At 39.7% G+C, this 576716-nt stretch overlaps 6 protein-coding genes, 1 long non-coding RNA gene and 1 pseudogene across 40 annotated transcripts; 5 read left to right on the top strand and 3 right to left on the bottom strand.

The window, feature by feature from the left end:
* Window positions 1-21793: 21793 nt before the first annotated feature.
* TTC8 (tetratricopeptide repeat domain 8) lies at window positions 21794-67228 on the bottom strand. 4 transcript variants are annotated; one of them, XM_073242006.1, is made up of 15 exons: window positions 67068-67158; window positions 66772-66811; window positions 54686-54806; window positions 53455-53518; window positions 53188-53347; window positions 52876-52965; window positions 50698-50742; window positions 43038-43123; window positions 39040-39127; window positions 37726-37836; window positions 28521-28660; window positions 27154-27328; window positions 26723-26845; window positions 24146-24229; window positions 21794-22403 (listed from the first exon to the last, which is right to left on the bottom strand). In XM_073242006.1, the coding sequence occupies exons 3-15, from the start codon at window positions 54768-54770 to the stop codon at window positions 22287-22289; spliced, it is 1368 nt and encodes a 455-aa protein (XP_073098107.1). In that variant the 5' UTR covers window positions 54771-54806; window positions 66772-66811; window positions 67068-67158; the 3' UTR covers window positions 21794-22286. The 4 variants fall into 4 exon arrangements, with proteins under 4 accessions (XP_073098107.1, XP_073098104.1, XP_073098106.1 ...); XM_073242003.1 differs by lacking the exon at window positions 66772-66811 and having other exon boundaries at window positions 67068-67227; XM_073242005.1 differs by lacking the exon at window positions 67068-67158 and having other exon boundaries at window positions 66772-67022.
* A 32464-nt stretch (window positions 67229-99692) lies between these two features.
* EML5 (EMAP like 5) lies at window positions 99693-230702 on the top strand. 7 transcript variants are annotated; one of them, XM_073242007.1, is made up of 43 exons: window positions 99693-100216; window positions 115609-115768; window positions 122908-123006; window positions 125726-125794; window positions 127853-128038; window positions 129456-129591; window positions 130926-131127; window positions 136930-137067; window positions 139172-139428; window positions 140520-140732; window positions 144195-144362; window positions 145028-145134; window positions 145649-145767; window positions 146994-147180; window positions 161912-162017; window positions 163395-163488; window positions 164438-164538; window positions 166713-166915; window positions 167503-167614; window positions 168691-168818; window positions 171791-171932; window positions 188916-189068; window positions 189794-189925; window positions 190848-190936; window positions 191761-191937; window positions 193898-194099; window positions 194704-194830; window positions 197307-197321; window positions 200546-200624; window positions 201707-201836; window positions 206872-206970; window positions 210704-210724; window positions 217357-217530; window positions 218238-218446; window positions 220486-220643; window positions 222349-222463; window positions 223321-223509; window positions 223682-223854; window positions 224933-225095; window positions 225379-225482; window positions 226160-226313; window positions 226807-226907; window positions 227163-230702. In XM_073242007.1, the coding sequence occupies exons 1-43, from the start codon at window positions 99843-99845 to the stop codon at window positions 227197-227199; spliced, it is 6102 nt and encodes a 2033-aa protein (XP_073098108.1). In that variant the 5' UTR covers window positions 99693-99842; the 3' UTR covers window positions 227200-230702. The 7 variants fall into 7 exon arrangements, 5 of the variants coding, with proteins under 5 accessions (XP_073098108.1, XP_073098110.1, XP_036847781.2 ...); XM_073242009.1 differs by having other exon boundaries at window positions 225023-225095; XM_036991886.2 differs by having other exon boundaries at window positions 99693-100039.
* On the top strand, window positions 147520-149869 carry LOC108409352 (G-rich sequence factor 1 pseudogene; annotated as a pseudogene).
* Window positions 230703-230902: 200 nt separating the features above from the next.
* ZC3H14 (zinc finger CCCH-type containing 14) lies at window positions 230903-267277 on the bottom strand. Of its 13 annotated transcripts, none has more exons than XM_036991903.2 (17): window positions 267115-267277; window positions 266597-266639; window positions 261940-262054; window positions 259730-259770; window positions 259071-259266; window positions 258297-258726; window positions 257632-257792; window positions 257174-257274; window positions 255631-255786; window positions 243127-243201; window positions 238509-238668; window positions 237558-237775; window positions 233964-234081; window positions 232952-233088; window positions 232555-232643; window positions 231647-231753; window positions 230903-231161 (listed from the first exon to the last, which is right to left on the bottom strand). In XM_036991903.2, the coding sequence occupies exons 1-17, from the start codon at window positions 267148-267150 to the stop codon at window positions 231155-231157; spliced, it is 2190 nt and encodes a 729-aa protein (XP_036847798.1). In that variant the 5' UTR covers window positions 267151-267277; the 3' UTR covers window positions 230903-231154. The 13 variants fall into 13 exon arrangements, with proteins under 13 accessions (XP_036847798.1, XP_017535362.1, XP_017535360.1 ...); XM_017679873.3 differs by having other exon boundaries at window positions 233964-234084; XM_017679871.3 differs by having other exon boundaries at window positions 237543-237775.
* Window positions 267278-273445: 6168 nt separating this feature from the next.
* Window positions 273446-344415, top strand: PTPN21 (protein tyrosine phosphatase non-receptor type 21). Of its 5 annotated transcripts, none has more exons than XM_036991565.2 (19): window positions 273446-273586; window positions 277450-277818; window positions 300009-300178; window positions 305511-305608; window positions 306822-306889; window positions 307670-307740; window positions 309859-309946; window positions 310348-310436; window positions 313989-314076; window positions 314713-314792; window positions 322547-322607; window positions 323079-323163; window positions 326836-328277; window positions 332160-332297; window positions 333833-334054; window positions 336698-336826; window positions 337022-337256; window positions 337682-337842; window positions 338073-344415. In XM_036991565.2, exons 2-19 carry the CDS (start codon window positions 277639-277641, stop codon window positions 338199-338201), a joined length of 3534 nt encoding a protein of 1177 aa, XP_036847460.1. In that variant the 5' UTR covers window positions 273446-273586; window positions 277450-277638; the 3' UTR covers window positions 338202-344415. The 5 variants fall into 5 exon arrangements, with proteins under 5 accessions (XP_036847460.1, XP_036847464.1, XP_036847462.1 ...); XM_036991567.2 differs by lacking the exon at window positions 273446-273586 and adding an exon at window positions 273589-273729; XM_036991566.2 differs by lacking the exon at window positions 273446-273586 and adding an exon at window positions 273619-273759.
* A 3759-nt stretch (window positions 344416-348174) lies between these two features.
* SPATA7 (spermatogenesis associated 7) lies at window positions 348175-378317 on the bottom strand. Of its 8 annotated transcripts, none has more exons than XM_036991749.2 (11): window positions 378153-378317; window positions 371502-371576; window positions 369522-369617; window positions 366428-366469; window positions 360272-360405; window positions 356810-357285; window positions 355619-355685; window positions 353847-353962; window positions 351577-351651; window positions 349083-349140; window positions 348175-348838 (listed from the first exon to the last, which is right to left on the bottom strand). In XM_036991749.2, exons 1-11 carry the CDS (start codon window positions 378169-378171, stop codon window positions 348260-348262), a joined length of 1737 nt encoding a protein of 578 aa, XP_036847644.1. In that variant the 5' UTR covers window positions 378172-378317; the 3' UTR covers window positions 348175-348259. The 8 variants fall into 8 exon arrangements, with proteins under 8 accessions (XP_036847644.1, XP_017510917.1, XP_073098112.1 ...); XM_017655428.3 differs by having other exon boundaries at window positions 366428-366475; XM_073242011.1 differs by lacking the exon at window positions 366428-366469 and having other exon boundaries at window positions 348176-348838.
* A 58-nt stretch (window positions 378318-378375) lies between these two features.
* Window positions 378376-396362, top strand: LOC140843244 (uncharacterized). The gene is made up of 4 exons (XR_012120848.1): window positions 378376-378647; window positions 390015-390193; window positions 393299-393569; window positions 396000-396362. It is a non-coding gene; the product is annotated as an uncharacterized lncRNA (long non-coding RNA).
* A 13087-nt stretch (window positions 396363-409449) lies between these two features.
* Window positions 409450-535975, top strand: KCNK10 (potassium two pore domain channel subfamily K member 10). Of its 2 annotated transcripts, XM_073242012.1 has the most exons (9): window positions 409450-409555; window positions 409697-409841; window positions 410128-410280; window positions 467196-467530; window positions 486149-486266; window positions 495503-495666; window positions 523608-523794; window positions 527532-527674; window positions 529533-535975. In XM_073242012.1, exons 3-9 carry the CDS (start codon window positions 410238-410240, stop codon window positions 530148-530150), a joined length of 1608 nt encoding a protein of 535 aa, XP_073098113.1. In that variant the 5' UTR covers window positions 409450-409555; window positions 409697-409841; window positions 410128-410237; the 3' UTR covers window positions 530151-535975. The 2 variants fall into 2 exon arrangements, with proteins under 2 accessions (XP_073098113.1, XP_017511502.2); XM_017656013.3 differs by lacking the exons at window positions 409450-409555; window positions 409697-409841; window positions 410128-410280 and adding an exon at window positions 461116-461295.
* The last annotated feature ends 40741 nt before the right edge of the window (window positions 535976-576716 follow it).

Genomic DNA, 576716 nt, shown 5'->3' on the forward strand with positions numbered 1-576716 from the left:
TAGAGCTATTAAAAAAGAAAATCACTAACGCGTCTTTCCAGGTAGCAGTGCCTGGGCGCTTACACTCTGTCTTCCCCCCTTACTCTGGATAGAGCTGTCTACACCTCATGGGAACCCAAACCTTCGCTGGAATGCCTCCCTTCTGACTTTCTGCAACGGCCCCTCCCGCTCCTGCCTCACCAAGGCCCCCTCTCTACTGGATCATGCCCATCAGCACACAAACATGGTGAAATACATACAAAGCAAAACAAAAAATAGAAATAAAAACCTCCCTTGACCTCAAAATTCCAATCCAGATACTGCCCATTTCTTTCCCCCTTTTCCAGAAAACAATGTCTTGAAAAGGTCATTTACTCTCACTGTCTCTACTTCCTCTCCCTCCCATCTTTCTTCTGCTCAAGTAAGACTTTCAACACTGCTCTTCCAAAGAAAGACTCTAAATCCAGCGGTCGTGTTTAAGCCCTCTCTGTGCTCCATCACTGTACACTGCTGAGCACCTTCGCTTGGCCCCACCACTCCCTCTCTTGGCATCCCTCTTACTCACTGGACGCTCTTCAGCCTCTCTTGCTGCATCCCATGCTTTTCCCAGTGTCCCAAGTTTGCAGCATACAGTCATTGGACATCTCTAGTTAACATATATTTTCTGCATAATCTCATCCAATCTAATGGTCTTAAATACCATCTACCCAGACAATTCCCAAACGTTCTGCCTGAACTCCAACTCTGGCATCAACTGCCTCTCAACATCTCCATTCCCATGACTAATAGGAATTTCAAGCTTAGTTTTAATTCTTGATATCTTCCTCCATTATATATCTCTGGTGCTCAGACCAAAAGGCCCTGGAGGCATCTCTGAGTCCATTCTTTCTCTCATATTCTGCACCCGATCCATCAGCAAATCCTTGGCAGCACCACTTCCAAAATACATCTAGAATCTGCTGAGTCCTCCCTAACTCCACAGCTACCACTCTGATCTAAGCCACCAGTAGCTCTCACCTGGACTGTTGCCCTCCATGCTATGATTTCCTGACAGCCAGAATGACACCTTAAGATCAGGTTAGACCCTGTCAGTCTGCTCCTTGGGACCCTCAGATCATTTTCTACCTCTCTCAGAATCTGAAGTCTTTACCGTGGCCTTCAAGGCCCTGCACTCTCTGGCCTTACCTCATCCCACTCTCCCCGTCCTGCCTTAGCACAGACTGGGTGGCTTAAACAACTGACATTTATTTTCTCACAGTTCTGGAGGCTGAAGTCCCACATTGAGGTGTCAGCAGGTCCAGTCTCTCCTGAGCCCCCCTCCCTGGCAGGGGCGCCTCCTCCCTGTACGCTCACATAGTTGTCTTCTGTGCGTGCACCTGTCTGCATCCAAATGTCCTCTTCTTACAGGGACACCAGTCATATTGGATTAAGGCTCCCACTCAAGACCTCTTTAAAGATCTTATCTCCAAATGCAGTTACATTCTGAGGTACTGGGAGTCAGAGCTTCACATGAATTAGGGGTGTTGAACACACAATTAATTCAGTCCATGACATCTCCCTCCCTCCACTCCAGCCACACAGGCCTTCCAATTGCTTCTCCAATATGTCAAGCTTTACCTCCAGGCTCTTTGCTTTTCTCTTCATCTGAACCTCCTTCCCCAGGATATTCCCACAGCATGTTCTGTCTCTGCCTTCATGTCACATAGGATAACCCGAAAAATCACAGGCTCTGGAGCCAGACTGGCATATACTAGCTGTGCGTGACCTTGAGCGAGGAACTCCATCTTTCTATTTCCATTTTCCAATAATGAAATAGAAATAACAATAGGTCTTTCCTCACAGACCTGGGATAAGGATTAAATTGATCATATGTGCAAAGTGCTTAGAACAGTGTCTGGCACAAAAGAGATACTCAAAATATAATAATTGTTGGACTTGAGATTATGATTGTCTAATATTTGATTTGACCAATGGCTATTGTGCCCAGAGCATCCCTGAGGATTGGTTGCTGGAAGGTCACTGAGATGACTGGGTATGGATGGAAACAGCATAGATGGCACCAGTTGATAAGAAGCGGTCTTAGGAAATCTGGTATAACAAAATGCCATAAGCTGAGGGGCTTAAACAACAAATATTTACTTCTCACAGTTGTGGAGGCTGGGAAGTCCAACATGGAGATACCGGCAGATCCAGTGTGTGCTGAGAGCCCCCTGCCTGGTTTGCAGATGGCTACCTTCTTGCTTTGTCCTCATAGGGCCAAGAGGGAGAGCATCTCTCTGGCGTGTCTTCTATAAGGGCACTGATCCCACTCAGGAGGGCTCCATCCCCATGACCTAATCACCTCCCAAACATCCCGCCTCCAGACACCATCATGCTGGGGATGAGGTTTCAACCTATTAACTTGAGAGAGGACAAGCACTCAGCCTATAGCTAAAGCAGAGCCAAATATCACCTTATCATGGAGGTCTTCCCAAATTACTGTTAAAAATATCACACACACACACACACGCACATGCACACACACATTGCTCACTATCTTCCCTATTCTGATATGTGCCACCCACTATCCCCAATATATTATAAAGTTGTTTGGTTATGGTCTGCCTATGCCGTTGACCTCCACCCTGACTGTAACTCCACAAGGGCCTGAACTTTGTTTTACTCGCTGCCTTACCTTCAGTACCAAGAATGGGGATGGCAGCACTGTTTTTGTGAAGAGGGCCCCTGCAAAGCCCCAGAAAACTTGAAATACACATTTGCTGGACACCATCTGTGGCCCTGAGCCATGTTCTCCCCAGCAAAGCAGAAAAATTCTGTTAGGCTCTACTGACACGACGCCCCCACTGAGGTTAGGAGGGGAGAAAGGAGAAGCCATTCTTCTGCCTCTGTCAGTGGTTAACCAGTGGCAAATGTAGGGACCACAGATCCTGCTGGAGCAGCACCAGATTTCTACATCTTCTGGACTCCAGATAATGTCATCTCTCCCTGCTTTCTGCCCCCACCCTAGCCCTTCCAATAGTGCTGTGGCGGAAATCCTATGTTAAATTTCTCTCTGCCTAAAGACCTAGAGCCGTCTCTGTCTTCTATCTGATAACCCTGACTCATACAGACATGTATCTTCCATTTGTTTAATGGTTTATGGTTTAAAAAAATCTTCTGAATTATCTTATTTAAATTCTATTAACAGTCCTGTAAAATTGACAAGACAGGGATCATTGTGATCATTTTTACATAAAAAAGCAAAGGTACTAGCAGGAGCCTTAGTATGGGACCTCTCTTTTCTTCTAAACAGCTGAATAATTTTGGCCAGTTTACTTAATCTTTCTGTGCCTCATTTTCCTCACCTAGCATGAAGGTAGCATGAAGGTATTGGACTAAAACCATTAGATTTCCAACAGGTTTTATTGCAACTCACCATAGAAAATATATTCTACATCACTACCCAGTATTTATACTACATGTATATAAAAAACCAAAACTACAGTTTCCTGAAGTAAGACCCCTGAGAAGCACAATAGACTCTGATTTTTTTCCCTATTTATTTACATATTCTTGGTAATTATTATGAACTGAATTATGTGTTCCCCCCAAATTCGTATGTCGACGTCCTAACCCCCAATGTGATGGTGTTAGGAGGTGGAGTCTTTGAAAGATAATTATATCCTGTGGATGGAGCCCTCATGAATGGGGTTAGTGCCCTTATAAAAGAGACCCCAGAGAAATCTCTCAGTCCCTTTGAGCTGTGTGAGGACACAATGAGAAGTCAGCAATCTGCAACCAGGTAGGAGGTCCTCACCAAAACCCAACTGTGCTGGCACCCTGATCTCTGACTGCCAGCCTCCAGAACTGCTGTTTAAGCTCCCCAGTCCATGCTAATTTAATCTAGTAGCCAGAACAGTGATCTACTGCTATGCTGATTTCACAGCCCAAGTGCTTGGGCAAGTAACATCAGTTTCCTGAGTCAGTTTCATCATTCATAAAATAGGAGAAATAATACCTAATGTCTAGGGTTATTGATAGAGTTAAGTAAGGATTGATTCTAGTTCAGGGTTTAGCCCAGGACTGATGCTGAGTTATATGCCTGGAACCAACTGGAAGAACCAATCATACTAGTAGTACGATTACATTAAAATGAAGAACAGGGTATGAAAACAGTCCAGTGGGATAAAGAAAAACTGGAATTTACAGCACAAGAATACCAACTCTGTCAAGTAGTTCAAAACCTCTCCTTCAGTTGCCAGAAATTCAATGTAGAAACATTCGCATGGCATTATATACTCTTGGAGGCTAGAGGGTGGATAGAAAACAGCTCCTATTGAAAAAGGATATAATCCCACCCACCAGTGCACCTGCATTAGCATAGAAGAGAAATCACCCTTACTTTTTAGCCTGTGCGCCTTCCCACTGGGGTTTTTTACAGTCAGAGAAATCTTTACAAGTTTCTAGTTGCCATTTGCCAAATATCCACCTTCTATTTTAAAGCAATGTTATTTCAATTGTTTTGCCCTCCATGATGTTGTGAGCAAATTGGATTTTTAAACATCAGCTATCATGTCCCCAATGGCTTATAACTTGCAGAGGTTTTAATTCCCGATTTGTTTTCAACCCTAACAACTTAATTGAAAATTTCTCTACTTCCTCTACGTTGCCCGCATCAGTCAGCCTTCTTAGATGAGAAAAACAGAAGGCATTCTAGCAGTTTACAGAAGGATATCAGATTGCTTACAGAAATTCCTGGGGGGCTAGAGTCAGACTAAGAGTCAGTGAACATCCGATCAGCAAAGACAAGATCCCTGTCACTGGATACAGATACTGTGGCTTCTACTGCTGACCCCAGGTTCTGGATGCCAGACCTCCCTTTCCTCTGTCATTGAAAGTTGGAGGCCTCATTGCCCTGTCATCCGAAAATTAGATTCTGGGAGAGAGCTGTTTCCTCACAATGCTTTCTTTCAAATTAAAGTGTCATGTGGGTGTATCTGATTGGAAAAGTCAAGATCACATGTCTCACCCTTGCTGCAGGGGAGTTGAGATGAGAATGCCAGGTGGCCAGCTAGGTGTACTCAATAGCAGAGTCACTCAGGATGAATTAAGTGTGCTTAATTAGTGAAAGAAGGTCAGGGAAATTTCAATAGAGGAAGCTAAAAATACAAACTCCTTTCAATGAATTATAAGACGTTGTGGGATCTGGCCATTGTCAATTCTCTGACCTCATCTCTATTATCGTCCCCTTCATTCACTGTACTTCAGCCACCCTGGCCTTCTCTCTGTTCCTTATATGTATCACATTTTCCTGCATCAGGGCCTCAGCACTCACTGTTCCTTCTACCTGGAATGGCCTACTCCCCTGACCTTTGCATGGCTAGTTCTTTCTCCAATCAGGTCTCAGATCAAATGGCACCTTCTTCAAGGGAGCCTTCTCTGAATACCCTGGTAAATGGCCACCCCTTCCCTCTGCTCTCTAGAACATCTTGTTTTATTTCTTTAAGTTTACTTACTATTATTGGCAGTTACTGAGATTTAATTCAAAAGTCATAGAAGGCCTCCCAGAGATAAAAGCTGGGCTATTATCTGGAAGTTAAAAGAGGAAAATTGCTACAGAACATAGAAGTAAAATTGTTTTTTTCTTAAGTGCTTGATGGCATAGCATGTGATGGGATGTGTCTTCCAGGATTTAATAAAGTTTAGATTACATGAATCAAACCATGAGGTCATCTGCAAATCAAGTTAGCAAATAGCTTTTTTTTCAACCCCATTTATTACTGGTCTTCTTCTGACACATAAGATCCGTGAGCAGGAACTTTGCCTGACCAGCTCTGCATCCAGGACAGTGTGTGACACACATGAGGTGCTCATTTGTTATGGACTAAATGTATGAGTTAAGTCTTAAAAGATAAATAAAGGGTTTTAAAAAAGAAAAATAGATACAGGCATTCTCGTCTAAGAGGATGGTAGAGTATATGTAATCAACATGGAGGAATAAAACAACTTGGCACTTTGTGGAAGAGGCCAAATGTAGGTAGGCACAGGGCAGGACAGCCTTGTGTGTCATGCTACAGGTGGGACCTTATTCCTTCAGGGAGTGAGGAGCAATTAAAAGGTTCTAAACCAAGATGAAAGGAAATGTACTGAGATGGAAACACAATAAATATAGCCTAACTTGCAGAGATAAAAATGATGGAAGGAGCAGGTACTTAACACCAGGCTGAGGACTTCTACTGGATCTGCTACAGGCAGGGTGAAACCAGAATCCAGGAGACAAATTAGGAGTGTTCCATGTCCCAGACAACATGTCACTAGGGTCTAAATCAAGATGCACAATTAGCAATGACAAATAAGGAGCCAAGAAGCATTTTAAGAATTGATAGGATTTGGTGATAGATTGGCTGTTGACGTCAAAGAAACTCATTAGGGGCTAGTGAGAGCCCTCGTCCAGATTTCAGGCTGATAACTCCTGGCTGTGTCCTCACTTGGCTGGAAGAAAGCTGGAGACTGTTCTGCCAGGTCTCTTTTATAAGGGTGCTAATCTGCTTCCGTCCTCATGAACTCATTACCTCCTGAACACCCACCTCCTAGTACCATCACATCAGGGTTTCAACATGTGAAATTTAGGGGACACAAGTATTTAGTCCTTTGAGTGGTCTTGACCATCCCTTCCCTTTCCTGGCTCCTGCTGATTCCTCAGCCAACTCATCTCTGTGGTCTATCTCATGTCCTTCTGTTAAATTCACTTTCCAATCCAGTTAGCCCAACTTGGTTTCTATTGTTCACAACAAAGAACCTGGATCAGCTTAGTGCCTAATAACTAAAGAGACTTGCAAAATAAGATCAAACACATACACACACACACACACACACACACACACGTAAATGCCCAAGGTATGGAACTGTAATTTGAAGAATTCAAAGCAGTGAAAATAGAGAGAGAAGCTTTCTTCTGAGTATATAATACTGTTAGTTGCAACTACACTTCAATTGGCTCCTAAGCAGAATCTTTGTGTTCAGAATGAATGTTAACAAAAAGCAGCTGGAATAATATTAAGATGCCAGCCCATCCGGCTCTAACACTCCCAGTATCCTGTGGTTTAAACTACAGCAACAATAGCCAAGTTACTGTGGAGACTGGGGACTGATATGCCCAGGAAATAGCTGAGATTTAACTCAAAAGTCATATGAGGCCCCTATGAAGGAATAAAAATTGGGCTGTTACATAGCAGTAAGAAGAAACAATTGCTACAGAACCTAGAAATAAAATTCTATTTTTTTAAAAAAGTGCTTAATTGGTACAGCATGTGACATATCCTCCAGGATTTAATAAAGTTTAGATTATATTAATCAAATCACAAGGCCATTTGCAAATCAAATTAGTAGATAGCATTTTTTTTTTATGACTCATGGTACCAGGAAGTACTATAGCACAAACGATTGCCTATGTTACCCCTGAAGGGTATTTGCTTGTCAGGAAGCAAACAATGTTCCAGGAAAACCCATCACATGTTAAATATGAAATGCGGGTTTGTGACAACAGCCTCTAGCAGTGAGGGAGGAAAGAAACTTAGTGATCATAATAAAAAAGCTGGTGGAGGCAGAGGTGTGTTGTAGTCCTTTACCCCAGAAACCTACCGCCTCTCCTCAACCCCAGGTGCATCTCACGTGTGGGTTTCTGCAATGTTCTTCTAACTTGTCTCCTTATTTTTACTCTTATCCCCTCATGGTCTGTTTTCATCACAGCAGCCAGAGTGATCCTTTTAAAATCTAAATCAGATTACGTTCCTAAGCAGAACTCTCCAAAGGTTCCCCACCTCAAGCAGAAAAAAAGCAGTCTTGCAATGACTTACAAGACCCTAATGATCCGTCAATATCTGGGCTCAAGCCTATACTCAAATGTCACCTTATCCACAAGCCCTACTCCATCCTTTCTATTTAAAATTGTACTTCCACCCTACACTGGCACACTTCTGACTCCCCTTTTCATGTTCTACTTTTCCCTAGCACATATCTTTTCCTTTATTTATTGTTACATCGATTTACTATTGCCCAAGTCCCCCTCTGGAACATAAACCCCAGACTCAAGGATTTTTGTGCATTTTTTCCACTATTCTATCTCCATAACCTAGAACAGTACATAGCATTTAGTAGATGCTCAATAAACATTTATTGATGAATGAATGTCTCAAGGGAGAAATACTATTGGGCAGGAGATAAAGTCTTCCTGGGTTTTTAAAACTCTAAGTCTATAGGCAATAGAAAGGATAAGGAGTAGACAAAATGTGTGGGAGAAACTTGAAAGGGAGAAGGATTCCTGCCTATCCACATACTAGAAAAATATTTTAGGGCATTGAAGGACAGTGATGAGAGCAGAGTTTGGTGAGTTCTGAAATGAAACCTATGCCTTGTTTCATGGACAGAACTCCAGGGAAACTTCAAGCACCCTGAGTGGGGCTGCCTGGAGCTGTATCTGTGCAGGGGACCAAAAATAGTATCTCAGAGGGGTGCACGCCCAAGAGGGAGCAGAGCAGCGGAGAGAAGTACAGGACCAAAACAGCCACAGGGGCAGAAAGGAGGGAGGTCTCAGTGACAACCTGAGTGCCCAGATGTCCCCGCCCAAAACCTGGTAGTATGTAACCAACTTCTACTGACCTGACCCAAACCTTCACACTACCCTGAGAAAGTGGAATGGTTCCTAAACACTGATTAAACTTCCCCACTACCCCGTTGCAATAAAGGTAGAAAGCATCACTAAGTTGAATTTTGTAAAACTGAAATTCTATTCCTACATGCCAAAGTTCCAAACTGCTTCATTTTATGTTACACTGAAACAGTCATTAATATTTTAAGGGATGGAATGGATTTTAAAGACATTCTGGTCATGTGCCAGACAGAGACCAACTCCATCCCCATAAATCTGGGGTAGGCACCTGTATCCTCTGTTGACCCCAGGCCCACTTTCGTAGGGAAATTAGAGAAGAATCAGGCAGCTGCACACAGCGGAATAATCGCCATGGCAACCAAGCCCCCCCCCACCCCCCGCCCCCGAGTTTTACTCCAAACTGCAGACAGTCTCAAAAAATGGAAGATAGAAAATTCATCTTCTCTCTCTTTCTCCTCTTTTCTCCTGTTTTGGTATTGGAGTTCTTAAAGAGGCCTGTCCCCTTTCCTAAAATTATTCTGAACGCCTTTTAACATCTTTCTCTGATTTGTCGTCTGATTCTCGGATCCCCGAGTTTGACGAGAGATTGGGATAGAATTAGCACAAAGCTGTTTCCGTGGGGTCACCCCCCCATCACACGTTGACGAGACTGGCAGAAGGGCACCGTGTCCCTGAAGAGGCCACCCTGGGGCAAGCACATCTCAGGTCCATTGAAGGGGATCCATGATCCCATCACTCAACTGTCCAGAGGGGACCACAGTCAACAGAGAAAAGTTGTCATGTCAGGCTGTTTCAGGACTTGGAGTTGTGTTGATGAATAAACAATGACTTGACCAGACCTTTGTGGGTTTTATTTCTCTCTGATCTGTCATTGAAAGGAGAAGAGAGTAGACAGGAAACCATGCAGAATACCGTTCAGATGGAGGGTTCCTTGGTTGCTATGGTGATTACTCTGTATGAGTCAATGTCCCTTCTAAAAGCTGTTGGGACACCTTAATAAGCCTAAGAATCAACTATAGAACTATAGAACTATACCTAAAATGCTTATGTCAGAAAATCTCCCCTGGGATCTGACTCAGTAGGGACGGAATATAGGGCCTGGAAATTCGTGTTTTCAAATAGCACACCGTCCCCAAGGAGATTCTCATTCAGGTGGTCTTCACACGACACTATAAGAAGCACAGTACACCCAAAGCTTTCCCCATGAATAAGGTTAGGCTCTGGGAGTACAGGTCTGGTGACAAATCAGTGAGTAGCAGCTAACTTTGGGGAAGGAAAGTGTGGCTGCCGTAGGGTCTGCTACTTAAGTATGTGCCCTTGAAGCACTGACCTCAGCTTTCTCATCTCTGTTCCCTTTATGCAGGGAAATATCTAGGATGGTTATGAATGAATCATATAAAATTACTAACCCCTAAGTACCAACCATATGCACAGGCAGGCAAAGAAATGTTCATTCCAGACCAGTCGATATTAAAATAGACATTACTATTTCAGAAACCTTGATTTTGGGAGAGAAGACTTCATTTGCATGCAAAAGGAAAGCCCAGTCTCCTGGCTTGAAATTGAGATTGCATAAGAAGTGGATTTTATATATCCTCTAGAACCGCTGTAATAAGTCATATAGGTCTTATGGAAACTTTTATTACTTTGCCTTAAGGATATATGCATACACATTTTGGTGTGGAAGACATAGAACTGTTACATACATGGTTATATTGGGCTGCAGAGCAGTGAATGGAATTGAATTAATTGTTGGGCTTTAATTAAATCTGTTGTTAATGATCCCATGGAAAAGAGAAGTCTAAGTCAGTTACAACTTATTGCAAAATGATGGGTTTCAAAAGGAAAACAGATACTGAATCTTGGAATTCGAGGTTGGAAAAGTCCTAAGAGATCCTCCCTTCCTTTTATTTACATTCACAGATTCTGATTGTCACACTTTGGCAGAATTCTCACAACCCACCCGAATTGTTGTGCTAGAGTTTTATTATGTTGACTATTTCTTGAAATAGGTTCACTTGGATTCAAATATCTTTGTCATTCAGAAACAGTTTTTTTGGTTTTCAGTATTTGGATTTGGCTTCTACAAGTATATTTCAAGTATATTCCATTTTGGTTTTTTGTTTTGCTTTAGAGAATAGGGACAGATGGAGGGAATTGTTTGAAATAATAGGAAAACAAATTGATACCAGAACTTTGGCAGGAAAACAAAACAAAACAAAACAAAAAGAGATAATGAAGCTGTCTCAGCTCAGGTTGCTATAACAAAATACTATTAACTGGGCGGCTTAAAAGACAGACATCCATTTCTCACAGTCCTTGGGGGTGGGAAGCCCCAGATTAACGTGACAGCAGATTCTATCCCTGGGAAGGGCTGGGACTGCCTTCTCACCGGATCCTCACATGGCAGAGAGAAAGAGAGCTCATATCTTCTTCCTCCCCAGTAAGGGCACCAATCCCATCATGGGTGCTCCATCCGCATGACCTCATCTAAACTTAATTACTTCCCAAAGGTCCCACCTCCAAATGCCATCATACTGGGGAGGGTAAGGGTTTGCATGTATGAATTTGGGAGAGAACAAACATTCAGTCTGGAACAATGGCTGTGCAGAAAGAACACTTGACACCGCTCAGAAGACCTGGTGCCAGTGGTGGTCTTGAGCCAGGCTTTCCAACACGCCAGGGAATTTCCTCATCGGAGACATAAGGAGGAAGGTTTACCTACCATTTGCATGCTCTTCTGGCTCCCAAATACTGTGAGACCATGATCAGCTTATGCCTGGCTCCTGATGGGCACTCCAAAACTGTGAATGAATGAACACATGGACGAGCTGTCTGTGAGGTAGAAGAGAACCCTGGCCTCTTTGATTCCAGGCTGTGTATCAAAAGACACACTTTTACAGTGAAAGAAATCATCTGGTTGCAAAGGACAACTGTTGAGGTACATATGCAAAATCGTTTTAGTGGGAGATGTTTCAACATTTTTCCTTTAGCAATCATTGTTTACATAAACCCTCAAAGCAACACGTTTTCCTGAAGATCTGATAAAGTTTACTGTTTCATCTCAGGTTAATAGATTTGAGTGTCATCTTCCATGTGCTTCACGCTGATTTCAAGCAGCCCCCTTGAGCCTCATACAAACCCCAATGTTTCCCATTTCACTCTGAGCCCACTTATTTTATGTCAATACCCAATGCTTTAGTTAACTCAGCTTGAAGCAATTCTATGTCATCTTCTGATGAGCTTTCCCATATTTTTTATTAAATAATCTGAAGAAATATTATTTGTGGTATTTTAGTTATATTAAAAAAGAGATACACAATCTAATACAGTGCCTGGCACCCAGGGGGCCTTCAGGAAGGGTTTGTTGAATGAATTTATAACTCTCGCCTAAACATTCTTCCCGAGACAAACCTTTCCCAATGTCTGCCAGCATCCTCTTGCTTGCCAGCCATTCCTGCCCCAGAACTTTGAGCCTGTGTGTTCACTGCAGACAAAGCTGTGGGTCCCTATCCCACACTACTTCTGCCATACATATGATCGCCCTTATCCCTCCTCGCAGGCTTCCGTTGTTCCTCTGTGGACTTCAGTGTAAGATGGCCCCTGGCCGGCTGTATATTCTTGCTTTTAGTCAGAGCCCTTTATCAGGTACACAAAAAAGAGAATGAGGAGGAGGTTCATTGTTCTGGGCCCTGCAGGGTGTGCAGCCTGAGCTTTTCCAGTTCACAAAAGGGAACTTGGGGCTCTTTTATTAGAACACCTTCCTATCATGGCCCATGGTGCTCAGGACAGCACTCTACCATTCAATCTACCATGACTTTCGCTCCCAAGGTTACCTTAAAGCCTCTTTCAGGGACGGCTGGCCCCAGTAAAGATGAGGGGGAGTGATAGACTCACTGAAAGAATTGGACCAGTATTCCCCATACACACCATCCCTTATAGTGGGTTAATAGAGTCCTCCAAATATTCACATCCACCCAGAACTTCAGAATAGGAAGTTATTTGAAAATGGAGTTTTTGCTGATGTAATTCGTTAGGACATGGCCATATTACATTGGAGCAGGCCCTAATTCAATACCTGGTGTTACCACGAGAGAGGAGAGGACACGTAGAGACATACAGGGAAGGAGGCCATGTGGTGGTGAAGGCATCACTGGAGTGATGCAGATACAAGCCAAGGAATGCCAAGGAATGCCGAGGATGGCTGGCCCCCTGGGATGCAGGCTTCAGGGGCAGCTCAGCTTAATTTTGTACATCAAGCTTCTAGCACTGTGAGATCCCCCAAATAAAATTATATTAAGGTAAAACAGGGTTGTTGCAGATTGTACACCATGACCCCAAAGGTCGTCAAAAACATGGACCATTTTGAGAAGAGGAGAAAGAGAAGGAAAGAGAAGAGAAAGCACACACTGACTCAACAGCAAAGCCCTGGGCCAGATGTTTGATATGCTCACATACATCATTTTATTTAGTGCTCAAATCAAAACTCTGGGAGATAATGTTAGGATGCTTTCAAGAATCTGACAAATTTACCAGATAAAAAGGCAATAAGGACATAGATATATTGAATGATGAAATTGCATAGATAAAGTATAAAAGAAAAAATCTGTTATCTCTCATCTGCAGAATATACCTACCAAATGTAAGGTAAGCCTCCCTGAGATTTTATAACCAGATGCCCCTGGTCTCAAGAAGTACAGTGAATGAAGAAATTGTAATCATATGGGCAAATCTAAATAAGCATTAGCAACAATAGTAACAACTGACTATTTTGAGATACAGAAACAAGGTGAAATTAAAGCACTGGACATGTAACATGTTAACATGCTAAGACTGGAAGGTTTTCAAATATGCAGGAAAAGGGTGGAAATATTAATAGAGACAAATTGAGTATGCTTTTTCATATTAAGAATAACTACTAAAAAGACACAGAAAATGATTGTAAAACTTCCAAATCAGGAGAGAAAAACTAAAGGGAATGTTCTTCCACTCTTCTCCAGGCACTTAACTCTTCTCTACCTGTCCATTCTAGGGCACACCACCGTGTGAGAGAACCAGGTCGGTGCTGCCCAGCCAATCAATTTGAGACTCCAGTGGGTCCACTAGCTATGGCAGGAGGACAGGGCACAGGGACATGTTGTCTAAACTGTGTCTGTGGGTAGAGATTGGATATTTCCAAAGAGAAATGATGGGCTCCAGTTGACACCATAAAAATATGTCTGTTCCATGTGGTACATAGATGCAGCAAATATGTGGCCTGTGACTATATTAAAAGCAAATAGAAGATTTTGATTTCCCAGATGGTGTCTACATAGCAACTTTTAGGATCTCCAGATTAACCTGCAATTAAACAAAAAAGATCACCTCCACCATATATACACCTACACAGCCACACACACACACACACACACACACACACACACACACACACACACACACACACACACACACAGATGCATAGCAAAAACACCCCACAGATCCCCAGAGGTGTAATCTGTGTGGCACCCTGTGGGAAGAAATGGATGTGTGTGCAAAGCCAGTGCAGACAGTGTCTCTAAGCACTTATTCATCCTCCCACCACCTTCCAAAACCATTCTGTTGAGTTTACAGCTTTGAAAATGTAATTAACACTTTTACTCACAGGAGAGCAGGTCCTGACAATTTTAACAGGACAGAGTGGAAACAGATTCAAATCTCAATGAGCCATGGTTTACCCGAAGGACAAACCAAGTACAGCCATCATTTTTGGTCTCCTAGGAACCTGGAGACCAACATGGGCCCAGGTGAACCTTTCTGTGAATCCTGTTGTCATTTGCTGTCATCTCTTTCCATCAGATCTGAAAGTTGAACCCTACCGAGTATAGGTAAGTATATCACGGCGGCAGCCCAGAAAAGCTATCTGAATAAACAGGACCTAAAACCCTCTGGCTTCTGCTGTGGTAACTTCACCAGCCACTCTCTCAGCTTTGGGATTTGCAAGAGCCACGGTGGCTGCCTTCGTGGTGTGGCCTGACAGCTGCCATGGTGCTCTTCCTGCCCCAAATATCTCTTATGAAAGTCTCTGCTGCGATGCTGAAACCTCATGTGAAATGACAAGTGCCTTACTTAGGAGGGGGAAACACATAAAACAGTCCATGTTAGACAGTGATTTGGCATGATCTTGAAGAAGAAGACACAAAAGGTCCAGGAGACATAGTTGAGCAGGGCAGAGCAGGACTCTGAGCCCTGAGCGCGGGGAAGGGAAGCTGGGTGAGCCAGAGGGCACAGCGTAGGGAGGAAGGCGCTAAACAAGGTGGATGTCACTCCTGGAATTCTTCGATCTAGAGCTGAGAAAATAGGCAGCCAGCCGCTGGGGAAACCACAGGATAATTATAGCCTTTCATCCTGGAATAACCACTTTATGTGACAATATGAAGACTATATTATTTTTATACTAAAACAAATACAAATTTTCTTTGGGGCAAGTGCAAGACCCATGTAGCTATTTTAAAAGGACAAAAACCCGAGAAGGCTCCAACTTCAAATGTCACACTTACAGTGGGCCTCCTGGGTGGTGACCTGGACTGAGATTCTCCCTGCCTGGCTACGCCCCCCTGCCCCTGCTGGAGGGTGTGACTCTGCAGCTGGGAAAGCTGCCCGCTACTGAGCTTCAAGGGTAGGAAACTAAGGAGCCTTGTGGGGAATTAGTATCAAGAACATAGTATAGTACCAAGAATATGTGTGTTTTTCCATCAGATTTCTTCAGAAATTTTTTTCTGGTCAAAATCCTATCAGGAGACAAAAAAAGACAGAACAAAACAAAATTAGCCCTCTTGTGAGCCTGGACAAGTCAGAGTGCAGGGTATGTCATGTACTTCTGTCACAGCCGTTTGGGACCTTTTCCTGCTTCCTTCAGAACTGATGAACATCTACGCTTACTCAGTGTAATTTATTTAAGACATGTTCAGTGCTATTTCGGGTGACTGATTCCAATCACAGGTCTCCCTTGCCTGGGAAGTTTAATACACTCAGCTCTGTTTTTCATTTAGTCTCTGTATTATTAACAGGCTGCGTGGTTGGGAAAGTGGCAAGCACTGGTGTGGCAGAGGATGGAAGACCTGTATTTAAGTCCCCAATCTGTCACTTACCAGCTGTGTGACTGTGGGTGGATCATTTTATCTCTGAATTTTGTTTTACTCATGGGTTAGATGGGAATTCAAATTGCTGGACTGCTAACCCCACGGGGATGCTGAGAGGATCAGAAAAGATGTCAGCACTTTGTGACCAGCAGAACTCATGGAGATATCAGGACTCACCCTGATGGGAGACATCTCATTGTTTGTGAGCCATTTTCTCCCTGTCACATCTCGATGTTTATCAGTCTTGTGGAGAGTACCACCTCCTCTTCTACTTTGCCAGTTTATGTTATTAATTGGCTGAAAGAAGAGAGTATATCAAGCTGCTGAGACTCCCAGCTATGCCTTTGACTATCTAGGTAACCGTGGGCAAGCTATGTAACCGTTCTGAGGTCATCACCAGGAAAATGAGAATCATATTTTCTTGTAGCATCGTAAAGATTTCAAGCAGCAAACACTTAAAACATATGATTACCCAATATTCTGATGTTCTCACTCCCCACCTCTGTTCACAAGTATTTTATGAGGGTCTCAAAAGGTGGCCTGGATCCTTACATTTAAAGTCTTCTCTTTTAAGGAACCCGGGACACCTCCAACTTGAACTGTACTGAATATCTCCCATTCGAGTATACTCTTTAATAGATATAAGGCTATTTAGGTTATCTATTTCTTCTTAAGGGATCTTGGGTAGTTTGTGTTTTTTGAGGAATTTAGAGGTGAAAGGGCTCTTAGAAACCATTTAGCAAAGTGGTTCTCAGACTTTAGGACATGTAAGAATCACCACAGTCTGACCCTCGGCCCTAATTATACTGTAACAAATATTATAGTGGAGAAAACTGTAGCTGGGATAAGTATTACTGTTCTTACAAACATCACATACCTAGTAGCCCTGCATTTGTAAAAATACAGCAATCTCATTAACAAGACTCTGTTGCAAACCACAATTAATGAGGCACCATCTGTGACATTCAGCGTTCCTTGAATGCACTGGTCTATCTAAGCAAAATTTTATGCTTTTTTAGCTCAGATGGGAAGAGAAAAGGGTGTAACAAGCACAAGTGTGGCATGAACTCTCCAATCAGTTGTATATGCTGGGCAGTTGAGAAATTTTTATTCATTATCTAGAGTAAATATATTCATTTTCACACTGTTCCTAGTAATACTGACCTAAAATCTATATCCAACTATATTCTCCAACTGATCCTAAACACTGCTTCCTGATCAGTTCCTACAGAATACCTGGTCCCTCCTCAACCCTCAGGTAAAATCTAAACTCCTTAATGTGGGATTCAAAACCTTCTACATTCCAGCCCTTCTTGTGCCTCCAGATTTAGCTCTTATGACACCCTACTCCGGTTGCTATTGCCCAGCTCCCATCCAGCCGAATTCATACTCCAGTGGCCCCCAAATGGGTTCACGCATTAGCCTTGCCTGGGATGCCTCTCCATAGCCTGCCTCCCCTCTCTGGTTGTCAAGATCCTGCTAATCCTTCCAGGCAAGACCCTTTATCCAGGGATTTTTTTTCCCATATGCTCTCAATGTTTGTTCTTTAAAAAATATTATAGGGCTCAGAAACTTTAACAGCACTTACAGTGCCTGTAAAAATAGCATGGCACTTCAGTGAACTATGATATTTGGTTTTTAAAGTCAGGTCTGTTGAAGTATAATCTGCATATAGTAAAACTGAGTTTTTTTATGGTGTAGAGTTCTCTGAGTTTAAAAAATGGTTTCATTGAGGCATGATTGACATACAAGAAATTGTATGTATTTGAAGTATAAAATGTGGTAAGATTGGCATATGCATACACTGATGAAGCAATTACCACAGTTGTGGTGATGACCATGTCTATTACTCATGTTCCTTTATAACCCTTCCCTCCTGGCACCTCCTGGTGTCCCCTCACTTCTCTCCCAGGCAACTGCTGATCTGCTCTCATCAATATAGATTAGTCTGCATTTTCTAAAATTTTATAAAATGGAATAATATAGCATGTACTACTTTTATTCAGCTTCTTTTACTCAGTGAAATTATTTTTTATATTCATCTATACTGTATATATATCAATTGTTCATTCCTTCTTGTTGCTGAAGATTATTCGTGTGTGGCTATGCCACAGTTCACTTATCCATTCACCTGTTGATGGATATTTGGATTATTTCCAGCTTGGGGCTATTACAAATAAAGTTGCTATAAACATCCATGTCCAAGTCGTTTCTTGAATGTATGCTTTTATTTCTCTTGAGTAAATACCAAGGAATGAGAATGGCTGGACCATATGGGGAGTGTATGTTTAACTTTTGAAGAAGCTACCAAACTGGTTTCCAATGTTGCACCAATCTTGTACCAATTCAAACTCCCACCACCAGTATATGAAAGTTTCAGTTGCTCTGCATGGTGACTGAAACTCGGTATGGTCTTTTTAATTTTAGCCATTCTAATTTTATTTTAGTTTACATTTCCTAAATAACTAATTATATTGAGTCTTTTCATGTGCATATTTTCCATCCATATAGTTGCTTCAGTGAAGTGTCCATTTAAGTTATTTGATCATTTTTAAAATGTGGTCTTTCTTATAATTGAATTTTGAGAGTTCTTTAGATACTCTGGATGCAAATCCTCTATCAGACATAAAATTTATAAATATTTTCTCCCAACCTGTGGCTTTTCTTTCCATTCTCTTAACAATGTCTTTCGAAGTACAAAGATTTTTTATTCTCATGAAGTCCTATTTATCAATTTTCCCCTTTTGGGAATATATACTCTTTTGGTGGTATAGCTAAGAAACCTTTGCATAAATCAAACTCACAAAGATTTTCTCTTTGTTTTCCTCTAAAATTTTTATATTTAGAGGCTATATATTTATGTCTATCATCCATTTTAGGTTAATTTTTATGTACAGTAGAAGGTATGAACGAAAGTTCATTTTGGGGAGCATCTATTCTAATTATTTCAGCAAAAAGATTTTCCTCTATCCACTGAAATTTTCTTTACACCTTTGTTGAAAGGCAGTTTTCATATACATATGGTTCTCTTTCTCAATTCTGTTTCATTGATCTGTCTATATTAATAACAATACCACACTGTAGTGATTATGGTAGCTTTAAAATAAGCCTTAAATTCTGGTAGTATTAGTTCCAAGTTTGTTCTTTTTCAACATTACTTATTTCTGGGCTCTTTATTCTGTTCTGTTGAGCTATGTGCCTGTTTTTATGCCAATACCATACTGTTTTGATTACTATAGCTTTGTAATAGTTTGAATCAGGAATGTGATGCTTCCAGCTTTGTTCATCTTTCTCAAGATTGTTTTGGCTTTTCAGGGTCTTTTTTGGTTCCATATAAATTTTAAGATTCTTTGCTGTATTTCTGTGAAAAATGCCATTGGAATTTTAATAGTGATTGCACTCTATCCACAGATCGCTTTGGGTAGTATGGATATTTTAACAATATTAATTCTTCCAGTCTGTGGGCATGGAATATTTTTCCATTTATTTGTGCTTTCTTCAATTTCTTTCATCAGTGCCAATAGTTTTCAGTGAACAGGTCTTTCACCTCCTTGGTTAAATTTATTTCTACGTATTTTATCCTTTTTGATATAATTGTAAATGGAATTTTTTTCTTAGATTTTGTTAGTATATAGAAATGCATCAGATTTATGTATATTTTGTATCCCGAAACTTTACTGAATTTGTTTATTCTAACAGATTTAAATAGGAAAAAATTTTTTCTTCCTAAATTTGCCTAGGTCTGGCTTTTTCTTCCCTAAAATAATGTGGTTGTTTTCCCCAAGAGTTTCCATTATTTACATTTTACCAACCAATCACCCCTTGATAATTCAGAGTTCAGGTTCAAGGGAAATCAGAGTTCCAGGAAAAGGTTCATAATGCAAGAAATATTGGGAGTCGCCAAGGATTATAATTTGATCTTTATTTAATCCTTAGTCTTTAATCTCAAGAATTTGTCTTTAATATCAAGGAAGTAAAATGACAGCATCTGTCAGAAATGTTTTTGGTCAGCCAAAAACAGAACTAATGGCATCTATGGAAGGATGTAAAACTGCAGTTATTTTCAAATTGCTGAATGAAATATTTTCCCCTAGTACTTGAGCCTAAATAACTATTTTGAAACTCTGGAACATATCCATGGACCATTCCAATTTACCTATTCTCTGTGAAAAATGCCATTGGAATTTAAAACCATCTAGTAAGGCCTTCTACCTAAACTCAGTTCCTGGGTTCATTATTTTCCAATGAGTCTCACCTGCAGTATTTCTAAAATCTGTGTTGTTTTTCTGTGTGCTTAGATTCAATCCCAGTTGAAAGCCCTTGACAGAAATCCTTCATATTAATAAGGAGTTGATGGTGGAAACTCTAAGTGTAGCAATATGTTGTCTTTACATTAATTTTCCTATCTCTAGGCCATAAATTATATCCTGATGGTGGCTCTGATTCTGGGAAATATCATTCAGAAATTTAACAAAACAATTGGTCCCACGGGGGACTGGGTCAGATGTGAGAAGGAAGGACCTCTAACCTCAGCAATTATGCAGGCAGGCAGCCTTCTTGCCGTTTCTCATTTTTATCAGTTCAGAGTTCAATGATCTTAATTTTGGATGAACAATTTGTATATGGGTCAAACACCTTTTTAGCCATGGTAGAAGACAACTGTTAACCTTCCTTCTATAGATATGTTGGCCCAGAAGCCAGAAGTTATGCAGTCCAGAAACAATTTTGTTACAAAATGTATGTAGCTCCTGATACCGTGTTATGTAATCATTCTGCCCTTGGCCATCCTGACTCATTCTTTGCGTTGGTGTTCACATTGAATTAACATAAATTCAAAGCAAAAATCTCTCCATATCATCTCAGGAATACTGACTCATTCCTTTTTTGCTGTATTAATATTCCCTTACTATTCAGTTTTGCTAATGCATATAACATTTATTTTTAATGATAGTCACTTTATTTATAGGGGAAACACTAAGAAGTGATTTAACATAGTGGTCCAGAGCACTTATTTGGGGGCCACACTCCGTGCACTGGAACCTACCTCTGCCACTTACTAGGTTTACAAACTTGGGCAAGTTTCTTGACTTCGTTGTGCCTCATATTTTTTTCTAAGTAAAATGGGAATAATACCACTTTATAGGACTGCAGTGGGAAAAATTGAATCAATTAATTCATATAAAGTGCTTAGAACAGTGTTGGGTACATATATACGTTCTCAGTAAATGCAAGCCACTGTCCCTAGCTCTTACTTAAAATTAAGAAAATTCACATTATAAAATTTTAATTTAAATATTGAATTCAGTATTAGGAAACTTGGTAAGTGCTTGAGGAATTTCTCACAAGCTAAACAAGCTCTAGCATGTCCTGGAGAACCAGGAAAGGTTAAAGTCTAAAGGGCAGGAAGAAGTGGGTTCCAGTCCTAACAGTCTCGCCGTCCAGCGGTGTGACTCTGGGACTTCCTTTGTTCATCTGTGCCGTGAAGAGATGCATCCACATGCTCTCTGAAGTTACTTCCAGCCTCTAACAATCCATAATTTCTTGAATTCACATGTTTTGCTCTTGCCAGCTATGTAGTACTACTGATACAAATCTGAACAGAAACAAATAATATCTGTAAAACAGTTCTCATGAAGAATGAAAAATAACATGGACAGATCCCAAAGTCCAGAACATGAATTTGAGTGGCCCTGTCCCTTTAACATACTGCCTTGTATGAACATGTTCATGAAAGTTCCACTAAATATGGAAGAGACAAGTTAAAGAGCCTTTCCAGAATTTTACAATGCATGGTATTGGGATCTCCCCTAATCTTCTCTGGGCTGTCCACAGGTGATTCCTGGCCTATGACTCCATTTCTAATCCTGGTAGTCTTATGTTAACAAGCAATATCCTATCAACAGTTTCTCAGGAAAAAAAACAAAATTGGTGGTACATCATTTCAAATGCAACTAGAATAAAGATTTGATTTCTAAGATTACTGCTTCTGAAAAACTTGTTTCATCTGAGATGCTTAAAATAAAAACTCTTGAAAAATAACAGAATGATGGTGTTTTACACAGATTTATTTGAAACTATAATATATAAAAAAGTATAGAGTGTCACAAAAAGCTTTTGATAAATAGTTTGAAGTACAATTTTAAGCTCCAAGTAAAGTCTCTAGTTGGGATAAATAGACACACTTTGAGCCATAAAGTGCAATTTAAAGGCAGATTTCAGATCTCTTAAGCTACATGATAGCTAATGGCCAGCTTAAGGACATTAAACATGTGCATTTATAAAAACTTGAGGAAATTCATGAAAATATTTTGTAAACATTATAAACAAACTACCATGTAATGCAGAAGAAAGTTTCATGCTCTACTTACAAATGTTTAAATCCTGTCTTTTACAATACTATCAAGTTATTTATTATAAAATTTTTATTACAGTCTTGTTTAAACTCCTTTTGTCATCTTCATTAATATAAAGTACAGGTTTGTGTTAATGCACATTTTCCCTTGTCTAATGCCCTATCATTAGAATATTTGACCTACGAACAATCAGAGCGTAGCAAAATGCTGCTTTAACTGTTTAATTAAAAGTTGGGTATCCACATGATCTGGAAATGCTGCTTCTGACTTCTGTGCAGCAACATAGCTTCTCTGTAGATCTCCAATCTGTAAGAAATACCAAAGTAATACCACAGAAAAAAAATGAGATAAAAAAGATAAACAATCAGCACACTAGAAACACAAAGGGTTCTTTAGGGTAAATTGTTGGATTATGATACTTTGATTTTAGACTTCTTTCACCTAGATTACAGTTCCATCTTCTGCTCCATTACAGTTGTCTAGTTATGAATTCATAAGCCTATGTTTTCCTTCCTGTCACTGATAGTATTATAAAAACAGAGTAACAGTTGCCTGCTGAAACAGCCGCTCTATGTAGTTTAGGAAATCCTTAGGACAACAATTTGTAAGATACCACAAGGACATCTGTTTAGGGTATTGCCTTTTAGACAGAAAATTCAAGCAAAAACTATTGTATTTAAAAATACAATAACATCCTCTGGGAGGTTTTCAATGGTGCTAGCACAGTAATGTTGGGAAGATACAGTTTATAAGGTTTATAAAGGGCTTTATAAGTTATAAAGGATGTCTCTGGTTTTCAACAAAGTTTGTCTTAAAGTCCTGTCCCATAGAAAACCACACACACAGTATCTGAATCCATCAAATGTACCTTGATTCATGTATACATTGCTAAAGAGAGAGAGCTTTTTAGTGTGGGCAAACAAAAAAATCTAGATAATTCCATTCTGGTAGTTTTTTGTGACACGGATATAGACTAAAAGCATGTTTTCTTTTTTAAATCAGCATTTCTTTTTAACATACTATTTCCTCTTATGGAAGTAATATCTCACTTGAGTTATATGTTATTAAGTGATAATATTCCTGAAAGCAACAAGTGAAGCCTTTATGGTCTAAGTGGCAGCACAGTGCAGTGGGAAACATGTGGGCATGACCAGGAACTGGGCATGAATTCTACACCCGCCTCTGCCAGGTGACCCTAGGGGAGACTCAGAAGCTCTCCATGCCCTGGGTTCCATGAGAATAGAAGATGCACAAGGTAGTTTTTGTCAGTTTTATTCATTGCCAGTATCCTCTGTGTACAACAGTGGCTAGTACAGAGCAGAGAAGCTCAATGAATGAAAAAAATCAGTACAAAGAAAGAGGTTAGGCGGTGAAGGATGCCTCACTGCGGTGCTGGGAGAACTAGAGAGGGTGTAGCGCCTGGCACAGCAGCTAGCACTCAACCGGCATGCAAGAGTGACAACTTACGAATGACAACTTCCATCTTAAAGGAAGGTTTCTAAGTAAAAGCTAGTTATTAGATGTCTTTTGTTTTCTTATCATTAAATATGGCACATGACTCCTTTTAGCTCATGGATATTAACTGACTTGTAATACAGGACTGACAGCTGCATTTTTCCCATAATGCTCACAGCTAAAATAGTTTTCACTAATATCCCTAATTTTATAGTGATCATGACACAGACTTAGTGGCAATATGATTTACAAATAATATTCAGGATTTCCTTGCTGTAAAAGCCAATTACTAAATCTTTCCCCAACCAAGAGTTGCTTAATGAGTATTTTTTCAATGACTAAATGTCATACTTTTTAAAACATAGAGCAATTCTTCTGCAATCCATAATGGTGTTAAATCCAGTCAACATTCAGTGCTAAACTTTGTAAAGTGTATTAAACTATCCCTTAAAGTGAAGACATATGTATACATAATAACTGTTACAAAAAGCATTTCTTTCAGGAAGTTATAGTTTGAATTTCTTTATCTGTACTTTTTGTAGAACAAGAAAGAAAAAGAAACAGATCAGATGATAAATTGATAAAGAGAATACCTTATCAGAGATTGTTGCAAAATTAAAATGTGGCTCATACATATGGGGTGCTAAAGATGATGCAGTTTGTAAGAGTGCTCTTGCCTGTGTTTAAAAAAAAAGGAAAGAAGAAAAACCAAAGGTATATGAGCATTTATTAGCATTACATTTGTGATTTTTATTTTTGTAAAAGAATTCTTTACCAGGATAGGACCTTAATAAACATGATCTCTGATAAATACAGATAACATTCCTCATGAAATACGACTTAGTATAATTAAATCTTGACAGCTTGCCAACATTATATTAATAATAAAATTTCAAAATATGGAGAAAATAAGAGAATTGAAAACTTACAATAGATTTAAAGTTATATGAGTATCACTGTTTTTATGAAGTTTATATTTCAGTGTGATATACAACTCAAAATATAATCCTCTTGAAAACAAAATAGTCGCTAGTTTCTGTTGCTGTGTATTGATTAGTAGGTTTTTCTAAGGTGACAGCAGACCAACCAAAAAGCCTTAAGTTCCACAGTGAAGTACCTATTACACTGCTGATCTGAAAATGACAACTGAATGCAACTGAAAATGACAAGCTTTCTGTTCTCTAAAGTACTCAAAAAACAAAATTTACATCATTTTTGTCTCAAAGGATCATACACTGCAGAGACCACTGAGGGACGTGAGATGCTCACACATTCTTTGTTAAGACCACAAACTCAGTATTCCAAGCTGCTGAATTCTAAGTATTCCTCCAACTTCGAGCTAAACCCAAAACCTCTATTCATGACTTGAGAACAAATTTATGTATTTTTTTTATGGAAAATAAAATAACGGTTCATAAACAATGGTGGATATTAATTTTTTTGTTTTCTGATTAGCCAGCGGTTTTCTCTTCCTTCTGATTGAAATGCAATTTTGAATTATAAAATGGGTTTACTACCATGAAACCTTTCACCAAAACATCTCAAATTAATTGTATACTAGAGAAACTACAATAAGTAGGAGGGAAAGGAAATCACCAACCTGGGAATAGAGAACATCACAAAAAAGCACTTGCTTCATCCGCACACAGGTAAAGTTCCATGACAGAACAAGTTCCCATTTTAGAGTACTTAGTTTTTGTTTATAAAATACAAGTTCTTCTCACATACTTTGGGGGAATTTATTAAATAAAGGCAACGTCCAAACATGTTGCTTTCCTTGTTTTGTTAAAAGGTTGTCATTGTACTTAGGAGACCAGGTTGGAGGTTAAGGTCACTATGTCTGTGACCTTGGGTAAAGTTACTTACCCTTCTTGAGTCTCTGTTTCCTCACCTCTAAAGTCTGGATTGTAATAATATCTACCCTTGATTACCACTAACATCACATGAGTGTATTTAGCATTTTAAACTTTATGTCATCATCATAATAAACTTACTAAGCATCTGCCATGTGCTTAATAGTATGATTCCACTATGCCAAGTGTCTTACATGCCAGTCCTCACAAAAACACTCTCAGGGACTGTTATCTCTCTACTTTATATATTGCCCATTCATTTCACAAATATTGCCTGAGCACCTACCATCAGCTAGGCACTGTTTTTAATGCTGAAAATACAGCAGTGAGAAGACAGAGAAAGCCACTACTTTGATGCAGCTGGCATTCTAGCTTCTACAGGAAATGCAAGGGTATTCTGACAAATTGTAAGTACTGTGAAGAACACAACAGGAGACATGACACTGCCTGAGGGCTCCTTCAGACTGATGTTTGAGATGGCCTTTCTAAGGAGGTGGGCAATTAAATCTGAATGACGGAAGGAAAAGCCATTGCAGATCTGAAAGCACGTTCCACAGGCCCTAAAGGAAGCACAGGCCCTGAGCATCTGCAGAGCAGCGGGGCAGCCCCTGTGTTTGTAAGTTGGTGGGAAAGTAGTGGCAAAAGGTATAGATGCAGAGATGACATGGGGCCTGGAAGGCCACGGTTTGAATCCAGATTTCCTAAGTGAAAGGAGAAGCCTTTGGAGTAAAGTAGTAATAAACATATCTTGTTTCTTTAAAAATCCCTTCAACTACTTTGAGGAGGATGTATTAAAGGCTACAACTACTTGCTAATATAAGTGGAAACAAAAAGACCAGACAGGAGGCTCCTTTGGAAGTCCCGGCAAGAGGTGGGAGCAGTCTGGAGAAGGGTGGTGGGTGTGAAGGAAGGCCCCACGGTCAGGATGTGACTCAGTGGGGAAGAGCTGACGGAACTTGCTGAACACGGTGGGGGCTTGGGGTGGCAGGGAGAGGCAGCAGAAAAACAGAGGTTTTAAGGGCAGTCTGAGGATTTTTGGCTTGAGCAGCCGGATGGTGGATGGCAGGCTGTGGATGGTTGAACAGTTCACTAAGATGGGCAAGACTGGGAAGGCGCAGGTTTGTCCTAATACAATCCAGTGTTCTTCTTTGGATACAGAAAGGTTAAGTAATTTGTCCACTTCAGGAATACGTGACAGAGCCGGATTCAAACACAGGCCGGTCAGACTCTAGAGTTCATTTTTAAATTATAAAATGTAAATGACTACACAGGACAGCTGTTCTTTGAAGAAAGCACACCGTCTACCGCACCACTGACCTGCTCGATGTGGCCTTTCCGCATCTCCAGCACGGCCAGGTTGTTGTAGGCCTCAGCGTGGTTATTATTGTTGACCAGAGCCAGCCGGAAGCACTGATGAGCCAAGTTCGTATCCCCTATGCCCTACAAAGCAGAAGTACATATTCTCATTCACAAATCCATATGCTTCCCCCGGCGGTCTCTTCCCTTCATTGCTCATATAAGTCTTTTCTGCTACCACAGAAAAAGCAACAAGGACCCATCATAGGAATCAAACATGAATTGTATGAGAATTTGACCTGTGGATATAAAATGAATTATGGTGACTCCTAGGAATCTCTCAATTGCTGTGTAAGACAGCAGCCAAACCTGGATGCCTAAACCTGAAAATTTCTTCAGACTAACTTGTGACCACCTTTTCTAGAACCAGAAATTATTTTAGAGAAACATACCACAGCTACATGTCCCAAGTTGTACCAGACATCAGCTGTCTCCTCTTCGTTTTCAGCCAGAGAAAGGGCACGTTCCAATGAGGTCAGAGTCATATCATACTGCTGGGCATAGAAGCAACACAGCCCCAGATTGTTGAAAAGCTGGCAGTTATAAACACCCATCTGCAGGAGTCGCCTTTTTGAAAAAAGCACACATATTTTGGTGTCAGACCAACTATATAAATATTAGGACATATTTTTTTTTACCCAGGGATGAATTCATTTTATAATTTTTAACAAAAAGAATTTAAATAGGAATTTAAAGCAAATACCAAAGCAAGTCTTCTTTAAGGGCCCGTCATGGGAAATGTGTCTGGAGGCAAGGTCAAAAACAGCTTAACATTTTTTTTAACTCAAAAGCTGTTACAGAACCAAAGTAAGAAGTAAATAGTCACATAAAGTGAAATCTACATTTTTTTGCTTCATATTTTTGGTGCCCAAAGATAAACTCCTAAGACCTTCTCCTCTAATTTGAGGACTATGTGTAGCATTTACTGTCACATTTTCAGCTGAGCTGTGTGCTGCTTATGGTTATTGGTATTTTGTGATTTAGCTGTGCCTGCTGACCTCCAATGAGTGTCCACTGTGGAAGTCAAGACCATCAGTGGATCCCTGTGTTACCTCTTACTTTCATGCTATAGCTCAAGAAGCTCATTTTGTTTCTATGTATCATTAATCCCAAGGGACAAAGGACAAGAGAGCTTAAACCAGCAAATGAAAACCCATACCAGCTGCCCTAAGGAACCCTTGACCCACTTTGCAGGTGGGGGAGCAGAGTCAATCTCAGAAACCATCTTTAGGATAAAATAAGTATATGCTCAGAAGAGAACCAGAGAACAGAACTTACTTAAGACTTTGAAAAATAATTTGGACAAGAGCTCACAATACTTCACCAAACAGGGGATCCTGTTTCAGGTCCTCGTTCAGGGCCCAGAATCTGGGGCCCACTGCTCTTTGCAAAATTCATCACTATCTCAGCATCAGGGTTTTCATATTATAAATAGTGGTATCAGCAGAGGCAGTAGTGGTGGGAACTGCTTCCAGAAACTATTAAACTATTACTGATTGACGACAAAACAGCTAATTCATACAATGACATGGTGTTAAAACTCAATTCTTCAGGTGTGTTTCTGCAAGGTGCCAAATATCTGGGGATTTCTAAATTACTAGATGACACTTTGATGCTTGTAAAACATCGGGTGTTTGAATTTTTAGTGTCATATAGACATGGCCTGCACATTCTCTCTCTATGCTGTCATTCCATCTTCATTACTGTTTCACCAATATTTCACAGGAAAGTAGTTCTGCAAATTGACTGGGAGGCGCACCTGTAAAAGCGGAGTGCGATTTCTGGTTGATCAGAGTAAAAGTGGTTGCTTCCAATGCATGCAATAGCTTCCACGTGGGTATTGTCCTGTTTTAAAACTTCTTTGTAGTATTCGGCTGCTGATGAAATATTGTTCATTTCCTATTCTCCATAGAGACAGAAAAGCAATAGCTGTATTAATATTGCCAAGAAATTACTTTTCTCCGATTGATTTTTGTCAGCTCTCCAACAAATTGAGAGCCCACCATGTGCCAGACTCTGTCTAGGCTCTGGGGACACGATATGAATAAAAAGATGAAGTTCCTGTCCTCAAGGAGGTTACCGCTGGTAGGGAAGACAAACAGAGGAGCAGCAAGTAATACAATGGCCGGCAAGGGTAAGTGATGTGAGGAGAGAGCGAGGTAAGGAGGGAGAGGAGAGGGAGGGAGGGTGCCTTCAGAGGGGGTTGCGGAGAAGGTGCCATGTGAACAGAAGTCTGAATGAATGCGGGTCCTGAGCTGGGCACATCCGGGGGAAGTGCATCTGAGCAGAGAGAACGCGCTTGTCACAGACGAAGAGCCACAGAGGCGAGGGGGGCTGCAAAGGCGGTGGGTTGGAGGGACGCCAAGGGGATCCGAGAGGTGGCCAGGGGCTTGGTCAGCCATAGTAGGAGCTTCAGGTTTTTTTCTAAGTTGATGGAAAACCATTAGATAGTTAAGAGCAGGGGAGTAACATGATGATTTAAATAACTCGGTGGCTACACAGAGGATACACCAAGATGGGGAAGAACAGTAGCAGGGAGACCAGCAGTGGGCATCATAATCTGAGAATCATAAATAAATGCATTTAATGTCACTAAGGAATGTCATCTCTCTCAAATCCACCGCCAAGGCCACTTCACGCTCTCATCCTTCATGAAATGTCCCTTCTACCCTCACTTGACGCAGCTCTCTTCTGCCTCTCAACTTACATGACACTGTGTGAACCACTCACTTGTTCTTATATATAGACTGTTTTTGCAAGATTTTAATCATAACATATTTTATCAATTCTAAGAGACTCTACTGATTGCAAGAAGCACCACACAATGCTTTTTTATCAGACAGAATTTTCTTTGTACATCCACGGACTTTGGTTTCGGTTGTTTTCAATTTAAGGACTATTTAGAGCAGTTTTAGGTTCACCGCAAAATTGAGGGGACAGTACAGAGATAAATGCATTTCATTATTCAATATAGAACACTACACCCATTAATATTAGTACCAGTCTCTTCAATATTAGCAATATGAAAATAGTTTTGACCTTGGGAGCCCCTTCAAAGGGTCTCACAGACCCCCAGGAATCCCCGGACCACACTTTGAGACATGTCGATATTAAAGTGGTATTTGAGATGCTCTCCCCACTCCTCCTCACTCATTCCCAAGGGGCAGACTGAGCCCCTTGCCTCAGCGCCTTCTGGGTCTCCCGGAAGCCAAGCTGACTCCAGGATGCCCACGCTCTCCTCCCTGCTTGTGGAGCAGGCTCTCCGGAGTGGAGGTCTGCGGTTATAGGGCCACGTCTGTGACAGGGTGACTATTCTCTAACTCAGGGCAGAACACCATTCAGTCCTTCTGGTCATAGACCTACAGCCACGCGCTTCAATTCAGCTCTTGTCAGTAATAAAGTCAACAGCTTATCCTCCCTGTGTCCGAATCTTGTATCCATGTCTTAGTTGGTTTTCAACCTGGAGTGACGAGCACAAGTGTTACTCACTAGTCCCGTAAAACCCCAATAAAACAGCCACAGGTGGGTCCAGACTTATGCCTTATGTATTTTTTCACATGCTTTATATTTGCATTTTTACTTAAAGTCCTACCTGGACTTTAAGAGAGGAGGCTTTTTCATTTATTGCTTACAGCTGAAAAGTAGCTAATATTATTTTCCAAAACAAAGGACTGTTGACATATTTTTTAATTAATTATAAGTTCATTTTCTCCTGAATTTTATACTGCTTTTATGTACAGCTATTCCAAATATTCTTTAATATTTTAAGAATGTAAGAACCCATTGAAAAACATGAAAAATAAAGAATTTCAATAGAAGTATATTCTCTACTTTCAGGTAAAACACAAAAGAACTTGAACAAATGAATATCTTAACTCACTCCCCTGAAGTACCCCCACCACATATACCAAATCCTTCCTGCTACAGACTGAATGTGTCCCCCCAAAATTCATATTGAAGCCCTAATCCCCCAGTGTGACAGTATTAGGAGGTGGAGCCTTTGGGAGGCAATTAGGTCATGAGGGTGACACTGCCATGAAAGTACTTACTGCCTGTGGATAAAGTGAAGGTTCCTATGGCCAGGATCCTCACCTGAACCTAAACTACGCGATGATGTGGCTGGCCTGCTGCTAGGCTACCGCTTCCACACCCCAGGCAATGAGCTATCATTGCACTGTATAGAGCTGGGCCCAGTGCTCTGGGCGGAGGCAGAGACGCTAGTGCTCAACCTACCGCTGGGAGAACAAGCCGGGTAATAAACCCTTTCACCCCAAAGAACATTTTACTGTCATTTCTTTGGTCACACTGAATCCATAGCAAACTTGCCTGGGGCTGAAACCCATTGGCAAGACACTGCCCTTCAAGAAGAGACACCAGAGATGATCTGTCTCTCCACCTGTGAGAGTATGTGGATGTCCATCTGGAGACCAGGAAGAAGGCCCTCAGCAGGAACCAAATTAGCCAGCATCTTCATCTTTGACTTCTCAGCCTCCAGAACCGTGAGAAACACATTCCATTTTCATCACCCTGTTTGTAGTATTTTGTTACAGCAGCCTGAGCAGACTAAGACATTTTCCTTCCAAAGAACAATTTCCACACTGAAGCACAACCTGACCAGGGAGCACTCATGGCCCCTGAAGCATGGGGCCCACGACATGACTCCTCTGGTTTCCCAGGCGGCAGCACTCCAATGTGCGGCCTCAGGGTCCCGGCTGCCCACGTCGGGGTATCAGTCAGCTCAGGCTGCCACGGCAAGACACTGCACACTGGGTGGTCAGACGACAGAAATTTATTTTCTCAGTTTTGGAGGCCAGATGTCCAAGATCAAGGTGCCAGCCTGGCCTGGCTTTACGAGGACATCCTGGCTTGCAGAGGGCTGCCTTCTCACTCATAGGGCAGAGGGAGAGTAAGCTCTCTGCTCTCTCTTCTGTTAAGGGCATTAATTCCATTAAGAGGGCCCTACCCCACCCCCGACTTCATCTAAACCTAATTATCTCCCAAAGGCTCCATCTCTAAATACCATTACACTGGGAGGTCAGGGCTTCAACGTATGAGTTTGGGAAGGACAGCTTAGTCCACAGCAGGGGGCACCAACCAATGCAGAGAAGGCTCCATCCTGAATCGCTAGTTGTTCCAAGGCTTCAGTTCTATAAAATTACCTTTGAATGTTTGTGGTACTTGATTGATGGCACAATTTATGTTAATAATTTATAAACTAATTTATGTTATCTTGAAGAATTTTAGACTGAAACTAAGTTATGTTTTTGGCAACCTGATAGGTAGTTTTAAAAAGTTATTATTGTAAAATATGTGTTCATGTTAAATAAACACTGCAAAAGGGTATAAAATGAAAAGCAGAAGTCCCCTCCCCAAGTCCCAGTCAGCAGAGGCTCTGCTAATAGTTTCCTGAGTATTCTTCAAGAGATTTTATTCACATATATGCACACACACAGGCATGCATGTTTTAATCATAAACAGAATCATTGTACACATTCTGATATGCCATTTATTGTTTTGACTCTGACTGTCTTGTGTCTTGGCTCTTTCCCTATCAGTACAAAGGGCTCTACTCCATTTTTTTCTCTGCATAGTTTTCCATCAGTATATACACCACATTTAACCAGCCCTTTTTTGATGAATTAGTTTTTTTTAACCTAAAAAAAAATACTGTAAAATCATCCTTGTACATATCTTGCACACTTATATGAAAACAGCCTTAAGGAAAATTCCTATAAGTAAACTGCTGGACTAAAGAGCATGCACCTTTAAGAATCTCATCAGTAACTGTGAACAGCCTCCAAGGGCTGCACCAACACACACTCCCTACAATAATGTTCCTCTACACACTTGACAACCCTAGCGTCTCGTCAATGGGTTTCAGCCCCGGGCAAGTTTACTATGGATTTAGTGTGACCAAAGAAATGACAGTAGAACGTTCTTGGGGTGAAAGGGTTATACCCAACTTTATTTCCATGGTGGCAGGTCAGTCAGTAAAATCCCATCCCCTCAGAGCAAGTCTGTATGCAGGAAGCCAGTCTCTGCCCCTGGGCCTCTGTCCTCAGAGCTGCCACCACTCCCGCCTCTGCTCTGCTATCCTGCAGCCTTGCAGCCGTGCCACTGTGTCGCCCAGAGCACTGGGCGGAGCTCTTTATATAGAGTCAATAACAACATATTGCCCACATGTGTGTAGTGAGCTAACCAGCCAGGGCCAGGGGAGAATCCTGGCCACAGGAACTTTCATTTTATCCTTACATAGACACCATGTAACTTACCCATTTTTGTCAACCTGATTAAGTGAAAAGTGGCACACTGTTCTAGCTTTTATGTCTTTATTCTGACTGAGGTTAGGCATTTAACATACCAATACTGATATTTCTTTTTCTGTGAACTGCTAAGTCATGTCTTGCCTGGTGTTGTCCTTCTATTATTGGTTTGTGGGTATGTGGGGACTGGGTGGGAGGCTGCCTGCCTGGACACAAGGAGCTGGAGGCAGAGATGCGGCTCAGAGTCCTGGGTGCGGACTCTGCTTTCTCCTTCTAGATGAAATGAGCCTGTGCTGATGATGTTTTCAGTCCAAACCCCAGGAAAGCCCAGCTGTATAAACATTCCCTTCAGAGCAAAAGCATAGACGGTTTGCTTAAGTTCTCCCAAATGGCGTCACCAAGCTCCACGAAAGGGCAGTGGTGTAGCTGACATGCAGCTGGAATTGGGCTGCTGTGTCACCTCTGGGGTGGCTGTACTTGCATCGAGACGGTCAACAGCTCTGTGTAAGCTGGTAGGAAAACAAGGGCCTATGAAAAAGCCATGCCACAATTCTGAGCCACAACTGCTCCGAGGAAACACCTAGTTTCCGTAAGTTTTAAGTTTGTGTGCAAGCACCTTTGTGTGGGTGTGTGTAATTCTCCACCAACCTGCAAACCACCTGAAATCCAGCAATTTTTAAGCAATGTACAGATTGAGGAAATTAAAAGTTGTCTTTTGTCTGTCTCAAGTATGGAAAATATTTCCCCTGTTTGATATTTTTACTTTTTTTTTTGGCTTGTTCTGGTTTTACTTGTATATGTGCTTTTACTACATAGAAAATTTTAACTTCTCAAATTTATCAATCTTTTCTAATATGGCTTTCTGACTTTGTGTCATGCCTAGAAAGGTTTTCCCATTCCAAATTTATACAAATAATTCATTTGTATTTTCTTCTGGAACTTTTATGGTTTTAAATCTTTGAGTCAGCTGGCAGTGGCAGATTCTTTTAGTATAAGAAATCATTACTCATTCAGCTCTATTTTTTATCTGTTTAATAATTCAATTGGTTTAATAGACAATATTTATCACATTATAAATTTTCATATGTATGAACAAATATAGATTGTTTTGGCCCTTTAATCTATTCCTGCATCAGAACTGTTTAAATTATAGTAGCTCCAAGTCCATTTTATGAATGTAGATTTTTAGAAATATTTTCAAATACATAAATGTCACTTCAAGTATATAAATAATAGTGGTATCATTTACATGATTTTTACAGTGGTTATTTTTGAACCAATTCACAAGATACTAACTATATAATTAGATTTTTAGTTATTTAAAATAAAGTTACAAATAACTTCAGGAAGTGAATGTTGCAGTGATTCTCAAACTCTTACATCAGAAACACCTATTGAACTTGTTAAACCTTCAAAAGCCTGAGTTCTACCATCTAGGACATCTGATTCAGTACGCAGAGGATCAGAGGACTGGCCACACTTCTCAAACATTCCCTAAGTCATTTTTATACACAGTCAAGTTCGAGGGCCATTAGAATAGTATTTCCTAGGGTAACGTTTCTCATCTCAAACACCTTGAACAAAGAAGAGCTCAAACAGACAACTTGCCTTTTGGGTGGATAAACAAAATGCCTCAAGAAAAATTAAAACCACAACCAAATAAATTTAGGCAGGATAAATCATTTTAAACGACTTTCTCTACAGAACAGTGAACAACAGGCAGCACAACATGCTCATGTAAAAACTGGGAACATTTAAAAGATACCAGACCAAAATCAAAGTGATAAATAAAGAGAATACAAAGGAGGAGAGTCTCTCCAGAGAAAAGTATGATAAACCCACAACTGCTCAGAGGAAACACCTCGTTTCCAGAAGAAAAACCCCTAAAGGCATTTGGGTTGTAAAGCTAAGGAACAAACTTTACTAATTAACTCTAAATCCACAGTCCCATAAAGAGAAAAAGAACATGCAGGATATCTGTCTTTTTGTAAACTTCGGCCTAAGGGAAATTGACTATGTAAATTCAAGGAGAAATACTGCATCTGACTCTTTAAAGTTTATGCTTAGCTCTGTTTTCTTTTTTTTTTCATTGAGGTAATACAATAAAGTGCACAAATCTTAGTGTCTAGTTTGATGAATTTTGACATGCACATGCACTCATGTAACCTTTACCCAGACAAAGATGGGCTTAGTCCTTGAGCGCACCAATTGTGGATGACATACCGTCCTCACAGCTATGAGGCTTTCCTCTCCAATTCTTTCCTCCTTTGAGTGCCATGCCATTCTACTTTCTCACAAAGCTGTCCACTGCACTCTTATAAAAGGGAATGTTCCTCTAACTCCTGGCCAGACCCGGAGCCGGAAAAGAAAAAGGTAACTGATTAGGGAATCTGCTCCAGAGCCATCTCATCCCAGCCACAGCAACAGTGCCTGTAACAGAGGCTCAAAAGGAATTCTTCTGACCAGCAGCCACGTTAATTCCCCAGCTCTCTGCCAGCAGTTCCTGCCTAACAAGAGAAGTGCAGGAAGACGTAAGTGTGTACAAGCAGAGCCCAAAATGTCAAAGGGCTCGGATTGTATCAAGATAGTCATCACTGCGCATGAATTACACTGCTTTCAAAAATCAATTCTGTTTGATTTCCTATCTAAACTTGGTCAAAATTTTGTTTGTGTTCAATTTTAGGGCCACACAAGTAAGAACAGAGATACGACATAGCATTTTCAATGAATAATCAAAGTCTTCTATGTTTACCAAAATTATATTTCAAATGGGGAAACAATCTTTTTAGACAATTTAAAAATATAACCTGCTTTTTATTTTAAAAGCAATGCATGCTCATTACAGAAAATTTGGAGAAAGTATAAAGAAAAAAATAAAAATCATTCATATACTACCATCCAGATATAGCAACTGTCACTGCCTTCCATTCTTCTTCTAACAAAATAAATTTTAAATATTATTCCCTAGCATTTCAAGGAAATTAAAAGAGAACAGAGATGTTTCTTGTAAATATTCGACTTTAAGTACTAAACAGTAAGATACTTTTCTAAAAAGTGACAAAACAACTGAAATGAAGAGATTAAACTATTTACAGATGATGAGGATATTACATAGGAAATCTAAGAGAATCTAAGACATGAAAACTTAAAAGAGTATTTAGCCAGGTTGCTAGAAAAAATTTATGTATTCCTTCTCACCAGAAATAATCAAATAGAAAATGCAATAGAAAAAAAAAAGATTCCATCCACAGTGATTCCCTAGAAATAGATCTGTGCAGAACAGAGTTAACAGAACAGGTCTGAAACTGCTATTCTTAGAAAGGCCTACTTGCAAGCCTTTCTAATGGTCCTTAACTGACATCTAAAAACTTGGTGGGTTCCCTCTATTAATATAAAACTCTCCTCAGATGATACAAGTGGCTCACTACCCCTTCCACTGTTTGTACAAACAATGTGGAATATAAACTTGATGTGGTGCATGAATACATGTGCTTTATTTTTTGGAGTCTGGAATCTGGGTACATGACAGGCAGAGGATGCCTATACAACAAGACCCCAGCAGTGACCTCAGATGTCAAGTCTCTCATGAGCTTCCCTGACAGCAATTCACACACATTGTCACAACCTGTTCCTCAAAGAATTAAGTGTGTTGTATGTGACTCTACTGGGGGAAGACATCTGGAAGCCTGGTTTCCTCTGAACTTTGACCCATGTGCCTTTTCCTTTTACAGATTTTGTTTTGTATCCCTTTGCTAAAATAAATGTTGGCTGTGAGCACCACTGTATGCTGAGTCCCAAGTCCTTCCAATAAATCATTGAATGTCAGAGTGGTTCGGGGGACTCCTAACAAAACATCTTTATAGAGCTAATTACAAAATAGTCATTGAAGCACAAAAGAAGACCTAAGTAAATGGAGGGTTGTATCTTATCAAGAGTGGGAAGAAAGGCAGCTCCCACACCGTTTATATATTTAATGCAATTCCAATTAATATGTCTGCAGTAGTTTTTTTTTAATGGTTCTTGATAAGTCAATTCTAAAATCAATATGGAAAAGCAAAGGGCCAAAAATAACCAACTGCGAAGAACAGGTGGCAGAATCTGCCCAACTTGCCATCAGGAATTACTGTAAAGCTATAGTAATTAGGCAGCAGGGAGGCTCTCTCAATGGGGCTTTTCATGGAATTTGACAACATGGCTCTAAAATTTCTAAGAATGAGCAAAAGTTGAAAATAGCCCAGATATTCCTAACAAAGATGAACAAAGTGAGCTACCACATAATATTACAAGGCTACAGGAGTTAAGATGGTACAATATTGTTACAAGAATAGAAAAACAGACCAAGAGAACAGAATACAAAGCCCCAAAATGTATCTACTATCTATACAAAAAAACATTGATATTGGACCTTACAGACCTTGGGAAAACAATGTGCTAGAACAAACAGCTGTCTATATAAGGGGAAACTAGATCCCTATCCCATGCCATCCTCTACAATCTTCTGTATGTTTGAAATACTTCAAAATAAAGACTTAGTGTGACTAAATGCATATGCTAAAATATCCTATTCTATTGGTAAACCACAGGCTACCAATCATAATTTTAAAAATTGTTCTCCTTGCTTGGACCCCAAGGGATGATAAGCTTACTGAAGTAGCATGAACCTCAATTTTACATCAACTTTTTGAATAATAAAAACCTTACCTCATAGATCCTGGCAATTCCACAGAGTAGGGTTACTTCTCCTGGAAACGTATCTAAGCCTTGTTTAAAAAGATTTAAAGCAGTCACAGGTTGATCCAATGAGATATAAACCTAAAAGCAAAACGCATTTGAATAAAAGTATTCATTTTTTAAAAAACAGTATTTGTTATGACAAGTTTGTAATCATTGTCTAGTAACAAATTATCTCCTAGACATCACAGTAAAAAGTTGTTAGAAATGTGAGCATTAATTTCAATAATGATGTTACAGTTTTCTCTCCACATGTTGTATATGAAGCATTCATTTATTTATCCCATCAGTAAATGCTTATTGTAGGCTTACTATTTTCACAGAGACTGAGCAGTAACTAAACAAGAAAGGAACAAGGGAAGATCTTAGAAGAGGACAGGCATGAGTATGTCTATATGCTGGCACTGAGGAACCAATTATGAGACTGAAGGGGAAGATGCAGGAGAAAGGATGAGCCGTGGAACACGGAAGTCTGGGAAAGAGCAGCAGTGGAGAGCCTGGGAGAAGGTGTGTTAAGAAAAGGACTCCCAGAAACAGGAGAAACAAATTGTGAGCAATGGAGTCAGGGAGCTGAGAAACTTAGCGCTTAATGGCTTCTACTGAATTAAATACTTCAGATGCAGGCATGGATAAACGATATACCTAACAGAAATTTCTAAAATAGAGAATGACAGTTTCATGTAAGATTATGACATGCTGGCTCTTAAAAGCCAAGTGACCCTGAAAAACCTACTTCTCCTCTTTAAGTCTTCTTTTCCTGAGGAGTCCAAAGGAAATGTGAAACCCTACCTTGCTGGGTTGCTATGAGGGTTAAATTACACTGCATATGGAATGGACCTGACACAATACTTTACACTGAGTAGGTGCTCAATAAAGGGTAAATGTTGTTTTTGTTATTATGGTAAAGTCAAGAAATAAAGGACCTACATAAAAACAATGCCTGTTCTCTACAGCCTGCTTAGGTGGGAAATGAGTGTGTTGTGGACAAGAGGGACCCTCTGGGTCTGTTACCCATGGGTGGTAAGATAGTGGCATTTTCTCCTGTTCTAATCAACAATCTTTCAAAGGAGTTTTCTTATTTCTCATGGCAATCAACTTCTCCTGAGACAGCTACCCTCCAGATATGTCCCTACTTTTCCCCTTGCTATAAAGAAAAATAAGTATGAACACCTTAACTTGCCAAATATTCTTGAAGAAACTGGCTATTTTCCCCATGCACTAACCAGAATTTAAACATTTACTCTGAGAAGACAGAATTGACTCAAATTAAGAATAGTTACTTACTTTTGCCAAGTAGAGAAATGTATCTACCATTCCCTGCTGCTTCAGGGCTGATTTAAACTGCTTTTCTGCTTCACGATACATTCCTAGCCTAAGAACAGCCATTCAAAAAATTAGACATTCAACTTAAAAATAAACACCACAACACTTATTCACACACTAAGGATATGAACAGAGGTAAACTGCATCTCAAAGAGTAAGCATGTACTGAAGAAGGTAATGTCATACACATAAATTAATATTAACATGCATGTTTATAAAGTTTAGCAAAAAGTTGCCTATCGCCCATATTCACCGTCTGTCCAACCCTCAGAATGGCATGTGAAGAGTCCGTGTGAAACCTAGTCACAGCAGGACTAGGTAAGCCCGTAGCTGCCAGTGAGCCAGGGCATACCAGCTGCCCTCCCAAAGAGCTTAAGATCAGCTGAACATATGGCAGAGACCTGAATACGTGCTCAGGGTCTCCTGTTTTACTGGAAGAACTGAAGGACAACATTTCTTTGAAAACATCTGCTCTTGGACAAAAGCCCATTTTTAACGCCCTTCTTAAATAGTTTATGTAAGTAGTAATAGCCACTTGAGGAATAGAGCCAGACCATTTTATTACTCTGGAAACATTTTCTTTTCCTTTTTAAGTCTCTGATACTGATTGTCCTAGTCTAGGAATTTGAGATTTGTTCCTTGCACCCATTTCTTTTGCCCAGGGAACACTGTGTTACCACTAAATTAATCATTAAATTTATTTAATGGTTATAAATTTAAATAAATAAAGTTATTTATTTAAAGATCTGTTGGGCTTTCTCATAACTACTCATCTTAGGCACTTTATAATGCTTTTATTGTGCAATAAAGTCAGAACAATATACAGAATCTTCCATTGTGCTACTTTCATTTAAAGGATTGAAAGAACAGCTTTGCTTTTTACCTAACCTAAGCCTCAACCACTGGTGTGGCCCTCCCCAAATAGCTGTTGGAGAAGTAGGATTAAAGGGGTTAAAAGTGACCCCAAAAAACTGGCCTAAAGTTAGAGGATGTGTGACACAGCCGAAGCCGCCACCTCTTCAAAGATCCCACAGCTTTTACAGGGAGTATTCATAAAACATTACCAAAGAACTCTGAAGTTATGAACAACAGAGTATTTATATACAAAGCTTCAACTGAACATTCAGGTCAAACATATGCCTGAAGTTCAGTCAGTCACTGGATACCATGAACACTTAATTATCCACGAGAGTCTGTATATTTTTATCTGATAAATTATCTCTTTCCAAAAATGATTTAAAAGGGATTACAATAAAAAGACAAAGTAAGGATATGAAAACAAAAATCAATTTAAAAAAAACACAAACTAAACACAAGCAATAAAGGAATCAGAGCTATTGAGCTACCTGGAAACCAAAGAAAAGAAGGAAGAATGAGTCATATGTTTTTTTTTATTACTGCATCTTCAAGAGATTAATTTCTTCTAGTACCACCAAAAAGGAATTTACCGCATGGGCTCTTGTGCAAAGAAAATGGGGTGAGCCATGTAAAAAGAAAGTTTAGAAATAATGAAAACATCAGTCAAATTTGTGAACATGAGCCAATATCAGAGTCAGACCCAGAGATGATTCTCAACAACCGCAGACTTTTTCTCTCTGATTTAATTCAATAAACACTGTCAAACACCACATGCACACACAGTTCATGATGGTAAGGAGATGCAGAAATGAAGATAAAAACCACATTCTAAAGGTACCAATAAAGAGTAAAACAAAACATGTTCACAAATAATCATATTATGGCCAATAAGAAAAATTAAAGCGCTTTTTGAGCACAGAGTAGGAATGAACCAAGACAGTGTCAGAGAGGAAGTATCAGGCAAGATTTTGCCAGCTAGACAGGGTGGAGTAGGGGTGAAGGGGATACCTCAGGGGGAGACAGGAGTAGGGGTGGAGGGGAGCCCTCAGACAGAAGCAAACTATCAGCATTGAGCACAGAGAGCAAAATGCACGGCATGTGGGGGATGCTGAGCTGTCAGGTTTCACTGAAAACGAGGACACAATAAAGGTGAGAGGCATGGGCAAATATGCAGGCTGGCACAAGAACATGGATGCCATACCTAAAATCCAGGCTTCATTCAAGAAGTAGTGAGGTTAACCAAAGAATCCAACAACAGCTGCTCTTTCACAACAGTTACTCTGACAGAGGTATTTAGGAAGGACTGATGAGGCAAGACAACAGAGGCAGAAAACCCAGACAAGCCAATGCAACAATTCAGACAAATGGCACTTAAAGCCAGAAGCAGGGCCTTGAAGTGGGAATGGATAGGAAGGAACAACCGTGAGAGCTACTGCAGAGGAAGAACCAGTAGAACTTACTGGTTAGGAGCAGAGACACAAGCCAGTTTGGCACTACATCCTCTGGTAATCCACCCTTGATCTCTCCAGTCAAAGTCAGGGGCTTTCTCTGGGCTCCTACTGCACCTCCCACTAGCTTCCACCATCCTGGGAGTCATGCTTGTAATTGTTTACTGTCCTCTGTCCCCCATTCAACTGTTAACCATTTGAAGGAAGGGACTGTCTAATAAAGATTTGTAACCTCTGTGCCTGTCAGAGTAGCTGTTCATAAATACTTTACGGAGTGAGTGAACTAAAAAATGAATGAATGCTGAACACATAATAAAGTTGATAAGCTATTAAGGAGAAGAACAATAATTAATATGACAAAGTGCCTTCCATTAAATGCCATCCTATATGAATAGCAGAAGGTATCTGAATTGTGCTTTTCTTTAATTATTAAAGATTTCTGGAGGTTTTGCTTAAAAGCTAAAGATTCCAAGATTTTCTTCAGTAATTATATTCCTAAAAGTTTAATGTTTTAGTGGCCTAAGATTACCTTTTAGCAGAAAATACTTCCTCAATCTAACAGTAGGAAAAAATAGAATTCTATGTGAAATATCTAAATGGAAAATAGTCTTAATTTCAATGGAAGACTAAGCATCATTTTTATTCTTACAGTGTCTGACTAACAACTAAACATATTGAAGGATACCCAAGGTAGCCAATCTGCCTGGTTTTTGAATAATAAAAGACATGGTTATTTTTGTAAAATACAACTGTTCACTTGTCTCTATTTTTCAAATGTTCCAAGTGCATTTCAGTATCAAGCAGCAAGTTCAAGATCTACTGGTTGCTGTGTAACAGTTGTAAAAGTAATTACAATTTTTCTGATGTCTCAATTAATTTGCTTAAAATGTGCTCAAACATTAAGTGAATTAATGTAAAACTATTCAGATACATAGAGAAACACTGAAATTGTGCAAACAGTAAAAAACTGCCATCAGAATGCTGAGCTCCAATTTCTGTTCTGCCATTTACTAACTATATGAATGTGGACAAGTCATTATCTTTCTGAGGCTCCGTTTTTCTCATCTGAACAAAAGGCTAATAATAGCAGCTACTTCCAAGGTGCTGTGACATTTTAATGACAAAATGTAAAGCTATCTATTAACTGTAAAGCACTTCACATATGTGAGTCATCAGTGGAAATAAAGAAGACATAGAGCCAAGAGGAGTGCGGTGGGAATCAAGAGATTCAAATCTAGTCCCAGGTCTGTTACTAATTAGGTCCTGCTGCAAATCACAGCCTCTCTCTGGCCTCAGCTTCCTCATCTGGAAAAGGATGTAGGATCTGATGGTCTCCAAGATTCCCCTTCCCAGCTCTAAACTTCTACATTCTAAAAGCAACAGTTCTTAGTGCTACCATGTGGCTAAGTAAATGCTTTCTCAAGTAAGTCAAAGAGATCATTCTCATTTCTTATATAGAAATCTAACGCGCCCCCCAAAAAGTTATCAAATTGGAGGCTCTAAATATGTTGCCACTTCTAAACCCTTCACAAATAATTACCCGTAGTAACGTTTTCCAAGCTGCAGTTAGAAATCTAACTGGCTCCCAAAAACATTATCAAATTGGAGGCTCTAAAATATGTTGCCACTTCTAAACCCTTCACAAATAATTACCTGTAGTAACATTTTCCAAGCTGCACTTTCCACCACCAGTCCTTGTACTGAGAATGCTCTGTGGAAAGGGCAGCCAGATCCAAAGCCTTTGAAAACAATTCATTTTAGATTAGGATTTTATTCTCTAACAATAAACAGAAACAATAAATAATGAAATAAAGCACATAATTAGTATCAATCAAAACATGCATTAGAAATCCGACAGAAGCTTAAGTTGTTCATGTTTCCAGATGGCCATGCCAATTTTCCCTAAATAGTCAGTTCCAGACCAGAGGGCTGACAGCAAATGAGAAGCAAAAATTGATCAAAGGGAGGCAGATGTATAATATATCTGAATACAATTTTAATATATAAGGTATGAAATTAATATTAAACAACCAGAAATGTTTATCCTCTGCCTACCATTGGTAATTGTCTAATGATATAAAATGCCTCTAACCTCAGTGGCAATCAAGCCTTTGGTGTGTTAACCTGGTCCAACTGCAGGCCCCACTTTAATGACAGATGTAGAGAAAGAGAGAAAAATCCAAAAGCAGACAGAAAAAGGTTTGGAAAATGGGAGCATGAAGAGCAGAAGGAGTGAGGGTATGTGGGCAACCACTGTCTTCACCAACCATTGTACCATTATTCTGACCTCACCTTACATTCCAGTAATTCTAAGTCAGACTTCCGTTTGCTGCAGACTACAAAAGATCTTAATTGCTTTCATATTTGATGTCTGTTTATCCCTTTCTCTCTAATGTCCTACAGTTTGTTCCTTCTAGTGTTTATCCAAGATTGGACATGAGATGACTAAATTGGAAGTAGGATTTTATACACAGGAAATGGAAACCATTTGGACAAAGAGGAAAGCAAATTAACCTTTACACAAATCTGAAGCTCATGTAAAAATTTGGTGAATAAAAAACTTAGGTTAATGGTTTTAAAAGAACTCTGATTTCTTAAAAAAAATTTCTTATTCTTTCTCTCAAGGCTGAAAAGCTTTTATTCTTTGGTCAGTGTTAATATAATCATGATATCCAAGAGCTCAGTTAAAGTAACTCTTAGATTTGCAGTTCTGTTATCTCAAAATGTATCCCATATTATTGTGCATTTCTTAATATGAACTCTTTTTGAAGTGAAATCTCAGAAGAATGCCTTGATTCTCCTACTGCAAAATTAATAACTTTTCCTTGTGTTTCCCATTCTCCCTCGCTCTAGGGGAGATATCTAAATATGAAAAGTATTTATTTTAAAAAATGGTGTCACCATGCTGAGGTTCTAATAGACTTGAACAACCAACATCTAACTTGAAAGCTATGTAAATTAAGAACAAGCCACACACTACTTTTATAAGCTTGTTTTTCTTTTTTTCCTCTAAGCCAGGAATAAAAATGAAAGCAAAAAGTAAGGAAAAAAGTATAACTTCAATTAGCATTATCTTGGGAAATACTAGAAGAACATTTTCAGTCAGCTCAATTCAAGAGTACATTACAAATATATGAACATATTACTATTTTAACTTCATGTTTATAAAGACCTTTTCCAGCAAATAGATAATACTCATTCTCATGTTTAATATAACATTCAATTTTTCAGAAAAATGTCATTCTTAACTTTTTTACCTAGTCTAATTTCCCAAGGTTAGATTTAGTGCTTATCACAGGCTGTTGATTTACAGATACAGTCCTGAAAAGCTTTCTATGTAGGACCCCTGTTTGTGCTAAGCCAATTAAGGAAATTAATATGAATTATTGATATGGAATAAAAATGGTAAATAAATTCATTTTGATGGCTATTCTTTATGTGAATCCTGAGGCTGCACTAGGCAAAACTATTAGTGACCATTTCAAATGGACCTTAAGTTCTCTGAGGACAGGCGCCCTTCTTACTCATCTCTGCTGTCCTGGGATGTTGCCATGTTGCTAGGAGGCACTCAGGAAGTATTTGTTGATTGAATCAGTTCTTTGTTTCCTGATTTATATTGAACATAACTTAAAGATCAAAGAAAACTGTCATTGCAAGACTCATAATTAAAAGCTATTAAAATTTTATAAATGTTAAAGTGATGACAGACGATGTGTATTTCTTTAAAGTCTTTCCCAGTTTTTTAAAATAAATGACCACATACTTATTATTTAAGGATCTTTGAATAATTTAATCAATATAATATCTAGATATTAATAAAGTCCTAGAATGTCATATAAAGGCCATAAGTTTATAAAAAGCCCTAAGTAGAGGCGATCTTGACAGATCTAGGCAACATGTTTGTGAATACATCCAACTGAGCAGCCCAATGAATTTCCTAAGTAACAATGCTTCAACCACTAATGTATAAAAATACAATTATCTTTTTACTATTGTTATAGTTACAACAACTTCAGGCTGATGAAGTTAAAGTGCATACAGAAATAAAGATTCCAGAATCACTAACCCACAGGTCACTTTAGTTTCATCAATTCTGCCAACACTGCACCAAAAGGCACAAGGAGAGAGGAAAGGGAGTTATCAAGAACTCAAAGGCAGAAGTACTGTTTATAAACCAACTTTACTTTTCGTAGTATTTACATATTACTTAATAATATTCTCTATAGTTACCTACGTGAGAACCAGCAACACAAAAGACTCTTCAATTTTGTCAGTCTTTCCTCCAAAATTGGAAAAACCATTAAGAACTCAAAGAAACATAGTTTTTCATGGAAGATTGATCTTACTCTTTCTTAACATTTAAGTGCCACCTCATGGTATTTTATTTGTCAATAATTCTCTATACTTGTGTGAAATAGTTTATTTAAAAAGAAATTTGGAAGCCACCCAAAGTAATAACAAAAGCATCTTTGACTTCTTAACCATGTTAAAAAACAGAATTCCTTTCTTCTTTTTCCAGCTAAAGTTACAAAACATACAAAACGAATAACAATATATGCTTTGCGCTTGTTATCTAAATCCTTCTTCCATTCAGAAAATAAAATTTGTGGTAAAATCCAGAATGACATTTTAATAGAACAATCTGATCCATAACAGACTATAATGATGTGGCAAGCCCATAACAGAGTAAGAAAACAGACACACGGCATCTGTCCTACTCAAACTCCTAGCATCCATCACAGCACCAATACATAGGCACACAATAATCATTGCTTTAAAGAATAATTCAATCAATTAAAATCAATCAATAAATTAATAAAAAGGAAAAGAGAGGAACCAACAATTTGTGCTTTTCATGAAACAAAAAGAAAACAAATAGTTTTAAGTTCTATGAAATAGTACATATGCATTCTGGTAAGCAGATTAAAATATTAAGGAGGGTACAATTACAAACATTTAATTTATTGTTGCCCCTAAACTGTAGTTATATTTATAAGTGAAAAGTTATTATAACATTATTATTGAAAATTTTGAAAAAAAAGAAAAGGTAAAATTAGATAATCTCCATTAGGGCCATAAGGAATAGCTTTTTCTTTTTCTTTTTTTTCCCTCACAAGAGATTTTATTATCTGAAAGAGAGTGGCTGCCCCAGAGGGAGGTGGGGAGAGAGACAGAGAGAGACAGAGAGAGAGAGAGAGAGAGAGAGAGAGAGAGAGAGCACGAGAGCAGGGAGAGCAGGGGGACAGAGAGACAGAGACAAAGAGACAGAGGGCAGCCGAGGAATAGCTTTTTTTATTGTTATAATCCAAGCTGCTGGCACAAAGTGGGCATTGAACAAATATGTGTAGAATTAATACATCTTAACCCTGTAATATTACCTGTTTCCATTTTTAGGTAATACCTTCTAGTATCTGTCATTAATATACATGCTAGAATTATAATTCTAACTGAACGGTGTACTTTTGTTGGCTTAACATTATAAAATAAATACTTCTCATGTTTCTGCCTAGTTTCTATAATTATGGTTTTTAAAGCCTGCATAAAATTCCAGCATGCGATTTATTGTAATGTGCTAGACTCATCTTCTGTCACTAAACATTCAGGTTGCTTTCCAGGTTTTTGTTTTTTACTACTCTAATTAATGCTACAATGAACATCTGAAAATATGGCACTACTTTTTGATACAAATTCTTGAGAAGTGAAATGATAGGAACAATCGAGTAACTATATAGCTACCTGTTAAATATTATCATATTGTTTCTCACATTTTTATACCATTTAAAATATCATCTATAATATGAGTATAACAATTTACTCCATTCTCCCTAGCACTTGTTTTCAAATTTCATATATGGAAAATTGCAGGTCCAAAATTTCTTTGATTTGTATTTTTGTTGCTACTGAGAAAATACATCTTTAATGTACTTGTTTCCGGGCATTTTCTCTAATGTAATGATTGGGATATTTCCACACAAAATTTTCTAACAAACTCAGATCAGCTCTTTTATATCTGACAAGCGCTAACAATTTTCAATCTTGCTTATGTACATTTTTACTCTTCTTTTGTCCTCTTACTTTGGGTTTGGTTTTGTTCGCTATACAGATACATATAAATGAACAAGTCTTTTTCCTTTGTGGTTGCCTCACAAACCCAACAAAATCTGTGAACCAGTGTATTATTTGCTAGTTTAAATTTTTTAAATTCTTCACTACTCAAAGTCTAAAAGAAAGTGTTTAAACAAATTTTCTCAGCACTGTCAATTAATGAAGTATAAGGATTTATTTCAAAGAGTCAGAAATTATACTCCATGTTGCTTGTGCCTGTATTGAGACTGTATTAAGAGACTTTCACTGTTCCTAAGAGAAAAAATATAAAATTTATAAATGGGGCTTCCAGTTTCAACAGTATTTTGTATTACTTCCTTGTTGTGAGATACATTTGAGTGTCATTTATGTTGGGCCATGTCTCTAAGTCCTGGATTTCTTTCACTTAGCCAGGAGACACACCTCCGCATTTGTTTGCTGCCCGGCGCTCTGGCCCTCAAGTCCTGTTTATGCTCTCCAGCTCTATTTTCCTACATTAGAAGGCCTAGCATTACAGCCTTCTATTAATCACTGGTTTTCAAACTATATTCTACAGCAGTCATTTTTCAATTCCGGCTGAAAATTAGCATTGCCTGTGGAGCTTTTATTAACAACAGATTTACCAGATGTACCCCTGGGGATTCTGATTCAGGAAGTCTAGCATAAATCCAGAAATCCATTATTTTAATATTCCTCAGGTAATTCAGAAACTGATTTAGGAACTGCCCAACAGTCCTTCAGAGGCAGGAACGCGCACGGTGGGAGGAGCCAGGAGGAGACCCAATAGGTGGATCTCAGTCTGCTTTTTCTGCTTTAATTCAAGGACTCCACTTTTGTCTGTTTTACATATTAGGGTCTGGATATGATTTCACTTAAAGAAAAAGATTTTGCTGCTTAAATAAAAAATTTTAAAGTCACTGCTCTATTTGTTTAAGATCAAATTTTTAAAAATCAATGTATATGAAGAACTGTGAAGCATTCTGTAACATAATACGTAAAGGTTAACATCTGTTATCCTTAGAATCTTTGGAATATAAACTCAGCTAGCACAGAGAATAAATCCTACTTTTTTCAATGTGGTTTCTATTTCTCAACACCACCACATCAATGCCAAGATATAGAACAATAACCTCAAGATGAATCTATTAATAAAGACATCACCACCATGACCTACAAATAGCATATGACCTGCCTACCTTCTGGACCCACTGCCTACAACTCTTCCACCCTCACAGACTTCACTCCAGGCACTTCTTAAACAACCCAAGCATGCTTCTATGCTGGGACCCTTGCAGTTTAAAGTTCTCGCTGACTTATATGCTCTTCCTGCATGTCACCCTATGGTTCACTCCCCACCCCCTTCATTCAGTTCTCTGTTTAAATGTATTTTCAAAATGGACTCACTGACCACATCCCACCCCATCCAAAAAAACATCTTGTGCCATGTCACTATCTATTCCCATACATGCTTTTCTGATTTTTTGCTTTCATAGTACTTATTATCCCATGACATGTCATGTATTTTTAAATTTGCAAATTATCTCCAATCCTTGACCAACCAGAATATAATCTGCAAAGGAGCAGAAATTTTGTCTGCTTGCTATACTCTGTAATCCCAAGGCCTAGCTAGGTGCCTGGCACACTGTAGCCACTCAAAAATCTTGAGTGAAAGAATAAATATCTCTTCAATAAATGAATTAATTTTTAAAAAGTCAAGATAGAGCTTTATGCTATATAGATTGACTCACTTATGAAAAGGAATGGTATTTGGATGTTTCTTTTTAAAAATCGTATGATTACATACTTTTACATATCATACTGACCAGCTTTATACCTAGTGGAAATGGCATATCCTGACTGTTATTTACAGAAACATGCATGACTTCTCAGTTGCCCCAACCTTACTTTCCATTTTCATCCATGACCACATTCATTAGCACTTCATTATAGGTAGCTCCCATCTTCTATCTGGCCTAGCCTCTCAGGTACATTTTAGCACCACGTCTTCCAATACTTGCAATGGATTTAACTTGGATAGGCTTTCACTATTTTAAACTCAAAATGCCTTCAAGTGAATTACTGAGCTCCATTACAATCTGACTTCCTTCACTAATTATCCCACTTTGGTTCAAAAGACCATCATTCTTCTCACACTATCTTTGGGAGGCAGATTTGACTTGTGACTTCTCTTTGTCCTCAATATTGAATCTGTCTTCAAGTTCTGTCACTTCTTTCGCTAAAATTCTCTTTCATGCACCCATTTTTATGTATATGGCCTATTAATTTTTAATTCCATACCCCGCCCATGTTTTTAGCCTTTCTTTATACTTATTTTTCTTCCTTTTCAAAAAAAATCCTCCTTACTTTATGGATCAGTATCACCTTCTGATTTTTTTTCCCTTTGCTACTTGGTAATAATTTCAGTTTGGCAGTTGCCTCTTTAATTGTTTCATTATATCAATTTTACTTGGTCAACTAAATTGCTTGGCTTGTGTATGGTCAGGAAAAAATACCATATTTCTATTAGTTTTCCTAGTACACAGCATAGTGACTGACACAGAGAAAACACAATTGAGGAAAATGTTTTTATTTTCCTAAACACTTAATAAATTGGATACAAAGCCCTGAACTATTGGGAAAATACTATCATTTGACATTGCAGAATTAACTACATTCAATTTGACAAAATTTGTGAGGTTACTGGTCATTTGCATACTAGTGTGTAAAAACTCAAACAATAGAAAAGTTATATGCATATAACCTAAAGATTCTCTGTTAAGAGGCTACCAAAATTATTGATTATTGTCTCCCTACTTGCGTATTCTTGAAATTGTCTATCATAAAATATTAAAGGAGGGACGGGGCACACTACAAAGAAACCAGAAATATACATATTAGTAAACCTGTAATATACTATATGGACTACAGAAAAAAATGGTTCAACAATGCTAACTATTAGTACAAAAAATAAACTTTAACAACAAGTATGTTATGAATTATTCTCAATTATCTATAACCTGCCTTTCAATGGCAATGGTACTCTGTGGACCAGTCTTCTATATTATACAAATTTTCTTATTGAAACTGACAATGGATTTGAAAGCATTAGTAATTCTTCAATCTTTAATAATTTCTCTGTTTATAAGACAATAAATAGACCATTTCAGAATCTAAATCACCAAAGTTAAAAAAATACAATAAAAGAAAATAGCATGAATTTAAAACTTACAGTCTTAACATCATTTTCATGATGAAAGATATACTCAAACAAAGCCTGTGAAGAAAAAAATGCCAAAAATACATTAGATTGTATTTTAACAAAAGAATTCTACTGTTATATCAAAACTCAAGGACAATTTTGACAGCAGCTAGATTGAACCAAAATAACAAGGTACTCTAAAGTACCTGGGATTTATAAGTAAAGGGTCTATCCATCATTTGTTACAATCACCTCTTTTAAAATAATGGCTATTTACACCTGATTCCTGCTTTTACAGAATACAAACTGGAAAGCTCAAATAACTGGGCAATTGTTTTCATGTTACACATATTGTTTTACTTAAAAGAGACAAATTAAAAGACCAAGTTTGTGATTGTCATAAAACAGAGTCGCCAATTTTTTACATATTCTACAGTGATTATATTAATGATGACACTTTAGACATGGGAAAATCTATAAGCTCCTTCTGAAACAAAGTACAGTTTCAGTGTAAAAGTGGGGTGTTTTTTGCTTAATGTGCAGGTGACTCTAATATGCAGTCTGGGCTGAGAACCATAATTTGAATATTTCACCCAAGTCGTTTGCATAAATAAGCATTTACTGAGTTACTTCTTGGTGGTAGTATGTTTGTGCATAAAACCATTATTTTAGCCTTGCAAAGAAGCTAGGGCCCCCTAAAAGATATCAAGGGTATAACAGAGAAGACTTGGCAATTATAAAAAGAAAAAAGATATTGGGACAGGGCACTTATTTAAAAACCTATACCTAACCCTCCATGTGTTCTGTTATAAAGAAAAAAAAAAGTTACAAGTACAGTTGGTGTTATCATTACCATGAAAAAGATGTTACAACATTCAAGACTGTGTCAGGGGTCACCACAGACACCCCAAGCAACATGCCAATATTAGAAATGAGTTCTGATGAGTCAAGGCAAGTTGGGGACCAAAGGCAGAAAAACCTCGCATTATTTCTGCAACACACTAAAAAAGCACAAAATCTAGTTCAATCTAAATCTAGTAACATAGACCAGGTCTGTTCCGGAGGCCTATTAATTTAAGGGAAATGCCTCCACTGACTACACTCCCTGGTTATAAAATAGCAATGGTATAACTAGCCATCCAGCTACCTGAGTAAATGACCTACAAAGGTAGAGAACCAGATACTCCATTTTTTCTTTTAATACTGCACTCGCATGAGAGAAAAGAAAAAAGGTAAAACTTTACGATTCTGTTAGATGAAATAAATGGACTGCTGTCATTTAAGAAACTAAAAAAGTCATCAGCACTAATACAAGCTGATTCCCTGTTGACCAATCATCATTTCTTTTCTGAAGTAAATTTCAAGTCGGAATGGCTAGTGGCCATTCTTATTTTCCCTAGAGTGTTTGATATTCAGTAAATATGTGAAATGCCATTGGAACTGAGATTCCAAATGAGCTCAGCACTCATGCACAGAATTCAGAGATCAAAGCTAAAAACTAAGCTAGGTTTAAACCACTTTCAGCACCAAAGTATCAGTGCTTTGTCTCTGAATTATTCCAAACTCACTTCCAAGTTTTTTATATACCAGAAAGGTCATGGACAGCCTCCTTTCCCTCCCAGCCTCTCTCAAACTCGTGCACTCTCTCTCTCTCTCTCTCTCTCTATCACTTTCATTCTCATTTTCTCCTTAATTTAAAGGAGCATCTAAACTTCAAGTAGTTAGAATTACTAATGTAGTTCACTTGCCACTGTCTGGCTTGAGTAATCCTTAATGAAATGCCTGATTAATTACTAATTAGAAGGAGCACATTTTTTTTAATCTTCCTTTTGACAGTCCTAAAATCCTACCAGTATAGAAAATTATTTTTCTAAAAATAGTACAGGCTGAAAAGAAAAAAAATACATGCATATAGATGACCTTCTAAACTTCATTCCATAAAGATGCAACTGCATATCTGCTCTCTTTGTTGTAAATTACTGTTCTTTGTCAAATAAAGCAAAAGGATTTCCTATAGTAATGTTATATATACTTTATTTCTGACTGACTTTCCTTAACTTAAGACTAAGAGAAATTTTACATATTAATTAAACATTTCCATTTCAATCAAGACATGGCCTTTCCTCCACAAATTTTTATTTCCTACAGTGTTGTTAGGATAATACTTTTACCACTTCCTCATAACATAAAATCATTTTCAGTACATACCTTTGCCAATTTAGGTTTCTGGGCATATTTTGTTAAATTCAGTCTAGATAAATTGATAAAAGGTCCATCAGGACTTGTAAGCATGGAAGCCTATAGAGAAAAATGATAGAACAAGAAATCTGAAACTTTCTCTTAAAACATAAATTGAGTTTCATGTGCATAAAAATCATAAAATCAATATAAGTAAAAAGAGTCACCTTCAAAAATCTTCCATATAGTTCTCCACTATAACAGTAGAAACAAATGATGTAACATTAATTACATCAAGCTACTTTGGTAATACAGGGCTATGGTAAGGCTGACAGAACTTACCGTTCCCAGCCTAACAAATCTTCCAGATGAGCTGGTGATAGGGCGAGCTGTGTAGGCAGTTCTGGGTGTTCTGATGGCCTGCTCCATAGTGCCAGGCCTTCCACTTTGTGTGTTGGGTCTAAGAAATCCTGTAATGGGTCTTCCAGCTTGAGTGACTGGCCTGTGAAGATTGTACATTATTAAAATACAAAGAAGATCAATAAAAGAAGGTTTCTGTACAATCTGGTCAATATTTGGTGGCAGAGGGTATGAAACAGAAATACATACCTGACAGCGGGACTAGGCCCTCCCATCTGATTAGTTCCAGGGAGTTTCAAAGATGTCCCAGGGCCTATGAAATGATATGGCAAATTCAATTTATACATTATTTATTAACCAGTAAAAACTGTCAGCTAACATAATTTTCAGAAATGTGCTGGCCTGGTGGAAAAAACATTAATAACAGGAAATATATATTTTAGGCAAATGTGTTTGAGACTGTTTTTTGAGTATCTATCATGTTATTTGGTGTATCACACTTAATCCTCACACCGAGTCTGTAAGGTAGGTAGTAACCCATTTAGAGAAGGCTTAAAGAGTTAAGTAAACAGGTCAGCCTGTTAGCAGAGCTGGGATTCAAAGTCAAGAAGAGCAGGCTCCAAAGCATCAAAAAGATGGTTCTATATTCAGTTTATTTTCATGCAAGTTCCCCCCAAGGAAAGATCATTTACCTGCAAAATCTAGAATTTAGATATTTTAACTCCAAAAGAGTAAAATGATGGGGCAAAAAAGATATTTTAACATAACCCATATGTATTTTTTTCTCAATTTCCATTTGAAACTTCAAAACAGCTACTAGCTTCCAAAATATATAAATGACTGATAACTGTCACAACTAATAAACAACCAGCAAGACCACCCTATGTCATGGTAATCATCCAAAACCATTTGCACCAGCGCACCTGCAAGCTAGAGGCTGGGCCTGTGACAATCCCAACAGGCTTCACAGCCCAGTGTATCACCCGGTCACTTCACATCATGCACTGAAGTGAGTCCCCTTCCAGGATTACCATGAAGTGTAGATTTCCAATGATCATTTCTTAAAAATGTTTTCATAGTCCTTCTGTTGTTTGGATGCTTCCTGTGTTTAGACTCAGATAAACAATCTTCTGATATATTCGATAAGCAGTTCAGATAGAATGCATTTTTATAAAATATTTAAAAATGCATAATATACATTTTATTGAAAAATTGTTTTAGACATGAACCTCATATCTTAAGTTTAAGATAATAGAATTGAATTGTGGAAGGGAAGCGTTTGTACTGTAAGGCAGAACAGACACCATGTACTTGATACAATGTTTTTTCATTATATATCATTATATATGTATTTCATGTATATATATGTTTATAATGTATCATCTATATAATGTCTAGTGTTTATTTTATATATATATATATGTAGTATCCCTCCTCCTAATGGCATTTAATTTACTTAACTAAAAACACCAATACTTACGTGGAACTTGAGCAATAGCATTTTCATCCAGCGTCATTTCTGCAATTCCTTCCTGATCTACATCAATTTCATCTACATATACCATTTCAGTTAGCGCCCGTGCTTTCAAAATCCAAGCTGCCTATAAAGCACGGATAAAACAAAGCATTATTAAATAGTATTAGAAGTACTGCATAGCCTATAGAAGCTAGTCATCCTTATTACCTAATTTTTTTATTGTGTTTACCACTTAATGCATTATACTAACTTACAGGGCTATGTTAAGTAACTAACACGAGAAGGTAAGGTCATTATTAATCAAGAACAACCAATATATCAATTAACTAGTAAACAAAACTGTGGTAAAAAACAAAAGTCTTCTAACATGCCTTTTTATAAGTAAAAGAAGACCTTTAGGGAAATTCTTAACTAGAATAACTATTTGAAATGAGTAAATCTACAACCACAGTGCTCTTTCTGCCTTCCTCCTCCAGGGCCAAGTCCTTCAGGAAGACTTCCTTGAAGGTTTAACTCTAAGCCCACTTCCCGCATCTTTCTCATAGTTCCATTATTACATACTCACCATATTCAACAAACACTACAATTATTTGAGCATATGGTAGTCCTGCCTTCCCCAGAACACAAACCTTTTTACCTTGTTCACTTGTGAATTCTCCCTAACGCCTATGGATTTTGTACATAATAGGTATTCTAAAAATGTTGAATTTAACTAAGGTCAATTTCTCCCAACTCCCAGTAACTAATCAATACAATCTTGGTTGCTTTGAGATCTAGCCAGTAGAAAACCTGCTAGAAAGTGGGGAAAAAATGGAAATGGTAGTTAAGGAATCTGAAAAATGTCTTGTCAGCTTGGCTTTACCTTGAGCAGTTAGATGTAAAGGTGTGCACAATTAAATACCTAAACATTTAAAATTGTTTCATCAGAAATACTTACCTCTCAGCTTCACTATAGAATAGAGGCAGAGAACAATAACACTCTACGTCCTGTGGAGGATTTGGGGAGAAAGCATCCCTTGAAACAGTGGCCCAGAACTGGCTCTACAGCATAGAGGAAACAGCACAAGGGAAATGTGGGGAAGGGTCAGAGCTCACGATACTAGGGATCCAACCATGAATAGGCTGAAGGGAGGCAAAGGGACTGAGAGAGGGACAGATGAGAGCTGCAGGAGGTCCAAGAAGTCCTCTTTTCAAGAACCTAAGATGTAGTCAGTCAGTCCACACTTACTGAGCATCACCTTATTACATAGCATTAGGTTAGGTTCTGGGAAGGAAGCATGAGAAGATTAAAACATGAGTCCTAATTTCCCTGAACACATCACCTCTCGGATTAAATGATGTGCAGAACAGGTGACAAGTGTGTAGTGAAGAACATAGTTATGTAGGAATTAGAAAGTGGGGATCGTTTTGTGGTGAATGTATATATTTAAAAACTTTTTAAAAGAAATTTGTAATGCTTTCATTTTAAGGGGAATAAAGAAGACTGCCTTCACAACATACTTAGGTTCCTAAAGTGAATGAAATTACATTTGGTCAGTGATTGGTTTTTTGGCTTGTACTTTTCTGGTTGAGGTTTACTGGATTCTTATCAGATAACTTATAATAAAAGGCTTCAAATGTGTGGATTTAACACAATTGAATGAGCAGAATATGGGCTCAAAGAATATGTTTGTAAAAAAAAAAAAAATCAATTCCAGTTGGATCTGCACCTAACTGTAGGAGCCACTAAAGCACAGAAATAATGTGAGGTTTTCACTCACCTAAGATAAGGAAAGTTTCCAGAACTACACAGTATTCTCAGGAGTCAGGGAAGTTACCACTGGCTTGGACTAATTTTAATTTAACTTCAAAGATGGAAATAAGTCATCCTGATTTATCATAGGTTCCCACAGTTCATCCTGCCCTGCAAGTATCTGATGGCTTTGATTTTCCAAAAGGGCATTCTTTGCTCAGCCCTTTGGTGGACAGGAAGGGCTGCAGCATTTTCAGGTGAAATGGTAAAGCAGGATTAGGTTCCCCTCTTTCACTCCCTTATTACCAGGGAGTCCCCTGCATGCCAGGTCCTGGGAACAGAGATGAGTAAGCCACAACCCTACTTCTAGCTCATCAGAAAGCTAGTGTTACAAGGAAAGTGTAATAAAAATCTGGAGCATGTTATGGGAGGACAGAGAAATGCACCCAGCTGCCTGGGGGTGGCAGAAGGGTAGAAAAGAAGAATTTGGTTCAGCAGCCAAAATGGGAAAGCATGTGCCAGGCAAAGCGAACAACAGGGCAAAGGCAGGCTTGCTTGGGGGCTCACAGCACATTAGGCAACTCCGAAAGAGTTGAATATGGTTGAAGGATCAGGTTCAGCTGAGGCAGCATTCAAAAGAAAAAGCTGCAAACAAAGGCAGGGACAGATGATGGACACCGGATGCCACAGTGAAATAGCTCCATTTCTATCTTTATGATAAGGAGTTAATAAAGCTTCAAAACTGTGATTTGGAGTCCTAGTTAAATTGGCTTTCTAAAAGTCAAATTTTTATTATTATGGTATCATTTATATAGTTAGGTATTAATTGTCCATGCACATATTTTTTAAACTATTTTCATGTTCAGCCTGTTATCTCACAGTCCAATTCATCATGCTTCTGGACATCCACTCTCCTACCACCCTCTCAAACAGTAAGGAGCTGCAAACATTTTTACATTAGGCTAAGCAAAACATAGAAAAGTAAATCCACTACTCCTTCCCTATATATGAAGTAAATCCACTATTCCCTCCCCATATATGAAGGATAAATGCTTCAAAAGCCAAACAGGAACATCTTTTTAAAAACTGCATTCCCTAAGAATTTCCTTTTTCCAGAAGATAAATAGATCTGTATCTCAGTTTCTAAAATCTAATTCTTAATAAGTAGAAATGATATTAATTTTTTATATTTCAACATCTGTAATAAAATCTTCTTAAACCATTATTTGATTTTAAATTTATTTCATCAGTATTTGAGAATATTAATCTTCCTGACTTGTCTTCTGTCTTAACAAAAAAATGGCCCTGAAAATCACATATCATTGCTTGATTAAATATCAGATTGTATTCAAGAACTGCTCTTGGCCATGTGAACAATTCTAGGGATTTTAAATGAAAACAGCAGATGGGGCTTTGGCTTTAAAAAAATAAAAACTTTATTTTGGAAACAAGCCAAGTATGTTTTACAGCCCTAAAGCCCTCTGTTTAAGAATAAAAAATAAATTCAAAACTGATCAGTGATTAAAATTAAATGCATAACAAAGGATAATTGGTGATTCCAAACTGTCCTTTGAATCTGAATAAAAACATAAATGGGTTTTACCAAATATAACCTGTTAATAAATGACAGTACCATGAGGTTTATGTAAATATACTTAAACGCCTATGCATTGGAAGCACTATGAAATCAATAAAAATGATAGATGCTGAGGAATTTTCTTCAGGGAAATTCTAAATGGAAAAACATAGATTCTCTCAATCTAAATGACTAACCATCACAGCAATTATTTCTTTTTTCATCTGTGAAAAATAATCCCATCTCATTCACCTACTGTGTTAGTCTATAGGACATTACTCTTGAGGCAAAATATCTGCCTGCTAACATCAGGAAAATATTGACTCACTTGTGCTATCTTTTATGAGGTTAATCCAATTTTTAGTTATGAAAATAAATGTATGAAGAGTAAAACAAAATCCACTGTTTGAGTAACACATGTTTAAATTGTCTCATCTCTCTTAATACAGAATGCAAGGCCAATAGTTTAAGACATGTAAGAAACAATTTGCTAGAGTATTAGGATAAAGCTACCAACCGGAGTCTGTCCAAACTGGCTTGGCCAATATAACAATCATTATCACTTGACTGTCTACGGAATGAAAATGAAAACTCAGGCACAAAATACTGAATTGTTATTGTAAAGTCTCACTTATTTTGAAGTTGTAAAAATGTATGAAAGAGGAAAGGCAAAAAGTGTGAATAGTGAGCTCAAAAGAATCCCGTCAGCCTTGTTCCCTTTTTATTCTCTTGGATCACTAGCCACTACAGCAGCAGAACAGGAAAGTCACACTTCACACAGGTCCTTCATCAGGCCCCTGTGCTAATTTAAACTTTCAAATACCATTTAGTTTTAAAAGCTTACCAAAATGCAAATTATTGATGTTTTAACTTCACTTTCATTTTAATCAAAATCTTCCAAGATTACTGAAAACAAAAGGCACATTACTTGCACTATTTATAATTTAGGTCTTTCTTAAATGACTTGTATGTATTATGCATAAAATAGTTTGGCACCATCTATCAATTTGGAAATTGTTATGAACACTACAAAGACAAATGTCACCTTTAAAAGAAGAGAGTGCTACATATTAACGTACATATTTTAACCTATTTAGTGTTTGCTTAATATTACACAGGCCTCCTTCAAGTACTTTGCATAATGCTTTCTTCTAAAAGTTTTGATGATTACTCATATAAATCCCATATGAGGTTCAAATTGTTTATTTACCTAAAAAACCAGTTAAAATTCCCTCTCACTTGGCAGGACAGAGCTGGCCTACTCCTTACTCAGAACTGTCCTATCCGTCCATGTTTTCAGACACTTGTGGCTCTGTTGACTTCTTGGCTCCCTGGTTCCCCCTGCCTCCTTTATTTTTCTCATCCTTCTAGTCAATATTGGTCTTTTCTATTGAAGCTCTAAGTCTAAATGAGTAAAGTATGTTAATTCCACAAGGCTATCCACCCACAGACACAAAAATGTTTGAAATATAATAGTTTTACATACGAAGGTACAGGATGTCTGGGAAATATGGGTAATGTTATAACAGCACAAGTAGATATGCAGCAAATTTTCTAATCTAGAGCAACAACTAAGCAGTAGGAATGCAAGGATTCTCTAAACTAAAGGTCGCAGCTAAACCTTTACCTGAGAAACTGGCAGTTTGGGATCTGGTTCCTGGAAAGCATTAAGAAGGTAGTAAACATTTTTTAAGAAATACAGTTTCTAAAATAAGAAGTCTTAATGACTAACCAAGTATTTGTAGGTGGACTTAAACTGATTCAATAAAAATCCAGATACTTTCTCCCAAAATGCTCTCAAGATTCTGCAAAACTAATACATGCTTAAGAGTCCTAGTATTCTATGATCGGAAAATTCTAATTACTCTAGCCTTATACAGAGCACAGAGAAGTTATCTTAACTACTGGTTTAATGACAATAGAATATTTCAGAAATCAAAAATAATTTTACAACTGTACCAAGGAAACATTTCTCTATATTCAAAAATAAGTTCAAGGTGGGGAAAACATTCAAACTTTAATCACTTAAGGAGGAGGAAGAAAATCCACATACTATAAACCCTTCTATGTCATATAAATAAATTGGGATTAGTGGCTAAATTAATTCTGATGATAATACTCAGAGAAATTTTTATAAACTGTGTAATATTTGTTAGTGGCAGGTGCTAATAAACCAGGTTTTTTTCTGTCCAAATTAAACAGAAATCTATAGGGAAAAAAAATCTAGAAAGGGATTGTAGTGATGGTTGTATAACATTGTGAATGTACTATTACTGAATTGTATATTTAAAATTGTTAAAAGTTTAAATATTATGTATGCTTTATCAAAATTTTAAAAAGACATGAGAAAATTAAATAGAAATCTGTTGTAAGAAGTCAGACTTAGAACAAGTTTATTTATAAAACGTCTACAAAGTCTACAGTCAGCAAGCAGTCTCTGTTGAACACAATCTGCATCATGTTTTATTGGGGAACCTACTAAGAAACAGAAAAAGTAAAGTAAAAGAGAGATCATTGCTCTCCTTGCTTTCTACAGCTCTAAACTCCAAAAAGGATACCCTAAATATTTTTTTTAATATGTGTGCAAGCAGTGTGTAATCCATCTGTTCACCATGGAAGCATAAGCAATTTCTTTAGCATGACACACGGTAGAAGCAGCAGAGGAAAAGGCTAAACTGAGCAGGAAAATCAGGGCCCTACAGGGTAAGATTGAGAGAATATTTGACAATCTGCTGAACAGAACACAAAACAGCAGCTAAGAATACTTAGCAATTGGAGGTTTTCAATTCAAGTGTATATGAGGAAGATCTGGAAAAAGTACAGATTTCCAATCCCACAGTCCATACTTAAAGAAACACATTGATACAGGCAATGAAATGACATTCTATTATTTTTCTGTATTTGTTTCTTCTATTCTTTCTTGTATATACTTGTATGTATGTCTGTATGAACCATTATCTTATGTGAGTCTCATAACAACCATCTGAGGGAGGCAGGTAAGCGTTATTTTATAGATAAGGAAACAAATTCAGAGATGTCATGTAATTTGCTCAAGGTCACACAAAACAGCCAGAACTCTTTTTTTGCCAGTGCATCTTGGGAGATAGAAAGAAGAGTTGCAAATGGTAAGGCAGAATTGAAGGGTAAAGCGTAGGAGAGATACAAGATAAATTCCATATAGAAAGGGAAAAAACAGATCACCAGTGGTGATTGTAGGCAATACTTGAAAGGGAAAAGAAAACAACTAGGAGAGACAAAAGCCACTGATAGTAAAAATTACTCTGTCAAGGGCAGGAAGACGCCCCAACAAAGTCACCAGCTCAGCCTCAGAGAGTGCTCCGTTTGCTGGTGAAGCCCTCCCTGCTCTATCTCTTTCTTTCGCACTTCAGGAATACATTTTACAGTTATGATTTACCATGCAGGTAAAGAGCATGTAGGGAAATGATGTGACATGAGGCCGTCAGTGAAGAAAAGGAGAGGCCTAGAGGATGGGAAAGTGTAGACATAGGTGATGCTGTGGGGTGCATGACAGAGACAAGGCCTAAATGGGAAGGAGGCAGAGAACACGGAATTCCACAACATAACATCCCTGACACCCTGCTAGGCACTGAAAACACTCTATGGGGGAAGGCACATAAATAAAGTACAACACTATGTGTTATATGCGATACTCAAGGTATAGACCAATTACAAGTGTCTTAGATGTAGGGGCGAAAAGCAGAACACATGAGAGATAAAGGAATCAGAGAAAAGGAAAACATTATTCTGGAAATTATGGAGTGCCAATGATGTATGACTATATTCAACATCATTTAATCATCAATTTCACTGAACACTTTCCTCCCAGATGCTTTCCAGATTACCAACAAACCTTTCAGAAAAATATAAATAATAGAAGCCAACATGCAAATATCTTTAGCTATATAGAGACAACACCAGCTTGCATTGTTGATCCCTTACCATGTATTAATGAACTGAACTCTCACAACAACCCTTTGAGGTAAGTATATTTTACAGATGAGAAAACTCTAAGGTCAGGGTGTCCAGGCAGTATTTGAACCTCAGTACTCTGCGTCAAGAGCATGCTCTTTGCTGAGTATGTAAGACCACGGCAGGGCTGGAAGGCAGAATACTGTAGGGTGCGGGCGGGGAGACCAAGGCCCAGTATGGCTGGTCTGGAGATCCAGCAGGGGCAGCAGGACTATGAAGGAAAAGAGTCAGGGTGTTTCAGTTTAGAGACAGAGCGAAACTTTTTAAAAAATCACCGAGACCCTCATCTTTGGATCTCAATTATAGTTTTGTTATCTAAAGTCATCCCCCATACAGAGAACTGCAAGATAGGCTCACTTGTTCTAGCAAATTATTTCCGTGGGTATCAACACAGTTGAGTAGAAACCAGGCCTAGGCCAGGAGTCAGAAGACCTGGGCTTGGTCCTCAGGGAGCCAGGGAGCCATTGAGTGACGTGACCTTGAACAAGTCATACAACTTCTGTTACCCAGTCCTCCTCTCAAACTGAAGCAATAGTGCCTACTATACAAGATAGTTTCTAAAATAAAACCTTGCATCTTTAAGAATATTTCATAATTTTCAGAGTACGCTTTCATACACACTATCATTGTTAAGAAGAGTAAGGTGGTAACAAAGTAACAGGAAATAGCAGTCACACAGAATTTCCGGATCAAAACATATATATAATGAGCAGAAAAGCACCAAACTTTGTATCACTTCCATTTTCAGAAATCAGAACTAACTCTCAGCTTTGGCACATCAAATTAAAACCTCGCTTTGCCTCCCCTTCAAAGAGAGGGGAGTAAGAGGACACGGAAAGTGGACTGGCGCTGCCTAGAACCAGCAAAATCTCATTAGCATCACCGTCAATGCACATCAGTTTGCTTCCTTCCTTCCTCCCGAGGGTAAGGCTTTCTCTTAGGCTGTTGCTATTACTTCGGGGAATTAACTCTCCAGATAATTCGGAATGCGACTTCCTAACTGCCACCAAAACTTACTCTACCTAATGAGTCTACCCAGTCTGCTCTTTAAGTACTAAGTCATTACTCGGAATTTAGCAATAACAGGAAGGAAAAAAATCTAAGGGAACAAGAAATGGATGGATTTCAGAAGGTTTAGGGGGAGCTAGTGATCAAGTAGCTAAGTGGGAATCCAATCTGTATAATTCAGCAGGAATAGAAATTCATAAAATGAACTGTTCGACAGAGTATAGAATCAAAATAAGTCTGGCTAAGTCCCCATGGTCCCAAAAAGGAAATAAATCAGATAATCATAAGAAAATATTTTTTGGCTTGGAGCACTGTCTCAACCAACTACCAAAATATAGCTCATTGGGGACCCCCAGGTCCATATCTATCATCAAAACCGGTGCGTGTCAACCTTTTCTCCACCTTCAAATCATTTACAATGATACCTGCTCCTCTCTGTAACATCATTATAAGCAGAGATTGCTGGTGGGGAAGGAGAATGTGAATTACCCCTCTCTGATATATAGCTGACAATCCCACTCTCAGAATGCTGATTTTAATAAATTGAAAATTTATCAGAAATCTATCCCACTACTAAAAGCACATTGTCTTTAAAAAAAAAATCCCACTGCCTGAAAAACCTCCATGTTTTTATGAACTGTTTAATAATGATAAATCTAAAAATTCTGGACTGGTTTTAAAGCCATGTGTTCTGACATATGGAACATAAAGAACAGTAATCAGGTTAAGCAACTAATCAGGACGATCTGCATGGGCTGTAAGAGAAAGCATTCCCTCTAAGACCATTCTGCGTTTCTCCCTTTAGTATCTTACAACTTGTAACTACCCGTCCAGTCACTAAAGAACGCTTTGAAAACAGACAGCGCCTCTATGAATTACCTATTCCTACTGTATTTTATCAAATAACTATGATAAATTAACCAGTAACCCTTCTTTCTTTCAGCAGACCAGAACCTTAATGTCCTTCATGCTTACAGACCCAGCCCTCTGTTTCTTGCCCTTCTGCGTCTGGAAAAAGAATACAGTGAAAGAGCAGTGTTTAAAGGTTGAGTCAAAGCCCAGTCTGGAAACGTTACAAGTTCAAACTTCCATTCCTATTGAAATGCTGTTCATTGTTCTGGAAGTATGTATAGTTCCTACCTAAATAAACTACCTCACCAAAACAAATAAAAAGGATTAAGAAAAGGAACAGGATATCACAAATTTCTTTTGTATCTGGCACTGATTCTTCTAGACCTACTCTGATATTTATAGGGGCTGAACATATCAACCCTGTTCATCAGTAACAAAGAATGGCATTTTAAAAAGTTTCTATGGTATTAAGAATCAATTATGTATCACATTACGAAGTATTATTTCAAATCCACAACAGGACAATGGAATAGGCCAGAACCCAATAAAACCTATTGCCATAATGATCTTAACCACATCAATTGGCTAACCAATGATAACAGCAGTATTTCCCAGTGTGAACCTGTGTTTTTTCCTTCATTATCATTACCGCATGGTTCCATCATACATACCCTGTAACAAGTCTTAATCTCCCAATAAGGCCCAGTGGGAACTGTATACAAGAGGTCAAATAAAAAGACCCAAGCTCTTAACATGAATTGCTCGCTGCTAATTCAGGAGATTGTAAATGAAGCACTTACCTTATTCTTCCTAGGTAAAAGGAAAGGAATCAAGATCTCCTCTATGGCCCCTTCTTAACCATTAATAAACACTGCTGTTTTGCCATGCATTCCCAAAGTGACATCTCCCCAGGATAATAAGGGAGGTATCTGTCCCTCTGTCCCCCCAGAAAGGAACCAGTAGTCAACTGGGTTTCAGAATATTGTCTTATTTAATCAAAATTAGGCTGGTTTCCTTCCTTTAGGACTTCCCAGAGCCTTTAATCTGAGTACACAGATATGTAAACTTTACCATACAGGTAAAAATCTTGAAAAAAGCACAGTTGATGGGAAAATGTACTGGAAAAAGTTGAGAAACACACAGCTTTGAAATATTAAGCTACATAATCGCCAAAAAGGAAGCATAATAGAGACAAAGGGAATGCCTCACCAACTTTGTAACTTTGGACAAATTACTTTACCTTGTGCCTCAGTGTGCTCAATCTGTAAAATGGGGGAAATAGTGCCAACCTCCTAAAATAGCTGAAGATGAAATGAGATACTGTATAAAAACCTCTGGGCCTGACGCAGAGAAAATACTCAATAAATATTAACTATTATTTTTGTTACCTACTTTGCAAGATTATTCTAAGCATAGAAATTCATATAGTTTATATAACTTTTGCCTGGGAAGTAGCAAGCACTCAATAAAAGGTCACTGAATTAAACACATATAAAATCCTGATCACAGTACCTAAAACAAACTAAATCTGAATTCATAGGCACAATACTGAATGTCACTATGATGTGTTTAAGATTATAGGATTTTAACCATTAATAAAAACACTGCTACTTTGTCTATATTTTCCAACATGACAACAAGTCTCTAGTATAACTACAAAGATATCTGACCCTTGCTGCCAAAAAACGAATCAATGGTCAAATAAATTTCAGAACTATGGTATTAATTAAAATTAGGTAAAATTACGTTTTTCTTCAGAACTTCTCAAAGCCTTTAGTATGAATCTTGAATCTCTAAATAGGGAATATACATTTCCCAAATGCATTTAATGTGGAAACTTTCTTTCACTAAGCAGCTCCTGGGACTCTTGTTCGGTAGAACACACGATGGAAACTACCCTAACGCAATGGAAGAATGGAAATAGCATGTAAAGTTCTTGCAAACCATTGTGCCTAGAACAACATCTGGTACATCACAGAGTGTAATAAACTTTTTCTGTACAAATGCAAAAGGGCCAATATTTTGTCATGGCCTTTGTGAAATCTTTTTTTTGTGAGGGGCATCAGGGGACTACTGAGCCAAGGAACACACTTTGAAAAATGCTGCTCTATGGAAACGTAGTAAACTAATATGAACTAACACAAACAAAACCTAGCTTAGCATTCCCACCATTATGGTTTGCTGTCGGGGGAGACATACTACCTATCTGAAGGCCACACTGTTCACCTCAACATATCAATGTCATCTTTCATCCATCTGCTGGGAGCTAAGGCAGAGCCTAGTAACAGTGTTCACATTCATGCCTCTGCTTATGTAACTCCCCTCAATTTTCCTTTTTTTCCAACATCTCCAAGGCAACAACACTAGAGGAAAAGCTGGGAAGCCAGAACTATATAGGTACATTCTGCATTTACCAGAAGCACTAACAATCTGCCACAACCCTGCTCCTATTCTCCTGTATCTCCATTTTGCCTCTTCCAGAAGCTTCCATAGTCATCTCACACACGTGTATGCCCTTTTTCACTCACTTTAATATCACACTTATTCAAGAGCACCAAAATTACCACTGTAGTTTAAGTTTTCTTTTAATCAATGCTATCATTGCTTTTTCAGGCGAATTTTTCGTCCCATTCCTACCTCCTAATAAATTTACTTGGTCCCCTCCTAGATTCTCACTTGTCTAACTTGCATTATCCTCAAGTTGCACTAATGTCCCAGAACCAAAGTCTCCTTCACTCTTGGACAACAGTCCTACGATGAAGTGGAAAAATCACACATTTGGTCCAAAAGAAAAAAAGCAGCTATTTTAACGGGGTGGAAAGTTACGGATCTTTGTTTATGCGTAATTGTTTTAGAAATGTATATCGTACACATAGCGAGCTGAAGAGCCCGTTCTTGCGCAAGTAAAAATGAATTATCACAGTTCCTCACCCAAGTAATATGCAGGGCTTTGATGTTTCTTAAGGGGACACTGAAAGGAAAGGGGCTGAAGTTGGCGGGGAGCGCTCAGGGCACAGGGCTCCTGGATCCTGCGGGGACTCGGGGACACAGCGGGCAGGGAGCCGCCAGCCAAGGGTCCAGGGGGTCTCGCTCCAGGTGCCTCTGCTGACAGGGTCAACCGCGCTCTGGGCTTTCCTCTCCGAAACCACACCCTGGGGCCTGAGGATTCCCCAGAGCCCTCAGCCTCATCGCCGGGATCCAGAAGGCTGACGAGGTCCGGCCAGTACCTGGTCGTAAGGGGACTTCTCCAGCATCTGCGTGCACAGATCTGCGCAGAGCTGGAATTTCCTCCGCCTAAAATAGCTCCAGGCCAAGAGCAGCGGCTCCATCTCCGGGCCCATGGCGGCCTAGAGCAGCCCGCGAAGGACCCGGGTCCGGCCCAGGGAGGGCGGGGCCGAGGGCAGGGCGGGGCCGAGGGCCCGGCGGCGTCCAACTCTGCTCGGCAACGCGCGGCGGCGGGGCTTTGCCAGAGAGGTGTTCCACATCGCGCCTGAGAACAGGAAAAAGAAAACCCTCCGCGAGCAGAAGGCAGCTATAGCACTTGCCAAACCTTGACTGCAAGAAAGGTGTACTTTTAAAGCATACATATTTCATTAATTTCGAGAAGGCATCTTGGCTAAATTAAGAGGAGGCAATAATGTAAACACCTCTGACTGGGGGCCTCCACTCTCCTTGAAGAGGAGTGGTTGCCTAGCAACCGAATGCTCTACATACCCTTTCAGGGAAAAATCCTTGAGTTGATCCTCCTACGAGTCACTGTCCTACTCTTCCCCTTCACGCATCCTTACCCCTATCACTTACTCTTCCGGCCTGAGAAACACAAACATGAAAACAGCTTCTTCAATACCATCCTGCTTATCAGAACTCAAAGCCTTAAATCCTAAATCTCTCCAGTCTGTTTCTCCAAGTCCTTAAAAAATCTCAGTGTCCGAATTGACAGGGGCATTGGAGGTTACTGAGCCCAATCTACGCATTTTACAGTTGGGAAACTGAGATAAGCTCAGAGAAGAGAAATTATTTACCTTAAGTTGTATGGAGTTGGGGAGCTGGACTGCAATCTGAGTAACTACAGGCTGTAAATACCTTTTGTTAATTCTACGATGCATAGGGATTCTGGACTATAAATTGGTGGCATTTGTACCAAACAAGATACTGTATGCAAAAAATAAAAATAAAACAACTTTTTGAAACACCATCTCCAAACAATTACTATTTGTCAAATGTTTACTTGTGCAGAATAATCTCTTCAGGCACAATTCTGACTTTTCCTCTAGAGATATACACAAGATGACGAATATCTCTAATGGTCATGAAAAGAAGTGTGACTGGGCCAAATCCAGGTAGACTTCATTATGGAAGACTAAAAGATTTGTTTTCCTTTCCTCTTTATCATCGTGGGAGAGGCAGAAGGGGAAAAATTAACTCAATACTGAAAATCTTTCTGACCAGGTCTGAATCTCCTTTATAGATAAGAAACTGACAACAGCTCTTAGCAAAAATATGTCATTCCCAATTTTCTTGTAATTAGTGCATTTGTGTTTCCTGAATGTGCCTCTAGAAATGTATTCTGTCCTGATACAGCAGCCCACGTTTCTAGGAGACACGTTTTAGGACACATGCTGCCAGTTGGCAATTGGGCTCAGTATTTCACAGGGTACAAGGCAAGCAGATCCCACGTAAATGAGTCTTAAAACTGGCTCCATTTTAGATATATTTTTAGAATAAACTATTTATTTTAGAGTAGGTTTAGACTTATGGAAAAGTTTTAAAGACAGTACAGATGCTCCTCAACCAGTTTTCCCTGTGTTAACATCTTAGATTATCATGGTACATGTGAAGCAATTAAGGAACCAACATTGGTACCTTACTATTAACTCCATAGTTCATTCAGATTTCAGTAGTTTTTTCCAAATCCCCTTTTTCTGTCTCAGGATCTCACTTTGGATACCATAATACATTTAGTCACCAGGTCTCCTTTGCCTCCTGACATTGTCTTAGACTTTCCTTGTATGTAATGACTTTGACAGCTTTGAAGAATACTCGTCAGGTATTTTGCAGAATGTCTGGGGAGCTTTTAAAAATACAGCTGCCCAAATTCCAACCCTACAGATTCTGACATAAGTGGTTTGATGTAGGGCTGGGGAATCAGTGTTTTTTTGATACAGTAATTTTAAAATTACAGGTAATTCTAAAGGACAGCTAGGGTTGAAAAACCACTATGTTGAATTCCAAATGGTCTTGTATACAGTGAGATCATTGCCAACTTCCTAGACAGGAACAAGATTTTCCTAAGTGGGGCAAATACATGCAAACATATATACACATATAAATGAGTATGGGCCAAAAAAATATTTTAAGAGCATAATTCAGCTTCTTTCAGAAGGCTGTTAAGTTTTTTTTTTTTTCAGAAAAGTCAATTGGATGAGGAAAATTGTAGAATACTTAGCAAATTGCAGGATGCCAAGCATGTCCAAATGCAGCATAAAATGTGCCTTTAAAAGGTTATAAACATTTGTTATTTTTAATCATGTAACTATGTTTATAGTTAATCTTAAGAATGTACAGATAGAATTCGTTATCTTCTAAAAAATAATTTCTAACCCGTAATGCAGAAACCATTATTTTTTTTAAATGGCATGGTAGTAATAGGAAGAATAGTAAATATAACAGTGCCTGGTGAAAGATTTACTAGGGCTACCTCCTACTGGAGAAAATGAAGCATAGAGATACAACTGAATTCCTTTGAAAGGGTCAGTTTCACAATCAGAGGTAGATCTGAATTCATGGATCCTTATCTTTTGCTCTCTAGCAACTAGATATCTCTTTAGGTTAACTCAGTTTAAAATCAAATACTGAAGATAATGTAACTTGAAATGCCAAAGGTTAAATTTTCTTAAGGGTTAAACTGTAATTATTCAGGCCATTTAAACTTAATCCAGAAAAAATGCGAAAGTTAAAATAGGATACTCTCTTTGGTCAACAAGTATTTGTGCAGGTCCTGTGCTTGGCAATAAGAATGCAGAGATGAGCAAGACAAATCTCTAGCCCCAGGGGTATGTATAAGAGTGGTTAGCGGAGGAGAATTAGACTTGAGGTCAGAATACTAACTGTGTTTTCTCAGGCAAAGTAAGAATCAATACAGGATGGTGATTAAGAAGCCGGCTTGGAGGCAGATTTTCTGTACCATATTTGAACCCCTGACTCTGCCACGCACTGAAAATAGGGACCCTGGGCAAGCGGCTTGACGGCACTATTCCTCAGGTATGTGCTTCATCCATAATGAAATATGTGTTTGCTGTGTTGTTTAAAATTTTTTGAGTTTGCTTTAAAGGACAAGAAAAACAAATGGGATAGATTAAACTCGTAAGATACGTTAAATACAGATAGTTAAGTACATCATTAGGCCACAGGATATGTTAAGCATAGAGTGAATAGGCATTTATGTATTAAACACATTAAAAAGATAAAACAAACCAATGAGAGTGTACTTGTAGATAGTCTGAAAATTAAAGAAACCCCACCGACATCGTGTCAGGAGGCCTGCAAGAGAAGCTCTCATGCCCACTACTCCTCAGAAATCTCAGATCCCATCAGAGGACAGATGCCATTCTGTTTTAGCTACTTTACCACCCAGCAGAGAGAAGGCTTCCACCTTCTTTCTTCCTGCTATAGCCCAGCCAATGTGAAGCCATGATATGTGGGACTCCCAGTTTACTCCAATGGACATTTGCTTAGAAACAGCCCTCCTAACTCAGCACCTTCCTCTATAAAAGGCTGTTCCTCTCCTTTGTTCTCTGGACATGCCTATAGTTCTGCTTTGCCTTGCATGTCTTGGATTGTAATTCTCTGCTATTCCCAAATAAACCTGTTTTTCCTGGTGAGATAACAGACTGTTAATTTTATGATTTTCAATAAAAAGAGATGGAAAGTAAAGGAAACCTTAAATATTCATGAAACACGGATCAGCTTTATCTGCTTCAAACTGCTCATGCACTGGTATCACCTATTCTAGCCCACTTGTCCTCTGCTTAAAACATTTACTGCTATTCACCAGGTCATCACCAAGCTACAGCTATAGCCATGCATGTTTGCCTTTTATTTCTCCAAAAGAGCAAGTGGCATCATGGACCTTCCATTTCTGAACATCCTTGTGTGCCCTCAACTCTAGTCCTTGTAACCACACCATCTGCAGTGAAGGCAGATGACACAGAGTCAGAACATAGGAACTCTGAGCAACCCAGAGATAGGGTGGTCCTTCCATCTGCTTTTACTAAATGCCTTAATCTGCCCAGTCTCTTTCCACTTCTTCTTACTGTATGTTATAAATTGACTCAACAAACTAGCTGATTTGGGCATCTTAGTTTGTCTATGAGCCTTTCAACTCCCGGACTTCTGGGACAGCCTGCCAGGTTGTTGTACTTAGAGGGCACTGTAGCATTTCCCCACTACATATAAAATGGGGATGAAAGTGATGATGACATGATGACAGTGATGATGACATGATGACAGTGATGATGACAGCGACTATCCTATGGGATGGTTGTGGAGATCAAATCAATTTAATTTAGGTAAGGCATAATCATGTTGTTTTTCAAAGAACAGAAACACATTGGAGTAGAAACCAAAAGTGTATGCAACCAGGGATCACCTCAATTTTCAGTCAGACAATTTATTTACTACGTGCTAAAGATTGAGCACTTTGAGACAATACCAAAGATATTAGAGGTGATTCTCATTTTCCCAGTTCCTTGAGTTGGTAAATATCAATAAACTCACAGAAGCATGCCCAGTGAAATCTAGAATAAGAACAAGATATGCTACCACTACAATTTTTAGTAATGTCCAGAAAATTATAGTCAATGAACAACATAAAAGGTTTGGCTTTTGGGAAGGCAGAGCCAAAATAGTATTGTTTGCCAATTGTGTTGCCAAAGTTGTCTTTCTAGGAAATTTTATGTAAGAAAGCTTTTGTTTTTTAAATATTGATTTTGTAGTTTGTAGTTTATTGGACACTACGATTCAGTACTTCGAATTCATTCATTATATGCTAAATTATATGCTTCATTCTATGCTAAATATAGCATAGAATGAACACTGTTTTTGGATTGTCTATTCAGGGCCATTGATATGAAGGTCAATACTTGCAAAAGTACAGCAAATTACAATGGCTCTATTTACAAGCCTATACATTTTCTTCAAGTGTTCAAACTTATGTGAACCTTTATTCAGAGAAACACTATTTCATGCTGTAAAGTTAGTCACAACCAAAATTACTGGTATTTCAAAAACTTGAACAATTTTTCCTCAAATTATTCCTAAAAATAATAATTCCTAAAAACTGTAATTCCTATAATTCCTTTAAATATAAATATAAATTTCTATAAAAAATCCTGTAATTCCTAAGAACTGCTGACTTCCCTGAAAATAAATAAAATGCTTCTCAGTTTCTGTATATGAGTTGCATTGCATCAACCTCAAATTACCGACATCTGTCAAGATGTATTTTCCTCTTGTGGTTTTCCAGTGAAATTATTACCTGTTATTTTGCCAAAGGTCTTAAGAAAGTGGAAACACAATTATGAAACATTCCCTTTTATCCTAAATTTGCTTATTTCAGTCTGAATTTCACATCCACTAAGGTGAGCCATCTAGTTGTTCTTAGGAATACTTATTAAATCCTCTGATTCATATCACATACAACAGCCTAAACAATTTCAAACCAAGTCCTTAAAGAGAGCTGATTACATTCAGTTGCTTTTTCCATCAAGCTTCTTGTACTCAGAGAATCCGATTCTGAAGCCTGAAAATGAATTAATTTTCAACAATTGAAGAAAGCTCAGAACTCTGTTGGTATAAATTCTATTTATGTGACAATCACTTCTGGCTCCATCTTATCCTCAAGCGATTGAACATGAAATGAAAGAGTACCTTGCTTCTATTCATTGGTAAGGGGCCATGCAGATTTCTTTAGTCTGTTTTGAAAACAAAAATAGACCTAGTTTTTTTTTTAGCTAAAACAATAATAAAGACTTTGTCTTCTCAAAGAGCGCAGAAACACACTGGGGTGGAACCCAATGCAGCCAGGCATTGCCTCAATTTTCAGTCAGACAATTTTTATCACATGCTAGAGACAGAGCACTTTGAAACAAAACCAAAGAAATTAGATGTTGTTCCATTTTCTCAGTTCCTTGAGGAAGTGGGAAATCTACCAATCATATGGCAAACCAAAACCTTCCTATCATAAAGCATTTATCCATGGGGAATCCTGCTATGATTATTTAAAATAAAGGTACTGACTTTCAAAATGTGATATACACTATATTCTTACATCCTTGTCTTGTACTCTGATCCTTCACAAGGACACTTACAGACACATATAAGAAAAGGGCAATGAGTAAGAAAGTGTCTTTGATTTGGTTGGAGTACTGCTTTAAAAAAAAAAAAAGTTCTTACACCACGATCCAACCTCCCTATCAAGACCTCATGATCCTACAGGTTCTAGCTTCTGGGTCCTTCTCTGACCATATCTCACCCCCTTGTTGACTTCTGACTCCACTCAACTGCCTCCTTGCTGGTCCTTGATGGGCTTAGCAAGGCAGCTGACAGCCACAATTCTTCCCCCAGATACCCACCTGCTTCACTCTGTCACTCCATGCAGGTCCCCACTGAAATGTCACTTCATTAAAGAGGTCCTCTCTACAAACCAGCCCCAGCTCATTTCCCTCACATTTTTTCTTCATAGTACCTATGACCATTGATATATTTCATAAGTATGCATGCATATAATATCATCTGTTTCTGTCCATACCCCCTCTTCCCCAGAACTCAGGCACAAAGTGTCATAAACAGTTCACTTTATTCCCAGTGACTAGAATAGTGCTTGGTACATAATATGTGCTCAAAAGACATTTCCTTCCAACAATATTACACTTAGTAATATAAATTGTGGATCACTATATGAGTTTAAAGATCTAACTATTAAGTAGCATTTTTATAACACTGGGTAGTATAGATTATTTAATTGGACACAATATCTGCACTTTCTCATAACGCCAAACAGAAAATCATCATCTCAAGAACCTTTGCATCTTTATTCCATTCTCTTTATAATCCCTGGCCTTGGCCCTCTCTTCACTCTCAGGGTCAATAGCAGAGTGATACCACCACAGTATTCATTAGTAGGTGAATTTAGTAGAGACATGATGAAGAGGAATCCAGAAGTTATCCACCCAGGAGACTGCCTGCTCTCATTCACATTCTGGCAGCCATCCATGAACCCCCACTAGCACCTGGGAAGAGGAGAATGGCTAGAGTTAACATGTAGCTGTATGGTGGGACATATTTTTATCTTCTTGTGAAAGTGTCATTACACTGGTTCATTGTACCCAAGTCATGTGGGCTTCTGTGCTGTTCCTGGAATGGGTCGAACACGGTTCCATCTCAGGTTAGTTGCACTCACCCTTTCCTCTACCAGGAACATTCTCCCCCCAGATGTTCGTGCGAGTTGTTTCCTCCTTTCCTTCATCTCCCACATCAAATGTTACCTTAACAAAGTTAGCATCTCTGATGAACAGCACTAGCTACATAATTTGCAGGCCCCAGTGCAAAATGAAAATTCAGGATCCCTTGATTAAGACTTTCAAGACAACAGAACATTGAAGCAAGGCTGGGAGTCTTCTAAGCATGCATGTCACGTGTGGAAGATCCAGTCACATACACATGAAGCCAGTCCCACTGACCATGTCACATAAAAAGGCAACTCCGCTCCCACATTCTTTATCTCTTTATTCTCTTTTCTTTTTCTTCACAAAGATCTATATTTGTTTTTTCCCACTAGAATGTAAACTCCATGAACTCAGGGATTTTTGTCTGTTTTATTCACTGTAATGTGTCCAGCACTTAGAACAGAGCCTGCTACAGAGTAAACACTCAATACATATTTGTTGAGTGAATGAACATTAAGTCCTAATATGTATTTGTAGGTTTTGAAAAAAAAGCATATAATTCCATATTTAGAAAGAAAATATAAGATTAGATATATGAGTTCATACCCTTAAGAATGAAACAAAGTGTCCAGTCAGTAAATTGCTTGTTTTCTAGGAAATGATCAAAGCTAATACTGTTTGCTGTTACTTTATTAATTGTACCTTAAGCCACTGACATAAAAGAAGACAAATAATTTTCCTGTGTTAATATAATTTTATGTTTCTGTTACATACATTAAGACTCTATAACTATGTTGTTTTAACCTTTATTTTAATTTGTCTAAACAATATTTCACAACATATGAAGCAATAACTATTAGAAAAATTAATGATTGTTCAGAAATTGTATCAGATGATGTCAGTGATTCATCAGTATACTTCCTAAACTTTTCTTAAAGATGCATTGCGTTCTGAGGCTACAAATCGCTCAACTTATGATTATGTGGTTGAAAGCCATCCCATGTTCCCTTCTCACTACAGTAGAACATTTTTTAAGAAGTGATTTCCCACATTTTTTCTGAAACCCAAACATAACCCATTGCATTTTTTATTTGCTTGTTTTCTGTATTCCAGAAGGCCCACCCCATGATTATGTGTAACCAATCCAGACTTTCATTCTATAACACAGATTGTCATCTACATATATTCATTACCAGTCCCTGTACGTGACATTGAAAAAATCTTCACTCTTCACCTCTGATAACAACACCAACATAGTAGTAAGTATTATATAATATCTTCTGGATGTTGGCCTCCTTTTTGACCTGCCTGTTCATTGGAATTCAACTTCACTTAATGTCTAACAAACAAGTCAATCAATGCCATTGAATTATTTAAATTCAGTCCTTTATTCTACAAATTCTTGTTTTGCTAGGAATTGTTAATTAGCCAAATCATTGATTCCTTTTGGAATTTTCCACAACTCTGTTGAAATGACACATTGCATACATGCCTTCTTAATTTCTACTTACTTTTCTCAGCCATGTATAATGTTAACACTGCTTTTCTTACATATAAATTTTATAATCTAATTTCAACGTTGTTACAGTTTTCCCCTTTTTCTCTAGTCACCCACTCTACCCTCTGCCCTTTGCTCTACTTCTAGGCTAATGTTCTAAACAGCTATTCAAATTTGTTCGCAGTTTTAGTTTTACAGTTTGCACAATCCTGCTCCAGAGAGAAAAGAAAAAAACTCAAGTAGCTCATTGAATAATAATTTAAATGGTCCTATTTCTCTTGTAGGATCCAAGAATCCTGTGAATGTAATGCTGTCGCCGTGTCACTGCTGTTAGAATATTGATCAGCATAAATTATGATAAACAGTTCAGCAACAAAAATTAATTTTCAGAATACATTATATACAAAGATAAATTCAAAGTATATTAAAGACTTGAATGTAACATCTGAAACCATAAAACTCTTAGAAGAAACCATAAGCAGAAAGCTCTTTGACATTGGTGCTAGGAGTATTTTTTTGGATCCAGACTTCTTAGGCACATGCAACAAAAGCTACAATAAACAAACGGGACTACATCAAACTAAACAGCTTTTGCACAGCGGAAGAAACTATCAATGAAATGAAAAGGCAACCTCCTGAATGACAGAAGGAAATGCAAACCAAAGACACAATGAGATTATCACCTCACACCTGTCAGATTGGCTATGATCAACAAGACAAAAAATCAAAAGTATTGGTGAGGGTATGGAGAAAAGGGAACTCCTGCACACTGTTGATGGGTATGTAAATTGGTTCAGCTACTGTGGAAATCATTATGCGGTTTCCTGAAAAAAATTAAAAATAGAAATACCATGAGACCCAGCAATTCCACTTCTGGGTACTTACCCAAAGAAAACAAAAACACCGATCCACAGAGATATGTACGCCCGTGTTCTTTGCAGCATGATTAACAATAGCCAAGATATGGAAGCAACATATCAATAAATGAATGGATAAAGAAGACATTATAAACACATACTTACATACATGGGAATATTACTTGACTATAAAAAAGAATGGAATCTTACCATTTGCAGCAACATGGATGGACCTAGAGGATATTATAGCAAGTGAAGAGCATTAAGATGTACAAACTTCCAATTATAAAATAAATTGGTCATTGAGATGTAATGCACAGCAGAAGGAATAGTCAATAATATTTTAATAACTTTGGTGACAAATTATAACTAGACTATTTGAAAAAATTAATTTGCAGGTAAGAATATGTTTTAAGATGCACCAATGTTCAAAATACTTCACTGTGACCTTTAAATAAGTAATTTCAAAATACAGCAGGGAAGCTGATTGTTCTTTAAACAAAGTCAGTTACTCTAAGAGTAAGGTTTTTATTCTGAGCATTCATAGAAAATTCTTTACAGAGTTTAATGAGCTAATCAGCAGACTAAAAATATTGTCACATGCATTTTTATCACTCAGAGATCAAAATAATGATATTCTAAATGAGTAGTTTATAATCTTATTATCCCTCAAATACTTCTTACAAACAGCATGCCTTGAAAGATTATGTGTACCAAACTGCAATTATTAACTATCAATTTATTTTCCCATGCTTATGAATAAAAATTTCACATTAAAGTTTTCTGATTAATTAATTCCCCATAATATATTAATTAGTTAATTGTTACTTTATAATGGAGAAACATGATAAGCACCACCCTAACCAAATGATAACAGTTAATATACCAAGAACAAAACAGCTACTTTGCCTCTGGGTATGATGTATAGAGATGGATACACCATTGCTTTTTGTATTATTGCCAAAAATGTATAACATGAATCCAGTAAGGAGGAAACATCAGACAAACCCAAGTGAGGAACATTCTACAAAATAAATGATATTCATTCTTCAAAATACCAAGATGATGAAAGATAAACACTCAAACTTTTCAGAATAAAAGAGACATGGAAATCAAATGCAACATGTGAATGGAATCCTGTATCAGATTTAAAAATTCTTCCTATAAATGACATTAACTGGACAGGAGGCAAAATTTGAACAAGGCTTATAGATGGTACTGTATCAGTGTTAATTTCATGATTTGATAATTATCCTGTCATTATGTAAGAGAATATCATTTTTAAACAACACCCCCAAAAAGTGGAATTCTGTCTACAACTTACACTCAGATGATTTACACACACACATATATATGTGCATATCTATTTTTATATATACATATTTACATATACACATTTGGAGATAGAGAATGGTAAAGGAAATATGACTAATATTCAAAGAATCAGGGATATGAATAAAAATTAAAATACACAGGAATTCTTTTATCTATCAGTCTGAAATTATTTTTAAGTTAAAATTAAAAACTAGAAGAAGACAAAACCACTTACCAAAATAAAGCAACCATCGTATCTAAGATGTGATCCAGCTCAAAACAAGTTGAAACTGTAGCTTCTGCTAGAAAATCTACAACTGCCTTTCTGTATTTGAAAGATTATTACCTTCACAGACTTGTTATGATCTGGAGGCCCAAGAATGAGAAATACTGCTTTGAATCATTTGTTATTGTCATCCAAATTAGAAAGACTAAAACTTTTGCAGTCTTCAGAGGATTTACAGCTCTGGAAAGCTGTTTGCTTGCATGTTGCTTTAATACTGTTATTTATTAATCCAAGAGATTTAACAAATTGTGTTTGAATTGCAAAAGCTGTTGCTAAGTTGTATTTGTTATATTTTGATCTTGTACATGTGATCTTTCTAAACTCACTAATTAGTTCTAGTAGCCTTTTCTTTAGAACCTTTAAGATCTTTGTTCCTCTGAATGTAATTATTTTTTCTTAAAAAAATTTCTCTTTATCTTTGGTTTTTCAGTGGTTTGACCATGATATGTCTGAGAATGAGTATGTGTGTGGGAGGGGGGTATTAAATATATCCTTCTTGAGATCTGAGTTTCTTGAATGTGTGGCTTATCACTTACAATTAATTTGGAAAATTATTTCTTCAAATATATCTTCATCCATGTTCTCTCTTTTCTCCTTCTGAGATTCCAACTACATCTGTGTTACATGTTTTGATATTGTTTCACAGCTCTTACATGATCTGTTTTCTTTTTTTCTGCTCTTTTTTCTATTTATATTTCATCTTGGACAATTCCTAATGCTCTAATTTCAAGGACACCAGTTCTCTCCTCTGCTGTGTCAGTCTGTCAGTCTGTTGATGAAGCTGTTGAAGAAATTCTTTAGGCTTCTATTTCTAGCATTTCCATTTTACCTTTTTCCATAGTTTCTATCTCTGCTGAAATTTTCCATTGCTCATGCATGTTGTCCACCTTTTCCACTAGATTCTTTAACATATTAATTAGTTATTTTAAAGTCCCTATTTGATTGTTCCAACAAGTAGTCATCTCTGAATCTGGTTCTGTTGATTGTTTTATCTCTTGACAGTAGATTGCTTGTTTTCCCCTCCTTTTTGTATGTCTTACAATCTCTTATTATATACTAGGTATTGGAGTTGACGAATAGTAGAAAATAAAGAACATAGTATTTACACCTGGAAATAGGTAGGCCTCTTTTCTATCAGGCTGTTATTATATGGGCTTTAGTTCATCTAGTCAAGTGTTGAACTAATTTGGGCTTTAATTTATTGTTGCTGTTGTTACCTCCAGTGAATCAGAATCTCCAAAGGCAGGGTGCTGTTATTTTGTGGTAGTGTTGTGTCTGGGGTTCTCCAGAATTATTCCCAGTGCTACTGCTCCACTTTCTGTTTTCATAGTCCTTGCAGGACTACACCATAGACAGGGCATCCTCCCCTTCCTCCACACCCCCCCCCCCCATATCTCTCTTGATCTCTTTCTCTGTTCTTACCCTGCCTAAGCAGTAGACAGCTATAACTCATGATAGGCTTATGATAGGGGTGGGAGTATGTTGTTGGTTCTTTTTGTCCAGCCTCTCAACCTTATACAGGCCTGTGAATCTGGGCCTGGGTCAGTGAAGTTTTTTTTAGCACCCCTGCCCTCTCCCCAGAATAGTCAAATGCTACCTTGTATCTCTGTTTGGTGTTGTTTGGGAGAGAGTTTTTCACTTCTACCCCAGCAGTAACAGATCTCTGCTTTGTACTGGCATTTGTATTGTATTCCCGGGTCCAAGATAATATTCTACTCCTCCTTGGGTGCTGATGGATTTTGTGACCACCCCTTCCCTCTCAACAGTGGATTTTGAGTCCCATGAACCCAGAGAAGTAGGTGAACTTTCCTGCTTATTCCCTGTAACCGCCACTGCCAATCAGGCCTGTATGCCTGCACCAGAAAGGGGGCCACTCTCCATTTTCCTGCTCTACCCCCTCCTCTGATTTCTTTCTCATGAAAATGCTCAAGGAGCTTTTAGTTTGCTGTGGGAGGCCAATGTTAGTGAATTATACAAGTAGATATAAAACTAGAATTTTTGTAAGTAATAAGAAAGAGAAACCTTGTGTTATAAGAGTGTATAAGAGGGGAAAGTATTGCTTGGGTATGACAGCAGATAACCAATCAACTGATGAAGGAACTAGAGGAAGCCAACACTCCTGGCAGCTGAGGATCATCACATGGCATATACCTGCCCGACCTATGGCACGGTAATATGGCATTTTCAAGGAACCAAAAACAATAAGAAGACCAGGGTAGCAGAAGGGCCATGTGAATGGGAAGAGGGTCTGAGATGAAGGTGGAGGAACAGCAGCAAAAACATTCTGGGCTTCTTGGTCTTGTTAAAGATTTTGGTATTCATTTATTTTTTATTTTTTTTATTTTGGTATCATTAATCTACAATTACATGAAGAACATTATGTTTACTAGGCTACCCCCTTCACCAAGTCCCCGCTACATACCCCTTCACAGTCACTGTCCATCTGCGTAGTAAGACGCTGTAAAATCACCACTTGTCTTCTCTATGTTGCACAGCCCTCCTGTGCCCGCCACGCACTATACATGCTAATCATAATGCCCTCTTTCTTTTTCCCCCACCCTTATCCCTCCCTTCCCTAACATCCTCCCCAGTCCCTTTCCCTTTGGTAACTATTAGTCCATTCTTGGGTTCTGTAATTCTGCTGCTGTTCTGTTCCTTCAGTTTTCCTTTGTTCTTATACTCCACAGATGAGTGAAATCATTTGGTACATGTCTTTCTCCGCCTGGCTTATTTCACTGAGCATAATACCCTCTAGTTCCATCCATGTTGTTGCGAATGGTAGGATCTGTTTTTTCATTATGGCTGAGTAATATTCCATTGTGTATATGTACCACCTGTTCTTTATCCATTCATCTACTGATGGACACTTAGGTTGCTTCCATTTCTTGGCTATGGTGAATAGTGCTGCGATAAACATAGGGGTGCAGCTAACTTTTTGATACTGGGCTGCTGCATTCTTTTTTTTTTTTTTTTAAATTTGTGAAGAGGACTTTATTATTATACCCACTTTACAAATAAGGAGACTAAGCCCCAAAGAGGTTAAATGGGAGAAAGTAGCAGAGCCAGAGCCTCGAACCCAGTCTCCGAGGTCTCAGCACTTTTTTTTTTTTGAGAGGGCATCTCTCATATTTATTGATCAAATGGTTGTTAACAACAATAAAATTCTGTATAGGGGACTCAATGCTCAATGCACAATCATTAATCCACCCCAAGCCTAATTCTCGTCAGTCTCCAATCTTCTGAAGCATAATGAACAAGTTCTTACATGGTAAACAAATTCTTACATAGTGAATAAGTTCTTACATGGTGAACAGTACAAGGGCAGTCATCACAGAAACTTTCGGTTTTGATCATGCATTATGAACTATAAACAATCAGGTCAAATATGAATATTCGTTTGATTTTTATACTTGATTTATATGTGGATCCCACATTTCTCCCTTTATTATTATTATTATTTTTATTTTTAATAAAATGCTGAAGTGGTAAGTAGATGCAAGATAAAGGTAGAAAACATAGTTTAGTGTTGTAAGAGAGCAAATGTAGATGATCAGGTGTGTGCCTGTAGACTATGTGTTAATCCAAGCTAGACAAGGGCATTAAAACATTCAAAGATGCAGAAGATTTCTCTCAAAACAGGGGGGGTGAGGGTCTAAGACTCACCACTGATGATCCCCAATTTCTCACCTGATGGCCCCCCTGCGACTGTGCCTGTCTTAGGTTGTTCCTCCCTTGAGGAATCTTACCCGTCTCTGGCTAACCAGTCATCTTCCGGGGCCATACAGGGAAATGTAAAGTTGGTAAGTGAGAGAGAAGCCATATTGTTTGAAAAGGTTAGCTTTTTACTTCTTTGCAGATTTATGCCCTGTGGCTTCTATGCCCAGCATTTGTCTTGAGGTATCTTTACCACTTGGAGGAATTATGATACTCAGTGAATTCGATATGAGGCACGAATTCTATTTAAGGGTTGTAATTAGGAAGGAAGAAGAAAAGCTATAGAGGTAGCAGATGGAAGAAAACATGGGAGGATTGATTATTTCTTTGACATATCTTCTTGTAGAATAACTTAAGCATGTATAGGTTTTAAACTACTAATTAAATTTTGCACACACATTAACATAATAGGAATACAGTTACATAACCAAAGCAGATCTATAATTACCAGCCATCTCCAGTGAAGCCAAGAAAACCAGTTAGGCACCCTAGGCATTTGTGAAAATTTGTCTATGATATGATGGATATTGTCCAACTGTACTTGAACAGTCTGAGAGAAATCAGACAAATTAAAACAACCCATTCCTGGGAACTGTTCACATCCCATATGTTCTTTTAACAGTAGATAGTCTGTAGTTGTAAGATTTTGGAGCGCTACAACTTGCACTTCTCCTAATTCTTGGTTGAGTTCCAACAGTATAGATCCAGTCAACTTTGTTGTTTTACTGGAAGCACAGGCCAGCTTAGATATCTCCTTCTTCATTCCAATGGCAAGTCCAGGAACCAGTGGGATGGATGCAGCTACAACTGCAGCATCGCCTGGGTCTTTGTTGAGGTTTTTTGATGATCATCTTCTGGTATGACTCTTTCAGAGAGTGCTGATGTTGGAAGTTCTTCTTCATATCGTAACTTAGTTCATTTTCTGGGTAGTCAAATTAGGCTTTGATCCTCTATATAAACACAAACAGACCATTTGACCACACTTTGATATGACCTTTATATCATTGTGTAGAACTCATTGGAGGTCACCACCCAGGAACTGCTTCTTTTCTTTTTTTTTTTAAGAGAAAGGAATATTATCAGAAAAGTGTACCTCCATAGCCAATCATCAGACACCCTTTAAGTGGTCAAAATTAAGGATTTTTAAAGCATTCATTAATCGTTGATTTACAATTAGTTTTATCCTATCAAAGAGAAATCCCCCTTTTGTTTTCTTTTTTTTTTTTATCTTTAATCTGCACTTACATGAAGAATATTATGTTTACTAGGCTCTCCTCTATACCAGGTCCCCCCTATAAACCCCTTTACAGTCACTGTCCATCAGCATAGCAAAATGTTGTAGAATCACTACTTGTCTTCTCTGTGTTGTACAGACCTCCACTTTCTCCCACCCCCCCAATGCATGCTAATCTTAATACCCCTCTTCTTCTTCCCCCCCCTTATCCCTCCCTACGCACCCACCCGCCCCAGTCCCTTTCCCTTTGGTACCTGTTAGTCCATTCTTGGGTTCTGTGATTCCGCTGCTGTTTTGTTCCTTCGGTTTTTCCTTTGTTATTATACTCCACAGATGAGTGAAATAATTTGGTATTTCTCTTTCTCCACTTGGCTTATTTCACTGAGCATAATACCCTCCAGATCCATCCATGTTGCTGCAAATGGTAGGATTTGCCCTCTTCTTATGGCTGAGCAGTATTCCATAGTGTATATGTACCACATCTTCTTTATCTATTCATCTAGCGATGGGCATTTAGGTTGCTTCCAATTCTTAGCTATTGTAAATAGTGCTGCGATAAACATAGTGGTGCATCTGTCTTTCTCAAACTTGATTGCTGTGTTCTTAAGGTAAATTCCTAGGAGTGGAATTCCTGGGTCGAATGGTAAGTCTGTTTTAAGCATATTGATGAACCTCCATACTGCTTTCCACAATGGTTGAACTAATTTACATTCCCACCAGCAGTGTAGGAGGGTTTCCCTTTCTCCACAGCCTCACCAACATTTGTTGTTGTTTGTCTTTTGGATGGCAGCCATCCTAACTGGTGTGAGGTGATACCTCATTGTAGTTTTAATTTACATTTCTCTGATAATTAGTGATGTGGAGCATCTTTTCATGTGTCTGTTGGCCATCTGTATTTCTTTTTTGGAGAACTGTCTGTTCAGTTCCTCTGCCCATTTTTTAATTGGATTATTTGATTTTTGTTTGTTGAGGCATGTGAGCTCTTTATATATTCTGGACGTCAAGCCTTTATTGGATCTGTCATTTACAAATATATTCTCCCATACTGTAGGGTTCCTTTTTGTTCTATTGATGGTGTCTTTTGCTGTACAGAAGCTTTTCAGCTTAATATAGTCCCACTTGTTCATTTTTCCTGTTGCTTTCTTTGCCCGGGGAGATATGTTCAAGAAGAGGTCACTCATGTTTATGTCTAAGAGGTTTTTGCCTATGTTTTTTTCCACGAGTTTAATGGTTTCATGACTTACATTCAGGTCTTTGATCCTTTTTGAATTTACTTTTGTATATGGCGTTAGACAATGGTCCAGTTTCATTCTCCTACATGTAGCTGTCCAGTTTTGCCAGCACCATATATTGAAGAGACTGTCATTTCACCATTGTATTTCCTTGGCTCCTTTATCAAATATTAATTGACCATATTTGTTCGGGTTAATTTCTGGAGTCTCTAATCTGTTCCACTGGTCTGTGGCTCTGTTCTTGTGCCAGTACCAAATTGTCTTGATTACTATGGCTTTATAGTAGAGCTTGAAGTTGGGGAGTGAGATTCCCCCCTACTTTATTCTTCTTTCTCAGGATTGCTTTGGCTATTCAGGGTCTTTGGTGTTTCCATATGAATTTTTGAATTATTTGTTCCAGTTCATTGAAGAATGTTGCTGGTAATTTGATAGGGATTGCATCAAATCTGTATATTGCTTTGGGCAGGATGGCCATTTTGACGATATTAATTCTTACTAGCCACGAGCATGGGGTGAGTTTCCATTTGTTAGTGTCCCCTTTAATTTCTCTTAAGATTGTCTTTTAGTTTTCACAGTATAGATCTTTCACTTCCTTGGTTAGGTTTATTCTTAGGTATTTTATTCTTTTTGATGCTATTGTGAATGGAATTGTTTTTCTGATTTCTCTTTCTATTAGTTCATTGTTAGTGTATAGGAAAGCTACAGATTTCTGTGTGTTAATTTTGTATCCTGCAATTTTGCTGAATTCTGATATTAGTTCTAGTAGTTTTGCAGTGGAGTCTTTAGGGTTTTTTATGTACAATATCATGTCATCTGCAAATAGTGACAGTTTGACTTCTTCTTTACCAATCTGGATTCCTCCTATTTCTTTGATTTGTCTGATTGCTGTGGCTAGAACCTCCAGTACTATGTTAAATAGCAGTGGGGAGAGTGGGCATCCCTGTCTAGTTCCCAATCTCAGAGGAAAAGCTTTCAGCTTCTCGCTATTCAGTATAATGTTGGCTGTGGGTTTATGATATATGGCCTTTATTATGTTGAGGTACTTGCCCTCTATTCCCATTTTGCTGAGAGTTTTTTTCACGAATGGATGTTGAATTTTGCCAAATGCTTTTTCAGCATCTATGGAGATGATCATGTGGTTTTTGTCTTTCTTTTTGTTGGTGTGGTGGATGATGTTGATGGATTTTTGAATGTTGTACCATCCTTGCATCCCTGGGATGAATCCCACTTGGTCATGGTGTATGATCCTCTTCATGTATTTTTGAATTTGGTTTGCTAATATTTTGTTGAGTATTTTTGCATTTATGTTCATCAGGGATATTGGTCTGTAGTTTTCTTTTTTGTTGGGGTCTTTGCCTGGTTTTGGTATTAGGGTGATGTTGGCTTCATAGAATGAGTTTGGGAGTATTCCGTCCTCTTCTATTTTTTGGAAAACTTTAAGGAGAATGGGTGTTTGTCTTCTCTGTGTGTCTGATAAAATTCCGAGTTAAATCCGTCCAGCCCGAGTGCTTTTTTCTTGGGTAGTTTTTTGATTACCGTTTCAATTTCTTTGCTCGTAATTGGTTTGTTTAACTTTTGTGTTTCTTCCTTGGTCAGTCTTGGATGGTTGTATTTTTCTAGGAAGTTGTCCATTTCTTCTAGATTTTCCAGCTTGTTGGCATATAGGTTTTCATAGTAGTCTTTAATAATTCTTTGTATTTCTGTAGAGTCTGTCATGATTTTTCCATTCTCATTTCTGATGCTGTTGATTTGTGTTGATTCTCTTTTTCTCTTAATAAGTTTGGCTAGAGGCTTATCTATTTTGTTTATTTTCTCAAAGAACCAGCTCTTGGTTTCGTTGATTTTTGCTACTGTTTTATTCTTCTCAATTTTGTTTATTTCTTCTCTGATCTTTATTATGTCCCTCCTTCTGCTGACTTTAGGCCTCATTTGTTCTTCTTTTTCCAATTTTGATAATTGTGATGTTAGACTATTCATTTGGGATTGTTCTTCCTTCTTCAAGTGTGCCTGGATTGCTATATACTTTCCTCTTAAGACTGCTTTCGCTGCGTCCCACAGAAGTTGGGGCTTTGTGTTGTTGTCATTTGTTTCCATATATTGCTGGATCTCCATTTTAATTTGGTCATGATCCATTGATTATTTAGGAGTATGTAGTTAAGCCTCCATGTGTTTGTGAGCCTTTTTGCTTTCTTTGTACAATTTAGTTCTAGTTTTATACCTGTGTGGTCTGAAAAGTTGGTCGGTAGGATTTCAATCTTTTGTAAGTTCCTGAGGTTTGTTTTTGGCCTAGTATGTGGTCTATTCTGGAGAATGTTCCATGTGCACTTGAGAAGAATGTGTATCCTGTTGCTTTTGGATGTAGAGTTCTATAGATGTCTGTTAGGACCATCTGTTCTAGTGTGTTGTTCAGTGCCTCTGTGTCCTTACTTATTTTCTGTTTGGTGGATCTGTCCTTTGGAGTGAGTGGTGTGTTAAAGTCTCCCACAATGAATGCATTGCATTCTTTTTCCTCCTTTAATTCTGTTAGTATTTGTTTCACATATGTTGGTGCTCCTGTATTGGGTGCATATATGTTTATAGTGGTTATATTCTCTTGTTGGACTGAGCCCTTTATCATTATGTAACTTCCTTCTTTACCTCTTCTTACTTTCTTTATTTTGAAGTCTATTTTGTCTGATACTAGTATTACAACACCTGCTTTTTTCTCTCTGTTGTTTGCATGAAATATCTTTCTCCATCCCTTGACTTTCAATCTGTGCATGTCTCTCAGTTTGAGGTGAGTCTCTTGTAAGCAGCATATAGATGGGTCTTGCTTTTTTATCCATTCTATTACTCTGTGTCTTTTGATTGGTGCATTCAGTCCATTTACATTTAGGGTGATTATTGAAAGATTTGTAGTTATTGCCATTGCAGGATTTAGATTTGTGGTTTTGGTATTCATTTTAAACAGTGCAAAGCCACTGGGGAATTTCAAGTTAAGATCAGTGGTGATGGGGAAAGTAATTGTAATTAGATTTGCAAAAATTATTTAAGCAACATGTAGTTTGTATCCTTCAATATTTGTATCATATATTAAAGCCTTAAATTCATGAAGATAAACCAGGATTTTGTAGAAGGGATCATAAATAAGAGAGTAAATAACATTTGAACTACTCAATGATATACCAGTATTGTTTCATTCTAGAACAGGCATTGGAAGGCAACCTCTCCACATGTAGTAGATGGATATAAGTTGCAATCAGAAGAAATTTTAAATTAACTTATTTTGTCATATATAATAACAAGGCATGATATTACAAAATAAATTCTGAGCAAATCTACATTCAGAAATATTTATTACAGTGTATGTAGTTTTAAAGGGTATAAAATATGTAATTCAAGTATTTACTGAATGTTTATAGGGTATATAGAATAAAACAAAACAAATATTACAAATGTAAGGATACTGCTTAGAGATAGTGTTTCTTTTATTGACTGAAATACTTCCCCAGTATAGTAAAGTCTGTCACGTTAAAATATATATGGCATTTTACTATTGTCTTGTCTTTTATATGTCCTGGCTTTATCTTCTTTTAGCTCCAGTTATCATATCTCCTTTTCCTAGAACTGTGCTTTCTAACACTAGAATTTGCCTCTCCAGGAAATGTCTTCCTATATCAAAATCAGACTTACCTTCTCATTACTGCTTTGCACTTAGGTTAATTTTTTTGCACAACCTATAGTATATCTACTGTTGTTTATCTTTTCTACAGCCCTCTTTTTTTTAATGTAGTGAATGTTAATGATGAGCAGAATTTGATAAAGTCTCTTTTGATGAAAGTTTGTTTACTCTATGTTTCTTTTTTAATTTTTAGATAAGGTATTTAGTTGTATTAAAATATGTGCACATATTTATATGAAATTCCCTTGTTTTTGTTTTTTCACTTGTTTTTAAAGATACTTAGTCTTTATCTTATTTCAGTTCTTTAGAACATAAATTCTTCAAAGCAAAGACTATGAGTTCATTTTCCTGAATTACTCCTCCATACTATGAGCCCAGTGAGTCACACGTGGGTGTTCAATTTATGTTTAGAAACGATTATGGTGGTGGTTCTTAACCTTTTTCTTTCTGTAGCATGCCTTCAAATAGAATTTTTGGTGATATTTTTGTTTTTTTGTTTTTATTATGGTATCATTGATATACAATCTTATGCTCAGGTTTCACATCAGCAACATTGTGGTTACTACATTAACCCTATTATCAAGTCCCCACCATGTACCCTATTACAGTCACTGTCCATCAGCATTGTAAGATGCTATAGAGTCACTACTTGTCTTCTCTGTGCTATCCTGCCTTCCCCATGCCCTCCCTATGTTATGTGTGCTAATCATAATGCCCCTTAATCCCCTTATCCCTCCCTTCCCACCTAGCCTCCTCAGTCCCTTTCCCTTTGGTAACTGTTAGTCCATTCTTGGGTTCTGTGAGTCTGCTGCTGTTTTGTTCCTTCAGGTTTTTCTTTGTTCTTATACTCCACATATGAGTGAAATCATTTGATACTTGTCTTTCTCCACTTGGCTTATTTCACTGACCATAATACCCTCTAGCTCCATCCATGTTGTTGCAAATGGTAGGGTTTGTTTTCTTCTGATGGCTGAATAATATTCCATTGTGTATATGCACCACATCTTCTTTATCCATTCATCTACTGATGGGCACTTAGGTTGCTTCCATTTCTTGGCTATTGTAAATAGTGCTGCGATAAACATTGGGGTGCATATGTCTTTTTCATACTGGGCTGCTGCATTCTTAGGGTAAATTCCTAGGAGTGGGATTCCTGGGTCAAATGGTATTTCTATTTTGAGCTTTTTGAGGAACCTCCATACTGCTTTCCATAATGGTTGAACTAATTTACATTCCCTTTGGTGATATATTTGAAGGCATTAGAAACAAAGCAGCTTTACAAAAGTCAACAATAATTCCAGAATAATCACTACTACAGTACACAATAGTGTCTCTCAGTGTCTGTGCAAGCATCTCCTGTTACTTCGCTGAGGAGAATTGGTCCTGAAGGTGTTCTGTTAAAAATCCACTGAGCACAAGAAGATATGTCAAAGAAATAATCAATCCTCCCATGTTTCCTTCATATGCTACATCTATAGCTTTTCTTCTTCCTTCCTAATTACAACCCTTAAATAGAATTCGTGCCTCATATCGAATTTACCGAGAATCATAATTCCTCCAGGTGGTAAAGATACCTCAAGACAAGTGCTGGGCATAGAAGCCACAGGGCATAAATGTGCAAAGAAGTAAAAAGCTAACCTTTGCAAACAATATGGCTTCTCTCTCACTTACCAACTTTACATTTTCCTGTATGGCCCCGGAAGATGACTGGTTAGCCAGAGACGGGTAAGATTCCTCAAGGGAGGAACAACCTAAGACAGGCACAGTCGCAGGGGGGCCATCAGGTGAGAATTTGGGGATCAACAGAGGTGAGGCTCAGAACCTCACCCCCCCTGCTTTGAGAGAAATCTTCTGCATCCGTGGATGTCTTGCTGCCCTTGTCTAGCCTGGATTAATACTTGGTCCATAGGCACACACCTGATCATCTGATCATCTACATTTGCCCTCTTACAGCACTAAACTATGTTTTCTACCTTTATCTTGCATCTACCTACCACTTCAGCATTTTATTAAAAATAAAAATAATAATAATAATAGGAGAAATGTGGGATCAACATATAAATCAAGTACAAAAATCAAACGAATATTCATATTTGACCTGATTGTTTATAGGTCATAATGCATGATCAAAACCTAAAGTTTCTGTGATGAATGCCCTTGTACTGTTCACCATGTAAGAATTTATTCACTGTGCAAGAATTCGTTCACCATGTAAGAACTTGTTTGTTATGCTTCAGAAGATTGGAAATTGACAAGAATTAGGCTTGAGATGGATTAATGATTGTATATTGAGCATTGACCCCCCTATACTGAATTTTATTGTTGTTAACAACCATTTGATCAATAAATATGAGAGATGCCCTCTCAAAAAAAAAAAATCCATTGAGCAAAAATTTCTTATGTTTTCTTTATTAGAATAAGTTTCTTACTTCTTTATGGTAGCTAGTTATACAACTGCTATACTGAGAACTACAGAGCTCTTGGTATATAACTCCATCCAAACCTCTGTACTAAGAGACTTGACAGACTCTAGCATTGCTCTAGCCACTTAAGGCTGTGTATCTAGAACGACCCCAGCCCTCCTTAGAATGCCTGCCTGAGAAAGCTCAAAGTTGCCAGGAGAATTTACTGTTTGTTCCAGGCAAAACTTGGGAATGGAAAGACCCCTGAACTCTCTCTTAGAGAAGTTGCTTTAGAAAACTTGCAATTGTAAATCCTTTCACTGCCCTTTGAGATGTAAATCTAGCCCCCAAAATTGTTTCCTCATGGACTTGAGAGCTGTTTCTTTGAAATGTGAATATTCAGGAAGATAACTATCTCTCATTCTCAGTTCTTGCATGTATATAAATAAACAGTTTCCTAAATTCAACATGGTAAGTTCTAAATGGAGGGTAAGGGCCTAACTTTGGTGGCTGCCTTGTTTCCACTTGCACCACTGCCTCCTGTAATAAAGATAGAAGTTTATTTCTCCCCTGGATGAGCACCAATTAACAAATCCAGTGTCCTAGACACAATGACTAAGGCCCTTTAACATCACCGAGTGCCTTTTCCTTTGCACTTCCAGCCTTTAAAAATCGCTGGCCCTTTGTTTCAGGGAAGTTGAATTTGGTACACACTGGGCCAAATTCCCTATTGCAATAGTATTACTGAATGAAACCTGTCCTCACTGATTTGACTAGTGTTCAGCTTTATCTTTGACAATTTAATGTTGCATTACCTGTTATAGGTATGTCAATATTCTCACTTGCTGCAGAAACAGGTTTTACATGTTGATCACAATTTGGTAGCATTGTGAAATAAGCACTTGGCTGCTGCATGTTGGATCTGTGTTATGGGACAATACTACTTAAGTCTCCTGTGTTTCTGCACATCTTGTTTGCAGAGGCACTGACTTCCTTTGTTTCAGAAAGAAGGATGTCTGTGCAGTGAACAACCTTAGACGGTAGAAATAGTGTCTCCCTAGCAAAGGGCAGGTTTGTTTATTGACCAGTATAATAAAGATGATGTCTCCCTTCAGGGAAGGGTCAAAGAGGTTTACTGTCCATTATAAAAGATTTAGTTTCCTCCACCTTGGCTGAGATTTCTCTCCTGTAATACACAGCTCACTGTGTGTATAGGTACTATCTAATCCCGCATTACCCCGTGGGACTTGGAGCTCAGGGAACTCATGAAATGGAAATCACAGAAGCAGCTATATGCTGCAACCTGGAAGAATGGGCATTAACTCCAAGTTCCCCGAGGTGAACTTTAACCAGTGGGAACAGAGGGAGCTAGACAAATAGGTCCCCCTTCCTCACTTCTTCCTCCTTCTCATGGACTACTCCAGGCCACAATTTGCCCTGGCAGCCCATTGAGGGAAATCCTGAGCATCAGGTGGCCTGCTCTGTCTCTAGAAAGCTCCTTATAAAGTGGAAGCCAGGCAGTGACATCACTTCACACTGCTTCACAGCTTTTCTTGCCTCACTTCCTTTTACCCAGTCTCACTGCCTTGGATTTTTCCTTCCCAAATAAAACAGTAGTGCCTTAACCATTCCCCCAGGCTCAGTTTTCTTGAGAATCCAGGCTAAGGTCATCACCAAGAAGGAGAACTATTGATTCTAAAAAAATAAACAGGTAAACACACACTCTCAAGAATACACATTCTGGAAGTATAAATAAACAATTTTCTAAAATTCAATATGGCAAGCGCTACTATAGAAAAATGTATGATTTTATAAAATGTACTAGGGACTTAAAGATGACTAATTCTGGAGAGGGTGGGTGGGGATGTCAGAGCAAACTAGAGAAGATGGGTATCTAAGTTTGCTAGGTTTGCTGTAACAAAGTACCATAAACAATAGAATTTCATTATCTCACAGTTTGGGAGGTTGGAAGTTGCCATCAGAGTGTCCACAGAGTTGGTTCTTTCTGAGTGCCATGAGGGGAGATTGTGTTCTACACCTTTCTCCTAGTTTTTGGTGGTTGTGGCAGTCCTTGACATCCTTGACACATAGATCTCTGCCTTCATCTCTACATGACATTTTTCCTGTGTGGGAGGCCTGTGGCCAAATTTCCCCTTTTTATAAGAAAACCAGTTATACTGGATTAGGGCTCCATCCTACTCCAGTCTCACCTAATCTTAATTAATTACATCTGCAATGACTGTATTTCCAAGTAAGACACACTCTTAAGGTATAGGGGATTAGGACTTCAACATATAATTTTGGAAAGGGACACAATTCAACCCATTCCAAGGTGGTACATTTGAAACAGAGCACAAAGATTCAATAGTTTGCCAGGCTGACAGTGGAAAGCTCATAACCGCAGCTTATGACACAATATGAACGACACACATGTGCAGGGAGTTCTGGAAAGGCCTAGTTAATTTTAGGAGACCAGAATCTTGTTTGGTTGTTCAGCAGGACTAGTTCAGGGCAGGAAAGAACTGACCAGAGGTGACTGTGGCAAAACAGGCTAGAGGTCTCATGTACTGAAATGAGGAGACAGTCCTTCACTCTGTAGTCCACTGAAAGTAACCCAATGTTTGTTAAACTACATCAGTCTAGATGAGAATCCCTGATTCTCTATAGTTTTCATTAAAACTAAATAAAACACCTAACATCTCATGAGTTTAGAAACTTAATTTAAGATTGGAGAGGGTTTTTTTTTGGTATCATTAATCTACAATTACACGAGGAACATTGTTTACTAGACTCCCCCCCTTCACCAAGTCCCCCCCTACATACCCCATTAATCACTGTCCATCAGCATAGTAAGATGCTGTAAAATCACTACTTGTCTTCTCTGTGTTGCACAGCCCTCCCTGTGCCCCCTCACACATTATACATGCTAATTGTAAGGATGTATGATTTTATAAAATGATCGTGCCCCTCCACTATTTCAAGAAACTTTTCTAGAAGCCATTTAGGCATCTTGAGACTTGAAATGTTCATAGGCTTTGACTCACTAATTTCTTTCTTCTTCACCCCCCTCTTATCCCTCCCTTCCCAAGCATCCTCCTCAGTCCTTTTTCCTTTGGTAACTGTTAGTCCATTCTTGGGTTCTGTGAGTCTGCTGCTGTTTTGTTCCTTCAGTTTTTCTTTGTTCTTATACTCCACATATGAGTGAAATCATTTGGTACTTGTCTTTCTCCGCCTGGCTTATTTCACTGACCATAATACCCTCTAGCTCCATCCATGTTGTTGCAAATGGTAGGATTTGTTTTCTTCTGATGGCTGAATAATATTCCATTGTGTATATGTACCACATCTTCTTTATCCATTCATCTACTGATGGACACTTAGGTTGCTTCCATTTCTTGGCTATTGTAAATAGTGCTGCGCTAAACATAGGGGTGCATCTGTCTTTTTCAAATTGGGCTGCTGCATTCTTAGGGTAAATTCCTAGAAGTGGGATTCCTGGGTCAAATGGTATGTCTATTTTGAGCTTTTTGAGGAACCTCCATACTGCTTTCCATAATGGTTGAACTAATTTACATTCCCACCAGCAGTGTAGGAGGGTTCCCCTTTCTCCACAACCTCACCAACATTTGTTGTTGTTTGTCTTTTGGATGGAGGCAATCCTTACTGGTGTGAGGTGTATCTCATTGTGGTTTTAATTTGCATTTCTCTGATGACTAGTGATGTGGAACACCTTTTCATGTGTCTGTTGGCCATCTGAATTTCTTCTTTGGAGAAGTGTCTGTTCAGCTCCTCTGCCCATTTTTTAATTGGATTGTTCCCTTTTTGTTGGTTGAGGTGTGTGAGCTCTTTATATATTTTGGAAGTCAAACCTTTATTGGATCTGTCATTTATGAATATATTCTCCCATACTGTAGGGTACCTTTTTGTTCTATTGATGGTGTCCTTTGCTGTTCAGCTTGATATAGTCCCACTTGTTCATTTTTGCTTTTGTTTCCCTTGAGGATTGGAGAGGTTTTGAAGAGAGTTACATGGCAAAAGTTGCAGCTTGCTATCTCTCTGACTTCATTCCTCCCTCATCTTCCTGGAGCAACAAATTCTTTCTCATTCCTCATGCAGAACAGCTCTGCTTCCACTCAAGTCCTTTGGGATCTCAGTTTCTGTGCAAAGCACCCATTTGGGTATTTTTTTCCCCCCAAACAAACATAACTTCCTTTCCATGAGGAATTCTGAGAAATAAAAATTTATATCTCATTTTTAAAGAACTTAGAAAACCCTAAAACAGGAGTGTAGAAATTACCCACCGTATTACGAAACTGTTAATATTTGGTATCTTTTGTTCCAATCTGTAGCTCCAGGGGGAAGGGTGTTTCTGGCCTGGGGAGAGTCTTCCTATGAATCTGAATGAAACAGAAATGAGTGAAGAGAAAGGGTAGGTTGAGAGAAAGGCTTTTATTCCTTACAGTTGCTACCGGGACAGCTCTAACCAACTCCTCTGCCCTGGCTCATGCTCCCCTTCCCCTGCTCACCCCTTCTGGAGGGAACTCCATGGGTGGGTCCTTCATGACTGGCAGATACCAGACCAATTACATACCAGGAATGAAGAGGAGGAAGGAATGACCATTTTCTTTTCATCCTGGAGGGTGCAGGAGGCTATTGATATATAAATGGACTAAGGCCAGGTGTGAAATTATGGAAATTCTGCAATTTACCCCACACAGTCTTTAATATATTTCATAACTGGGTTCATTCTTATGTAGATTTTTTGTGCATCCTGATTTTTAAAAAATTTATATGCTATTATGAGAAATTTCCAATGCTGTAAAATTTATTAGAAAACCTAATTTTCAAGGGTTTTTAAATCTTTTTCATGTGGTCTGGACCAATTTACTTAACATTTTCCCTATGGTTGTATAGTTAGCTTGCCTTAGTTTTACTCTTCTAAGTTATGCCTTAATAAATATTTTGGTACATGAATCTTAATCTGCGTTTTCTAACTATTACACTATGACAAGTAACTAAATAAGAAATTAGTGAGTCAAAGCCTACAAACATTTCAAGTCTCAAGATGCCTAAATGGTTTCTAGAAAAGTTTCTTGAAATAGTGGAGGGACATGATCAGATACATGATTTATACAGGTAACTTGGGTTGCAGAATCTAGGGAAAAAATAATTAGAACTTGAACTATGCCAATGGAGATTGGGTGGGTGTGGATGTAGAGACAGGGATAGAGGTAGGATATTTCTAAAATAAAGTCAAAAAGAGTTGGTGACTGGATGTGGGAAGTGAGAAACAGTAAGGAACTAAAGACAACTAACTGCCTGGCTTTCCAATCTGCCGAACTGGGGGAATAATACCAGTGTTAATATAGAAAGAGATGTTCAGGTGTATTTGTAAATATGCAGGAGGAAGATAATTTGGTTTGAGACTTCTTTACTTGAATTACATACCAGTTTTTAAGGCTTCATTTAGGTGGCATTTGGAAATATGGTTACTGGTGGAGAACATCTGATGTTTTTGCCTGCCTGGCATCTAGGGTGAGCTTAAGAATTTTTTTTCAGAGGAGGGTATTTGGGTGGCAATCTGGCTAGAAAACACCCATTACAAAAAAAAATTAGACTGTATGTGTATTTAGTTATGTAAATGGAGATTGGAGAACAGTAAAGAATCCAAGTCAGCCCTCAGAGGCCACTGCTGGCATCCATTCTTTTTTATTCTTGTAAAACCACTTCAATTTTCCTTGGGAGGATCACCTTTCTTGTGATTTTAGCACACCAGACATTACCCTATGGATCCAAGGATGGGTACATATTTCAAGTCAGCCAATCAGAGTCAACACAGCTGAAGTTTAGAAGTTTCCAGGAAAACTGCTGAAAAAAAGCTCTTTCCACGGGGATTGCTGAGACTATGATGTAGAACTGCAGCTGCTGGCAGCTATTTTGCTTGTCTCGCAATGGAATCGGCCGAAAGGAAAGTAGAACTGAGTTAATTCTGATGACCTGGTTCTGAAGGCATCACTTGAGCCACAGGCTCCAAGTTTACTGATGCTAGTTCCAATTTCAGTCATGCGTGGCAGTAGTATTCCTCTTTTTCTTGTAAGCCATTTTGAGTGGGTTTCTGTCACATACAACCAAAGAAGTCCTGACTAATACAGTACTGGAGATCAGAATATGGTTCAAGTTTTGAAAAATTTCAACTATTCAAGATATAATTAAAAGAAATCTTGTTGTGACTACACAAGTACTCTCTTTTATATTTAATGGCTGACAAATATATCTGGGACATCTAGAGTAGTGCCTGGCACTGTGTTAAGCTCTACACAAAATAAGATAAAGTATGGTTATAGAAATGTTTTTATAGACAGCTTATTAAAAACATCACTATAGTTCATAAATTGGCCAAATTAGCTAGCTAGAATTAATAGCATAAACTTTGGCTTTTATGTTGTATATATTTTGCCATATATTTCTTTTGTGGACCAGGGTAGCTAAAATCGGTAGCCAGCAAATAATTTGTTATTTTCTTGAATTTTAGAAATATTTCAAATGTCCAGATGAAAAACATACTAGGAACTTGAGTTTTGGGGTGAATATTACCAAACGGTATTGCAGCTTATATTTCCAATGCCTAACAGATGCTCACCTGTTGACACATAGATTTTGGTGTCATTTTCCTGCTTCTGTATTTGCATTATTCTCTAAGGGTACAGACGGTGGAATCTCATCTAACAAGAAAAGCTTAATTAAACTTTCTGATGTGACATTAGTAATAATAGATTATATAAGGTTGTAGGGGTAGGAACTAACCAGGTTTGGTTTTTCACTAATAGTTACAAGTGTTTGATTTTTTAGCTACCTTTGTGCCTCAGCTTTTGATATTAGTTGTCAGTTGAGGGTGGTTTAATTAAGAATGTTTTTGCTTCACATTCCACCCTTGGGTCATTAAAAATTGCAATGGAAAATATGATAATGGAAAAATAAATTATTTAAATCTGTTGTTAATATGAGTGCTTAAGTGTGTATCATGGGATCCATAAGACATTGCACTGAAAAAATTTGAAACATAGAGAAAAGTATTTCCTGTTCTTTATAACTACATCTCATAAAAATTACATGTAACCAGCAGTTAATGTATCACAACAAAATATTTCACCTTTTCTAAGTTCACTGCTTAAATTTGAATAATCAACAACTTTTTATTTTTTTTCACCATGGCTTTTCAAGGCACTAGTGAGTTAAACATATTCTTATTAAAAAATCAAATACAGGTAATAAAGATAAATAGTATGTGCCTTTGTCCTGGGAACCCTGCACAGGCCCTTCCGTAGCTTCACAGCCACTTCTCAGACCTGAGTTTTATTTCTATCAGGTGCCAGAAACCCAGTCTGCATTCCTCTTCTCTTTCAGCTCTTGTTATCCCAAGCCAAAGACAAGCTGTGGTGTGGGCACATTTCCCCAAATCTTGCTCAGCACATCCTTCTAACTCTTGACTGCCCCAGGAAATGAAGACAAGAGCCTTTTTCATTACAAGAGTTTTGTAGGTAATTCTCTGGGAATAGCAAAAATAATAAACTGGAGGACATCTGAAAGCTCAGAAATTTTATGAAGTTCTTACTGTCAGTTTTTCATACATTGTAGTTCCTCAATACCCTGTTAGGTGGTTACATGCTGTAAACTACAGTGGATTTGATTTCTACATTCAGCCTTCCTGGCAAAGTTCACCAAATCCTCTCACTCATTCAGAGTTTAGTTTTGGTGTTTATGCAAATTCCTTCCTATGAAATGGCCTTTCTTCCCTGCATATTATCTAGAAGTTATAACCAAATCTTAAAAGATGACCTCTTGTCTCAAGCTGGAAATTTGCATGTTTGAGGAAGTAGAGCCGTGGTAACATCCATTCCAAGGCAAGGGTATCAAAAAGGAGTCATCTTTGCAAGGTAACTTTTCTTGAAAGGAAGTTACTTTATTTTAGTTTTTGTCTGATTTCCAAGTATTGGTATTTCCTAGGGAAATCAGAACAGTGATTTTTTTCAGACATGGAGGATTCATATTAGTATTTTGTTAGTATTTCTTGTTATAAACCTTGTGGCTATCATCATGCACTTAAAACCATTTAAAATATGAATTTCAAATTATTTTTATGGGTATTGGTAGATCTTTGCCATATTCCTGTTATAAAGGGGGCACTTAGAAAACTGAGTAGGAATGGAACTGACACAGTTGGGAACTCACTGCTCCCAGTACTTTTGTTACAAGCACTTTCCCAGGATCACAATACCCAAGCCATCTCCTTTCACCATTAGTACAATGCAAGAAGTTGCAAGAGTTCTTTGGTGTTCAAAAAGTAATAAAAAAATTTGTTTAAGGTGCCATTGTTTAAAAGAAATTGGATCTGCCGTGTCATTTTTTAAATGTAAAGCCTACTTTCAGTTTTAAGGTCACCTACACAAATAAAAAAATGTACCCTTAGTAAGGCCGGTTTAGATGCTCAGTCTGGTGTAGTGCGCACGATGCAGCAGCAAGAAACACTCGCACATACACAGGGAGGGGAGACGAGGTTAGCATCTTCTTGGTTCTCTCACGGAAAAACGTAGCCCTGGTCGGGTACACGGGCCCCGCTGAGACCCGCAGACGCTTCCCGGGCGAGGACGCCCAGCAGCAGGGGGCGGGTCGCCGAGGGGCCGCCCCGGGCCTGGGCAGCTTCGGGAGGGCTCGGCTGCCCGCGCGCGGGCGGGACGCGGTCACAGCGGCGAGGGTAGCTCGTCCTGGCTGGAGGCAGCTGGGTTAGGCTTTGGGAGAGCAACGGCGCAGGAGCGGCTCCCAGGCGGCAGGGCCCGTGAGCGGCCGGCGCCCCGACAGTCCCCGGCTGGGAGGGCTGGGGCGGGACGAGCGCACGCGGCGGCGGCGAGGGGCGGGGCCGCGCGGGGCTGCGCGCCCGCCGCTTCTCTAGGCTCGGGGACGCGCGGCGCGCGCCTGCTGCACTGTGGACGAGGCCGCGGCGGGGCGCGAGCGCCGCCGGCGACCCGTTCTGGGGCCGCGGTGCGCGGCAGCTGCTGAAGACTGGGTGCGGGCGGGAGGCTCGGGGCCGCGGGCTGAGAGCGGGCGCGCCGAGGCCGGCGAAGGGCGCGCGGCACCCCGCTTGACAGCCGGCGGCTCCCGCTGCGCTCAGCATGTTCGGCGAGGCGATCGCTCGCCTCCCGCCCGTGGGCTGAGGCGGCGGCGGCCGGGAGAGGCGACATGCACCTGCCCGGCGCTGCGTAGAGGACACGGCAGGCGGGAAGCTACGGCCGCCGGCGGGAGGGCCCTCTTCTCCCGGCTGCCGCCGCGGGCCCGAGCCAGAGCGGCGGGGCGGGCGCCCCGACATGGCGGCCCGGAGCGCCCCGAACTGCCACCTGCGGCTCGAGTGGGTGTACGGCTACCGGGGCCACCAGTGCCGCAACAACCTCTACTACACGGCGGCCAAGGAGATCGTGTACTTCGTGGCGGGCGTCGGCGTGGTGTACAGCCCGCGGGAGCATCGGCAGAAGTTCTACCGGGGCCACAGCGACGACATCATCAGGTACGGGGGGCAGGAGCCGCCGCCGTCACCCGCGCGAGCCGCGCGCGGAGTTTGCGCCGGCCTGTCCTCCTGCCGGGAGCATCGCCCCAGAGAAACCCGCAGCTGCTTTGTGCAGAATCCACCCTCCCACCCCCGGCAGACGCTGACCGCATCTTGGCGTTCCAGCCTCTCCCTCGGGTCAGTGCGTGAAGACTAAGTTCGCGGATCCCCTCGCGCTCGGCTTTATGGCTTTGTACCCTTCTCCCTCCACCAAAAGCTGCAAAAAGGGTGACTGGTTTTGTTTGGTTTTGGTAGCAATTTACTCCTTTAAGTGTCATCAGAGATTTCTTATTAAACGAATTATTAAAGCGTCAGGGGGAAATCCTTTCCCTAATAGAAAAGTGATCAAAGTACCGCAAGCTGTAGGCTGGTCCCGGGGAGCGCGCCTAGGTGGCATCCTGGAGGGCACTCACCTTTTTGCCCTATCATTAGTTCAGCTTTCACTGCCTGCTCTTGCCAGCAGAGAAAAGAAAGCCCGGCAACCTGCAGGCAATTCATTGGACATTAAAATTTGCACACCTTAAAGGCAGTTTGGGGGTAAGTTTTATCTGAAGAAGCTGCTAAAAATAATTCCACCGATTTCCAATTCTCTTGTTTCCTCTTCATTAAAGTAATATTAAATATGCTTACTTTCTTTCACTTTTTTTTTGTCATTTTAATTCTTTGGGCGGAATCTTGAGAGTTGGTGCCAGCATTTTTTTTTTACATATTAGCGGTATGTTTGAAATGTAATTTTCAGTCTGTGTCACAATAAAACAATTGTGGCAAAGTTAAAAGCTGCAGAAATTATTCTAGGCCTTTGACTATTGCCTCAAGCACAGCATTTTTGCCTAGACAGTAGGAAAATATATTTAAAAACATTTCGAGAATGTGTATGCAGCTTCTAGGTTTTTAACAGAGACTGTGATTGGATTTGGTGACTCAGTTTTATTCCCTTGTTTATGTTCCACAGCATTTAAAGTGAGCATTTCAAATCCACTGTCTTTGGTTTGATGTGTTGTAGGCTAGAATCTCTGGTTCTTAAGCTCCGTAAATAACAAAGTTCTTCTGTTTTGCATTTCTGTCCATCGGATTTGTAAGAAAGAAAAGAAGGCCTAGGATGAACAGAAGGTAGTGCAAAATGGATGGAATAAAGATAAGCAGAGGCAGAACTGAGGTGGAATAGGGAATGAGGTGCTGTTTTAGTTCATTTGTTTGTTGTTCACCCCAGGAGCAGAATTTACCACAGTTCTTTGTCTTTGTCCCTAATCCTTTCCAGTTTTCTCCCTTTTCTATGTGTTAGGTCTCCCACAGTGCAGGGGATAGTAGCTTTACCAGAGGGGCTAGAAGCCCTCCTCCAGATGTGCAGTCTGTTAGGTTGAATTCAGCAGGTGGGGTAGGAGAGAAGGATTTTGAGGTCTTCTGGAGGTACACTTCCTTTCACTCCTTGGTGGTGGAGAGCAGCATGGTGGTAAGGCCTTCCGAAATTAGAAATGATTTATTTGATGGGGTAAATTTTGTTTTGTTTATTTTTACAGCTATATTTTATGTCACACTGCTTGCATTTTTACAATTGTGTTTCCGTAAACCGTAAGGCATGCTTTTGCCTTCTTTTGGTATATATCTTATGTAAGATACATATATCTTAATATTTCAAAGTGATAACTTAGTCTGATTTTTGCTGTAATTGGATACATGCTTATGATTTTATGCAAATGATTCATCCTTAACATAAGTAAAAGGGTTCCTGAAAACTTGTAGTGGGGTAGTAAAATCTGAATCACAAAGCATCTTGAAATTTGTGACACAAATTTAACAGTACTAAGAATGTAATTTAGAAATCTGTCGAAAAGCTCTGGAGATTTTATTTCAAACACTAATGACAGAGATCATTCTTGTTAGTGAAAAAGATCAGACACATGTTCAAACCTTCCCATTTTTTCAGTTCAGTGTTTGAACTATAAGTGTAGAAAGCTACTCCAGTAATTTTCCAATTATATCACAGCAGAAAATGTAGTATTCATAGCGATTGCATGGCGGAAAACAAGGTGGTTAAAATGTTATCCTTAGTAAATAAAAAGTCATGCTGTTTTTATCTGCCGTTTTGTTTACATATTTACTTGAAACTTAGATAAAACTGGTCAAATATGATTTGGTCTCTGGGGCTAAGACTATGCCGGAAGGAGCAGATCAGTGTCCTGAGGCTTTGAAAATGTAGATACTGTGTTAGTTTTTAAAGACTGAATCATGACCAGTCTCTCATTTTACTACATCTGCCACATGATTTGTCTTCTTACTGTTTGTGTTGCTTATAGTTGTCTCATTTCTTTTTGCCATGTATCTGTATATACTTCTCTAGCAATTTATCCTTTGTATTTATTTCAGTACTACTGATTTATATAGAAATCAGTTTCACTATCAGAAATAATATAAGAATTTCTGGGTCACTTTTTCTTAATGTTTTTTTCTGTGTCTCAAGAGGTATGATAAAATTCTCTAGTTGCTAGGTGTTTATTTTAGGTTTAAAACTAAGATAAAAGATACTAGGCTACTACCAGTTTTAGTATAAGGTGCCCATCTATAGCTGGGTCTGTATTTTGAAACTTTTGCCAGTTGTCTTCCCAAAGGATGCAATAACTTTAAAATTTTTTTCTGGTTACTGCCCATTAACATGTTCTTGACAAGTTTGTCCCTGAAGCAGTAGGTATTATGGACAGTTTTCAAATAATTTATCACCAGTCAAGACCATTGTTGGAATATAGTTAGTTTGGTGTACTTTGGGACTTGACTCAGTTTCTCTTATGCCAGTGAACCTCTACATTAAATTGCTTGAGCCCATTGTTTATGTACTTTGTAGGTACAGAATTTTTTTTTCTAAACTTGGTGAAAGTATCTCACAAGCTGGTGATGAGCTTAAAAGATATTATGCATCTGAAATACTTTGAGAAGTATACCATATCATATAGTTGTAGATTAGAATAATAATTATTCATTGCATCTATGTATAATACAACTTTTTTTTTCTTTAGAAGAATTCAAAGTTGTAATAGCACTTTTATTCAGTTGTGGTAGGAGGTGTTCTTAAGAAACAACTGATCAAACCTCACCATCATCTAATAAAAATGCTCTTAGCAGCTCTGTATTTATGGTATGAAAGCTTGATTTATTCCGTACAAGTCAAAATTGTGGTTGGAAAAGCAATTCAGAATGTATGATGAATCCATGGTGAATCAGTACTTTTTGTGTTTTGTATGGGTTCAGGGTAGCAACTTTTTAAGGTCTGGCAGGAATTACTGCTAACATACTATTGTCTGTTTAATGTTTCCAGATATGTGGTCAATAGTTCCCAAACCTGGCTGATCATCAGAGTCTTTTAAGGAGCTTTTTGCCATTTTCTAGCCTTTTCCTCAGATGCCCTAAGTCAGAATCCTCTGGGTTTAGGGCCTATCTGGTTTGTAAAAAGGGCCCCACATGATTCTGTTTGGGAAGCACACTTGGAATCTGTATCCTAAATCCTGTATACCTAGAATTCTTAACATAAACAGTTTGAGAAGTGGGTATAAGCTCTCATCTCAAACCTGATACCAGAATTTTCTTAAGCATGTGTAACACCTAAAAGTAGTACTTTAGAAAGTATTAGAATACAAACAGATTTAGTAAAATGCCCATGTGTTTAAGTAACTAGAATTAGGTGAGCTTAACTTTCACAAACTATGTAATGATTTTATTCTATAAGAGTTCATTTTATGTCTGGATATCAAAATACTGATGGTCATTTGTTCTTCAAATACTGCATAGTTTAAGGGATAAAATTAGGTGTTTTCAGAGGAAGGTAGGAATTATCCAAATTGTCATAAATATACATTAAGTGTATCTTTGTTGTTTACTTAGGGAAAAGTCAAATTTTTAGATTTGCATTATGATAACTATTATCCTTGTTGTATAATATCTCATCAAATATGCAAATAACTAATAAAATGTATTTGGACATAAATTAAGGAAAACATGGAATGATAAATTATTCTTAGAAGCTATTAAGAATTTAGCTGTTCTTTCAAGGCCTTTTTCACACATTAAAGAGATACAGGTTTGCCCCACTATCTGAAAGTAGAGTGTTCCCATGAAACCTTTTGGAAGTGGAAATAGCATAAAGTGAAGAAACAATTACCATTAATTCATATAAGAAATGTTTGAGCTTTCCACAACCCAAAAAATAACCTCTCCCAAGCTTTTTTGATACTTTACAACATATCTTGCTAATGGAACAAAATAGAGATAGAGCACAGATGCTCACACAGTTCAAAGCTATGGCGGCTTGATGCTGAGTGTGGTCCCTGGGGAAGGAGCTTAGTGGGGCCACTCTTGCTGCTGAAGGTGTGTGCTGCTTCTATAATGGGTCACTGCAAAACAAACACTGAATGCTATTTTCACCTCTTTTTGTAAAAGTGAAAATCCTTCAGATTTGCTTCAGGTAGTGAAAACAGTTACTAATGTAGGTCTTTTATAAAACTGAAGTGTTGTGACACAAACTTCCAAAAAATGGGGGATACCTATATTTACTGAGCATTGGCTTTGTGCAAGACTCCTGAACACCTTTGAGTATTCAGCACATTATAGACACTGTCAGTCAAGGAATGATTTAGGCTGCTATGTGTACAAGGGATAGCACTAGTGAATGTGATATGGTATGTACATGGGAACTTAACAGTTCACGCTAGTGTTTGCTAGTGACTATAATACCTAAGCTAGGTCTTTGAGGAAAAGGAACAAATAGTCGTCAGAAGAAATGAGCGAAGGTAAAGCATTTTGGGACGAGGTAACGTCAATATATATAGTGGTCTTGTGTTCAGAAAGTTTACCTGAAAGTGGTGTTTGTACTCACTATCTCGAGTTCTTTTTCTCCCATCCAGTCTTGGCTCTATTTCACCGAAACAGCTCTTGCCAAGATCACTAGTGACCTCCACATTTCCATATCTAGTGGTCAATTCTTTGTTCCCATCTTCTTTGATTTATCATCATTCTTTTCTACAGTTGGTCACACCTTCTTAAGACACTTTCTTAAGTGGTATCTAAGACACACATGAGTGTAGAAATAAGTGTTTCATGGTTTACTTATTCTTCCAGCAAATATTTATTGAGCACTTATTATTTGCCAGGGGCTGTTGTTAGCCCTAAAATGAGATTGATACCGTTGGGAAGAGGTTAAATACGTATTTAGTTAGGGTGGCCAGAAAGACTTTACTGTAAAGAATAAGGGTAACACTTGAAATAAAGACTTGTAGGTGAGGTAATGTGCTATGTGGATATGTGAGGGAAGGACATTTCAGGCAAAGGGACTATCAAGTGCAAAAGCCCTAAAGTGGAATGCCTGGTGTATTTGAGGAACAGTTAGAAAGTTGGTATGACCAGAGAATAGTGATTTTGGGTGAAAGAATGAGAAATGAGGTGTGAAGGAGTAATGGCGGTGTTATGTAGGCCTTTATAGGCTACTGAGAGGAATTTAACCTTTCCGTCTGAGATTGGAAGTTATTGGAACAGTTTAATTAAATTCGTGATATAATTTGAATCTTTTAACAAGGTCAGTGTGGCTCCTAGATTGATAACAGATGCAGTAAGAGGGGCAGGATGGAAGCAGAAAGACCAGTTAGAAGACTGTTGCAAGTATCCAGTCAAGGGATATTAGGGGCTTGCACTCTCCCCACTTTTATTCAACATAGTACTGGAGGTCCTAGCCACGGCAATCAGACAACACAAAGAAATAAAAGGCATCCAGATTGGTAAGGAAGAAGTCAAATTGTCACTCTTTGCAGATGACATGATATTGTACATAGAAAACCCTAAAGACTCCACTCTAAAACTACTAGAACTAATATCTGAATTCAGCAAAGTTGCAGGATACAAAATTAATACACAGAAATCTGTTGCATTCCTGTACACTAACAATGAATTGGCAGAAAGAGAAATCAGGAAAGCAATTCCATTCACAATTGCATCAAAAAGATAAAATACCTAGGAATAAACCTAACCAAGGAAGTGAAAGACCTATACCCTGAAAATTATAAGACACTCTTAAGATAAATTAAAGAGGACACTAATAAATGGAAATTCATTCCATGCTCTTGGGTAGGAAGAATTAATATTGTCAAAATGGCCATCCTGCCTAAAGCAATCTACAGATTCAATGCAATCCCTATGAAAATACTGACAGCATTCTTCAACAAACTGAACAAATAGTTCTAAAATTCATATGGACCCACAAAAACCCCGAATAGCCAAAGCAATCCTGAGAAGGAAGAATAAAGCAGGAGGGATCTCACTTCCCAACTTTAAGCTCTACTACAAAGCCACAGTAATCAAGACAATTTGGTACTGGCACAAAAACAGAGCCACAGACCAGTGGAACAGAATAGAGAGCCCAGATATTAACCCAAACATATATGGTCAATTAATATATGATAAAGGAGCCATGGACATACAAGGGGAAATGAGAGCCTCTTCAACAGCTGGTGTTGGCAAAACTGGACAACTACATGTAAGAGAATGAAACTGGATTACTGTCTAGCTCCATACACAAAAGTAAACTCGAAATGGATCAAAGACCTGAATGTAAGTCATGAACCATAAAACTCTTAGAAGAAAACGTAGGCAAAACTCTCTTGAATATAAAGATGAGCAACTTCTTCATGAACATATCTCTCCGGGCAAGGGAAACAAAAGCAAAAATGAACAAGTGGGACTATATCAAACAAAAAAGCTTCTGTACAGCAAAGAACACCATCAGTAGAACAACAAGACATCCTACAGTATGGGAGAATATATTCATAAATTACATATCTGATAACGGGTTGACATCCAAAATATACAAAGAGCTCATGCCCCTCAACAAACTAAAAGCAAATAATCCAATTAAAAAATGGGCAGAGTTGCTGAACAGACAGTTCTCCAAAGAAGAAATTCAGATGGCCAACAGGTACATGAAAAGATGCTCCACATCCCTAATTATTAGAGAATGCAAATTAAAACCACAATGAGATATCACCTCACACCAGATAGGATGGCCACCATCCGAAAGACAAACAACAACAAATGTTGGCGAGGATGTGGAGAAAGGGGAACCCTCCTACACAGCTGGTGGGAATGTAAATTAGTTCAGCCGTGGAAAGCAGTATGGAGGTTCCTCAAAAAACTCAAAATAGAAATACCATTTGACCCAGGAATCCCACTCCTAGGAATTTACCCTAAGAATGCAGGAGCCCAGTATGAAAAAGACATATGCACCCCAATGTTTATCGCAGCACTATTTACAATAGCCAAGAAATGGAAACAACCTAAGTGTCCATCAGTAGTTGAATGGATAAAGATGATGTGGTACATATACACAATGGAATATTATTCAGCCATCAGAAGAAATCAAATCCTACCATTTGCAATAACATGGATGGAGCTAGAGGGTATTATGCTCAGTGAAATAAGCCAGGCAGAGAAAGACAAGTATGAAATGATTTCACTCATCTGTGGAGTATAAGAACAAAGAAAAAGGTGAAGGAACAAAACAGCAGCAGACTCACAGAACCCAAGAATGGACTAATAGTTACCAAAGGGAAAGGGACTGTAGAGGATGGGTGGGAAGGGAGGGATAAGGGAAAAAGAGGTATTATGATTAGCGCACATAATGTGGGGGGTGGGGGTACAGGGAAGGTATAGTACAGAGAAGACAAGTAGTGATTCTATAGCATCTTACTACGCTGATGAACAGTGACTGTAATGGGGTATGTGGTGGGGACTTGATAATGGGGGAATCTAATGACCACAGTGTTGCTTTTGTAATTGTATATTAATGATACCAAAATTAAAAATAAAAAAAGAGAGATATTAGGGGCTTGGACCAGAGTGTTAACACTGAAATTAATGAGAAAGGGTAAGATGTATTTTCAAGATAAAGGCAGCATGATTTACTGATGGATCAGGTATAAATTGTGACAGAAAAGAAAAGTCAGTGATGATTGCAGTTTTGGGCCAGAACAACTGAAAGAATGGAGTTGCCAATTACTGAATTAGGCAAGATTGGGAAGAACAAGGTTTCTGTTAGGGAGAAAGAGAGGATCATGAACTCTGTGTTTGAAGTGTTCCATTTGAGATACTAATACATAACCAAATGGGGTTGTAAATTAGGCAGTTGAACATAAGTGTTTATAATTCAGGCAAGCCGGCTGAGCTGGTACAAATTTAGATGTTATCAGAATACAGATTATTTAAAGCCATTAACTTGGCTAAGATCACTGAGGGAGTGAGTATAGAGAAAGGATCTAAAAGAAATGGATTTCTATAGCACTCCAACATTTAAATGAAGAAGAGATGAAAATGAATGACAAAAATGTGGCCAGAGAGGCAGAAGGAGAACCAAGTGTGGAGTCATGAAAGAGTCTTTCAGGGAGAAGGTAGTGATCAACTCTATCAAGAAAGGTGAGGAGTGCTTCACCTTAATGGTGATGGTAGCTGTTTTGTAATTATTACATTGTAATTCCAAGACTCTCCAGGCGATTGTGTGTGTCCAGGTGATTAGGGGAATGGGTGAAGCAGGAAGAAGTCAAAATAAGTCATGCATTTTTAACATACAAAACTGGCCACCTTCTGGATTTGTTGCATGGCTAGTAGCTTTAGATCTTTGCTGTCCAAAGGTGTGGTCCTTAACCGGCAGCCCAAGCATCACCTGTGAACTAGTTACAGCTCAAACCCCACTCCAGACCTGCTGAATTAGACTGTGCATTTTAACAACATTCTCAGGAAATTTGTAAGCATACAGAAGTTTGAAAAGCACACTCCGGATCAGCAGTTTTCAAAGTGCAGTTCTTTGACCAGTAGTATTAGTATCACCTGGAAACTCGAAACACCAGTTTTCAGGCTTCTCCGTACAGACCTAATCAGAAACTGTAGGCACAGGACCCAGGAATCCATTTCAGTCACCTCTAGGTGATATTGCTATATTCTACAGTTGGGAACCACTCCTCTAGATTTTTGAGTCTCAACCCTGGCTGCATATTAGAATCACTTGGAAAATTTAAAAACAAAGTATACAGAGTAAAACCAACAATGACTGAGTCTCATCCCTAGAAATTTTGATTTAATTTGTTTAGGTTGGATCTCAGGTATAGCTTTTTGTTGTTCTGTTTTTAATTTTTGAGCTTCACAGATGGTTTGATATGCAGTCAGGATGGCAAACCACTTCTCTAGATATAGTAGTAATCTATGTTTAGCTAGTAGGCCGGGAAGTCTACCTGAAGAAGCTCAGGACCTAAGCAGATTTATTCATTTGCTATTATGCATTATATAACAAAGTGGATAATTTGCCAAGTATTGAAATCCCTTTATAAACTTTGGGCCTCTTGTCTAACATCCTTCAATGCTGTACATCCCTTTTGGAGATTACCCAAAATAGCAAACTTTAGTATGTTTTTTCTATTAATGGGTCTGCTCAGTATCATCAGGGGCTAAAAACACTAAAAGGCAGATATCTTGCATCATCATTCCAGAAAAATGCCCACTCATTGGGGACCTGGAAATTTCACTTAATAGGCAAAATTATGTGCATGCTTTTGGATAAAGTGACGGTTCGTATGGTCAGGATCTTCACCTGAACCTAAACTACTTGATGATGTAACAGGCCTGCTGCTAGGCTACTGTAGGCCACGAGCTATTATTGACAGAGTCACTGTATAAAGAGCTCTGCTTAGTGCTCTGGGTGGAGGCAGAGACAAGGAGGATTACAGACCTGCAGACTGCTGGATGCAGACGTAATTCCAGTGCTGACCTGTGGTCCAGAGAACAAGCTGAGTAATAAACCCTTTCACCCAAGAACGTTCCGTTGTCATTCCTCAGTTTCACTGAATCCACAGTGAACTTGCCCCGGGCTGAAACCCACTGTCAAGACAATTGGCAATAGTCGACAGGATTTATTGTTGACCAAGGAAAAAGAACAGGCTGCCCTCAGGGAGGAGTGTTTCAGTGGGCTGTGCCTATGGATGCGGAGGCATTCAAGTGTCCCCAGTGGTTATTGGTGGCTGAAATGGTGTCACTGCGAAGTGCTGTGGAAATGGTAAAGAATGTTGTGGTAGCTCAGAAGGAAACAGCACAAGAAGGAGCAGCGGCCCGAGAAGAAGCAGCACAAGCAGCAGGATGAGAGCGCAGGCTGCCAGGTGCCGTGGGGCAGGTGAAGGATGTAGTGGAGCCATCAGCCCCAGAAATGGAGGAGGGGATTGACGAATGGGTGGGGGTGGAGGCCCTGCCTGTGCCGGGGGCATCAGCCCCTCCTCAGTTGAAACCCCACCTGGCGGAAAGTTGGTGGAAAGCCCGAAAGACTCTACTGTCATTTCTTTGGTCACATTGAATCCATGGTGAACTTGCCCGGGGCTAAAACCCATTGGCAAGACAGTCCTAGATGATGTCAAGTGAGGTGTAACCTACTGCCCCAAGTGATGATTTCAGCAGACTCACGGAACAATCATAACCGTTGGCTGAGTGATTTAAATCATGGAAAGCCCAAGATTGTCCATTAATTTCCATTTTGGAGCCAGAATCTGTAGAAAGAAATAGACCAAATATCCAATATGTTAATATGTTAATAGTTAATGGGGCATATAAATGCCCATCAAAAGGACAGATCATCCCCACCCTACAAAATTCTAAAGTGGATATATTTTCATGGACAGATGAAAAAGCATCTGAGGTTCGGGTTCAGTCAGGTCAAGGTAGTGACTGGGATACTGTATTTTGTGGGGCTGGAGATGTAGCCATTAACCAAGCATGAAGCATAACAGCTGACTGGCTTCTCTTTCAGCAAGTGTCCTCAATATGGATCAGTATTCTGAGACACCGTAGGACTGGCATGGGGTTACTCCCAGCCACTGTAAACAAGCTGCCTTGACTACAGTGGTATCTATTCTAATTATATGGTGACACATAGCATTACCATATTGGTCAAAGACAGCAAGAAGTGGCATAAAATTCTTAATAGCTTCTGGATTTTCTGTTTACAATGTCACTCTCTGTTGGCCAATGTAACTTAAACGTAGATTGGATTATTAAAAGGTTAAGTGAAATATAGTGCGTGCCTTCTAACACTGGCATGCATATCCATCTGAAATAGTATGAGAGAAAAACGCTAAATTATTCCTTGACTGCTGGAATGAGGGGATAGGCATGGGAATGAAGATGGGCATCACACCCTGGTTCTAGCTATTTTGGAGGTCATAGACAGGCTCAATTCATCATAAAAAAACACAAAATTCTTATTTTTTTTTTTCTGGGATAGATAGCTTATAATGCTGGATTGGCAAACAAAAGATTATGATTTTAAGAGATGTTAACTCAGATTTCACCCTGTAAGTTACCTTGGTCTTGACTATCAGGGGGAGAATATCTGATTTTATTTTAATTCAGAGGTTGGGGAATATAGAGATAAAGCAAAGAAACGTTTTGAATATGAGGTGAGAATTCTGGATTGTATCATTGCCAAAGTGTGGATGGTGTCAACCCTTGATGGAGCCCAAGAAAGGGAGAGGTCATAGTTATGGATACTGGACATATGTAGTGTGTTTTTGGTGCTAATGTAAATGGTATTGTGTTCTTAATTTTAAATCCCATTTGTTCATTGTAAGTACATAGGAAAGCAATTGACTATGGCATATTAACCTTATCCTGCAACTTTGCTATAATCACTTATTATCTCCTTTTTTGTTTTTGTTTTATTTTTGCTGACTCAGATTTTCTACATAGACAATCATGTCATTGGTAAACAAAAACATTTTTATGTCTCCCTTCCCATTAGGTATGTTTTCTTTTCCTTGCTGAATTGCAGTAGCAAGGAGTTCCATCACAATGCTGAAAAGAGTGATGAGAGGGGACAGTCTTGACTTGTGCTTGATTATAATGGGAAAGCTTAGGGTTTGTCACCATGAGATACTATCTTAGCTGTAGTTTTTTTGTACATACTCTTTATCAAGTTGTATTCCTAGTTGTATTCCCCTGTATTCCTTGTTTCTGAGCGTTTTTATCATGAATGGGTGTTGTAGTTTTGTCAGATGCTTTTTCTGCATCTCCTGGTTTAATTGCATTTAAAAAACCATGATATGTAGTTTTTCTTTTTTACTCTTTATATATTATGGATTATATTGATTCTTAAATCATTCCTGGGATAAATCCTATTTGATCATGGTATGTAATTCTTTCATATTTCTTTGTATTCAGTTTGCTAATATTTTGTTGAAGAGTCATGAGAGATTTTGGTCTGTAGTTTTCTTTTCTTGTAATGTCTTTGTCTGGTTTGGGTATTAGGATAATGCTAGCCTCATAGATGAGTTAGGAAGTATACCCTCTGCTTCTATCATCTGAAAGAGATTGTAGAGAATTGGTATAATTTCTTCCTAAAATGTTTGGTAGAATTTACTGGTGAACCCATCTGGGTCTGGTACTTACTGTTTTGGAAGGTTGTTAATTATTGATTCAATTTCTTTAATAGATACAGGACTGTTTAGATCATCTATTTCTTCTTGCATGACTTTTAGCAAATTGTGTCTGATACATGTATTCTTAAGTAGCTGAAGTTGCACTGTAAGATTTTGGATTCTGTGCCTTTTATTTAACATTATAACCTAAGTTTTCCCCAGTATTATGAAAAATCCCCATACATATTTTAATGACAGCATGATAGTGTTTCATAATTATTTTACCTTTTCTTAAATGTTGGACACTTAGTTTGGCTATATAGTTACAAATAATGATACAGGAACAAAAAACTATACATTAGATTTTTTTTTAATCAAGGATCATTTCATTCAAAAAACTTCTTTTAACACCAACAGCTCTTTTAGAAATGCATTTAATAAATACTGATTGAATATCTGCTGTGTGCTAGTCATTGTTCTAGATGCTTAAGGTATAATACGAACAAAAAGAAGTCTCTGTCCTAATGGAATACATTGTAGTAGAAGAGGGTAAGATAATAAATGCATAATGGTAATTTTAGATAGTGTTAACTATTACAAATAAAATAGGTTAATGGGATAGAATATATTGGGATGACTAGGGGTAGTTAGTTTAGGTTTCTCTAAGCAATTACATTTGACCTGAAGCATGAATGATGTGAATAAAGCAAGATTTTGGAGATCAGTATAGGCAAAGACTTTAAGAGCATCATAATAAGCTTGGCCTTTTCAAGGGACAGAAAGGCCAGTGTGGCTGGAGGGTAGTGAAAAAGGGAATAGTTGAACTTGAGGTTTGTGAAGTAAGCAAGGGCATGTCTTGCAGAGCCTTGTAAGTGCCATATTATATAGTTCGGTTTTTATTCTAATTTTAATAGGAAGCTACTTAACCAGATGAATGATGAGGTCAAATTTGTATTGTTTTGAACGATCACTCTGGCTTTAAAGTGGAGCAATAGGTACTGAACCCAAAAACCCAGGAGTCATCTTGGATCGCTCCCTTTCCTTTAGTTCCTACCTCCAATCAGTTCTGTTTTAATATACTCCTAACTTTTCCCTCTTTTAGTTCATCCTCTACCCTGATGACAGAAGTGATTGTTTTCCTTTCTTAAGGCAAATCTGATCATTTAAATCTACTTGTAGAAAAATTTATCAACAAGAAAATTACATTCATTGCCTTTGCTGGTGTACATTAACCATTACCAACTATTAAGTCTTTGTCTTGTTTTTAAAGTCTCACAAATTACTTACGGTGAATTATGGGTGATCTTTCTGTTTCTTAAAATAGGATTTGTGCTATCATAATAAAAACAGTATGGTACTGGCTAAAAACAGACAAGTAGATCAGTGGGACAGAATTGAGAGCCCAGAGATAAACCCACACATATATATGTCAGCAATTAATTTGTGACAAAGGAACCAAGAACATACAGTGGAGAAAGAATAGTCTTTCAATAAACAATGTTGGGAAAACTAGACAGCCACATGCAAAAGAATGAAACTATACCACCACCTTACACCATACACAAAAATGGACTAAATACTTGAATGTCAGACCTGAAGTCATAAAATTCCTAGAAGAAAACCTTGGTAGTAAGCTCCTTCACACTGGTCTTAGTAATGTTTTTGTGGAAGGGAAAAGCAGGGAAAACAAAAGCTAAAGTAAACAGATGGGACTATATAAAACAAAACTTGTACATGGCAAAGGAAATCATCAAAATGAAAGATATTTGCAAATCATATGTCCAACAAAGGGTTAATATCCAAACTAGATAAAGAACTCATGCAACTTAACAACAGTAAAAAAAACCCAAATAAAAAATGGGAAAAGGATCTGAAAATAGATCTTTCCAAAGAAGACATACAGATAGCCAACAGGCACATGAAAAGATGGTCAACATCATTAATTATTAGGGAAATGCAAATCAAACTCACAATGAAATATTGCCCTACATCAGTTAGATTGTCAACAAGACAAGAAATAACAAGTGTTGTTGAGGATGTGTAGAAAAGGGAACCCTCATACACTGTTGGTGGGAATGAAAGCTGGTGCAGCCTCTATGGAAAACAAAAAATTAAGAATAGAACTACCATATGATCCAGCAATTCTACCTCAGAGTATTTATCCAAACAACATAAAAACACTAATTTGAAAAAGATACATGCATCCTAGTGTTCATAGTAGCATTTTTTACAGTAGCCAAGATATGGAAACAACCTAAATGTCCATTGATGAAGGAATGGACAAAGAAAATATGGCATATTTACATGATGGAATACTACTCAGCCATAAAAAAGAATGGAATCTTGCCATTTTTCCTTAAGGGTATTATGTTAAGTGAAATGAGTCAGGAGAAAGACACAAACAACATGGTTTCACTCCTGTGTGGAATTTACAAAAAAAGCAAAACAAAAACTAACTCATAGATGCAAAGAACGGATTGGTGATTATCACAAAGAAAGGGGGTTGAGGAGTGAGTGAAATAGATGAAGAAGGTCAAATGTACAGTGATGGATGGTAACTAGTCTTTAGTGGTGATCACTGTGTAATGAATGCAGATGTCAAATTATAATGTATACCTGAAACTTATATAACATTTATTAATTTTAGCTCAAAAAAATAAGGGGATTTGTAATATAAGTATTAGTGTTATTAGAGGAGTACTACCAAATGCTGGTTTTAGACATTAAGATTTGGTCTACCTTTATCCAGTAAAAAGTAAAATAGGAGAGAGGGCTTTAAAACAAATGAATACCAAATGAGAAAAATAGTAGGTTGGTACAGTTGCTACTAATTTGTTGCTGTGGTTCAAGTTGATCCCTATTGAAAATATTTGAGAAGTTTACTTGCATTTTATCATATTACAGGGATTATGAAGTCTATCATTAATTGTTTATCACATATACTATTCAGTTAGTAACTCTCAGCATGGATTTTTATAAAAGTCATTTTAAATCCAAATTATTTAAAATGGTAAGTCTAATTTTCACATTGGCATATAAAATATTATATAAACCAAATGTTGTAAAGTTCAATAAGCAAGTTTTAACTCTGTTTGCTTGTTTGTTTGGCAGCCTTGCATTGCATCCTGAACGAGTACTGGTAGCAACAGGACAAGTTGGGAAAGAACCTTACATCTGTGTTTGGGATTCATACACTGTGCAGACCGTATCAGTTCTAAAGGATGTCCATACACATGGTATAGCTTGCTTAGCATTTGACATAGATGGACAGGTATGTGATAATATCTTTTTCTAAACTGTGTTTTAAAAATATGTACTATAAAAATGATTATAAATCCATAAATATTGAATTGGAAAGCAGTTGATGAAAATAACTTGTTTGTTCAAGGTGAAGGTGAGTAGGTGGGGTGGGTGGTGTATGTAGGGAAAATATGAACGCTAAGGTTTTTTTCACACATCAAGAACTTCTCAGTTGAATTAATTACTATTATGAAAATCAAGATTCTTTTCCATGGAATAATATATATATAATTGTACATATAATTCTCTTCCAGGTAGTATATGTTGATAGGACAGATGGAAGACATCTTAGGAAAATTGAATTTCTCTGAGTAGAGCTGTATGTTTTAATTCTCAGTTAAAGTTTTCTATTAAAATTATATTTTTTATTGAAAATAATCAAGCAGTTCCTATAATATTGGCTATTTTTATATTAATAAGTTCCCAAATTATTATCTACCTCTAATCAATGATTTTTAAAAATTAAGCATGCCAAGAGCTTTTTTGTGGTGCTTCCAAGGAACTATTATACCTAAAACATATTTAAGAAGTGGTAAGAAGTTGGATTTTGCAGGTGTAGTTAATTTATAGTTATTAAAAAACTTTTACATTAAAATTAGACTTTAAAAATTAACATTTTAACTTTTAGGAAAATTTTACTTATCTGCTCTTTGATTCATAAAATTGATTTTGTACATCTGTATTTCACAGAAACAGATTACATTGTGTTCTATTCCCTTGAAAATGATAGCCAGTAGATGTTTCATTTATAATTCTAATGAATAGATTCTTTGAATATCATGGATTAATATGACTTTCTTGGAAGAGTCTGGTAAGGGATCTATAAAGACTTAACTGGAACCTCTCTTTTGGGGAATGATGTGCTTCTAGGTTTAATATCACTGAGTAGCAGTGATTGGCAGTTACAGAACCTTTATTTGTGTCCCCATTTTGCTATATTTCAAATCCCTAAATATCCTCACATCTACTTTTTTAAAGGAAGAGAATAATACTCTTTACCTACTTCACAGTAGATTAAATTTTAGGAAACATACCTACAAAGTTGTTTTTAAAAGTCGTTTACCAAAGGTGTTATGAAATCCAAGGTATTTTAACTACAAGTGTTTATATACTTTAAATACAGATGTTTTCTTCTTAACTTTGAAATTGCCCTTTCTAAAGTAATAAGGAATTTCTCGTACATATATGGAAAGAAATCATGACCATAACTTTGACTAGTTGACTAGGTGAAAACCTCTAATTTCACTTATTTTAAGCAATTTATAAGAGAAGTCTTGGGTGTAAGAACATAGTGATTTAATCCTCCATTTACCCCATGGTCCCAAGCACTTAAGCCGGTGAGAATTATGCCGGAGGCTTGCCTGGGTTTACCCGGCTTTATCTCTAAACGTCCCGACCCTCCCCCAAAGCAGCAGGCCGAGCGGATCCACAATAAAAGGCACCACGCTGCTGCCTCTCTCTGTCTCTGTCTCTCTCTCTCTGCTGCTCTCTCTCTGCTCTCTGCTCTCTGTCCCGCTGCTCCCTCTCTCTCTTTCTCCACTTCCACTTCTGGGGCAGCCACTCTCTCCTTCAGATAATAAAGTCTCTTGCGTGGGTCCGTGTCTCCTGAGTCGTTCTGGGTAAGGAGGGTCGCGGCGAGATACGCTTTCATTGGGTACATGTATTTTATTATCACAGATCTTCATGAGAACGTGTTACTTCAAAATTTAAGCTCATAAAAGAGCATGGTAGCCAGAAGTTGCTGAGCATATACTAAGTGCCAGGCATTGTGCTAAGCCATTATCTCATTTAATCCTCACAACAACCCCATGAAATAGAAACTATTATTATCTTTATTTTACAGATAAAGAAACTGAGATTTAGAGAGGTTAAATAACTTGCCCCAGGTTACACAGCTAGTAAATGGAGCCAGAGCTGGAACCCAGGTCAGTCACACTCCAAAGCTCATGTTTTTAACCACAATGCTTTACTGCCTCCCAGACATTTAGGAGGTGGTCATGTCTCGAAACGAATTCATCAATCTTAAGTATCTTAAGTACAATTAAAGCTTTTACAGAACTGCTACCAACTGAAGATTAAGAGTATCTCTGAAATTATGTTAATGAGAAAATGCTTTAGTTAAAAAGTGTATTTGAAAACCTAACTATTCACTAATATTTATGAACTGTTTATGAGATACCAACTAGGAAATACTGTATAATTTTTACATTTTCTGGTAGGTTTGAAACACAAATGATCAATTAAGATTTATCCAATGAATAAGTTTCCCTGTTAGTGGTAGTGCTGAAAGTTCTTTTCCCAGAAGCTCTCTTCTGAATGGATTGAAAATTCATGCTAATCCTGGAAGTCTGCCTTATTGGTAATAATTAGAGCCTGAAAGGCCATGTAGATAAATCCGCATCAAACAGGGACTAAAATTTCATTGTAAATGGGAGAGGGGGCTGAAGGAGGGGAAATTTGACTGGTACTTTATCTTGAAAATATTACCATAATTCATAAAAACACATTTTTCATTTTTAACAAAATGCAAATTATAGTTACAGCTCTGTTAATTTGTAGGATGAACTAAAAACAAAGTGTTAAATTTGTTTACCTAATTTGTCAATGATATGCTGGTACAAAATTGAGTTAGTTTACCTTCGACTTTTGGCACATGATTATGAAGAGGGTCATTTTTACAAAAATATTAGAGGAGTTTACTTGTTTTTTCAAAGGCCTTTTAGCAATCTCTTGATATCTAAACATTTCTCAAGTGTCTATTGTATTATGCTTGAATATTCTTTGTTTCTATTGCTTTGCTACACCCTAACTTCTAATGGCTTTATGTATGATTTGAGCACTATTTATTCCATTAAGCTTTGTATCTTTTGCAAAATTTCTGATTTTACTTTGTAACATTGTAACAATTCTTATATAATGAACATTGAGATCAAAGGACCCCTATGCTAGCATATTTTAAGTTTAATTTAATTTAATTAATTTAAGCTTTTGGCCAGTTATGGTTTGCTATGTGTATGGTGAGCTGAGTCAGAGAGGACAGACATCAATAGAAAGGACAGTGCCTTTCTGAATATTCCTCACTTTATACTTTCTTTGTTTTAGCTAGATATTTCTGATACTCTTTATTTTTAAAATATTAAAGATTCTCGAGGGCAAATCATCTCCTCTTGTTCCCCTGGGCTTTCTGCTGCTGGGAATTTATGGAGAGCCATGACAAACTTTATTCTGTGCCTTTTTATGTTAGCCATTTGAAGGTTTAAATAGTAATTTTACTTTGCAGAAAGTCTTTCTAACTGGGTACTAGATAGCATTTCTCATTCAGATGGGTAGAGGACTTGGGTTCTGAAAGCTAAATATGGTCATGGTAAACTAATAATGATGATGATGGTAATGGCAAACAGTTATATAACGTTAACCATATGCCAGGCACTCTTCTACTCCTTTATTCATGTGTATATGTTAATTCTCATATTAACCATATGAGATACTTGTATTATCCCCACTTAATCGGTGAGGAAACTAAGATATAGAGAGGCTAAATAACTGCCCAAAGTAATACGATTAATGAGAGGTGGATCTGGTATTCAAACCTAGGCAACCTGGTAGAAAACCTCTGTTCTAAACCAGAATTAGTAAACTTTCTGCAACAAGTCAGCCAGTAAATAGTTTAAGTTTTGTGGGCCATACAGTCTCTATCTCACCTACTCAGCTCTGCATTGTAGTGTAAAAGCAGTCTTAGACCCCTTGTAAAAGAATGGTTGTGGTTGTGTCCCGGTAAAACTTTATTTACAAAAACAGAGTACAGGCTAGATTTGGCCTGAGAGTTACGGTTTTCAGACCCCTGCTTCTAAACCAGTGCTTTTCAAAGTATGTGTTGTGGTTTAGTCCTTGTGATTTCTTTAACCCTTCAGTTACTTAGAAGTGTATTGTTAGTTTCCAAATATTTGGAGTATTTTCTGCATAACTGTTATTCTAATTTATTCTGTTTTGTCAGAGAATATACTCTATATTTTAATTTTTAAAAATTCATTTAAGCCTATTTTGTGTTTCACGATTTTGTGATCTTCATGAAACTTCATGTGTGCTTGGAAAGGATATGGAAAAATATATACTGTTTCTTTCTGTTTATTGTGCTATTGTTCATTTTATTTCTATATATTTTATAAACCCTGTAATAACTTGTTATTTTTTGCTTTAACGAGTTAGTTTTAAAAGAAAATTAAAAACAAGTCTTATTTACATATTTACCATTTGGGCATGCTTCATATATGTAAATTAAGTCTCTCTTTATCATCTTCCTTCTGCCTGAAGAAACTTCAATTATCATATTGTCTAGTGCAGATTTATTAAAGATGAATTTTCCTCACCTTTTGCTTACTTGAAAAAGACTTTATTCTGACCCAAGTTTCAAAAGATATTCTTGCTAGGTTTACAATCCTGTGTTGGCATTCCCCTCACTGCTCCCAGCAGGTTATTCACTGTCATCTGACATACATAGCTTCAGATGACAAGTCTGGGATAATTTTTTAATCTTTGTTCCTCCATACCAAAATTGTCTTACTTTTTGGCTGCTTTTAAGATTTTTCTCCTTAGTACTCATTTGAACAACTTAATTACCATGGATGATGATGTGTGTATTGAGCATCTTAGATTTGTGGGTTTATGGGTTTCATCAAATTTAGAAAAATTTGACTCTATTTCTTCAGTTTTGTTTTGTTTTTTTATTTTCTTCCATCTTCTCCTTTTGGAACCACAGCTACCTGAATGTATGTTAGACCACTTGCTATTTTTCTCAAGGTAACTGAGGTTCTGTTAATTTTTTTTATTCCTTTTCTTTCTATGCTTTGTTTTGAATAGTTTCTGTTGACATGTCTTCAAGTTCATTTATCTTTTCTTTATTGCCCAAATTGCTGTTAATCCTTTGGAGCATATTTTCATTTTAGATAATTTAACATTTTTATAAATTTTACATGTTCTTCTTTTATAGCTTCCATGTCTCTTTTTATTCTTTGCGTGTTTGTTTTAAAATAATTTGCATCATGAACATTTTCATTTTAACAGCTGATTATCTCCTAATTTTAATCAGCTCTGTGATTCTTGAGTCTGTTTCTATTAGCTAATTTTTCTCTTGGCTGTTGGTTGCATTTTCCTTTTCACATATCCAGTAATTTTTTTAAATTTGGTGCTGGACATTGAGTATGTTATATTTTGAATACTGGATTAGTTGTATCCCTTTAAAGTGTTTTGGACGTTATTCCAACAGGTAGTTAAGTTCCTTGTGGATCAGTTTGACCCTTATGAAAAGTTGCTTTCAAGCTTGTTTTGGGCAGATATAGTGTAGCTTTTTCTCTAGGACTACTGATTTAACTTAACAACTAAGGTGTGACTACATCCCACCAAAATATCCCTACTGAATACCCGGTGAATCCAAAGAGATACATCCATTCTGGCTAATGAGCATTTGAGTGATCCTGATCCTTCATGACCTCGAGGAGTTATTTGGCTTTAGTTCCCCAGCAATTGTTCTTTTTTTAGAATTTGTTCTTTGTATGGTGTCACGGATTTCACCCAATGCATGCAAACATTCATGTTCTCATAAACAAATTTTCAGGGGCTTTTTCTCTGCTCTGTAAATTCCAGCCTTCTTGGTTTCTGAACTCCAGGTTCGCGGGTCTTCTCGGATCAGCAAGTCTTCTGGGTGATACTTGAATTCCACCTTTTTGTGCTGTAGTCTGGAAGCTGCCCCCCAGAGGAAGACAGAGCAATTAACAAGACTCACCTTGTTTCCCTGTCTTTAGGGCTCACAGAACTTTACTTACTGTTATGAATGTCTAAAAAATTTGTATATTTTGTACAGTTTTCTAGTTGTTTACATCAATGGTGCAGGTTCAGCCCTGATATTCCTTCATGGGCAGAAATACCTCTTTCATGTTTGTTAACCTCTCACACGTTCCCTCAGTGTCTGCTCCCTTCAGTCTCTTCATCTCCCTCTCATCCCCTATTTAATTCTTCCACTGAGTTTTAAATTTCATTTATTTTACTTTTCTAGAAATTGTGTTGCTTCTTCAAATCTGACTGGATACTTTTCATAGACCCCTATTTGCTCACATGAAGATATTTTGAAGCCTTATTTTATTCTTCTACTCACATTAAGCTTATTTTATATCACCTGAAAATTCCAATGTCTGATGTTTTATAGGACTGATCTAGCTAATTCTCACTCATGGTCCCTATTTCCTGTGGTTCTGGGGGGGGTATTTATTTTTAATTTTAGGTTTATTTTCATTGAATTGCTACCTGTAGGAGTTCTTTGAGGGATGCATTGAAATTTCAGTACTCTGCATAGGATTTACATTTGCGTATACCACATTCTTGAAGTTGCTTGAAGATTGCAACCCTTAGGACAACCTGAATGAAATTTTTCATTTGAAGGATTCATGATTGATATGGATTTAGGCCCTACAGCAGTGTAAGGGCTGCTTGTGGCTACAAATTTTCAGGGAGGTTTTTTTCCCCTTTTGTGCATTGCCGTCCCCTTCTTTAAAAAGGGATGTTTCTTATTTTCCCTCACTCAGAGGAGTTTAGTGCTTTAGTCAGAGATCTGCAATTCAAAATCCCCACCTTGGGCAGGCCCTAAACTTTATCTCCTATTTCTGTTCAGAATACAGAACAAAAATCAGGCTTATCAAGATTTAGTTGGTACCTTTGGAGTAAAGTGGATGTAGGAGCTCCCTTACCCTCCAGAATTCCCTTAGGAAATCACTTTGTTTTTGTTCTCAGATTTCTTAATTCCTTGACAGCTTATCAGTACATTTAAAAGGATGTTTTTACATTTTTTCTAGTGTTTTTAGTTTTTGGAAGAGAGAGATTGAGGGTATTTCATTAATCTTATTGTTAGAAATGGAAGTTAGAAATGTGAAGAACAACACGTACATGCAAATATTAACAACATGGCATACATCCACCCTTCCTCTGTGAGGTTTGTAAAACATAAATATTGTAAGTTTTGATATTTATAATTCTCATGAGTAGAACTTGTTTGCTATTTATAATTTGGTTCTTTTTTTATTTGCATTTTATTTCTTCCTGGACTTCTTGGACATAATTCAGCGCCTGGTTTCAGTTGGACTCGATTCAAAGAATGTAGTTTGTGTTTGGGATTGGAAAAGGGGGAAAATGTTATCTATGGCTCCTGGTCACACAGATAGAGTAAGTATTCTTCTTTAGGTTTTTAATGGGGACTGGGTGGGTAGAGGCCAGAGGAGAATCAGGGGATTTTATGTTTCTGTGTTTATTATTGACAAATAGTTCATATGTAATTAAAATTTTTAAGTACAGTTGTAAATACTGATAAAATTTGAGTGCATGTGTATTGTAGTACATAAAAGCATGACTCAATATGTATAGTATCAGCACAAAAATTTTAACGCAGTGTTTGCTTTAGCAAAAACAATGAATTTTAAGTTATTCAAGCCTCAGCTTAGACATTGAGTGGTTCATGCCTGTTGTCTATTTAGTTTAATATGCCACTGATTGGTTATATATATATATCAGAGTTAAGGTTAAAAATGATGTTGTATGTATAAATTTAAATTATGTATTAGTGTTAAATTTTTTAGAGACCTAACATTTTTAACTTTGGAAACTTGTTAAAAACATATTCCTTATTCAAAGTTGTTTTAAATTAATATAAAGACTATTTTGAAGTAAGCTTTTTAATTAGATATTATACTAGTTTCATAAACATTTTATCATTAACTCTTTAAAGTGTCTGATTTTTGTGTGTCTAGTAAAATCATAACCTGAATCAGCACAGGAGGTATAGCCATTAATTCTATTTGGAGGGAAATCTATGAATCTGTAAAGTTGTATAGAAAATTTTGTGAGTATTTGCATTTTGAAAAATAAAGTTGGTTCTTAGCATATTCTCAAAGGGTCCTATTACACAGTCACACAATTTAGATAATTATTAAATTGTTAGGTATATTTTATTAGTCTATATTCTGAATAACTTACATCAAAACATTGTGCACATGAGTATCTTGTATTTAGTAAATAGACTGATCATTATGAAAAATGACAATGTCATTGAAATTTTTTAAATTTTTTTTTAGGGTAATATTTTTAAATTACATCGATATGCTTTTCATATAATATGTATTATAGTGAGTTGTTAAATATTAATTTATATGATATGTTCTTCATTATCACTGATGAGAATCACTTTGTACATTTTTTAAAATATTTTTTTAATTTTGATATCATTAATGTACAATTACTTGAACAACATTATGTTTACTAGACTCCCCCCATTATCAAGTCCCCTGCACATACCCCATTACAGTCACTGTCCATCAGCGTAATAAGATACTATAGAATCATTATTTGTCTTCTCTGTGCTATACTGTCTTCCCCGTGACTGCCCACCTACATTATGTGTGCTAATTGTAATGCCCCATTTTCCCCCTTATCCCTCCCCAGTCCCTTTGCCCTTAGTAAATGTTAGTCTATTATTGGGTTCTGTGAGTCTGCTGCTGTTTTGTTCCTTCAGTTTTTTCTTTGTTCTTATATTCCAAGTATGAGTGAAATTATTTGGTACTTGTCTTTCTCCACCTGGCTTATTTCACTGAGCATAATACCTTCTAGCTTCATCCATGTTGTTCAAATGGTAGGATTTGTTTTCTTCTTATGGCTGAATAATATTCCATTGTGTATATGTACCACATCTTCTTTATCCATTCATCTACTGATGGACACTTAGGTTGCTTCCATTTCTTGGCTATTGTAAATAGTGCTGCGATAAACATAGGGCTGCATATGTCTTTTTCAAACTGGGCTGCTGCATTCTTAGGGTATCACTTTGTACATTTTTAAGAGATAGTAAACATCATAGGTTATTATGCAGGCAAGTGTCCAAGAAATACAGTGAAGACTGCCAGATAACCGAATTTTTTTTTCTGCCATGAAATTATTTTTCAAATATTAATTTTTCTTTCATTTATTATTAAAGTACATGTTCCTAATGCATATTTTATTTCATCTTGGTTTTTTCTTGTTTGCTTTTGTAACAAAAATGGTTTGTATGTATAGTTGATCCCTGAACAACACAGATTTGAACTGCATGGGTCCACTTATACATGGATTTTTTTCAATAAATATATTAGAAAAATTTTTGCAACAACTTGTAAAAACATTTTCTTTTCTACTTTATTATAAGAATACAGTATATACACATAACATACAAAAATATGTGTTAATGTTTATGTTATCAGGGCTTCCAGTCAACAGTAGGCTATTAGTAGTTAAGTTTAGGGAGTCAAAAGGGATACATGGATTTTCGAGGGGGCTGTGCAAGAGCAGCACCCCTGACCCCTTCTTTGTTCAAGAGTCAACTGTGTTTAGACTTTATGGAATCTAAAATGTAAGTGTAAGTTAGTTTTGTTTGACCCATAAACAGTAAAGGAAATTGAAAAATAAAAACAGAATTTTTAGAGTGAAAAAAATATTAGTCCTTTTATGTAAGTAATTCTGTATGACAGAAAGCCATAAAAATCTTCTGTGTTTCTAGCTGTATAAGTGTTAAGTGTATGTTCCATTCAGTATCTTCCCTCTGTATAAATTGTGCAGGTACCTGCCTTATGCCTTAGTTCTGTTGAACCATTTTGTTATTTATGGAACAAATTTAAAAAAATTAAATTAAAAATAGAATTGTTAATTTTTACTAGTTTCATAAAGTTCATGCAAACTAAGAAATAGTTTTTGTTCTTGTTTACATGTTTACTTTATTTCTCATAAGATTTGAAGTATAGGAATCTCTTGTTTATTGAGGCATATTGTTTTATGATAGGTAGGATTTTAGGCTATTGGGTCTTTTGGACAGAATTCTTTGAAAATAAGTATTTTAACCATGAATCTGATTTGTTTACAGATATTTGATATTTCTTGGGATTTGTTCCAGCCAAATAAACTTGTCAGCTGTGGTGTAAAACATATCAAGGTACTAGAAGGGTCTTGTTTTATAGTACTTATATTTACTTATTTCCTGCCACTAAATACATACCGCACTATGTACAATTTAGGATAGTTTTAGGATATTGACAGTACTTATTTTTAAAATATCAACATTTTAATGTTCTTATGTTCAATCTAACAAATATTTTGTCATCACTATGTATAAGAGACTGTAAAGGATATAGGTATAAATAGGAAATTAATAAAGCATTTTCCATAAAGAAATTTGTAATCTAGTGAAGTAGACTTTACAGTGTTCATCTTGTTTCTTCATGTTTCACTTACAAAGTAAAATATGAGAATAGGAAACCAAGTAAACTGAGAGGTTTTCATTCAAAAGGATGGGGTGGTAGAAGCAGCATGGTTAGAGCTGGCTTTGCCACATACTGGCTGTTTGACCTGGGATGAGTCATTTCATATTCATATAAAGACCATATTCAGGTTAAAGCCATTTCATTCATATAAAAACCATATTCAGGTTTTTAAAAAATTCATCTCAAACTAAAACTATATTTTCACCTTGAGTTCTATTTCCTTTCCTTTGGTAGAGGCAATGAATAGTACGGTAGTTCTCTTTGCAGGCAATTCATATGAGGAAACTAAGTCCCAAAGATAATCTAGAACTTCAGTGGCCAGTACAATCACAACTAGCCGCATGTAGCTATTTACATTAATTAAAATTAAATAAAACTTAATTTCATTTCTTCATTCATACCGGCAGTTCCACTTCAGATGCTCGAGAGCCACATGTATCTAATGGTTACTCTGTTGGGCAATGTGTATGTATATTTGTAAAAAATAAAGAGAGAGAGAGGGAGGGAGAGAATATTTTCGTTATCACAGAAAGTTCTATTGGACAGCACTGATTTGGATTATGGAACAATTGTTCTTAACTCTCAGTCAGCATCAAAATCATTGGATACCTGGGCTTCATTCTTAGAGATTCTGTGTCATTTTATGTCAGGGGAGACCCAGGCATACTATGCTTTTTTATAATTTCCCCCAGGTGATTCTAATGTATAGCCAAAGTTGACAACCACTGATCTAGAAGAAAATAATAGAATGAAATTGGGACTTGCTGGAAGGAAGAGAACCAGCTATCCTTATGCACAGAAGGCACTAAACTATTACATTTAAAAATAATAAAATTCTATTGATTAAAGCATTCATAGTCATTTGAATGGATAAGTATCATAATTTTTAGTACTTTGTGGCTTTGGGTTTTAAAGTAAGATCTTTAGGTCTTAAAATGAGATCTTAAAGATTAGGTAAGATCTTTAAGTATATAATATTAACAAATTATATTATTTTTAGTGGTAATTTACTCATAAAGTTGAATTTATTCTCTGGGCCTGGTTTCTTTATGCAGAACTATTTATTATATATATCCCTGTCCTATTTTTTGTTTCTTTATTTTTCTGTGCACATTATTAAAATTTACCTGACTCCACATAAAAGATCAAAAATCCTGGTCATGAAGATTTGTTTGACTCCCTACCTTCTCCCAAAAATGAATAGATCATTCCAAATGTATATCTCTGTTATTTTTAAGCTTTATAAGTACAGTAAAGGAATTGCTCAGCTTTGAAAATGTCAATAAAAGCAATATACTAATCTTTTTTTTTCCCTATCTTTACTGTCTTCATTAGAGATTGGCCATTAGGTTTGGTCCTTTTTCTTGTTAGTGTATAGCGTCTTATCTTCATTTTTATTGCTAACCCTTTCCAAATTTTTTACTTGTCAAAGTTTCATGTAAATTTTTTTTCAGAAACCTAAGGGAACAGCATATTTAAAAAATAATCTAGTTCAATCCGCCTACCCCCTTATTCTTACAGATAAGTATAGAAATGAGTGACTTATCTGCTATACCATAGCTATTGACAACACTAGGGTAAGAATGTGAACATTGAATTCTATTGTGTCATAGGGAATTTCTTAGGTAATTTCTAGTCTACTGCTATAATACAGCATCAAAGTATTAGAAATGTTTTACTTTATTTTGTAATCATTCTTTTGTAATTTGGTTATACTATGTACTTTTTAGTTCTGGAGCTTATGTGGAAATGCTCTGACTCCAAAACGAGGGGTCTTTGGTAAGACTGGTGACCTTCAGACAATACTGTGCCTGGCCTGTGCAAGGGATGAATTAACATATTCTGGTGCACTCAATGGGGATATATATGTTTGGAAAGGAATCAATCTTACCCGAACAATACAAGGAGCCCATACTGTAAGTACATTTAAATATTTTAAACACTTTTAGATAATGTTAACTACTTTTGCCTTAAAACAAAAGATTACATAGTATAGCAGACTTTCTAATCAATTCAGTTACTTGAAAAATGCTATTTTCTGAATTGTCTGTTTTTAAGATTTCAGTAAAGAAACATGCAATTAGACACATGGATATTTATTGAATTAGTATAATTAACATCTTGTTCAAACCATTGCTTTGGTGTGGTGCCTTTTTCAGAGCAGTGTTGAAAAAAATGCTTCTTAAAGTCAACCTACAAGTATTCTAGATTAACCATATTAGAATAAAGCTAGTGCTCTAGTGACTAATTTACCAGTGGGAAATTTGGAGAGAATTCTAGAAAAATATGTAACTTTAGTTTTAATGTCACTGATTCATTAAATGAGTGGCAAAGGAATGTACTTTTTGTATTTCATGAGATTTTCATATAAGGAGGTCATCAAGCCAGGGGAAAAAAAATCCATTTTTTGTGTTTTTAGATTTGGGCTTTTTAGCAGTTGGGCTAGAGAGCACAGAGATGTCACATTGTTAGCAGTAGAAAAACTGTTAAATACATTAATATGACCCATTATTCATTATATATTACATATCAGCTATATTAGAGAACCACTTACAACAGGACTTGCTTTAAGCAAAATGCCTAAAGACCAGAAATAACAGATTCTTCTCCATAAAGATTGTGGCAATTCACGTTTTCACTGTTAGTATATAGAAATACCAGTTTCCTCCTCATATTCATTGGCACAGAATGTGACCTCTGTTGTAAATTTTCACTTGTCTTCTCAAAAATACTGACTTCTTGCTTTAGTTTTGTTTCATATGTGTGCAAGTTCATACATTTATCTAGTACTTGAATTTCCTTTCCTATATTTTGGCTATTCTCATCCTTTACTCCTTTTTAAAATTGTTGTTGGATGTTCTTTCTTTATTCGTTTATATATTAGAGATATTAACCTTTTGACAGCTGTACACATTGCATCTATTTCCCCAATCTGTTTGTCTTTGCTTATGATATCTTTTCTCACATGAAAAATTCAAAAATCGCTGTGGGCAACCTGCCATGCTAAAAAGGTCTCTCATAGCCCAAAGTTACATAAGTGTTCTAACTCTTTTCTAACATATTTTTCTTTCTTGCATTTAGAATTTTATGTTTGTCTACAATTCATTTTTATATATGGCATAAAGTTGAATTTTCTTTTATGCTGTGCTCATAATACCTCTGTCATACATTGAGTTCCTATATACATGTAGATTTATTTATAGATTTTCATTCATGTTTTCTGATGTATTTGTTTATTCCTGTATCATATCAAAATCTTTTAAAGTGAGCTTCTATCTTAACATAGATTTTCTTTAAAAACATATTGTTAAATTATTTTGTTTCCTCTTCTAGGCAGGAATTTTTAGCATGAATGCTTGTGAAGAAGGCTTTGCTACTGGTGGCAGAGATGGCTGTATCCGTCTTTGGGATTTAACTTTTAAACCAATTACTGTGATTGATCTCAGGGAAACAGACCAGGGATACAAAGGTAGTAACAACTGTCTCCTACGCAAATTCTAAATGTATCGAGGATTGTCTGTTTCTTTCAGCAAACTTAAGTGTATGTTTTGTAAATAAAAATGAGATTTACATTTGCCCCTTTGTATTGTATACATTTAATGTATATGTATTATGGAAGAGGGGAAGTTCTATCTGAAGATAATAGAGGTTTACTGTTAGGATAAAGGTTCTCTTATACATCAGTTGCCTATTGTAATGAGACCTACAGAGAGAGATGTGGTAGGTACTTACTTCTGGTGACCTTGGATTTTAGAATATTTTACTATTAGAATGCTAAATGTAACTAGCAAATAAGCTGTTGAAATAAAGTGTGTTGAAGTTTAGGGGAAACTTCTGTTTAGGATGATTTAAACTCATGTAGATGTGTGTTTTCTTCATCCAAAATTTTAGCAGTCAAGAGACATTTTTTCCTTTGGGGATTTTTTTAAGTTGATGTGATGAAACAGAATATTTTACCATAAAAATGAACATATTATTCACTAGTGTGATATTATAAAAGTAGGATTTGGAAGTTATACAGGTCTATGTTTAAGCCATATTTCAGTCATTTACTAGGTGTGTGACCTTGGGCTACATATTTAACTTCATCTGTAAAGTGAGAATAAGAATAACTCATAGAATTAAGTAACCAAATATTTAATATTAGAAGAGTGTCTGCACATAGTAATCATCCAGTAAATGTTAACTGTTACACTATTTTTATTAGTTTTGCTGAGCATTATTGTACTTTAAAATTTATAAAATAATTTGGCACTTTCTCTTATTTGATCCCCAACATTGTGAGGTACACAGCACCTTTATGTTGGCCATATTATATAAGCGAGAGAACTGAAAGAAACACTAGCTTTCCCAAGGTTACAGAAGGGATTGTGGAGTATGAAGAAAAAGTAGAAGTCACTCCTCTTAGTGATTTATGAGCCAACTGAAGAAATTAAATATAGACACATGAAAAGTCAGTTATCATGAGAGAAAAATAATATCATTCCACTTCCTGAATGATTACTTTGTGGATGATTCAGACTGTAAGTGTTATAAGAATTCGGCTGAGGAAGTGATCTGATTATGACTGGAATCGTCTAATAAGAAGTGTGTATGTCTGAAGGAGGGATAGAAATTAGGTATATAAAAAGAGAAATATCATTGCACAGAGAAAACAATATGCATAATTGAAAATGTGGATCAAAGACTTGTAGAGGCCTTTCGCATCTGTGATGTAAAAGTTATAAAAATTAATATCAATTTAGGCAGATCAACATGGTATTATTATAGCTTTGATCTTAAATGCAATTCACTTTTGACTAGGTTTGTCTGTGAGGAGTGTTTGTTGGCGAGGTGACCACATTCTAGTTGGAACACAGGACAGTGAAATTTTCGAAATTGTGGTTCATGAAAGAAATAAACCTTTCCTAATTATGCAAGGGCATTGTGAAGGTGAACTTTGGGCACTTGCCATCCATCCTACTAAACCTTTGGCCGTGACTGGAAGTGATGATCGTTCAGTCAGGTAAGCATATCATAAAGTAATTGCATAGGCTGGATTTTGTCCTTGGGTGAAGATAAGGAAAACTTCCAAAAGCACATAGATTTAACTTTTACCAGCTTATGGTTAACAAGTGAACATACTTAATAGGTACTTAATAAAATTAACAGCTATTTCTAAGATTTGTTTTTTTTTCATAAAAACATAAATTGGAGTTCCAGATCAGAATGCACAGAGCCACCTCCATCTTTATAACAGCCATATAATATTCTACTGCATGGATATGTTGTAATTTATTCAATGAATCTGTTATTAATGTGAGCTTAGGTTCTTCCAGTTTTGTGATATTAAATACAGTGCTTGCAATGAATATCCTTATACCTATGCCATTTTGTGCATGTGTAAATATGAATATCTCTGATAACTTCTTAGTGTTCAAAGGATATTTGCATTTCAAGTTTTGATAGTTAATGCCTTACACAGAGGCAGTAACAATTTACATACCTGTTTTCCCACACCCTTGCCAGCCCCAAAAGGTGAAAAATGATATCTTGTTATGTTTTGAAAGCATGCATTTCTGTCCTATTTAGGGGAGTTGAGTATGTTTTCATATGTTTAGAGGACATGCGCAGTTCCTTTCTTGTGACCTGTCTCTCCAAGCTTTTTGCCTACTTTCTGTTCGTTCATTGTTCCTTCTAATTATTTTAAAATAGAATCTAAATCTAGTATCTGTCTGCATATTAAAGAAATGGGTCCTTTGTCTATGGCAGTGGTTCTCAAAGTGTGATTCTTGGGCCAACAACATAAGAAATATCAAGGAACTTGTAAGAAGTGCACAGTTTCATGCCTTATTAAGGACTTAATGTCAGAAATTCATCTGTCTGTGGTTTAAGAAGCCTTCCTAGTGGCTTTGATCTTAAGTTTGAGAATTGCTGGTCAGTATTAGTTGAGATGTTTTTGACACTTTGTCATTATATTTTTTCCCCCATTTAATCTGTAAATATTTCCCTTTGTATCTAAAAGTAACTCTGAACACAATACTGTTAGCACACGGCATTCCTTTGGTCTCAGGCTCCAAATAACATCCATATATCGCATTTGTTGATATGACCTTCAAATTTCTTTTATTCTGTAGCCTACTTACTCATTTTTTTTTCTTAAATTTTTTTCGTTGAAGATGCTAAATGTTTGTTTTCTAGAGTTTCCCACATTCTGAATTTGGCTAACTGAATACTTATAGTGTATTTTTGTGTATTTTAATGTTTCTCTTCCCTGTATCCTGTAAATGGATAGTTATATTTAGAGGTTTGATGAGGTACAATTAGTGAATTTTTCACCAAGAACATTTCCTAGGTGGTAATGTGTGTCCCTGTTTGGTGATATGTAATATATAATCTCTTTTTTTGTCATATTAGCAACCACTGCTAGTTATTATCTACATCTGTGTTTCTCAACCTTTTAAAAAACCTGTTGCTTTCCCAATGAGTAGTCTTAGACATTTATACCACCCTCCCATGAAATTTTACCACAAAAAAGCTGAATGTTTTTGTAATGTGGGCCTTCAGAGAGCCACAAACCATTGTAATAATTAAAGTTTTCATCCCCAAGAGCTAATTTTTAGCCCAATATGTGGTCTCCTATTGAGAATACATGACCTAGATCTGTTTTTTATTAAGAGTTTCAAGTGGTAATATTCTAACTTTATCATTCATTATTCATTTTTTAGCTACCATATTCCTATAACAAGAATTTTTTTCATCAAATATTTGGTTATCCTGGATACAGTTTGTACAGGAAAAACAGAAAAGTGCTTAATTCTTTCCCATTTACTAGTTTAAAAAACTATTAGTTGGTTCCCTACAATCCTTTCTATGATCTATTCCCATGCCTTGACACTTTTTTCTGCAGGGTGGTAGATCTTTTTCTCCTTTGTTTTTAACAGCTTTCTATATCTTATGGCTATTTAACCCTGTGTGATATAAGTTGCAAATAATTTTCATCAATTTTTTACTTTTTTTTTCTTTTGCTTAGATGGCTTATTGCCATGGAAATATTTTTTGTTATTTTGTTTTGTGTAGCTGAATTTATCAATATTTTCTTTTATGACTTCTGAGTTATATCAGAGAAAAATCATCCCCAGAGTTAAAAAGTTTTTTAATATATTATTCTAGAACATAAGTTTTGTTTTATGTTTAACTACTAATCTGTGTAAAGTTTAGTATAAGAAGTGAGGTGATTCTTACACTAAAGGCTTTTTTAAAAATAATTTAAAAAACGTAATATGAACAATTACAACCAAATTCTTTCCAGATAACTACTCATTTTTTTAATGTTAATCAGTTAGGCCATCTATTGTCATTGTGTTACTTGGTTTTTTGGGGTGAGAGATGCCATAGCTCTCTGTCCACATAGAAAGTTGCTGTGGGGCCTCACTCTATCTATGTGCTTTACTAGGAACTGTTTTATAGTTCCTTTCCTATTCGTAGAGCTGCTGTTACCAGCTGCTATATAGCTGGTGAAAAAGGGCAGTTGTCCTTTGAAAAGTAATTGCTTAGACTTCTGTTTCAGTTATTGGTAGGCAAGTTATTGGGAAAGTAATCTTCCATAACAAAAATGCTAGTTGAAATGTAAGTCACTTTAAAAATGTCCAGTGAAGAGTCAAGATAGTAAGGAACTGTTAGCCATATTTGAAAGAAAACGTCAATTGAGGAGCACCAGTGGGCCGAAGCTACTTTTCTCCTGAGGTCATTTTTTTTCCATTGAATAAACTTGGGCTTTGTTCATGGCTTTCTCTTGGGGCACAGGGGCAATAGGCAAGACCCAGGGCCCTCTCAAAGGACATGTGTCCAACATACCCTGCTGGAACTATAGATGAGGCTCTGAAAAAATAGCCCCTGCAAATTTCTGTGGGAATGGAGATCTTGTTTCAAGTTCTGATAGCATAGGTAGTGTATAAAGCATCTTGATGTTATTCAAACAGCATTAATTGTTGTCCAAGTAAATTTACCATAGTGTAAGTTTCACATATGTTTCACATATGCAAGTGCTGCTTTTGCCTTATAATTTTACCTTATAATTCATTAAGAAACACTACCAAATCTGTAACAAAAGCTAATTTCCAAAGCTGTACAGTGTTTTCTTTTTAATTGAAGTATCATTGATATACAATCTTATATTGGTTTCAAATATACGACACAGTGTTTAATAACAGCAGTTGAGAGCAGTTCTGTTTCAGAAAAATTTCAGTCTTGGCTCTGTGATCAAAATATAATAAAAATTTACCACTGTGAAGTCATTAAATTGCTGCGTGATAGGGTAAGTCAAGATTTTTAGCTTCTGCTCTTCACGAGAATTCAGAACTGCCAATGGTTAAATCCACAAGCTCAAATGAAGTTCACCATTAACACTATTGTTTCAAAAATACATGAGTAAATTTCTGTTTTGCAGAATACTTGCTCAAGAATAATACAGTCAATAATCATAAGCTTTAGGCACCTTATATTTTTACAGGCTTTGTAAACTTGTCTAAGCCATTTTTTTCATGTGTTTTTTTTACTGCCATTTGATTCTACTTTAAATTTAATTGGATTAGTGCTTTCTCACTGTCTGGAAATACTCTAGCCTGTAGTTTTTCCACACAGACTATTCATAGAAGCTGTTTCTTCACTTCATACTTGGCATGAACTTCTCAAATAAACAACAACTGATTAGTATCAGTAACATCTGTTGACTCATCAAGATTTAAGAAAAAACACTCAAAATTATTTGCCTTGTTTTTTCATTAACTGTTGGTAGTGTTCCCAGAACCCTCAACAGTTGAAACAACTTAGGTTCTAGTCAAAAGGCTGATAGTACTAAATTAATTTTCTTGGGCTACATTTTTTCAGCTGCTGCAATCCAAATCGATTTAGTTAATCTGTTACCAGTAAACAGCTTTCCTTGCTTGGCTAACAAATGAGCCACTAACAAACTTACTTTTGTTGAAACCTCATGTTAACTTTAAAATTTATAAGAAATTCTGTGATGAGATAGATGATTTAAATTTTCTATTTTTTCTGACCATTGCTTTCCTGTGAGTGGAAGATACTGTGATGAGTGCTGAGTTTGGTAATATTAACATATATTTGTGTCATAGGGCAAGTCAATGCTTTTAGGATAACTATAGTGTTGCTGCATAATAAACACAATGCTTTACCATCTGATTCAATAACAGTATAATCCATGATTTACTATGCCTTAAAAACACATTTGAAGCTCATTTTTCTTGTTTTGACATGAGTATGTACTGGAAGTAAAAAATAATAAAATGTCACTGTATGATTATGCACATAGCACTTGAAAATCTGTCAAGTTATAACGGTCTCGTTGCAATTTGTAGTGTGCCAAAGGAGCAGTGCCAAGTGATCTGCATGTCACATACCGCTTACCATCTCTTTTTGCAGTAACTCAGTTCTACCTCTAGAGTATGAAAGTGGAGATAGACAATATGTAAACAAGCAAGTGTAACTATGTTCCCATAAAAACTGATTTATAGATACTGAAATTTGAATTTCATACAATTTCCTCATGTCTCAAAATGTTATTCCTGTAATTTATTTTCAACCATTTAAAAATGTAAAAACCATTCTTAGCTTGCAGACTGTACAGTTGGGCCCACAGGCTATGGTTTGCTGACCACTGTGGTGTACAACACAGAAACTCTTCAATAAATATTGTATTTAACTTTTGAAACACTGTAAGTTTTCCTCTGAAATCAGAAGACAGTGATGCCCACTTTTACCATTTTATTTTTCACCATCATATTCAACTATAGACTAAAAGTCTTTGTCAGCACAATAAGGCCAAATATTTTTATATATGTGATATAAGTATTTTATACAGATACACGTATAAATATTTGGATTAGAAAGGAAGAAACAACTGTCATGTGCATGTTTTATGATTGTATATGTAGAAAATTGAAAGGAATATACAAAGAAATTATTGGAATTAAAAGGAATTTCCTGGATATAAAAACAATATACAAAATCATACTTCCTATAAAGTAGCAACAAGTAGGTTTTTTCTAAAGATGCTGCTATAAAAACATTTAAAAATCTACTTACTGATCTGTCCTAACCACTTAGATATATGTTCACTAACTTATAGTCTTTATTTTTATATCTTCATTTAAAATTTCCCCTAAGTACTATTTCAGCTATAGCCCACAAGTTTTGATATGAAACAGTTTTGTTCTAACTTATTTCAAAATATTAACTAATTTTCATGAGGATTTTGTCTTTGTCTTTTAGGTATTTGGAAGTATAAGTCTTAATTTTAAACAATGGGTATTTTCTACTTGTCCTTTGTTGTGATTCCTAACATTAGAGTCTGGAACAGACTGAATTTGCATAGTCTTAAGTGTTATCCTTATATTCATCTACTTCCTTTGATTCTCACCATTGTATTCTTACATAGGCTTTTGCCATCTCCTAATTGGATTGGTAGACTAGCATCTCAGCTATATATATATGTACACACACGCACATACACACATCTCCCCTTTAATCAAGGTAGAAAACATCTACCTAAAATGAATAATTGGAAAAAAATTAATGATATTACAGTATTTTAAAAATGAAAGATTCTATTAACACTTGTCATTTTAAGCATGACCAGTATCTTTATTTTCATAGATAAGAATTCCATGCCACAAAGTATACAGTTAAAAATCCAGATCTGTCTGGCTTATTTAAAATAAGATTTTAACCAAAATCTTTCCACAGAGTCTGTCATTTTTAAGCATTTATTAGTTAACTATTCCTTTATTTTGATTAAATGGTACAGGATGTGGAGTCTAGTAGATCATGCGCTAATAGCAAGGTGTAATATGGGAGAACCAATCCGCTGTGCAGCTGTAAATGTAGATGGAACCCATCTTGCCCTTGGGATGAAGGACGGCTCATTCACTGTACTTCGAGTAAGGTATGGCATTTGGTTAGTAGAAACACAGTTAATTTCTATAAGTGAGATAGAACATGCAATAGTCATTGTTTTTGCTCATTTCCTTTTCCCTCTCTCTTCTTATTAATATACATTTGCAGATATTATTTTCATTAAATATAAACAATATGTTTATAAAAATAGCTTTGTCAGGAAATCAGGTTAACTCAAAAACCTTGGTTTTGGGGGTTAAGAATGTTTAGCAAATTAATGAGTAAAATTCCATAAATTTGGGTCCTGACTTCCATTCCTTAGTAGTATTGATTTTTAGTAATAATCCTCTTCAAGTCAAGGTTGGGGTGGGGGTTGGGGGAGTGCTGAGGCTGTTAAAAATGGGTGTATTTTTTGTTGTTGTTATTTGTACCTATATGCTTTGAAAAAAAAATGCCTGCATTTCTTCCTTTGGGTAATTAGATAAGTTTAAAGAATTTGTTAAAATAGTTAACATTTTGAGTTGAATTATAGGCATGGTGAATTCAATTGAATTCTATACAGCCATTTAAAAACTTGCTATAGACCCATACGTGTTCACAAGGATATGTGTTTATGAATCTTTCTTCTCTAGCTTAGTGAATGGTAGGGCCATCCACCCAACTGCCCAATCCACACACCATTCATTCATTTCACTTTTGCCTCCCTTGTCTAGTTAATTACAGAGATCTGGAGAATCTACTTCCTATATAGCTCTCAACTTAATCTGCTTCCTTCTTCAAGATTGTACTCATACGTCGGCTTCTGCGTCTCCTAACTGGATCTGTGGAATAGCATCTCTGCTGGTCTCCTTACCTCCTAATTTGCTTCCTTACAGAACTTTTTTCACTTGTTACAGTGATGCCTTTTAAAGTACATTTGTTTGCATCCCTCTTCTTTCTAAAGATTGATTAAAGCTTTGCACTGTCTATAGGATGAAGTTCATAATCTTTAACCTACCTGTAGTGCCCATCTCTCCAGCCTATTTCTGTCTACCTCAGTCTCTTTCTTTGAACTATAAAGTATATAAACATCTTACAGGTACATCATGTTCTCTTGTACTTCTGAGTTTCTATAGATGCTGACTTCTCTTTCTGGGATGGTTATTTACAATGAGATATGCTGAGATTATTCTCTTATATTTTTTATTGTGATAAAATGTAATATTTTCCATTTTAAGTATAAAATTTAGTGGCATTAAATATATTTGTTGTTTTGCAACCAAGAATTTAAGATGCATGTAGAAACCTAAGAGGTCCTATCATATAGCTAATATGTATTAAAAATAGTGATTTAAAAAATTTTGTACACTTACTTGCCTTTTCAATTATTACATGCCAGAAACTAGATGAATAAACTATTGCTTTAAATTGTCCACTTAGAAATTTTAAAAATTGGAAAATATCCATCTGAACTTCCATTTTTGAAATTATCTGCTTGGAGCAGTTCAGATAGGAAATACAAAATTTATATGGAAATAAGTCCGTGTCACTAATTAGAAAGAGGAATTCTTACTTCCTTCTGCCCCTTCTCCCTCACTGCCTCCCTTTTCTCCCCATCTTTGGAAGCTCAATGGTGTTAAACTAAGTGTTTATCCATTTTTATGACTTACCATTATCTGTATTATTTTGGAAACTCAGTTATAAGGCTTCATTGAAAAAAATGTATTATTGAAATAATACAGATCAATTCCTATATTCTTTATTTCTTGAATGTAATTTTGCATATTTGGCTCATTATAAAAATTTATTTGAAAATTATGGTGGGTAAAATTAAGGATTTTTATAAACTCAGTATTTTCAAGGAGCTTCATAAAAAACCTGTGACTTCATTTCCCTTACTGATGACTCCAAAACTTTAGTGTGAATCTCTAAACTACTTTAAATAATTGAGGAACTTAAATTCAGCTTTTTTCTCTACTTCCAGCATGTATTGTTCTTACATATTTCTGTTCAACAAAATGATTGTTACTGAATTAATACTACTTGTCTCATTTACTTTTTTTTTAAGGTTTACAAATACTTGATACAAGCTCACAGTCATTTTAGACAGATTTGAAAACTGAACTAATTCTGTAGTGACTTTTTTCATATGGTCTCATTTTTTTTCTTTACAGAGATATGACAGAAGTTATACGTATTAAAGATAAGAAGGAGGCAGTTCATGAGTTAAAATATTCACCAGATGGAACTTATCTTGCAGTTGGATGCAATGACAGCTCAGTTGATATATATGGAGTTGCTCAGCGTTATAAAAAGTTTGGGGAATGTGTTGGATCACTTAGTTTCATTACTCATCTCGACTGGTCCTCAGACAGTAGATATTTACAGACAAATGATGGAAATGGTAAAAGACATTTTTACAGGATGCCAGGTAAAAATTGCTAGTAGATTACATATAATTTATATATTTTTAGTGCCTATAAAATATTTCAAGATTTCACTAGAAGCAGAGTATGGGTTACATTTGACTATAGAAAATCAGAGAAGATCTGAGCTAATATTTGGGGCATTATGCTCTTTTCTATAAGACTGCACTATTATGTTGAAATCCTTTTGGTTCTTAGTTAAAATAAAACTTTTTTGCTTGGAGGACCTAAGACAGATCTACTTTATGTTGAATTCCTGGGACTAGTATATGGTTAAGTCTTAATGTATATTAGAAAGTCAGATGCCATTTTTATGGCTGGAACTAATTAAATATAATTGCTACAAATGTCTGACCACAAATTGGGATTTTTTTGTGGTTACCTCAAATAAACTTTGTAAATATTAATAGTATACCTAATAAACTACACTTGAAAAAGTTTCTGTTAAAGATTTAAAAAAGAAGCAATCATCAAAATTTTACTCTCAGTACTTTATTTAATTTAATGTTTAATGAATTAGTTACTATTTTCCAATAATTTATTTAATAAAATTAGCTGCATAATTAAATTAATTCATCTCCCCAAAAGCTTTTCATTAACAATCTGCATGTAGTGAAGATTGACCAAATCCTAAAGTCCTCTTACTAATATAAATATATTTCTCTCCATTCATCCTTCTCGCTTGGTCCTGTCACTTGTCTCTTTTTCTCATCTAAGTATCATTCTTAGGTTTCTTAAAACCTGATTTGTCACTTTCTTATAGATTTTACTCTTTCTTCTACTTATACAACTTACCCTGTTTTGACTAATCTGTTGCATCATATTAATAGGGTTTATTCTCCACGTGGGTGAACCTGCTAAGCTACATCAAAATCAAATCTATGTGTGTCTTTGAATTGATATAATTTTGGTAATGGCTTCTTTAAAAAGTTCCTTTAATTTAATTGTCTCCTCCTTTTATGTTCATCTACCGATCATGTATTTTCCTTTAACTGGAGTGGGAAGATATTTAAATTTTGGAGTTTACTTGTTATCAGTAAAATTTGTGCTTGCATTAAAATCAGATGAAATAACTTCTTAAATTATTTATTTTTAGGAGGAAAAGAAGTGACAAATAAGGAAGAAATAAAAGGTGTTCATTGGGCTTCATGGACATGTGTTTCAGGCCTTGAAGTAAATGGAATTTGGCCCAAGTATTCAGATATCAATGATATAAATTCAGTAGATGGAAACTATATTGCCCAAGTTTTAGTTACAGCTGATGACTATGGAATTGTAAAATTATTCCGGTATCCCTGTTTGAGAAAAGGTATCTTTTCTTTCAAAGTATTATTAAGTAACTTCTCTTTTATAAAACTTTAAGTTCTTGCAGAAAATTAGTTGAGATAAATTAAAGGGCTCATATTTTTTTAAGGTATGTGTACTGATTATTTGCTGAAGAGTTTCATAAAAATGAACAGAATTAGCTATATTTTGTTTTCTAATTCAGAAATTATTTTATATTTATTTTGGACATGAAATTTTTATTGGAAAATTATTTTTGAATTCATCTGTTGTGAATGGACTAATACTTTATTTCTTTCTTTTTAAAGAATCACTTTTCTCCACTCTTCAGAATTGCTTCAGCTAGTCAGACTATACAATGATAGTTATCCTTTTCTTATGACTTATTATCTTTAATCATTTAGCTTGTTGAACATGTGTCTTTTAAGACACATTTTTCTTATGCCTTTTTTTTAAGAATTCTGAAGTAGACAGTTGTACAAGTTCAGGTCACAGCTTGGAACTTACTGGCTGATTGGTTTGTTTTCACATGTGAGTGTGTGAATCCTTAACATCCATTGTTTTAACATTTTTTTTTCTTAACAGTGGGGTGTTAAGAGAAATAAGAGATTTTATCATTGGTTATTTTCTACACATTTTATGTATCACCTCTTTCTTGGATCTCTTCTAAAATGATTGTATTAATCTGTTCATAGACCTGGGGATAATTAAATGAAATGCTGTATTAGTCACATATTTATTCCATTCCTTGTTCTATGAAGTATTTGAGTCAGCTATAACAAGGTTATAAGTACTAAATTTTATGAATAGAGAATTAGTACCAGAGGAAATAGAAATACAACATTAAAATCAGATAAAATGACAGTAGTCAAACATCAAAACTGAATCTGAGCTTCCTGGAAACCAAAAATACAGCAGGTCACAAAACAGTTTTCATTGTAGCTATTATTTTAAAAAAGCATATTTACTACTCTGGGAAAGCAAAGTTTTTCTGAGATTTTATTTTCAAAGAACTTTCTTCTGCAGTATGGGGCTTTATTACAGGTGCGGTGAGTGTGTCCCTGGAGCATCACCATCTGTAGCAGATGCAGTAATGATGTGCACCTGGTTGTTATAAAAGCTGTAGGGCCAGTGTTAAAATGCAGTTTAGTAAAAGATGATTATGGGAACAGCTGAAATAGTTTTATTCAAGTATGCAGTCCATTGAAGTCAAACTTCAGAGTCCAGTTTTTCCAGAAGCCTAGGCTGGTATTTCTGTTGTGCCTCTACAGTAAATTAGTGAGTTGTAGATCCTGCAAGCTATGCCATGCTCTCCATTCCTGCCTGTGAGGTGTCAGCTTCCTAGGTGTAAGTGAAAATGCATCCATAAGTAATGCTAAGTGTGTTAATAAGGCTGCCTAAATCTCTAGCAATCAAAGTACAGTTTTTAAATCCCACCACATAGCTAGGACATGAGAGTCACCAGGCATGACGAATTATTGTGACTCAAAATGATACTTTCCTAGTTAGGAGGTGTGAGATTCAGTTAAGACTAATCATGATGATCTTAATCAGAGATTGCTTCTTCCCACTGTCCTCTGTGTAAAAACAAAAATACTTTATAATATTCTAAACTTTCTTAGTCAAGAGAATGGAATTTATTGATGATTTTTATATTTTGCACCAAGAAAGACAGTATTTTTATTTTTAAGAAAAATTAATCTTGTTCAGTCACTGCTGTAAGAATATGTCTCAATTGTTTTTCTTTTTTTTTTCTTTTTAGAAATTTATAGTAAAGGTTTTTATTTCTAGACACTTGTGAGTCAACTTGAGATTATGGGTGGGTAGTTGGGAGAGCAGAAGATAGGATGTAACTACTGCATATTTAAAGGATTGGTAGAAGTATTTTAAGATTCTGTGTTTATTGAATTCACATTGTACAAAGTTATTATTAGAAAAGTTCTCTTAGTTATAAAGTTGTACATTATTTCATACATTAAGTTGTACTGTTGATCTAACAAGTTTGGGAAGATTGTATCTGATGTATTAATATATTTTAGATATCCACTTAGGTAATATCCATTGCATTCTAAGAAGTGTAGCTTTTACAAAATATGGAAATAAGTTAAATAATAGAAGTAGTTTATGTTATAGAATCATTGTAATTAAGACACAAAATATATAAGCTTAGAAAGAATGATCCTCTTCCATATTAAGCCTCCTTGAATCCCAGCCCAAAGCATTACTCCTCTTTTTATTCCCCCCATTATTATCCTCTTTCTAGATTCTCCTGCTCTTGACCATAATCTCTCTCAAATAATCAGTCTTCCCAGGCAGAAGCACAGGGGCTGTGGCAGAGGGTGAGGGGTAGAGGGGGGAGGATGGAGAGGTGAGGGCAGCATTACTTTTAATACTTTCATCCCTGTTAATAATTGTACTTATTAACTCACTGTACTTATTAACAAAAATTTACATGTGGTGAAAATATTTCTTTAGATTCTAGAAGAAAATTCATTGGAAAAAAAACAAATATCAAACAATAAAACAAATTTATATTAGGGACTTACTTAGCACTTTTTTCTAAGATTCATCCATGCTGTTGCATGTAGCTCTAGTGTATTTGTTATTCATGAATGTAAAATACTCTATTGTGATAAGTTATAATTCATGCATTTATTCTCCTAATGGTGGTCAATTGGGTCAGTTCCAGTCTATTGCTATTATATGCAAGTTTCTCAAAGATGTACACTCAGGAGTGAAATTGCTGGGTTTTAGGGAATTTATAAGAAAATGTCAAATTGTTTTCCAAAGTGGTCATACCATAACATCCCCTATATCAAAAACACATCATCTGAATCTTATCATGAGAAGAAACACCAGACACATCCACACCGAAGGACATTATTATAAAATATATAGATTTAAAAAATTATTGTAAAGGACAGTTGTTGGGACAACTGGCATATTTTATTTTGATTTATAAAGTGTATTACATTGATTTTTGTATGTTGAACCAACCTTGCATTTCCTGGCATAAATCCCATTTGGGCATGTTGTGTGATTCTTTTTATATGTTGATGTATTAGGTTAGCTAATATTGATGACTTATGTTTTAAAAGGATCCTCTGGCTCAGAATAGTACGATTAATGTAAACTGGTTGAATTTCAGTTAAGACCAAAGGCCTCAGGCCAAAACATTCAAATATCTTAATATGAAAACAGTTGATCTCCTTGTGGCTGTAGGTTTTTCTCAAAGCAGTAAAATAATGCCTCACAGCCCTTATAGTTCCTATCAAATTATACTGTGAAACAGTAGAGCAAAGATTTGAACCCCTTGATGTAGACTCATTTCTTCATTTAACAAATTTTTGAGTTAACATTTTTCCCTTCTGATCATAATTAAGTTAGTGGAATGAGGCTAAATTGATTCAGCTATAGAAATTGTTTGAAGTGGTATTTTTGTGTATTGGCATTTGTTTGTCAATTTAAAGGTGTGTTTTTGTTATAGGGGCCAAGTTTAAAAAATATATTGGCCATTCGGCTCATGTAACTAATGTCAGATGGTCTCATGATTATCAGTGGGTTATTTCTATTGGTGGAGCCGATCACTCTGTCTTTCAGTGGAAATTTATTCCTGAAAGAAAACTAAAAGATGCTCTTCACATAGCACCACAAGGTGAGTCATACATATTGTCTAAACAATTTCTCTGTTAAATAACTCTTCAGTAACCCCAAAATAACAATTTAACTATTGAAGTGTAATCTAGCCTCATAAGTTAACAATGTAGTTCAGTAAAGGGAAAATTTTTAATTAAAATATTAGGTCTATATGTTTAACATCGGATGTCATAGAGCATGGCATACAATGTACTTTTGCATTTTAATCCATCAAATACTGAGTGAAGAAGCAGTTACATTAGCAAAACAAACATTTAACATATTCTTTGGGAGACAGGTATCTATAAGGTTTTATGTATAATTTTTTTTATAAAGAAAAATTATGTCAATTCATCTGTTAGATATTTTCTAGCTGTTCTGCATGTTAATTATAGGTTATATTCACTTATATTTGCACAGACATTTAAATTTGATGTAGCTGTCATTGGGGAGCCAGTGAAGGGATTTAAAGGAGCTGTTGAGTTTGCAGTGAGTGGAGAGGAAGATAATCTGTAGTACAGTTTACTGACATCTGTGTCACTTGAATAGGTAATTTCATTTGATTGTTTTATGGCTTGTCTCTATGTCAGTTGGCACAGTCAGCTCTTAATCATTAATTTTACAATGCTGTTTTGAAAATAAATATTTTTTAAACAAGTAATGTGTCATTTTAAAAAATTACAGAAAGTCTGGCTGACTCTAATAGTGATGATTCAGATTCAGATCTATCTGATGTTCCAGAACTAGATTCTGAAATTGAGCAAGAGACACAACTCACCTACCGTCGGCAGGTAATTTTTATTATCACTTGATTTTTCCCTGAAAAAGTCTAGTTTCTTCTTTATCTTGCTCCCTATTGTTGGCTCATCTGTTGTTATCTGTTGTGGTTTTTAATTTCCAAGGAATGTGTAGGTTTTTCGGTTTTCCTCCTATAAGAGTTAAAGTACACTTATGTAAAATGTCCTTTCATAGTAAGTGCTTGATATACTAAGTGTGCCTGTATTATATTTACCTATAGTTTTTTGTCACAGTACACTACCATTTATTCCCTTTTAAATATTCTCTTAGGAAGTATAAAATTGTCATGAAGGACTAAGTATGTATTTGTTGGTGTGATACATAGAAGTGTAAATTAGTTTGTTCTTTTCAAGGAAGTAAATTTCATAAAGTACCTTCCCATTTAAGACAATTAAAATTTTAATGATCAATAGTAACCACAGTATCTGAAGGTTACATTAGGAATCTACGGACCCCTTTATTGATATATATTCTAAGAATATTTCTACTTATGTACATTATTTAAAGGTTTACAAAGAAGATCTACCTCAGCTTAAAGAACAGTACAAAGAAAAACAAAAAAGTGGTACTTCTAAAAGAAGAGAGCGGGCTCCAGGAAATAGTATTCGATTACACTTTGTTCACGGGTATAAAACAACTATTTTTCATTTATGTGCTTGAATTTTGGTTCACATTTACTAGCTGTGTGACTTTGGGCAAGTCACTTAACCTCTCTGTTCCTCTATTTCCCCATCTGTAAAATGGAGATAACAGTACTTCGTTTATAAGTTCTGATTAGGAGTAAATGAGTCAGTACTTCTGGTAGCTTAGAATGTTGTGTGGCACATAATAATCACTATGTAAGTGTTTATTAAGTTAATTGTCTTTGAAAGTTTAGTATTTATAGAAATGGATCTTTTGTCTTTGAACAAATGAAAATAAGTAAAATGAAAGAGATTATCATCTCTAAGTATGTCTAATTTGGAATGATACTGTGGCTTCTCTTGGCCTGAGCATTTTGGCCTTTATGTTTTAATTTCAATAAAATACAGTTTCTGGATTTTCCTAGAACATCTAGCTATTCAGGTCTCACATTTCATCCTGGAACAACAGATTCTCCAACCTAACTCTTCCCTTCCCCTCACCCAGTAAACATTTTCTTACCTGGTGTTTTAGGAATTTGAAAAAGGATTTATTTAATAACAGTATTTTTCCTCTAGTGTTAAAATTGGCAGTTTTTCTGTGTGGTTATGCTTTATGAATTGGGCTTCTTTGAAGCATACAGAAAGGTTGCTGTCAATGGAATTATATTGACCACTTAAGAAGATTTGCCTACTTTTTTCTGGGTGTGTGTAATATTTTAAATTGTTAAATTTATTTTTAGAATATATATTCTCTTGGTTCAGTAATGTATATGAAAAGGTACACTTTGAAATCTTTCCACCTCTGCTTTTTCAGCCATTATTTCTCTCCTTCAAGGGTAATCATTGTTACCCTTGTTACTGAAGTATTTATGCATATACAAACAAATACAAATACATATTCTTTCCTATACTTTTCATTTGTAAAACAACCATTTTTGTTTTATAATATGCAAATGTGTTATCCTTATGCAAACACCAGTGTGTTATATACAGTTTTTTCTGCACCTTGCTTTATTTTGACTCATTGTTGTAGCCTGGAGTTAGCGATTGTAATCAGAGCAGTTCATAAGAGTTAATGGAATCTGAGATACTTGTATTTTGTTTTAATTGTTCACTATCTTGTAATACTAGAAAGTGAATGACCTAAAAGGTACCTACTTCTCTGTATAGTCCATAATTATCAGATAAAAGACTAAGGTTAATTTATATGATATGATTTCTATATTTAGTTACAGAGGTTATGACTGTCGAAGTAATCTGTTTTATACTCAAATTGGTGAAATTGTGTACCATGTGGCAGCAGTGGGTGTCATTTATAATCGGCAGCAGAACACACAGCGCTTCTACCTGGGTCATGACGATGATATTCTCTGCCTGGCTATTCATCCTGTGAGAGACTATGTGGCAACAGGCCAGGTAGGTCCTTTAAAAGACTATGTGACAACAGGCCAGATAAGTTAGACCTTTGTTTGGGTTTAAAGTTAGGTTAGTCTACTTTTTCTTAATCTATCTTTTATATTCTAGGAAATAAGGAATAAAGAATTCTTTAGAATGGGATTTTATCTTCATGTTACAAATAAAATTTACTCCAACTTTCTTCCTAATTTCCCTTAGAGTTCTGTTATTATAATTATTATTTGAATTTGAATTTGGAGCTAAGAGCTCTGGCTTTTCTCCTTTCTGTCTGGGTAATATTATTTTTTTTAAGTATCTGGGTAAACATTATAGAAAACAAAGACTAGTAATCTGGTTTCTTAAGTAGAGTTATCTAAAATTATATAAACTTATCTAACAAATATTCTTTGACAAAAAGGATGACTGTGTTTTTATTTTACAACCAGGATAATACCAAAAGGTTTACCAAAGTGCAATGTAGAAATACTAAAATAGAAAACACTGAGAAAGTCATAACTGATACCTCTCTATTTGGATATTAGGCAGAAAAGGAGTGATATTTATATATTTTTCTTACTATAGGCAGTCACTTTACTAGTTTCTTGTATATTTATTTTCTAACCTCACCTCTGTGAGAGTGAAAACAGCCACCCCATATTAAAATAAGGAAGTTTTTGTTTAAATAAATTACATAATTTTTTCAAATATCTTGTAGCTAATGCACAGCAAAGGCTAAAACCCTTCATCTGTCTGGCTTTAAACACTGTGTAAATATACCTGCTAGGATATATTGAGTGTGGGGGGTGGACAATTTGCATCATCCTGTATAGCCTCCCTGAAAGGAAAGAAAACTCTTCCCTTTTCTTTCTCCCTTCCTCCTCCTCCACTAGTGCTGCCCCTTCCTTGCTCTTTCTCTCTGTTACTCCTTCCCTTTCCTTCCCTCCCACCTTCTGCCTCTTTTATTTCATTCAAAAACATTCATAGAGCAGGTGCTATATTTGCCAGGAAATGTACTATGAATATAATGATAAATACGACATCTTCTTGGCCATGGTAAACACTCATATTCTGAGGGGGAAGACAGACATGTAACAAGGTCGTAACTGTAGATCAAGACTTCTTAACCTTGGCACCATTGACATTTTGGGCCAGAGAACTCTTGGCTGTGAGGATGAGTGCATTGCTGCATGTAATGAAGGCACATGCATTGTATGTTGCTCAGCAGCATCTCTGGCATCTGCCAACTAAAGGCCAGTAACACTATTCACAAGTTGTGACAACCAAAAATGTCTCCAGTGTCAATTGTTGCCTGGGAGGTAAAAATTACTGCCTTATGAGAACATCTAGTGTAAAGAGATGTACCAAGTCCTTTGCAGTACAATGAAGGAAGTGATTGGTTGTACCTAATAGAATCGGGCAAACCCTCATAGAGATGATGGCATTTGAGTTGAGTAGTTTAACTGATATCGGGAAAGTTAGGGAAAGTGTCCTAAGTGTGTTAGACCATGTGTAAAAGTGAGGCCAGCTGTGCCCCTTCCCCGCCCCACTTGCCCTTCTGATCTTACAGTTGTTGGCAGCCTCCACAGGCCCAGAGCAGGCCTACAGCAAGGAGTCCAAAGCTACCCACCTGGAAGACCTTCCACCTCTGCCTGAGTATGAATTGGTTCCGTCCAAGTTAGGAGAGGAAATGGATGATGTTTACATCATTCGAGTTCAAAGATTCCCATGGTCATGCACTGTAGGAGATGTGCTCAACTTTTTCTTAGACTGCAGAATCAACAATGGCGAGAATGGAATATACTGCCTCTTAGAGATGGGAAGCAAAGGGGTGATGCCTTATTGAAATGGAATCAGAGCAGGCTGTGCAAAAAGCCTCAGAAAGGCATGGCATGTACACAGGGCAGCGGTATGTGGAAGTATATGAGATAATGAAGATGTGGATGCCTTAGTGAAGAGCCTGCAGATCAAATCTTCACCTGTGATAAATGATGGTGTGGTTCCTTTGAGAGGACTTCCTTATGGCTGCAATGAGGAAGACATCATCGACTTCTCTGCAGGACTGAATATAATAGGCATTACTTTTGTCATGGACTACAGAGGGAGAAGAACATGAGAAGTCTGTGTGCAGTTTGAAGAGCCAGAAATGGTCAACCAAGCCCTACTGAAGCACAGGAAAGAAATTGGCAACTGACATACAGAGATATTTCCAACCAGAAGGAATGAAGTTCAAACACAGATGGGCATTCATAAGGGAAAGAGAACGTCTTCTCCTACTGCTAAGTATGTAACTGGGCCAGAAATGGTCTTTGAAGAACATGAAGTAAATGAGGCTGTTTGACCCATGACAGCTTTTGGAAGTGAGAAAGAAATAGAATTGCCTAAGGAGGTGTCAGAAAAGCTTCCAGAGGCTGTTGATTTTGGAAATACATCTTCACTATATTTCGTCTGCATGAGAGGATTACCCTTTTAAGCCAATGCCCAAGACATTATAAACTTTTTGCTCCACTGAAGCCTGTTAGAATCACCATGAAGTACATTCCAGTGGGAAGGCCACTGGAGAAGCTGATGTGCACTTCAGTACCCACAAAGATGCTGTTGTAGCTATTCTCAAAGATCAGTCCCATGATGATCCGTTCATCATAGGTATATTGAATTGTTCCAGAATTCATGTCCAAAAGGGAAAGTAAATGACCAGGGACTATTCAGATAATAAGGATAAATCAAGAAGCATTTCATTTGCGCATCTTTATTGGACATGAGATACAAAGTACCAGTGTTATAGCAGTAGCTGCTACTAGAGAAAGGATTTGGGAGTCGAACTTATTGCTTATAAGAAAGATTTCCTAGTAGACTATTTGTTTAGAAAGAAAAAGGAAAAATTCAGTTCGGAATTATTTTGAAATAAACCACAAATTTCAATTTTAAAAAATTTAGCGTACATGATGGTCATTAGCGAAGAACTAATTAAACGGGTTAATGGGGGCCTCCGGGGCACCTTGACCTTGACTTTAGTATATGGTTCCTTCAAAACACAGTTATGTACCCACTGTGCTAGCAAGGATTTGGGGTTTTATTCTGGTACTGCTGATGGTATAAAACCTTGTTGTTTACTACCATGATTCTGGTATTTTAGGGAATTCAGGCCACATTAAATTAGAAGTTATTATGCCCATAGGACATCCCTGGAAACCTAGGAGAGGTGAGACTTTACCTAAGTCCATTCTAGGTTTTCAGCTGAAACTAAAAGACAAATGAACAAGAAAAAAACAGTGTATTAACTGGTGCGGTGCACATCACATGGGAGAAACCTAAACCAAAAGTAACTCAGAACAGTGACTTAGAGTTCTAGTTTATATGGAAAACAGTAAATTTGTAGAGAAAGGACAACAGAAAACAGTTTTAGGCTTTGAAGGGCAACAAACTATAGGAAGGTAAATATGTAGGAGATACGGAGTGAAGGTTCTGTGCAGATTCCTATGGTGCCATCTCTGGGCTAAGAGTCTGTCACCAGTAAAACAAGAATTCACTAATCAACACATTGTATACCTTAGACTAATGTAATATGCCAATTATATCTCAAAGTTAAAAAATTTTATTTTTATAGATATCCACACAGATATGTAAATTTATCTATCCTGCCTGTATGCAGATAGGAGGAACTTTTTCTGGGTTTGCTGCTGCTTTATGCCTTCAGCTCAAAATATTTTTTAGGTCAAAGAGGCATATTTTAGAGTGATGTATTTTGGTTTCCTTCACTTCCAAGCTGTAGCTCCTTTGCTTCTTGCTTTGCTTAATCTATAGCATTTCTGCTTTAGACACCACAAAGCCAAAGCCTTTCTCAAAGGCACAGGCTGCCTCCTCTACTTCTCCCAGTATTTTCCATTTATTTCCTGTGTTTATTACATTCAACCAGCCCCATTTCTATAATTATAGACTTCTGAAATAACTGTTTTTTAAAATTGTTCAAAATGGAAAAAAATTATTTGTTAAAAATTAGAGAGGAGCCAAGATGGTGGCATGAGTAGGGCAGCAGAAATCTCCTCGCAAAACCATATATATTTTTGAAAATACAACAAATTACAACTATTCCTAAAAGAGAGATCAGAAGATACAGTACAACAGCCAGGCTACATCTATATCTGCAAGAACTTAGCACATCGTGAAGGGGGTAAGATACAAGCCATGGCCCAGCGGCACCCGAGTGCTCCCCTCCCCGAGCTCCTGGTGGGAGGAGAGGAGTGAGAGTAGGGAAGGACTGCTAAATACCCACCCCTAGTCATCCGCACCAGGAGCGCAGACACACAGTGCGTGGTGTGCAGGATATGAAGGAAATGGAACAGTAAAATATGCTAGCAGATCCCTGCAGCTGGCACCCCTGGGACAAAAGGAAAGTGAGTGTTTTTTGAAAATCTTAAAGGGACAGGGGCCTCACAGCTGGACGGAAGCGTCCCGACACACTCAGCTCAGCAGCTGGGAATCCTGGGAAACTCCAGACGCCCTAACCCCCTGGGAGGCAGTGCAGCTCTGAGGCCCCTCATGGTGATAAACAGCCTCCAGGTGTGGCCCCACCATAACAGAGGAGCAGCCTGAGAGCAGCTGCGCCCACAGAAACCACCAGAGACTCCTCCGCAGCCACCCCGGCCAGACTCAGAGGCCCTGTTGGCACACAGCTGCCCAGCACAAGCTGCTAGGGGTCACTGTTATTGCAGGAGAGGAAGGAGACCAGCAAGCAAGAAGGGGCTTTGTTCTCCGAGCTGACACACATGCCAAGTGCCCACGACTACCTCTATCTTCATGAAAAGACAGAAGAATTTGATCCAGATAAGAATAGCCGAGACAACCCCCAAGAAGGAGCCTGGGGAGATAGATTTAACCAATCTTCCTGGAAAAGAATTCAAAATAAAGGTCATAACCATGCTGATGGAGTGGCAGAGAAATATGCAAGAGCTAATGGATAAAGTTGGGAGGGAGAATACACAAATAAAACAATCTCTGGAAGGACTTAAGAGCAGACTGGATGAGGTGTAAGAAGCCATTAATAAAATAGAAATCAGAGAACAGAAATACAGAGAAGCTGAGGCAGGGAGAGATAAAAGGATCTCCAGGAATGAAAGAATATTAAGAGAACTGTGTGACCAATCCAAATGGAACAATATCCGCATTATAGTGGTACCAGAAGAAGAAGAAGAGAGAGAGAAAGGGACAGAAAGTGTATTTGAAGAAATAATTGCTGAAAACCTCCCAAAACTGGGGGAGGAAATAGTCTCTCAGACCATGGAAGCACACAGAACTCCCAACAGAAGGGACCCAAGGAGGACAACACCAAGACACATAATAATTAAAATGGCAAAAATCAAGGTTGAGGACATAGTATTAAAGGCAGCCAGAGAGAGAAAAAAAAGGTCACCTACAAAGGAAAACCCATTAGGCTATCATCAGACTTCTCAACAGAAACCTTACAGGCCAGAAGAGAATGGCATGATATATTTAATGCAATGAAACAGAAGGGCCTTGAACCAAGGATACTGTATTCAGCACGATTATCATCTAAATATGAAGGAAGGATTAAACAATTCCCAAACACGCAAAAGTTAAGGATATTTGCCTCCCACAAACCACCTCTGCAGGGTATTTTAGAGGGACTGCTCTAGATGGCAGTACTCCTAAGGCTAAATAGATGTCACCAGAGAAAATAAAATCACAGCAAAGAAAGCAGACCAACCAAATACTAACTAAAGGCAAAAAATAAAATCAACTACCTACAAAAGCAGTCAAAGGAAGCACAGAAGACACAGAATAAAATACCTAACATATAAAGAATGGAGGAAGAGGAATAAGAAGGGGGAGAAATAAAGAATCATCAGACTGTGCTTATAATAGCTCAATAAGCAAGTTAATTTAGATGGTAAGATACTAAAGAAGCTAACCTTGAACCTTTGGTAACCACGAATCTAAAGCCTACAATGGCAATAAGTACATGTCTTTCAATAATCACCCTAAATGTAAATGGACTGAATGCACCAATCAAAAGATACAGAGTAATAGAATGGATAAAAAAGCTAGACCCATCCATATGCTGCTTACAAGAGACTCACCTCAAACCCAAAGACATACACAGATTAAAAGTCAAGGGATGGAAAAAGATATTTCATGCAAACAATAGGGAGAAAAAAGCAGGTATTGCAATACTAGTATCAGACAAAATAAACTTAAAAACAAAGAAAGTAACAAGAGATAAAGAAGGACATTACATAATGATAAAGGGGTCAGTCCAACAAGAGGATATAAGCATTATAAATATATATGCACGCAATATAGGAGCACCAACATATGTGAAACAAATACTAACAGAATTAAAGAAGGAAGTAGAATGCAATGCATTTGTTTTAGGAGACTTCAACACACCACTCACTCCAAAGGACAGATCCACCAGACAGAAAATAAGTAAGGACACAGAGGCACTGAACAACACACTAGAACAGATGGACCTAATAGACATCTACAAAACTCTACACCCAAAAGCAGCCAGATACACATTCTTCCCAAGTGCACATGGCATATTTTCCATATTAGACCACATAGTAGGCCACAAAAAGAGCCTCAGAAAGCTGAAAAAGATTGAAATTCTACCAATCAACTTCTCAGACCACAAAGGGGTTAAACTAGAAACAAATTGTACAAAGAAAACAAAAAGGCTCACAAACACATGGAGGCTTAACAACATGCTCCTAAATAATCAATGGATCAACGACCAAATTAAAATAGAGATAAAGCAATATATGGAGACAAATGACAACAACACAAAGCCCCAACTTCTGTGGGACACAGCAAAAGCAGTTCTAAGAGGAAAGTATATAGCAATCCAGGCATATTTAAAGAAGGAAGAACAATCCCAAATGAATAGTCTAAAGTCACAATTATTGAAATTGGAAAAAGAAGAACAAATGAGGCCTAAAGTCAGCAGAAGGAGGGACATAATAAAGATCAGAGAAGAAATACATAAAATTCAGAAGAATAAAACAATAGGGAAAAATCAATGAAACCAAGAGCTGGTTCTTTGAGAAAATAAACAAAATAGATAAGCCCTTAGCCAGACTTATTAAGAGAAAAAGAGAATTAACATATATCAACAGAATCAGAAATGAGAAAGGAATATCACGACAGACCCCACAGAAATACAAAGAATTATTAGAGAATACTATGAAAACCTATATGCTAATAAGCTGGAAAACCTAGAAGAAATGGACAGCTTCCTAGAAAAATACAACCTTCCAAGACTGGCCAAGGAAGAAACAGAAAGTCTAAACAGACCAATTACCAGCAAAGAAATTTAAGTGGTAATCAAAAAACTACCCAAGAGCAAAACCCTTGGGCCAGATGGATTTACCACAGAATTTTATCAGACATACAGAGAAGACATAATACCCATTCTCTTTAAAGTTTTCCAAAAAATAGAAGAGTTTGGAATACTTCCAAACTCATTCTATGAAGCCAGCATCATGCTAAAACCAAAACCAGGCAAAGACCCCACCAAAAAAGAAAATTACAGACCAATATCCCTGATGAACATAGATGCAAAAATACTCAACAAAATATTAGCAAACCGAATTCAAAAATACATCAAGAGGATCATACACCATGACCAAGTGGGATTCATCTCAGGGATGCAAGGATGGTACAACATTTGAAAATCCATTAACATCATCCACCACATAAACAAAAAGGACAAAAACCACATGATCATTTCCATAGATGCTGAAAAAGCATTCGACAAAATTCAACATCCATTCATGATAAAAACTCTCAACAAAATGGATATAGAGGGCAAGTACCTCAACGTAATAAAGGCCATATATGATAAACCCACAGACAACATCATACTTAACAGCGAGAAGCCGAAAGCTTTTTCTCTAAGATTGGGAACAAGACAGGGATTCCCACTCTCCCCACTGTTATTCAACATAGTAGTGCAGGTCCTAGCCACAGCAATAAGACAAAACAAGGAAATACAGGGAATCCAGATTGGTAAAGAAGAAGTCAAGCTGTCACCATTTGCAGATGACATGATATCAACATAAAAAACCCTAAAGATTCCACTACAAAACTACTAGAACTAATATCTGAATTCAGCAAAGTTGCTGGATACAAAATTAATAGACAGAAATCTGTGGCTTTCCTATACACTAACAATGAACTAACAGAAAGAGAAATCAGGAAAACAATTCCATTTACAATTGCATCAAAAAGAATAAAATACCTAGGAATAAACCTAACCAAGGAAGTGAAAGACCTATACCCTGAAAACTGCAAGACACTCCTAAGAGAAATTAAAGAGGACACTAACAAATGGAAACTCATCCCATGCTCTTGGCTAGGAAGAATTAATATTGTCAAAATGGCCATCCTGCCCAAAGCAATCTACAGATTCAATGCAATCCCTATCAAATGACCAACAACATTCTTCAACGAACTGGAACAAATAGTTCAAAAATTCATATGGACCCACCAAAGACGCTGAATACCCAAAGCAATCCTGAGAAGGAAGAATAAAGTGGGAGGGATCTCGCTCCCCAACTTCAAGCTCTACTACAAAGCCACACTAATCAAGACAATTTGGTACTGGCACAAGAATAGACCCATAGACCAGTGGAACAGAATAGAGACTCCAGACATTAACCCAAACATATATGGTCAATTAATATATGATAAAGGAGTCATGGACATACAATGGGGAAATGACAGCCTCTTCAGCAGTTGGTGTTGGCAAAACTGGACAGCTACATGTAAGAGAATGAAACTGAACCATTGTCTAACCCCATACACAAAATGGATCAAAGACCTGAATGTAAGTCATGAAACCATAAAACTCTTAGAAAAAAACATAGGCAAAAATCTCTTGAACATAAACATGAGCAACATCTTCATGAACATATCTCCCTGGGCAAGGGAAATAAAAACAAAAATGAACAAGTGGGACTATATCAAGCTGAAAAGCTTCTGTACAGCAAAGGACACCATCAATAGAACAAAAAGGCATCCTACAGTATGGGAGAATATATTCATAAATGACAGATCCGATAAAGGGTTGACATCCAAAATATATAAAGAGCTCACACACCTCAACAAACAAAAAGCAAATAATCCAATTAAAAAATGGGCAAAGGAGCTGAACAGACAGTTCTCCAAAGAAAAAATTCAGATGGCCAACAGACACTTATCATCAGAGAAATGCAAATTAAAACCACAATGAGATATCACCTCACACCAGTAAGGATTGCCTCCATCCAAAAGACAAACAACAACAAATGTTGGTGAGCTTGTGGAGAAAGGGGAACCCTCCTACCCTGCTGGTGGGAATGTAAATTAGTTCAACCATTGTGGAAAGCAGTATAGAAGTTCCTCAAAAAGCTCAAAATAGAAATACCATTTAACCCAGGAATTCCACTCCTAGGAATTTACCCTAAGAATACAGCAGCCCAATTTGAAAAAGACAGATGCACCCCTATGTTTATCGCAGCACTATTTACAATAGCCAAGAAATGGAAGCAACCTAAGTGTCCATCAGTAGATGAATGGATAAGGAAGATGTGGTACATATACACAATGGAATATTATTCAGCTATAAGAAGAAAACAAATCCTACCATTTGCAACAACATGGATGGAGCTAGAGGGTATTTTGTTCAGTGAAATAAGGCAGGTGTAGAAAGACAAGTACCAAATGATTTCACTCATATGTGGAGTATAAGAACAAAGCAAAAACTGAAGGAACAAAACAGCAGCAGACTCACAGGACCCAAGAATGGACTAACAGTTACCAAAGGGAAAGGGACTGTGGAGGATGCGTGGGAACCGAGAGATAAGGGGCAGGGAAAAAGAAAGGGGGCGTTAAGATTAGCATGTATAATGTAGGGGGAGGCACAGGGAGGGCTGTGCAACACAGAGAAGACAAGTAGTGATTCCAAAGCATCTTACTATGCTGATGGACAGTGACTGTATTGGGGTTTGTGGGGTGGACTTCATGAAGGGAGGAGTCTAGTAAACATAATGTTTGTCATGTAATTGTAGATCCATGATACCAAAATAAAAAACAGGATTGTGGCAGGAAAAAAAAAAAAAAGATATATCCACTCATATGTTTACTGCAGCATTGTTTATAATAGCCAAGATATAGAAGCAACTGAACTGTCCACCAATAGATGAATGAACAAAAAACATAAAGCAAAAAAATTAGAGTATTCTTCATAAGAAATAAACAAATCCTACCATTTGCAACAACACAGATGAGCTGGAAGATATTATGCTCAGTGAAATAAGCCAGTCAGAGAAAAGCAAGTACCAAATGATTTCCCTCTTTTGTGGAGTATAAGAATGAAGCAAAACTGAAGGAACAAAACAGCAGCAGACTCACAGACTCCAAGAAGGGGCTAGTGGTTACCAAAGGGGAGGGGTGGGGGAGGATGGATGGGGAGGGAGGGTCAAGGGAATTGAGGGGTATTATGATTGGCACACATGGTGTCGGGGAAAGCACAGAGAAGACAAGTAGTGACTCTGTGGCACCTTACTACACTGATGGGCAGTGACTGCAATGGGGTATGGGGGAGACTCAATATGGGTGAATGTAGTAACCACATTGTTCTTCATGTGAAACCTTCATAAGAGTGTATATCAATAATACCTTAATAAGAAAAATTAGAGTATTCCTGAAGTATTTTATCTGAGTGTTTTGAAATTTAGATGACAAATCTAAATGATATTTTGTTTTGTTTGTTGGAGAATAGAGTACAAATAATGCTCCTTTGTCAGGAACTATGATCATAATTGGAAGTGAAAGAAGCTGAAAGAAACTTAAACTTGGCAACTTATTTATGTATTTCAACTTGAATATCTTGACCGATTGTACCATAATTTGGAAATTTTAATTCAGCAAATATTTGTTGAGAGCTTCCTATTTGAAGTATTAAGTGCTATGAGGAAATACAAAATAGCTCAGATGGTATTTCTATGTTTAGTTTTTTGAGGAACCTCCCTACTGTTTTCCACAGCCGTTGCACCAATTTGCAGTCCCACCAACACTGTAGGAGGGTTCCTATTTCTCCACACCCTCGCCAGCATTTGTTTCTTTTCTTTTGGATAGTGGTCATCATCCATTTCAACTGGCATGAGGTGTTATCTCATTGTAGTTTTAATTTTCATTTCCTCGGTGATTAGTGTTGTGAAGCATCTTTTCATGCGCCTGTTGGCCGTTTGGAGAAGTGTCTTTTCAGGTCCTCCACCCATTTTTTGAATGGGTTATTTGTTTTTTGGGTGTTGAGGCATATGAATTCTTTGTTATTTTGGATGTTAACCCCTTATCCGACAAGTCATTTACGAATATATTCTCCCATACTGTAGGTTCACTGTAGTCTTACTTGTTCATTTTTTTAAAATACCATTTGACCCAGTAATTCCACTTCTAGGAATTTACCTGAAGAAAACAAAATTCCTAATTCAAAAAGATATATGCACCCCTGTCTTCATGACCGCACTGTTTGCAGTAACCAAAATATGGAAGCAACCTAAGTGTTCATCATGGATGGATCTAGAGGGTATCATGCTCAGTGAAATAAGCCAGGCAGAGAAAGACAAATACCATATTATTTCACTTATTTGTGGAATATAAAAACAAAGCAAAACAGAAGGAACAAAACAGTGTTAGAATCATAGATACTGAGAACTGACTAGTGGTTACCGAGGGGGAGGGAGAGGGAGGCAGTTGAACTACTGTGATGTACATTTGATGAAAATAATAAAAAAAGGTAACTCAGACTGGCCACCACTATCAAGAGCTCGTAGTCTAGTATAAGAGTTTGTTGCTGGGCAGCCGCATCTGTTGAGATGTCTCCTATGCCCTAGGCAAAACCTCAACCCAAACTGCAGAGGGCTCTTGACTCTTGACTAGAAAAGAATTCTTCATCAGATTGAACAAGTGCCAGCAAGAAAGGAAATCATTAAAACAAAAGTGAAAGCAAATGTCAGCAGCTGTGCAGGCAATAGAACACAAGGAAGAGCAGAGGGAGAAAAGGGAAGTTCATTCAACTCCTGCTCGGTATAAGGCAAATCCCTTGTCAACTCCTAAAACCAGGGTTACCTGGCATCCAATGTCTGCTTGATCTGTATTACATGGGAATTATATTCCTACCACCCCAGTATTTGGGGGAGCTGCAGAGTACTTGATGGAGTGAGATTGTATTTTAGAACTTCTACTTCCTTACTGAAATAAAACAGGGAGAGAGAAGAGGATTGTGTTAAGACTAGAATGCTGAGTGAAATAGCGAAATGACAGACACCACTGGAGGTGGAGTTTGGTGAGTTCTTTATTGTGAGAAAGAATTCAGAGACAGGTGCAATAGGCTTATGCAGAAAAAAAATTTATTCGGTAAGTGCACACTCAGATGGGAGTGTGGGCAACCACAGAGAGGAGGTGCCTTAAGAGTTCAGGGTTGGGGTTTTATAGGGCCTTTTGGGTAGGGGTCTGCATAAGACGTGATGTATACAGGTGATTAATAATTCCTTTAAATTTTGTCTGAAGAATAGGGTTATTTAGATGACTGTGTTTATCCAGCATTCTTTACCCAGGTAGGCTCATTTACACTGCAGAGGTCTGTCTCTCCTCCAGGTCACAGAGTTACTTAATTGATTAAGGGGCTGGAAGAAGAGGAAAAACAGCATATAGATTAAGTTAAAGAATACGATGAGTCATTTTCTCAGGCTAAGTAGATTTTACAGTGGCATGACCCTTGTTCCTTTTCCCTGCTTTACCTCAAGTTGGATGAATTTCTGTATACATATAATTCACTAAAAATATAATCATTTAGATGTCTTGTGGGTAGCTCATATTCAGCATGTCTAAAATGGGAAGAAATGGGATTAAGCTTCCAAGATGCTACCAGAGTTGGGTCCTTGGTCTCCTTGCGAGAAAGAATTCAAGAATAGGTGCAGAAGAGCCATTGACCATTAAGAGTTAGTTTGGAGATTTGGAGTTGAAAAGAAGGACCCAAAGAGTTGGGGCATGAGCAGACCCAGAGGGGATCACTCAGAAGGAACAATAAGGAGCTTTTGAAGCATATTCACTAAGTGGGATTAGGTTTCAAAGGGAACTGGGGGAGTCTTCTTGGAGTTTGGGCTTGCTCCATCCTCGCGTTGGGTGGAGGGACTTTTGATTATATTTGATCCATATTGGTACTGTTGTGGTACAGGAGGTATGATTTCTCCTCCATGTTGGAACTAGTTATTTATATTCTCATTCCATCTCCCAAGAGAACAGCTAATACGGAATTTGTAGAATATAAGTAAGCATAATAGTGAGCACCAGCCAGAGGCCCCCCACCCCTTCCCCTTCCCTGCTCATGTCTGGCTATCTACGTGCTGTAACTCCTCATCCTCGTGTGCTTCCTACTTAGAACATGGCACTGTATCAACATGGTTGTCCAAGCCTGAGAATCAAGCCTTGTTTTCCTTCGCTTTTTATAGCCAGTCGGTTTCAGAGTTACATACATTTGCCCTGAATATAGCTTGATTCTCTCTGCTGAATATATCTCTGCTTAGCTGTTTTTTTTAGATCTTACTTTATCTCTACTGGCAATTCAGTACTTCATGATTTCTAATCTTTTGGTATAACCAACGAGCTGGTTTCCTGCCTTCAGTTTTTTCCTTATCCACTAGTAGTCTTTCTTTTCTTCAGTGTTTGTTAGCTTTTAGGCTAATGTCTAAGCTTATTAGCATGCCATTCAAGACATTTAACCTAGCCTAACTCCAAATTCCTCTTTTATCTTTTACCATTCACCTTATAAACTATGCTCCTACCTTCTGAACTATTTAGAATTTGTTGAACATGTATAATGCTGTTTCATATCTTTTGCTTAGTTCCCTCTTGGAAAATTTTTCCTCTCCACTTCTATTCAAACCTCCAGCTTCCTCTTAATTCCTACTCCTCCTTGTAAGATGTAGGTTACATAACATATCTGAGAACTTGCCTCACCTCTCCCTTCTCCCCTCATCCCTGACTCACATACCCCAAGGGTGCTCTAATAACACTGTTATTACTTCAGCTAGCCCTAAATGTGGTGTTTACATTCAAACTCCTCTCCTTATTAGCTGTGGGAAGATTACCTGATCTCTCTATGCCTCAGTTTCCACATCTTTTAAAGCAAGGATACTGTCAGTGCCTAACTCACAGAGCTGTGATTGTTGGATGAGTCGGTCCTTGTAAAGTGTTCAGAACAGTTTCTGGAACATAAGGGAGTTCTCAGTAAATGTTAGTCTCCATCATCATCATAATTTCCATGAGATGCCTACTGGACTCAGTAGGAAGAGTCTAGGAGACCCGAGAAAGAGAGTGGTATTGTGAAGTTACTGAAGCATCAAACTCTGCTGAAGTTAAATAGAACAAAAAAACTTGATGGTCATGTAACATATTGCTCATGTGAAACTTTTGTGAGATTGTATATCAATGATACCTTAATAAAAAAACAAAAGATACAGGAGTCAAATAAATCTAGAACATTCCCAGAAACACTGAGCCTAGCTTCATTAGCTTTTCAACAAATGTAAGAAAAAAAGTAACAATATACAGTATGCTTTGTATTTTTTATTTGACAAAGGTTTATAGCAAAAGACAGAGGCTGTAAAACTCCTGTTTTATTTCCTTTAATAACTATGAAAATAAATTATTTAATCATATAAAATGATTTTTATAATTCTCTGTTTTTTAGGTAGGTAGGGATCCTTCAATTCACATATGGGATACAGAGACCATTAAACCATTGTCGATATTAAAGGGCTACCACCAATGTGGTGTCTGTGCTGTTGATTTTTCAGGTAAGGCTGTTTTCTGGCCTAGTAAAAATGATCAAAATGCAGAGGCAATACATAGAATTTCACTCTAAATCAGTGTTGCCTAAATTTTTCATTTAGCTATGACATTCATAATTTTTATCAAATGTGTACACTGTTGTCCTAACAAATAAGAGCTATGAAAAATGTGAGTTTGCTGGCTGGTTTATAATTATAATTTAATGGGTATAATTTTTAATACTAATAGAAATATGTTTACAATTTTAAATGTCTACATAACATCTAAAATCGTCTGAATTACCACTAGTGGTATATATCTCCCACCTGGGAAAACCTTGATCGCACTTAATGTTTTACAGTCCCAGAGTAAACTTTGAAAATGTTTAGGGTGAAAGCTAAGAAAGAAGGAGGTAAGAGCTGAAATAATTTGTTTTATAACAGTTCTATGAAGTGACAATTCCAAGCTGTTTTACCAAAATAATTTCAGATCATCTTAGCTCTTTGATGTATATTTAAAAGTTTAACAACTGTACATAGATTTACAATCAAACCTAGGCTGTGAATCAGGAAGAGGAGGGAAAAATACCATTAATAGAGAATTTTATATTAAGACACAATAGTAAATTTATATTTTCTGCTCTGACTGAAGTGATAGTGAATTATTCATAGTAGAGTTTTGGGGGGAAATAAGTATATACACATTTAGGGATCTACTGAAAGTCAAGAAACAAGAAAATGAATAGCAAACTAAGGGAGATGACAAGAAAAAATACCACTAGTAATAATAACGAACTAATTGAGGTTTGCAAAAAGTATGGCAGTGACAAGAGTTCTGCTGTAGTTTGAGCCTTTATAACCTAAATATGTACACACCTCTCAGCATGACTGACTTAATGATTTGTCTAAGACATTCATTACCTGTTGCTTGATAATGTGACTAAAATAATTGACCACTAAAAACAGTCATATTAGTGGCAATACATAGCTGTAACCTACATCTTTTCATTTGATTAATTTTTTATAATCACTAAGAGTTCTTACTATAATAGAGTTCTTACGGTAAATTTAATTGAAGTAAAGCTTTTCTTTCTTCTTTCTGAGTTTTTCCTTTCCTTCTCATTTTTTTATATTTTCTTACCTTCTTTCTTTCCCCTATCCCAATCTGGATAAGGAAAATGAAGTCAGAACAAATGTCAGCAGATTTGGTTAGATATGTTGAAAAACTGTTTTCTCCCCAGCCCCTTATAAATCCTGCTTCTTTTTATAGCTGTATGAATGCCTAGCATTTAACATTATTTTATAAAATCTTAAATATGGCGCTGTGGTTTTAGAATATGTACTGAATATGTTTCATCTTCTGAACGTTAATGGTCCGTATAATTTCTCTAATTAATTTCATAGCGGATGGGAAACGGTTGGCTTCAGCTGGAATAGATGATAGCCACTCTATTGTGCTTTGGGACTGGAAGAAAGGAGAGAAACTTTCTATAGCAAGGTAAGGAAAAAACTTGATATATCATTGGCAAAATACTGAAATTACTTCGGTCTTAAAATTTTTTTGATTAAAATAGTTTTGAGATCAAACAAACATGTAACTTTTTTATTGCTTCCATCCTTATTATCAAGGTTAAGACATGATTTCTAGACTTATCTGTAGATTTATCCCCTGTGAACCCACTTTTTATTATTGCTGTAGTATGATATTGGAAATAGCTATTATCTAAAACTTCCATTTATAAGAAGAGTGGATTCTGCTATATAGCTGTTATATAGCCATTGGAAAGTGTGGTAAAATGCTCACATTATATATTTGAGTGAAAGAAGACATATACACAGCACATATATCACAAAGAGACAATAGGTTATTTTAATTTTCAATGTTTTTTCATTCGTTACATTTTTTATAATGAGCATGTATTATTTTTGTAATAAATATTGACAATTGCTTTAAAGAGATAATAGTCAACAGTGTCAGAAACTATTTTTTAACTTCTTATTCCTTAAAGTGAGACATTAATGCACTTTAGAAAGATAAATGCTTTTTTCAGATTATATGGACAATGCTCAAATAAAAGGCAGTTTAAGAGGAACTTTGTATTTGGAAAGGCTATATTAAGCTCTAACAAAGGATTAAAATTCTTTTTCTTTAACTCATTCATGCCACAAATAACATTTCCTGTGCGCAGTGCTATAGTAGGTACTGTCAAAAAGGAGGTTAGTTCTCATTGTTTCTATCTTCCAAGACTCTGTTGAGAAGAGTTAATAAATTCAGATAGTGATGAAATAGCAATATCACAAATGCATGATTACATAGTTTAAACTTGAGAGAGACAAGTGGGCCAACACTCATTCATGGAGTAATCAGGATTGGGTATGGATTAGCCATAAGATTGTTACAGAAGAGATTTACCTTCCGAGTTAAAACATTTTGGTATTTATTTCAGAGGAAGTAAAGATAAGATTTTTGTTGTAAAGATGAACCCCTACGTGCCTGATAAATTAATTACAGCTGGAATTAAACACATGAAATTTTGGCATAGAGCAGGTAAGGAAATGCTTCTTTTTACTCCTATGAACTTAAAGAAATTATTTCTTTTAAAAGTGATTTAGCTAAGTGTAGTGTGATGTTGTACACTGGATCCTAGAACAGAAAAAGACAACAGATGAAATCTGAATGAAGTCTGGAGTTTAGTTAATAGTAATGTACCAACATGTTGGTTTTTAGTTTTGACAAATAGTCTATAGTAACATAAGATGTTAACACTGGGGAAACTGGGAGAGGATTATACAAGAACAGTTTGTTATTTTTGCATGTTTTATGAAAATCTAAAAGTGTCCGAAATAAAAAGTTTATTTTTTTTAAGTGATTCACAATTGGTACATTTTGAACAAATGTAAGATTTATTTTATCATTTATTGGCCGCACTGGTGTAGTATTCATAATTGTAAAGGGATTTAATTTTAATTTATGGGATTAATCAAGTGATGTCTAGATTCCTTTCTTCTGTTAAAGAAATGTTTTTGTAGTATAAACTGAAAATTAAAAATTTTGTAAAAATTCTTTGTATTCTATAAAATGATATAAAAATGGAAAGTTATATTCCTTTAGTCACTTGTAACTATAAATTAGTAACTGTGGGAGAAATTCACACTTAAAATAAGAAATTTCTCTTTTCTAAATAGAATAGTAGTATTCTTGTAACCTCCAAAATTTTGATATCAAAGTCTCAGTTAAATCTTTCAGGTAAAACTGTAAGTGTAGGAAGAAGTGAAACTTCTTAGAAAAGAATAGGCTCAGTGAAAACATTTGCCAAGTTCAAGTAACTTTCTTTTTTAAAAAATGTTCCAATATTTTTTATTGAAATATAGTTGACATATAACATTATATAATTTTAAAGTGTACATATTAATTTGATATATTTTAATATCTTGATGATTGACATTGTGGTAATTACTACACTACATCTACCACATTACATAATGAACCTTTTTAGTGGTTGGAATCAATAAATTTTAGTCTCAGCAAGTTTGATGATAATCATACAGTATTTTTTTGTATAATTTCACATATTAAGCAACTTTCAAACTGTAAATTATATATAACATGAATCAGCTTTCAGCTTTTTAATACTTTTTCACAAATTCATCAAATCATAGTGTACATATGCTTAAAGCAGAATTTCTTTTTTTATATATTTTTTATTGAAATCTAGTTGATATATGATATTACATTGGTTTCAAGTATGCAGCATAATGATTCGACAGTTGTATACATTATTAATACTCACCCCCAACTTAGTGTAGTTACTGTCAACATATTGACTATATTCTCTGTGCTGTACTTTCAATCTGTGACTAATTCATATTATGATTGGGATTTTGTGTTTCTTTATCCCCTTCACCTATTTCACCTACCTGTAACACTCCCTTCCCCAATGGTAACAATCAGTCACTTCTCAGTGACTATGAGTCTATTGCTGTTTTGTTCATTTTGTTTTGTTTAAAAGCAGCATTGTTTTCAATAGCAAAAACTTGAAAGCAACTTAAGTGCCCATTACTAGGAAAATGGACAGACTATTGTTTATAAAATGGAATGTATTATACAAAGAGTTTTCTAGAGGTATGTATAAAACTGCATACAAATCTTTAGTGAAAAAGCAAGTTGCAAAAAAATACATAAAGGTGGTTTTTATAAAAAAATTTCTTTAAACATAAAAAAGTAATATAACATTGCCTAAGCATTCATAAATAAATAGCAACATATGTATAAAGGAATACATGAGAATAATCAAAATCACATTCAGAATAGTAGTGGGTGAAGAGGGGAGATGAGGTTGTCATCACATTTCAGTTGTTTTAGTAACTTTAAGGTGATCGTGGATTTATTATAGGTGTTCATTATATTGAATTTTATACCTTTTTCTTAAATATTTCATAATAAAAATTTTGAAAAACAACCAAAAGTGTGGAGGACTGATTAAAACTAACATAGTATATGTTTTTGTTTTTTCAAAAAGCTATGGGCTAAAAGCAGCTGTGATACAGCTGTCTCAGCCAGGCAGAGTGTTGCCCAAGACACTGATTGGGAGATGCACATTCTTCCTTAACTGTCCTTACTGTTTCATGTCTATTTAACAACAACAGCAGAAAAAAACTGTATTGCTTTTTAACTTTATACATTTTGAAAGTGGTACTTTTGCAATATTTTTTATGAACCAGGGGGAGGATTGATTGGAAGAAAAGGCTACATAGGCGCACTGGGGAAAAATGACACAATGATGTGTGCAGTATATGGATGGACTGAAGAGATGGCTTTTTCTGGAACATCCGCAGGAGATGTGTGTATCTGGAGAGACATCTTTCTTGTAAAAACAGTTAAAGCACATGATGGGCCAGTGTTCAGTATGTATGCATTGGAAAAAGTAAGTAACCTGAAGATATTTTAAGTTAAACACAACTTGATCATGGAATGTAGAGCATTTTCACATGCAAAGTAACATTGTCTTTCTACTTATCTGAGCCACCCAGTAATAATCTGTAGACTGGAGTCTTCCTGACCTTGTTTTATTCCTCCTTTCAAACTCCTGAACCCAGAATGAAATCAATTTGCTATTTTAAAAAAGTTTAATATTTATTTATCACTTACTATGTGTCAAAATAGTTTTAGTGCTTTATATATTATCACCATATCCTGTGAGGTAGATACTGTTACTATCCTCTCTTTGAAGGAATTATGAAGCTTTCAAGAGAATATGTGTACATTGCTGAAAGTGGTGGAGCTACTTATGATTCCAAATTACAAACTGTGTTAAGTAGAATGTTTAGTGTCACTGTATTTCTGCAAATTTCATGGTGATGTTTAAACAAACATCATGATTCTTGTGCTAATTTCTGTACTTTATAGGATACAGCTTTTGGCTATAAATATTCTTTCTTCTAAAGTTTTTCAATGCAAAGGTTATTTTTAAAATACTTAGATCTTTATTAACTTGACCTTTTACTCTCATAGGGATTTATAACTGGAGGAAAAGATGGTGTAGTAGCTCTTTGGGATGACTCCTTTGAAAGATGTCTCAAGACCTATGCTATAAAAAGAGCTGCTTTGGCTCCAGGATCTAAAGGTGAATTGAGATTTAATTTAGTTTGTAGTATGAAAGATTAATTGCTCATTAATATGCATGTCACTGAACTGGCGCACATGGAATATATTTTTTCTTTTTTATTAGACATCAGAGTTGAATGGGAGAAGCCATTTAACTGGATGCCAAAATCATTGCCATCTGTTCAAAAATCTATGTTCCATGATACACATGGTAAAATATTAACCAAGTACATGATTACTATTAATTTTTAACATTTTTAATTTTTCAAAAAAATTGCCATGTGAGTGCACATTTCAAACCTCAGGAATTTGTTCTCATACTCGGCATTTTGTTTCACCTTGTTGTTTTATTGACCCAGCCTAGCCTTGCAGACCCTTATTCCTTTTACCCTTTCTCTCAGTGCTTTAAGGCACTGCATCACACTCTTTCTGACCCTCTAGATCTTTCTATGTACTTTTACTTGGCCTTCGATGTGTCCTTTCTCCTCCTTCTGCTCTCTCCAATGACTTGACCTTATACACATTTTTCAAATCTCATGTTATTGCTTCTAGGATAATTTCTTCCACTCTCATCCCTGTCCCCCATAAAAGGTTACGTTCCCTTTATGCTTCTTTTTCAATATGCTGCTCACAAAAGGTCTATTTTCCTCATTGCATGCTCTCTGAAGGCAGGAACTGGCTCTGTCATGTTTACCAATATAGCTCTGAAGCCCGCCTCGGACACAGTAGGGACAAATGAATTAATCTTAAAATGAATTGAATTAAAATGAGTAACTAGAATATTGTACATGTTCTAAGAGGGTCAGGAAGTAGATGAGAGGGGCAAATATAAGAGGAAAAGAAACAGTTGTCAGAATGGTAGAGGGGGATCTGGGATAATGCAGAATGATAAATTGCGAAATAGAGGTGGTACTTTCTTTTGATATTAGTAAATTGAATGAGGAAAATGCAATGCATTTATTAGAATACTTAAAATCTAGGAAAAAGCAACTTTGTAAGGTGATCCTCATTATCAAAACAGCGTTATTGGCAATATATACATCTGTGTGTTACAGTAACTTCATACCTAGAGAACATCTCCATTTAACATTCCAGGTCTTCTCTTGGAAGATAATCCATCTATACGTGCCATATCATTAGGACATGGTCATATTTTAGTTGGCACAAAAAATGGTGAAATACTCGAAGTGGATAAAAGTGGCCCGATAACACTTCTGGTCCAGGTAATTTTAAATATTAATATACCTTTTTTTCCTTTGTGTACAGTGGATTCAATACTTAGCAGCCAAAAGTTGCCAGTGGTGAAAAATGTTAAATTAATTAGGGAAATATTTGCTAATATTAGTATGTATCAAAATTGTTTAATTTAATTATAGCTAAATGAGTAGATATCAGTAAATATATATACATGTTATTATGTGGAATACCTTGGATATTCAAAAATAGTCTAGAAGTTTTTTGAGAAACTCCCCATGCTAGAAATAAAGATAATATAAAACTATAATAATTAGAAGTGTGGGAATATATGTACACAACAGAAGTGCATATATATACACACACACCCACAAAACATGTACAATGTTTGCAGGAGCAGTACTCTATGGATTAGTTTGGGAATTAGTGCCTCTAGTATTAAATCTTGTGATCAATGAACATGAGATCTCTCCATTTATTTAGATCTTTAACTTCTCTCAACAATTTTATAGTTGTCAGTGTACAAGTTTCATACTAATTTTGTTAAAATAACTGACTTCACTTATTAATTCTAATAGTTTTTTAGTGGATTTTATAGGATTTTCTATATATAAGATTGTGTCATCTGTCAATAGAGATAGTTTCATTTATCCTTTTTCAAGCTGGATGCCTGTTAGTTCTCTTTTTCTTACCTAAGTATCTGGGCTGGAACATCCAATACAATGTTGAATAGAAGGAGTGAGAGCAGACATCCTTGTCTTGTTCCTAATTTTAGGGAAGAAGTATTCAATCTTTCAATTAAGTGCAATATTAACTGTGGAGTTTTCATAGATGACCTTTATCAGGTTGAAGAACTCTTATTCCTAATATGTTCTGTGTTTTTATCATGAAAGATTGTGTCATTTATCAGAAGCATCTGTATCTCTCGGGATGGTTGTATAGTTTTTGTGTTTTTTTCTATTGATATGGTGTATTACATTAATTCGTTGTAAATTTTAAACCAACCTTGCATTCCTGGCATAAATCCCACTTGCTGGTGGTATTTAATTATTTTACATGTTGGAATCAGTTTGCTAGTATTTTGTTGAGGATTTTAGCATACATATTTATACGGGATATTGGTCTGTAGTTTTCTTATGACGACTGTCTGGTTTTGCTATAAGGATAATGACTCCATAAAATAATTTGGGAAGTGTTCTCTCCTCTTTGATGGTCTCTTTGTCTGACCACACCCCGCTGTGGAAACTGTGTTAATTGCTGGCTGAATACTCAATTGTTTTAACATTTCCTGGGAGCATACATTGCTTCACAGACTAAACCAATTCCAATTTAGGCTCCTTAAAAGAGACAGTTCCCTAGATTAGTGTTTGAGATTTGTTCTGACTTTAAACTGCCTCCTCTCAGCTATCTCTGAGATTTCCCTCGTTCTCCTGGAGAATCTAGCTGGCTTTCAGTTTAGCCTAAATGCCTAAGTCTACCAGTCACCTCCCAGTTACCTTTCATCACAATCTCCTTTTTTTTTTTTTTTTTTGAGAGCACCTTAAGGCTTGAACTGTTGCACACTGTATAGTAAATGAAGTCAGTTCCTTTGAGAAGAGATTAGGAGCTGTTGTATCGCTTGCTTCTCTCTCCAGGAAAAATCTCTTATCCAAGGCTCTGGAGTTGAGGGTGAGAAAATTAGGGTGCTCATTTCTGAGTTTACTGCTTAGAAGCTGAACCCTGGGGGAGAAGAGGGAGGAGGAGGGCCTTTGTGGGTTGACATTGAGGCCCCAGTATTCTTAGTGGCACCTCACCCAGTGTAGAGCCTCCATGTTATAACAGATGAGCAGAAGGGAGCTCCCACCTCTCAGTAGCACTCACTCTGAACTTAGCCTCAATAGCAGGTAGCTGGGGGCATGATTAAAAAAATTCTGATACTTTGACAACTGCCTCTTCTAAGAAGACAGCCCTCCAACTATGGCTGGGGAGAGAGAGCTCTGTGTTTTTGGTTACATCATTCTGGTGTGGACTTGCCACGCTATGAGTTGGGAAAGGGCAGAAAAGGGATAGATTGCAGTTCAGTTACTGCCAAGTCTCACTGTTCTTACCAAATTTTAGCAGATTTTGTTGAGTAAATATTTCTTCATTTGTCGTATCTCCTTGGAACCATGTCCAGAGACTTTAAATGTGTTCTTAAAAAACAATTTTTACTAGTTTCACTGGTGAGCAGGTCTGCAGCACTCCTTATTCTGTCATGCAGGAAGTCATCTACCCTGTATGGTAATTACTAACATTCCATGGCAGCCTATTCCTAGTCTCTCCACCAGTGAATATTTAGGATTTTAAGCTCATTTTAATAGTGTTAACTTTAAAATTAAAACAGTCTGTTATTTTATCAGCAGAAATGGGTTTTTTTGGGAATAGCAGGAATTGCAGTCTGGTACATGCAAGCTATAGCAGAACCATAGGCATGACCAGAGAACAAAGGAGAGGAAAACTTTTATAGAGGAAGGTGCTGAGTTAGGAGGCCGTTTCTATGCAAAAAGTCCATTGGAGTAAACTGGGAGTCCCATGTATCATGACTTCTCATTGGCCAAATTGTGACAGTCTCTCACTGGCTGTCCCTCACTGGCTGGGCTGTAGCTGGGAGGCAGAAGGTGGAAGCTACCTTCCTTCTGCTGGGTGGTAAAGCAGCTAAGACAGTATGGCATCTGTGGTCTTCTGATGGGATCTGAGATTTACGAGGAATGATGAGCATGAGAGCTTCTGCAAGCCTCCTGATGCCATACTGTGCGGTTTCCCTTAATTACTTTTTACAATAGTAATTTGATTATATTATAATTGTGGTGATAAAGTTGTTACAAAGGTTATTTTAAGTGTATTCCAAAGATAAAGACCAAAGTTTTATTAGATTATCCATTATCCATTATCTTGTCATTATCATATAACATCACATGGCTTTAGTGTTCTTCTAAATACACATATTTGTAGGTTAAATTGAACTTAACTGTTTTCTCTGTAGGGACACATGGACGGAGAGGTGTGGGGTTTGGCTGTGCATCCTTATCTGCCCATCTGTGCCACTGTAAGTGATGATAAAACCTTAAGAATATGGGATCTCTCTCCTAGTCATTGTATGTTGGCTGTCCGGAAACTAAGAAAGGGTAAGAGGCTCTAAGATTTGAACATAGACTAAGTTGTCTCAGTTTTCTAACTTGTGTAAATATAAGAAAACAATAGTATGTATATAAAAAAGACTTTATTTTATATCTGCTTGTTCTTGATGCTGTATAAAGAAAATTATTCCCAGTCTTTGCTTTATGGGACCTCCAATGATCATGCCTATCTTGAGCCAATTTTCAACATCATGTTGCAAGAAAAAATATAAGGAAAAAAATAGGAGCTAAATTGTGTACCCTTTGTGACTATGGATTATATGTAATCCAGAATCAGAAACTAAGAAAAGGGGCTTTAACTTAAAAGAGCATAGCAGAGTTGAGGGGAGGATATTTTGGGATGAAACAGATCTACGCACATTTTTAGGAGGAAAATGCAGCTGGTCTGTCAGTGTAGAGAGACAATATTTCAATCATTGGAGCAAGGCTGTTACTGTTAACCCAGGGCAGATGAGGATATACAGATAGCTTCAAATTTCTTAGTAAAGTAGGTAAAGAATGTTATTTTATAGCATGGGGATATACCAAACTCTGGTATAAGAGTTTGGGAATTATCACTGTAAGAAATGTGACAGAATCAGCAGTTGAAGAAAAGGATTGTCTAGCCATAATAAAGGCCAAGTTGAAGTTAGGTAACATGAATTTGTAATTCAATCAGTTAATTTATTTTTACTTTCTTCTACTGACTTAAAAGTTATAGAGTCTGTTTTCTTCCTCTAGGGTTACTGTTAAATATTTAACATGTGAACTTAACTAAATATCTGAAGTTAACCACAATCTCTAGAACTCTTGAATTGTCACTGTCCTTCCTCCCATGTGTTTTAGTAAGGATGTCCTACATTTTCATTCTCTGGTGCTTTTGTGGGATTTCCCCCCGAAAAATAGAAAGAATTAACAAATATTATTTCAGTAATTCTGTTCTTGCACTTTCAACTTGTAGGGTTACAGTAAGATTACAGAACCATAGTCATACCTTTGTGTACACAGAAAACCATGGTGCCAAATATTCTTTTCTTCCCAAGGCCTTAGGAGGTCCTAACCAAATATGCAACTTAGCATAATGCCTGCAAGATCTGTTTGTGTTGTTGCAAATGGCAAGATTTCATTCTTTTTATAATAATATATTGGAATATTATTACAATAATAGAGTATTGAATAATATTGTATATTATACATTTATATATGTGTGTGTATATGTGTATGTATATATATGTGTATATGTGCTTTTCATTACCCATTCATTTCTTTACTCATTCACCCATCAGTGGATGAGTTAGGTTGTTTCCATATCTTGGCTATTGTAAATAAATGCTTCAATGAATATGGGGTTGCATATATCTTTTGAGTTAGTGTTTTCACTTTCTTCATATAAGTACCCCAGAGTGGAATTGCTGGATTGTATGGTAGTTTAAATTTTTTGAGGATTTCTTTTCTTTTAAGCACACTGCATAAATTGGACATTATTATTGCTTTATGCAGTGTTTACTTAGTTTATCTATGCTTACGTTTTTCTTCACCTTTATTTCTTGTATCTTGAACTTTTTTCTTCTTTTGTCTTTCTTTTAAATATAGTTATAGAGTTTCTTTAATACAGATTTGTTGGAAATTCCCTCAGCTTCCTTTGTCTGAACCAGTTGTATACAAAATATAAAATGGTGGGAATGATTTATCCCAGCAGCGGAAGTGTTTTATCACTGACATTGCAATTCTTAAAAAGCAAACTAATTTTTATTCAGTTTTTTTTATTATTGTATTAAAATTCTTGATAAGCAGTATATGGCCATCTGAGGTGAACTTTTACTACCACCTGCCCATAGCATATATCTAGTCAGAACATGTTTTCATTTTTTACTCATTCTTGAATGCTAATTTAACTGCCTCTGAAGTTCTTACTGAGTAAGAGTTTTTATTCCTCTGGTTTCCATTGTTCTCTTTTACTTTATTCTACAATTCTGTAGTTTAATAACATCATGCATGTATGTGGTTTATTTTTTACTTTTTCTGTTTAGGATTTGTTGTGCTTCCTGAATCTGGATTTATGCCTTGTATAAAACCTGAAAAAGTGTCTGCCAGTATTACTGGCTCTTTCTGGGAGCAGATCTCTGTGTTGGGTTGTAAAGAAAAGTCATGGTTCTGTGTTTTTGTTTTTAAATATTCTTCTATAATCACTTTTATTTTTACTTTTGTTAATGATTCAAGAGGAAAACAGGTAGATTTTCATAACTTCAAAGGGATATATATGGTTTTATACTGGTTAATTATAGCAAAATTACTGAAGTCATAATGGTTTATTATAAAACACAGTTATCTCTTTCAAACATTAAGTAAGCAAATACTATTTTCTTCAACAAATCAATATATGAATATTTTGGTCCTGAGGTTAACTATATAAAAATAAGTCCTTCCAGTCAGTGTAGACTGTCCTATGAGAGTTTGCCAAACAATTCAATTTTATGGTAACCACCAGTGATAGAATAACCAGAAGCATAAATATGTAACATGGATTAGTATCTATTCTTAACATCTGTAAAGCAAATACTTTCTAAATATTTGCCATCTTTTTGTACTTTTCTATATAGTAATATATTAGAAAGTTCCCATTAAATATTTGTATCCCCTGGCTTTAGCTTTTAATTATTTTCTCCCATCCTTCACTCCCCACCTCTTGTACCACTCATCTATTCCCCATGTCTTCAGCTTTTTTTTTCTTTTTTAGGATTCCACATATAAGATAGCTCGTATGGTATTTGCCTTTCTCTATCTGACTTATTTCACTTAATATAATGCCTCAAGGTCCATCATGTTGTCACAAATGGCAAGGTTCATTCTTTTTAGTGACTGAATAGTATTCCATTCTATATGTATATATGTCACAATTTCTTTATCCCTCCATCTATCAATGGACACTTAGGTTGTTTCCCTATCTTGGCTATTGTAAATAATTCTGCAATGAACATAAGGATGCATATATCTTTTCAAATGAGTGTTTTCACTTTCTTCTGAAAAATATCCAAACATGGAATTGCTGGATCATATGGTAGTTCTATTTTTAATTTTTGGGGAATCTACATACTGTTTTCCTCAGTTGCTGCACCATTTTACATTCCCACCAACACAGTACATTCTTTATCTCTACATCCTCACCAACACTTGTATCTTATCTTTTTTGATTCTAGCCATTCTAACAGATGTGAGGTGACATTTCATTGTAGTTTTGATTTTCATTTTCCTGATTATTTTGAGCATCCTTTCATGTACATGTTGGCCATCTGTATGTCTTCTTTGGGAAAATGTCTATTCACATCTGCCTACTTTCTAATCAGATTGTTTTTGTTTTGGTGTTGAGTTGTATGAGTTCTTTATCTATTTTGCATATTAACCCCTTAACAGACATATACTTTGCAGTTATTTTCACTCATTCAGTAGGTTGCCTTTTCATTTTGTTGATGGTTTCCTTTGCTGCACAGAAGCTTTTTTGTTTGATGTAGTCCCACTTGTTTATTTTTGCTTTTGGTGTCAAATTTCAAAAAAATCATCACCAAGCCCAATGTCCAGGAGCTTACCACCTATGTTTTCTTCTAGGAGTTTTATGGTTTCAGATCTTACATTCAAATCTTTAATCCATTTTGAGTAAATTTTTGTGTATGACGTAATACAGTAGTCAAGTTTCATTTTTTTGGCATGTGGCTGTCTATTTTCCCAACACCATTTATTGAAGAGACTGTCCTTTCCCCATTGTGTATTCTTGGCTCCTTTGTCATAAATTTATAGACCATTTACGTGTGGGTTTATTTCTGGGCTCTTTATTCATTCCATTGATCTGTGTGTCTGTATGACAATACCATACTGTTTTAATCACTACAGCTTTGTAATGTACTTTCAAATCAGGGAGCACGAAACCTCCAGCTTTGTTCTATCTCAAGATTGCTTTGGATATTTGGGTCTTTTTGTGGTTCCATGCAAATTTTAGTTTTGTTTATTCTGTTCTGTGAAAAATACCATTAGAATTTTGTTAAAGATTATATTGAATCTGTAGATTGTTTTGTATAATATGTACATTTTAACAATATTATTTCTTCTAATCCATGAGCATGGAATATATTTTTCTCATCTTCAATTATTTTATTAATGTCTTATAATTTTCAATATATAGATCTTTCCTCTCCTTGGTTAAATTTATTCCTAGGTATTATATTCTTTTTGATGATTGTAAATGGGATTGCTTTCTTTATTTCTCTTTCTGATAGTTCATTATTAGTGTAAGGAAGCATAACAGATTTTTGTGTATTGGTTTTGTATCCTGCAGTTGATTTTATTCTAATGGTTTTTTATGGAGTTTTTAGGGTTTTCTATATGTAATATGATGTCACCTGCAAATAGTGACAGTCTTACTTTCCAATTTGGATGCCTTGTATTTCTTTTTCTTGGATAATTTCTCTGGGTAGGACTACCAATACTATGTTGAATAGAAGTGAGGAGAGTAGATATCTTTATCTTGTTCCTGATCTTAGAGGGAAAGCTTTCAGCTTTCCACTATGGAGTATGATGTTAGCTGTGGGCTTGTCATACATGCCTTCCTTACGATGAGTTGTGTTCCCTCTGTACCTGTTTTGTTGAGAGTTTTTATCATACGTGGATGTTGAATTTTGTAAAGTACTTTTTCTGCATTGAGATGATCATATGATTTTTATCCTTCATTTTGTTAATGTGGTATATCAACATTGACTGATTTGTGGAAGTTGAGCTATCCCTGGAGTAAATCTCACTTGATCATGGTATATGATCCTTTTAATGTATTGTTAAGTTTGGTTTGCTAACATTTTGTTGAGGATTTTTGTATTTATGTCCATCAAGGATCAATATCCTTTGTTTTTTTTTTTTTTTTGGTGGCATCCTTGTCTGGCTTTAGTATCAGGGTAATGCTGGCTTTGTAAAATGTCTTTCTTAGAGGTATCCCCTCTTCTATTTCTTTGGAAGAGTTTGAGAATGATTGGTGTTAATTCTTTGACTATTTGGCATAATTCATCAGTGAAGTCATCTAGTCCTAGACTTTTGTATGTTAGGAGTTTTTTGATTACTGATTCAATCTCCTTGTTAGTAATTAGTCTGTTCATATTTTCTATTCATCATGAATCAGTCTTGGTAGGTTGTATGTGTCTAGGAATTAATCCATTTCTTTTAGGTTGACTAATTTGTTGGTGTATAGTTCATAGTAGTCTCTTGTAATCCTTTTATTTATTCTGCATCAGTTGTAACATCTCTTCCATTTCTGATTCTACTTATTTGAATCTTCTCTTTTTTTTTTTTTCTTGGTGAGCCTAGCCAAAGGTTTGTCAGTTTTCTTTATCTTTTCAAAGAATCAGCTCTTAGTTTCATTGATCTTGTCTATTGTCTTTTTAGTCTCTATTTCATTTATTTCTGCTCTAATCTTTGTTATTTCCTTCCTTCTAACTTTGGGCTTTATTTATTCTTTTTCTAATTTCTTGAGGTATACAGTCAGGTTGTTTATTTGAGACTTTAACTGTTTTTAAAAGGAGGCATTGACTGATATGAACTTCCCTATTAGAACTGCTTTTATTGCATCCCATAAGTTTTGTATGTTACATTTCCATTTTTGTTTGTCTTAGGGTACTTTTTAAAATTTCTCTTTTGATTTCTTCTTTGACCAATTGGTTGTTCAGTAGCATGTTGTTTAATCTCTACATACTTGTTAATTTTTCAGCTTTCTTCATGTAATTAATGTCTTCTTTCAAACCATTGTGATGGTAAAAATGCCTGATATTATTTCAGTCCTCTTAATTTTATTAAGACTTGTGGCCTAACATATGATTTATCTTGGAAAATGTTCTATGTACACTTGAGAAGAATGTATATTCTGGTTTTAGATGGAATATCCTGTAAATATCTGTTAAGTTCATATGGTCTGATATGTTTTTTAAGGCTAATGTTTTTTATTGATTTCTGTCTAGATGATCTATCCATTGCTGTAGCTGGGGTATTAAAGTTCCCTATTATTATTGTATCACTGTCTATTTCTTCCCTTAGGCTTTATATATTTATGTGCTCCTATGTTGCATGCTTAAATACTTATAAATATTATTCCCTCTTGTTGGATTGGCCTCTTTATTATTAAGTAATGCCCTTCTGTATCTCTTATTAATAGTCTTTGTTTTAAAGTCTGTTTTGTCTGATATAGGTTCAGTAACTCCAGCTCCCTTTTGGTTCCCATTTGCATGGAATCTTTTTCCATCCCTTCACTTTCAGTCTGTATGTGTCCTTACATCTAAAGTGTGTCTCTTGTAGGCAGCATATAGATGTGTCTTCTTTATTTATCCATTCAGCCACTCTGTATCTTTTGATTGGAAAATTTAATTTATTTGCATTTAAAGTAATTGTTGCCATTTTGCTAGTTGTTTTCTAGCAGCTTTGCAAACCTGAGTTTGTAATGGTCTTTTTATTTTTTAATTCCACACTATTATGCTATGCCTTGACTCATTTCATATTTTCTCCCTGTACAGCATTCTGGAAAATTTTTTAAGATCTTATTCTATTTCCAAATTATCTTTATTACAGCTCTTTCACATCTGCCATTTAACCTAGCCGTTAGGTATTTAATTTTGATAATTCTCATTTTTAGAAATTCTATTTGTTTTCAGATTTGCCTTAGATCTTTTTATAACATATTATTCTTGGTGTTTTAGGTATCCTCTTTTATGTCTTTAATCTTCACTATACCTATAAAGAATATAAAATCTAAATACCTGATATCTTTGGGAATCTAACTATGCTATGTCTTTCTTTCTGTGTTGGATTATTTTCCTGTATACTTCCTCCTGCGGGTCCATTTCCTTGTGTACTTGAGACTTTGGATTGTAAGTTCACGTTTGGTTGGGTTTTCTTTAACTCTGGGAATCCTCTGAGGTCTGAACTGAAGGCATATTCTTTCAGAAAATTTGTATTTCCTTCTTCCAGATGCCTTTGGTACTAGCATCCAGAACTACTAAAAATTAATTCCTTTAACTGGCATAGATCATGTAACTAGTATAGTTTCAAATTTAAGATCTGCATAAGTCTCCCTGTGTTTGTGAATTCTCAAGTGTGATTTTCCCCCTGCATCTAGAACTCAGGCCAAGATAGACAAGTCTGTTTTCTGATTTCTTTATTTACTACCAGTCACACTTTTTAAAAGTCTGTTCTTCCCTTGAGATATGTTTATAATGCTGGAACAAAATGAAAATACTTGTATTGAATTTTTTAAACTGCATGTGATTAAATATTGGTATGTTATTTCTTAAGGTAGTTGTAAGTCAGAAGTTAAAAAATCAGTGAAACTGAATAGTGTGTTTAAAATATAAAATTTGCTAACTTAAATAACTAAGTAAAAAGGTATAAAAACATAAGTATACATTATTTTAATTATTAGTAAATTGTGTAAATATAAATAATACACCATAAAGTGAAGAAAGTTTCAGCATGAGAAATTGACATGAAATAATTAATCTTTCAAAGCTTTCCTAAAAAACAAAACTCATTTATGGTATTATCGTTGAGTTGCGGTAATAGTAACTAATTTTGTGTAAATGTTCCCAGATGTCCAAAAGGCCTTTACTGACTACACTATCCACTATCTGAGTAAGGTGAAAAGTTATAAATGTAATTCAGTTCTAAATTTACTCATCATATAATATTGTCTCTTATTTGATAGGTTTGAGGACATCTTTTTGAATAACATTTTTGGTAGGGACTATACCCCTTTTGTTTATAACAAGCTATAATGTTTGTTTCAAAGAAAGTGTTTCCAGTTTTCATTGTCTTTAGATTTGTGATTTATAGGAGGAAGTTCTGATTCATTACTTTCATGTCTGATGTGGGTTGAATTGTATCACCCCCAAAAGACATGTGGAAGTCTTGACTCCCAGTACCTGTGAATGACCTTATTTGGAAATAGGTTCTTTGCGGATATAATCAAGTTAAGATGAGGTTAGGCTGGATTAAAATGGGTTCTAAGTCCAGTGACTGGTGTCCTTATAAGAAGGCCATCTGAAGACACAGGGACATAGACACAAAGGGAGATGGGCAGAAACTGAGGTGATGCACCTATGAGCTAAGGAGCATCAGGGATTGCTGGCATCCACCGAAAGCCAGGGAGAGGCAAGGAAGGATCCTTTCCTATACCTTTCACAGGAAGCAGGGCCCTGCCAACACCTTGATTTGGAACATTTAGGCTCCAGAACTGTGAGAGAATAAATTCTTGTTATTTTATGTTTTGGTTACGGTGGCCCTAGGAAACCAATACAGTGCTCACATTCCACCTGTATGAAAAGTCTTTGTTCTAGAGTAAGAATTATTCTCACAGTTGAAGCTTTGCTGAGGTGACTGTCATCTCTGTAGTACTTGAGAGAAGTAGGAAAATAAAGAGTACTTTACAGAACCCTTGTTCAATTAAAAAATTTAATGCAGTATATAAAACTATGGCTGCCTCAAGATGCTAATGATACAGATATCAGATTATTTTTAAATTGAAAATAATGGTATTAAATCTTTAGTACTGGAATTTTGGAACTTAGAATTAACATAGAATTTGAAAACCATTACATTATGAATGCAATGAAGGTATGCCCCTTCAAGAGTTCCGGGCTTATCCAGGAGGCCCAGGAGCAAGACTAGTCTCCTTTGCTTTCTGGGGAGATGAGGCTTTACTTTATTACTCTAGTTTTCTGCCCCCTTTTTATTTTTCACCCCTGGGGAATTGTTCTTAGTTTTTAATGACTCAGCTATGCACTTAGAAAGATGTTATGTAATCTTTGCTGAAACCCAATTTCCACCTGTTCTATGCCTGCATCCCAACCAGTTGAAAAAGGTTGAGTAATGCATGCAACTGTGATGGTTGGTCTCACTACTATTCTGTTTTTGTGCTCTCCTGTGTAGCAGAACTCCTCAAAATAGTTGATGTTCATTTCTCTCTGTTTTCATAACAATTGCTTTACAAACCACTCCAGCTAGGCTTTTATCTTGATAGGTCTATTGAACCTGCTGCCAATCTCTTGGTCAGCTCTCAATCCTCACCTTACTCACCTCACAGTAGTTCTTGGCATAACTGATCATTCCTTTTCTGAAATTCTTTCTTCACTTGGTTTTGGAACGCATGCATATCTTTCCCCTGCCCCCTTTACTGGCTTCTTTTTTTCTGTTCCCTTTACTGACTTTGCATTTTCTTTCTGCTCTCTACATACAGGAATGCTCCAGGGTTCTCTCCCTGGCTGCCTTTTATATATACACTCACATTTTAGGTGATCGTATTAGCCACTGTCTCGTTAGAAGACAGAGACTATACTAGTCATTTGAACAGGGAAATTTTAATAAGATTTGTAAGCCAGAAAAATGGGTTTGCCCGGTGAAAAGACTATAGAAGTAGCTACTGTAGAAAGCAGCTACTAGCTCTAGTTAGCTGAGGGAAAGTGATTCAAGGAGATTCAAACCTGTTTGGAAAGGGTGTGACTGCCACCAGAACACTGAGTCTGTCAGTGGTGAAGAAGCTTGCCAGAGGGTACAGGCTTCAATGGAGCAGAGTGATAAGTGGATGGAGGAAAAGCTGCCTAGAGGGTGCAGGTTAGAGCTGAATGACAGAACCACTGCTTGGAGAAGAACTTAACCCAGGACAAAGCTGTTGAACTATGAAGGCTGATGCTATTCTGGCAAAGCATCGTGCCAGAGGCTGCAAATCACAGCTGAATCATTAGGACCATTACTATGATGTTGCTAGAGTACTCAGTGGGGCTGCCACTGTGGGGATTGTTGTCAGGGTCCCTGCAGGCCAGTTCCCTGGCTCTAAAGGTAGAATCAAAACTGGAAGAAGGAGAGTCCCTTTCTCCTGCTCTGGATTCATAGTATCTTTCCAGCATCCTTAATTGCCAAAGCTTAGTATCAGTCAACTGGCTAAAGAAAAAAAGTCTGTAAGGCCCAAAGAATGATATATTTTAAATTGAGAGGCAATAAATTAATAACTGGCATAAAACTACTCCTTTGTCTCATCAGTCTCCATATGCACTTTTTTACAAACATTTGAACTTGAGTACAACCACAGAACTAACCTTATGTTAATGGTCTACGCATAAAGTTTCTACCTTCGATGCACGTTTTTCCTTCTTCCCCAAAGAGAAGACACACAGTCCCAACAATCATTGTATCCACTGCTGACTATATTAATTACTCTCAAATTCAGTCAGTCTTACTGAATATTCTCTTTCCTTAAGACTAAATTGTAAAGTTAACTGCCAACAAACTTATATAAAATATTAAGGAGAAAAAGGAGAGAGAGAAAGTGAATCATTTGTACATACACATAACAAGGACTCGTAAATTGATAGGGAAAAATTTACAAGGACAGCAGCCTAGTCCAGGTGGCTCCCTTCCGTCTCTCTCTCCTCAACACAAACAACAAAAACACCCTTGATTTCCCCGCTCCACTGAGCACCCACTCCCTAGGTTCACTCCCTAAACTCCCTTCCCCTTGCCTGCTCGCTTGCTGTGCACGTAGGAATGTTACAGATACAGAAGCAGGAAGATATATATTGCTCCCTTTGCCTTTGTTTGGGGCTCAGACTTTTGGGAGATTACTCCCCTCTGAGCCCGCCGGTGTGAAATAAAGCCTCAACCGTAACAAAAGCATCCCTGTTTCTGTGACTGGTTATAGGCTGTGGTTGATAAATGTGATTTCCTTTTTCCACTACCCATTTCATACCTTTGTCCTTAGCCAGAACTTCAGGTGGTTGGAGTTATTTAACTTTGGAGTGACCCAAACCTTCATTACTGATGTGAAATCTCAGTATCTCTGCCTGCTTTTTTTTTTTTCCTGGATGCTATTGCTTTCCATTAAGTTTTCCCATTGGTCATGGAAGGACTAAGAGACATCCCAGTGAATCTCCTGGGTTCCAGATACAGTCCTTTTGTTCTAATTGTGTAGCAGTAACCTATTTTCCCCTTTGAAATCAGGATCAATTACCCGAGCCAGAAGAGTAACAATCCCTTTCTTTGCCTGTTGGTTCAGTGGTGTAATTTTCTCTAGATGGCCAAGTAATGGTCTCATCTTTCCATTCAGTGGAAACATGTCCCTTGGTGAAAGCATTCTCCCTGTTCTTGGGAGCTAAGACTAAATCAACAGAGCCCAGAGTTGCCAAGATGTGAAATAAAATTGTACAAGTTGGTCATTAGATACAATAGTGAGAGGAGCCACTCCCACCTCCCCCTCTTGTTTTCCAGACCCATGTATTCTGGCTATGAGAGAGCACCAAACAATGGTCTATGCTTCAAAGCATATACCTACTGTATCCTGTAAGACAAAGCCCCGATCTTTAGGGTGTTACTTCAGGTGCCAAAAATTAGTTTTCAGCAAACTTTTATACCATTCTGTTAGCAGCTTCCTCTGAGTGATGGGTGTGTGTGATAAAACCAGTTAATATCATTGGTATGAGCCTAATGCTGCACATCCTTTGCTGTGAAATGGATTTGTTGATCAGAAGCATGGAATTGAGTGACAGTGGATAAGGCATCTTGTGTGTGACACATGGTGGTGCTAGCAGAAGCATTATGGGTAGGGAAGGCAGATCCAAAATTCATGTCTATTTTAGTGAGGATGAGTGTTTTCCCCTCCACAATGGAAGAGGCCCAATGTAATCAACAAGCTACCCAGATGACTGGATGGTCTGTCTGGGGAATGGTGCCATATTAGAGGTCCATTGGTCTCTACTGTTAGCAGATAAAGACACTCAGCAGTAGTGGTAGCAAGATCAGCCTTACTAAAGAGAAGTCCATGATTTTGAACCCAAGTGTAGACTCTGTACTTGCCATCATGACAAGTAAATACTAGCTGGCTAGGAAAAGACACTGCCTGACATCAACAGAGCATATCATTTTGTCATTTGATTATTGCAAGTCTCCTCTTCAGTGGATGCCCTTTTGTGAGCATTCCCTAGGACACAAAAATCTTCACAGCCTGTGCCTTTTCTGAGAATTTCATCCACACATCTATTTTCCAGATTTCCTTGTCTCTAGCCTTCTAATCCTGTTTCTTCCAGTACCTAACCGTTCACCCAAATAGTTAACAGTTGCTAAAGAATCTTGTAAATCTGTCCACCTGATCATCTCTCACTATAAAGCAGAAAACCAAATGTACTGCTTAAAGTGCTGTCCACTGAGAAGTTTCACCTTTACTGTTGTCTTCAAGGTCAGCACTGGTCGGGCTGCAGTGCCTTCAGGCAGGCCCCAACATGTGGTATAGAAACATCTGGGAACCTGGTTCATATTTTTTCTTCCTCAATCAACTGATCATAATCATAATCAGCACACATGGGGCCATAAATTTGTAAGACACATTGCACCAGGAATTACTGTTGAAGGATTCTGAGCCACCTATTCATGCACATTACTTAAAACTTCCATATCTGTCCAAGCCTGGCCTTTTGCTTGCTATTTTCACTCAATGGTTGTGCACAACAACAGTCTATCTATAGTTAGGTTAGTCATGTAACTTTCAGTTGATGATAGGAAACTTAGGACACATAGTCACCTAATATCCCATAGGTAAACATTTACTCTCTAACAAAGCCTAGAGGCAAGGGGGAAGCTGCTTCTCAAAAGGAAAATAGTTATCTGTAAAGGAGGGAATGGATTTTGCTCCCAAATAAAAGCATCTTCAGTACAATTCTCCTTTGATAGTTTCTAGAGACTCCGTACAGCATCCATATTTACCACAGACACTTTGAGTATCAGGTGGATTTGCTATGTCATAAATCCCGAGTGGAAGATCAGTCTTGCCATCTCTTATTCTGGTCCCCACTGGACACTGGAAGCCTTGTTAGTGACGTGATAGGTGAGCGGAAGCAGTTCATTCAAATGTGGTATATATGTTGCTTCCACAAGACCTATCAAGTATTTTCCTCCTTTCGTTTGTGGCAGGTGGTGGGAGGTACAACAACTTGTCTTTCACTTTGGAGGGAATATCTTGGTGTACTCCAGACACTGGATCCCCAAAAGCTTCACTGAAGTGGTAGGTCCCTCAATTTTGGAGGGAATTATCTGCCACTCTCCTGACTCACTTATGTCTTACTAAGGCATCTAAAGTACTTGTTGCTTCCTGCTCCCTAGATCCATTCTGCATAATGTCATCAAGGTAGTGGACCATTGAGATGTTTTGTGGAATGTCAAGACAATCAGGATCTCTGAGGACTATATATGGCAAAGAACAGGAGAGTTGAAATAGCCCTGAGGCAAGGCTTTGAAGGTGTGCACAAATACAAGCCAGGTAAAAGCAAACTGCTTCTGGTGGTCCTTACAAACTGATATGGAGGAAAAAGCATTAACCAGAGCAATAGCTGCATGCAAATGCCTGGGGCAGTATTAACTTGTTTTAGTAAAGATCTGGAGGAGTAGTTTGAACTGGAGTCACCACCTAATTAAATTTACTGTCTGCTGATATTATCCAAAATCCATCTTATTTCAGCACAGACCAAACAGGCCAGTTTAAATGATGATCTGATAGGAATTCTTACCCCATACACTTCAAGTCTTTGGTAGTCACTGATATTTGTCACTGATTTTTGCAATTTTCAGGCTTGCAGTTTTGCTTCTGGTTTATGTCTTGGTAGAGGGAAGAATTTCCAGGGGTTTTCCCTTAATTTTTCCTGTCAGAATGCCCATGGATCACAGACCCAGCCTAGAGGAGTCTACAGGCTGTCACATATGTCTTTTTCAATTCAGGAATTCTGTGGAGTTCACAGACCACCTGGGTTCACTGTTATTCAAACCTGGGCTCAGACTCCATCTGTCAAATGATCACCCTAAGTTCCCACTTTTGCTGATATACAACAGCAGCATTTTGTGTCCTCAAGAATTAGTGTTAATTCAGAGCCCATGTGTAGTAATTCCTAAAAGTTTCAATATTTCCTTTGCTCCAGTTCACAATCATTTTAGTTAAGCGGTCATTTTAGTTAAATGGATCCTTGGAGGAAGATTGACATGATATTCTTGGGGTGGGGCAGTGCTATAGGGTCTGTCCTTATTGGGACTTGGTCTTCCCTTCAATCAGAAGGCTCTGAGTATATATGAATTAACTTAGGTCTGAAAACTGGTTGAGAACATGTAACACTCCATTATTGTGATTTAAGTCAGGTACTTCTTATTTACCAGGTTTGGAGTTTTTTCTATTATGTAGATCAAATATTAATCTAGTAGCTTACTCATCTGTTGCATTCTTGGAGACACTGTGATTAATTAGCCACTAATAGAAATATCCCAGGCCAAAACATTCTGATTATTAGTACATCCATGTTGCCCTTTTTGGTAAAAGAATCTACCATATCTTTGGTGGGTAAGATTCTGTCTCCCATTCCTTGACCTATATAAGAGGGTATTCACAAAACTTTCCAAGGTTGCAGCTGCTGCCCTTAATTAATGTATTTCTAATGCTTTCATGGAGACTGTTTTCTAGACATTTTGGGAGGATGCAGTTGGTGGATGGGTGTGCAAGTTGCGTATGAAAAATCTACTCCAACATTCTTACCTCCCTAAGTTTTTCAAGTCCTTCCTATGTATCAGGGGTCAGCCAGTGGAACAAATCTTGCCTACGTCCTGATGTAAATAAAGTTTTATTGGAACACAGACATGCCCATTCATTTGTGTATTGTTTAGGACTGCTTTGCAGCACAATAGTAGAATTGAATTGTTGTAATAGATACCATATGGCCTACAAAGCTGAACATATTTATTATCTATTCCTCTAAGAAAAAGTGTGCCAACGTCTGCCCTAGAGCATGCCGAGATTTGATCCAAGTTAGGGTATAGTGATAGCAGAGTGGCTTTGACAGTTCTTCAAAAGGTTAAGCATTCCCTGCAGGGCATCTGCCCCAGAAGGCCAGTCTTCTCAGACCTGGGAGAGCAAGCTATTTGCACTGGCCAGTGGGCTCAGAATAATACAGAAGTTCAAGATGCTCAGTTTTTTCTGAATCCAACCAGATGTTCCCATTCCACGATTCAAAGTTCCCTTCCTTCCCAGTCAATGTCCTACCTTCACATAAGAAATTTTGTGAGACTGTGAATTCAAATGACATTGTAAATTTGTAACCTACACAAATTTTGTGTCTAATTTTCAGCAATATCAGTCCAGAAATATGAGTTTCTTTTAGATTTGTCATGGAAGCTCTCTACTTGTGACATGTGCTGAAAGTTTAAGGATCTGGGCTTGTACTTCTTTCTGTTAAATGCTCCCTGCACTCAGTGGAATCTATTGTGTAACAGAGTCTTTGTAGTCATCATCATTTCTGTAATGGTCAAGAGCAGCAGCCTCTTGAACTCCCAGGGCACTTACTTCAGTAGATGCTTCATAATCAGTGGTCGTCTCCTGTGACCCCTTCAGTACTAATTCTTTATCAAGAGACAGAAACAACCCCAGTATTTAGAATGGAAATGTTACTATAACGAAGTGTTAACTAATAAAAGGTGGTTACTAAAAGGGGTAAAAGAGGATGCTAAGGGGTAAAGTAGCAACTACAGATGGCAGCTGTCACCCACCGGGCTAAGCAAAGACAGTGAGCAGGGAATGAATTTAGAGAATGATGCCTCCCCTCTCCTCTCAGGCTGATATGCAGATCTCTTTGGAGACGGTGGCCACAGGACAATGTCGCCTGCCAGTGGAAAAGAAATTTGCCAGAAGGCTGATGTAGTGTATCTTTCGCTTTGGTGGCCGAGAAGTTCCTCCATCCCCAACCCCCACACCTGCCCCCTCATTGACCCGCTGGTGCTGGCACATCAGGAGGAAGAAGTCTCTTACTTCTTTCTGGCTGCGCAGGGGCGCTCCGACACTCTAACAAGCACTTACTCAGTCTTCCTGGCTGTCACTACTATCTGTTTGCTACTACCTCCCATATTACAACATTAGCTCCAGAGAAGCATTAATATATCAAACTGGCTCCTTGATGTCTTCACTTGAATTTCTCGTAGGCATCCTTAAATTCATGGGTGCAAAACAAACCTGGTATCTCCCCTAGTTTTTCCCATCTCAGTAAATGACATCACCACTCAAACAAAAATACAGCCTTGACCTCTTTTTCTCCTACTCTACTCCCAGTTAGTCAGTCCTGCTGGGTCTGTCTTCAAAATATATCCAAATCTTAACCATTTCACATCATTTCCCCTCATGTGACAATGCTCCGATTAATCATCCTCTCTTGACTCTTAAATCTCAGAAATCATATCCTGGATTCCTTCACTGCCAATGTTTGCTGGATCATTAAATGACTGCTTGGTTTTCAATTCATTCCTTAACAGCTGTGCCCCATCTTCCCCTCCAAATTTTATGCAAGATACCAAGCAACTTAGGGCATTTTGAATATGCCTGCTGTATCCCATGCTACCAGGATAAAGCCCATTTTTTGTGTTTGCCAATACAACATTATCTCTTATTTTTTTGAATTAATTCTTTATGTGTCTTTTGGAAACATGTATAGATAGATCTTTATAGCTTCAACTAATAATTGCCTGCTGTCAGAGTTTTTTAAATTTGAAAACATTTATTTGAAGATGGTCTTATTTCTTAAATTTCTGATTTGTTGGACAGAAACTACAAAGAAACTCCCCCCTGCACCCACCAGTTTTTTTTTTTAGTACGTAAGTCATTAGCTTTTTATGTTAGTTAAAAATTTCTGATTCTTTTTCATCAACTTAATTTCTTTTAAAGTAAATGTTAGTATCCACTTTTATTATATTCAGAACAGGGAATGGTTTGTATTAATTATTGCTTAGAATTCCATAACTCTGATTTCAATAGAAAACTTTATTATCTGCGTCCCTTGATTCCTTTTTATTTTGATTTGAGGCCATAATAAATATAGGCATCCTCTCTGAAAGGAAAGTCTCTTTAAGCACATACTTTCTTTTAAATAAAGAAAATTGCTTGATATATGCTCCTTTCTCTTGTAGGTGGGAGATGTTGCTGTTTTTCCCCAGATGGTAAAGTTTTAGCTGTAGGACTCAATGATGGAAGTTTCTTAATGGCAAATGCAGATACTCTAGAAGATCTTGTATCTTTTCACCACAGAAAAGATATTATTTCAGATATTCGATTTTCACCAGGTAACATATTGCTACTATCATATTTGATCTCTAACTTGGATCTGGTAATGAGTAAATATATCAATGTGTAATTTTTATTAACTTGTTTTATCTCAATTTTGCTTTTCTTGACTGAAAGAGGCAGTATGGTGAGAGGTAAAAGTCCTGTGTTAGATCATTGGCAAAATATATGGCTTAATGTTAATTTTGTCACTAAATCTCCTGTGTGACTTGTGCTAAGGTACTTCTCTGAGCCTCAGTTTCCTCCTTTTTAACATAAAAGGGGTTAGATAACTATATTCATTATATTCATAATGCTTTTTAAATTATATTTTGCTTCATCAATTCCATGGTATTCACTATCTCTGAAAAAAATCTGTGATATAGGAATTACTGTTAAGGCAAAATTTACTTATGTTGGTTTACTTTCAATTTTCCTGAATGTAGAGATTTTGGATTTTTATTTGTTAAATGTAAAGTGTATCAAAATTACATTGTATATAATTTTTGACATATGCTTTCCACTGAACTACCTCACTGCACTAAAAAAGCTTTTCATTTTGTTGATTATAATATACTTGAATACTATGTTACCATTTGTTGTTTGACGCATATTTGTTATTATGACTTAGGAAACACCTAAGAGTTCCTCCAAAAAAAAAAGTTAAGAAAATTAACTCTAGTTGTAGAATGTAAAAAATATTTCTAAAGGTAGAAAATGTCAAGCACTTATGTTTCCATTATAGGTTCTGGGAAATATCTTGCAGTAGCATCCCATGACAGCTTTATAGATATATACAATGTGATGAGTAGTAAACGGGTGGGAATATGCAAAGGCGCTACCAGTTATATAACTCATATTGACTGGGATATTAGAGGTAAGAATTTAAATAACTTACTATTTGGTAACTCTTTCACTTAGTATACCTATTTTAGAGAAGAAAGTGATTCAACAAGATGAGTTCAGAAACATTGCAAAAAACAAACATTCTCAAAATTATTTTCCACTACTGCATTTCACACCTGAAGATGAATGTTATGAGTTTAGACTTTTCAGTACCTCTCCTAGTGTAATTCAAATGATAGTAAAGTAAGTGATAAGTTATTTAATTTGTAAAGTCATTTATTGTTTTTAAAATTTTTACTCATTTGTTCTAGTTTTTGTAAGGTAAGCTTCACATAAATAGTAACTGAAAATTTAGAAAAGAGATATATTAATGAGTATTTTAATGTCATTTCCCCATTGTTCAATAAAAAATATGTTCCCTAAAAATAGTATAATTGTGTAACATACAGAATTTAATGAGTACCTTTGTTTTTTAGCAGAGTGCATGGCATATGGCTGTGTTTAGTAACTTAGATAAGTGCTAAATATTTTAAACGTTCTATTTTTTAGAACTTTTGTTTCACCTATTTATATATATAAATCTAGTATTGTAAATTAAAGTTTTTCTGACTATAGTTAAACAAAATACTTTTTTAAAAGTTCCAAAATTTATTTCTAGGATTTTTTAAAGTATGAAATAGTTTGGTGACAAATAGTTGATGAAATTTTTAAAAAATATTTAAAAATAGTTGATAAAAGAATTTGGTGACAAATAGTTGATGGCAGATCCCCCTCATATTTAAATAGTTTTTATGTATATACATAGACAAAAATTAAATTACTTACGAATTTAATTACATCATTAAATGGCTGACGACAGAAGAAAGTTTTCTTGTTTAAGCTTAATTATTTCCATGAAAGTTAAACATCATACTTTTAACTTATATATGTACTTCTTAAAATTTTTTTTTAAGGAAAGCTTTTACAGGTCAACACTGGTGCTAAAGAACAGTTATTCTTTGAAGCTCCCAGGGGGAAAAAACAAACCATCCCCAGTGTGGAGGTAGGAAGATCACACTGCTTGCAATGTTGTTGATATGACTAAGAGTGGTTAGAAAATTGATGCCTACCTTTCTTCTTTTAGTTACATGTGAAGCCTGTTCTCAAATTACTCATATTATGGTTATTAAGAGATGCTGTATTAAGAAAAGGAATAAATTATTTGTATATCTAGCTATGCTCCAATTACTTTTCTCAAAGGACAAGAGGCATGCGATATCAAATAGAAGGCATGCCATCTAAGATTGAACTACTGCATGTCTATGAAATAGTTTGTAACTTATATGCCTAAGATGCTTGCTGGAAAATTCCTGTTTAAAGAAAAAGAAAAAAAATGTGTTTGGTTTAAAATTTTTAAAAAAAATTCATTATTAGTAGAATTTTTGGACATGGCAGAGAAAAAGAAACTAAACAAATTTATCATGAAAGTGGCTTAATAAAGAGAGGAACTGTAAGTAAAAGTTCTTCATTTCCAGTGACTAATGGGAAAACACACTTATAAAGTATTAGAAATTTAAACATGAAGCGTAAAAATAATTTTCTTGATTTTCTAAGAGAAGAGAAGGTCTTATTTATTGTCATTAAAGTGCTCAACATCTAGAACACACAGTGAAATAATGTTATGTTAAAATTTTTCTGCAGGAACCAGTGGACTTGGGAAGCTACAAAAACATGACAAGTAGTAATTTAACTTTTTATTAAAATTTTAGTTTTATTTACGACGTATATAATTACAAAGAAAAATAACTGCAAAGAAAAATGTTCAGATTTCAGTTAATTTTTTTAGGTTTAGGTATTACAAACTTAGAGCATTTTTTTCCTTTTTAGGTAGAAAAAATTGGTTGGGCATCATGGACAAGTGTGCTTGGTTTATGCTGTGAGGGAATTTGGCCAGTAATTGGAGAAGTCACAGATGTAACTGCCTCTTGCCTCACCAGTGACAAAATGGTCCTAGCTACTGGGGATGATTTAGGATTTGTGAAGTTATTTAGATATCCTGCTAAAGTATGTGTTTTTCTTTAACTCTCCTAATGATCATCATTATAAAAATGGTTAAGATAATGCCATTTCATAGTATTTAATTGCTGTAATATGAATTTTATATATGTAATATATAATGCTATAATATGAAAGGTTCAGAATTATGTTTCCTATTCTTGACATATTTATAGCTTTTATCTGAAGTATATTTTATAGTCCCATGGCTTAAGTTACATATTGTATAGCATTCCTCAGTATTAAGTAATATAAATATCCCTTTTAGAGAACACATTTCTTTTATCCCTAATATAATTTAAATAATTTTAGTATTCTTTTAATTGTATATGTATGATTAACAGTAAGTATAAATTTACTATAGACTTAAAGTTTAAAATGTTTTAACTAATATAAAATGCTATAAATATAATGCCTATAAAATTAAAGAATGATATAATGTAATTACAGATGTTATTGTGCTAAAACAAAACTGCACAGACTTTGGTGTGCTATATGCCCATGCTTTTGTGTGCTGCATGACAACTCAAGTCTCTTATTTCTTTTCTCTATTTAAACTACTAGGAAATGTTAGACTTTCACTTGGCACAAAAATAAAATTCATGTATCAAGTCCAGATGCATTTATTTCTTATCACAAATTCAGACACCTATTCTAATCTGGCCCTAATATGAACAGAAACATAAATTTGAAGTAAGGCACTGAAATCATGGTATTCATTGCATTGTGATCTTAAGTAACTGCCTAAAAAATGTAATATTTTTAGATCAACACTGACATGAAAACACAAGTTTAAAAATTCTCATAGAGTATTTGGGCACCCAAGAAAATATTCCAAAGATCCCTGTACTAGATACACTTAAGTGTAGAACCATAGTTGATAAGAATGTGTTACAGTAAAATATTTATTGGTCAGAAACTTGACTTTCAGCATTCTAGATGGTATAGACACCTGAAAAATAGGTTCTAGGTTATTGGTCTACAGATTCCCCATTCACATCCTTGTAGCAGGAACCACAAAATCTCAGGGAAACTCTTCTTGGAGTATTTTGATGACACATCCCCCTCCTATTTCAACAAACTTTTTTTAAGAGACTTCATTTCTAAAGAATTCACTGACTTAGCTGTTACTCTGTTCTGTTTGTTTAAGACATTTCTTATTTTAACACCCTTGAAAAGATGTTTATCTAAAACCTGCGTATGTTACATTGATCTGAGCTTTATATATGTAACCTGGTAATGCTGGTGTACTAGATTTAAAAGTTGCCACTATCTATAACTTAGATTTTTCTTGATATTTAAAATAAAAATACATTCCTATGTGTACCGTTTAATAACAAAAACACTCCTGAATTAAGGTGAAAGATATTTACCTGGGTATATACCAAAATGGTTGATAATTACTTTTTGTTAATATGGCCATACTGTGCATAAGCATTTATATCCTGACTTTCTGTTATTGAGCATATTTCCAACAGTAATATGTCTGCACCATTGTTTGTAATAGGTATGTACTATCTATAGATATACACCATAATTTTATTAAACTATTGTTCTACTGAACTTTTAACATATTTAAATTTTTTCCTGCTGAAAGCAAATACTATGATAGAAATTTTTTTGCACCCAGCGTTTTTTTTAACATAGATGACTAAAAAGGAATTGGTGAGTCAAATATCACAACATTGTTATGCTTTTAATTCAGAATACCAAATTGATTTCCAAAAAGTTGTGTCCATAGAACTAGAAATGTGTGAAACTATTAGTTTTATCCTATCCTCACCAAGTTTGGGAATTGTTACTTTTTATTCTAGTGAGTTTCAGTATTTTCTTTTTTTTTTTAACAAGATGCTTTTGAAATAATTAACTTCCAATCATATATTAGAAAAGAGATTCAAAATGATAACCAAAATTTTTAAGTAATAATATTTCTCAGAAAGATTGTTTGAAATTTTTTTTCCATCTCTAGGGAAAATGTGGAAAGTTTAAGAGGTATGTGGCCCATAGTACACATGTCACAAATGTTCGCTGGACTTATGATGACAGCATGTTGGTTACCTTAGGAGGTGCAGATATGTCTTTAATGGTTTGGACAAATGAAATGGAGGGCTATCGAGAAAAGAGGCCTTGTGATAGTGAAGAATCTGACATAGATTCTGAAGAAGATGGGGGTATGTCACTTTAAAATATTTTATTTTAACAAAAACATAGAGAAAATTTAGCACACTTATTTAAACTGTAGAAGTTAAAGTAATAATAATGTTTGAAAAGTTGTGGTTTTAGTCTTTGGGGTCTATTTAACACCAAAATTGGTTTTATAACTCTAAAATAACAGGCTGACAAGTATTGATGACTTAGATATTCTTCACCTACAAATGTATGATAATCATACTTTAATTACTATTAAAATTAATTTTATAGTATTGAACCTCATATTTTAAAATAATTTTATATTTTTGTACAGTAATGCCAGTTCATTAGAGAAAAATTAGAAAATATACTTTGTAATAGAAAAACAGCATTCATAATGTGACCACTCAGAGGTCACCTCTGTGAATATTTCTGCTGCTTTCAGTTAGTAATACTTTGAAACTATTGTTATGTATCATTTTTACTCACTGTATGTTATTTCATAATTTGGCTAACAGTTTATTTAATCTATTTCATATTGTTAAACATCATTGTATCCAATTTATAACATCATTGTATCCAATTTATAAGATCATAAGCTCCTCAGTTATAATTTAGAGAATAATTCTTATATTTTGATGGTAGGTTATGACAGTGATGTTACAAGGGAGAATGAAATCAGTTACACCATCAGAGCCTTATCAACAAATATTCGCCCAATGTTTGGAATCAAGCCTCATTTGCAACAAAAAGAACCCTCAGTTGATGAGAGGTAACAATCAAGTTTAAAACTAGATGAAGAGAAAGATATTGGCATTAAAAATTGAATTTATTGCAAAAACTAACAATGACACTCTTGCATTTCACAATTCCCAGAACCTCATAGAAAATGGGTTTGTTCTTAAATACTTTTTTGGTGGTCTTTTCCAAGTTGTTGAGGGAATCATACTATATATAAAGTCTGTATGGTTAAAGGAATCTTATTTGCTCACCATTATAATATGTGATGGAGTTGCAGGAGATAATAAAAACTGAATCCAGTGCCACGTCTGTTTTAGGAAGCATGTGAGCAGAGAGGTAATTAAATTCTGAAAAGGCCTTTCAGTCCATGTTTCTTTAATCAAGGATAGAAAATAATTATTTTGAAAAATTTCCCAAAAGGCCAGTTGGAGTATAGTTTGTCTCTAATTGGAATTTTTGGTGTTTGTCTAGAACCAGCAAATCAAAAAGAAGGCTGTGTGCACAACAATTTTATGAGAGGAACTATTTAGTCTTGATGCTAATAACAGATCAAGAGAGAAATTGTGAACCTGTGTTTTAAAAATCATCAGGGAATATAGAAAACAAAAAAGAAGCATATGGTCATGGATGGCATGGATTTCAGAAGCAGAGACTTTAAGAAATGATAAAGAAAAAATTACCTAGAAATTGCAGTGAGTAACAAAGGACTGGGAGGTGGTAATAGCAATGGCCTCTTCTGTCGAAAGCTGTGATAAGGAAAACTTTATTATGCGATGTTAGTAAGAGTATCGCAGAGAAAAAGTAAAAATGAGAGGGAATTTGTTCACACTGAACAGAATTGCTGAATGTCTAGTCAGTTAGGGTAGTGCTGAGTAGACTATTGGCGCTCAGCTAGATAGAAATGGTATCACCAGAAATCACTGGCAGAGGGATGTGAGTTTGCACCGATAGGTTTGATATTCAGGGAAAAGGATTAAGTTGGAAGGGTTAGATACATGCTGTTGATGGAGAAGAGGAGAAGTAGGGATTCTGTTGAACTGACCAAGACTGTCACCTAAATAAAGGGGGTAGAGGATGGTTATCATGCATGAAGAGGTAAACTACTAAACGGGGGAGATGTTTCAGGAAAGCCGACCACATATTCACGGTTGGAGCAACTGTGTAGGACGTAGTATCATACAGTGCAAAGGGCATCATTTTGGAGTCAGAGAAATGGGTTAAAATATCCATTTTTCTCATTTACCTGTTATGTGACCTTGGAAATCAATTCTCTCTCAGCCTCAGTTTCCTCAGAGGTAAAATGAGCATTATAATCCCTAATTTACGGATTCAGTCATAAAATGAAATTATATATACATAAAGAGTTTCAGTACTAAATACCCTCCCTTGGAAGAGAGATACTTGGTTAATAATGAAACACTTTCTGAAATTCAGTTTCCACAAAGTAATGATCACTACGTATATGTTTATTTTTTGGAACACTACATAAAATTATGCAAATATGGATGTTTCTAATTAGCGTATTTGTAGCATGGCTCTTAATATTATGTAAAAAACACTATATTTCATAAGGATAAAGTTAACAGTATTCTATAGGAAAGAACTCTAGATATTCCCATAAGTCTTTTTTATTTTTATATTGATTACTTAAAGGAAAACAGTATCATTTTATCAGATAAATTAGGTCTGTCGGAAAATGTGACCTAATTTTCATCTGGCGGTCATCATTTGTGGTGAAACACTTAAACTTCCTCCCTCCTCACTGAAGTGACCCAAGTTCTGACAGGTGGAAATAGTTTACAGCTCATGAAAAATGGTTGACACTGTCATAATTTAATCTTTGCTGTCAGCATTCACTTTTTAGAGCTAATTTTTAAAAATTTATCTTTGAAATTATTTTGCATTTCATTCTCATTTTACAATTGCAGCTGTACCAGATTCCTTAGAAAATGTTGACGCAAAAGTCATAAATGTGACTCATAGTTAAGAGTCTTCATTTTCATAAAATGAAAGAATGTAAGGAGAAAAACATGAAGAGATTTCTTTTTATGAACTTTGTATATATTTGTGAGGAGATAATACAGTCTGTATAAATAAAATGTATTTTAAATAAAACATATTATTGCCATAAATTATGAAACAAAACACTTTATAAACAGTTAAATGCTTGTCAAATATCCACTTAAAAGGAAAATTTTTCTGATGACAGTTATTACTTGGTTGATACTTTTGGTGTGGCCTTTTTCCATAAGCAACTTTAATAATTTTATGTTTTTCTTTCTCTACAAATGTTTTTGTAGCAAATCTAATATATTTAAAGTAATTGCTATCAAAATCAAATTTTTTAAATAAAAATATTCAGTGCAGCATAAAATTTAGGCATTTTTTAATTTCCTTAGAATTCTGTTGACATGTATCCTTTATTATGTTTACTAAACTGCTACATTTTATTCATCATCAGTTTTCATATATATTTCCTTACTTTTTCCCTCTTGCTCCTGTTGAAGGCAGGGCATAGTAAGGTAAGTGGTTTATTAAATAAAATATTTTATTCCAAAATTTATCCTTTGTTCTATTTTTATCTTTATATTATTTTAAGATACTGATATTTTTCCCCTAGAAAACACTGAAGTACATTTGTTAAGAAAGAATTAGAAAGTGCAGTAAGATAAATCCTACAGAAAAGTTGCATTTTTATATATATAGTTACGTGGGTGTTGCTATGAGAATCTTCATTATGATCATTTGTTTTTACAAATTACTTTTCACAAACTCCTGTACTCTAGAAAGTCTGAATTTTTTTCCTTAAGTTTTAGAGGCTCATAAAAACAGTTATCACATATTCATGAATGAAAAATTATTCAGTTCATAAACCTGTTAAGTTCACTGATGCATATTTAATATAGTTGTTTTAAAACAGCATAGGACAGAGATGATGAAATTGTATGTGTATTAAATGGTATGTTTTAAGAAAAGATTCTTGAAACTACTTTTACAGCTACTTTTAGTGAAATGACAATGTCTTCAGACAGTTTCTGAAACAGGACAATGTGGAAAAGGCTAATCTATTTTAGAAGTAAAAAAAGGTACCATTAGGAACATGCTGGGGGATAAGGATGAAAAAGTAGATTTGAGACGAGATCGTGCAGAAGCTCACGTATTAGGCACTCCTTAATTAATTTGGCAGACAGTAGACATCCATCATCTGTTTTAAATAGAGGGTGATGTATGAAAAGGTATGAGTCTAGAGTATAATGTAATTTATAAAAAGGACCATATAATCACATACTATGTTAACAGAAATAATACTTAGACAGTTTCCTAGGATGCAGATCTAGCCACAGATCTGAGGTAGCTTATTCAAGACTGATCTCTGCATTTTAAAGGGACATTGAGAGTGTACAGTTGTCTAGAAGGAAGACAGGATGTAGGAAGGTTGGGAGGTCACGGGTATGTCTTGGGTATGAATGATTTTTACGTAGAAGTGACCTTGCTGTCACAAGCATTTTTCATGCAGAGTTTAGATGACCATTTGTCATTGGTGATACAAAGGAATGTTCTAGACATATAAAGGGGGTTCCTGGTTTCAGTAGTAGGATGGATGAGATAACTTCTGTTATCTCTCCCAATTCTGTTTTGGTCATTACATTACTAAAGATTTTTTTTTCTTTAAGCTACCTTCTTTACTAGCAAAATCCCAAATCCAGCATGGTCTTGAATGGCTCACTTTATCTGTTGGGTTGGACTGACTGACTGCAAACCTCTCTTGGGTCAGAGTTAGAGCAGCTTAGCCTGATAAGGAGGAGCAAAGATAAGCTTCAGCGTTTTGTTTGAAATTCATATAGCACTGCGGAAAAAGAAGAGTGACAAGCTTTTAATGTTTACAGCATAGAACATGTTGAATTCTCATTTTTCTTTCTTCACCTTTTTTCTTCTGATTTCCCTGCCAATAATGGAGTAACTTAAGTCTTTTCTTATATACAGTAATAAATTTTAAATAAAAATCACCTTTAATGTATGCAGTATGGTTTATCTGTATTAACCTTGTAAAAGTATTTTATTACAGAAATATTTTACTAGTATTTTAAGTTCAAATTTGTGTTGTCATTTTTTCCCTTTTTTATCTGCTGCTGAAAAGAGGTTCCAGGTAATCCTCTCTTTGCTCTGCTTTTTGAGGCCTAATTATGTATTTTTATCATCTTTCATACTAGCCATTAATGAACTATATTACTTGGTGTTCTTTAGCCCTATTTTACAGTTTTCCACATTTTTCTCTTTGAAATCAGTATCCAAAAATGAATAGCATCTTAATTATTGGGTTTATACTACATAAGTAACTGTTTTACTATAAATTTATCCATTCAGTTTGTATAATTATATAAGTTCTATAATTTTTACTTAAATGATAATATATATTTAAATTATTTCTATAAAAATTAAAATATGCTTAGCTGTTACACTGGTTTGTGTAGATAAAAATTACCTTTTAGGATTATAATTAAAGCTGTTAGGTGATAACGTTGAATAAAGTTTATCAACAAAACTGACTTGGAGGGAGAAACATTTTTAAAGGTTAAATTTTATAAATTCAACTGTATTTATTATAGCATCAAAAAATATATATGAAAAAAGTTTGAAACCAAAATTTCTGCCATAATTTGAAAAGTTCTTTATACATTCTTGCAAGTACTTTTAATTTTCATGTCATCAGTCATGCTTATATACTTGTAAATACTAAATACTGCTTCATATCACATACGAAATGCACATTTATTTTATTTTACATGTTCAAAATATAACACTTCATTAACTTTTTGTAGATGTATAACTTGAAAATCATTTTAAAAATGCAAATATATTTTTATGCCTTTAATTTTATGGACTTAATCATAAATGTTGGATTTTTTTCCACAGGAAAGTTGACTTGTATCATTTCCTGATTTAGTTGCTACAAATTGAATATTAACTTAAAAACTGGAGGGGAGGAGTTGATACATGATTGATTTAAATTTAGAGTTCAGGTTAAGTTTATTAAATATTTGAATAGTGGTTCATGCATTGAATAGTGAGATACACAATTAAACTAAATCAGGTGGGTTTTTTAAAAAAAATTAAAGGGTTTTAGGAAGGAGCATCCCCATCTATACAACTAATGGAACATTATAAAGAGATCTTGCACAAGCAGTGGCAACAGAGAAGAAAGGGCTAGATGTGTGAGCTACTCTGTAGGTAAAGTTGATAAATGTTTAGTAGCTAGAATAAGGAAAGAGAAGGAGTTGGAGTAACTACTTTTTACAAAGTAGGATGGATGAGATAACTCCTGTTATCCCAATTCTGTTTTGGTCATTACATTATTAAAGGTTTTTGAACCTTTAATATGAATGACTATTCAAATATTTAATAAACCACAAAGAGTATATGTATAGTTTTATAACTGTGAAATGTCCTGTTTGACTGATGATGTCATTAACCATACTAGAGACTTCAGGAAGAAGAAAAGGTAAGGGGCACAGAGGAGCAGGTAATGGGCACAGATTTGAACTCAGACAAAAATGAATGAAAGTTCTAATATTTTCTTTCCACCCTCCTGTTTTAGAAGATGTCAAGATAAAGAGGGCATGGTCTAGTAAGGAGCGCAGGTTGGGTGAAGGTGTGTCAGACATCTTTGTCTGGAGGGCAGGCAAGGGAAGCTCAGTGACTGTGCCCAGTGATGGGGCCTTTCCTGATTACTACTTCCCTGTTTCAGGCCCCCTGTGAGCAGGGCCCCACCGCAGCCAGAGAAACTCCAGACAAATAATGTAGGCAAGAAAAAGAGACCCATAGAGGTAAGGAAAGCCTATTCCCCAGTGTTAACTCGTACTTTAAAGTATATCTAAAGTTCATTCTATTTCCTTTCTGTAAAACACCCAAATGTTGGCATTAACTTTTATGAAAATGAACGTACTGAATTCATCTTCTTTATTTGGTTGTAAAAAGTGATTGCTTAACTATCAAGTGTGAGTTTTTAACTGATACCCTGTTTCTTTTTATTTTTTTTACTCTTTTAATTTTCCATGAATAATACCCTTCATTGAATAGTATCTCAGAGAACTTCTAAATGTAAATATATGTAAATACATGTCTTACAGAAGTACAGGCACCTTGGCAGTGTCTTATACTTAGTGGTTTGAATTTATTATTAGAGATTTAATACTTATACCAAATCAGAATCTTTCCCCCATGCAGTATATTCACTGTAGGGTGCAATAGTCTGCTTCCATCCAAAGAAACCTTCCAGAATATTCGAGCAAGAAAGAGAGTTCTCCCAAGCATTTCACAATCCCAGTGTCAACAGCAAAAAACAAATTGTGCTAACAGGTCAAAAACAAGGTGTAAATCTGTGAGAAGGTAATTGTTGTACTCCTTCCCCCACTCAGCCTCATAAGGTCAATGAAAATGAACACTTTCAGTAGCAAAATAACCTGCTAGAACTTTAGCATGAGTTACCACAGATGGTACTTAGTTTTGTGCATGGACGCTGATGTACTGTTTGTATTCCTAAAGAGTATATCCCTTGGGCAGAATGTATCCTGAGTTATGTATGCATTTTAGATATTTTTACTAACAGTGAACACAAACTGAAGTATTTTTTTGGACACAAGATATCTCAATATTGAACACATGACGTCTTAAGAACTGAAAATCTTGGAATCAGATGACCTTGTGATTCCCTTTTCCTTTTTATAACTTTCTGCAGAAGTTTTATGTTTCAGCTGCTCAAAGCAGGTTGTGTAGAGAAGTATGTCTAGCTTAATTTTGTGTTCGAAGTTTGTAAAAGATGAAAAATGTACCCTCCATTTTGACTGATGACACCAATACTGTATCAGAAACAACTTCACATTTAGTAATGGTTTTATCATTGTTTTAGGACCTAGTGTTGGAGCTTGTTTTTGGCTATCGAGGAAGAGACTGTAGGAATAATGTTCACTATTTAAATGATGGTGATGATATAATTTATCACACTGCGTCCATTGGAATTCTACACAATGTTGCTACAGGTAGGAAACCCTGATTCTCCATCCCCCATGTTTGTTCTTTTTTCTTTCCTTGCATTTATTATATTTTTAATGAAGTGTAGTTGATATATAATATTATATTGGTTTCAGGTATATACATAGTGATTCAACAGTTACACACACTAGGAAATGCTCACCACAATAAGCATGGTTACCATCTGTCACCACACAAAGATATTACGGTAAAATTGACTCTATTCCCTACACTGTACTTTTCATCCCTGACTTACTTATTTTATAATTGGAAGTCTGTCACTCTTTATCCTCCTCACCTATTTCATCCATTACCCCAACCTACCTCCCCTACAGCAAACACCTTGCTTCTGAATCTATTTCTGTTTTATTTACTCATTTGTTTCATTTTTTAGATTCCACATGTAAGTGAAGTCACATGGTATTTGCTTTTTCTGACTTATGTCACTTAGGATAATACCCTCTAGGTTCATCCATGTTGTCACAAATGGCAAGGTTTTGTTCTTTTTAATGGGTAATAATTCCATTGTACATCTTCTTTATCCATTCATCTATCAGTGTCCACTTAGGTTGTTTCCATATCTTGCCTATTGTAAATAATGCTGTGATAAATGTAGTGGTTCATATATCTTTCCCAAGTAGTGATTTTGTTTTCTTCAGGTAAATTGCCAGAAGTAGAATGGGTCTATGGTATATCTATTTTTAATTTTTTGAGGTACTTCCATACTGTTGTCCATGTTGGCTGCATATGCCACATTGCCTGTACCAGTTTACATTCCCACCAGCAGTGAGTGCATAAGGGTTCCCTTTTCTCCACATCCTTGCCAACACTTGATATCTTTTGGTTTTTTGTATTATCCATTGTGACTGCTGTGGGGGGATATTTCCTGTGGTTTTGATTTGCATTTTCTTGATGATTAATAGTATTGAGCATCTTTTCATGTGTCTCTTGGCCATCTTTATGTCTTCTTTAGAAAAATGTCTACTTATGTCCTCTGCCCATTTTTTTTTCCTCATTCCGGTCTTTTATTACATTTTTTTTTTTGAGAGGGCATCTCTCATATTTATTGATCAAATGGTTGTTAACAACAATAAAATTCTGTATAGGGGACTCAATGCACAATCATTCATCCACCCCCAGCCTAATTCTCGTCAGTCTCCAATCTTCTGAAGCATAACGAACAAGTTCTTACACGGTGAACAAATTCTTACATAGTAAATAAGTTCTTACATGGTGAACAGTACAAGGGCAGTCATCACAAAAACTTTCGGTTTTGATCGCTCATTATGAACTATAAACAATCAGGTCAAATATGAATATTCGTTTGATTTTTATACTTGATTTACATGTGAATCCCACATTTCTCCCTTTATTATTATTATTATTTATTTTTTTTTTTAAATAAAATGCTGAAGTGGTAGGTAGATGCAAGATAAAGGTAGAAAACATAGTTTAGTGTTGTAAGATAGCAAATGTAGATGATCAGGTGTGTGCCTGTAGACTGTGTGTTAATCCAAGCAATAAAACATCCATGGATGCAGAAGATTTCTCTCAAAACGGGGGGTGAGGTTCTAAGCCTCACCTCTGTTGATCCCCAATTTCTCACCTGATGGCCACCCTGCGACTGTGCCTGTCTTAGGTTGTTCCTCCCTTGAGGTATCTTACCCGTCTCTGGCTAACCAGTCATCTTTCGGGGCCATACAGGGAAATGTAAAGTTGGTAAGTGAGAGGGAAGCCATATTGTTTGAAAAGGTTAGCTTTTTACTTCTTTGCAGATTTATGCCCTGTGGCTTCTATGCCCAGCATTTGTCTTGAGGTATCTTTACCACTTGGCCTCTGCCCATTTTTTAATTGGATATTTTTTCTTGGTGTTGAGTTATATGAGTTCTTAATATGTTTTACATATTAATCCCTTGTTGGATGCATCATGTGCAAATATATTCTCCCATCCAGTAAGTTTCCTTTTTGTTTTGTTGATGGCTTCCTTTGTTGTGCAGAAGCTTTTTAGTTTAATACAATTTTGCTTGTTTATTTTTGCTTCTGTTTCCCTTGCTTGGGGAGACATATCCATAAACAATTACTAATGCCATATGTTTTCTTTAAGTAGTTTCATGGTTTCAGGTCTTACATTTACAGCTTTAATCCATTTTGAATTTATTTTTGTTTATGGTATAAAACAGTGGTCTAGTTTTATTATTTTGCATATAGCTGTTCAATTTTCCCAACACTAGTTTATTAAAAAGACTGTTTTTTCCATTGTATATTCTTGCCTTTGTCATATATTAATTGACCATATCAGCCTGGGTTTATTTCTGGATTCTCAATTCTATTCCATTTATCTGTGTTTCTGTTCTTGTGCCAGTATCATACTGTTTTTATTACTATAGCTTTATAGTATAGTTTGAAACCTGGGAGTATGATACCTTCAGCTTTGTTCATCTTTCTCAAGATTGCTTTGGGTATGTGGGATCTTTTGTGGTTCCATACAAATTTCAGGATTATTCTAGCTCTGTAAAAACTACCATTGGTAGTTTGGTAAGAATTGCATTGAATCTGTAGATTGCTTTGGCTAGTATGATCATTATAACAATATTCTTTCTATCTATGACATGGAAAATCTTCATTTGTTTGTGCCATCTTCAGTTTATTTCATCAGTGTCTTAACAGTTTTCAGAGTGTAGGTTTTTCACCTCCTTGGTTAAAATTGTCAATAGGTATTTTGTTCTTTTTCATGAAATTGTAAAGGGAATTATTTTCTTGATTCCTCTTTCTGCTAGTTGGTAATTTTATATAGAAACATAAAAGATTTCTTTATATTGATTATGTATCTTGCAACTTTACCAAATTTACTTATTAGTTCCAAAGCATCCCCACTTTTAGTTTAAAGTTTATTTAGCCTCTCAAAATTCTTTCTTTTAAAACTATAAATAAATAAAATTCATGAATCCAGAATATAAACATTTCTTAGTGTAGAACTTTCTAGTAATATTTAAGGTAACCAAATTTGCCATCTTGAGTATAACACAGCAGAAAAAAATTTCATAATGCAGAGTGCTCACAGGCCTCTATTTAAAAGTGAAGGTTTTGCTGTATGTTGATGCCATGTTTTATTGTGAAACCATTTGTATCTTTATTCTATTTCCCCATAACTTTAAAATGAAAATAGTTGGCTTCCCGGTTGTCTCTAATAGTTAGTGACTAAAGGTAGCATGTTGGATGAGTGATTGCTAGGGAGTGGGGTGAAGCAGGTGTGCTTACTGCGGCCTTGGAAAGCCAAGGAAGATGGAAAGAAAGCTACTTGCCTAATGGCTCTGTTGATGATATTGTGTTTGATTCAGGGAGGTGAGAAAATATTCTTAATGTTTATTTAACTGATTGGATTATGGAAAAGCAAATTAAGTTCTGTAGCATCACTGGATGACCAGTAATTTGATAATCTTACTGGTGCCATTCATTATTTAATTTTGAGTTCTATTCTATTACATATGATTGTAAACTTCATAAAGTCTGAGAGTTGGAAGTAAAAATCAAGGTTACCTAGTCCAAACATATATGTTTTTTTCCTCTTATAACTTTACTCTGAATACATAAAGACTGGACTATGTGAGTTATAATCCCCTGCCCCTGGTGTCAGTATTAATCATTAATATATCTCTGGTTGCTCATGTGAAACCTTCATAAGATTGTATATCAATGATACCTTAATAAAAAATATATAGAAAAAATATGATATCTCTGTTTTGGTTTCCTAAAGAAAAGGTTTGTTCACCAAGTACACACAGAAATCAATGGTGATTCTCTATTTAATACTTTGGGTTATTTAAAAAATATCACTTAGAAAATCCTTTCTAAGATTTTGGGTATGAGACTTCACATAACCTTTAAAGAGAATAAACAAGAATAAGAAAAGATGTGCTAAACAAGAATGTGTAAATACACTTTCCTGTCTATACTTGTAAATTGTTTTATTTTTAATTTTCTGATTTGTAGTTAATCACCCTTATACCAGTGCGGTGTAGAGAGAGAGGGCAGAGAGAGACTAGGCACCTGGTCTAGTTCTGATTTGAGCCTCTCTCCAGTTCGGAGATTCATTGCCATGTTCACAGTTTAGGAAGTCTTGATTTATCAGCTGATCTTCTTCTAACTTAACCAACAGCACATATAATTACTGGTTTGTTCCTTTAACTGAACTCTCATCCCTAGAAAATATGAAGCACCTTTCACTTCAAGAAGAAATTTTAAAGTAATATTGGATCTGTTAAATGTCATTGTTAAGTTGTTTTGTTTTTCCTTGCTTTTTAGAGGACCTAGTGTTGATAGCCCTCTGTAATCTGGACCCACCCTACAATCCTGACCTCATTTCTCACCTCTCCATTTTACTTGCACAGCCTACCTATGTTACCGCCTGCTTGGTCATAGTCTGCTTACATCTCTTCACTGTCACTACTATTAGGTGAATCACATTACTTTGATCAAAATTCTTCAGTACCTACCCACTGACTACAGAATAAATATGAAATTTAAGGCTGACATTCAATATCCTGATAATTCCAGTTTCAATTTACCTTTCCAACCATATTTCTCACTTTTCTTCTTCATGGCCCTACATTTCCTCCAAATGAGCCATTTATATGCATTTCCCATACTTTCCTGCCATTGTACCGTTGCTTCAAGTATCCCTTTACATAGCATGCCCTTCTCCACCCACCTTCACATTTGCATCGTCTGTCATGTCAGTGCAGAAGTGCCTTATGCCCATGATGAGAATCTTTTCTGCTACAAATACCCACAGCATTTTGAACTTTAACTCTTCTCTGGCACTTGATGTCTTTATCCTCTTATTACGTGGTTTTTCGCCTTTCAGGGCTTTATCCCTTTAAAGACTTCTGAGTCATTTTTCCATCCTTAAAGTAATGTGCACATACTAAGTGCTCAAAAATATGCATAAAATAACTCAAACAGAGCAGTTTATTGCTCTGGATAAGTGCATTTGGCTGTTATACCTTAAAGTTTCTAAATTTCATTCTCATTCTTTATTTATAGGGACTCAGAGTTTTTATCAGGAACATAACGATGATATTCTGTGCCTCACAGTAAATCAGCACCCCAAATTTATCAATATAGTAGCAACTGGCCAAGTAGGTATGTTTCTATATTTTAAAAATAAACAAGTTAAAATAATTGTCTTGTTCAAGTAATTCACTGTCCTAGGAAAAAATTAAAATATATTTGTGTATTGTTCAAAATGTATTTGTACAGAAAGCACAAACCCGGTATTATCATATTATTTTACCAGGTCCCTTTCTTTCACTTTGGTTATCTGAGTTGGTTTGGGCAGTTCGGAATTTAGAATACACTGTTTTATGGTTGTTGAAATAGTTGAATTTAGTCCATTAGCCGAAATTTCTGATCAGCCAAAAGGCTCAATTTAATAGCAGATAAAGCAGGAAGGAAAAATTTGAGGAGGAAATGGTAGATAAGGGGAACCAAGAAATAAGTAGGCGGAGGAGAGAATGCCAGCTTGAGCAAGGGCTATGTTAGAAGGAAGATGATAGCTGAGTCTCTTCCAGGCTGGGACCCCCCTTCTGCCTCTATATTTTCTTTGGCAACCATCTAATTTGCCAACTGTTTTGAAATCACCTGTCTTGTGGCCTTCTTTTGACTCTATAGAAAACATAAGCAAAGGCCATACTTCAAGCAAAACTGTGAGAGGAAAGCAGGTCTATTTAGGACATATCTACCAGTCAGTGATCATTATGAATACTACATAATAGATCTGAAAAATAGATCTTCACAACTCTGAGATAGTTTGTAAAAATGATGGAAATCATTGTGTTTGTCAGACCTCAGTGGCCCACACTTGATAAGCCAGCTTTCCAGGTGTCTTTTTCTTCGTGAAGATAATTTATGCTTTAATATCTCCATTTTTCATACAAGGACTAAACTGATCAGTTAGAAACTTGATCTCTAGGTTGCTTAGTTCTGCAGTCATACCACAAAGACCCTACATTCTTCCTTTCTGTAAAGTTTTCTACTTTTGTAAAGAAAGACCAGTACTTCACCCATTATATACAAAATATTCTGATCTTTGAATTTAAGTACATAAGTCTATCCTTTTTTGTGCCAAGCTTTTTAAAATTGAAGTCTTATTTTTACTCTGCGTAAGGAATGAGAGACCATGTTACTACTCTGGTTGCAAAAACACCTAGTTCAGTGCCTCTCTGCATATAGTTATTGCTCAATTAATTTTTATTGAGCAAATTCATTTATCCAGGGAACTTACTGAGCACCTACATGTGTGAGGTATTGTTCTAGGTGTTGGAGGTACATGCAGATTACAAAAAATAAAAAATAAAAGCACTGTTAATGGAATTCACATTCTGTGTATAGAATTCTAGAAGTTTTGGTTCTTTCATTTCCCAACTTTTCTCCTTCTCCGTGTCTTCCCCATTCTTTCTCTTTTAAGCAACTTTAACGTGTTAGTGCTGTGGTTTTCTCTTTTGATTAGGAAATTTCATGTTCACAAATTAATCTTTTATGAAATTTGACTTTCTATTTCTTTCTTCTTTTTATTGAAACATAATTGACATATAACATTGTATTAGGTTCAGGTGTACAACTTAATGATTTGATATTTGTATTCCTTCCTTTTATTTTGAAAGCCAACACTGTAGAGAATGTGGAATGGCAAATGATCTCCCCTCTCTCTCCTCCCAGGTCCAGGCAGCACAGAGGTGAATCTTAGATTGTATATGTAGCCCCATCCCTTGCCCCCCTTGTACCCTTCCAAAAAATTCTTTACTGATGACTAAGTGTAAGATAGACTTAAAAGAAGACCAAAGAGTGAGGAACTTTTTCTCTTCTGAATGTAAAAAGAATTGAATCGGTAGTTACTTTGCCTACCAAGCTTGTTTAATATGCACAAAGCACAAAACACTGTCTAAAATGCTTATGGTTCTCTTTGTTAAGAATCAAATAGATTATAGAAGTATTGAAATACTTGCCTTTGTGGTATTTTAGCCAGTTACATTCAAACTTTTCATTTTCTTGGCTAGAATCTTGGAATCATAGAGCCAAATTTATCATTTTATCCAGCCCATCATTAGATGTTTGAATCTCCTCCGTAACATCTCTCTGATCAAGGGCCCTCCTACTTATGCTTGAAACCTGTCATCATTTAATGCCTAACAAAGTAGTCTAACCTCTTCCCAGGAAGGTTTGTTATAAAGTTCTTCATATAGAACAGAAATCTGTCTCTCTTTAATTGCAACTCATTGGAATTTATTCTTGGATAACCTAAAAGAGCAAATCACTTATTTCCGTGAAATTAGCTTCTAGTATTTGGAGAGAACTATTGTATTTTTCTGAGTATAATGTAGTACTCTCCTTTTAGAAGGCTCACTGTGGACACCCTTCAACTACATTCCATGAGACAAAGAGTACATGAGAGCAACGGGATTACTTTCCATGAACGAACCAGCATCCCCACTGGATCCATGCTTTATATATCTGAAACCCCAGAATTCTATCAAGTGGCCCGAAACCCACTTGTGAGCCTCTTCTCTGAGTCTGTGCTCCCACTGTAGATTGTGCAACCAATGTGAGCTCTCTCGAGGGGTGGCCAAGGGCAGCTGCTCGCTGGGATGATGGTGGTGGAGTTTTGATGTGCAGGCTGGAATAACCACTCATGAGCTTCCCTGGCTCCCTGTGGTGTGGGATAAAACTGAGTGGGAAGAGAAGGAGGACAGGCTAAGGCTGTCTCATGCTGCCTAAAACTCTAGGGAATTTTTTGAACCAGTCCTTCCAGATGATTATAGAGGTATACTTGTCAATATGGAGATATACTATGTCAATATGGAGAGAACATATTTCATTTAATAATTTGATCTCAATTGATAACTTTAAAATATTTAGGCCTGTGATACTTAGGTCTTCATTTGTACCCTTTTCCCAGGCCCTGCAGATATTCAGGGACAAGCCTGATCTTCAGACCAAACGCCCCTAGTCTTTCTACCATTCTGCATGTGGCATAGTTTCAAGTCCTCTCACCACTTGGTGGTTACCAGAGCATAATGCGAATGAAATGTGACATCTCCTGAGCTTTCTGCCTAGCAGAGTCAGTACTTCATTCTCCATTCGCTCAGACTCCAGGTCAGGACACTGTAGGCCTACATGACCAATATATCCTTGAATCACTGTTTCACAGAGATAAAGGATAAGGCTCTACCAAAGCCAAAAAACTCCTAAATTTTTATTCCTTTTTTTCTTGCTACAGACTGTTAGTGCCTCTAAAACTTTGGTTAATAAGTATTTCTACCACAAACATAACAAGCAGAGGCCTTCATGGTTTCTTTTTTGGCACTATTTTACTCATACTGAAAATGTTTAAAAAATTTTAAGAAAGGGGTTAATTTGTGGCCTAAATTAAGAACTTTCTTGAGTTACATGGTAACTTTTACCTTTATTTCTCTCAAAAGCTTTAAATCTAATTCTTCTCTGCATGAACAGAGGCATTAAAACTCCAAAGGGTCTATTAATGGGGCATTTTATAAAACACAGTAAGGGTCATATCAATGTAAATCATATCAATGTTAGTTTTTAAATTGTTACAATTAAAATTTCATGCAACTCATTAAATAAAAAGAAGAGTAAGTTTTGGCCCAAAGATTAGGAGGTTATAAACATGGAATGTTAATATGTATAATTGAAATGAGTGGCTTCATTTACAGTTTACTCAATTTAACATAATAAATTTAGTTTTGCATATGACTGTTATTTAAATTACTTTAAAATTACTTATAATAATTATTTATAAAGTTTTCTTTTAGTGTTTATGTTACTTTTTGATAATTATTTTCCTGCTTTTCCATTATAGGTGATTTAGCAGACATGTCAGGTAAGGAAAACTAGTCACTTTCTATTTAGTTACATTGTTCATAATGATAGCCCAGATTTTTGTAGAGTAATTAAATACTTAGGTTGAACCTATTTTGGATCTTTTTTTATATACATCATTTTAGTGCTATGATATTGAGGCCAATCTGCAATAGTAATTGTTTCTTTTAAAAATAAATACCTTTTGACCTTTTTAGTGTGCTAACACTATTGTAAGCACTTTACATGTATTACCTACTTAATCACCACAGGAATTCTTCATGGTAAATATTAACTTGCCAATATCATATGCTGTAAAGTTAGAATTAAAAATTAATCTTAACTATGACTCAATAGATTGTAATTGCCTAAAAGTAAAGTTTTTTTAAACATTATTTTTATATACCATCATCCCAGTTATTGCACATGTTAGATCAACAGGTCATTTAAAGATTTAAAAATAACTTTCTATTCTTGATTTTAACTATGGCTTTATTATAAATAGTTATTTTAACTATGACTTTAAAAAGGTATAAGCAATATATGTCCCTTGTTTTTAGATGTTACAATAACTAGTCTTTTTTTTTTTTTTTGAGAGGGCATCTCTCATATTTATTGATCAAATGGTTGCTAACAACAATAAAATTCTGTATAGGGGACTCAATGCTCAATGTACAATCATTAATCCACCCCAAGCCTAATTCTCGTCAGTCTCCAATCTTCTGAAGCATAACGAACAAGTTCTTACATGGTCAACAAGTTCTTACATAGTGAATAAGTTCTTACATGGTGAACAGTACAAGGGCAGTCATCACAGAAACTTTCAGTTTTGATCACACATTATGAGCTATAAACAATCAGGTCAAATATGAATATTCGTTTGATTTTTATACTTGATTTAAATGTGAATCCCACATTTCTCCCTTATTATTATTATTATTATTATTATTATTATTTTTAAATAACATGCTGAAGTGGTAGGTAGATGCAAGATAAAGGTAGAAAACATAGTTTAGTGCTGTAAGAGAGCAAATGTAGATGATCAGGTGTGTGCCTGTAGACTAAGTGTTAATCCAAGCTAGACAAGGGCAATAAAACATCCACGGATGCAGAAGATTTCTCTCAAAACCGGGGGGGTGAGGTTCTTAACTAGTCTTTTTTGACTCAATTTTCAATTTACATGATATAGTAAGAATTATCAGTTTGATAAAAAACACTTTGTGATTTGTATGTATTTCCTGCCCCTCCTTCAGGTTAAAGCATGATTTTATGATTTTGACTATTCAACTACAAATTTATTCAACACAGCAGGCAAAGGTCCTTGCTCTCTTGGTTCCAGCTCAAGTGGTGGAAAACTACAGCCTTTGGGCCAAATCTGACCCACTACCTGTATAGCCCTTGAGCAAACTATAGTTTTTGCAGGTTTAAATAGTTGGAAAAAATTAGAAGCATAAAATTTCACAGCATGTGAAAATCCTATGAATTCAAATTTCAGTATCCATATTATTGAATACAACCATGCTGATTCAGCTGGATGTAGAGTCTGCGGTAACTTTGTGCTACAGTAGCGGAGGAGGAGTTAGACCAGTGACTGGGCCTCTCACGACTTGGCATTGCTGCTTGGCACACTTCAGGTCGCAGCGTTGCAGTTATGACATGACAGGTTTTGAGTGCTATGTATGTAGTTACACAACATTTTATTTGTTTCTTTAACCAGTGCTTATCCGTCATGTCAAAACAAGGGGGAAAAAAAGAAAGTAGACTTTGAATGTCACAATTTTAAGACACAGTGAAGTGTGGATTCTATTGTTTTCAAATTATGTAGTAAAACATTGGGTTTATTATGTAATGATACTCTGTGCTAAAAGGATACAGTATATGTAAACATTTTCACACTAAACTTTATCACAATATTCTCAATCACAGGAAAGCAATAGTCAGAAAAATTAAAAAATTTAAAATAGAATACCTCATCACAGCCATTCTTCACAAAAATAAAAAATAAAATGAGGCTGCAACCAAAGTAAGTTTCTGGATGGCTTGTTTGTTAACCAGTCAAGAAAAGCTGCTTACTATGAGTTAACTGAATCATGTTTGATTGAAGCAAACATATGTCTAAAGAAAATAAACTTAAGATTATTAACTTTTTGGCAAAAACTGTTGCCAAAAGAGTTGAGGTCTTTGGGAACAATATCAACAGTCAATTAAAAACAAGACCAAAAAAAGGCAAAAAACTTTTGAGTGGCTTCCCTTGTCTCCTGATGGGTCAGCAGATGTCACCGGTTGGTTTTCTAAGGGATCAGTGTTTTTTCTCATTACACAAATATCTTAAATTTTGTCTGTTAATCTGACTCTTTATAGAGTTTGCCAACTCCTCCTCTAGAGGGAAACAGGCAATAAGTAAATATTTTTTAATAGTATGATCTGAAATGGTGATAAAAACAACGAACAAGATGGTGATTTGATAATAAACAACAAACAAGATGATAGCAAAGTTATTTGTTTTTTCTCAGAGGTGGTAATATTTAGCTAGGCCAAGAATGTTAAAAAAAATGAGAATGGAAGAATGAACAGGGGGCTCTCGACTGAGGCCTGTTTTGGGCAGTCCCAAGACTACCCACACATTCAGTGATTAACAAGAAAGAATTGCAGAACCCAGCAATAGTTAGGGCTGTAGTTTCTTACAGTGATCAGTAAGGGAAAAAGACACACCAGTGGTCCCTAGAGGATCCAGGCACAGGCTTTGTCTCCCCCAAAATACTCCGCCAGGGGTCAGACAAGCTGCTGCTTCCACCGTCAGCCAGATTCAGCAGCGAAGGTACAATGTTTCTGATCTTGGAAGCCCACTTAAGATTGGGAGCCCAGGGTTTTTTACTGTGGGCCTGTCACATAGGCACAGACCAGCTACAGCTACTGAAATACCATAGTCCCAGAGGAAAGCAGGACTTCAGTACCCCAGGTGGACAAAACAGCCTTATCAACACTGGGAACATTTCACAAGTTAAATTCTTACACACTAGCCAATGGCCAGCCGGCCCTTCTAAGGAGGGTAACTTCAGGCCTATTTATGCTAACTCTTTCCTGTGCTGGCCCTAAAGCTGAATCAAGAAAAAACTGGAGTAAGGTTTCTGAGACGAACTTAGAGAAAGTGGGGAGGAGTCAGTTCCATAGGTCTTTACAGGTCATGGAGAGGAGTTGGGAGTCAATGCTAAGTGCAGAGTCCATCAATGGAGAGTTTTAAGCAAGAGAATAATGTGAGCTAATTTATACTTTGAGAAAATCATTCTCTGTATTATTGAGAATAGAGGGGGAGAAAAGGAAGCAATCAGAAAATTAGGAAGTTATTTTAGTAGTCCAAGCAAAAGACATTTTAAGCTAGGGTGGTAGGAGTGAACATGGAGAGAACTAGACAAATATGGAATATATTTTGGAGGTAAAGCCAGCAGACCTTTTTTGATGATTTGGGTGTGGAGGCATGCCAGAAAGTGAGAATCGAGGCTATTGAATATTTTGCTTGTGCAGCTGGCTAAATGAGAAGGGGGAATGCTTCAGGAGACACAGCCGCACAGCAAGAAATCCACAGACAATGGGAGTGTAGGGTCACATGCTAAAACACTGGTAGGTTTGGGGGTAGGAAAGTAAGGAAGCTCCTGTGGCTGCTGTTTTTTCCATGTCATCACCTGAGAGTGAGGAGGAGGTGAAGTAGGTGGGGGATAAAGTTTTGAAACTGTCACTTTGGAATATGGGCAAGTAAACATATATATTAGGAAAGATATGGTATAATTATCATTCAAATACATTAGCTGTGTTTTGGGTAGACACTAAGGGGACATCTTTTGTCTCTGACAAAGCTTTTTCAGCCCACCTAAGAGTATCAGGAGCTATGAATGTGACATTTTTGATCCTTGAGGCAATTCAGAGAGACAGCTCTCTCTGGTCCTGGTTACCATTTGTAGTTGCCCATTAAATGACTTCAGTGGTCTTTCTCTAAAACAGAAAAAAAGGCAATTTATTAGTACACAGAGTGAAGCTCAGAGAGGGTGGTCTGAATTTGCCAATCCAGGAGCTCCGCGATGTGCTTCCTATCTCTTCTGCTCCGCCATCCACAGTGCTGGCTCCACCCATTAAGTGTGGTTGCATTTGTGGTCATAAAAAGGCTGCCAGTAGCAGGTGGAGCTACACGCTCCCTTGCTTTCATCAAGTGGGGAAAGCAGAAAAACCCTTTTTAGAACCATGACCTAAATAAAAAAGCCTTCCTTTTAGCTGGAGCCTGATGGAGTCATTTTAGGACATAAACCAAACTGTAAAAAGACACTGGGGAAATACATGTGCAGGTTGGCTTAAATCTGGGTTACTGAGCTAAATCACTAGCGGCAGAGGTGGGAGTGTAAGGGGATGGCAGCGGGGTGGGGTGGTGTTTTCACAATGGGTTTAGACTAATCAGTAGTGCAGGCAGTGGCTTACCCCTCAGTCACTTGCACTACGTGAGGGAGGAGTGGCTTCCTGAATTAAACTAGGTTTATTAAGAAGGAGGGAATGGATGCTGGCTAAGAGTTGTCTACTACAGAAACTGAGGGTGAAATACAGCTGACACATTTAATGGCCCATATTAAAATATTGTTTTAAAATACAGTTATTCCTACATCGAAGGCAAAGTAGTGGGTGGAGAAAGATTATCCCTTAAAAGTTTGATTCTTATAAGATCCAGTTAGTAATTGAAAGAAACCCTTCTGCCATCTCTATACTAGAGGCTGAATCAAGAATTATAAAAAGTTGGTGGGGTTGGGTTTTCAAGACAGCTCCATCTGATGGGTACTCACAACCGCACGCCTTGGCCGGCTCTGCCAGCTCTGAGGTGTGTGTCATTTGGGGCAAGTCACTTACTTCCTCAGAGCCTGAGTTCATGGGGAAACATCGCTTAGAAGTAAGGATTAGGGAGTATGAGATGTCCCCTGTAACGTGTCTGGGCTGTGAGGGGCACTCAACGACTAGTGGCCGGCCTACAGGGAAGGAAGCGGAAAAGAGTTGTAGCTGTGTTATCCTAGCATCATGAATGGCCATTTTTTAATTACAGGAGAAAATAAAACATGCTTAAAGAACGTAATTTCATCTTTCTTTAGTAAGTTAAAGAGGCCTTGAGAATTTCCAGTAATTTAAATCTTAAGTACTGTTGATGTAAATTTAGAACAGTCTAAATGTATAGCAATCCCAAAACATAATGACACCTGGATGTTTTAAAATATAAATTCCAGGTATAAGCTGAGTGATGTTTCTTGAAAATTCATTATCTGACTCATTGTGTTTAGACAAGTATAGTATATGGGTTGCCCAAAGGTGCTGTTTGTAAGCATATAAAAAATGTTTCTATATTATAAAAGACCTATATAATTTTTTTATCACTTGCAAAAAATTAAAGAGTGATCTGTATATATTTACATTTTAAATTTAAATCATTCAGGTTACGTTTATTAGTACCTCATATCTTTTGACTTTTATTGAATGAGGAATATTCTAATTTTAGTCCATTACTTAAATTATTATGATCAATCTTTCATATATAAGTACTCTGCTTTATTATATGGTATACTTTTTTATGTCTATTTCCATGCAATTTTGATTTTTTACAGTTGCATAGATCTTTGAACAATTGTCATTTACTGATATTCAAGTCCCTGGCTTATATTTTAACTGTTTTGAAGAGCTGTCAGATTTAATTTGTCATTCTATAAATTGTAGGTGGTATACAATATGTTTGCCAGAATATTTTTAGAGACCAAAATTTCTTTCTGCATTAAATCACGTTAAGGCCGCTTGTCTTATTTAGTATTTCTCTATTTTTGCAGTATTTGTAGCCGATTTATAATTTGAAGCAAATGCACTTTAGTATATTGATTACTAAAAGCACTTATGTTCTGAGACTAAATGAGCTTCTGAATTGACTTACCATTTTTATAGGATGCAGTTCATGAGAAAAGGGCAATACAAAGCTATAATTTTTTAAATAGAAAATACAGAGAACTGGGAATATTGTAAGCAGCAGAAATGGGCTAAACAAGATGAATAACAAGAAATGTAATTTTTTAATAGATTAGCAGTTTTATTTCTCCCATGAAATTCTGTTTAAAAAAAACTATCTTGTAGAGTAATGAGAACTTAGTTTTTTACCAGCTTCCTTTATGTGTGATTGAAAATTACTTTTGAGCTCTATTCAGGTGGCTTCCTACCTGTTGCCTTTCTCAGGTGTGTTTGCTTTTCATCTCTCCTTCCTGTAACATAAGTACTGAATATACTCTGATATTTAATTATTGCATAATATTTGGGTATTTCTCCACCTAATATTATAAAGATTTAACAGTATCTAAAACATGGACTATTTTTGAGGAGTTGTTTAAAGTTGTGATTACCTTTTGCTTGTCTAAATGTTGTTTTCTCAAAAGTGCAATTTGAACTATAGCCTCAAGGAGTATTATGTATTTTTTCATTAAGTCTCTCCTTTTTTTAATTTAATCTTAGTTTTGAGCTTTTTTTTATTAAATGCACAGTCTTTCTTTGGTACATATTTTTCCATGTTTCAGAAATGAGTGTCTGTCAGCTTTAGAAAAAGGAACATTTGTAATAGGTGTATTACAACTTCTGGATTTTATTTTTACTTAGCTACAGCTCCTTCTATCCACATCTGGGATGCAATTAACAAGCAGACTTTATCTATACTAAGATGCTACCATTCAAAGGGAGTGTGTTCAGTCAGCTTCAGTGCTACTGGCAAACTCTTGCTGTCTGTGGGACTGGACCCAGAGCATACTATTACCATTTGGAGATGGCAAGAAGGTAGGATTCTTTTTTCTTTGTGATTTTTAAAAATAAGAATACTAGGGTAATATGAATTCTCTTTTTACTGTTTGCCTTAACTTAGTGATTGAAACCATTGTTCATTACATGGTTGTAATGAACCTACACAATACCCAGTGTACAAATGGTATTATTGTAGGTATGTTACACTTTAAAAACCCAGTGAAATCATAAACTCACAAAGCATAAATTACTGAAAGTTACTGATACTATTGTACATGCTTCATTACTCTTTCCTTTCAGTAAGAACCTATGTAAGTCTCTGCTAATATTTGATTGGTTTGGAGGAACTTAAAAATGGAAATGGAGTATATTGTAAGTGATAATGGAAGATCAGTGGGGTAATACTATACTTAACATGCTCTAGACAAAACTTTCAGTTACGTAACTACTAGAGAAAATGAAGTTCTTAGAGCTACGAGGAAAAAGCAGAGGATATGGCTTCAAAAATCTAAAATGGCCCTTGAATGATAATGAAGCTCTCCATAAATGCATTACTTGCGAAAATATGTAAAAGACACTTTACCCAGAAATTTATATCAAGGGATTGTTCCGTAGCAGTGCAAGGAACATGCCCTCTCATAAGTATTTGTTTTGTGAACTATGTATTTTGAATAACTGGTTCTGTAAAAATTAGCTTAGTTCTGACATTGACCTAGATAATTTTGTTGTACCTTTTTTATCAGGTGCCAAAATTGCCAGCAGAGCTGGTCATAACCAACGTATCTTTGTGGCAGAATTCCGACCGGATTCGGATTCCCAGTTTGTGTCTGTGGGAGTAAAGCACGTGAAGTTCTGGACACTGGCAGGACGGGCTCTTCTTAGCAAAAAAGGGCTCCTGCGCCCCTTGGAGGATGCACGGATGCAGACCATGCTCGCTGTGGCCTTTGGTGCAGTATGTCTCTTAAAATGCATGTGGAGTGAGACTTTAAATTACATAAATAGGACTACTGTGAATTTTTTTTGCCTTAGAAACATTAATGTTTATATGGCACTGTAATGCACTAATCATTATATATGTCTTGCTCATGCATTTATTTCATCATTCAAAATCTGATGCTGTCAGAAATCAGGTAATGGGAAAGAAAGTTAATGAGGGAGGAGGATTATAATGAAACGTTCGAGTCCTTGGCCATTGCTGTTCTCAAAAACCTTCTTTAATTTTGTAATTGTTACCCTAAATCTAAAATTTCTATCTTCTTAATAATTCCTCATGGTCCTAAACATTTGTCAGATTAACAGAGAGGTAAATCAAGAAATGTAATTTTCAAGTGTTTAAGGTTTAGGATTTCCTTTGCTTCCTATAATCTTAATTCACTGCTTATCACATGTTGAAAGTGCCCTGGGCCAGTCTTTTATTCAAAGGACAGCACAACTCCTGGTCTTCACAGAAGGGGTGTTCAAGAGCCACCCTCTCCCCTATCCCATCCAGGTTGTGCTTTTTGTACATCTCTTTCCTTCAATGCCCTGCCCTGGCCAGCCTTTGTAAATCCTTTGGTGTATCAAAAACCCAGGTGGATTTCCTTACATCCAAGTGGTAATGTAACACTTGAAGGAAGTAAATAATATTTTTAGAACCTTTAAGCAGACTTATGTTTTTGAGAAGAAGACCATAGAAAATGTTGGTTTTATCATATTAAACTTCAGTTACACATTTTGGGAATTACTTATGTAAGGCCAGTAATCCCTTTCCAGAAGAAAAGCCCACACATTAAAATGCTTTGGGCATTTAATTTGCTCATGCAGACTAACTTTATTCATGTATAAAATTTCTTATGTTTCCCATCCCCAGTAGAAAATAAATTTAAAGACAAAAATATTCGTTTTAATTGGCTTATATTTGAAACAACAGTGCATTCAGTGAGAATGTTTTGTTACATAACAGGATGCATTGATGTTCAGTTTAAGCCTTTTGAACATTCTCTCTGATAAGAGCAGGGGAGTAATACTGGCTTCTACACCTGAAGCATTTACATTCTAATTGCAGGTAAGGCCTGAATTAATGATGCTCATAGATGAAAAATATATTTATTGTTTTCCAAATATGAGAGATAGAGAGTATGCATAAATGCTGAGGAATTTGAAGTAACATTAAACTGTTGTTGATAAATTGAACATAAAACTATAAGCATTCTCATAAAAACTAAAGAAAATCTCAGTTTGTTTTTGTTATAATTCAAGGTCCTATTTTACTATTGTTTTTTTCATAGTGTTACTAGCAAAAGACCATACATGAGCTCCTCTAAAAGTGAAGCTAAAATGAATGAAAATAGCTCATGATGCAGGATTTAGTTTCTCTGGTTTCCACATAAATGAACTATATCAGGATTACACTTCTCAAAGTGATCTTAAAGTATTATTAAACTTTTGGTACCTTATCAAATTCTTATTTTGGAATGCAGAAATCCATTAACTTTTGTGTTGTGATTTTAAAAGATCATGACAAATGTTAATTTCATATATAACTTCATAAATTAGTGAAATAAAAAAAACTCCTACAACTTTGCTATAATTTTCTGTGGCAAAATATTTATTAAACCTAATAAAGTTATTTTTACTTCCCATCCCTATTCTTTTTTTCACTCTGAGTTATTAATGACCTTCAAGTTATTTCTTGGGCAGCTAGAGGCAAGCAATCCCGGAGGGACAATATAGGATGAATTTTACACATGAAAAAGCTGATACTTATAGAGGTTAAAGGTCTGGTCCAAGGTTGTTTCAGCAAATAAACAACAGAAGTGGGAAAGGAAAAGGCCCGACAAGCTAAGCCTCAAGTTCAGATGCTCGGGCCCTAGAGCCCACTGTCTCTCCCACCTTACCATTCCTCTTGGTATCCAAGAGTAGGAAATAGGTTCACACTTACATAGAGAATTGCGTCTGTTTGAACTCTGAACTTTTGATGAGTTTATCTCCCTTTTCCCCACTCCTTTTCAGAGTAACTTGACGTTTACAGGTACTATCAGTGGAGATGTCTGTGTGTGGAAAGATCACGTACTGTGTAGGATCGTGGCCAGAGCTCACAACGGGCCTGTGTTTGCCATGTACACCACACTGCGAGATGGACTTATTGTGACTGGTGGCAAGGAAAGGCCGTGAGTCCTCTTTTCACAGTCTTACTGAGTATTTATTAACTGGGATCTACCTGAGGCCTGCAGTTAGTTATTCTAGTTATTTCTAGGCTACACAGATTATCCCCTCCAACTTCCCCCCTCATATGCTTTCCTTTTATGTGCCTTCTTCTTGATTCTTATCTCTGATCTTACATTGCTTCCAGTTTTTTCGTTTTGTAGATAAACGTAAACTCCAGCAGCTGGAGTGACAGTTTTTCTGAGGTATGGATAGGAAGTTAACCTGCAAGTTGAGAAGTGATTTTCTTAATGTCTATCTGTCTATATAAGCATTTGCTGGTGACCCATGGTAGAGTCTTTGCCATCAAACCCAGGACGTGTCTTGACTGCCTGCTTGCTTTTTTATTCAAACTGGATACTAATAAGCATTCTGCCTCATTAGGAAGGATGAGAGGATACAAGAAACAAACTGCCTTATTTGCTTTTGCTTGAAGCAAACTTGTTAGATAAAAAACTGTTTAATACAAGACCTCTTAAAATTTCAGTCTGAGAAGAGGCCTTTATTTGGAGTAAGTTTCAAATTTCCCAAAGCAAAAATGTATTCATGTGGAAATGTACATGGCCAAGGAGCAAGTACCTCTCAATACAGGAGGGGAAGGACCCACAGGCATTAAACACGAATGCAGCAGCTTTTGCCTTTGATGTGCAGGAAGGCTGTATGCTGGCGCATGGGCAGGTTCACATGCAGGAGGGCCGTATGACGGCGCACGGGCAGGTTCACATGCAGGAAGGCCGTATGATGTGGCACACGGGCAGGTTCACATGCAGGAGGGCCATATGCCGGCGCACGGGCAGGTTCACATGCAGGAGGGCCATATGCCGGCGCACGGGCAGGTTCACATGCAGGAGGGCCGTATGACGGCGCACGGGGAGGTTCACATGCAGGAAGGCCGTATGATGTGGCACAGGGGCAGGTTCACATGCAGGAGGGCCGTATGCCGGCGCACGGGCAGGTTCACATGCAGGAAGGCCGTATGATGTGGCACACGGGCAGGTTCACATGCAAGAGGGCCGTATGATGTGGCACACAGGCAGTTTTTTTGTTTGTTTTTTTACGGGTGTTTTTTTCCTAAGACAAGCAGTTCATCTAGTAGAAAATACAGAATATGTTTTCAGTTCCCCCAAGAGAAAACCCATAGATGGGCTACGATTTGTCTCTGACATATTACTCTGACACTTGTGTTTCCCACACGTTGTCTTGCACAGCTCTGCTCATTAATAGCCTACCAAACTATTTCAGTAGGGTCATTACTAATAATGGTAGGAAAGAAATGTGCTTCTCTTTTAGTCTTTAAAATAATTCCTATAGGATAGCACCTGTAATCCTATTATCTCCTTGCATTCCCATTATCTTTTTCTGCACTAAAAGTCACCTTGTACATTTTCTTAAGAAGTATTATGAGAGAGGATATTTTTGTGGAGTGACTAAATGAAAGTATGCTTGTGGCAGAAAAATGTGTTTTCATAAAATGAAATTGCTTAAATGAAAGATACAGTGTATCTTAAAATTGCTATAGAAAGTTTAGAGGAATATGAAAGTAAATTATAACTATCAGGGCCTTTTTATTTTTTACTGTTCTGCTTATAATTTAGTATTTGTTTATAAAAAGAATTATTTGTAATAACCAATACTAAGCGCCTGTTTTGGTTTGGGTTGTTATTTACTTAGGTCGAAGGAAGGAGGAGCAGTCAAACTGTGGGACCAGGAGCTCAGGCGCTGCCGTGCCTTCAGGCTTGAGACAGGACAAGGCACAGACTGTGTTCGCTCTGTGTGCAGGGGCAAAGTAAGATGTTCCTTGAGCCATCACAGTGCAGCAGACAGTAGAGAAGTTAGTCCTCTGGTCCCCACCCTCTGCAGCTTGATGAATCATACCTAAAGATAGATCTGCGCCTTTCCCTTTCTTCGCAGTCCACTGTTGGCACATACGCAGTCTCTGCACCGGTGCGATGCATAAAATAGCCAGATGTTCTCCTGTCTGAACACTGTATTTAAACCTCCATATTCTCTTGAATCTGCCAATTCAGTTATGGTAGACAGAACCGAATTTTTTTGCCAGTTGACTAATTTTGATTTTAACAGCTGTCCCCATTTACACACACACACACACACACACACACACACACACACACACCCTATAAAAAATTTTGACCATATACACACACACCACTATAAAAAGTTTTGACTAGGTATGCAATCTCACTAAGTGCATTTATAAATCATATACATATATTTCCCTTTGTATGTTATAGATTAGCTAAGCTTACTTTTATTTATACTTACTTTTAGACTAAAATCCAATACTTTCTTCCTGTATCTCAATGCACTTTCACCTGTTTAGAGCTCTTCAGATTAAAATGTCATAGTTAAAGTGAAAACTTGGATGATTGGCAAGGCCAGATGTATTATTTTATGGAACAATTCTGTTCCTTAGCATGGACTCTGCTGTGCAGCCCAACCCAGAGCTCTTGCAGTTGACCCTCTAGTCACAGAAAGCTTGAATGAGCAAGCTAGAGATCGATCTGCTTGCTACTAGATTCGGTCAAAGCAAAAAGCTCTCCGAATGTAGGTTATAGGGTCACTCTTATATTATTAAGAGCAACTGTTGTACTATATTACATGTTTGTCCCATTTGTGTTTCAGGGCAAGATACTAGTTGGGACAAGGAATGCTGAAATAATTGAAGTTGGAGAGAAAAATGCAGCATGTAATATTTTAGTTAATGGTCATGTGGATGGACCCATATGGGGACTAGTGACACATCCTTCCAGGGACTTTTTCCTTTCTGCTGCAGAAGATGGGACAGTGAGACTCTGGGATATTGCTGATAAAGTAGGTACAATTTTTTAAAAGATGTTACAGTGTCTAAGAGGGAAAGTGGAAGTCCTAAGCCACTTAAAGAACTTCCTCAGAATTAATATAGATCAGAAATTTGGAGAGAAATTGGTTTATTTCTATGTACTCCACTTAATGTAGTTTTCTATGACTCTTGGTTCTTATGCAGAAGATGCTAAACAAAGTGAATTTGGGACATGCTGCTCAGACTGTGTGTTACAGCCCTGAAGGGGACATGGTGGCTATTGGAATGAAAAATGGAGAATTTATTATTTTACTGGTGAGCTCTTTAAAAATATGGGGAAAGAAGAGAGATAGACGATGTACAATTCATGATATCAGGTCAGTCAACAAATGGAATAGAATTTCTAATATACTTTTAAAATGACCCTGTTTGCATTTAAGAAAAGGTCCTTGGTGCCTGTAGCATTTTATCACATCAATTGTATGCTGAAATATGGCTCTTTGTATGCTTCTTGCTAAATTGTAAGTTTACTGGGCAGCAACCGGCGTGCCTTATATGTACAAAGGGAGGATTTGATGAGTATCACACACGACCCGTCCAGCAAGTTCATCACTGCACAGAGGAGAGCCATCTGCCTTCAGAAGCTGGCAGCCTGGGAAACTGAAGTTATCTTAATAATCTCAACTGAATATATAGCCCATTTAATTAATATTCATTGAACACCTATGCTCCAGAGTATGAATTTAAGCTTTTCTTGAACCTTTATTTTTCAATGCTTTAGCTTATTTTAAGAGGCTGCCATTTACTGTGAGCACGTCTCCATGATCAGGAGGTGCCACTGGACCCAGGTGTCAGAGCCCGCGCTCTATTCACCACCAGTAAAACCCTTCGACAAACGAACCATCCTCTCCACTTCAGTGTATAAAACAGTAATGGCAGCTTCCTACAGCCAGTGTTCGTAAGGTACCTCAATTGAATTGGTCGATGCTGCTTCCCATATCACTAGGCAAGAAGTACATTATTTTATCTTTTAAAAACTTCCAAGCATCAGGTAGTGTCACTTCATCTGATAGCCGGAGGTGAGTTAAGTTGGTCTGTGTTCTTTGCTATTAAGATACCATTTTTCCAGAGTAAAGAATCCTATTTTAGTGAATTATATATCCTAGTAATTATGTAATTAGTGGCTTTTTTAAACCAAGATATTTCTAAAAGAATTAGTAGATGAAAATTCAGGAACTGTTTAAAATTGAAGTAAAATACAAAGCTTTTTGTTTCATGTAACACAAATATAATCTCAGTGTACATAATCAGTTGTGTCCATCACATAAATCTATTTGAAGCCATGAGATACCTATACTAATTTTTGAAATCTGGAAAGGAAAAATCACTGGTCTTAACAGTATACTATATTTCATGTAGTCTGATGCATCTGTTCACGTTTTATTACATATTCAGGTTTAGTCCAGATTCCCGATTTCTGGCAGTGGGTTCTAGTGAGAACTCAGTGGATTTTTATGACCTAACATTGGGCCCCACCCTTAACAGAATCAGCTACTGCAAAGACATCCCAAGCTTTGTCATTCAAATGGACTTCTCTGCAGACAGCAGATATCTCCAGGTACACTACCAATACTGTACGTCCGGTTTGTTAGTGACTGCGTTTAAAATGCCTGAATTCCAGAGCTTCTGAACTCTTGCTATTTACTATTCACTGTTTTTGCATTCTTTAGTATCCTATTCTTATTAATCCTTATCTCGGTTTCTTTCTAAGATTTTTGTAGTAATTTTTTATGTCCTTAATGTTAGAAATATACATCAAATAGCACTTTACTAGTATACTGTACACTTCTGGATTTTGCCACTCATGTATGAATTCTTGTCCCATCTTAACACCATGAAAGGTCTCCACTGGTTGCTATAAACGGCATGTCTATGAAGTGCCTTCAGGAAAACATCTTATGGATCAGGCTGCCATTGACAGAATTACTTGGGCTACATGGACTAGGTAAACATTTAATATATTCAGAGATGAAGAATTGACTGAGGGTCAGTTAGGAAAACTGGAAAATCCTATTCCACTAGGAAATAGTCCTGTATTTTAAGGTGTGGTTATCTTGAATTCTTCCTGATAATGAAAAGCTTACGCTGGGACCTCTTGACCACACATTTTCCCATGCTCAGTTCTTTTAAAGAAAGGAATTCAGAGTTATGCCTTTAAAGATGCTCTGATATTTTCCTTAACATAGGTATAATAGTAGTAAATAAAAATACATACTGGGGACTGTTAATTTTATTATTTCTCTAAGTAATGCTTACAGTTGTTAGAAATAAAACCTTATAAATTTGTTCAAATTTGCTGGCTGTAGAACAGGTAACCATGAGTATCCATTTTTTGGTCAAAGTGAAAAATGCCATTGAATTCTTGTAGTATGAGCATCACTTCTCATTTTAAAGTTTATTAGCTCTCACAAAGTATTAACTGAATTCTTTAAGTATTATTTAATCTGTAAACCCTTAAAATTATAGAATGTCATGGGAGGAGGGCCATCTAGATAACCTGCCTTAACATAACTTACTTCCTGTATTTTAAATAATTAGGTTCTTAGAGGTTAGTTACCAAGACGCTCCTTCAGTGCGGTAAAGCTGTTTGCTGTGGTGGATTCTTGTGTTCCTTTCCTCTAGTATTCTAGGAGATGAAGTCATGGGAATCTGGTCCAGACACGCAGAGAGGGCCAATGTCAACTGTGCCTGCGTCTCTCATTCAGGAATCAGCCTTGTAACAGGGGATGACTTCGGCATGGTTAAGTTATTTGACTTCCCATGTCCTGAAAAATTTGTAAGTTGGTGTTTGGCTTAGTAGTTTATGTAATCTTACCCAATGTAGATGTCTGACCGTTCATACTCTCTCCCACACATTAGCTAAAATGTTGTCTTCTGGTTAGAAAATATGTGTTCCTACAAGTTTTTCATACCTACTAAACCCATTACTCTGAAATAAAAGCTATTAGAAATCCTCTCCCTGCCCACAGTAACTTCATCTTTGCAAACTATCCTAATAAAATTATGATTAACCTACCAAACCTTTAACCTATCACCAAGTTTTAAATGCCTTCCCTCAGAGGAGAATTTTCCGAATACCTGGAGACATCTGACTGTGCAAATCACCAGTGTGAACGACAGATCCATTACTCACTGAAAAGAAGCATGTCATCCCTGGCTGTGGTCCTAATGCCACTCTCCCCACAACCCTAGTGATGGAAATTACAGCTTCTGACAGGAACTTCTGACGTGTGTGCATCACATCTTCAACTTTGCTTTTCATTTTTTAGGCAAAGCACAAAAGGTTCTTTGGTCATTCACCCCATGTGACAAATATTCGATTTACCAGTGGTGATCGACATGTTATTAGTGCTGGAGGCGATGACTGCAGGTTGGTAACATTCTCAGCTCAAGAAGAGCAGACTATATTTCACTAGTTATTAAGAGATTTAATATCACCTCTACAGCTTCATTTTATGGATGCAACCGGTCAATATTACAGTAAGGTAGCATAACCAGACTTCTCCTTGGAACTATGTACAATGTAAATGCACAATAAAAGGAGTTAAGGATAAATTTTATGTAAGTATGATCTTAAAGCTCATTGAAAAACTATAATGGACTCACTGTAATTTTTTGATTGCAGTTTATTTGTCTGGAAATGTGTACATATGCCTCACTGAAAGATATGGATGCTCAGAAGACTCTTCATAAATTAACACCCTTGAGAGACCAGAATTACAGAAGAGAGGGGAAAAACCAGAACCACTGTGTGGTCAAGTGGTGCTAACCTAAGATTGTTAACAGGGATAAATGTCCAGAATCATCAAAACAGAAGATTGGAGATTCAAAATATGTGCTCTATGTACTGGATAGCTGTTCATAATCCATACACTGCCAGATAATTACATTTCAAGGAAGAGGTGAATGAACCCATGCTGGTGAAAGCCAGCCCCCCACCTCCGCCCCACTTTGGGGGAGTGTGCAAATCTGGCAGACCTGCTGAGGTGGGTTAGGGGACAGCACTTCTCAAAAAGCAAACTAAAACCTCAAAAACCCAACGTGGATAGTTTTCTTTTTTTTAGCAAATCTGTTTTTCTTTTTAGAATTTATATTTTATTTTCAAGGTTCATTGTCTAAATTTTATCCTTATATTTACATAAGGAAACACCATCACCGACAAAGGATCAGTTTTTAAAAGGCAAATATCATTATCCCTAAGGAAATACACACAGGCTTTACTGGAGTATTAATGCTGCTTAAGCATAATAAAGCTCTTTATAAAGTACATTTTTCTCTTGACAGTTTCAAATTCAGGAACAAATCCAAAGTTAGTAGTATATGATCACTACAATTTCCTTTCTGCTGTCAATCTTTTTATATTCAGAAGTTGTCTCCATAGTTGAAAAGTAGAAACATTATAGCCTCATTAAAGAAAAAGTAGTATGATGATCATTTCCCATGGTGTACAATTTAAGGCTTTAGATAGGAACAGTATTTAAAACTGGGAGAGAATATTGAATATTTAAAGATGTAGTCTGTAAGAAATATGTTTAAACATGTAAAGTGTTAAATTCATATTTATGTTATACAATTTAGTAACTTGACATTTTTAGTTTTTCTACTGGAAAAATTTAATTAGATGAATGCCTCCCCATGGGTCAACTTCCAAAAGGAATGAGTACAGGTGTACTTGCAAGACTTGTCTGTTGAAACTCCTTTTTGGCGGATTGGGGCTAAACTCTTTAAGATCTTTATTCACTTTAAATGCTGCCAAAGATCAGTACTTGCCATTCAGGAATTTGCTGTTTAACCTATTTGTAGTTTCCTGAAGATTGGAAATTATGTAGACTGCTATTTAAAAATATATTTTTCTAAGTGTGAAAAGTTTAAGATGCTCTATTGTCTTAAAATTTTTTATTTTAATGTGTTAATTATCTTTGTAGCAGAATAGACACCTTCAAGTTTCCAGAAATCTCAGCTTGGTTTGACAAGACATGGAGATTCCTAGTAATATATTTTGTATGTCCAACTCCTTGTAAATACTAAGAACAGAAATGGCTGAATTATATCACAACCTAACTAGTGACTAACCCTGGTCAGTTTTAAAGTCTGAATAGCTATGTCTAGAGGACTAATTTAAGGCATTAAGGAGCTTGAAACATAAGATCATATTCTTTCATTATTTATCTCAATCGATTCTCCCAAATTAAGCTAAATTTTAGAATACCTTTAATGTTACGTTTCTATTCATATATATTATAAAGGCGGAAGTAAGGAAAAAAATTCCCCTGAACCACCCTTTCCATTTTTGAACCTGTTAAAGTTTACAGATTTTCCAAATTTGCCAGCTTTTGGCTAAAGAGAAATTCCACTTTACAGATAGAAACACTATACCCTTAAGTAAACTTATATATGATAAAACAGGTTTCACTGCGTTTGTGTTCTTCCAGTGGCCAGTCTAACAAGCCAGGCTTAATCACTGCTGTCAGCTTCACGAGCAAAGGTCATGTTGATTTTAAGCAGTCAGTCATCCCACAAGCACCTTGCTTACACCAGCCATCAGCTAAGGGAAGATGAATAACCACAATGGGCTGTGTATATTCTGCCCTTTGTTTATTGTTCTGGCCCAGAGAATTATTTTATCATGTACAGTGTGTAAGCTCCTGTTTGGACCTTAGGGCTTCTCCCAGCGCCTCCACTCCCGATTCGGTGTACCCACACATTCCAAAGCACACTGCTGCCACTCACGCGTGCCCTTGCCATGCTCATTCCCTTCTTTTTGTGACCCCTTTTTGATGGTAGTTCAAGTTATACAACGAATGTCTTATCAACCTTAGCTTGCCCATAAACCATAACCACTGAAAGATTAAAACTCTTAAATGTGTTTCCAGGCAATATATATTAAATGCCAAAACCTAGTCTGGTTTTAGCATGTTACTGACTTGTAAAATGGCCTAACTGAACCACTTAAGCCCTTGTTCCCCATTTATGTTCTTTATCGTGAAATCCAACTATATACCAGAGCTACATACTAAGAGTCTTTAAATTTCTAGAGACAATTCACAACAAATTTCTTCCACAGAGATGTAAAGCATCTCCAGTAAAGAGCCCTGGAGAGAGCATCAGAGGGGCACACTCTGGCTGACGTGAACGGCCCCTTCACCCAGGCCGCACTGCGCGGTGGCCCAGTGCCCCAGTGTGCTTTGTCTTCCTGCTTCTGGCTTCGCCAGGGTTTGGACCCAGCACAGCAAAGTGCAGCTGACAAAATGGTTTCGTAACTGGTTAATTCTTTCTTCTCCCAATAGAAAAGCAATGGCCAAAAAAACAACAGCCTGATTGTTTTATGCTCTTAAACTTGGACTTTTACACATGTGGTTTTGTTATCACTTGGGTATATATATGAACGCTGTTTTTTAAGAGTTAGCTTAATTTGGTCCTGAGAATATTTTGAGTACTTTCCCTTTTGCATTAATTCACTCTTTTCTAACCAAGTTTTAGCTTTACTTTTTAAAAACTTCTATACATCAAGTCTTTAAAATTAGTGATCCATTTGTTATTTCATCCTAAAGCATTTGACACTTCTTGCCTTAACTAGTTTAAAAACCACACACACAAAACTGTATGTATTCAGTAGTCCAAAAGTTTAGTCCTATTTTGTGGTTTACCCATCTAATTTCTGTAATTATATTGTCTGTCATTTAAAATATACTATTTAAATCTAATTTCTACATTTAAAAAATTATCTTCAGTAATAATGAAGTATATTTTCTGTGGGATTATTTCTCAGAATGTTATTTTTCAGAATGTGAGAATATCTATGTATAGGTGTAATCTTGGGAGTTTAAAGTCTGTTTTCTGATACCTTATGTATATACCTGTAAAAAGTTTTGTATAATTTTGTGATAATGTAGTTCCCTAAAATATTTATTTAAAAAGTACATGTTAATAGTAAATGAAAGCGTTTTAAGGAATTGTTCATGGTTTTTCACTTGCCGTTCCAGCTGTTCCCACCCCTTTCCACCCTGCTGCAGGTCACCCCAGTCATCCTTCTCTGAGGATAAGTGACTCGCTATTTGGGAACCACTTAGCAAAGTGATATCCACCCTGAGGAGCCTGTATTGTTATCATCATGCTTTTCAAACTAAATTCACTTAAAATTAAAAAGGATGGAATGAGTTGGCCATTCCTCTTTTCAGAGTGGATTTATGTACATTCTATAATCCTTGGAGAAAAGTGAAAGCGGCAGCCCAACTTTTGGGATAAGGTCCCCCTCACGACATCCATCGTATACACATTACTGCTGGGGCCCCAAAGTGCACTAACAGTTCTGACAAGGATTTCACCACGTTGTAAATGCTGATACTTGAAACAGCAGCATACAAACACGCCTCATAGATTTTAATAGAATTTAGCTTTTCCTTAAACTGTCTTTCCATAGTCAAAGCAAAATAAGAACCCAGTGTTAAAACCACTTAATAAACTTACAAACTTGAAAAATTAGACAGATAGGCAATAAACTTCATATGATGAAAGCAATATATTCCAAGTTTCAAAGATTTGACAAGTTCTGTAGAACACCTTTCATCGGTAGATGGAAACTTTCACTTTGAATCTTCTGCCAGACAGGACTGGGTATCATTCACTGAATAAACAAAACCAAAAACAATTTTTAAATTAACTTCTTTGCATTCACATTTATTATATACCTTAGGTAAACTATTTTCAGACAATACTCTTTCTACAGATTTACAGTATAAACAGACTTTTGAACAATCCAATTGTATAAAGCACATAAAAGAACATGTATTTGAATTTATAAGCCCCACTAAAATTTTTTAGAACTTTTACAATTAGGATCTAAAAAATTTTAATACAAGAAAATTGGTGTGATATTTGTAAGCAGTGTAACTGCTGGACACCTTGGTATAAACATAGTTAAGAAATCTAATCTAGAAATGATCTAGGTGACTAAGCAAAACAAAATTTGGTATATATACTGATTTTTCCAAAGGTCTCTTGTAAAATTAAACAGCAGAGAAAGTTTCCCCCCAAGTGTGCTTACAAATATAAAAAACCTATGTTATTAGAAAAGTATTTGAAATGACAGAGACTAATTCTGATTTTCACCTGGTCTGAGGTCGAATCCACTTCAAGGCGTGTCGTGGAGGTACAGTAATGGTGGGATGGTAGAACGTGCAGTCGGGTCTCGTACACTGAGTGTTGAATCTACAGTGCTAAAGGGAGAACAGAGTTTCAACATCTGCATAACCAGTACAAATAAACCCCAAGACAATCTGGGATGACAATACCCAGTATATAGTCTGTAACATTCATTTTATTACACCAAAGCCTTAAAAAATGAGCCCCTCTCCCCTCACTGCAAGACAAAATCCTTTTGTCAAACACTTTATATGAGTAACTGCAAGTTAAATTTCAAAAGGAACCTTAGCATATAATACTTCTAATCCACATAGTAATCACCCTGTACATCCTGCCCGAGGTGCCCTTACATCCTTCCCTGAGCAACCTCTACACCCAGCTGCACTTGGGGGAAGCAGAGGCCTTTGCATGTGGGCTTCAGGCAGCTGCTTCCGAGAGACCATTCCTTCCAAGCATCTAAACGGCTGGAGACACACCAACTTTTGGCACACAGACAAAGCCAACATACCATACTGGTCTGGACGGTATTAAGATGCACTACTGAGTTTCTTCATCTCAGTTCTGGCACGAGGTGGGCAAGTAAGCAAAAAACCCCACATGCTCAGGGGCAGAGAAGAACGGAAACTGACAAGCAAATAGCCAAAGGTGAGCTTCACTTTCCTGAGAGCTTAGGATCCCTAACATTAGTTTCAGAACGCTTGGCCTACAGGGCCAGAATTGGGGCTGAATGAAAACTAGGGAATGACTTGAAAGCTTTAAAGGCTATAAAGTTAACAGAAAAGAAAAACTGGCAAGAAGAAAAACAAGACATTCCATTTGCTAGTAATCTTCCAAGCTAGAAGTTAGATCATTTCTGGGAAAACTAAAGTTCTTACTTTTGGATGATAGAAGGGACATTCCATTTTCTTACAAGCAGGGAAATAACGGCACAGCTGACTGCTAGATGGTGGTGCTGGTGTAGCTGCTGACAAAAATGAGGACAAAGACTAATCAAATTTACTTGGCAAATAATTTCTAATGCAAGTCTACTGATGTTTTTACAGGGACCACTTTAAATTACAATACAATGAGGTTTATATATTCCTTATCAAGACAAAATATTTCAGAATAACAGAGTGGGCATATTTGCTCTTTAAAGACTGATTAGAAAACATTCTGGCACAATGGTCACAAAACTATTCCTTTCTTTTTCTTTTTAAATTCAGTTTATAGTCACAAAATGTCATTTTCCATTTTTTTACCCCAATGTATTAATAGTGCAAAGTCACTAACCTGGTTTTGGAGACAGTACTGGAATTCTTCTACTCATATGAGTGAAGGGACAATCTGGTTTAGTACATTTTGCATCGTATTTACAATTTGGATGAACAAACAAACATTTTTCAGCAAATTTACAATTGGGGAAGGCTCTATAAAACAGAAGGTATTATTAGTCACTTTAATCTTCTCAGAGCATTATTTAACTTTTGTAGAGGGGCTCCTTACACTCATACCACATAACTGCTTGTTTGAGAAATACAGCAATAAGAAAAAAAGGAAACCCGTTTTTCAAATGGGTCAAATACTAAAATAGGACACAATTGTCTATTCCAAAGCTTATGGTAGTAACAGATTTTCAACTCAAAAGATAAGCCACCACAAAAGGCAGAAGGGTTTTTTGTGGTAACAAGCACACCACTTTCTCTATAATTAAGGTCATGTTTATATTATTTTATGAAGTAAACTCAGTATGATGAGCTTAACACAGGTGCAAGGCTCTGTGCTCCAAAACAGAGACTCACCCCATGGTCTCCCTATATTACATGTTATTCTCACATCAGAATTTCCCTGGAGTTAAAAAACATGGAGAGATACCACCTACAGGACCTAAAAAAATAAACCCAAACATCTCTCAAAGCTCATGCCATTAAACCAGCCGGCAGCTTTGGCAAAATCATAGCCATCCAAAAGTTTTCTCATTACCTTTAACTAATTTTCCCCCAATGCCTTAAAAGCTGTGTATATGTGTATGAACACAATATACACAAATAGCATTTGTCATATAACCATTTCCTAAAATTACAGAATCCTCAAGGAAACCAGGAATTTCAGCATCTCATAGGTCTGAGGCACAAAGCTGCCTCCTCTCACTCACCCTTTGCCCCAACACACACACACACACAGACACGCGCGTGCTTTAGGGGGGCAATGGTAAGTGCCGTAAAGCTCAAGCTTATCCTCAGAAAAGGAACAGTTAGGTTCTAGGAAACCGACCTGAAAACAGGGTCAGTCTGGGGCTACTCACTTGCATGGCGAGACGGGGTGGTGGTAGGCACACTCGTCCCCATTCTTGCAGGCAGGCCAGTACTTGCAGCGCTCCCCAAGCTTTACCGGTCTCTGTGCCACGCCCAGTTCACTCATCTCTGCTACAAAAGGAAAGGAATTAAGGGTATCTCTTCAATTCTGATCAGTACATGGTACCTGTAATCAATTTCCACTAAAATTCAGTCTTAAAATCTTATTCTATCTATGTCTAGAAAGTCACACAAAACAATGAGTCAAAATAATCTGGTAAACACTGACAAGATAACCCAGTAAGAGGCCCCCGAGCAGACTGCAGTTCTCACTGTGAACAGTACAGTGGACAGTGATGTGAGGAGAGCCGAAGTCTGCACACAAAAATACCAATTCTCAATACGATTTCAGAGCTGAATTAAATATATAGAGGGAAGAACGTTAAGCAGAGAGCCAATGAAATGGAAACTAACAACACAAAGTGTCGAAGAACACGAACTCTCATATTCAGGGGCCATAGGAGTGGCCCTAACACAGTGTTCCCGCTGGCTGGCATCTTGCTGTCCTCTCAGTCCAGGTGATCAACTTACATCAGCGTCTACAGAAGGCGAAGACTTCTGCCTAAAGTGGGCCACAAGTGCCATTCCCTAGTGGCGCCTGCCTGGCAGAGGGAGCCTGGCTGGGTGTAATGACGGACGGCAGGCAACCCCTCTGCGGAGGAAACAAGGGGAGGGCGGCTGGGGAGCGTGCGCCACACTGTGCACCGGCTCGCCACCACGCCACACCCAGGTATGGGGCCGGTTACTCTGACGGCGGAAAGCGGCCCATGCTGCCAGACCGTCTCTCCCAATTCAGAAAGGCAAAAACCTTCTTACAAGACATAAATGTTAAATGCTGGCAACGATTCGAATTTAAAACACAAAATAAACCAAATAACTTTACGCCTGAAGGCCACAATGACCTGCCAACCTCTGGCCCAAGACACCCTTTAAAAAAAAAATCATGGTGTTCTGTATTATGGTCCATATCCACGTTTGTCGCTTCAACCACGGCCTCTGGTTTTCCTGCCCAAGGTCAGGCGGGGGGATTCGGCTCTGTGACTTACTAGCTCAGCAAGACACTTCATGCTGACATCTCTCAACTGCAGTTTCATCTATGCAACAAGGAAGTGGGGTCTTCCTTAGAGTTTTATGACAAAAAGCAAACCTGAATCAAAACAGGCAACCAATCAAAACCTAAATGAACAGCAGCTAGCTAGCATTCTGAGTGCTCCCAGTTTCAGTGACCTATCCTGAGGCTTCAGTCCAGGGCACCGGGCGCACAGACCCCATCCTGGAGCCTAGACAGGAGCAGCGGCAAAGAGCTGTTTTAACTATATATTCCAATACATACAATTTTCATGCCACTTTAAAAATAGTAAAAGTCACCATTTAGCTCGAGAATATAAAAAGTATTCTTAGTCTCAAACACAATCTGGTAGGGCTGGAAGGAGTTTCCCCACCTCTAAGTGGCTTTGGCCTCGTACCTGCAGAGAGTATGTGTCTTACCCCTCCTAAAGAACACACTTTACAGATGATGGAATATACACAAGGGCCAAAAGGAGCCAGTTAGTGGACAACACAGCAGGCTGGCTGGAAAATGGAGTGAAGTAGCTAGACACAAGCATTATTAAAGAAGTTAAATACTTTACAAAGACCCCCAATCCTTCTGATGGCTATGTTAAGTCATATATACAAAGGTCATGACTCTGGTTTTCACGAACATTTACTTTAGCTTTTCTTGTTTAAGTTTTAAGAGGCAAATTCCCTTTTTATTGTAAGTTTATAAAATCTGTACTGCCAAGAAATGACCAGTGAGGGCGGCTTCCAACAGATGCTGCTGTCGGTAGTACCCTTGAAACACTGAACAGAAAGCCACCGCAGCATTCAGACAGTCTCCCTGCCTAGAGCAGGACAGCAAGAAAGCCAGGGCCCCTTGTGACCGTAAGGCAGGAGTCTCTCAGCTTCACTGATGTTCTAGCTACTACAAAGCTCCGTCCTCGAGCAGCAGCGAAACGCCAGGAGTCAGGCCAAAGCCACAGTAAAGGAGGCTCACCACTCATCACATGTGTCTCCATAATGGCCACGGCACCTGGGAAACCTAGGCAAGAATTTTTACTAACATGTTATTTAGAGTGTCACTGCTATGACATACATACCGATAAAGCCTAACATGGACATCTACATGCAAACAAAAGGAGCAGCGGCAAAGAGCTGTTTTAACTATATATTCCAATACATACAATTTTCATGCCACTTTAAAAATAGTAAAAGTCACCATTTAGCTCGAGAATATAAAAAGTATTCTTAGTCTCAAACACAATCTGGTAGGGCTGGAAGGAGTTTCCCCACCTCTAAGTGGCTTTGGCCTCGTACCTGCAGAGAGTATGTGTCTTACCCCTCCTAAAGAACACACTTTACAGATGATGGAATATACACAAGGGCCAAAAGGAGCCTAACATACCAAAATTTACACTACTAATCTAAAAACCAAAGTAGAAACACCAAAATTTTCTCTCATTTTAGACAAAATACAAAGAATCAAGAAATCTGCACTGCCTACCTGACTCCAGATTTTACCACCTCATATCATTTTAAAACTGTTCTTCCATTTTGCTAGCATCAGATCTTCACCTCAACCCAGCAGAACCATGACACTATCTAGTGACTCATATCAAAGCATTCAAATTTAACAGATTTCTCTTCACCCACACTTAATTATGCTCCCTCTAAAGATTATTATGTTTTTAGTGACTGAAAAGCATACTAACACATTTACATGTCTCTGCCAAGAAGAGATTACTTTGGAAAAATTTCAAACCCATGTTTCATTTCCTGATACTGCCCATTTCTAAGATTCAGTAACTGCTCCCCTGCCAATGAAGGTGTTTCTAAAAATTTTAGAAGGTATGAGGAAGGTATGACTATCACTCTCGATCACAGGCGGAATGCTCAGTGGCGGTGGACCTGCCACAGGCAAGCGGCCGGCAGCAGTGAGGGGCGCGGCGCACCTGCCGGACAGCCTGCTGCTCCGTGCAGTGAGCTCATGGCACCCCCACTAAATACTACACTTCAATATTAATTTAAACAAAAGGTCTTTTCTAAGAAGTATCTTAACAGACTAAGTTAGAAACTCCTTTCAAGGGCATTTCATTGAAGCAGAAATAGCATCAAAACCCAAATTCATTTTTCTATCAAATTACAAGAGACTATTGCTGATACAAGGGCAGAGTAACAAGTACACAGCTTCTAAGGAAAAAAAGGTAACAAGGTGTAAAGAATGATGGCTCATCCTTTAACAAGCATGGTTGAAATTTCTGGCTTTCATGGCTGAACTCCATTTTAGCACTGGAAAAACACCTACGAAACATACACAGGAGGAAGAGTCTCAAATTTAAGTAGTCATTTTGTCCGAGAAAAGAAGGAAGACCACTACTGAATTACAAATGAAAGCGAGGCCTCCAACCAACACTCATTCCAGGCAGAGACACACATCCAGGACTCCCATCCCAGTGACAGCGCCTGGGAAGGGATCTGAGCTCTCAACACACCATCTGAACAGCTACCATTTGGGTCATCAAGCTGCCTGCTCATCAACTGCAACTGCTGTGGGTGGAGGAGACCTTTGAGTCCCTTGTTTGAGGCTGCAGTTTGGTTTACAGGTTTCATTCCTTCAAAGCACATGTCCTCCTCTTGATCTGACATGTATCCTGGGGGGCTGGGGACACCATCCAGCGTCACTATAAACTTGGGACTTGCAGGTTTATCTGGTTGTACAAGATCTCTGCCAGACAGATAGAAAATACCATAGAATTAGGGAAACGAACACAAAAACCTGAGCCCCCTCAAGTGCTCTTCAGCAGGACTAGCACTCCCACTGGCTTTGTAGTCTCTTCAGTAAGAAAAGACTTGGGAGGACTTCCAGGTACAGCAAGCACCCTGGGTTCCTGCGAACACGCGATGGCTACAGCCAACCACTGTGCCATCCTCACCAGCAACCCTCCAGGCTATGCTAAGGACAATCGCCCCTCAACCCTAACCCGCCACTGTCCATTTGGTCCTCACAGGGTCACATGGAAATAAGCTGAAAAATCAAAGCATCCAGGCTTAGACCACAGTAACCAGCAATTCTCTATTGACACTAACTTTACTTCTATACATTTGTTCCTTCAGAGACCATTTACTCCATCCTCTAAGGGAAGTGTCACCCCAACCCAATCTGCTAGCTCTGTAAAATATCCTGCTTTTGATCACCTGGATGCACATAAATAAAAGAATCTTATTAACAGAGGTCAGTTGTACACTGACTTATCTGTGGGTTAATGGATTTCTGAACAAGAAAGATGACCTGGAATTTCTGAAAACTGGACTTGGCTAACTAGTCATGGCCGAACTGCAGACTCAGTAAAAGCACTCTCCAGCTGGGGCAAGGATGGGGAGGGAAGCTGAGGACTAAGGGTTAACCTGCACTGTCTAATCAACATAAATTAGCTACACGAGAAAAAGAAACCATCTACCGTGTCTGCATAAGGTGTCCTGAAAGTACCCGAAGGGTATCTGCGGTCTTCATCCCCGACTCCTGGTTTGGTGCCACTACTATTTCCTCAGACAGCTTTGGCTTCTTCAGAATAAATGATCTTGTGTCTGCATGGACCATGGATTCCATGTCATAGTAATCTGAGCCAAAAAAATTGGCCACAAATGTTTACTTTTGAATATACCTTGCATTCCCAACATCACATATGTGAGAAGAATGTCAATCTTTTATATATTTGCAATTATTTGCAAAGGACAATCACAACGGTTCTACTCAGGAATAGGGCTGCAATTCTGTGCCAAACATCTTTTCAAAAAAGAATCCCCTTCCTCATAATGGCACATTACTAAGCCATTCCAACACTCACAGCCTTCAGTATAGACAGGTTCTTACGAAAGGCATCTAATGTATTATCATTAATGATATAAACTTATGCTAAGTACATTTTCTAAAAACACGTGGAATAGAGTACTAATGTTCCCTAGAATTACGATACAAAGACTGTTTAAATATCTTTCTAAAATCTGTTTTGCTCATTTTGCACAGAGAACATAGAATTCAACTGGCATAATAACTGCCCGGTTATAGAGAGAAGACTACTCGAAAGGGAGTTTTAAGATACATGAGCATTTAAGAAAATATAGCAAGGAAAGAACCAACCTTAATGCAAATAACCACAGCTTACATCATCTACAACATGCTTCTTAAGCCTGACTACTTTATAAAATATGCCCAGATCTGGAGCCCAGAATGGAGATAGTTTGACCTATTAATATGCCATCAACTGACTAAAGTTAATGAGATGCACTTAAAATGAAGAGCAAATCACACAGGCCAAAATTCACTTAGGTTCAGTCACTGAACAACCTGAACACCCGAGAGCAGTGTGCTCAGTACACAAAGAAAAACTAGAACAATGGATGTATACACAATTTCAGATCAGTGCTGCCTAAAAGCCAATTCAAAGGGTATGAACAAGGTGTTGGAGAATACCAAGAAAACTACTCCAGCTGGGGGATCAGGAAAAGCTTACAGATGATGAACATCTGAAGCAGGTATTCAAAGAATGAGCAGCAATAAACTAGAAGAGAGGGAAAGCTGGATAACTGAGCACTGCAGACAGAGGTAACCATACGGTGAAAGGCAGGGGCTTCCTACAGCATGAAGACCGAGACAAGGGGAGAACTGGTGTGGCTGGGGGGCATTATGGTGGGCCCAGAGGGTCAGAGGCCACAAAGGTGGAGGCACAAAGGGTCTTCTAGGTGTGTGTTTGAATTCTGGCCTAGAAGCAATAAAGAACCAAGGTTTCTAACTGAGTAGGGAGGTGACATGATCAAATTGGTTTTTAGAAAAACAGCATTAAGAATAGACTGAAGACCTCAATCTCAATTACGAGGCTGCTGCCCAGGAAAGACAGTGAGCAGTCACATTCCACACTCTCATTGGCTCCAGCCCCATCACAGCAGTTGCACTTTCCCCTAGCATCATACGAGTGAAGCATAGCTGCCTTCCCCCGTCAGGGCACAGGAGACGGTGAGGAGGGAGGCAGATGGAGTGAGGGCAGGGGACGAACCTGCCACAGGAAGTAAAAGACAGGTGAAAGAGCAGATTTCAGAGGTGGCAAAAATAAATTTTAATTTTACATTTATTTAGTTTGGAATTTTTGTGAGGCGCTCAGATGTTTAGAGAGAAGCTGAAAATTCAGATTTGACCATTAGATTGGGAGAGAGGTAAGAGAAGGTGGAATGAGTGTTCAATAAACGGCGCATACTCAGGGTAGCACTCACTGAATCCTAAAAGGGACCTAAGCAGCAGATTTTCCTCCCATGTGACAGACGACCAACTTGCAACTCAAAGTTCTTAAATGGTTCTGTGAAGTCTCAGTGACAGCGAAAGTGGAGGCCAGAATCTGGTGCAGGGGCAGCCGCACATCCTCACCACCCTGCACTTCTTTGAGGCAAAGCAGTTCCACTAGCTCACATCTTGGGAGAATTCAGAAGAGCTGAAAATAATGCTGAGGGCAGGACCCAGGGTAAGGTTAACATTTTAAGGGGCACTAAAGGAGAGGATTTGAGAATGAAGAGGCATTTGCAGTGCAAAACGGAGACAGTCAAGTCCTGGAGGTCAAAGGAGAAAAGACTGTAGGAAACACGGGAATGTAAGTGTCATATACCAAAGTTTAGAAATGTGCACACTGAAAACAGAGCTTTACATTCCACATGAGCCTGGTCACAACAAGGTTAGCATCAGCAGCCTGTCATGTACAAGCAGATCAAATGAAGAGTTCATGACATCTACTGGGTAAAGACCACAGACTTTACCATGCATTTAATTTCCTCCTGAAACCTCACTAAAATGTCAATAAAGGGTTTTTTTAAAAAAAAAACAAAAATAAACTCAAAGGAAAATAACTGAAAAAGGAGAGACAACCATATTTTGAAAGTGGAAAACTAACTTATCAGATCTTCAAATGCTGAGTCTTAAGCCAATAATGAAGCAATTCAATGTGGATCCTCAAAATCTCCAAAGACAGACACTGACAGCACAGGGGACCCTGGGAAGGGGTGAAGTGAAGAGAGGGCCAAAGAGAGGTGTGCTCAAGGGCCCATTTCGGAAGCCACTCTTCCTCAACTCTGGTTTCTTCACTTTCTCCCGTGTGCCCCTACCTCCATACTGAAGGTATCTGGGACAACTGGAGACGCTTTTCTGTTGATCAGTGTGGAGAGGCCTACAGATGAAACATCCTGGTCTCTGACAGCATGGTGCTACAACAAAATACACTACATGTATACCATTAAAATTTTGAAAAGCTGTCAGATTTCTTGATAACCTTTGACTACGTTCTCCCTTGAAGAAAACTAGGGCTTTAGATTCTTGGAAAGGTGAAAACAGGGTCTCTGGACCAAGGGATACCAGAAATGATAAAAAAAAAAAAAAAAAAGAACCATTCTGAAAACAGAAAGGGGTTGTTAAGTAAACATTAGGTAGTAATTATGGTTGAGGTGTCTCCCCCAGCCGCCTTTCCCCACTCCTAGTACCCTGGCAGACAACCCATTCCTTGAAAGATCTTTCTTTGGAGAAGCTGACCCTCCTAAGAGGAAAGACCTAAAGACACTGACATTAGGGTACCTCCAACCTAGAGGCAAGACAAATCACCCTCCACTACAGATCTATAATCAAATGTGGAGTCAAAAGCCACCCCCCCATGCCCAATGAACACCAATCAGCTTTCTAAATGCCCCACTCTTAAATATAAGACAACCAAAGATCCCCAGACATCTGAGGAAAATCTGTCATGAAAGACAGCATCAGAACAAGCAAACAACTTGGAGACAGTAAGACCAGGAGGGGGAGGAAAAAACTTTCAAAAACCACCTTTAATATCCTCAGAGAAATAAGAGCATTGCATACATGAAACAAAACCAGTATGTTACAAACTATAAAAGAAACATGCAAAAACAGAAAGGCTCTCAGAAATAAAAAATGACAGGAGGTAAGCAAAAGATGTAGCATTCACAAGCCTTGTAGAACTACTTGATGCTTCAAACTGCATTTGCACTGTGGATAAAAATAAAAACTGAAACAGAAAGAAATGTGTGTGAGCTGATGAAGTGGCTACAACAATCACAGACCTTAGCTGCCAAACATTTTAAAGATAATGCTCTTATGTAGAAAGTGGGATGGCATGTTGGGAGATGAGAAAGCAAAATCAAGGATGGAGAGTATCGGAACGCTTTTACAGGAAGAAGCCCTAAGAGAGGCAGACACAGGCATGTGGCGATACTACAAGGTTCATCAACTGGGTAGGACCTGGCATCTGGATGGAAGGTAAGCTTTAGAAAGGACAAGAACATTTTTCTGAGACAGAGGGCCAGGGAAGAGTCAGGCAATTTACTTGTTGACTGTGGAAGCCTGACCAAGTGGGGAAAATAATTCAATTAGGAGCCAAAAGGGAGGAGGACAAGGGACGAGAGCTTCCAAAAGGCAGGTTTAGGGGAAACAGAAGGAGGCAGGAGAAAAGACATGTGAATTTAAGATGGCTCGCTTCATTTATTCAGCAGACATTTATTAGGGATTGCATATGTGCCTGGCAGGGGCTAGACACTGAACACAGAGATAAACAAGGCAGTAGCCCCAGCCTTGAAGTATCCCCTGGTATGTGCAGCTGTGTTGGGGGTGGGGAAGACAGCTAAACAAGTTACAGTGGCTCTAAGGTGAGAAGTTGTAGGGATGGCCCTGGCCATGAGATTCTAAAGTAAATAAAAGTTAAGTTATTTTAAAGTTAAACAGGCCAAAGGACACTAAAGCAGTCAGGTCATCCCTAGGGCAGGAAAAGTGGGAGGCCAACAGATTCCAGGGACCCAGGTGAAATGGCATCAAAGGAAGAAAGGTTTTAAATGAGGTGAAAAATACAAACACCAAGTAACATGAAAAAAATGCAGATCTTGTCTCCTGGCCCTAAAATATTTTCACAGATCTAAATATAGCATCTTAGGGGCAGGATCTAAGAGGTACAAAATACATTAAATGAGGTGTAGGAATGGAAATAGCAACTGAAAAATGCTAGATTACAATGAAAATTTAAGATTATTACCAACCTTGACCGACTGGCAGAGTTTCTGCCAATACTGGGTCGATCTGCAGTCGGGATAACAATTGTCTCTGTTGAGTTCCTAGAATATAAATTGTGAAATTTCACTAAGCTTAAAAAATAAACAATTACCAGCATGTGTGTTTCCAGAAATTAAGCCCAAAATAATCTAGGTTAAGTGAAAAAAATTTCAATTTTCAACTATACAGTAGTATTTACAGATGCAAAGTTTGTAAGGCAAAAACCTGTATTCAGGGTTAAACCCAAAACAGTAATGTACGACGTTCCTGTTTTCCCACTGTGTAGAAGCTGGTCTTCTTGGACTGAAGGTAAAGCCTGGAGCTAAAGGGAAGAGGGAGGCCACGCCCAGGGCAGGTGCTACATGGACCCACAGCTCTAGCCATCGAGGACAGGTGACAACCAACCACAAGGTCATTGTGCGCTCACCCATAACCTAGGCACTCACGGCTCCAACTCACTCTGCCACCCCTGGACTTGCAAAATACAATACTCCAGAGTTGCTGAAAGACAAACTATGGGCTTGGATGGATACAAAGAGAGAACAACGAACACCTAAGTATGACGATCAGAGCTCTCCAGTCTAGGTCCTGTATCAGCAATGCATGAAACCATCATTTGGCTTTCCTTAAAAGATGCTCAGCTAGTTTCATATTTCTTACACAGGTTCAGAGTGTCCTCATAGTTATACTAAAGAATAAAACAAAAGCAATGACAGAGTTGATTTTTTCTATCTTCAATTCAATGGCAAGCTCTTTGAGAGACAGGATGTCACACTTCTCCGAACTCCCCTGCTTAGAAATTAGCAGATATTAGGTATTCACGTGCTGATTTAAAACAAAAATGTTACAGTATAGTATACAAGAATGTGACTGATAGGATTTCAAATACTGAAATATTAATGAGATGCTTACATCATGCTAACTTTAGTATATCTCTTACTGGCAGTTACAGATGGGCAGCTTTTGCTCAAGCAACTGCTTGCCAACTACCACATTTCATTAAAAGAGGCTTTAAAATTTTTAAAGCTATACTTGATGCAGAATTTTATCAGCTATTTTCTTTTAAAATGTAATTTCTATTACATTCTTCTTTAGTGGTACGCTCCCCAAAAAGTTACCTCTTTCCAAAATCATGGTAAAAATAGTAAATCCTGAGGAGCTAGCCTGAAACACAGATGTCATTTGGTTAAGATGCTAATTTTGTAGGACAGCTTGAGAAACTGACATATATCAGGTTAAAGGAAGAATGCTCTTTCAGTTAAAATTCAACACAGCAGGTCTTTTTAACATCAACAGTGAACACTGATTTATATACTTTAAAATAATTCTGAGACGCAGACACATGAAACAGGACCAGTCTCACATTTCAAATTTTGATTCATCTCTTCACACTCATCTATCTTCTCAAAAACATTTTACGACTAAAAAAGATGGAATTCTGACAGGTTCTAGGCTTATAAGTTAAAATAAGGTAGAGTCCTATTTTGCAGGAAAGGTCCACGGAAAATTCAAGTTGTGACCTGCTGAACTATAGTCAAGTTACACAAAAAGATAACAATCCATAGTTGAGCACCTAGAAGGTGTCACATACTAAGAATTTACCTTTCTCTATGTTTCTAAGGAAGCCAATTATTTTTACATCAGCAGCCCTTGACTGTGATTGAAAATCGACTTCGTCTTGAAGATCTTCAAATCGCCTGTTCCCTTTAGATGTTGAACATTCATTCATTTTAACCTCCAAAGATGATATTTTTGCTTCATTCTGTGACACTCTAACATTTAGATTAAGAAGATTAGCTTCCACTGTCAAAATAGCTGCTTTCATTTCTTTAATTTCAGTTGATATTTTCCTTAAAAGATGGGAAATATTATCCAGCTCATTCGGCGAACAAAAGGAACTTGTTACAGACCCTAAGTTAGCTGGCCCAGATGGGAAGAAAACAGGTGGCGATGGTGATGGAAATCTTGAAGCCATTTTCATAAAATTCTCTCCCTCTTAGTGTCTGGTAATTTTTCCCTTCACAGCCCATTAAATTATTTCATCAAAAGTAAAAGCAGTGATTAAGGCTGTTACTTGAAGAGGTATTAAGAGTGGATGCCATTTAAAAACCCATAATTGAAAAGATACAGTTGTAGATTTCTGGAGTCAGGACTCAAAATAAACTTGAAAATGCTAATCAAACCAGAACAGTAACAACATTCAACTAAAGAGCCCCAATATGAGGGCCCATGTATCCTGTAAGTCCTACTTAGAGCTCCTCTCTGAATAAACCCTATTATTACATGTAAACTTACTTGTGGCTTCGGATTGGTCAAAAGCAGACGTGTGACACTTTCTATTATTACCTCATATGACAAGGAGCCCTGAAGATCAGGAGCACACATTAAGCAACAATATTTAGTATTTTATACCTGAATATGATGTGAATTTAATGTACTTCTGCCTCTTCCTCTATTAAGCCATCTTTTTCAAGCTTTACACAGTATTTTTGTTATATGGTATTTTGGGTTTCACTTTCCTTGAAAATAATATTAAGACAGCCCTTGGCATTCCTTTTATAAGGAGAGGACAGGGAAGTAACTGGGCCCATGGTCAGACAAATCTCTTTAAAACTGTATGTGGGAATAATGATGTTCAATTGCACTGATTACGGTAGGAACTGAAAGACAGGGGAAATGAGGACTTGACTTTGGTTTGTAATAGGCCATTATTAGAAATGATTTTTCTCCCAATCTGTGAGTTGTCTTTTAATTTTCTTGATAGCATCCTTTGAAACACACAAGTTCTTAAGTTTGATAAAGTCCAACTTACCCATTTTTTCTTTGGCTGTTTCTCTTTTGGTGCCATACCTAAGAAATCATTGCCTAATCCAAACTCATTTAGATTTATAACTATTTTTTCTCCTAAGGGTTTTATAAATTTAGTACTTACACACCAGCCTTTGATCTACTTTGGGTCTTTATACTTGGCATACAGTAAGGGTCCACTTTCTTCTGCATGTGGATATCCAGTAGTCCAGCACCATTTGTTAAAAAAACTATTCTTTCCCCATTGAATTGTGTTGGCATCCTTGTTGAAATTCAACTGTTCATAGATTAGGGTTTATTTCTAGATTCTCAGTTTGATGCCACTGGTCTGAACAGTCATCCTTATTCCAGTGCCAGCTGATTACTGTAGTTTTGTAGTAAGTTTTGAACTTGGGAACTAGAAGTTGCCCAACTTTATTACTGTCCAATAGTTTTGGCTATTCTAGGTCTTTTTTATTTCTATAGGAATTTTAGGATCACCTTGTCAATTTCTACAAAAAAGTAAGCAGGGAATTTTAACAGAGATTGAGCTGAATCCACAGATCAATTTGGGGAGTATTGCCACCTTAATGATAATAAAGTCTTCTAATCCATGAACACAGGATGTCTTTCCATAGCTTAACAGGTTAAGAGAGATGTCGTTTTTATTCTGGTTTACCTGCCAACCAACAAATAAATTGTGCAAAATACAAGGATGCCGGATTGTGGACATGACTCTTCATAGCCTCTCCACGAGAACTGTGGCCTTTGGCTTCCCAGATAAACAGATGTCATTCACAGTAACAGAATAAAGAAAAAATGCTTAAGTTTATATAATAGAAGCTTTATTCATTTCTCCACTGTATCTGTAAATTAATTCTTCGAAATCTTTAATTAGAAAATTTTCAAAATTTACAACGCTTTGGTTTCACACAGGGTGTTTAAATGCGTTAGTTGACAGATGACATCTACAGTAAACACTAGGAAAAGCACATCCTCAACCAAGGGCCACCTGCAAACCAGCTGGTTCACTAGAGGGCAGCAAACACAACTTCAATGAGAAAAGCAGAGAAGAGGTCTACTGGGAAGTCAAAGAAACAAGGAAATGCCATGTCTGAAGGGAGGCCTCCTGTTAGCACCCACTGCGCCCAGCCCAACTGCAAAAGGCAAAATAATCAAAGATCCTGCCACAGATTCCAATGTAAATATCTACCATATAATATTTATATATTAGGTACAGGAAGTTTATATATTTTAAAGAAACTAGAGTACTGAAAGGTTAAGGTTAGCTATTAAGTAACAAAGCCTGGATTAACAGCTAAGCTGCCTGGCTCCCCGAGTCCATATTCATAATCACTATGCTATTATTGAGACTCTCTAGATGATACATGAAGTGGAACATAACACATCACAGAGAAATTCACCTGGCATAATATTTAAATTAATGTAAGTACATATATGTGTGCATGTAATTATACATACAATTCTACTTTCTACAGGAAGGATGCACATAGAAACAAACAAAATGCCCGTAAGACACCAACCTCTTTTAGGTGCAGTGCTTACCTCTGAAGAAGGCAGTGGGCAGAATGAGGAGGGGATTTTCCTTGTTTTCTCTGAATGTAACCAACCCTCTTTACAAATTAGACTCTTTAGAGTGCTTCCAGTCCAACATAATATATTAAGTATATGCATTATTTATAACCCCTCCTCCTTCTGGAGTCCATAAAAATGAAGTAAAGAACTTAAAAAGGGCATGAATTCTTAACATACAGCAATGGATTCTAATTGAGTTGCTAAGATTATCCAGAGGTGTAGGAAGAAAGTATCAGAAATTCCACTAGAAATATTTCTATCTCCATCCTCCTTGAGTTCTATTTTTACATGTCATATCATATATACCAATAGCCTATGTTTTTATGTAAATCAAATATATATAGAGAGAGTGTACACACTGAAAAATAACCTTAGTATACAAAAAATCTGTATGATTAGGACTACAGAGATTACCGATCTAGAGATGAAGATTAGGGAGAGGATCATAGATGAGATTTCAACAACCTCTGGAAAACAAAAAACATACGGGCAAATACAGAGAAGAAAAGCCACAAGCAAGACCCTACAAAAACTGCAAGTGAGATGCAAAGCATAATGATGTATTCACTAAGGCAACAATTAGTTACTGAGCTACTGCTAGGTTCCAGGTACTGTTCTGGGCACTCCATTAACAGCAGTGAACAACACAAATCCCTGGTCAAAGAGCTTATATTCTGGTGGGGAGGAACAGAGATGGATCTCAAAAACAAAAATTAAAATACAGGTTAAAATATATTCTATGTTGAGGGTTTTTAAAGCCCTGTGTCTATATAAAAATACCTAAACTTTGATCATTAAAATACATATTAGATGTTAATATAGAAGTGCTATGGGACAAAAAAACTTTAGAAAAGTGGGTTGAGGAGTGGGGGGCTGGGGAAAGCATCCCAAAAAGGACTTCTGAGTGAGCTATGTGGACACCTGGAAAAAAACATTCCAGGGAAAGGGTAAAACCACCTCAGGTGTACCTTTCTTTGCTCTGAAAGAGAAACATACCAAGTCATGTCTGGGGACTAGCAAGGCGAACAAAGTGGGGGGAAGGAGAGGGTGTAGTGACAGGATCAGAGAACACTGACTTTTATTTGGAGTCTAATGAGAAACCACCAGCAGATTCTAAGCAGGGGAGTGGCATGATCTAATTTGCAGTTTAAAAGGACCATTGCTGCTGTGTGCAACAGACTGCAGGAGGGCAAGTCTGAAAGCAGACAAACCAGTAAGGAGACTTCCGATGAGGCAAGTCATGGATGATGGCTTAAACTAGGATGGTACAGGCAGAGTGACAAGGGGTGGGTGAATTTTAATATATTCTGAAAGTAGCAGCTGACAGGAGTTGCTAGAGGTGGAAGCAGAGAGGGAGGTAGGTGAGGGAAAGAGGAAAGAAAGAAGAAAAAGGAAAGGAAGAATGATCATTAAGTTTGAAAGAAAGAATAGCACTAGTGTTTTCTGACCTGAGCAACTGAAAAGTGGAGGTGCCATTAACTAAAATGACGAAGCCCGCAGGAAGACCAGACTGGAGGGGAATATTACTAGTAGTTGGACAAGTTTAAAATGATTTATTATGTATCTAAGGATAAATGCACAGTATGAAGTTGGACAGGAATTAGGAATTCAGGTACGAGGTGTCCAGGCTGGAAATACAAATTTGTGAGTTGACAGTGCTGAGATATTTAATCTGGATGAAATCAACAAAGGGGTATCCACCAGGGAAAGGCTGGAGCAATGAGCAAGTAAGAATACAAAGGATGTGAAAGTGAAAATAAGGTTTACTAGTGGTGTAGCCACAGACACAAGATAAAATTTGAAAAGCAGGTTCTTTTCTAAAGAAACACAGCAAATTATCTGGAGAGTCTAGACAGCTAGTGCGAATGTAAGCAATCCCCAGGGAAACTCCTCTGCAATTTCAAGGCTAATTGCAGGTCCTTTTCTGCTTTACTTTAAACAAAATCTGCTCACAGTAAAGCTTAGCCCACATAACTCTAAGTAAGCCTTTGTACTGCCTTTTCTTAACCAGGAAGTACATGTCTGCACACACTGTTGAAAAGAGCCTGCATATAAAAGGGGAAAAAAGTAAACAAAAAACTGACTGACAGAAACCATCAATTTGGGAACAAAAGAGAATTCTTCAAAAAGAAAAAAGAATTGTCTAATTATGTTGTTCAGATAAATCTGAAATGATACTGTATCCACAAAACAAGATACCATGAAAACAGAAGAGCTTGTGGAAATTTTAAAATATGCTTGCCTAAATGTAAAAAAGGGGAGGGGAGGGGAGACTGAAGATGACTAAAGCACAGAAACATTCTAGACTAGAAGACAAAGTCAAAAATGAGAGAAAACGTAAGATAGAAAATCAAAGCAAGTAGTTTAACATCCAAGTAAAGAAACTGCAAAAGAAGAGAGCAATGAAAACAGAGGAGACAATGTTTTTTAAAGAAATAATGGTAAAAAGAATTTCCCAGACTAAAAGCATAGATTTCCAAATTAAAAGGATGTACAGGGCATCCAGCCCAAAAGTGACTAATTAGCATATAAGCTTATTATTACAGTAAATTTCAGATATCAACAACCCACAGAAAATCCTAGAAATTTCCAGAGAAAAACCCCCAGGTATTCTTTAATGGAATAAAAGTCAGATGGGCAACTAACTTCTTGGCATAGATAGTTTTAGAAGCCTCAAGATAATAAAGACATGACTTCAACGTTTTGAGGAAAATGATTCAACTTAGAATCTGCGCCCAGACAAAGTATCAACAAAGTACAAAATATCTTTAGATGTCAAAGCATTCAGGAAATTTAAGTTTTCTTAAGTTTCTTCATGATGTGGTGACAAAGAGAAAGGATATACTGAGACAAATAGGATCCAAGAAATGTAGAGCAGACTCAGGGGAGGAGGAAGTCCTGGGAAGACAACCTTGAAGTAAAGGCCTAGAGAGAAACCAGTCAGATGAGCAAAAGAGGACAGAGGCTCTGGGAGGAAGGACCTAAGAAAAAAGAGAGCCCAAAGATTTAATGGTATAAAATGACAGACCTTTAAGCTACAATACAGGTAAGCAACACAACGAAGAGAAGAAAGGAAGTAAATGTAAGGAAAACAAAACGCTGCGTAAGAGAAGAAAAAAATAACACAACTCTAGGGAATCCCTAAACAAATTCTGCAGAAGAAAATGTAAATTTAGCCCTGCAATGAGTAATATTTATATAGTCTTAATACCGTAAATACTGCTTGTTGTTTCTCAACTTTGAGAGTCAACTTACAAAGCATGGTATTCTTACATGGAAACCAGATAAAACATGTGCTCTGGGAAAACATAAACTTGATCATCTGTGATAACAGAAAAGTACAGACGACAGAATTTTTAAGATGGGGTGAGAATTAAATGAGGACATAAACATCCTTACCTTTCGAGAGTCAACATATACTGAAATCAGGAAGTCAAAATAAACTGAATTATAGTTAATCAGATAAGAAATAAGGTATTTAGGTATTTAGGTATATTAGTTAAAAATGACAAAAGTAATCAGTAAACAAACTAAAAAGAGTGATTTTACTATATGGGCTTGGAGGAAGGGAAAAGTTGAGTTAGATCCTGATATATGATATACCACAACAAGAAATCAAAAGATACCATTTGTATTTGATGAATTAAGAAAAAATTCATCAATTAAGTAATGAAAGCATATTATTACAGACATGGAGAAGGTAAAGAAAGTCACAAAGGGAAGGATTTAAAAGTGGTGGCCTCTGGAGAGAACCAATGTGGAGAAAAATGAAACAAAGAATATGCTTTTTATTTTAAAATTTTCTATGCTATTCAATTATTTTCTAAACTATCAGCATGTATCAGTGGGCATTACAATGATGTTTTATTTTTCCAAATTTTCTATCATGGGCATGTATCTTATAATGCAAAATATTTTATTTTAAATGATTTACACAGCATATATCCAAGAGGAAAAATAAAAGGAAATCCACGCCTAGACACATCGTAGTGAAACTGCAGAACATCAAAGACAAAGAGAAGATCTTGAAAGCAGCCAGAGAAAGGACAGATCACCTACAAAGGAACGACAGACAATTAGAATGACAGACATCCACTCAACAATGGAAGCCAGAAGACAATGGAATAATATATACAACGTGTTGAGAGCGAGTAACTGTTAACCTAGATTTGTGTATTCAGCAAAACTACTGCACAAGAACAAGGTAAACAGACTCTTGGGAAATTTACCACCAATAGATGTTTTAAAGAAACTCCCAAAGAATATACTTCAAAATACTGGAAAATGATGATCCCCAAATAACACTGAAGAGATGTGAGAACAAAAAATGCTAAATATGCAGGCAAATCACAACAAATACTGCCTGGGTAAAATAATAATGGTGTCAAATTTATGCATTTAAAAAAACACCAAAATGGAACACTGGAAATGCAAAGTCAGGAGGGTAAAGACAAGAACTGAGGTATTCTGTTTAGGAATTACTGCTTAGGAATGGGGTCAGAATATTAACTTTTGGAATACTTAATTAAATTTGTGTGGTAAAACTTCAGTGGTAGACTCTAAAAGAACAGAAATGGTATATTTAAATAAAACTAGTAAAAAAAGAAGTTGCGCTGGGTGAGCAATAATAACTAATGAATCTTTTAAAAGGGCAAAAGAGAAAAAAGGAAAGCAGGCAAATACAAATAAAAAATATGACAGGCACTAGTCCAGCTACATCAATAATTCTAATAAATGTGAATGGTCTAAACTCTCTAATAAAAGACAAACTCAGATTGGATTAAAAAATAATAGTGTTATGATATTTAAGAGACATATACACCTAAAGCCTAAGGACAGAGAATACTAAAAAGACATGGAAAACAGATATGTGAGGCAAATACCAACTAAATGGTTATTTAATATCAGACAAAACTGATGTTAAGAAAGAAGTATCACTCGGTATCAAGGGTCATAGATAATAAGACTTGATTCATCAGGAAGATGTTAACAATTTTAAATACATACACACTTAGTTTAATAGCATCAAAATAAAGAAAGCAAAAACTGACAGAAGTACACAGAAATTTAGATAAGTTTGTGTCACCCTGACGGGCAATCTCAAGAAATTCTCTCAATTACTGACAAGTCAAGCAGACTATAAAACTCAGCAAGGTCAAGATTTGAACATTAATTATGGAACTTTATCTACTAAATGCACAATTCTCGATCCAACAATTAGAGTGTCATTTCTTCCAAATGTATATGGAAGACATACAAAACTACGTCTTTAACAATTCTCAAAGGATACTTATTATTCAGATCATTTTATCTAACCACAATATAAGTCAAGAGTTATATAATGAAAGACTGAGACAAAACAAACAAAACCTCCATATGAATTAAAAACACTTCAAAATAAGTCACAGGTCAAAGGTGAAGATCATAATGGGAATTGAAGATACTCAGAATGATAATGAAAATATTATGTATCAAAATTTGTGATATGCAGCAAAAACAGCGCATCAAGAGAAATTTACAGCTTAAATGTTTACATTTGAAAAGACAATAGGCTAAGATAAATTAATAAAAAAGATGAACATATTAAAAAGAGGAGAAATCAATGAAAGAGAAAGCAAACACACCAACAGAAAATCAGTTAAAGCCAGAATTTTTACTGTTGTGTTAAGTGTTTGAACAGATGGGCAAAATAAACTTCTAGTGACAGATTAAGACTAGTAAAGGTCAGACAGCTGAGAGAAGACTATCAACAATACAAAGCAGGTTTATATTTTAAAAAACCTATCACAGACAAAGCTGTAGAAAGGTGAGTAAGCACATTAGTAGCTATTTACAGTGTCACTACATGCTTGAAAACAAATTAAGTTTAATAGTAGTAAAAACAGTCCTTATCAGTAGAGATGCTTGATAACCATTTCAATTTTCTAACCTCTTACTTTTAAGACAAAACAATGATGTAACATCTTTCTATGTTGACAAGATAGTAACTGCACTTGTGGGGGTGAGGATTTAAGAATGTGGGTAACTGCTGAACCACTGTGTTATATACCTGAAGTCAATATACGATCGTGTATCAACAATACTTCAATAAAAAAAAAAAAAGACATGGAAAACTACATGAAACAATTTTTTAAAATCAAAAAACACCATCCAGGTCAAGAAAATAGACCTGTGCCAGGCACCACAGAAACTTTACCATGTGCTCCATCCTAATTAAGTCCTCTCCAAAAGTAACCACTACATGCCTTTTATAGCAATACCTAGACTTTGTGGTTTTATCACACAAGTGTCCATCCCTAGGCATTATAGCTTAATCTTGACCCTTTTGTCTTTTAATCTAGAATTCACAGGCTATTTGTCCTGCTTAGTATCAGAGAGACTGTACTTTGCCTGTTGGACACTCATGGTGCAGAAACCAAAACACTCCTCTGGTCTCTGTACTTCCTGCAAGCTGACTACTAGATAAGAAGCTTGTTCACTCAGGTTCAAATCCTCTGGTGAAACTAAGGTAGTGTTTTACTCTTTCATAAGGAAAGTTTTAATAGCCAGTAATGATCAGTGCCTAGATTAAGTCACTATAAATTGCAAAAAAACCCTGTAATTCTATCATTTTCACTTACTAGTTGGAATAAGTTTTAAAAATGCTTCCCTTCTACTGTATGGAGAGTTGGCAAACATTTCCTGTTCTAGGTTGTGTAGGCTATGTGGTCTGTTGCAACTATTCAGTTTGGTGGGTGTACTACAAAAGCAGCTATAGACGATATATAAATGAATGAGCATGACTTGGTTCCAATAAAGCTTTATTTACAAAAACAGGTGCAAACTCCTGTATTACCTGGTTATCCAGTGAACCATTCTTAAAGATACCATAAATGCTCGATTATTTTATTTATCCAGTTTTCAAGACAATGAATTAGTTATCTATTATCCTCCAAAAGGTAATAGATTAAGGGTTTACTTTTTAAAAGTATCATGAAATCATGGGTTTAAACCTTTTTACTGGGCTTCAATCCACTGTAATTTTTGCCCTTACTGAAGATCAAATCTCAGTTTCTAGTTGCTCTTCTCAAATTGGCCCATCACTTTCCAGTTAGTACCTACTGGACTCTTTTGAGACTTTCCTGTTCTCAGGTCCATCATTTATTGGAATTCCACGTAATACTGACATGGTAAATCATACAGTACTGTCAAAGATATTTTTAAAGTGAGAATGAAGAGACAAACATAGGAAGGAATCATAAGGTTTCACAGAACAAATTCTGAGATGAACCTGGAACAATTTAAAGGACAGTTGAGGAGGAATGAAAAAATATATTCCACTGTTAGAAAACTTAGAAATATGATGGGCATATAGTTTTGGTGGGGTTTTTAAATTTAGATCTTAGCAGGAAAGAAGTAGCTAGAATTTTTCTTGATGCCAACAGAAGAACAGGTGAGACAGCTGTGGAGAAGGGCTGGGCAAGCCCAGAGGCCAGATAAGGGAGCTGATGGCGTGGGTCCTGGGCTATCCACTGGCTGCAGGGTGATGCCCTCACAAAGGAGACACATGATCAGAGACGCACTTAGACAGGAGAGTGTCTGTGCAGGAGGTGGGGGTAGGGGGTTAAGAGAAGGAAGCAGGAAGATCAGCTGGAAGCCAATTAGTGTGTCAGGCACAAGGGGATGAAGCAGGGCCACTGGGACAATAAAGCACACCTGATCAGAGGTGGGATGCTGAGAGGGGTGACTGAATGACAAGGTTCAGGAGAACAGGGATAGATTAACAAACAGAAGGAAAGGGAGAATGTAGGTATCTATGCATCTTTAAGGAGGAGCTTTCTAAACAACAGCAAAATACTGGTCATTACTAAGATTAGGTGAGTTCATGGGAATTCACTGCACTATTCTTTCCACTTTTAAGAACACTAAAAATTTCCATAACAAAAAGATACCTAAAATTCTGGAAAGCGTAGAAACAGACTATCTCATGGTCCTTTCTCATTTCACTTTTGGGCCTAATGAACATTTTTGCCATAACATAACTGTAATTTCGTAAATACCCATTGGAAAACAGTTAATGCCTTAAGAACAAAGTGTAATAGAAAATGAAATATCATTTAAACTATTACCTTGACTTTTTTCTGTATTATCTCCTTTTGTTTCCTCTTCTTTAATGGGGGTACTTATTCTGGGGGTCCTGCTTTGCCCCTGGACCATTTCTGCTAGTAATTCTTCTTGAGATGTTCGAGTTCTGGGAGCAACTGGAAGTGTCTGTTTCTGTGAGACTTTCATATAAAAAGCAAAAAAGGTGGAAATGCAAACGCAATACATCAAAACTCATTAGTGAATACTACATATAAGTATTGAAAATTAATGCCTCCTTGGGTTTAGAACATGAGAACTTTGAAACAGTTCACAGATACCACCTCATCTTTTCTCATAGTACTCCCAAGAGAGAGATACCTGACTTAGAGATGTGTATGTATGTATGTAAACAACGTCCTCGCTTTAAAACCACATACCATAAATATGCTACAGCACAGAGGTATTCATTTTAACCAAATGCACTTTAAGTTCTGCTTCATGATTCTCTAACTTCAAATTTTAGTTTAGATAACCTAATAAAGAATTTCAATGCTTTTCTCAGAAAATGTGGGGAATCTCCAACTATTATAAAAGCAGGAAATTTCAAGGCCAAAGTAGAGCTCTAAGTATCTTATCCTTCTACTAAACACTCAGTATTGCTGACAGACCAAAAGAAGGACTGTAAATAGATGATCAGATCAAGTGTTTGCCTATGCCTGATAATCGTTATCCAATATTCCAAAACCTGTTTAATTTTATGTTCAAGGATAAAATTAGAGATGAGAACAAGGTAACCCAACAAAGTTGATAGCTTATAGATTACTTCACTTTAGGGAGGGGTCACAAAAAGGGATACAAGAGTATGGGAAAGCAGAACAATGCTAAAAGAACAGTCATCAAATCCATAGCAAAATAAAATAAAAATTTTTAGAGTGGGTGATCATCACAGTTTATTAATAGAAGTTTTACATACTGGCTATAACACATGGCGCCGAGTACAGAATTTAATGGCAATATGGAACCCATAATTTCAGAATAAGCTTTCTTTAACATCAGGTAATTATAGCTTTTTCATTTCCTTTGCTTTAAAAACATATTATACCTTTATATTCTCTCATAAAATGACAGTATTCCCACTATGACTGGGGCAGGAACATCACAATGCATCATTTCTCTGCCTTGTATTCTATTAATGGGTTTTACTGAAAGGAAACCGACCTATTTATACACAAGATAAATTTTTCTAAATTTTGGCATTTAATACTACCCAATTCTGCTCCCTTTTGTACAACATAAATTCATTATCTAATGCTGACTCTAATGCTATGAATACAGAAGTTCATCTTTATCAAAACTCCCTTCAAAATTGGAAAGAGACAATAAAAAACATTATTGCAGTTCTATGAAGAACTGAACTTCATTAACAGTTGGAAAAGGTCCTCAAACTGGTCAGATTTCCTTATTAAAACCATTCTTTTCTGACCTCACCGTGGCCTTGACATTTGGCAGGCACCTGTCTTTACTGTATCACAATTTCTAGCTTACTCAAAAGTTAAATCTCCTTTAATGTAAATATATTTGAATTACCTGTAGAATAGTTAGTTGTTTTTGTTACAGATTCTTGAGCTTCAGATATAGCCTTCAAAATCAGATTCTTGTTAGCTTGTTTGGAAGGTGGAAGTGAAGGTCTAAAAAAGTGAAGAAAGGTATTTTGATTAAATTTAGATGTGAGTTCTTTCCATGCTAGCCGACCACTACAGTTGCCTCTTAGGTTTTGAACAGACAAGCTCTAGTTTTTAGGAAATACAAACTGGATTGGAACCTTCTAACTTCTTAAAATAATGAATCTGGATCAACCCCACCCCATCCCCCATTACTGTATTTAACATTCTCTGCAATCTTCTCCAATTTTAGGCAATTTAAGGTGTTTCTCAAAAACCACTGCAAGTCTTACAAGCTACGAAATCTGTTTTCATGACACCCTCTTCCGTAAGTGAGAAGACTCCGTCAGGCAATTAGATTAATTCACAGAAATGTTCAGGTACCTCCGCTCAGGCTTTGCTGGCACTGACACGCTGCTGGAGATGCTTCCTGCACGGGACCCACAATCATCATCTTCCTCTTCCTCTTCTCCATCATGACTGAATTTTTTTACTTTAACAACTGAACTTACCACAGGCAACTTTCTCTTCCGAAAGTTTTCCTCCTGCAATCAGACAAATTTATGCTTACCTAGTCTCAGGAAGTAACAAAGTTCTACCACAAAATATTCTTTCTTTTTAAGAGATGGCCAATCATTTAAGAATTTATGAGCTGTTCCCTGGTTTCTTATAAAAACATATTATCCCTAACAGCCAACAAAAACAAAAACTAATGCTTCACATTACCATATAGCATTTTTGAGGAAACTAATAAAATGGAGTTACTTGGTTGTTTACTGGTAATTGCTGTGAAAAATCTAGTTGACCTAAAATCCCCCAAAAACTGTAAGGTAAGGTTTAAGCTACCACAAATACTGGCATCCCAGGAAAGTAAACATGATGTAAAACATTCACAGAAGCCAGTTATAGAGAGGAAAATCTGACTGCTGTAGTATGAGAAATCAGTTTAACAAAAACTTGCAATATGTGCTTCATTATTTCACATACTAATAGCAGTGAAATGCTGATTTTCAACCTAACAAAGCCACAATTTAAAAGTACATACAAACCTCAATACTCATTTTTTCTGAGCTGTTTCTGAAGAAGGGGCTGTAAGTCTCTTCTATGCCTGTAAGCACTTCTGGGTCACATAAACGTCCTGTTTCATACACCCGGCTGTTCTGTACGTCAAGCTGCTTGGCAGCATGAATACTGTTCGGCGGCTGCTGGAATTGCAATCTGTTCAACTGAGCACCACTATCTGTACTGCGACTTGCAGGTGGTCGATAAATTTCAATAGAAGGGCGAGAAGAACCATATGTAAGCGTCACTGTAGGTTTTTTCTGAGATAAGGGATTCTCCTGTACAAAATTGAGATCTTCATCAATGAGATCATCTGGTTCTGGCTTAATATCAATCACATCTTCAGAGGGTGCTGGCTCCCTCAGAGGTTTCACTGTTGACATGAGTCGGGTTGCAGCTCCATCATCATAAGTCTGTCTGTTTAAAAAGAATAAACACACACAAAACATATTATAACCAATTTAGAGCATTGTCTTCAAATCCTAAAATACTTAAATTTTAATTAAAAAGTTTGGACACTTGTGTATTTTATTTAAAAACTACTTTGAAGTTGTGTTCTTTTTTTAAACTTTCACTTACTACGTTTTAGGTAAAAGATAACCATACTTCGGCCTTATCATTATTTTGTTCAAAAAAACTGCTCATGAAAACCTCAGTTGTTTCCAAAAATTTCTGAAAACAACAATTTAAAGATCTAAAAATTAATGTAGTCACATACACATACCCATCTACCCACAGCAGGGCTAACACAAGACTCTTACCTGACATTAGTAGTTTTCTGCTCCTGAGAACTTGTAGAAACTCTGGAATCTCTTTTTTCAGGTCTAGTGTTAGAAACTGCAAGGGGCGGCACTGTTGCTTCGTGCCTCCTCTCATCTCCCCGACTGAAACCACTCTTGTGTGAAGGCACGTTACTATCAAAGATGTTGGTATCAGAAGACTTGAGACTAGAGGGGTCTGGAAAGAAAAATATACGGTCCTTTTAAGCTGTTTTTATTACTTTGAACCTTCCCCTTCTTCATCACTAATTTAAAAGCAGTACATGCTCTTTATAAAATTTTTAATGGCTAAGTATTCTTTCATAAATAGCAAATATAATAATTTATTCAATTTACTATTGCAGACTTCTGAAGTTTTCAGTTATAAAATACTGAAACATCCTTGAAGCTAAATGGTTGCACACATCTATAATTATTTCCTCAGGATAAACTGTGTATTTCCTCTTCCCTTGTTCAAATTATCCTTTAATTATATTAAATTTAATGCTTATAAATTAATAAAAATACATGCTTCCTAAAAAAAGTTCAAAGGAACTAATTTCAAATTTGTGGGCTTTTTCCCCAAAGCAGTACAAATGACATTAGGAAGGAAACAATCATATGCTAAAGCAAATTAAAAAAATTTTTTTTATAAATCTTACCAGTTGTAACAGAGCGAAGTTTATCTAATACACCATGAAGCCTAAAAGAAAATAACAAAAATCAAACCTTCCTTTAATCAAGAAAGATTTTATTTCAACTGTCACTCTAAATTTGATATTATAAAATCAATCTTTAGAAAAAGCTTAATAAATGGTACTAAATGTTATTTAGTAGGTAAATAGTATTAAAATGTAAGTTTCACATTTAAAATGGAGCTTTACATGAATACTATACAAGTCAATCAAAAAGCATATTTCCAACTTCTAGCCTCTACAAAAATAAGGGCAAGTGTATCTGACCATACCATCTTGATCTACAAAGAAATGCCATTTTTGTCTCCTAAGGACTAAAGACCCAATTTTACTTTTACAGTAAAAGAAGATAAAAATATCACAAATACGTAATGTAACTTATTACAACTGCTTAAGCACAGTTTAAATTTATCCTATTTATATGGTTTCTGGAACAACTTAATTCTGACTGGTGGAAAAAAACAGTCAAAATATAGCACTTCACTGTAACTATTATTCACAAATCTAATGTTGTAAACAAACACAGGCCGCAACCCTACTTATCATATGACCTATTTTAGTAGTTACATACAAGGCAAATTTGCCTTACAATCCTTCCAAGAGGCCATGCCTGCTGAAAACACCAGAAATAGCTCATATTAACAATGTTTCACCTAGTCACATGCCATTGTCCCTTAGGACACAATTATTGCACGGCTCCAAAGAATCAGAGTCTATTTGGGACTGGTGTTAATGAATACTCAATGTAAGAAAGCAAAGTGCTAAACAAAGATCATATGCATAAATACAAGTTCAAGAATTGAATTTATGGCCAGATAAAGTTGAATTAATTTTAAATTCAAATTTTATGTAAGAAATTTGTCTTAAGCATTCCATCAAGTTATCTGAGAAAGGACCTACTAGGCCAATCTTCCACATTTTATTAGTGGGACTCAACCCAAAATGATCCAAGCTGAACCAAAGCCAGGTCATAAAAAATGTATATGAAACAAGTATCTGGACGGCTGAAGACTTAAAAAAAAAAGGTGCTTGTGATAATGGTAAAAAACTTCCCCAGTCAAAAGTACCATATGTTTTTTTTGTCAATTCTGGGAAATATCTGTAACAAGTAGGCTAGGTCACCCACACTACAGCAGTTTATGTACCAAAACATTTGAGGATCGCCTGCTGTACTCAATGTTCTTCAAAACTGTGTAACATAAACCTAGAGAACTGTGTGGCATTTCAAAAAAGCTTTGCAAGAGCTATAAAGCAGAGTTGTCTGGTGAGGCAAAAACACACTCAAGACAGCCTCTGGTTTAAAGGCGAGAAGTTAACCTGCTTCATCCTTCCTTACTGCCTCCTATTTCCCCTCCGAGTCTCTTGCCATTCAAATTAAGCAGGCCACTCTGTCCAATTTTTCCTCCATCATCAACTTGTGCTGTAATTGGTGGTTCCCAGTGTGACGGCTCTTCTGAGTACTTCCTGCTCTATCCTCAGTCACATTTTTATCCTCCCCCTCTGAGGCAGATATCCCTCACGCTACCTCAAACCTAGTACCAGAACCTGGCCTGCTTTCTTACACTGAACTTTACGTTTTTAGTTACTGTTCTCAAAGGCACGTGTGGTTATGAAAAAGGACACCAAAAATTAAAATATGAATTTATATCTGAATACAAAGTTGCCTATTTTAAAATTCCAAACTTCAGAAAGTTCTAAACTTTTAAAATGATTTGAAATTTTGTCAAAAACTCTTGCCCCTTAAGAGGGAACTCATTAGAGAAAGCAATTTAGGAAGTTAACCCAGTTTAAAAACATCTATAACAGGTTTTGGTAGGGGTAAAGTAATGATAGTATATAGAAGTTTACAAACACTAGTAATTACAGTTAAGATACACTGAGGACTTGCTATGGGCCAGGCTTAGCTCTACGCACATTCCATATATTAGCTCATTTAATCATTGCAATGATCCTATAATGGTGATTTATTATTCCCATTTTACAGGTGGAGAAATCAAGGCAAAAGACAGATCAGGATTCAACTCTAGCAGTCTGGCTCCAGGGGCTCTGCTCTCCCTGCTCACAACCTGCCTCTCCACACTAATCTAACTCTCCTGTCAAGAACCTCTTTTCAGAAAGAATTCCTACTCTAATGTGTGCCAAACTTTGGTCTGATGGGTAAATATTTAGATACATACCATACAGTGAATCGAATTGTGTTGTTCCCTAGAAACAGGGACAGGTCCTCTGTCATTTGGTCCTGACTTTTCTTGTTGGCCACCATCACCATAATGTAATCAGGAAGTTCTTCATCTATTTAAAAGGAAAAGTATATAAGACCTTTGTTTTCCTCAATATTTTCTTCTACTTAAAGTTGATGTGCTTGAAAATACAGGCCAGGTTCTACGAATTAATACCTCAGCTCTACTAGAATTATCTTGAACAGGAAAGTACAGTTTTTCTCTTCACTTCACAAGTTTCAATTACTAGAAGGATGGGAATCAGGAATAACTAACGAATACTTACAAAATTAGTTACAATGAATTACACTGCCAAACTTGAGAGTGCATTCATTTTGTTGAATCTTTAGTAATCTCTCATTAATATCAGAGACGTTTCCAAGCATATGGACATTCCTCAAGAATAAAAATTGAGTTTTATTTTTGTGTTTGTTTCAAATTATACTCATTTCTCAAGAGTACAAGCAGATTTATCCTTGGTACAAGCAGATTTCACTCAGGTTTGCAATAACATCAAATAAACTAAAGCCACCAAAAAACATTGTTCAAAAAATTCAATTTTAAAATTGATTTCCATTCAATTCATAATTTTATATCCTCCTATACAGTGACTATGAGGTTGAGGTCTAGGACCAGAAACAATAAAATCAAAAACCACCACAGTAAGAAGAAAGGAAAAGCAATTTATCAGCAACTCCAATCTCTATCAAAAAAATTCCTTCCGATTTAATACCTTAAATACTCTTAATATTCTAGGCAGGAAGAAAATTTCATTTCAGTAGTTCTATCAGATGTTTGTTTCAAGGAGAAATATAAAAAATCCCATTCAAGAGAAGTACAAAAATACTTAGAAAAGACAATCTATAAATGGAAAGAGAAAAAAAAATCAGAGTATTTGATGGAATCATGCAATATGATACAGGGAGATACAAGGACACGTAGCCAGTCAGTTATTATTTTCTTTGTAGACTATCAAAAAGCTCCCAACACTTCCTGGCAATTTTAGTAAATAAGCCTGTTTACATTATTTATGCAAAGAACCCAGGGAAGGTCAACAAACAAAAAAGTGCTGTAGTTTTGACAGTTTTTCCCCTTCATAATGTCAATGATAAAAGCAAACAGACTATGCTATCACTATATGTTAGTTTGTATTTTCTCATATTTTACCTAAGTGAGATCAGTGGTTACCCAGAGTGGAGGGCAGGGGAATGTGAGAGGGAAGAATTTACAAAGGAGCCCCAGGAAGCTTTTGGGAGTGATGGATATGTTCACGAGCTTGACTACAGTGCATACATGTCAAAACATACCAACTGTACACTTCAAATACATGCAGTTTAATGTACACAATTATATCTCAACAAAGCTATTTATGTTTTCTCAGTAGATACAAAATGGAAAATAAGAATCAAATAATAAATTAACGTTTGATTCATTCCTACAGAATTCTGACAGATTTCAAGTCCATCTGAAACTTACATACTGAAAAGAAAAAACTACAAATTCTGAGGGCATCCACAAGCTCATACTTCAACGGGAATGACTGTTCGGAATTACAACTGCCATCTCACCGAGTACTCCAATGTAAACAAACAAACAATGAGACTTACTACTTCTTAACAAAAAGGGTTGTTCACCATTTTAATTCACCCAATGCCTTGAAAATAGATGTTCATTAAAGGATCATCTCCATAACCTTAAAGGTTTCCAGGACTCTTCCTAGCATAGAGAAAGGGATTAGAAAATCACCCTTTTCAGGACAATGATGCATTACCCACAACTATTTAGGTAGCTAATTGTAAATATAAACAATGTTTACTTTTTAAAAATAGTGTCTAATGGTGACCCCTGTTTACTCACTTAGTCAAGATTTATTTTTAAAAAATCAGGCTCTTTGCCAGGCCACTGGAACACAACAAATATGAAGTCCCTGCCCTCAGGAAACTTCCAGTCAAGAAGGAGACACAGATTGAGAGACTATGCTAACCACTGGGATAGATTTCAGTGGAGCTCTTGAGGACATGCAGAAATAACTCTTATCCTGTTAGCTCACCGAGTTTGTGATTATGAAGATAACATAATAAAAACATCAAGGTCCCAAAAGACCTGAGTTCTTTGGTCTTAAGTCTGCTACTGCCAAGCTCTATTTAGCCATCCCAAGACCCCATTTATTTATTTATAAAAGGAGTAAATACTACCTGCCATCCCCACTCCAGAATTACGTTCATAACTATCTATTTAGAATATGAAAAAATTTTGAAAACTGTAAAATACTTATTTGTAATACAATTACAGTTCATACTGGATTACATTAATCTTGTAACCAGGTTTTTAAAACGCTCAAAATTACTGGTTTAAGATTTATGATATGAATCATCAATAAGATTGAATTTAAATTCAATTAATGTGTTGGTGCTTTCCTGTGCTACAATTAGGAAAAGTTCTTACTGTAGGTTTTCTGGATTTTTTTTTTTTGACCCAAAACAAGTTCCCAAGACATAGCAGGCATCCATTAAGTATTGAATAAAATAAAAAATCAATCCTGGTTCAGCTTCATCTTTACCCAAGCCTATTTTCTTACAGCAATCCTGACAATTTACAAATATGCCCAGTATGTGGTAAATTAGCAATTCTCAAACTGCGTGGTCTCATGCCACTCTTAAAAATTGATGACCCCAAAGAACTTCTTATTTATGTGAGTATACCTGATATTTATTTTACACACCAGAAATTAAGACTAAGATTTAAAAAAATAAGTCATTAAAAATAATACACCTATCATATTAATGATGAACCCATTTATATTAACATAAGTAACTTTTTTACTGAAAATAAATTTTTCCTAACAAAATTAGTTCATAAACGCTATATTTATATAAGCCTCATGAATATCTGATTTGAAAGACAGCTAGATTCTAATTTCTGCTTCTGTGTTTAACCTGCTGGGATCCGTTTTTCTGAATCAACAATGTGAATTAAATCTGGTCTCACACAGAGACCAGGTTTGTAGCCTTTTCAGACAATGTGACTATTCTTCAATGGTACTTCGCAAAGAGTCAACAAGTGGTAGTTTCCCAAAGGTTAGCAGCAATATGGAAACTAAAACTGTATCAGTGACTTTTTGTACTGCTACATGAAAAGTCAGCGATCTTGATCTATCCTGCATTTCCAAGGCATTCTTTCACCCATTTATTATTCTGTAACATTATACACTGAAAAAATACTGGTTCACTGGGCTATAAAAACCACTGACATGCTGACACATTTTATTACACAATATAAAAGAATCATTTGTTAATTTAATCATAAATTCTTTTAAGTATTGAGAAGCTGATGAATTCATGGAGGCAACCACAAGTTTTTCCAAAATTCTAATTTTCATTTGAAAGCTCAACTTTTGTCACTGGCAGCAGTCTATCAGTTCTTTTTCTTTATTCCTTTTCAAGAAAATGTCTGACAAGTACCCAAGGGTATGTAACTAACTGGCCAGCCTTTAAGTTAAAATGATGTTCCATGAAAAAAGCGGCTAGTTCCGTTCTCAACTCAAACTATCATACTGATCCTTTTCCTCAAGGCAATCCGTCATGCTTCAGTATTCAGTATGCATTCTTGATACCACATCTTAAAAAGATGTAGTCAAGGACCAGGATTTTAAAAAAATATTTTATTGCTTCAACATTTACAGTCTTAAGTGAAACTGGATTTTTTTTTTTAATTCCAAGTGGAGAGATGGTGAAGAATACAATGATTTCTTGCAGAGTTTGGTGTGAGATCTTGATTCCGGCTTAGGCTGCCAGCGGTTTTTACCCACTGCTTTTGCACAATCCAAACAAAATGTCAATACAGTGAAATGACAACTACCCTGGAAGTACTAACATGAAAACAGATTCGACTTCAGAAATCCCTGGGGTCTCCCACAGCTCAAGAACTACTGTCCTAAGTGGTAGCTATTGTTTTTATAGAAGGCACCAGCTTTGGAGCCCAACAGATCCAGACCTCAGTCCATAAAACATTTCCCAAGTAAGCACTCAAAGCCTCAGTTTTCTTCTTGTGCAACTGGGAATATTACCACTTACCTTCTTGGGGAGAACATGGCCTTAATGTATGGTTAAGCCCAGTGCCTGGCCCAGAGTAACATTCAAATTATAAATCAAAGAATAAAGAAAGAACACATTACTGTTGGGAAGTAAGAGAGCAAGGGACAGGGAAAAAAATAGAGATCTGAAAATAAAACTCAATGAACCATGACAGAGGCAGAAAACCTCAAACATTTACATGTAAAATATTAATTCTGAAAAATGAAGATCAAGAGGAAAATGAAAATAGGAAAAGCAGAGTAAAACCAAAGAAATATTAAGGCAAATGAAGACAAGAGCCTCAACAAAGGAAGCTACACAATTTCAAGACACCCTATGGGGGCAGGGTGAAGACAAACAAGTGGCATATTGAGCTTTCAACAAGACGGTAAGGAAAGTAAGTACCCAGGGGGTATCAGATTTGGAGAGTGAAGAGGGGGACTCTCCAAAGTCAGAAGTTCGAAGAGAAGAATGCATTCATTAAAATTCAACTAGCTGCAAGCTCTAAGTTCTATTAGGCTGTATACAACGACAAAACTTACCAACATAAGCTCCTAATTCTTGCAATTTCCCCTTAATGGCACTCTGAGGCGGGAAAAAAGACAAATATGCATGTGAAAAAGGCCGCCCCTGAAAAACAAACCGATTGTAGCGCAGAGGCACTCGGTCGGGCAGCGGACCTCCTGCCCCTCGGCACCCGGGTGGGGGTGGGAAAGGGCCTCGGTCCCCGCCCCCGCCGCGCCACCCCCTCCAGCAGCGACCGGACAGCAGTCAACGGGGGGCCGAGCGCGGCTCTCACCGGCCCCCACGCCTCCTTCCCTTTACCAGCGGCGACTTCTGCCGCGGCCCACTCGCCCACCGAGCTCTCCGAGGCCGCGGCTGCACCCAGGCCCGAGGCAGGCGTGGACAAGGAGGGGCCGCTCGCCGACCCCGCGGCCCGTAAGGAGCGCCCGGCGGCCACCAGGCCGCGGCGTCCAGGCCAGGCCCAGTCCCCGTTACTCCTGACAACCGCCCGCGCGCCGAGGCCTGGCTTCCCGCTCTCGCCCGACCACGGCCTTACCCGGATCTTGCGGCTGATCTCGGTACCGATCTCCATGACTCCCCGGCGGGCGGCAGGCTCAGTCCTACGCAGCGATTCGATTGCCCGCAGCTCCACCGCCGCGGCCGCTCGCTCTGCGTGACCGGTCCGCACCGGCCCGGCGCGCCTGCGCTTGCGCCTGCGCGCACCTGGGCAGCGGAGCCTGAGCTCTGGCGACCTCTGCTGGCGGCAAGGAGAGCAGAGGGATGCGGGTAGCTTAGCTTCGCTCCGCCTGTCCGGGCACGTGGGGAGCTGTTCGTTCTCCCTTTTCCTGGTTCCCATTTATTCATTTTACTCTCCGTTGGAAAATAACAACAAATCAAGTGTGCAGCGGGAAGATCCCTGGCTTTGGCCAGATATACGAGTACGAATCCTGGCTTCACCAACCTTCTGTGTGATATTGGTCTAGATATTTAAACTTCAGTCCTGTTTTCCTACCTGTAAAACAGACTGCCTCTTAGCGGTTGCATTATAATTACACTTGCAGCGAAAGCAGAATATCCAGCTCAACAGAACAAACCCATCATAGACCTTTCTTTAACTCTGCAGCTACCCTGTTTCTCCTGGGTCTGGTTCTGCCTTCCTCCTTCCAAGCCCATCAGTGGCCTTTTCCCAAGATCTAATTCTCATCCTCCTGTTCCTCTCTTTCTGAACCCCCTCCTTTGTAGAACTTGTTATTCTCAGGACTTCAACTGTCACATCTATATAATAATAACAAACGAATTTTTCCATCAGCTGAGTTCTCACCTAAACTCCAGATGACTACAGGCAAACAAACTAAGCATAGAGAGAGGTCGCCCTTCTCCCCCACATCCACTAATTCCTGAAGTGACTTCTATTAGTTGTCCATTGCTGCATAACAAATCACCCCACACTTAGCAGTTTAAAACACAGATTTATTATCTCATGATTTCCATGGACCAGGAGTCTGAGCAGAGCTTAGCTGGGTCATCTGCTCATGGAATCACAAGGCTGGAGTTGTGGTGCCAGGTGGGCTGTGCTCCCATCTGGAGGCATGACTGAGGAAGAATTCACTTTTAAGCTCATTCAAGTTATTAGCAGAATTAATTTCTTTGCAGCTTTATGAGCGAGGGCCTCAGCTTTTCCCTGGCTGTTGTTTGAAGGCCACCTCAGGGAATAGAGATTGCCCACAGTCCCTTGCATGGGCTCCTTTCTCCAACATGGCTACTCACTTACTCAACCCTCAAAAGATAGTATCTCAGCTCAGCAAAGGCCCAGTTCCTCTTTTAAGGGCTTTCATGATTAAGTTGGAGCCACCCAGGGCCTGACCCCCAAATCAACTGACTTAGGGCATAATTACATCTGCAAAATCCCTCATCTTTGCCAAATTCATCAACTTCAAGCAAGTCACAGTTGCTGCCCACACTCAAGGGTGGGGATTATTCAGGGTGTGAACTGCAAGCAAGGGCAGGAGTCAAGGGGCCCCCTGGGGTCTATCTGGAGCTTGCCCCTTCATTTCATGTAATTCTTTTTTTCTTCTGAGTCTCTATAGCATCTATGTGGAAGCAACTAGTACGATACTTAATATACTCTCTGTAATGTTAATTTCATGTGTGTGCTTGCACTAACAAAATTATAAACTTGTAGTTCTATATTAACCCAAAATTTCTTTCAGGACGCTAGACACACTAGTAAGCACTTATTAAATATTTGTAGGACAAAATTAATTACCTAAATTACGAAATCATCCCTCATGGATAAATCCAGTGATCATGCACTCATTCAACATTGATGAGAGGCGGTGGAGCTGAGTGAAGGAGATCAAGAACACTGCAATCAGACCGTCTGGGTTTGAATCCCAGCTCCTACTTCTGAGACCTTAGGCAAGTTGTTTATCCTTCCTGTGTTTCTGTTTCCTCATCTGTAACAGAAGTACGATACCAGTTTCTCCTTTATAGTGGTATGATGAGAAGGAAATAAGTATTTGGGAAGCATTTAGAACTGTGCTTGGCTCATAGTGGCACTATGTTTGGCGATTAAAAATTAAATGCCTTCCCTGCACGAGATACTGTGGTAGGAGCCAGAGCAGAAAGATAAACAAGACTGAGTCTCTGCTTTCATGACACTCATGACCCAAAAGACAGGTACATTATTTCTATTTCTTTATCTGCTGATTGAGAACTAAGAATGAAAACTCATGTTTTACCACTACTGGGTACAAAATCCTTAGTCAATATGTAGATAATATTGAAATAATATTTTAGGAATAGACAATGCATCATTAAAATGTATTGGAAATAGGGAAACTTTACTGAAAATGTGTTCAAGAAAGAGTTAACTTTTAGGACATTTCACTCAAAACTATGGAAAAAGTTTAGCAGGCTGCTTAAGAATTCACACATTTACATCTCAGGAGTTGTAGTGTCTGGATTATTGGGGTCACCCCCTCAACCAACAATGGTGTTCAGTGGTACGACAGTGTTCCAGGTGCTTCCCTTAAGATGGTGCTTCATAAACCACATGGCATCCACAGGAAGATGGACACGATGCCGAGAGAAACCATCAAAGGGACTACAGGTAATTTGGCTTGGAAAACACCAAGCTGGACCAAGAGAATTCTTTCCTAGGATGGAAGGGCTTTCCAGTTTAGAAGGAAGGACATATTTTGCTATAGGGGATACAATGAGGACTAGATTTCAAGGCACCACAGTGTCCACTAAGAGGGCTCTCGGCTATCTTTCAAAGAGAGAGGAACTAAGAAGAACATTGGTTTTGGAGTCTGAGGGGCCTGAGTACCTCCTCCATGGAGACTGAGTCCCTCATCTTTGCCAAATTCATTAGCTTCAAGCAAGTCACAAGTTGGGGAGGAGGAGGGTGGAGGGAAGAGGTGGGAGTCTGGGGGTAGTTTTCTCCAGCCTGGAATGCTTTTCTTTTCTTTTCCTTGAATGCTGATGACCTTTTGTTTTGTCCTTCAGACAGCCAGAAGCTAATCATAGTGATATACCAGTCATTACCACTCTATGTAGACTATATATCCATTAGTATATGTGCCTACTAGCATATATATATATATATATATATATGTATGTATGTATAAAACCTCCACCTACTAGAATTATATGTTCACCTGTTTCTCATATAGTGAGTCTTTGAGGACAAGGCATTTTATTTACCTTTCTCTTTGCAGTTTCTGGCGAGCAAGGAGCGCACAAGCTTTTTCAATAGTATCACATGGCATGTCTGCCCTTGGATTAAAAGCCCTAGGTGTTGGGAATTATAGTTACAGTAGTCACTTTTCCTACTGAAGCTGACATAGTTTTCTCCACTTTCTTGTCCATTTGAACAAATATATTACCAACACCATTATTTCTCTGATGTCCTGGGGAATCTATCCTTTACATTCTCCCTCTTTTGCAGGTGAAAAGTTGCAGCACCTAATATGATACTGAGTGTGACATGCAGCGCACACAGTGAGGATTCAAAAGACCAAAGGAGATTCCACCTTCCTAAACTCTGGCTCCCCCTTCCCCTCCCACAAGGCATCATTACCTCTATGGGGTTCGGCATTCATTCCATTTAGATTCTTGCAGAGGATGGGAATTTATATAGCGAAGTATAGTAAGTACTTGCCAAGCTATTAGACTGATTCTTGACTTCTAAGAAAACAGTCAATGTGCCACCAATTCCTTCCCTTTTATTGAGCATCTTCTTAGTACAGGACTTTAAAAAAATTTTTAGTTAATTGATTTTAATAAGAATTACCTACACACAAAAAAAGCATTTATAATATGCCACTCTCTGGGCAGCAAAAGAAGGTAAAATACAGATATGCAATTGCTTATTTACTTCCAGATTATCTCCAGATGGATACACAGGATTATGGTTATACTGGTTACCCATTGGCTGGGTGTCTAGCAGGTAGGAAGGGAAGCTAACTTTTCACTTATACCCTTTTGTATCTTTTGGAGTTGAACCATATAAATTATTTCACTTCCTTCATACACACTAAGGCCAATAATCTCTTTCTAACACTTTGAAGGGGTTGTTCAAAGGGCTCCTCACAGGGATGTTACTGTCAAATTAACATAGTTGTGGGACAATAGAGCTTAAATACTTGGTCAGTAATCAGTAAATGACACTTGTGGATCGTGAGGGAGGAAGTTTAACTCAGTTGTGTAATATCACTTATGTTTTATGACCATTTTCTATTTTTAAAATTCTTTTATTGTCTTCCCAATTTGATTTACAAGTTTTTATTTAGTGACTATTCTGTGCCCAGAGTGTCCTAGGAGTTCTAGGAGATATAAAAGAAGCCCGCATGAAAAAGTTTTTTAAATTCTTGCCAAGTGTGGGCATCACTGTGGAATGGGGTGGAGAAGGCTCTCTTGGAAGCAGAGAGCCCTTGAATCGAGGCTTGGAGAGAAAGGGAAGGTGTAGACAAATGGGAGGAGAGCAGGAGGTGCTCTCCGCCAGGAGAAACAGCTTGATGGGGGCACTCAGGGAAAAGTGAGAAATAGGATGGTCAGAGAGGCTGAGGCCAATTTAGAAAGGCCCTAACGGTCAGTCAGAAAAGCTTGGCCTTGGGGCCCAGTGGAAATGAAAAACCGGAGAGGTAAACCTGGTATTAGCAGAGGACAGAGTTGAGAAACCAGCTGCAAGGGGACCACCCTAGTTGCAGTAATCCGATGTAGAATGGGGAGGGTTTGGATTAGAATGGGGGCGGGGGTAGAAAGGCAAGGAAGAATTTGTAATCATTTCAAAGGAGAAAATCTCAGATTTTGATGATAGGCTGGAGATGGGAAAGGGAGAGGAGACACACATTATTTCAATTGTTCTAGTTTAAGAGACCAGCAGAGTGACTCGTTTTCATATCTCTTTTCCTTCCTCACACAGAAATTCACTCCCTCATAGCATCCGGTTGAAATATCAATGACAAACAGAACTGATACATTTTTCTGTTAGAAACATACGTCGTCTTATTTACCTTTGACCTCACGGCAGTATTGACTCTGCCCTGTTTTGCTCCCCCATAGCACTCAGACGTCCGTGACGTCACCACCCACTCAGGCCTCTTTTGTACCGTGTAGGTGCCTCCTGGAGGTGTGTTTATCACCCACTGGACCAGCAGTTCTTTGTGCGCAAGGATCATGCCTTATGCATACATAGTAAGTACTGAGTGTTAGTTAATTGTTTAAGAAAACAAGATTTAAATGAAATGTAGCATTAAAAAGTTCTCCAGAAACAACAGTATTTCTTTTAAAATATATCATTCAAGTTGAAATTTACATAACAAAGCTTCCTTGTTCAATCGCTCAAACCATGTGCCAAGTAAAAATCAAACACCCTGTTGTGATTGTGTTAGGGTCACACAGGTTTATTCCTTGGCTTGAATGTTGCCTTACAGTAATAATAATGCAGTGTACCGTGTAATAAACAACACTGCAAATGGGGCCGGAAATCAAACACTTCACATATATTTTACATAAGTTACTGTATAATGATTATTACCATTCCCATTCAATAGGAGAAGCAGCCACAGATAAGTTCAGGTATTTGCACAAGGCCACCCAACTATTAAGTATTGACGCTAAGGTTTGAACCCAACCCAGGTAACTTGGCCCTGGAGTTCTCATCTTTAAAAGCTTTACTCTTTCCCGGATATGTATACAGCTCTTAGGGAGTCAGAAGGGATATTAGAGGCATATCAAGCTCTTGGAGGAAGGGGATTTTCCCACTCAGAACTATCAGTGTTTTTCTTTTTTCATGGGGTATATCCTTAAACGTATGCAGTGAAGGAAAAAAAAGGATTATCTGAATTGTTTTACAAAAGTAAACGAATAACTTCAGCAATATAATAGCCTTTTAAAGACCGCCTAATAACACAGAAAAAAACTCTTTACCTGGAACCAAAATATCCCCTTCCACTCCTTTTTATTCAAAGACTTGCTTTATTTGGAAACTCTTTAAAATAAGTGGTCATATGATTAAAAAAAGAAGCGGCGCGCCCCCTCCCCGGTGGCCGGGCGCAGCTGTCCGCGCCTCCCCCGCACCCCGCCGCCCGCATTCCAACTCTCTGAGGTCACGGGCCGCCACCGCCTCCCCGGATCCGCCCGCCCGCCCGGCCCCAGGGGGAGGGACGCCCGGCCCCGGCTGCCCCGGCTGCCCCGCTGCTCCGGCCGCGCGTCCCGGGCCCGTCCGTCCCTCTTCCTGCCGCCCCGGCCCCCGCCCGGTTTCTTTGTGCGGCGCTCCTCGCAGGCCGGTCCCACCTCCAGGCCTCTCCCCTCGCCGCCGCCGCCGCCGCCGGACTCTGCCCGGGGGAATGGTCCGCGGGCCGAGTTTGGGGAGCCAGGAAGTGAGGCGTGCGAGCCCCATGAGCGCGCCGCGGTGCGGGCTGGCGTGCGGGCGCGGCTGCTGCTGCTGCTGCGCCGCGGGGCCCCGGCAGGCGGGCCGCTGAGCCGGGCGCGCGGCCCCGAGGATGAGGGAGCGGGAGCAGGTGAGGGCGCGGGGCCCCGGCCGGCCGGCGGCTGGCGGAGCACCGAGCCATGGGGTGTGTCCCCAAGCGGGGACCCAGGAGCCCGTCGGCCAGCCCCGCAGTCCCGGAGCGTAGGTCCTGGCTACCAGATCCACAGCAGGAGGGTAACAATGAGAAAAGTCTTCCCTTTTCAGGTTCTCTTTGATCTAATTTCTAAAGGGGTCTTGAACTTCTATTCTGAACTCGTCTGATTGTTGACGCTTAATTCTGGATCACGGGTTGGAAAGTCTTGGGTATGTTGTGCCTCTCGGAACGTTAAGGGAGAAATTTGTCAGATAACTGGCGAGAAGGCGAGGAGGGAAGGACTGTGTGATGATGACTTGTTTTGTTTTTGGAGTGGAGTGTTTACTCTGGAGAAAGGAATTCTTGGGTGTGCAAATTCCGACTTGTGATTTCTGCAGTTCCTGATTAGATTGACTGTTGGCATGCTCGTCCTGTTTACTTTCTTCCAAAGAAAGCCCTATAATAGTATGTGCTCGCAAACACATTCAAAACACTCCTTGTGCTCCAAGTGACAACCGCTGTATGTTTGCTTAATAGTTGCTGACAGATTTTTTTTTTAAGTTCGGGGTATGACGTTGATTTTACTCCAAATGTAGTTATGTTTTGTTTCTAGAGCATTTTATTCTTGGGTATCTCTGCCTAAATGTTTTGTCCATGAGAAATACACTTGATACAATGCTATATAGATCTATATATTGTCTAAAAGTGTCACCTACTCACTTTTAGTTAATACTTTGTTTTAAAGCATTATTGGCAAAATTGCATGTGGTAAGGACCTTAGCAGCAAGGGGGTACACTATAAAGCTGAGAGTGTAAGTGTATTTGAGAAACTTTTGAAAGGGGGTGTGAACAGAAAACATTAAAAGAATTCACAAATATTTCAGACTGCCTTTTAAAAACTTGAAACAATTTAATATGCATCTCGTACTACATAAGAGATGGTTTTGTAGAAAAACAAAGTATCTCCTAGTTTTTCCCTTCAAAAGCTAATTATGCATCATGTTTAGTAGTTAGATAAGTTCTAATTCCAGACCCAAGTACCGTTCAAATTACTGCATATCATTTTACACCTGAAAGAGAACTCCCAAAAAGCATCTTAAATTTCTACCCCTCTATTCAAACATTCATAACTTTATAACATCATTTGTAGCAAACGCTGTACATAGATGGGTAAATCGTTGATAATTTTGTAAATTATTAAGCAGAACATTATTTTAACACTGTAGGGTTTATATATTAATAAGGAACAAGGAAGCCATTCTTAGGGATAGATTTTTGGGGAAAAAAATGTATCTGATACATAAAGGTACACCTCCCACCCTTTTTAATTAGTATATATAACATCTACCAAGAAACCCAAAACAAAACAAAAAACCAAATACATTGGCTTTTCTTTATCCCTAATGTATAACTTTGCATCTCATGCAGAGTTGAAAGTTTTACTGTTTGCTTAATCAAAGCTTAGTTAATAATTAAGTAATGTAGTATAGTATCTGCTGTCTTCAAGGCATAGTTCTTTGTAGTGAAAAGACTGCCATATTTGAAGTCCCTAAACATTCATTTTTCATCTACATATATAGAGTATCTTGTCTCTTCATCTATACTACTTAATCTGTCCTGTTTCCAGTTAATTCTAATTTGTGTGTAGTATTGAAATCCACCACTTTCTTTCTTGAGATATTTAGTATGTCATGCATATATAATTCTTTAAAATTTATACAAACACTGAAGGCTCATTGGGCAGTTTTCTAGTTAAAAGCTTATTATTCAAGATTCTCATTTTATTTTCTTTCATTTTGCCTCAATTACATATTTAATTTATACCTGACAGCAAAGAGCATCAAAAACTTCAGGTGGAGACTGTACCTTTTACAAATACTGTTTTTCCCCTGCTTAGCAAGGTGTATTTACCTACAGAAGGCACTCAGCAAATGCTGTTAAATAATACAGTACATTAGGTCCAGGTTCTTTTCCTTCTGGCCTTCCTCTATTGCTTGTTCTTTATTTTTTCTTTCCCTATCTGGTGATGACCAGAGCTCAAAAACCAAAACACAAACAATAACACCACCACCACCCGAAAACCATGGTTCGGTCCTTACTAGAGATGCAGCCCTGTGTGTAATTATAGCATGCTTTTAATCTCCTAGGGCAGCGGCGGCTTAAGAATCGTCTTAGATTTCTGACAGTGCCCACTACACTCTCTTGTACTGAAACGCAATACAGTTTTGTGGAATGGATTTAAAAAATGTTAAAGTTGGCAGATGTAGTGTATTAGCTAAACCCTATTTTCTATCTCTGCCAACCCTCATCCACGAGTGCCCATCACCTCTGGGGCTGACACGCAGTCAGAAAGTGGAAAGGAGCAGAGTACTGGGAATGAGGTATCTGGGATTGCCTCCCAATTCAGGCCATCCTAGTGTGAAGCTGAGAAAGCCGCTTCTCCTCTCGAGGCCTGGGTTCTAAATCGCCCGATGAGAGGACTGCGGGCTGGGGGTAGGACCCTGCCTCTCCGTGCAAGTTCCTCGCCCAGGTTCAGGGTAACCAGCCATGGCCTAGCCTCGCTGAACGATTCATCCTCGGGGCCACACTCTGCTTAGTAGAAAACGTAGGTTGGGAACTGTCCCGGGTCATTCAGTAGATAATCCAGATTTTGTCGAGTCTTGTACGGGGGCAAAAAAAATAAGCCAGTGTAAAAATTCCAACTGTCACTCACGCCATTTGCTTCGGCTCAGGAGTTACCATCAACAGGCCTGTTTGAAAACGCGTATTTGGGGCGTCCTGAGGCTCCAAATCGGTAATCGGACTGGCCCCACTCAAATTTTTTACTGGCTTGTGGGGCTCCAGCCGGGTCCTTATAAGATCCCTCCCGGGGCAGGCAGCTAGTCCTTGTCTAGTGCTTCCGTCCGGAAACGTCGTCGCGGACGGAGGGTTCCGGGCCAACCAGACTGAGCGTGGCCGGGAGATACAGCCGGCTCTTCTGGAGGGAGGGCACAGGAGGAGCGGACGCCAGGCTCTGCGCTGTTCCCTCGGCGTCCTGGGCTTGCTGGGCCGCATCCGCCCCTCGTCACCCCAGGATGGCGTTTAAGGCCTCGCGTGCCTGCTCTTCTGGGCTGCGGTCCCGCTTAGGTGAAGGCCCCCTGCCTCTTCAGGCCTTTCCACCCGGAATGGAGCTGGGGCCTCGCTTTTCAGAACTAACGTGCTTCTGGTGGTAATCTGATAATAAGCATTTGTAGGGTCTTTTATGATTTGTTTATAAATAAATCAGTTTGGTGGCGTAAATATTTATAAACCAGAAAGGGGTCTACAAATGCTTGTTAGGTGCCTCACCTCACAGTTGCCATATGTTTGAGGGGATCATTCCTCCCATTTGGATTCAAGGTTAATTTGCCTAATGGGACTGAAGATCGCTCTTTTGGAGGTATTTTGCAGTTATCTCACTCAAGGACTCAAGAACCATGACATTTGGAGTACTGGGGAATCAAAAGGAGTTAACTATGAAAAAACAAAACTTTAACATAAGTAGAGGACCCCGAATGCCAGCTACTAAATTTGGGGTTACAATAGTGCCAGCCATTATCTCATTTAATCCTGAAGATAGCCACAGGTTATCACTATGGTGGGGTTGAGTGAGGGTGGAGCCTGACCCAGGACCTAACACAGCCCTGATGATAAACTCCATGCTACCAGATCCTGTTAATGCCTCCTTTTTCCAGGAGAGAGGGAAACCTTGCTCTTGGGATATAGCTTTATTGATTTTTATTTTTAAAAACAAAGTCCAGAGTTGCTATTGCCAATTGTACCCCGTGTTCCTCTCTCCTCAGCACTGGCGTGGATGCTGCCTTCACCAGGCCTTTGGAGACTCAGTTGCTTTTTAATGGCCGCAGCAGCTGCTGGGTGAGCAGCTGCAGACTGTACAGTACTCCTGTCAGGAAGATCGCCTTCTCCGGCTGTTACCACCCCTGGATTGGTGGCGCTTTTCCCTCTTTAGCCCTCCACTCTTGAAGGAGAAGATGCCACTGCCATTTGGATTGAAATTAAAACGCACCCGGCGCTACACAGTGTCCAGCAAAAGCTGCCTGGTTGCCCGGATTCAACTGCTTAATAATGAGTTTGTGGAGTTCACGCTGTCTGTGGAGAGCACTGGTCAGGAGAGCCTGGAGGCTGTGGCCCAAAGACTGGAGCTGCGGGAGGTAAGCCCCCAAAAGCCTTCTTTGGCCTGGCTTGGCTCTGCTTTCCAGCCACTTTAATGCATGCTGGCTGTGTGTTCTCAAAGTGTATTCCTGGCCAGCCATGAGATCTGAGCTGAGCCTGCAAGCTCTCCTCCCCATAAAGAGGGAATAGACACAGAGGAAGGGGTCTCTCCTTGCATATGCCGCATAAGAGAATTAACAGTGCCCGGGTTTTGAAAATATCTAGTGTTCTCCCAAAATATTACTTAGAATCAAATATGAATGAATGTTGGATTATCCAAGTTCCTGTTTTCCAGTATAATCCCAGTGGTCCTCCTGATCTAGGGAAGTTTACTGACTTCATTCTTTCATTTAACATCCATCAACTATTATGCACAGGCCGAGCCAAGGTTCTAGAGACATATTGCCTGAATTTGAATTCTGATTTTCCCCAACTAGTTGATTAACCTTGGGTAGTTATGTGACTTCTCAGAGCTCCAGTTGCCTCGTCTGAACCGTGGGGATAACAGTGGTGCTCAGAGTAGTTGTGTGATTTAATGTATGTAAAACCATAGCTCTAATAACTAGCAACCATAGGGAAGTTTGCCCTGGAAAGCCCCTAATCCAGTGGGTAGGAAGTTGTGGAGTCCTCAAGTAAGCACATAATGTCTTAAGTTTAAATGCTCTGTAAGGCCTATGGAGAAATGGGCTCTAATTAAACCTAGGACCCTGCTAGTCTTTGGCTGCCTGGTTCTGGGGTAAGAGAAAGCTGGAGAAACTGGTTATTCCACTTAAATGCCCATGTTATATTCCTAACTGTAAATCCCACTCATGCTGTAGTTGATAAAAAGTCAGGAATAGATAAACTGCCCCTGGCGACCATCCAATAGTTTGATCATAAAATATCAAAGACCTATTAAGTGCCAAGCATGTATGTATCAGGAGCTCACCCTAGTGTTGATACCAGTAAGAAACACATGATTCATGCTATGCTAAGGGCATGTAGAGGGTACTGTAGACCATAGGGAGAGGCAGCAAAGGGAAAGCTTTCCGGCATGTGATAACAGCTGGGACCTGAAGGGTGGGCCAGGGTCGTCCTGTCAAGGGCTGGAAAAGACTGTTCCAGCAAAGGCGCTGCACAAGGCCAGAGACAGAAGGCAGGTACTCTACCTGGAGCCTGAAGTGGGGACGGGGGAGGTTGCAAGCAGGGACCGTGTAATGCCAGGCTTTTTAAAAAGGGTTTGGACTTGTCCTGAAAATAGTAGGGAAGTTAGTGAAGGACTTTTTAACAGGGTGTGTTGTGATTGTTTTAACAAAGAATGAGCCCTCTGGAGAGTGATTAGAAGGGACTAGTTGTATTGCAGATGGTCATCACTTGTATTTGGATGGGGATAATGTATGGAATCTGGAGAGATACATGGCACCTACCTACCCAGTGTCAGGGAAGGGCTAGCTAGGGGTCCAGGTTTGATACTCAGGTTTCCATTAAATGGTGGGGACTGTAACTGAGAGGGGAAACATAAAAGGAAGAGCAGGTTTGAGGGGGAAGAGGAGAGGTGTGTTGAGAGTTCAATTCTGGAAGTACTGAGCTTGAGATGCCAGTTGGAGACGTTGAGTGGGCAGAGGCGTGTGTGGGTCTGGAGCTCAAGTGAGAGATCCAGACTAGAGGGGAGAGATTTGGAAATCATCAGTTTAGGTCGTTTAGTCGAAGCTGGGAGGAGAGTATGAGGCTGTTCAGGAGAGATAAAGACTTAGCAGACCCTGGTTGAATAGAGGAGGGAGAGGCGTGGAAGGAAACTGAAGTGGAGCATCAAATCAGGAGAGCCAGCTTCAGTGTCTGGTCCTGCTTACCTGCATTTATTCCATCGTTTTTGCTTCCTTCATCCAGTTTTCCTTTTCTGGTTTCTTTTTCCTATAATTTCTTACTCATGCACCAGGTCTGCCTACAACCACTACAGAGTCAACTTCTTGGAACTGTGATTAATTGATTTTAGTATCCAGAGTACAAGGCATGGAAGGTGCTCCAAACTACAGGTTGAACTGAGCCCACAGGTGTCAGTTGTTTCCTTCTTTGTTAGTTAAGGAGTCCAGAGAAGTTGCCATCACTTGTTGAGGTTCTCAGATGCAGGAACAAGTGACTTCATATAGTTGTGGGTACATAATGGAACTGGTTTTTAACAGAAGAGTAGAGTGCTTTGAGAGGAAGCAGGTTCAGTCCCTAGCAAATGTCTTGCCCATGGATAGACAGTTCCACCATTTTCAATGTTTAATGATAGTTATGGCTAGAAAGTTAGTTTGTTCCGCAATCTTTTCCTTTCAAAGCTCTGCTCTATTTCATGTAAACACATAGGTAGAGCCCTGGGCCTAATCTTATCTAATGCCTGTTCAGAAAGAATCCGAGTCAGGGTAACACCTGTTCCTTAGCTTGCATCCGTACATCCCTTATGAGATTCATACCAGGAGATATTGGAATGTTGTTACCTTAAACTATTCTCCCATGAAGCAAACTTATTATCTTAGCATGTAGATTTGGTTGATAAGCTTTGTTACTGCGCAAATTTAAATTGGAGAAGTCGTCTTTTCTTGCTTAATTGAATACCATTTCACTTCTCTAATGGCAATTCTAAGGGCTGTACAATAATACTAACACAGTGCTATCCAGGGGCTTCAATTATGTTGGATGTGTGGGTATGATGTTTGCTTGTCAATTTTCATATAATTTTTTTTAATGTCTGAAGGATTCTATAATATATCAGGATACTAAAACCAGAACGGTTAATATGTTTGTATCCAGGGTAGTTAACTTGGAAGAAGTTCTTTCTGAATTCATCATACTTGAACTACAGAGAGTGACTTTTAAAAATGGGGAAAAAAATTATCCCCCATAGAAAAATATTGCTGTTTATTATAGCAGCAGCCTCTCAAAACATTTGAAATTCTGTGCATATCATTCTGAGTTTCAAAACACTTTTTCAAGAAAGGCCATGTAAGTCTACCGAATTTAAGGGGAATTTGAAAACTTTGTGTCCAGCTTTGAAAGTATTTGTTACAGAGGTGGTGAGACAAAGCATCAGCTGGGCACAGCCCCTCTCGTGGGGTAGTATACCTCGATGGAATTGGTACAGTCTCGAGTGAGGTGATCAGGCTTAAAACCTCCTGTCTCAGGGAGTAAGACCCAAGCTACTCCAGGTCCCTGAGAAAGATAGTTAAGACCGGGATGCAAGTGTAGTAGTCGCAATGAGATACAGAGCTGCCCAGGGCCCCAGGTACGTGTGTCCTTTGGTCAGGCCCTCATCACCCCTCAGGCAGGCCACGTGGGAGCCAGAGTGAACAGGAGTTGATCGGTGTGTGTGGGAATCAGATAATTCAGGTTGTCCTGAAAGCCTAACATATCTTCATATGGGGAATGGTACTGCCCTCGGGACCAGACAAGCTCCTTTGAGTCTGCATCCCCTTTCTGGGCAGTTATCAGTATGTGACTTTGGGAAAATTACTTAATTTCCTAAATCTGTTTTTCATCTTGAAATTGGGTATAATGGTAATATCTACTTGATGGTGGTTGTGAGGATTTAATATTAAGTATAAAAACATTTAGCAGAGGATCTGGTATATAGGAAACTCACTAAGTGTTACTCTTCATTACTGTTGTTACTGTTATTTGTGACTTCCTTTCCATGATTCAGTGACTGACCAACTTCTCTTCAAATTAACTCTTCTGTAAATATCTTCGTTGGTTCCTCTTAGGAAGAGAATAGGGCTTGTGGTAAAATGTCCTCACAGTAAAAACAAGTAGAGCAGCCACTGGTAATCATGCTTCCTATGTTACTAAATCATTTAAGATTGTGGTATGCTATTTTAATTTAGCAGTCGTATTTGAACCTCTATTTCCATACTAGCTGAAATTAATTTGTACAGTGTTACTGCCTCATTGCCCAAAAAGGAAAAAACAGAGCTTCATTAGGTTTTTATTTCTCTATTGGTCTTTCTTCCTCTTCCTTCCACCTAACTTCTAGGATTAAAAGAAAACGTTATATGGAATTTTGGATTAAGGTTTATATCTTTTTCCTTAGGATATGTCTTAAGAATTCTTTGAAAATCTTACATTTCATAATCACATTTTTATCATGTTGTCATGGGTTTTAGTTAGATTCATTATAAACTGTTATTTCTTATATTCCTTTATCTTAAGGTGCTTATTCAGCTTAAATTTATATGTGGTTGGAGGATTTTTTTTTTTCTTGTTTTAAGTTTTTAAATCTCCAGTTAGGAAATAGGGACGTTATTAAGCCCTGGCAGCCTTAACTTTCATGTTTTTGCTATGATACGTTATGTGTTAATTGTATAACGAACTCTAGAGGGCCATTTTCTTTGAGCCCTTTCTGAGTGTTTTGTGTGTGGGGAGGGGAAAGAGGAGCAATCTCATTTTTTCTACATAAATGGCTTTCCTACATAACTGCAGTTTTGAAGTGGAGATCAATACTGAGCCACCCCTAAAGTTACCTCTAAAGCATTTTGTTAAATAAGGTGAAAAGTCTAGCACAATTTTAAAGTTCTTACTATGGTCTCTCATTTTAAATTCTATTTTATAGTCCTTGATATTTGGTTATTCTGTTGTGATTTATCACAGATCCTCAGAAAATGGACTTAATTTGTATTTGAAGTGCATCCCATATATGTCAAGTTTTTATCCTGTAGAATATAACTTCATCAGAGGGAACTGTTGTATTAAGAGGGTCTAGAATAATGCCATGTACCTTTCAGTACAAAGTTGCTGTATAAATGTCTCCTTAGCTTAAAAATTAAGGTTCTTGCTGGGCATAGAAGCCACAGAGCATAAATCTGCAAAGAAGTAAAAAGCTAACCTTTTCAAACAATATGGCTTCTCTCTCACTTACCAACTTTACATCTCCCTGTATGGCCCTGGAAGATGACTGGTTAGCCAGAGACGGGTAAGATTCCTCAAGGGAGGAACAACCTAAGACAGGCACAGTCGCAGGGTGGTCATCAGGTGAGAAATTGGGGATCATCAGTGGTGAGTCTTAGACCTCACCCCCCCTGTTTTGAGAGAAATCTTCTGCATCTTTGGATGTTTTAATGCCCTTGTCTAGCTTGGATTAACACATAGTCTACAGGCACACACCTGATCATCTACATTTGCTCTCTTACAACACTAAACTATGTTTTCTACCTTTATCTTGCATCTACCTACCACTTCAGCATTTTATTAAAAATAAAAATAATAATAATAAAGAGAGAAATGTGGGATCCACATATAAATCAAGTATAAAAATCAAATGAATATTCATATTTGACCTGATTGTTTATAGTTCATAATGCGTGATCAAAACTGAAAGTTTCTGTGATGACTGCCCTTGTACTGTTCACCATGTAAAAACTTATTCACTATGTAAGAATTTGTTCACCATGTAAGAACTTGTTCGTTATGCTTCAGAAGATTGGAGACTGATGAGAATTAGGCTTAGGGTGGATTAATGATTGTGCATTGAGCATTGACTCCCCTATACAGAATTTTATTGTTGTTAACAACCATTTGATCAATAAATATGAGAGATGCCCTCTCAAAAAAAAAAAAAAATTAAGGTTCTTGTTTTGAATTTAGATCGATAAACTTGGACAGCAGTTTAGTTAAGTCAGCCTTTATTGGCTGTATAATTTTATTTTCTGCAAATGTTGAACATTTAGAAAGTTTTGAACACGGGTAGGAAAGCACCTTTTTCTTTATAGACTTTTCTTTTTTACTTTGGGGCTTCTTGTGAAACCCTTAGATTAGAAAGTGATCTAGTTTCAGCGACTCCCTGAGGTAAGATTGTTATATCAAGGGAGTGTCAACTTCTTTTGAGCAGATTATTCCCATAGTATTTTCTGGCTGATGGGGACATATTTTGGCTAAGGGATTTGTTGGAAGAGAGATTTATCAAGCATGTAATGCAAACCATTACTCTCAAGCACAACTTTAGAAAGTGTTCTTGGCCTTCATAGTGTTTTATTTTAAATTAGTGTCTTAGGTATTCCAAATATCCACTGACCTTATCTTGACTGTTATCTGAGTAGACCTCAAGAATTTCATGCGTATTTCCTTCTGTACTAGCTGTTTTCATTTGGACTCTAAAAATAGTTGAAATACATGTAAGGTAAAAGTGTAATAGCTGCAAACTTTTTGCCCTTTTGGGCTGTGTAGATTTTCATTCAGATACATATATATGTTATGAAACGGAAAAGATTTGACATAGAGACAAGAATAGTAAATATTTTTAGCTAGATCTGTTGGATCATAGGAAGCATGTTAAATCCTAGATTGGCCTTCACCTAGATAAGGAAAGCTTTCCAAAGTTCAAAACTGATTATAAATGAGCATGTTTTTTCCTTAATTTTTAGGTTTTCTGTTGCTTTTCTCATTTGGTCTAGATAATGAAGAAGTAGTCATATAAATAAGTTGAGGAATTATGCATTTTTGGAGATAATTCATTTTAAAATATTACACAGGTTATTACAGAATTTGAAAGTTCTTAAAGAAATGGACTATTAGTCAACCTTCACTTAGTTTCTGATAAATGTAAGGGCTAATAGTCAGAGATGTTTTTCTCCCAGTATTGGTATTTCACCTAAGAGACATTAGAGATATCCTTGAATCTCTCTTCCACAAGAGTGTAGTTTCATGATGGTGGAATTACGCATGAATTTGCTTATATGGAGAGGTTTGTGAGTTGAGTTACAAAATATCAGCCATGGGAAACTGAGGCTGTTTTGGGGGCTCTCTGAGTTCTGGCACTATCCTTGGTGTATGTACATGGTTTCAGATTTCATTCCTTATACTAGCAGATGTTTTAATGGCTTTCTGCTGTCCTTCCTATGGGTGGATGAACATTATTATGTTAGAAGCTTCACGTGTCTTATCTCATTTAATCCTCACGATGAATCAGGCATTATCTTTTCCATTTTAAAATGAGGAAATAGAAGTTGTGAAAAGTTCGATGATTTGCTCTGCTCATCTGGATGATCACACAGCTAATAAGCAACAGTCAGATTCTGCTTGAGCTTTGACTTTTAAAATTATAGGGGTCATGAACTCTTGTTGAACCTGATGAAAAGGCAGAATTTTGCATAGTTTCAGATGGCTCCTGGGTACCCTTTCCCCTGTAAGTTCAGGCTGTGGACCTAGAAGTCTGTTACATGAGGCAGTCTTTCCCCTTCTATTGGCTTACAGGTTCTTTCTTCTCTAACCTTTCCCCAGTGTGAAGGTGCTAATAGGATGGATATTTGTGAACAATTCAAGACTTTCATACTTCTAAGAAAAGAATTTGCCTCTGAAGTATACTCTTCTCTCCTTCCCCCACAAATTCCTTCTTCAGATCTCAGGAAAGGTTATTTGGGGCATTCATTTCCTCAATGATACAACTTACTGTTAAGGAAAAAAGCTTCTTTCAAGGAGGAAAGGGAAGTGGTTGTGAAGGGGAATTCCTTCATTGTACCTCTGAGATCCATGTCTGTCTTCCTTGCCAGACTCTTTGTGCCCTCCTGGGCAGTAGGTGTGTGACAGCTCTTCAGTGAATGAATGGATGACTCATACTTCTTTAAGCATTACCCAAATTCTCCAGCCAGGTGTTGAGCACTATACTTCATTCTTGTCAGAAACCTTACCTGAACATAGCACATATTTTCTTTTTAACAAGGCCTTTGCTCATTTCAGTCTGCTGGTTTTGCAGATATTTTCTATTTGGTTCCCTCAATAGTTTGTTCATAAATACATGTTACTTAGATTTATCTTTTAATGGACTGACAGGATATCCAGTGACCACTTAAGTTCTTAACAATTAGCTTCAGATGCAAATTTCACTAGAAGAACTATGCATGCCACAAATCCTATATGAGCAGTGACAGCATATAGTAGAAATAACTTTCCTGTCAAGGGTTTGTGCCACTTTCCATAGAGACTGCTAAAAGGTGTGCAGTGTTTACATTTATAAATAAGACAGAATAATTGTGTTGTTTTGAACAAACTTTAAGTGAGCAAGCTAAGAAAATAAACAAGTAATCTCATGCTGGGTGGTAGCAGCCCATTTTCTTTGTGAATACAAAACCAGCTTGCCTTTGCTCGGTCATGCCACAGTTAGTTAGAGGGCTCAGACTTTGACTTGGCAGATTAATTTCCATGTCAAGTGAATTTTCAGCAAATGGAGCTTTGAACCGCTAAATTTAACTGCTGTTGGCAAAGCAGGGTTTTCTAGGCAACAGTGAAGGAATTCCCATTCACAAGGTGGAGTTTTGGTGCCAGATGGACTTGGGTTTAAATCCCTGCACACAACCCAGGTGCCCCAAGGAAGTCAAGTTCTCTAGATTTTGTTTCTTTCAATATGTGATACGGTTGCATGTTATAGTAAGAATGATAGCTATTTATTGAGTACCGACCATACCACAGCACCATAGTTGATGCTTGTATGTTTAACTTAACCTTGAATGTGACTGGTTTCCTTCCTTCTCCCACCATCGATCGCGGTGACGGAGTGTGGACCAAAGAAGGGCAGTTGCCAGACCAGGGGGGCTTCCTGACGCAGGAAACTGTGTTTTAGTGTAGAGTTATTTGTCTTTAACAATTTCCATTTTCTAGCAATTTCCATTTTCTTTTTCATCATGTAAATGTGTATATTCATTGGACTGATTAACTGAGAAAAAGGTAACTCAATTTGTTATTATTAAGTCAACCAGTTAAGTTCAGAGCTATACCAGTGAGAATGAAGATAATCACTGTAATATCCTTTCTCTTTTTCTCAGTTTGGTGTCAGTTACCTAGAAAATAACCTTAATTCACATTCACCCATATTTTGCACTTACACATAATATTTCGACAAGTGCATATTGGACTTGCCTGTACTTTTATTACTGGCACCTATTTTGAAGTCAAACTTACATTTGAATGGTGACTTAAGGAAAAGAACACATAAATGTTATATTACAGTATGATAAAAATGAAGCATGTTCAATAATGAAGAATATTTCTGAACTTACATATTACTATTTGTAGAATATCTGTCACCCACTACTAGAATGCAAAGTTTGCTCTACCTTGCTCTATTACCAGAGCATGGCTGGACCAGCTAGTCAGTAACAGTCCCCAAGTAGAATTCAGGTTTTCCAGTTCCAGGTTTAGTATTTTTTCATGAACAACACACTGCTTTTCCATTGAGCTATTGCCATTTTTCTAAGGAAAAGCAGTTGCAGTGTTGGTATTTTTGAGTAATTTATTTTAAAAGGAAAGAAAGAGTAAGAAGAAAAGTTACCAAAGACAAAACCCTGTTAGTGAAGGAAATATTTAATTATAGAATTTCCTGTCCTAAAGATGTAATGGAAGTTTTATACCGTTTAAGGGGACTTGAAAGCTGTGATAATAAAAGCTAATATTACTTGAGCACTAATTGTGTATGAGACATTCTTCTGAGTGCTTTACATGTTTTTGCTTATTTTGATTCTCAATCCTGTGAGTGAGGCACAGTTACACTCCTGTTGTACAGGTGGGCAAACTGAGACACACAGGTATTAAGTAACTTGCTCATGGTTATGTGGCAGAAACCACAACCGAAGTAGTTCTTCTAACTCCTCCTTGACTGGTTGGCATCTTTCTTCTGAATAGGTAACCTTGGGAAGGGGCAGGTGGCCTGCCATGGAGCTTGTGCCCGTATGGATAGCTTGGCTCAGTGTAGCCTCCCAAATCTGACGGTGACTGTCTCAAGTATTCTTGAGATATTTCTTATCTTACTTTAATTACTAGTTTTATTATTTTGCTTGAAGAACATATTTGAAGTCATACCAGGCAAAGGAAGGTAAGCCTGAGAAGGAACATGAGTCATGATTAGGGCAGCCAGACACCTTTGGGAATGCCTGAAGAGCTGAGGGCAGAACTGTTTGTAGGAAGCCTTTTTCAAGCTTGTTCTCTGGCAGAGTTGGAAGTATCAGGCTGATGAAATACACCCCAGGAGGGTTTCCTGCTGAGAGATTTTCCAGAGCAATATCTGGTTGCCCGGCTGTTGGATGAACTTGAGGGATTCTAGAGTCAGAATCTGCATCCAAACAAGAAAAGGTGGTAGAATGAGTGAGCCCTTTGAAGTGCTTGCTGTCTGTACTGATGGAGCTGAATCATTGTGATTTAGGTGCTGTGCCCACAGGTGTGTCTCTCTATCACAGGAGTTCACACCCCCTAAGTGTTTCCATTCTACCATTTGTGACTTCATGGGGATGGGGACGGGGTCATTATAAGCTGGTATTCCATTTTTAATTCCTCTTCTGCACATCATGATTCTGTTACATTACCTTTATTGTCTGTTTTTCATTAAGACTTTTATCATTACATTCCTTGAATATGGGGTAATTGGATACAGGATAATGAATAGAGGATAATTCCTATTATCCTTAATAGTACATACATATTCATGGTTACTTCACTCTCTTCTACTTTTAAATATAATGAAAATATCTTGTCTTATGCATATTTAAATTGCAATTTCTGGAATAAAATGTAATTGGTTTTATGGTACTTAAACAATTAAAAAATATTGAGTGTATATTTTTAGTTATGTGCCTTTACTTACTGAGGTATCTTCCATGTCTTTGTCCTCATGAGGAACAAAGATTAAAAGGAAATCCATTAAAATCTTAAATGTGGCCTTTGTTAAATGGGACTTAATATTTTTAGTTAAAAAGAAAGAAAATAGCTTTCTATATTAAGAAAAGGAAATAGTTTTACTCTTTTCTTGGAGTATTTGTGTATATGAAAGAAGTATTTGCTGTGTATAGAAAACCACCTTGTAAATATATAGAGAAAAGAGTTTTTTCGTGTATGTGGAAGGGTAATTTGCAAATTTTGATTAATGAAGAAAACAAGTACAGCTTTTTTGTTTTTTTTTTGGTTGGCAATTTTTTTTTTTTTGAGAGGGCATCTCTCATATTTATTGATCAAATGGTTGTTAACAACAATAAAATTCAGTATAGGGGGGTCAATGCTCAATGTACAATCATTAATCCATCTCAAGCCTAATTCTCGTCAGTCTCCAATCTTCTGAAGCATAATGAACAAGTTCTTACATGGTGAACGAATTCTTACATAGTGAATAAATTCTTACATGGTGAACAGTACAAGGGCAGTCATCACAGAAACTTTCGGTTTTGATCACGCATTATGACCTATAAACAATCAGGTCAAATATGAATATTCGTTTGATTTTTGTACTTGATTTATATGTTGATCCCACATTTCTCCCTCTATTATTATTATTATTTTTATTTTTAATAAAATGCTGAAGTGGTAGGTAGATGCAAGATAAAGGTAGAAAACATAGTTTAGTGCTGTAAGAGGGCAAATGTAGATGATCAGATGATCAGGTGTGTGCCTATGGACTAAGTATTAATCCAGGCTAGACAAGGGCAGCAAGACATCCACGGATGCAGAAGATTTCTCTCAAAGCAGGGGGGGTGAGGTTCTGAGCCTCACCTCTGTTGATCCCCAAATTCTCACCTGATGGCCCCCCTGCGACTGTGCTTGTCTTAGGTTGTTCCTCCCTTGAGGAATCTTACCCGTCTCTGGCTAACCAGTCATCTTCCAGGGCCATACAGGGAAATGTAAAGTTGGTAAGTGAGAGAGAAGCCATATTGTTTGAAAAGGTTAGCTTTTTACTTCTTTGCAGATTTATGCCCTGTGGCTTCTATACAAGTACAGCTTTTAATAACAGAAATCTGGGAGTTTCTTCATGAGTATCTGTTTAGAATTTTAATCACAAAAGCATTTCTTGATTTATAATCGTCTGATCTTTCATGGTAACACTAATTTAAAAACAGTAGAGTTGCTGCCTTTCTTTTCTATTTTTTTTTTAAGGCAATGGAAAACATGTTGGGTAATATTTTAGGCAATAGAAATTAACTGTGACTGGATTCTTTGTTGAAATGTGGTTACAGCCCATATTTGTTTATAATGTTAAAATCCTCCAATTCCCTTTATCTCTCTACAGCCCTCCTCCCCCAACATTACAAACATTTCTATGTAACATGAAACAATCATAATTTTACCTTGATAGAAGTGAATGTCAGAAAAATAAACAGCTATTCATAAATACACTCACTTCAGCTCTTCCTTTTCATTTTTATATTGTTCAGTTACAACTTCTAAAAATATTGTTCATATTTAATACTGTCTGTGGCAAGATAAGATAGAAGGATAACTAAGATGAATTTAAGAAAACATTAAAAGTACTTTTTTTCCTGTGAATTAACTGAAATACAAAAACTGAAATATGGGTCAAATCAGACTGAAGTTATGTCTTTTCACTATCTTTTCAACAGAGAGAGTCCATTGCCCTAAAACATGGGCATTTGTGTATTAAGTTAATAAGCCCAGAGAGGCCCAAATTTGAGAGATTTCAGAAAAGAAGAATTGATCTAATTATTTGTTGGAATGGGATATAAGAAATGGTAATATAACAAACTGGTTGACTCTCCAGTTATGTGGGTCCTGAATGAAGTGACCTTTCATGTTGTAGTACAAAATAGAGCTTTTGCCTGTATTGAAACTGTGTGTAGTAACATGTCAGTTATTTCTTTCATTCTTGGGTAATAAAATTCTGTGTATACTAAAAATTCTTGTTTTAGTATACATCCATACTGGAATGTAGACTGTAAGAGGGCGGGAATCATGTCCTTTTGTTCAGTGCTGTATCCCTATTAATCCAGAATGGTATTTGACACATGGTAGGTGTTTAGTCAGTATTCATTGAATGAGTAACTGAATCTTTCTAGACATTAGTTCACTTTTCTTAGAAAGCACAGTGTAATATATTTTTTGAAGAATAATATTACTGTATTTTGGGATCATTGTATCCTTCATAGCATCTTATTATCTAGGATAGTAAATAGAATAGATGCAAGCAATCATCTGTATAGATAATGATCCCAATTCATGCCTTGAACTTTCAGTAAATTCCTAAATTGGCTTATCATTTGACTCTTTCCCTGAATTGTAAATGCTACAACAACAAAAGTCTTGCCACTGAGGAGTTCAGTTACTTGGGCTTCAGTGTACTAAAATTACAGTATAATTAGAGGACCAAAATGTACTCTGATTGTTGTTTTCTTGAGTCTTCATATGTGCTATAGTGATATGTGTTACCACCTTGACTGTAAAATAATGTAATGTGTAATTCGACCAATGACAGAAGAAAATGGATTAAAACTAATAGACAAGGGAACTTTACTGTTGACTTTGAGGCAATGTGACCACCATATTGTCTGTCAAAAGGAAGATGTCTGGTGCTTCAGTATTTATGGCTCACTCAGTGTAGAGGTTAGCTTCAGGCTCAAATTAAGTTAATACTTGTTAACAACCCTGGTTAGATGATCTCTGCCTGATACAGGTTTTATCTAGAACTATATCCTCTCCTCTCATCTCTTTCCTGATGAAAAAGTCTTATGACTTCTGCCTAGCCTAAGAAAAGCATCAGGATAAAATTATAGTTGCAATTTTATATGGGATTAACTTTTATTAAACCCAGTGCATCAGTGGTTTTAAAAACCTTCCAGCTAATTTGTGTGTCCCTTTGCTATGCATTAAAAATAGCACAACTAAAAAGACTCTTATAATTAGACAAGACACTATTTGCAGATGACATGATATTGTACATTAAAAAACCCTAAAGACTCCACTCCAAAACTACTAGAACAGATATCGGAATACAGCAAAGTTGCAGGATACAAAATTAACACACAGAAATCTGTGGCTTTCCTATACACTAACAATGAACGAAAAGAAAGACAAATCAGGAAAACAACTCCATTCACCATTGCATCAAAAAAATAAAATACCTAGGAATAAACCTAACCAAAGAAGTGAAAGACCTATACTCTTAAGAGAAATTAAAGGGGACACTAACAAATGGAAACTCATCCCATGCTCTTGGCTAGGAAGAATTAATATCGTCAAAATGGCCATCCTGCCCAAAGCAATATACAGATTTGATGCAATCCCTATCAAATTACCAGCAACATTCTTCAACAAACGGGAACAAATAGTTCAAAAATTCATATGGAAACACCAAAGACCCCAAGTAGCCAAAGCAATCCTGAGAAAGAAGAATAAAGTTGGGGGGATCTCACTCCCAACTTCAAGCTCTACTACAAAGCCATAGTAATCAAGACAATTTGGTACTGGCACAAGAACAGAGCCACAGACCAGTGGAACAGATTAGAGACTCCAGACATTAACCCAAACATATGTGGTCAATTAATATTTGATAAAGGAGCCATGGACATGCAGTGGGTAAATGACAGTCTCTTCAACAGATGGACAACTACATGTAAGAGAATGAAACTGGACCACTGTCTAACCCCATACACAAAAGTAAATTCGAAATGGATCAAAGACCTGAATGTAAGTCATGAAACCATAAAACTCTTAGAAAAAAACATAGGCAAAAATCTCTTACGCATAAGCATGAGTGACCTCTTCTTGAACATATCTCCCTGGGCAAGGAAAACAACAGCAAAAATGAACAAGTGGGACTATATTAAGCTGAAAAGCTTCTGTACAGCAAAAGACACCATCAATAGAACAAAAAGGTACCCTATAGTATGGGAGAATATATTTGTAAATGACAGATCCAATGAAGGCTTGATATCCAAAATATATAAAGACCTCACCCACCTCAACAAACAAAAAACAAATAATCCAATTAAAAAATGGGCAGAGGAACTGAACAGACAGTTCTCCAAAAAAGAAATTCAGATGACCAACAGACACATGAAAAGATGCCTCACATCGCTAATTATCAGAGAAATGCAAATTAAAACCACAATGAGATATCACCTCACACCAGTAAGGATGGCTACCATCCAAAAGACAAACAACAACAAATGTTGGTGAGGCTGTGGAAAAAGGGGAACCCTCCTACACTGCTGGTGGGAATGTAAATTAATTCAACCATTGTGGAAAGCAGTATGAAGGTTCCTCAAAATGCTCAAAATAGACTTACCATTTGACCCAGGAATTCCACTTCTAGGAATTTACCCTAAGAATGCAGCACTCCAGTTTGAAAAAGACAGATGCACCCCTATGTTTATCACAGCACTATTTACAATAGCCAAGAATTGGAAGCAACCTAAGTGTCCATCAGTAGATGAATGGATAAAGAAGATGTGTTAAATATACACAATGGAATATTATTCATCCATAAGAAGAAAACAAATCCTACCATTTGCAACAACATGGATGGAGCTAGAAGGTATTATGCTCAGTGAAATAAGCCAAGCGTAGAAAGAGAAATACCAAATGATTTCACTCATCTGTGGAGTATAAGAACAAAGGAAAAACGGAAGGAACAAAACAGCAGCAGAATCACAGAACCCAAGAATGGACTAACAGGTACCAAAGGGAACGGGACTGGGGAGGATGGGTGGGTAGGGAGGGATAAGGGGGGAGAAGGAGAAAGGGGGTATTATGATTAGCATGCATAATGTGGGGGGTGGGAGAAAGGGGAGGGCTGTGCAACACAGAGAAGACAAGTAGTGATTCTACAACATTTTGCTATGATGATGGACAGTGACTGTAATGGGGTGTGTGTGGGGGGACTTGGTATAGGGGAGAGCCTAGTAAACATAATATTCTTCATGTCATTGTAGATTAATGATAACAAAAAAAAAGAGAAAGAAAAGGGGGATTACTCCCTGATAGTAATTAACTGCAAAAAAATTAACTGCAAATCAATGATTAATGCATGCTTTACATATCCTTAACTTTGATCTTTTAAAGGGTGTCAGATGATCAGCTATGGAAGTACATTTTTCTGATAATATTCCTTTCTCTTAAAAAAAAAAAGCAGTTCCTGTGTAGTGATCTCCACTAGGTTCTTCACAGTGGTATAAAGGTCATATCAAAGTGTGGGCAAAGGGTTTGTTTGTGTTTATACAGAGGATCAAAGCCTAATTTGGCTACCCAGAAAACAAATTAAGATACGATATGAAGAACTTCCAATATCAACATCCTCTGGAAGAGTCATTCCAGAAGATGATCATCAAAAAACTTTAACAAAGATCCTGGTGCTGTTGCAGTTGTAGCTGCATTCATCCCACCGGTTCCTGGACTTGCCATTGGAATGACAAGGAGATATCTAAGCTGGCCTGTGCATACAGTAAAACAACAAATTTGACTGGATCTATACTGTCGGAACTCAACCAAGAATTAGGAGAAGTGCAAGTTGCAGTGCTCCAAAATCGTGCGATTATAGACTATCTACTGTTAAAAGAACATATGGGATATGAACAGTTCCCAGGAATGTGTTGTTTTAATTTGTCTGATTTTTCTCAAAATATTCAAATTCAGTTAGACAATATCCATCATATCATTGATAAATTTTTACAAATGCCTATGGTACCTAACTGGTTTTCTTGGTTTCACTGGAGATGGCTGGTAATTGTAGGTCTGCTTTTGTTATGTAGCTGTATTCCTATTATGTTAATGTGTGTACGCAATTTAATTAGTAGTTTAAAACCTATACATGCTTATGTTACTCTACAAGAAGATATGTCAAAGAAATAATCAGTCTTCCCATGTTTTCTTCTGTCTGCTACTTCGATAGCTTTTCTTCTTCCTAATTACAACCCTTTAGTAGAATTCGTGCCTCATGTAGAAAATTACCGAGTATCATAATTCTTCCACGTGGTAAAGATACCTCAAGACAAATGTTGGGCATAGAAGCCACAGGGCAAAGATCTGCAAAGAAGTAAAAAGCTAACCTTTTCAAACAATATTGCTTCTCTCTCACTTACCAACTTTACATTTCCCTATATGGCCCCAGAAGATAACTGGTTAGCCAGAGACGGGTAAGATTCCTCAAGGGAGGAACAACCTAAGACAGGCACAGTCACAGGGGGGCCATCAGGTGAGAAATTGGGGATCAACAGAGGTGAGGCTTAGAACCTCACCCCTCTGTTTTGAGAGAAATCTTCTGCATCCGTGGATGTTTTGTTGCCCTTGTCTAGCTTGGATTAATACTTAGTCTATAGGCACACACCTGATCATCTACATTTGCCCTCTTACAGCACTAAATTATGTTTTCTACCTTTGTCTTGCATCTACCTACCACTTCAGCATTTTATTAAAAATAATAATAATAATAATAAGGGAGAAATGTGGGATTCACATATAAATCAAGTATAAAAATCAAACGAATAATCATATCTGATGTGATTGTTTATAGTTCATGATGCGTGATCAAAACCAAAAGTTTCTGTGATGACTGCCCTTGCACTGTTCACCATGTAAGAACTTATTCACTATGTAAGAACTTGTTCACCATGTAAGAACTTGTTCATTATGCTTCAGAAGATTGGAGACTGTTGAGAACTAGGCTTGGGGTTGATTAATGATTGTGCATTGAGTCCCCTATACAGAATTTTATTGTTGTTAACAACTATTTGATCAATAAATATGAGAGATGCCCTCTCAAAAAAAAAAACCCCGAAAGTTTCTGTGATATGACTGCCCTTGCACTGTTCACCATGTAAGAACTTACTCACTATGTAAGAACTTACTCACTATGTAAGAACTTGTTCGTTATGCTTCAGAAGATTGGAGACTGATGAGAATTAGGCTTGGGGTTGATTAATGATTGTGCATTGAGTCCCCTATACAGAATTTTATTGTTAACAACCGTTTTATCAATAAATATGAGAGATGCCCTCTCAAAAAAAAAAAAATTAGACAAGAAATGCCTTGGGGATTTGAAAGGGTTTACATTCTGACAGGATTTGTACCTACTCATAATAGCTGGTGTCTCTTTAGATGACTGTGATTGGGGCACATCTTTAACCCAAGCTCAAAAATTTGTGAACTATCTTTTCCTCTGAACAGAAAGTTTAATTACCAAACCACCTTGTCCTCAGAGTAAATGTTATTGGTTCATTTTAAGTCAGTCAACCATATTGTGTCTGAAAAGAAGCTGTGTTGTTACCACTTAACTCTTGTTTTTACCATAGTTTACAGAGCAGGCACAGTTATCTGTACAAATTTAGGAGAGTAGCTATGAAAAAGTTAAACAGCTATGAGAAATCATCGAATAACTAACTTTATGAAGACTGCTGATATGTTCAGAACAAAATAGGAAAGAAAGGGTGAATGTAAAGATATCTGACAGTGAAGAAGTTTCACAGAAATCTGTCCAGTGATAATTGAGAATTAATTTAGAAGCTGCCAGGAGATTCAGTGATTTAGAGGCTTCCATTGGAATGCATTCCTCACAGGTCACGTAAGCTTGCTTTTGTTACCAGAGAGAGTAGACACCTGTGGAGAAAGAGAAGCCACATGGAGGTAAACTTTCTTATCAGGAAAGATAGAAGGAAGTTAAAGAGGGTGGGAGGCATGAACTGCAAGCCAGTAATAAAAGGATGCTTATGGGAAAAGTTTTATGGGCTTGGTTTAATTGTAATAAAAAATACAGGACATGCATAACCCAGAAAATCTGGACTTGAGAAGACATGTGATTAAGAGAAACTACCTAGACTAAATAATGGCTAGTAATAGCTGAAATGTAAGGAACACAGGGAGCCTATCTGTACCAATGTTTTATATTTCTTTAAAAAAACAAAGGTCCTAGTATATTCTAACTTTAAAGGAAGAAATCAGTTTGGCTATTATTTGGACAGTTACATTTTTAAGGAGGAAGCACACTGATCTGTGTATATTGATCTTGTACCCTTCAACTTTGTTGAATTTATGAGCTCTAGTAGTTTTTTGTTTTTTTTCTTTTGGTGGGGACAGATTTGGGGGATTTCTTTAATATATGGGATCATATCTATGCATAGCGATAGTTTTACTTCTTCCTTTCCAGTTTAGATGCCTTTATTTTCTTTTCTTATCTTGTTGCTGTGGCTAGAATTTCCAGCACAGTGTTGTACAGCAATGGTGAACACGGGCATACTTATGTTTTTCCTGACCTTAGTGGGGAAAGCTTCCAGTCTTTCATAGACTATGATGTGCTGTAAGTTTTCCATAAATGCTTTTGATGAGAAGCTATCTTGTATTCCTGTTTCATTGAGTATTTTTATCTCAAAAGAGTATTGGATTTTATTATACCTTTTCTGTGTCAAATGAGGTGATTGTGTTCTTTCCCTTCATATTAATATGAAGTATTCCAATATACCTCCTTGGAAGTATTTAACAAGATAAAAAGTTGATTCTTGCCTAGCCTTAACTACTACTTAAGACAGAACTTGAACACAGGATCAAGTACCAAAGTAAATACTTTACTACCACATAAATGGGTTGGTATTCAAATGTCCCAAATCTTAGCCTCTCCTACATCTAAAATAGCTAATCAACAAATAATTTACTAAATATTCTTTTGAGCTGTTTGTACTATTAGATAAAGTACCTGCTACTCCTTTAAAAGGTATATAATTTGTAAAAAACTAATTATGGTGCAGTTTCACAAATGTATTTTTCTATTTTCAGTCCGTGTGTGGCATGAGTAATTAATGCATTGCTAAAGTATAAACTTTGCATGTTTTAAGAGTTAGTTTATTTCTTTTAGAATGTGACTTTTTAAGAGTACTAGCTGATTATTTCTTGTAATTAAATAAGTGACCAGTTCACAACCTTATTTATAATTCTGTTTAAATTTTTGTGTTTGGAGCATTGAAGTCCAACTGTATTTAAAGGGAAAAGTAATGTATACAAAGAGTATTTTTTTTTTTACATTTTTTATGACCTTTCAATTTTGGTTAAAAGTGACATACTGTTAATGACCATACAGTTTTAGGTCCTAAAGGATGCTAAACCTTCTGCATTTATGGCAAAAAATAAGTATTTATGTAATTAAGTGTACAGCAGTTATAGACCAAATATGGTACATGCAGTCCAGTTCTAAGATGGAACACAAAATATAAATAAAATTAACAAAAATGTGTTGTAATCAATCAAATAAATGTAAGTAATTAGAAAAGTTTCTTTTTTTTTTGAAGGAGCTGATAATTGATTTTGCAGTATTTAGCAGAGTGAGTGTATCTAAGTAATCTTTTAAAAATATAGTGCTTTTCTAGTGATAAAATGTATTCATATAAGTTTTGCATTCAGTACTCGTGATGGAGCTGTGAGGGAGTATTACTTTATTTTGCACTTGAGAAAACTGAATTGAACAGATTGACTTTCCCGCTTCTCAGTTAGCAAGTGACAGTGTTGGAAGTTAACCCAGGACTTCAGACTTTCAGCATCATGTTCTTTCTGTTAAACCAGATTTTTTTTTTCCTGTCAGTTGCAGTTTAAAAGGCAGAAGGAATAGTATCAATTTTCCATAAATGTGATACATGTCTGTCCTCATGGATAACATGTAATTCATTTTATAAATAACATAACTTCAGGAAATATTTAAGAGTAGGATTCAGATTTTCTGCTGCATTAAAGTGTGTTTGGACTTTCAAAAATTTGATTTCCGTGTAGCTTGTCAAGGATAGATGGGTTGTGCAACTATCTCCTGTGTAACATTGGGTGGCAGTGTGGTATAGTGGAGTGGTTTTCAAGCTTTAAGAGGCTCAGGAATTATTTGGGAGTTTAATAGCTCTGTAGAGCTCAAGAAGCTCTCCAGGTAATTCCGGTATATGTGGTCCAGGAACAGTACTTGGCAAAACGCTGACTTTTTAACACACACAAATACCTATTTTGTCAGGTAGTGGTGGTGATATAATTTGTGATACTGCTATAGTTTCTGGAATAGACGCTGGCACATAGTAAATGTTCAAAATATTTCATTCATTTGCAATGACTTGGTGGCAACTAAAAAGCAAGAGAATGTTCATTCTTTCACTCAACAGTATTTCCTGACTTCCTGCACTGTTCTAGCTGGTTGGATATAAAGGGAAAATGGACATATTCCTCATCTGTCCAGTTTATTTGATGAATAGACTCATTTTAAAGGTATAGTTCTTGCCTTGTAAAATGTTGTAAGAGGAAATGAATATTGAGGGCATGTTTGTATAGTTACACTCTTTCCCTGTAAGTTAAGATTTTATTTTTTATTTTAATGAGGATTACAGGCTAAAGAAATAGCCTAAGTATTATTTCTTGTTTTATTGATGATCTAAACTGTATTATCCAATACAGTAGCTGCTTGATGCTATGGCCATTTAATTTAATCAATTAAAATTAAATAACATTAAAAATTTAGCTCCTCAGCTGCATTAGCCACATTCCGAGTACTCAACAGCCAAATGTGGCTAGTGGCCACAGTATTGGAGAATGCAGATTTCCATCATTGTCAAAAGTTCTGTTCAACAGAGATGATCTAGTCTAGAACAAAGCAGTGGTTGTTCTAGTTGTCTTGATCTGTAAATTAATTTTGAGGTAAATATTAGCAGTGGCCTGAGACTGTCATTTCAACCCGTAAGTGCATTAATATCCTTAAAGGTTGACTTAAACCAGGGCTAGTATTGATTTACTTGAACGGTTTATTACATAGCTAATGAGATCTAAGAGAGAATATATGGGCTCTTATTTTGGAAATCTCCGAGTAATACATGTGTCTTACTGCTTTAGATATAGCTTTTCAGGTGTGTGTGTGAGACACAATGCCCACTGCATTGTAGTTGCTTTAAATTTGTATCTAAAGAACTTTTGGAGGCAAAGATCAGTTGCAGTTGGCACCTGTATTAATTACTATAATTTACAATATTTGATGAAATAATTATAGAAGCCAAATTCTAGAGTAGTGAAATTTGGATTAACACTATCTAGTTAGAATTCAACTAAGTAGAACCCCAGTTATGCTTCTTATAAGATATTAATTATGATGAATTTAGTATTTCAATAATTTAAAAACTAGACATGCTTTCAGTGTGTTTTTTTGTTAAAGAGTGTATGTAAAATTGTGTAGCACCCATTACATTCTGAAGTCTAGGCTATGAATGCATTTTTCTGTGCAGAATTCAAGAAATAGGCTGCAGAGTGATTGACTTCTCACCTCTGTTTCCTGAGTATGAGTATCTAGATATAGGAAGGTCTGGCTTTTTTTTTTTTTTTCCTTCAGGTTTTGCTGTTGTCCCTTTCTGAGAAGAGAAGCAGTTGGAGGCTGCTGTTACGTAGTCCCAGATTGTCGTTCTGGGCAATTAAAGAACAGAAATCCTTTTGTACATTTATTTCTCCCTCCTTCAGTGACTTTCCCTCTTTGCAGATCACCTACTTCAGCCTCTGGTACTACAACAAGCAGAATCAGCGCCGGTGGGTAGATTTGGAAAAACCTCTGAAAAAGCAGCTGGATAAGCATGCATCGGAGCCTACTGTCTATTTTGGAGTGGTGTTTTATGTACCTTCCGTGTCACAGCTGCAGCAGGAGGTCACCAGGTGAGGAAGAACAGTTTGATTTTAGGAAATAATCTAGTGAGATTAAAAAAGTGAAACTAAGGTTGAAGTCTAGGAGATAAGACTAAACTTTGCCCTCTCACTCACATTTTTAGCCACAGTATTACATGCAGGTTCTGGTATGTGCCAGAGGATTTTACAATATGTTGCATGTGTTATGGGTTGACTAGGCACAAAGGAATGAATAAAGGGAAAAATGATGTTTTTACTCTAGCCTTGAACTCTTCTGTAGGGGTATCACTAATGTTGTTGTTGATTTGTTTCTATCTTTGTAATAATGAAATGAAAGAGGAGATTGCAGAAAATTAGTCACAAAATTTGTCTTCCTTCCTCAGAGAAATGTGCAGAACTGTTCTTAACAGTTTTCTGACTCTAGCAGCTATAAAATGTGGAAGGGAATATATGTATAGTGGAAGGGTGAATGGGTGGTGGGGGTGGGGAGGAGAGGCCAGTAAGTGCACTTAAAGGGGACAAAGGCAGAAAAGGAAGATCTTATTAAGGAGAAAGAGGGAGGAACTAAATGTTCTTTTTCTTCCCCTTGAATACAAACAAACACAAAACAGAAAAACAAGGAATAAAATTTGGATTCTTGAGCCTGTGTTTCAAAGTTCTCTGAAATCCCCACTACCTTTTGAACCCTATTTAACAGTACTTTTGAGGCACGCTGGACTACTTCCAGTGACTGGGACGTGCTGCATGCCTTTTCATCTTTGTGTCCTAGATTGTTTGTTCATATTTATGTACTGGAATCCTATTCATCTTCTGAATTGTAGTTCAACAGGCACCTCCTTCATGAAGCTTCTATGATCCCCAGACTGGAATGAGCCTTGCTGTCTCCAAATTGTCCTAGAAATTTGATTATACTTGTGTTAGTAGCTGTCACAGCCTTTCATTACAGTTACTTGTGTACATATCTTATCCTTTTCTGATTTTTACACCCATTTCTTTTAAGCTTTACCTTTTGCATAATATCTGACAAAGTGCCGTGTAGATAGTAAGAACCTAGTACTGCCTCATGTTTGTGGAATGTTCTCTGTAGATACTGTTTGCCAGTTATTAGAAGACGATGGAAAACCCCAGATGCCGAGAATCAGGTAGTGAGGATAAACATGCCTTGACTGTAAAGCAGATCTAAGATGTAAACACTGAAGAGAAAAGTGGAAACAAGGAGGAAAAATCAGCAAATGAGGTGTTTTGACTTATTTTTAAAACATTTACTGAAGATAGAATGCAGTATGATACAAGAACTGTATTTGTTACTGTGGGAGGTGAATGTACAAGTGAGTGTACTTTAGTCCCACCCTGGAGGCATTGCTCACAGTCAGGTGGAACTGACAGTCTATGTAAATAAATAATTATAGTATATTATGATAACAAGTGCTTTAATTAAAGCACTGGATTCCTAGGGGTGGGGCACTGAGAACATGAGCAGAGAAGGTAAAGAAGTTGACTTTTCTGTTGACTTTAGAAGGAATTTTCTAGTTAGAGGGAATAGCATGTAGAAAGCAGGGAGGACTGTATAAGCCAGTGATATTTTCAGAGAATTTCAGATATTTCCTAGAGAGGGGAGAGGAGATTTGAAAAATAGAGATGCCTTTGTCATGAAGTCATGCTATGATGGGGAAAGACGTTTCTGAACTTCAGCAGGATGCAATGAGGAAATCTCGGTTTGCTAAGATCCCCATCATGGAATGTAGACTAGGGGTGGCCAGAGTACATGTAGGAGACCAGTTAGGAGTGACTGTGCTGTAATCTAGGCTTTTGTCTAGACTGTGGACTTGAATAAGGGCATTAGCTGTAGCAAAGGCTGAGAGAGGACAGGTCTAGTAGATTCTATCACTAGGATTGTATCTAATCAGGTGTAAGAGAACCTGGTAGAGCAGCTATCCCAGTAAGGGTTAGTATGGCTATACATAGGCAAAAAACCCTAAATTTCTTTGACTTCTGTAAAAGGATTTCAGAGGTCAGCCCTGCTGACAGCTCCAAAAAGTCTTCGAGGACCCATGCTCCTTCTCTCTCTGTTCCTCCGTATGTTCTTCCCATTCACTGGGTAACCTCATGGAGTTCTAGAGAAGTCCTAGCTATCACGTTCATATTTTAGGCGGCAGAAGGGTAACTGGTTCCACTCTAAAGCTAAGTCATGTTCCTTTAAGGGGCCTTTCTCAGTTCCTTAGTCCCTAGTTCCTACCTGCCTCTTAATTTTTAACTCAGTGGCCACATTAGCTAAATGGCTACCATATCGGACAGCACAGAAATCCTCATTGTTGCTACTGCAGAAAGTTCTGTTAGCACAACTCTAGATCTAACATTTCACAGGGAAAACTGGAAAAGTTAAACATGTCGATGATCCCATGAGAGTACAATCACACAAATCGAGAATGTGGGGAATTCTACATGACGAATCACTCCATTTTGTCTGTAAATAACAAAAATGGAGGATTCTTTCTTTCTTAGAATTCAGAGAGATCTAGAAATATCTATCAAATGTAATTTGTGGACCTGGTTTGGGTCCCAATAGTTTAAAAAACTCTACAAATATATTTTTGAAGCAATCAAAAAATTGTTCATGGACTGGGTATTAGGTAATATTAAGGCATTGTTTATTTTTGTTGGATGTGTTAAAAATGCATGGTTTTTGTTTTTAAAGCTTACCTTTTAGGGATATGATCAAAAGTACTTGTAGGTGCTATGATATCTGGGATTTGCTGTAGAGATATTTTATATTAGAGAATTTATTAGTAAGTTTATAAAGATTTAGATAAAATATTTCTTTAGTCTTAATCAGCATCTTTGGCTTTTGGGCCAGTTTATGGAATGCTTGCTTTAGAATTAAGATTTGCCATCTCTTATTCCTTGCTTTACAAACAGTTTTGAATTCAGGTTTGCATGTTTCTTATTTATTCTTTTTGTAATAAATATTGAAAGAACATGTTTATAAACCAAAAGTATCTGTTAACAGAAAGTGATAATAATACCTTTGAAGTAAAATTTCTTTGTCTTTTTCTACAGTAAATATGTATATCTATTATATATATATTTCCTATCATTAAAGGATTTGGGGGATACTACAATACAAGACAATAATAAAAGCAACCATACTCATTTCTTACTTTATGTTAGGCACTATCCCAAACACTTTATACATTAATTGGTTTAATCCTCACAACAAATCCTATGCAGTAGGTACTATTATTATCTCCATTTTGTAGATGAAGAAACCAAGACCTGGATGGCTGAACACCTTGCCCAAGGTCACACTGATAGTGTGCAGTGGAACTGGGATTCAAGTAGGCTGGCTCCTGAGTCCTCACAGCCATAGGACTGTATAGACTCTAGAATGGAATTACGAAAAGAAGTGAAATAAAAATGCTGGAAAAATCTGTAACTGCAGATTGGTGCAGTTAAGAACATGAGCTTTAGGGTCTAGACTCAAACTCCAGTTCAGCCTTCCTCTGTGGATTTGAACATAATTATTTAATCTCTGAGCTCCATTTCCTCCTCATAATAAAAAGGTGGTTTTAATCAAATGGTGGAGAAAGCGGTTAAGAGGGTGGCAGGAGGTTTATCAGTCACTGGCTGTGCCTAGATTTTAGTACTGAGCTTCATGGCAGTCAGAGCAAAAGAAGGAATATTATGAGTCTCACCATTCAGTATGTGATAAAAAGAGGCACAGTGATTTTCAAATATGGCACATTTTCTTGGCATGTCATTTAAAAATAAATTTTCGGGTGGGATTTTATGTAAAAGACATTTACACCAGCAATGAACAACTCAGAGCGAATGTGAAGTAATCAAACTCTCATAATGGTGAAAGTATAATGTAAGACAAAAAAATATTTCTGTGGAAGACTAAATTAATTTGGTCCAGGAGTGTTTTAAGTGATTTAAGGAAAAAACCTAGAATTTTTAGAGTGAAGTATATAGGCAGCAGGCTCACTGCATAGACTTCTCCAAATACAATCTTCAAATATACCTTTGAAAGGAGCTGCTTAGCAGAAAGTTTAAATTTTTCCTCTTTGACAAGATCCCAGAGCTACCAGCATTCTGTTTACCAATTGAGGGAAATCTGGGGGTTCTTTTACTAGCAGATAGAAGGGGTAAGTTGGATATAAATTCTTGTCTGAATGGATAGTGTTTTGGTCAGGTTCTTTGACCCTCAAAGCTAGCTAAAATAAAAGAGTGATCTAAGGACAGATGAAATGATTAAAGGGATAGGCTCTCAGGAATTCAAATGTGAAGCATAACTGGGTTGCACTTCACAGATGCCAAACCTGAAAGAGATTCTGAATTCAAGATGGTTCTGTGGTCTGTATTGGCAGAGAGTTGGTAGATCTTTGTTTGGTACTGTATCCCTAGTGTCTAGAACAATACTTGACATGTAGTAGGCCTTTGTAGTTACCTGTTTCATGAATAAATAAAAGTAAGGCAGCATGAACCTTCACTGTAGAGCTTTATCAAAATGGAGAATGATATAGATGAAAAGAAATACTGCTGACTGGCTAAAAGTATTGACTGCTGATGATAATGACAGCTACTGTTGAATGCCAGCGGTGTTCTAGTATACTTGAATTCATGTTCAGCCTTGTGGAGAATTGATAGTACCCTCATTTTAGCAGTGATAATTTAAGCCCACAGATTATGAGTTGCCCAAGTTCATGCAAAATGCTGAATTTTGGAGAGCTGGAATTTAATCTAGGGCTGTTTAACTAAAGCTTGTGCTGAAAACTAGTGCCCTTTATATTGGAAGTGTAAGCAGAAGTAAACCCACATTACAAAAATACTAAGAAAGCATTTAGCAGCTGTTCTCTTTGGGATTTCATCACAAATATTTTAATATAAGCCCAGTCTGAAATATTGGGAACCATTTTCTTCTGGCTTTACTTTCCAGGGCTAGGGAACTTACACCAGAATAAGTAAGGCCTTACGTTACCAAGTGACTAGTTAGAATCTTCAAAGTAAAGATTGACCATTGATTCTCTATTTCTCCAACTCAAAATAACAAAAGTTAGGGTCTTACAGGGCATAAGACAGATGATCAGTTGTCCTCTAGATGGTTGTAGCTCTGAAATAATTAGTTAACAGATAAGTGACTCAATAAATTGATCACAATGTATTTATGTTTTTTGTGTGTGGGTGTAGCTGTAGATATGGTCATGGACGGACATTCTTGTCATTCTTTGAAACCATCTGGGGTTAAATTTTTATTTAGTTTATGCTCTCCTACCAAGTCATGGTGAAATGTATTGTGTCTTAATTGCAGGTAAAAATTTTTAAATATTTAAAATTGATTTCTTAAAATTGACATTTTTTATAGGTATCAGTATTATCTGCAGCTGAAGAAAGACATCTTGGAAGGAAACATTCCTTGTACATTAGAACAAGCAATTCAGCTAGCAGGTTTAGCTGTTCAAGGTAAGTAATGGCAATTGATAATGTAATAGATCTATCACATTAAAATGTGTGCTATAACAAAAATAGCAAGGGATTCTTAAAGGAATTGACTTTCTGTAGTAGTGTTTATATATTAGTGAAATATTCTGATATCTAAGCGGCCTCCTTGTGGGGAAAAAATTAATTTGGACTACTTAAATGAAATATGAGACTTGTGGAAGGTTAAGCATGTTGTTATCTGTCAACAGAGCAAACAGACCAAAAAGAGAGAAAAAATATACAGTATTTAGTATGCTATATATTCCTCCAGTTCAAGGACTTGATCATCTGTTAGCTAATATTTTAGGAAGAAAGATCTGCCAAATAATGAAGTTGTTGAGGTTATGTTTAAACTTAGATTTTAAGCATACACCGTTTGTTTGGTTTCTTAAACAGTTGTCCTGGATTATTGAGTATTTCAATCATAATAGATAAAGTTTTGCATTTCACAAGTATTTTTTAATTGTTAAATTCTGTTGTTTTTCATGTCTAATTCTATATATATTTGTATGTATATACTTTGGAAAGACTTCTCATAGGGCATCACTTCAAATGATAACTGAGTTTTAATCTTGGGAATTAAAATTTAGTCAGAAGAACCGGTAACAAAATTCCTTTAGATATTAGCAGACATGGAGATTTATATCATTTCTAGACAAACAAATGCCTGATACATATGGATCCACATTCCTTTTCAAGGTACTTTGAATCTTTAAGTGTCATCTTTGGCTTTGAGTTAATTTTTCATAAGCTTTTGCTGAACTATTTTTTTTAACAATGAAAAATTTCTAAACAAATACATCTTGCTGTAGCATATTCAAATGATCTAATTTCATTCCCTAGAGGTACTCACTACTATGAACAGTTTGGTTTCTTCCTGACATTTTTATGTGCATAAGTAAACATACATGGTTATAGGGTAGTTTTTGCTTGTTTTAATTATACAAATAAGATCATATTATAGTTTGTTTTTTACTTTATTAATAGTCATTTTTCCAAATCAAGACGCATGAATCTACCTAATTAATACCTTTAAAAGTTATTTTTTAAATATACATTTTATAGGCTATAAGGCAAAATTGACTTCCAAATCAATAATCACACCATCTGTTACACTGCATATTGAATTAAGTTGTGCATGTTTTGCTGTGCACATTAAACATAACTGACATGTGAATATTTGTCATTTGTGTAGCTGACTTTGGTAACTTTGATCAGTATGAATCCCAGGACTTTCTTCAGAAATTTGCATTGCTTCCTGTGGTAAGACTTCTTTTAATACTGGGCCTTTTAATACAGTTTATTCCATGCCCTTAGTAATCCCTGAAATCAAGTCCAATATGGTAGACTTGCTAGGCAGAAACTGTGTTATAAAATCAACTTCCTTTCATAAGCAAATGTAAATGCTTTCCCTGTTGTCTTCTTGGTCTTTGTAAATCCACAGAAACTGAAAGGTCAGTAGTCACAGGGCTGCTGCCAAATAAATGTTTTATGTTTTGATGTGGGTCCAAAGAGATGAATTCATTTCCAGCCTCTAAGGAACTGTGCAGAGATTTTGCTTTTAACTGAAGGCTCAAAACCTCACAAGGTTAACGTTGAAATGAATTTGGAGACTTAGCAGCAATTTAAAAAATAGATGACCTACCTTTTTAGTCACCTCTTATGGACTTGAAAGGAGAACTGTGTACTGGATTGCTAAGGGCAGGGATATGTTCTTCTGAGTGTCTGCATGGCTAGCCTGGGAATGCACAAGATGTTAGCGTGCTAGGTTCAGAACTGGCTAATGGACATCACCAACCCCGGAACTCAGTGGGAACTTCCTCTGGATAAATGGAGAAGCCAGGACAAGTGTTTTGGCTCCTGAGTAGAGGCCACTTATTCCTTAGAAAGACATGATTACATACTCAAGCTAAGTTCCCACGTATCAATACTAGTACTGATTTTGCCTGAAGTGACAAAAGTTGGTAACAGTCAGTAGCAGTGATTCTTCCCAAGAAATTTGGGTGGCTTCTTTACATGCTTACTGCAGTGTGTTTTTTTCAGGGGTGGTTACAAGATGAAAAAGTGTTGGAAGAAGCAACCCAAAAAGTGGCCTTACTGCATCAGAAATACAGGTAATGCAAAGAAATAAGAAATGGAAGTGGTATAGAATTCTTGCTTGTTTGGGTTTAAAATTGCACAGATAACACGTACATTTGGAACCTCACTGCTGCTGCAATTACTGCTGCTGGGATGAGAAGCTGGCATTTACCCTGCACTCACTGTGTGCCAAATGCTGTTCTGAGCACTTAACCATATTAACTCATTTTATCCATGTTTACCAGTGAGAAAACTGAGAAAGTTGAAAGCAGCCAGTCACTGAAGGGTACCAGTTCTTCACTCTGTGTGTTAAAGATTTTGATGTTAAATCTAATCCTGTGTAGGTTAATGCAAGATTAGGGAGACTTGTTTTCTTCTATGGCACAGCAGCTACAGGGTGTCCCCCGTGTGCACCTTTGGAAGCCCTCCCTTGGTCCTCTGGGGAAGTTGCAGCAAGAGCTGTGGTGCTTATTGCCCTGACCCATGTTCCTGGTAGATAATGACTTTCTTTGATAATGAATCTGTATGTGTTGTCTCTAAGAAATACCCTCTCCTTGAGAATGCTAGGTCTTACTTAAAATGCCACACAGTTCCAAATACTTGTTATACCATTAAATTCTTACAAACACTCCTAAAGGTAAATGTTGCCTCCTTACAGATTGGGAACACTAAGCACAAAAACACTAAGTAATTTGCCCAAAGTTACATGTGGTAGAGGTGGGATTTGAACCCACGTCTAATTATAACCTATTGTTCATCCCCTCTTATTAAAAATAACCTTTTCCCTTTAGTATCTCCCCAATAAATCCATGAACTCGCCCACAAAAGATTAATCTTCTTAAAATATCCCTTTCCTCCATCTTCCTTCCTCTTTCCCACATGCTCATGAATCTTTTCTTGCTTTTCACTCACCTGAATTCAATATTCCTGGGGCTGATGGCTCCCAAAAGTTGGTTAAACCCAGCTTTTCCTTCTGCCCCAAATGAATGATTTTTTTTTAGCATAATTAATCCCTCAGGCACACATCAGCCCTATCTTTTGTTATTTTCATTCATTCATTTGTGTGTCTCTTTAAAAGACAGATGAGTACAATTATTCTCTATGAGGCAAAGTGCTGGATGCTGTGGCACAAAGATATAGTAAGACCTGCCACCAATATTCCCTGCTTTGGAGTCTAAGGGATAGACAGCACAGCCCATTGTCATAGTAACTATAATGCTAATAATGTGGCATGAGTGCAGTGGGAGAGGTATGCACAGTATATGGTGAATCTGCACAGGAATCATAAGAGGTGACAAAGAAGGGATGATATATAGGCCAGGTCTTGAAGGATTTTAGGGATTGACCAGGTATACAGGTGGGTGACAGGTATACCAGCAAGAGGGTTTGACATGAGCAAAGGCCCAGAGGCATAAGGGAGTGTGGTATATTCAAAGCAATGCAGTGTGGGCTACCTTTTGGGTGTGGGGAAGCAATAAACATGAGGCTGGACATCTTACTATGCTGATCGACAGTGACTGCAGTGGGGTGGAGAGGGACTTGATAATATGGGTGAATGTTGAAACCACAATGCTGCTCATGTGAAGCCTTCATGAGATGGTGTATCAGTGATACCTTAATAAAAAAAAAAATGAGGCTAGAGAGGCAAGTCTTCATGCAGTCAAGTGCTTTCTTTACCCACAGTGCCTTCCTACCTGTCCTTGGAATTCTGTTGCTAGAGCTAAAAAGGATTTCCATCCTCTAACCCTTGTTTCCTGCACTTACCATTTGGCATTTAGCACAGGATGCTTAGTATTGCCTCATATTTTGGATAATAAGCGGTTACTCAGTGGTTTAGAAAGAATTTAACTTTTGCTGGAGATTTTTAGGGGATTGTTTTATTCCCTGTGTCCCCCTTGCCTGCCTCAAGTACAGGAAGAGGATCTTATATTATGGCCCTCATTGTTCAGCACAGTGCTTTGCATGTAGCCCATTTTCAGTAACTACTGATGGATTGAAATAACTAATTACAGATGCGTAGAAACTTGAAATGTTTATAATATGCCAAACCGATAAGTAGTATGTTAAGAAAGCTTCCCGTCTCACCCCCTCACGCCCCCCCCGCCTCCTGCCGTTTTTAGTGAACAATCTCACTAGTATCTTTTGGGTTTCAGGGGGCTCACAGCTCCTGAGGCTGAAATGCTGTACATGCAGGAGGTAGAGAGAATGGATGGCTATGGAGAAGAGAGCTACCCTGCGAAGGTAAACATGGCACAAGGGCTGGAGCTCCAAAATTCGTCCAGTGAATCTCAGAAAGTAGTGGAGAAGCCCAGGGCAGTCCTGCTGTGCAAAGGCTGAAGACTGGCAAATGTCTGGGAACTTAAAAGCTGAGGTCCTTGTGACAAAAATTTTGTAGTAAAACACATCTCTGTTCTGCAGTTTGTTTTTTTGAAATGCACTTCAAGTGGAGTCCCTTATGGATCGGAACTCTGTGTTCATATTTATTTACAAGATGATACATTTATGTCTTTCAGGCTGTTTTCCCTTACGAAGGTCTTCTGAACATTGTATATCTGGGAACAAGTTTAGGGGACTAGGTGTAGTTGCTCCAGTTCTTATGCATCTGCTGCCTGAGTGTTTCGTTTTCTGCTTTTTCCCTTCAGGATAGCCAAGGCGGTGACATATCCATTGGAGCGTGTCTTGAAGGTATCTTTGTGAAACATAAGAATGGGAGGCCTCCTGTGATATTTAGGTATTTTTCCCTACATCTTTCTGTAGCTCTTGTTGATGACATTTTTAGTATTTAAACTAGTATATTGTTTACCAGGTATCTCCCAACATCCCAGTAGGGAATGGAAATATGCTCTTCCTACTATAAAATACCATCTGATTGCAGTGGTTTTTTTAATAAGCCACTTTATTCCAAACCAAATGTGCAGAAAATGGTGCTTATAATGATGGCCTACTTAACGAAATGCGTAACCCTTTTCTTACTATATGGAAACCATTCTTTGTGTTGATGTGGATTTTTCATTTGAGCTCTGGTTTCTAGGGCTATTTCTTATGGAAAATCTGAGCCTTTCTCTGACTCTAGTTGTGTACCAAAATTTCTAAGATACCAGCATCTAAGCAAATTTCAAATTACTTTTTATAATGTTGATTTTTTTTCCGATTATCACAAAGTGATATATTCATTTGTGGAAATCTTAGAATGTATGTAATAAGGAGACAGAAAAGATAAATAGCCATGTGTTAATCATGTCCAACTCTGAACAATGAAATTGCAGGTGTTTTGAATTTCCTTTTCCATATTCTGTGTTCCAGTTTCTGTCTTAAAGATAGTAAATTGGACCATGTTGTTCAATTCTTGCCTTTTCATTTCTTAATGTCATAATCTAGAAAATCCATCATCTAGAAAGGGTCATTTCACAGAAATATTTCCAGTTTCACTTTGAGATTCTATGTACTTTGATTCTGTTGTCTCTTGATGAAAAATTAAAAGTGTAAATTGGTTTTATAAAGTAGTAAAACACTGTTATTTTTGTTTTTTGGCTCCTTTGTGTTTACTGCTTATTGAGTGCTTATCATGAGCCAGGGACTATGCTGAATGCTTTCTGTTTCTGTGTATTTGCATGTAATCTGCACAACAGCTCTGAGCAGAGGGTATTACCACCGTTTTTCACATGGCATAATTGAGGCTTAGAGAAGTGTAGTGATTTGTCCAAGTCATCCAGCTATTAACTGGCATTACCAAAAACTCATATTCTCTAAGCCTGGGTCTTAACCACTATGTGAAATGGCAACTTTTATTAAAAGGAACTAAAGGTTTTTTCCCCCCACTATTCAAGCTTTCTAAACCATTCCTACTATTTCTTCTTGCCAACTAGTTTTTCTTTTTAAGATTTTTTTCTCTAAGCTGACCTTCCTTCATTTTTTTTGCTTTGCTGCCTTTTGGGCTCTGCATTTTCCACTTGATTATGATCAAAGAGTGTACACAGTGTGGGGAGCAGGATCCACTCCTAGACTGTACTGCGCCGGGAGGCTCCCCTTTGGCACTGGACTGAAAGGGCAGGACTATGACAGGACCCAAAGGGCCACATGAAAACTGGAGGTATCCAGCCAGCTTCCTTCATCTCACTGGATAAGAATTTTTAAAATTACCTTCTTTAATATGATGCTAATACTTTTTTTTATTAAAGTGTCATTAATATACAATCTTATGTTTATTTCAAAAGTACATCACAGTGTTTCAACAGTCCCAGTGATCAACTTATATTGTTATTGCAAATTGTCGTGCCCTTATATCTCCCTCCCATATGCCATTGCAGTCACTGTCCATCAGTGTAGTAAGATGCCACAGAGTCACTATTTGCCTTCTCTGTGCTACACTGTCTTCCCTATGATCCCCCCCACACCATGTGTGCCAATCATAATACCCCTCAATACCCTTCTCCCTCCCTCCGCACCCACCCTCCCACACCCTTCCCCTTTGGTAACCGCTAGTCCCTTCTTAGAGTCTGTGAGTCTGCTGCTGTTTTGTTCCTTCAGTTTTGCTTGGTTGTTATACTCCACAAATGAGGGAAATCATTTGGTACTTGTCTTTCTCCACCTGGCTTATTTCACTGAGCATAATACCCTCCAGCTCCATCCATGTTGTTGCAAATGGTAGGATTTGTTTCTTTCTTATGGCTGAATAATATTCCATTGTGTATATGTACCACCTCTTCTTTATCCATTCATCTATTGATGGACACTGAGGTTGCTTCCATATCTTGGCTATTGTAAATAGTGCTGAAATAAACATAGGGGTGCATATGTGTTTTTGAATCTGAGAAGTTATATTCCTTGGGTAAATTCCTAGTAGTGGAATTCCCAAGTCAAATGGCATTTCTATTTTTAGTTTTTTGAGGGACCTCCATATTGCTTTCCACAGTGGTTGAACTAGCTTACATTCCTACCAGCAGTGTAGGAGGGTTCCCCTTTCTCCACATCCTCACCAGCATTTGTTGTTCTTAGTCTTTTTGATGCTGGCCATGCTTACTGGTGTGAGATAATATCTCATTGTGGTTCTTAATTTGCATTTCCCTGATGATTAGTGATGTGGAGCATTTTTTCATGTACCCTTTGGCCATCTGAATTTCTTCTTAGGAGAAGTGTGTGTTCAGATCCTCTGCCCAGATGATAATATTTTTTAGGTTTAACAATTACATTGAATCACTATAATTCATTTTATTTATTTATTTAAATAAATTTAAAATAAATTAGTGTAATGGAGAAGGTTAAAGAGGGGTAAAATTTTTGCTTCCAGTCCTATTTTTCCCTTTATAAGATTATATAGTTGTATAATAAAATATTAATATATAAAATCTAAACATGGTTAAAATACAGTTAGAAAGTATAAGACAGGAACTTGAATCCTGGTGAACAAACCCGGAATAATTCACTCTGAGTTTTTAGTATTTGAAGTTTATCTTAACCTGAAGCTTTTTAGAGTACCCCTCCTCCACTTTTGTGCCTTATTTGACCCTGTATACCTGCAAAACGTAGTGATATTTGTTTGCTTCTATGTTCTCTTTTTCATCCTCACCCCGCATCTGTATCCTTTTGAAGCAAGCACTGTGGTACTAGTATCCCTGGGACCTTAGACAATTGCTGATGTTGTTATAATGGGTGCTCTTTAAGATATTTGTTGAATGGATGAAGGAGGCCTTGGCAACCAACTAAGATAGTGATCTTCATTGAATGAATCTGGCAACTGAGAATAAATAGGGTTTACATTTTAAAATATTCTTTGTCCTCATTAGTATACATGCCTTTACTTTTTGCAACTAGCTGTTGTTACTTCAAATAGAAGATGCATGCTAGCTGATTAAAATAACTTTTATTTCTAAAATGATTAACAAATAAAAATACTCAAGTAATACAGTTGACCATAGAACAATGGGTTTGAGCTGTGTGGGTCCACTTATGTGAAAATTTTTTTCAATAAATATATTGGAAGAATTTTTTGAGATTTGAGACAATTTGAAAAAACATTTTCTTCAGCTTGCTTTATTGTAAGAATAGAATATATAATATATATACAGAATCTGTGTTAATTGACTGTTTATGCTATCAGTAAGGCTTCCAGTCAACAGTAAAGTATGAGTAGTTAAGAGTTTTGGGGAGTCAAAAGTTACATGTGGATCTTCGACTGCCTGTGAATTTGTATTCCGGACCCCCCCTGTTGTTCAAGGGTCACCTTTGTCTACTACTATATAAACATGAGCACTTATGTTGCCATTTCCTCTTCATTGTTCTTTAGGTGGCATGATATTGCTAACATGTCCCACAATAAGTCCTTTTTTGCACTGGAGCTGGCAAATAAAGAGGAGACCATCCAGTTTCAAACTGTGAGTAAACATGGGAGTCTGCATGGAATGTTTCTCCTAAAAGTTAACATGTTAGCATTTCTGTGTATGTTTCGGGTGGGTGGACTGAAAAATTATATAACATTTTGCATAATAGCACTTGGCAAAAAGTAGTTATTCAGTAATATTGTTGAATGAAAGAATGAATCAGTGGATAAATACTATCTGATCATGATGATCTTTAAATTAAGGGACTAAGGAGGGGAGAAAATAAGTACTGACATTAATTTCCATTGATAAATGAGTGGCTCTGTAGAAATATTGTCTATTTGCTTTTGCTCTCTTGACAAAGGCAATATTGAGGCACTGAGTCAAATGTTTTGTTAAAAAATATATTTGTCTGTCAAAATAAAATCGGAAATATTCATAATTTTTAAATTTCTAAGTCATTTTGAAACTGTTTAATATAAAAATCTGCTAAAGCAGATTTTTTTGTCTTCATAATTTTAATCTTAATGATAGCATTCAAATGAGACGCGCAGTATTAGAAAATGAAAGAATCCCAGTGAGTTAAAAGTGACTTTGAAATATGTCACCCAATTATGTCTTGCCCTCAGATAAGGTCTGTATCATTGCAAATGTTACTTTCATTTACTTTCTGCATATTTTGTTTGCTAGGAAGACATGGAAACGGCAAAATATGTATGGAGACTCTGTGTTGCACGACACAAATTTTACAAACTAAATCAGCGTAGCCTGTAAGTATATTTTGCACATGGAAATTATAGAAAATAATGAGAAATTTTCATCTTGAGCTGTGCTGTATCATCTAGAAGGGCAAATTTTACGAAAATGGTATTTAAGACATTTTATAATAAATTCTTTGCTATTGAATGTTAAAATATTTCTCAAATTTTTTTTTTCATTTCAGCTTTGTATGTAAGTACCAACTTCTAATAACTATAGAACACCCCTGTGATTTCCTTCAACTATTTACTAGAATCATTGTAATTCTTGAAAGTTAAAAAGGGAATGTCCTTTATTTTATATTATTTATCAGCATTTTGAGGAATGATTATTCAGCTTTTCAAGCCATTTGAAGAATTTATACTCCTTAGCCCATGTGGGTTTCCTCCCCGCTGGTAGGTCATTCCTATCATCACACAAATATATGCTGTAATAGTGCACATCTAAAACACTCTTCCTTCATTCCACATGCTCTCTGGCCATGGTGCCATATCTCTGCTCTCCTTTGTGGCATATTTCTGCAAAAGATTTGTATATCCTTGCTCTCCTTCCTACCACCCTGTTTCCCCTAAGCTGCCCCACCATTGGCATTGCTTGTCAGTCACCGTGACCTTTGTTTCATGGTCATTTCAGTAGCTTGACCTCTGACGTGCCCTTCCTGCACCCTGCTCTTCCTTGGCTGTGGGATCCCACCCTCTCCTGCTTTTCTTCTTTGTAGGCTGTTTCTTCTCAGTCACCTTTGCTGGTTTAATCCTTGGACCTCTCCTCCATCTACACTCAATCTTTAGGGAATTCACGTGGTCTCAGGCTTAAAATAGCATCTGTATGTTGAAAGTGCATCTGGTTTTATTTCTAGCTGTCTCTCCCTGACCTCTTGACTGTATCCTACTGTTTACGTGATGTTTCCACTTGAGTAGCTAAGAGGCATCTCAAATTTGATATGTCCAAAACCAAACTCTTGGTTTGCACCTCCTTTTTCTGCCCCCAAACCTGCTTCTTCCGCACTCTTCAACATTTCCACAAATGGCTGCACTCCGTATTTACCCAGTTGCCCAGGCCCCAAAGCTACTTAATTTTTACATGATTTCTGTTTCTCTTCCATCCCACATCCAATGCATCAGCAAGCTGCTAGTTTTGCCTTCAAAATATATGTGAAACCTGACCATTTTTACCACCTCCATTGCTTACATTTAATGCCAGCTGCCATCGTGCTCATCTAGAATACTGCAAAAGCCTTCTGCCTCCGTGGTTCTGTGCCTGCCCTGCCTAGGGCTTACTTTCCACAAGTCAGCCAGAGTGGTCTTAGTTTAACATGAGTCAGATCCTATCATTTGTCTTTAAACTTTGGTAAATATTAAAACAAAAGTACAAGGTCATATGCAATCTTGTCCTTGCCTGGTTCCACCCTTGCTTCTTTTACCTTCCTCCTTGCTTACCCTGTTCCAGCCACACCAGCATCCTTTCTGGTCTGTGAACTTGCTGCTTCCTTTGGGGTGCTGTGCTCACCTCTCCGTCTGCCCGAAATGCTCCCACATGTGTCTGCACGTGCCTCTCTGCCTCATCGCATCCGTTGTCTGATCAGAGGTGCTCCTCTTCAGAGAGGCTGTTCTGACTACCCTGTTTATCCCCTTCCCCTCTGCTACTTGTCTCTCTTTATCCTCTTACCCTGTTTTATTCTTCTTCTCAGTACCCCGCAGAGCTTGAATTTGTGCGTCTGCTTGTTTACTGCCCATGTGCCCCATCTGGTAAGCTCCCAGCAATGCAGGAGACAGACACTCTCCCTGTCTTGTGAACCCCTATATTCCCAGTGCTGAGCAAAGCCTGACCCACAGGAGGCCTTGATGCATTTGTTTAATGAATGAGACAGGATGGGAATCAGAGGGGGAGAAGAGCCCTTTTGCTCCTTGTTGATTTCCTTTTATTAACCAATCCTAAAGTGGAAAAAAAAATTTAAAGGGCGTTTGTCCCTTAAGGCCAGGAAGGAAGAGGAAAGGCTGTGGAAGTGCCTTCTGTTGATAGGGGCTTAGGGTGTGAAGAAAAATTTGGTCAGGAACAACCATGCAAAGAAAAAGAGGCAGGCCCATCTTCGTGACTTGTGAAAAAAAATGACCAGGGCTGCTATTTAGAGGAACTGTCTAACTGTCAGCACTTGGGTCTCAGTCCTCTTCTCCCTGTGGCCTCCGCAGCCGTGGGCTGGTTAGTCGCATGTGAGTCTCTCTGCTAGCCTGCGTTTTGGAAAGCACTAACTGACAGGAGGAAGCCTGCTTTCTTTGTGGACATAGGAAGCCGCCTCTGCCTGCTGCATGCTTGTGGTCCAGGGTGCATCTGTGTATGAGTGTTCCCCTCGGTGGCTGGGTTCAGTGGTGCTGCCCCTTCAGGAGAGCTGCGTCTGGGGCTCCTCGGTCTCGCGTGGCTACCCAGCTGTGTGTGACATCATTTTTATGCAGAGCTAGTGTTCTGAGATTGAAACAATTGATTGCAGTCTATTGGAACAAGTCCTTTTCCTAAGTTTCAAGCCTTCCATTAATTTAAGCTTACTTAAGTGTTGAACCATCATTATCTCAGTTTATTCCCTCTTCTGGAAAATAATGGAGAAGCTCAATCATGTTGAATAAATGGCAGAATATAACCCCTTTCCAGTAGACATCCATATTGGTTGGTGGCTAATGCCATTTTTTAAGAGTTTTTTGGCAAATCACTACCTGGTAATTATGTTAAAATTCAGATGGAAAAGAAATTTTTTGTGGTAAGTGGTTTAGTTTTGGAAATCTAGTTTTTGTAATATTACTGTTTCTTGCCAAATATAAATAAAACCATGTTATGGTCTTCAGTGGTATATATTATATTTATATAAGGAAAATGGGTGTTTTTAAAATGAAATAATTACATTTAGAGGACTATTTTCTACATTGTTTTTAATCTCCATACATCCAGTAGATTATGGAAGTCCATATTCATGAACTGCTCCTATATAATTATTTATGGTGGATGATATCTACACTTCATTCTGTGGGAAACATATTGTCAGCCCTTGTTCCCCAAGTAAAGTAAGTGAATTCTTAGCTTTTAGTGTTTAGATGGGTAAAAAAACTAAAAATACCTTTAATTTTTATGGTCATTTCTTTTAAGGCCTTCAATCTAGACTGGTTAGTTACATTTAATAGTATTCATGGATTCATTCTCATTGTCCACTGAGTAAGCTTAAGTGTGATGGGCATTTAAAAACTGTAGCAGGCGTGAAATTGGACAGTGGATTCCAGATGTCTGGTTCAGTCTAGGATGACCTGTGACTCAGGAGATGGATTCTGTTTGCATACAAAAGAGGACTTTACCTTTGGAGTGTCCACTCTCCACCCCCCAGTCTGATATATGACATAATGGTGTTTGGGATGGCTTTATGTAATTCATCTAACCTTACTCAGATGACTGTAATGTAGAATGTATAGAGTGATATGATCCATCAGCAGTCTTGTCCCCTCCCCCCCTCTTTTAAATAGGTACTTTAGGTAACAGAATCATCTTTTTATGTTACCCAACCTTAAAACTGCTAAAAATAATTTCTTTACCTTTTAATTTTTTTTATTAAAGTATCATTGATATACAGTATTATGATGGTTTCAGATACAAACAGTGGTTCAACATTTACCCATATTATCAAGTCCTCATCTCCTCCAGTGCGGTCACTGTCTATCAAAGATGTTACAGTCACTAATTGTATTCTCCGTGCTGTACTACTGAGCTTGTGACCTACCTATATTGTAATTGTGAATTACTGTGTCCCTTAATCCCCTTCTCCCTCCCCACTAGCCTCCTCCTCTTTGGTAACCACTAGTCCCTTCTTGGTATCTATGAGTCTACTGCTATTTTTTTCCTTCTGTTTTGCTTTGTTTTTATACTCCACAAATGAGTGAAATCATTTGGAGTTTCTTTATCCACCTGGCTTATTTCACTGAGCATATCCTCTAGATCCATCCACGTTGTTGCAAACAGCAGGATTTCTTCCCTTTTTATGGCTGAATAAATAATCCATTGTGTATTTGTACCACATCTTCTTTCTCCATTCATCTATTGATGGACACTTAGGTTGCTTCCCTATCTTGGCTATTGTAAATAGTGCTGCAGTAAACATAGGGGTACATATGTCTTTTCGAATCATGAATCTTATTTTCTTCGGGTAAATTCCTATGAGTGGAATCAATGGGTCAAACAGTATTTCTGTTTTTAGCTTTTTGAGGAACTTCCATTTTGCTTTCCACACAGTTACAACAATTTACATTTCTACCAACAGTGTAGGAGGGTCCCCCTTTCTCTGCATCCTTGTCAGCATTTGTTGTTTCTTGTTTTTTTGGATAGTTTGTCTTTTAGCCTATAAAGTGGGAATAATGGGTCTTTTATTTAACATTCCATCAAGAGATTGGATAAGGAATTAAAATGAGATAATGTCAGTCTATTAGGTCAAATAACTTCTTCCACCCCCACTCCCACCTCAAACCCCAGAACTGGTCATGCTGTCATCAACTGCTCTAATTAATATAAGAAAAGGGCTTGGAGAAAAAAAGGATTCTTGAGCAGGTTCTTGGTGTAGGCAGCTTTTCTCTCCAGAGGTGGGGGGTGGGGAAGCAGGGGAGAGTGGACTCCCCCAGCCTTCGAAGCCATGTGGTAGAGGTTTCAACGGACTTTCTCTAGAGGGGAAGTTGAATTTCAGTCACCAGTAGGCTGCTTACTGAGGGCAATGAGAGCTGGTGTGCTGGTGTGCGTTGCCTGCAGTTTAGGGTTGTCAGTGCACACAGCAGCCGGTGTCCACCTGTTCTGGAGACCTGCAGTCAGGACACTGATTGGTGTAGGCCCTGTCTGACAGGATGGGGCTGCCCTTGTAGGTGTACTGCAGGATTTGAAGAGACTGTGGGAGGCCTGGAAGAAGACAGAGTAACTCCTATCGCATTAGAGAAAGTCATTGAGACTAACATTTGCTAGGTATTTCCACCACATAACACATTTTTTGTTGATCAAAATCTCACTTTTCACTAACTGTAAATACATAAGAAAGGAAGATCACAAAATGAAATTGAGGCAACTCTTAGAAATATGAGCTTGACCACAAATGTGTAGTAATAAACATCAGCTGCAGTCCTCACTTACTGTCATTCATTTGTTCAACAAACATTGGAGGGCCACCAGTGATAGCACAGCATGTCTTGTCTGTCTCCATGAAGCTTGCAAATCAGTTGGAGTTCGGAAGGGGGTGAGACAAATGTCAGTTGTTAAGAGCCTATGATTAGGAATCTGACAGACCTGCCTAATTCAAATGCAGGTTCTGCCACTTACTTGTCATGTGACCAGGAGCAATTTACTTAATCTAAGTATCAGTTTCCTTATCTGTGCAATCAGGATAATAAGCAGGGTCCCTCATGGGGCTCGTGTTTGGATTCCATGAGGTAATCATATGCAGTCCTTAGTGCTGTTTAGTAAGGAGTAACATTTGATTTTACTTGAGCTAGCAGCACTTTCTTATTTTGTCTTTTCCAGTGCACATATCACAATACTCTTTTCTAAGAGTTCTTCATCTGTTTAATTTTTGGCAGAATAGTATTAACTGTCTCAAAAGTCTGGAAAACACAACCAACATAACATTTTCTCTGGCATACTGATCTCAAAGTAAAGTACATCTGTAAGAACATTGGTAGGACAAAAAAGGTTAGAATAGCAGAACTGATCGCAGGGCTGCCTGCCTGTGTCAATTTGGCAGGAGGAAGATGTGCTAGTTTGTGTTTAGCAGGAAGCAGCCTCTGCAGCGGGCAGTGTTGGCTCCATACGGGCGCTGCCAGCAAGGGTGCCAAACCAGATCCCGTGTGTGGGAAATGCCACTGATGCTTCTACGCTCTGCATCCTGGGATTTTTGTCTAATACGTTTAAGTTTTATTTTTGCTCCAGGCTCAGCAACTGTGGACATGTTATTAGAAGGATTCTATCAGCAACCCTTTCTCCCCATTTCTGAATTGCGAGTGTATAGTACTTTAAAAGTGTTTCTTCAGACTAAATGTAAACTTCAGAGTACCCAAACTTAGCCCCAGCAATGGAGAATAAACAAGGCTAAGTACATTTCAAGGCTACAGAATACAGGGTCTCCAGATTTTGGACACTGAATTTAAGGAATACATTAATATATGCATTTAAGGAGTGTTTAAACAACTGCCCACATGCACCATCCTGTCTTGTTTCATTCAGGAGGCCTCAATCGGACCCCCAAGTGATTTACCATGGTACAGGTATTTTTGCAGCCTAATAGAATTAACATCCATTTTGTTATTGTTCAGTACCAAATACTTGGCAGATGGAGCACCCTTTAGAAAAGAGATACTTATTCTTCATCAATAACTTCAGCGTATTGCAGTGATAATGAAAGAATGATTAAAGAAAGCATTTAATTAGAAAAAGTCAACTAGTAAAAGCAATTGTAGTCACCTGATGCTAAGGTCCTAATAAACACTGGTTTTATTTTATCTCAAAAGTCTTGAGGAAGATGTACTAGCTTGTGTTTAGCAGGAAGCAGCCTCTGCAGCGGGCAGTGTTGGGTCCACATGGGACTCTGCCAGCAAGGGTGCCAAACCAGATCCCGTGTGTGGGAAATACCACTTCTGCTAGTGAAAATAGATTAATTTTCAGGGTGAATACAAGATATAAATTGTTAGAGTGCTAATAAGAATGTTAATTTATGAGACATAAGACTTGATATTATGGTAAATTTGCTGATTAAATGGATTGTTTACTGGGTGATTATGGGTTTTCTAGTAATTAGTCCTTAAAATGCTATAACCAAAAGTCACAAAATATTTTTATAGTGAATGTTTATGATTCACATAAGTTCATGACCCAGGAATAGGTGGTAAAAGTTATTTTTAAAAAGTGCTTTGACAAAATTTGCAATAAAACTGTACCCAAGAATGAAAAAATCCTGTTTTTGTTTAAAAATGATAGAATGACAAATAGGCCTTCCTGTTTCTTGCTCCTTTTTGATCTAATTATTTATTCAAAGATAGAACTTGCTGTAAATAGTTTAAAATCTCAAATTATCTGATAATTGTCAGTTGACACTCCTTAATATACTCATTGCTTTAAAAGAAAATAGGCAAAACCAATCAGACAAGTTTCTTTCAGAAAAAGATAAATGGGTTTGCCACAGGCCTACTGAACTTTTTTGCTTTCTCTAATTTAGCTCCTTTAGGAAATAAATGTACCTCTTCATTATGTTCGTGGTGGTGGTTAATAGATTTTAAGTGAAGTCAGGCAGTTCCCTTTGCCTCAAGCTTCTGGGCTGGCAGCTGATGGTCACCCCTCAGGGCTGCTAATGGAGGTGGTCAGGGCTACCCTGGGCTCGCAGGACAGATGCATTTGTGCTGAAAATCTTGCTTGCCCTGGGGTGTTTGTTGGCGGTCTGGCCTTGCCTCTTTTCCTCTCTGCTTATGATCACTCCAGAGGTCTCACCTGGATGGACTAGGGAATGACACACCTGCTGGTCCCATTGACAGTCTAGAGAGTTGGTGTTTCATGTGGAACTCAGACCCTGCACTGTGGTCCAAGGGGTCTGGGCAACAGGAAAGGGTCACAGCCCCGAGTGAGGAGAGTTTCCTTTTCTCTAATTTATGATTGGATTAGTTTATCCTTTTTGCTGTAGAAGATCTATCATTTTACCTTCTTATTAATATATTTTGATAGAATTAGGAAGGTTATGTGTGTTTATGTCTCAAAGACATGTCTTATTTTTTAGGCAAACTCAGACTGTCTCGGTGAACCCAGTTAGGAGGAGGTCATCTTCAAGGATGTCCCTGGTAAGAGAGAAGGAAAAGTATGGTTGCTTTTCTTTTTCTAGTGATGTGATCTACTTTAGTAAAATATGCTTTTGGTTGTGTTAAATTTTAGTTTGGACCACAAAAGTGTGCTGATACTTGATCATTTTTAACAAAAGAATGGTGATTTTTCATAGGTCCAACCTAATATTTATATAATATTTATTATATTTTATTACAAATAGTGAAATATTAGGTCCAAACTAATATTAAACATTTGGACTACTAGCCACAAGTACTCAGAAGTTAGTAAATATTTAAAATACTAGGTGATTTTGCCTATGATTAAATGTACTTCCTCTAAGTGGTCTTCCTGTAAATTTTCCATATATAATATGTTTAACTCCTTTAGAAGTTTTTTAAAGGCGGGAAAGAAACAAGCAGAGACACTTCCTTTCCATATATTACATGGCTAATGTGTTTTAACCCTGTTTCCTGCTTTCCGTTTCTTAGCCTAAACCCCAGCCCTATGTGATGCCTCCCCCACCCCAGCTGCATTACAATGGACACTATACAGAACCATATACTTCTTCCCAAGGTATAGTACACCATTTCTGAAATGCCTTACAAAATTATTACAATTTGAATGGGGTAGTAGGCCTAGCAGATTTGTGGATACAATGAAAATAATTAGTGTTAATTAGTATCAAGGTTCAGGTTTGTCCTTTGTAGTTGTGGATACTTATTATTTGTTTGGATGTTTGTTTTAAAAGTCATTGTTGGATAGATACGACACGAAATATATAGTCGTTTTGATGTTGGGAAAAGGATTATTGGGAACATAATAACAATTGTGATAATAGGGATTCCTATTATTACTGGGGTAATAAAAGAGGCAAATAGATTTTCATTCATTTTTTTTCTCAGGGGGTGTGTGTTTTATAGTGTAGTTTTATCTTAGTTTCTGTGTTGTGGGGATAGTGGTGTTTAGAGATTTTTAATTGAAATAGGATAAAGAGAGTTAGGATTATGAATATAATTGTAATAGATCATGTGGCGGTGTCTAGTTGGGGCATGTCATTAAGGAGAGGCATGTTCTCTGTCTCTAACTTAAAAGTTTAGCGCTGAAGACTAAATAAATCTGAAGACTTGGAGATCTTGGAGCCAGGATAGTTTTTGGCTGAAGTTACATCCAAATTGTTTTTATGATTATAGCCACTCTGGTGTCACAGAGGAAGCTACCATTAGATTGAGTTTCTAGACATGTGTAGCAATATGCAGTATCACATTTTGATGCTAAATGATTCCAAATTTGGCCCATGGGCGCTCCTTCAAGCTGGTTCCTCTGTCCTGTTAATGCTCCCCCGTTAGACTTTGAGTGCTTCCTTCTTTCCAGCACAGTGTGTCCCAGGCTCATGTTCTTTTCTCAGCCTGAAACCTTCCACTGTAAAGGTTTAAGCATTTTATTGTTCACTTGACTAGTGTAGGAAGCTGTATTTAAGATGACGTCTCTAAAGCTGAATCTTAAGCATTCATTTAACAGACATTTACCCTACTCTGTGTACAAGGCTCTACTATAAAGGCAAGGAGATTGATGCAGAGAAGTAATTTCACATCTTAAGAAGCTTAGAATCTAATAGTGGGGAATAAGACTAGTACACAAATAACTTAATAACAAAGAGAACATGATTGTTTTGATGCGAGAGAGCCAACAGTTACTGTGCCCTTCAACAGAGGAAAGGCCCTTCATGTTGGGGAGAGATTGAGGAGGGCTCTCTGGACCGACCTAAAATGGGTGGATTTCAAGAGGCAGACAGAGGCAGATACTTGATCAGGATTGCTGCACCTGGTTTTGGTGGACAGTGAATGCCACGGCTCAGAATGAGGAAGGGTGATACTAGGAGAGGAGAGTGGTCCAGTTGGACCCTCATGTAGGTAACTGGCAGGAAATGATTGGGGAAGAGATGAGGAGGTGGGTTGTGACTGTAGTGTTTGTGCAGGGCCTTCTGTGGGCATACGTTTCCCTGCCGTCGTGGGCAGGAGGGGAGCAGAGCTTTGCTGCGTGGCTTCCGAGGGTGCCCTCCTCGGGGTGTCTCTCTACCTTCCTCACTGTCCTCTCCTTGCACACCACCCTCATCTGGTTTCGTGACCCCAGCCCCACCTACTTCTGGGAAAAGGCGCTCTCTGTGCCTTGCTGTCATTCCTTTGCCTCCATCTATAGGCATCCTAGTATTTTTTTCTCTTCTGTCTTCCAACTCCAGTTGGGATTGCTTCTGCTTTCCTTTTCCACCCACCCCTACTGAGGGTCATACCCCTGTTGGACATCCGTTGACCCCTCCACCTTTGCTCCTCCACTCAGACTGCCTTCTCATAGGTCCCAGTGCCCCACCATCCCCCTCACCATCAAATTCCAGCCTGCTCTCCTTCTTGAAAAACCTCTTCCCAGTGTGAAGGGTTCTCCCTGCTCCTGCACCAGCCGTGTTGTTGGCTGCCCGGAAGGTCTGCCCATGGCCTCCCCCTCTCCCTTTGCAAGCTTCCAGGGCAGTCTCAGGCGCATTTCAGATTTCAGCAAGGATGCCTGTCAAGTCTGTGTTGGCCACCCCCTGTCATCACTTCTGTGCTCCATCTGTCACTGTGGCAGTTAAGGGAGCTACTGCCTGTAAAGCCCTCAGCAGACATCTAGCTTATGGTAAGCACTTGATAAATATCAGCTAATACAGCTTGCTGAAAATGGCTTCATGACACTGTGCCACTTGTTACATGACTGTACCTGGCATCCAGAGGCAAGGAGGCAAAATCCTGTGTGGTCTCAGAGGTCGAGAGCTGGCTACGATGCAAGCTGGGCCTGCCTATCCCCCCACCCACCCCACAAGGCCCCTCGAATGCTGTGTCTTCTGTGAGTCTGATCTCGGCCTTCTCCCTGTCCTGGTCAGGCTGGAAGGGAGCCTTCCCTCCTCCTGTGTGGACTCTTGTCACTTACCTCCTTAGATTGCAACAGTTCTTCCTTGAATTTTGGTGACTTTCGTACATACCTTTCTGCTTTGCCAGGATTCCAGTCACCTTTTCTCTTGTCAGTTCAGAGCGTCGTCTTACACACATACAGGCTCACAACTCGATGGTTTGTGGGGTACAGAGAGGAGCCTGGAGGCAGGGAGGCTAGGTGGGCAGGTATTACGCTAGTCCAGACAAGCCAGTTCCCAGGGACTCACACATGGGAAGAGTGCATGGACCAGGAAGCGTTGTGTATGCGCAGGAAGAATACGGTGATGCATTAGAGTCCTGGTGTCTCCCGGCTGGGTGTGCTGCCTGAATGAAGTCCACACACCAGACGGGTATATTCACTTTGTAACCAGTTGTCACTTAAATGATCATGGGGCTTTCAAAGGCAACTAACTGTCTTCTGAAGGACATGACTCCTGATTTTCTTTTGAAGTGTTGGAAATCACCTTCATTAGTAATGGTGTTTCAGGTGAAGTGCACATCAGACAAAAGAAACATGCCTCCTTCCAACCCTGACAGGTACACACGCAGCCACTGTAGCTTGGATTAACCCCCGGTTCTGCTCGCTGGGGATGCTGAGCCTACTGAGGCAGGGGGCAGGTGTGGCTATCTTAGCGTGGTTCTTCTGGCCCCCTGGTGAGGCATGCAGGTACTGGTGGTACTGTTGGAGCTGGAGAAGCTCAGATCCTGCTCAAGTATTGCCCTTTTATGTTCACTCTGGAAGAACTTACCCACAACCTAGAATTCCATTTCAGGAGGTGATCACAGTCAGTGCTTGAACTAGTTCAGCATCAGTAAGGCCACATCCCCACCAGGCGGAGAAAGCAGCCAGAGAAAGCGGTCGGTGGCCCGGTGCCTTGAGCACTCTCTCTGCCTGCAGCTCCCCAGAGTTCCACAAAGTCTGCTTTGTCTCCTTAAAACCTGTTTTTGACTTGCAGAAAAATACAGTATTTTATGATATAATCACACTCTTAATATTGGACTTAGATTTGCTTAATCTTTCCTGGGGGCCAAATCCTGAATCCCATTCTTAGAGTAGACAAAACCATTGCCATTCTGTAGGTGAGGAATCTGAGGCTCCAGAAAATGACCTGCCCACTCAGCTAGCATGTGGGTATAGCCAGATTTCTGCTTGGATTTTCATAAGCTATGTTGAAAATGTCGTCAGTGTTGAGGGCCTGTCAATGTTTGGCTGGAGTAATTGGTCCAATTTAATACATTTGTAAACTCTCATGTTAAAAATACATTTTAAATGTTTTCTTCCTCCCAGATAACCTCTTTGTGACCAACCAGAATGGATACTATTGTCACTCTCAGACAAGTTTGGATCGAGCGCAGGTCGACCTGAGCGGTCGGATCCGCAATGGCAGTGTCTACAGTGCGCACAGCACTAACTCCTTAAATAACGCTCAGCCCTACTTGCAGCCCTCACCCATGTCCTCTAACCCAAGCATTACCGGGAGTGACGTCATGAGACCTGACTGTGTCCTGTCACACAGGCACAGCGCCCTGATACCTCCATCTTACCGCCCGACCCCAGATTATGAGACTGTGATGAAGCAGCTCAACAGAGGAATGGTGCACACAGAGAGGCAGAGCCGCTCGCTGAGAAACCTCAACATCGGCCACTCGTACGCGTACAGCCGGCCCGATGCCCTGGTCTATAGCCAACCTGAAATTCGGGAGCATGCCCATTTTACCTCCCCCCAGTCGGCCCACTGTCCACTCAGTTTGAATTACAGTTTCCACAGCCAGTCTGCCTACCCCCACCCCGCAGAGAGGCGGCCTGTGGTGGGTGCTGTCAGCGTGCCTGAACTGACCAACGTGCAGCTCCAGGCCCAGGACTACCCAGCCCCAAACATCATGAAAACACAGGTGTACCGCCCACCCCCACCGTACCCATACCCGAGGCCTGCCAACAGCACCCCAGACCTGTCGCGCCACCTCTACGTGAGCAGTAGCAACCCGGATCTCATCACCAGGCGAGTCCATCACTCGGTCCAGACGTTCCAGGAGGAGAGCCTGCCGGTGGCCCATTCTCTCCAGGAGGTCAGCGAGCCTCTCACCTCAGCCCGGCACGCCCAGTTACAGAAGAGGAACAGCATTGAGTTGGCTGGGCTGGCGCACAGCTTCGAAGGCATGAGGCTTAAGGAGAGGACCATGTCGGCGTCCGCCGCAGACGTGGCGCTGCGGGCTGTCTCCGCAGGCTCCCAGCCAAATGTTCTCATGGAGAGAACAAAACGAGAAGAGACTGATGATCAGGAAAGCCCGAGATATGGTCATAAAAAATCTCTGTCCGACGCCACCATGCTGATACACAGCAGCGAGGAGGAGGAAGATTTTGAAGAGCAGAACAGAACAGGGACGGCGCTCTCTCCGCAGGCACGTGAGCCCCGGGGCAGTTACTCCCAAGAGCCACAGCCGACCTTCCCCTGTGCTTCGGTCACCCCAGCTGCCGGCCCTCTGCACATTCTCGAGCCCAAGTCCCACATCACCGAGGCCGAGAGGAGGGTGAGAGACAGCAGCCCTGTTCACATGGTCGCTGAGGCCCGGCGGCCCAGAAGAGACGGGCTGCTGACGCCCTCCATGTCCGAGTCTGACCTCACCACGTCTGGGCGGTACCGAGCGAGGAGGGATTCTCTGAAGAAGAGGCCGGTGTCGGATCTCCTCTCTGGGAAGAAGGACATTGTGGACGGACTTCCGCCGTTGGGGGTAAGCCCAGCGGTGCGCATGTGTGCCTCACCCAGCCTGGGACGGCCCCCTTAAACCTGGTCTCCACACTACCCTCTCTCTTTTCTCTGACTCCTCCTGGTGTTTTTCAGCACTGAAACACTTCTTTTGTGTCTTATTTGGAGCACTTTGAGGTTGATTACCAATGGAAGTGATAGGAATTGATTAGAATTGTAGTGATTTTGGTAGAGACAATAAATTAGGTGAATTGAAAAGGTAAACGCAGCAGCCACTGTGGAATGGAATAGAAAGAATGAATGAGTGATACGTGTAGCAATGCAGTGCCAAGGAAAAGGAAGTCAAAGTTTGGGGGCTTCAGCCAAGATTGCTTTGTCAGCCTCCATTAAAAAAATACCCCCTGCGGCAGGTCAGGGCCCCATTTGTTCAGTTCGCTTGTGTGGTGTCTGCGAGAAGCATCCCTGGAAGTTTCTGATGTGTTTCTTTAGGAGTCTGTGAGGATACAGCTTGAACTGCTTGGCCATGATCTCTGAGGGCTTGGAGAGTGATTCTGGAATTGGGAAGGAAAGTGGCTCTTTGTCAAGACAAAAACCTGAGAGCAGCTCCAGGTCTCTTTAAAGAAGAATAAATGAACTGAGAAGCAAAGGAAGGTCCCTTATACAGCTCTTGAATAATCAGTACAGTGAATAATCACATATTAAGGACTTCTTACCTATTCGAAGCATAATATAAGGAAACATAACATCATCTCTATCTGCTATTCCTAGATAATTTTTACTCTGTGCCCAACATGTCATCTCCTTAAACCACGTGCGATTTATAACAGGCCTATTGTTCCTACAGAAGAGGAAACAGACTGAGACTTTAAGTAACTTCCCCAAGGTCACACAACTAGTGAGTGACTGAGCTGGAATTTTAAACATGTATTTATCTTGTCAGTTGTTCTCTTACCTTGTACACTGTCCTGCACTGAGGTACATTGTATATAAAATATTATTAATAATTGCTTGTCTAAGCCTAACTCTTCTCTTTTCACTGAAACCCTTTGAGTCCCAAGTCCACCTTAAGTCCCCTTGCTGCACTGCTCAGGTTTCCAGCTCCTCAATGCCCATATGTCTGTTCGCCATGCCCTGCACACTGGCCAACCTACAGTGATTAACTATCCTGCCCACTCTGCTTCCCAATTGCTCCTAGTGTCCTGGCAGCTAGGATTCTTCCCCTTTCTCTGCTAGGCTGTGTACTCCGACTTGAGGGCCCATCGCAAGTATGGATCTGGCTTCATATTTAGATCCTCTGAGATGGCATAATCTTCATAAGCTGGAAAAAATTCAGACAATATTATAGTGCTTAAGAAATAGTACACATAGACTGAAACTACTTCTAATAGTGCCACAGTCTTAAATGTGTGTGTTTTTAAATGAATTTTAGATTTGAACTGTAAATTTAATTTTTAATTTTTCTTGGGAGGACCTTCTTACTCATCTACTTCAGTGTAAAAGCCAGTGTCTTAGGTTGGCTGAAGTGGAGGGTATGGCTCTTGATCCGTGGCCCACAGTGGAGACAAGAGTGTGTATGTGTCTTCCAAAATATTCTACCTGTGGCCCCGAGCCTCCTAGGTAGAGCCTTCATTGTTAACACTCTTCCCTAATTAAACCCAGAATGGCCTGTCGTTTTTATGTGTGAACCTAGTCTTTTCCCCAAATAATACTTGGTTTGAGTACAGGTCAGTACTCAAGGCTTTTGTCCCTGTATGCTTTTAATGTGCCTAGCAAGTTCCACTAAATTTGAGGACTTCAATCAGTTTGGTTCTCTAAAAATAGAAATTTTCTCCCTCATTGACTTAAGACCTGGAGTATCACTGAAATCATGTGACTGGGTTATGCTTTTGTTCCCCTTTTTGCATTAGGGATTCTCCTTACTTGAACAATGTGTAGGGCAGCTGTGGCCAGGGGAAAAGGACCTCCAAGTGGGAAACCTTGAGTCTGAGTCTAGACCTTGCATTTATTAATTCTCTGCCCAGTGCGCCAGACCCTTCACAGACCAGAACTCAGCTTCCCATTGGTAACATGTCCTCTGCCTGCTGTGGCCTTCTGTTAAGTCCCACGTAAGGTTAGGCCTGAAAAATGCTAAATTCTGTGATGCAGCCTACCTGATTTTAATGAAAGGTTTTTATTGTTTTGACACTGATTACCATGTATAAAGAGGCAGCCATGTGACACTGTGTAAGCTATTTCATCTCCCTGTGACTCAGTTTTCTCATTGTGAATGCAGATGACCCCAGAGAGTTTGTTGGGGGATGAAGTGAGGTCCAAGCATGTAGCAGTGCTCAGTCAAATGTTTTACAGTGGCTTGGGTCATACATCCAATTTAGTGACTTCTGAAAGACTGAAGAACCCCCTACAACTCCCCCTCCCTGTAGTAACACAGGGTTGCCATTATCTTAATTGTTACAGCAAACAAACTTGATTTACATGCTATAGTGAATTAAAGTTATAGATGCTTATTAGTATTAAAAACAATGAGATAAATTGCAGACAAGCAGGAACATTTTAGAATGTTCTACCCTTCTCCACCTCCAGAGACTTGATTATTATCTGAGAAAGGTGGACTGGTTGGAGTGCTCCCATAGCCCTGTAGGTAGGGGTCTTCCTGTTGTCCCAAGTCTTGTGCAGTGGCTCTCACACAAATCACTGTGTGGGTTGTGCACTAAGGGTGAAGTGGGGGTATTTAAAGCTGGTTTTGACTATATGCATCTTTCTTCAAATACTAGCTTTAGCACTGACCTTACAGCCAGTCAGCTCCTTCAGCTGGTGGTGGGGCGTTCTGGGTCATTTTCAGACAGAGGTTTGCTGGAGCCATCCCATGCTCGCTGGTGAGAGCTGACTTAAATTGAGGCAGTTGGAAATTGGCTGAGGTGGGAGGATATGCACCATGGAAACTGGCAAACTTTAAAAATTAGACTCCCCCAACCCCGTTTGTTAAAATTTACCAACATAGCACTGTTTTCTGCACACATTAGAATCACGAATTTTAGCCCAAGCAGGGACCTTTTAGTCTGTGTGCTTCCTTCCCACCCTCTCCCTCCCTCCCAGGCTGGTAGAGCTAGAGTAAAGCTGATTTCATTTAGGAGACAGAACTGAGGAAACAATTTCTGTCAAATTAGGGCTACTGCATTATGATATTACGGTTTTCAATGAGGTGTAGACTGTCGAAGGAGACTTAGCCTTCTTGGGCTTGTTTGCCTTAAAGGGGAAAATCATTAACTTTAATAATAACTTGAGGAAACACCTGTTTTCGAGAGAGAGCATTCTTGTGATGTCCTCCCTTGTGCCCTCTTTCTGGTGTCATAATGGAGATACCAGCCTTGTTTTATTTTCCTGGTTTTAAAAATGTGGCAGTTCTGATAGGTGTACTGATCCCCCAGATCACACAAATCTGCAACAGAACGTAGAACAGGATAGACCACAGAAACCACTTTTTTCAGAATGATTTAAAGAACTAATGAATGTTTTTATAAAATCATGAAAGTCTATTATAATCAGGTGACTGCATTCGAAACGCTTTTTGTGGGGTTGGTTTGTATGTGTCATTTTTTGAAATTTGGGACTTCTGTGAAGAAAGGTTCTCTGCCTGGAACTTCACCTTTCATTACAACAGAGCCTGAACCAATGGCATTTCCAAGCATTCTATCTGCAAGACTTATCAGGGCTTTGGCCTTGAAAGGCGTGTCTTTCTCCTATGTTTGTTAAACAAATGCGTATGTGTGTGAAGGAGTTTAATCTCTCTTGCAGTTGGCAGCTTAGGAGAACACTCCTGTTTTTTCCAGTGTTCAGTCCTTTGAAGTTTCTTTTTGAAGGAGTTTTATTTGTGTATATTTCTCTTATATACATATAAATATTTTTATAGGGAATGAAAAAGAGCCGAGTAGATGCGAAAAAAATTGGCCCTCTCAAATTGGCTGCCCTGAATGGACTCTCCCTGTCCCGGCTGCCTCTGCCCGATGAAGGAAAGGAGGTGCCGGCCAGAGCCACCAATGACGAGAGGGTATGTACAAGCCACGCGGGCTTCCTGCCTTCTCTGGGGCAGTCGATAAATGCTATGAAAATGCCTTCTTGGGCTTTCAGTGAGTTTTCTAACACATTTAATCATCATAAATGAGTGTTAAAGAATTTTGTAACCTGGACCTTGAAATTGGGGCAGATACACAGCTAATGTCTTCATAGGTAATTTCAGGCTAAATGATGATTATTTTGTTTGTTTCTGACTGTTTTCTTTACCTTCTTCCAGCCACCTGTGGCAGTCTTGAATTTTACTGGCCTTAAAATTAGAGGAAATCCACAAATGCGTATGAGCGCACACAGGAAAGAAAGCAGGTGTTGACTGCTTTCATTATATTGAAAACATCTCAAAAGTAAACAGTTACTGAATTTTTCAAAACTTTGTGACTGAGATATATTTGCTATGACATTTTATTATATTAAAATCAGGCATGAATGATGCTAAGAAAAAGTTAATTTGAATCATGGAGGTAGTTTCTAGTATTTACTACTGTTTTCAGTTTTTTATACATCATATATTATAAAACTGAAGTATTTGTTCATAGAGGTTGGAGTTGATTATCCCACTCTAGGATTTTCTGTTCTGCAGGTGCATTTTCTGTTCTCAGGAGTCAAATATATCTAGAGAAAATGAATTCAGCAAACTGTTTTATGCTAATTTTCACCTTTAAACAGAACTTTGCATTGTATTTCTCACCAAGAAGATTATTTCATTTTTTTTTAATTTTTATTTTTTGAGAGGGCATCTCTCATATTTATTGATTAAATGGTTGTTAACAACAATAAAATTCTGTATAGGGGGGTCAATGCTCAATGCACAATCATTAATCCATCTCAAGCCTAATTCTCGTCAGTCTCCAATCTTCTGAAGCATAACAAACAAGTTCTTACGTGGTGAACAAATTCTTACATAGTGAATAAGTTCTTACATGGTGAACAGTGCAAGGGTAGTCATCACAGAAACTTTCGGTTTTAATCACGCATTATGAACTATAAACAATCAGGTCAAATATGAATATTTGTTTGATTTTTATACTTGATTTATATGTGGATCCCACATTCCTCCCTTTATTATTATTATTATTTTTATTTTTAATAAAATGCTGAAGTGGTAGGTAGATGTAAGATAAAGGTAGAAAACGTAGTTTAGTGTTGTAAGAAAGCAATTGTAGATGATCAGGTGTGTGCCTGTAGACTATGTGTTCATCTAAGCTAGACAAGGGCAATAAAACATCCATGGATGCAGAAGATTTCTCTCAAAACAGGGGGGTGAGGTTCTAAGCCTCACCACTGTTGATCCCCAATTTCTCACCTGATGGCCCCCCTGCGACTGTGCCTCCCTCATTTGTTTTTTTAACTCTTACTATTAAGGCTTGTTAAAAATTTAATTTTGATTTTATATAGAATTTTCAAAATTAGATAATGTGAGATCAAACAGAAAATGAGATTTCAAATATACAATCAGTATGCAACTGTGACATGTGATTTTATTCATATGATTTCACATATTCTATCTTATAGTGTAAAATTTTGGAACAGCGGTTAGAACAGGGAATGGTATTCACAGAATATGAACGAATCCTTAAAAAACGGCTAGTAGATGGGGAGTGCTCAACAGCACGACTCCCTGAAAATGCAGAAAGAAATCGATTCCAAGATGTCCTTCCCTATGACGATGCCAGAGTGGAGTTGGTCCCAACTAAGGAAAACAATACTGGCTACATCAATGCATCACACATTAAGGTGAGAGGAACATTTAGAATAATGAACTTTTAGAGTAATAAACCATTCTTAGTGGGAATCACATTCAGGGCTGTATTCTGTAAACACCCTGATATTTTGAAACATTGTGACAAACCATATTATAAGCTTGGAAATCCAACACAGGGCTGGGTAGAAACTGTTCCTCAGCAGCCAAAGTGTGTTTGCCCTTTCCCCTTGGTCTGACACTCTGCCCCCAACATTGGTGCCATGACTTCAGAGAGCACTTATTTGCCTGGCTTTAGAACTTTGTTGTTCTAAATCTGAAGACCTCTTGAAAACAGTATGGAGGTTTCTCAGAAAACTACAAATAGAAATACCATATAAGTCACCAATTCCATTTTGGAGAATTTACCCAAAGAAGACAAAACCCCAGATTTGAAAAAATATATGCACACCTACGTTCATTGCAGCATTATTTACAATAGCAAAGATATGGAAGCAACCCAAGTGCCCACCTATAGATGAATGGATAAAGATGTGGTACATATATGCAATGGAATATTATTCAGCCATTAAAAAAAAAGAAATTCTTCCAATTGCTACAATATGGATAGACCTAGAGGGTATCATGCTAAGTGAAATATACCAGGTATAGAAGGACAAATACCATATGGTTTCAGTAATATGTGGAATCTAAGAAAAAAAGGAATAGACCCACAAATATAGGCAATAAGACTTGGTTGGTTACCTTAGGGAAGCGGGTGGAGGGATGGGTGAAATGGGTGAAGGGGATAAAAGGTACAAACTGCAAATTGCAAAATAGGTTAGACATAGAAATGGAAGTACAACAGAGAATTTAACCAATAATATTGTAATATTGGTATGATAATGGGGTAACTACATCTATTGTGGCAAGCATCCAGTAATGTATGTGATTATCCAGTCACTCTGTTGGTACATCTGAAAGCAACATAATATTGTATATCAACTTTACTGTAATAAAAAAAACCCTGAAGACTTCTTTCTAGCTCATAAATTCTCTCAAGAGCAGCTGAATTGCTATTTTTTACTTATCACATACCTACATGCATTTTCATGTAACCGAAGTGTCTGGGTTTTTTTATGGTGTTCACCGAAACTTTTACTTAATGATGGGACTATCTGTTTTCTTTGTGATATTCCCTGTAATCATATTTTTAAACATTTTCTTCTTTGAAGAAGTAGTGCCACTTTTTCCCTGGAAACCGTATAGTGGGGGTAATGTTACACCCATTAAAATGGAAAAAGTGATGATTCACAATAGGTAGGTGAGGAAAGCCAGAAGCTCTCTTTTCCTCATCACTGTACCTTTTGTTCATGCAGTCTGCAGATCCAGTTATTTTGGGAAGGAGAAATTCCCTTGTAGGTAGTGAATGAGTACATTCTATGGCCAGGTGTCGTTTTTCTTCTTTCCCAGTTTTTACTAAGTCTGCAAGTGATACTTGATGAGAGCAGTTTCGAGTCTTTCCAGCGACCTGGCAGTCTGCCTGTGAATGCCAGCTCCCTATAAGGTCTTTGGGAATCTCTGCATGTGCCTTTTAATATGGACATAATTTACTTATGAGCCAAGCATGTCTTTGTAGTAACTCTTCCAGTGTCTCGTGACTGGATGAATGAGAACTGAATAAAGTTGTAGTTCCATGGTAGTATTTCAAAATCTTCAAAGGCAACTTGAAAAATAGTGAAAGGAGCCTGAGCTTCCGGATTCCTGGATCTGCTACCAGTGTGGGACCTCACTGCATTTTTCCCTAAATAAGGAAATGCTGACACCTCCCCCTTGGGCTCCCCATCAGACAGACCCTTCCTTCCTAGTTCTTGTTCGCTGTAGTGACCGGTAGCACCCCAGTGCCGCCACCAAGTGGCGCTCAGAGAGAATGCGGGTTGCCACTCAGGGCTGGGGCCTCAAGTGAGCGTGGGCAGAACAGGGCAAGGCACAGGGCTTCATGTCAGGGGGCAGACAAATCACTGCCTCATTCAGTGAGATGGGAGCAAGGCTTTTCCCAGATCTCCTGGCAGCAAATCGGTAATTACTGTTATGGCAGCCTGTTCTCAGGAAGGTTAAATCTTAAGTGGAATCAGTCTCATTGTGGAGGGTGATCTTGACTCAGAGGTTCTAGGTAAGATTTTCTTAAGAAGGAAGACATTTTTTTCCTATGAAAATCTGACATTGAACTTGGGTATTGACCTAATTGCTAAACTTTACCCAATGTGTTCGGTATTTCCCTAGGGGAAATTATGTTGGAAATTTGGGTGAGAGCTGATACAATTTTTATTAGAAGAACAACTGTAACAGCAGCAATGATAACTATTCACTCATACTTATTATGTGCAAGGCCCCATATATATTGACTCACTTAATCCTGACAGCAGCTTTATGAGGATAGGTAATATTTTTTATTTTACAGGTGAGAACTGAGATTCAGAGAGGTTAAGAGAATTGCCCCAGGTCACATAGATATTATGTGAATTCAGAGGACTTAAGTTTATAGCGTTCAGTAATGGAAATTGTACCAATGAAAAAGGATAAGAACTCTTTATTCTCCTGAATAATTCAGTTCACTCCTTTAGTACTACCATGAACAAACATGCATACATACATATTATATACACATTAATTTTTTTTAAAACCTTTTCTAATTTCAGGTCTCTGTAAGTGGAATTGAATGGGACTATATTGCCACACAGGGACCATTACAGAATACTTGTCAGGATTTTTGGCAGATGGTATGGGAACAAGGCATTGCAATTATAGCTATGGTGACAGCAGAAGAGGTGAGCACTCATTTCTCTTAATTGACTTTCTCAGCCTCAGAAGAACAACAGTTCATGTTGATCTTTATGGAATCCTGACCTTCAGGGAAACAGGCAGGGTGGGCTTGTGGTTCTGAATTTCAGACAAGCCATCTGTATGAAAGGCCAGCTCTTGCTGGATCTTGTGCTGTGTTTGACTGTGCTTGTCTTTAACAGGAGGGTGGAAGGGAGAAGAGCTTTAGGTACTGGCCACGACTTGGGTCCAGGCATAACACCGTCACCTATGGAAGGTTTAAGATCACAACGCGCTTCCGCACAGACTCGGGTTGCTACGCTACTACAGGCTTGAAGATGAAGCACCTCCTCACAGGGCAGGAGAGGACAGTTTGGCACCTCCAGTACACAGACTGGCCTGAGCATGGCTGTCCACAGGACCTCAAGGGGTTTTTATGTAAGTGTCTTGACTCCCAGCACAGCCTCCACTGGCACTTCTGAGTCAACTAAAGGGAGGAAGACTTTGGTTCCTGAAATATTTCCGCTCTGTTCTCACAGATAAGCTTTGGACTTGTTTTAAGATTTTAAGGTTTGGGAAGCTTAACAAGAAGTTTTTAAAGTATGACTTGGTAGCGAGTAGAATGCGGTCGCTGAGCTGTAGAGACTGTCTCCCCATTTCATTTTGTAGGTGAGGAAATGGAAGCCCAGGCAGAGGCAGGGACTTGCCCAAGATCACACGGCCGCCAGTGGGTGGGGCTGGTCAGCTGGCGCCCAGGGCGCTCTCTGGCGTCCCCTCGCTCAGTCAGTCGGGAGAATCTGAAAGTTGTCAATTGGCCAGGCCCCAATCCCTCAATATTTTTCTATTTCATTGCTCTTTCACAGCCTACCTGGAAGAGATCCAGTCTGTTCGACGCCATACAAATAGCACAAGCGAACCAAAAGGCCCCAACCCCCCGCTGCTGGTCCACTGCAGTGCGGGAGTGGGCAGGACCGGCGTCGTCATTCTGTCAGAGGTCATGATCGCCTGTCTGGAGCACAATGAGGTGCTTATTTCCTGTTTTGGTTGGGGGAGCACGAGGCTGGGGAAGAGGGCCTACTGGCCTGATGGTTCTTTCTGGACAAATTTCCTTGGGGGTTTCTCAGAGAAGGCGCTACGTGGGGCAAGTGTGCCAGTCTCCTCAGCAGGTTTCTGTGGGGACACCAGCTCTTCCCCACCCCTGCTCGCTCTCCAGAGGAACCCCTTACACCCTCATCGCTGCTCCTCTCGTTCTAGGTGCTGGACAGCCCAAGGGTGCTGGACATGCTGAGGCAGCAGAGAATGATGATGGTGCAGACCCTCTGCCAGTACACGTTCGTGTACCGCGTTCTCATTCAGTTCCTGAAAAGCTCAAGGCTCATATAAGCTCCCCCCACTTCTGATGGGGACCTGATCACGTGACGCGTTTACAGCTAGAAGTGCTTGCCTAACTCACTTTCTCCTCGACACTCGATCCTCGCAGAAGGCTGCAGTGGGACGCCAGCGACGGGATGACTGAGCACACCGAGGAAACATGCAGAGCACAAGGCCGAGCAGGGGGCGCCTGCCCTGGGAGAGGCGCCTGAGGAGGAGGGCTGGGTTTTGGGGGCCCTGCCCTGCTCCAGTCTGTCTGATTTGCAGTACTTGCACACATTTTGGAGATTGTATTTTCTAGATAATTCTCTATTTTACTGCAGCTACGCTGGGCAATTCTGGCAATCATTGAGGTGCATAGAAAGCTTTAGTTTTTGATAATGGAGTTTTATTTTATGACTAAAAATATTTGGGGTTTTCTTGTTGAGAAACTGAACTTCCTATGGGGGTGATCCACAGATATGAATGGTTCCTATATAACTTTGTATTTAAAACCATGTTATTGTCTTGTGTTGTTTAAAAAAAAAACTTGGGTACTTAACAGTTGAGTTACCAAATCCAAAACTATAAAATCCTAAAAGTGTTATTTTGAAATGTGAAAAAGCATTTTTATAGTCAGAAGATTTTTTATCCTAAAATTATGTATATTTGTACCTTCTGTATTTTCCAGACAGGAGTTTAACTCTTTAAGGTACTGAAATGAGTCAGTTAATGTAAGGGAAAGTTGGGAATGAAGCCACACTATTTAAAACTTAAGAGAATAATCAGATTCACTATTTCTTTCAGTATCATTTGTGAACCTGAATGAGTTTGATTTTATTGGTTGAAAATGAAGTGAAAATACAATTGCGTAGGATGGTTTTTAAGCACTTTTCGTTAAAAACAATAAATCTGAGTGTTAATATATGTGTTGCTTTATAGGTGAAACAATAGTAACAATGGACATTGTTTCAGAAGAAGTGTTTGGAAAGCGATAAAGAATAACAGCATGCAGGATGACTAGGACCAGAGTAAGTGCAGTGTAAGTGCAAGATGGCGCATGCAAGAAGGCTCCGCCTTTACACGTGCACAGTATCACCTGTGCTCAGGCTGAGAGGCTGGGATGGAGACAGGGGGCTTGGGAGTATGGGTGCCGATCCCCCACAGGGTAGGTATTCCCAGGAAATTCAAGGCCTGTCACTGTCGATGACTCACTCTGTTTCCTTGGATTTCTTCCCCCTAAACCTCTGTTCTTTTTTAACAAATAAAATCAAGCTCCTGTATATTATCAACAGAAGCCTTGAAGAGGCCTTATTTGCTTTGGTTGAAAGAAGGGAAGAGTTAGTCATAGTTTTACCTTATCTCCCAAAATTACAGTCCAAACTTCTGGGGCCACCAGAGATTGTGGCATTCAGGAGGTACCTGCGTGACAGCTCTTTCATCCCCTCACTTCACCCCTGAGGTCCATTTTAGCTTCTTACCTCCCCACCCCCATCCCATTTAGGCACATCGCTGTGGGCAGAGCCAGGCTGAGATGACTCATCCTAGTGGGGGTTGATAGGTAAGGATGAATTGGTACATGTAGTCAAGGAGCCATCTCTTTCCGTCTTCTGAGGCTGCTTCTCCAAAGTGCAGAGCCTCCAAAATACCAGATCTAGGGCAATTCCCCTAATTGTAGTACCCTAGGGATAATTCTGACTCCCATGTTAGTGCCCCAAGTGGTTAACTCACTGCCGTGACCGCTGAGTGTGTTGTCAGCTGTGCAAGGGGATTTCCTTTAGACTCTTGAGTTACCCAGAAACCAACCACAAAGAGGAAAATGCAGAAGATACTAAAGAAAATGAAAGTGGGCACGTTTCTCATTTAGAAACAAAATATTAATTTTACATCTAAAATTGTTTTAAGAGTCCTGTTTAAAAGAACAATAAACCCAATGTAAATACTCAGAAAGAGCTCCCAGAAGAATGAAGTAAGGGTTTTTTATGGTAGTATTTTATGGCAGTGTCCCATCTCCACACCATACAAAGGACAGGAGAGTTTTTGATACTTTCTCCCTCCCATAGTATGGTTTTGAAAAATGCTTTTCTGTCAGGTTGAAACATTTTGAAGTGTCCCATTGACAAGAACATACTGTAAAACAAAAATCTAAGGAATAACATATGGTATATTTGTGTTCCTGTTGTGATAATTATAATTATGAGGGCTAAATTAGACCATTTAAATGTCACTGTTAAAATGTCACATGTTTGACATAGCCTCTAAGACCCATGAATTTTTTGTCTCTTGAAAATTTAAACTTTTAGTTTATGAAAGTATTCCTAAATAAAAAGAAATTACATTACTGGATTTTGAAATAATATGATTTTCCAGAGTGAACTGTGGAACATTGAGGCTTCATAGGTTTACCATGCCAGAATTGAGTATGTTACTGTCTGCCAAACTTAACACACTGCTTCAGTATGTCAGTGTCTTTTAGTTCCTTGATGATATTAATTTCATATCAAAATTACCAAAATGTCCATTTTCACAAAAAGTGGGTTTTGTAGACCAGTGGTATCCACTGATCAGTTTTGGCATCTCTGGTATCAGTTTTCTTGAGTGGGGTTTTTTGATGAAATAGTCTGGGTAGTTTTGAATACAGAAAGTGTTCATTTTAGATTATAATTTGGAATGTTAATTGCAGTCATTATTAATTACTTTCTTCTGAAACACTTACTGTGAAGCATACAGAAAGCCCTAGAATTTAAAATACTTTGGCAAGATTAAAACAAACGAACTGTGCTTCCTTAGAAACTCCCAGAAAGAGGAAAGTCTAGGCAGAAACAGGAGAGTGTTGGGGATAGGACTGAAAGATGACACCTCGGCATGGCCAGCTGTTTTGTTGAAGCTTTCATCACTAGAAGAAAACATGCATTTCAAATGGGTTGATCTGTTAATACAGTATTAAAAAGTATATAAATGTGTATGTTATATATCAAACACTGTCATGTGTTAAACTGTAAAACTGGGGGTCAGCTGCAACTTAACCAGGAGCAGGTTTATTTGAGACTTAAATGTTAACAGGTGGAAACAAGAATTGACATTTGTCATAAATTATTTTTAAAATCAAACTTTGTAAAGGAACTCTTTTGGATGTAAACTTAGGGAATTTGTTTCCCATCTAGATTTCATGTGGAACAAGCTAAAACTCTTTCCAGTTTAAAGTTTATTTTTAAAATATCTAAATTGGAGGTTGCTCTTTCTTGAGCTAAGAGGTAAATATTTCAAAGTAGAATTAGGTACATTAGGAATTTTCCTGTGAAAACACTTCTCAAAAGAGCATGTAGTTTTCAGGTTCCTGTAGATAAGGGCTCCATTTACTCTAATATCTGCAATTACTTATAGAGAAATGAGGAAAAATCAGAAAGCCCAGTTGGGTAAAGCTTGCATGTGTTGGGAATGGATGGATAGAGGATTTTAGAACACATTTGAAGGGGTCCTTGTATTGGTAAAGTGGCATAGTCTTTGTCTATAACAGGCAGTTCCCAAATAAAGATTAAGCTCTAAAAATTCAGGTGTATGTTGAATTATTGAGATGTAGTGAATATTCCCCATTATAAGTATTACTCTTGGTTTGTCTTCCCAAAGCTTTTTTAAACCATATGGAATTTGCTAGGTAAACACTGGTATGGAACCAAATTGCCATCATCTGTACTCCAAGAAAAATACTCAGCAAGTTTTCTCTCTGTTGCATCCCGATGGTGAGATCAGGGAACAAATTCTCTGCCAGGCAATGGGGACTGAGCCTCAGCAAGCAGTTGAAGTCAGATTGGTATTTGATGAGAGAATGCCATCTGAGTGAATATCCCAGCATTTGTTACAGAGGTTTGAGTGGCACATGAAGGGCAAGGAGCAGAACGGGAGATGAGGTGAGCAGGGATGCTGCCTGTGGAACTGGCTGTGAGGCAGGCAGGCGAAGTGAATTGGCAGTACACCCCCCCTCTCCTGTTGTCCCGTCCGGATCCTCCCTCGGATTGTCACTGGCATGAAAGAGGGTGGACCACGGAGGAATTCTGCAGACGCCACTGAGGCAGCAGCAGTTCCAAGGCAAAGACCCCGTGGAAGGGCAGCTGTAGGTCACAGGTGTCTAAGTTACGGTCTGGCTGCACATCATGTTTCCAAAAAATGTTTACTCCATAGATTTGAGAAATTAAAACACTTGGTTTTCAAAAATCTGGAGTAAATCTTAACAGTTTTCAATATGTTGATAGTAACCGTATGCTTCTTTAAAATTTGGCTTTAATATTATAAAGTATAAGGACAAATGGCTGAAAAGAAAGGAATAATAGTGTTTGAACTTTTAACTGTAGAACTGTGTGGCTGTTAATTTCTGAAAAAATTTTATTAGGTAAATTTGATGATGATTCCTTAACTTCCATTAAATGTCTGTGGTATGTCATATAAAAGGAGCTTTTAAAATCTCTAAAATCCTTGGCTTTAAATCTATAATGTAGTGTACATACACTGGCAAAAGCAGTACATGATTCCAGTGTAATCTGCAATTTTTATTTGAACTGGTAGGTGGTTTTTAAGCTGTGTACATGACTAATTATTTCAGTTGTCAAATGTGTATACTATTGACATTTTGTGTGTGTGTGTGTGTGTGTGTGTGTGTGTGTGTAGTTCACAATCCAAAACAGTGAAAAAAATTCTGCAGTATTCACTCATAGGAGCAGGTCTGTTCTACCAAAGAAATTGAAAAAGATGGATTGTCCAGGTTAGCCAGAACATGAATCTGTCCAACCTCAATTTTGGGGGTAGGATCATGAGACTAGTACAGATTTAATAATAATTGGCTTTCCATTTCCATCTGCTCATTCATCATCTGAGCAAGACTGAATAAATGAATGAAGGACACAAGCTCAGTTGCTCATTTCTCATGAGTGCAAATACCTCAGGTCAGACTACCATCATAAACACTAAGAGACTGTCCAAAATTTTAGCCTAACAGTTTTTTAGAAATCACTTGGTATTAACAGACCTCATAAATGGGAAAAATCTTTCGTTGCTTATTTTATAGTACTATTTGTTTAAATGTAATCTTAGAGTTTGAAGGATCTAATAGTTTTGGAGTTTTAACTGGAATAAAGTCAGTGCAAAATTGGTTCACTCCCCCAAAGCCTGGAAAAAGTAAGTATTCTCCAGACGTGACAAACTTATTGCCAGAACAGATGTTAAAAAATATGGTTAACAGTAATACAAAACTGTTGAATTAACTCAAATGAATTGAAACGGTAGAAGAAAAAATACTACAGCTGTTTATACCAAACAACTTTTAGACTGTTGGAGCTCTAAGGCTTTTTATTTGCATTGTTTGTTTTTTTTTTGTGGCACAATAGAGAGTGAAACAGTGGTTATTGTGTACAGATTCTTAATGGTTTTGAAAATTTTCTGTTAATATTAATATATACCCTCTCCCTATTAATTTTTTTTCTCAATTGGATTTTAAAAGTAAGCTTAATTTCTTGTAAAATTGAGCTATTATGCAATTATCAGTAAACTCAATTTCTAAGCAACACACTGAAAGTGAGGGGAGATAAATTCTGCTTTTTACTGTATTCTGAAGTGATTTTTTTTTACATTAACATATAAAAGTTTTATCTTGCAAATGCTAAATATCCTAATTTTCCTGTGGAAACACTTCAGTGTTTCATTCTGTTGTGCTTAAAAGAGGGAAATGCTCTGAGTTGTCCATGCTGTTTGGTGCAGATGAAGATTATGCTGTAACAAACCAGAAATGTATGTTTCTGAGTTGTACAACCTGATTAAAAATTGAAGCACTCCAGACCATATACATAGTAAATTTAGCAAAGCATACTTCAAAAGTAAACATCTACATGGCAAAATCTATTTAAATACAAATTCCAACAGAGTTGTTATGATTTAATAGACCTAACAAAACTTACACCCAAAATCTGGAGAAAATTTATATGAAATACATTTTCTTAGAAAGTTGCCCTGTAATTCAAGCAATGCACTGGGAATTCTACGTTTTTGAAATGCTAATATAAATAGTTGTCTAGTGTCATTCTCTAGTTTAAAAATCAATTTTAAATGCTGTGATCAATAATGTAAAGATGTATAATCAGAAGAACTTAATTCTAAATTGTTGGTTTGTAAAAGTGTACATTTATTGGGCAAAAAAGCTTGAATGTAATATATGTGAATGAAGTCTATTTTTGCCATAAAAATAAATATTGAAGCAATATATGATTTGTGTGTGAATATAATAGTGCAATTAAAGCTTCTGTTATTTTCCACTTTAGATCTTATTGCATAGAAGCATATGAGTTCTGTTTCCCCATTGGGTTATTTTAAATAATGTACTAGACAATAGATGTTTCTTTTAGTAGTTGCCAATCTATAATCACACATCTCCACAGTAATCAGTCACTTCAGAGTTAGAATGCATCTTGCCAAAATAGCCAGTTTCACCAATCAGGACATTTGTGGAACAATTAACATACTTGAAGAATAAATACTTATTGATGTACTTCCCAATATCAACTTCCTAGCAGGTTGATAAAGCTCTTCACACTACTGTCCTTGTAGTGGAACTCGGTGTCATTTGTTGAATGTCTACTTCATTTTCTCGTGGGTTGTTTCTGAACCAGCAGAGCAGCTGGTTGTTAGATATGCACATTCTTGAGGCTCAGTCCAGATCTGAAAATTCTGAACACTTCAGAAGCTATGGGAGGGGCCTAGAAATCTGCCTCAACTCACTCTCCAGATGATTCTGATTTGAAGTGTGAGAACCAGCTTTAATAATCAAAAAGCCACAGATGTTCAATCTAGAGGTAAATTTGGGATTCATTATATAGCCACATGTGAGTGTTACCTTACATGACAAAAGGGACTTCGCATATGTGATTAAGGTTCTTGAGATGGGAAGTGTCTTGCCAGTGGGTTTCAGCCCCGGGCAAGCTCACTATGGATCAGTGTGACCAAAGAAATGACAGTAGAACATTCTTGGGGTGAAAGGGTTATACTCGGCTTTATTTCCATGCTGGCAGGTCAGTCACTAAAATCCCATTCACTCAGAGCGAGTCTGCATGCAGCAAGCTGCTCTCTGGGCCTCTGTCCTTGGCGCTGCCACCACTCCAGCCTCTGCTCTCCTGCAGCCTTGCAGTTGTGCCACCGTGTTGCCCAGAGCACTGGGCGGAGCTCTTTTATATAGAGTCAGTAGCAACATACTGCCCACACGTGTGTAGTGAGCTAGCCAACTAGGGCCAGGTGAGAATCCTGGCCGCAGGAACTTTCATTTTATCCACAAGAAGACTGTCCAGGATTAACCCAGGTGGGCCCGAGGGAATCACAAAGGTCTTTCTAAGAGGGAGACAGGAGAGCCTCAGGCAGTGCTGGCAGAAGCAGAGGTGGGAGGGATTGGACGATGTGCTCAGCTGGCCATCAAGTTGGAGGGAGGGGCTCCATGTGAAGGAGTCAGGGGGCCCCAAGAAGCTGGGAGAGGCACAGATACAAGTTCTCTCTGAGCCCCAAGAAGACTGCAGCCCTGGCAGTTAGAATTTAGGACTTCTCATTCCAGAACTGTAAGATAATAAGCATGTTCATTTTAAAGCCACTATTTGTGGTAACTTGTTATAGCAGCAGTAGAAAATGAATACAGTATATTCTTCCCCTTATGAAACACTTGAAGGTCAGCTCACCCCTTTCAAGATCTTGGAAGAACTAGAAGTAAGTATGAAGTCTTAAATCCAGGACTATACTGGGTGTTGTTATCTCAGATCTTGAATGTTGGTGCAGGATGGATGGAATTCCCAAGGCAACAAGATTGGCTTTGGAGCAAAACTATCCTTACTTCAAATCAAAGGTATCTTCTTTACGGCCTTTAAACATGCATTTATTCCTTTTGGGATATGCCATGATTATTAGCTCCATCTGCTGCTTTTAAAAGGTGTGGGAAAAGTCACTAAGTGGCAACTCTTGTTACTGAAGTCTGACTCCATTTAGTAGACTGCTTTCTACGACTATATTAGCACATGAAGAGGGAATAGGTGTGTCTACTTCTAGACATAAATTATTTCAATTATAATTTCTAAAGACCCTAAGAATTAAGCTAAGACTAATGTTGGCACATTAGAACTCAAAGAAATCTTAGGATCATCTAGTCCAAACTCTTAAACCAAGGCCCAGGGTAAAGTAATTCATTGGCAAGCACACAGCTTGGCAAATAGCAGTAGTCTTGCCCTGTAAATACTGCTCTGATCTTTTCTAATTGGCTTCACTGGAAATAAACGTGACTAATGGAAGAAGGCTTTTCTGGAAGATGATAATTTGTATTTTCTATCACCTAAAATGTGAGCAGATGAGGAAATTTTCATGTAATTTAGCAATCTGCTACATTCTCCATGGGGAATTTGCACTTTCTGAGTGTGAAGAAAGGAGGGAACATCTGTCCTCTTTTCCCCATAACCTTGTTTGTAGCAAAACTTCCCCTTCAGCTTGACCTTCCTTCTTCCCTCCATGAACAAATGCATTCATTCTTAAGCAATGACCTGGGGATCTAAAGAGAAATAAACCCTTCATGTTGACATGCCCATGGTCTAGGTGGGAGACAAATTGGGTGCATAAGCAGTATTAGAATTCATACTGTAAATATGAAAGGTCCCAGAGCAGGTGGGACAAATGCTGGAGCCATCACTCAAGGTTTCAGGGTCACATTCAGTCTAGGCTGTCAATGAAGGCTCAAGAGAGCAGCACAGGGGGTGACATTCCAAGCAGACAGCATGTGCAGAAAGATCGAGACTTCGGCAATGTTGAGGCAGCGAACAGTTCAATGTTATAGATACTTAGGATGCTTGGGAGGATGGCAAGAGACAAGCTGGGAAAGAAAACACGACTTTACATAGTGCAAAGGGACTTCTACTTTATCTTATTAGCAGGAGGAAATCTGAAAGATTTTTGTTTTAAGAGGGGAGTGGCATGGTTTCTTTTAAAATAGCAGCCAGTATTTAATTCTCATACAACCTACTTAATTCCTACAGTCCTTCAATGTAAGCTCTGTAATTATCCCCATTCAGCAAACAAGGAAGCACAAAAATGCTCTGTAACCAGGTCACAGCTCATGAAGATCGCACCTAGGTTTGATTTAGTTTGGCACAAAAATCCCCCTCTGTGGACGGGCAGGGGGGCGAGGGCAGAGGAAAAGATGTAAATTAAGATGCTGCTCGAAGAGTTTTAAGTCAGTGTTTCCCAAACTTACTCACTTTCTACTTTTGCACAACTTTTGCCCTATCCAAGAACTACTTGTACTATTTATTTAAATCAACTCATCTTTTTAACTTAGATTTCCAAAGAGAAACCTGAGGATAACAACAAAATACTCTGTTAGGTACAGAAGTTAGGCTGGGTCATGGCCCCAGAGACAAAAAGCTGTACCCAGAGTTAGATGATGGAGAAGACTGGACGTGTCCAAGCAGGGCAGGTGGGAGTAGGGCTGAGACTGGGCCCAAGGGGGGAGCCGCATCAGGGTGGCCGCCACTGAGAAGGCCTTAAACAATCTGGTGGCCCCGGCAGAGCAAGGAAGCTTGAGCCGGGGCAGTGAGTCTGAGAGTCACATGGATGAAGAGGGAGGGTGGGGAGAGGCCTGAAGAAGCAAGCAGCGATGTTGCGAGCTGCCTATGGAAGGGCCCAGTGCCAAGGAACAGTGGGCAGCCTTGAGGAGCTGAGGATAGCCAGTGGCCACCAGCCAGCGATGGACCAACGCCCTCAGATCTAGGGCTACAAGAAGAGTTCTGCCAACAGCCTGGAAAGAGATTGGAAGATTGTCCCCTTAGTCAAACCTCCAGATGACACCATAGCCCCAACTGACACCCGGATTGCAGCCTTGTGAGACCAAGAGCAGAGGATCCATCTTAGCTGTGCTTAGACTTTTGATCCACAGAAACTGTGGGGCAAATAATACATGTGTGTTGTCTTAAGCTGCTAAATTTATAGTACTTTATTATTCAGCAAGGAAATGAATATAGACATCTTTATATATATATTTAAAGAATATTCAACTACTGGCCATTTAGGACATTTATTAATTAAGATCAGACATCCACAGAGCAGTCCTCAATGCTCATTTCCATGACTTTAAGAGTTGGTTCTTCCATGTCATGACTATTGTCACCTTTGACACCACAGAGCTGAACAGACTGGGAGAGTGCTGGGCCATCACAGAACAATTCATCTAAAGTCTTGGCCTTTTCTGTGTCACTGTCACCTTCAATGACAGTCACAGAGGTTTCCTGGCCTGTTGGGCTGTCTGAAATACCTGGATTTTTTTCATCCCAAACTGAAGGTCCAAGATCTGTTCCATCATTCACCTGCTGACCCACAACCCCTTCTGGATACTTTGGCTTATAGATGGGCAGGGAGAATTCATCTGGCGAAGACAATATCTCGTCTCCATCCTTTGGTATAGACAATAACATATCCAAAGCTTTTTGGTATTCTTGCCGTTCCTGTTGAACTGTTGTATCTTTTTCATTTTTATATTCTTCCGAATTCTCAATCTTTTCAAAATCATGTAAATTCAACATATCAACACCATCCAGTTTCCCCGAGTTTTCTGTGGATGTGCAGCCTAAATTCACCTTCAGGATATGCAGCAGGTGGCGCATTTTTCCCTAGAATTAAGAAAAAAACAAGAATAATTACATTAAGCTAGTCAAATTGTATTACTTTTGTCTGCACTACTGCTAATCTCAGCAGAATGAATTCTTCTCCTTCCACCCCACCCCCACCCAACACACAAAAAAAGTGTAAGGGAAAAACATGTTCGCTTTTAATGCATTCTTTGTGGGTATGGAAAAACTTTAAAGTTCTTTATATATCAGCATTTTTCTAATGAAGTTCTAAAGAAAGACAAACCTCCTCCAAATGATGTTTATTTTGTTTTATATGTCGCTCAAACAATCGTTCTAAAAACCTACAAATGACAAGTAAAAATGTTAGTCTCAAAATCAGAAAAACAACTGATATAAAATAGCCATGCAATGACTAAACTATAAAGGTTGGAAAACATTTTTTAGATTACTCTTTTTCTTTCCAAAGCTAAACAAACATGAATTCTTCTCCATTCTGTTAAGTTCTCCAGTTTGGAACTTACACATGGCTTCTATGTGATGGATGCCAATATTTCTGAAAGATTGCATGCTACTTACACTTCTGTGAATAAAATATTTTAAATCAGGTCCAAAAATTTCCTCTGTCTCACATACCCCAAGAAGCTTTCTCTTTTTTTCTCACACATTATATACAAATACCAAAAACCTCTCCTTTCCCTCCTTTCACATACACACCACCCCCAAAACCAAACCCTAAAGAAAATAACTCTTAAGAGTTATTTTACAATGATTCCTAGATAATTGAAAACATTCCACTGATGGTAAATCTATGTAATAACCTAAAGTTAGCACTTACTAAGCATCACTAAGTGGTACATATTTGTGCTAGACACATAATAAGCATTTGTTCTAATTGTGACCAATATTGGGAGAGAAAGGTATTGTTAAAAACTATTTTATAAAGATGAGAAAAGTGACATCTCTAAGAAAATATGTCTGGCTGCAGGGAATTTATTCTTTCAACTAGATCATGCTTGTCTTGCTATCACATGAATATATCAATAGGTTTCTTGAAAAACAACTCACTTGTTACCATTTGTTATTATCAGTAAAGCCAACCTTAGATTTAGTAGGTCTGAATTATTTAGCAATTTTTAATAGCCCAAGAAATCTGTGCCCTATATTTTACAACTACTGTTGATGTTTTGGACTACTCACTCCTAGACATTTTTCTATGCATATGTACTTCTTATCAAAACTGGAATTAAATAATACATACTGTTTGGGTACCTATTTTGTTTTTTTAATCTACTATATATTTTGAACATCTCTCTGTATCAATAAACTCACTTTTACCACATTTTAAAAAATATCTGAGCAGAACTTACTCTTTTAAATATTCTACAATTAATTCAACCAAACCTTCACTATTCAACATGTAGACTGATTAAATTTTTTGGTGCTATTGTGAAAAATTTTGCAATAAGCAGGCCTATAATCTAAGGAAAAAAGTAAGTTTTTCAAAAGCATAAATACCTATGTTTTATGCAAAAATTTCTGCTTTTGTTGTTGCTTGTAACCTTTGCTTTATTTTTGATTTACAGTTTGGAGTTTTACAGTTTTTATTGTATGGTAAAAAACACATCATGTAAAATTTACCATCTTAACCATTTTGAAGTTCAGCAGTGTTAAGTATATTCACATTTTGTTGTTGAACAGGTCAAAAGAATTTTTTCATCTTTTAAATCTTAAACTCGATACCTATTATGCAAGCATTTTAAACCATCTTTTTTAAATGAAAGAGGTAAATAGAATTATTGTCAAAAAACTTTTGGTCTTTCTGGTATCTTTTTATACCAAAAATAAAAATGTTTGCTTTAACTGAAAAAAAAAAACCCCACATAGAAATAGAAATAATTCATTAGGAATGTCTGTACTTGACATATTATTATGAGATGAAAAGGCATGTAGTATACCTAATGGGATCCTATGATACATAATGTAAAGTGGGGCTTAGTGCCCAGTGATTGTCAAACTGTTCAAGCTAATTCAGGACAACATAGTTTCCTTAAGACATGCAATACCTAATCTGGTTTTGCAAACTTTGTATTTCACCCCCAGTGTGCAAACCTAGCTTCGACTTTATCCTCACTGGTAACATATGTAACAAAAATGCTTGCCTTTGGCTTTCCTGAAGGCTTCAAGTAATAAAATGAGATGGTGGATCTTTGCAAATCAGAAGCAAAAATTTAGTTTTACTTGTCTATTGTAACTAAAACATATAATAGTGTATGTCTGTGTGTGTGTGTGTGTGTGTGTGTGTATTTCTTTTGGTATACTCTGGATTTTTACATGAATGATAATGTCTTTTATCAACTTTCAAATATGCAATACAGTATTACTGACTAAAGTCACCATGATATACATTACAGCCCCATGACTTATTTATTTTATAGCTGGAAGTTTGTACCTTTTCATAACACCTTCACCCATTTTGTCCACCCTCGACCCCCCCTACCTCTGGCAACCACCAATCTGTTCTCTATATCTAACAGAGATAATATTATTTAAATAGTAAAATCCCTTTTTTTCTACAATTCCCCCAAACTGTGAATTTGCCTTAGAATATACATTAAAAAGTCCTTACAGTTTGCTATCAATTATAATAATATGCTCCCTAAGAAAGCAATATAAGTTTTAATTTCCTAATATGTGGAAATAACTTTAAAAAAATAACACCATAATGAAGAGTATGTAATGTACTGTTCAACATCATTATACAATTTAAAACATCGAACCTGTTTGAAAATAAACCAAGTTTCAAAATTTCATCTGTTACATCTTCAATGAAATTCAGATACAGCAGTTCTTCTCTGTGAAGGAAAAGCATAAAAATTATTGCTGACTTACTGTTTAGGCTATAGAAACAAACAAGAGTACTTAATTACTATTACAAATACATTTCCATCTTACATTGTTAACAGTAATGTTATGAAACAAATATGTCTACTTTCTGAAATTATGCAAAGATAAATACTTATTAAAGATGAGAAAATATTCCCTAATAGAGTAAAATTTCATAGATGTCTGCAACATTAATCCAGCAGTAAAAAATAAGCTGCGATTAAACAAAACAAAACAAAGCAGAGAGTCACCAAAGGCAAGAAGGCTACCACATGTGGCCCCTGGGGGCGTGGGCTTCCCACAGCGTTCTACGTGTCCTGGGCCCCTGGCCAGGCCAGCAGCAGAGGTGTGAGCCTTTCTCCGCACAGCACTTGCAGGCGGGGAAAGAGGACAGTTGTCCAGAGAAGCAGGAATTTCAACTATAAAATCCTCTAGGAGAGTATCTTGTTTTAAGGTTGGGAAATTGACTGAGCAAAAAAAAATTTTTTTTCTCAAAGTGTTTGGAGAGGAGGAAAACACTCTAATAAGGAAATCTGTGTACATAAATACAGTGATGATTTTAAATTACATGTACACTCTTCATTAGTTTATGAGCTGTCTTTTAGTAGCTATTTCAAAAACATTAGGATACTATTTAAAGTTTGATTTTAATTAGCAGAAATTAGTGAATTGGCAGAAAAATGTAAGTAGAAGTAATTAATTCCTGAATAAATAAATATAAGAATAGTTAATATGCAATTCAAATAAATTAAAATGAATAAAGAGTTTTACTTTCAAACTGATTCACAGGCTCTAATATTTAAGCTGCAAGTTGAGAATAAACAAAGCTATACAGAAAGATTATTTCCCCTGAAAAATGCAGCTTAATTAAAACAACATTAAAACCTAGAAGTATAGTATCTGCAAAGAACTGGTGAGGTTAGAAATTCCAGGAAGTGCATCCTGAGCTATCAGAAGTCTGCATTTCTCCAAAACTCTTCCCTTATTCTTTATTGTTTTTACTTATGAAAATAAACATGAATTATGGCTGCTAATATAAAAAAAAATAGCAGGTTTTATTAATCTAAGGACACATTTCCTGTGGATTTAAAGATGAAGTGATGGATAATTATTTCAGAAAATTCTGGTCATTTTCTCAAATTTAGCTTGTATTACATGATTGAACCTTAAAGCTTGTTGTAAGAGAGATTAGTGTTCAATTCTGACTTATTTAATATGGTTCATATGATTCTTAATTCTGGATTTCCAGTAAGCAAAATGAAGACGTCAGAAAGATCTTAGAGTGGATTTTTCTTCTGAAGGCAGCTGTAGGGAATACTGACATACTGTCCTGGAAAAAGAAAATTAAAATATTTGAACATAATAAAGATTGGGAATATGTAATAAAGGAATACATATTTTTTTTAGGTCTTTATCTTTATTGCACACTGGCTCATGAGTAGCTTATAGATCTTAAGTTATGAATAGCAATGATTCCCCACAGCCCTCCCCAGGAAAAGCCTGAGAGAGGCCATGGGCCCTGAGGGATCGAGTGTGCGTGCCTTCTGTCTGCTGTCTGTCTCATTCTTGCCCTCTTTTTAATCTCTAACCCTTTTTACAGTTCCACATCCTTCATCTCATATCTAATCTCTAACACTGGAAAGGCTTTTGACAGCAGAAATTATCACAGGCATTTTTTAGGTTTTATACTATCTGCTAACTTATCATTTTTATTTAGCTGCCACATTCCATAATCACTAAAGATGATAAGCTTTGAAAAATAGTGCTAATACATAGCATGGACAGAAAAAGCACTGGCATATAGTGAATATTCAAAATCCCAGATTACAAGTCTTCAGATCTTCAGTGCTGTTTGTGCCGTGTGATTAGCATCACGGCCAGGGCATGTCTTGAGGAAAGTCCTTTTTCACATGAATACAAGCCAGTGTCCCTTTTTCCTTTATTATTAATGAATTAACAAGATGAATTCATTTAAAGCGTTACTGAGTACCTCCTTTGTAAACTTCCCTTAGTAAAACTAACACTGCCTCTGAATCATATGACACCAACAGAGACCAGAGTGCATGCCGTTAGAGCAGTACTTATATTCCAAGTGCTGTGTCTTATGCAGGGAAGCAGGTGGATGAAGACGGCTGAAATGACTCTCCTGTAATCAGCTGTCTACCTTGATGAGGAGCACCGGACAGCACCATCTTTAATCTCGTCCCATGGTAAACCAGGCCCTTGCACAGGTAAAGCGGTGATTTTTCCTTCAGTACTGTGTGTCACACAATTAGATGCCTGGGGATGCAATGAGAAGAAGAAACCCTCATTTCAAAAATAAATTATGAAAGAAATAAAGCAAAACAACAAACTTCAAAAAAAGTTGAGGAAAGATAATCAGATTAGAGATTTTTACCTATCTTATAGATAAAAGTGATTGATACATTACAACAAAGGATGTTGGAGAATACATTTTCCATCCAATAAAGACTTCTCTCTCAAATTTCTTTAAAGTGAGGTTAAAAAACTTTATTTCTTGTATTTTCATAAGGGATATTTTCAATAACATTATGGAATTACCACAAATAAACATGTAAAGAGAAAATGAAGCAAATTTGCAAGTAAACTTGAGAAAAAATATCCCATCATTCAGAAATTCAAATAGCCCACCTGTTTCAAATGCCAACATACAGATTAGGTGGATCCAGTGGTAACTCTGGCAGTATTACTAATAATAAGCAGGCAAAACTAATGGCAGATCACTTTTATAGAATCCTTACAATGGGCCACACACTACGCCAAGCCTTTACTTGCATTGTTAGGTTGAATCTGTAAATGCTGATTTATGTATACTGCTTTACATTTTTAAAAGTACTGTTAAAATGTTGGTCTAGTGCAGTTAATACTCTATTAGCTTCCTCAAGTATACTGCTGGTGGTACTGATTATGGGTAAGGAGACAACCATTTTCTTATGGGTAATGGATAAATATTTGGAGCACAATGTCATAAAAATAGACTTCTGCTTTCATTTATTCATTACCTACAGAACTAACTCTCTTCCTAAATCTCAGCTGGTCATAGCCATTGTTTAGTAAGTCTTTGTTAGGCTAGGTATCTTACCCACATCATTTCTTTCTTTCAATGATCCTGCACATTAAGTTCAGTTTTTCTAGATATGGAAACTAAGCTGGAAGAGGCTGTTATTTGTTCTTGGGCCTGAAGCAAGGTGCTATGTCAAACAGCTATTAATGGCTGAGATGGAAGCCTACAATCCTCTACCCATTTTCAGAAGGGAAGAGGAAAGTTAAGTGTGATTATATTTTATCCTTGTATCCCTGAATCTATATTTAACATTTAATAGACAAACCATTTTTATAACAAATTTAAATTTAAATTAATATTTTTTTTATTTGGGGAATAATCAGTTTATCTCAAAATCAAACTAAAAGCTGTAATATTTTAGAAGAAATGATTGCTAAGCATTCAAAATATAAACACTGTAAAAAAGAGCTTTATGGGTCTAGAAAAAAAGTAAAAATAAACATATCTATCTAGTCTTATAAAATGTGTATTTCCAATAATACAAGTGGCAATTAGAAATATACAGACATAGAAACTAAAGTAACTTCTGCACAACTTTGCTGGCTCCTTTCGTGATCCAAGTTTACATCTTTGAAATCAACATTTAAGGTATTATATTCATCCACCCATCTAACAGTCAGCCAACCTAACACCTAGAAAAGATGCAAACAACAAATGATTTCCCAGATTGGCAGGATCCATCTGGCCAGTCACAGAGAGCTATAACCATGTGTAAATAAGCAATCTTTCCATAGAACGGCTATATCATATGCGAGAAGTGTCACCAGGAGATTACTCTGCACAGTCCAAGTAGCTCTACAAATTCTATTAGGTTAAAACAGTGGAACACAAAGAGATCTCATTATTATTACCTGCTTTATGTTCACGTCTGAATCTGTGAAGTTCTTAGTCTCAACTGCCTCAAAATCAGATTTAAAGCTGTAATGTTTTAAAATAGTTGTTAAGCCTTCAAAATATAAACACCGTAGTAATGAGCTTTATTGTCTAAAAAATAAACTCAAACATAAGAGATAAAACCCATCTATTCTTATAAAAAGTGTAATTTATAATTATATAATCAGGAAATTGATAGGGTTTGGACTACATATGCTTCTTTTCCTTTTTCTGAAGAGCAGCTAGATTACAATCGGACAGAATGGGGCTAGGGAGATAGGAACCAGGATCTTTAAAAGCTGTCATAATCAGAAAAGGATATGATATAATTGCTCTCCTTATTTCTCCCTCATTTGGTAGTAAGTTCTATCAGAGATTCAATTCCTTAATTCTTTGATTAAATGTATACAGACTCAACTGATATTACTGTACCTCTTACCTCTATCCAGAGAAGAGAATATTAGTCTTACATTGCTTTTTTTCACATTCTAAAATAACTAAAACCTAGTACCAGTTAAGTGTTTATATAACACTAGGAAAAACAATCACAAATCAGGTACCACTTAATACTTTACAAGAATTGTTTTTCTTCAATCATTTGGCAAACTTTTACTGAATATTCATTATGTTCCAGGCACTGTCATATATGAAAACATTATTGAGGCAAGTTGTACTTAATTTCCAGAAATTATCCCAGTTGTCTTAATTATTCCTGGGGAGTTGCTGCCATATAAAACTGGGGTTCAGTATTTGCAAGGAACAGAGCACAAGAATTGTTAGATAAACAGTTGTTTTTTTCCCTCTATAGCCCATTATTTTGCCATTTAAACATGAATCAACAGTCATATTTACATAAATGCTGTTTGATATTTTAAGGACTCTCTCAAAGTATATTTAAAAATATACACAAGTTCTAGTACCTTGTTTGAAATAATACATTAAAATATGTAACATTCATGTTTACAAGGAGCTTTATGTTTACTAGCTTTTTATTTTTTCCACAATTACTGATAGTTCTAGTGATACATGCAAATGGAAAAATCACATTGACCTCATTCCACTCAAAGGGCAGTACTGCATTTTAAGTGTGGAACATAAGGTACATGATATAAAATACAGGATATTTATTTAATTTCTGCAACATCCTGAAGCAGGTTCATGTGCCATACCTGCTTAACTCTGTCTGGGTTTCGGCTTCTATCCGCTGATCTGAAATATCCTTTTTTTTCTTGGCAGGTGTATAGTATCGATATTGTGACAGGAAAGACTTTGCTTCTGTTTTTAAAGTGCGTGGAGTGAATGGCAAATGTCTGTTAGAAAAGAGTTCAGAATGTTTATCCAAAAGGTCCCCACTGGGCGCTTTGGAAATAACTAACTGAAACTGGTGGGAATTTGGCAACGGGCTACTGGGTCGCCTGCCAAAGGAGGCTCTAGAGCGCAGTTTTCTGGGCCTGGAGGCAGTGTGATCCACGTTGGACAGGGAGGAACTGGAGTTTTTCTCAGTGCCATTTGGGAGGACTTTCTTGGAATTAGGCAGACTTAGGTGTAGTCTCTCTGAAGAAGTTACTGGTGACCTTGTAAAGGACAGAAATCCATTCGCTTCTTCAATTAACATATCATCTTCATGTGGTGGTTCTCCTGAAGGCTGAAGACATTTGGTTTGATATCATCAATTACATGGACAGATTCTTATAATTGGGGATCTCCAGGTTATACATTCAGAAATGGTTGCCTCAGGAGTCTACAAAATTAACTTGTTCCTGAGGGTGTTAGCATTTATACAAAGTTCTATTCGTTTTGAATTATTAATATATACAAATGAAATTCTAAATATAAATAATAGCAATAATTTTTCTTTCTAAAACTAAAAAAAACAATTAATAACATACATCTTTTTTTTGGCCTTGAACTTGTGTCCCGAGGTCTACTGGCAGATCTCAGTTTTACCTGAAAGTTTCCAAACCCATAGTAGCACTAATCCCCTTCTCAGCCACCCCTGGTGGCAGCATCCGCCCCCTAGCCCCCATCTTGTCATTACGGCAGTTCTCAGTGACAGCAGTTCCCCTGCGCCTTCAAGGCTTTGATGAAATGAAAGGAACTTCTCCTTAGGAGTAGGGAAAGCTTTGAAAGGGAAGGTGTTTTTGGATTGCTGTCTCTTTTTTTTTTTTTAACTTAAGTGTCATTGATATACAATCTTATATTGGTTTCAAATACAGTGGTTCAACAGTTACCTATGTTATTAAAACCTCACCCCCTCTAGTGTGGTCGTTATCTATTAACACAGAAAGATGTTACAGAATCACTGACTGTATTCTCTGTGCTGGAGGGACTGCTCCATTACTTTAACTGGAAAAACCATTTCTACAGGGCATCTGTAAAGTCTAAAAATATAAGTATTTTATTTTTTACATATTAGATTCCTGAGAAGCCTTGTCTATGATTTCAGACTTTATGGACACCTGTGTATTCCTTACAGAACTCTGAGGCACTTCATTAGGTGGGGGGGAGTTACAGAAGCTGAGGTGCAAATGGCTAGGATTTAGCCATACATCTGTTCTGAAAGCTCACAGGGAGAAACCCGGAGGAAGGTGCACAGGCTGAGGAGGGAGAAGCCAAGTGCTTCCTATGTGTAAGGTACTGTTCTTGCCATTGAGCAGATAAAAGAAGAAGAACTTCTATCATTGCTACTAATATGTGTAGTCTTACGTGCCAGGTAGCGTGCTAATTAATTTACACATACTACTCATTTAATCCTCACATTGGCTTCTGGATGGTGTTTTAATTATTACCTCTATTTTGTAGATGAAGAAACTGAGGTGCAGGGTCTTACAGATTTGAACCCAGGCTGGGCCTATGCTCTTTACCATTACATTATCTATTTTAAAGATGCACTTGAAAATTGTGTATTTTAAACTTTTTATGCTACCAGGTATTTTAAACTGATTTTAACTCTTTTCTGGTAGTGAGCGTCAGCTAACCTATGTACTAATTTATCTAAGGAAGACAGATACCTGGATATTGTGATTATTGCCTAATATACATCAGGTCACCTATTTCCTTTCCTTAACCCTACCCCAAATACATGGCAAAATTACTCAAAGCAAGTAATTATTTTGGCATAAAATTTTAGTTCATTACAGTACTGATTGGTTAATGACTTCAATATGCATGTTAGTTTTAAAAAGTGCTCCCAAAGTGGACCCAAACTGCAGCTCATATACCAGAAGAGTGTCTCTCTGGGAAGAAATTTCTAAATATTATCTAAAAAATCCTATACGGCTATTAAGTAATAATTACAGAAATTATATTTACATTTAGAGGAACAGTACATATGGGGATCAGAGCAAGCAGACATAAATAAAGCATTAGACTGCCTGTAAGAAAATTCTTCTCAGTAATGGTTATTTAATAAAATTAAAAGCCAAAGAAAGTCTTTAAAGGCAGAAACATACTCCCATCTGTCTGAAATTGGCTGGCTACACTGCTTTTGAACTGACTGAAGGCATGGAAATTTTCTGTATTTTTATGTCTCATAATCCCTCCTTTGCCCTCCTTTTTCTTTCCTTGGAAACCAGGAGAAGATAGCATGGAATCAACTATGCTGAACTGCTTGTTTGACATTACATAATTGTATCCTTTTGCTATGAACATAAAAAGCTAGGATATAATTTTCCCAGAAAATATGTAACACACTGGTAAATTCACCAAAATTTGAATAGTAGATTAGTATAAAGATCTAAAATCAGAAAAGGGTTCATTAACTATACGTCAAAGGAACAAAAATTCTGGTGGTAATTTGACCACTTTCTTATGTCATCCTTCTACTTCAATGCAGTTTTTTTTATAAACTGTTTATGTGATTCAGGAATTTGTGGAAAATTATAATCATTATATAGTTTATACATTCATAATGTTTATATGTTAAGAGCATCTATCCAATTTTATAATCATGGACCAATTGCATACTAAATCTTTTTCAGGGTTAATTTCAGAAGAAATAGAATACAAAGATCTTTTCAGTTGTCAGTTTTTGAAACAGTTGAGGAATCAATTTAATTGCAGAATAGGATGGGTACAAATTATTGAAAAATTTGGTTAACATTTGTTTTACAAAAACGTTTTAACTTATGTTATAAAAGAAACTGAAAGCTCTTGATGTTTATTGTTTTATACTGCTTTAAAAGTATTTCATAGGTCTATTTAGAAATATAGACCACATCCATGTATTCACTTAATCTTCATAGCTCTTAGTAAGTACTGTACCATGATGTGAGTAAGTGGTGAATAACCATGTGGGGGTGTACAGGGTGCAGAACGAAGGCACTGAAGGCCCTGAGGTAAGAGCACGTGAGTAAAAGAGCAGCCTGAGAGTATGGGCTATTGAAGGAAAGGGTTTTAGATCATCCGATCTCATGCCCATTCATTTAAGTATTGTCTAAGGCTGCTTTCCAGTGGCACAAGGGCTATGACAAGACTGTGTGACTGAAAAGGCTGATTTATTTACTATCTGGCTCTTCACAGGAAAAGTTTACTACTGATTTATAGTAGCCATGTTACTACAAAGTTAGGCTGTACCACTAATGAAATACCTTAGACACATCTGCTTTTAACAGATAAAAATACTATCTTACCTTTTGTAGAGTGTTAAGTAATGACTTGGGATTATTTTTAGAATTGGATGGCCCTGCAGTTTTATTTAATTTCAACTCCTTTTCACATTGTGCTAATTCCTTTTTGAGTTTCTCTCTTCGTTGTTGGTCTGCATCTGAAGGGGCAAACAAATCTTTTATAATATAGAACAAAACAAAAATCAATACTAATAGTATAGTTTTTTCCTTGCTAAATTGTTCAAACTATTGGCAAGTCAAAAAAAAATTCATATACATTTCTGCATAAAGAGAAGTTAACAAATATTTAATTTACAGAAACTTAAAATGGATTGACTATTTAAAGTCCATAACAAGATGTGACAAACTGGCTAAGCTTAAGGGCTCAAGGAAGTAATTCCTAGAAGATACTCATAGAGATATCAGTATTAGAAATTAATGCTTGACCACGGTTACTCTGTAATCACCGAATGCAGTCTGAATTAGTTCAGAGACTGTCCCCGAAAATATTGTCAATACCATCACATAGCATAAGAATTTGTTTTATGTGACTTTTATAAGATAGCATTAAATTTAAAACATTATTTCCAATCAGGATAACTGACTCTATTTCTCTTAACTGCTATTTGTTTAAAATATAAATGAAAATTGATTTCACACTTTAGTATGCTTTAAGTCAGGTACCGGGCTATTATCAAAGACTTATTGTATACAGACTGCAAATGATGACATGAAAACTGGTCAAATGTTAAATAGAAGGTTGGCTACAAGTAAAATGACTCACATGTTCATATAAAATTAAAAACATATACTTTTTTATTAAAATTTATCCAAATTTAATGGACAAGATAATTTCCAAGTTTCAAATCACTCTGCTTTGAATCAGAATTTATAAAAATTTCTATAAGCTTTAAACACAAACTAAAGTAATTTATATACAGATTTAAAGTTTCAACTGTAATTATTAAGAAAAGTAATAAGCATGCTAAAGTAAATGTATTATTTAAAATGTAGACTGAAATATTACTTTCAGCTTATTCTCTCCTCAAATAGTTGCTTAATGAGTGTGTTAACTAAATTATAGCAGATGATCTTTGTGGAGTGAATGAAATAGAATTTTCTCAGATTGATTATATTACTTACAGTAAAACAACTGAGTAGAAAATATGACTGTGTATTCAGACACTATGTTATTAAATATTCTGTATTAACAAATCTGTCCAACCTATTCTCGTAAGAAAAGCCTCCTCACACTATATATAAAAATCAACTTTAAATGGATCACAGACCTAAACGTAAGAGCTTCAAGTATAAAACTCTTAAAAGAAACCATAGGAGTAAATCTCTAGGACTCTGGGTACAGCCAAGATTTCTCAGATACAGCACCAAACACAGCCATTAAAAAAAAAAGATGTTAGACAATCTAAATGTAAAACTTTCACACCTTTTCAAAAGAAACACCCTTAAGAAAATAAAAAGGCTAGCCACAGAGGAGGAAAAAATACTTGCAAATCATATATCTAATAAAGGACTTGTATCCAAAATATTTAAATAACATACAAGTCATTAATAAGAAGACAAATAACCCAATTAAAAAATGGACAGAATATCTGAATAGATACATGCCAAAGATCATGATAGCCAATAAGCATATGAAAAAAATGCTATACATCATCAGTTATGAGGGAAATGCAAATTAAAGCCACAATGAGATACCACTTCATACCCACTAGAATGGCTATATAATCAAAAAGAAAGTCAGTAACAAGTACTACCAAGGATATGGGATAACTGAAATCCTATTATGTTGGACATGGGAATGTAAAATAGTACAGCCACTTTGGAAAACAGTTTGGCAATTTCTTAAAATGTTAAATATAATTTTACCATATAACCCAGCAAGGGCATACTTAAGAACTCAGGACTTGGACCAGTACCCAAGAGAAAAATGAAAATTTATGTCCACCGAAGACTTCTGAACTAATGTTCATAGCAGCACTATTCATAATAGTCAAACAGAAACAAATATTCATCCATTGATGAACAAAGTGTGGAATTATCTATTCAACAGAATAATATTTAGCAATAAAAGGAATGAAATAATGATACAGGCTATGAAATAGATTAGTTTCAAAAAACATTATGCTAAGTGAAAAGTCTAATGCAAAAAACCACATAGTGATTTAAATTACATGAAATGTCCAGAAAAGGCAAATCTATAGAGAAAGAAAGTAGGCTAGTGTTGCCTGAGTCCAGGGATCGGAATGGGGAGCAGCTACAAATGGGCACAAGAGACTTTTCTGGATGATGAAAATGTTCTAAAATTGGTTTATGGTGATATTTGCACACTTTTTAAACTTTAAAAATCAGTGAATCTTATGGTATGTAAATTATTGGTCAATAAAACTGCTGTAAAAAGTAAAGCCTTTCTAATGCACTAGAATATGGAATTATTTAAATAATTCAACAAACTATGTAGAGATGTTCTACTTTAGATACTATAAAGACTGAAATTATCACATCAGTTTCAGAACAGTGTATCTTATAAAAACAGATGATTCTAACCCAGAGATTTCTTTTTTTAATATCTATATAATATTTCTAAGTTATATTGATTATAATGAACATCAGCTCTATAACACAAGAATAATGATTAGTAATTACAGTTTAGTTTGATCATAACCTTTACAATTCTTCTAGCCATTACAATTTTCTCCATTTACATGGCAAAAAAGAAAAGCTCCTTTCTCAATTGACTGAAAGCAGAAATATTATGGGATAAATAAGCACTAGCTAAGTCTGAATTCTAAAAACAAAGAATAGGATCAATTCTTTAAATACAACATATATGCTGTCAACTCCCCAATTTTTATTTCCACCTTGGAAATGTCTCCTGAACTCCAGACTCATATTCCAACTGGAATGTGACCAAGATTGAACTCGTTGATTCATTCCCCCTAGTCCCACCCCAGATCTCTTCCTATTATATTCCTCACTTCAGCAAATTATAATTCTGTTCTTTTGGTTGACAGGCTCTACGTGCTACAGTCATCCTTGACTTACTCCTCTTTTTCTCTCATTCCCTACCTACATCTAATCCATCAGTAAATACTCTTGACACTTTTTTGAAATGTTTCCAGAATCCAGCCATTTCACACTCCCTCTACTGCAGTCATTTTGGTCCAAGTCACCACCATTATTCATTTGCATTCCTGTCTGTCTCCTAAGTAGTCCCTCTGCTTCTACCATTGTCACTTAGACTATTCTCAACTCAGTAGCCAGAGAGATGCTTTCAAAAGTTAAACTGGCTTAGTTACTTCTCTACTGAACACCCTCCAATGGCTTCCAATTTCATTCAGAATGAAAACCAAAGTGCTAGCAATGGCCATGGCCTTACACGTTCTGTATCTCTCTGTCCCATTTCAATGACCTCATCTATCACTCTTCAGCTGCCTTATTTCACCAGATATATGGCTCTTCCTGCCATTCCCTGAATACACTGATCACAATGCCATTTCAAGGCATTTGTACTTGCCATTTCCTCGGTCATGATTGCTCTTCCCTCATTTACCCATTTGCCTCTCCCCGCTTCTGGCACGTCTCTGCCTGCCTTATCAGCGATGCCTTCTCCAAGGGACTTCCAATCTCCCTTATACTGCTTCAGTTTTTTCTATTGCCATCTGAAATACTTTATATTTACTGATTTCTTTTTATTTAATTATTGTTTGTCTCCTTCAACTAGAATGTAAGCTCTATAAAAGCATGTTCTTCATTTTGTTCACCTCTTTAGCTCCAGCCCTTAGAACAGTATTTAGCATATAGTAGATGCTCAATAAATATTTGCCAAATTAATCAAGGAATACATTCCAGTGAGCTAAATGAAATTATGCAAAATGCTTGATTATGTTAAATTGGTGACTTTGGATTTTAAATCCAAGAGTTTGGTTCAGTAAGAGGATTAATACATATACTGTTTTTATTATACAACCTAAATAAAATAATCTTATTTTATATATCTATTTTTCAGGAATATAAGTATGATATATCAGTATGTCAGTATGAAAATTTAGTGAAATTTTCCCATTTAGAAGCAATCCACTTAAGGAGAGTATCTGATCTAATGATAACTGGGTAAAGCCATCTTAATTTAAATGATTCAAATTTTTAAAACCTGTAAATATTGAACAAGTTTCTTGTGCTATTAAAAACTTACTAATATGAAACAGAATAAAAAAATATAAAGCATAGAAATTAAAAATCTGGAAGGGTCCTTAGAAATTATATACTTACCTTTCATCTTACAAAAAAAAGAAAGGAGGGTAAGAAAAGTCAAATGACTTGCCCATATAAGTTGTGTACTATGGTCAAAATGGTCTTTAAAAAGATAAGATTCACACTCTTGCCTGAAATGCCCTTTTCCCTCCTATAAAATTATATGATTCCCCAAATGCCTTCAGAGACATGAGAGCCTACCTAGGGAACAGAGCAGGGAGAATACAGGGTGCCACGCACAGGGCCGGACCAAGACAGTGTGCTCACTGAATGGCAGCTGGTGGCTATTGGCTCGGCTTAAGTCCTTTCTGTTCCATTAAGAAGATACATAAGAGACGGGTCCTGCTGGCTGTGATCTTTCCCAGATTGCACCTAAGGGGCATTCACCTATCTACGCTCTCATTTACTCACTATTCAGCATGCACTTCCTTAGGTTGATACCTACTTTCTAATGTAGAAATCCTCTCCCAATTAAACTATAAATAACAAACTCAAATAGCAGTTAAGAAAAACACTAAACTTAAAACTTACACTTTGATTTTTATATGATTACTAATAAGACAAGGACAGGCTATATATTCTTTGGCTATTTTAAAGTACACATTACTTGAACTCAAATGGTCTCAAATGGTAACTTTCATAACATTTTAAAATAGGAATTTCAAATGTTCTGGTCTGATTATTTCCTTAGTAAACACTTCTAAAAATAGAAATATTTGGTCAAAGGGTAAATATATCATAATCTTATAATATCATGTCAATATGGCTTTTCAGATACATATAACTACCAAGTTTATCAGTTAGATTATTAGGGTACAAACAGAAAATATTTATCTGGAGAAAAGGGCCAGGGGTAGTATTTCTAATGAAATCACTGGTAATCAACAAGCCAAGGGCAGTGAGAATCTCAGAATTTTGGAACTGAACTCTTGGCAAGCCTTTTAGTACTACCCAAATTTTTATATACAGACAAAATTTAATACAGAGAAGTCAAATAATTCATCCAGAGAAGTTACTAAATTGTCACACGGCAATTTAGTGGCAAAGCCTGGGCTCAATTCTAAGTTCCTAAATTTAGAAAGACAATCCAAGTTTCTTTTATTTATGGATAATTTTTAACAGTTAGAAATTCTTCCTCAAAAGACAATACATCAATACCCTTTAGGGTGGCCACTATCAAAAAACCAGAAATAACAAGTGTTGGGGAGGATGTAGAGAAATTGGAACCCACACACTCTTTTGAGGGGGATGTAAAATGACGCAGCTGCTGTAGAAAACAGTATGGTGGTTTCTCAAAAAGTTAAATAGAATTATATGATCCAGCAAATCTACTTCTGGGTATATACCTAAGAAAATGAAAGCAGGGTCTCAGAGATATTAGTACATACAGGTACATGGAAGGATTATTCACATCAGCCAAAAGGTGGAAACAATACAAGTATCCACTGATTTATGGACGCAGAAACAAAATGATGCAGCTGCTATAGACATACAATGGAATATTACTCAGCCTTAAAAAGGAAAGAGATTCTGACACAGGCTACAACATGGATGAACCCTGAGGACATTCTACTGAGTGAAGTAAGCTAGTCACAAAAGGAAAAACACTAGAGGAATCCACTTACATGAGGTCCCTAGAGCAGTCAAAGTCAAATTCACAGAGACAGAAAGTAGAATGGGGGTTGCCAGGGTGAGTGGAGGAATTATTGGTTAATGGGTGCAGAGTTTTTCAGTCTTGAAAGTTGAGAAGAGTTCTGGAGATGGATAGTAGTGATGGTTGCATGACCATATGAATATAAGTAATGCCACTGAACCGTAGATTTAAAAATAGCTAAGATGGTAAATTTAATGATATATGTAGTTTAACCATAATTTTCTTAAAAAGGCAGTATGTCAAAAATCACTTACATTTGATGCTGGTACTCATGCTCAATGGAACTGAGCAGTCCACTGCAGCTGACAGAGAAAAGTAAAGTATTTAATAATATTCTTAACATTTATAAATGACAACAAATATCAAATGTGGAAATCACAAAAATTTCCAGAACCTGCAAATCCTTGGTTTGATTTTTCTGGTGCTTCTAGAGAGAAAAAACATAATATCCTTGATAAAAAAATACTCTGGTTGGGATTAACAGCTCATTATATATTGCAGAAGGAAATATTAGTGAACATGAAAACATAGCAAGAAAAACTACTTAAAATAAAACAGGAAAGAAAGATCGGAAAATAACAGGATGGAGCATCCCTTAACTATCTGTATCATGCACTTAACATACTTGTAACTGGAGTCCCGAAACAAGCTTGAAAATAAAGAGCAGAATTGGAGGACCTACATCTGATTTCAAGACTTACTATAATACTATAGTAATTACGGCAGTACATACATTATTGTAATAAAGACTATAGATCAATAGAACCAAAGAATAAGTCCAGAAACAGACCCTTGCATATGGTTAACAGTCTTTCAAAAAGAGTCAAGGTAATCAAAAGGGAAAGGACTATCTCTTCAACAAATAGTCCTGGGAATATATGGATATCCCACAGGCAAAAAATTGATCCTTACATTATACCATATACAAAAACCAACACAAAATGGGTCCCAAACTTAAATGTAGGAGCTAAAACTTATACTTCTAGAAGAAAATAATGTAAGAAAATCTTAGTGACCTAAGTTTAGGCAGATTTCTTACACAGGATATGAAAAGCATAAACTATTAAAAATTGAAAAGTTGAACTTAATTTCACATGTCACAAAATATTATTTTTCTTTAGATTTTCCAATTATTTAAAATATAAACTTCATAAAATATGAATATGAACATTTTAAAACTGTTAGCTTTTTAGTGAGAAAATAAAAATAATTTAAAGAGACATTAGTGAAAACCTGGTGAAATTCAATAAGGTATGCAGTTAATGGTATTGTATTCAATATTTGTTTTTGGTTTTAATAATTGTACTATGGTTATGTAAGATTTTAACTTTAGGGAAAGCTGGATAAAGGACTTCTGTGATACTCTGTACTATTTTTGTGACTTTTCTAAAATTATTTCATAATAAAAATTTTAAAAAGAAAATGAAAAGGAAAGTCACAGATTGGGAGAAAGTGTTTTCAAAACATGCATCCGATACAATAGGACCTGTATTTAATAAATAAAGAAGTCTCACAACTTAATACTGAAAAGACAAACAACCCACTTAAAAAAATGGGCAAAAGGCTTGAATAGATATTTCACTAAAGAAGATATATAGATGGCAAAGAAGCACAAGAAAAGTTCCTCAACATCATTAGGCATTAGGGAAACCCAAACGAAAACCCTGATGAGATACTGTACGCCCACTAGTGGCTGAAAAAGGACCGCCAAAAGGAAGTGTTGGTAGGGATTTGGAAGTGATGGAAATGCAAAATGGTAGCTACTCTGGGAAACAGGTTGGCAGTTCTTATAAAGTTAAACATACATTTACCATATTGCCCCACAATGCCACTCCTAGTAAATAAATTTATCCAAGTGAAATGGAAGCATAAGTTCAAAGATTGTATGTGACTATAGCAGCTTTATTCCTAATGGCCAAAAGTGAGTCAAAACAAGCCAAATGTCCACCAACTGGTGAACTGAAAACAACGGTGGTATATTCATTAAATGGAATACTACTTAGCAACAACAAGGAAGAAACACTGATACACAAAACGGCATGGGTTAGTCTCAAAGCATTAGCTAACTGAAAGAAGCCAGACTCAGAACAATACATACTGAATGATTCCATTTATATGAAATACTAGAAAAGGCAAAACTAGAGTGACACAAAGCAGATCAGCAGTTGCCAGGAAGTGGGGGAAAGACACTACTTGTGAAGCACTATGGGGAGTGATGGAAAATTCTCCATCAGAGGTCAGTGAACTTCTGCTGTGAATATACACATAGTAAATTCTTCAGGCCTTGCAAAGTGAAATGGCCTCTGTCACAACTGGTCAACTTTGCTTCTTAGTGCAAAAGCCACCATAGATGTATGTAAAAGAATGAATGTGACTATATTTATGGACAGTGAAATTCAAATTTCATATGACTTTCACATGTCACAAAATATTGTTCTTTAGATTTTTTCCAACCACTTGAAAATATAAATATCATTCTTAGTTCACAAGCGGAACAAAAATAGGTGGTAGGAGGATTTGGCTTTTGAGCTATAGTTAGCGAATTCCTGTGTGACAGCATGATTGTGGTGGTGGTTATACAAAAGTATATATTTTTCAAAATATTTAACTGTACACTTAAAATTAGTGCATTTTATTTTATTTAAGTTATATCTCATTAAAGCTGGCAAAAAATAATAAAATAGTAGTAAGCATCTTCTTTGTGTAACTTTTTAAACTAGATTTGAAAACCAAAAAGCAGATTATAAACTTTTATTGCATTAAGATTATTTAACCACAAAAATATATTTGGGATAACATGGATAAAATGAAATAACACAGGCATTATAGACACTTCAAGTATAGTTAATAAAAATGGCATTCTGTATTTTTTATGTATATATAGAGTTAGTTAGTAGTTAGTATCTCACTACACTGAACACAAACCCATTCAGATACAGTTGACCATTGAACACCAGTTTGAACTGTGCAGGTCCACTTGTACAGGGATGTTTTTCAATAAATATACTGGAAAATGAGATTTGAGACAATTTGAAAAAAGAATTTCTTTTCTCTAGCTTGCTTTTTTGTAAGAATATGGTATACTATGCATATAACATACAAAATAACAGTAAATTGACTGTTTATGTTACCAGGGTTCCTGGTCCACAGGTTATTAGTGATTAAATATGGGGGGAGTCAAAAGTTATATGTGGATTTTCAACTGCATGGGGGTCAGTGCCCCTAATGCCTGCATTGTTCAAGGGTCAACTGTATAATGTGTTCATTTTTGCTACAGATTCACTCTAATTAGAAGTGAAATTGAAGACTTAAATTGGGTACAGAAAGTTCACATTTGCACATTTTTACCTTTGGCTGAAAGGATTTTATTATAGTGAACAGCCATGTGATTCTTGACCAGATGGAGAGTACTTAGTCTGAGAGAGGAGGAGTCAGTGCAAAAAGCTAAAAATTAAAACATATTTAATCATTATATATTTAAAACTAATATAAAAATCATCATCAGAAGAACAAGTTACTGATTATTAAGCTCATTTTGATAAAATGTTCTGAAATTTAACCATGAGATGCTGACATTATTATTATCTGTGAGACTGAGTATCTCCTGGCCTTAATCTTGCACTGATAACTGATGAATCATTGACTTTTTGGGTTCAAACCTTTCTGAGAATAATTTTTACAAGCCTGAGAGTTTCAGGAAGAGATTCTAGAATAAAATCCATCACTGCACTTACAAAACTATTTCTTATCAACAGCCTTAATCTCATAACTAAAAATGTTCAGCCATCTGCCTGATTATAAAATAATGTTAGCATTGTTAGTAGTTGAATACATGCAGTTTGGGAAATCAAACAAATCCCCAATTCCAAAACTCTATGCAAAGATTCCATTCTGAAAGGAAAACTTCTGATTTTACAGCTGAAAATAGGTCCGCAAATCAGTTTACTGCATTCTTCTTAAAGTTGTAGGCCTTGCCTAAGACCAGTACAAATCAAGTAGATGTTCCATGACATTAAACTTCTTGACCTCATCAAAACTGTTTAAAAGAAATCTTAGAAACAATTAAGCATTTATATACAAGTATAAGTGTATAAAACATAATTGTAGGCATAACTTTACAGACATTAAGAAGTTTTCGAGATGTAATACACAGCTAAAATGGAATATACAGATTGAAAAAAACCAACGAATTTCCAGCCCTGATTTCTAGTCTTACCTCCCAGTATACTTTGCTACTATTTTGATGAATCCTTCCAGGAAAGTTCTATGCATAATATAAGCATGTAAATAACAATAAGCTTGACACTACTACTTATTACTGCAACAAACACTTACTGAAATAGATACCATGCATGCATCGCTCTAAACTCTTTGCATGTAAAACTCATTTAGTCATTAGTATCAACTTTTCATAGAAACAGGAGCACCAAGATGTGAGTAAGATCTTCAAGGTCACACAGCTTATAGGATGCAATTCAGACATGAACCAGCAGCTTCATACTTAGAAACACTGCGCCTATATGAACTCTGCAAACACATTCTTTAAAAAAAGTGAGCAAATTACATATTGTTCTTTCTCCTGCTTTTTTTATGTATGTATATTTTAAATCCACTTTTAATTTTTTACTTAAAATTTCTCAAAAAAAAAAGTCTATGATACTGACTCTATGTATATACTTTACTAAAAGTGAATTAACAGAAAATATGATCTTTCATATTTCTGAGGCACTATCAAAGATTTTTCATGTAAATAAGGAAAAAAGACTGAATTATTTTGTTTAAAAACAAAATTTTTAAGCTATAAATATAAAAGTGTATTTAAAGTTCACATTAACAATTTTTTAAAAATGTGAAACACTGCAGAAAATACAGATTTCCCTTCATAAGATTTAGAAATCCAGTTGGATCAGGAGGCCTGTAAGTTTTTGCTCCTGACACATAATGCATGTTTTCAGCGCTCTTTTTCTCTGAACAGCTTTTCCTTTTCAGCGCCCTGTCCTTAAGAGCCTCCTAATTGCCATTTTAACAAGGAAGGCATGCCTTCAGCCAGTGTAGTCAGCCAGCAAAGAGCTGGGCTGGAGCTGCAGCAGGGAGCAGAGGAAGCCAGGTCTTCCTCCGGTTTGAAATGGACTCTTACATTCTCCAGTCTCAAGATTTTCTCAGGAATTTCCATAATAGTTAATTATAACATATTATAAAAAATATGAAGCTCAAATATTGATTAAATGAAGTTTTTCCATCATGTCCTATAATATACAAATAGAGGAAAGAGACACGTAGTCAATCTTCTAATGATTTTTTTTTTTACCACTGTAATACCTCACTTACCATTACTTTTGGTGCTCAAGTGTCCTTTAAATAGGCAATGTGGACCATATTTGGGAAGAACAGAAGTTGCTCTGACTTTTAACAAAAAAACATGAATTAAGATAAATGAAGCACAACTTTCACAAAGACAAAAACATTTAAAAAAATAATAAACTCATCTTTGCTATAACTACCAGAATCAATTAAAATTTTATTTGCTATTTCTAACCAGCAATATGATATAGCAGATAACAATTCTGCTGTACATAAAAGGCTCTTTCAAGAAAATAAGTTATTTTCAAAACAGTTGTACCCTGATACTTCAGTTTCATTAGATAAAATGATAAATACATAAATTATGTTGATATATAATGACATTATTCTGTACACCACTGACCTATCAGATTTTTAAATAATTCTGAGATATAACAGAACTGAGATTTTGAGTTATTATGCATGTATTAACTTTCCAGTTAATCAGAGGCTATTATGCCCTTAAAAATAATTTTAAGAATATAATCCTCTCACAAAGTAGATTAATAAACTAGAAATTATATAATATACTGCTCCTATAAAATAAGCATATAAAAGTGTCAGAATCAGAACTTTATGATTAAAAGATGTCTTAAAGTTCAACTAGTCCATCCCACTTGCTTGGATCCTATCTGAATATCTTATATTTAAAAGCACTTTTAGCAATGGAAAATTCACTATCGCTCTTAAAGTTAGTGTCTTATCTCTCAGACCAGATGAGCTGTCAGAAAATAAGATATATACCTCATCACAAAATAATTTCTGTCCCCCAAAAGTGATTGTGTTTTGAGCCTCCAAGATAAGAAGGCTGAGTCACAGAGTTTAATGTAATTTTGCATGTAAAATATGAATAGTATATCCCCAAGACATGTCTTAAGAGAGTGAATTGGCCAATCTGCTGTTAGGTTGGCTGCTATAAGCTCTAAAGGTGTGGGGAGAGCACAGATAAAACTGGAAGAAATACGCATGACTGAAAATAGGAAAAGAGGTATCAAGATAGTAGAACTAAAATTGAAAAACAACTTGAGATAAGAATATCTAAGAATCTATTTCTACATTACAGGCCACAGAGCAGGAAGGAAAAAAATTAACTTACTTAGGAAAAGAGAACTCAAGGTGATACCATCTGAGTTGATAACAAAAGTCATGAAATTAGCATAGTTTCTACAAGGAAAGAAGGGGGTCTGAGACCTGAACTGCAATATAATGAGTTACAAGAAATATACGTTTGGTCATTCAGATGACCACAACTATATTTCTTAGGAATATTTGGTCTTTGTCCACAGCTCCTGAAAACACTTCAGAGCCTTAAAGATGAATGGGTGTCTTGTTAAGTTAAAGAGAGACTTTTAGACCCCCACCCAAGGGTGGTGGCTGCAGGTTGAATCAGCGTGTGGTCAGTGATTTAGTCAAACGTGATTATGCAATGAAGCCCTCATAAAAACCCACGAGAAGAGCATTTCTCTCTCATTTTTTTTTTTTTGCACCTGCTTCTCTGTCAGAGTGTTTCTGTGCCAGAAAGCTTCCATGTGCCACCAAGCCAGGCCACAGGCTCCACGAGGTTAGAAGCTCCTTTATTTAGAACCTTACTCTATGTATCTGAGGTAGGGCAGGTGCATGCAAAAAGCATCATGATTGACTTTTCCTGCCTATGATGAAAAATGCCAAGATATACACAATATAGTAAGAACAGGAGGAACTCCATCTTAAGGCTAAGATTCCATTAACAAAACAAAACAAAACAAAACAGAGTTAGGAGGTAAGATTCCTAACATATTCTTGGGTAATCAGCCAACAATCTATCTTAAGGCAGGGCAAGCAGTCCTGATATGTTCCCAGCGCTTGAGGGTAACCACTATCTTGGAGAACAGGATCAATACATTCCTTGTGTTAAGTTTATCTTACAGAATATCTAGAGGACTAGTAGTGGACGGCGACATAATATCTCTCACTGGAGAGAGACATCATGAGACCACAAGTCAAGCCTACATTGTCCCCTCCTCCCCTGTCCTTTTGCCCCATTCTTGAAAGCTTTAAAGGACAGAATCCTAAACCCTTATAAGTACCTTATCTCTGAAGTTGCCCACAATCGCCTTTCCTGGAGCATGTACTTTTTGCCTTAAAGACCTTTCTGCTCAAATTACTGCGTTTTGTCTGCGCTCATCCAATGGTGTCTTTGTTACTTTGCTATTTCATTCTATTTTCTAGACTTAAGCACAAGTCTTCACTCTCTCTGCCCTAATCTGGATAAGTAGGGAAGGGCTCCTGAGATCTCTGATTTGGGCTTTTGCAATTCCTTTCGCCTGGGTGACCCAGACAGGACTGCAGCTGGTCGTCATGCTCTTTCTCTCCTGGCTTTAAGAGCTGGCAAGGGATTTGCCCTATGCAAAGAAGCAGGTGTTCAATGAGCTTCCCTTTCCTCTTTATGATCTTCTTTACTCTCTGCTGCCTGAAAGGCAGCTGCCATTCCCTGCTACTCCCTTCCTTACCTATCTCACCTGACCTACTGAGAGTTCTTTCTCATTCATTCAAGAACCCTCCCCAGCCCAGGTTGAGGTTTCACCTACTGCACAGGGAGAGACCTGCCCAGATGCAGCTGCCTGACAACATCTTGGTCTGGCTATTAACTTGTATCTTTTTTGGTAAATGTAAGTGTTTTCCTGGGTTCTGTGAGATACTCTAGCAAATTTATAAAACCTAAGGGGGAGATCACTGGAACCTCCAATCTGTGTCTGATTGGTCAGAAGCACAGGTAACAGCCTGGGGCTTGCAACTTGAGTCTATAGTGGAGGGTGGAGGGCACTCTTGTGGGATGCAGCCTTTCACCTGCGGAATTTGGTTCTGCCCCTGGGCAGACAGCATCAGAAACACCTGCTGGTGTTTGAGAACCTCTTGGTGTCCTCCGTGGGAAGACCGCCCACCCCCAACCTGCTCCCCCTACACACACTGGAATCGGGTCTGGGAACCAAAAAGGAATTGATGTGGAACACACAAACATAAACAAAGCACCCCAACCAACAAACTCTCAAGTAAACCTAATTTGTCCAGAAGAAGAAGTGTTTGACTTGCTTGCCCAGAATGCAATGCCCCTTTATCTGGAAACAGAACCTCAATTTGCCTTTGGGGAACCATTTCTCGCTTACTCTTAGCCAGGTGGTTCAATTAGAGCTTATCCCCCTACACAGAGGCGGGCAGAGAACCCAAATCTAGCCAGCTATGTTGACTGAATGAGGAATAACTACGTGACCCAAGTCTAGCCAATGAGACATAATTCTGGGACTTTTACTGGAAATCTTAAGGAAGAGATACTTGTTGCAATGGGCTTGCTAAACTCAGTGTTGGGCATAGGTAAGTCTGGTACAGCTGGTGGCCGTTTTTCACCATAAAAAGGGAAGCTGTCTGAGAATGAAGCCTACAAAAAGGAAAGTGGAACCAAGCCAGATTCCTGGCAATACCGTTTGAGTACCTAGATCTAAACATGCTTGCATGCTTGAAGCTCCATCCTTCCTAGACTTTTCTGTACAGAAACTAAAAAATTTCCATTTTAGCTTGAGCCAGTGTGAATTGGTTTTTTTCTACTTGTAGTCAAATGCTAACTTACTGAGTACTAACTGTGCCAGGCACTGTTCTAATAATGATTTTTTTTTTTTTGCAGCTGAATGAATAGCATCTCTAAATGATTTGCAGCTCTATGTTCATTTACTCTCTAACACAATCCTATGAGATGGGTACAATCATCCTTCCCACTTTAGAGATGAAGCACAGAGGTAAAGAATGTAATTTGCCCAAGATCACACAACTATGAGACAGATTTTGGATCTGACCCCAGAAAGACTAGCTCCTAAGTTTTAACCATCACACTATCTTGGTCAATATAAATTGCTCATTACTTTAACCACGCTCCAAGCTATTATAGGACATTAAGCTAAGAAGATATCTTAACTGTATATACTTTATCCCCTCCAAATTCTTTTCTAATGTAGGTATGTTTCACCATAGTTCACAGAAAAATGAAAAACCGGTATCTCTAGAAAGCTTAGTATTAAGTCAGAGAGAATAAATGACAAAAAAGAAAATAAATAATTTTTTTTTACTTAAAAAAATTTTAAATAGATTTACTTTAATAAAGTATTAATTTTCTTAATATTTTGTGCTCTGTAATCATCAAAGGTAACCTCTTAATGAAATCTAAGAAATTGAGAAAGTGTATTATTTTCAATTAAGTATTTTAGCTAGGCTAAAATTATGATTTCCTCTTAATAATAATTATGGTATATGAGAACTGACTATCCCAGATACTTCATAAACATTACATTTATCTTACAAATTCAAAATCAGTAACAATGTTTGACACTATAAATTATATAATGTCCTAAAAATGAAGCTAATTAAATTTGTTAAGTTATAAAACTATAAACTTTTTTACATTTTGACATGAAGCTAATTTAAAAAATTATTCAATAAACAAATCAAGAACTTCCTAAGTCTGTTACAGGCATACCTCATTTTATTATATTTACAGATAATTGCATTTCTTATAAACTGAATGTTGTGGCTATCCTAGGTTGATCAAGTCTACTGGCACCGTTTTTCCAACAGCCTTTGCTCACTTTGTGTCTCTGTGTCATATTTTGGTAGTTCTTATAATATTTCACACTTTTTCATTATTCTATTTGTTATGGTGATCTGTGATCAAATCTTTGATGTTACTATTGTAATTTGGGGGGGGGCACCACAAACTGTGCCCATATTAAGATTATGAACTTAATAAGTGTTGTGTGTGTTCGGGCTGCTCAACCGACTGGTTGTTTCCCTGTCTTGCTCCCTCTCCTCAGGCCTCTTTATTCCTTAAGATGTAATATTTAAGTTAGGCCCGTTAATAACCCTACAATAGCCTCTAATTGTTCAAGTGTAAGGAAGAGTTGCACGTCTCTTAAGTTAAATCAAAAGCTAGCAATTAATTAAGCTTAGGGATGAAGGCATGTCAAAAGCCAAGACAGGCTGAAAGCTAGGTGCCAAACAGCCAAGTTGTGAAGGCAAAGGAAAAGTTCTTGAAGAAAATTAAAAGTGGTACTCCAGTGAATACATGAATAAGAAAAGTGAAACAGCCTTTGTGATATAATGAGTTTTAAAAAATACATAGTCGGTCATCCGACTATGTATTTCCCAGGTAAATTTGGTCATCTGCAGTTCCAGAAAACACTGTAGAGTCTTAAAGGTGACATGGGTGTTTTGTCATGTTAATGAGAGACTTTTGGACCCTCACCCTGAGGCAGGGGCTGGAGGTTAATCAGTCAAGGGTAAATAATTTAGTCATGATTGACTATGTAATGAAGCCCTCACAAAAGCCCTGACAAGAGTTAAAAAAAAACCCTGCTTGCTCTCTCTGCTCTGCTGGGTTGGATCCTGCTTCTCACTAGGAGAGAGCTTCTATGCTTGGGGAACAAGAAAGCCTCCACGTGCCACTGAGACAGGCCCCAAGCTCCAGAAGAATAGCAGATCCTTTATTTGGGACTTTGCCCTGTGTATCTCTTCATCTGGCTGTTAATTTGCATCCTTTATTAAACTGGCAAACTTAAGTGTTTTCCTGAGTTCTGTGAGGGGCTCTAGTAAATTCATGGAAACTAAGGCAGAGGGCGTGGGAACCTCCAATCTGTAGCTGGTAGGTCAGAAGCACAGGAAAACTGCCTGGGGCTTGCGACTGGAGTCTGGAGTGGAGGGTGGAGATCAGTCTTGTAGGATGGAGCCCTTAATCTAGGAAATCTAATGCTTTGTCAGGGCAGCTAGCATCAGAACTGAGTTGAGCTCTCCAATACCCTGCGGGTGTTTGAGAATTGCTTGGTGTAAATATGTGTGTGTGTGTGTGTGTGTCCCATATACTTAACACATATTGGAACTGGGTCCAGGAAAGCGAATGAAGTTATACTACTATTACTGCTATGTATAATATTGTTATTGTTATACATATATGTAGGGAAAAAATACACCATTGCATCTGGTGTTGGAGGAGAGGGACTGATAGCCTTATTACTGATAGGGAGAAAATTTGGTCTGGATAGAAGATTAAATCAGCAACATTGCCTTAAACCAAAGCCTAATCCAGGGCAAGGCCCCTAAATCTCTTCAACTCTATGAAGGCTGAGAGAGGTAAGGAAGCTGCAGAAAAAAACGCTGGAAGCTAGCAGAGGTTTGATCATGAGTTTTGAGGAAAGAAGCCATCTCCATCACGTCAAAGCACATGAAGCAGTTACGTGCTGATGAATAAGCTGCCTCAAGTTATCCGGAAGATCTAGCCAAGGTAATTAATGAAGGCGGCTACAGTAAATAACACAGTTTCAATGTAGACGGAACAGCCTTCTACTGGAAGAATACACGACCCCGAGTTCATGGGACCGGGCTTCCTGCAGTCAGGGCGACGAATTCTGAGAAAGAAGCGGACCTGCCCAACGGACAAGCAGAGCCTCTTCCTGTGTGAGGGCTCTGGAGAGTTAGGTCACACTGGCAACTCATCGGGGCACCCGGAGCGCCCAGGGGCGGCCTCCACCCTCGCACCCGCGACCTGGATCCAGGACCGGAGGTTCAGGGCGCCGGCCGCCGCTAGGCGCCAGGCAGCGATCGCCCGCGAACGCGGCCCTTTACCTCTTCGGCTGCCATCCATGCTTAGGTCCTCTTGCAGCCGCCGTGGGGACACCCTGGGTCCCCTTCGGTCCTTTCCGGGGCCGGGCTAGCCGCAGCAGCTGCAGACGGGCAAGAGGAGCAGCTCAACGGAGCCCGTCGCCAGGCCGGTTGCTAAGGGCCGGCGGCGCGGCGTCGGGATTGTGACGTCACGCCGCAGGGACGGGCGCTCTCCCGGCCCCGCCCCCGGGGGTACCCGGGGCGAGAAGGAGGGTCGTCGAGAATGGAGGGGCGGGGCGGGGCAAGTGCCGCAGCGTCAGCCTGCTGCTGAGGGAGCCTGCCGGTAGTACCCAGCGCGGCCGCCTGTCAGGCGTCAAGCCACCCAGCACCGGGCAGGCCTTGTCCCTGCGGGAAGAGCGGAGAGAGAATGTCGTCTCATCTGGCATCCACGTCCCCTGGGTCCCGGCAAAAATCAAATTCAAAAGCTGGTTGAAGTCAGTAACATTTAACCAGTCCCAGGTAATTAAGTTTCAAAGCGGAGAACATCTGGGTTATTGAAAATCGTGGCGATGAAAAAACATTTACATACTTCTTGATTCGTGACCTCAATTATGAGGTTGCACTTCCCTTCAGCTTACTGAGTTACCCTCCGCTCCCCCCACTGCCGCCTTTTTATATTTAAGTTTCCAATCTGTTTTCCTTTATGACAGAGGAGAGTTGCCACAAGAACAAGGCCTTGGCTGATGCGTGGCTATCTACAATTTGTTTAATTTTGAAGTAGTTATCCTTTGAATCCCTGGAAACAAGATCATAATAGGGCAGGGAGCATTCTGTAATACAGTGCTTATCAGCGTCACTACTGACGTTTTGGGCTGGATGTAAAATTCTTTGTTATGGGATCTGTGCTTGCACAGTGTGATATTTAGCAACATCCCTGCCCTCTACCCACTCACTACAGTAGCTACCTGTTCATCCCATCCCCCGTTGTGACCATCTAAAATGTCTCCAGCCTTTGCCACATGTCATCTGGGAGGAAAATCAGACCCACAGTTGGAACCACTGCTGTAATAGAAAGAGTACTGGCTTTGGAGCCAAATATGTGAACTTAATTGAGTTGTCTGCTGCTTGCCCCCTTGATCTTGAATTAGTTTCTAAACCTCTATGAGCTTCAGTTTCCTCTTTTGTAAAATGTGAAAGATGCTATTAACTTTGTAGTTGAAGGAGTAATGTATAGTGCCTGGCAAGTACAACAAGGTACTCAACAAATAATAGTTTTCTTTCTTCAAAGACTCCTGTTTCTGAAGAAATGGAGTATCGGCAAATTCAGACATAAGGGAGTAAGTCAGGAAAGGCTATAGCAAGCAAAGCGTAATAAACCAGAAATCTGGTTATGGGAACACCTAGACTCCTGGTTCCCTAAGGTTCTGGAGTAGGAGAGAATTAGATTCAAAATCTGAGGAATGTGGAAGTATGTGTGATCACTCTGTACTCCCAAACCAAAGATCATTTCGAAGGATACAGAGATAGACAGATACTACCCAGAAAACAAGAGCTCTCTTGCTTTCCTACTCACTAATGCTTAAAATTCCTAAGAACATGAAGCCTTTTGTTCCACTACTAGCATCTGGAAAATACCTTGCATATAACAGGCCTTCAGTAAGCATTTGTTAAATTGAATTAGAGCTAAACTGAAAGGGCAAACACCCCTGGGAGAGAGAACACACAGTGGCTTGGTGCACACACAGGTGGTGCCAGCTCCTCTAATGCAAGTAAACTTTAGGATGAAAAGTAGATATTGCTTTGAAATCAGGAAGGTTCTCCAATACTGGGAGAGGACAGCAAATGGGAGAGGGGTCTGGAGACAATATTGCTTCATATCCAACTTCAGGTGAAGCCATCCTCATTTCATTATTTTTCTTTTAACTATTTAGTACCAGTTCTTTCAGGAATGCACAATAGGGTTATTTTTCTCTCCAATTTTAGCAGTGAATGTATTACCATAAATGCAGTTTAATTTGTCCTTGGCTTTCACTGTGTGTGTGTGTGTAGCCAAAGGAAAGAAGAACCTTTCTAGTTGATATTCCCAGGAGACAGTCCATGGTCACAGGCAGATGCAGGCAGGTAGTGCGGGCTTATTGTAGAGTTAGCTCCTAGGAACATCTTTCCATTGGGAGAATCATGCCCAGGTGCAATAGCTTTGGAGAGCAGGCATTCCTGAAGACCTTTTGTTGAATATTCAAATATGAATTTTGCATTGTTAAGATATGATTCCATTGGTAATATTGTTGTTATTGATATGTAGAAATTTGTGTATATTTTCGAAGGAAAATATTTTTCTTCCTAATGAATTGGCATGCTTACTTTATTATTGGATTTCTCTTTTTGTCTTAACTGACAGGAAGCTCAAAACTAAGATTTGTGCTCAGTTGCAATAATTTATTCATAGCATATGTTTCTACCCATCTCTTAACTCCCTTTTTAGACAGGTGGCTTTTAAAAATGTACTATTATTTTAGTGGCTCAATTGGACCTATGTTTTATTGAGTGAGTTTTAATACCTTTGGAAATGAAGATATAAATAAAATAAGCTGTATATTACACATACTATAATGGTCTAGTACATATAACATATAGTGTATATATTTCATTATATTATATATTATTTTAAAATATATTATTATATACACATTTAATCTATACCTTTAAATATAATCTGTAGTTTTATAATTCAGAGGATTCCTGGAATTCATGTTTGTCTGTTTGGACATGCTTAGAACCATCAGTGAAAATTATCCAATAAATGCAGTAAAAGCAACAAGAGCTAAAGGCTACATAATATTTTTCCATTCATTGGGTTGTTATGAACATACTTTATTCCTTAAAGGCCCTAAAGGACAAAAATGAAATACATTTAGGAATTTTTTTTTAAGTAATACAGAGCAGAGCCAAGTAAAAGAAATAGAATTGAATGGTGTGTGTGGTCTTTGTGTTGACCTCAGTCTCAAAACAAAGTCCCTTAGGGTTTCATTGACTGAAGAACACTTGGTAATTCAAGCTACTGACTGTCTCGTAGTCATTCTCCACTCAAAATACTGTAGCTATTGATTCTTCTCATAACTGAATAAGGAAATGGAACTTCAGAGCTTGACGGTCTTAGCATGTTATGAAGTAAGGGATGAATTTGCTGTTTGTCGCTAGAGGGGGCTTTAGGAAAGTTTTAAGCTGCGTGCCTGTGAGCAAGGCAGCCAGCCAAGCCGAGGCAATATTAACCTACAAATCTTACTGAAGCTGTGTTAAGGACTGATAACAGTTTTAAAAGTGACTCCAAGGTATTCTCTGATTATACTTTGTGACATATATACTGAGTTCTTTTTTGAGCACAGGAAAAATGACTGTATTATCTAAAGGTCCTTAATGGATTAAAAAAATAATCATTGTCATCTTATAACTTGATTTTTCTTAGTTTTATTGTTAAAGCAGGAAAGAACAGGAGTGACCGTAGTTCTCTGTAAGGCAATATGTGCCTAACAGACATAGAAGAGTGACATCAGGGCATGCAGACCCCAAGTGATCTGTTTAAATTCTCTTGTGGAACAGAACTCTGATATCTGAACACACATATAATCTTGTCTGTAGAAAATGATCATTCTCAGAGCTGTAACACCATATGGGGTTCGTACTACACTTTTTAATATGCTCCATTCCACACTTTATTTTCATTTTTTCCTACAGCTGAGAACACCATAAAATTATGACTCTGTAGGTGGCTTAACTGGCTTCTTATTGTTAACAAAAGATTCACTCATATTGTGACCCTTTAGCACAGGCTGCTAGAATTGTGGGTATTAAGCCACTGACATAGCCTTCCATCACTCCAGCTGTGTTCTTTAAATCTTTTCGTCCAATTAAGGGAACAAGTCTTTGTGAACAGAATTTAACCATACTGTGGTTACTAGGTAACCTGTCCCCATAGCTTAAGAAGAGTATTTTATCTATTCTTCCACTGCCAGTCAGTTAGTTGCCACAATACATCAGGGATGGTGCTTGGCCAAAAGGTTTGATAATCTCTACCTAAGGCATTCTCTATTTTTAAGTGGCTTTGCCATTAAAAACAAAGCAAAACAAAAAACATAACTGAGCTATTAGTCTATCCTAGTAATATTTGTTTCATTTGAAAAGTAGAGTTCAGAGTGTTAACAATTAATGGGGTTCTGGGAATTATAAGTTCTTATAAATGCATCTATTATTTACAAACTGCCACATAAACATCAATAAAAAAATGACTGAAAGCCATCAATGAAAACCATCCTTTATTGATGCCCTAGCTAGTTTTTGTAAGGGATTCACTATCCACTCCAGTTATATTTTAGTTCTTTGTCTTTTAGGATGTGTGCCTTCAAGGGGCTTCTCAATGGCTTTAAATTATTCAGTGGAACTACACGAAATTGCTTATTTAAAAATCAAAAGTGGTCAAATACAATATCATTTAGTTTGACCTAATAATTGGAAGTGTTGGAGAGCACACTGGAAACTTACATTCACACTTATACTGCATTATTTCTTCAGAATATTTGAGCAAATAAGTTGGATATTGGGGTGGGGGGCAGTTCCTGACCCCTTCAGCCAAGCTTAATTTCTAACTTCACTTGGCTCATATATAAGGTTTCTCTTACCCTCTTTGAGTCCTTCAATTTCCCTGTCTGCAAACAGTTATTCAGTGTTCATTGTGTTTCATGAAAATGTGTTATGAAAACTGCTTTTTGTTATGTAACATTAAGTTTCCAATGAAGTTTATAACCACAGGCAACCTTAGATTAACAAAAAACATTGTGAATCAAGCAATAAATACAGGAGGCATTTCCCACAGTCAGTGCACAGTCTAGAAACTTTGGTGATGGGCTGGTCACAGAAAGACTTCTCTGTGTCTTACAAATGTTTATGTAAGATAAACAGACAAGGTAGAAGTGATATTCTGAGCCTCCTTAATTTACTTTTTAAACAAGGCTGGCAGTAAACAATATTTTTGCTTGTATGTCAGAGGATTTGGGGACTGGAAGGATGCCAGTGATCACAAAGCCAAAACACTGTTTTTGCAAAGCAGACTACTGGAGACCAGAGAAGATGAACAATTAGCTCACACAATTCAGTGTTCTGACTCCTGATTTAGTGCTCATTCCACTAATAGGAAATGGGCAAGAAACTATCTCAATGGCATATCATTATGCATGTTCACTCTCTTATGCATGTGCTACCTAAAATAATGGAATGATTATTTTCATGTGCAATGATGGACATAAAAAATGGAAAGGGTAAATGAGTTTGCTTAAATCTTTGTTTTAGGCAATCCTGTAGTTTACTTTCCAAGATAAATGTACGTATATTTTACAGTCGTATTTTTTTCCCTAAAAGGCCAACAATATTGTAAGTCTTCCAAAATGAAATAAAGCCCAGTTGAACCCAGTTTTTCTCCTATCCTGGAGATGATCACTTTACCATAATCCAGAGGGACAGTCATTTACATTGAGTTTAGTAACATCTTGTACTGGAGAATTTATCCCTCAGAAGGGGCAGCTTCTTTTTTCAAGGATGGCAGAAAAGAGCAACATTAATGACTTCCTGTAACTAAAAGTTGCCTCACGTTATTTCAACCAATATTAATGAGCACCTACTGTATCCAAGGCCCATCACTATTCAGCTCACATTATCCCCTCAGATTCAACAGGACATAGCCATACCTTCTCTAGTTCATTTACAATCTTTTCAATGATCCTCTGGGTTTTATCTGCTTTGAACAGAATCACTGGATGCTGGACATCTGCAGGGATATTGTAGGTATATTAGTACATACCAGGATATTGTAGTGTCAGGTGACATAGAATAGCCTTTAAGTGTGTGTTGGAATCGACTTACTTCCGAATCCTGGCTGTGCTGTTTCCTAGTTGTGTGACCTTGACCAAGGGCCACATGTCTTCATAAGTAAAATAGCCTAGCATAATAACAGTGTCTACTTCATGTGATTGTTGTGAGTATGAAAGGAGATAATACAAATAAATAGCTTACCACAGTGCCTGGCTGCCATGGTCTGAGTCCCCTCAGAAGCAGACCCTGGGACAAGGATTCAAATGCAAGTAGTTTGTTTAGGAGGTCATCCCCATAATCACCAGTAAGATGTGTACATAAGTGAGACAGAGAAGGGAAAGAAGCTCTGCAGGCTCTGGGAAACAGTACAGAACACCTCAGAGTTATCCTACCTGAGGGTGGGAAGCTGGGGTATTTATCCACCACCTCCCATCCATCCTTACCTAAGGGCTGTGGGGGATGGTTGGTTAATTCCCTGTAGGCAGGTAAGGTGGGCTCCAATATTCAGAGCAAGCTCTAGACAATAAGGTACAGGCAGTGGCTGTTGTAGCTGGGACTGGCCTGCAAGGGAGTGGCCTGGGCTGAGCACTAACAGGGTCTCCTTCCCTGCTGGCAGCAGCCCTTCAGCAAACACATTCACTCTTGTATTTTTAAATGCTATCATTATTAAGTAACCTTTTAGGTTCTTTTCAAATTGAATGTGCCTGACACAGAGAAGGCATTCATTGTAAACACCTGTTGTTTTTGTCTGCCCAACATTCTTTCTCTTTTCTTCCTGTGGGAAACACGTCCCTTGTCCTTTGATTGGTGTTGTCACCATCTTCCTTCTTTCTCAGTCTCCTCTCTTCTCCTGCCCCTCTGTTATCACAGGAAGGGGAGATGTGACTCTGACCTGGCCAGAATATGTCCAGCCATCTGGCTATAGGGATTGATGCAAGGGAGGGTACAGAACCCTGGTCAGCATCCCATCTTATCAGCATCCTTGTTGGGACCTAGCTGCTAAGCTCTTGGTAATTGGCTCTTTCTGCTGTATCTGCTAAGCTGGGAGATACAGAGTTCTGGGCAGCTGACTTGCCCCTTATGGAGAGCACAGCGGAGAAAGTGAGAGAGAGACAGAGAGAGAGAGAGAGAGAGAGAGAGAGAGAGAGAGAGAGAGAGAGAGAGAGAGAGAGGGCATGCAGAAGATGTTATTGGAGTCCCCACATCCAGCTTTGGTTGAAGTATTTGAACCGGAGCTCCTAGTTACATGAGCTAATCAATTCTTTGCTGTCTGTCTTTTGCAAGAAAGAGTCCTAACTGATACATTTGTAGCATTTCATGATATAAAATTCCGAGACTTCCCTGTTAACACATCACCTTCCAATGTGAATTCCCAAGTAGTTGAAAAGGTGTTAGCAAGGTGGTAGAGGCAGGTATGTAAAGGCAGTATCTTCATACTCCAGATCCTTCCTTTCATTTGAGGTTTTGGCATTTCATATATTATTGCTCAGTCCTAGTATTAAATAACTTTGAGTTCCCTTGTGAGAAAGTTATTCCCTTTGCAATTCTTTCAATCCTAATTACATCAAGAAGAAAGTCTCATTATTTGAGGCACTGTGGTTTTCGATTTTTGTTTCTTTTTGCTTTTGTTGTGCTTATTTATGGCAACTACCAGTGTTCTTCCAATTATAGTTAAGGTATAGTTTCTTTTAAAAAATGTTTAATTAAAAAAGTGAGTAAATTCAAAGGAAAACTGTAAAGTAAATAATAGTATGGCAAAAGCCATGTAAGTGGCATTTAAAAAATTGAAGTTTTGGGATCTTTTGATTGTTATAATGGTCTTTTTGCTTCCATAGAGAGCAAAGAGGGTCTCAATAGATGAGGATCCACTCAGATTTGGAGAGGCTGATTCTCTGATGTGATTTTGATTAATGGGCAAAATTGGCTTATTAGGGACCCTCAATTCCTTTTGCAGTGAAAGCATGGAATGCTTTCATTTTTCCTAATGACCTTTTTTACCTGTACTCTAATCAAGTCCCCTCCCCACTGGAAGGTCAAAGGAGCTCTTAAAGATCCTTCAGCCTGATTCTTTACCCTTTTGCCTGTGTGATGGCAAGTCTGATTGCATGCCCAGGTGGGCAAGTTGCATGGGCAAGCACTTGGGAGACCAAAGGAAAGACCCAGCAATGCCATATGAGAAATGAGAGTTTATTGGAACTTAGGTACAGGGAGAACAGGAAGCCAGATGGATGAGGTTGAGGACCGCTATTGTGGACACTTACATGGGAGAGGAGACAAAGACTACATGTGTGCTGGGGTGAGGGGACAAAGACTATGTGCTGTGCTAGAAGAGATCATTCTTGTGCCACTAGCACCCCAAGAAACATAACCTTGGTCAGAGGGGTATGCCTGCCAATAAGATGTTTCCATTGGTAAGGTGGGTCTGGATTTGGCCAGCCCAGGCCATCCACATACCACATAACTAGCATACTGCCTGCAGGAGGGGGGCCTGTGGACACATGGTTATTTGGGGACAAAAGGTTATAAGCGGGCAGTGCCTGTCCATCCCTACATTGTTATTTTCTGTAATTAAAAGCACCTTTGGTTTTTAAGATTCAACTCTATTTATTTTTAAATTGTACCCTTTTGTTGAATCTAAAGCTCTTCTCTTCCCCTCCCCTAGCACTGGCTAGACTAATGGGCTCCAGTGGCTGATATTGGATGTAATGTGATCAGCTTTCACTCCCCCCTTGCACCTCCTTGCACTGGCTTCTGATGCTAAGATGCAGGGGAAAAAGGAATAACACAGCTTCTTATCTGATTTGATGTTTTATCTCTCCATGTGAGGTCAACATTGTTCTTCTAGCTCTTTGTCTGTGGGCTCAGTGTGGAGGAGTGGTGGCTCCAACATGCCCTTCTAATGGTGGCTCAGTCCCAAAGAGCTTCCCCAGATGTTGGTAAATATGTTGTGATGCTTGACTCCTGTGAACCCTGTCTGGCTGCATTTCTCCCCACTCTCCCAATGCACCTGCCTGATTGGCCCCAGCTTTAGCCATCTCCAGCCAGATGGTGGACTCCAGACTCATGGACATGCAGGTGTGTAGGGGATCCTTTTCTGTACGTTTTGGGAACCAGAACTATGGGAGAGGCGAATAGAAGGGGAGGGTGGCCCCTCTCTATGGCTATCCTCCATCCTGCCCTGACTCCTTAATTCATTCCCCTCTGCCTGGATCCCAGGGCAGGTGAGCCGATCCATTGGCTAGCATAGACATTTAACCAGGTTTGGATTCAGAAACCCCTTTTCATAGGCACCCGTGACTGATTCTCTTGGGAACTGCCTCCCTTGGTTCCCAGGAGGGGAATCAGCTCTCTCCTTCCTGATAACAAAGAAGACAGGCAGGGAATGGCTTCTCTTTACAAGAGATGCCTCCCAGCAAAAGGTGACATCTTTCTTTTATTCCAGTCATCCTCACATTTTCTTGGTGGATGTAGTATGCTGAATGATGGCCACCCAAAGATATCAGGTCCTAGTTTCGGGATACTATGAATGTTATAAGGGTAAAAGGTCTCAGAAGTGGTTAAATTAAGGATCTTGAGAAGAGGAGATTATTCTGGAATATCTGGGCAAGCCCTAAATACAATCATCCTTTTAAGCATCCTTATAAGAGGGAAGCAGAAAGAGCTCACACAGTAGGAGACATGATGTAAAGATAAAAGCAGAGATTGGAGTGGTGTCAGAAGCCAAGGCATGCCAGCCGCCACCAGAAGCCAGAAGAGGCAAGGGATGGATTCTCCATGAAAACCTCCAGAGGGAGCGAGACCCTGCTGACACCTTGATTTTGGCCCAGGAATACTGACTTCAAACTTCTGGCCTCCACAACTGTGAGAGAATGAACTCTAGTTGTTTTAAACTACCCAAACTGTAGTATTCATTTGTTACAGCAGTCCTAGGAAACTAATATAGTGGGTAGGATACTCTGCTGAAATGGTGCTTCTCCATGACCGTCTTCAAGACAAGCATTTCTGAGAAGTAACAATATGGGTACCCATCACTTTTTGTTCTGGTTTGGGTCTTTGTCACAATTTAGGGAGCCCAGGAAGAAAAACCCCACTGGGCACTTAACACCATCCTGTTCCAAAAAAGAACGTTATGTTAACTAGCAGCATGGTCATTAAAAAAACTTGCTTTACCAGAAAATTGAGAATATTGGTTTATATATATATTTTATGCATATATGTAAAACAGAAGACTCTGTCACAAGTTATAGCTGAGACTACTACATGCTCTCAATATTTATTTTCCCTTATATAATAATAGCACTCCCAATTTTTAGTTAGGCCATATGAAATCAAAACTACATTTCTCATCCTCCTTTACAAGTAGGATGCACATATGACAAAATGTAGGTTAATGAGTGAAATGGAAGAGATGTATACAACATTAGGGATGTGTCCTTGAAAGAGGGAGTGTGTCCTTCTTTTGTCTCTTTCTTCCATCTTGTTGGCTGGAATGTGGTTGTAATGGCCGGACCTGGAGCTGCTACCTCAGACCATGAAGTGGCCTTGGGAATGGAGGCAATGCTCGTTATAGTAACAAGCTAGAAGAAGATGGAGTCCCTGACGCCATGGACTTTCATACCAATCCTAGGGTAGACTCAGTAAGACTCTTAATTCTGGAGTCAAACTTCATAAAGAGAAAACTAAACTTCTGGGGTTTCTATTACAGTTATACATAATCCTAGCCAATCACAGTTAGGCTTTTTGTGATCTTCAAACTAGACTTTGGAAATAGATTCTACTAGAAAGTGACTTTATTGACAACTTGGAATAGTCAATCAATGTAGACTGCCTACCTGCATTTGATTGACAATACAACAATAAGTTTAATGTTAAACATGAGTATTTCCATAGTTTCTAATAGGAGCAATTTGAGAACTGAGTTTAATTAAGCCCATATCAAATTTATACAGAGGTTGCCTTCACTGTATTCTCTGCTCTTGGGGTTATCCAGAATAATTCTTCTAGCAATTCTAAAGGTTTGGTCTATGATAACATGGAAACATAGAATGAAGACTATGAGATCAGAATCCTTGATTAGGGTGCATGTGTGGTCTTACGTGTACTTGTGCGAACTTGAACAAGACACTTCTCTGAGCCTCAATTTCCTAACCTTTAAGATAAAAGAGTTCAAATGCAATAAATGTTGCCTCCAGTCCCCATTCTACAAAAAGTTGGGTATTTTTAGAGGAAGCCTTTTCCTAGTGCTCTGACAAAGATCAAATGTCTAAAACTTCGGAGATATTTTAGGGCCCGTGCTATCAAGCTGTTTATAGAAGATTTAGTGGTAGTGATTTCACTGGTACTTTGTTGTTAGAACATTATTCATGGCCTTAAATCACATTCAACCCCCTGATTGTTGACACTGCCATTTATAAAAATTGAAGCGTTTCAGAGTGAGGAAGTAAATTATCCTGCCTGGTACCTCCTTGATGGAGTGGAGTGAGGCATCTTATATTAAAACTGTAAGAAATTGATTTATTTTATCAGCTTTCATTAGACATGTTTTTACACAGTCCTTATATCATAAGTCAGTGTCCTCCAGTGGTTAAGTTTGAACCAGAAATCACAGAAGCCTGCAGTTGGTGGGGAGTTGACATAAATGTGTGAGGACAATGGGTGCCCAGGTACAGGTAGTGCCACCAGGTGTAACCACTGCCCAGGTCCTTTGCCTTTTCAGTGGCAGGCATAAACACATCCCAGGCTGTGCATCACACATAAGCACCACATGGTAACCCATGGTCTTTTGGGGTTGGTGGTCAAACCTGGCCACTTATTAAAAATCTCCTGCAGAACTTTGCAAAACTGATGCCTGTGCCTGCCTGCTAGAGATTCTGATTTATTTCTTTTGGGTTGGGCTTGGGCATTGATTTTTTGTTTTCCCCTCACATTTCCTCTAGTGATTCTCATGTGCAGTGGGGTTGAAAAGCAGTGAAATGTACTGTTTTAAGTTCCTTACACTGCCAGTAAAATGATCTAATTCATTTGCAGGTGAATACATTAATTGAAGATACATTGCCTCTAAACATATTAAAAAACTGATATTAATAATGTTTATAGAGGTGATCAAATAGAAACTGAAGAAATACTCAATGCATTTGAGAGTAGAGAAAAAAGACAAAAAAAAAAGGAAAAAAGAAATGATGGAATAGAAAACTGCTTGTGAAAAGGTAGGTTGTGCTGTTGGCATTTAGTAACTGCAGTAGGTGGATTTAATAATATGGGTAACTGGTAAACCACTGTGTTGTGTATTTGAAATCAATATAAGATTGAACATCAACAATACTTCAATAAAAAAAAGTAGATACTAATCCATTGTACTAATCCAATTAGACTAAATGAATTAAAATACAGAGATTGTTGGATTGGATAAAAAGGTAAGAACCATGTGCTTCTATACTGATCTCAACAAACTGATTCTGAAACTTACATGGGAAAGTGAAGGAATTAGAATAGTCAAAATAGTTTAGCAAAATAAAAACAAAATTGGAAGACTCATACTATTCTATTTCACACTGTGTGGATGGGATAGCATTTCTCTCTTCAAGAATGTATGTTCTTCACTGTCTTCACAAAGTCTTTTCCAAAACTGTGTCAACCCAGTATGTTTTTCTCCATCATTCCCCAGCTTGGAGTTAGTTATTAGAGAGCAAGCAGAAGGGGAGGTCAAAGAAAAGGTGATCAGAAAGTGGCCAGCACAGACACACAGCGTGTCATTCAATCTTGCCCTGGGCTCTTGCGTGCTGTATGCGTCAGGGCAGGCTAGCTATTACAACAAATTGCCCCTACCTTCCCACCCACATTTCAGGGGCCTGATTATTATAGACACTTATCTTTTCTTTTTGTAGGTTCCAGTTGATGGGGGTATTGGTGTTGGTGATCTGAGCTCCACACAATCATTCAGAGATCTGGCTGTGGTGGTTTCATCATTCATCAAACATGACTTCATGGTTACCTGGGCATGGACATCCAGCTAGCTAGCAGATGAGGGAAGTGTGGGAAGAGAGAGAGGAGGATTTCCCATGGGAATTTTAATGGGCCAGGCCCAGAAGTGGCCCGCATCCCTTCTGTTCACGTTCCATTTGCTCTATCCTCAAGGGAGGTTGAGAAGGAGAGTCTAGCTATGTGCACGGGAAGAAGAGCTTATGGGTTTGGTTCCACACATGCATATTGATGCTCAAACATGAAGTCATTTGTAAAGACAGGCTAGACTTGGCACTCTAGAAATCATCATAGCAGCAACTACTAAAAACAGAACTTGTGACAGCCAATCCCTCCTCCTCAGCATTAGCTGGAATCTCCCACTTTTTTGCTGTTGCTCTGTTGTGTCATCTTCTGCTTTGTCTTGTGTATGAGTGGTTACTGACAACAAATGCAGGGGAACAAGCGAACATAAAAGAGAACAAAGCTGCGCTTGTTCCAAGAAGCCCAGCTGTCAGGACTCATCTCTAATACCTCAAGTACTGATACCAAGTGTTTCTTGGAAGTGATCTCTTTAAACCAAACCAAGCCAGAATTCACTTAACATTCATTATCTCCTGCTTTTATGTAGTCTTTATAGTATGAGGTTTGTGCATCTTGTCAGACCCTTTGTTGTTGAGTAATAACACATTTGTTCAGAATAAAGATGGCAAATTAGAAAGGAGAGCATGCAGCAAATATAATAGGCCCACTCTTCTTCCTGGAATGGGCTGTCATTGTAGCACAAATGTCCACACCCATGGCCATTCTGTAATCTACAGAGAGGCTGAACTAACAGTGAGGTAGGCCACAGTCCAGGGTTTGTCATATCCTTAAAGCCTGGAAAACCCGTCAACATTTCCTCAGCTTACCCAAAGCACATGAAACACTGATTTGTTACATGGAAATGTAGCTTTGCTTCATGCGCCAGTAAGCTTTATAATTTACATTGTAAATTTTACAGTGTAAGTGTACCTGTCTTCCAGCTGTTTTTTGAGGATATTGCATCTGCAGAAAACATTAAATTGAAGCTTGTCATAGATTTATACAAACGAAAAGAAAAAGCTATTTTGTGCTATGTGACATGAAAATACACATCAATAAATTCTTCGCAGAGTCTAGTGGTTAGGCAGAGTCTAGATCCTGGACCACTGTGCACTAACATTTAGACCTGTTGATCACAAGTGAATGTAACCAATCAGAATTCAGTAACTTTTTGGTCCTGAGCTGTTCCTTGCACTGTGTTAGCTCTCAGAACTCAGTACCTAAGCTAGAATAGTGGTAGAGATGTGCCATTTTAAACCAACATTGAACCATAGAAAACGTATTTCCAGTGGTTAATGATTGATAACAATAGTGATAATGATGATGATAATCTTGATAAAGTCTAAAGGCACTCTAAAATATGTCAAAGAAATAGAAAATGTCAAAGGTGTAAAACATAATAAAATAATTTAGTCAGATTGTATAGAAAGGTTAAAGCAGAACTTTGAAAGAGTACAATTGCCTCACTTGTGTCCTGAAGCTGACTGCCTTTCTGTCTATGGAGCTCACTGTTTTTCTGGGCTCATGGCTCCAAGCCTTGTCAGGCTGAGTAGGGGTGGAGGCCTACAAATTGGGTGGTATTATCAAGCTAAGGCTAATTACTTTCTAGCTGCCAGGCCACTCTTGTGTGGTTCTGTGAGTAGGACTACCCTGTCCACAGTGAAAGAATTTAATTTTATCCCTTCCAGCCAAGTAGTCAGGCCGATAGGGTGGGGCATGGGCCATATTAATTGATCATCTGCTATAGATGAAGCACCATACTGAATGCTGAGAGAATGATACAGGTGGTGGTGGTAGATGTGGGTGGAAGAAGATAAGGGCTTGACCTTGGCAATCAGAAGATGTGACTTGAATTACTTTTTTGTGAGTATAGTCTCTCCTACAACTCTTACCCTGGCTTCAGAGCAGACTGTGTGTTTCTGAAGGATAGGAGTCCCAGGGAGATGAAGCATGCATGGTACAGGGAAAACACAGCTTTCTAGTCAGATCTACCTGCTCTGATTCTACACATATTTAACTCCTCCTAAGTCCTATGTTTTTCCTCTATAAAATGAGCATAAAAACAATTTTCTTAAGGCGTCATTCTTATGCACATTAGATACTCAAGATTAGTATCCTGCTCCTCTGGGATCTTGCTTATAATAGATGCTTAATGAGAAATGAATTAAGGACATTTTGTAGAATTGTACAATGTAAAAACTGGAAGAGCCTTTCACAATCATCAAGTTCGACTATCTCATTGAATTTAATTATATTTCTCCTTTTTTTAGAGTTATGAATTGATGGGAGAAGAACTGCTACCATCAAAATATAATGACATCTTGTCTATTAGGTGGGAAAAGATAAAAAAGAGTGAGAAAGCTGATATTTGTGGGGATGTAGAAGAACTTCACGCACATGTCTAATGATCCTACATGAAGATTGGCTTCACTTTTTCAGGGTGCAGTTCAGATAATATGGACCAAATATTTAAATACATATGCTGCTTGACTGAGCAATCGCACATCTTGGAATTTATCCTGTGGAGATAACTGATCAATTGTAAGAATATATGTTTATGTAAGAGAATCTTCATTGCAGTGTTGTTCATAATAGCAAAATGCTGTTTATTCCTAAGTAGGGGATTAGTGACAGATTACAGAACACCTATGCAGTGGAGTGTATGACAAGTCTATAGTAATTGGTATGGAAAGACCTTCACAATGAACTGAGTAAGAAAACATCATGCAGAGTACCACTTCATTTATATACACTTACTAAGGCATGCATGTGTCTATGCCCAGGGGGTGTTGGGAGGATGGTCACCGCAATTATAACGGTTGCCTCTGGATGGTGTGGCCTGATTATTACTTTCTTCTTTATACTCCTCTCAAAATGTATGGATTGTCTAGTTGGGCTCATATTGACTTTTTAATTAGAAAAGAATCATAAAGCTATTTTCAACTAGAAACAAAAGTCAGGAAAAGACAGACCGACTCATATTTCCCAATTCAAAAGTGATACTTGGGCAGACTCACTGCACAGAATCCAATTGTATTTTTATTATTTAGCCAGATTGCCAAACCAGTTGTTCACATTGTCATAGCTGTAGAAAGCCCACCCTCCAATTATTCTTCTCACTCCCTCTTTTGGAGGTTCTAGGACTTATCACAGATCTCTTTTGGAAACAAGGCAGCAAATAAATAAATATATAAGTAAATAATGAAAATTATTCCTATCTTTCCCTAATTGTAAAGGTTACACTATCATAAATCCTTTTTTTTCTTAAGTAAGCACGGATGGTTGACTGTCCTATAGTGTAAATTTGTCCTTAAATGACAACCAAACAAAACAGATTTCATGTCTTGTGAGTAAAGCATTTTAACGACTACTCAGTAAGGGACAGGATGTATATTGTGTACTGGTTTCCATGGTTTTGACTGAGGATGGGCTATTTCAGCTTATCCTTAATTTGGATTGGCAGGAGTCTTCAGCTTTGCAGGGTTAAAACTGGTGCAGAAGGCATGACTGCTTTTAGATTGAATGGGAGCCTGACTATAGTAAGAGCTAAAAATAGAGACCCATATCTTTAACTAACCCTTTGGCTACCAGACTGGATAAAAAAATTCAATTGCAGTAGATTCTCTTTAGAAAATAAAGCTGGCATGATGGAGAGAAAGCTCATGTGTAAATATACAGCAATTTTGAACCAACAACCTGACATTTTAAAAAAAACAATGAAATACCCACATGTATTTAAGAAAAGAAGGCCTGTTTTAAGCTTAAAATCAGCTAGTTACTTCTATGGCAGCTTTACTCTGTTGAAGGGTTCCAGATTGTAACCTATTTAATGTTTTTAGCAGCTAACTTTGTTTTCCATTTGCAAATAGCACCTTGGAGCAAACAATCAATGGACTCTTAGTAGTGTATCCTTGGTTCTGTTTTGTATATTCATGTAGCACTCTATGTTTTAATTTAAAAGATTTAGATGGTTTCTGTATCAAGGGCTTTAACACTGAAAATAAAGGAATCTTTACAGGCTGGGTAAATAAGCACACGTGAGTTTCAATTTAAGATTTCCATCCCCTTTTTTTGGAAACTGCAAAGGCTCTTTGACAGGCATGTGATGTTTTGGAAAGCCTGTTCAAATCAAAATCAGGAAGCAAAGGTCCCAGTTCCAGTCCTGTCCCTGGCTGGCTCTGGGATTTGGGGCAAATCACTTAACCTGCTTAGGTTTCAATTTATTGGATGGTAAACTCTTCAGTTTTGAGGATATTTGGACTGTGAGTCATCTACTTAAAATTTTGTTATTATTTCTTATATTTAAATAGTCAAACACTTTATTCAAATAACATGTATGTGGAAACCCATTAAGGAAACAAAAAGTGGAGGTCTGCTTGTTAATGCTGGCCCAGGATTGGGGAGGGTCTGGAGTGTTTCTCTCTTGGTCCTTCTCCAATCAATCCCTGGGCACCCTTTGCAAGTAGGAGCTCCCAGCGCTTCTAGGGGCATAATTTGAGGACCATTGGTTTAGATAAACTTTAATATCTTACTCAGTTTTAAAAGTCAGTCTATGGTTCTGTGGTATCTCGAAAAGAATGCCGTAAGAAATTTTTAGAAGGCTGGAGTCTCCATATTATACCAACAAAAATAAAGTATAGCAACTTCCAAAAGATAGTAATTATTCTTTTCAATCTTACGGATTAGAAAAACCATGCCTTGATTTTCCTGATACTGGACATTAAAGGACAGCGATGTGAGTCCTCTCCCTGCCACCTGTTTGTTATATGAGATCTTACAATCAATTTACTGCTTTGTCTGTTTACAAATGTCTACCCATGGCCTCATTTCATAATTTAAAATTTGTGTATTCTTGTGGATTTTTTTATGAGTTTGCTAGGCCATGAACTCCATTATTCTGAATAACAGAATGCTGCTTATAGAGATAATGTGTTTATTCTCCTAATCCAGGCTCTATCTGTATTTATGCAGAACTCTATTTCCAGAGGAGGATGCCACACTGAGAAGAGCTCTGGTGGGATCAAAGGCTTGTGGGCTCACTGGGAGGATGCTGGAGTTTTGGCTCCAAAATGAAGATTCTTACTAAAACCTTACCATTATTTATCCTCTATTTACTAGGGATAGGTACTAATGGGAAATAGCAACAGTATGGAAAAGGACAGCTATTCTCAGATTTTCTTCATTAGTTCAAACAGGATTTGAGGGTAACAATGAAGGCTTTATCTGATTCTTGCCTTCATTTAATGTCTCTAATAGCTGTGATCTGCATGAGAATCCATTGTATAATCTGCAGCTGGAAATCATGAATGCCTCTGGATGCTGTGTATATGGATAAAACCGAGTAAAAGTACTGTGACTTAATAATGTGATCTCCATAAGAAAAAAAGTGTTGTGCACACCCCCAAATGCTTAAAGCTGACATTTATACTGTGCTTCCCCAAACCACTATAGTGGTTATAAATGGTTTCTCTACAAACTATTTATAGAGAAATCACATCAACCACCCACCACTTGTTAAAATAGAGCAAGTATTTTAACACTGAAAGGCAACTTACAAAATAGCAAGAGACCTGGTAATGGAAGGAAATGATAGGCTGGAATTGACAGGTTGGAGACTTAACTGATTTTTTCCTTTTCTATTTTTAACCTTTAAAATGTAATATATATTCAGGGAAATGCACATAAGTGTCAGCTAACTGTATTTTCGCAAACTTAACACATTTGTGTGATTAGCACCCATGTCAAGAAACAGAATATTACCCAAACCCCTAAATTTTTCAGTCATGTCCTTCTTCCAGGGTTACCTGGTATCTTGTCTTCTAATCACATAGATTAGTTTAATCTCTTTTTAACTTGTATAAAATGGAATCACACCATATGTCTTCTTCTGTGGCTGGTTTCTTCATTTAACTTCATGTTTGTGAGGTTCATCTATATTGTCTATTCATTCTGTTGCAGAATATTGTGCAATTGTACCACAATTTATTGATCCATTCCAACATTGACGGGCCTTTTGGTAGTCTTTGGTTTTTGACTGCTACAAATTGAGCTTCTAATGAACATTCTTGATCATCTCTTTCCAGTATGTATTTAGGAGCAAAGTTGCTATGTGTAGCTCTGGGGGTAAGGGGATCTTTCTCCAGGAGCAAATTCCCCATGAATCTGATGAAACTGAAACCCAAGCAGAGCAAGGGGAAGGGCAGGTTGGGAGAAACTGTTTTCATTGCTCACAGCTTGCTTGAATTTGCTAGCTAGGCACGGCTCCGACCGTTTTTCATGGTCGCAGCCTGCACACTCCCCAAGTCTTTTCTTCCCAGTCCCTGGTAGCAAAGCCCGCAGGGTGCTCCATTTCCCTGCAGCCACCATGTGCCCTCTGCTTTCCACCCATCCCTTCTGGGAGGAACTCCACGGGCCCGTCCTTGGTGACTGGCAGACGCCCGACCAATTATGTACCAGGAATGGAGGGGAGGAGAGAATGGCCGTTTTCTCTCCACCCCTTGCTCCAGAGACTGGAAGGCTGCAGTAGTTAACACCTATTGATATGTAAATGGACTGGGGCAAGGTGGAAGATTCTGGAAATTCTGCCAATTACCCCATACTATGTCATAGGATAAGCACATGCCCACATTAATGTGGTTGATGTATATGTTTGTCAACATTTTTTATTTGTGGGTAGTGGTATACCATTGTGCTTCCAATTTGCATTTCCTTGGTGACTTAAACAATTGAGAACCTTTTCACATGTGTACAGTCATTTGGATAGCTTCTTTTGAGAGGGCCCAATTTTCTATTGGATGTCTTCCATCTTTTGCTTATTGATTTCTAGGAATTCTTTACATATGCTAGATAGTTTCTTCATTTTCTTATGTACAATGTGATTGTAAGTGTTCAGATTTACATTAGGTATTTTTTTATGTTTTAGGTATTCTGCTTACTATGCATCTTAGATCACTGCATATTCAGGTCTGGAAAGCTTATAATGATATTTAGGTAGGAAAAGTAATCTTATTCCAGAATTGAAAGTACTGCATGTAATCAGCTATTAAAAATGATCATTATTTGATGACATTTTATATTCATGATCTATTTTTTAAAATTTTTTGTTCTTTCATATTGTTTGATTCATTGCCTGAACTTGAATATGAAGGTAAGAATAATAATCCCTCTTCCTGGGCCCCCCAAAAACATGAGGGGATAATGATATTACACTGAGCTTGTTAAAACAGACCATGATGTCTCTTATTTTGGGAACTTTCTATGGTGAAGTTCATAAAAAGATTAAAAATCCCTGTTTGGGTTTCAATTTTACAACTTACTAGAGTCTCTTATGCTAGTCAAAAGTAGCCTTGACATCATCAAAATTGGGAAGACATTTGCCATTTTTGGCTGTGCAGTATCTTCCTCTTTGTAATAGCAAACCATGGCTTTATTGCAGGATTTCCTCCCTGATCCTGACCTCAGGTGCCTCCTGTATACCTACCTTCTTAACCAGGTGAGGAAGAAACTGGGCAGGAGAAGGAAGTTAGAGAACAGAGAGGGACACACACACACACACACACACACACACACACACACACAGGCCATTAGAGAAACAATCGCTAAAAGATTGAAGATTGCTGGGGTGAAATCGAGGAGGGAAGAGAAACTTCATGTTAATATTATTTAAAATAATCTGAGTTTTTTGGAAATAAAAATAAGTTGATTTGGGAATGTGGAGGTGCATGCATGCACATGAACTTCTCTTTGTACTCCTCTCCCCTCCTTGAATGTTTCAGTTACGAGGAAGAGAATGAAGAGAAGGTCTCTTTCCTGTGACATTGCTGAGTCAAAACACGTCATTGTATTTCACACATGCTGGTCTTTGTGTGGAGCCCCAAAGAAACATTAAGGCCATTTTCTATTTAACAGTTGATACAACAGATGAAAACACCGTGATTACTAGTTTTCTTTAGGTTAAAATTCTCTAGTTCTGTAATTCTATTCCCATATATACTAAAACATAAGGGTTAATTCACAGACACATGTGGATTTTAAATACAGTTTTGTATGTGAAAAGACTCCAGGCTCAGTTCTTAAATGATAGACCAGGTGCCCAGTAAGTGATTATTGAAATATCCCACTTCATAAATGTGGTACTAGGAAAAGAGGTAACCTTTTTCTTATAGTCCCTGGGTCATTCCATCACACTTGATCACCATCATTTATATTTTAGGAGGGAGGGGAACGTAATTTGAACTATGTTCTATCTGAGTCCATGTAATAAACAGCTGTGAATTTGGGACTTCAGATCGCATATAATATTGTATTTAAATGTTATGAATTATTTTTTAAATGAAAATAAAACTGGATAGAACGAACTGTGGGAATTGTCTTTCTAGTGTTCCTATTTCATGTTCTGCTTTAACTTGTAAGCAAAACAGTTTCTTTTCAGTGTCAAAATAGCAAAGTGTTTTTCTACTAACCAAACTCAAGTCCTTTGACTTCACAATTGTCTCAAATTCCTTTTTTGGTGCACAAATTGCCATTTACTGATATTCCTGACCGACTATAATAAGAAGTCTTATATATAACCAGAAAATGTATAAATTTTACTTCTTTATCTCCCAAATGAGTATACTTACTCCTTGTGATTATTGTGGCTACTCTGCATCTGGCAGCACAATGCTTAGCAATCTAAATAGCTCAGCTGCTATCTTAGTTATCTTACAGTGAAAAAAGCATAGACTTGAGATTTTACCTGGGTCCTGCTACTAACCAGGTGAGCTACTCTGGTAAATTACCAGGCCACTCTGGCCCTCTGTTTCCTCCTCTATTATAAGAGAAACCAGTGATGTGTGTATAGTCATAAGAATGAATGGGTATAATAATCACTTACAGACACTGGCTACAGGAGACACAGCTAAGGAAATAGCATATTTGTATCTTCTGGTCAGAACCTAAAAAATAAGAAATAAAATAATAATTAAAGTGAAATTCATGATTTCCACAAAACAAAGCAAACAAACCTCATAGGTCAACTTTGGAGGATGCTAGGAAACAAACTCCCTATTTAAAAAAACTGTAGTAAAGAGACAGAATTGAGCATCTGTCTTGTCTCTCCTGTATAGAAAATACCTCATGGTAACCAAATAGTTTATGAGAGAAATTTCCTCATATACCAGGCCCAGAAAATAAATGCACAAATGGTGGTAGAGAATTAGAACATTATCATTCTGCAAACTCAACTGATGACTCTAGGCAATGATCATGAATGAATGTAAAGCAAGTAGGAGAAAAGCCAATAGGGAATTTTATAATGGGTAGATCAGGATGATAGCTCCTAAAACCATTGATCGATCTTCATGTTGCACCAAAAGACATGCGGGCATTAACGTATGCAATGCACAACCCACAGGCCCACCTGTGAAGTATTCTTGCTACAACTATTGAAGCTGAATCTACTCAAGATCTGGTTTCTAATTTACAGAAAACATGGGGGATAGGAACATACTGAAGACACTCAGGGATAGATTAAAATCCAGAGAATTCTACTGGGCAAATGACCCAGCCTGGTTTCTTCAATAAATAAATTAGAAGGAAAAACAAAAAGGAAAGGGAATTCATAGAATAAGAGACTTAAGAGATTTATGAAGCAAATACAAAATGGAGATCTTATTTGGATCCTGTTTCAAAAAAATCAGTGGGAAAAAAGAAACTATGTGAGACAATTGGGGGAAATTCTGGATTGACTACATATCTGATATCATTAAGGATATTTTGTTAAATTTTAGGTGGTACATGCCATTTGGTTGTGTTTAAAAAAAGGAGACATTATCTTTTAGAGATATATTCTGAGGTATTTTTAGATGGTATAATGTGATAATTAGGATTTCCTTCAAAATAATCCAGTGGCGAGGTGAGGGGTGCAATAATGATGAAACTAGATTGGACATGTGTGGACAATTATTGGAACTGGGTTTGGGGAGCATGATAGTTTATTATATTACTCTCTCTGCTTTTGTGTATGCTTAATAATTTCCATTACTAAACATTTTTTTAAATGGGAAAGAGTAATAAACACTGTGATAGATTATTGAACTGTATACTTATGATTTGTGCAGGTTTTTGTATCTCTGCTTTTGTTCATTTCTTGTGGCTGCCATAGCAAATCCTTATAGTCTGGGTGGATTAGAGCAACAAAAATGTGTTCTCTCACAGTTTTGAAGTCTAGAAATGTGAAATCCAGCAGGGCTGTACTCCCTCCCAGAGCACCAGGGGAGAATCCATTCTTGGCATCTTCTGGCTTCTGGTGGCTGCCGGCATTGCTGGCATCATCCCGTCTCTGTCTCCATGGTCACATTGTCTTTCTTCTGGCTGTAATCTCCCTGACTCTCATAAGGACGCTGCGTTGGATTTAGGGCCCACCCAAATGACCTTGGGTGATTATATCTTAAGACCCTTAATTTAAATACATCTGCAAACACCCTTTTTTCCCCAAATGAGGTAATATTCACAAATTCCTAGGATTAGCATGTGGACCTATCTTTTTGGGGTCACCATTCAACCCCCTAGAATGACTACAACTCACTACAATAAAAAGATCTGAAAAGAAATAACCAAAAAGAGTAGTTTAGTCTTTGTAAATTTGATATCAAAGAAAAACTCAGTTATCTCTAATTCCAACTGTATGAAATATCCTTGATTTCTTCCTTTGTTCCTTACCATACAGGCAAGTCTCGTCATTTCTACTTCCAAAAAATGTATTTCTTCCCATCTCTGCTCCCAGTGCCTTAATCCGATCTGCTATATTCTGCAATGGTCTTCCTGCTGATCTTCCTGGCTTCTAATCTTGCCTCACTCCACACAAAAGCCGGAGTAAGTAAAAACAAAATAAAACAAAACCTTTCCAAACCTATTCATTGCTCCTTCTGTGCTCTGTCCCTGAAATGGTGGCTCACTCCTTCTAGAATAAATCCAAATTCATTACCATGGCTTCAAAGCTGGGAGTAATTCAGCCTTCAATCTTCACCTGTACTTCTCGGGCTATCTCCTTTCTTGCCCACAACCATCCAACCCCACTGACTTCCCTTTAGTGTCTTAAACATGCCAAAGCCAATTCTACCAAATGTAGGTCACTAAAAGGAGAAACCAGGGAGTCTTTATCACTAGAATTCTACTGACAATTGGGCAAATTTTTGTTGTTTTAAAAACAGAAGCAATAATTTATGTTGAATACAGATACATTAGAAACATAAAAATGTACATACTCTCTCCCACCCTAATAATACAACTCTCTAAGATAATGACATTTTGGCTTATATCTTTTCAGAACGTATGTTTATATCATAAATATATGATTACATAACTTGAACCATTTTTTCTACTTATGATGAATTGAGAATCTGTTTTCAGGTTATTACATATAGAGCTTCATCATTTTTTTTTAGGCTTTGGATCCATATTTCCCAGTTGCTCCATCAATGATTTGTATCGATTTGCATTCCCACCTGCAGTGCATGAATGTGCTCATTTCCCCACATCCCCAGAAATCTTTTTATCTCTGTCAATCTGAGATATGAAAAATAGCATTCCATTGTTGTTTCACTTTGCATTTCTTGGATGATGGTGAGGTTGAACTTTTTTGCTTCTGATGCATCTCACCTGTAATTCTTCATGATTATGTAATTAAAAGTGCCTGCTGACATTTTGAAAAGAAATAGCAAACCAGCTATGGAAAAGTTGGGTAAGGCACTTAGCACCAGATACTGGCATCGGTTCTCTATATCACATGGTAACAGGCTCCTTTATGTTTCTTCATCTGAAAAAAACACTGTCAGGCTATCTCAAGGTACCATGTCTGATACGATCCTGTAGATTTTCAAATGCATCTACAAGCTTTTATGTGGCCATACGAGGGATTACAGCAAGAGAACTTTTAACTGTCCAAGGTCCTGAAATCTCACATATGTTTATTCTATAATCTCGTGTATAATTTTGAACTCTGAGTGACTTTTATCATCCCTACTTCTTATGTTCTCTCTCATGTATGCTTATCTAAAGTTAGTATATTTAAATGTGGATCAATTGACTAAAGAGAGCAATTTTATATGATAAAGTGGTATATGTCTTAAGATCTACTTTTCTTAAAAAAGCAAAACAAAACAAGTAAATGTGCATATGGTTGTGACTGTGAGACCAAGCATCTTCTAAACAAATCAAAATGTAAACCAACATTACCCAAACCACAGCTGAATACATCTGATTGCAGATGGAAATTCTAAAGCAAGGCGATCAGCCCTGATCAGCAGGAATATTGAATAAATAGGATGATAAACTAAAAATTCAAGGGTGCTATACTTAAAATTAAAAAGAATCTATAAGGTAAAAGGAACATACAGAAATAATGTTTTGTTTGAATGGCAAATATGGAGGGCCAAGAAACAGGGTGAGCCATTTCATGGGAAGGAATGGTGACTCTGGAAAGAGACACACAGTTTGTACCATTAAAAACAAAATCTAGTCTTTACCAAAGCAAAGGTCAGCTGTAATCAGACATGCAGCTCATGTACCATCTGTGATGGCATCAGGAAAGTCAAACCAGACCCAGGAAGAAGGAAAGTGTCAGCATTTATTGAGTGAGTGAGCACTCTATGTAGCTTTACGAAACAGGCCCATTGTGGAGAGAAAAATAAATTAGAAAAGATGGTTCCTTACTTCCTTAAAGAGATGAGGCAGACACAGAAGAAAAGGACACAGAAGCTCAGAGTTTAACCCTTTCATTGAACAACAGAAGCTCAGAAAGGCCAAATGTATTATTCAAGATCACACAGCTTATTAGTGCAGAGCTGGGAGCAGAAATTAACAGTTCCAATCTCTGTCAGAGTGGTCTGTCCACTCTATGAGAGCTGTCTCATATGCACAAAGGAACATTTCAATAAACAAGCATGCACTGAAGTTGGACACAAAAGACTAGAGAAACAGGGCAATAAAATGAAAGGACTATGAAAGTCAAAGGTAGAGGAAGGAATTATATAATGTGAATAAAGGAGACTTGCCTGGTTTGATAGATGTTTTAAGGAGATGAAGGGTATGGACCAAGAGGCATGAAGAAGACTGAAGTGACAGTAGGCCCAAAGTTATTAAGGGAAGCCCTGTAAACCATATGCAAGTATATGGAGCCAAAGAGAAAAGGTTGGAGGAATTTGTTCAGTAAGTGAAGGACAAGGGTGTCATAAATGCTTAGCTAAACAGAATGTCTCTGAAACAAGGTGCTCTAGCTAACTGGACATTCTGATTGCTTGGTTCTTTTTTTCCTTCTTTTTGCAACCCATAACCTCCACCATAGTTGAAAATGTTTCTCAACTATGTTAATTCATTTTATGAAGACTTGAGGCCAGTCAGGATATTTCTGTTCCAGTCCTGACTCTGTCATGAACCAGTTGCCTGACCTCAGGGAAGTTATCTCCGGACTTCTCCTCCACATCTATAAAAACAAGGGCTCCAGTACACCCCAGGTTCCCAGCCTCTGCATGACAGGATCACTTGGGGATCTTCTTAAAGAAATAAATCCCCAGGCATCCACTTAGACCCATTGAGACAGGATCACCAGAAGAAGCACTTGGACCATAGAATCTGCTTCTTTTCACCAGGAAATTTTGGAAAGCTCTCACTACATGATCTTTAAAGTTCCTTCTACTAATGATTACATTCTATGATTCAGCTTTCTCGCCGGAGTAAGCTCAGAATTTCTAGAGCAACTGCCTCTCTGTTTTATAGACTGGGGTATCACTGTAAATATTATAAACATTGTAAGGATCTGTGGCTTTCCATGGAGAAAGGGCAGAAGAATGGATAAATGTTCCAACCCCCGGTTATCCTCTTTGGAATGTAAAATTTAATAGATGAGCTCTCTGATATCAGTTTTTAAAATTCTATTTGCAGAAAAGATACTCTATATCCAAAGTGCCTGTATTACAAATACAAGTCTCAACATCAAAGACGGAAAATAATAGATGATGCTATCTCCCAAGGATAGAGTAGAGGAAAGCAAAACTCACTACTATAAATGTAGAAACTTCATATCTTCTCAGTAGCTTTCCTAATAAAATAACAAGTTATCCAGCTGGTCAGAGGTAGAATGTGGATTCCCCCACCCCTTAATATTTTATAATTAAATTTATTATTTCCATCATTTCATGGCTCAAAAGCATTGGAGGCACCACTATAACCATTAAGTTCAATCTTAATGTTATGGATTTGATGAAATAACATGTTATGATGTTGTAGAGCTATGATAGTTTGATCTTCTAACTGCGAAAACTAAGGAAATAAGGGAAGCTTGAACAGGTCCTGAAATGGCATACATAATATTTTCTCCCAAAAACAAGCCTAAAATTAATTTGAATTCATGTATGACATGACGTACTTAAATATTTTTTCTAAAAATTGACCTTGAACAAGTAGAGCCCTCAATATACTACTGTTCATTTTATCTATGTCTATGTCTTATATAAAGGGTCAGAGCAAATAGCTATGGTTTGTGCATTGTGTACAAGCAGCAGCCTGAGGGGGTAAATGGGATTGAAATCCATTTTAGTTATAGACACACTGCTGTGCTTCCCAGTATTAGTAACATCCTCACCAAACCTACCCTCCATCCAAGGAGTGTCTTCAGGCTTGAACAAAGGAACGGTCTTCAAATCAAGCTCATGCCATGCTGCTTTTCCCACTGGAGGGAGTGCCTTTATTTGATGGGCATATAGGCTATCTGGGGCCTTATATGGCTAATTATCATACAGGATAGCAGTGGCAATCCAGACTTGCAGTGACCTCATCGATATACCAGCAAATACAGTATTTGACATTTCCAACATGTTTCTGGGGGCAGATTTAAAATTCGCTGAGTTCTGATGAGCCAAGATTTTAGTATGGTGCAATAGATAGTGGGTAATAACTGATGGTTTTCTAAAAATATTGGAATCTTTCCAGGTGAAGGTTGTGGGCTCTTAAAATTTTCTGGAACCCAAGGATATGGCTGTTTGGAAACTTCTTGAAAAATAATGCCCAACATTTGTAAAGAAACACAAGAATTATCTCCCATAAAAGAAACAATAAGACTCCTGAAAATTAAAGTTTCCAGCTTAACTTTGATTCATGGTTCAAAGAGTGGTACAGATTGCTAAATATTTTGCAGATCTGAGTGGATCAATATATTAATGTGTTTCAGTAACATTAGATGGCTACTTTTAAAACCACAGTATCAGAATCTAAATATAGGAGTATTACATAAAAGGACTGGAAGAAGATCCTCCTATAATCAGCATTATTAACCAACCACTGAAAGAATAAAGTAGGCCCGCAGCATAGTATGGTTGTAGAGAACTGGGAAGATCTGGAAAAATCAAATTCCAACACGACTGTTTATCTGATGATATACTTCAAGATGACCACAAATCTGATGTGATTTCAGGGATTCAGCAAAGCCTTTCCCACCTCCCTTGCTTCTTATCTTTCCCCAATACTTGTATTTGTTTGATGATGCCTGATGATCTAAGATTCATATTCACTACTTTGGCTTAAAGGTTCTCCTGCTGTTAAAATGCAAACACTGGGATGGGAAGAACATTCACTAGGCATCAGTTCACAGAGACCAGCAAGCACGCTTTGATAGGGAGAAGAATACAAGGGACCCCAGAATGGGGGGAGGTGCCAATGAGATGGAAAAAGGGTAGAGACAGTTTCAGGTGCAATTCTGAGTGGGACTGACTTTACTCCAGAGATCAAAATAATTTTCTGTAATTGACTTTGCCTAAGAAATGGTAATCTGGCTTAGAGATGAGTGTAGGTCTGGTCTGATTTCTACTTCCATCCCTACTAGCCATGTTTACTTGGACAAAACTCTAGTTTCTCCAAGCTCCAATTTTCTCCTCAACAAATATTTAAGTGTCTAATACATTTCAGACATTTAAAAAAAATAAAATCATGATGATTACAGTACCCATCTTCTAGGATTGTACAATAAATAAATGGGGGTAGTCTTAAACAGTGCTTATTGTGTGCGTGGCACAGAGTAAGAAAAATCTTATGGAGCAAATAATCATACAAATGGTCCCTTAAATTTGTAAATCCTGCACAGTTTACAGAGCACCTTCACATCTCTTACCTCCTTATGGAATCCTGTGTTGGAACTAGCCAGATAGTACCCTGTTTTATAGATGAAGAACCCAAACGAAGGTTGGCACAATTCACTTTCTTGGTTGTACTTCCTACTGAAGAGGGTGGCCAGCTAAAATGTGCTTAGTTGGCCAAATGCTTCATATTTATTAATTATTCCCATTTTAATCAGTGGAGAATCTTGGCAAGGCTTAGAGAAATTTTGATTTTGTTTTCTGAAGCTTGTAGTAAAAAAACATGCTTTCAGGAAAAGTATGAGTTGGCCAAATTTTTGTACATATTGATAAAGGGATAAAAAGTTACTTGACACAAGGAAGAACATACTGGATAATTTAATCTCCAATAGAAAAAAAACTATTGTAAGGGTCTTGCTGGTGTTCATCTTCATTTAAGTATTGGAAAATTTAAGGAAGGAAGAGATTTAGACTGGAAGTAAGAAAAGCTTTGACCTTGCAAAGTTTCTTAAATTTTGGAAAAGCCTATCACATTTGGAAAAAACCCATGGAATCTCTCTCACCAGATATATTTAGCAATCTTGGATGGTCATATAAATTGGAATTCTATTCAGAGGAAAATTGAACCAATTTTGAAATGGCTCTTGAAATGACCCCTTCCATCTGGTTCTATGATTCAGCAGATATTTAGATGATTTAGTGGTAGGAAAGGAAAGTTCTAACATTACATTTGTTCTAATCATTTTCAACTAAACAAATATTTGCTTTAAAAGCAGCAAAAGTGAAATGAATATATTTTAAACATTCCACTGGACACTGAGACTATGTCCCACACCCTACTGAGCAAAACCTTTTCTGTAGTCAGACTATCCCAAGCCTTTCATTGGCTGCCTGGGAGAAGCATTTATCAGTATGCAAGGACAGTAGGTATTGCTAAAGGATTTTCAACACTTTGCCAAGCAAAAGACTCCAGGAATAAGACTTGTACATAAATAAACAGGTTGTTGAAAACACATATGCTGTGCTTTCTACATGACTTAAAATTTTGGTTCAAATGAAAACCTTACTAGAATGACTTGAACATCAGAGCTCATTCACTATGGTGTGTAACCTTGCTGAGTTGTTGTTTTTAAATTCAGCAAAAATACCATATGTGCCTGTTAACTTGGTGTGTATGTGTGAAAATGCTCATTCATCCCTGCAATAAAAGGAAGATAAGAAACAAAGATAACTTCTTTAACTAAGGCTAGGATTAAGTCCAGGGGAGACACTTAAGTGAGCAGCTTTACAACTGCCTTCTAGTCTATAGATATTGGCATGGACACTGGATTTATAAAAGGTATTGAGTTCTTTTAATGACCTTCTGTGGCCAGGAAATCGTTTTTTACCCCATTTGACTCAACTTATCTTTAGCTACATAATGACATTAAACTACCAGAAAGCAAATGAATTTGGATTCTTTAAAAAAAAGTCAATGTCATGAAAAAGGAGGGACTTTTCTAGAATAAAATATGCTACATAAACATAACAAACAAATGTAATCGTTGATTGCATCCCTGTTTTTACCAAACAATTATAACTTTTCTGCACTTTTGAAAATTTTCAAAATAAAAAGTTGAGGGGAAAACAAAACAAAAAAATCCAGCTCCATCTCTTTAAAAGATTACACGGGATTATGTTTTTTTGGTGGTAACTCGGAGAGAAGGAATCACCTTAAGACTTGTTTTATAAGAAGCAGGATTATACCTCTGTACATTTTTGGTAAAATATTTGGCACAATGCCTTAGGGAAGCTTAAGTACTTTCTTAAGGGCTAAAATTTAAAATAGAGAAACTTATAAGGGAAGAGCATGCAGTTCCTAGTTATAAAATACGTTCATCAGCCTGATTCTTTAATTACAACTTTTTTGGAGTTCACAGTATGTTGTTTCCATCAATCCCTAATCAGAAGTTTGAGTCACCAAAATAAATCTGCAGGATTTATACACACAGTTTGCTATTGAGGAGTGTGATATATGACACCCTCTGCCCTTTAGCTGCTGATGCATCTCCAGCTTTTCCAAGCCAAAAGCAGAGCCCAAGATTACAGCAACATATATTTAAGGGTGTGTTTTTGCAGATACTGGTTGGGACATGAAGACAAATGTAGGAGTGATTAAATGTTGGGAACAAAATGGAAACTTCACTGGGGAAAGAAAACATTTCTGGGAGAAGTTTCACTTGAATGCATAACCCTATCAGTTTAACCACTGAGATGGTATACACAGGGTGTGTGTGGGGATATCTCCACAAAATGACATGGAAACCTCTCTGCAGGTCTTTAGAGGATGTGGAGGTGTCTTGGCGGCGGATCATCTTGGAAGACTGGGATTTCTTGCGCACTTCAGGGAGAAATGATGAAAGCAAAGGGAATCCATCCAAGGTAGATTAACTGAATCCGTTCTGCTATTCGTGAATTCAAAGTAGATTCTCATCAGATCTGCCCTCCTGCTACTGATTGCCAAACCAGCACTAAGCAGGATTCCCCAAGCTGCTTAATCACTCCCTGCCATTCTCTGTCCAGGACATTTTCCTGCCTCACCCCGCAATCCGTGTTTCACTCTTCCCTGGCTGAGCGCTGCTTGGCCAGCCACTCGGAGAGACGGACTCCCCAAGCGGCGGGCAGGGCGCCCACCTCATCCCCAACACGGGGTGCAGCGTGGGAGGAGGTAAAGGAGCCCCCTACTTGCTGAAAACTTCCTCCTGGGAGATGACTGGGGTCTTCGGGCTTCCCCAGCCCTCCCACGCCCGGCCACGGGGCATTCATTAAAGTGGTGCCGCAGCGATTGCAGGTTCTGAGCTGCAGAGACCCGGGCGCCCCGCAGCGACGCTTCTCGGAGACAAACAGCTCCCCGTGCCCCCTAATGTGCCCGGGACCGCGGCCGGCGCGGGCCTGGGGGCGGGCACGGCGAGCTCAGAGACTTTGCGCCACGATGCTTTGTTTTCCTGCCTCAGAAACCCGAGGCGGTCTCTCTCCACCAGACTTAACCCGCCCGCAGCAATAGCGATGGAAGTGGCGGCAGCGCAGACCGACAGGGAACCGCTTGGCGCGGCGCCTTTTTTGGATGCTTTTTCTCTACACAGGCCACTTCTTTCCTCCTTCCTGGGGTAAGTGGACTCTAGTCTGTGATAAGGAAAGGGTCTAATAGAAGGTGATGGAAGGGGATTGCAGTAGTACGAACGGTTACTATGCTTAAGTTGCCTTTCTTGAGGGGTATCTCCCTATGTCCCACTCCTCCACCCCCACCACCCTCCTTGCAGTCCATCCCAAATACGCAGTTCAGGAGTTGGACTTGATTTTAGGCATGTTGGGGGTGTATGTGTGCTGGAATTAATTAATTTTGGGAAGACACCCCCCCCAAACTTGTTTTTGTCTGTATTCTGAGAAGGGAGAATAAAAGTAAAAGTGAGAGAAAGCCACGAAATTTTTTGGGGGGTGGGTGGGTGGGTACGACTGAGTTAGGGGAGATGATCCTAACGGTCAAGGACTACTCCAAGTCTGAACCCCACATCAGACACTCTAGACCCCTGATCCTGCCCCCTCATCTCAGTAGGGTCATCACAGACATCCCCAGTCCCCAAATGATCAGTCCTCTGATGTTTTTCTGGGAAGGTTTTCCAGGGCCCATAATAACTTCTGAAGAAAACCTGCAACCAATCCTGTTCAGAAGAGATGCTCAATGAATGTTTATTGATTGGCTGAATGATGCCTGTAAGGCTGCATTTTGTGCCATGGGAATTTGCCTCAGACAGTTAGCTGATTCCCTGGTGTAGACCCCAGGGCAGCAGGATAGCCCACTTTATTTTGCAAAGGAGGAGGGTATGAAGTCTTAGATAATATAGTATGTAGATCTTTGTTACCCAGAAGATTGCAAATGGCAGCTTCAGGGTCAGATCCATGGGTCCAGTTAGGTACAAGACGAGCTCACTTGTGTTTGAGTCTGTGTTGTGACCTTGGGCATCAGAGAATCTGTTTACCTTTCAAAGCCTTGATCTTCTCATCTGTAAATGAGGCCAAGTTAGAGCTTCTTCAGAGTGATGTAGGGAAGAAGAATGGAGAGAAGTAGGAGATAGTGACAGACCATTTGATGTATGTTAGTCTCACTTCCCCGTCCTCAGTGGCTTCAGAAGAGAGGGTATCTATCTTTGTGGACACCTCTACTGGGCTGCAGCCCTCCTGCCCAGGAGCAGGTAAGGAGAGGGCAGAGTGAGGCACTGCAGGTTCTCAGCAGTATAGAAGCAGCTCCCTTTGGGTGCTGGAACAGAATTTCCATACATATTGGTGTCTCTGGGGCATGGCTGGAGGCACAGAAACTCCTTGTCTGTCTCATTTCCATGTCTCATCCGTCCTCTTGGCCTTCTTTCTAGTAGAGGGAAGCAAAGTGTGGCAAATGGGGGCCCAGAGAAGATGGCTTTGAAGCACTGGGGAACCAGAGCTGGATCAAGGGGCTGAAGAGTCAGAGCAGTGCCATCAGATTGGTGCCAATGTTGCTGAACAGGGACTGCAGAGAACTCAAGGTTCTAGCCCCCACAGTCTGTAGGGTCGCTAACAAAACACCAATCCTTTCCACAGACCACAGAGGATATCTGTGGATCCTGCTCCGGGACTCAGAAGCCTGTATGTGACAACTCGGATGGGTCATGAAAAAGATGCTGCTCTAGCAGGGCTCTCCAGAACCCTCAAGGTGCCCTAGAGTGGCATGCATTCAGAGAACAACTGCTAGGGTAGCCCTTAGGGCCGTGAGCTGGAGAGTCACTTCCTCTTTCCTAAGTAAAGGCAGCAGAGAATCTTACTCGACCTCACATCACTAGACAGTAAGCCCCAAGACAACAAGGTCCATCTCTGTCTTGTTCTTTGCCATATTGCCAGCACAGTGATGTAGGTGTTCAAGATATATGTCCCCTGGACAGTGAATGGACAGCAACTGAAACGACTTTATGTTGAACACTGCTTCATGCAACTCATGCCTTCATTTAGCAAGTATTTCTTGAGCATTTACTGCGTGAAAGGCTCCATTCCTAGACGTCCGAAGTAATTTGTAAGCATCATTCACATTGGTATTTCCAGTAGCCCATTCAAGAGCATCTCAGCACCACCTGGCTCTTGTGGAGGTTGAGGCCCCACAGCAAGTCACTGTGCGGCTTCGGGCGGGACAGCGAAGGTGGGGGTTGGGGAATGTGCCAGGTGTAACCTCTCTCCGGGAACGTGTCTGGGACCCCTTCGCACCTGCCGCTGCTAGACCTGCGGGCCCCTTGGGCTGCCGCTCGCCAGAGCCGCCAGGTCTTGGCAATACCGTTTTCCTCCGGGGCTGCGGCGCCTCTCTCCAGCTCCCTCCCAGGCCTCCAAGCGGAGGCCCCCGCCGGGCTGCAGGAGGAGCGACCGGGCTGCGCCTGGGGAGCGAGCTTTCCCGGGCGGGGAGAGCGCGGACGACTCCGAGCGGTCCCAGAACAAAAGGCTCATGGCTGGCACCCGCCTGCTCGCAGGGCGCTGAGGCCGTGGGTTCGGGGCGCAGGCGGGACAACCAGGCGCGGGAGTAAAAAAAATGAACTGAGAAAAGAAGGGGGGGTGTGCCCTGGTGGGAGCGGTGACAAGAGGTTCACCCCCCCTCCCACCCCGGGCAGTGGTCTGCGGCAGCGCCGCCGCGGCCCTTCCTCCGCCTCCCGCAGCGCCTTCCAGGCAGCCAAGCGTGTCTCCGGCTGCAACTCCACCGCGCGCCGCGGCCGCCTCCACGCCTGCCCGCCCGCCGGCCGGCCGAGCCAGTAAGTAGCGGCGCGCCCGCCGCCCGCTGCCCGGCCCACGGCGTCCTCCCGGCCACCCCGCTGCCGCCCCGCGCCGCCCCACGGGCAAGTCCGCAGCCTGCCGCTGCCCCAGGCCGGGCGCGGGCGCCTCCACCCGCTTCGCGCTCTCCTTCCGAGGCGCGGCGCCTACCGCGCGCTCCTCGGGTGCCGCACCACCCCTACGTCCAATGGCTTTCGCGGGGTGGGGAGCGGGGGGCGTCGCCCAGGGGCGAGGAGCCGCGGCCGGGGTGGGGCGTGCGCGCTCTGCGCGGCCAAGCGAGGCTGGCGTGCCCGGCTGAGCGCGTGCCCGGGCTTGCGTGTGCGAGTGTGTGTGCGCGGGAGTGTGTGCGCACACGCCTTCAGGGGCTGGAGTGACACTGCCGTGGGCTTCTCCCTTGCGCCGGCCCTCCGGCTGCTCAGTCCCCAACCTACCGCATCTGGGAAGCTGCTTGGCGCTTGCATCCTCCCGAGCCTCCCTAACCACCGTATCCCTCGCCGATCTTACTTTTCCTATTTCCCAGGGGCTGCCGCCACCCCTCACTCGGTGCAAACCCCTAAGCTGTTTCCAGTTCTCTCCTAAGCCAGTATTTTCCACTTGTCTTTCTCTGGTTCCTCCACGAGCCAGTCCAAGGCTTCCCCATCCTTGGAAATTGTTTTGTTGGACTGCTGTACCGAGGCGTGTAAAGCTTGAGGACTTTACTATTATTTTCCTTCTTTTCATTTCCTCCCCTCTGGGCAACGGAGCAATGAAATTTCCAATCGAGACTCCAAGAAAACAGGTGAACTGGGATCCTAAAGGTTGGTATTTCCTACTTTTGGCCGCCCTCGCCCTCACCCTGCCTGCATCTCCTGCGTGTGCGCGCTTCCATGAGTGGAAACACTCTTGCTCCTGGCAGCGTGTGTCCTGAGACTGGAGAAAGCGCCTGGGAACTGCAGCGCGGGTGGAGGGAGGGCGGAGGCAGCGTGGGTTCCAAACCCAGTTAGTGTCTGTCATTATCACATAATTATTGACCCTCTTGGATTGTTTCAAAATCTATTTAAAGATACACCCAGCCCTCTGTTTGGTTGAAATTGCACGAAGTATCAGTATTTGCTATTGACTTTGTGTGTACCAGTGTGTGTGTGTGTCCTTTGTTTCTGGTGATCTTTGTCTCTCTGGCAGATGGGTGGGGTGTTTCCCCCTGGACCTGGAGCTGCGCTGCCTGCCCAGGGTGTCCTCGGTGGAAAGGTTTCCTGGCAGCAAGTGGGGCTTGGATCTGCAGCAACGGTCCCCGGAGGTAGCCCTTCTCATAGGGCGGGCGGAGTAATGGAGCCCATGGGGCCTTCCGAGGCTTCGCCCAATCTTATTACCAAACCAGGCAGCTAGTTTGGCTCACATTGGAATAGAAGTGGGAGGGGAGAGAGGTCTGCGAGAAGGGTGGGGCTGGCAAAGGCTGGGAGGGGGCACACAGCGTGCCCGCCCAAGCACTAGTGTGGTTACAAGCTCTTTGGAATGTTCGACAATGCTCCTTCTGCGCAAAAGAGTGACTGAAACAGATTAGTGTGCGCCTTGCATCGGCCCGGTGTCTGAAATTAGTGCACAGATGTTAAGGCTCCTCCGTGATCCTTAAGGAAGGAGAACAAATTGAAACCCAGTATCCAGTTTTGACGAGAATGCTCTTTAGCATTTCCGCTGGTCTGAAGCCGGGTCAGGCTAGTAATGCCTCTCTGTGCATTAGGTTGAAATTTATTTGATGTGCGTGTATGTATACAGTGTTCTTTATGAGTGCATTTATTCTTTTCTCCAGACTGGGAAACAGGAAACCCATTCATTTCTTGAGTAAATGTGAACTAACTGGCTGCTGAAGAATGAGTGAAGAGGTGTGCCTGTTTTCAGCTCTGAAGCTGTTACACCTTAAATACAGCCAAAACCTTCTATTCTGTCTCTAGCACTCTGGAAATATGGAAGGGTGCTTTGACTTTTTCTTTCTTTTGATGCCTGCAAAACGTATTTATTGAATATCTACTACTGGCAATGGAGATATAGTTAAAATAGTATAGACAAAAGCTCTGCCTTGGAGTTTATAGTGAGGGGGACAGACCTAAACCTAAATCAAGACACAGAGGAATGCACAATTATGTTTATATATGTTTCATGAAGGACTATATGTTATATATGTTCCATAAGTTTATATATGTTCCATCAGGTTTTAAGAAAATATCTGATAAAAGAGATTGACAAGAACCAGGGAAGGTAGCAGACAGACACCTACCTGTACGGAGACCTGGAGGCTATATAGGGATTAGTTAGCTAATGAGAAGGAGAACTGTTTCAGAAGAGGGAATACCAAGTGCAAAGGCCCTGAGGCAGAAGGAGCATGTGTAATTGAGGAACTTACAGGAAGTTTCCATGACTGGAGCAGAGAGCAAGGCAGTGTGTGTTTTGAGTGGCTGGGGTATCCATAGGGTCAGAGGCCAGAGCCTCTGTATTGTTGCAGGTATGGTGAGGTTGCTGGGTGAGGTGAAATATAGTCTTTACCTTAAGCCACTGAAGGTTTCAAGCTGGGGAGTGACATGATCTGAACTCAGTTTTAAAACAAGCGCTGTGTGACTCTTGTGGGTTTGAGGGACCAGATAGTATGGTGGCATGGACCAGGGTGGTGGCTGCTGGGGATGGAGAAGTGGATGGGTTAGGGGGCTATGGAGGACACAAAATAAAGTGTGGAGGTGCTGTAGCTGGAGTCATTGGGAAGGCAGCCAGGGCAGGAGCAGTTCTGAGGGAAAGCTTGGCAGTTCAGTCTAGAACTTGTTGAGTGGGAGATGTTCCCGGGTCATCCACGAGGTGTACCAAGTGGGCAGTAGTCTGAAAGAGTTAGGTTGGGATCGTCAGGGAATTCTGGTAGGGAGGGAGGGCTGTGGGCTGATTTTACAAAGCTTGCCTTTGCTTTTAAAGTACATTTCTATGTGATCATCATTGTGTATATTAATATCACAGTGATAAACACAGATGGATCCCACATTTTACAGCCTGACACAGTGAAGAAGCACGCAAATAGCATCGACAGTCACAACCAATGGTGCTAAAAATGAAAAGACCCCAATAAAAATAACATTTAATGAGCAAGCATTGCATGCCAAATGCTTTATGTACATTATTTCATACAGTTATTCTCATAATACTCATCTGATGGTGTAAGTGTTATCACTCCCATTTGATACTTGATTGCCATCAGGATACCACTGAGATGCCTTCCAGTAAGGTGCTCTGACTTCATGCTCAGTTGTTCCAGAAGGTGGGGGTGGCAGCAGTCTTTCCTAGCCAGGGAGTGGAGGCAGGAGGAGAGTGTGGAGCGAGGGTGACATGTCTCCACTGTATAGAGCTATGTGCCAGGCACTGTATAGTGCTTGACATACATTAAATAAATAATAATTATTAATTAATTATGATTAATTTATTTAATCTTAGGAGGAAGATACTGTCCTAATTTTACAGGTGAGGGAACTGAGGAACAGAGAGGTTGAGTGACTTGCTCAGGGTCACACAATGAGTAGATGGTGGGGTTGGACTAAAATATGGACCTTTATACACTTTTGAGTCTATGTGGTGAGGCTCCCAGAGCTCAAGGACTGGAGAAGCTTGCAGCCAGGAGAAAGAGAAGAAACAGGAGGGGGAAGAGGAGAGGCTGAAAGAGGAAGAGAAGGAGGCGGGAGAAGAGTGAGGATCAGCCTTTTCCACTCACTCTTTTTTTTCATTAACCCATCAGCTGAAAAGCAGCTCTACTTCTACTTCTGGTGGGCCAATAACTGGCCACTGGGCAGGCTTTGGGTCTATCCTTTGGAGGTTTGGGTTTACACAGACCAAGTGTGTTCAGCAGGCAAAGACGAAGAGGAACCTAGCATTCTAATAGAAAAGGGGAGGGATGGTTCCATGGACTTGAGTTTTAGGATTTGAGTATTAACAGACCTGAATCTTGAGGTGGAGAGTCATAGATTGTGGGAGGAAGTTGTAATTCCGATGTTTTGCTTACAGCTGCATTACCTGACAATTTAATAGCACAAGATGAAGGTGGATTGAGAATAGATCGGTTTTAATTGCGCTCGGGTGAATTAAGCAATGCACTGTCAAGGTTTAGGTGCAAAAACTAAGACTTAGCTATAAAATGATTATTCTCTGGTGAGCTATGGCCTCCTTGCATATTTGTAAAGCTAGGCCTGCAACAAATAGACTTACTCTTTGTGTAGGACCTACACAAAAGTAGACTGGCACTAAGTCTTGGTTTTCATAGTAAAATTTATGTGCATTTTAAATCACTGGGATCACTTGTTGATTTTTATGCTGAAAATTGGGATTGGCTTGCTGCTTTTATGTATGTTAAGGGCTTTTAAAAACCAATAAGATTGGCAAACAATGTTCCCATGGCTTGAGGCAAGCAGATCAATATGGCATAAAAACTCTGGATTTGGGGGCAAAATAATTAGTCTCTAGAATGAGCTGTAACAATAATTAGCTGTGTGACTTCAGGCTGCTCATTTAGCCTCTCTGGGCTTCTCTTTCCTCTCTTGTGCAAGGCAGCCATTGACATAGCCTCTTTGACTGTATCTCTTCAATTTCTCCCCTTCATCTGACCTGTGGGACACCTGGCTTCCCCTCATTCCTCAAATAGATCAAACTTGTTTCTGTCTCAGGGACTTGTGCTTTCTGCTATGTAGAATGCATGTTCACATGGCTGGCTCCTTTCCAGCCTTTGAATCTGAGCTCAAATGTCACCTCCTCAGCAAGGGCTTCCCTGCCCCATCTGAAGACTTCTCTTGTTCCCCAGTCTGCCACTTTCTATTATGACACCTGTTCAACTGTCTGCTTGGCATTTGACATGATCTGAGACCGTCTTACTCCCTCATGTGTCCCATTTGATGTGGGGCCTCACACTAGTCCATGAGTTCCTTGGGCAGGAACTTTCCCTGTCTTGACTCTCACATCCCTAATGTCCCTGGGATGTGCCTGGCACATAGTGGACCCTCCTTAACCTTTTGCTGAATGAATGGGTGGATGTTGGGATGGACTGAAGAGGATCTTGATGGCTTCCTGTGTGGTGGGAATTGCAGGACACCTCTAAGCTACAAATGGGAAAGAACAAGTAAGGTGAAAGGAAGAATATCATTAAAGGATATCTGGAAAAGGCACCAATATTCTCCCTTCCTTGAAGGCTCCCAGCTCTCTAAAGCCTCCAGCAGACTGTCTTCTTTCTGTTCCACCACTTGCAGGAGTGAGAAAGGCTGAATGGGGGTGAAGTGGGGCAGGTGGGGGAGCTGATGCAGCCTGAAAAAGATACAATTTGTTGTATAGATAATAATTTGGCTCATATTGGCCTTTGGTATATAACTCATTTTCGGCATTTAAATCTGCTTAAGAAAGAAGCAAAGTGTAAAACTGGAGCTGGGTTTATTTAAGCTGCATTTTTAATGCATACTTTAATGCAAAATTCTGGAGGGGCCTGTAGCATATGTGTGGAGTGCCTTTCAGTTTACAGAACACTTTTTACAATTATCTCATTTGTTCTTTAAACAACCCTATTTTTGTTGATATTGGAGCCTTAGATGAACTGATGGGAAAAGAAAGAGGAAATGACTTCTTTGGGGGCCCAAGGTTGCAAAAGGGCATAGCTGGGGCTGACCCAGGCCCTTGGATGCTTTCATTTGGGGCAATTTCCCTCAAACTCTCCTCCCTTTCAGCATCTTCATCCATTTTACACTGTGACATTCCCTCCTGTTCCAGGGCATATTCAGAGGTTTCTCTGAGAGATTTAGAGGAGAGAGGCTCTCAATTGCCCAGGGAGTCCTTCGTGGAGGGCTGTTTTCTCAGGTTGTGTTTGCACGGGCTGGCACTTTATCCCATGAGTTCAGTTGAAGACCTTTGGGTCACATTTCTGCTCTCCCGGATAAAAAGAGATTTCAGTCTCTTGTGAATGTGAACCAGGCTCAACTCGCGAGGTCGCTTGAGTGCTATCTTTATTAATGTGTTTCCAAACACACATTTATATAGCTTAGATTTCCTGGAAAGAAAATCATCTATTTTGACTTGAATATCCAACTTTCAGGAGATCAGCATTCCAAATGGGATGAATAATGTGCCCAAATCACCACAATTATCCTAGAAAGTAAAGAGGAAAGATGTTCCAGAGATTGTCTGGGCCAAGATTTGGTTCAGGGTTCTTTTCCAGCAGTGTCTGAGGGAGCTTCATCAACCTTTTGCCAATCCCAGTGATTGCTGGGTAGAATTAAGGCTGGCCAGGCTGTGCTATTCTACCGTTTCCAAAACATCTGTGCCTTAGCGGTGGATTAGACTGCTCAGGCTCTCTTAACAAAATACCTTAGATTGGGTGGCTTAAAACAGAAATTTATTTCCTTTCACTTCTGGAGACTGGAAGTCCAAGATCAAGGTGCCAGCAGGGTTGATGTCTGGTGAGGTCTCCTCTTGGGTACAGATGGCCACCTTATTGTGGTACCTCACAAGGCGGAGAGAGAGAGAGTCCTCTGCTCCCTCTTCCTCCCCTTACAAGGGCACCGACCCTATTGAATTAGTTAAAAAAATTAACTTTATTTACCCTTAATTACCCCCTAAAGATCCTATGTCCAATACAGTCACATGGTGGGGGGAGGACTTAAGGTTTCAGCATCTGAATTTTGGGGAGGGGAGACACAATTTAGTCCATAGCAATCTCTATATTGGCATCATCTTAAATCAGATGCATTTCAAAATATGATCCACATCTTGCCCCAAATTGGAAAACTTCAACCACAACTGAGATATGGTATGAAATGTATCCAGTGTAGGCATGGAGCTAGGGGCCTGCTACTGGCAAGAAATAGGGTATTTGAGATAATGGATTCTTTTTACTTTTAGTCTGTAGAGAATTAGAGAGTTTGATGATGAAACAGCATGAAGTTATGTCACTGACAGCTGGTCAGGAGGTTTCAGTTTGGACAGCTTCGATGGCTGAAGCAGCAAGGGGAGTAAGTGGCAATCTTTCGCTGTACTTGGATTCTGTTCTAAAAGGCACTTAAGGATGATCCAGACAGGATTGGAGTTGGTTAGGGGCTCAGCTGTGCGTGACCTGGTTACGGAGTCTACCTAAATGTGGTGTCCCTACCACGTTGGCTGCAGCTACCGGCAGGTTTCTCATGGTGGCAGAAGGGACCATCCACTAATGGGCTCTTGTCCTAACGGTACTCTCAGTGGAGACTTTACTGTTTGTCTATGTCAGCTTCATTACTGTTACCCTGAATGCAGGAACAGAAGCCTCATATTTACTTTCTAGGACATTTATTTGTCATTTGCAGATACAGTTTGAGATATTTTTCTCCCTCATGAATGTCTGGGACTGAGTAGTATGAATTGAAAATAAAACCTGCCTTTCTAATCCCTCCCTTTAGGGTGGTGGGATGGGGAGGTGGGCCAAAACCATTAGCAAGGGAGGGGTGGTCACGAGGGTAATTTCATCCTCTTCCTTCTTCTTTCCCAGAGCCAGGGAGGTGGGGAAGATGGGCAGAAGAAGTGGTGTGGAAGGGCAGGTAGGTAGCTTTTAAAGGGTTCCCTTTTCTCTATTACTGCTAAGTTTGGGTCGATTACTTCGCTTCGCCATGGAGTGATCTTTGAAGTAGAGTGGAATGGTACAAAACATAGCATCTGAGATTTAACCATTGCCATAGATAAACCACATGATCATAGGGAACTTCACCTCCCTCCCTTCATTGTTTCCTTCCTTCCATCACCTCCCCCCACCCATTCCTACAGTGTTTTCATCTCAATTGCTATCTCTTATGTGAAGGACACTAATTTTTTCATTCAACTAACCAGTGTGGGGATGGAATAGTGTTTGCAGTTTAAAAAGAGATGCTTGAAGAGACAGTGTGAATTTGCTCAAGTGATGGGGAATCTGGGAATCACGGTCACCTTTGAAGAGTGGCCCCAGATGCTGATATTTGTAATGCAGCAGTTTTACTACCAGGAAAATGAGTTTCTTACATGTAAGCAGATCCATAGGTCCCCCAAATAATAACACATAAAATATGTTAGCAGGATTAAAAATAAATAGTATAACTTACCAAATTTAATATGATATGAGCTTGGTAGTCTGAACAGAGATGCTTGGTATCAGGTGTGGTGTTTGACAGTTGAACATTCATTCTCTTTTGTCATATGAGACAAGAGACCAGGCAACCAAATGTTTAAGAAAAATTAATGGGAGGGGAGCTGAGGTGAAAAAATTCTATCCATTAACTGTTTTTTTCTCTGCAAATTTGGGATAATCTATTGTTACTCATTTTAACCATGAACCAACCTGGGTCAGTGCCTGGAATTCTACTGGTTGAGAATGTTGCTTTAAGCCAAAGACATTCATTTCTTTTGATGGAATTTGAGGCCATATGGGAAGTAGTTATGGTAGATCTGGCTCAGCATATAGACCCTTAAAACCTGATAGGAGTAAATGTGTGTGTTATATTCATTTAATCTGGTCTCTGCGCAAGACGCCACTCTATACAATGTGGGAGCTTAGGGTGGGAGGATTTGGGTTCCTGGGATGGCTCTGCCACTCTTATAAAAGGAGAGAGGTGAGAGGTTGATTGTTAAGGTTCCTTCAGGCCCTGACAGTCTTAGATCCCCTGTGTCCCAGTTTGAGTTTTATCTCTTGCTAGTGGCTGATTGGAGCAAGTAGCTTCATTTCTCTGTGACTTGGTCTCCTCACCTGTAAAGCAGAGATGATGACAGCCTGTAGTTCCTTAATTTATTCTTGTGGATTAAATGAAGTGATATATGCAAACTCTAAGAAGCATCCCGGGGCATCTTATAGGACCATAAATGGTACCTGATTATGTTGTTATCATTGAAGGGGTGCCTTTCTGTGAAGCTGGGAAGGTCCAGCTCCAGCCTCTTGAGGACCATCTGTTTCATTCTCCAAGTCATCTGGGAGGGTGGCTTCTTGCACAGGCCCCCTCCCTGGGACTGTCTTAGATTCTCACTATTCTTATCTTAGATTTAAGAAGCCTAGGCTGTTCTGGTCCAACCAGAGGGGAAAAAATAGGTATCATAATGCTTGAGTCTAAGTTACTGTTCTACCAATTTTATTAACATATGAACTTGGGCAAGTCACCTAACCTTCATGAGTCTTAGATTTCTGCTGCATAAAACAAAGATCACAGTCATCACCTGCGTCACAGTTACTGAAATGATCAAATGAGATAATAAATGTGAAGAAGCTTTATAAAACTGAAGGTCTAGATCAGCATTTCTCAAAGTGCATTCCATGAGACACAAATCAGTTTCATCACATGCTCTGAGGAAAAGAGATGGTTTCGTGGTCAAGTGGGTTTGCTGAACCATGCATGCTTATTCCTTCCTACAGAGTCAATACAGCTGTAACAAAACCCCCAAGCTTTAGTGGTGTAAACCAGTGATAAGTGTGGATTATCTCAGAGTTTTTGTGGATCAGGAATTTGGGAACAGCATGGCTAGGTGGCTTGACTAGGAGTCATTCAGTGATTGTGATTAGATGTTGACTAGTTGTGATTAGATGTGAGCTGCTCTCATCCAGCAGCTTGCCTGGAACTGGGAGAGATCTCCTACTGAATTGGCTTGCTCATGTGACTTAACAAATTGCTGCTGGTTTTTGGGGGAGAGGCCTCATTTTCTGCCAGTGTGGACCTCTCCATGGGCTGCGTAAGTGTCCTCAGAACATGGTAGCTGGCTTCCTCCGGAGCAAGCCATTCAGGAGACAACAAGGTGGGACTGGCAACACCTCTTACGACCACACCTAAGAAATCACATATTGACATGACCACCACATTCTTTTCATTAGAGGTGAGTTACTAAGTTCAGTTTACACTTGGGGGAGTGATTAAGCTCACTTTGGAAGGCAGGAGTGTTATAGAATTTGAGGATATATTTTAAAATTACCATCAACATTTCCCCGTATTATTTATTGAATACATACTAATGCCAGACACTGTGCTAAGTGCTTTAGAGTCATTATCTCATACCATTCTCTTTATAGTCCAGAGAAGCAGGTGAAATTTTTATCCCTGCTCTCTGAATGAGGAGGCTAACCCCTGCAGAGCTTAAGTAATGTGCCCAAAGTTAACCTCAGAGCTCTGTGACTTGAACTGGGGCCGTGCAGTCTGGAGCTCTGCCTTGCATGTCCCCTCTGATAACCCTGCAGTACTGAAGCCTGGTTGAGTTTGTTTAACCCTGCATTTCCCACTTACCCACAGAACAATGATTCACTGAGCTCCATTTACCCCTCCTGTCGCTCGCTGCTCAAAACAGTATTTTAGAAAGACAGTGAGTATGAGGATGATTTATCTAAAATATGACCATCTGGTCTTATAATAGATCCCAGTATACCTGCCAGTCCAAGCAGATTATTCGAATACACAAAGCATCTACTGAGCCTGTCTTGTGAGGGCACTGTGCTGTGTGTAAATTGGTAAAACAGTCACCATGGAGTGGCCACACAACATACTCTATTTCTTCTGTGAACCCCGAAGTTGAATGTGACAACTGATGGACCCATTCTTTTACAAGATTCCCTTCACTGATGATCCCTTCCTTTACAGATTCAGTGCCTGAAAACCCAGCCTCCTTGGATAAAACTGGAATAGGACACCTTTCAGACTGAGCAGGAGAAGTGTCAGGGTATTGGTGTCTGGTGTGTTCCTGCAGCAGAGCTTGTGTCTGTATGGCGAGATGGAAACAAGTTAGAGTGTAGTCCCACTGGCAGGGATGGTATCGGGGTGATGCGCCCAGCTCAAGGAAAGAGCCACCCTGGAGGATGGGTAGCACTCGCTGTCACATTTTGAGTAAACATTTTTTGGGGCTATCTTCTCGTTTTTTCTGCACATTCTTGAAGAGAAAATGATTTCCAGGCAGCAGGATACATTGATGCCTTAGGGGTTCCCCTGTTTCCAAACATTGCACGCCTGGCTTATTCCTGAGGCGATGTTATATTCTGAGGAAATTTTAGGAGCGTTTGCATCCTGGACCGAGGAGAGTAAATACAGTTTCTTTTGAGGGCCACCGTGGGCTTTGTTGGATATGTCACTTCCCGCTCAAAATGGCAAAGAGGCCCGAGGACAGGGAGAGTGGGTTGAATGAGGCTGCCTGAGGCCCTGTCGCATTCCAGAGCCCATTCTCAGGGCGCTGGTAACCATGGTAACCACGGGCTGAAAAATTCTCGGGATCTGGATATGCCAGTGTACCCACCTTCTAATCCTTCATCCAGGAGCTACCCCTACCCACTGCCTTTACCCACCCTTGCAAAGTGCCTGACTTTCAGGGTTAATCTACTCTGGTGGTTTTTACTTCTGATCGATTCTTCATTTCCTGAGGCCCATTTTCAATTCCTGGACCTGCAATTGGTTTATTATGACCCAGACTGAGCCACATGCATATCAGTTCCTCAGTGTTCTCACTTTTACTCAGAAAAATTGGTTACAAACCAGGTAGTGCACCCACTCTGGATTTAATTATGGCTGTCATAATGACAGTGGCTCATGGCACTCAGTATTTTGAATACCACTCTTGCACTTTTTATAGTCTGGTTCAGATCTTGAGATTTCTGGATGTGTTATAAACAAACAGAGAAAACTGATGCGGCACAATGAGGAGAGCCCTGGTCTCAGGTCAGGAGACCTAGATTTTGGTGCTGGCTCGAGAGTGAGGTATGCGTGGTGGCATGAAGGTGGGGAGGTGGGTGGTGGCCAGGTTATGCAGGGTATAGTGGGTCATATGAAAGAGCTTTGCTTCTTTTCTGAGAATCATGGCAAGTTGCTTCATGGTTTGAAGTCAGGGGATGACACAGTCAGATTCGTATTTTAAAGATTATTTAAGTCACTCATAAATGGAATGATCGATTCGGCAAATATTTCTGGAGGATGCCTACCATGTATCAGGCATGGTCCTGGGTGCTGGACCTCTCTGGGAGACTGTGCATCTGCTTATAGGCATCACAGACATTTCTGAAAAACACTTAGGTAGGAAAAAAAGCTTTTCTTTGCATCTGTGGTTTATGACACCCAATCCTGACACTTCCTGGTTTGCAAATGGGAGGTGTATCTTAAAACAATGTCCACTGCATTTTCATTCTATTAGTTAAAATAATCTTTTCACTGGCTTTGTCATGTGGCCCTTACTTCTGTGATAATTTGCATATTTGGACTCAGTGAAACAATAAACCAAAAGCTACAGCGGGCCTGTGTTTTGTTGTACTTCAGATGCTTTCAGAAGCATTTGGCTCTCTGTCCATCATAATGGGCCTAATCAAAATTGCCAGCTTTCCCTCCATACCCACTGTCACTTTGTTCCTGGAGGTATTGTGTAACATTGGGGTATTTCTCTTTTGATTATAATGGGACCCCCCTCTAGTTGAGTCCTTGTGGCCTCAGCTCGGAAGGCCTCCCCAAAGCCTGAATTAATGAGAAGCTCCCATGTGCTGGGTCCCTTGCTCTGGCAGGGTGAGAACACAGCTTGTACAGCAGTATGAATGCCTGATCTCAGGCAATAATCTCTGCATTCAGACTCAATTCTAAAGGCAGGCGGAGCTGACAGCTGCAGGGGGTGGGATTTGAGGAGCCCTGTAAGTCGCTGTCTACAACTGAGCCACATTGCTCCCTCCCTTGACCATCAGACTGCCTGAGGTCTATCACTTTATTCATCATCCATAAATATTTATTGAGTGAGTGCTGCAGAAATAGGGCTAGGCACCGGACACAGAAAGATGAAAAGGAGCTGGGGCCTTTATACCCAGAAAAATCCTAGTCTGGGTGCTGAGGTAAGTGTATTATGCAAAGTACAATGATATGTCACAATAAATGAGCTGGTAGCAATGGTGGTTGAAATATCATCTCCAGAGCACATCTCATTGAAACACAGATATATTTCCTCCAGATCACGTACGAACTCTCAGTTACCCACTACCTAGCACAGCCAAGGTAGTCAAGTTTTGGCGAGAGAGCTGGTCCAAGAGGGAGTGGAACACAGGATGGAAATGTGTGACGTTGTGGAGCCAGGTGGAGAGGGGAACAGAGAGGCCACAGAAGAGGGGCTTTGGGGAGGAGCACGTAGGGAGCTGACCCAGGGCCCTGGGCTCCTTTGGGGTGGGTGATGGGCTGGTGGGACAGCGGCACCTCTGATGCAGGCAGAGGGCAGGGGCTCGGGGAGGCCAGGGGAGAGCACAGAAGGCAGCCTTTCATTTTGTGCAAGTGTTGCCTGGTTCATACTGAACTCACTTCAGCATTTGGAAGGGGCTTTTGAGACATCAAAGGCCCTCTGAGGCATCCAGAGAGGCCAAGTGATTTGCCCTGGCCCAGAAGCCAAGGGGAGAGAGCACCTCTCTGCGCCTCTTTGCTCACCTCCCTTATTCAATGCTGCCTTTCATGGTCATGCCAACAGGTGCCATGGCCTGTTTTTCTCTTCCCCTTCCTTTGGGAGGAAGAATTAATGAAGAGCTATAATTCTGCTGGAGTCTGGAACATATTGGTTCTGAGACCCCATACTAAATTCTCTGAAAGTCTATAACCAGCATAGAAGTGAGTGTATATTCAGCCTCTTGGAGAAGACATCTGCTCACTTGGGAGTATTTACCGAACGCCTTCTTTGTGTCTGGCACTCTTCCAGGCCTGGAAGGGCAGCGAGGAACGACCCAAAGTCCCTGCCCTCCTGAAACTCACCAGAGCCCTCAGCATCCCTTCCAGACACTCAGGCCAACTTCTGCATTTTAGACATTCTTTCAGGCACACATTTGACAACTGAACGGGGTTAAGAGATATTATAATAAGCATGAAAACGAGGCTATTCTGATGGTACATTGCTCTGAAAAAAAAAAATGTTTAGTTTGCTGATTCCGTAGGGAACGAGTGTTGATCCTGCTGAAGGCAGCCACGCTGTGTTAGAAAATTCACTGATTTCACAGAGGGCCTCAGAATTGCCTCATCTGTAGTGAAATTTTCTTAAGAAGCTTTGTTAATTAGGATGGTGGGGTGTGTGCATATGTCACTGGGACGTGATGAGAGTTTGAGTCTCCCCTATGAGGACATGTAAATTGATCTCCGAGGAATTGAAATATTAGGTACTTAAATTCTCTCTCTGGCAGATGGGAACTTTTTGCTACACATGATTTCCAAAGGGTCTAAATTTGCATGTCTTCTGAATAGGGGGAAATTGGGGCTTCTGTTTGTTATGAGCCTGGCAGTCTCTTTGCTACATCTGGGATGTTGGGGCCAACTAAGGCCATCCAGTCAAGGCTGCCAGCCTGGGTCACCTGGGTCACTCGGGCTTAAGGAGGCAGCAGCTGTTTGGACTTGCTGGGGTGTCCACTCTGAATCCAGGGGGATGTGGGACTGTGTCTGGCACTCTTCCAGGCCTGGAAGGACAGCGTTACCTGGAGTTTGCCATAGGGTTGGGGTGAGGCCATACCTCCACTGCTTCTCAGCTGAGTGGCTAGGACAGACCTGTAGGCACCATCCTGCCAGAAGCTACTGGAAGTTTCTGCTCTATTTTGAACTGGTTCTAATGATCATGGAACCCAGCCTGGTGGTCCTTGCTGCTGCTGGAGGTGAGGTTGTCTGGTGAGAAGGTGTGCTGGAGCTCACGTCTGCCCCCAGCTCTGCTCACTTACCTCTCCATGCCTAAGCTTCCCCACCTGAGGTCTAAAAGGATGATAGTGCCCACCCCTGAGGTGGCGTGAGGCTTAATGAGATGATGTGCACAAAGAACAGAGCACAATGCCTGGCACAAAGGAGGCGTGTCATAAATGGTGATGGTCTTATTCCTGGTAACACCCATTTACTGAGGGTCTTCTGTGCACAGGATGCAGGACTCCATGCTTAACACATGAGATAAAATTTATTCTTCACAGCAACCTGAGTCACTTGACCTATTCTTCCAGTTACTATCCTAATGTTGAGCCAAACGACCGGATGCTTATGGCTTCCAAGAAACTGTACATGTGTGGGTTCCAAATCTACTTTTTTTAGAGAACAGCTTTATTAAGATATAATTTACATAATCTAACATTTACCCATCTACAATGTACAATTCAGTGGGTTTTACTCTAGTCACAGAGTTGTGCAACCATTACCACTGTCTGATTTTAGAAAATTTTCATCACATCAAAAATAAATCTCATACTCTTTAGCAGCGACTCCTTATTTTCCCCCATTCTCTCCCAGCTCCAGGCAACCACTAATTTACTTTCTGTCTCCATGGATATGTGTATTCTGGACATTTCATATCAAGGGAATCATATAGCATGCAGCTTTTTTGAAGTGGCTTCTTTCACTTAGCACAGTGCCTTTAAGGTTCACTTGTGTTGTGGCATGCATACCTATTTTTGAATGAAGAAAGGGACAATCACCTGAGACAGGTAGTAACAGCTTCACTTTGAAGATAAGAAAACGGAAGCTAAGAGTGTGTAGCTGATCATGACCTCCCAAACTGAGCTGGGGTTTGCAGCCCAGCCTGTCTTGGCTCCAGGGCCATTGCTGGCCTCTGATAGGGACTCTGCATCATGCTGAGCATCATGTCTAGGTGGAGGGGGGTGTCCTACAAGATGTGAATGCCCTGGGCCTCAGGCCCGGCCCCTTCTCCCTGCTCTGGTCACAGAGTACCCTCCAGCCCTGACCCCACAGGCTCTACTGTTGTCCACGCACCTCATGTGGGAGAATATGGTTTCATGCCTGCATACCCACAAGGTGGCTTCTGCAACTTCCGCTGGCCAGTATACTTCTTTTGTCCATTTCTCAAGGGTCATGACATGAACTGGAAAAGCTATAGAAGGGTAAATGAAGGGAAAAATATACTTTTTGGACTCAAAGCCAAACAAGCCACTCACCTGATGTGATAGAGGAAATGCCATCTGCCTTGCTGCATCTTTAATAGTAGATTGGAATTGAACATTACAATGTGTAGGGTGGCTCCCCTTTCCCAGCCCCAGGACTTTTCCTGAGACATGAGATTCCTAAGGTGCTTTGACAGCACTGGGGAGGGTGGGTGCAGGTGTTCAAGGAAGGGAAGGGTCTAGCATCAGCTGGGCAGTGATCTGTGTCTTGGGTAGGGAAACGTGATTTTGTTGTATGTCCATCAGCAACCTGCCTAGTCTATGAAGGTGAGACATCCTACGAAGAGTTAGATTCCTCCAGTTTTCCAAAACCTGCTTCTGTCCTGCTGTTCTCTCACATGCTCTTCTAGGGAAAAGACCCCATTTGATTATTAAAAGTGCAAGTGAGCTTTCCATTTTGCTTCTACCAGAGGAGAAGGGAAATAACTTTATGTGCCACCACCAGGTTCCTTTAGCAACACCACTAAACCGTATTTTAATTTAAAACTAGTGGGAACTGGTCTTTGAATTAGCTAATTAGCTGAAAAGACATGATAACTCCAGGACTTAGGTAGCAGTTATGTGCTTGCTTTGTAGATTTCTCATAGAAGTGGTCATTCCTGGCCTCAGTTTATGTGTGACTTTCAGTGTCAGCGCAGCACATGCCAGTGTCCATCCTGTCCCTTTGCTCTTGGCACTTGAGTGCAAACTGGCTGACTTCTGACTGCCATTTCTTGCATTTTTTGCCTTTTTCTTGGCTGTGCCTCCTTTGTGCTCTCATGGAAGGCAGAAAGTGCAGGGGAATTAGCACACCCAGGAGTAGCCCGCAAACAATGACTGACAGGAGGTGGAGTATAAATACCCCAGTTCACTCAGCCTTGGGTGGGATAATTCAGGAATATGTACATAGGGTCCTAATTACCCCGCTGGGAAAAATTCCATTTTCCCAAAGGGGTAGCCAGCTTGATACTGTACCTTTTATTGGTTTTCTTGGCTGACTTCTGATCCCTGTCTCTTTTATCTACTCCCTACTCTGATGACTCAGATTTTTTGCTGCTCTGTACATGTCCACAAGTGACTGCGAAAGTCCCGTGAGTATTGATTTTGGGGGTACAAACAAATTTTACTAAGTGGGAGAATTTACAAATGTGGAATCTGTGAATAATAAGGGTCAACAGTTTTTTTTACCCCAATACATTAAGACTTCATTTCCATTCAGTATATTTATTAAACATGTGTGTCAGGCTCTGTGATGGATTCTGAGATGTTAAGTAGACCCTGCCCTTGAGGAGTTTCCGTTCTGGTGGCATAGGGACTTAAAACTTGTGTGGGAATGTGAAAGAAGGAATTGAGAGTACAAGTCAGGATGGACTTCACAGTCGAGGAGAGTTTTAGATAGGTCTTGAGTGATATTTTGAGCATTTCATACATCATTGGAAAAAAGTTGGGAACAAGTGGTCAGAACAACATCATTCTACTGCCCTCCCCCTCCCATCAAAGCCGGCCAGGCTTCCTGCATCCTTACGCACCGTCCTGTCTCTATTCTTCCATGGATGAAGTGTGTCTCTTCTCTTGGAGTCCAGCCCCTCCATTTATGCTGGAGACCCCACCCTTGGTTCTCCTCTTTTCTCCTGAGCCATCACTCTCTTCCTCTCTACTAAACATTCCCACTAGTGAATAGATGTGTGTCAGAATCTCTCACCATCCCCTTGACCCCACATACCCTCTAGCCACCACCCAAGTCCTTTACACCCTTCACAGAAAAACTTCTGGAGATCGTTGTCTGGAGTCGTGCTCTCCACCTCATCTCACCTACTTTCTAACCCACCACCATCTCCTAGGAGCTGCTCTTCCTGAGGCCTCCAGTATCAATTTTCTGTGCTTTTATCTTAAGTATCAATCAGGATGCTTTCAGCTGCATGTTTCACAATGTCCAATTAAAAGAGGCTTAAGCAGGAAGGATGTGTACTGTAAGAGAGTTATTTTCTCACTGAACAAGGAGTAGTGGGAAAGAGGGGGTTCCAGGGTTGGCTCAGCTATTTTTTTTTGGTATCATTAATATACAATTACATGAGCTACGTTGTGGTTACTAGACTCCTCCCATTATCAAGTCCCCACCACATACCCCATTACAGTCACTGTCCATCAGCATAGTAAAATGCTATAGAATCACTACTTGTCTTCTCTGTGCTATACTGCCTTCCCCGTGCCCCACCCTCTACATTACGTGCACTAATCATAATGCCCCTTTTCCCCCTTATTCCTCCCTTCCCACCCATTCTCCCCAGTCCCTTTCCCTTTGGTAACTATTAGTCCATTCTTGAGTTCTGTGAGTCTGCTGCTGTTTTGTTCCTTCAGTTTTTGCTTTGTTGTTATACTCCACAGATGAGTGAAATCATTTGATACTTGTCTTTCTCCACCTCGCTTATTTCACTGAGCATAATACCCTCTAGCTCCATCCATGTTGTTGCAAATAGTAGGATTTGTTTTCTTCTTATGGCTGAATAATATTCCACTGTGTATATGTACCACACCTTCTTTATCCATTCTTCTACTGATGGACACTTAGGTTGCTTCCATTTCTTGGCTATTGTAAATAGTGCTGCAATGAACATAGGGGTGCATATGTCTTTTTGAATCTGTGATCCTGTTTTCTTAGGGTAAATTCCTAGGAGTGGAATTCCTGGATCAAATAGTATTTCTATTTTTAGTTTTTTGAGGAACCTCCATACTGCTTTCCACAATGGTTAAAGTACTTTAAATTCCCACCAGCAGTGTAGGAGGGTTCCCCTTTCTCCACATCCTCGCGAACATTTGTTGTTGTTTGTCTTTTGGATGGTGGCCATCCTAACTGGTGTGACGTGATATCTCAATGTGGTTTTAATTTGCACTTCTCTGATGATTAGCGATGTGGAGCATGTATTCATGTGTCTGTTGGCCATCTGAATTTCTTCTTTGGAGAACTGTCTGTTCAGATCCTCTGCCCATTTTTTAATTAGATTATTTGCTTTTTGTTTGTTGAGGTGTGTGAGCTCATTGTATATTTTGGATGTCAACCCCTTATTGGATATGTGATATATGAATATATTCTCCCATACTGTAGGATGCCTTTTTGTTCTACTGATGGTGTCCTTTGCTGTACAGAAGCTTGTTAGTTTGATATAGTCCCACTTGTTCATTTTCTTTTTGTTTCCCTTTTCTGTGGAGATATGTTCATGAAGAAGGTGTTGATGTTTAAGAGAGTTTTGCCTATGTTTTCTTCTAAGAGTTTTATGGTTTCATGACTTACATTCAGGTGTTTGATCCATTTCGAATTTACTTTTATGTATGGGGTTAGACAGTAATCCAGTTTCATTCTCTCACATGTAGCTGTCCAGTTTTGCCAACACCATCTGTTGAAGAGGCTGTCATTTCCCCATTGTATATCCATGGCTCCTTTATCATATATTAATTGACCATATATGCTTAGGTTAATATCTGGACTCTCTATTCTGTTCCACTGGTCTATGGGTCTGTTCATGTGCCAATACCAAATTGTCTTGATTACTGTGGCTTTTAGTAGAGCTTGAAGTTGGGAAGTGAGATCCCCCCTGCTTTATTCTTCCTTCTCATGATTGCTTTGGCTATTCGGGGTCTTTTGTGGTTCCATATGAATTTTAGAACTATTTGTTCCAGTTCATTGAAGAATGCTGTTGGTAATTTGATAGGGATTGCATTGAGTCTGTAGGTTGCTTTAGGCAGGATGGCCATTTTGACGATATTAATTCTTCCTAGCCAAGAGCATGGGATGAGTTTCCATTTGTTAGTGTCCTTTTTAATTTCTCTTAAGAGTGTCTTGTAGTTTTCAGGGTGTAGGTCTTTCACTTCCTTGGTTAGGTTTATTCCTAGGTATTTTATTCTTTTTGATGGAATTGTGAATGGAATTGTTTTCCTGATTTCTCTTTCTGCTAGTTCACCATTAGTGTGTAGGAAAGCCACAGATTTCTGTGTATTAATTTTGTATCCTGCAACTTTGCTGAATTCAGATATTAGTTCTAGTAGTTTTGGAGTGGATTCTTTAGGATTTTTACGTACAATATCATGTCATCTGCAAACAGGGACTGTTTGACTTCTTCCTTACCAATCTGGATGCCTTTTATTTCTTTGTGTTGTCTGATTGCCATGGCTAGGACCTCCAGTACTATGTTGAATAAAAGCGGGTAGAGTGAGCATCCTTGTCTTCTTCCGATCTTAGGGGAAAAGCTTTCATCTTCTTGCTGTTAGGTATTGGCTCAGCTATTTTGTAATGCCACCAGGGACCCAGATTTGTCCAGCTTCCTGGCCTTCCTCCCTTCATCATTTTGGCAAAGACATCCCCAAAAGTGCTAAGAGAGCTGCAGAAGCTCCAGCAGGCATTATATCATCTTAATGTAGGGAGACAAGTGAAGTGGCTCTTTTTTTAATATTTCTTTTTTTATCATGGAGGATTTCTTCTCCATCAGGAATCCTACAGCAGACTTCTTACATCAACCTCTAGACCAATCTCTGTCAAAAAGGAATGGCACTATCATTATTAGCTTGGACCAATTAAGATTTAGCCTCTAAGTCTGTGACTGGATCCCAGCTTCTTTGAACATGTTGTCATTTAACAAACATGTAAGTAATATTGGGGCTGTTGGCTGAGAACAGGGAGAGGCTAAAGTGAAAGCACCATGCAGCGTCTTCCTTGACACCTAGCAGCTGTTTTGACAGTCAACCTCTCCCTCCTTTGGAGGCACTCCCCTTCCATCACTTGCTTTGTGACATTATTTCCTCGGGGTTTTCCTTCAGTCTTCATGACTGTTTTCTGTGGGCTCAGTTTTGGATCCTGTCCCAAGTATGGCTGAATGCCCAAGCCCCTGAATGTGAGGTCCCCCTTGTCTCTGTCTCTGGTTCTCCTAAGGGGATGTCAGGAGTGCCTCGTACTACCCACATGTGTATCTCTGGGTTTGCACATCCACCTGCCAACCTTTTGTTTCCACTAGTGTCTCCTGGCCTTCTCAAACTCCAAATACTGTGGACTTCCCAACCCAAACCTTCTCCTCCCTGAGATTTCTCATCTCCATAAATGACACCATTATCTATACAGTTCAAACAAAAATGATGAATGAGTCCTTTCTTCTCATCCCCTGCCATGTCACATCCATTCATCCATAGGTGCGCCAACTATGATGTCTAAAATGTATTTTGAATCTGTTTGTTTCTGCCTAGTTCTGCTCACACCACTCTGATTTGATGCATCCTCTCAAAGGGATGGCTGACATTGCCTTTTTATTAGCTCCTTCCTGCTCTCTGTAGTTCACGTCCCACAAAACAAGTGAAAATGACCTTTTAAAAATGTAACTCTGATCCTTCATACCCAGAGCTTAAAATTCTCTAATAGTGACCCTTTCCACTTGGCATTAGTGCCGAGCTTCTGATGTGGGCCTTGCAAAGCTCTGTGTACAGATAATGGTGGCTTATTTCCTCTCCCAACTTCATCTAGAGTCTAATGCTCTCTAGACTCATTTTTGTTCCTTGAATAAGCCAGGAAACATCATTCTCTCCTCCTTATCCAAGGGCTTTGGTAAGTTCTGTTTTCTCCTGAAATTATCTTCCACCTGATCTTCCTGTGACAGGTTCCCCCTCACCTCCAAAATCCCAGCCCCAATGTTACCTCCTCAGCGATGCTTTTCTAACCACCCACTTGTGCAGGTGACCCTCGGACATTGCACACTGTGGTAATTCTCTGCATTATGCCTATCACTCACTGAAAATTTTTTTCCTGTTTATTTATTTAGTAAGCTAAAGATAAATTAATAAATAAACTAAAAACACTAAAATGATATCTCCATGAAGTCAAGGAAGGAGAGAGTTTTAGGAAGGGGAACTTAATTAGCAACATTAAATGCTCTACAAACACTGAAGAAAATGATGATTATGAGAATGACTGAAAACTACCATTTGTTGATACTACTCACTAACACTGAACTAGCAGAGTGCCAGGCATTTTGCATACATTATCTTATTTAGTCCCCACAATGTCTCTGTAGTCAGGGATGTTATTCCCATTTTACAGAGGGGAACATTAAGACTTAGGGAGGTCAGACACAGTATCTGGCACAATCTTTTTCAATTAATGTTTGCTGTGTGAGTAAATGAATCTGACCAAGGTCCTGAGCTAGCAAATGGTAAAGTCACATGTCTAACCTAGGTCTGATGAAACCAAATCCATGTTTATAACCAGTGAACTATATTTCCTCAGATGAAGGTTGAAATACTGAAATACCTTTTAACAGATTGAGAAATAAAAGTATAATATAGGATAGATGATTTCTTATTTTATCTTAAAACCATAATAAATCAAATTAATTTTCAGACTCAAACTTTCAGAATTGTGGACTCCAGCAACTCTTTTGAAGGGATATTTGAGTTCTGTAAACATGTTAGGAATGAACCCAGATGGAGTGATTTCCTTATTAAAATACCTGGAGGATGCAGTCCAATGGTCAATGGATGTATGTTGTGCAGGGAACTGTTAACACTTGGTCTGTGGGACGAATGCAGCAAGAATCCCACTTGGATGGTGCTGTGGGCGAGCACATCCTAACCCAAGTTCACCTTTGACAAGTAGAGCACCTGGAGTGAGGCGTTTTCTGGATGCGCTTGTTTTTAGTTTGTTCTATTGTGAGACATAGGCTTTGTACCTGTGGTGTGCTCGGCACTCCTGTAGGCTGACTGAGCTGTCACACAACATTAAGGACGTAGTCTTTGCCCTCGGCCAGTTACAGTTTAATTGGGGTGATGAGACACACCTGTGGGTGAATGCAGAGTCCCAAGTCCAGACTGTTCACGTGATGGATGAAGGATGTGCAGTACCGGATGGGGGACACAGATGGTTTTGAATTTCCATCATTCGGAGGGACGAATGTTCATCGATTGGTAGAAAGGAAAGGGGAGAGAGAATGGCCTAAACCCAGGCCAGACAGTGCACATTTGCAAGATTTCCCAAGTGCAAGATGTGCCCAAGGCTCAGAAAGGGTGGGGTTTCTCTTCACAGGAAACAGAGGGGAGTTTGGAAAAGAGGGTTAGAGAAATGGGAACAGTGAGTAGAGGATGTGGCTGGTTGTGAGGATTTACTTCAGAGTTTCTGAGACCTGATGGAACATGAAACAATGTTTGTAAGGGATATATCTTGCAGTGGCTGTGGGACATTTTGGAGCAAAAACAGATTCAGACTGGAAATACTAGTTAGGACAAGTTTTCTTAACTTCAGTTTTTCCTATGCCACTTTCACTTAAAAACTTTTGGCCATGTTAACTATCATCTGTACCTTAATTTTTTTTCTTTAACTTCATTTCACTTTTTAAAAACTTAAATAAATTTAGCTTTGCCTTAAGCAATGTCTATCATTGTTGAATGAATATTTTTCCTTAAATTGACACCCAATTAAAAACCTTAAATCAATTTAACCTTACCCCAAGCAGTAGTACCCATGAAGTCACAGATATTTACACTAGTTTTATTTTACGTAGTGTGCACTAAAATAAACACATGGCTGTTATAAAAGGTTTTATCTCTGTGTTACGTGATGCCATCTTGTGTAACACCAATGGGTCACATAGTACATTTTTGGGAATACTCATAGCACTGTTCTAGCTCTCCAGTTGTGACATGATGGAATTAAATAAATGGGTTCAGCCTACGATTAACAGATACTTACTATGCATACAAACCACTGTGCTGGAGGAGATGAAAATAGGAATTATATGCAGTCTTTGCTGTCAATGGATTTGGAGCAACGCAGCGAGAGAATGGCACACCAATAAGAAGGTGACATCTAGGCTTTCTGAGATCCCCATCCCAGCCTTCTGGAATAGCTTTGAACTGTGCCATCTGAATCAGCTCTATCAGCTGGGTGGTGGAGTGACTGCCCCCTATGGAACCAGAGCTGGGTAAGTGCTCCTCAAATCCAGTTCACTTTGGCAAGTACTTGCCAGATACTACGCTTTTGCAAATATGAAGGAAAGCACAGTGTTTCAGAAGTAGGAGGCACAGTGGGTAAGGGCATTTAGAGATTCAGTGAGGATACACTCAGGGCTTAGGGGAGAAGAGTTCATAGCCAGTTCTGGGGCCAGGAAAGGCTTTCTGGAAGACATGGCATTTCAGAGGGCCTTTGAAGGATGAAATGATGTAAAAGGCAGTTATGGAGGGGATCTGGAAGAGGGAAGGGCATCAACAAGGCTCCAGGGAGGGAAGCTGAGGTGCTTGTTTGGGAGAAGAGCAAGTCTCCAGTTGTTTTGTGGAAATACGGGGGGATGAAGGTAGACCAGAGGGTTGGTAGTCTTGTGGGCATCTAGTGCTAGGCTGAGTGAGCATCAGGATGAAACCATTGAAGGATGGGTTCATTTTTCTGGGTGATCGGGAGCCATTGAAGGCTATGACATGGACAAGCTTCTCTTTTTGAAACAGTGAAATGGATATGAATTGGAAGGAGGAATAACTGCCAGCGGGAGACTATTAGGAATAAACTGTATTACTCTGGGTGAGAAATAATGAAATCCTGAATGGTCGCCTTGCCAGAGGTCTGGGCCAGAGGGGCCAATGGGGGGGTGAAGAAGAGGGTCTAAAAAGAGGGTCAGTGCAGAGGTCTGGGGATTGACCAGCTGCCAGCACAGTGGAGTCAGTCCTTTCTCTTAAATTACAAGGAGGGAGGTGGTGTCATCTATAAGTTGGGATACTGGGGGGCCTTGACTGCATGTAGAGGAAAGAAGATAGCGACTGTAGCTCTAATACATATAGGTGAGGAGGAGGAGAAGCCATCCTACAGAGAGGTCTTTGCTGTGAAAGAAGTCCAGACCTTTAATTTTGTCTTCAAGTATATGCAAGGATAAATAGCAGTATAATTTCTGTGTGAATTTGCATGCTTGAGTGGCATTTAGGTTGCATAATGAATATGGACATTATTATGAAATTATAAAATAATGAAAATGGACATTATAGTGAAGTAATGAAAATGGACATTATTACTCTTGACTTGTACAAGGGTAACAGGTATTTGGAAATAGGCCCACAGTATTGAAATCATTTGAATGACTCTTTTTGCTCATAAAATAGTCATTTCTCCTGCAATTTCCTAATATTGAGGGGCACTTATATGATGGAATTCTTCTATTTCAACTCCCTGTTTTCCATCTGAAAAGGATCTGATGTCCAGTGGCTGTGAATGCACTTCTGCCACAACACAGAGAAGAATCTAATGTGAATACGTTGAAATAAATAGCAGACAAAGGCTTAAAAAGAGCAGGGTCTGGAATTCGACATTCCCCTGCAAAGTCCTCTGTTACTGTGGCACCTGTCACTGGAAATTTTCCCAGAGATCCTTCTAAATTTATGAACCTGTAAAATCCATTTATTTCCATTTAGTCTTTGCTTCTGTAGTTCTTATTCTTTTATCTATTTTATATAATGCCTGTCTCTCTAGTACCTGGGATGAAATGCACTGATTTTAATTGCAAAGAATAGGGCAAAGCAACTCTTGGGAGTTGCTCTGGGCAAGAAGCAGAGGTAAATTCTTCTAATGGGAACTACTTTGGGGACCGTGACTCACTCACTTTCATCCCCAGCCAAGTTAGTGGTACAAGAGAAAGGAGAAGGCACTGCTAGACAGATCTGTACTCCCAGCTAATAGGAACCCGAAGTGCGCCCCGAGGATGCTGCCAGGTGTTTCTGAATAGGCATCTTACCTTTTATGGCCCCAGATTCTGCACACATAAAAATAGTGTCTACTTAAGACTGGCGGTTAGGTAAACACTAAACTTTTGGTATCTGCTACTGTATCCAGGTCTCCATTTTGCTGAAGAAGCAACAAATGGTTTGAAGTGAAGTTTATTTTTTAAATGAATTTAAGTGGAAATTTGGTGAAATGAGGTATTTAACTTCAATTTTTAACATAATTTTCCTGTTGCAGTAAACTGTCTTTATAAATGCTAAACCTCACTGTAATGCAGTTGTTAGGAAATGCATTCTTTCACACATGTATTTATTCACTTAACATATATTTATTTACTATCTGCCAGGGTTTGTGCAATACTCTAGAAAATAAGGATAAGAAACATGTTTTGTACTTTCAAATGGTTCTCCAAAACAAATGTTCTATTATATTTATTTTAGATGCATTATTTTCATTATATAACATCTCTGAAGTCAGAGTGTGTCATACTACCAGTGATATGTAATCATTTACTGGCAATATTAATTTTTTAGAAGTACATAAGATAGTGATGTAATTTGTACTTGGTGTATCAGATTTTATAGGAGATATTTGCACAATTTCCTCTAGCCTCTGGCAATCGCCAGTATACTCAGTTTTGACTTTTCTTCTTTTTTACATTCCACATGTAAATGATACCATGAAGTATTTGTCCTTGTCTGGCTTTTTCCGCTTAGTACAATAATCTCCAGTTTCATCCATGTTGTTGCAAATGGCAAACTATCCTTTTTTGAGGCTGAATAGTATCCCATTCCATATATATATCTCACATTTTCTTTATTTATCCATTGGTTGACCCTTGGTTGTTTCGATACCTTGGCTATTGTGAATAAACCTCTAGTGAACATGGAAGTACAGATTATTTCTTTAAGATAGCAATTTCATTTCCTTTGGATATATACCCAGAAGTGGAATCGCTCAGTCATATGGTAGTTCTATTTTTACTTTCCTGAGGAACCTCTATGCTGTTTTCTGGTGTCTGCACCAGTTTACATTCCCACCAACAGGGCACAAAGGTTCCCTTTTCTCCACATCCTCACCAGCATTTGTTATTGCTTGTCTTTTTAATAATAGACATCTTAACAGTGTGAAGTGTATCTCCTTGTAGTTTTGAATCAAAGACACTATTTTAAAAATAAAATAATAACCCTGCAAGATTGATGTTCATTGAGCATTGTTATTAGCCCTGTTTCATGTTGAACCTGGCTTTCAGAGATGGTAAGTGACTTGCCCAGCATCATGCAGTTAGTAAGAGCTAGTAACTAGGATTCAGGCTTTGGTGTATGAAGCATCAAAGTTCACTCCATTTCCAACATCCTGCACTGCATCCCAAAGTCTCAGAAGACACAGTGACTTTATGTCCAGTCATGAGAAGTCCTGGAAGCCAACCAGGGTCAGAGCAGTCCACAGACAATTATATATCAGAATTATAACATCAGAATCCAAAATTGGGTCCACTGAGCAGAATTCCACTGATGTCTTAAGTAATTTTCCTGTGTGCAGTAGCCCAGGTGCCTGGACTGGACCAGATTGGGAGGGAGCAGGTGCTCAGCAGACCCAGGGAAGTACATGGTAGCCCGGTGAGTTAAGTGCTGAGGTTCAAGAATTTGTTACTTTACTCTAATCAGACCCCCAAAGAGCAGAAGTGCTGAAGGTAGGGTTCCAGAACTCAGTGATGGGTATTTTAATAAAGCCCAGGATCCCCAGGGAAGCTTGCTGTAGGGATGAGTCCACAGTGCACAGTAGGGAGCTGATGAATATTTTTAATTATGTTTCTAATATTTGTGGGGATATTCTGCCATCAATGGATTCCTTTTAGATTTTGATCCCATGTAGATCTCAAAGACATTGAAAATGTTTGGGACTCTATAATCACTGTTATTTTGTGTAGGGCAATTAAACAGCCAAGAAGAATCTGACTTATTATAAGAGAGTCTAAGCTTTCAAATGCCAAAATCTGGGGGCAAGGAAGGATTCCAAGTTGTTCACCTAAGCCTATTTCTAGTTTATTCTCACAAGGTGACAGAACATTAGCTTTTTATTAATTTAGAGGAAATAGCTCCACTGAATGGTTAGAACGATCATCTTTCTAATGATGCATGCAGTACAACAGCTATTACTCTTATCCCCACTGTCCCTGTCATCAATAAACATTTATTAAGTACCTAACTACTCTTTGCCTTGCATGAGGTGTCCTGCAAAGAGGCTTGTTTCCTGCTTATTAGGGTTTCCAATATAAGAACAAATGGGTGAGGAAACACGTCTAAAAAACGCATCGAAGAGGATCTTAAATGCATGTGGTCACAATACATAAGAAATTCTTATAAATACATAGAAGAAATACATTGAGTGAGAATATTAATGAATGCAGAGTGAGAAATTTATAACCTGTGTAAGGGTCATGAGCAACTATATTTAAGGGGAAGTTTCGGACAGTTTCCTTGAAGCTGCATGTTAAGTTGAGGAGGAGAAAGAGAAAGCTGGTGATTTTTTGGGTCAGGAATTGATCCTAACAGCAATGCTGGGCTGTTGGAATTGGTGCTCCGCAGACCAATCAGAACTTGTGGGCCTGCGCCCATGAAGCAGTCTGAAGCCTCTTGGGCCTAAAAACAGCCACCAGATCAGCCAGTGTATCCACTGGCAGATGTATCCAATGTATCCATCTATTGCAGATGACAGAAAACCCAGTCCAAGTGGGATCCAGCCCGAAAGGGGATTATTGATTCTCATCACTGACAGTCTAGCAAAGCTCAGTTTAGGGCTCAGCAGACGCCCAGGACTGTCTGTTTCTTCACTCCTTAATTTGCCTATTTTGCATTGCTCTGTTCTTAGACAAGGTCCTTCTTGGTGGTTCTAAGATGATTGCCAGTGGCTCCAGGGTTTCATGCTTCAGGAGAAAGAAAGCTAACTTCTCTAAAGCTCAAACAAAAGTCTTGCAGTTGAATTTTTTTGGTCCTTATTTGCCTGTCCAGGATCAAATACTCATCCATTAACCCATTAAGACAGGGGGTGGGGATCGAATGTGCTGATTGGCTTAGCCTGGCTCGTAATGCTTCACTCCTGGGGCCTCCCCGTTCAGGCCAGAGAAGCCCAGTGCAAGGGCTGAGAGCTGGGCTGGAGTGGTTTCCTTCCACAAAATCAGGGTGCTGTGGACAACAGCTTGAGCCGTCATGGATGCTGAGATGGTGGTTGGGGTGGGGAGAGAGGACAGAAGGGAAAAGAAGCAGGGGTGCTGGTTGGGAGGTTATTGAAGTCTAGGCAAGAAATTGTGGTGGTTTGGACAAAGGAGAGTGGCTATCACGAGGGAGAGGGGTGGACAGATCGGAGATGAATCCACAGGGTTTGCTGATGGAATGCATGCCGAGGGGAGTAAGAAAAAGAATGAAAATGTCTACTAAGTTTGTGGACAGAGAAAGTTGGGAAAACCTTGGTACCATTTTTTTTGATACAGGAAGACTAGAGGGCTTTTGTCTTCCTTTGTTCTTATTTTTTTAGTCAATTGTGCTTATTCTGGCTCTGTGGGTTTTGAGAAGCCTGTCAGATTTCTGAGTGGAAATTTCAGCTGGGCAGTTGGAGGCAGGAGTCTGGCGATAACTGCAGCATTTTTTTTTAAAGCCATGTATTTGGTTTATTAAATGGGCCAAACTTTAGGAGTACAAACAGAAGAAGGCATTCTTTCTCTTCAACTACTTTCATGATATCCCAGAAATAACCCCCAGCTTTTCCAGGTACTTTTAAAATGAAATAAAAATGGAGAGAAGAATCAGTATTTTCAGGTATTTGAAGTCCAGTTCAGTATAAACCACACATCAATCTCACCCTGAGGTACACAGCCCAGCCACAAAACGGGAGGCTTCCCTCGTTCCCTTCCTCTCCTTGTCCAAACTCCTCCCCTGCCTGCTTTGCTGCTTGCAGCTCCTCCAGGGTCAGGTGGCAGGGAGATGATGAGACAGCACAGTGCCGTGCTGAGCTGGTGCCCTGTGTGGGGCTCTCCGGCACGCAGGCTTTCAAGAGCTTTGGTGAGTTCTTGGCGACCATCTGTGCAGACCCCCTGCCACATGTGTGGTGCCCTCCCTGGCTGCTCTCTCATGATGCCCCTCAGTGTCTGCCTGGAGTACACCCTGGGCCTTTTTTTTACAAGTAGCCAGGCTTCTTGGGGAAGGCCTTTTCTGAAGGCTCCAACCTAGTGACCCTCCATCCCATCCCTGTGCCTGTTTGGCCCGTGATAAACCATTGTACCTCTTGGTGCTGCCAGGCCTGGGAAGAGCAAGCCACTCCTTTGTCTCCCTCTGTCACCCAGCCGTTGCAGGCCAAGTCTAGGAACCCAGGTCTGATTTTCCCAGGGCTACTTTATCGCACACCTCTAGGGGGCACCATTTGCCTGTATTCTGGAGTTGGACCACTGTAGCAGCCCTGAGTTCTAATGATGTCTCATACTCTTATCTGGAACAGTGCAAGGTAGACCTATGAAGTTTGCAGCTCGGCACGCACCCAGCTGGGGCCAGGATGCTGGGGCCCTCTTCTGACAGCCTTATCTCTCTGAGCCCTTCTCTTACTGTCTCTTTGCTGCACTGCTCTCCAGTGCTGTGTTTTTCTAAGAAATGCCTTTTCTCCAATGAATTCTCTTATATGGGTTGGAGGTAGCAGATGCTTCCTGGACTGGTCTGGCCTCAGTTTAGCAATATCTGCACAAATAAATGCTCAGGCTTTAGCTCGGGGGCCTCAACATAAGCCCTGAGATAACAGGAAAGCCCCACTTCACATTGCATGGTGGCAGAGAACCCTTTCTTCAATGAAACCTCCCAGGGAAGTCCAATGTAGAGAGCAGGCAGACCTGGTGCCACATGGTGGACTGTGGGGAAGGAGGGCAGGTGCCCAAGGCTGGCTCCTGGGCATGGTTTGAAAACCATTGAGCCTGGGAAAGCAGCCATGGTGTCCATAACAAGGACAGCTGTCCCCTCTTTACAGTTCTGCTGTGTTTGACGTGTTCATGACTTTTTGGTGAAAATGACAGTCTGTGCAAGTCACATGGTGATGGAAATAGTCCTGGTGTTGACCATTCCATAGCAGACAACTGCCCATTGGGCTCCAATAATGCCTCCTTCTCTGCACAGTTCTGCCAGGTCACCTGCTTCCTGGGCTCCTGACACTGACCTACAAGCCTGGCGCAAACTTGCTGGGGGGCTGCCTTTTTTTCTTTGGTGAATTAGGTCTGCCTCTGGCTCTGAAAATAGCAACTGCACAACTTGCAGAAATGATTTTGTCATTTTCCTCTGTCCCTGGAGCTTAGGCCTTTGTTCTTCATAGGAAAATCAGCAAGTATTTTCTATTAAGGTTTTTTTTGTAAAGGTTTTCTGCTTTGCACATGTAGAGTGCTTCGGAGGTCAGTTCCACTCCGCCTGTTATTCCAGATGTTGGACAAATTGCCTAATTTCCCTGGGCCTCAGTTTCCCCATCTGTGAAACTGGGGCAAGAGTAGAGCCTCCATCCTGGGCTGCTGTGAGGCTTGAAAGTGTGCCTGAAACCTACACCGTGCCGGGCACAGAGCAAGCACCCTGGATATGTCTCTGATTGTACTAGTTTCCTATTGCTGATGTAACAAATTACCACAAGCTGGATGGCTCAGACAACACAAATTTATTACCTATTGTTGTGCAAGTCAGACATCCGAAGGGCATTTATGGGCTAACATCAATGTGTTGGGAAGGCTGAATTCCTCTGGAGACTGTAGGGCCGAATCCTTTCCTTGCCTTTTCCAGTCTTTCCTGGAGGCTGCCCACATACCTTGGCTCATGGCTGCGTCACTCCGACCTTTGCTTCCATCCCTCCATTCCCTTCTCTGCCTCTGGCCCTCCTATCTCCCTCTTATAAGGACCCTGGTGATTACATTGGGTCCATTCAGATATTCCAGAGTACTCTCTCCATATCAATATCTTTAACTTAATCACATCTGCAGAATCCCTTTGTCACATAAGGTAATATATTCACAGGCTCCAGGAATTAGGGCGTGAACATCTTCAGGGAGCCATTTTTCTGCCTACCACCCTGGTTATTTTTAAAATTCTCTTTTAAGAATCTACAGTGTGCCAGACTCTCTGCTTAGTGCTGGGCATAAAAAAATGAATAAGATACAATGCTTATGCCAAAGTAGATAAATTATGATGATATTAGTGATAATCATAGTAGTTGACATTTATTGAATATTTACTATAATGCCAGGTGTGCTAGGCAACTTAAGTGAATTATCTTGCTGAAGTCTCATTAGAGCATTAAGGGAAGGGTATTATTCCCATCTTAAAGATAAGAACATTAAGGCTTAGAGAGTTTAAGAATTTTTACCAAAAGCCACATAGCTAATGACACAAGCCTAGGTCTCGAATTCTAAGATTATGCAATTAATTACTGCATGGTATCCCTCCCCTGGGAGGATGATGGGCATACCTCTGGCTCTTTTCCTAACAGTGCATGTAAATAAAGATTGACCAGCTTCAGTAGAGAAGGTCACACAAGTGGCTGTGATTAGGGCCAGTGTGCACAACTCCCAGGGGAGGCAAATGTTACATCTCTCCCATCCCTACCATGGTCCAAAGCTGCAAGTTCATGGCCCTGCCCCTTGGGCAAATGTTGCCTGTCTCAAAGAGAATCTAGTAGCATGTGTTAATAATCCCTCTGAACTGGTTTCTTTCTAAGATTATTTATCATCATGCTAATGGGGTTCCACTTCAACCCAAGGCAGCGTGTGAATAGAAGCGCCCAGTGAAATTCCTCTTCAGTGATTAATGAAGAGACCACCTGGTGGTTTTAAAGGGCAAAAAGAGTGTACATTCAGGTGAATCTGAAAAGGGAAGCATTGGAATACCAAAGGCCATGTTATTCTTGATCTTCATCAGAATTTCCTTCAGCGGAAATGGAACATTTACAAAGAGGGCAAAGAGGAGATTGGTCCCTAGGTTGAGTGGTGTTATGAGAGGCTAACGCAGCTGCTGGGCACTAGGATGTGCAGCATCAGCTCTCCCAGGCCATGCTAGGTGCTGGCAGGACCGGGAGAGAGGGAGAAGGTTACAGAGGGCCTGCCCAAGCCTGGGGGGCTGATGAGGTGAAAGTAGAAAGTGCTGAGACCTCCTGCTTTGAGCAGAGGCCGAACCACATGTGAGTATTTCCTGGGTTCTTTCTTGCTGGTAGGACAGGCTGTTTGGTGTATGGTTTGGATTTTTACCCTTCTCATTTTCTTCAAGGACAGCTTCTCTCTCTCCATCCCTTTGGCTTTACCCCTCAGCTCAGAAGACATTACATTTTAGACATATTCACAGATTACCTCATGCTTGTTAAATTATGGTATATAGTAAGGACATCCATACAGTCTGACTTTTTAAGACACTCTATTTTGAGTAATTATTTTTCAATGATGATGACTGATTCAACACATACTAAATGGGATTGAATTTTGGATATGTGTAAGACTTTATATCTTTAAAATCTGCAAATCAGAAAAGTTTAATGGTGTTTCGTGGCTATCTTTTCTTTGTCCATTTCTCTCTCTCTCTCTCTTTCCCCTATCTCCCTCTCTACTTCCATCTCTGTCTTTCTTCAATACCTACTGCAGGATAAACTCTGGTCTCAGAATTTGGGATACAAAGATGAATAATTCCTAGTCCCTGACTGCCAGGCATTTATAGTTGAGTAAAGAGATTCATCCATTTTGTCCAACAGATGTTTATGAAGCATCTATGATGTGGCAGTCTCTAGTCTAGGAGCCAGGCAGCAGCAATGAACAAACAGATCAAATCTTCTATTATCGATGAAAAGTTTAGATTCCAATGGGGGAGGCACACAATAAACAGGCAAATAAGTACAGAATGTAGTTTCAGCTTGTGATACTGTTTCAACTGTGAAGAAAATAAAGTCAGGCAACAGGCTGGGGTGAGACTGGAGAGGAGATGGGTCTTTCTACAATGGAGTGGTGTAGCACGAAGAGCTCTCTGAGGAGGTGACATTGAGCAGACTCCGGAGCACTGAGTAGAAGCTGTCCTGCAAGGATCTGGGCGAGAATGTTCCATGTCGAGGGAATGGCCGATGTGAGGTCCAGGGATTGGAGCTACCTTGGAAAAACTAGAAGACCAATATGGCTGCTGGTGTTGAGTGGGTAGATGAACTTGGAGAGGTGGGCGGTGGCCAAAACGTGGAGAACTAAGGGAGGGGGTTTAGATGGTAATAGCGATCCTCCCGAGAGTTTTAGGCAAGGCAATGGCGGGGTTGAATTTACATGTCAGAAAGAAGTCACCCCAGCTGCTGTGTGATGAGTGGGTGGGAGCTGGGGCGGGATGGGAGAGGCTGGCAGTCAGGCGGCTCTGATTGGGGTGGGGGTGAGTGGCGAGAGTGGTGCACATCAGGATATATTTGGAGGGTTGGCTGATGTGGCCGGGGAAGAGTGGACCCCTGATTGCCTCTGGGCTTTTTGACTGAGCTCCTTAAATCTACAAGTTCTGAAAAGAGGTCAGGGCTGGGGATGAATTAATCATCATTAATTGGGGAACACGGAGTGAAACAATGAAGGTGGTGTACCTCTGGCTTTAGAAGGGCATCATTATTGCTTTAGAAAATGTGGGATCTAAATTACGTCAGTGTTGGGAAGGAAGGAAGCAACGTTCACTGAGTGTTGACCGTATGCCACACACTGCGCTAGCTGCTTCACATATATTATTTTTCAGAGCATAAGGCTCGAGAAGCATCCCTAGGGCACAGCCTAAGATAACCCACTGGAGCTAGATTGCAATTGCCCAATTCAAATCTCAGCCCTGCCTCTTTCCCTACTAGGGGTCTATACTTGGGCAAGTTAGTTTAGTCCTTCTGTGCTTTGTTTGCTCATCTGCAAAATGGGGTCATACTAGCAGCTACTTCATAGAGTTATTTTGATATTTAAGTAAGTCAATCCATTTAAAGTACCTGGAGTAATGCTTGGTGCATAATAAGCACTCAGTAACATCTTAAATGTTACCATCATATTTATCTTTGTATGGAGCACTTCAACAGATAGAAAAGTAATGTGTTTTATAAGAGAACATTATTTTAGGATCTTGTCTCAGATTGCTTATTAGTCAACGTATTAGATGCTTGAGTTCTTTCCCTGGTTTTGGCCAAGATTCAATTTTATGAACAATTTCTCTGCTATAATGTATATTAAAATCTGTTTCTGCTCTTGTTGCTGTTTAGCAAACCACCCCAACTCACTGGTGTAAGACAGGCATTTTACTGTGCTCTGGATTCTGTGCTTAGGAAATCAGGCAGGACTCAGTAGGGATGTCTTATCTCTGCTCCATGATGTCTGGGACCTCACCTGGGAGGCTTGAAGGCTCTGGGTGTCCATGGTGACTGGGGGCCGGGGAGCTGGGATCAACTGGAGGCATCTTGTTATATGACTGGCAGCTGATGCTGACTGGCAGCTGGGATCTCAGTGGGACTGTTGGCTGGGGCACCTACACAGGACAACTCCATATGTGACCTCTCCATATGGCTTAGTTGGGGCTTCCTCATAGCATGGCAGTGGGGTTCCAAGAGTGAGTGTCCCAAGGGAACCAAGAAGAAGTGGTATGGTCTTTTATGACAGCTTTGGAGATCATGTATAGTGTCACTTCGCCTTAGTCACAAGCCTGTCCAGATTTAAGGAGGAGCATAGATTCCATCTTCTCATGGGAGGAATATCAAAGTCACATAGTGAGAAGACCATGAGGGGTGGGAGATGTGGCCAGGTTTGGAAAATTGCAGTCTGCTTTGAGGCTTAACCAGGAGGCCAATTATGAGGCTAATTGGCTTCAAAGAGTCCATACACTTGTAACTTTTGGACGTGTTCTGAAATCAGGGTCTCTTTTATTTATTAAAGGACTTGACTGCTTGTGACCTAAGTTGTACTGAAATTCAAAGGTTGACTCATTAGGACTGGTGAGCATTCATTCATTTAGGAAACACTGGTGGGATAATGACTCTGTGCAAGTCACTGTGCTAATTGCTATGGGGGCAAATCGAGACACCAGCGAGAAGCCAACAAACTAAAGGTGAAGATGAGCACAGTTGGCTTTCTATGAACTAGTCTCTGGAGAGGAGGAAGGCCAGTGACAGTCCGTAATGGTGGGTGCAATGAAACCAGCCAAAACAAGACACAAAATGAGTTGAACACAAACGTGTTCAGTTAGCATTACACTCAACACATTTTCCATTTTATAGACATTATCTATTAATTTGTTATTACTACAACTAGCAATTAAAAACTTACTACAGCCATTCAATACACTAAGCACCATATGAGTATGAATCATTTAATTTACAGTGTAATCCAGTGAGGGAGAATCCTTTATGGCGTCCATTTTATAGAAGAGGGAGAGAGTAGGACGGAGGTTAAGTGACACAGGCGGCATTTGTACCCAGGCTTCTGCTCCCGTGGTGTGTGCTGGAGGTGACAGTGTAGTTGGTGCAAAGCTGGGACTAGAGCCCAAGCTCTGGATATTCTCCTTGGTGTTCTTTCCTCCAGACTGATGGCTTCCCGCTGTGTTCCATGAATCTTCCGAGTCTCAAGGAGGTCTTGGGACTCAATGCAGAGGAGGGGAGAGGCCAATCTCTTAAGACTTTAGTCCTCTAAATTCTAACCATGCAGCCTGCTGTGAGACCTATTCTATTCTATTCTCATGTCTTACACATAACATGTAATATAATATATTAATACATATTCAATATGTAATATATTATGTTTGTAGTATATCACAATATACAATATCCAAGAGCAGTCTGGAATAGCTCAGAGGGGGGGTCAGAATTTTAGAACAAAATCCTTCTTTCAAATAGAATTTTGTTTGTTTGTTTTTGTTTTTTTAGGACTAAACTTATTTTTACTTATTTATTTATTATTTTAAATTAAGGTATTGATATACACTTTTATGAAGATTTCACATGAAAAACAATGCGGTTACTACATTCACCCATATTATCGAGTCCCCACCATTGCAGTTATGGTCCATCAGTGTAGTAAGATGCCACAGAGTCCTATTTGCCTTTTCTGTGCTATACTGTGTTCCCCATGATCCTCCTACCGTGTGTGCCAATCATAATACCCCTCAATCCCCTTCTCCCTCCCTCCCCACCTGCCCTTCCCTACCCCTCGCCCTTTGGTAACTGCTAGTCCCTTCTTGGAGTCTGTGAGTCTGCCGCTGTTTTGTTCCTTCAGTTTTGCTTCATTGCTATACTCCACAAATGAGGGAAATCATTTGGTATTTGTCCTTCTTTGCCTGGCTTATTTCACTGAGCATAATATCCTTAGGACTAAAATTAACAAAAGCATACAGCTTGTACATTATAGAACATCACTGAAAGAAATTAAAAAGATCTAAAAAATGGGAGGACATTTTATGTTCATGGATTGGAAAACAATATTACTACAATCAAATACACAGCAAAGAAAATGAATCAACTTCAAATAGAATTTTACATCCATATCTCTGCATATGTAATTTCTACTTAAAGTTTGAATTTTTCTCAATTCAATTGACCGTCCACTTAATATTCAAACTTTTAGAACAAAATACTTCCATTTGAAGGGAAGTTCTGTTTGATTTTGATCTTATATCTGTTATGTTTTCCTGACTGACTCCTTGTTTCAAATGGAATTTTATATCTATATCTGTATCTGTAATCACCTCAAGTTTGAATTTTATCCAATTCAATTGACTTTCACTTAATGTTCAAACTTCAAGAACAAAACTTTTCCTTGAAGTGGAAGGGTTTTCTGCTACAAGTTTGACACCTGTGATCTATTCTAGATTGCACTTGGATATTTTTAGTTTAAAGACTCAGTCTGTAAGCAATATCACTGTCATTATTCTGACTTTGGGCTCAAGATCTCAGTCACTAGCTAATGTCTTTTCTGCTGGCAAAATCTGTATTACCATCTGCTGTAGAAAATAACCTTTGAAGTACTCATGAAGGCACAAATCTATAAAACCAAAAGTCATAGGAAAGGGAGAGAGAGCTTATTCCACTGTTAAAAGTTCACTCTGATTTTGATTTTATATCTGTTAGATTATCCTGGCTGATTTAGTATGTAAATATGTCCCCCAAAGAGTCATCATATTGTGATCTTTGTTCTCAGTTTCTTTTTCTCATGTTGTTTTCCTGATGCAAAGTGATTAAAAAAAGAACCTTAAGGAGTGATAATCACTTTTTCTTCAGAAGACTACAGTTTGGTTAATGCATCCAGCAATTATTCAATTGTGATAAAAGGGAATGTGATTTTCTGGCACAGAACATTTCCCATTCACATCCAAACTGTAGGAAGATGATAAGCTTGAACAGAGCTGAGGCTGGCCTTATGGGTAGGGTTGCCATGTACAGTTGGGCAGGTTGTATACTGCACAACTGTGAATAGTATCTCCTGGAGTTGTGCATTGCAGCTGTCCTGCCAGGAGGTCATGGATGACAGTTCTGTAGATTCTTAAGCATGGGAGGGCTTGAGGCCATGCTTTAAGGCAGTGAGAATCAGATGTATTGCATGCTGCTATTTCTATTGCCTTTCTGTACCTTCAGTGCTCTCAGTTTAGGACATTTTTTTGGGAATCTTTAGTGAGTGCCTAGGAATAAAAAAGGGATTGTTTTGAGACAGTGTGCAACAGTGCTTAAATGGAAGATCCTGGGGAGAGATGTAGTTCACCTTCACGTCGGTGACTAATGGCGGCTGCTCGCTGATTCGCGCTGGGCTATGCCTGGAAAGTAGCAGTCTTCCATCCCTCAGCTTTTGCTCTCTGCTCCCACTGGGCTAAACACAGTCCTGAATGGTGAAGATTGAGATTTGGGATTATGGAAGGATTTACTAGTACCAAACTGAGAAATTCAATTTGAATTTTCTAATGGATACAGAACTCTGCTTTGAGCTGCTTTTTCAGAGGATTTCTTGCAATGGAACATGAAGGCAGCAGCTTGTCTTGATGGAGCATGGACTTTAGAGTTAGTCCATGGATACTGGGCTTGGATCCTGGTCCTAGCATTTGCCTTGGGTAAGTTACTTAGACCTACTCTGTAAGGGAGTTAGACAAGCTAATATCCAAGACCCTGTTTAGGTTAAAAAAAAATTATATTGGTTTTCTTGCATAGTATTGTAATTATTATACAATAAAAATCTTCTTTGGTTTCACCTATTTGTTCAAAAGTATTTGTTGAGTGCCTGCTAGGAGCCAGATGCCATGCGAGGCACTAGGTATGTACGACTGAACAACTGAGCAAGGTCTCTGCCCTCAGAGTCTAGTGGGGCAGGAGCTGAGGAAGGTGTCTAATCAGTAGTAAACCAGCAAATGATGTAACTACCTTCATTGTACCTGCTGAGGTATGAAAATTGGGAGGGGCTACTTAGGGTGGTCAGGAAGATCTCTCTAAGGTGACAACATTGAAATGGAGTCCCCGAGGCTAGGTGGGGGCCAGCCATGGGAAGAGTGGGATAGAGCTTTGTGGGACAGAACAAGACCCCGGTAAACGGAAGGAGGGCTGGGATACAGAGGGTGGGGAGGGTTGTGGTGATGTGAATGAGAGCAGCGGGCAGGGACTCCTGTTACCAGGCTGTGGAAGCCACAGCAGGGGTTTCCAGTTTATCCGGAATCCGTGGTGGGAGCCCTGAAGGTCTGCAAGAGAGGGAAGTGATGTGATTAATGTTTTGAAAGTGTTTTTCTGACTCCTGTGTGGAGAATGGGCAGGGGGTGAGCCTGGGGCTGGGGTGCCCCGTGAGGAGGCTGTGGCTGAAGTCCAGCAGGAGGATGGTAGGTGGGCCTGTGGCAGGGGCTGGGAGGAGGAGGGCAGGGGTCACTTATAGGTCTGGTTTGGAGGTAAAAATGACAGAACTATGGGGCAGAAGGGGAGGAGCAGGGAGAGGGAAGTGAGGCTGCCTCTCAGGGTCTGGCGGGTTTGGCTTGAGCAGACTGGGTGGACGTCAGTACCATCCTGGGAGAGAAGCCTTCCTTTGTGGCTGAGTCAGCAGCAAGTACCGTCTGGACTTGCTAAGCTGGAGACGTGAATGCGATGTCCCATGAAACTGAACAGTTGGTAACTGGGTATATGAAGCTGGAAGTCAGGGCACATTTTCCTATTGAGAGCTGAAGTTTATTCTTGGAAGAAACAAAGTCCCTCCTCACCCCACAGTCCAGGGAGCCATGGCCTTCCAAATTTTTCTCTTTCCTGTCCCCAGTTTCCACCCCACCCACTGGGTGAGTGGCTTCTCCAGTTACAGCACCAAGGCCTGGGCCTCGGCCTTGAACGTTTTGAGGCCCTCGCTCTCCTCCGCATACGTACGTGGCTACACGGCCCTCTGTGCAGTCTGTGAGGATGACTTGAGATTGTCTTCATTAAACACTTGGTTCCCATCCTGGTTGCAGGTGTCCTGATGCCACAGTGATCCTGTGGTCAGTCAAGCATCCGTACCCCTGTAACTTGAGCAGGCCGGCAGAGATCCCCTTTATTCAGCGTCAGGGACTCTGCTTACCTCCAGGGTTGGCTCTGCTTAGCACCCGGGTCAGAGCCTCAGGACACAGCATGCCTGCAGCTTCTGCGGCTTTTGCACCCACATCCCCGAGTTGTCTCCTGCTGGTTTCTACCAGCTGCTTCCCTGGACATAAAGATCTGGGAGTCATCAGCAAGCGGCTGGCATTTTAAACCCTGACCCTGTAAGAGATTACTCAGGGAGAGAATATAGAGAAAAGAGGGGTCCAGGAAGGCACTCCAGAAATGTCCAATATTTGGGAATTTTTAAGAAAGAGGAGTCTGCAGAGGAGATTCCAAAAGGCCCAACTAGAGAGAGCAGAGGAAGATCTGGAGAGTGTGGTGTCACGGAGGCCCAAAGCAGTAGCATTTTAAGAAGGAGCAAGGCCTCTGGGGTGGAGGGCTGCTGGGAGGCTGGTCACACGTGGCCGTGATGGTGTCCACTGGATGTGGCTGAGGGGCAGTGGACATACTGGGAACAGCAGTCTTGGTGGGGTGCCGGAGGTGGGAGCTGGCTGTTTCCATACAGTTTCTGAGAGTTGGTATCACTGTATTGTACTTACCTACATTTTTGGCTGGTTGGGTTGGGTGGTTGATGGTTTTTCCCTCCTGACCCCCTGATTAGGCTTGCCACATCCTGGTAACAGGATACCCAGTTACATTTCAATTTCAGGAAAAATTATTATTTTTTTAGAGTATAGTATGTCCCCAATATTGTATGGGGACATACTTATTCTGTTTTTTTTTCTCATTTAGGTGGGATTCAAATTTTACTGGGTGCCCTGTATTGGTAGCCCGCACTGAACTGTACCCTGGAAAATGTTTTCAAGGGGCAAATTTTATGTTTTGTGAATTTTAGCACACTCACACATCTAACAACCCTCCCTGAACTAGGTGGTCATGTAGAAGCTACCACATGGTCTGCTTCTGGGTTGAGCCACCAGGGCCAATAAAGAAAGCCAGCCCTGAGGGATGTTTCCTTTGGGGCTAATTGATGCTTCTATTCCATTCCCTTAGAGCATCTCACAAGTGCTGAGCACATAGTAGGCACTCCTCAAATGCTGCATCATGTGCTGTGGGGAAAATTAGCTGACAGCGCTACCTGACTGGTACCAAGGAGGGCCCTGAGATACCAGGCAGAAAGGCCAGGGAATGGGTCTCATGTGGAAGTGTCAGTGAAGTAAGCGATGTGACACTCATGGCTGTGTTTGAGGGTCTGAGTCCTTACTCCATGAAGTACCCACTTTAGCTCTGTGGCTGTGGAGCAAGTGGCTTTTCTGAAGTCAGCACCTCCCAGTTATAGCAGCTTATATGCAACCGCCTTCTGAGGGGCCATTAAGAAGAATCTTTATATGGCAGGGAACTCTTGGAAATGCCCACAAATTCCAAGACAGCCAGGCTGCGTCATTCACTATTTTAATGTGTCGTGCTGATTTCTATGCCTGCCTTTCTCCTCTTTCTAGGAGGTGGAAGAGACATAACCACAAGACTGTCTTTCAAATGACCTCTTCAGAGGCAATTTCAAAGCAATTAAGTGCAGGTTGAAGCCAAGTGTATGACAAATTAAATATCAGCTTGGATTTGCTATGAAGATTCTATTCCTTGGCTAACACCTGAGAACCCAAAGGTTAGATTGAACTCCCTATGAAAAAGATTCTTTTTCTCGTGGTTTTTCTTTTTCCCCAGCTTTGCCATTTATCTTGCATCCATAGTTAACATCCGTTTCCCTGTAGTACTTTCATTCTACACTAATTTACTGAGCCCTACTATGTGCCAGTATTTAATACCTAATTTGGGTTTTGGCTGTAGGTTTTTGAGTAATGTCCCATGGTTCTTATAGCTGGACAGTTCCCCCATAGGGAATATGGTTATGGCGGCTGCTTAATCACACTACGAGTTTGCCTGGGTAGCAGATTTGGGTCTGAGGATCCATGAGAAGGTGGTAGCATGGAAGAGGAATTTCTCCCTTGAAAATAATCCTAAGCCCCTTGCTTTGTGACCTGTTTCTCGGGGGCTGCTTAGGAACCAGTGCAGCATCTTGGCAGACTTCCACGTGACCCATCCAAGGATCTGTTTGCTTTCTGAGATTTTGGTTGTCTTCTCTAGATCCTTGAGTGCTGGAACTTTTCTGTATTACTTGGGAGTGGAGTTGAAGGTGCCCTTCACCCCCTGCCCAGTTCCTGTATCTTTTTACCCGATGTGCTCCTGGACAGCAGAGTTCTGCTCCATCCCCTTTGTGCCCCCTAGTGCCTGCAGCGCAATAGGTCTTGGGCAGACGTTTGTTGAATCCATTCTATGAACATTAATTGAGCTTTTATTGTATCCTGTGCACTGGGATCGGGACTCAGGAAGATTCCCAGACAAAGTTCATGTTCAAGGGGCCTCAGGAGGAATTTACCCTCCAGCAGGAGGACTTACTACTGAGAAAGGACGGCAGATATTTGGGGGGCGGAGGGAGGTGTTGGTTTAGCCAGAAGGTCCAGCCTTGTTCTCGTTCGGGTGTGGAAAATCCGGGGCTTCCTCCCTGGCTGTCCTTCTCAGCTTTCACCAGACCCCATCCCCTACCCCCTGCCTCTCACACCAAACCTAGGTGTTCCTGGCGTATTGGAGATTCCCTTCCCCATCTTTTTAGATCTGTTGCCCTATTTTTTCAGTAAGTGTGTTGATTCGCTGAAGACTTCACTAATTGGCCCTATTAGTAATATTTCAAAACACTTCTCAGTCTTCACAGAGAGGAACATGTGCCCTTTCCACCTCGTGTGTCCCCAGCCTTGTGAGGGATGATGTGGGTGTTCTATTCCCTCTTGGGTTTCTGCCTCCCTCCCTGCCACCCGCGCTCACTCCAGCCTCTGGGAGCTGCAGGGGCAGTAAATCACAGGAACGCTGCCCATGTCAGCAGCACGGATGCCGCATTAGAGGAGACGCTTTAGAGGAGATCACCCAGAGCGGGGTGCTGAAAGGCAAAGCCATCTTGGGGGATATTTTGTAGAAACCATTGTCTCCCTTTAAAGGATCTCATTCATTTTTGCGACTTGGTAGGCACAGTGAAGGAAGAACCATCTACAAAATTTTTTTTTCATCCACGTTTTTTTGTAGGTTTTAGTGACCATGAAACAGGCCAGGAGCATTGAATAGCTACACTGGCCAGTGAAGACGGCTGAGGCTGCCTGCAAAGCAGTTTGTGCTGAGTGAGGCACTGACAGTCCACCTTGGTGACCCTGGGACAAGGGCAAGGGGAGGGCACACCTCGCCGCACATAGATGGTTTGTTCTTGAAAAATATAAATATGAACTGCAGCCCATTTTAGATGTACCCAGGGCTTGCTGTTGAAATGCTTTCTGCAGAAAATCCTTCTGTAAAGTAAATATCTATCTTGCAGAGGGATTTCCATGTATGTTTTCAGGTGTGTGTACAGTAAGATGCACCCTAATGCCTTCACGACATTTATCCTGACTGCTGTCTCTGAGCAGGGAAACAGGGCTGCTTGCTGCGTGGCACTGAGGGACAGTTGAGGAAGGAAACTGTGGATTTGGAATGGCAGCAGTCCCCGAGGCTGTTCAATGTCCCTAGCCCCGTTCAGCAGCGAGGATGAGGACTCTGAGCAGAAAGCAGGAATGACATACAAGGCGTGTTGCCAGGTAGCTCCAGGGAAGGACAAAGGAAAGGGAGTCGAGTCTGTCAGCTGAGGAGTGACTTGCTGAACCTGGATGTAAGCCAGGCAAGGAAGAGAGGTCATAGGGAGGGCATGGTAGAGGGCAAGAATGCAGAGGTGGGTTGTGATGTGGGGGCAGTGAGGGGAGAGAGCCAAAAGGGCAGGAAGCTCAAGGCAGAGTGGGTTTCTTTCATGGAGTATTTCTGGGGTGGGGCCACTTCTTGTGGGGTTCAGGATGTGGCCGCAGGAGGAGACACTTGCAGATGCAGTCAGTGCTCCCCCAGCTCTCAGCTGCGCTGTCCTGGCATGTGTGCCCACCCTGCAGGGTCCTGGTGCTTCTCCCCCTGTACCTGACGTGCAAAAGGACTTCCCTTTGTCTACTAGAGCCTCTTTTCAGGATGCTTCTGGGTGTTTATCTCCCTCAGGGGTTTCTGTAGCAGGTGTGACAGGTCCCAGAAAGGAAGCTTAGCTCCCTTGCCTCAAGGTGGGACTGACTCTGGAGGTAATTTATGGCCTTGAGCTCCCCATGGGCTTGGGGGACGGGCCTTCACCTGGAATCCCACCCTTCCTTGGCCTCTTGCCCTCCCCTTCCTGCATCCCCACTCTCTATTAGGCTTCTCAGGAAGCACTTCCTAAATGAATCGCTTACCAACCAATCGCATCTCAGGATCTGCTTCTGGGGGACCGGGTATAAGTCAGTGGTGAAGTGGACTGGGTGATGGTAATGCTGATGAAATCAAGGAAATGGGAGGTGTGGGTATGGAATGGGTTGTCTGTGGAACACTGATGTCTCTCAGGAGGGAAGCAGGACTTGGAAGGAGGGCTTCAGAGAATCAGGAAGAGAAGTCAAGTCTACCCAGGGCAGCCATGAGGAAGTGTAGGAAGTGGAGGAGCCAGAAGGCTCGGGTCTCAAAGGAATGGGGGTTTGGACACAGGACTGTGGAGTGTTGGTTTCCTGGGACAGCGTGGCCTGAGGGTGTGGCTGGGGGAGATGGAGCAACCTCTATCTGAATGCCACACTCAGAGGGTAGTGTCCTCCGGGAAGTCCGTTCAGGTGTCACTGAAGATGGTCGAGGGAGGCTCCTTGAAGAGGCTGAGGAAGGGGGAGATGTTCTGTGGTTCTGCAGCTGGGAGTCCTGAGGCATCTTTGGAAAGGTTTGGGCTGAGAGAGGGAGGGGAAGTTCGAGTCAGAGCAGAGGAAGCAGAGAGTAGGAGAGGGGTTAGTGCTCCAAGGAGGGAGATCAAAGCCGCAGGGAGGCTTCCGCCCAGTTGCTTTGCTGGCTTTGCTCTTCTTAAAAGAATTGGTCCCTTCAGCTTCCTGGTGGATGGTGGCTTGGCAGCCTGGCCCCCGAGTGTGGAGTCTGGTATTATTCCTGGCACATAGTTGGCACACATTTGTGAATAAGTGAGTGATGACACATCAAGTTTCTAAACGCCCCTGCCTTTTTCATCATTGTAAAACATGATTACACTTATCTTTTCAATGTATTTTATGCTCTGATAGATATTGAACTTATCAAAGTAGCTACTTCTGTCACCATCATTGGGTGGAATACAATGAACAGATTTCGTAGGGAATTAGGCAGTAGCATGGGTTATGGACTTTTTCCTAATGGGTTAGCATGTATTTTTCCATTTTGTGTTCCACTGTGGATTTGTGAAAAGAATTGCTTACATTGGTACAGCCCCCTGTGATCTGTGTGTTTGTAATAGCTGCTGCTGAAGGGAGCTTGTTGAGGTTGTAGGACAAAATGTGGAGGGCGAGGCAGGACTGGGGAAGTAAGATGGGCCCTGAGCTCCTGAGGCCCTGGAGGCTCTGGGAAAAGCCATGGGACAATTGTGGGGTTTTAAGCAGGACAAAGATTGGCATTCTAGAAGGCTCACCTGGCTCCAGCCTGACTGGGAGGGTTCCCCTGTGTGGAGCTCAGTGAGGAGAGGTAAGTGCTTTTGATAAGACACCTGGGAACAGAAAACCTCTCTCTTGAAGGAATGGGCCCTGAAAATACGATTTTAAATGCTTGGACCAAGGGAGAAGGAGATATTTTGGGAACTGCAGCTGCTTATATTATTTTTAATCTCAAAGGGGGTAAAAAAAATCTTTCCTTTTAAAAATTCTTTAGTTAATTTAAATTGTGGAGGAAAAAACTTAGGGCAGGAGACAAAATACATTATTCATGAAGCATCTTGGAACAAGAGAAAGGAACCGCGGCTGTGACTGTGTAGTTCTTGCAGGCCTTGACTATAGAGTCAAGACAAGTGAGACCCCAGCATCTGGGGTCTTCTGGGGGAACCGCAGGGTAAGCAGCGTTGGATTGTGAAAGATGAGAAGCCCATGGGGACACGCCAGGTCGGCTCTGACCAGCTCAGCATGCACAAGGAGTAGCTCTAGCCCTGGGCTCTTTGTGGTCATGTGTGTGGGTGACGGGTCATTTCATTGCAGCAATAAAGGCATCCCATGAAAAGCACGGCATTAAGGAATATAGTCAATAATACCGGTGTAACTTTGTATGGTGACACATGGTGACTACAAGCACAGGGGTGAGCATTTTGTAATGTATCTAACCGTCCAATCACTATGCTGTACTCCTGAAACCAACATAATATTGTTTATCAACTATACTTCAATACAAAAAAAAAATACATTTCACCTGCTACCAGGAGTAACCTATAATGCCCAGAAATTCTGGAACAGGAGTTCTGTTGAACAGAGTTTCCTGACAGCCAGGAAGAGAAAAGGGTCTATTTGAAGACCGTTGATGCATGAGCAGCAAAATAATGCAGTATGACTGACATCAGTTCATCAGACACACACAGAGACCTCTCATGGGCCAGGCCTCGGGAATGCTGCTGCAGACAGACTGGAACAGGATCTGCCATGTCTGATGCCCAGTGGCCACATGCTGGTGCGCCTGTGTGCCTTTCTCCCCTCCGTTGTCCCTTAAATACTGCTCTCTTGAGCACCATCTTTTACTCTCTTTTCATTCTATGTTTCCCTCTGTCCTATTTCATCCAGTCCTGTGACTTCAATACCACTTATAACCTCATTGCTCCCAAACCTGGGGTTCCAGCTGGATTGGCCCTGGTTCCAGTTCCTTACGCCTAATGTCCACTGGATATCTCCACCTCGATGTGTTGCAAGAATTGCAAATCTAAGCCTCCCGCCTTTTCTGTCCTGGAGAACACTGTGCTCTTACAAGCCAGATGCCTGTGCCACCCCAGACTCCCTGCTGTATTTCTCACTTTCTATCAATAAGGACCCATTGACTTTACTTCCTTAATATCCCTTGTCTCTGACCCCCTCCTCTCCATCCCTCTGCTGCTGCTTGACTTGGGGTCCCCAAGGGCCTCACTGTTTGGGTGAAGGCCTCTGCTTTGTGCCATGACCTGGGCTTATAAATATGAAAAGTGATTTGGGGAGGATCAAATGGTGTGTTTATGAGCCCTGAGAAGGCGGTCCCTGGTCTTTTGAACCCCACATGAACCCGGCTCCAGTTGCGCTCATGGGGTAGAGCAAGGAAAGCTCTTCCCTCTTTGGGTTCTCAAATCCCAATTTATGCTGTTTGGACCTAGTCAGAGGGAGCTCAGGACGGCGGGCTGGAGGGAAGTTCCCCCTGCCTGGTACCAGAGAGGTGACTCACCAAGGATGATTCATGCCATTAAATAGATTATTTTTACCTAACAAATATTTCAGACCCATGAGTAAAAGAGAACTTCTATCCCTTTGTGAAGAGGACAGGAAAGTTGTTTTTGGAGCACAGTGAGGTGAATGACTTTTCTGTCACCTGTTTAGTCTTCCCCAGTAATTGAACAAACCCTGAGGAGCTCTCCTTGGACTCTTACTCTCTGAGAACTTACCACCTTCACTCTGGATGTCTCTCTGCAGTAGTCCCAGGCTGCTCACATCTACCAGATTCAGTGAGCGCTGCAGTGCAGTTTTCTTTTGAGCTGGTTTGTGAACTGGATACCATAAATGCCAGTGCGAGGCAAATTCATGGATGGATGGATGAATAAATTCAGGAATGGTGCAAGTTGTAAGTAGGAGCCTCCAAGCTGTAGGATCCATGCTAAGTTCCACACTGAGACAGAGAGAGAGCATAGAGGAAGGGCATCTGATCAGACTGGCAGGTGGGCAGTCAGGGAGGACTTCTGGGAGGTGGTGACACATGAATTGAATATTTGCTTATAAGGAGGAGTTGGCCAGATAAAGGGTGGGGAGGAGAAAGGAATCTGGGAAGCAAGGCCCATTCCTCTGGCATAGCCCAGAGGGCGGCATCAGCAAGTGGCTCAGCATGCACGGACCTGGGTGCTGCTGGGTTTGGCTGGGCCGAAGGTTGTGTGTGGGGGTGTGGCAGTGGGTGAGGCTGGGGAGAGTGTCAAGCACCAGGTCCTGGCAAGGAGTCTTGGTGCAAGTCATGGAGCCTGCACTTCATTCTGAGTCTCTGTGGTGCCTTCAGAGGAATTTAAGTATGAAGTGGATGTGATCAGAGACACACAGGAGAGAGTGCCATCTGGCTGCGAGGCAGAGGATGGATTCAAGGGGGACAGGACTGGAGGTGTCGTCCGCAGTGATTCAGGTGAGGGAAGACAGTCTGAACTGAGGAGGGAGGTGAGTCAAGGTGTCAGCATATTCTCAGCTCCCTCTTTGTCCGCTTTCAGCCTTGTTTGGTGTCTGGTGCTCTAAATGTTCCCAGACATTTCATGATGCCTTGGTCTCTTCCATCTGCAAACAAAACCTGAAGTTTTAAGAAGACAAGAAGGAGGGAGCAGTGACTAAACAAAAGGGGGGAGCCTTTCCTGCGGTGGCATTTGGGGTGCAGGCTTGCCCACGCGTGTGTGTAGACTGAGTGACACCACGTTCTTCCCCAGGCCCGCCTGATCACCTTTAAGGTACAGCTGTCACATGGACATAGGAAAAACAGGATTTGACTGTGGGGGTGTCTGGAATCAGAGGGAGTGCACACATTCTCTCTGCTCCTCCAAGAGGCTGGCTGTGCCTGGAGCCAGCTGCGGTGATGGCCGTGGGGCTGGAACTGCCTGCCCCCATCTCCCCTTTCTCCTTTGAAACACCCACCCTCTGTACCAGCCTGGAGTCTGCCTGTGCCCAGGGAAATTTTTGGGGATTCCAGGCTCAGCTTTAACCTGGGGCTCTTTGGAAGCCCTGAGCTGCCTGTGCAAGTGGCCCTGGACAGATTCCAGGCCTGCGGGGAGGGGAGAGGGAGGGTGGAAGTTCTTTGCTTCTCACCAATGTGCTGCAATCTGTGGTACTTTGCTTGGGCTAATAGGCAGAGTCATGTTGCTGTGTTACAGCGACATCTCTGAGGTGGCTGCATTTCAGGTTTCCAGGAGGCCCTGAATCCTGTGGGTGTCCTGTGTTCTGCCTGTTGTGGCGGAGTGGAGGCACTAAGGGTTAGGTGTCTGCAGACAGCTCCGAGGATGCTGCAGCTTGTTAGCTTGGGATTGGCCAGTCAGTGCCACCTCCCCAGGCCTCAGTGCCTCCCTCGTTGGAGGGGGGCACAGGTAATGACCACTGCTCTCTGCAGGAGGTTCTGTGAGGATAAACTAGGCTCATGCATGCATTTGATCTTGTTGACTTTCCCACTAACTCTGAAGGCCAGGATGTGTCTTACTCATTTATAGATCGCTAGGGCCAAGCATGGTGCCTGGAGAACTCAAATGGTTGTTGACTGAATGCATGAGCAGATGATGCAGTAGAATGTACAGGGCATGGGAAAGCCCAGGTAATACACAGTTCCTAAGAACTAGTTCAACCAAGAAAAGTCAGATTTCCACATGTGCCCCCCATATCTAATGACAATTAGGTACAAAGGGAATGGGCTAATGTTTGTGAGGAAACATTTAAACGTGAAATTAACCAAAGGGACACTGTCTTCTAACTTTCCTTTCTCATCAATTCTGGGCAGCACCTTTGCTGCTAGATACTTTTCCAGTGGAGTGGTGAGGTCTGATAGGCCCCTGCTTATAGGCCCATCTATTATTGAAACAGTTTAGAAAAAGGGTCCCTTTCCACTTGGAATTGCATTGTTTTCTATTTTGCTGTTCCTACATTTCAAAGGAGAACTGACTTTAAAGTCAGAGTATCCTAATTTTAGTCCTGGCCCCACCACCTGTCCACTTGACCTCAGTTTAGTCATTTAACCTCTCTGGGTCTCAGTTTCTTAATCTGTGAAATGGGGGGGGGTGCTGGCCATAAGCAGGCATACATGCACCTTGCAGGCCTCCCCTGGCAGGGGTGTAATTGGCCAAGAGCACCAGCTGCTGCTCTGAAGTCCACTGTGGGCTTGCTCTGTGGAGACATATCCCATGGGCTACTCTCAGCCAGTGACTGAGTGTGACAGGGACCCTGAGACAGGCATCTTCTTGGGGACACAGGACTCCTCAGAGGGCTGACTTTGGCTCAAGAAGTCCTTGACCAGCCATGCTGACCCCTCCTTAGGCTGTGGGCCTTCTAGGATGCTCACCATCCATCCTTTCTCCTTTACCCGGGGTCAGACTCACAGTGTGTCTGATGGCCGTGCTAATCCCCCGACTCCCTCCCACTTCCTCTCACACATGTGTTTTCCCTAATAAAATTCATGCACATTTAAGCCCCTATTGGCATCTGCTGCTGGGAAGACCTGGACTCATACAGGATGATAATAGCTCATGGTGACGATCAAATGCAGCAATGTAAGCAAAATGTTTAGGGTGAGGACACAAAGTAAATGCCAGAACTTCCCATTATCACCACCGTGCCCCTGCCACCCCCGTCATCTGGCTGATTTGCTTCTTTGCTGGCTCCATGCGCAGAGAGCTCCAGAGGCACATCCCAGGTCACAAAGCAACTTTGTAGTAGGGTGAGAGCTGCTGTGGCTGCCAAGGAATAGAAATGGATTCATGAAAACCCCCTTTGAAAGACTTCTCCAACCTAAGGAAAAGGCACAAACCAAAATCTTTCCCCAGCCCTCAAAATGTGCAGTCATCTTTCATAACTCCAACTCCATTTTTAGTCAAATGCACAAAGGTTTTGTGACCTTCTGAGATCTCTGCCAGGATTCCTGATGTAGACTCCAATCTGTAAACCAGGACCCTCATTTGCAGTTCCTTGAGAGCCCTGTGGGGGTTAAAAAAAAAAGGCTGTTATATTCACAGTCTGTAGATAAAGAAACAGAAACCAAGTGGCAGTTTCAAGGTCAGCTAGACACTAATGGGTTGGGGACTGAAGTTCTGGTTTTTGCTCCTGGTGCTTTGGAAACTCAGGGATTGGTGGACTTGTTCAAACTCTGCTCCAGGACAGTCTTTTAGCAAACTGGAACCAGGAAATGGCCTGGAAAGACCTTTCTCAAGCCCAGTTTTGCTGAGCCTCAAGGATACCAGGGGTCCTGGAACCATCCCTGATGCAGGTCAGTGAAGGAGACCCACCTGCAGCTGGCCTCCCTGCTCAAGGCAGCGTGTGTCACCCAGTGGGGCTGCATCCTGATGTGTGTTACCCGACTCTGTGCCGTGTGTTCCTAAGCAGACCGCCAGCCCCCAAAGCTGGGAGGGACTGTGAATTATCCTCACTGCAGCACAGCCCCTCATGCTCATTTGGTGCTAAATAAATGCTCATTACTGAGGGTGATGGTGATTCTGACAGGGCTTTTGTTAATGGACTGAAGGAAGGATTGACAACAGCCACAAGAGTAAACAAAATGTTTCTCTGTGCCAGGCTCTGGGTCCAGAGGTGGAGGCCCAGGGATGAATGACAAGCTTTCAGGCGCCAGGGAATTTACAGGCTCGTGGATAGACGGCATGCGGAGTCTGCCTGGAGAGTCCAGGACGACTGCACAGAGGAGGCAGCGTCGAGCTAAGGCTGCAGAGGGTGGGAGTTCCCAGGCAGATGAGGGTAGGGAAGGGGCTGCTGGTGGAAGGAACATTGCGACGGTGTGGAACATCAAGCTGTTTTCCACCTAACGCCACTCATCCCCAGTGTGCTTGCGGATAGGATGTGTCAGCATTTCCTCCTTCCTTCTGTTCTCCATCCATTTCGTCCACCCACTGTATGCCAGGCACTGTGCAAGACACTGGGGTACAGAGGCGAGGGACAGACGTGCTGCCTGCCCTCCTGGAACTCTAAGCTGGGGGCAAGTAAATAGGTTCTTTGAATAGCACCGGTGCACCGGGCCAAGGGAGACTGAATCTAGTTGGGGGGGGAGGTGTATTAGCTTCCTGCTGCCCTAACGATTTGCCACAAACTTAGTGGTTTAAAATGACACAAATTTACTATCTTACAGTTCTGGAGGCCAGAAGTTCAAAATCTGTCTTACTGGCCTGAAATTAAAGTGTGGGCACGGCTGTATCCTTCTGGAAGGACTAGGAAAATCTGTTCCTTGTCCTTTTCAGCTTCTAGGAGCTGACTGCATCCCTTGCCTGGTGGCTCCATCACTCTCACCTCTGCTTCTGCCCTTACATCTCTTTCTCTCTCTGATCCTCACACCTCCTTCTTACAAGGACCTTGGTGATTACATTGGGCCTACCCTGTATAATCCAGGATAATCTCCCTATTGCCAGATCCTTAGCTTAATCACATCTGCAAAGTTCCTTTTGCCATATAAGGCAATGTATGCATAAGTCCCAGAGGCTAGGATGTGGACATCTTTGGGGGTCTTAATTCTGTCAGTCACAAGGGGAGCAGGGGAGGAAAGAGAGGGTACTTCTGGAAGTGGTATTTAACCCCAGATTTAAGGGTCAGAGGTGGGTGAACATGGGGGCAGGGAGGCCATTTAGGAGGCTGCTGGACTGGTCCAGGTAAGACATGATGGTGGCTTGGATGAGGTAGGTGGCCACAGGGATGGTGAGAAGCACACGGACTGATACGTTACGAGGCAGTCAAATGAATGGGAAATGAGCGCAAGGGTGAAAGATAGCTGCCCTGGGCAAGGCTTACCATCTCAGTGCCCGCCAGGGCAAGGAGGAACCTGAAAGTGGTGTCTTTAAGGAAGGTTTAGTGAGAACACAATGTCCTGGAGGCTGATTCTAAATCTTAAACCTTTCAATCAGAGATTCCAGAGAATTTCATGTTCAACAAGTTAGAGGGAAATGTAACATTTTATGTTTTTCATCTGGAAGAATAATATTCAACAGAAGGCTGCTGTTCAGCTTGGTTTCCAAAGAGAAAAGCTGATTTTGAGGCTGTAGGAGGAAAGGCAGATATTTACAAGCATAGATTCCTCAAGGTGGCCAACCCTTCCGCCAAGTGTCATCATGGTCCCAGGCATTTTGAACAAGGAGTGATATTCCTACGCTTTTATTTACCTTGGTTTCCTAGGCAGAGATTGAGCCATTTAGCTCATGGGTGGGATTGCTTGCCCCACTTAGGTAATTAGGTTTGTCATCTCCTAATACCTTATTTACACAACAGCCGGGCTGCACCATGACAGAGGCCATAAGCATTAGTATAATAAAGGCAGAACAAAATCGAAGTGAAATAGCCGTTCACTGCCTCACAAGACAGATTTCTCAAATACGTGATAGCATTACGTGTACCACACAACCCCAAACTTCCTGCCGTTCCAGAGACACCACCAGCTTAACATATTTATTTCCAAGGTAATGAAATTGCCCTTACAGAGACCAGAGGCCTTTGAGAATTCTACGTGTCCTGAAAACCAGGGAAAATTTCCTTTCCCCTGGCTGCTTATTGGAGTAAATTAGAAGAAAAATTCTACTACTGATATATCAGGAATGATTACATCTAAGTCATCACATTTTCTCTTAAGAAATACATTTAGGATCTATTCTTTCATTCTCATTTTTTCCAGAAACCAAGTTAATTGGCATGTAATGTTGCCCATTGTTCCTTCTCTCCTCTACTGCCACCTTTCATTTTTTCATGTTTAGTAATCTTTGGAAACCCAAACTTTCTTAACTGTTCCTAATATTTGACTCCTCTCTCTTCTAGCGAGCTCACTTAGTTTTTTGGTGACCACAGTCCTGGATAAAAAGGACTTTTAAACTTGCTAGATGCTCATCTCTGCTCTTGGTATCAGTCAGTCCTTGGACACAGTAGCTGGGTATCCGTCTCTAATTCTTTCCTCCACAAGTTGAGTGATATAGCTGTTTTTCAAATATGGTAGTTTGTTGTGCCGTGTATCTTACACATTGTTTAAACAAGGAAGGTAAGGGAGGAGGTGAATGACAAATCACCGATAAATGGCTTTCAACTTTGGACTCTGGTAGAGAAACATAAGCATTTCAAACTCAGTTCCTAACTTTTTTTTTTTTTTTAAGCTAGAGCTCCTGGTGCTCATTTTTTTTAGAACTCAAACGGATACCTAGCAACTGATCAAGTCCCCTAACTGCAGGCACGGTGAAACAATTTTTAATCCTTACATTTGAAAGCTGTCTTGAGAAAGACATCTGTGCTTTGTTTCTGACAGTTTTGTGTTTCATACTGATAAACAAACTCTATCCTCCTCTCGCCCACCCCGTTTCTCAGTGGCCATTCCGGCAGCCGCGCCCCCCGTGTGTCAGCCCAAGGGTGCCACTAACGGCCACGCCCCGGCCCCACGCCTCTCCATCTCCTCCCGAGCCACGGTGGTAGCCAGGATGGAAGGCACCTCCCAGGGGGGCCTGCAGACCGTCATGAAGTGGAAGACAGTGGTGGCCATCTTCGTGGTCGTGGTGGTCTACCTCGTCACGGGCGGTCTCGTCTTCCGGGCGTTGGAGCAGCCCTTCGAGAGCAGCCAGAAGAACACCATCGCCTTGGAGAAGGCAGAATTCCTGCGGGATCACGTCTGCGTGAGCCTCCAGGAGCTGGAGACCTTGATCCAGGTGAGCAGGCAGTGGGCCGGCCGCAGAGCAAGCGCTGGGGAGAGAGCACCGCGTCGGTTCTGTCTTTCCGGCTCACTAAGTTTTGCCTTTGCCTGAGATGCCCCTGACGGTCAGGTAAGTCCTCTCCCGCAGTGGGACGTTTGAGCAGAGACCTCAGAGAAGCCGGAGAGTGAGGCATGTGACCATGCGGGGAAGAGGGGCTGCACCTGTACCCCCGACGTGGGCGCAGGCTGTGTTCTGCATCTCCTGCTCATGCAGCACCTGGCAGAGAGGGCTTTGCATTTTCAAATTCAAGTCCACCCAAATATGCTGATTGACTTCCTGAGTCTGAAGTCTGCGTGAGATGCAGTGTTAAGAGGTGCCCTAGGAGCCAAGGAACGATAGACTTTTAAACAAGCAGGGATGGATTCGGCTGTCCAAGGTCAATGAGAATGGAGTAGAGAAAAGGCCACTAGATGTGGAATGGGGAGACTGTTGGTGATGTGGGAGGGTCGTTTTGGTGGATTTGTGGGGATGAAATAATAAGGAGAGCAGTTAAGAGTGGTAATTAGGGTTGCTGTTTTCAACACTAATTGTGTGCTGTGTGGGCACTTTGCTACAGCCCTTACATACCTTGGATGTTAAGGAAAAAGCATCCATAAATCATGGAAGCTAAGAACTTTGGCTGCCACTGAGAGAAGCAAAGCAGTGGAAGCTGGGTGGTGGCAGCCTTGGCAGGGGTGAACTGTGGCTGGAAAGGCCGTGGGAGGCAGAGCCACCTCAGGCGGTGTGATAGGGGGCATGAGACAGGAGGCTTGAAAAGTCTGGGAAACGCAGAGAGAGCTGAGTCCCAGCAGGAGGAAAGGGGAATGGTTGGGAATCCAACTGGAGGGCCTTTCCCTCATCGGTGACGGGGCACGGCTGCCTCTGAGGATGGAGTTTGATTTCCTATCCTGCACACCCTCCCAAACTACCAAGGGTAGGTCATGGTGGAAGGCGGTGACATTTATGGAGGCGAGGGAGAGCCTCATCTCTCTGGGGTTCTAAAGTTTAGAAGGCAGGGAGATGGAAAGGACGGCTTCCTCAATTCCTTCTGGCTGTAGCATTATCTGCATTAAATTCTAATGATTACTACAACCAGGATTTCGCAGGATTTGCAATTCTGGGCTGGCTATGTGCTTATTTCAAACTACACTGATAAGGTAGTGGACTCCTGAGGTTCTGATGTGGAAGCGTCAATAACAATTGTACTCTTTTAAATTAGTTTTGATAATCTGACTTGACTCTTAAAGAAATAGAAACACGTATTTTTTTCTTGAGAATACATATGATTTCATACCCACACCGTACAATTCTTATTAAAAACTAAAACTTTAAGATGCAAAAACAAAAGGGCCATGTTTCATATCACTTTTTTGTATGGCCTTGTCTTTTCTTTTTTCTTTCTCTTTTCATGAGAAAGTGCTACCAAATTTGTGATGATGAGAGAGTTGTACTAATTCATGGCAGATTTAAGGCCTAGAATGCCATAGAGAATGGTGGCAACAATTCTGGAGTAATTTTAAATAAGAATGGAATTGCATTTACACATGTTGCTGTGTTATGTGGTGAGATCTGTTATATTTAGTTGCAATACATATAATAGAAGAGGTGGTCCGAACTGAATTTAAATTCATGCTTGAATTTTTCCCTCTGTATAGAGTGAGGTCTTGAGGAAAGTGATCATGTCTTATTATCTTTGCATCCATGTATAACCTATGCATTTCTTTGCTCCTAATTATTTCCCAATATAGAAATGCTTTTGGAATGAGATATCAAAGTAAATCTGTAACACTGGGGATGCCACCAGATATGTGAGCTTGTTTATTCATTCAGCATTTCCATATTGCCCATTCCTTGGCCTTCTTCTTTATTAAACAGCTCAGAGGTCAGAATGAACAGGATGGAGGAGTGTAGAGATTCTAATTCTGGTGCTGCCATTAAGATGCATGTTCTGTTTAGACCTCAAAAGTCTCTGTGAAATGAGTTTGTGTGTGTGTGTGTGTGGGCACATGTGTGCCTTAGGATCATTTTTATAACAATTAAGAAACCTACCTTTATTAGGCATCTGTTATGAACTAGGCCCTTTATAAATCTCATTTAATCTCTCCAGCAACCCTCTAAGTTGGTATCATTATGCCCATTTTATAGGTAAGGAAACTGATACTAAAGGAGGTGAAGAGCTTTCCAGTCACCAAGGTGGCAGAGCCAGGATTCAAAGTCAGGTCTGTCTGACTCCACCTGGCTCGCCCTATGAGTCTACAAGACCTTTAAGTAGTCTTGCTTTATTATAAATGTAACTTTCTCTTAGTCATTTGCTTTGTGTTTAATGCTTTCCAGAATTTTCGTAGAGTCAAAAACACTGGAATTCTTGGCAATGTTTTAGCAGAAAGCACTTCCCTATTTCTTCTCCCTGCACCCACTGAGTATCAGTCCTGAACCTGGGATACTTTCAGGTCTCCATCTACTGTGATGTCAGGATTTATCCTCGGGTTTATCTGTACTCTTTCTCACAGTATAGGTTAATCAGGTAGATGTGCTGAATCTGTGTCAACCCAGAACCAAATCGTATGGTTTGCCCTTCATTGATTCCTTCATAGGATGAAAATGCCCACACCTATGAACCAGAGAAGCATTCCCTCAACTTTATGCCTCTGAGCAGTACTCTATGTAGTGCTCATAAGAAACACAGTTTTGGGGAGGGTTTTCCGTGTGGTGTGTCCAAAGCTGGAAAAATAGTATTATCATATAAAGTTTGAAAGGAGTGGTAAAAAAACTTAGATCAAAGGTGTTTATCTGGTAATGTCAGGACTCTTGGCTGAACTGAGTGAAACTCTTATAAAGCAAAGCTGGAAGATGTAATTCCTGCTATTAATAACACAAACAAAGTACCCTGAACAGCATAAGCCCTGTGAATTCCTGGATCGCTTAAAACAGCCATAGCTGGGAAGGGATTTTCCAAAGAATTAAACCACTGTATGGCATACCATGAGACTCTGGGGTAGACTGATGGGCCACTGTGCCTGGCCAGATTGCTGTTATGGATGAGACTGTCTCAGCCATTAACTCATCTTTAAATTGTTGTTGAGCTCCTGTTATATCAGGTAACATGCTAGGTGTTGGGGCTGGGAAAAATGAGAATAAAATACACCTTGACAAAGTTACTAATTTCTCTGTGATCCAGTTTCATTTTTTATAAAATGTGCCTAAAATCTCATCCTTTGGTGTTGAGAGGATTAGATTCTATAATTCATGAAAAGGGCTTTGAACCATGCTTGGTGCAAATTAAGTGCTCAAAAAAGGATAGATTATTGCTGCTTCCAGGACCTCAAGAGTTTTAAGCAATGTCTCTTAAAGGGGAGGGCATTTCCCTTCAGGGGTCATCTGGCAATATCTTGGGATATTTTTGGGTGTCACAACTGTGGAGGTGTCATAGGCATCTACTGAGTGAGGCCAGGGATGCTGCTGAATATCTCACAGTGCCCGGCAAAGGCCCTCTTCACAAAGAATCATCTAGTCTAACATGTCAGCAAGTTGAGAAACCCTGGAGGAAGGGGAGTGTAAACCAGTAATTAAAATTCACTGGAATTTGATTGTTTTTCCTAGATCTATTGAGGTATAATTGACATAACATCATTGTGTGAGTTTAAGGTATACGGCATAACGGTTTAACATGTATTGTGAAATGTTTACTGCAATAAGTTTAGTTAGCATCCATCATCTCAGATAGATACCATAAAGAGAAAAAGAAAAAAAAGAAAAACAACAGTTGTTTTCCTTGTGAGAACTCTTCGGATTTATTGTCATAATAACTTTCCTATATATCATACAGCAGTGTCAACTGTAGTCATCACGTTGTACCTTATATCCCTGGTATTATTTATCTGATAACTGGAAGTTTGTACCTTTTAATCACCTTCCTCCAACTCCCCCTTTCTCAACCCCCACCTCTGACCTTTTCCTATGAGTTTGTTTTTTTCTTAGATTCCATATACAGGTGAGATCATACAGTATTTGTCTTTCTCTGACTTTTTCACTTAGGATATTGGCCTCAAGATTCATATAGGTTCTTGCAAATGGCAGGATTTTCTCATTTTTTACAGTTGAATACATTCTATTATATATATGTTCCCAACTTTATTTATTCATCTATTGATGGACACTCAGGTTGTTTCTGTGTCTTGGCTATAGTAAATAGTGCTGCTATGAGCCTGGAGGCACATACATTTTTTGAAGTTTGTTTTTATTTCTTTTGGCTTTATTTCCAGAATTAGGATTGCTCGTTCATATGGTAGTAGTATTTTTAATATTTCTGAGGATCCTCCATCCTGTTTCCCATACTGGCTGTACCAAGTTACATTCCCACCAACAGTGCATAGAGGTCCCTTTTCTTCATTTCCTCTCAGCGTATGTTAACTCTTGCCTTTTGATGATTGTTGGAAGGGAGCTATTTGAAGTATGTGAAAAGTGAGAGCCCCAGTGAGGCAAACAGAGGTCAGGGAAGAATCTGTGGCTGGATTTGGGAGCTGGATTAGTACCTACAATGAGTCTATGAGGATAGTCTTTGGTGCCCATTTATAGATGAGAAAATTGAGGCAGCTGGAGGTGAATTTATATGCCCACTGTCACCTGGTTAATAAATGGAATCTCTAGGATTTAGTCCTGGACAATCTACCTACATATCCCAGGCTCTCAACCACCATGCATTTGAACAGAAACGTGGGATATAGGAGGTTGATTCTGCATGCTGTGGCGATGGGCAACCTGATAGCTCGTGCTGTCTGTGGAGGGAGCAGGTGGTCAGTGTGGCTTGAGCTGAGAGGTAGTGGGTAGGTGGCATCAGATGAGCCTGGGGAGGGGGAATATGGCTGGATTTGGAGTTGCCCAGGGGACCTTGCTGAGGAATTTGGGCCTTATGCCATGGAAAGTGGGGAGTCACTGAAAGATTTAAGTAAGGCAATGACATGATGGAAATTCTCTGTTGAAAAAATACCTCTTTTAGCAATGGGGTTGTTGAGTTAGAGGAAGGAGAAATTGGAGGAATGGAGACCATTAGAAGATTATTACAACATCGTAGGTGAGAGATGCTGATGCAGAGAAGGTGTCATGCTTAAGAGACGAACAAAGTAAACTTGAAAATGACTCATTCTGCACCCAGCAAAGATTTCTGGAGTGCCTGCTCTGTGCTCCACATCCCTGTTCAAGCAGAGGCCACATAGGCAGCCCAGCCTGGTGATAAGCACCCAGACTGGAGTTTACCTTCCCCTGTCAAATCTCTTTCCCTCTTATGGGCTGTGTGACTTGGTCATGTAGGGGAGCCACCCCAGCCCTCAGCCTCCTGTCTGTAAAATGGAGACAATGATACTAGTGTCAATCTGTTAGGGTAGTCTGAGGATTAAACCAAAAAACTCTGTTTCTTTTAGCTCTTGTATCATTTGTTAGGGATGGAAGAAAACAAGAAACCAGAAAAGCCCTAAAGTATGTGCATCCTTAATTCTGCTAAGGGAAAAGAGAAAAGACCTCCTGAAATGCCCTTTGGGGCTTTAAATCCTAGATTTTCTAATTGACAAATTTTCTCCATTTGCTTCTACTGTTCAAGTGTAAAGTCCCCTTTACAGAAATTGCTGTCCCGAGCGCTGCCTTGGGCTGCTGACCCCGGAATGCTGTGTCTTTGAGGCTTGAGCCCAGGGAAGCAACATAGCAGGTTCCTGTTCCATTGAGACGGCTTGCCTGGCCACCTGGATAATCATCTTTACCCCGGGCTTTGGTGGAGGTGCTCAGCCTCAGACCGGCTGAGTAGATGCTGATGCTGGCTCCCCTGAACTGTTCCTCTGTGTGGTTGGAGGCACATTTCAGAGAACCTCAGGGACCCCGAAGGCTCAGGCAGCCCCCACGGAGCAGGTCATCCAAACAATGGAATGACTAGACTCCACAGTGCGACTGAGGGAAAGGGGCCTGCGTCCTCTGCACCTGATGGCTCTTTATGCCCCGTGAGGGGCGGGGATCTTCCAGTTTGGTGCCTTGGAGCAGCACCTAACCAGAGCTGGGCCTCAGCAGCAACCCAGAGAGGACATGTAAGGCCCAGCCATCCCGAGAATCTTGCCCCTGAGATGATGGGAGGGAGGCGCAATGATGGTCGAAGGGGGATTTCTAACAAATAGCGACCACTCATTGGTTGTTTACTTTCTGCTGGGCACTGTTCTAAAAGCTTCAGCCATGCAGCTCATTAAACCCTTGCACAAGTCTTCAGGTAGGTTCTGCCATCATCACTCAATTTTCTGGGTGATCAAGTGAATTCTAAGAAGTGGAGTAACTTGCCCAAAGCCACCCAGCCCACCAGCGGTTACACTGTGGCTTGAGCCTTAAGAGGTCCCACTCTGAGCCTGCACGTCTAACTGCTATGCTGGTCCCTTGGGCCAGTGATGACTGTCCCCTTTGCTAAGTCTGGGTCTTTTCTGAAAGCTTTTACTCTAAGAGAAAGACGAGGGAGGAGAAATTTTTAAGGATGCGTGTGCTGTCTGACATGGTACTGTTCTCCAGAAGTGGACTATTGTATTGTCGAAGATGGGGTGTCAAGGTAGGGAGGGGCATGGGCATTAGGGCCAGGTGGACCTGTTTCTGTGCCCCACCCCACCCCATGGCTCCTTCTCACACTGCAGGGGCGGCCCAGTCCCACCTGCTCAGGATATTGGGAGGAGTGACTGAGGTCACCCACATAAGGTGCCTGGCAGAGTGCCTGCCATATAGTTGGCATTTAAGGAACAAGTATCTTTTCTCCTGTGTCACCTTTCTTCTCCAAAGTGAAGTGCAGGGAAGGGAACTGACTATGGAAAGCAGTAGGTGCAGCATTTGTTTGGCAGTGGAATTAAGTTAATTGAATGTTTTTGAAGTCAGTTTCTTTGAACTTGATTGGACAGTCACTCCATCCCCAAAACTTCTTCATCCATGATACTCTCTTATCTTCCACAATTGCTTATTTCCCCGGCCCAACGCCACTGCCTTAGGAACTTCTGTTGTGACTAGTCTCCGAGAAAGCAACAGCACATCATCTTCTGGAATCCTCAAGGAATCAAGCCCGGAGGCGTTCTCGCTGGCTGGCGGGAGGCAGGGTGTGCAGCCTGCCTGGAGGAGGAGCTGGAGCAGCGAGTTTCAGGGTGTGAATCCTTTGATGTTTTCTGACTTGGGATGTCTTCAGCACAGCTCTTGTGGTCACAAGGTCTCTCAGGTGACAGCCATTTGAAGGGAGGGGTGTTGTATGGAAGTGGGTTGAGTGTTGGTTGAGGGACCCACCAGGGAGGAGTGGGATTCTCCATTCTAAGTGCCTAGTTGTAGGGCCAGTGAGGAGGAGTCCTTTCTCACGGGAGAGTAGCCCTGGGGCAGCCTGTGCAGTCCCCCAGGGGAGCAGTTTACCTTGCTTCCTAGCAGGCTGACTTTTTTTCCTGGCATACTTCAATCTTTGCCTCAGCAAGTTACCATTTGTGACAGTCTGTTTGTGCGAAGGCAGCCTGAGGCGTTCATCTGCCCGGCAGGGGCTGGGTCTGGAATTTCCTGGAAGTCTGAGCCATTTGAGGGGGTGTCCTTTCTCATCCTGTTCTGTCTCCCCCTCCTTCACTGGTTCTGTGACATTTTACATTGGTGAACAAGCCCTTTTGCCACTGGCTTTCACTCATGACCCCTTAGGGATGTTTTATTCTGCTAGTAAATGACTGGAGTTTTAGATACTTTGCTCAGTACTCAGGCATATTGACTCATTTCACTGGCTGTGCTCTTTGGGCCTGACTCAACCCCGCTGTGGTGGAGGAGGAGATAATTTAAGATATGGGTAGCTGCATGAGAGGTCTGGGCACAATGCTGTGCTCTTGGGTGTGGAAGTTTGATGTTGTCATGGTGACCAAAGCTGTCATTCTTCAATAGGGGAGGGCCAGCGATCTCGAGCTGCCAAACCATTCTCTCCAGAAGCAGATGTTGGTTAACTCACATGACCCATGGCTATGACATTTCCCAAGGCTGTGACATTTACCATTCTCTTCTTCTGCCAAGTCCCTAATCACTCACTCATTCATTCAACAAATTTACTGATTGCCTGCTGTGCTCAATACTGGAGACATAATGGCTAAAAAATACAGACATGGTCCCTGACCTCTTGGAGCTTATAGCCACAGTGGTCAAATATCTCAGTTTCTGTGATTCTGGAGTAATTAGTAGCATCCCTTTCTTTCTCAAAAGTGTCCTAATTTGAAAGAAAAATTATATGGTCACTCTACTGATAGGTAGTGGGAAAGGCCCATCTTATGCATATAATCATGCAAATAAGTATAAATAAAACCAGGATGAATGCTGTCCAAGGAGAGGGAGAGAGAGTTGCGGGGCCCATGAGCAGGAGAACTGACTTAGTAGGATGGGATTCCAGGTGGAGGGAGATGAGTGCAAAGGCCCTGGGGGAGAAGGAAGCCCAGATGTCTGAGTACTTGAGAGCAAGAGTGTCCATGGCCAGAGGTCAGCAAAGGGGAGTTGGTAGGTGATTAGACTGGAGACCGGTGGGGGCCAAACAGTGCAGGGCCTGAAGCTGGCTTTATCCTAAGAGCAGGGGGAAGCAATGGCTGTGTTTCAAACAGCTGGGTGACGTGATCTGATCAGTCTGTACATTGCCATTTTGGACCCTCATATAAACCCAAAGGGTAGCAGTGGAAGTTATGAGCTGATTTTAAGTCATTTGTTCATTCAACAACTAAACATTTATGGAGTGTTAGCCATGGCACTCTGCTAAGTGTTATGCTCTGGATTTCTGAACTGATTTACCTTCAGAGATGCCAAAACTCAAGTCCTCGGGGAAGCCTCTGTGGACCCTCAGGGAGGGTGGTGCCCCGCTCGGCCTGTCAGCATTAAGCACTCACATTCACCTCTACACTTAAGAGATTCTGTTGAGTGATCATCATTTGTCTCATCTGCCAGCTCCTCGAGGTTCAGTCTGTCTTTTACTGATGCCCGGTATAGGGCTGCCTCATAGGAGATGCTTATGTTTTGAGGGATGAATGAATGGTGCTTTTTAGGTTTGTTTTGGAGATCAGGAGCACTTCATGTAGAACCTGTTGTACACCTGACACTGATACAATATTTTACATAAACTTTACTTCAATAGAAAGAAAAAGAACTTTTGCAGGAGCAATGCAGAAAATTATTTTGTTTCTGTGCAATAGAAGCCCTTTCTTTTCAATCTGGTTGCCAAGAGTACTTCTCTCAAATCATCTTTCTGCTTCTTTATGCCCGAGCAGTTTCCCTTGGTGTCTGTAGGTAGCAAAGCTTTACATATTAGGTATGTGATCATTTTGAGGCAAGTGTGGCACCTGGGATATTTATTCAACAGCGTGTGGAAATCTTTGCTGTGAGTCAGAGTGCCAGAGACAAACAAGCCTTCCCTTTGCCTGCCTGGGGCTGTCCCTTCTTCCAAGCAGTCTTTTATGCAGAAAGTTTAGGCCAAGGCAGCAGGTGACCTTTTCTGAGTACAGGTCCAGGTTCTTTGTGCCCAAGGGCACAGCTCTTTTGGGTTGAAACAGCTCCCTCCTGGCTGTTGCCTGAAGTCAGAAGTATTGCCCTTTCTTCAGTGAAGCGGCCACGCAGAAGATTGTTCAGTGCATACAAGATCAGGCCTGCAGCCCCCGGCCTGTCGCTACAGGCCTCCACTTCAATATTATTATTGTTTTAATCCCCGGGGCTGTTGATTGCATCACTATTTAATGAAGAAGATCTAAGGCTCTTAAACCAGAAATTAAAGGGCTAATGGAAATTGGCACACCACTGAAAAATGGATTTGCAAATGAGAATTCAATGTTCCAAAAAAAAACACCCATAAAAATAAAACAAACACCGAGAAATGAATGCCGTGGTGTCCACATTTACATACAAATGTGCTGGTGTTTGCTTCTCATTTAAAGTGAAGCAAAAATATCGTTTAATGAGATTTTTGATGGTGTGTGGCTTGTACAATTGTTTTCATTACTTATAATCAAATGTATTCATTTAGATAAATATTACACTGCATGCCAGTCATGAAGCAGGTGCTGTGTTAGGCTCTAATGATTAGGAAATAATAAGAAAAGATGCAAGATGCCTATTCCCTGTCCTCCAGAGGCTTGCAGTCTAGTAGCAACTGTCTCAGACGCTAACACTTGCAAGGTGTTCACTGTGGCCAGGCACTGCTCTACATGCTTTATGTATATTCAGTCATTTCATCTTTGCAATGATCCTTTGCGGTCATTGCAGCCGAGGAATGGAGAAGGTCAGTAACTTGCCCAAGTTGAAGCAGGAGGCAGAACTGGGGTGTGGACAGAGGCGGTCTGGCTCCAGAATCTGTGCCTTTGAACCATGATGCTCTCCTTCCAGTAGGGACTCACGTGCTCTGGGTGGAGGCCAGTGTGACTGGTGCTAGAAAACAAGGAAACACATATTTCACAGAGCCAAAGCCTGGGACTCAACCTGTGGGACCCCAAAAGGACCTGCCTTCCCCTGTGAGGAGGTGTGGAGAGCAATGATGACCTGTCACTTGTGCTCCAGGCAGGCCTGGCTTTGAGTCTTCACAGAAGGTATTGAGGCTGGATCAGTATAGTCTGTTTAAAACCAAAGAACGTGAGTTATCGTTCAGGGCTGCAGTTCTGAGTAGCCTCTCAATGTCTATTGATAACATATATTTTCCTGTCCTGGCAGAATTGGGCAGCACAGATGGAGGGCTTGCTCATACAGATTAAGTTTTACTGAGTAAGGAGGATTTAACCTTGCATTCTCTGGAAAATGAGGACAAGAAGTACAAATTCCTACTTTTCTAGATTGTCCTTTTTCAGGTGGAGGAAGGTGACATAACATGTGAGCTTTAGAAAAATGTTGGCAAACTGAACGGTGAGTTGTCTGTGGGAGATAGGAGAAGGCCAGACTTTTAGCCAGTCCCAGATCGCCACTTAACTACTACAGCTGTGGGCAAGGTACTTCTGTTTCCTGTGGTCTCATTTACAAAATGGGAATAATAATACAATTTATTAGTCCAGGGTTTTTGTGAGGGCTGAAGAAGACAAGAAGGTGCACTGCAAATACTGACTTCTTTGATTATTTTTTGTGAATATTCTGGAGTTTTCTTAGATGTTTCTGGGATTGTCTCCACTTCATCGTCTGCCTCCACATCAAGCTGTGCTCCTTAGAGGGAGTGCTGCTAATAGGTGCTGACACATTCTCTAAGAGGGCACAGGAAATGAAATATTATATGGAGATTTATATCGAACCCTCAAGAGCAAGAAAGAGTCTAAGTAAATAGCTATAGCCAAAATAAGACAGCAGAAGCATCTCTTTTTCATGATGTTATTAATCATCTGTTAAACTTCAGAGACTCTCCACTGTGGGGGCAATGGAAGGAATGGCAATCTTTGATTTAGCTCCCATTGCAATGAATCAGAGTTCCTGTAGCTGCTTTTGTAGCCCAGTAAATTCTCCCATTACCCCCCACTCCAGAAATTGGATACATTCATCTTTGATAGATGAATCTCAGGTGCAGAGATACCAGGACATACATCAAACATTCTTCTCAGGACCAAGGGTGATTTTTTAACATCACTTGGCAAATTCGTTATTCAGTCTGTAGAGGCTGAGTCCCAACTGAGACGAGAGGGTGATATTTCAGTTCTTTTGGGAGCTTATTGATCTTTGCAGAGCATATACATAATACATATATCCCCGCCTTCTAAGTGGACTTGATGCCTTCCTTTAGTTTAAATTTTCTCTTATTTGTCCTTTCGGGTAGTCCAAGAGAGAGAAAATTAATTCCACATGGTAAGACACAACTTTGAAGTTAAAGAGCTCTCCTAAATATGGCTTGATCCTACATGACAATATTTAAATAGGTCAGTCCTTAGTTTATACCCGGGCATTGTTGAATTGAGTTTTAGAATATTTCCTCCCCCACAAAGAATGAAATAGTGGTAGCAAGAAAAGCCCCTTGTCTAAGACCATAGGCTCTGGTAGTACAGTCTAGCTCACCTTGGGTTTCTCTCTCTTTATTTTCCAAACAGATGCTCCACTTGTCCTGTCCATTCTGCAGGTGGCCATCTCTTTACATTTATAACCAGACTGTAAAGTTCTGATGACGGCCTGCTGCCTGGCTCCCCTGGGGATCCGAGGAAAGGCCAATATTTGCACATAACTGGATACTTAGGATGGCAGGAAAATAAACACCATCATAATATTCACCACAGCCCTGAAGGTGCCTCTCTCTTTGCTTCTTTATGGTCTGGCTTGGTTTTTGTGAGTGTTGATTTGTGGGAGGCTGTGCGGCTGTAGGAAGGCCAGCCCACTCAGGCCACTGCAGGCTGTCCACCTTGGTGGGAGGCGAAGGCACGGGTGTGTCCATTCTCCTTCCTTTCTCCCTCTGCCTCTTGCAGATGCCTGAGGGGTCCCAGCCTGGGTGGGAGCCAGCCCGCGCTGCAGAGGTAGTGAGCTGAGCCAAGAGGGTCAGGGTGGGGAGAGGGAAGAACACCGAAGGTGGAGAGAAGCTGCCTCTCCAGCCTTTAGGATGATGATCTTCCTGCTGACCGGTCAGTAGCGTCCCCTTGCTCACTTTGCTGTGCACTGTACGCGTGATCCGGGCAAGAGGTTTCCCTATTCTGTCTCACGTGGCCCATGCCCGTCACTAGTAAGTGCTCAGAGAGGACTCCTGTCATTATTAATATTTTATATACAAAATGACAAGACACACTGAGTCAAGTCATATACCTTTATAAAAAGTCCTCTACCTTTTTAACAACCCCGCAGGGAAGGGTCCCTCATTTTATAGATGCAGAAGCTGAGGCTCAAAGAAGCTGAGGAACTTGCACAGGCTGAACATTTGCCGCTTTGTCCACAAACTTTCTCTGGGGCAAGAGTAATATGCGAGGTGTGTATATTCTCTACCTCTCTGTCCTGAGGCAGAGGCTTCTTGGAATCAGCCCCAGGAGTGCCTTGCTGGGGGTGGCTCTGCATTTCCTCTCTGATGCCCTCCCGTTGACATTTGCTGTTGGAGGTATGATGATTTGGCCTTGAACTTGGATGCAAAACTGCCCCTCCCCCAGCACTGCACATTCACTTCCGCTGCTGTGAAGTATTTATAGGTGAAACACTTCTGAAGCAGGAGAAATAAAAAGCAACTGTGGCAAACAAATTAATACCATACTTCTATTTCTTACCTAAGGCCCTTCCGCCGCAAATGTGCAAGGAGGTGGAAAGATACTGCTATCATCCTGTTACTGGGGTTTTGAATCATTAGGGGCACTTTTGAGTTGTAAAGAATGTGGTCTGCCGATTGCCTTTCTCTGTCTCACAGGGTTTGTGGCTTTCCTTCTGTCCATTAATGTCTGAAAGCATGCTCATTTTTAATATATTTATGAGGCCACTCTTCACACCCTCCCTCATTGTGCCTCAAACCCTGGCTAAATATGTACTTCGTAAGTCCCTGTGCTGACCATGCCCTTTCGGGTCTAAGAACTCAGACACAGAGCCACCTCTGTGCTCTCAAATGGGGTCCTTTCCTTTTGTCCCAGTGATATAAGCTATTTGTAAAGTGACCATACATTCTGGGTTACACCTGTCCTGTGGTCCCAGCATGGTCATTAACAGAGTCCCTTTTTGCCCTGCATCCTGGCTTGCACCATAAATCAGATGATCACCCCAGCCATTAGCGTCCATGCATATGGCAGGAATCAGTTGTATTCTTCAGCCAGTCTCAGACAAGATGAGTTATTGTTGTTCCACCTTTGTTTGTCTTTCTTTTTGGTGCCGCATAAGGAAACAGGGAAACAGATGATCTCACTGAGTACACAGATCATAGGAGAAAAGCCACAGACAGTTAGTGGTCCCCTGTGGGTCACCATTCATCCTTCTGTAGTGCTAACACTCTTGATGGTAGCTCTTGATGTCAGGAATAGTGATTTATGCAGCTGGGCACTGCCTTATGGGATTACGGCACTGGTGGGAAGGGTTTGGTGGGGGGCTTCTGAGGGATCTTTACCTCCTTTCTTCTCTCTTCCCTTCTATCAACCTCAGGCACCTCACTTTCAGAGAGGCTGCAGTTTCTGTTACACCTTAATCCTAAGGCAGGGTGGGGATGGGGAGGATGGAGAGAAAGAGAGGCAGGAAGAGAAACAGATTCTTTTATTTGTTTGTTTTCCAGCTCTATTGATGTATAATTGACCTATAACATTGTATAAGTTTAAGATCTACAACATATTGATTTGAAACATTTATATATTGTAGAATAATTACCACCATAGTGTTAGCTAACACCTCCTTCATGTCATGTAACTGCCATTTCTTTCTTTGAGGTGAGAGTGTTTAAGATCTTTCCATGAGCTTTGAAGTATGTAATGCAGTATTACTAGCTATAATCACAATGCTGTACATTAGATCCCTGGAAGTTATTCATCTTGTAACTGGTAGTTTGTACCTTTAACCACCATCTCTCCACTTCCTCTTACCCCAGCTGGTGGGGACCACCTTTCCAAGTCAGCACTTCTCCACCTTATATCCTCCTTCTCTCTTTTCCTCCCCCAACTCCTTTTTGTTCTTCAAAATGAACTCATTGTATTTCTTTTTGTTGGGTTACTTTCTTTTGTTTATCTGATTTTACCAAGAAGTATATTGCATGTGCCTAAATTAATGTTTTTATTTCGTTCATTCATTTATTATTGATTTAAGCATTCACTCATGAATTGTTTAGTGGGGACTTGAGTGGGTGCTAGAAATTTCAACTTAGAGGCAAAAAGGGAAACTCAAGAAGAGGTGGAATTAAATTGTGAAGTAATGCCCCCTTATCTACAGTAGCCTTTCCCTGAAGCTTGAAGTTCTCATATTACAACTAGCATAATGTTTGTGGTGGGGAGAATCCTCATAAGACTTTTCTGAACTTGATATTGGTTGAATTTGTAAGTGAATGTGTGATGCTCACTGAGTCTGAGATCGCGGCTTAAAATAATGCTCATGTTGGTTGAACCTTTACGCTGCAACTGACCTTTTAAGCCAAACCGTACACCAGTTGCATCATTTCCTCATCCATGTGTTCAGACATTTCTAATGGGCGGGCTGGTTTATCTTCACTTTTATAGCCTGAAGGCACAAAAAAATCCATAAAAGTAAGGGCATTTAAGATGTTTTATCTGGGTTCAAACAATTAAGATCATTGTAAAATACCTTAGAAAATTAATAAAGTTGAAAGTATGAACTCAGAAATATTCTTGTTGAGTTAAAATGATGCTATTAATTCAAGTGATAACAGTCCATTTATACCGGGTTTTCCTTGTATGTGTATAACCCAAGTTGGCTGATTCATTTTAATTCTGGTGGTTTCCTGGGGTCTTTCTGACTCATCAGATCTAGACAGAATCAAACCTTGTTGCCAGGACTGGGGTTTGTCCAATCCTTGCAAAGAATTTGGTGACTTGTTGGAAGCCTTATTTTTCTCTTCTTACTTCTGGTTCCAAATCTTGCTCTGGCCCCAGCATGCCTGTAACAGCCCTTATATTTAATTTCCACAGAACCTCCTCCCTGAGGCATTTGCATTAGTCGTAGCCCACTTTACTGAAGATTTGGGGAGTGAGAGAGGAATTTACATCACAGTTATAAAGCAAGTTAAAACGGGATACTAGGCGGGCCTGCTCTCCAAAGTCCCTGGTGTGCCACTGGAGCACGAAGTCCCTGTGTGTCACATTGACACTCCTTTCTCTCTTTTTCTTTCTTCTCTTCCTCCTTTCTCCTCTTTCCTCTGTTCCCTCCCTCTCAGGGTATACAATCCACCTTTCCCTACATTTATTTATTTTATTTTTGATGCAGAACAATTAAGATCTCACTGGCTCCAAAAGCCACATAGAGTTCGGTGCCTCTATTTACATCTCAAGCCAGTGGTCCCTTGTGGAGTCCCTTTTGCCTAAATTCTTGGACATGGGCAGACCTGCTCCCTCACTTCTGTTTGGAGGTGAGCGTGGAGGTGGGGAAGAGGAGCACTAAAAGGAGAGGAAAGGGTGAAGCCATGGCTTTGGGCCAGTCAGGGGTGAATGCTGGCTTCTCCACTTCCTGGCTGTGTGGCATAGGGCAACTTACTTAACTTTCCTGAGCCTGTTGACTTGTCTCTAATGTGGGATAACATTACCTCCTTGCAAATTTTATAGGATATCATTGAATATTGTACAAATTGAAGAAAGGATAAAATGGAATAATGCTTCTAAAGCCCCTGGCTCCGTGCAGACACTCAATAAATGTTAGTTTCCTTTCCTTTCAACATAAACACTTTCCTTGAGGGCTACATATGTAAACATGAAGTATTTATAAATTGCATACTTTGGAACAAAGGAAACTTGGAAAGGACTCTTACTTTGGGTTTTTCGATGAGCAAATCAGCATTTGCTTGCCTTTGCTGACAATCTGAATTTTAATATGTAGTGCTGGGTCTGCTTCTGATGTCTGTGGGCAGTTCTCTGCTTAGTGAGACTTGATTGAACCCAAACTCTCTTTACAGCTTCAGAGAAGTTGTAAGTATTGGGTATTGAAGCTGTGTTTGAGACCACCTAAGTGACTGAGGCCTGGTGCTGTCCCTGAGGTATTACTTCCAGGTGGGCCCATCTGAGCTGAGTAGGTAATGGGGATAGAACAGTTGTTAAGGCCTGTGGTTTGGTCTGGTGGCACTCACAGTGCACTCTGAAAATGGGTGTTTTACCAGCAGAGAGGACTCGCCATCTGCTTCCCTCTAAAGCAGTACAGAGCATAGCCTCCGACAAATACGTGAAAGTTGTTAATTAGGCTGATTTAACATTGGCTAAGACATCCCATGCAGCTAGATTTTAAATTCTGGGGTTCCAGGGTTTATGTTAGAAACAGTGGCCAGCATGGTATTTCGTGTTCTTAATGGGCAGAAAAGAATAAATTTAATCAAAAGAGATCTTATTTTTTTTCCATCACCAGGTCAATTGTCTAGAGGTTTGCCCAATCCAGCCCACAGCCTATTTTTGTACAACCCATGAGCTGTGAATAATTTTCACATAGGTGAGAGGTTGTAAAAAGGAAAGAAAAGAAAAATATTCAATAGAAACCATACATATCCCATAAAGCCTGAAATATTTACTAATTGGCTCTATAAGGAAAAAGGTTGCTGATCCCTGGTCTAGGGAGTTTGAAATATCTCAGATCAATGAAGGGAAAATGTAATCACGATGCACTTCTCAGTTGTAATCTGTTTTGTGGCAACCACTGTCTGCCTGTTTTAACAAAGCTTAATTGGCAGTATTTAGGATAAATAGAATCACATTTCAATATTTAATTGTGTCTTGCTAGCTCCACACACAGTAATTCCAACTTTGTCCAGGGAATGGAGTCTGTCTTTGCTGTTCTCGAAGTAGCTTATATGTCTGTCACTTCCCTCCGAAGTCCCCACCTGTCACTTCCTCACCAGAGATGACCTATTTGAAAGCTCTTCCTACCCCTGGCCTGAAAGGGGCTGGCAGGGGCCAGCTCAGGAAAGGCTGCTGAGGAATTTTCCACCTTTTACTGCCCATGCTGAGACTCGTGAAGGATTTTCAGCAGGGAGGGTGTGATCAAAAGCCAATTAAATATACATGATGCACAAGTATGAGCTCATCTGTGGGGCTCCAAGCCCGACTGAGCCTCTGGGAAAAAGCAGGGCCCAGGTGAGACCCGGAAGAATGGGCATGTTCTCGAGAGGGCGTAAGGAAAGGCCCAGAGGTATGAGAGGATGTCTTATGCAGTGTCTTGCCTGGGCCTGGAGACTTTTGATAGTAGTTGAGATGGCGTTGTATCATTGGTGTGGCAAGTTTATTGGGACTTCCAAGGTGTATGGAATTCCAAATCTAGTAGCCAGCAAAAAGTCATCGTCACTTATTTTAAAAGGGAGCAGTGTGTGTGTTTGAGGGGAGTGAAATGACAATCATGAAATGGGCTACCATTTGTTAAACCCTGACTCAGTGCTGGGCACTGGGCTAAGGGCATTACGTGGATCTTCTCATTTAATCCTCACAACTCTGTGGGCGAAGGTACTATTATCCTCAGTTTGCAGAAGAGGAAATTCGGGTTTAGAGAGCTTCAAGTAACTTGCCCAAGGTTCTGAAGTTAGTCAAGGGCAGAGCCGTGACTCTCTGACCCAGGAGCCCATGCTCTTAACTCCTGCACTCCTGAAAGAAGCTCCCTGTAAAATATTCTGACAAGACAGAAAGGAGAAGGGTGGAAAGCCACTCAACTCCTCCCTTCTGGAAATGACCACTTAGGGTGAAAGATCCTCTAGAAGGAGAAATCCTTCTTTGTAATGCACTCAACAATATGTGTGCACTTTGCATAAATCATGGCCAGATTGCATAAACCCCGTGCCTGCAAATTCTACCTAAATGGCACCATCCTATACATCCGGGGTTCCCCCCAACTTAAAACTAGTTTCCTAATTTTAGTAAGTGGGTGTGCTGTGTTTCACTTTATGACTGTACCCTCATCCATGTAACCAGACTGCAGCTTCTTGAGGAAGGAATTGATTTGAGATCTTAAACACAAACACCTTTGTTAACTGACTCTCATGGTTTCTTACTCTCTTTGCAGCATGCCCTTGATGCTGACAACGCAGGCGTCAGTCCAATAGGAAACTCTTCCAACAACAGCAGTCACTGGGACCTTGGAAGTGCCTTTTTCTTTGCTGGAACTGTCATCACCACCATAGGTATCGATTCGCTTGCTGTTTTCTCCCCTGCAGGCCGTCCTGAGGAATGGCACTCACTCCACATTTGGTCCTCTTAGACTTCATGGCAGCTTGAGGTTCCAAGGAGCCTTATGAAACCCCGCCAGGTTTACGCAGTAGTTTTAGCAGCTTCAATAAAAGGCAAAGCAGAATGAAGAATTTCTTTGGAAATGAAAGGCTAGGAGACTTTAGTTTTAAAGGACCTCATGAAATGGCTAGAGTGGAAAATCAAAATATGAATTCATCATTTGAACTAACATGGCTTGGTTGAGCTCAAATTCCTTTTAAAAAAATTATGCTTTTTATTAAAATTTTATAGGGAAGAACCAAAATGTCCTACCAAGTTTCATATGAAAACAGCGCTCTGCCTCCTCTTTCCCATGTTCAGCTCCCCTGGGGTAGCCACTTTTGCTCTTTTGAGTAGTCTGATATTCATTTCCAGGTCTTTAAATATCATGCTTGTATTGCCACTTCCTGAATTTCCAATTTTGGAGATTATTTCTTGACTTCCCGTTGTGGAAGGTGAGGAATTGCAGTAGTTCCCCCTTGCCTGGAGGATTGGCTCTCCATGTTCTTAGTTACCTGTGGTCAACTGTGGTCTCAGAGCAGGTGATACTCCTTCTCACATATCTTTGGAAGTTTAAGATAGCCTAACACTGTCACAATGCCTACAGCTTTCACCTAGCTTCATCTCATCACACAGGCATTTCATCATCTTACATGGTCACAAGAAGTGTAAGATATTTTGAGAGAGAGAGAGAGAGACCACATTCACATAACTTATAGTATGTTGCTATAATCATCTATTTTATTATAGTTATTGTTGTTAATCTCTTACTGTGCTTAATTTATGAATTAAAGTTTATCATAGATATGTGTGTATAGGAAAAAACATTGTATGTATAGGATTCAGTACTACACATAGTTTCAGGTATCTGCTGAGGGTCTTGGAGTGTATACCCTGTGGATAAGGAGGGGACCACTGTAGTTCTCTTTCCTCCTCCATGTCCCACTGTGGAAGGGATCTCTTCCTGTCCTCCTGTCTTCCCAATATATCTTAATTAGATCAAAAGTGAACATTTGCATTATTTTGACTAGGTAAATGCTCTTCAAAACTGATCACATGGTGATCTATGATTGCTTCTTTCCTGCACCAATTTTTGTCTTATTATATTTGTGTGTGTCTTGTTTTGGATACCTGGGGAGTTTTGCTTTTTAGTTTTATGGGTTGACATTATAATTGTATATGCTAACCTCAGTGTGCTAGCTTTAAGCAGTATCTATCAGTTCCTTATTATGGGTGATGACATCTCTTCTCCCTTTCTTTCTTCCTGCCATGATTTCAGTTGATACGATCCTCCTACAATTTATTTTTAAATTATTAAATATGCTTATGCTTCTCTTAGATGACTCACTCATTTTCAATAACTCTTGGCTCTCAGCTATCACATATAATGCAGTCAGTGACTTTGCTCAGCATCTCAGCTTCTTTCTCTCTTCCACTATCAATTCTTACTCCTTTGATCATTCTGTAACTTCAGCATAAATTACATACATTTATAAAATTTATATTCTGTGCTATTACCCTGACCCTCCCATTTGTTTTGGTTGTAGTTCTACTACAACCAATGCTTTTCTCTAGTCCTTTAGCTGTGGTTTTCCTCATCATTACTTGCTCGGCTGAAACTCATCTTCAAATAGTTGCCTTAAGAATGGCCACTGGGGGCAACAGTCTCTGAGTCCCACGTTGTTAAAAATGATAGCCTTATCCTGGAAGGGCAGTTTGGCTGGGAACAAAATTCTTGACTCGCATGTTCTTTTGTAAGCATCTTGTAGGTAATTTTAAGTGTCTTGTAGTAATGTCTGTTCTCTTCTGATGTTTATGCTGCTGTGGAGAAACTTCATGAACCAATTTTTTTCCACTTTTATAAATGATATAATCTTTTTGCTAGGCTTCTCAAAAGATTATTTCTTTATTTTTCACCTGTTAACACTATGAGGTTTTATCCCTTTTATTTCTGTAAAGTTTCTTGATTGCTGTCTTTAAGCATTTTCTCTCCTGTATGGTTTTGGTTCTGTTCTTTGGGGATTCCACTACATACATCATCACTTCTTTGCATGTCTATCATTTTTCCTCTACTTCTTTTTACCCCTTAAAATTTCGTTTTCATTTTGTTAACTTTATCCTCTCTATTCCTTTTCTGTGTTTTTCACAGTGCCTATTCTGTGTGTGCTTCACTGATTTTATTTTCATTTTTGTGATCACTGGGGTCTGTTTTCCTTCCTATTTCTTTCCTGAATTCTATTAACTCACATTTCGTCTTCATGTGTTAGCTCACCCATTCTTTCCTGATTTCCTGCATTTGTGCTTTGTGACTTTGCTGTGAAGATTCATAGAGGTGATTATTTCGTAGTTGATCACACTTTTTGTCTGCTTGGGGCAACATTTTTCTTCTGAGTGTTTCTCATTTATTGTTAAGCTTTGCTGCTCTTTTCACTTTTTATTTTTAAATGGAAGCTTTATGTTGATGTTGGGCCAGTTTATTTTTTTAAATACTTGACACTAAACAAACTGTATATCCCTAAACCAGGTATCTGCCAAGTGCTTCCAAGGCCTAGGGAGAGGAGCGCAAGGAGAGGCAGAACACCTTCGAAGCAGTTCATCCAAGACTTTTCTCCTTTCCGCCCAAGACACAGAGTGCTTCCTGAGAATATGGCCTATCTTTGTTGTCGCTGTGTAGTCCTGCCTGTTCTGTTTTTCCTTAGGCTGCAATCCCTCTTCCCCTGCATTCCACACTTGGTGCAAACAAGGCGATCTCTTTTGAAGTTCAAGGTCAGACCCTCACCTTCATAATTGGATTTTTCCTAGCACTTTCTGAGATTTTCCACTGATAGGCCCTTTCATCTCTCTCTGCGTTTCTTCTCCTTATTTTTTTCCTTATGGCTTCTGTCTAGTTTTAGCTTCTTTTGGTAATCCTTGCACATGTGGTGGACTCTATACATTTTATTTCTTTCCAAGCTCTACTGAAAATGAGAGTTTTCTGTCCCCATACAGAAGTGAAGTCAAAAGGCAATAAGAATTCTCATTCCAAAGAGTGGGAGACACAGCATTAAGGGGCCCCTCTGCCCTCATAGTGGGAGCGTTCCTTCATTACCACCTGTTTTTACTCTCTTGGAGGAGCTCCCTCCTCTCTTGCTCTCTGAGGCCCAGCTATGCCTCCCGGGGGGTTATTCCTTCTCCCTTATCCTTCGTGACCACATCTTAAGTGAGTGTTGGAGAGTGTGCCTTGCTTAGAGGATGCACATCTTTGATGATTGACTTCTTACTGGTGCAAGTTTCAGAGGCTAAGGGTTGTTTTATAGGCACAGGTTTTGTTTTTGTTTTTGACTTAGCCTTTAGGACCTGTGTTGTTTCTACATAGGTGCAATTAAGAAAGTTACATGCAACAAGAAAATCTTGCATAAAAGGGAATTGTCATTCTTTTCTAGAAAGTCTTTCAGTATAATTAGATGACATACTGTGTTTGCACTTAGAAATCTATAAATATATTATGATCAGCTATTACAAATACTAGATGTATACCTTACATTGGTGGTTGAGGGGCTCAGAAGTGCTTCCTTTCAGGTACTCCAGACCAGACTGGATCATATTAGTCTGCAGTTTCAGAGCACTCAGCGAAGGAAGCAGGGTGGCCTGGCACCATTTGGGGTAAGGACAAAAAGTGCTGTGAACTCAACAGCACCTAAGGGCGTCACTGCAGTACATCAGAGATGACCCATTTTTGAGAGGTCCATTTTAGAAGGTGCATTCCACTACCCAGTGTTGGATCTATGAGACATTAGTGTATATGAAAAAGGAGAAGGAAAAAAAAGACAGAGAAAGAAGACTTAATTTGAATACTACCCCAACATTCACTAAAAGGAAAGAAGAAAGACAGGTCATTGGCTCACATGACCTGGTTCATGTACCATGTCCTGGCTGTCTACAAGGCTGCTGCCTCCACGGTGGGAGGCAGGACACTGCATCATACCTATGCGTGGTGGGGGATCTTTCCCAAAAAAGCTGCAGGAAGATGGGTGTCGAATAAGAAGCTACTACCAAACAGGCATACAAACAGAAACAAGTAAGACCCAGCCCAAACCACAAGTCCACTTCTGTATGTTGGCCCCCTGTTACTGCTAGAGATTGGGTCCTTGTTTTAGTCAACAGAAAAAACCCACTATTTTCTGTCTCATGCTCTCTCTCAATGAAAAATAATGTTAAGTTGAATACCAGTTAGCTGGCTAAATTTTAACTGTAGAATGGAGGGTCTTTATAAAGTCATACAGTTAGAGAATTCTAAAGAAAACCCTAGTATAATGTTAGTAAGAATAATGAGGTGAGGAAATAATGTCTTTTTCCCACAGTATTTTGTGGCAAATTCATTCACCACATGTGGCAGCAAAAGGCTTATAAGAAAACTCACAGTCCACTGATTTCTCTACTTCTTCTTTCCAGTATTTAGGGGTCAGTCAGTGGAGCGACTAGATCTGAGGAGCTGAGTTTTCATTATCTGTGAAATATGTAAACATTAGCCTGGACTTGAGTTCCAATGCTTTGTGACATAATATTATAAAACATTGTCCCATATTATTGAAGTTTTTTGAAAAACAATCTTAATGGGCTCCACTGGGCGTACTATCCACAACATAATCATATGCTGTTGAAGGCTTACACTGTTTCTACTTCTGTGGTAGTAACATCATAATGGATGTCTTTGTGAGTCAAGTGTAGCCTTCATGTCTGGTTGTGTCCTTGGTAAAATTCCCAAGGAATTGTTGTCTCAGAGGGCATCGACCTTTGAAAGTCTCACCAAAGTGCTTTCCAGGAAGACTCTCAAGAGCCCATGAAGTTATGTACTTTTCAGACACAAAAAATCGATTCATTATTTAGATGTGTGCGGAGAGATTTTAGGAACAGCAGTCTTCTCTGAAAAGCAGCAGTACTACTCAGTAACAGAGGTCCCTTTCATCTGAATGTATCAAAGCACTTCTTTTTTAACAAGATTTCAGGATGGTCACATATACAGAGAGATTTTCAAATGTATAGCAAAAGAGAATATATTCAGGTACTTCTCCAAACCCGGAGCCATGCCAGAAGGAAGACTAATCTGCTCAGTCTTTGGCTGAGGGTGCCCTGCACCCTGGCCCATTTTTAGTAATTAACTCTGATGTGAGAAAGTCCCTCCTGCCTTTGATTGTTGATTCTGTTGGTGGGTCCCCAGCAACTGGCTTTTCTAAGCTGGAGGAATGACACTTGCTTCTGTGGGCAGGTGATTTTCCACAAACCATCACTTGCAGAAGGGCAGGAAATGATGGCATTCTTACAACAGTTATGGGATGCAATTGGATTCTAGTCTTTGAGACATTTTTGGATGGAGCCACCTGACTCTACCCACATCAGAGGACCCCCTGGTCAGGTCCCAGATGGCAGCCAGTAACTCTATCACTTGCCTGGTGGCCTCATTTAAGAGTTGTACCTGCTAAGATACCTAGGCAACTTTTTCTACTTAACCAGCACTTGAATTGGATGTTTAATGCATGGCTTTGGAAATTGCAGTCATCATGGCAAACATTTACCATTTCCTGCATGCTTACTAGGTGCCACACACATTATTTCATGGGTTCACATTAACTGTTATTAGTGTCACTTTACCAATGAGAAGACTGAGGCCCCAAGATGTTAAGTAACTTGGCCAATATCTCATGGTGAGTAAGCAGGGGAGCCTAGCTTCATTCTCCAGGACCAGGACGTAGTGTGCAAGACTCAGTGGGAAATGAAAATGTGGTCACTTGCTAAAAAATGATTCAAGATATCAAAATGGCAATAGCAGAGCAACAATCAAAGCCTGGAGCCCTTCTAAGTGGGGAGGCCTGCATGCACAGGTTGCACCCCCATAAAACCAGCCCTGCCTGTGCAGTCTGGTTCTACAACACACACTCATAATCAGATACCAGGTCTGAACAGCATGCAACTTGGCAAAGATTTGACTTTGGCACATAAAGAGCAAATGGAAGTGTTACATGTGTGTTACTCATATGTAAGTCCTATTTGAGCACAGCTTTCTCTTTGTAAGTGGCTTGGAGCTATTTTATAGCCAGGGGTGAAGAGAGCCCTGCCTTGATCCTTCTTATTCATAACAGACTGTCCTTGCTGCCTGGTCATCTGCCAAAAGTTGCCAGAAACTCCTTGGGCTTCCTTTGCTTTTCTTAAAGCCAGGTCTAGGGTGCTGGGCTAGTTCTGACTGCTTCTGTAGTAGCTGTGTCACTCCATCTCATCTCCCTGCCAGAGCTGCCCCTGGCTACCCCAAGAGATACTCGCACCCCAAATCTAGCCACGGGCCCGCCCAAGTCATTCACCGAGTCCAGCCCGGGCACGTACATTTTGCCCTTTTCCTGGCATTGTGGGAGAAGAGTGGAGTTTCCAGAGGGAAAGCAGGAACCCACCATCTGCTTTTCCCTGGGGCTTAGTTTTCCTAGAGATGAATTGCTCAGAAATGATTCCTTCGTACAGAAAACCTGGGGCAAGATGATCATTAGTAATATTAACTGTTTACTTTGTGTCCTGCTTCACATGCATTGAATCTGCACAGGTAACTCATAGTTCACATATAACCCATTTCATCTTTAATAGCCGTAAGGTAGCTGCTGTGAATAGCTCCATCTTTCAGAGGAGAAAGTGAGGCAGAAAGCTTAGAAATATTGTCCTAGAGCTGAGAGTTAGTAAGTGAAAGAGTCAGAACAGAAATGCCTGTAGTCTCTATTCTAGAAAACACTTAAACCATTACACCTGATTCAAAGTTCTACCAAGGACTCCAGAAGGATGGACAGCAAGTCTAATGGGCCCAGTATCACTAGAAACAAAAATCCAGGAATGTGTCCCTACTATTGCCTCAGAGCAAAGCTCCAAAATATAAGTTCTAGAATTTTCCCAGAGTGACAGAGTTGAGGGTTAAACTGGAACAGTATTTCCATATAGTTCACTAGAGGCATGAGACACACACACACACACACACACACACACACACACACAGCACAGCATTATTCAACAATGACGATTACTTATTGTCCAATACAAAGTGATGGCCTTAAATATGTTTAAAGACTTAATTTGAATACTGCTTCACTAATGCTCTTACCTAAGAAATTAGCTTTTATTTTATTTGAGTGTTCTAGTCTGCAGAACCTGGACAAATAAGGGACCAATGGTGCTAATAGTAATGACAGTAATAATACTTTGTCTTGGTATAGTACTTTTCAGTTCACAGATTTTCTCCACACTTTCTGGAACCCCTCCAACCTAGGATTTGGAAGGTTAAGTAAGCCTAAAGGCAACTAGAAAGAAGTGGGTTTGGATCTGGGACATCTGTCTCCGTACTTGCTCATGCTCCTTGGAGGGCTCTGGAATGTTCCCTGAGCACAGTACCTTACCTGGCCGGGAGGTCACATCCTCTCTGAAAGCTGGAGGAAGGGCATGCAGGTCTTGTCAGGGCTTGTAAGATGCATGTTTAGCAGGTTCAAAGCCTCAATGTGTTTGTCTGCATCAATAGTATGTTTCTTTCTGAGATATTCTGACTAAAAGGAAACCTATATCCCCTGACAGTAATTGGGCAATGATGAGACGGTCAAGCAAGAGTCATAAATGCTGCTGTGAGTCACAGTAAACCTACATAAAGTGAAGCTCTACGTAGGCACATTTATTCCCTTTTCAATGTAAATACGATTATTCTTGTAGGTAATGCTTAGAAAAACGATTTTGCCCAAGTTTCTGAAAGCACCTGAAAAAAGTTCCAAGAGCTTTTGTTTTGCACAATTAAACCGAAATGATGAGGAGTAAGTGCAGTGTAAGATTAGGAAGCCTTGCCTGAATACTTTTAAGAAATGGAAACTGTAATTTATGTAATTTGTGATAAGAGGTTTGAATGATTCTGACTTAGAAAATTGAAAAGGAAAATAGCTACATGACTCATCACCCAAAGGTAGAAAGTAGCACTGAGTTCTCTAGGCTTATAGAAGGATGAATCAAGCACTAACCATCTTCATTATTCTTTACTGTGTTGCATCCCCCCAACATGCCAGTAACCATGAACACAATGCCTCACCCATTGACAGGCCCCAGAGGAGTTACCTGAATATGGGTGAATAGTTGGGTGACTGTCTAGACACGAGTTAGCATAAGATTTAAGTACTTTTGTCATGAAAATGAATATCAAGTAATTTGGACTTTCATCTCTCTATAAATTGTGCTAATGCCATTAGCCTTTTCTCTTCCCGCACTGCTTTCTTTAAGTTCCATCTGTATCATGTGAGCCCAGCACTCACCACACAGAAATTACTGATGTGGTTGCAGAACTCTTAAGAATGCAGATGTTGCTGTTTTCAAAGCACTGTTTTCAAATAGGCATTAATGGGCCTGGCTGTATAAAAGGATTCTTTTGTATTCAAACTTCCATTCCATCAACAAACATTTATGTAGCACCTGATAGCCCTCCATGTGAGAGGCAGGTGGGAGGGGAGGCAGGACTCAGAGATGATGCAGAGCTCCCAGTGAAGTGGGGCAGAGCTAACCCTCACTGTCAGGGCGGGAAAGGTGCACTGGGTCTTCCTTTCCTGGTTCCACCGTTTGCAGGCTTCCCAGGGCAGGGTTGTGTGATCCACGGGCCAGAGTTTGCGCTAGATGGCACGTCCTCCTGAATGCGGAGCACGCATCCCCCTCCTCAGGCAAACGCTGAAGACAGTCTGTCAGATGGAGCAGATGCTCACAGGACAAGACTGTAAAGGAGGAGGTCTTTTCAAATCTAAATAAGGTGATGGTGAGTCCTTCTTAGATGTTCGGGTCTCCCTAAACCAGCTATGTCCATTCTGAGACGGACAGTACTGGTTTCCATCAAAAATGCAATTCTGGGTGACCACGAATCCCCCAATCTGTAATCTCTCTAAATACAATAAGATTCAGGAAACCCGGATCTCCTTAAAATCGCTTCTAAGGAGGGAGGGAAGAAAAGCGATGGAACAACGTCCTGAATTTTATAGGGCCTTTGAAATGAAGTTCTACTCCCCAAAGCTCACGAAGTAGGGAGAATGTAGAAACCCTTTAACAGGTCTGTGGATTCTTCGCTTTGGCTCAGTACTTGAATTTCTCTGCCATCTCACCCCTCTCCCTCTCCCTTCTTTCCCAGGGTATGGGAATATTGCTCCAAGCACCGAAGGAGGCAGAATCTTTTGTATTTTATACGCCATCTTTGGAATCCCCCTCTTTGGCTTCTTACTGGCTGGAATTGGAGACCAACTTGGAACCATCTTTGGGAAGAGCATTGTAAGGGTGGAGAAGAAGGTCTTTCGAGTGAGTACTGCCCCTGTTTAAATCCAAACCTGTGAGATCCAGTTGGATTTAGCCTGGTTTGCTCCAGAAGGAATTACCAGGGTCTTACATCAACTTTAGTGGGATAGTTTAATGTTATGATTGCATTTTCTATTTCAGCTGGTGGGAATTGTGGGTACTGTGCTTAAACTCCCTTCTCTTGGGTGGTTTGCTTCTTTAAAGTGGCATTTCTGGAATCACAACACAAGAGTGTTAAGTATAGATTTGCCGACGCAGACTTTATGAAGATGTGGGGCATGCGCAGTTTCTTCTTAAAGATGGAAGATGGGTTCCTAAGTGTATCTGCAGTAAAGCAGAGAAGTACCCGTGCATTTTGTTACTGGATCTCCTTTTTACTTCCAGCCACAGTGTCATCAGACTGATTCTGGTTTCTAAGGCCTTTTTCAGCAGCCTGCCTTTTCCAGACACTGCTTCATGCTTTGTTTTGTTTTCTTGAGGTCCCTCCCTCAGCAACAGTACATGGATCCACTGATTTATACTAAAGTATTGCTGATTGCTATTGTCTTAGTGGGTTTTTTTTCATCTTGAGAATATTTACCTTTAAATAAGGGACACACATCTCAATTTGAGGAATTTCTTTACTTAAGATGGTTTATTTGGCAAATACCAGTGACAGGTATGTGGCATAGATGTGATTGGACTGGGGTTCCCAATGCCCTTAACTGACACCTATTCATATGATTTATAGAACACTTATTTTGCTTAGGTGTAAAGTCATTTCTGTGCCCTTTCTCATTATTGACCTAATTCTCAAGTCTTTCAAATCTTCATTAGGGATTTATTTCTTAATGATGAATTAATATTTAAAATGACAATTTGACATCTTTTCTGGAATCTAACAAAGATGGGCGAAGACAGATCAGTGGTCAAGTTCTAAAGCTGTGCTTGCATTTCCCTCTGAGACAAGAAATTACGACTTAAACTTCTCCCTCCAAGAATGCAGAGGAGCTCCCCAGATGAGCAGTTTCAGTCTTGGTGGAGTGCGGGAAGAAGGCCTTAGTGTAGAGCCACCTTTATAACCTCCACGATCCGGGGTAAGATGTCTCAGCTCGCTTGTTGGCAAAAGGGGATAGATAGAATTCGAATCCACTTTGTAAGGCTTTGGTGATGATTAAATGAAATAATGTGTGGAAAAGAGCTTGGCACGGGACCAGATGTTTGGAGTTCAGAGCCGCTGTGTGTCGGTCTCCTGAAAAAAAGTGCTCATTGGCTGTCTAGCCACCCATTCAGATTTCATCTGAGTCGCTCAGTGGCGTGTGGGTTTACCTGGAATGTCCCACAGCCTGTGCCCCTAAGTGCAGGCTGTCCTCATTAGGGCACGTACCTAAGTTCGGTGGTCACCATGGCAACTGCCAGTGCTCAGCTTCTCTGCTTCCCTAAACCAGACATGAAACCCCGTCTCTAAGAGCTGTTATGAACTTCTCAGAGGTGCCCTTTTAGTCATGGCCTTATGGCCCTCAGAGAGACAAAATGAATCTGGTGGACTGAACACTCAGAAGAACAGGACTCAAATGCAGAGATGACTGACCTGGTATTTTTATTTTTATGTAGCTTCTCTAGATCTCAGTTTCTTTATTTGTAGAAAGAAAGGGTTGGACTAAAAGCTTCTGAAATTCCTCTTGAGCAAATTAAAAAAAAATTACTGTATTCTAAATGAGGAAGAGCTGGCGATCATTTTTGCTACATCCGCTACAGAATTTGGGGACTTAGTTTCCCTTAATGAATTTGAAATAACAAGCAGAGAATACTCTAACTCTTCCCCTCAGACCTGCCTCTCAAATGAATGGCTTGCAGCATATTGGGATAGAGCCTTAAAAATCTCACATTTCGTTTTTATGCTGATGACCTATTCAGTTCCTTGCAGCGCCATCAAAGACTAGGAGTCTTTTAGAAAAGGAGACGGCAGTGTATTAAGGAATTGGCAGTACACGATGTATGCATTTGCAGAGCCCTGGAAGATGCTATTGGAAGGGAGGTCTGAGTTCCAGGAGGAAGCACACTTCATGAATATACAAACAGTGGATTCTGGAGCAGGTTTATTGCTAATAAGCTTGTTACTGGAGACGAGTCCTTGGTCTCATTGCAAGAAAAATTCAAGAACAGATGCAGAAATACTGTTGAACTTTAAGAGTTTATTTGGCAAATAAAGTTTAGATAAAGACAAGAGTGCACATGAGAGTTGGGGTGCATGGGGACAGACCCAGAGGGGGTGCAGAGAATAATAGGGAGCCTTTTTTCATATAAAGGGAGATGAATATTCACTAAGTGAGGTTACATGTCAAAGGAGACAGGTGGAGTCTTCCCAGTGTTTGGGCTTGCCCCACCTGCATGACAGGTGAGGGGTTATTCGGCTATATTAGGTCCAAATCGGAACTGGCATGATGTGGGGAGATGTGGTTTTTTTACTATCCAATGACAGAGGGGTGTGATTTTTACTATGGTAATGGATTTTGGGGTGAAGTTTAGGTTAATTTCTCCTCCATGTTGGAACCAGCCAGTATTGGCCAGTCTGTCATTTAGCCTTACTCCACATCCCGAGGGAACAGCTTACACAGAATTTGTGAAATGTAGGGTAGCATCTAGCTGAATGTTAACACTGGTTGAAGTCTTCCTCCCACTTTGCTGCTCAAGTTTGGCCATCTACCTACTACAACAAGCTGATCAGAGAATGTAGCTTTAGCTCTGGTGCCAAAGACATTTGCCACTTTGCTCTTAAATAGAAAGACTTCCCTGTTGTATCAGTTTTCTACTGCTGTGTAACAAATGACCACAAATGAAGAAGCTTAAAACAACACCCATTCATTCTGCCACAGTTCTATAGGTCAGAAGTCAGCCAGCCAGCCCAGCCAGACCCACCTGGGCATTGTGCTCGGGATATCTTGAGGCTGAAATTAAGATGTCAGCAGGTCTGGCCTCTGGATCTAGGGAAGAATTTGCTTCCAAACTCGTTCAGATTTTGGCAAAAAGAGCTCCCTGTGGTTGCAGGACTGAGATCCCTGTTTCCTTGCTGGTTGTTAGGTCCGGCCATTCTCAGCTTTAGAAGTTGCCTGTGTTCCTTGGCACATAGCCCCTCCATCTTCAAAGCCTGCATGAAATTCTTCTTGTGTTTGTATCTCTCTTCTCCTGGGATTGACCACATTGCTGTGATGATCAAAATTAGAATTCTGAAATAGACTCATAAACAAGGGGGTGGGGGATGGGTGACGTAGGTGAAGGGGAAAAATGAGGAAGAATGTTTGATATCTTGATCTGGGTGGTTGCATGAGCATAGAATGACAGAAAATTCATCAAGCTCTACACTAAGATTTGTGGTTTTATTGTATGCACCTAAATAATAGTAATAAAAAAAGTTGGAGCACAGTTGCACATGTGTGATAGAAAGCAGGCTGAGACATCTCTTTGTTAAGCTCTAAAAATATTTGGTGGCATGTGTTTATTAATATCAACATTAAAATTAAATGAAAAATTAAAAAAGTTAGAATTCTGGTAGCAAAGAAGTTGTGGTAAATAAATGACAGCATCTGCCTCAGGTGTCAATCAACTGCTAGCCACACAGACCACTCGTAGGGAGTCTGTTCTTTGTCCCAAAGTTGTAAATCAGGTCGCCTTTGAGATCTTTGAATCAGTCAGGGGAGGTGAGCTGATTTTGTGGTAACAAACAGCTTACTCTTAGCCCTGCTGGGTCTGCTGCTGCCTAAACAACCATGCAGGCTGGGGATGAGGCGGGGCATGCACACTGGCTCTTAAGAGCTTTGGCCTCCAGGCACAGCCCATTGGCTTGAAATAGTCCCATGGCCTCACCTGCTGAAAAGGGGCCTGGATTCACTGTTTGATCTCCAAGCAGGGGTTTCCAGGATGGGAAAATTGATGAGTAGTAGTAATAATGTTACGTACCTACTCCCTGGGACTACCTTTGGCCCCACTCTAGGAAGACAAGCCTCCCTAATGTTTAGATACAGAAGCCCTGTGGATCACTCTTTGGGTAGCACTACTCTAGCGAGACGTATTTCACATCCAAGAAATGGAGCCGATGATTTGTTAAGCTACTTTCCTAGAGCCACACAGTGAGCTGGAGGCACAGCCTGGACTCAATCGTGCCTTAACCTCTTTCAGGTGGGTCAAAAATATTTGCTGTCAGATATATTAATCTATGCCATGAAACCAATGTGGTGCTTAGGATTTTTGAACATGCCATGCAAATTTATGGAGATGATTTATAAGTAAAGTATTGTAAAGTATTTTTACACAAAGTAAAAATATTTCTTCCTAGGTGTCCAGGGGGAAATTTGGGTAGTTAGCAAGGAAGGATAATTATCTGGGATAAGCAAGATTGAGCTTGGGTTCCAAAACAGATTTTGGAAGTGGGCAGCCCCTGTCTCCTGCTGTGGGCTGGCTCTTTGGCTGGGCCAGGCCGACTGTCACTTCATAGGATGCTGTAGGAAAACTGGTCAGATTTTGGACTCAATCCCATTTTCTTGTTCTGAGCTGGGCTTAGGCTTCTGGTAGGAAATAGCTGCCTCTTTTTATCTGGATGATCAGCAAGCTCTCTGATGTTACCTCTATAATCAAAGGATGCCCTTTTCCGTCTTTGGCTTCTCCCCCTGAGGATACAGCAGAGAAGCTTATTCATGTTTGGGGCCACAGGAGCCTGGGGTTAGCTGACAAATAATAACATATTACCCTAGGCTTACATGTGCCATGATTTCTTGGGGACTTTAGAGCCTGCCAGATGCTTAAGATGGGGTGATGACAGTCTCAATCTGCTAGTGATATTCAAATGGTGGGGTAAGCAATCACTTTGAATTGCAGGAAGGGGCTGATGGTAGAAGCCAAGGACTTCTGGAGGCCTCTGTGCTGGGCATAAACAGAGGCCAACTTTGAAGACCATAGTTGGCAGGAGGATTCTGTTTCTTACAGGGTATCTTTGAGATAGCCCCCAGCAGCTACAGGGTTAACTTAAAAGAATGGTTATTTCAAGAAGATAAAAGCCCTTGCTTTAGAAACTGGGTGTTACTTTTGACTCTGCGGATTAAGTACAATTTCTAATTCCTGTTGGTAGTGGAAATGCGCATTGGAGTACTAGTTATGTACATCAACCTACATGGGCAGGGGGAGAGGGTGAGGTGGTGGGCTGCGAGTGCCTGAAAATCTGTGTGTGTGTGTGTGTGTGTGTGTGTGTTATGTGTGTCTGTTTGCCTCTGTAACATTCCTGCACTAGTGCATGCCATAGTAAAAATTCCTGAGAAATAATTCAGTAGGACTAATGCTATGTGGCTTATGCAAGTTTATTTTAATCAGAAAGAAGACCCTGGTTTTAATGTGAACATTGCTTTCTTAATTTCCTTAGGGGGCTAGAAGTGGTAATTGTTTTAAAATGCAAAGAACGTAGGTATTCTTAAAGCTTTATCAGCCAGGTCTCTTCTAAATCAGGTTAGGAGTGTTATCTAGCTTTAATGATAGGTTCCGAGGTGCAAGTGGGACAAACTGCATAAATGACATCCACAAAACAGACTACACAACATCTGTTAATGACAGCCCATGACACAGTTTGTCCATGGAGGGTCCCCTCTTTTCTTTTCTCTTTTCCTGTAATGCAGGGCTGCTCAGCTTCAACACTCCCAATGCTTGGGACTGGGTGATTGTCATGGGGCCTGTCCTGTGTTTTTAGGTTAGCAGCCTTCTGGCCTCTACCCACTCGATGCTAGTATCATCAGTGAGCCTAGTAATGACAGCTGAAAACATCTTCATATATTACAAAATGTCCCTTTGAGGGCAAGATCTCCCCAGCCCAAAACCATGGCTTTGCTAGGATGTAAGGTGTCAATTGCCTCCCATGTCCCAAGGTGCGTGTCCTAGTCCCTTGGCTAAATCTTCCACATGAGTTATGGTGTCTCTGCTGATGATCTTAACCAGCTCTTCGGTGCCAGTGTCATCCCTTCTCAGAACTCTCCTTTGTCATATGGGTCCTTAAAGAGTGTTTAGAGATTTTATACTCTGGGAATAAGATCATTTCTCGCCAATAAGGAAAAACGCCTGGGGACTTGACTCATTATGAAAAAGAGTAAAGAAAACCTGGGTCTTCTTTCTGATCAGAATGGTGGCACACATACAGGTGGGCCACTCTGCTGTTCTTCAGCAGGCACCATCTCAGCCCACCTCTAGCTGAGCAGCGGGTGCTAATCCAGTCTATGGTTATTCCTCCCTCTTGGCTTATCTTTGATAATTGGCAGTATCCCTTTGGTGATTCCTGTTGTCATCTGAGATCACTACAGGGTGTTTTAATGGCCTTTAAAATGTATCTTTACTCTTTTTGATAGTCTGTTAAGCCATCAAATGCTGCCTAAAATATAACTACTTAAAATACTGCCCATGTAGAGTTTAACATTTAAACATTTTAAGATAGTTTTAACAGAGATCTCTCTTTCTTTCTGGCAAACTTTGATCACAGGTAACTTCCGGGAATCTGATTGTTACTTTGGGGTGGGCAGTTGCTCGTGAACTTCTGTGTGTAGGGAACTTTGAAGGGAGACGTGGATTTGTTATTTGTCAGGTAGTATTTGGTCGAGGTTAGACTGAGTATTATAGTACTGCAGCATGAAAATCTAGAGGTAAGTTGCTAATATGTTTGAAGGGTTTGCTATATGCCAGGCATTGAGTTTTGGCTTTTACATAGAGTAAGTTGTATTACAACTTCTCCAAGTCACCGTTGATAGTCTTCCAAATTTCATGAGGTTGGAATGCTTAGACTGGTGTGGTGAGTTGCCCAAGGTCACCCAGCCCATAAGGGACAGAGCAAGGATTCCAGACCAGGCGCCCTTGCCCCAGAGTGCATTCATAGACTTAGTCTTTCTTCCATCCTCCCTTTCTTCTTTCTCTTATAAACGAGGGATAGTGTCTGGTGGTTCAGAAAAGTCTTCATGAAAGGTTTAGTAAGACCTGGGGACAAAGATGGCCAGTTGAAAAAAAAGCTAATGTTGGCCCTGTCTTTATCTGCTTTCAAAGGGTTTAGTTTTCCAATTTATGTCTTCTTTGTATACTTTGAATTGGCCCTTCACCTCTGATTCTTCTCTATGCACCTGCTCTCTTTCCTAACTATTTTTGTCATTCACAAACATTATTCTCTTTCTTGGTGTTCTCTCTTGGAGATTAATCTGGGATTTAGATGTCCCCTTGATTGTGTCTGCTATGTGACTAATGTGAAGAGGGGCTTATAAAAGGGGAGCTTATACTTCCCAATGGCTGGCTTCTTTGGCTCACCTTTGAGAGAGAAGTTACGAGGCGATACTCTCTACTCTCTCTTCTCCCGCCTCATCAGTCCACTTGGTACAGCTGCTCAGGTGTCAAAAATAAGAAGAACACAGCTCAAAGCCAAGCCTCTCAGTGAGCCAAGGCAGCTGGTTGTGCCCTCCAGAACCATATTCTCCTGACTGTGGATTGACAGGTTGCCTCAGCACTCAGCTTCGATGGTTTTGAGCACCTGGGGCTTGAGGGCACCAATACCAAGATTTTAATTTCCACTGGGGGTTTAACATGGTCTTGAACTCAAGGAAAGTTGTGGAAGAAGCTTTTTCTAAATGGTAATCCAGTAGAGGAAAGTCTCTGGGATGTGTTTATGGACACTCATTATCTGCTAGGACATGCCCGTTCAAGAGATGATCACTGCCTGGAATTTTGGGGCTTTTATTAATGAAGACATTTTATGTCTTTGCATCTTAGGGCCACTACAAGTCCAGTGATGCTTTAGATCTGCCACATGATAACCTGTTTTAAAAACTTCCAGGTACTTTTGGGTTATGAATTTAATGCAAGCATTTTATTAAGGCTCACATTTTTATTGGTACTATAAAGTCAGCTTAATAGGTGGCTGGTTGCCCATGTTACCTTTCATCACCATTTTTGCAGGCTAGTTTGATTCCTCCGGAAGGCACTGCTGTGGTAGAATAATAATCCTTTGCTCTTTTATAAAACTCTTTATTCTCTTTAAAAATTACATTTATCAATTTAAAAAAACCCTCGTTTCTTTTTTTTAAATTTTCTTTTACATTTAGCCTCATGCTACTTCTGTGAGCCAAACAGGCAGTAATAGCCCACTCTAGTGTGGTGTGTGTAGCTTTTGACAAACTGGGCTCCTGAAAAGTGAGCAATGCCCTTGTGAAACCATCTATGCATTTATACTAGGGTGGTGCTGAGGATAATTTCTAAATGGCTGGTATGTCAGTCGTCACTGGTAAATTCTGAATAGCTGTAGGAAAGGGAAAATGTTTAGGAGACACCATTATTGAGAGGTATGCCAGTGTTTGGTGCCTTCACCCCAAAGAGGCAGCAGCCTTGGGAAGTGACAGCAGGAGAGGCATATTGTGGCCTCACTGCCAGGGATGCTCGGACGGCTTTGTGTTCAGAAGGGCTGCCATCACGGCAGCCTAGGCAACGTGCATTCCTGTTAGAAGCAATATACTTTGTATGTCTGGGGAGGATGCTTTGCTTCTTATTGCCTGAGAAAACCTGCATTTGTGCATCATGGCATTATTGACTTAATGGTTTGGCACTGTGCTTGGAAGTTTACTGCTGAGTTTTAGTTGCTTGTCAGTATAGAACTGGGGCTCTCACCCTGTGGGTGGTGGGTTCCCAGGGGCCCGAGGACACACTCTTTTAAAGGGTCAGAGAATCCTTTTGCGTGTCAAGCAGAACTGGTAGAATAAACAGTATGTTTCCTTGACATATGTACTACCCTTTTTCAAATGCATATAGAGGGGGCATCATCAATAATTCAAGTTCATTAAAAGGTGGTTCCTGGATTCATAGTATCTTTTCTTCTTTTTATGTTTTCACAGTCAGTGGGTACCAAATGTTCTCTTGTATGGAGATAGATGAATTGCCTGTTTAATGTTCAAAAGGGATTCCCATACTCAGAAAAGTTGACTACGAAGGGACAGAGTGACACTGGTGTTTCAGATCAGCACCGCTTCTGTGCTGTTCTGGGTTCTTTCGTCCATGGAATTAGTGTTTTTGTCCTGGCCACAGTCCCTGTTTCTAAGAGGTTCTCTTTTCATTTGGGAAAACCCCAGCAATTAGAGTCCCTACAGCTTTTTCCTGAGCCTATTTTTTACTGTGGTAAAATATACGTAACATGAAATTTACCATTTTAACCATTTAAAAATGTACAGTTTAGTGGCATTAAGTATATTGACATTGCTGGGCAAACATCATTACCATCTATCTCCAGAACTGTTTCATCTTCCCAGATTCAAACTCTGTACCCATTAAACACTAACTCCTCATTCTCCTTCTCCCCTAACCCTTGGCAGCCCCCATTCTTGTTTCTGTCGCTATGAATCTGACCACTCTAGAAACTTCCTCTAAGTGGAATCACATAGCCCTTGTCCTTTTGTGACTGGCTTATTTCACTCAGCATAGTGTCTCTATGGGTTCATCCATGTGGCAGCCTGTGTTGGAATTTTCTTCCTTTTACAGGCTGAAGAATATTCTACTGCATGCATATATATATTGTTTTTCCATTTCCCTAACTATGGACAATTGGGTTGCTTCACTTATAATGCTGCTCTGAACGTGGGTGTACAGATACCTGTTTGAATCCTTGCTCTCAGTTCCTTTGGGAACATACCCAGGAGTGGAATTGCTGGATCATACAGTAGTTTTAAGCTTAATTTTGTGAGGAGCTGCCATTCTGTTTTTCATAGCACTGCACAATTTTACATTCCCACCAGCGATGCCCAGGGTTCCAGATTCTCCACCTCCTCACCAACACTTGATTTTTTTTCTCCCCCTCCACTTTTATAGCGACAAAGATAGCATTTGGTAAATTGCTGGCTGACTGCTTCCAGTCCTGGCTGCTCCAACAGCTGCCATTCTGGTCTACCCGGGGCAGAACGGGAAGGCTGTGCCTTGTCCCCCTGTTGCACCCGCTCCCCTCCTGCCCTCACCTCCATCTGTGCCCCTGTGTTTATTCCCATCCTGCTTCTGGAGCTCCGGTCCTACCGCAGACCTGCTGGGAGGGAGGGCGGCTCAACGCCAGGCAAACTCGGGCCTCTGCGTACTGGCAATGTCCAGTTCCTACCTTGCCTTGCTGCTGCTCTGAAATCCCTCTACTCACCTCATGACGTTTCACTGCCCAGCTCCCCGTTGTGGCTGCACCTTTATACCTCTCCCCAAGTCCAGAAGCAATTACCAAATAATACCTTCTGTGTTCTCAGCACCCGGGGGTATGTGGCTATAAACAAGAGACAATCCTTTCTCCCGAGGAGAAAACACATGTATAAAGACCAATGTCCACAGTGAGAGCAGGCCTAGGGCAGGCAGCCTCTGAAGTCACACTGCCTCAGTGCATAAGCCCTGACCTGCCACTTACCAGCCATGTGACTTTGGGATGTGCTTCAGTTTCTTTATTCGAACAATGGAGATAAAAATAGTAGCTACTTCTATGGCACTTGGTTGATGCATGAGAGCAATGCCTGACATACAGTCAGCACTCAGCAAATGTTCACTGCTGTGGCCTCACGCTCTAGCTGTAGCACGCTGGTAGCCCTGGGAGCCCAGAGGAGGGACTTGTGAGTTCTAGCCTGGATATTTGACAGCACACACATCTTCAGTGATGCACCTGTCTTATGTTGCTAATGGAATGTTCCCTTTAAGTAAAGCATAAGGGCTATAAAGCTAAGGGCTACTATGGCTTTTTCTTCCAAGTCCCTCTGCTGTACCTGCTTAGTGCCAAGCACTCTGGATGCATTCAGTAGGTACTTACTGATTGGACACGAGAGAGAAATGAACCAGATTCCTTCCCACGTAACCAGGGTACCAGGCCCTTAACTATCAAAAGGACCTTTGGAAGATGGGTTTTGCTCCCTTTAAATATCCTCCCTCATGTTTCGATGCTATGTTCTTGTCACTATGGCCCACTTAGACGGAGCAGTGTCCCCTCTGTTAGTTTTTTCCATTCCTTGGCAGAAGTGAATTTTACTGGAAACATCAACAATCCTTCTATGGGAGCCTGGGGAGTGGCTGAAAGGGCTCATGTTATGATTACTGTCGGCCTGTCTGCCTCCGTCCCCTCCCCCCCAGGCTCCCTCTGACTGCTGAGTAGGCCACACACACACACACACGCACACACACACACGTGGGGCATCTCATCATTCTCAGGACTTTTCCTCCTAACTCAACACTGCTCTGCAGCTCAGTTTGGGCGGTTAGGAACAGGGACACAGAGCAGGCAGTTAAAAGGAGAGGGGGGTATACGTATGGTTTTAAAGATAGAGTACAGAAAGCTTTTGGGTGACTTCTACTTTTTAAAGATGAATTTCACCGAGTACCGTTAACAGAGTTGGCACCAAAGCCGACAAGAAAGCAAATACCAACGTTAAAAAATGAAATGCAGGACATACAAATGCCATATGGTGCTCTTGCAGGGTTATTACCACTTTTTTCTTGGCTTTCATCCTTTTTCTGACATTGCTGTTTGCTTCTTGCCTCCACTTCTCTTTAAAGAAGTCTCCACTGTCCTTAGCCCTTTGATTCTGTGTGTCTGCTCAGTGTGTTTTGCTCCTGCCTCCCCTTAGAGGCTTGTCAGCTTTTTCCCAAGAGAAGAGGGGGAAGAGGACCTGTCCAGACGGCTGTGTGAACACGTGACACCTGCTTCCGGGAGCCTCTGCTGGGGGGCTGAGGTTTGATGAGATCACCCCCAGTCTGAAAAATGGGCACATTGCCTTCCATTTCTTCTCTACTTTTTTATTCAACCTGTTTTTAATTGAAGTATAGTTGACATATTGTATTAGCTTCAGGTGTACAGCATAGGGATTTGACATTTATATACATCATGAAATGCTCACTGTGATGTGTGCAGTTACCATCTGTCACCGTACAAGGATACGACAATATTATTGACTATATTCCCTGTGCTGCACTTTTCATCTCCGTGAGTTATTTATTTTATGACTGGAACATTGTGCTTCTTTATCTCCTCCACCTATTTCACCCATCCCACCCACCTCTCTCTCCTATGACAACCACCAGTTTGTTCCCTGTATTGATGAGTCTATTTCTGGGTTGTGTGTTTTTAGGTTTTAGGTTCCACATATAAGTGAAATCATATGGTATTTATGTGTGTCTGACTTACCTTTTATCTCCTTGAAAAAAATGATCATGTGCCTTTAGTTTTAATATTTCTAGAAATGTCTTGAATTCAAATTCTCTCTGGTTATTAGGGAACAACCAAAAACTGAAGTCACCCACCAGATTTTATGAAAAGTTCATATTGATTGAAGTTTTGAGTTTTCCACTGTTAACACTCTTGGAGTAAGATCCTTGAGAATTGTGTTTGGGGGAGAAATGTCTGCCTCCACAGGGGAAATTCAAAGGGCCTGTGTTTTTGCACTGACTGTACCACACTCTCAGGTCCAGACTTTCTGGACGGGATGTGATGCTTGCTGTGGTTCAAAGGGTCATCCTCGTGCTATCAGTTCTTCCGGGAGATTTTCCTGACTCTTGAATGAGGTCAGCACCCTGTCCTCCCAAAGCACCTTGTACTCCCCAGACTAACACTCATTTCCCTTAACTGGAATTGTGTATTTGCACCTGGGGTCCCCACCAGCCTAAGAGCTGTGAGGACGGGTCTCTAGCACAGGGCACCCAGAAAGCACCTAGTCCATACCTGATGAATGAATAAACGAGCATCATCATACATTTTAATAGAGAAAAATGACCTTGACACCAAAAGCAGTGTTGCACACAAATGAATGTCAATGGGGGAGAAAAAACGGTCTTAACCTTTCAAGTGTAATCATTCTGATGGAAGGGTGGTTCAGTGGGGGAGCTGCCTTCTGATGATGCTTACTGCACATGGCATTTATGGACCCAGGGATTTTCGTCTCACCAGGTGATGCCTGTTAGTGTAATTTTTCAGACTTCTCAAGTCAACCTTAAATACAATTTGCAGTGTAATTTTATCCAGGGGTTCTCAGCCCTGTTAGACCCCACACCCTCTTACATAGCAGTATTTATTAATGCCCTTGTTCCATATTGAAGTGAATTTCGTAGAGAGTGCAATTTACCTACGCACCTAAGTTTGAAAAATTCAGTACTATTTTCTAGCTGCCATATGAAGGAGAAATAAGAGGAAGATAATTTACAGGAAAATAATACTTGTTTCAGTAGGAAGTGCTTGGTCACGAACCCCTGGGAGTGCACTGAAGCAGTGAGACCCTTGTGTTTATTTATAGAACACAGTGGCTCCAAACGCAGGCCAAGTCAGGTGCCTGTGTCAGTGACTCAGAGGCCGTAGGGGGCCTTTCTCACCAGGGATGTGGTTTTCCGAAATGGAGAGCAATTCTTGGCAACATTCCAAATGATCAAAATTCAGCCTTCTCACAGTTTACATCTGAGTCACATTCTTGTAAAATTCAGCCTGTTCTGAAACTGTAAAAAAAAAATTGTGTGTGTGTGTGTTTATATGTAAAAGGAAGTTAAATTCTTGGCCCAAGTCATCATAAAAATTTCTTTTTTTTACAAAATGGATTTTTCTCAGTGTGACATTCCAAACTCATGCTGAATGTGGGATAATTCTCTGATGTGTGACACTAAATCTTGTATTATGGGATGTCCGAGCATTCTTGCCCCTGCTGCTGTATGCCAGGAGTGCACCTCCAAAAGTTGTGACAACCACAGACACCCTCACAGATCTGCAGGTCACCTCCTAGGGTGTAATCATCTAAATGAGGTTATAAGAAAACTTCCTGAGAGCTCCCGTGTGACCCTCAGGAATACACATGTATAATTTCTATTATTATGTAAATGGCCATGTGCACATAGTCAAGTCTCTCCCCTTGATGCAATTCCTGTGCTATTAATATTCAATTTGATTAAACAAATGTGTGTTGTGTGCAGTGTGTGGATGGCCATTGCCTGTGCCTCTATAATATATACTCTTACTAGCATTCTGCATAATAAAATCCTGACAGTTTCTCCCTTGCTGGATGAATAAGTTTATTTCCTTGATAGGTTAGTTTACCTTAAAACCTTAAAAATTACTCTCATATTTTCCCTAGTTGCTAAAAAAGTGGGAGTAAGTGCAGAAAAATGCACTGTTCAGGGCACTTAGGAAACAAAGACAGGGAGACAGCACTGCAGGATGAGTGGGTCCATCAACAGGAGAATGTGCAAGAAACAAAGACAGTAGTGGGTGGGGGGAGGATAGGTACCTCTAACAGAAGGCCGGAGGGCTTCCTGTGGGAGGCAGTGCTGGAATTGTGTTTTGAGGAACCAACAAGAGTTTGACAAGCAAAAAAGGGGAAGAACATCCTAGCAGACGAACAGCTTTTAAGGAGGCACGGAACTGTGAAATGGTGCTGTGTTTGGGCACCAATGAAAAACCCGATCCCTTTAGAGAATAAGCTGCAAAAATAACTGGGATTGTAGACAAGACACAGAGGGGTGCAAGTGCTTGCCTAGGGCAGGGCAACCCTCCAGTTTCACTCGGGAAGGGGGCTCTGCATCCTGCAGGAAGAGGAGGTGGCGTGGGCAGCAGGCAGGACTCTGAGCTGGAGCAAGGCCATGTCCCCTCGCTCCCACTGCCACCTTTGGCAGATGTCTTGGAATTCTGAGGGTTCAGGGGAGACCCATGTCTCTTAACTTTACTATGGAGAGTATTTACTCCTTTCTGTCTTCTAATTTTCCCTCAAAGGCATGGTGATCACCTCTTTCCCCAAAGAAAAGAAGACAAATTGCTTTTTAAAGGGCATTGTGCCATTTCTCGAGGGAACCATGCCGGGTCTGTGAACGTGTTCTCCTTGGCTCAGTCCCTTTCTCTGCCTCTTCCCTCCTCCTCTCCTGCCTCCCATCCTTTTCCTTTTCTTTCATTACAAAGATTACAAAGAGAATACATAGAACCTGTGGAGACTTTGGAAAACACAGAAGAATTCAAAAAAGATCAAATCACATGAAAACCCATCATCCAAAGAGGAGAATCAAGATGGTGGCATGAGTAGAGCAGCAGAAATCTCCTCCCAAAACCATGTATATTTTTGAAAATACAACAAATACAACTATTCCTAAAAGAGAGACCAGAAGACACAGGACAACATCCAGACCACATCCACACCCACGAGAAGCCAGTGCCTCGCGAAGGGGGTAAGATACAAGCCCTGGCCCAGCAGGACCCGAGCGCCCCTCCCCCCAGCTCCCAGCAGGAGGAGAGGAGTCAGAGCAGGGAGGGAGAAGGAGCCCAGGACTGCTGAATACCCAGCCCCAGCCATCCGCACCAGAGCGCAGACACACAGTGCGTGCGTGGGGTGCTGGAAACTAGGGAAACAGGACAGTAAGACCTGTGAGCGGGTCCCCGCAGCCGTCGCACCCGGGACAAAGAAAAGCGAGTGCTTTTTGAAAGTCTTAAAGGGGCAGGGATGCCACAGCTGGACGGAAGCATATTGGGACACTTAGCCCAGCAGCTGGGAATCCCAGGGTACTCCGGGCACCCTAACCCCCTGGGCAGCAGCACAGCTTGGAGGCCTCTCACAGAGATAAACGGCCTCCCACCGGTTCCCCCTCCGACGTGGCTCTGTCATATTGGAGAAGCAGCCTGAGGCAGGCCATGCCCATAGCAACCGCGGAGCTTAACTCCACAAATGCCAGGCAAGAATTAGAAACTCCATGTGCATTCAGCTACTGAGCACAAGCCACTAGGGGTCGCTACTCTCCCAGAAGAGGAAGGCCACAAACAGGCAAGAAGGGACTTTCTCTTAGCCAACACACCACCAGCTCCCCACAAATACCTCTATCGCCATGAAAAGGCAGAAGAATTTGATACAGACCAAGATCACAGAGGCAAACCCTGAGAAGGAGAGAGACCTAACCAGTCTTCCTGAAAAAGAATTAAAAATAAAGCTCATAACTATGCTGATGGAGCTGCAGAGAAATATGCAAGAGCTAAGGGATGATGTCCAGAAGGACATTACAGAAATGAAACAATCTCTGGAAGGATTTATAAGCAGAATGGATAAGATGCAAGAGGCCATTGATGGAATAGAAACCAGAGAACAGGAACGCATAGAAGCTGACGCAGAGAGAGATAAAAGGATCTCCAGGAATGAAACAATATTAAGAGAACTGTGTGACCAATCCAAAAGGAACAATATCTGCATTATAGGGGTACCAGAAGAAGAAGAGAGAGAAAAAGGGATAGAAAGTGTATTTGAAGAAATAATTGCTGAAAACTTCCCCAAACTGGGGAAGGAAATAATCGATCAGACTACGCAAGTGCACAGAACCCCCAGCAGAAGGGACCCAAGGGGGACAACACCAAGACATATAATAATTAAAATGACAAAGATCAAGGACAAGGACAGAGTTTTAAAGGCAGCTAGAGAGAGGAGAAAGGTCACCTACGAAGGAAAACCCATCAGGCTATCATCAGACTTCTCAACAGAAACCTTACAGGCCAGAAGAGAATAGCATGATATATTTAATGCAATGAAATATAAGGGCCTTGAACCAAGAATACTGTATCCAGCAAGATTATCACTTAAATTTGAAGGAGGAATTAAACAATTCCCAGACAAGCAAAAAGCTGATGGAATTTGCCTCCCACAAACCACCTCTACAGGGTATTTTAGAGGGACTACTCTAGATGGGAGCACTCCTAAGACTAAATAGATGTCACCAGAGAAAATAAAATCACAGCAAAGAAAGCAGACCAACCAAATACTAAGTAAAGGCAAAAAATAAAATCAACTACCCACTAAAAGCAGTTAAAGGAAACACAAAAGAGCACAGAATAAAACAACCAACATATAAAGAATGGAGGAGGAGGAATAAGAGGGGAGAAAAATAAATAGTGACCAGACAGTGTTTAAAATAGCTCAATAAGTGAGTCAAGTTAGACAGTAAGATACTAAAGAAGATAACCTTGAATCTTTGGTAACCACGAATCTAAAGCCTACAATGACAATAAGTACCTATCTTTCAATAATCACCCTAAATGTAAATGGATTGAATGCACCAGTGAAAAGACACGGAGTAATAGGATGGATAAAAAAGCAAGACCCATCTCTATGCTGCTTACAAGAGACTCACCTCAAACCCAAAGACATGCACAGACTAAAAGCCAAGGGATGGAAAAAGATATTTTATGCAAACAATAGGGAGAAAAAAGCAGGTGTTGCAGTAATATCAGACAAAATAGACCTCAAAACAAAGGAAGTAACAAAAGATAAAGAAGGACATTATATAATGATAAAGGGCTCAGTCCAACAAGAGGATATAACCATTATAAATATATATGCACCCAACACAGGAGCACCAACATATGTGAAACAAATACTAACAGAACTGAAGGAGGAAAGAGAATGCAATGCATTCATTCTGGGAGACTTCAACACACCACTCACTCCAAATGATAGATCCACCGGACAGAAAGTAAGTAAGGACACAAAGGCACTGAACAACACACTAGAACAGATGGACCTAATAGACATCTACAGAACTCTACATCTAAAAGCCACTATTTACAATAGCCAAGAAATGGAAGCAACCTAAGTGTCCATCAGTAGATGAATGGATAAAGAAGATGTGGTGCATATACACAATGGAATATTATTCAGCCACAAGAAGAAAACAAATCCTACCATTTGCAACAACATGAATGGAGCTAGCGGGTATAAATAAGCCAAGCGGAGAAAGACAAACAACAAATGATTTCACTCATATGTGGAGTATAGGAACAAAGAAAGACTGAAGTAACAAAACAACAGCAGAATCACAGAACCTAAGAATGGACTAACAGTTACCAAAGGGAAAGGGACTGGGGAGAATGGGAGGGAAGGGAGGGATAAGGGTGGGGAAAAAAAAGGGGGTATTACGATTAGCATGTATAATGTGGGGGGGCACGGGGAGGGCTGTGCAACACAGAGAAGACAAGTAGTGATTCTACAGCATCTTACTACGCTGATGGACAGTATTGTAATGGAGTTTGTGGGGGGGACTTGGTGAAGGGGGGAGCCTAGTAAACATAATGTTCTTCATGTAATTGTAGATTAATGACAAAAAAAACCCCTTCGTCCACAGCATCCACCATTAACATGTTGATAACTGTGCTTCTTAATTTTCTCTTTGTCCCGATAGCCCCAAGACCAGCTGCTCTGCCAGCACCCCCCAGGCCCCATTCCAGCTCCCCTTTCTAAGGTGCTCTGCCTCTAGTCCTTGTGGAAGCTGTCACCCATGAGTACCCATGTGTGTCCTGCTGCAGCCGGTGGCCTCCCCACCATCTGGATTGCCAATCTCGGCTCTAAGCATCAACTTCACTTGACGGGGCTGCTGGTCCCTCCTGCAGGGGGCAGAGCCCTCTGGTGGCTACTGTGCTGCTGGCCTGGGGGATGAGGCTGCCACCAGTCTCCCTGTAACTCTCCATCCCGGGAATGGATACAGTCCCTTCCACAGCACAGCTAAAACTAGCTGTAATTTTTAACAAGAGTTTTTGGGAAATGCAGCAACGTTTGAGTACCCAAGCAGTTACACCATGTCTGGTTGTAGTTCTGGCCAATCTTGGAGTCCAGAATTCCCGGCCTGTCACTGGGGGACCCCACGGGGCAGTGTCCCTGATCCACCTCCATGTGGCTGATGCCAGATTATACTGACCTCCAGGGGAGGCAGTTGCAGGCAGGCAGCTTAGCTAAATCAAGAGAAACCAACTATAGCTAATTTAAGCAGAAAGGGGAACAATTATAAAGGATATTAGGTGGCTACTGAATCCCTGGGATGGACAGAGGCCCAGGCTCGGAAGGCACCCAGCCAGGAACAATGACCAAAATCATGCCACAGGATGCGTTCTGGAAGAAGCCGCTGCTGTTCCTGACTGACACAGAAAGCAGCTGGTTGCTAACCCCAATAATGGGCCCCGGATGCTCCTGCCAGCACCACCCCATGACTGACCGGGAAATGGGGTCTACCATCGTTGTGGCCCCCACCTCCGGAATGGGGTCTGTGTGGGCCCTGCTTCTTTATAGAGCACCAATGGTGTGTCCACTGCGCCTGCTGCCTCCCTCCCCCATGGAAGCTCCCATCTGGGGCTGCTCAATTCCATCTTGCCTGGGGGCAAGGTTCTCCCACCACATCTCCACCCTACTCAGTGTCCAAGTCTCCCACTCTCTGTTCAAGGGACTCAGGAGAGTCTAGAATTGCTGGGAGGTGGGCTGTGCACAGGTGCCGGGGCGGCTCAGAGCGCAGAGCTCTCAACACTGGAGGAGGGCTCTGCATGGGATCCCTTCCTCACTGCCCTGTGGCCCTGCAGACTGGAGAGTCGGCTAATCCCCCCGGGGAGACCGAAGATGCAGTGCCTTCTTCCTTCCTCCACAGGCCGACTGGCCATTCTGCCATGTCTCTGTCTTATTAAGTCTCTGGGAGAGGAAAATGTGGCTCTGCAGGCATGCCTCTGGGAATCTCCACCCCTCACGTAGGAATAGCTTTTGGGAGGCCAGAGAGAGAAAAGAGGGGGAGGAAAACACACAGCAGGCCATCATGACTACTGCCCGACGAAGGCTGTGGCAACCACATCACCGGTGTCCGGTTCACAGTCACAGTTGTGCGACCGGGGGAGCCTGGGTCACGTGGTGGGGAGGCTGGGAAGGTGAGCAGCCCACCTCCAGCTTCTGTACCGGGACGAGGGCCATTCTGTTGTGCTCACCAGTGAATTTGGCTCAGTAACTGATGGAGAGTAGGTGCACAATAAATATTTAATGAATCAAAGAATAGGAAAGTTATAGAAGTCAACCTCATTCACAGCGTAGAAAATACTCCACTAAAGACATTTTCTCGGATCTAGATGTTTCTGTCAGGTTCCCTCAGTGCTGGGCCTCCCAGTTGAGGATTCAGGTCTGAGTGACTTTCTATGAAGCTTATTATTTAAACTTCTGTGACCAGTTAAACTAGAAAGTTCTCGCGTATTTTTTTTCCTTTTCTCTCTGTTTTCTATTTCTCAAGCAATTGGGAAGCCTTCTTATACCTCTCAGAAAATTCTGGGACCTTCAAACCATCACCCCATCTCTTCTTTCTCTACTCAAATCTTTCTCCCAAGTATGCTCATGCTCCTCATACACCTCCTTAATTTTTCTTGCTTCTCTCTGCCTTTTTCTCTTCTAGTTCATACGTCTTTTCCCCATACAACTGCTTAAGGCTTATTTCATTGTTCTTTGTAATTGTATGTGGACAAGCATCAATGCTTTCAACAAAAAGCCTTTGTCTAAAAAGAAAGAAAGAAAGGAAAGGAAAGAAAGGGTGTAAGTACTGGGAGGCAGTTGCTTACCCCTTCCTCAATAAGACCCAGGTATGTTACAGATACTGACTCAGTAATACCCAGGTACTCTTTTGGGTGTTGACCTACATCTGGCTGATATTGGGGGTTTTCTTCAAGTCTTCAAACAGGAAGATATATAAGGCCACAGAAAAAGTTTGCTCCTTTCTCACTTATCTTGATTCCTGGGTACGGAGACAGTCATTCCAGGCAGTGGACCAGAAGCTCACAGACGCCTTCTCTCTGGGCTACTCATTCCTGAGAATGCTGGGAGATGGCAAGGGGGTGCATGAAGGCTTTTTTCTCTCCCATACTTCCTGGTTATTCTTCATTGCTGGTTCCAGTGATCAGTGACACGGCAAAGACATGGCCAGGAAGGAAAGAAAGAGTAAAGGGCTCCTTCATAGACACTGAGAAGTGATTGGTGGCCACCATGGCAGAGGTGTTGGGGGTGGGTGGGTGAGGAGGATGAGTGGGATAAAGGGGCACAAAGAAATCTCAATCATAATTTAAGTTGGCCACGGGGATGGTAGTACAGCACGGAGAACAGAGCCAATGGTTTTCTAACATCTTCTTATGTGACAGATAGCAACTGTACTAGTGGGGGTGAGGGTTTAATAATATGGGTAACTGTTGAGTCACTGTGTTGTAAACCTGAAACCAATGTAAGATTGTACATCAACAATACTTCAGTAAAAAAAGTAAAAGGCTCCTTGCTAATTCATGGTGGAGCCAGTGAGTCTTTTGCTTAACCCAGTATGTTAAGTGGCTGCATGAGGACCATTTCTCCCCAGCTCCACTTTCTCCCCATCCAGCCCTCTTTGGTCCCTGTGCAAGGTTCTTATCTTTTCTAGATGGCTGCAGTCAGGGCTTGGCCTTCCTTAAAGATTTCCCAATTCCTTCTCTCTTTTTAGGAGAGCTGCTCTCTCAGCAGGAGGCCCACTGTAATCTCATTCTTTTCTGCTTTTACTGCATGTGTTCCTCTCTGGCAAAGGCGACAAACCAAAGACGGGAACACACCTTCCACTGAGGAGAACTTGCTCCACGCCCCATGGGCTGACCTCTTTCTCCCACACATAGTGGAATAATTACTGAGCTATTGGTAAAAAAAACCATGGTAGCAAGAGGACTGAGGGGAGAAGAGTGGAGATGACTGGGGTTTTTGAAGGCGCCAAATAAATAGCACTCCCTCTTTCCCGCCAGGGTGTGAAGCAACTGGGAAATGAGACAAAGGAGATGACAGATGGAAGACTAATACTACGGTATTTCCTTGACACTGGAGAATATGGCTTATATCTGTGGGAAAATGGGTGTCCTAATGCAAACCCCAGAACTAGACAGAAGCTCACAAAGGGCACTTCTTGAGGGTAACTTGTTCCCTAAAGGAAGGGAGAGGAAGAGGCTGAGTTCTCAGTTCCTGAGTCACACTAGGCTGTATGTGTTCCATCAGGGGAGAGAGCCCCGCCCAAGGAATGAAGCATCAAGAGTGGGAAGGAACATTTACCGTTTTTGGGGGACCTTGTGCCCTGACTTGGACTGCTTAGCCAAAGAACTGTGACCTTGGACCCTTGTTTACCATGGGAGGGACAAGAATGAGACAGTTTTAGCAGTCTGTAGCATTCTTACTATAGTATTATTATTGTATGCTTGTGTCTATGATGGTGGGGAGGCATTTTGGGGTGGAGGCTCATTGTTCTTTTGAAATCTGGGTAAAATAAATTTAGAATTTGTAAAGGTGAGCAGCCTGGCAGAACATCTATTGGGATCACCAGGAACTGTTCCACTGATGTGGCTGATCGGGAGGTATTTCCATCCTCCTCTCCCATGGGCCTGCCTTGGGAACCTTACCTGAAGAGAAGAACCATTCATTCTTCAGCCAAGCTTTCATCTGGGTGTGTCCTACATTGGTGTGATCATTTATGCATTGTTCTGATTTCTGGGATATGGTTTCTGAATGCTTAGAACTAGAATACAAAAGTGGGCACACTTTTGTATTCCACATACCAGAGCTACAAGAATATTCCTCTCCTCTCTCCCAGGTGATATTTTTAAACAGTGGGATATCATTAGGTACTAAACTGCCTTCAATAGCTGGGCCAGGGCTGGACACCATGGACAGCACCACAAAGATGTTTTCAGCCAGATACAGGTGTTCCCACCTGCCTCTCTGCCCACTAGACTTTGTGTCATGAGGAAGGAAATTTTTCTTCCTTTTTTTTTTAACTGTGTGTCCCTGGCATATAAAAGGTTCTTAATAATTACATGCTGAATGCATCAACTGGTTGAATTTTGAGTGCAAAATCTTGTGTTCCAATAGAGTATTATCTTCAAATGTTAAAAGCCATTGAATTTTGGAACAGAGAACTTCCGAATATTTTAATTAAAGTGTTCCTGGAGTGGAACAGCTGACAATTTTTATTATTTGTGGATTAAAATTTTTCTCTATCTCAGTTCCATTTATGTTGTCATTTTAGTGACAAAAACAATTTAATTTGTATGCACCAAAAGCTTTTTCAAAAAGTTTGCATGGCGCTACCAGTAAAGCACTGAACTGGTCAATAATCTGTTAGATGCTGCAGTGTGGCTCCGAGTCAGATGCTAGTTATCATTTACGGGTGAGTAGCTATGATCCATTTATGTGTTCAGCTTTTCAGTAGGCCTTTTCCATAGGTTCCATGGAGAGGTTACTGCATGATTCTCACTAATGAGTGTTTACAGTATCTCTGCCATGGAGATTATAGGCAAATGGTGTTTAAAAGCTCTTCTCATCGTTTATACAATTGCTGGTATTACACGGCTATTTATTGTGAAGTTGAAACTATTAGAAGTGGACATTTTAAAAAGCAATCTTTGTGGAAAACATAATATCAGAAAATAAAGTCAGTTGTTTTGCAAGGCAGTTTCTATTCTTTCCATTTTGAGAATTACTCTCAGTTCAGTTGTATTACCATGGTGATGTGTTTACATTTCAACAAAACCCAACCAAACCATGAACTGGAGCTCTGCACGTCTAGCTCCTGTCCTAGGTTTTTTTGCAGTATCTTTATTATTGAATAAAGCTGCCAATGTCCTGGCTAAAAAAAAATCACAACGGAGAAACAATTTCTCAGCCAGACACAACCATCTGGATTGTGAATCTCAGAATTCTAAGAAATCACATTAAAGTGAAAAGAAGATTGGGCATTAGAGGGGTAAAAGTCAAATGAAGAAGAAGCCTGCACATAAATAGAACGATACTTGCTCTCTAAAATAAGATTGTGGAAGTAAACAAACACAGGCAGGGCATTTTGCTTAATGAGAATTGGATGTGTGGCTTAGCCCTCTGAGGTCTGAAATGAGTAAACACTTCCAGAATTGTCAACACATACATCCTTCTCTCAAAGGAGAGCCTTAGAGCTGTGGCTTCCCCACTCACTGTTTATGAAGCTAATTTTGCTCTTTGGAATAATTGTGCATGAATTTTTGACAACTAAATGAACTCTACAGGAGGTGAGTTTTGAGGGCTTCAAAAATTCCTACAGTTACTACCAGTTGGACACAGGAAATAGTTTTGCATAATACTATTTGTGTAAGGAGAAGGAAAGAGCACATCATCTATTCTATCAAAGTGTGAAACCAAGATTTAGACAGATGTACACAACTAACTTATCACATCTGCTCAAATATTATATCAAATCATTACTTCCAAGATAGCAATTTTTTTAGCCCAAGGACACATTAGCTCAGTCAGATCTGGGCTCTCACAAAGCTTTTTGCTAGCTGCCCTGCTTACTGGTAAATAGGCAATGTGATCTTGCCTAGCAACCCCACCGTGGAAACAAGGCTCAATTCTAAGTGGTGGGGAGGTTAGGAGGGTGGGCGAGGCAAGCAAGCTTCCTGCCTCTCAGGGTCCCTGTGCAGCTGGTACCTGACATATTGCAAACATTATCTACAATTCCTGGCAGTTTCAGAAGGACAATGAAGAAGCACGGGGAAGTTTACTGAAAGACAAAGGCTTCCAAGATTCTGAGCAGAGACTGTTTGAAAGTTCAATCCAGAGTCAGTACAGAAGAACCAAGGGAGGATGAGGACATTTTTCTCATTGAAAAGGAGGTACTTACACAAGATAACATATCCAGGAAGGGACAACCAGTAGTGACCTCCTGAAGCTCAACAAAGATTATCTTAAGCCAGACAGGAGGGAGCATTCCTCAACAACTAAGGGCAGCATTAAATCTGCGACTGTCCACATCTAAGGAAACATTTGACCTTTCACGTTGGAAATGATCATTAACAATCACTGAGCACTTAGCAGGCACTGTGCTAAGCTTTTACACACTTACTAAATCTTCCAAACAATCCTATGAGGTGGATTCTTTTATCTCCATTTTATAGAGGAAGAAAATGATACCCAGAGAGGTTGAGGAACTTGCCCAAGGCCACTCAGCTATTCAGCTGTGGGGATGGATGCGTCTTGGAAAGTCGGCCCTTAGACTCCAAGTTCTTAAACTCTACCCTATAGGAATAGTGAACGGTTGCAGGGCTAATGGGAAAAAGAAGCCCAAAAAGATAGTTTGTGGTTCCATCTCAAAAGCTACAGATTAAAATGCTCAATGAAGGCAACTGGGTTTAAAAAAAATATCTGGGGCAGCAAAAACGGGTATCCAGAATAACAGATATTACTAAAACTTTATGCCCATACCTCTTCCTTTAATAGTGAATTATGGGTATGCCACATATTTGCATACATCTACATACACACGGAAGACACTTAATTTCTTAAGTCCCTAAAACACCCCAATGATTAATGCCTCCAAGCATCACTCTAAGTTGTCTGGAGGAAGCAGCTCCGGGACCCACTGGATGGCTTGGACAGTGAGCAGGGGTGACATGCCTACCTCGCTGATAAACTCTCCAGCCGATAATGCAATTCAGACACCGTTATCCAGCCTTTGTTACAGCTTCCCTCTCTGACACCAAACCAGTTCTGTCCTGTGCTGTCTTTCCTCTGCCCACCTCCTGGAGCCTGGGAATGCCTCCAGCTTCCAACGTCTTTGCAGCCCTCCTTGCCAATCTCAGCCTCATTTGGATTGCAGTTATATTCATATCCTAATTTATGACTTAACAAGTGTCTCACAAACATTTAATTCACTTTAATTTCATTATGCATTTGAGAGGACGATTTATGGATGGGGGTGGGATGAGGGGGAAGAATGACGTTCCCATCGCCAGCAATTAGATTAACTTAATGATCTCCTTTTGGGCTTTGGACTTTGTGTGTGTCTGCAAACAAAACTAGGCTAATAATAAGTAAGTTCCTGGATTCTCAGAGGGGCCCAGCTGCCTCTACAAAGTCCTATAATATCCAATATGGAAATTCATGACATAGGTAAAACATTCCACGTGGTTCTCAGGCAATTTGCTTGTCATGATGCTTTTGTGAAAAAAAAATTGCTATTTTCATATGCAGTTTCAAATCTATCAATAAATTATCTTTTTTTTTTCCAGATGGCTTTTCTGAGGAGATGAGGAAGGGACTATTGAGAAACATGGGTCAGATTATTTTTCCCTGTTCCCAATTTATACCCTGAGTGCCCTCTTAGGAGTCAGAACTCATGACAGCTTTTTGTAAAGAAGGATTATAGTTCTTTAGTACTTGGATGTCTAGGAATATATTGACCCCAGAACTGGGGTACAGATGGTGCTGACTTAGATTTATGTACATAAATGTTCTCTACCATAACTATCCTTACTCATTTAATTGCCCGTTGAATTTTGCCGTATTGAACATCCCTGGGACCCAGGACCCCAGTTGGGTGGGGCCGAATGTTTCTGAGGCGTGCTTGGAGTGGAGGGCCGCCTTTCCCCTTCTCAGTTCTCTGGCTCCTTGGGGCTTTCTAGTGAGGCAGCAGTAGCGATGTGTCTCCCACACATCAGGGAGGAAGAGAGGAGAGAAGGAAGGGAAACAATCGTAGTCATCCTCTCATCTCTGAGACCTACTCATTTTCTTTACTGGCATTTCCATGGTTGAGCCAAGGGGTTGGTTGATCTTAGAAGAACTTCTCTTGACCATTTCTGTCCTGGGAAACCTGCCTGAGGTGTTGCTATTATGACTGAAGCTTGGGAATTCCTGGGCAGGTAGCTCAGTGACAATTTCTTATTCTTGGTCTTCCTTCCCAGAAGGCAAACCCAGAAGGGCACCCTACTGTTCATGGCAGTTGGTCTGGCTTATTTTGTTAGGAGGAACTCTGGCAACTTTGACTTGAATCGTCGAGTACCTTGAAAAGCTGGCTCCATCAGTGAGCACTGGGCTGAGGGTCAATCAGTCAGAATTCTAATCTCACCTCTGCCTTTATTAGCAGCATCATTTTATGCAAGACCCTCAACCTCTTGGCTTCTATTTTTGCATCTGAACAAATGAGGTATATGAATGCAAAAGTTTCCCTGTGCTCTGAGGTTCCCTGTCTAATTCACCAGCAGGCAATGAATAGAAAATAGAGCACATGGTAATGATTTCCTACATCCCGCGCTGCAAATGTGGTGTGCTTTTGCAGAAAATCAATCTGGGTGATGGAGAAAGGACCATTCGTTCTGGTGGTGGTGACAGAGTTATGATAGACATGCTTTTGGTGGGGTTATGGTACTAGGGTCCTCCCCGGTGACAATCTCCAGAGCCGGTACTGGGAGTTCTGAGAAGACCTGAAGGATTATTTAGTTCAGAGGCAGTGCCAATCTTGCCTTGAGTGCTTTCCAGAGGAAAGCAGTGATGCTTCTGGTCCACCTTGGGACTCCATTGGCATGATTCCTTTGCCCTGACATCAGTCTAATTCCCATTCTGAATTTTTTCACCTCTTAACTGACTCCTTCAGAAGTTGACATGAAATGAAGCTCTGATGACCCATTTTAGATAGTGACCCTGTCATTCTGACTTGGACTGTCGTCCTGTCTCTTGAGGATAAACAGCCGACAAACACAGCAACAGCTCAAACACGTGTGGTTTAAAAGAAAATTATGTTATAAATGTGCAACTTCAGCAGGAAAGAAGGGTGAAGAGGCACACAGATACTTGGCTAGTGTCTGTCTCAAATGAGGGTGGGGGTCGCTGTATTTTCCTTTTCATCTAAACATGCTGGTCTGTCTCGGGCCAGTCCTTTTCCTCAGCATATTCCCTTTGACACAGGGAAGCAAGGTGCCAAGTCCACCACCGCCACTGTGGAAAGTGCTCCAAAGCTGTGTCCTCCTAACAGCAGGTCAATATCACCATGTGAAAAATGACCACAGGCACTTCCTGGGAAATAATTACGTTTGCACTAGTGAGGAAGTTCAGACTCAAGAGTTTGAGCTGCAGTCAGAGAACCATGCAAAGGACATTCAAGGCATGAGCTGAGTGGGGTTTCCTGCCCTGGGGCTCACAAACAGGCTTCACGCAGCCTGAGGACCACCCAGACCATCTGGAAGCTTCTGTATGTGCATTCTTCTGGGGGAGGGTCCACAGCCTCATCGGATGCTCCCAAAGCTGCCCGTGACTGAGGAAAGGTGAAATGCCACTGACACGATACATTTCTTCTGTACTTCTGATTTCTGAGTCCAGGGTGATGCAACTGACTTGTCTGTTTTTCTTCTTTGCTGTTCCTAGAAAAAGCAAGTGAGTCAGACCAAGATCCGGGTCATCTCCACTCTCCTGTTCATCTTGGCCGGCTGCGTGGTGTTCGTGACGATCCCTGCCTTCATTTTCAAGTACATCGAGGGGTGGACAGCCTTGGAGTCCATTTACTTTGTGGTGGTCACTCTCACCACGGTGGGCTTTGGTGATTTTGTGGCAGGTAAGCACAAACCATTGTCAGGGCCCCAGAGGGGAAGATACTCTGTTGGTTCCAAAACCATGAGAAAAGATGCGGGAGAAACAAGTGAAAGAGGCTCCGTGTCACCACTGCTGCGCACAGGCTCCCTGCAAGCCTGTACAGTCCTGCGTGACGTAAACAGGAGCAGGCTTCTGCCATGAGAGGAAAGCCAGCCTCTTCCTCCCCAGGATGCTTATTGCCCTTATCATATGAATTATGCATGAGTGAAATGAAATTCTCATTGTATCTTGGACTTCTGAATTGTATTAAGGTTCTTCTGAGTCAATTGATAGGGCTATATTAGCAAGTGACAAATGTAAAAGTCTGGAGGTATTAGCATAGAGTTTAGCCTGCAGTGACCTGCAAGTTAAGCTTTCTGATGCTGCTGAGGTGAGGGCCGTGGTCCCTGTGAAAGCTGTCCTGAGTTTACCCGGACACAAGGCTTAGGACTCAGTTGACTACTGGCAGCTGAGAACTGCCCTGAGGAAATAGAATGGATTCTATGAAAGCAAAAGAAAACCACCATCAATTTCTCCTAGGGACAGGGATCTTGAAGGAAAAATGAGATCCGGCTTCCCCCGTGGATCTCTTTCCCAGAGTGCGGAAGGAAGGCAGGAGGGGAAGGAGGCCATCCTTCTCTTTCCCAATGGGATTGTTCTAGGAGGTCAAACAAAATTGGTCATTGTCTACTCCAAGGAACAAAGGCTTTGATTCAGCTACTCCATCAGAAGTTCCAAATGTTTGTGTGTGTGTGTGTGTGTGTGTGTGTGTGTGTCCTCAATAAGTCCCTGTTAGGCAGTAGCCTGGACACTTGCAGGCTGAGTTTCAGGCTGATTAGCCTTCACTTGGCACACGGTCCTGGTAGAGTCTTGGCTTTTCCAAAGTGCGTGGTGTCCATGAGGAGGACCAGGATCTGGTCTCTGGGCATCTGGGGAACACAGAATTATGTTTGAATTCTGAATGAACTTGTTGAATGTTGAAAGGTCATCAAAAGGGGCATGGATGACACATTACTTCTAGGATGACTGGCAGAGTGGTTTTGTAACTATTCCAAATGGGCAGATGAAGACAGTTGCCCACAGTGTAGAAATAGCAGTTTTTATTTTTTCTTCCTTTTTATTGACTAAGGACTAAAAATCGCAAAGTCAAAGTGATTTTAAAAAAGTGCTTTCAAAAGCCTGGGGCCTGGGGCCCCACCAGTCTTTCCTATGCACTGTGCTCAACCATTGTGCAACTCCTCACCTTGGGTGACAAGTCACCTGATGCCATCTGATTAGAGGCCTGAAGCTCTGGAGAAAAACCACAAGCAGCGCAAGAAGAATAATAGCCATTGTCTGGTTAATTCCTTTGCATCATCCTCAGTCGGTCTCTGGGAAACTCAGGCCAGGTTCCACTCTAAGGTAAATAGGTGCAATGGCTGCTAGAGTTTAGATCTATTTCACAGACATCTTTCTGTTCCCCCATAATTTGTACTTCTGTTCCCCTATAGTTTGTACTAGGTTGTGCTTCAGAGGGCTCCATGCTAACCCTGGACTGTCTGGAGGGCTGTCCGTTAGGGGCCACTTGGTGAAGGACCCTGCTCTCCAACCAGCTACTCATTCAATCTGTTAATCTGGGGCACAGATGGCACAGTCCTGGGAATATGAAATTTTTAAAAAATTATGATTTTAACTTACAATTTTTTCATTTTAGCCACCATAGACTACAAGAACTTAGTACATACTGGCATCTGACCTTTTCTTTACTTAACTATTAAGGGTGTTACCTCCACAGTCATAGGCATGGTACTGTTTGAATTCCCGTACTTCTTGTTGATTATAGAGCCTTATTTCCTGTGTCCTGAGGTCTCCACAGACAGAGGACTCTTACAATTCACAGTCTGACTGCAATTAGACCAGGTCCTTCTAAGCTCTTTTCTAGAGTTTACATAGACCAGTCTGAAGAATGCATGCCTTAGAAGACTGGAAGTTTGTCACACCTTTTTGATGATACACTAAAAGTGATAAGGAAGGATGCCTGGTCATTTAAAAAGGTATAATAAATCACACCAACCATCAAGGCTTGTTAACACAGTATCAACACTACTAGAAATATAATGGGAATGTCCATCACCATACTGGATTAACTGCTGGTTGATTTTGTAGCTGACTCACTTTAGCACAGCCTGACAACATTACAGCATTTCCCAGCCCTGACTGGGAGCGCACACAGAGCTCTGAATTTCAGACAAGTAGCTGACCAAAGAATATGCACAAAGGGGTTTATTGTGTTGTTTGCTAGCGCACCCTAGTGACAAAAGCCGTTGGGTGGTGGTGACTTGCTAAGGTAAATATTTACTCTCCCAAGCGTTAAAGGAGAAAGCTGCAGAGCTCTCTGGTCTATCTCAGAAACGAAATGAACCTCAAAAACCACTTAATGTTGCAGAAACTACAGTAGTATTCTAGAGAAAGCTTCCGGGAAGAGTTGTGTAAAATGAAAAAACAAAGGTGGCTAAAGCAAACCAAGGGGGCCTTGCCACATACCCCTTTAGCAAGGTTTGGAATTCTAATTTAAAGACATGGCTGTAGCTGTGGAGACCTGAGACCTTGGCGGCTGCAATGCAAAGTGGGTTCGGTAGCACTGAGAAGAGCCGCAGGCCACAGTGCCTGCCCAGCTGCCTGTGGGAGGCATTATTGATACCATAAGAGCTCAGTATGAATTCACTGGTGCTTGATGAGGTTCCAGCCATGACCCAGTGGGCCAGTCTAGCAATCACTCATCATGTAATACCATCGTTACCAAACATTGCTAATGTCTTAAAATGGCCTCCTGCCTGCTTCACAGAGTGACATCTAAAAGAGTGAGACAAGGCTGACATCAGTTACTCCATGGAGATTCCTCACTTCTTTAGGAAAGGGGGCTGGGTTTGGAACCTATTTTGTGTGTGACTACCTTCGGCAGTCAGTGCCTGTAGGAGAGCTAGAATAATAGGCTAATTATTTGGAATACATGGCTTGTCCTTTCAATGGAACAGCCAATCAATGCAATGAGGCAACTGGCCAATTTGGTTTGACCGATTTTCACTGTAATCCCTATTTATAAAATAAAGGAATTGGACTAGCTGGCCTAGAAGGCTCCTTTTAGTTCCAGCGTGGTGATCCTAATTACTCAGTCTATTGACCCTTTGGATTAGCATCATGTAAACACCATTGCTCAGTTAACATTGAATCACTGTTGCTCAGCTCCAAGCCTCAGAAATGCCATTAAGTCGAATTTTACTTTATACATCCACTCATCTTGGTGAATGAACATGTGCTTAAGGAGGAAATGGTTCCAAGAATTCCAAACCACTTGGGGTTATTTAATATTTAATTTTTATTACTTTTAAAGAAATTTAAGAAAAATACTGACAACAGGACCTGATCTTCTAGCTCAAGTCATTCTTTGTCAAGCTTAGGTTGGGAATAGGTGGCTCACGTTGGCCACTGACACATTTTTGTTCTGGGTGTTACAGTTAGTGGTCGAGAATCAAAGGAAGTTAAGCCACAAGTCAGGCTCGTTGAGGAAAGGGACACATCTTTTCCTTGCCCTCCCAGCTCTGTCACATCTTGTATACAACAGGCCCAACAGCTGAGCATTGGATGGTGCTGGGATGACATCCACTACGTGGACTGGAATATGTTTGCTCTGCAAAGACCATATGCTAGATGCTGGTTAAAGTAACGCTTGACTGTTTTCAGGGGGAAACGCTGGCATCAATTACCGAGAGTGGTATAAGCCCCTGGTGTGGTTTTGGATCCTTGTTGGCCTTGCCTACTTTGCGGCTGTCCTCAGTATGATTGGAGACTGGCTACGGGTTCTATCCAAAAAGACAAAAGAAGAGGTAGGACCCCTTCCAAGTTCTATGAATGTTCTTGAGATCAGATGAGCTCCTGACAAGAATTTCCTGTTTCTATTCTATGGTCTAGAGCATTTCTTACTAAATGGAGGGCTTATAAGGCTTCTTTGCTTTGAATCACTACCTAAAAGCCAAGTGAAACGGAATAGCAGTTATTTCTGGCTCCTTTTTTTGGTGGATGAAAAAAATCTGGTGACTCACCAGCCCACAGACTCTGGGAAGACAAGTAAACAACAACTTATTTTTAAAAATGTAAAGGAAAAGAAAAAAACCCACAAACAGTGAGCAGGGCAGACTCTAGCTGAGGGAGGTGTGCTCTTACCCCTCATTAGCAAATGCACCGGGGAGCCTTAGAAAACTTATAAAAAGCTTGAAAAGGCTGGCCTATCCTTCAGGTCTCAGGGTCTGTATGGAAATACAGTTGAATGTCATCTCTCTCAATTCTCTGTGTGATAAAGGTTCCTTTCATCTTGATTGCTTCCTGGTTGTTAGATCTATGGAAAGAAATATATCCCTGTGGCTAGGTCTACATATAAATATATGTAATATTTCATCAATTTTTACTGCCTCATAAAAATATGCATGAAAATCTACATAACAGCAAGAAAAGGTAGATTCTGTGGTTAAAAAAAAATCCATGTAGTTCTTCTTGGATTAGAGGAAAAGAAATAAAGGAGGAGGTCAAGGAAGGGAGAAGGTAAGAGCTACAGAAAGGACAGGAGATATGAACTAAAGAAACAGAAAGAGAGACAACCCTTTAAAGGCAACTGTTCACTCCCAGAATATGGTCATTCTCTATAAAAGGTGCTAGGAGAAAGTTGCTGAATGTAGAAATTTCCCTGGGCCCAGCTATTGATTTTCCTGGCTTATGTAAACACTGCCAATGCAATCTCTAGTTGGCTTCCCCAGAGGGCTAACTGACCTGCCGAAAATCAGCTCTAACAAAGAGAAAGTAACGTCAATATTGACTTTTCTCAAGGCAAAAACCTAAGATACTCATCTGTATAGTAAAGCACGCTTTACTGATAAAAGCTAAGCAATTTGGTATTGATCCTCCTGCAAAATTTTACTCTAAAGAAGTGTGTTCTGGAACTTTGAATAGGGCTTTGGCAGAACATGCCCCCTTCCTGTACCCTGACCAGGGAAATTTGGTGACCAGGTGATCTGAGGGGCTTCCTAAGCCCAGGGTAAACCTGGTGGCACACGACCATAGTACAGCCTGGCTACAGGGAGACCAGCAGTCCCAGTTTGTCCAGGACCTCGGAAGTACCTAGGACACAGGGCTTATTTTAAAACCACAACAGACCCACACTTATTGGGACAGGTTGATCACCCGACCCAGATACAGGCATCAGAGGGAAAGAGAAGGGCAGAGGACCCGCTGGACACCTGCTTTGTGCCCAGTGCATGTCCTTATCTCACGTGACACTAAACACTCTGAGTTAGACATGATTACCCCGGTTATGTCAGGAATGAGGACATACAACTAAAAAGATGTGGACACATAACCAGAACTAGGCCTGCCCAACTCCACATACTGGTCTCTCCCCGAGAATGCCATCCACCTCCCCTTCAATCCCCATCTCCAAATCTCAGGCTTCGCGGTGGATCCTCCAGCATGCGTTTCCCCCTGAGCCACATTAGTCAGGAGCCAACTTGTAGGCGGCAGGAAGGACCAGGGCGGAGATGGCACGTTAGCCCTCCCCAGGGCCATGTGCTCCGCCACCTCCCGGCCTCCCCTGACCCAACTTCCCGTCGGGACACCCAGGGGCGGTGGGTGCTGGGGTCCCCGAGGTGGAGAGGAATTTCTCAGCCCGCTGTCGCTCTTCTGTCCCTCCGCCAGGTGGGTGAAATCAAGGCCCATGCGGCCGAGTGGAAGGCCAACGTGACGGCCGAGTTCCGCGAGACGCGGCGGCGGCTCAGCGTGGAGATCCACGACAAGCTGCAGCGGGCGGCCACCATCCGCAGCATGGAGCGCCGGCGCCTGGGCCTGGACCAGAGGGCCCACTCGCTGGACATGCTCTCCCCCGAGAAGCGCTCCATGTTCGCCGCCCTGGACACGGGCCGTTTCAAGGCCTCGTCCCAGGAGAGCATCAACAACCGGCCCAACAACCTGCGCCTTAAGGGGTCAGAGCAGCTGAACAAGCACGGGCAGGGGGCCTCCGAGGACAACATCATCAACAAGTTCGGGTCCACCTCCAGACTCACCAAGAGGAAAAACAAGGACATCAAAAAGACCTTGCCCGAGGACGTCCAGAAAATCTACAAGACCTTCCGGAATTACTCCCTGGATGAGGAGAAGAAGGAGGAGGAGACGGAGAAGATGTGTAACTCGGACCACTCCAGCACCGCCATGCTGACCGACTGCATCCAGCAGGCCGGCGTGGAGAACGGAATGGTCCCCACGAACACCAAAGACCGGGAACGCGAGAACAACGCGTTACTTGAGGACAGAAACTAGATGCTGAGGACGCTGGGCTTGAGCGTTGTGTTTTTTATATTCACCTGGAGACACGTGCCTTAAACAGACTTCTTGTTAGTCCGAAATTACATAGCATTGAATATATTTCACTGTGCCATAAACGACTGAGAACGTTTGCCCTGCCAAAAGGAATCAAACAACGGGGACTTCACTTCCGAGAGTGACCCCAGGACACCCCGGGAGTGTTTGCGACCCGAAGAGGCCCCTGCCGCGAAGGTCAAGGACCCGGCTGCGGGGATGCTCTGCGCCTGCGCAGCTCCACCCGGGCGTGGGGCGTGGAGAAGGGCAGCTATTCCTTAGACCAGCCTTCGAAGAGGAACAGGTGTGTCTTTGAAGTGGAATCTCATTTCCTGAACTTAACATTAGTGATTTGTTCACACGCAGAGGGGGACCGGATAAGGGGTGAACTGGCTACCAGAAATAAGGTTCAGGTTGACATTTTGGCATGTTGCTCTGAGCTTGAATTTTGATACAAACCATTCAGTGCATACCTAGTCTTTCTATGCTCCAGATGAATGTCCATGGGACCTGAGAGCACCTGGAATTTGTTGGAAGCAGATCAGAGCACACGTATTAAAAGGTGCAATTGCTTTCTTCATTACAAAAGAAAAAAATCACAAACATCACACTGTGGCTTTCACCTTAACCAATGACAGAAGCCTACTGAGCTTTGTCTTTCTCACAGGGGTAGGTAGTCCAAATGAACTTGAAAGCATTGGTGAACACTCAACCTCAACTGCTGCATGGTTATGGGCAAAAATCGTGCATTTTCCTCGGTGGGTGCAATGGTGAAAATAAACTGATTTTGAAACGTTCACGTTCACTTTTCTAGTGGAACTTCAGTTGTAACTTCTTTTGAGAAGAGGGGGAAAAATACCAAAACTATTGCCTTGCATGATGCCAGTGGCCTGCCATTCTGTCTAGCTGATCCTAAATTTTTATAAAAGTAGACATCCTGCATGTCTGAGACATACCAAGGAGGACCATGGCATCATTCCATCTCAGGGCTTTTCGTCCCTTTGGGTGTCTTAGGGTAGACATAGTTACAAGATCCAGTTTTGCTATCTCCAAACAAGAGGAAAATTAGTCCCTCAACCAACCCTTGTACAAGAAGACTGAATTGTTTTAATTGCTTGCAGCTTAAGTGCCATTAACTGCCATTTAACAAAATAATATTTAAAGAGAGTATTTAAAATATTTTCACTTTTATGTTTGGGAATCCCTTTATTTTGAAAGCATCCCCTCTCTTCCTTGCTTGTTTCTTTCTCACCTGCTAGCCACTAAAATTGGAATACCAGTGTGATTGTCTCAAGGCAAACAATAGCCAATATGTGATAATTATGAATGTTCCATGAGGTTAGGGCATCCAGTGAAGGGAAGTGGGGGATGGCTGGTCATAGCTTTAGAGAGGAAGATTTTAAGTGGAATTTTATCAGAAAGGGAAAAACAGGTACTAGACCAATCATCCTGCGCTTACCTCAGCCGTTTTCCTTACTGGTTGGCCATTGTACCAGTGCACACTTAGCTATTTTAGCCACAGACAGTCATTTGGATCTGGCAACACCAGGAAGTGGCTGGTTATAGGCCTCCAGGATCAGTGGCACCTTTTGGGGATTTCATATAATGAATACAGTGGATTTATCAAAAGATCACAGGACTAGCGGAGACTTCCAGAAACTAACTAATGCTTTCTGACTTGCGGAGAAAAATATATCTTGCACATCCTTGACCACTGGTACCATGGCAGACTTCTTCCTGCCCACTTCCCCCAGAGGCACAGCTTCCCTGGAGCACAGGCAGGCCTTTCCCTATTGCCCCATATTTTTAGGCTCTAGTTAATGTTCTGGCATTGCTTTTGGGAATCAGTTTTGATGAGGCCCTTCTTGTCCAAGGAAGGTTTGGGTTAAGCCCTTCTTTGAGCTAGACCTGTGGCTATGGGTATAACAATGGTTATGTAGACACTGGTTCTTCATATGGAAATCATTCCAGCCTGACAAAATGTGTTTTAAGAAATTGGGAGATAACTGGGACTTAAGCTCTTATTCTGACAAGTTAAAGGCTTGCTGATAAAGCTGTCCGTGGATTTCATTCATTTGGGTTTCTACCCTCTATTACTTGCTACCTTCTTTAAAGTAATGTTAAAATTTTGTCTGTTACAGCCGAATCTGGCAAAGCAGCTTCCTGGTCATTTATCTAGTGGCTTCAGTGAGCCAGGCATTAGATTAGGCCCTTTAGGGACATCAGCTCACTGACACCTCACAGAAACACTCTGAAGGAAGTGTTTGCAAACCAATTATACCGATGAGGACATGGAGGCTCAGGGAAGCTGAGTAACTTACCTAATGGCACACAGCAAGAAAGGTGGTAGGGCTGGTATTCAAAGGTTGTCTGACCAAAGTCTGCTTTCGACTTTGTTACCATGTCCATGTCATGCCCCCCTGTGAGTGTGTGTGTGTGTTTGTCTGCCTGTGTGTCTTTCTATTTTCATGGACACAGCATCCAGAGGTGGGGAGAAGATCTCTACTACCAAGAGGGTATGAGGTATCTGTGCAAACAATGCCTGAAGTTGCCCTGGCAGAAACTTACTGCACATTAGTTTGGTTTTTGCTTAGCTTTCATGAATGCTGTATGTGGCACCCTTTCTGTAGTGTTAAAAATACCCTTTGAAAGCACTCTTTTGCACTTTACTTGCTTATCTTCCAGGAACTCCATGAACAGCAGGAATAAAACAATTCAAAGCACTGAGGTGCACACTACCAAATGGAACGGTGTTGGTGTATATGCATAGACGCTTCCCCAGACAAGTCAAATCACAGTAACGTGGAGGGATTGAGAATAGCCCTTCATGGAGAGTGAGAAAATCTCCAGTATAACCTGTTCCCTGAGTACAGATGGGGCCAAGGCCCTCAAAAATAAAATCAAAGAAGAACCCTCCCTCTGTGCAGACTGATCTGTTAAATATGTGGGAAAGTGTTTGCCAAACCATAACGTACCATCCAAAGGAGAAGCTGAAAGGGCATAAGTGGTGGGACTTCTCTCTGTGTGTACAGGCTAAGATTTGGGGACAGGCCAGTTGTTTTGAAGTTGCTTGAATGTTACCTTTTTTAGGTTGGGGACAAATAGCTTGTAGACTTTGTGTGGACAAGGCCAAGCTGCTACAAATTCTAAACATGGTTCAGCACAGTCCTGCCCCAATCACCTGCACTCCCCACCTGACCATGAACTTGGAAGACACATTTTGACTTTGCACAAGGAAGGAGTGGGAAGAGCACACGTTCAGTATCCTCAGTGGGCAGCCTCTTGTGCCTCACCTGGCAATCAGATACTGAATTTTTCTCCCATAACAGATCTGGAGGCTTACAGATGATGGCCAAGAGACAATTTGGAGAGAGTACAGCTCCATACCCAGTCCTAACCTGATAGTGGCTGTAAGAATCTGTCACTTTTGGGGTGCAGCCTTAAGTGTGTGTAGGGAGCGGTGTCCCTGTCCTACAACTAAGGCGACTGGGACTACTTGTCTGTGCTCCTCCGCGCCCAGTGACTGTTATGGGTACCTCAGTCCCTTTGCACATCTCTGTTACCTCATTAGCACATCAAAGATGTTGAACACAGGTAATCAACAAGGACCTTTTTTTAGTTCTGTAGTTCTCTGACCAAACATTCCCTGGTCCATGAGTCAGTTAAATTTATTTAGAATGATATTAGCTGGATTTGTGAATACCAACTAATGGGTCTACTCATTTTAGGCTAAGATGAGAGCTTAGTTTCCTGTCCTTTGGGATTTGTTTTCTGGGTGATTGATGGAGAGCAGATGTATTTGGGAGCCTGGTGTCCAATTTAGGATTGTGCCCTGTGTAGGCTCACTCCGTCCTCCTCAGAGCACACTGTCACCCAGAGGGCTCATGCTGTGCAGGCATTTTTTGCATGGTGTTAAGAGTATCTAAAGAATTTTAATCTTCAGTCAATTGTAGTAAAGGTTCCCCTTGATTGCTTCATAATTTCAGATACTATAGACAGATCTCTCTCACTTAGACACAAATGTACACACTCACATGCATGTGCACACATGCACACACACACACACACACAGAGGAAGTGGCTGCTTTGAGTTCTATGAGGACCATTCCATGTTGAAAGTCCTAGTTGTGCTAGACATTAGCAAACCACCCCCTCGCCTCCCTCTGAGATGATGGCATTTCCTGGTGGAGTCAATGCTGCTCATCTGTTTGTATGCTTGACTTTGGAGATTAGTGAGAATGTGGCCAGAATTTAGTTAGGTAGGGCAGGTGTTTACTCACAGGATTGGTAAGAATGTAGACCATTCATTGTTTGCCATGGTTTCTAGACCATGGGACAGGCATAGGAAAACAAACAAACATGCAGAGACTGTCTAGAGAAAGAGAAAAAAGGCCAGTATTGCATTTCATGTCTCTGCTTTCTGCATCCCGCAAATGTTTCAAGTGGGGGTTATTCTTTTGCACTCATGATGCAATTGTGTGCAAAGACAGTGGCTACCTGAGCAGAGGCAACTTTTGGTGGTAGAGTGTAAAAGCTAGTTCGTAACGGCCTTAAAAATTAAAAATGGTAACTCTGAAACAAAGGTGACTTTAATTTGGTGTTGTGGATACTGTTAATTCTGCGTATGAAACTTTGGAATAGCATGCTGATTTCATGGTTGTAAATAAAACCCTGCACTCTGTCCTTGCACGATAAACCAGCTGCATTGTACTTCACCAACCCACCCACAATCCATGTAAACCTCAGTCCATCCATGGCTGTCCCTAAGTCACATGACATCAGCTCAGGGGCATTGAGGAGAAATAAGAGGTATCTCTGATTTTACTGAAAGTGATAGCATTTTCACAGGTGCCTAAGAGATTTGAAATCTACTTTCGGTTATTGGTTTTTAAGCGAAAAAATCTTAAATAGTTCCCTGTGCATTAAAACAAAAATCCTTGTGAGGATTGCCGTTTCATCAATACAGCAGCCCTGTACTTCAGAGGAAACCCGAACACCTCTGCTTTGCCATCAGGGTGCCGAGCTAGAAGGGAGAAGGCGCAGTGGTGCCTCGAAGCGATATGCAAACCAACCCACATGCCAGCCTCCGACCTCTTTCCCTGTCCCAGACTCACAGGCAGGGGACCCAGTGACGATAAACCATGTGTGGAGGTGTTTTACCTATTTTTCTCTCTGTAGGATTTCATGGTGCTTTAAAAAAAGGCATTTTACAGAAAATAATGCAGGGTGGGGGGAGGAGGGAATTTCATAATTGTTCTTAGGAAATATACAAAAGCAAATTTGCTTGTAACATTTCAATAAGCTGTGCTGCTATTTGTCTTTATTTGATGTAATTTTTTTTTTTTCCAATGATGGAGAAAATTGCAACAAAGACCTTCTGGAAGATCCAATCAATGTCTCTCCTGTTTTCTTTTGTGGGGCCAAACCTAGTTCTTAGCGGCTGGGTTGGGAGCTACGCTCAAGACCGCAGGTCATCTGGGGAGAGGCTTCTTGCCCGGCTGGGCACTCGTTTACACGCATTCTTCAGGGCAGAGCCTATGGAAACCCACTCTCCTACAGGTAGAGGAGCCCACAGCACCTAGAGAAGAGGAATCTTAAACAGCCCAGGATGGTTGTACTTTTACTTTCACCTCCTTATTCTTATTTGACCCTGCTTGCCTATTGTTGGGGGTTGGACACACGATGTCACATCTTCTGGGTGAAACACTTGTATTTGGGCACTGTGGTAAATCTGCCAATAGAAAATAAATAACTCTTTGGGAGCCAACGTTCAAACTGTGTTTGGTTTTGCCCTTGCTGCATGTCCACCAGCCATGGGCTTGTAATTATAAGCAGAGATAAAAGGCCGACTATTTTTCAGCGCCTGTTATGTACCAGGTACTCTACTAGGCAGTTTACATCCCATTTAGTCTTCCTGATGAAGCAAGTTGAGTCTCCTCATTTTGTAAATGAAGAGTTGGAGGCTCAGAGAGAATCAGCTTCCAACTCAAGTTAATCAGCTTCAGACCTGAATTTCTTTTATTAGGTCCTGCAGCTGCACGTGACAGGTGCTCTGAGCACTTTTCCAGTGAACATGATATGCAGGTCTTTCTGGCTTGTCCTCACTGTCCATGACCAAGGGTGAACTCCTGGCTGTGGACTAAGCAAGGCCCAGTGGCCTACATGGTAGAGCCCAGACTTCACGCAGGCTGACCTAACATGACTACTGGTCATGGTCTGGGCGGGGACACATCTGGTTCATATTTACTGTTTTCATGGGCCTGGCATAGTGCGTGGCATATGGTAGGAACTCAAAGTGACCTTTCTAAAATGAAATTGGCTGAATTATCTCCTTGGCCTTCAGGATAAAACCCAACAGCGCTGGTCTGTCAGGGTCTATGTGCGATTCTGTCTCATCATACACCAGCCTCTGCCACCACCATTTTGCAAATTTCCCCAATGGTCCATGCTTCCTTCCTCTGTCTCTGGGTCTTTGCATGTGCTGTTCCTTTTGAATGTGCTCCTCACTGATGAGTCCCCTTCCCCATTCACTACCACCTGACCCATTCACATCCTGCAGCGCTGAGCTTAACAGGTGCCTCTGGGGACTCCTCCCTCACTCCTCCGCATCATCTCAGAGTGAGTCAGCTGCCTTCAGCACAGTTTGAGCTCCCCCAGCTCTGGCAGTTGCTCTGCTGGATTTTAACTGCTGGTTTCCTTGTCTGATGGATGCAGATTATAAACTCCTCAGGCCAGGAACTGCGCCTTTCACTTCCATGCCCACACTGAGCACAATACCTGATACAATACAGACACTCAAATTTATCGGTAGAAAAATTTTAATAATCTTATTGATAACACATTTGCATCCTTCAAGGTAGATCTAATTTTTTTTTTTCACGAAAGGGAAGTCATTTGGAGCCAAGGCTGTAATTTATCCAACTCCTAAGTAACATCTTGGTCAAAACCAAATTTACCTACAAAGTAATGAGTTGGGTTTGTATTTTGGGTTTACAAAGAACTCCAAAATTGTAATTACAGTGAGTGTTGTTGAAATAACTAGACTCTAAAGATGACTACTTTAAAGGATAGCTCTCATTTAAATATATAGTCAATAGAATATTTACTTTAAAACCCATTTTATTACTATAGGTCCAGTCTGGATGCCTATCAATTTAGGAAATATGAGATTATGCTTTGTGGGAGGTCAAATATATGGGCATCATGCCTTACTCCTATCCCCAGGGCAGATATCTTCTCATCAATCACAGAATTCCTTCCCTATTAGTCTGGGTGCATACTCAGAACCCATCTTAGGACTGTACTCGAGGTTAGTAGGTCTCAAAATATGGTCCAGTGATCCTTGGAGGGCCCCATGATTCTTTTGCAAGATTCATGAGGTCAGAAATATATTCAGCTTGATACCTTTTCACTTTCATTCTGTCATCAGGGTACCATCTAGAACTGAGTGGTCACTCAGAGAGTAGAGGCAAGGTAATAAACCTTCTGTTGAACTTAAAGACTTATCCAAAATGGTAGTAAATGAACATGTATTTCTTAGAGAACCCCAAATTATCTATGTGTAATATTTTTATTGGAAAGGGATTTCATCTTAGCCTTGTAGGAATGGACCACAGCAACAGCCATAAAACAATATTTCTCTGGCTGTTCCTGCTGCTCTGTGGGTTCCAGCCCCTCAAATTCCTCTCCAGCTAGCCCTGAAGAATCTTAGAGGGGTCTCCTGGGTGCTCTATTTCTTGGCCACCAGGCTATGGGGATCAGTTTCCTAGAAGCCTCTCTGACCCTCCTGGGCTGGATTAGATGGTCTGATCCCCTGGTAAAGAAAGTCACTACATTTTTGTGATTGTCCATCTTCCTAGAGGGAGATCTCTCTTCCTCATTGTTTTTATGGGACTGGCACAGTGTATGGAACATAGTAGGAGCTCAAAAGATATTTGTTGGATGAGTAGCAAATCCAAAGCCGTGATGTTGGGTAAAGGGCCTCTGTGAAAAGTAGATGCAGCGGAAAAGAGCCCAAATCTGGGGTGAGCTGGAGGGAAGGTTAGAAGGATGCCGTGTGTGAGGGGAGCCCAGGGTACAGGGTAGGAGTCCAGGCAAATGAAAAGTATCTCGGAAGATTTCTGGAGACAGAATTCTCACCCCAATGGCAACTGTTACCCACTCACTTCTAGGAACTTCCATCAACCACAGGAGCAAGAGGGGTGCAGAGACCCTTAACACAAGACGATTCTGGTTTTAAAATGTTAGTGCAGGCCTGGCTGTATGAATGTGAGATGGCACCCAAGTCAACATCCATTCATTGCCTCATGGGAAATATTTCAAATCTCTGATGACTTGTTCTTAGAAATGAAATTTAAAATACATTGTAAGAATCAAAAAATTAAAATGTCTCACACATTCTATTTGAAAGAGTCGTGCTTATTAAATGCATTTGAAAGGTCATTACTCGTTGCTTGGTTAGATTAGGTTTTTAACTCATCAGGTTAAATTAGGATTTTTCTCTCACTTGTAACATTATAGTGAAGCAGGTAGTAGAGGTGCAGGCAGATAGAGTTTCAGGGCCCCTGTAAGTTTTAAGGCCCTTTTAAGTTTCAAGAAGCTTCAGGGCTCTTGCAAGTTTCAAAAAGCTCCAATCCAACTCAGCCATTCAAAAGTACACTTAGATAGACCTTAGCTCTGGTTATGTCCTATGAAAATGAAGCTTTGTACACTCAGCCAATCAAGAGTGGGTTGTGATGTCATTAGTTCAGTTCGCTATTTGGTCTGGGGAGGGTGGGACTTCCTCCTCTCTGGAAGCAATATAAAGCCCAGACACCGCAACCCTGAAGGTATCCTCCCTTGGAGCCCCTCCTGAGTAGCAGGAGTTTTCTTATTTCACTCATTAAAAGAACTTTGCCATTTGCTCCATACTCTTGTCTACTGGCTTTATTCTTCATTGCCTCTGAGACATGATCCTGGGAAAAACAGCATCTCAGCCAGTAACAATAGCATCAAAATATTTTCAATATAGTAATCTGTGTCATTATCTATAAACTGCATCAATGGCTCTTTGGAATTATTTGCAAACACCTGAGGCAAAGAAAATGGGGGGACCTCAGTAAGATATAAATTTGTTTTGTAGTGAAGAATGTTGGAGAACTCTTAAATTGGTTCTGGGCTTGTTATATTAGTTACAAAGGTAAGAACTAGAAATACACTAAATGTTAGGATAGCTTATGGTGTATATTTCAATATTTTATGTAGAACATTAATCTTTGCCTTAAAGAACCTTCTGTTCTCTAGTTTGTCTGATTCCATAGATAGTTGAAAAGTAATGGGCCATTCTGTTATCTCCATAAGTAAATACAAATCTGAAATAATTTCTCTTCTGAATTATTGAGGGGGGAAAATAAGAAGATATAGCTAATGGTGAGAGCAATTGGCTAAGACTGTACAATCCATCCATCCATCCATCTTTCCTTCCTTCTACTTCACAAATATTTATGGAGCCCTGTTCTGTGTGAGACCCTGGGAGAACGACAGGGGATGGCAAGCCATTGTTCCTGCCCTGTAGGATCTCAGGTAATAGAGTCAGACAGCCCTGTGCAATGTGCCATAGGGAAGTAAAATCCTGCAATCTGGTTGGAGGGAAAACAGTAATAGGACTGTACCTGATCTGGTTCAATAGTATAAGGAGTTACCACAAAAGTGCTAGAAATTCAGAGAGCATGAGGATTGGTGTGCGCCGTAGCAGTCAAAGAAGACTGCCTGTAAGAGGTGGCATCTTTAAAATGGTGCAATAGGACTAGTTGGGATCAGGGGAATGTGAATGGCTCCAAAGCATAATTCTGCCTAATGACATTCAAGATTGATCCATTTGTCCTGAGAACACCAGAAATAAATCTTGTATTGGGATTACTTTAAGAAATTTTCTGCTCTGGGAGGAATGTTTTAAAATGGCTGAAATAAATCACAACTGTAAGTCATACTTAAGAGATGAATAGAAGATAAGCTTCACTAGTCATTGAATACAACACGAATTGTAAGTCCTTCTGAGAGCGTGTACAGGTGAAAGTTATGCAGTGTATTAGCCTCTCTTCTTTCTTTCTGACTTTTCCCCTCCCTCTGGTCTCTCATCAAGCAGATCCCAGGTTCTGACTGCATTTCATCGAGGAAGGAATATAATGGCAAATGTAGTCTTGCCTTTTTGTTTCAGAAGCCAGGACTGCAAAAGGATTTCATGAGAGGAAGCATAGTGGCTGGAGCATGCCAGTGGGAAAGAAGTGTCAGCAGGTCAAAAGATTTCCTCAGGTTGGGGACATAGCAGAGAAGTGGGGGGTCTGTGTGTGCAGTCCCCAGGGAGAAAGGATGGCCTGGTGGGCTTCAGCAGAGGAGCCCTTGGGCAGCCTTGCTGGAAAGGCCAGGGGCACGGTGGGCAGCAAAGGGCCCCAAGATCCCTGCTCAAACCACCAACCAAAGTAGAATTTCCCACATGGCTGGTAGAGTGCGCCTTGAAACTGAAATTATGCTGATTTACAGAAAGTAAAGAGTTTCACCATTTCTTGCATACCTGAACTTTTATTCTGTCCTAAAGGATTCCTCTTGCTTTGGGCCTCTATCATCTTGTTTCTTAGGCAGGAACAGAAGATAATTTTCTCCCTGATTTTTGGGAGATTCCTATGCTAGAAACAGGTTGTACGCATGCAGTGCCTTGGATGGGCAATGCCGTTTTTGAGGAAGGGGTGGAGGAGGCAGTTTCTCATAATTGGGGGCCGGGAACACCCTCAGCTACTGCTGTCTGCTTCCTTCTGGCTTTGGCAGGTGGGAGGGTGGGGCTGAGCAGTCTACCTGTTTCTTCAGGCAAAGAGGAAGGGAGATGAGGGCAGGATTGGGTGTCCCCTATGGAGAGAGACAGATCTAGTCACAAGCTCAGCCAACAAAGAACTATATTCTAGACTCATCCAGGCCTGGCAATCCTCTGGGAGTCCAGACGTATCTTTTTCCGTTAGCATGTGTCTCATAGATAAAGGGGACAATCTCCCTTTACTGGCTCAGCACCATGGGATGGGGGGCTCAGGATCAATTTCGGGCCAGCATGAGGAAGGATGTATCTCAGGAAATAGGCCTGTGTGTCTCAGGAGCAAATAAAGGTCTACCTCCCTCTTCCCCAACCCCCTACCCCCACTCCCCAGGCATCTCAGGATCTATTCCAAGATAAAACTTTACCACAAAAAATTGACTGCATATGATGAATGGATGATTATTGTGCAGTATAAAATTTTTTTCTCTCTCCTTGAATTTTCCTTTGGCCTTTCCTCAGGCTACCTTCAGTACAACCCCCTGCCCGCCACCCCAGTTCAAGCAGGGGAAGGATGTGACTGGGTGGGAAGCAGAAATAGCCTAGCATTTCCCTGGCCTTTTATTTTTTTCTCAAAAACTTGAATCCTTGACAGACACTAACAGAATAATGAAAACTATTCTGTCCTAAAGGATCCCTCTTGCTTTGGGCCTCTATCATCTTGTTTCTTAGGCAGGAACAGAAGATCAATTTTCTTCCTGATTTTTGGGAGAGAAGATACAGGACACAGACAAAAATGGCTTTTATAAACAAAACATGGGAAGGAATTGACTTACAGTGGGGAAAACGATTCTCCCAGCCTTGGGAGAGAGGAGTGAAAGAAGGCAGGAGGGAAGGGCAAGGCCCAGAGAGGAGGTGCCTGGGAAGCGTGTCTGGGCCCGCGGGGTCAGGGCCCTGATTTCTGGGCGGGCTTGGATTCTGCAAGGGTGGGGCAATATTCCTGTGGGTCCTGGTGCGGGGCTTGGCGGTTGGGGAACCAGACCTCCTGGGGATAAGGGAAAAGGGAGTGCCCACATAAATTACCCTGCCCTGCTGGAGGCAGAAGATGTGCCAGGAACTCACAGTAGTCTCAGGCTTGAGGCGGCGCAGGCCCACAGCAGGTAAGAAGTTTCCAAAAAAATTATCTCAGAAACATAGTCTAAAGCAAGAGGAGGCAGCCTGAGGCCATAAAAAGGGCCCAAAAGGAACTGAGCTGAAGGGGGTAGGGGGCCTTGGAGGAGGAAGTGGGTGGAGTGCAGGCGTCCCAGTGGCTGGTTCAGGGAGACTGTTTTACCCCGGGAACCCCCTCAGCTGCCTCTCCGTAAGGGGAAGGAAGGCTCCTACGACCAAGGAGGAGCTCTCAGGGCTCTGCTCCTACGACCGACCGAGGAGGGGCTCTCAGGGCTCTGCTCCTCCAGGGCCTGACCAGCGCTCAACACAAACGGACTCACCCATCAGGGTCTGAACATGTGTGAGAAGAGCACTTGCCCAGGGGACCTTTGCAGATTCAAGGCCCGAGGCTGAAAATGCCTGGTTCCAACCTGATCTATCTCATGACAGGGTGGGGACTGAGGGACCAGTCAGCACTGGCTCCCGTGCCAAGCCCACCAATACATCAGGCTTGTACCTCTGCTCAGCAGCTCCCACCGAAGGGAGGTGAACAAGTTCGTTTGAGGTTACGAAACAGGGAGGCACACCTCAGGAAGCGTCGGGCCACTTCAGTGACATCACAAAGCAGGTCATGTGCCCCATGCATCTCCCTGGGGGCTGGTTTATCATGGACAACTGGCAGATAAATGGGGCAGGAAAGGGTACAGTGTGAGTCTTCAGAAACAATGTTGGGTGCTCGTGGTGGTGGGGACCCTCCCCCATTTCTGTATCTTTAAGCCCAGGATGCTGGGCCTTTTCTGATAAGGGACCCAGAAGATGTCCCAAAGGCGATGAAAACAAAGCAAGAGGTGGCTGGTTAGAAAAGTAGAATAAAAAAGAACTTAAGGGGTTAGAATTTTCTGGGTGGAAATACTACCCCAGGGGCTACTGCATATATAGCTCTTGACTATGTAGTAGGCACACGATTAATGACTTCCTTATTAAATATTTAAATAACCATATATTTAATATTAAACATTGCCATTCTCCTATTAAGATGTTTTTCCTATCATGTCCTCTGTACAGAAGCATAAAAAAGTGATCCAGTGGAAAAAATGTACAACTCATTATTTGACAAGTCTTTGTTTTTCAGAGAGTACGCTTCCCCTCTTCAACTTGTTTTCCTTTTAATTCTTGTTTTAACATTTAAGAGAAACTGAAGAGCCTTTCAAGAGTTGAAGGCTTGTCAGACTCATTGAGAGGTTCCTTTGTTTATAACAAAAATGCTTTTCCTATTTGCGATGTGGGGACACCCTAGGTGCCAAGGGACTTTAGGGTCTTGTCCAAGCTCAACCCCCCACCAGCGGGGTGATGACAGGGCGGGAATAAGGCCTCAAGACATTCTCAGCTGCAGAGCTCACATTCTTCTCATGGGCACTTCCCTGCTGGGAGGCTTCTAAGCCAAACAGGAAAACCGTACCATGGTGGAGGGAGCAGGGGTTCCAGCAGATGACACCTCTTTGTCATTGGTGGTGCCAGATGAGCCAGGGCACCTCATCTCTCCCCACAGTCACTTGGATGAGTTTTCCAAGGCTGGGGTCCTGATCCCCAGAGCTAGGGGCCCTCTTCCTGGCAAGAATTGTGAGTCCTTCTGAAAACACGTGCTTTCAGAGATGAACAACCACAGGGGGACCATTTGCTGCTGAGACTTCTCCCCATCCCAAGCTCCCCTTTCCCTGTGTCTCAGCTACTGCTGAGAATTACTCAGGCTTAAGCAGTAGCCATGCCTTGTAATGACTGTACCTGAATAGCAACAGTGCCCTCCCCCACCCCAAGTCTGGTCCATTATGGGGTGAGAAAGATGAGTCTATAATTTCAATGGAGACCGTCAGAAAAGTCCCTACGTTTCGGGCCATGTTAGGCTGCCCAGGATCCGTACAGGTGTGTAAAAGAAAAGACAAGGTAGTGTCTCCACCTTCCTCTTTTTCTGTTTCCCTCTCTTGTTACTGACAGCCATCCTTTAGAAGCAGCTAATGGCAAAGCCCCGGTGCAGAGAAGCTGTGGGCGGACGGTCACCCGTGGCCAGGATGTTGGGAATACCTCCCTCGCGCCACCCCGTCCTCTTTCTCTGGGTGGTCTCGTCACGTAACGAGGCTCCTGGAGCGGGAGAATGCGGTGACTGGCTGCTCCTCCAACTCTCCCTCCCGCCCACCTCGCCTTGCTCGCACGGTCTGTTGGAGCTCCGTGATTAGGGCCCTAGGGCCCGACGTGCTGGGTAGCTGGCCCTCAGCAAGAACTTCCTCTTAGCTCTGGAAGGGTGTGGCTGCAGCTGACAATGTTCTATCTGCTGCCTAAGTTTCATCTGGACCCTCTCGAGTCTTAGGTGATCCTATTTAAAAACACCTCTTGGCATGTAGAGATCATTTCACAAGGGAAGAGCCCTAAGACGTCCCTCTGGTCTTAGGCCAGGAGGCTAGTGCAGGGCAGGTTTGGGAGCTGGGATTATTAATACTACCTGTGTGCTTTGGAGTTCAGTCTCTCTCTGCTCTGCCAGTTTCCAGGGTGTTTGGCCCTTTTATCTTTTTTAAAGGCTCTTCCGGTAAACCTTGTGGGGGGCTGGGAGGATGGATCGTAGTGCAAACTATATAAATAGGCAAGATATGGAATGGGACTCCAGACTCCAGCAGGGCCTGTGCCCTTCAGACAGGGCTGTGACAAGCAGCCTTGTATCCCAGTTTCTTACTGAGCACAGAACCTGCTTCCTGACCCCTGGTGGAGTAAAGTACTCAGAGGCCACCTTTTCTGGGTCCACGTGGGCCTGGAAAACCTTCCCTGCCCATCACTGGATAATCACAATACAAAGTGCTTTGCCTTCTCTTGTCCCCATCACTGTTTCCTGTCTCCCTTTGCTGCTGCCCAGCCTTCCAGGACGCTGCCCTGGGAACCCAGCATTGCTGGTGCAGGCTTCTGCTGCTACCCCCACCATTCAGGCTTCTTGAGTACTGAACTCAGAGACCATGCCATCAACCTCTCTCTCAGTACATGCACACATGCATATACCTCAGTCCTCTTCCCTCCCAAACTCTTCCTTCCTCTTAGTTTAGTTGTTCCGAATGTAACAAAACTATGTGGAAAATCACCCATTACCCCGGAGGTCAGAATTGTAGCAACAGCCACAAAACCATATCCCTCTGGACCTGTCCCCAGATGCCAGCCAATCAGTTTCTCTCCAGTTTTTCTGACAGTCCCCTGGGAGCAGTTCTCTCATGCAGTTCTCATCATTTCCCTCTTTACCTGCTCAGCTGGATGGGGCTCCAGGCTGCTGCCGACATTAAGCCAGCAGGTAGGCCATGGAAGATGTGAGTAGGTCCTGGGGCCAGTGCTTAACTACATACGTCCAAGCAAAGGTCCAGGGAGAGGCTTGTGCCAAAGACATTAAAAGTGTCACAATGAGGCATGATGCCTCCCACTGTGCCCTGAGAGCCAGCGAGGAGCCACATTCATTGTATCCATAGGACCAAGGATTGTACATGTCTAGTCTTTTATGTAATGGTAACTGCCTTTCTCTATAATTCTAATTTTCAATCTCCTTTTCTAGGTTGGGCCATGCCAAAACCCAGGGGAGGAGAATGCCCCCACTCCTCCCTGGGACAGGGCTTGGGGATGGGATGTACAGAGCTCTAGAGCTTCCCAGGGTCCTTGCTGGGGAAGGAAGGGAAAGGGAATGAGATAATAGGGTCTGAATCACAGCCCCCGTCAAAAACTCACTACAGTTTCCCCAAATGCTCTCAAAGATTGAGATCTGCCAATATAGGGACTGACACTGTTAAGGTCACTTATTCCAACTACCACACAGAGCCAAGTCTGCTTTGTAGTAATCTTGATAGGTGGCCCTCCAGCTGCTATTTGCATGTTTCCAACAGAGTAGGGAGGGGGCCAAAATGGAACACGACATTCCTGGTGTGGCACCCACGCTTGCATGCCAGGCTCGCCTTGGTTTACTTGAAATCGAAAGCACTGTCTCCCAGCACACACTGAGTCCCTAAGAATAGACTTCAGGAAGTTCTGTCTCCTAATGCCACCAGCTGCCCCCAGGCCACATCTGGGAGTTCATACTTTGCTTTATCACCATTTCAGGTTTCTAGCCTTATAAACTGCTCAGCATGTGGGAGCTGGCATGCCATTACTGTGACAAAGGGGAATAAGACAGAAATAAGAAAGGGTGACAAGGAGAAAAAGGCACAAAATATGCACCCACCAAGAGGTCAGAGGGAAGGAGGGACAGACTTCCAAACTTAGTTTTAATCTTCTAAAGGACATCTGGGTTCAAGTGCAGAAAGAAGATGATTGTTTAGTCATTAATCCCTTCTCCCAACATTTATTGAATTCCTACCAAGTGCTGGTGCTCAAAGGTAGAGATCCAGTGATGGAGGTAAGATGTTGTTTCTGCCCAAAGGCCCTTGCTAGCTAGTGGGGGTGAGTCCCATGAGGCTGATCAATGCCACAGAATGTCATGCCCAGGGAAAGGGTCACATCCACCACCTAGGAAGCAGGCAGGGACATGGCAAGCTGCAGGAAGAGGTCTGAGTAGCTGTTGGCCTGGGGGTGGGTGCAGGTGAGGGTTCTGGGCAGAGCAGAGCTGTGAGCAAAAGCACAGAAATGCGCAAGTCAAGGTGGGTTCAGGGATCCATGAGCCAAAGGGTGTTGTTAGAATGAAAACACCAAGGTGGAGCATTGGGGGACCGGGCGCACGTCGGCCTCAAATACATGTTGAGGAACTTGGACTTCATCCTCCGGGCTCTGGGGGAGCACGGAAGGTTTGTGAGGGAGGGCGAGGCCTAAGACAAACGTTCAATCAAAATTTTGTCTAGAACAGAAACCCAGAACCAATGAAGGAATAGTGCCGTGGATTTGTACAATGCTCCCAGTCCTTCCTGGCGGGAAAAGCAAGAGTTCACTTATCTGACCGTATGCTTAGAGGGATTTCTTCACCCAGCTAGGAAATAGCAGCACTGAGACCCAAACTTACTACTATTTAGGACTTTGATTCAGTGTCCTCTCCTTTCTCAGAAACTAATTCAATCTTTTCTGGGATTTTTAGCTGTGGACTTGAGACCAGGGCTGCTGTGCATTTCTGGTCTCATTTCATCTGCATCTGTATATATGCCTTTCCTCCCTCCCTTCATTCTTCCTTGCTTCCTGTCCGCCTTCAGCTAATAATGTCAGAGCTGGAAAGGGCCTTAGAGATGAGCTTTGCGTTCATTCACCATGTTTTTAGAGGGCACCTGTTGTCAGGCTCTGGGCTAGCTTCCGGCCCTGGCCTTCAGGGGAACAAAGAATAGGGGACCCTGTTCTCTGTTCCCATCCTCAGACTTTTCCTTTTTGTCTTGGCCACTAGGGACATTTTGGACCTGAGCCCACTGAAGCTGAGCCCACTGAAGTTTTCAGAAATTCCACCCAATTTTCTGGGTCTTTCAGCTGTCCACGTGTGACAGGTCCTGCTCTCACTTGAATTCTTGTTACATCTGTGCCTGTGTGCAGGCCTTCCTTCCTTCCTTCCTTCCTTCCTTCCTTCCTTCCTTCCTTCCTTCCTTCCTTCCTTCCTTCTTCCTTCCTTCCCTCTCCCTCCCTCAATGACTACCTACTATGTGTCAGGCTCACCTAGGGCACTGAGATATAAGTGGTGTATAAAGCAAGTGGGAGATGAACAAGAAAATGAATAGTGACTGTGGAAGAAATGGTGCGTTCACTTGGAATGTGAGAGCAACCGAAGTCTGAAGACCCCAAAGTCCCGCCCCCGAGATGCAGCGGTTGCACCTTGCCTCTGCTAAGGTTCCATTCAGTTAAACTGTCCTCTGGGCTGTTTCTTTTCAGTACTTCCTTGAGAGGCACAGTCTGGGCTTCTCTCTGCATGTCAGATGACACCTTGCATCTAAAGGTTAAGATCTAATTTCTCCAACACAGCTCCCCCACCTCACCAATGTGGTTTTAAGGGGGTGTGCCCCATTCTTCAGCATGAATTTCATGATGACTTGGGGCCAAAGATTTTCTGGGCGAACAGGTAGCCTCTTTTCTAAATACAAGCTTAAGTGGAAGGATACTTTGACGAGGTGGCGCAAATGTGGATTTTCTAGGCAACTGAGGCTGAGCAGGGCCTGGAAGGCTACAAGACCATTGTTTGTGCCCTGCATTTCACCAAAAGCTTGAGGTCTAGTTGGAGGCATCTATTAGGCAAAGAGAAAAACTGTAGAACATCAACATAGGGTCTTTAATTGAATGTTTTTGAACTACTCTTGCACTGCAAGGGTGTTTATTGAACGGGTAACCAAAGCTAAACTTAGAAGTCAGCTTTAAGGAATAAGACTAACATTGTGATTTTGATATCATGGGTGAGAATCATTTTCCCTTTTCCACTATAGTATTTAAAGAGAGTCCCTGGATTTTTAGTTTTTCATTCCCCTGGGGGACGGAAACCTTGCAGGAGAAGTTGGTTTTATAGTCATTCCCTCAGAGACCATGCCCTCAGCCCATATCTCAGTACGTGCACACATGCACAGACCTCATATGCCCACCGACCAGCCCTGAGCTGCCCAGGGCAGTTCTTGCTGGTCTTCACGATCTCTTTCCCTCTAAGCAAAAGAGAGAGGGATCACTCTCTCAGCTGATCAAAATCATAGTAAGTTTAGAGGAAAAAGTCAAAGAAATAAATATGTGGATTTCTTATTCCATCTCCCCTCTTCCCTGCAAGAGCTCAAATTATAGAAATGGTTAAAAGCTTTAATTTAAAAAGTCAACAATGAGGTGAAAGGCAGTAACCTAGGTTAAGCCTCAGGAAAGCACATGCAAGCTCTCAGGGGGTGTCTGAGCCTGGGTGCCAAGAGCCGAAGCAATGTTGAAGGGTATGAAGTTCCCTCATCCCCATGGGTGACAGGGGAGAAGGTGAGGGCGGAAAAGGAAAGACAGTAGTCACTCGATGGAGGCACAAAGGATCTCCATTCCCCTCCTAGACTTTCCCCTTAAAATACAGTCCACTGAAGACCACAAATGAGATTTAATGTAAACATTTAAAAAAAACCTCAGTTGGAAGGAAAATGTTATTGAACCAAGTGACTATTGCATTTTATAGAGAAAGGGAGATCAGGTGACTGGAAGACATAGGGAAATACTCTACCAAGCTTTGGCGTTTATTAGATTTAATGACATTCATTTTTTTTTCTATTCATATTCATTTTCAGAAGCTTGTCAGACTTCCCAGTTTCCCTTCTTCCCACTTTGCCCTTTCTCTCCTCCCCAGGATCCTTAGCTTGTTTCTCCCACCCTTATGGACAATGACTTTGGAGAGTGCTGCTTTGGGTTTAAGTCTTGCCTTTGACACTTCTAGCTTTGTGACCTTGGGCAAATTAACCTGGTTTGGCATATATTTCTTCTTCTGTAAAATAAGAATTATAATCCCTCTTTCACAAGATTATGATGAATATAAACTGAGTTTATGATAAGCCAAGTACTTAGTACTTGTTAGCACCTGTAGGGTCTCAATAAATACTAAGCTTTCCTCCTCAGTAGAACAACTATTATTTCCAAAGCTGAGCCCTGTGCTTGGGCTCTCAATAATTCCATCCTTGCCTGACTTTGTGGAGACCTTTCCCTTCTGCTTCCATCTTCAACCTTTCTAACTTCGTTAGACCCTTTGCTGTATGAACTTATTGGGTTCCTCTTTGTGACTTGAAAGTTGTGGGACGTGAAGAGTCAGTCAGGAAATGAGGTATCTGTGGGTCCATTAGAGAACTTGGACCAGGAGATGATTTAGAAAAGGGCTTGGTTACTGTGAGTCCATTTGTCCACCCATGAAACAAGGCCATGAGAGTGGGTAAGAGCCCTCTACCTGAGCACATGGAGCCCAGGCCAGAGGCCAGAGCCCTGGGGCACGCCAAAGGGAGAAGTGAAACCACAATAATTTAGTAAAGCGGGGGTTGTGGGTGGAGAAACAGAAGAGGGGATCACAGAAGCCAAACCAGGGCCGACAGGGAGAGGGATTTTTATTTATTTTATTTTGGTATCATTAATATACTTGATACACTCATAATTACATGAGCAACATTGTGGTCACTAGATTCCCCCATATCAAGTCCCACCCACACACCCCATTGCAGTCACTGTCCATCAGTGTAGTAGGATGCTATAGAATCACTACTTGCCTTCTCAGTGCAATACTGCCTTCTCCGTACCCCCTCCCCTCTACATTATGTGTGCTAAATTGTAATGCAGGGAGAGGGATTTTGGAGAAAGGAGTAGTACAGCATTCATACAAGGTCAGAAAGGTGTCCATTGAGCCCGGGTTTGTTATTTAGGAGGTGACCTCTAACCTTTGCCAGGGCAGTTGCAGTGGTGGAGGAGTGAGAACCTTGGCTACACAGGGAGCTAAAGGAGACAAGCATTCTCGAGTTCTTTGACAAACTTGGCAGGGACGATGGAGCGGCTGCAATAGATGAAAAAAGGCCAGTGGAGGCCTGTGCTGTTTCCACAAGCACGGCATGCACTCGGTCACATTCAGAAGCTGTGCAAAGGGAACCCGATGAGAGAGGTTGAGAAAACAAGGGAGAGAGGAAGCACTAGGAAGAGACAGGGTCTTGGGCCAAGAAGTGGAGGGAAGGGAGGCACATGGGGCACCGGTGGTGGTGGATTGCCTCGAACGTGAGAACAGATAACTTTCTCGGGAAGAGATGAAGTCCAGATGGATAGAGATTTGGGTATGTTCACAGGCATAGGGGATCTCGCCTGGCTCTCCTGAGGGCTTTATTTTCCTCAGTGAAGTAGGAGGCAAGACCATCTGCTGAGGGTTGGAAGTTGGGGATGCAATGGGGATTTGGTCAGGATGGTGAAAGTTTGGAATAGCTGTGGTGGGATATTGGAGAGTTTGCTCTTCTGGGACATTGAGATCCCAGGAGAGGCTGCAGACCCTGCTGGTGACTTTCTCAAACAGTGCTCAGCATCACAGGGGTAGAAGCATAGGACGGGGAGAATGTTTGGACCCATCCAAGGTTGGCGATACAACGGGTGGAACTGAAAGAGAAGGGGCTAGGACACTGGGGGTGTCGGGAGGGGTCGGGAAGGGATTGACTATGAGTGCTTCCAGAGCAGGAAAAGAAACCACAAAGAAGGGATTGGCTGGGAGGAAAGGAATGCAGGATCGGTGAGACTGCAGAGCTGGTATAAGGCCAGGGAAGAGTTAAGACTGGAAGGGTAGTGGGAGACGGTGGCAGGACTTGGAATTTGGCATTCCAGAGATGGTGCTGTTTTAAGGGTTGGCAAGGTCCGCACAGAGAATCTGGCTGCTGGAGGGACAGAGTCCAGATTTTTCCATCAGACCTTTACTGAACCTGCTTATTGCTCAAGCCAGTACTATAAACCACAATTCTCTGCATTTCGTATTTCCCCAAGAAATCTTAACCAGTGGAGGTAAGGGCATCCCAAATGCTTTCTTTCCCTACCATTAGGGATTCTGGGTATCCATTTGTCTTTCTTTCCTCTCTTCCTCTTATGACATTGAGTACCTTTTTAAAAAGTCACCCTGACAGTTACAGGAAGTTACAGAGCTTACATATATGACAGTACTTCCCTCTCTTTTAATTCTTAGATTCTTGCCCAGATGGGCAAGTCCATGTTTGTGCTTCTGGCTATGGTAAGCTGGGACATAAAAAGAATAAAAAGCACAATCTTTTGCATAGGTACCAAAGGTCAGCTCCTTACCTGCATGGAGACTTGTGATTTTGACCTTGGCTTGATCCCTTATCTTATCCCTGGGACTTTGATCTATAGCTGGATTCTCAGGTTCTGCACCTCTTTCAGGGAATCTGCTGTTTTCTATAAGCCGTCACTGCAGAGGAACTACATGTTTTTGCTAAAATTTCCCCGTTTGGCCTTTTGATCTTTCCCTGAAGATTGCAAGTTGGAAAAGCAAAGGAACTGTCAATGAGCTCTGCATTTGGACAAGTGGAATCCATATACCCAGACTGTACAGCTCTTCCATACATCCATACACTGCAGCCATTCCAAACCTTCACCATTCTGTATGGAGTTTCTGTGATTGTTCCATAAAAGATTCCCACGTCCTACTATGGTAGAATATTCCCTCGACCTGGAGCTGGATTTGGGCAAGTCACTGTGGGCCTCAGAGTCCTCTGTGGATCTGAAACTATGAGCCCTTCTAAACTATGATGTGCTATGGTGTGAAAATATCTGAGCACACCTGTACACTCTTATCCATTTTATGTAAACGGAAATCATGGAGGAATGGGCATTTTTGAGTGACTTGGGAAAAGAGAAGTTTCAATCCTTCATTAGAAAGGAGCTGAATGTATCCTTCCCAGGCATACTTAATTTATATACATCCTGAAATCATAAAACACTGGAAATTAGAAATGAAGGATTCTCATGATCATGACCTATTGAATCATCTGCCATTTAGTTCCATTTAGTACAATTGCAAGTCTAGTGTTGAGTGCAGAGAGGGCCTAGTGACGGCTTCCTACTGCCTTCAGCGGGCGTGACCCACCTGCACAGGCCCTGCGCCGTGACGCTCTTCTCACCTCCTGGAAACCCTCCACCTTTCTCTTGACAGTTTGAATTTCAAGAGAAAGTAGTTAAGAAAATCAATAGCTCTGTTCAGTTTTGTTCTGGTTCTATTTCTGGAGGTGTTTTGGTGCCTGGCTTTCTTTTAGTTTCAACACAGAACGTGCTGTGTGGCATTCTTAGCCCTCTTGACTTCCGGAGGGACCTTGGATATGTCATCCACCATCTGTCACTTTCTGTCTCTCCTGTGTCCTCTTTTCTTCCCACATTTTGGCAAGTGGTCAGGGCATAAAGGTACTGGACTTTCATAATATTCCCTAGTCAGAGGTGAGCCCTTTATTGTCATATCAAACTTTGCTTCCTTTGGACCACCATTGGTCAAAATCAGTTTTAATAAATTATCTCAACCAATGGGATCCAGAAGATACCAAGATGGGAAAGGTCAAGGGCCTAGAGTGTGGACCGTGGACCAACCCTACATGAGTATCATGTGGGAGCTCATTAGAAAACCCGCATCCTGGGCCCCAGCCCAGACCTAAGGTTTTGCATTTTCCTAAGATTCCTGGATGATTTGTTTGAATCATGTTAAAGTTTGAAAAGCATTGGTTAAGATGTTAAGAGAAGCACATTGACTCAAATATTGCTTGATCCTTTATCCTATCTGATTTATGGCTGCCAGGGTGAGGAGGAGACTACCTCAGAGACCTTTCTTTGTTTTTTAATTCAGAGAGGGAGACCATTGGGAGCCTGTTGAAGGATAAAGGGAAACCCTGTTGCAGGTACTAGTAATATGGGAATTTGTCCCATCTGCTTGGCGTCCCAGGTTGCCATCTTGCTGCCAGGCTCTTGTGAACTTAGATGCCATTCTGTCCCAAGAAGAGAAAAACATGTAGATAGAAAACATGTTCCCATCTGAAGATTTACCAGATGCAAAATGCAGCCCAGTAATGGTAACTGCCAATGGGTTTTCAAGATAAGTAGTAAGAAAGAAGCAGAAACCTGTTTTGGTAACTCCTATTACATGTGAGCAGATTCATTTTGTATAGTAGTATGAGGAAGCCATCATGAGGAATAATATTAGATACTCGAATACTGTAGCCTTAGCTGGGTGGCATTTTGGCTGCAGGGGGAACATTATCTGGGTGTAGTGTCTTAACTGAGGGCCTAGGTAAGTGATCCCTCAGATGGACATAGAGCAGCCTTTCACCAGGAAGCCCTTCTCTCCTGCATGGCTACTGTAGGGTGGTGTGATGCATGAATTGCAACTGCTTATGATTTGGAAGGTGAGGAAACAGGTAATTCCTCATTTAAATGAAACCCCACATTACTTTGGCAGCCATTAACTTAGATAGTCTTGTTGGGTAACTAAGTGTTTGGGGGCTTAAGAGAGCCTCTATGAGAGCCTACGAAAGCCTTGGACTAAATATTTTAAGTTATTTATCATTTTTCTTCTTTTTAAAACCTTCATGTTCATTTCGTGAGCATCCATCACCCTCTCTCCGATTCTAGCTACATGAGTTTAACCACTTGCAGAAATGCCTGTGTTCTTTCTCTCTTAAAGAGAGGCTGAAATCATGCCTGTGCCGGCAGTACAGGAGGACTGCTGACAAGTGTGAATCAACCACAGGCCTCTCTTGTCCCTACTGTCAAGTTGCCTAGGAAGAGAGGGGCAAAGACTAGGGATTTCTTCTAATTAAAACCACAATCCTTGGGTTGTGTCTCATCTCAGATTTCAAATTCCTATGCAGTTAAAGCAATCTCACAGTTCTTTATTAGTTAAAAAATGCATGTTTAATATCAAACTTTAGTGTTAAGGGAAAGAAAAGCAACAAAAACGTCACCTGCAGTCACTTCTATGCAAAAATGACTTATTTTTGGTTTCCATTTAGCTTCTCTGCCCCCCCAGATTTATCTGTAAATTATGTAAATGCATATAATATTTATATTGTTTTTATGAAAAGGTTGCCACACTGCCCTCTTGGCTGCTTTTACATTTGGCAGTGCCTTACATTTCCTCACATTATTAAATACCCTTCTGTGTATGACTTTTAATGGCTGCACCCTACAGTTTAGATCCTCTAAGAATGGGGATAACTAGTTATGGGTCTAAGTTAAGATATGGAACCAGAACAAAAAAGCCCCTAGTTCCAGGAACACTGAAGTTCACTGAACAAACGTCATGTCATTGGGAAATCATGTGACTGAGTAACCATTTGGACTCACATTTTTGTATCTTGTATGACTGCACATGTAAAGTTGCACACACTTGACACCATCTACCATGTTTCAAAATGATCTGGGGCTCTGTAAGTTTTCTTGCTCCCAAGATTCTCAGCTGTTTCAACTCCCTACTCCCTATCTGCCTGTAGAAGTACCTGATGGATGCATAGGCAAAGCCTAACTCATCTAAGTTCCCCTGGAGCAGGGAGAGAAACTAGCTAAAGAAAAAAGAATTCCTTCTTTCTGCTCACAGTCTGCAAAAATGAGTTGGACTCTCTTGTCTGCATTCAGTTTGGAAAATGTTCTGTAGTTGACTCTGGGTGTTTGGGACTGTATGACTGTTCACACACGCCAGATAATCTTACAGAAACCCAGTCGATATCATGAATCTCTCCCGTTTTACACTGGAACATGGTTGCTAACTTCCCGTTAGAGAAACTTCAAAGTTCTTGGCTCTGCACATCATGGCTCCCCCTTACCTGTCCACTCTTATTTCATGGTGCTTATGTGCATTAACCTTGCACCTAAATGGCTCCATTCATAACGGGGGGAGTAGCTCCTGTGGCTCTGCAGAAATCCTTGGCAGGCTTCCTCTGCCAATAGGAGCCCCCTTTTTCCTTCAGCCTTACCAAAGGCACAGCTCCCCCATGCAGCCATGTAGCCTTCCAGACTTCCCAGCTCGTGAAATTTGCTGCCACAAATGGGTGTCCCCCAGCTGGTATTCCTCATATGCTTTAGTCACTTGATTATGTGTTTATGTGTGTAAACTTGGTTATATGCCCATGTGTATGGACACATCCCCACTTAAAGCAATAACACTTCTCCATGTACCAGTCAGATTTCCCATAAGCTTTAGGATGCATTTCTTTTGCTTTTATTTCGTAGAAATTGCCTAAAAGCCTCGTAAATCACTTTGACATCATACAGATGGGAATGGATTTTAAACATTTTGAATCAGCTATGACTGGCCACAGAATGAATTAGGTTCTCTGTGCTTTCCTTTTTCTGTCCTCACAAAGACTTGTACCCTTAGTCTGAACTGCAGTATTTGGTCACAATAAAAATGAAATAAGAGGATACATGTGGGAGGTAGGGTAGGGAATAACACATAAAACGTAGGGATAATGTGAGCTGATGAAGAAAATAGATGGACTTGCCCTAGGCAGACATGGCTGGTAAGTGGCTGAGTCCTGGTCTACGTGATACCGGGCAGTGTGTTTTTTTGCACTGTCTCAGGTTGCTTCTGTGTCCTGATGAGGGAAGTAAAAATAGCAAGCCAGGGTGTGGGGTTGGGGGAAGCAAATGGGTGTTTTGGGGAAAGAACCAGATTTTATGCAGAACCATATTGGGCTTTCAGTTTTTTTCCTGACACTTCTTATCATATTTTCTTCCCTGAATCCCTCAGGATCCATCTTACCTAAATAGATGAGGATATTTTGAAATGACAGCTTTAGGGAACTAACTCAGAACATAGCTGCAGGAGGCTGGAAAAAAATATGTACTAAGTCTTCCCGTAGAAAAGAAAAGTTGCCTCGAATTGATGACTTTTAGCCTCATCTAGTCTGGGCAGATTAGGCAGCCTGACTGACAAATATTTAAGGGAAAGAGCTTTAGGATGACTAGAAAGGATGGCTGTTTCAGTGGGTAACGTCCCCTTACAAACTCTAAAAGAGAATCTGCATTAGACATTTATGACTGATCTCCTGTGTTTTTACCATTTAATTAGTCTAGGGAGAGATACATGTTCATTTCAGTGAAGGTCTTTGTAATCAAATTGCACAGGAAAAGCTGAACAGGCAGGCATGTGGGACTTTTCCACTCTGATAGTGCAGTGGAATGACAGAAGGAAGGGGATATTCTCCCAGTGAACCAGAGAGGCAAGCGTGGAACCCAAGTGGGGGTGCTCCAGGAGAGTGGGAATGGACAGAAAAAGGTACAGGGGCCAGGGCTAGTGGTGGCTGGAGGAACTAACTCAGAGCTAGAAAGATGGTGTAGACAGGGCAGGTATCTGGCTAAGCTTGAGGGTAGAGACTGCGCTGAGCAGACAAGATGGCCAAGGAGATCCACGGGAAGTGGGCAGTCAATGTCCATCCTTTTGTAGCTCAGGCCCTCGGTGTCCCTGTTTCCCCCAGGCCCAGGGCTCTCTCCTTTAGTTGCTAAATTGCCAGTCTGGAGTCCCTCCTGTGGCACCTGGAGAGATCCAATGCCCTCTTGAATATATCCAAAGATTTGCCTGCAAGTCTTGAATTTGTCTACTTCTTTCCTTTTCCCCAATCCTATCAAATTCTCTTTTTCACTTTCCCTGGCCTCTTATTACACTTCTTTTTCTTGCTTGTGTCACCCCAGAATGAAACACGGCTGCTCCTCTCTGTATATCTGAAGGTTTGGGGTTAGCAGAAGGGCTTTTAGCACTGCATAGACTAGGTAACCAGACTCACTAGTGATCCCAGGCTCTTGGGGCTTTTTCACAGGCCACATCTCTGCAACGGCCCTGGGGCTGCCAGTGTCACTACCTGCCACGTCCTCCAGCTCTTCCAAGATCCCAGGCCCCTCACTGGTGGCATCTACAGACAGCTCCAAAGTTCTGGTTGGATTGTGAAGCGAAGCAGTTTAGTTCTCTTTGGTTTCATCTGCACCCATCTAGACTAGCTCTGTGGCCTCTCTTCTCACATCCCGAGAAGCTCATCAAACTGATACCTCAACAGAAAAAAACATCTACAGGGAGATGGGCCACACCACTTCCCCAGAACCAGAAGCAGTTGTAATTCCTGACTGTTTAAAATAGGATATTCTTTCTTCCTTCAATGTTGAGAGTGGGTATGATAGGGTGCAAAGTGCGTAAGGGCTGTAGGAGTATGTAGCCAGCTCTGGGCTCTGCCGGCATCTGAGGAACCTGTGAGCTCATCCCAGGGCCTGAAGCACCTCTTTGCTCTAAGGCAGTGGGCATCGTCATGTGGGGCACACTGCAGGTAACTCATGATAAGTGTCCTGCCAGCCATACTGAGCCAAGACGGCTATGTGGGAAAGATGTAATTGTTAGGATGAGGTCCAGCCTGCTGGGCAGTTTGGAGGATGCAGGAAACAGGGAGGCCTTCCCTGGGTAGCACTTCACTCAAGATGGCAAGGAAGCATTTGAACATTGGCCCCACGAAGGCCAGGGCTCCACCTTCCGGCAGGGAAAAAGGAAAAAATAATATTTCAACACAATACTTAGACTCTTTGCTTTTGGAGATTTCAAATAGCAAAATGTGGGCAAATTTACATGGTTGAAATTCCCTTCTTTGTTCTGAAATAGTCCAAGCATCAGAAAAGCTTATAAATGTGATAACTCTTGCAGGAACTTTTATAAGCCGATATGGTGGTGGGTGGGGGAGGCTAGCCAGAGTGTGTGGGGGAAGCTCTCCACAGCCAAAGTGCTACAGTATTCTTTACAAGGGCCAGAAACAGAGGCAACATGTTCAACAAGAGCTGAGTAGGTCTTTGGACCAAAGAAAGTGATTCATCTGGGTCCCTGCTGACTTCAAGAGCCATAAGAAGGGTGAAATGCAAACATAGTCAGTTAGATCTTGGCAGGACCGAGCAGGGGAGTGGTCCTAGATGAACCACTTGTGGTTGCTTGCAATGGTCTTCTACATGCACTCTGCAGAGGCATGCACAGGTGCACTTAGTTGTATTTCAATGTGCAGGGACAAACTGACACCCCCTCCCCAACCTTTGGGTGCCTCCCTACTGGCAGATGACAACAGACAGTTCCTGGATCTCCTGACGGAAAGGTGTGGTGGAGGTGGGAAAGGGGTACACACAGAAAGTGCTCTTCTGGTCTGTGCCTTTCCTGTGGGAAGTAGGTACCAGAGCCGGCCATGGTACCTGTGGGGAAAGATGCTTCCCAGTGCTGAGTTCCGGGACCTCAAGCTGAGTCATGGGAATGTTTGGGCGGTGAGCAGGGACTTCGTGAAGGAGGCACAGCAGTACCCACGGGAAGCTTTGGCCCAGGAAAGTGGTGGATCTGCTATTTCAGAGGGCCAAAGCGGGACTCCAGCTTGACTGAGCTTATACCTTACAGCAGTGGAGTTTAACATCAGTTGGGTCATCGATCCCTATGAGAGCTGATACAAGCTATGGGTCATTTTTGCAGAAAGAAAAAAGGGAAACAGCGTGTTTGTGAGTTGTTTGTTGCCAACCCACAGATCCTGATTTGAGAGCCACTGGCTTCTCTTCTGTTGTTATGTTTTGCACACCAGAGGGTGTTTAGGAATCCTGTAAGGTATTGGTTGGCCAGGATCCAAAGTGATGATGAGAATATTGAAATGTGACAGCTTATGTCAGGAGGGATGTTCTGGGTGGAGGAATGCAGGGAGCTCTGAGGACTTTCTGTTCATGGGGAAGTCTGGGTTTGTGGCTTGTGAGACATGCAGCAAGATTTGATTTTTTTCCCCCAGAATATGTATCATCTGTATACTGTGCTGTGGCTGGAAGACAATGGATGAATAGATGCCTTTAATAGCTACTCATACACTGTGATGTCTATTGGAGGCTAGCTTTGGAGATGTAATAGCTGTGTGGTGAATGGGGACTGGAGAATTCCTAGGTAGCAGTAGCTGGATAAACTCTGACAAAACAGATGGAAGGAGACTCACCTCTCACCACAGCCCTGAGGCTGCTGCATGAATTAGGGAAGACCGCAAAGCTGAGAGGTACACCTCCAAAAAAGGAGTTATAACACGCAGACCCAGGACTAAATATATGGAATTCATGACTGGGAAAGCTGGCCTGAGATAATACAGATCATGCCAAGACCAAGGACTTTGATGAGTGGCCAATAAAGGTCCAGGGGAATCTCGTCCTTCTAAACAGTGTCATGAGAGTCATGGGCTTCTGGGGGACCCAATTCAGAAACTCTGTGGATACATCCAATTGGACACTTTAGTACTTTCTGCTTGAAGTTATTTTAATCCAACTGATCAAAGAGAGGCTTTTGGTGACCCACTTGGTGACTGCACTTTTCAATGCCCAGGGTCTCCTACATGTTCCTGCCCCACTGGATAAGCCTCTACCCACCTTCTGTGGTGTGAGTGCCTTCTAGAACCTTCTGCTTTAGTACTTGCCCTGCACCTGCCAGAGGGTGGGTGTTGTCTACAGACCCTCTGAGGATTCTCAGAAAAGCTTGAGAAGCTCCGTTCTGATCTATCTAGTGAAGGGCTTTCCATCGCATATGAAATAAAAGGTTATAGCTATAAAAGGCACAAGTTAGAGGACATCTCTACTGGGAACTATCAATGGGTACCATTTTTTCCAACTCTCAGATCAGGACCCACGGACTCCTACATGTAAGAGATGGTCTGGGAGATGCAGTTTTGGATGAGGAAGTGTTGAGATATTGTTACAGTTGTACAACAGGACTGAATAGTGAAGTGAGGACTGTTCTGGGAAGTCCAGCATGGTGGGGTCCCATACCTTGGCCCTGGTGTCCCTCCAAATTATGGAATGGGTTTTCCTGAACCAAGTCCCCTGATTATTAATCTCTTTACTCTCATGAGGCACCGAGACAAGCTATACACAATACTCCAAAATTTGTCTTCAGTCCTTGTTAAATGCAACTTGTCTACATGATGTTGGTGCTCTGTGATTCAAACTTAAAAAGATTTTGGGCACTACTATTTGGGAAAATAAAAATGGCCCTCCTTGTTCTTACTCTCTTCTCCTTTGTGACTTGGAACTTTGTTGTCTGAACTGAAATACGTCAGTTGCTATTGGAATATTATTTAAGCAGACATGTGTCAATGCCATTCTAAATATGGTACCAGTTTATCTGTCACTTAAAAGGGCATTGTATTACATGTCTAAATTTGTTAGTGTGACCAGACAATTGGCTTTTTGTGAGACACGGTCAAAGCTGGAAGGGGTCAGGAGATCTGGGGTGGCGGCAGATTCCTACCACTAACGTCACCACTAGAGTGGGGTGGATGCTGGGGCACTAAGCCCAGCAAAAGATCCCTACAGCTGAGCTTCAGTAGATGGCCAGAGCTGCTCAGATTTCTTGGGAGCCCCAGGAGGGGCTCTTATCATGATGCGGGATGAGACAACAGAAATTCAGAGAATGCCAAGAATTCCAGATGGGCTGATTATTATTGATAAGAGAGTTCATTCATTTTCTCATTCATTCATCTAAAATTCTTTCACTTGACATGTATTTTTTTTCATATCTGTGCCAGGCACTGTATTTATTCCAATTGATCAAAGAGAGGCTGTTGATGACCCTAGAAGGCAGCCCCATTTATAGAAATGGCCAAAATTTTGTCTCTGTCTTTAGGGCAGTCCCAGCCAGCTAGACATGGCAATTGAGTTGAAGTAGAATTACAGTGGAATAAGAAAGTGCTATCCAGGGATAAACTACACGGGGGCTTTGCAACCTAAGGGTGAGGCCCCTCACCTTGCTGGGGTTGGGGTGTCAGGAAAGGCATCCAAAGAAGAGGGTTTCTGTTCTAGATCTGGATCTGGCCCAAGGGAATGCTGGGAGCATGGAGTGGAGATCAACTTTCCAGCAGAGGGTGGCTACTGTGGGACTGTAGAACTCTAACTTGCTTGTGGTTTAGCTCAGGCTTCTGGCTTTTGGGAAATGGAAAATGAGAACAACAAGTCTGGAGAATCAAATTGGAGAATCAGAGCAGGACCTTGGAATGCAAGGTAGAAACCCAGTTCTGTGACCTGGAGCACATAGAGATCATCTGGGTTTGGGAACTCCAGGGTGCAGAAGCCTTGATTGCCCTGTTAACTAGAATGGACACACAAGAGGTAGTGAACTGTCCTCAGGGGATGTATGGAAGCTGAGGGATCAGTCCTGGGCAGCCAGAGTGGTCTCAGGCACAGGGCTGTATCCTAGCCACCATGGATGGGTGCCTCTTGTCCTTCAGTCTACAGCCAGGAAACCTGAAGCTAAGTCCTACCAGATGGGCAGTGGGGTTGGAAGGGACAGGATGGGAGAACTGAAATGGCTCAGGCATTTCCTTCCTCAGACCAAGCTTGGTCTGGAACTAGAACACAATGAGGTGCTGGCCTTGGATAGGCCAACCTGTGGTAGGGAAAATGGAGAGCTGGAGTGGGGGTCTGGATGCACTGAGAGGTTATTTACATTAACGCTCTGTAAAGCTGGGAGCTTTTCTGGTTGAGAGTTGGGCTGTCTGAAAACAGTCATGTGCAAATGGATGCTTGATGTTGTGAAGTTGAACTGGAGCTAAAGGAAGACTTGTCAGGGTTTACCCAATCAAACTTGGACCAGTGACACACCCCTCGTCCAGGTGACAACAGGATGTCCCAGACGCTTGATGCATGCCTTTGCTCAGTATGCCTCCGGGAGACGATGGAAGCCAGTAGGACATCTCTGGATTCACAGTCATCTATCCCTTGACCTAGATTCCCCCCAGCCACTTTCATTCAGGGAGTTCATTTCCTCTGTACATTGTGCATTTTGCAGTCTGGCGCTGGCCTGAGACCTGGATTCAGGTCTTTGACATAAGAGAACCAAGCCTTTGAATCCTAGTTTATGGTCCTGACTGTGCTTTAATCTGCCTCAATATTGCTGCCCCTCCCAGGCACTCGGTCCTGGACCCCAGCTTGGTCAAATCTGTCTCTGATCCAAATTGTGTTCTTGGTGATAGCTTCACCAACAGCATATCTCAAAGCCAAAGTTAAAACTCTGCCAGAGGAAAAAGTCAATATTCAGAGCACAATATTGTACACCTGGCCTACATGGGTAACTTTGAGGAAGAGAGAGTTTTAAGAATAATAACTACCTTTTTGGTAATACTTAAAACTCAGGACCACAGCATTTCTTATAAAGCCATGTATATATTTTCTAAGCATAAGGCACAAACAGCTAAAGAGTGATATCAGATTCTTGACATTTGCATAAAATTTGGTTCATTTGTTCAAACATAATTGTTAATGGCATTGCTCTTCATGGTCTGAGGCCCCAGTGGTGGTTGGCTTTGTTCTTGTTTCTTGCCCTGTGTGGCCATTTCCCTACCAGCCTCAGATTACGTATTTAGATATTTAAAAAAAAAAAATCAAAACCGTGCCCAATACTGTGATGTGATTGTTTTTTCACTTTTGTTCTTTAACTGATCCACCAACTTTCCTCTCAGAGCACATTGGCCTTGTAATACCCCAGAGATGCCCCCAAAGTGCTAAATTAGAGAAGCCCTCGGCCTCCAATAAGGCCATTCTACCCTACTGCCTGCACAATAAATGTCCCTCCATTGGCCGACTTCGATCTTTTGGGTTAGCTGTCTCTCTTGGCTAAATGTATCTGTACCTCTACATTTCAGTCCAAAGATCCCAAAATGGTAAAAGGTCATGATAAAAACAGGGAAGTTTGTAACTGCAGTTTTGCAACTAATACTAGTGCCCTGACTTAAACATATTTTGCTGTACCAATTCAATAGTTGAAAAAAGAAAAAAGAAAATCCAAGATATTCATGAACCTTTTTTTTTTGAGGAGAGAGAAAGGAGGGTTTCTTCAATATGCAGAGCCCAGACCCATTCAGCAGACGTGGGACACTGCTGAGGTCACTTGGCTAGTACGGTTTCTGGATGGTTGCCCTGTAACGCCAAGTGTTGGTGGGCTGAACCCTGTGTTATGCCGGCAGCCCCAGGGAATGTGAGGAGTACGTAGCACATCTATATTTAACTTACATTTAGGGTGTATTTAGCCTGTGACAGAGACACTTGAAGAAGAGCATTCCCTGAAGATTAATTGCCAGCTGGTGTTGATGATCTCTGGGTTCCCAAACACCTCTGGGTGAGCTTTTATTTCCAGGAAATGGCTGGTGTCTTAATCATGACTTATTTCTCTGCCTGCGAAAATAGAACTTCTATTTGGGGAGTCTTTATTTGATGTGGTTTCTCCCTTGGATGCCAAACGGTCCATCTTATTTGGAGAGAGATAAAACAGCTGGCGGGGTCTCACTGGGGCGGCAAAGGAGGATAATTTGTGAGGGCTGGTGCAGTTCTTCCCATCCCCTTGGACGGAGAAGAAGCCCCTGTTCAGAGTGATGGGTTTCCTTGGAACTTCCTAGAGGCTCACGGTAGGAGAGCAATATGGAGAAGTCTTGTCCTTTGGAAGGGAAGTTGCTTTAGAAAAATACACTTGTTGCAATTTCTAGGTGTGGAGGTGTTTATTTATGGGGACACACAACTCCAAACCCCAAAAGCCAAAAAAATAGGCATGACACCTCTTGTTTCAGCAGAGATAAGACCTTCTCACCTCTGTGAATGACGCGACCGGCCGAGCTAGCTATACTGCAGACAGTCATGGGACTCTTTTTTTTTTTTCATATCATCAATATACACTTACATGAGCAACATTGTGGTTACCAGATTCCCCCTATTATCAAGTCCCCACCACATACCCCATTACAGTCATTGTAGCATCAGCATAGCAAGATGCTGCAAAATGGTCTCCTCTATGCTATACTGCCTTCCCTGCACCCCCCACTGCATTATGTGTGCTAATCATGCCAGTCATGGGACTCTTGAAGAAAATCAGGGCTAACAACGACAAAAAAAAGCCAATGGCTGCAAACACAGGTTTAAGTTTCTTCCCCCTTATTTGGGGCCCCTATTTAGCAGGTATTGATTGTTTACTGTTGGAATCCATTCTGGCTGGTTGATGCCTGTACCACCTAGTAGCTGTTAAATATTTTGGACAGCAGGTCCACTTAGCTTAGACTAGAATTGGGAAAGAAATAGCATTTTAAAGAATATGAGTGGGTCAAACATGACACTCTCAGATGGGAAACAGCTGTGCAGTTCCGACAGCACCCCAATTCTCATAGCAATGGGAACCAGAAAGGACGGTGAGGGGGGAATTGATGGGACCACCCAAACTGGGGACCAGCAAATTTGAGACTCTAAAAGCCTCTCTTAAAAGGTTCACATGTGGACGACACACTGAACAAGATCGGGCTGAAAAGGGAGACAAGGCGTGGGTTCTGGAGGCCAAGAGGGTGCCCTTGAGAGCATGATGAACAGATCTGATACTTGATGAACTTGCGTGTGATTGGTCACCAATCAAATGGCTGGTGGAGCTGGCTGTCCTGGAGGCACTGGGTGACGGTGGGCACCACCCGTATGTCCTGCTTTCTCAGCTGCTGCTCCTCCTTTCTAGCACCAATACCAAGGAACTAGCCTAGACTAGGACATGCCCAGCAACTCTCCCTCTCCCCACCCACCAAGTCCTTCTCATGGCTCCCATCATTTGTCTGAGCCTTCAGAACGGACCCCAGTTGATAATCCATATGTGCACTTTTGTCAGAGCTCTGAGAGAGGAAAGGTCAAACGTGCCTCCTACTGGGGTGATGGTACATCACTATCACTCCAACTTTCAATAACCTTGATGTGTAAAAATATTCATGCACATCCATGCTTTGGCTTTTCCTATCAGATTCACTATGATACCCACAGAGAATTCAATGCAGCAGAATTCCTGGAGACAATCCGTATTTGGCTTTAGGATGGCTTTAGGATGTGGCATTTTCCTTGAGCAGATTAACTGTCTACTTCTCTTTTGGGGAGTGATAAAAAGTTATATTTTATTCCTTGATGCCTCCACAACACAAAGGGCAGGCGAACAAGGCATCATTGAGCCTGAGTAAGATGAGCATTTTCCTTAAAGTCACAAGAGGGTAGCTGAGAGTGGATGCCATTCATAAAGTTCCATGTGAACTCATATATTTTGGTGTGCCTTAGGTGGACCACTTCTGATGACGTTCCCTGAGGCTGGAAGAAACTTGTCACATATAATGAGCTAAAATATGCTGCTGGTTAATAACTTACAATTTTTCATATGTGTGGAGCCAGCTTTCATAATGTGATGAAAACGTTATGGAAGTAACAGCCTGAAGACTCAGCCAGGTGTCTGAAAGTCCCTTGAAAATTGGTGGGTGATCCTTTGGGGAAAGGATGGCTGACCACCCATAGAGGGATCAAAGTACATAAGGCTGGGGCTGGATACGTGACTCTGCATGGAGGGTCAGTGCTGAGGACTTCTTGGCATTAGCCAAAGAGAAGTCTAATAGAGGTGGGGACATGGCTATTTGAAGCAGATGCTTCACACTGTCACCTCATTTTGTGACTTTTTTTTATCCTGGTAGACATGGACCTTATGATTTGGGTTAGTTGACTTACTTGAGTTGACTGTTCACATACGCCAGATAACCTTCCAGAAACCCAGTTGATAACATGAATCTCCCCCGTTTTACACTGGAACACGGCTGCTAACTTCCTGTTAGAGAAACATCAAAGTTCTTGGCTCTGCACATCACAGCCCCACCTTACCGGTCCACTCTTATTTCACGGTGCTTGCCTGCATTAATCTTGCACCTAAAGGGCTCCATTCACATCTGGGAGAATAACTCCAAAGAGGCAAAACCTGTGTAATAGCATATTAAAGGAGATGCTTCTCTCTGCACTGGTATTCCACCTAAAGCTTTAAAGTTGAGAGAAATGGGGTAAATAAATAAATAACTCTATATTCACTCAGAAATTATCAAAGAAGAACCAGACTTATACTTCAAATACCTGCACCCATCATCCAAGTTCTGTTTTAGAAGGTGGAAGACTGGAATTCACTGGGTGAGTTCTTTTGCAGGGAATTTGCAGGAGAGTCAGCTATGTGTCTCCTCCTCGGGGAAGGGAAGAGAGGAGAAGAGAGGCTTTGTTGTTCATCAGCCAAATGAAGGGGACCCAATAAGCCTTCAGAACTTCTTATAGACTTTGGTGATATTTGCTTGAAGGGGCGATCATGGCACACTGCCTGGCTGACTGTCAGCTGGGGTTCAGAAACTCATCCGCTTGCCTATATGAGCACAGAACTCTCTAGAAAGATTAACGGGTATCCTGTGGAGAAGTCTAAAGTCGGGAGGTTAGCTGGGGTGGCTCACAGTGGTGGGGCAAGCAGAGCAAGTTTAGTGGCTGAGCAAGCTGCCTGTACGCTGTTTTGAGGGGCTAGAATGTATCCCAAGGCAGCAGGCTATTTGCTGGGGTAAGTGAATGGAAGGGGTATACTGCCAAGGCAATTGCTGATGCAGCTTAGCTCATAAGAGTTCAGCTAGGGGAAGAATTGTTTGGCACAGGAGGTGGTGCACAAGGAGGTCCCCTGGGTGGTCTTCAACATACCCAGCTGCTGCCCACAAAATAAAGACAGCATTTGTATGATGAAGGCACTTCAAAAGCCAAGAGAACACTGAAAAGAGCACCAATTAAGTAAAAATTCCTTTGATCTTTCCCTTCCCATACCTCTTGTACCTGGAGAATCCAGAAGCAGGCACTGGGTGGAGTGAGGTGGGGTAGGAGGTGCTACACAGAGAGAAAGCTAAACAGCAACCCTTCTCAAGATGCTCATTCCCAAACTGGAAGTCAATCCTGACCTGGGTGAAGGAAAAAGTTTTGATTAGATGCAAGGTTAAACTTTTAGTTTAGAATGGTCTGGGCTGGATTTTTTAATTCCTGAAGACAGGACCGTTTTCAATGGCTGAACTTGACGTGAAGGTGATGGAAACAGCCCCAGGTATTGGTGGGAGCAAACAAACGTATTTCCTCATTTTATCATATTCACTTTGACCCTGTACAAAATTGATGAAAATCTGCATTCCAGACATACCAGTGTGGCTTGGTTAATTTTCTTAGGTACCTTGGCTTTTTTCTGAAGACCTACCAAGACAGTGGTAGTCGCAGGCACAAAATGTCTATCTCCACTCTGGATATGTAAGGATAGGCAAGAATTTTCCCATGAGGGGAAATAGAAGCATTACGCTTTCCAAGGCGAGGGCATCATAGGGAGGACCCATTCCAGACCAGCCAGTCCTCTCCTGAGCCAGGAAAAGACTTCCTGAGTTCTAGCTGGGTTTTTTTCCAAGATAGTTTTCCACCCTTCTCCATGGATGCTCGTGACTCCCTTCTTTCCCACCATGATGAACTATCCTAAGCCCGCTGAACCAGATTTCTTCCAAGAAAAGACACACTTTGATGGGTCAAAAGGATCCAACTGAGCTCCTAGGGACATCCAAAAGCCAATGGTGCCTTGGGAACTTTTTTGCCACCTTCCACTTAAAACCCCCGAGAAGAATCCAGAAACTCTTTTATTAATCTGTATTCATTCTGAGAAGAAAAAACAGGCAAGGTTTCATCTTCATCTGCCCCGTGAGCATTTTCTTTCTTCTTGGAGTTCACTTTAGGAGCCTTGCAATTAAGCACAGATAAACAAGAAATAAGGAAGCTTCAACATCTTCTTTCATGAAGGACAGATCAATAATGATTTATGCTAATGATCCTGTTGGGTCTCTTGGTTTCCCATAAATTTCTCTACCTGTTTATATCTCAACTTGAAAACCACTTTCTTTGGTTATATGCTGGCTGCTCCATGTTGAAGGCTCAAGAGAATATTTTTCAAAGACTGGTATGACATTGCTAAGATCTCCAAGGACTTATTGGCGCTGTTTCTTTGACAGTCCTTTCTCTCATAGATGATAAGACACCGACTGAGCCCTAACCCCTCTTTGTAGAGGCAGAGACAGGAGAAACAGATAATCAGGGTTTCAGAAGTGAGCTATCCTGGATTCTCTTTCCAACACTGCCTTGGACTTCCAAGAAAACCTGAGACTCAAAGCCAAATACATTGTTAGTAATTTAAAGCCAGAGGGAACTGTTACACCAAGGGCATTAGAGCCTTCCTGGAAGTTATGCATATGCTGCCTTTTGTTTCAGAAGAAGCCAGCTCTTAATGCCCAAATTGTAGTTTATAAGGTGTTTTCCTTAATTTCAAACTCAACCTCTAAAATCTAGCTCTTGCTCATTCTATTTTTTTCTTGAGCCAGTCAGATTTCTCATTACTAAGAAAATACCTTAAATTGTTTTTAGATTGAGTTGACATTTTTTGATGACATAGGAAAGGCATGGGAAACATGCTTCTAGCTCCTCTAAGTAGAAAAAGTTAGCACTTGGAGGAACCACAGCAATGTGTGCCCAGGAAAGACAGTGGATGAGGGTCAGTGAGCATCTTGGTTGGAAGTCCCTGGTTTTTCAGGAACCATAGGACAAAACTTGTAAAAATTCTTTATTTTTTGTAACTGGAATTTCTTGACTGAGGACTCAGCTCTGTTTCCACACATTTTGTAGAAAACTGGACCTCAGTTCTAAGAGGCTGGTTTGGCCGGTTCATGCCTAGATTGGACTTTATCTGGTACTGTGAATTTCTACAGCAAATGTCTTCTTCTGTTTAGCTCAAAATAATAAATCTCATTTACTTTTAAAAGCAAGGAGTTAGGGTTTTTACTTTTGTTTTTAGCAACCAAGAAGAAAGGGGCGAGTCAAAACAGATTGCGTTAGAGAGGTGTTTTTAACAGAGATCTCTCAAAAGGCCAAGAAACCAGGGCAAAGGTCACTGAAGGCAGGACCCTGGATTCATGTTGAGTTCTCCCAATCTCCTTGCCGGGTTGGAAGTCTTGCTCTGACCCTGAAGCCTGCTTGGCTAATGGACAATTTTCTTAGGTATTTTTATTCTTCTGAGAGGACAGACATTGATTGGCATGTCCTCAAGTGCTCACTGGGGGAGTCCACTTCCAACAACAGACTACCTAGATTGACAGCCCTGCCGGCTTTCTGAATTCTGATTGTCATGCACTCTGAGAATTTCTTTCCACCAGGGTCTAAGCACTTTGAATATTTCATGCTAGTTGAAATCTTTCCTGAGTTCCTCATATCCCTCCGGAGGCTGTGGCTTCTCTTTGCTTGTTAGGGGTCTCTTGACCTCTGCAACCAACTCAGTCCCTCTTCTCATGGAGCTGGCCTCTCTGTCCCCACCAATCCATGGCTGAGGTATATGTCACCTGGTGTTCTTTCTTTCAGAGTGGTGATACTTAAGGGACATGTTGAGAGGGAAATATATTGAGAACAGTACTTTTTGAGGGCTTCAGAAACTTCTCAGCTGTGTGGTCCTTACTGCCAGGAATCATAATAAGTCTGTGCGGAGGCTGATTTTGGCTCTTCTGATTAGGTACTTTTGAGACTATCCTACACAATTCTGAAGCAACCAGTGAGTACGATAACCCCTCCTTTGGCAGGAAGCATGCAAATATAATGATGCCTTAAATAGTCCAGTTACAGTGTCACCTGCCTTCTATCAGCAAAGAGGAGGGATTCAATGACATCTCAAAATAATATCCGTCAACATAGATTTTAAGAGCTTACAATTCAGTGTAGTGCAGTTGAACAAATATTCATTGGTTTTCTACTCTGAGCAAGAAATTATGCTAAACATTGTATGGGACTCGAGGGTAAAAGCACAAGAATAAATATTCCTTATGTACCTCCATCCTTGGTCATCCTTCAGTGAGCAGCAGTGATGCTGAGAGACCGACAAAAAAGAACGATCTGAAAGGAGGGGGAAGCCATGGCCAAGGAAAGCATCAGGCTCCATGGAAATGTCTCAAGCAGTAAAGGAAGCAGGAACACACTTTTGCTTCAAGATGGTGGGTTGGACATATATGTCTGATTTTTCTTTCACCTTAAACACCTCCAAATGCTTAAAGATGGGAAGCAGGCCACCCGTAACACTTGTGGAGCTCCTGAGCTAGAGTTTGGAGGGCTAGGCCATATGTTTAGATATTTAAAAGTTATGAATCAAGCTAACAAACTATTATAGCTTATCCTCCTGCCTTGACAAATATACCCTCATAGTGATGAATTGAGAATATATGTATGTCCCTTGCAAAGAGAACTTTCTTGGCCAACCACCAGGTCTCCGGTGCATGTCCTGGCAATGCATCCTGCTGAACTGACCAAGGAAGAAACCCTGGAGGCCTTAGACATACCCTGGGGACTACCTGGAAGGGAATTTGGGGGTCCTGCAAACCCAGAGTGTGATCCCAGAGGGGATATAAGGACTCGGGTTGGACATACTCCTTGCCTCACTCTTTCATTCGTCAGGTTGAGAAAGGCTCATGATCAGGCCTCTTCTTGCCCAGATCTGAGGCAATACTGACGGAACAAACAGGAGAGGAGCTCAGGGTAACAAAATTTCTGAAACTGGAAAATGGAATATATAAGCAGCCACTGAATTAGTCAACACAAGAAGGCTCAATTCTCAACTGCCAGTGGGAAAAGGGAAGAACTAATATGGTTTAAGTACAAAATCCTCAGAAGGCTCTAAATTAGGAGGAGGGTGGTGGTTCAGGCACTTCTAGAAGTGAGGAATATCTGAATATCAGCCATTCAGAAAGCACAATAACAAAGGAAATGATAGAATGTAATCCACTACACAGTTTCAAGAAAAATTCCCCAAGTGGAAAAACAATTTCTCAGACTGAAAAGGTCAAAGTGTCCTGAATAATGAATGAAAATAGATCCACACTGAGACAAAACCCATGGGAAATTTATCTGAAATCATTTGAGCACCCAGGAGAAAATTCTGTAAACTTCCAGGGAGAGAGAGAGGGAGAGGGAGAGAAAGAGACTGAGAAGAGCAACCACAAAATCCCCCAAATGAAAGCACGTCCCATGCAAAAGAATCATAATGAGGAAGCTCGTTTCAAAAGGAACAGCAACACTGGGAGCTGAAAGATGGATCAATGGCTGCAAAATTCTGAAGGAAACTAAAATTTCAAGTCAAGAGTTTTATACCCAGACATGTTACTAATGAATGTAAGGCTAGAATAAAGATGTTTCAGATATGTGACGTCCCCCAAATATTACCTCTCTATAGCCCTTCTCAAGAAGTTACTGGAGAATGTACTCAATCAAAAAAAAAAAAAAAAGAAAAGAAAAAGAAAGCACTAAGAAATTGGAAGACATGTTGATCAAGGACAATGCTGAGTCCTTCCCAGCCCACAGGAAGAGTGTCTATCCCGGCATCCCTTGTGGGTATATTGGAGCCATATGTGAATGGAATGGAATGTAGGAAGGGGTGAGGTAACCCCCATATCAGGTCTGCCTCATCAGGTTTGGATATAAAAATACCCAGATTTATCTTGTAGTCATTCCCTTCCATGGCCACTTGGGGGCCTTGTGTTACAGGTGGCTTTCAACGAGACTGAGAGCCACCTGCCCTGCATTGGACAGCGGCATGAGTGAGAAATAATTATTAGTTGAGCTACCATTGAGATCTGGTGGTTTGTTGTAACAACTAGTTTTGCTTCCTCACACTTACAGAAAGTGAGTGCTGATGTAACAGAATCTTAAAAGGATGTGCTATTTGCTTAGTGCACAGCTAAGGAACTATATCAGAAACTGGGAAGATGCGGACCTACGTTATTTGCAGGGACAATCATTTGATTAAACCATCACTGGCTGTGATGTGGAGTCCACAGTCTAAAGAGGACTGGCTACAGAGAAAGTGTTGGTGGGTGTTGGCCAATTGTTACAAGGAAGAGATAGCTTTGGGAGATAATTGACTGGTCTGCAAGGAGAAATAAAAAGGAATAGAAGAGGTAAAGAAATTTGGACACAGAAAGCCATCTTACTGTAAAGCAGAAAAGGCAAGAGATATAAACTTACAATAGAACTTCTCAGGTAAAGTGGCTTTGGTCTGATGGTCTCATTCAGCACTAGTGGCTTTGGTACAATTGTCACTGAATTGGGAGTAAGGTGTGGAGAGAAGAGGAGACAGTGAAAGCAGTCGGATATGCTTGCTGCGTATGGATCTGACTGAAAGCAGATACATCAGAGACCTTAGGTTTCTGAAAGAATTGTATTGCCAAAGAAACCGTGAGTTTGACAAAAAAGAAAAGAAAACAAAAAACCTCTCACCTCAAACAGTTTTTGAACTAAGACAATCCCTGTGGCCTAACTTCTGCAACCAGAAAAGAGGCTTCAAACGCTCTATAAATCTCCCACCCAAAGGGACGTGCTTGCCACGCTCAGGTAAGATGTGACCAAGGAGAATAAAAAAGAGCCAGAACGCAGAGAGAAAGACCATGGAGAATAACACCGGAAGGAGTTTCTTCCAGAGACCAAATCGGGGCTCAGTCCAGGAATTTCCCCGGCTCCCAGGGGACGAGAGCTCTCCCAGTGCCCAGCAGGATTTCAGACTGCCACGGGCAGCGATTATCTAAGGTCAGCTGTTCTTTAACTTTTTTGGAAAAGTACCTTTTGTCTCTAAGTAACCCTTTATTTTGGTGTTTGTGCGACCAATGACTTTTAATTTTAGTTCATAGCTGCCAGACCAAAAGGGCTGGAACTTGTGGAAATTATTGCTTTGTATTATCTTCTGTGTACATATTGGAAGGAAAATAAAATTGTTTGGTGATCGGATAGGCAGACATAATGCTTAATGTTTCCCATACCATTTCTTCTTCCTGGCACACAGGAACACTGCATGCTCCAATACCCCTGGCTAGGTTGGGGGGTCTTTTGACTGAGTTCTGGCCAATGGGAGGTGGGCAGAGGTAATTTGGGTCATTTCCAGGCCTGACCCTTCACAATACCCTACACAATCCTCCATCTCTCTCTTGCCTCTCATAGTAGGCAATTTTGGAGGCATACATTATAGATGGCATAGTTGAAAGATGGAGACTCACACACAATATGCATGGTACAGTCACAACTGTCTTTGACAAACATGAGAAGTAAGAATGTGTTGTGTAAAGCCCTGAAAGGTCAAGATTTGTGCCTATTAGCATTTCTTCATCTTGTACACAGGTTATATTGATAGGGAGATGCAATGAGGCAGCACAGCATGTAAAATACCCCAAATGGAATACACCAAGCATAGTGGACCCCCTGTCTGCTTAGGACAGGTCTGAAGACTCTGGGAGAGTGGGAATATCTGGTGTGAATATGTGTCTTAAGAGGGGACATAAGACCCTCTTGGAAATTTCCAGTTTGAGTTACTCATAAGAACACAGAAACTAAAGGATGGGAGTGGACAATGATTAATTTCAGAAAAAATGTGTTCCAATAAAGAAAAAAAAGCTATCGTTTGCTACATTAGTCTCACAAGTAGCACATAGAATCAAAATTTTATGGGCACTGACATAACCAGATTGAGCAAAAGGAGGTGGGGATGGAAAGTGTGCAAGCGTGGGTGGGAGAAGAGAAAGGAAGGGGCTTATTTTTCATATCAGAAAGCCAACAGATAATGCCAAAAACCCCGAAATAAAGATATAACAGCAATGGCACATTATTAGAGATATGCATGTTTTCATACTGAAAGCATCAGTTCAGAAGAAGCCTTTCTGACATAATGTCTTGTCAGGGAAGGAGAAGGGACTTTAATTCAAACTACTTTCAAAGGTTAATTCCATGTGAGAATCCCCTTCTGGTAGCCATTCTTCAGTGAGGCAAGCTATGAAGAGAAATGAGCCTGGGTTTGGAAGAGGTACGAAAAAAAAATCTTGACAATCAAATGACTCATTATGTTATTTATCTACATAGTCCCATTTTTCTTGTGCAAACTCTGACATTACAGGTGGCTCCCAAACTGACATTCCTGTCAGCCAATAAGCCAAACACTGCAATTGTTCTTTCCTTTCTCTTTGGACAATGTTACCAAACTTGTCATGGTCTATCAGCACATCCAGATAATTTTTGCTGTGGAAAATTTGTATCCTGGTTTTCTTTCTACTCTTGTGAAGTCAGGGGGTCAATGAATTACGGCTTATGAGTCAAAGCTGGCCTATCATCTCTTTTTGTGTGGCCTGTGACCTAAGAATTTACCTCTCTTTCATTTGCAGATATAAAGCATAAAAGTGATAGTGAGACCAGAATCAGATTTTTAACTAAAGAGAACCCAGGCACTTAGTCTAGAAATATATAGAGCAATTGCTAATCAATTAAGTTCTCAAAGACATAGTTTTATTCATTATTTATCTCCAGGGTCTAGTACAGTGCCTGTCACAGAGTGACAGTAAATGCTTGTTGGCTTCATTGTTGTCTCTACATCAGATACATAATAAACAAGTCATTGGCAATTGCATGAATACATGAATGAATAATTTGATGAACAACAAATAGGTATTACTGAACCCTTATTCCACAGGCAGCATATGGGGGTGGCATGTAAGACTTAAGATGCCATCAATGTAAGACCCTTAAAATGTCATAGGATTAAAACACTTTATGATGATGGTATCAATAAACAATTTTCAGTTGAATTGTGTGATACAGACCAGTGCCTTCAAAACTGGGGGTCTCTTTTCTGGCATTGGAGATCTGCCCTTCCCACTTCCCAGAGCCCATCTCCCCCTTCATCTAACAAAAGTAAACACTACCTTTCCCAAATCTTGCTCTGGGTTATAAACCTCTCTCCAGGACATAGTCAAATAAAATACTGATTTGAGGAGAGTCTTTTAATTGATGAAATCACAAGCCTCTCCCCCATCCCAGAATCACTGAATCTTCTTTTCCTATTACATCTTGTACATATTAAAGATGAAGCATAGCATTGGAAAGGGGGTGTGGATAAAATGAGAGTTCCTGTGGCCAGGATTCTCACCTGGCCCTGGTTGACTAGCTCACTGCACACTTGTGGGCAAGACAGCAATAGATGGCTGTTGACTCTATAAAAAGAGCCCTGCCCTGTGCTCCGGGCATGACATGGTGGCAGGGCTACAAGGCTGCAGGAGAGAAGAGCAGAGGCTGGAGTGATGGCAATGCCAGGGACAGAAGCCCAGAGGATGGCTGTGCAGGACGACTGTGCAGAGAGGCCTGGAGGATGGCTGTGCGGGACATCTGTGCGGACAGAGGGGCCCAGAGGCCGAGACCGGCTTGCTGCATGCAGACTCGCTCTAAGTGAATGGGATTTTAGTGACTGACATGCCACCTGGAAATAAAGTTGGGTATAACCCTTTCACCCCAAGAACATTTTGCTGTCATTTTCTTTGGTCACACTGTATCCACAGCAAACTTGCTGTTGGCTGCTGTTGGTGTGTTTTGAGATCAGAAATATGTTGACTGTAGGCCATGGGTCTAGCTTTCACTTAATGATCTACTGTTTTATCCCTCATTATTAAGAAATGCACAGCTCTTGAGAGCTAGATGAAGGATGAAGATAAAATGAAGAGTGTATTGATAAGAAATAATGAAAAATAAAAATGGATCTCCTCCTTGGTGTCCTCCCTTGAACACATTTCACAAAACTGATCCTTTTTAGTAGTTCTTAATTCTTATACCCAGGACAGGTCATTAGCTAGAAATAAAAACACCTGTGAGAAGCTCCAGTAAACTGGACTAGAGACAGTTAATTTAAAAAATGTAACTGGAATATTTTCAGGAACTATCACATTTTCCAGTTGACTTGGATAGAACCTGTGTATAAAATTTTTGTGTGATTCCTTTTATTTTAAATCTGCATTATAATCATAACAGTAAATAAATATCAAATTACAGACAATGCTTATTTATTTCACCTTATAAAATGCTTATTTTGTCTATCTCCTGATATAAAATAGAAACATGATGGAAGTGTGATAAAAAGTTGACGAACCACATATTTTGTGGTGTACAACTTTCTCTTTACATAAAACATGTTTGATCACAATGTCCAATGAAATTAACAGCACTATTTTCTCATCTCATATGTTATTATTTAATTTTTCCTATGTTTCCATATTAGTTGACAATATTCCCTTCTTCTATCAAAAGCAAGACAACAAATGGAATGGATAAAATTCACAAGAAATGTTAAGCATAGTTAGAAAGCAAGTAGTTTATGATGGAATCACACAGGCAAAATTGATAGGATGTATTTGGGATGAACCATGGACACTTTTTTTCCTGATTTTAAAGGAAATTAAAACAGTTTAATGGGCCCTAAAATTTCGTGGGCTTCAGGCAGTACATCC

This window comes from Manis javanica, chromosome 8, assembly GCF_040802235.1.
Source record: "Manis javanica isolate MJ-LG chromosome 8, MJ_LKY, whole genome shotgun sequence".
Taxonomy (NCBI): domain Eukaryota; kingdom Metazoa; phylum Chordata; class Mammalia; order Pholidota; family Manidae; genus Manis; species Manis javanica.

Excerpts from the sequence above, each read along its gene's own strand:
- SPATA7 (XM_017655428.3), bottom strand. Across the intron at positions 357,286-360,271 it reads TACTTAACACTCTACAAAAG|CCTTCAGGAGAACCACCACA; the intron begins GTAAGATAGTAT and ends AAATGTCTTCAG. Across the intron at positions 355,686-356,809 it reads ACCCAGACAGAGTTAAGCAG|CTTTAAATCTGATTTTGAGG; the intron begins GTATGGCACATG and ends AAAACATTACAG.
- KCNK10 (XM_073242012.1), top strand. The coding sequence starts at position 410,238 with ATGCTTTTTCTCTACACAGGCCACTTCTTTCCTCCTTCCTGGG. Across the intron at positions 410,281-467,195 it reads CTTCTTTCCTCCTTCCTGGG|TGGCCATTCCGGCAGCCGCG; the intron begins GTAAGTGGACTC and ends CCCGTTTCTCAG. Across the intron at positions 467,531-486,148 it reads AGCTGGAGACCTTGATCCAG|CATGCCCTTGATGCTGACAA; the intron begins GTGAGCAGGCAG and ends CTCTCTTTGCAG.
- TTC8 (XM_073242003.1), bottom strand. The coding sequence starts at position 67,181 with ATGGGCCCGGAGATGGAGCCGCTGCTCTTGGCCTGGAGCTATTTTAGG. Across the intron at positions 43,124-50,697 it reads ATGAAAATGATGTTAAGACT|GCTTTGGATCTGGCTGCCCT; the intron begins GTAAGTTTTAAA and ends TTGTTTTCAAAG. Across the intron at positions 28,661-37,725 it reads GAATTGCCAGGATCTATGAG|GAAATGAACAATATTTCATC; the intron begins GTAAGGTTTTTA and ends TATGGAGAATAG.
- EML5 (XM_073242007.1), top strand. The coding sequence starts at position 99,843 with ATGGCGGCCCGGAGCGCCCCGAACTGCCACCTGCGGCTCGAGTGGGTG. Across the intron at positions 140,733-144,194 it reads GTATCCCTGTTTGAGAAAAG|GGGCCAAGTTTAAAAAATAT; the intron begins GTATCTTTTCTT and ends TTTTTGTTATAG. Across the intron at positions 220,644-222,348 it reads ACTGGTGGCAAGGAAAGGCC|GTCGAAGGAAGGAGGAGCAG; the intron begins GTGAGTCCTCTT and ends TTATTTACTTAG.
- ZC3H14 (XM_017679870.3), bottom strand. The coding sequence starts at position 267,150 with ATGGAGATCGGTACCGAGATCAGCCGCAAGATCCGG. Across the intron at positions 257,793-258,296 it reads CAGAAAAAATGAGTATTGAG|GAGGAAAACTTTCGGAAGAG; the intron begins GTTTGTATGTAC and ends GTCTGATTGCAG. Across the intron at positions 237,776-238,508 it reads GGACACCTTATGCAGACACG|AGATCTTGTACAACCAGATA; the intron begins GTAGATGGTTTC and ends TCTGTCTGGCAG.
- PTPN21 (XM_036991565.2), top strand. The coding sequence starts at position 277,639 with ATGCCACTGCCATTTGGATTGAAATTAAAACGCACCCGGCGCTACACA. Across the intron at positions 305,609-306,821 it reads AGCAGGTTTAGCTGTTCAAG|CTGACTTTGGTAACTTTGAT; the intron begins GTAAGTAATGGC and ends TCATTTGTGTAG. Across the intron at positions 323,164-326,835 it reads ACCATATACTTCTTCCCAAG|ATAACCTCTTTGTGACCAAC; the intron begins GTATAGTACACC and ends TCTTCCTCCCAG.